We start from the raw sequence: 576,716 nt of genomic DNA on the forward strand, positions 1-576,716 counted from the left end.
TGGGAATTTTTCTTAAACAAACAAACCCATGTGGTTTCCATTCAAAAGATCAAATCAACAACAGTTGAAAAGCACAGAAAATAGCACCCCACATTTCATTTTGCTTCCCAGTGGCCTGCACATTAATATTTGGCTTGGAATTTTTTACCCTGGTTCTGAGCATTGGCTAGCTTAATGAGAGAGCTGAGCAGCTAAACTATGCAGGCTGCAAATCAACTTAAATATCTCCTGAGGACGATTCCATTTATCCCCTGCTGCTGCAATCCGCGTTGAACAAACAACCCAAAGAAGTTTGCCCTGGTTCTGCTGCTGTCTCCCGCCTTGGGTAACAGGCCTGGTCCCTCTCAGCCTATGGCCAACAAGCAGCTGCGTGGCAAGAGGAAAAGCCTTCTACCGTTTAGACTTTTGGAAAGAAATCACCATTATATTAAATATTTAAATCAAAAATCTAATTTAGCCCTGGCAGGCAACCACTTTTCCTCTGCTTTATATTCATTCTGTGCTTCGAATGATTCTAATGACTGTACTTTTTCTAGTCTGATGCTTGATAGAGCCAGACTCGTCAATAATTAATTCAAGCCCAATTAATTTTATTTGGGTTCCAGCTGGTTCAGAATAAATGCTTGAGCTTGAAAGTCTAGAAATGAAATTGTAGCATGACAGAGGGAATGCTGCAAATACAACCATGTATAGAGTAGTACTGCATCCAGACCTGCCAAGAACACTCCTACAATAAAGGAATGCACATAATTGAGTAGTAGAGAATGTGAATTTGATTATGTGTGACTCCATAAGCATCGGGAACGTAGCAAAAGGGTATGTGCAGTGCTTAATTTGAGCCGGCGGTTGTTGGTGGGGCTCACGGCACTCATTTGAGGGGGTGGCACATATTGATCTAGAGTAGGAGAACGAAAAACAACCACAAATGGGGAAAAGAAAGACAGAAAAACTGTTACAAAGGGCAAACTTGCAAACTCAAAGAGGGATTTTGTTTTGGAAAATTAAAAAAAAATGCTCGCCTCGCCATGGGAGGTTTCTACCATGACAATGGGAGCATTTTGCAGTTTTCACTTCCCTTTCCTGCTGGCTTTACCTGTCAGCAATGGACAGTGAAAATTGCCCATGTATTTGCTCACCCTAAAATGGGTGGGCAGACATATGGCGAAATCTTCAATGGCCCTTACTCTCTCAGGCTGGCAGAGGGTTATATCGGCGGCAGAGACAGAGTAGTCTGTACCACCGACATAATGAAATCCACCCGTTTCTAAATGAAGCATACAGACCTACAGTTTTGCTGAGAGGATATGTTGCCACCGTTGTGACAGAGTGCCCTCTCTGGCAAACTCCAACCCAGGCCCTAAATTGCATAATGACCAGTGAGGAAAAGAACAAATACTGGATTTATTGTCTAGTAAGGTGCTTGGGCACACAATATTCACATCGCTCACTATCTGCCAATATTTGTGTTGTGAAATCACTGTACATTGCCTAATTAGGTCACCTGGCATTCTACTACTTGAGATAGCACACACCCAATGCTATGTGTGCAGTCTCCGGTTTCTTTTCTTCAATTAGGTATACTATCTGTTTGACTGTGAAGCTCATAGTGATTCAAACACAGGCTTCTCCAATGAGTAGCTCATGAGCTACTGGTAGCTCTTCAGATATCTTTGAGCAGCTCTCCTGTGTGCAGCCCAACCTACTAATTTAGAAGCTTTTGTTTGGTTCAATTAACATAGTATACCAAAATTGAAAAGTGTTTACTCAGGACAAAAATGTGTGTATTACTGGAAGTCATAAGATGATAATTGGAGAAAAATGGTTACATTTCCAAAATACTTTTTAAAGCAGAATATTAAATATGTGAAACTGGAGAGACTTATTCTAATGTCATAACTGTGATTCCACGAGCATTGCAGCCATGTATTGCCTATGTAAAGGGTTTCCAAATTGACAAAGACTTTAAGTTACTACTGGTGACCCTGCCTGATGCACTTAGATGATCGCTGTTGGTACTCTGGAACAGTGTGGCCACCAATATAATATTGTCTGATGTGGTTGTTATTACAAGGCAAATAATATTGGTAGCTCAGAACAATCGTCATTGAACATAAGTAGCTTTCGTTACGAACAAGTTGGAGACCCCTGCTCAAAAGCATTTATTCTCGTTTATAAAGTGGATTATTCACCCTCATTTAGATTCTTTCCTTCCTCATAAGAATTAAATACCATACCCTAAGGCAGTTCATGCAGAGGCTGCAACCGGTCCAGATTGGGATGTATTCTGAAGGGATTTACTACTGTATTTGCTTCTATAATGAAGGGTGTTGGTGACAAATCCCAGGCAAACTTTATAACAGATTTGGTAGAAGATACAGTAATTTCTACCTGATGAAAAAACCTAGGCCAGTTCATTAAATTACACACCTACAGCTAAGCTTACCATTATGGCCCAGGGATGGAACATGGGAAACCCTTCCCTCAATATGGCAGGATCGGCGTAGATGAGTTGATTGGGGTGAGGGGGCACCTCTAGATTCGTTTGGAAATGGTTGACTATTCTTGCTTGCTAAAAGGTGAAGCACATGAAGGATGTAATAAAGCCTTTCACTTTGAAGTGGTTTAGGAAGTGTCTCAACCTCCATCATAAACACTCTAAGACTGAGACCTTCGAGGCAGAACTTTCAAAGCTGGCCAGCGAAGGGCCTCATTATCCAGGGTCATTTTTAATGACTATCTCCATCCTCTACTAATGCTTATTTACTCCCTTTTCTTAAATATGGCATCTTGCGTGGCTGTTGTTCATCGGAGGCCTGCTTAAACCTTGGGTAGAATTTCCTTTGGACTTTTAGCAACCATTTGCTTGCCTTTCAAGACTGGGCAGCACTTGACTGGTTGCAGTTCGATGATGAGAAAACGTCTTCTGCGAAGTCTCTCTGATTAGGATGTTAATGACCTAGTTGTTTGTGATGGGTAATGAGCAAAAACTCGATTTCTAAAACACAGTATTTAATATTGAAGAATGCTGAAGTGTTTTATCAAATCTAGAGTTGTTTTCCCGGCTCAGGAAGAGGAGCAAGAGTAGTCCAGGACATAGCAGGATTTCATTCACCCAAATTGCGGAGTGCCTTAGCTGGTTGAAAAATGAGAAAATGGTAAGAGTCCTACTGTAATGGTGCATATTTAAAGCACATAGTTATGTCATTGACTGTTTATACATGCTATCCCTGTCCAGTCAGTTAAATGAATATGAGACATGCACATTGAAATTAGATAGAACTACCTGCCATATGTAAGCACGATTATAGAAAGGTATTACTTTGACCTGAGAGAACAAGGTAGGGAGGTAGCAGTAGAGGAGTTCGCTGCAAATTGTAAATTTGAGGGGGCGATAGAAGAGAAGATATGTGTCCAGTCAGGCTACAAGGGTAAGTCTAGGGTGGAGGTTATGCAGAGATGGTGTGTGCACTGGGAGAATAACAACGCTTTAGACTGACAACAATGAATCCTCACCATCATGCAATACCTTACAATTATAAATATAGACAGCAAGCATACAAGTAGAAATAAATGCATTTTAAAATGTTTACGTAGTCATCGGAGGACAGGACAATAAACCTGTAGAAGTGCCTTCTGAAATCCCAATCAGCCAAAGACAGGAACCATCCACTATAGTAAAGTTAAGAAACATTTATTTAACGTGACACGGGAACAGCTGACTCCAAGGCCACATGTCCAGATTGTAAAACTAAAGCATAATCTTTTATTCTTGCAAACCACAATGGGTGGTCCGATTAATTAACTAGTAAGAATTGAGTACATGAGCATTTCTCGGTAATCACAAGCTTACATATCACATGTCCAGCTATCTCCAGGCAATATTTCATAACATTTATATATAATATCCAATCAAATCACAGAGTAATACTGCTTTATGAGCAAATCCAAAGTAATAATCATGTGTTCCCTATAATATCAGTTGGGGACTTTTCGAGATTGGGAAATATGTTAGCCAATAGCAGGTGTCTTGATTCAATAATAGAACATTAGTGCTGCGCTAGCATGCTGTGGTACATCATGAGTGCTGTCTCTTGAGTAAGCCTTGCATTATGTTGCGTTGCAGGCTTATACATATAAAATGTAGAAAACAATAATTAATCACGTGCTTCAGCATCAGGCAGTGTTACCATTGAGTATAAGAGCACTGAAGAAAACAAGATGGATTCCATATCATATAAGAAAAGTTGGGATTCTACATTCCACCCTCTTATACTCAATGGCTCCTTACACTAATTATTTCAATAAAAATGACCCTTGCATTCAAGCTTGTAAGAATTATTCTCTATACAGTGGTCCCTTTGTCACTTCTAGCCACAACCCAGGGGAGGCCCTGTTCTACTGCAACAATTGGTGATGAGTATGCTAATGCATATGGGACACAGTGTTGTTAACCCTACAATCCCTATTATAATTACCTCCAACAGTCATGATCCCCAGTTGCTAAGCCACACTCCCAGTGTTCCTCAGATGCCACCTGCATGTATCCCTTCTGCCTTCTTTTGGACCTTTTTTATTTTCCCTATGGCCTTATTGATATCATTGCGGTTATTTGGTGTGTATCCACAACAGGTCTGGTCTATCACCTGACACCCTTCCTTGGGCAGGATAATGTCTAGCGCAATACGGTTCTGGATTACTACAGCCCTCATAACTGCCAATTATTCTGTTATGTGTCCAAAGACTGCTGATGTGGAATCTGCCAATTTTCTATTAATCCTGCCAGTCGGTATATCCTAGATGTGGAGTACACTACTACTACCAGTGGTGACATGACAACCATAACTGTTAGGACAGTATCTATCCAGGTAGGTGTTCTTTTCCTATGGTCTTGGAACTAGCCAAGTGACCTATTAGTGACATATTAGCAAGGTGGGCCATTTAAGCACATCAGTGAGGGGTAACAGCTTTCATACCATCCAACAAGGAGTCAAAAATATGCTAAATTCCCACAGGTGAAGAAAAATCCCTGTGGTCCTGATAACCCATGCAACAGCTTTTTAGCACCATCCCTTATCCTATCTACATTTGTATAACTATGGCATGTACTAGTGCCTACATACCTGTTAGGTTTCTCATCGGCAGGACTTTTCTCGCAGATCAAATTAAGGAGCCTCAATATGGTGCACAGTCCATTATCCTCACCATTGTCAACTGGACTACCACCCTTGCTATATCTTATGCACCATGGCACGACCACCCTGTTGTAGATCCTTAAATGTGGTACCCCCAAAACCTTTGCCCTCTTGTCTCATGGAGAATGCCAAGCCACTGGATCTCCTTTTTCATCTATTTCCCATTGCCCCATTGCCCTAAGGTGTTCGAGTAGTAGCTGATCTCCTGGCTCCGGGTCCTGTTTGTCACATGATGCTCCATTTTGGGGTCCGTGACCCTTACAGGATATCTTGATATACCTTAGAGGTGCATTAAAATGTTCCTGTATTGATCAGTCAACTACCTTACATCCTACATATGTGTTGACTGGAATGGCAGTCTAATTCATCTTTTCTTGGGATTGTGTTGGCGGATAAAACAACCCAATATATTGGCTATGTCCACGTACATCTTCACCATTTGTACAAACATATTTTCAACATATGCTTCCTAATATTCACTCCATGCTACCTACCCTTCATCTCTCATCTCCCCTGGTTTTCCTGTCTTCCCTGCCCCTGGTGAACTCGCTACTTGTGTATGATTTAGCACTACAGTTCCATTCTTAGCCCTTGGCTCATCAAGGAGAGATACAGTTATTTGATCACCGAATAGGATTGCTATTACAGTCACTATTATTCCTGGAACAGGTGTCAAAATTGCTGTCAGCACCCAAAGCCATTTTCTTCCTCCCATTTTCATCCATGGCATGTTCCTCACTATTTGCAGTATTGCAGAGGCAGATGTCAATAGTCCTATAACTTGGCACAATGAAATGGCAATCATTGTCTCTTTAGTCAGTGGTACCCTCCCAGTGTGGCATCAGAGGTTAACCAGCACTTAATGCTCACTCGGGTACTTTGCAGTGTGCTAATCCAGAGAAGGGTATGCTTGCACCCTCTGCCTCCTCAAGGCAGCACAAGCGGCCCTAATAGGGCTCACTTGCACCCTGTGTTCCTGAAAGAGGTGCAGCACAAGCAGCCCTTGTTGAAACAAGATGTATCATGGTGCAGGCGATGAGACTGTGGCACCACAAGTTGATCCTGCTTTTGGTGTTCCGGGTCTGCTGACTTCTTGGTGTGGGAACTGTGGATGGTAGCCCCTTGCACTTGTTGGCTGTCACAGTTGTCAGAAGAACCTGGTAAGGTCCCCTCCACCGTAGCTGAAAGTAGTGTCATCTGGTGTGTGAATTAACGTATAGCAGGTTTTCAGTCTGCATTCCATCTTCTGGGGGTGTGTCTGCTTCAGGTGAGGCCTGTTGCACCTTGCGATGGAGATAACGCAATGTATCTGTTAGTTTCTTACAGTACTGTAACAGCAAATCATCTGTTATTGACAACGAAGCAACAGACAAGTGGCCTGGTATGTTCATGGGGAGACCAAACAAAATTTCATGTGGGCTCAGTTTTGTCAATCTATCAGGAGTGCATCTCATTGCCTATAGGGCTAGCGGTAGTGCATTAATGCATGGATGCACAAATCTTCCCTATCTTGTTTTTTGGAACTTCATTCTTTTTCTCAACCGCTCCTGCCACTGGCTGGTGATAAGCACAATGTAGTTTTTGTGTGACCCCCAGTCCTTTGCATTTTCCTCCAATAACATGCAAGATAAATCCCAGTCCATTGTCACAGCTCAAAAGCATTGGTACCCCAAAGCGTGGGATAAGTTCCTTCAAAAGACATTTAGCAACCGTTTGTGCGTCACAGTTTTTTGTTGGATATGCCTCAGTGCATTTGCTAAACATGCACACTATAAAAAAAGGGACTTGTACTTGTGTGTAGGAGGCATATCAGTGAAATCCATTTGTAAAACTCTCAAAGCATCCACGTGGTGGTGTAAAGTGCCCTGGCGCAGTTGGTGTACCCTTTAATGGGTTGTATTGTGCACAAACAGCATTTCATCTGCACAGGTGTTCAGCATACTTCTGAAACTTTGTGCTGTACCAACATTGGGAAAACAAACAAATAATTCCATCACGTCCCACATGTGAAGGACCATAGAAAAGACAGGCCATAGAAGGGAGTATTGTCATTGGTAGACATATCTTACCATTAGGGCAAATCCATACCCCTTCTACTTGCAGACATCCCCCCTTCTCTCACTCCTCCTGCTTCTCTCCCTCGGCCTGTTGTTGAATGTATTTGGGATCAAAATGCCAACAATCATCCCTTATTTGGGGAGCGGATGTCATTTGAACCATTTCATACTTGCATCCAGTTAGAGGAATTTTCTTTGCCTCACTATCAATGAAGGCATTGTCTTGTGAGACTTAGTGGGTCATTACAACATTGGTGGTAAAAGCCGCTTACCGCAGTGCAGAAGACCGGCAACACACCGCCACGGCCGCGGAATTCCGCCACGGTCATTATGACCCACAGCTCGGAATCCGCCAAAATTTAGACACCCACACAAGTCCGCCACACCAAAGGTCGGTGATAAACTGGCGAAAAAAAACTTCCACCGTCACGCCAACAGGAATACGCCCACACTATCACGACCCACGAATCCACGCGGCGATCTTTCAACTGCGGTATTCCATTGGCGGTACACTTCGCCGCGCTCAAAATACACACACATTTCCAAAACACAACCACATTGGACAATTCGAAATACACACACCTGATACACATACACACACCACTCCCACACACCCAATACAATATAAAACACACACTCACATCACCCACAAACTCCTACTACCAAAAATTCAGAAAGAAGGCCAGAGAGAGACACCACAATCTACAAACAAGCATCCACAGGCACTCAACACCATCACCCACATAACATCCACGCACCTCACACAACACACCACTAAATATCACCCCACACATCACAACACACACCAACCCACACATCACCCACACCCCCCATGGCACGGCAAAGACACCCCAGGTTTTCTGAGGAGGAGCTCAGGGTCATGGTGGAGGAAATCATCCGGGTAGAGACACAGCTATTCGGAGCACAGGTGCAGCACACCTCCATAGCTAGGAAGAATCATGGACAGGGTCAACGCAGTGGGACAGCACCCAAGAAATAGGGATGACAACAGGAAGAGGTGGAACGACCTGCGGGGGAAGGTGCGTTCCGTGGTCTCAAGACACCACCTTGCGGTTCAGAGTACATCACAGAGGACCCCCACCTCCTCCCCCACAACTAACAACATGGGAGGAGCAAGTCTTGGCTATTCTGCATCCTGAGGGCCTCGCAGGAGTAGCTGGAGGAATGGACTCTGGGAAGTCAAATCTTTACTATTACATCTGTTGTAATATTGTTGTATTGATGATATACCTATGTAATATAGCATGTTAACCTATTATATAAACACTGTTTTACTTAGTTACTTAGCTTAAATGCTACATGACTAAATCCTTACAATTATGTTTATATTCCACTTGTACTAGTAAAATGGTGCGCTCCTATGCCCTCCTTTAGAATGTAAGCTAATGGTACGACCAGGAGTGAACCTTAGAATGTTGGTGAGAAGAGTGCAGTAGGAGAAAAGAAGCTGTCAGTTGAGGAGGTGTTTTGCAAGGAGTCTGTTCAATAAACTTGTCAACTACTTCTATTGGTTGCGAGTTATTACAGAAGAACTTTTGGCGACGAGGATGGGATACTGCGCAGGGGCGGTGAAGACTCCTTGCCCCTGATCTGTTCAACACCTCAGCGAGAGGCATGTTCTGCTCGTGTATAACCAGGAAGGTACGGTCTAGGTTTGCCCTTCATTGACTGTTCGTGGTGTGATAATCTGAGAAGGTTAATCAGGACGAACCTAGGTGTGTGTGCAGGCGTACCTGTGGGAGCTGGAACATCGCAGTAGAGAGCGAAGTCTTCTACCATATGGAGATTCCGAGTGGTGAGCGCGGCAGGCACTACAAGGACTGTATTGATACGAGGAAGACCCTGTAATTCACACACTGTAAGGAAGGTGTGAGCGGAAGTGTTAAGGAAGGTGTTCCCCTGCGGTGTTCGTCTGAGGGGGGGTACTGCGTCTGGATACTTGAGTACGAGTTCTCCCGACTATCAAAGTGTTGGGAGAACCGAACGGAGGCAGCTGTTCAGTGCGGCGTGCGAGCCGTATCATTACTGTGTCTTGATCGTCCTAACAAGGCGCAGGAAGCGCTGAGGGGAGCTTAGCCCTCAGAGCGCCCTTGGCTACGCGATCCCCGGGAGGGATCTGCGCTGCCAATCTCCGCGGCGCCAGAGCCTACCTGAGGAGGAATTGGTCAGTGAGACCTTGCCGAACCAGCCGGGTCAGCGCGGCGTGCGCGCAGCGAGGTTCCGTAACGCGCAGGATTCCTTTGAGCGTGTTTGACAAAGTGTGTGACGCGCTGCAGGAAACTCGCCCTCATCGAGTCTAAGAAACCCTTGGAGGAATCTGTGGGCCAACTTTATCAGCGAAAGGAGCCTACCTGGTGTGGAGTCCTGGATCAAGCGGCATGAAGGAGCATTGAGAGCTCACAGCAACGGGACACAACAGTTGTAAAGATTGTCTTAGTAATTCCCACAGCCAAAGAATACAGAAGGGAGAAACCGGATTCGTTCAAAATAAGAGCCTTGACTGTTGGAACCTGGATTGCTTTCAAAATAAGAGTTATTGATTCTAATTGATTCTAATTTTTGTATCGACAGCACGTTTTGTATCGAATTGTGCACGTTGGTTGTAATTTAGTAAGAGTACAATTAGTAAGTTTCTTTCTGAGATTGAATTAGTAATGTTGATACAGTACATGCTTAGGTAGGAATATTTAAAAAAAAAAAAAAAGGGGGTTGCAGAACACGGTCGGGCAAGTCACTATATTATAGAGTGAGACTATCTACAAAGGGAATGGCAGCAGCAGGAATGTCCCAACCTCCCCCGTTCCTGAATGAAATAGGTGAACCGATCTTACCCTGGAAAGAGTGGTCTAAACTGTTCGAATCATATCTGATTGCTATCGGGGGGAAAAGTTCACGGCGTTAAGGAAACAACATATACTACTACATAATCTAGGAATACATGGAAGAAAGGTGTATGAGAGCCTGACCGATGCAGAAGATGATGGTGAGGATGGTGGAGAAAATTTTGATGTGTTCCAACAAACAATTGGAAAGTCATTTTGGTCACAAAGTCAATATTGTCCTGGAAAGGCATAGATTTTTTTGTAGAGTACAGGGCAAAGACGAAAAGGTAGCCACTTATATTGCCGCCTTGCGGGGTCTAGCTCATACATGTGATTTTGAGGACTTGGAGGATTCATTGATTCGTGACCAATTGGTGAGGTGTACAAATAGTCCAAGGGTACAGGAAAAACTCCTCACACATAACCCCTCTCTTAAAGAAGCCGTGGACATGGCTAAGAGTATTGAGCATACAGTGGAGTGTATGAAGGAAATCAAAAATACGCCAGAGGTAGACGTGGTGAAGGAAATTAAAAGTTGTAATAAACTAGATGAAGGTGTGGTCAACAAAGTTGAGGATTCAATATTATCAACCACAGCAATGAAAAAAAATCAAAGTGAAGAAATATCAAAGGGGAAGGGTTTCAGATGTGGGAACCCCAATCACCTTGCTAACAGTCCCCTTTGTCTGGCACGTAACTGTTTGTGCAGGAAATGTGGAGCCAAGGGGCACTATGCACGGGTGTGTAAAAATGATAGAAACACGAAAAAAAAGAGCTAATAAGGTGGAAGAGGTAATTGATTTAGGTAGTAAATTTATACTGCAAGTCAAGGCAAGTCATGGGAGGGAACCCCCTAGTAACACTTATCCATTGTGCAACATCAAACTTGATGGTATTTGTGTGGAAGCGTACGCCGATTCATGCTCACCATATACGTTCATGAACTACCAATCCTTTGTTGATAAATTCCAAGCTCAGGGGTACAAATTGAACACGACCAATATAAAACCTGGAGGATACCACTTAAAGGGATGTTAGAACTGGGCATTACATTTAAGGATAGGCACACCAAGGGAATAGTATATATCACAGAAAAAGGATCAAACTTATTAGGGTGGAAACACCAAAAGGATCTTGGAATCAAACTGGATCCTAATAGTAAGGAACAAGTGTTGTTAGTAGACTTGCAAGAAATTAGTGAAGGCATAAGTGAAGAATTTCCCAAGCTGTTTAAGGATAGACGGGGATTATTGAAAAATTTCCAACACAAAATTAAACTCAAGGAGGGTGCTACACCAGTAGTACACAAGTGCAGAACTGTGCCGTATTTGATGAGGGAACCCCTGAAAGAAGAATTGGAGAAACTAGTTAAATCTGGAGTTATTGAACCAATTGAGAGCTCCTTGTGGCTAGCACCCATAGTGGTCACTAGGAAACCTAACGGCAGAGGCATTCGTCTATGTGTAGATTTGAGGGACTTGAACGCTAATATATGGGTGGACAGGTTCCCCTTACCCAAGATAGATGAAATGGTGAGTATGTTAGGGGCAGCCAAATATTTTTGCGTAATTGATCTGTCGTCCGCTTACCACCAAGTGGAATTACATCCAACGTCACGCTCACTCACATCCTTTATCACTCCCTTCGGGGCATTTAGATATCGCCGGATGCCCTTTGGTCTTGCATCGGCGGCTGCGGTATTTCAAAGAATTATGCAAACCATATTGCAGGGAATGAAGCAGATTATGTGCTTCCAGGATGATATATTAGTGTATGGAAGTACGGAGAGTGAACGCAATTCCATTTTAAGAGAGGTGTTCAAAGCCCTTGATGATGCTGGCATGACAATTAGAAAGGAAAAGTGCTAACTAGGAGTGGAGTCAGTGGAATACCTGGGGCATCAGATAAATAAAAATGGGGTAGAACCTAAATGCGATCTTGTTGTGGCAGTGAAGGAAGCCCCAGCCCCAACTAATAAAAAGGAATTGAGATCGTTTTTAGGGTTAGCTGAGTTAATATCTAAATTTGTTCACAATTTTGCGGTGGTCACGGCCCCCTTGAGAGCATTATTAAAGAAGAATGTACCTTTTGAGTGGAGTGATGAGTGTCAGGTCGCATTCGTACAAGTCAAGGACGCCATAGTTCATTGTCCCACTTTAGGAAATTTTTATCCCACTAGAAAAACATGGCTTACCACGGATGCTAGTGGGAAAGGTCTTGGTGCCACCTTATCTCAGTGTGTTGACGGGCGGGAAAGGATCGTGGCGTTTGCATCCAAGTCATTAAGAGAGGCAGAACTCAATTACTCTACGATTGAGAGAGAAGCGCTAGCATGCTTTTGGGCCATTAATCACTTTAAGTTTTTTCAGTGGGGTTTGCCTTTCTTGGTTAGAACGGACCACAAACCCCTCATTTCTTTGTTCACCATTAAAGGTAAAGACCATGCCACGCCACGAATTGCAAAATGGATCATGGGGCTGGAAGCCTTCAATTTTGATATGCAATATGTTCCAGGAAAAAGGAATATAATAGCAGATTGTCTGTCTAGGCTACCCAGAGAGGAGAGGCAAAACGAAACGGAGGAGACCCTTGAACCGGTGCTCTATGTGGAGCTATCAGGCATTACTAAGGAAGAATGGATTACAGCCACTAATGAGGATCGGGTTATACAAACCTTGAAAAGTAAGATAAGGAGTGGGTGGCCTGAGAGACTACAACCGATCGAAGAAGAACTCAAGGGGTATTGGGAGGTGCGTGATGAGTTACATATAGCCAAAGATTTAGTTATGGGAGGTGAACGAATTGTTCCTCCCAAAGTGTTGTGGGAAAAACTTATAGCTCTGGCACACGAGGGACACCTAGGTAGGACTTTAACCAAAAATAAACTTCGAGCTTCATACTGGTTTCCCATCATGGACAGGTTGGTGGAAAGTACTGTTCGTGAATGTGTCCTTTGCGCAATGAGTGATAAAACCAAGGTTACGCACAAATCCCCTTTGTCTCCCGTCGAGGTTCCTACCAAACCTTGGGACAAGTTAGGGTTGGACATCCTGGGTCCCCTCGCATGCTTAGGATTGAGAGCAAGGTTCATGTTTGTTTTAGTCGATTACCACACACACTGGGTGATGACAAAAGCTGTGCATAGTGTAACAACACAAGAGGCAATAGCATTTCTGAAAGAAGCCTTTACCAGAGAAGGTATTCCTAGCACTATTTTAACAGACAATGGGGTGCAGTTCACTTCAGGAGCCATGGTGGAATTCTTAAGGAACAGTGGGATCCAACATTTCAGGTCAGCACTGTACAACCCGAGGGCTAACGGTCTTGTGGAGAGGGTTAACAGGATGGTCAATGAGTGTTTGCAGTTAGCTAGCATATCACGAGAGCCAGGAGAGAGTGCGATTGAGCGAATGTTGTGGTCATACCACACCACGCCTAACTTGGTCACAGGAGTATCTCCCTTTGTGTCTCTTAAGTGTAGGCAACCGGGAACCAAATTAAACCCCAATTGGTTAACGGGGGGGAACCCGTTTTGGTTCAGCATGAAGAAGTGCTGCCGAGAGTAGAAAAGAGTCAGAGAAAGTATCAGGAGTGGTATAACAACAAATATGGTACTAGGAGTAAACAATGGAAGGTGGGTCAATGGGTCAGAGTGAAACTTCCAGAATCTACTCGGAAGGGAATGAGCAAGTTCTCGGAACCTTTACGAATTACAAGAGTACATAAAAATATAGTAACCTTGGAGGACGGTCAGGTATGGAGCATGGACCGCATATCTGCCATCCAGGGCAGCCAACCGGATAAGGAACAGGAGAGAATTGGAGAAGGAAGCAATACCATTCCCAGGAGAAACCAGACTGATTTTCCCAGGAGAAAGACTCCTCCGACATGGCACAAGGACTACGTCCTATGGCAATAAACAATATGATGAACCATTCTCCCTTATGTATTGGAGGGAAAGGGTAAGTGTTGTAATATTGTTGTATTGATGATATACCTATGTAATATAGCATGTTAACCTATTATATAAACACTGTTTTACTTAGTTACGTAGCTTAAATGCTACATGACTAAATCCTTACAATTATGTTTATATTCCACTTGTGCTAGTAAAATGGTGCGCTCCTATGCCCTCCTTTAGAATGTTAGCTAATGGTACGACCAGGAGTGCACCTTAGAATGTTGGTGAGAAGAGTGCAGTAGGAGAAAAGAAGCTGTCAGTTGAGGAGGTGTTTTGCAAGGAGTCTGTTCAATAAACTTGTCAACTACTTCTATTGGTTGCGAGTTATTACAACATCCCCCACCCTACCTGCATGCCATCACATACCCCCACCCTCGCCCTCACCCCATCACTCCAACTCCTCACAAATGTCCCAATATTACAAACCACTCATCCCAACACCAAGCCCTGCATGCAACAACAAAGCATGGACACCCATCACCAAAGCATGGCCACTGCACATACCCATACACCCCCCAAACCATCATCACACAAGGTCCCACACAGGAATGCAATCACTGGGGTACACTGTCACCCACCCATTGCACACCATGGCACACACAGATGCAATAATCATGCTTTTACACCCCTGCAGGACCCCTACCCAACGTCACCGGCCAGGGGGGTCCAGACATGTTCACACCACTAACAGAAGAGGCCCACAGTGATGACAGCAGCTCTGTCCAACTGGATCTAGATGACCAGCCCGGCCCATCTGGGACCTCGGGACAATCGGTTCCCTTGACACAGTCACAGGCCACCACAGAGCTTCCCCCCTCTGGAAACACCAGCACAGCACCCACCTAGCGGGCCCATACCTCTGTCCCCAGGACAAGTCAATCAGCAGTGTGTCCACCACTACAGGGAACCCAGGCTAACCCACGACCCCAACAACAACAGGGACCTGGGGGCAGTGGGCACACGGTTCAGGGGACAGAGGCCCACGGAAACAGGGGAACTGGGAGGGCCCCTGTGCGACAGGGGGAGGACAGGCCCAGGGAACCCACTCTCCACGAGGCCCTCTCCAACATCATGGGAGCCTACCATCATTCCCAGGAGACGATGGCAACAGTACTGGCCAAGTTTCAGGAGACCCAGCGGCTGCAGGAGGAACAGTACTTGGGGTTTAGGGAGGAACTCAAATCCATCAATTCCACCCTGGGCACCATCGTAGGGGTGCTGAAGGAAGTCCTCAACACCAGGAGGGACACTGTGGCACAACAAGGGACCCCTGACCCTAGCCTGGATGATGAACTGCCCATCACCTCCGCCGGCGCTAGTGGACAGGAGGCACAGCCACAGGACCATCACATCAGCACCCCACCCCCTGCAGATGGAGAACCACCCTGCAAACGGTCCCTGAGATCCAGGACAAAGACAGAGAACAATGCCAAGACCCCCGCCAAGAAATGAGACCACCCTGATTGTCATCCTTTTGTCCCACTTTGTCACCCTGTCCATCCTCAAACTGCCACAGCTCCACTTCCGTTACCCCTTTGGACAATGCACCTGTGAGACTAATAGCTTGGACTCTGCCATGGACATTCCTCCACCATCAACCCTCACCATTTTACAACACCCTCCAATATTGAGCACTTAAATAAACACCCTTAAAGCACAAAACAATCAGGAGTCTGTCTGTGATTTCGAATTAGTGTATTAGCAATTACAGTGACAAAATTCTCTTTCAAATGTAATGTCAACATACCTATGTCAAACAGCTCTAGTCCATGAGGAAACAAAGCAGATATCACATAGTGGGACCCACGTCTGTGAAATCGTAAGGGAAAGTGAAAACTCAGTGACCATACACTGGGTGAAAAGGACAGACAGTAGAGAGGTAGTAGTGTTAAAGTACATGTAGCAGGCAGGTTTGTCTTCTTACCTGTGTCTCACTGGAAGTATTGCAGGATCACCGAGTTCCTGTTATCGATGTCCTCTTCTTCTGCTTCCTCGTCTTCACTGTCCACAGGCTCCACAGCTGCCACAACACCTCCATCTGGACCACCCTCCTGCAGAAAAGGCACCTGTTGTCGTAAAGCCAAGTTGTGAAGCATACAGCAGGCCACGCTGATATGGCACACCTTCTTTGGTGAGTAGAATAGGGAACCACCTGTCATATGTAGGCACCGGAACCTGGCCTTCAGGAGGCCGAAGGTCCGCTCTACAATCCTCCTAGTTTGCCCATGGGCCTCATTGTAGCGTTCCTCTGCCCTTGTCCTGGGATTCCTCACTGGGGTCAGTAGCCATGACAGGCAGGGGTAACCAGAGTCACCTGCAAATGGCGAGGGACAACTGTTAGACAAACACTAACTCTTAGGGATTTCCCCAGACTCTGAGAACTATTCCCACTGATTTGGTTCCAGGTGCTCACCTAATAGCCACACACGGTGCCTCTGGAGTTGCCCCATCACATAAGGGATGCTGCTATTCCGCAGGATTTAAGCGTCATGCACTGAGCCAGGGAATTTGGCATTAACATGGGAGATGTACTGGTCTGCCAAATACACCATCTGCACATTCATCGAATGGTAACTCTTCCAGTTTCTGTACACCTGTTCACTCCTGCGGTGGGGACCAAGGCCACATGTGTCCCATCAATGGCACCTATGATGTTGGGGATATGTCCCAGGGCATAGAAGTCACCTTTCACTGTAGGCAAATCCTCCACTTGAGGGAAAACGATGTAGCTCCGCATGTGTTTCAGCAGGGCAGACAGCACTCTGGACAACACGTTGGAAAACATAGGCTGGGACATCCCTGATGCTATGGCCACTGTTGTTTGAAATGACCCACTTGCAAGAAAATGGAGTACTGACAGCACCTGCACTTGAGGGGGGATTCCTGTGGGATGGCGGATAGCTGACATCAGGCCTGGCTCCAACTGGGCACACAGTTCCAGGATTGTGGCACGATCAAGCCTGTAGGTGATGATCACATGTCTTTCTTCCATTGTCAACAGGTCCACCAGCAGTCTGTACACCGGAGGATGCCGCCATCTCCTCACATGCTCCAGCGGACAGTGCTTATGGAGGAGAACAGCGAGCACAGAGTCAACCAACTCTGCGGTACGTAAACACAGCTTACTCTGAAAACTATTCATAAAACGAAATTTGCCTGTATGAGTGCTGAGCCAAGGCCTAGGTATGTGTGACGCAGTTAAAAATAAAGCCATGTGGGCTCCTGAAATGGCGGCTGCCTGACCTGTAAAGTGGACAATGGGATATGAGGTAACTTCGCTGGCGTTGTACACCGTCGCGGCAGGCGGTCAAGACCGCGGCGCAATTCTGCATTGGTTAACATTGGACCCTATGGGTCCCAGGAGCCAATGACGATATACGCCGGCGGTGACGGTACGCACCGCCACGGACGTGACCGCCATTTTCTATCTGTTCAATCACTCGATACCTGATCTTCGACAGGAGAGGACCTACACTGCAAGTGCTGCTGTGACCTCAGTCTGGAAGAGACAATGGCTCGTGCGTCTGGGGAAAGGGCCTCTGCCTTCAGCATGGAGGAGTTGGAGAAACTCGTGGATGGTGTCCTCCCCCAGTACACGCTACTCTACGGTCCTCCAGACAAACAGGTAAGTACACTGGGAGCATGCTGTATGGGCAATGCCTGTGTGGAGTGATGTGGATGAAAGATAGGTGGGGAGAATAAGGCGTGCATGAAACGAAAGTGAGTGCATGTGCCACATGGCAAGGGTAGGGATGTGGGCCAATGACTGTGACGGTGCAGTTGGTAATAACTTCTCTTTTTCGCCTGTACAATTCCTTTAGGTCAGCGCCCACCAGCAGAAGGATATTTGGCATTCCATGGCCAAGGACATCCGGACCGTGGTGGTCTATCACAGACGGAGCACCCACTGCCGGAAAAGATGGGAGGACATTCGCCGCTGGAGCAAGAAGATGGCGGAGGCCCAGCTGGGGATGGCCTCCCAACGTGGGAGGGGTGCCCGTCGCACCATGACCCCCCTGATGTTCCGGATCCTGGCGGTGGCGTACCCGGAGTTGGATGGGCGCTTGAGGGCATCACAGCAGCAACAAGGGGGTGAGTACACTCTCATTCAGCTGATTCAGTGCGCATTGTATGTGTCTGGGTGGGGGAGGTGGGCTGTGGGTTCACCTAGGCCAGGGCGAGTTTGCTAGTTAAGTCCCCTTTTTCAGGCAGACCCTGTGGCACCCCACCCCACCTGAGTACAGTGCCAACTACACCTAGTCAGGCTCCTGTGACATCCATGTGTGCAGAAATCGGCCATAGCCTTGGAAGCCATGTCCCAGGGATTGAATAGTGGACCCCAAGTGTGCGGCGTAGTGCAGGGGGCTTCTGTGTCTGTCATGTCCGCCAGCGGTAGCGGTATTGCATGCACTCAACATGTCTTTCTTCTGTCTTCCCCCCCCCTTTTTTGTGGTCTCCCTGTACTTGTGTGCATTAGCATCATCAGGCGGGGGAGCAGTGGCACCGGAGAAGGAGGGAGCTGCATCCCACATGGCCCTAGAGGGTGAGACTACGGACTCCGAATTCACCAGTGGGACAGAGGGCGAGGGGAGCTCATCGGCGGGGACAGGAGCTGACACCAGCGATACGGACTCCTCCTCTGATGGGAGCTCCCTTGCGGTGGCGGGCCCATCTGTGCCACCCGCATCTACAGGTACAGCCGCCACCCCCCCTTCAGCACCGCCCTCCCAGCAGCCCCTCAGCCTGTGCCCCGTGCCCGCTCACCCAGGAGGCTGGGCATCACCTTCGCCCCAGGCACCTCTGCCCCTACCCCCGTCACCCCTGCTGCCCTCAGTGAGGAGGCCATTGACCTCCTCAGGTCACTCACTGTTGGGCAGTCTACCATCTGGAATGCCATCCAGGGTGTAGAGAGGCAGTTGCAACAAACCAATGCATTCCTGGAGGGCATTCATTCTGGTCAGGCAGCCCTTCAGCAAGCTTTTCAGACTCTGCCCTCAGCACGGATGGCAGCCATTGTCCCTGTCTCTAGCCTCCCCCCTCCAACTTCCTCCACCCAGACCCACACCACTGTACCTCAGCCTATCCCAAGCACACCATCAGACCAGCATGCACACACCTCAACACACAAAGGAAGCTCAGGCAAACATAAGCACCACACATCCCACAGGCACTCACGCAAGCATCAGACACATGCAGGCATACCAACATCCACTGCCTCCACTGTGTCCCCCTCCTCCTTGTCTCCCTCATCCCTCACTGTCTCGTCTCCACTCACACCTGCATGCACTACATCTTCAGCCACTACGTCCATCACCTGCACACCTACCACCACACCCCGCTTACGTGCAGTCACCACCCCCACTACCATTCACACATCCCCTGTGTCCTCTCCCAGTGTGTCTGTGAGGCCACCTCCCAAGGTACACACACGCAGCCACACACCCACCCAACAGCCATCCACCTCACGACAGCCTCCAGCCCATGCACCTTCACCCAAAGTCAGAAAACGTACACCTCCTATGACCACTGCCTCTTCCTCCACTCCCAAACCCCCTCCATCTACCCATCCCAGTGTTCCTAAGAAACTTTTCCTGTCCACCCTTGACCTCTTTCCCTCACCTCCCCCACCCCGTCAGTCTTCTAGGGGCCGACTCTCCAGGTCCCAACCTAACACCTCAGCCACAACATCGGCGGGACCAGTGGTGCCAGAAGTCACCGGATTAAGGAGTGCACCAGGCAGCAGGGCAGGCAGTGTGGCAAGGAGCCACAGCACGGACAGTCCCCCACCTATCAAGCATCAAAAGTTGGCCAGTGCCCGGCGGGAGAGGGGGAAGACACCAGCCACCAAAGCCGCTCACCGGGGTACAGTTGGGATTGTGAAGTCAGCTGCGACACCTTCCAAGGTGGGAAGGGGCACAAGAAAGCCGGCAAATCTGGGAAGATCAGCACGGCGGAGAAGACCGCCATCAGCCCGCTGCCCAGGAGGTGACCGCCATCAGCCCCGGTGCCCAGAAGGCGACCGCCAGCAGCGCCACTGCCCCAGACAGGCCCACCAGCAGCAGCCCCGCTGCCCAGGAGGTGACCGCCAGCAGCCACACTGCCCCAGACAGGACCCCCAGCAGCAGCCCCGCTGCCCAGGAGGCGACCGCCAGCAGCCCCACTGCCCCAGACAGGACCGCCATCAGCAGCCCTGTTGCCCAGGAGGCAACCGCCAGCAGCCACACTGCCCCAGACAGGACCGCCAGCAGCAGCCACACTGCCCAGGAGGCGATCGCCAGCAGCCCCACTGCCACAGACAGGACCGCCAGCTGCTGAACGACTGCCAAGGACACCGCAGCCACATGCACCGCTGCCAAAGACACCGCCGCCACAAGAACCGCTGCCAAGGACACCGCCGCCACAAGCACCGCTGCCAAGGACACCACTGCCACAAGCACTGCAGGCCCATGAGCGCCAACAGCTCTGACGCTACTGAGGCTGCCACAAGCAGGATGAAGCACTCTGGGCACAAAGCCCCCTCCAGAACCAGTGGAGATTGACATCCACTACCTCAGTCCTTGGCAGGATGAAGCACTCTGGGCACAAGGCCCCCTCCAGAACCAGTGGAGAAAGGCATCCACTACCTCAGTCCTTGGCAGGATGAAGCACTCTGGGCACAAGGCCCCCTCCAGAACCAGTGGAGATTGACATCCACTTGAGAGACTGTGGCTTTGCACTCCCCAGGATAAAGCAGTGGGCAAACCACCCACTGTAGAGACTTGAGAGACTGTGGCTTTGCACTCCCCAGGATATAGCAGTGGGCAAACCACCCACTGTAGAGACTTGAGAGACTGTGGCTTTGCACTCCCCAAGATTAAACAGTGGGCAACCCACCCACTGTAGAGACTTGAGAGACTGTGGCTTTGCACTCCCCAGGATTGAACAGTGGGCAACCCACCCACTGCAGAGACTTGAGAGACTGTGGCTTTGCACTCCCCAGGATATAGCAGTGGGCAACCCACCCACTGTAGAGACTTGAGAGACTGTGGCTTTGCACTCCCCAGGATTGAACAGTGGCCATGGGACCCCCTCGTGGATTTGGCGTTGTGCACTCAACCGGCTGAGGTGCCCACCCTTTCCCTTCCCCCTGAGGTGCCTGTTTTATTTCTATCTGGTGCCCCTGCAGTGTTCTCTCCGTCTTGTTCGGGTATCTTGTGTGGGCCTCGCCCATGCCTTTTGGGCCCAGTGATCCATGGACTATGATGGTGGACTCCCTTGGACTTGTGTTCTTGGTGTATTTAATTGTATATAGTATAAATGTATATAATTGTAAATATTTTGGATGTATGTAATTGAATATATCACAATTTTTCGACTCATTTCCTTTTGGCCTTGCATTCTTCCGGGGGGCTGGGGTTGGGGGGTGTAACTGTGATGTATCATGATGTATTAGCGTGTGTGTTGTAGTGGGTGAGGGTGGGGGTGTTGCGTGTTTGTGTCACAGTTTTTCCCTCCCCCTCCCCTGTGTCGCAGGTGCAGTACTCACCGTGGTCTTCGCCACCGGCGTACGTGCTCCTGGTAGAGGAGCAGGAAGATAAAGGCTGTAAAAATATGGAGCTCTGGTTCCATGGCGTCATGGATCCTCGTGGGGTGTGCAGAGGTGAGTGTTTTCCCTTCGAAATCCTGTTTCCGCCGTGTTTTTGTTCACAGTGAATCCGTCCCAGAAAAGGTGGCGGATTTGGTGGGTTGTAATTCTGTGGGCGGTACATTGTCCTCCGCCTGTCTGTTGGCGGTGACCGCCGCTGTGTTTGTTTGTACCGCTGTGGCGGTCGGAGTGTTAAAGTGGCTGTCTATGTTGGTGGTTTCCGCCACAGTCGGAATTCAATTTGTTTTCCGCCGGCCTGTTGGCGGTCTTACCGCTGCTTTAACAACGACCGCCAGGGTTGTAATGACTACCATAATTCTTTGCAGAGGTATATGCTGCACATTTCACAATGACAACCTTTCTCTGTAAGAGTAACGCTTGCAAGAGATCAGTAATCAATGAAGCATATTGTATGTGTTGGATTGCTGAGATGACAAGTCCCCTCATTGCCCACAGCTGGCCAATGTCGTGTACCACTCCAAATGCATACTGGCTGTCAATGTATATGTTCACTGTTTTTCCCTGAGCCATCTTGCATGCCCTTGTTAATGCTTCCAGCTCTGCTGCTTGGGCACTCTTAACCATTGTCAACCTTGCCTCCTCTAGCAGCCTCCTATCTGTGCCCACCGCATAAGCAGGCTGCAGAGTCCTTGTGTCATCTCTGATGCATGAGCCATCGACAAACAGATCCCCTTCAGCACTTGGAAATGGTGTTGCTATGAGATCTTGGTGTAACTTTGTATATCTGTCAATTGTGTATACACAATCATGAAAGGCATCTTTGTCACCTCCAGCTGGCAAAAGACAGGCGGGGTTGAGGGTGGTGCATCTCCTATTAACAATATGTGGTGCCAACAGCGTCCATTCATATCTGTGAGATGTGCATTTGTCAGGTGCTGCGTTTTGGTTGTTGTAAACAGTGTATCCACTGCATGGGGAACATGAAGAACCAAGGTATGTGCCAATACCACACTTGCTGATTGTTCCAGTGCCAATGCCTGAAGCAACCACCCTTAGGCATGGCAGGAGGGTGGCAGCAACAGGGTCTAGTGTGGCAGAGTAGTAAGCCAGTGGTTCATAGAAGGATCCATGTTTTTTGTGCCAGCACCCCCAGTGAGCAACCCCCTTCTAGTGACACAATAGGTGAAATTCCTTGTTGTTACTGGGAGGCCCACTGCTGGTGCTTCACACAGTTCACGTGTCAGTATGTTAAATGCCCTTTCCCAATCTGAGTAACATGGTACTGGATCAGGCACCTGCTTGTGAGTGAGGTTTTGCAGTGGGTGTGCAATCAGGGAGTAATTCGGTATCCAGTGTCTGCAGTAGCCTCCCATACCCAGAAAAGTCCTCACATCCTTCTGTGTGCGTTGTCTGGTGAATTAAAGGATGGTGGTAACCCTGTCAGGTAACAACCTACGAGTCCTCTGAGATAATTCATGGACCAAGTATCGTTCTGTTGTTAAGTAGAACTGCGATTTCTTGGGGGACACCTTGTAACCCATCTCTGCCAAATGGCGTAGCAATGCCACAGTATCCTCTTTAAAAGCTGCCTGAGAGGGTGAAGCCAGCAACAAGCCACCAATATATTGTATCAGTGTAGAGTTTCCTGGCAATTGTGGGGAGGACAGATCTTTCTTTACGGCATTTGAATAAATGGATGGCAATTGTGCATAACAGTGTACTAATCATTCCCAAGTAAACCTTATTCATTGGAATGAGAATGCAAAAAGATATTGGGACTCGTGATGCGATGGGATAGTAAAGAATGCAGAGCTCAAACCTAGAACTGTGAAGTGGGTAGCAGTAACTGGAATGCTGGACAGAATGGTAGCTGGGTTAGGAGCAACTGGGAATGACAGGATCACTAATTTGTTTAGTTCACGGAAATATGTGCAAATCTATATGTGGGAACCTGGTTTGGTCCCTTGGGAGGCTTTTTCACAGACAGTATAGGGGTGTTATATGGGCTGTGTCACATTTCCCTTTGATTCCTTGTCATTAAAGATCCTTCATCACTGGTGCAATGCCTGCCTCTCCCTCCCTTGAGATTTTCTACTGTGGGACCCGAGGTAGTGGAGCCCCTGGTATAAAGTTATTCATACCGGGGGGGGGGGGTAATTTAGTACTCGCCCCACTCATTATCGCCTTGAGCCCAAACCTTGGTTGGAACAGAGTCCTGCAGCTCTGGTGGTAGTCCTAGTGTTCCTCTTGGTGCGCACCTCATGATTGCCTGCACCAGCAGTCCATTCACTCTGCTCTCTAGAAAACCCTCTATTGGTGAACAATGTATGTTGCATTGCAGTTTACACAATAGGTCTCTGCCCAGTAGATTTACAGGGCAGTACCTGCTAAGAACGAATTGGTGTTGGATGGGGATGGGATGGTGATGGGACCAACTACTAGTATCAAGGGTTGTGTCAAAAATTCACTTATAGGTTGTCCTGTCATGCCGTCTGCTGTTATTTAGGTACCCAAGACTGGTACCTCTGGCATCTGTGATGCCTTCAACATTGATCTTGTAGCACCAGTGTCAACCAGGAAGGGAACTGTTTTATTTAGTACCAACTCATCCACATATGGACCCTCCTGGTCCAATGGTATGACTGGTGTGATCAGGCAGTCTTCCAGTTTTGGGCACCCCTAGTATGTCCCTGGGGTGGTGGGGGCAACGATGGGTGGCCCCCAGTTATGTCACCCTATGGATACCACTGATCTCTGTTTCTCCTCGGAGTTGAGGGTAGTGGAGGGGCGTGTGTCGAGATATAGTGGAGCTGTGTACTCTGTGGTTCCCCCTGTTGGTTGTGTTGGTTGGGAGCTACATAAAATATGTTATGAGTGTATGGTGGTGGTGCAGCTTGTGGATGGGATTGTTGTCTCTAGTGGCTCCTACTTCTGAACACCCTGTTCAGCAAAGGACAGTCAGTCTTCCAATGTTCGGGCTTGTTGCAGTGAAAACATGCTGTCCCAGATGGGGGTTGGGAGAATGCCCTTACATTGGACCCTCAACCCCTTCCGCTCGCTGGACCTTTCCCCCTACCTCTGCACTGTTCTTCCGGGTAAAACATCTCCTGAGCCATCATCAGCTACACCTTTTCTCTCTTTGCCTTTTCTGCCTCTATCTCCTGCAGATGTGTCTGATAGACAGCGCAGTACCTGGCCGCTGCCAGCACCCTTCTCTATAGGCTCTTGTTGCCAGCAGACAAAATATGTTAGTAGGTGTGTCTGTTGTCGTAGCCCATAGACAAAGGCAGTAACAAAAGCTGGCATGGCCTCACCTTGTGGATTTTTCCTACCACTGCTCTGTTGGTAAACCTGTAAGAGACAATCAAAATATGAATTCAAACTTTCATCCTTTTCCTGCTTAGTATGTATTATTGGTCTATTTTGTCTTCTGGCACTTTCTCTTTGATGCACTTCATTACCTCTTTTCTCACTTCCTCCACCCCTTCTCCTGGGACTCTCCCTTTTTCTCTTTGTGACTCCTCAGTAGGTATCTGTACCACTTTCTTACAGTCCTCCAACAAATCCTTTGGTACGGTAATGTTAAACAATATACCCAGGTCCTTCCAGAGCAGCCCTCCCATTGCTAGAATTCTGTTTAGCTTTGCATACCATTTGTGTGGCTCTTCTCGCAGCTTAGTAAAATCTTTAGTAAATGACATGAGGTCTGCCCTGTCCATGGAACCTGTTTATATGTGGGGATGTTTGTGTCCTCTCCTGACGAGGATGTGGTTGGCACCTCCTGTAAGGGCTTCATAAGCACTTGCATCATCTGTTCTGGGCCTGCATGGGCACCTGTCAGTTTCACCATCTCTATTGTCTTCAGGGTGTTTCACAGTTGCTTCCACTTACAGAGCTTATCGATAGCATACTGCAAAGCAGCAGTTATTTTGGTGTCATCCCACATTTTTTTAAATCTAAATCCATAAAAGAAAACCTTTGTCTGTCCCATTCATATTCCTTCTGCATGGGCTGGGGATCTGATGTTGTTGCAGCAGCCAGCTCCCTAACCTGTTGCCCATAAGCCACATGTATGTCGGGACCTTCCTTCATTAACCTAGCACGTGCCAAAGACAGTACCTTATCCTGGTGTTGCCGATCCTGTGGTGAGGTGAAACTATCCACCTGCTGTTTGTCTTCCACTAGTTTGTGTACTACGATGTGGCATTTGGACGTGTCACCTTTGGTAAACATCTTTTTTGATTCTATAGGGGAACTGCAGAGGTAGTTGTCCTAGAGTCGGGTGTAGAAAGGCTGTGCCTGCTACCCTTCGGCTGAGTGTTCACATTGCTAAGAGCCTCTTGCCACATTTTAATGTTATGTGCTCTGTGGTGCGCATATCTACACATATTTCATACTCATTTGTGCATCCCTTGGCATCCCTCGACATTACCAAGAGAGTTATCGGTAAACCTCTGTTGCCCCTTTGTGTTAATCAGCATTGGCTGCTAGGTGCCAATGTCTTTGCATTCTTTAGATATCTGATTGTATTCCTTGTCATATTTTTTTATGGCAAGGCCTTCTTTCTCTTTTATTTTTGCCAAGGAACACATGTCTAACACTTTGTCAAGATCTATTTTTATAACTTCCCCGTTCACCAGGTGCAGAGCCAGGATGCGGTTTCCTTGCTCTCTTTCTGCCTACTGTGTTGAAGTTAGCTCAGTGTGTTCAGCCCCTGGCGGGGTGTCCTAAGATAAACGATTGTTGGTGGGAGTAGCAGTTTGTGGTGTATTCCCCATCCTACTCATCAAGATGTCCTCAAGCAATGGGTCTTCCCCATCGTTCTGCTCCTGTGGCAGTGCATTTGCCATAGGAAGTGACAGAAAAGTCTCAAAAACCTCCAATTGAGTTTTCCTCCAGTTTTATCTGACTTTCTGTTCTCCTACTCTTTGAAGGAAGACATTTTTGAACTCAAGAAGCGTTTTATGTACCTTGTCCTTTACATCACTAGTTGCTCTCAAATCCCTCAATTTCACATCCCACATCATAAACGCTGCCCACTCAAGCGGTCTGATCTTTTTCCTTCCCTTTAAAACCAAAATCTGTTGCAAATAAGATAGCTTAGCCATGTTATAGGTGCCAGTCAGGGGGAACTGTAAATCTGGTCTCTTGGCTGTCAGTGCATGCCACTGTTCATGGTAAAGAATTACACTGAGGCCCTCTTGCATAGCCACCTGGTGTGCAGTGGAGTCTTTAGGTGGGGCTGGTTGACTGCTGTGAAGGATGCTTTTACTAAATGGGTTACCCATGGTATGAACTAACTCACTGTGTTGCACAGACAGACGATTCAATTATACTAAGCACAAGGACATAAAAGGAGTCAGTAAACTTGTGTTACCACTCATTTCCAGGTCACAATAGGTAACTGAACGTCACCTTGAAGGGTGCCTCAATCATTCAGTCAATCAGCAGTCGGTTCTGTTAGTTTGGGTAGAGGATTTGGTGCCTCATTCAAAAGACATTGCATTTGCTACAAGTCCACCAGCTTTCACCAGTAAGAAGGACAGAAAGGTTAAAGGTGCTGAGTTTTTCCCTCTGCGTCTTTATGGAGCCAGAAAAGTAGGGTGATAAGAAAGCATGCATAAATACAGTATTTACACCCCGTTGCAATCCTCCCCTCTGGGGAGTTTGCGGCTAGATGCAAATGAAACCAGCCGAATCCACAGCCAGTGCCACACGGAGTATGCAGATAGTTGTAGACTCTACATACGCTCACACACCTGCATATATAATATGCGGGGAACTGTCCCTTCCTTATACTGGTGCACCCTACCCATGACCAAGGCTCCCAGGGATGTATTCCTAGAAGATGGGAATTTGAAATATAAACAATATGGGGAAGGAATCAACCCAGATAAGAACCGTGATATAGCCCAGTGGCAATGTACTGTTTAGGAAAATAACGAGACCGTCAGGAAACATCCTATAGTCCAAGTACGTTCCATTAAAGTCATAACATAGTAATACACACAGGGGGTCATTCTGACCCTGGCGGCCGGTGACCGCCAGGGTCACCGACCACGGGAGCACCGCCAACAGGCTGGCGGTGCTCCCGAGGGCATTCTGACCGCGGCGGTTCAGCCGCGGCCAGAAAGGGTAAACCGGCGGTCTCCCGCCGGTTTACCACTGCCCTTGTGAATCCTCCATGGCTGCGGAGCGCGCTCCGCAGCCATGGGGATTCTGACACCCCCTACCGCCATCCTGTTCCACAGGATGGCGGTAGGGGTGCCGCGGGGCCCCTGGGGGCCCCTGCAGTGCCCATGCCCATGGCATGGGCACTGCAGGGGCCCCCGTAAGAGGGCCCCGCAAAGTATTTCAGTGTCTGCTAAGCAGACACTGAAATACGCGACGGGTGCAACTGCACCCGTCGCACCCCTGCAACTACACCGGCTCAATTCTGAGCCGGCGTCCTCGTTGCAGGGGCATTTCCTCTGGGCCAGCGGGCGCTCTTTTGGAGAGCGCCCGCCGGCCCAGAGGAAATGTCTGAATGGCCGCCGCGGTCTTTTGACCGCGGTGCGGTCATTCAGCGGCGGTACCTTGGCGGACGGCCTCCGCCGTCCGCCAAGGTCAAAATGACCCCCACAATGTCCTGGTCAGGAGAGCAGCCTATTATTGTCAGTTCATCAAAATGTCAGAAGACCCCAACATAAGAAGCCTTTATCAGAGCAAGCAAGTTAGCAGAATAGCCAATGTTGATATCATAACAGCAAACTACCATCCCCCTCTTCTGCCCAGGGCCCACCGCTCCTGGGCACAACTGGAGGTCTACCTAGGCACCAAGCATCTGGCATTGAATCATACAGTGGAGGTGGAGACAGGCAAACCAGCAGATCACCCCCTGCTTGCTGCTAGCTGGACCGGGCGAACCCCCACCATCCTCAAACTGGCTAGAAATAGCAAACTATATGCACAACCTGCACCCACAGCTCCACTGGCTGTAAAAACCGAGGGAGAGCACCACCTGCTCACACCAGAGAAACCGGTGTACTATTAACACACAGTCAAGTTCTCCTCCGCATTGGAGGTGAGCCTGAGGAAGACCACCAACTCAGAGTCCTTAGAAATTGTTCCACTCCTTGTATCGCCTGTCCCATGACAAAGCACACAATATACAAACAAGGCCAGAAAAAACAAACACCCCGGAGGAAGAGAAATGCAGAAAACAACAGTGACAACCAAATCCATAGGGAGAAGAGGAAACAAAGAGCACAGGAACAAGAATCCACCAAGCAGGTGGTGTGTACTCATGGCAGCGCCAAACTCCCTCCTGGGGGGCAGGGTGGGATAGCACAGGGTGATGCAGGATCTGCTGAGCTGGCAGACCCTCCAGGGCCGGTAAACTGGGCAGTGGCTGTCAGTAGACATCATACCTCGAGCAGCAACACAACATAAAGATGAAGTGCAGTGGCATCAGGGGAAGTGAATGTAGAAGTACTTGAAATTAATAGGGAACATCCAGATCCACCAATGTTTATGAAAAATGGGAGTTATGTGTTAGCACGTCTGACCTCAATAAGTAAACTTACAAGGAGACGCGAATAGGTAGATGAACCTTTTGACTCGCAATTAAGATGTTCTTCCCATAACTCCAGTACCTAATCAATAATCAATACACAATAGTCAATAATCATCAATAATCAACAACAGTAATAATCAATAAAGTCAGTAATTGTCATGCACCATGACCTTTCAGTCATGAATAACAACACCTTTTAGTAAAAGTTAGAATATTTATTTCCCTATATTAACAAAGCTAAGGTCATGTAAATTAATCTCAATATCAAATGAAACACATACAGAAACAATACTGGCTGTCCAAAGCGGCTGTAGAAACGTAATCTAATCAAAGCTTGAACTACAACACATTCTAAAGTTATGGTGCAAATCAGTTGCAAGTCAACTCCGTCGAAGTAATTTCATACATTAAGTTTAGTAGAGAAATCCATCAAGCATTAATCCCTATTAACATGATTTCATTAGTGAGGATCCTTAACTAACATCAGATTAGCATCAGCATGTTGGGCTTCATGCAAAACAATTTAGTAAAACAAATTCGGAAAAACGTCTAACTATGGCTCTATCAAAACAGTGCAGTTTTGTACCTAGAAAGCTAGCAATATGCATAATAATCAACAGTCTGGGTCATAAAACCTATCCTCAGTATGGATCAGCAAGCAGAGTCGGTCTTCATCCTCAGGACATTAGTCGATCCGCAAGGCATCAGGATTCAGCATCAAAGTTCAGAAAACGCAAAGTCTCTAAGCATTAAAGTTAAGCACATCTCTTGTCAAGACACACAAGAAAGTAATAACCTTTCGGTCAGGATGAAAATGGGCAAAAAGGCTGCATTCTCTCAGTGCGGTCTCGTTAAGTCAAAACTACTAAAACTATTTCCCAAATCCCTATTGCTCAGTTAATCGCATGTTCACACTTTGTTCAATAAATCTAAAAACTCAAAATCTATAAATTCTACTATTACTCCACATGTTAGTGAATGGTTTATCTTGCAATGTCCTCATCATCCGGCTTGTCAGGTAACAATATTGTTGCAGCTTCCACTCTAGTCAGTATCTCCATTGTTCTTCTCCTGAGAAAGTCAGTCTCACACGCATTACACACAAAGACCCATATTTATACTTTTTTAGCGCCGCATTTGCATCGTTTTTTGACGCAAAATCGGCGCAAACTTACAAACCTACAAAATACAGTTGTATTTTGTAAGTTTGCACCGATTTTGCGTCAAAAAACGATGCAAATGTGGCGCTAAAAAAGTATAAATATGTGCCAAAATGTTACAGGAATATCGTCTTCTAGCAGTCGGTTCTCATGAGAAAGCTTCTGTTATGAGCACATTTAAACACTACAATAGAAATCACAGTTTAACTGTCTAGGACAGCCGTTTCATTAAACGTTAAGAAATACAGCTTTTACATGAAGCCTGGCAAGTTGGCCAAGACACTTGCTAAGTTAAGGCCTACAATTAATAAAGCTAAAGCTTATTGCATAACTCTTAATATGATGCACTACTGCATTAATCTAACAAATACTCAACATTTCATATTATTAAATCATTGATTAGTACATTTCGTTAACATTGGTGGCCATTCTTCATAATCACATTTTCAAATGCGTGCATTATTTTTCTATGTTATTTTATTTTCTACACAAATCATTTATTCAGAATACATAAACACTCGTTAATAATTTTTATTAAAACACCTGCGCTAGCAGATGCAATTGCCATTTTGAGAGGGATTGGGAAAGTGCATTACACAATTTGAAAGAAGCACTTTAGGCAATCAAAAGTATCAATTTGTTCTTGAAACAGCAGGTCGGTCTTTCTTATATTTTTTGTCGTTGGCTCCTTATGATGATGTGGGTTGTTAAAAGGTGAGATGCTAAAAGCCATTAGTTTTCCAGACCACACTCTTACTTTCTAACATTATGCAGATTTGTCTGCATGCGCTAATCTCATCCAATAGAAACCTTTTTGGTGGAAAACACACTCTTGGAAGCCACAGACCTGTTAGCAAACATGCTTGTGATTAGAGAGCTTTGGAAAGATAAGTAACAATATGTACTAATGGGAATCACAAGGTACGTGATTTATTAAAATTGCTGGTGTCAGACAGAAATCCCCTACATCATTATATATATTAATGGTGGAACCTAGCATCTGTAAATCTATCTAGATTCTGAAGCACACCACTTATTACTTCTGAGATTCTGAATTACTGAGAATTATTTATATTGGAAGCCGAAGACAAAGGAGCCCCTCAGGACCAGTAATGGCTGGCATGAACCTTATGCTTCAATATTCAAACTCCAGCCTTTCTGTTTTCCCCTTTTTAATTCACAACATCCTACTCTTAGTGTCTGGAATGTTGTTACAGCAGTAAAGACTTTCTTCTTTGGGCAATACCAGTTGTTAAATACACTCTCCCTCTCTATAGGCTCTCACCTGCAGCTTGAGCCTATAACTAGGGATCAGGGCCTTTGACATCTGTTTTAGCCCTTGGTAGCAGGCTATAGTGTTATATTAAATATAGTAAAAGACATTTAGATGGAACTTTTGGCCAAACATGTGGGTGCTGCCCAGAGACGCAAAAGCACTGACAGAGAACATAAAAGCTTTAAATAAACTTGAATTAACCTGGAGATCATCTAACAATTCACAGATACAATTAGAAATGGTAACGCAATGTGCAAAGGGAAGAAAATCAAATGAGATAAGAGATTATTCTCAAACAGAAGTGTATATTTTTGCTAATGGTTCCACTCAGTGAGACTATTTTTCACAGTCTCACTAAAAACCAACTGAAAACTGGTTCATCTTCAGTTGAATCTTCTGTTAGACTTACTGGAGCGCAACCAGGGCCCCAGAAACTACTTTTTACTATCCTGTTCTGGGTTTAATGATCACTATTCTCATCTATGGATGTCGACCGAATCTTTGGACTTACATTGTGCCATAACATTTTCTGGACACCATAAACAATCGAACTTCAAATTAACCTCCAAAACCGTTTAACGTTTCAAATCTTTATTACAATCTCACAATCAATGTCACTGAAATGGTGCACACAACTAAGTTGTAAACATATATGAAAACCATAGGCTTTCCAAAGCATCTGAAAATATTTAACCTATTAAACATCAACACTGTTAGACACTCAAAAGAATTATGTAGATTAGCAACAACATAATATGCACATTATTACCAGATTTCAAAGCAGATGATGGTAACATCAGTACATCATCAAAATACAATTTTAACTATCAATTTCTCTGAGCTGGGCCATTCCTAATACTAAGCAATACTGGGACTTGCATGTGTGGGAATGGGTTAACACATGCGGGCAAAAGCAAAAACAAAAAAAGACAAAAATAATTTGGAAAACATCTAACTAGAATAACTCTCTACAGATATGTGCTCGTGTAAGTGGCTAAGCTAAAGAGGGATCAAGAAATCACATTTAGTTATACCTCTCCTCATGGGACAGCAGATAGTAGTAATTCGTCAAGACAGAGCGGTCACCATCTTCCGGCATCAGTTGATAGCAGGATCAGGATGGTGCAGAACATGGGCTGCACATAGGACAGATCAGCTGTTCAGAATTATTTGGCTTTATTAGTCCTGAACCACATAACAGAATAGGGCAGGTAAGACTATGATGAGAAAACTCATCATGGAGCTTAGCGAAGAGAATGTGAAAGCAGACAGACGAACAGAATTCTAACAATTACAAGACAAGAATGGACTGACTTCAAGAAGGTTCAGAAGGGAACTGACTTCAATTCCAAAGTTCTTCACTAATTAAAATAACCAAATCCATTCGATTAGCCCCTCAGGTGGGCACATACTGGGCATCAGTTTCAGCATCCAATCACTGTAGCTGGCACCACCAAGTTTGAAACTTTTGTAATCGTCTCAGCCAAAATGCATTGCAGTCTGCATGACTTAATACAGTTCGGCCAAAACATTACATTTTCTAATGATTTGCAACTTACAGTTGCTTTCACACGATCCACAATAAACTAATCTAATATTCTCTCACATGAGATTCATGAGTTTCCTGACCAATTTGGCAGCTAGAACAACTAGTGTTACATGATTGCATCTGAAATGTGTCTCTTGCCTACAATACAATAGGACATTCAAGATTACATTAGCACCCTAGGGAAAGAATTCAGGTCAGAGGAGACAGAATAAACAGGTATTTTTCCATGACTGCTTGCAAAATGATTCTTAAGGTCTAGTCAAGTTAAGAAACCTAAATACCCAATAATACATTTCATACATTAATAAAACATTTTGTGCACCCAAAAATTCTAATCAAATATGCAAAACAAATTATTTATCTAAAACATCATTCATGTTATGTCACAACAATTTTAAACATGTATTTATTTTCTACATACATATCTTATTATCAAATCCATTTATTTCAATGTAAGCGTGTTTAATTCATATTCAGTTAATGCTCATAATACATTTTATGTCTACTGTTTTACTTGAAAACAATCTTCTGAGGTTAATATTTATTAAAAATTCACTCATTTACAAATTCAAAATGTTTTCATGTTAAACATGATTTCAAAAATATGAATGGTAGGCACAAATGTCCATCACAATTTAAATGTGCATATTTTCATTTCTACATTATATTTCTCTGTTAAGCTTTATAAAACTGCAAATGTATTAGCTGCCATATGCTACTTCTATGTCACTAGTTTATTAAAAAAAACTTGATCTCTATCAGATTCTTCAGAAGAAATAAGGATTTATCCCAAGGCAGAAGAGGAGAGCCAAGAGACAAAAGAGGACAAGGGAGAAGGCAGTTGCGGCTCGCGGAGCGTGGAAGGGGCAGGGCAGTGCGGAGTGGGGAATAAACATTTATTTAATCATTTTGAAAAAAACACACTTACCTCGATTGTCGCTGCCACACCCCTCCATCCACTCCTCTGCTGCAGGCACAGGCTCCCAACCTGCCCTGCGCCAATCCTGACACTGCTCAGAGCAGCGTTATGATTGGCTGGGAGCGCCCAACCAGGGTGCTCCCAGGCAGACTGGGAGCCTGTGCATGCTCTCTCCAGGCCAGCAGCTGTGTTGCTGGGCTGGAGAAAGCCCACTGAGCATGTGTGTTTGGCCGGCCCGAGACAGCCGGACAAAAATACATGCTCAGTGAGGGGGAGTGCTGGGCACTCCCCCTCATTGCTCGTCACCCCTGTGGCCCCACCCCCTTACCAGAAATCATTTTCTGGTAAAGTTTTTGCAGCTGCTGGCAGAGTGAACAAATCTCCTCCGCCCTGAAGGAGAAGCCACCCCTGGGAAGAGGAGCTGGGAAAGAGAACAGAACAATCGCCAAACAAGAATAAGGCAGAAGCCAGAAATCGTTCAAAAATAGAAGAGTGGATAGTTCAAATGAACATATCTGTCGAAAAAATTGTTAGAAATTCAGTTCTAGAACTAGCCCTCACATTTGCATGAAGTAGTGAGATTGCTCTGGTTGGATTTGAAAACAATTTTTTGAGATTGTTTGTATTAAAAACTCATCTTGGTAATAGAGCAACTGGCAATGAGGAATAAATGCCAGTACTTTGAAAAGAATATATATGAGCTGAATGGCATCTGACTGATCTAACAAAAAAACTATCAGTAACTTCACTGCGGAATATAAGGACACATTTTCAATTGTAAAAGTACTGCAATAGTAGTTCCTCTTATGAGTGGGTCGGATGTTATGGCACAGACTCGGATAGTACATAGAACACATTTAAGCCCTATATTTACAGGCTATTGCATATTTACAGTATAGTGGCAGCCAATGAGCGAAACATTTTTAAGAAGTGGTTTTGCACCTGAATCGTGCACATGTAGAATTATTGAAAAAATGTGAGACACAACATTTTGAAGAATACATTTTGCCATAGGCAAACCTAATTTTCTTAGGCATAGAAGAACTGCTTTACATGAATTGGCATTTGCTTCCATGAATTTAGCGTGATAAAGCACTATTATAATGACTCAAGAGTCACAGATCTTATAGGTAGATATGATGATGTTGTTCCTACAGGATTGCTGCTACCCTCACAAGCGTGAAACTCGGAAATAAACAAATGAACGATACAAAAGCTATACTAAGAAATTCGGCTAATGGAGATGTCTATATTGGTGTAGAGCAGAACACAGATGCCATACTGTGTTTGTTGGAAAACGAATGTTTGTCTGCCATCTACTGGCAAATCATAAAATTAGCTCGCAAAATCTTAGAAATGCTGTTCTGACATGAATTGCTAACAGAATAAATTGGAGACAATCGTCCTCATTAAAATGACGCTGCCAAAGCAAATTAAGCAAAAATGAGTCCTATTATGGCAATATATAAGCATATTAAACAAATTACATTTGGTCTTACAGCATTTTGTGTATGTGGTTCTTGTTTATATTGTGTTCTTAGGATGCTGTTGTGTCTGCAGGCCGTGGGCCCACATGCTGGATAAACAGCGACTCGGACACCACTTGTACTGTTACTCAACTGGCCATGGGCTGTGCTTTTACTAACAGGGTAACCTGGTCGATGACACCTGTGATGGATGGGTATGGGTGTAAGTACAGCCCACATGGAGCGACTGCTTCGTTATGTGTCCAGCAGGTGTTAAAGCCTAAATAATGTACTAAAATATATTTCAATGTTTAATAAATAAGAATTAACATGCAGTAGGTAAATAAAATGAAAGTCAAGAGCTTGGTAAATTGTGCCCACCATAGGCGGTAGACATAACTTGTATAATGTACTAATGAAAATAAACTTTTATAGAAAATGACGTGCACATGTAGAATTGAATGTATTTTTGATTTATATTAATAAAGATTAACAAAATGTTTTACTTATAATAATTAACAGAATTAAATGAACTCAAGAAGCCTCATGTCAAGTTTCAGGCCCTAGAAAATATTAGTAAATGTTTTTCTCTGTCTCAGCAGGATTTTACACTTGTTCATTTTTCACACAGGGCTGACCTAACGTACAAAATTTGCAATTATGTATTCTTCAAGCTTCCTGTGAGAATCATGTGCTGTAATATGGTGTTCAAGCTATTGTTACAATGTAACCTTCTGACCATGAGAAGCTGATGTTCCTAGGACATGACAATAGGCCTCCTGAATTGAGCTATGGCTTGCAACAAACTTGACACCGGACGGAACTGGTATGTAAAGCGAAGGAAGAAGACCCAATCATAAACGTGCGAAAGACTGATGAACTTTATCACAGATGGAGTGTTTTGAAACTATTGGCTCTGACATGATCACCCTTTAGGACTGACCAATGAAAATTGCACAAGTAGATTTTAGGATTTTAATATATCAAGACTGACATTTCAAAGAAGAGCTCAGAACTTGCATGAGTGGATGCTGTTGCTGTTGCCCTTAGCCTATGTCCCTGCTTGATTGGTTTAGCTAGTCTATGCCCCACTGTGGCTAAACTATTTCCCTTTCACTATTCCCCACTGAATGAAGACCTGGAAATTGCCCATCTGACAAAGACGACCCTGCTCGCTGAACCATTTTAGGAGAGGATACCAAATGCATGTTTTTGTTGTAGATTTTTGTCTTTTTCTTTTAGGTACCAACCGCAAAATCTTTTCCTTAGAGCCTTAATCAGACGTTTTCCAAATTAGATTTTTGTCTGTTTTCTCTTTTGCATAAAGCCCAAACATGCTTTTCGAATTAGTGGGTTAGTTATTGTGGTGTCACTGATCAAATTAATGCTACTAATCAAGGAGTGAGTTCATCCATTTGGGAGTCTCAATTTATAACATTTCAATTGTTCCATTTTTATTGCTTTTAGTTTGCACTGTAACTCTGGAATATTTAAAGATAAATTCTTTGGTTAATTTGAGATTTTTTCGCCGGGTTTGGTCAGCCTGTGTTGTTTGCTTACGTCTATCAATTCATTTTGGAGTAATATACGTGATTTTAGCATTGTTAATTTAAGGAAATAAAAATGTAAACTTTACTAAATTGTGTGTTTATTCATGGCCAAATGGGTAAAAGGGCCAGATGTAGCAAAGGGTTTTACCCATTCTGTCCCTATGGGAAAATGTGTTCGTACATATAGCCCATAGTGTGGTAACTTACTCACTCCAAAGCGATTAATTGAATTTATGATATTGTTGTGCATTTTCAGTGAGGCTATGTTGGGGTTTGGTGTCCATGGAAAATCACTCTTCAGAGAGCCCAAAGCTCCATCAGGCCTCTAGCGCATCCTCTTATAAATAGAATTGGAAAACTAAATAAGGCTAGATGCGTCCTCGCAGGACACATCATCCCAAAACAAAGGACAAGTCCAAACTTTGAAGACAAAACAAAGCAAACAGGATACCACAGTATCTTTCACTCTCTAGATTTAATTAGCAAGACAGCAGTGGATGAATGTACTGATGAAACTGGCTGCAATAGGACATATCCGAGAGCATTCATAATGTAACCTGGTGGGAGACAGGACACAAATGCTGGTGTAGAGATATTCATTACAAATAAAAAAGGATGAATAAAACACTGAAAAATTGGATAGACATTTGAAAATTGGACTGAGGAAACCTGGTGATAGATTATATTGACCGAATTTCGAAACAAAAATATCGGACGTGTGATTTTTATGAACGAAGAAATGATGAAAAGTTGACCTTCACTGCATTGTCTCCTTGGCCTGCCCTTCTGTGTACTAGAATAATGCAGAAATGGCTTCAGCGTAATAGGAAACGTGCAGGGGCCATGTTGGCTGTCCAAAACAGGTCCTCATTTAGGGTGGAACCAGAGGCCTGCTGTCCACCAAGGAGACTGTGGTAATTATCTCCTACCACCTGCCAAAAAAAAGAGCTCTCTGCCAGCCTGGCGGAGTTGTCTGAACCTTAATAGGAGTCGAATCCATGGGCAAGGTTGCTAAGTGCAGCCATGTTGCCTTTGGCCACGCAGCAATCATTTTTAACAAAAACAACCTCACAGAGCTGGAGTTTCTTTTATGTAAAATAAAACAATAAAGACCCTGACACCAAGCTTTTTTTCAGTGGATGATGGTCAGTTTCGTGTTTTTTTCAGGTCGGCACTGCCAAGCACTCCCTGGCAGTTCTGAACAGAAAAAAAGGTATATCAGACCATCATTGGGTTGATGCTCTGATGTACTTACATCAACGGCCCCAAGCCTGTCGGCCATTGGTGTAGGTATATCAGATCATTGGTGTAAGGGTTCCGATGAGGAAGCCAGCGGGGGTACCACCAGCAGAAACATGACGGTCCCCTTGACTCTAAGTAGAGCAGGCAGACAGGGTACTCGGATTTGAGGCAGAGTCCCCTGCCCGCAATCTGTAAATAACCCTCCTAGCCCCTCATTTACAGTTTGGTGGGTGGCGTGCCATCTCCCAGAGTGGTGGGGCACTAGATGGTGGTGACCTTCTTGGTTTTAGTTAGAAATCTCCACCGGCCTGGTGGAGATCTCTGGCCCTTCAAAGGAGCCGCCTTGCGACCGAATAGCAAACTGTTCTGTTTTACAAACACAAGCCCCAAAGACTACTTTATTTAGCTTTGGTATCGTGGACTCCCCGAAAGGAGTTAGTACATTGGATGAGGTCGCACACAGAATGTGCAGGACAGACCCTTGAGTTGGGAGCACTGTGGTTGCTGTTGCCCTTTGCTAACGTGTTTATTGTCTTTCGCCATGCAAAAGCAAACACAAAGAAAGTTAAAAAGTAGAGAACACGTTTACTTCCGACAAATGTCTTGTTATGTACACAAGAGTTGCTATATTATGACGCTCTACCACTTTCAGTAGTAGTTTTATTTGCCGGTTCTTCATTTCCAGTACCTCTGGCTGTAAAACTTCAAGAGAGTAGATAAAGCCTCAGTGGTTTCTTTTCATGTTTTCATTCATTTTTTGGGCTCGATGTGCGTTGTTAGGGTCAGGTTTCGCATGTTTCATGACTAAGTGAATTTTTGATTGCCCCTAGAGGTTCACTAATGAATTTGTATTAATAGGTGATTACACATAAATGAGATATCTAGGTAATTCTGTGGCCATTCACATCTTTCGATCTGACCAGGAGCGCACATGTACCATCACTCTAGAACAGAAGATTGTGCTTCAAAAGAAGACTTATATATGGAACGCAAACCATGTTCGAAGTGAACAGACAGTACAGTTTCATCGTATATGGTAGGCTTTACAAAACCTAAAAAGGAGGTTGATTTGATTCACTCATTAATAGAATTAATTCATGTTCTAGAATGAAACAATCAATAGGAAGTTCATTCAGAGGCTCCCGCGAGGCCAACATGTGGCATGCGGTGGTGCAATGGAAACATGCCATTGCTTCAAAGTGTGCATTCCACGACGCCATCATTATCAAAAAGTACATTGAACTGAGATGAAGTATCGTGTTTTTGTCTCTGTGTCCAACAGTCTCGTCTGTTGTACTTTACAAACATGACTCACCCTCAGGAATGGACAAACCACTGATGTACATAATGTGTGCCAAGAACAGGAGCCTTCACTGTATTTGTGCAGCATGGGTATGTTTGCACTGCTGATGTGTAATAAGAAATGAAACCATGAAGGGCTGCAACCAAACTATTGACGGCACCTACAACTGACCGATGCTCTTAATGAACAACAAGGCCTGCTATGTCAGTGGATTGTCCTCCACAGGAGACTGCTTAGAGGCACGTACAACTCTAAGACAATGATTCCTCCTCTTGAATGTTGCAGATCCCAAACTATCAGAGATAAATGTTTCCTTCACCTACAGTGACCAGATTTCCGGGTTTTTGGTTATGAAAATCTGGTCAGCTGTGGTGTTCGCTTTTATTTATAAGCAAATGATAGGGTGTGATGCTACAGACCTCCTGCTGTGCTGTATGAAAAGGCTGATACAGCGCAGTTATTGTATTTTAAAGAGAATAATTACTGAAGATATTTCACAGTAGACAGGGGCAGGATAAAGTGATGATATGCAACATTTTAACAATTAATGGACCCTGTCCCCCAAACCAGGGGCATGAATATGAAGTGGCCTAAAGTAGCGGAAGACCAAGACATACCATTAAAATCCAGGACTATCCTGGCAAAACAGAGACACCCGATGATCCTCCCCCATCTACTGTATTGACCTACTCTTCGCTTACCTCGGGCTTTGTCTGTGGGTAAGGTCAGGGCTGCCTTAGAGAGGGAACAAACCCAATTCTGGCTCTGGCAGCTATTCTTGAGCTGGAAATGGCTTCTTGGCTGGTCTCAAAGGCCCTGATTTACCATGATTTTGCATCAGGGTTGTATCACTTTTGAGGGACAGCACTGACACAAAATCCTTTTTGACATTTACTAAGCCAGGCAAAGGCTATTTCCACTGCATTGTGTTGTGTAGTAAATACAAAGTAATACAGAACATTGCACAACTTTGTGTTACTTTGAATCGTATGAATGTTAAATGGGTGGAGCATAGGCGGTCCCATTTATCCACCCATGTATTTTGATGCAAAGCCAGATTTACACAGACCTGTAAACCTGAGTTTGCTCCAAAATGGAGTACGTAACCGGCAGAGGCATAACAAGGAGAAATATTGTGATTTCTCCTTGTTACTTTCTCTTTCAATGTGTACTGTACTATGCAGCATTCATAGAAGGAGGAATATGCCTATAAGGCTTGTGTTTGTGCAGATAGGTATCCTGCAAAAAAAAACTAATCCAGCCCATAATGCAGGCACTCTTGCACTGCGGTGCAAAGGTGCCTGTGTTGGTGCTAAGTAGCACACAGTACTCCAGCATAAGGAAGGAGCAGAAATGCTCCATATCTGTGTAAATCTGGAGCATTTCTGTCCCCTCCTTACAAGTTCCCTTGCTGCACTGTGTTGCGTGAAATAATAGTAAATGTGTCCCAAAGAGTCATCTTGTGTCTAAGTGCCATGCATGTGGACTACAAAGTCCCATACAGTGATGCCATACAGTGATGCCAGCACACATTTAGTGTGCTTAGCTGAGAGCTACAAATGGCTCACCCGAGGACCTAGCTGCATCATACCTCACTTTAAGGACAGTCCAATTGATTTGATCAAAGTGGTGCCTCTTATGCCATTAATTGTGCTTGACCACTGACTTTGTGTTTCACCACTGCGCATATTAGTTGTTCAATGTTCACCGGTAGCACAATACATGTTGTATTCAGTTTAGCTGCCTATTGGCTTTAACATGGCATTAGACATTACATTCTGTATTCAGTTTAGCTGCCTATGGGTTTTATCGTGGAGTTAGACATTGCAGTTGAGACATTGCAGATGAGCTGTGTTTTTCCTCATGGTAGACCAAGCTGTGTTTTTCGTATTGTGTTCACACGAACCCTAGCGTGATAAGAGAGCACATATTTTGTGTTTTCCTCTCTACTCAGCCTTGGGAAGGAGTGAGGTAGGAGATCTGGCCAATCCCCAATGGCTTGTTTTCTTCCCAACTCTACATGTTTTGACTAGTAGAGGAAAGGGCCTGTTAGCAGGCATTTTCATTATAAGACGGTGCCCCTGGGCAGTAGCAAGGGGGAATTTTCCAGGACTTCAGTCAGGAGCGGACGTCAGCTGCCTGACCTCCCGTTTGGGTGGAAAATCTCTTTCTCGCAGTTGAACAGGAGTCATCAACTTGCAGGCATGAGAAAGATGACAAGCAGTGATAGGCCCTACGGTGATGAATTTGGACTTTTATTCTTTGCTTTGAAGTTATGCTATAATATAATCACATGTATTTGCTGTGTACATTGCAATTGAGAAGTACTTTGATATATTTTTCCTTTTATTGCTGTGACTACTTTTAAACGTGTGCTTCCAACCTACTAATCTCATCTTTCAGGAACCTTGTGGTGAAGTAATAATAAATGTCTTCTTTAAACTAAGAAGTGCATTCCAGAGAAGTTTTGTCAGCTCTGTCATAAGATAACGAAAGCAAAACATTTTGTCGTGAGTCGTCAGTCTGGAAGTCGAATTGGAGATTGGAGGTGCACGATTTAAAAGTGTAATTGTTTTTGTTGTTTAGGGAATTAAAGAAGCACGGCAGACCATGTTTGAAAATGCATGTGAAGTTAAACTGCCTTATGGTGCTGTGAGAAACATGTTTTCTTGTTTATCAGGACTTTGTGAGTCTTGGGATGAGTGCTTGGATAAAGCAAAAGTATTTTCATATTTAGAAAATGTGCTTTTTGAAAGAGATGATGTCCCTTTTGTTCTTGACAGAAGGGTTTGGATACTTTTGTCTGCTTACAGAAAAATGCATGAGAGATAAAGGCAGTTAGAACATGAAAATAAGAATTTACGTGAGCAAATTAGCCAGAAAAAATTGTTGCAAGATAAAACCGAAATCTATAAAGCTGTTGCAGGAGAATCTGGCTTTTCACATTCCAGTAATGAGGTGGTTAAAAAAGGTGGGGGCCAGTGTGAGCCTCTTGAGCAGAGTGTAGATCTCCGTGTGCAGAGCAGCCCACGTTTTTTGGCAGGAGTTCAAGTGCATTCCTTAAAAGATTACACTGAGCACGAAGTTGAGAATGTTATATTCAGACCGCTTTTGTAAAGTACGATGTGTAAAATTAATGCAGACAAGACAGAGGTAATGTCACAAAATGTGCAGTTTCTGGGAATTCAGTGGAATCCAGAAAATAGACAGATGTTGTCACAGGTAAAACAAAAGATTTTAGAGTTTCTTACTATTTGCACTAAGCAAGAGACACAGAGTTTCACAAGCTTGTTTGATTTTTGGAAACAGTATAGCCCTCACCTGAGTAAAATCTTAACACTTTGGTACAAAGTAACTGGAAAAAAACATGAGTTTGAAGGGAGTGAGAAGCAGCTCCGTGCTTTTGATTTGGCATATGAAATAATTCAACAGACTTTTGATATGTGCGCAGTGCAAGAGGGAAACACTGATGCCACCTTGAGTATGGGTCCGAATCAGGGGAGGACAAGAGTGCCCCTGGAGCTATGGATTAGAAAACTATCTGACTTTGTGGAGCGCTCTACTCCTTTTGAAAAACAGCTTTTGACTTGTTATTGGGCTCTAGTGAATACTGAGCAAATGAAATTAAATGATAATGTAATTCTGAAACCTGAACTATCAATCAGGCAGTGGGTGGTGAGTTCACCTAAATCTCACAGTATAGGACAGGCACAGGAGGCTAGTGTCATACACTGGATCTGGTACATACAAAACAGGGCTCAAGTCACTGCAGCCCTACATGAACAGGTGTCACAAGCCCCTTTACAGGATGAGAAGAGGGTGCAGAAGGTACCACAGGTAAAAGAGTCACCAGTGAAATTGAGTGCACCATTTGAATTCTTGTCCCCTGAGGATAGAAAGTATGTTTGTTTGACTAATGATTCATTGAAATGCATGAGTACTAAAAGACAATGGAAAGCAGTGTCATACAATCCAGTTACTGAAAAGTTGTTGTCTACCACAGGAGAAGGAAAAAGTAACCAATATGCAGAGTTGTACAATGTGTGTCAGACTTTAAAGCAAGAGCTGCTTGAGAAGTGTCATTTTTACACTGATTCTTGGTTCACTGCCAATGGATTAGCCGTTTGGTTTTCCACATGGCTTGCACATAACTTGTTAATTAATTCAAAGGAGGTGAGGAGCAAACAGTTGTTGCAGGAAATTTGGGAAATGTTAAAACAGACCACAGTCATAGATGCTTGTTGTCCCATTGACTCATTAGAGCGCTGGTTCAATTCCCTTGCAGATGTTAAAGAGAAAAGTGCAATGACAGAAGTGTCAACCCAGAATTCTGACTTGGTGGGGATGAATAAGTGGGGGCACCAGAAATGTGGACATCTGGGAGAAAAAGCTACTTACAGGTGGGCAGAGATTAGAGATATGCACATACCCCTAGATTTGATCAAAACTGTGATTTTGCAATGTCCTATTTGTCAGCACACACAACAGAGATCTGCCCCACAAACAGTCAAAGATCAGTTGGGGAGAGGACAGTTACCAGGACAGATATGGCAAATTGATCAGGTTTTAGGGGGAGTGATTGCTGCAGATTGCCAAGTCGAAATCAAAGTTATTCTGATAACTAGAAGAGAATCTGATTCATTCATACAGATTGGAGACAGAATTGCCCAACTTGTCATAAGTGCAGTGAATGGAGGTTTGGTAAGGAAGGCGTCTGCCCCGGCCCTTCCGACAGTGCAAGGAAAGGGAAGCTGTGGTGCAGCAGATAAAAACCTCAGTGCTAAGGTGAGGGTTGAATCCCCAAATGACCATCCAGAACCTGCAGAAATCATAACAAAGGGCCCCAATAACGTCCTGCTGATTATAAAACAAGGAAAAAAGGAAGAAGAAGGGCACATTTCAGATGACAAATGTTATTTGCAAGAAAAGTCATACTTTTTTCTTTTGCAGATCCTACTACGACTCGCCACTGACCATGAGTGTGATGTGTGGTCTCCCTTCAGGTGTTTTCATGTGGGGTTGGGGGAGGGATCGCACCTCCAACCTGAACCTGATTGATTAAAGTACAAACCCCATGGATCCATTTTGCGCAACTGGCGCCTTCAGTTCAAGTTCTACATGGGATCAATATAAAGTTTGTCAACTTGTTTGATTACATTCTTCCACTGGGACTAAGCAACATTGCCAGTTAACTGTCTGTTTTTTTCGTGTGGAAACCTGACTTTCACTTACATTCCAGAAAAACTTTCAGGTGGACCGTGTACCTTTACATGAGTAGAACTCATGCTACATCAACTTGCTGTTTTAGAGACACTATTCAATCAGTTATTATCCCAATCAGAGTATTTAAGCTTCAGTCTTTTCATTGTAGGTGTATCTGATTTGAAAGGTTACAAGATCAATATGTTAATCCACATCCATTGCTTTACAGTGATTGCTTTTATCATTCAAATCTGATTTGCTTATAATGTTTTTTTGTGTGTTTTGTTCTTTTTGTTTTTGTTTTAAATAAGAGCAATGTAAACAAAAGTCATTGGTCATTGGGTGGATATGTTATGCCATTAATTGTGTTTGACCACTGACTTTGTGTTTCACCACTGCACATATTAGTTGTTCAATGTTCACCAGTAGCACATTACATGTTGTATTCAGTTTAGCTGCCTATTGGCTTTAACATGGCATTCAACATTACATTCTGTATTCAGTTTAGCTGCCTATGGGCTTTATCGTGGAGTTCGACATTGCAGTTGAGACACTGCAGATGAGCTGTATTTTTCCACATGGTAGACCAAGCTGTGTTTTTCGTATTGTGTTCACACCGAACCCTAGCGTGATAAGAGAGCGCATATTTTGTGTATTCCTCTCTACTCAGCCCTGGGAAGGAGTGAGGTAGGAGATCTGGCCAATCTCCAATGGCTTGTTTTCTTCCCAACTCTGCATGTTTTGACTAGTAGAGGAAAGGGCCTGTTAGCAGGCTTTTTCATTATAAGACGGTGTCTCTGGGCAGCAGCAAGGGGTAATTTTCCAGGACTTCAGTCAGGAGCGGACGTCAGTTGCCTGACCTCCGGTTTGGGTGGAAAATCTCTTTCTCGCAGTTGAACAGGAGTCATCAACTTACAGGCATGAGAAAGATGACGAGCAGTGATAGGCCCTACGGTGATGAATTTGGACTTTTATTCTTTGCTTTGAAGTTATGCTATAATATATTCACATGTATTTGCTGTGTACATTGCAATTGAGAAGTACTTTGAGATATTTTTCCTTTCATTGCTGTGAATACTTTTAAACGTGTGCTTCCAACCTACTAATCTCGTCTTGGTGAAGTAATAATAAATGTCTTCTTTAAACTAAGAAGTGCATTCCAGGGAAGTTTTGTCAGCTCGGTCATAAGATAAGGAAAGCAAAACAGTGCCCTACCTGGGAGCCGTTGTTGTTCATCAAAAATCAAAAAGGAGAACGAGGCAGAGCTTTTTAGTGAATGACGAGTCTTAAAAGAAATAACAGGTATGCCTGGTTATGACTTTAAATGTTATGTTATAATGTTATGTTATAATGGTTTATATAGCGCCTAACTGCCCAGCGGCCTCGTAGCGCTTGTACTGCCATGGCGGTGACATGCTGTTTATGTTTATACAGGAGATCTAAAAAATTTTAAATAGCCAAGTCTTCAGATCCTTCCTAAACGACATCTCTTGGGGGTTTGCTCTCATTTTGAGAGGGAGATTATTCCAAAGCAAAGCACCTTGGTATGCTAGTGATCTTCCTCCCCATCTGGCTTTCCTCGCTATTGGGACTATGGCCAGATTAGCTGAGGAGGATCTAAGTGGCCTGGCTGGAATATAGACCTGTGCCAATGTTTTCAGCATTTCAGGCCCATTATCAAATATGGATCTATGAATGTGACAAAGGGTCTTGAACTGGATCCTTTCTGCTACAGGGAGCCAGTGTAGAGAAGGGATTCCTGTCCATATCGAGTGCTGTCTAAGAATGTTTAGCAGCAGACGAGCCGCTGCATTTTGTACCCTTTGTGATCTTTGAATCACATATCTCGGTAAATAAACAAACAATAGTAATTTATGTAGCACTCAATACAAAATGAATAGTCTGGCATTTAATAATAATTGTTTATTTATTTATAACTCATTAGAAGCCAAGTTATCAATCGCACAATGAGTTAAAACTTGTCAGGTTTCACATTTATCAATGTAGGTTCATGAAGCTGTTGGAAGAGGACACAAAACTCACAGAGCTATTTTACCAGGATTCCAAATTTGTAACATGTAGGTAATGTTAGAGATTTAACAATTTACAAAATGCATTTCCACACCTGATTCTATACTTATATACTGGTATATTGTTTTAGAAACACATTTTCTATGATGTGTAGAAGTGCACTTTCCTGATTTATGTTAACTAGGCCACATTTTATTAATAAAAACACCCTCTTGTTAAAAATGGAAGATACCCCTGTCACTCATGTTTCCCTGCACTCACTTTCTATTGTTGCAAGCTCTGCAAGCTAGGGAGTAAGAGTTTTTCAATATTATTCTGATGTACAATTCTTAATAGTGATATATCTTGATAGAATTTTTTTGTTTATTATTGTTTTGCTTAACATGTTTGTCAAGATCCAAGATCTCAAGATACTGTGGTTTTATTTGTCTGCATAAGGTAGAGTGTTTTGTAATGTGCAGCTTGCACACCAATAGGGTATTCTGAATTAAGAGTTTTCCTTTCTAGGAGTTGTGTGTCTAAAATATGTTAGTGTTCTTTGTTCCTGTTATGGGTCGTGTTGCGTCCTGGTATGAATCTTGCTTGATCGCGGTGGACCAGGAAGGGCATGTGGCGAAGTAGTAATGTGGCCAATATCTTACTGAGTATCTTATAATCTGCTGTCAGCATTGAAGATGGGTGATAAGCTATTATGTCTGTGGCCAGTTTGCCAGGTTTCAGGAGAGGGACTATGAGGGCCTCCCAGTCTGATGGTGGGAGGCTTCCCCTCTCCTTAGCCTCTGTGTACATGGCAACTAGTCGGGGCCAGATCTTCTATATAGGCTGAGTAAAATTTGGTGGCTAGGCCATCCAGGTCTGGGGTTTTACCCCTGGCCATGCTCTTAATAGCCACTCTGATATCCGGGAGCGTGATGGCATGCCCTAGGGCCTCCGATTCCTGAGGAGTAAGAGACGATAGCGATAGCGCCATTTGTGCCAGGAATCCCCAAATGTCTGCCAGTATTGGGTGAACTCTGCTCCCATATAACTCTGCATAATAATCACAGAATGCCTAGTTGATTTTGATTGTTGGTAGGCTGTGTGATTGGGAGACATGCGCAATTCAACAATAACTGAGCCTCTCTTTGCGAGGTTAGCCAAAGCAGGCTAGGAGAGAACCCATACAGTCCACCTCTGTGGGGGCGCAGGCCATGTAAATCGTCTAGTCATAGCAGTGCAGTCTTTTGACTTTCTCTGCTAACTTTCCCCTTGCCTCTTCCAATTCAGTCTGGAGGGCCAGTTTGCTAGGGCACCGCCGCTAAAGCGACATGAGCATTTTCTCTGCCTTTGCTAAGTCAGTCAATAGCGTCCTGCAGACACCTGTGGTCGCTGAGATGAAGCGCCCCTAATAACCGCCTTGAAGGCGTCCCACTTCAAGAGTTGCAAAGTCGATATCCTCAAAATAGAACGTTATGGTGGAGCCTATTGTATCATGGAAGACCTGGTCCTCCAGTAAGTCGGGCCTGAGCCTCCATGTGGGTATAGGAGGGCGGGGCCATGTCCATTCAAGATCCAGAAGAAGAGGATTGATGTCAGAAATTGTTCTAATGAGGTATTCGGTCAGTTGCATCAGCTCATGCATGTCCGGCAAGCATAAAAATGTGTTTAGTCGCACATGCAGGTCATGCAATGGTGAGAAAAAAGAGTAATCTCTTCCCGCCTAAGTGGTGTGACCTCCAGGAGTCAATAACACCCCACTCTTGTTGCCAATCGGAAAAAGCTTTGGTGCATCGGTTCACTGGTGATTCTTTCAAGGGGGGATGTGACCTATCTAATGGGGTGTCGGAGATGCAATTAATGTCCCCACCCAGAATCACTGATCGTGTAAAATGTGGAGCTAGCTGGTTAGAGAGGGTGGACAGGAATCTTGACTGATTGGTATTGAGGCCATAAACGCTTCCCAGCATGACTTCTCTCCCATCTAGTCTCCAGATGATTATCGCATAGCGCCCATAGGATAAATGATAGACATGCTGTGTGTTGAAACAGTACCCCTGGATTAATCAATTTGAGGGTCCCCTGGCATATGCCGAACAAGTTGTATAGTACATTTGAACCCTCCAACAACATTGGAGGGTGAGACCCTCTTTAGTGTATAGGAGGGTTTCCTGAAGTAGGGAAATATGGATCCCCTTTCTAGTGATTTGTGAGAAACCCTTTTGGCGTTTGGTCATCAAGTTCCTCCCTCTGATGTTCCATGTTAGTAGTTTGTATTCCACCAGGTTAGCCATCAGGAACAGAGTGTGTGATATGTGGGCATTGGTAGTTGCACTGGTCTCTCACCTTGTAAACATCTCCCCAACACAAAAGGAATAGGGTGCAGTAAGTAGGCGCAATACATCACAATCCCCTTTGTAACTGAAACGCAAACATCCCAACTCCCATTCCCCAGGACTAGTGGCAGAACCCCACACACCTAAACATTTGGTGAACCAATAGTTAGGTACTCAAATGCCTTCTAATGCTCAAGCCACTGGTAGCAGAGGGCTAGCAGTCCGGGCAGTGTGTCATGGTGTTCCCATGACCCCTCCTATCCATCATAGGGCTGCCATTGCAATGCTTGTGAGCCCCCCAGGAGCCCAGCATGTTACACTTATTCTTGAAGCTATGTGTGTGCACATCGGCTCATGTGTTCATGACAAAGTTGGGCACATAATGGTTCAGAATAGTTAGTCCTCCACTTGAGGTGTAATAACAGGCAAGCGGTCGCTTAAAGTCTTGGATTCTGAATCCAACAGCGGCCGGCGGAGGCTCCGGTCGGGCCAAGTTCAGCAAAGCTGTAGAGCTTATGACATCTCCTCTCATGGCAGCTGTAGATTCCAGAGCCTGTCTCTGTTCCCTGTGGGCTTTTGCATGGGATGGGGCACTCTGTCTCAGGCTATCTTTTTTCTCCCTCGGGGCCACAGTGGGGAGCTTCCAGCACGGCCACTCAGGCCAGCCTGAGGGTGAGCCTCCATCCAATCCCAGACCTCCCACAAGGTATGAAAGAAATGCAGTCCCTGTGGTGTCATCTGCAGCTTGGCCGGAACAACATTGCATATGATAGGCCATGAGTTCTGAGCTGCCTCTTGGCCTCCATAAATGACGCTTGCTGCCGTTGAGTTTCCTTTGCGAAATCAGGAAATATCATGACTTTACTTTTCGCTATTTGGAAACTTCCTCTGGATCTAGTCTGTGCCAGGATGTAGTCCCAATTGCCATAATACAGTAGATGGGCCACCACCGGTCTCAGGGATGGTACTCGATGAGCCCTCTCAAGAGCATGGAAACTGAACAGGCCCTCTGGCATCTCTGAGTCTCGCAGCCACTTCTCCAAAAATGTAACCATCCTTCTGCCTTCAATACCCTCCGGGAGTCTGAGGACTCGAATAATGTTTCTGCGGTACCTGTTTTCGCTGTCCTCCGCCTTTGTCTCAAGCATACAGACCTTGGCCTCTAGGTCATTGAGGCATACCCGCATTTATGATAGGTCCGGGGTGATATTGGCCATCAAACACTCAGTGGTTGTGACCACTTCAGCTAGACTCCTATGGACATCTTTCAACAGGCTGAGATCTGCCCCCAAGGTGTCTATTTCAGTTTCAAGGGCTGATCGTGAGGCTGTGATGTCTGGAGGAGGTCCTGCAGGGTGGGCCCAAATATCTGCGGTTTCAGTGGGTCCACCCCGTCCATCCATTCGCCCTCCAACCAGTTGCATGGTATCCTGGTCCCTCTTCTTAGAGACCTTCCCCATAAATGGTGGTCATGTAGATGGTAGCGGGGTGTAGAGGCCCAGATGAGAAGTGTGGATCCATAGACAACCCAGACCTCGTCACAATATGGTCAGGAATGGGCTGCAGGGCCATCCACATTCTCTTGTGGCTGAGATGGGGTTGTCAATATATAAGATGTTAAGACCGTTTCATCAGTCTATAAAGAGGGCCATAGCCCGAGGGGGACAACACAATCACTCAGAGATCCAGCAGCTCGCCCACAGGGAGTCCACATGAGCACAATGGTAAAAAAGGGAGGGGGGCTTTCCTTGTGAGAGTGGTGGGTTCAGGGCTGTTCCCCCCTCTACATCCACCCATCTTTGGTCCATCCACCAAGAGTCCGCCACGCAGTGTAGGGGCCAGTGATACAGGGTCCCATGCAGCGCCTGAGGAGAGGTGGGGGTTTGAGCTGCTTCCACTATTTCCTACCTGCACCAGTTCCAAGTCGCTGGCCACTTTGCCAGGGTCATTGCCCAAAGGAGGTTGTGGCCCCCTCCCGATTATTTATGTGTGATGGTCCCTCAAAACCCAGGTGTGCAGCCTCAACCAAGGTCCCACCAGAGCCACTCCACATATTTCTGGCAGCAGATTCTCATCTTACTCACAGCTTAGGCATGACTCACCCCACACCTCAGTGGCAATACCCTTACAGTGCCGTCCATGTGCAGTGCATGCCATGGCCCCCCCATAGAGTGATGCCTGTATTGCCAGAGGGGCCATGTCGCGAGGCTAGGACAGGCCCCCTCACCTTCTTGTGCCGAGTTAAAGTGAGACTCCAAGTCTCTTTCACTGAGCAGGCGAGGCTGGGCAGTGGAGGGGGTCTGTCCTGCCCTCCACTAGCGGGAAACCGATGGTCTCCTCCGATTCGAGGCAGGGACACAACAGTACCCCCAGGCCACCGGGGACCCATCTAATATGAGGTGGGCTGGGGAGCACGCAAATCCACTGCTCCTCACAATCATGTCTGTCGTGGCAGGCCTGTCGCAGCGCTCCAGCCATGCCTGGTTCTCTCTGGGTTCTCATCTGGGCCTCATGCCCCAGTCAATGGGTTTCCGGGACACTTACCATCACCGCTAGGGGGAATGTCGACAAAATCCGGACCGAATTCAGAATTACTTTATTTTCCAGATGCAAATAAATGTGAATCAGACTCAAAGACAATTGTTGGCCCCAGCCCAACCAGCTCCTGTACAGAGTATGCATGATCAGAGACAGTTTTGCATGAATATGCTCACATCCCCAGTATTGCAGCAAAATATGAAAAACAAAATACCATATAATCCAATCAACAGCATCCATTGATTCTGAGCAATGTTTTTTCTCCTTTTTCTCCAGAAAATAATTCCTAAAGATGGAGCCTGAGAGGGGAGGAGGATTGCTTACTTGCAGCAGTCCTAAAGGTAGACTAGAGGGGCCCATATGTTGATGGTGAGGCTAAAGGCCACCCGATTTCTTTCTTGATACAGGGGCTACCGGCCTTAAAGTGCATACTGTGGAGGTTACAAACATACTAATCTCTGTAAGAAAAGTCCAAGAACAGATTGTTCAGCAGGTCATATAAAATGTCCGAGTTACAATCGGGTCAATGGAGAATTATCATCAGTTCATTCTATGCTGCCTGAGTCCTGTAAACGTGTTGGGTAGAGAATTGCTTTGCAAGATGAACTGCATCATTCATTGTACACGTGACTCAAGAGACCAATTGTTCCCAGTCCTGATTAAAGATTATTTACCTTTGGATTTTAGACCTGCTATCAGAAATAGGTATGGAATTTCTCTGATAAAGAGATAGAGTTAACAAAAAGGCAAAGCCTGTCAAGATAAATATCAAGTCCAATCTTTTTTTCCCCAGAATTAAACACTATGAACTTTCAGGAGAAGCAGAAGAAGGAATAAAGTCTGTCATTGAAAAACTGATTGAACAGGAAATGTTTTCCAAAGTGCTGGATAGCTCTCCTTTCGTGGGAATTAAGAAAATGATTGGTTAATGGAAAATAGTGGAGAATTTGAGAATAAATAAATAAAATAGTGATTCCATGTCATTGGTGGTACCGGATACAGCAGTAATCCTTTTCTAAATCCATCAGATCCAGAATGGTGTACAGTCATTGACTTATGCCATGCGTTTGTCTCCATTCAACTCCATGTCGATAGTGAATACTTATTTGCATTTCGATTTCAAAATCAAGTTCTCATTTGGTGAGGCAAACTGAAAGTCCTTCAATTTTTATGTAAATCTTGAAGACCTAGAACATTTAAGGTTACCCTAATATATTGATGACTTACTCGTCACATCTAAGAAGAAAGAAGACTGTAAACTTGACACAATTGCTCTGTTGAATCATTTAGCTGACAATGGTCACAAGGCTTCCCCTACAAAAATGCAGTGTTGTAAAAAGGAAGTTGTTTATCTTGGTCATCATATTGAAAAATGAACAAGAGAAGTTTCTAAAGACGGTGTTTCTGCAATTCTGAAAATGTACCATCCTACCACCCAGAGGGAGATAAAGATGTTCTTGGGAATTGTTGGCTATTGTCATTAGTGAATTTCACATTTTCCCTTAATCGCAAAACCTTTGGTGAGGTTGACCCATTGTACTATCCAAGATCCATCACCATTTGATGAAGAAAGTTAAAATGCTTTTCGGGTATTAAGAGAAAGATTGTGTACTGTACCTGCCATTTGAATGTCTGATTACAATTTGAAATTCGATCTTTTCTGTCATAAGAAAGATGGGTGTAGCCTTGTAATTTTAGCACAAAAACAAGAAGCCTGTGGCTTGTTTATCAGCTGTATTCCTGGTTGTTTGAAATTGGTTGTAGTACTGCAATTGAACACAGTGAATGGATTGTGATGGGACATACGTTAATTGTGTTTGTTTCACATCCTGCTGAGATTTTTCTGACTCATATAAAAACTCAGAACATGGCAAACAGTTGATTGATGTGATATAACGCAAGCCATACTGGCAGCTGAAAACATCTCAATCAGAAGATGTATTTTTTCAACCCTGCAACATTGCTTCCTATTCCACACAAAGGTGTGAAGAGAAAATCAGAAGTGATGATGATGATGATGAGCCTAAGAGCGACTGCATCATTGTTAAAAGATTATGTAGCAAACCAAGACCAGATAGTAAAAAAACTTCTTCTTGAGATGGCTGGTCTGACTTTTTTGTTGATGGTTCCAGCTTAAGAGGTCATGACAGAGCGCTAAAGGCTGCCTACGTAGTATGTTACATTTCTGAAAATCCTTAAAGCATTACATCAGCTGAATGTAACTTCAGCATATGTGGTAGTTCGTTGCATTGACAAGAGCTTGTTGCCTGTCAGACAATTTAAATGTGACAATTAATAGACAGTGAATACGGTTTTGGAGAGGTCCATGATTTTAGGCAACTGTGGCAACAAAGGGGATTTATGACATTTTCAGGAGCTCTCATCAGGAACAGTCTCTATAAACTTGACGTATTGAAAGCAATACAACAACCCAGACAGGTTGCTGCTGTAAGGTGTGCTGCCAATAAAGCTGAAAATTATATGATCATCCATGGAAAGAGATATGCTGATCAAGTTGCCAGATACTGTGCACTGGAGAATGAAACAGAGATTCAAGAAACTGAGTCAAATGAAACAAGACAAAAGTCTGTGGTAAAAACAGATGTGAGTTGTTTCTGAGTAAATCTAGTTCAGAGTTTTTTGAGTGAACTGCAAGATCTCAAGGAGGAAGCTCAAAAAGAAGAGAAAAGAAAATGGGATTTGTTGGGTTATATGAGAAATTATCACTCCTGAATATAAATGTGTATTGCCTGACTCATTATTACATCCGATGGTCAGATATTTGTATAGCCAATCACACACAGGGAGTAATTACACTATGAGGACTTTTAATAAGTAAACATAAACTTTAGAAACTTTGCAGAATATTTGTGCAGTTTACATGTCAATCTGACAATCAGAGGGCCCATTTACAAGACTTCAAGCAGATTTTGTTCAAATATCAGTTAACAGTGGTCAGAAATACATTCCTGTGAATGTCTGCCTGTTTTCTTAATGGCTCATGGTTTGTCTACCCTGAGATCAGACATCCTGACAGTTGTCAAACTTTTGTGGAGGGAATTAATACCAGGATTTGGCGTACCACCTCTATTGAGAAATATCTTGGATCACACTTAAAAAATTAGATTTACAATTGATTTGTACAGCTCTCCAAATTGATCAGCGGTTCGATTGTAGTTATCATCTCAATCTTCTGGATTTTGTGGTGGATTCAGAGAAAATGTTATTGCAACTCCCAGAAGCAAAGTTGGTTGTGATCAAGAAAGAACTGAATTTTATTTTAAATGCTCAAGAGATGTTTCTTCATCTGTTAGCAAAACTTGTAGGTCATCCTATCATCCTCGATTCAGAGCATGCCGGAGAGGAAACCTATTGGTGACTAGACCACATGGGCATTTGTAACTGCTGTGCCATTTTTCTTACATCCTCAGATCTAGTATTTGAATCTGATACAGGACTGCAGGGTTTGGGGCTCGATGTGGGGAGCTCTCAACTGGCATAAGTTGGTCAAGGAAGGACATGTCAATAGACATAAGTTATTTAGTCCTCTTTGCAGGCCCCTAAGTGACATACAGCTTCGTGAAAGGCAGAAAAAAAACCCTCAATTTGCTCTGCCTTTCATAAGGCTGTGCTTCGGAAATTTAACAGCAGTATGTTATGTCAACCAGCTATAGGGAACAAGGTCAAAGGTCCTTGCCGACCCTGAACATTCTCTTTGGGAGTTCTGCCAAGATCAGAGAGTCTCCCTGAAGGCAGAATAATTTCCAGACCCAGACAACATAGAAGCGGATGGGTTTTTGAGAGTGAACTCAGACCACAGTGATTGGTATCGTAACTTTATAGTTACCTTGGCAGCCCAACAATAGTCATTCCCAACCATCAAGGATAGAAACAATGAGATACACTTGAAATGTAAGTACGTATAAAGAAAGTATAGATGTACTATTCTTAACTCCACATTTGTGCACCATGAACATAGATAGATTGTAAAGGTACATATATGTGGTGTTAGGTATAGAAAATCTACACTTAGGGCCATATGTACGAAAGCTTTTTCCCATAGACACAGAATGGGTAAAATCCTTTGGTACATCTGGCCCTTTCTTACCATTCGAAGTTTTGACCTTTAATATTGTGGTCATGCTATTTGGTGCCACTGATATTCCTACCTCGATTTTCCAGGAGCACACCCAGGTATGAGGTTAACCATTTCAGTGGAGCTCTAGAAGTTTGATAATATACCAGTGGGGTAGCATGCTTTGGTAAGTAGGCAGTTTGCTGGGTATTAGGCTTTTGAACCCACTTAAACTGCAGTATTCTACTGTCTATGATGTGACTATTGTGCTTCAGTTATTCCAGCCATGGTTGGACAATGAGGGTCTCTCCTTAAAAATGCTGTCTGCAAAGTTGGTTACGTTGTTATGTCTTGTTTCCTTCAGGGGAGTTTCTGATGTTAGGGCTTTGGATATTACAGCCAAGCATTCTCCACCCCTCTGGGGTTCATTTCACAATACTGAGCAGAACTACATGTGCCTCTACAGTGGTGGAGTATCCACCTTACATTCTTCTTCTTTTCCTTTATATCCTAAGATAGGTGTAGTTCATTGCATTAAGCAGTATATGCATGCTACAAGGGACCTGAGAAGGCCTTCCACTCAATTATTGATTTCTTTTCATAGACCCTTTTCCCCGGCCCCCTACACTGTGCTTAGCCTTTGACTTAAATGAACTATGTCATTAGCGAGAGTGGATAAAAACTCTTTTGGGGCCCATTCTGCAAGGGGTGCTATGCTGTCCAGGGTAATCTGGGTAGATACTAGACTATAGGACATTCTCAGGTCCACTCATTAGTCTGGGGGTTTATTTCATGTCCCAGTAGGGCAAACTGTGTTATCAGTTGTGGACAATAGTCCATAATCTGGGCAACAACTTCAATAAATGTACGTAAAAAATGCCATTACAGCAGGGCAGGTCCAGGCAAGGTACAAAAAGGTGGCTGATGGTGCTGCACATCTCAGGCATTGTGCATCTTCTGTGAGTTCCATTTTATGGAATTGGGTAGGCGTGCAATTCTTTCTGTGTAGGAATTTAAAATGGATTTATCTAAATTTGTAGTTTGGCAAGATTAGGCACAGCTATTTCACCATTGTTTCTCAAAAATGGAGAGGTTGTGTCCAGTTCCCAAGCCCAGCAACCCGAGCCCCAGGAACACATAGGGCCCTCCTTTTGCATTATGGTGGACAGCCAAGTGATTAGTCTCCGGGAGAATGGGTTTATAGGTATGTGATCCAGGGCATGTAGTGTGGGATGACTTTTTCGGGAAGGTGCTGTGCAGGACGCAGAGGGCAGCATGGAGTTGATGATATAGTAGAATATGTAGTGGCGAGTGGGAAGGGCCGTCCCTTATACTTTGTGGTTGGAGAAAATGTTCTGCAGCATAAAGCTCACTGAACTTGATAAGTCCTATGCGACGAGCACGCCGACAAGCACCCTCATCACCCATCAAGGGGAGCAAGGGATGTTTAGCTAACAGTATATTGGATGCATATAGACAGTTGATGCATGCTCATTGACTGAGGCAATTTCATGCCCAAATTGTGCAGGCCACCGTGTTCATCTCAATTCGGGGACACCTGGCTGTCTGGTACAGCGCAGTGTTCAGTAGACCCAGGGCCATACTTTCAACCTCTATAGCGGTGTGCAGATAAAATGCTAAAGGATGTAGCCAAATGTCTGCAAACTGGGGCCTCAGCACAGGAAAAATAAAGGGTCATGTCAAGGGGTGTGGTCTGCCTAGTTGAAATGGTATGGTCAGTGTCATTTTAGAAAGTGTTCTGTTAGCGAAATAGAAATATTGATAAACAGACAGAGGAACCTGGGGAGGATAATCATTTTGGCAGCGGAGATCCTTTCAGACATTGATAAGGCCAGCCTGGACCACACCGGTACACATTCTTCCAGCCAGGTCATGGCTTGGCCATAAATCACCCACCAGAGTTCACTAGTGTCCCTGCTGATCCTTGTACCTAGATAGTGGACAGGTGGAACAGAATGGATTTGTACCAATTGATGAATATCCCAGTATATCTACCGAAGCTGATCACCTTACATATTATTGGGGAAAGGTTGATCTGAGGGTCACGGACGTAAAGTGCAAAATCATTGGTGTACATGGACTTCAGAATCCCCCTAGCAGTGAAGGCGAGTCCTCTGCATGTTTGTTACTGCCTTAGCCGAGCCGCCATGGGTCGCATTGCTATTGCAAAGAGAATCAGTGACATGAGACACCCCTGCCTGGTGCTCCTAGACACAGGGAATGGAGGAGTAGTCTCACCATTAATATACAGTTGCACCGTAGGGGAGGAGTAAAGTAGTTTGATCAGATGCAGGAATTTGGCTTTGATCCCAAGGCATGTAAGAAGCTGGAATAGGTATGGCCCCTCTAAGGAATCAAATGCCTTGGTGGCGTTGAGCAGTACTGCGGTTGCACTGAGCTAGGGGTTGATAGCATGCATGAGTGTGAACATTATGCAGAGGTTGTGTGCTGTGGAGCAGCCTGGTACAATTATGGATTGATGAGGTTAGGATTCATGGTTCTGCAAAATCGGTCCTGGAGAGCCGGGTCCATGCCAGATTTTTAGCATATCCACATTTAGAAAAAAGATGTTTCAGAAATCTACATTATTCTAAATGTGGATATGCTAAAAATCTGGCATGGACCCGGCTCACCAGGACCGACTTTGCAGAACCCTGGGTTAGGTTATGTCCGGTAGGAGGGGCATTAGGCGGTTGCAATCAGTTTCACCAATAGTTTGCTATCGACGGTGATCATTGATAGCAATGTCTGTTCGCTGCTTCACGCAAGGATGGCGGTAATATACCAAGTGATAGGGATTCTTCATACATCGCCAATAAATGAGAAGCCAGGAGTGGGGCATATTCCTTATAAAAGGATGTGGTGAGTTTGTCCAAACCTAGCACCTTATCCCCAGACATGCTTTGGAATACCTGCACAATGTCCTCCATGGTGAAGGGCACATCGAGGTTTAGGTGGTGTGTATTTTCCAGCCAGAGGAGCTGTTGAAGAATGCATAAAGAGCTTCTCTGTCGGGGACTGACAATGTGTGATATAGGTATAGAAGTCCATCAGGGCTCACATAATCTTATTCGGTTTTGTGTGAATGGACTGCATGCCATCTATGAGGTCCACAATATATGTGCTGCCACAGCGCTTATGCAGGAGTCCTGCCAGTGTTTTCTCTGACCTGTTCCCTTCCCATAGTGTCTGGCATTGCTGCCTTGCCCAACTAATAAGTTTCTCTGATCACTGCCTTGTCATATTCCGACAGTCTCTCTTTAAGAGCAGCAAGTGTCTGTATGTCCCCAGTTTCAAAGTATGTAAGCTCGAGCTTGCAACTGTAAGTTTCCAGTTGGGCCAGTTACATGCAAAGTGACTTAAGTATGCCTGACTGCTTCACCATGCAGTCTCCACAGATAACAACGTTGAACTCTTCCCAAACTGACCACTTATTATGAGTGAAATACTGTAGTATTTCTGTGCAGGTTTCATTTTAGAATACAGGGTCTCAAAGCGCTTTTGTGTCAAGCCTCCAAAGAGAAGGTCCTGGTGTTGGCATGGGGTGGAGACTTTCAGCAGAGCCACAGCATGGTCAGATAGAGTTCTTGGGAGGTGGGTTATGTTTGTAGTCCAGTTGAGGGCATTTCATGTAACTAGCCAATAATCTATTATGGACCTGGTGTTACACATGGAGGTGATGCATGTGCCTTTGATGCTATTGGTGTGATACAAGCGCCATATGTCATTAAGATCATTATCCTTCATAAGTGTTTGAAGTTGGGTGTCAGTGCCTGGATAGGGGCACCTACTGTTGGCATTTTGGTCCACTAGCACATTAAAATTGCAACCCCAGATTATAGTACCGGGTCTCGTAGTGGTGATAAAGTGCCAGTGCGCAGTCAGGTGTAGTTCTTGGAGCAAGCAGATGTTTATGTCTTGTTTGTTGAGATAAGCATGGACCAGTAGTGCCTTGGGTCTGTCATTGAGCTCATGGATGTCCCAGGCTAGGCATCTAGTAGACATCATCAGGCGCAGAGGGAGTCTAAGGTTTATGAACAGTATATGTGGGAGTTATGACCTACTAGTGTATAATGTCAAATGTAAGTGTTCCAATATTGTGGAGTACAAAGCATGTGAAGCAAACAGGGAAAAAAACAACACAGAACCCATCCACCACCCACTTGAACCCTCTCAAGGGGCTGAATGATCCACGCCCACCCATTCCCACATCCCAACAATCATTCAACACATCGGGAATCATCCCTTGGGGGTTTCCAAAATTCCAAGCATACAACCTAGTTAGTACTAGACTGGGGTGCCAAGAGTAAATGACAAAGAATCGGTTGGTGAGAAGGCGCTATGCTAAGGCAGGGACTGTGAATTTCGAGAGATGTCCCTGACGCAGGCCGGGGCGTTCGCTTATAGCTTCAGTCAGTCGTAGTAATTTGTCAAGTGTAGGAATCACCCGGCCTCGGAGGTACCCGCAGAATTCTGCTTCATAATAGATGAAAAGCACATTTGGTGTAGTTGTAAACAGCAGTTTGTGGTTGTTTCTGAGGTGTCCCCCGACGCTGGATGCAGGGATGGTTGATTCGAGCACTTTGATAGCGAAATATTTCTGAGAGATTTTCATAGCCGCCTTGGGATCTGTAAAGTTTGGCCAGCTATAGTAAAGTAGAGCATCCCAGACTTTTGGAGGATGCGTTTCACAGTTTGGAATTGCCCAAGAGCGGCCTGAACATCAAGGGTAAATTACAGGGAGAGAGCATTTTGCTGATATTGGACTTATTGGCGTTCTCTGGCGAGCCTCAGGATAACATCCCTGTCCATGTTGTTTAGCAGTTCGACTATGATGGGTCTCGCTGGGACCCTCAGGTGGAGGGCGCACTACACTGTGAAGACGAAGACAGTGCCAAACCGGGAGAAGAGCATAGTTTCAACATAGGTTTCCATTTTGTCAATCGTAGTCGACTCAGGGACCCAGAATGCAAAGGTTGTTGCGCCTGGAGCGTGCCTTGAGATTTTCATTTCTATTGTTGATAATCTCCATCACTTTTTCCATTCTGAGGAGATGTTCACCAACAGAAGCATGTGTATTCTTGATATTTGAGGTGCATATTTCTAGGTGATTTATCCACTTGCTCCTTGATGCAATCCATTCTGTTAGTAAGGAGGTCTGTTTTCAAATCTAAGGTGCGAAGACTATCTTTTACATCTATCAGCATGTCTTTGATATCTTGGTCTGGTGCAGTGGTCCAGGGCGCAGTTGGGTTGGGATCTTGGCTGTCCTATTCTGGGTCAGTTGGGCGTGTGTTTCTTTTGCCATCAAATATCAGTTTGCGCAGTTTAGTGCCCTTTTTGCCTATGTTGAGTGTTGCATGGGTTCCGTCAGTCACAAATCATGCTGTACAGGTTGTGTTGAGTTGAGTCCCGCCTCACCCGCCTCTACAGGAGAGTTCTGAGGGGCGCATGAGCAGACGCAGCCATCTGTGAAAGGATAGTAGTCCGTAAGGCCAGTAGCTTTAGCATTCTCCTCCTTTTGTTGCTGCATGTGGGTCATGGGTTCTAGGCCCTCTGTTGGCCTCTAGGAGGTAGCATGCAGGCCACATCACGTGTAGGCTGTCTCTGGCTCATGGGGCTCGAAATTAAGAGTTCCTTTCTCCCCTGTGGCCCAGAGCACTCCTGGGTCCTACAAGGGGAGGCAAGGGCCAGTAAAGCTGTTTGCCAGAATGTCGCACTGTGAGACATGCAGGGAAACAGCTTAATGTCTGCTGTATATAATGTACAGCAGGGCCGGATTGCAGGGCCATCTCCCAGCCCAGCGCTATAGACCTACCTCCTCCAGTGGCGGACTGGTCTCAGCAGGGGCCACTCTCAGCACAGGTTTCAGGAACAGATATGTTCACTGGGGCCCAGCAGGGCCCGGTAGTCCCCATGTTGTCTCACCCCCCAGGCACCACATTTCTTGGGCCTGCAGCCACAACCTTCAGGCACCACAGTCTCGGCCCCTGTCCAGAGTACATCACCCAGGTCCATTATTGGACCAGAGTGGATGACAAATGCAAATTCAGGTGAGGGAGCAGCAGGCAGTCGGGCAGATCCCACATAGGACGGATTTACAGCTGTATTGCCGCCGTTTCCCCTCTACTTTAAAGCCACAGCGTATGCCAGTGAGCTCTGCGCTGTCCTGGCTGCCTTAGGAGTCCCTGAATAGAGAAAGAAGGAGCCTGGCAATGCACAGCAGATATGAGAAACTGGTGTGAGGTGATAGGAAGTAGAGAAGCGCCCTAGCAGTGTAGATAAATTCTGGATTAATTCAACGGCTGGCAGAGCATCGCTATGTGGAGACCATCTTGCAGCCAGGCTCTCTGGTGTCCTCATTATTCAGTGAAATCATTGATGACATCACTGATATCATTTCAAATGACATAATTGATGACAACACTGGCATGGCGGGGTCACAAGTTCTAGTTAGCACATTAAACTATAACTGGTGAATTTCAGTTCTTTGTTAAGTTTAAAATTTTATGTTTTAACTGATATTTTCACCTACCTATAAAATACATTTAACATTTGTTTGTTTCAATAGATACACACTCAAACACAAACACACCCACACACACATACACACACACACTATGGTAATATTTTCTATTTCAGTGATCATTTCCCAACAGACAATGATGTTTCCCTACTAAATACGTTTTTCTTTTAATATGCGTTTTTTTATAACTGTTGTGGATGTTAAATATTTTTTTTTATTTTTTAATATTTCAATAAAATGCTATATTTACATATATAGATGTATATATTATACTTCATTAATTTTTATATTATACTTTTGTGTATTTGAAAATATTTGTATGCAAATATATGGTTTATAGAATACTTGGATTATAAAATTATTTTAATTTTATAACATTATATTCTAATAATATGTTTGAAAGTTTTTGAAGCTTCAAAATAATTATAATTAAATATACTCAATATATTAAAAATATATATTTTTCACTCTATATTGTGGTTTCAGCATTTTGTTTACTTTTAATGTTCATTTAAAAAGTCTATATTATTATCGATATGAAGGGTTTCAATATTTTCATATAACAATATTTTGACTTCAATAATTTGGTAATTTCAATTATTAAGTATAGGGTTGACGATATTTTTGGTGTCAATATTTTGTCTTCAATATTTGGATATATCAATATCTTTAGCATCGATATTCAGTAATACAGTCAAAAGCTGCAGACCAAGTGAATGTGGTGGTGAGTTCTACAATATCATATTTTAAAGTTTCAGGACTGCAGCGGGACGTCAGCAATTAAACTCACTTCTGTTGGAAAACCTGCCGCCCACTTGTTTCTACACCCAGGGTGTGCTGCTGTCCATGCTGCTTAGAAGACCCATTATTATCTGGGTTGTATCAGTGAAAAACCCCAGCCCTTTTGATTTTGGAACTCTGTGTGGCATGGGAACTCCTAATGCGCCACTCGCCCAACACCCCCCTATAAAAATAAACCTGTGTCATCCCCCTGGGCAACCCCAGGAAAGGCAGGTTTAAAAAATAAGCACAGGGGCCTGCACTTTTTTTTATTTTGCTGAGGACTCCCAGATCTGCTCTAAATTGACTGCAAAATGTTTTTTTTAAAAGTTTTTGGCTCCCGACTGGGTCCCTCTTGAACCCCACCACCAGGCCTAAGAGTCAGGGCATCACTACCCTGCAACCTTATTTCTTTTTTTTTTTTTACAGTTTTTCTGGAACGGGAATCAGCCCCGCATTCCCAGTACACTGCTCTTGCTTCCCAGAATTGGGGCCTGGCATGCCCCGATCTTCTCGATTACTATAGAGCAGCCCATCTACGCTTTTTTCTAAATGGGTTGTCCAGGAGAGCGGAAAACATTGGTTCCATATGGACTGAGCCAGTGCCTGTAGACCACTTTGGGTCTTGTTCTGGATGACGAAGTGCCATCACCTTCCCAGTACCTCACTCATGGAGGGTCGGGTGCATTCCTGCGTCATGTTCTGCTTGTGAGATATAATGTCACCTTTTGCAGCTCATAGTGCCTGGGCAATTCCATGGTGGTCACGACCACGCCTGCCAATTGTGCTCCAGTTTGGGCGCAATCCATCCAACTCCCCCGGAGCAGCAAGCGAAAACTCCCGATCTGGGGGACCACTTAGGCAGGCCCAGCATGCACTTGACTTTGATCAAGGAGCGCACTAGCCACTGCTTGCCTTTCCACTGGAAGAGGAGACCAACAGGGTGGGTCCATTTATATTTGAGCTCCTATTCCTGCAGTGTCTCTGGATTACAGTCCTTTCACTTCTTAAGCGGCAATGTGTAGATGTCCTGGAAGATCTGGAGTGTGTGGCTGCAAAAAAACAGGTCCGCCTTACCCCGGGCCGCTCTCAGGATAGCCTCCATCTCCTGGAAAAAATGGACTCTGGTGAGGATGTTTGGGGTGGCATCTGGGTGACCTGCCATAGCAGCAATGTGGTAGGCTCTGTCCAGAAGTAGCGATTGGTTGTCTGTATCCCTACGGATGGTCACATCTCTTGTGAAGGCCATAATGTACTCAACTTCACACCCTGAGGAGCACCCTGGATGCAGATGTTTTTTTCTGCGGCTGTGGTTCTCCAGATCTTCCTGCTTGGCCTGATGTTCGATCTGCTGGTCCTCTAGGGCAGTTATCCGGTGCCAGAGCACCTCCTTATCCTTTCTGCTAGAGTCTAAGGTGCACTCGAGGTCATCCACCTGTGTGCCCACCTCCCTGATATCTCTGTGGAGGTCCTGCGTACAGCCTTTGAAATCCACTTTTCGGGAGCCAATTTCATGTCTAATGTCGCTCACAAATTTGTCCATATAGTCCTGGGTGAATGGCTGGGCTGCAGCAGCTCCTGGCATGGTCATGACATGATCACCAAGGAAGGTTTGGACTATAGGGATATGGCAGAACAGTCTTTCAAGGGTTTACCCCTCAGCATATCATCCTGAGGTTAGGTGAGTGTCATTTATGATGGAAGGGCCTGGGATTTCATCGAGGCACAGGAGTCACAAGGCCAGGCAGGCCCCCAGGCAGGAGCCCAAGTCGTCATCCTGTACAGCCGGCAGAGACTGGAGGTTAAACAATACTAAGGCCCTCATTCTGACCTTGGCGGGCGGCAGAGGCCGCCCGCCAAAGTCCCGCCGGCAGAATACCGCTGTGCGGTCAAAAGACCGCCGCGGTTATTCTGAGTTTCCCGCTGGGCTGGCGGGCGAACGCCAGAAGGCCGCCCGCCAGCCCAGCGGGAAACACCCTTCCATGAGGATGCCGGCTCCGAATGGAGCCGGCGGAGTGGAAGGGGTGCGACGGGTGCAGTTGCACCCGTCGCGATTTTCAGTGTCTGCATGGCAGACACTGAAAATCTTTGTGGGGCCCTGTTACGGGGGCCCCTGCAGTGCCCATGCAATGGCATGGCCACTGCAGGGGCCCCCAGGGGCCCCACGACACCCCATACCGCCATCCTCTTCTTGGCGGCCAAAACCGCCAGGAATAGGATGGCGGTATGGGGCTCGGAATCCCCATGGTGGAGGATTCCCCAGGGCAGCGGGAAACCGGCGGTACACCGCCGGTTTTCTGTTTCTGACCGCGGCTGTACCGCCGCAGTCAGAATGCCCATGGGAGCACCGCCAGCCTGTTGGCGGTGCTCCCGCGGTCGTTGGCCCTGGCGGTTTTTACCGCCAGGGTCAGAATGACCCCCTAAGTCCCCAGCTAGGGGAGGGGAGAAACACATGAGAAGGCCTCAAGGAAAAACACATGAGAAGGCCTCAACAGGCGAAGCCCGATGGGATCACCACCACTTACAGAGCAGGGTTGCAGGCCAGGACCCTAAGCTGAGTATTTAGGCCTATGGTGTGCCCAGTGTCCGTCAAAAGGGTCCCGCCACTGTTGATTGTTGCAGTCACTAGATGCAAGTCCTGTGGCCCCCCCCCAGGCAGTAATAAGAAGAATAGTCTTAGAGGCCCCACAGGGAACCAGTATCAGCACTCCTATTGGATCTGTGGAGGCTCATGGAGGATGTTCCCTGCCTCCCTGCGCTGCACCCATACCTGGATCTCTGTCAGTCAATTCTTGCTGGGTGCAGGCCTCCCCTAAATTGATGTGGCCTTGGTTGCACCCCAACCCACGTGGCCACCTCAGTGCAGCTCAGATTCCACCCGGGGCCTGGAACATCAGTAGCAGTTGAGGTCCCCACCAGTGGACCAGGTCCCCACCAGATGACCAGCAGTACAGTAAGTGGCAGAGCGGCACACCGCTTCTGCGTCCGGGAGTGTTGCGCGTAATAGGCCCCAGCAGAGCACGGTAATCAAAAGATGGCAGCTCAGGGAACTCGGAGGCCGCAGAAGGGGAGCCACAGCCAGAACTCCAGCAATCCTTGCCACCAAGAGCAGGGGTACACGAAGCAGTCTGGTCATAGCGTGGAACTGGGACCAGCGAGTCAAAGGCTCTTGCAGCAAAGATCTATCAGCTCTTCCTCGATCAGCGTCCAAAGATGGCAGCCGTTCTCAGACCCTGAGAGTAAGTCAGGCCACTTCGTCAGCCAATCACTGGGTCCCGGGTGCCAAAACAGAGATCTCCCAGACGCCAGGTATCACAGGGCAGTTGGGGCATAAAAGTATGGCTGAAGGCAGAACAGCGGGACATGTGGAAAATAACTATGTAGGCCGGCAGGGACACAGAGCAATGATGTGCTGCGTCCTACTCCATGCCCCGCCAAGTTATGCTCCCGTAAGGGTATTTTTAGGGCTAGTGGTGGGTACGGCAATAAGGTGGTAAAAATACATTTAGGGTTTAGGGATGGGTAAGGGTATTGGGCTTTTATGGTGTTTTTAGGGTTTAGGGGTGGGTGGGGCATAGGGTGGAAAAGGTATTTTTAAGGTATTTTTAAAGGTTGTGGTAGGTAGGAGTAAGGGTATGTTTAGTGTTTAGTGGTGGGTAGGGGCATGATGTGGTAAGCATCTTTTTAGGGCTTAGCGGTATGTGACTGTATTGGGTTTTAAGGGTGTTTTTAGGGTTAAGGGATGGGTAAGGTTATTGGGTTGTATAGGTATTTTTAGGGTTTAGGGGTGGGTAGGGTGCATAATGTGATAAAGGTACTTTTTATGGTTTAGGGGTGGGTGGGGACATAGGGTGGTAAGAGTAGTTTTAAAGGGTGGTTTGGGGGTTTCCCCCTAATAAAAATGAAAATTAGATAAATGTATTTTTTATTTGTAAAAACGTGTGGGGGCTTCGCGGGGTATCCCCCCAAAACAATTTAAAATTACATATATATATATATATATGAAAAACTAGTGGCAGTCGCCAGGTAGTTGTAGTTAGGAGTATGTTTCCATTGAAAAAGTGTTTTTTGACTTGCCTATATCTTTCACCATTTGACGAATCTTTGTGAAATTTTCCTCAAAAAGTGTGCTGGTGATCCCTGTTGAGCATGGGAAGTTTCTGTCAAGGGGGGGGCAAGAAAAAGGGAAGGACAAAAAGCGTGCTTTTCGTATGTTAATTCCCATAGGAGTTTTGAACATGACTACCGTTCAGTAGTTTTTGAGATATTAAAGGGAAAATACATTTGTATATCTGGGGCCACGGATCCTCCACAATGACTTGGGAATAATAAGAGCTTGTGTAGAGAGCTGCAGAGTTCTGATTGGCTGCCAACACTTCAATCCAGGAAGTGTTGCCAGTCATCTTGGGACTCAGCTTCAGTCGAGTCCCAGGAAAAAAGTGAAAAAAAAGAAAAAGGGCACTCTGACTGAGGGATGTAGTCCTGGGGACCCAGAGGGCAAAACAGTACTGTTAAAAAAATGTTTGCCACAAATTTGCATCAACGTCACAAGTGCACGGCAAAAGTAAAAACAAAAACAAGGACCTGCTCCCATGCTTATTTCTTACGAAGCCCCAGGGTGGGCCAAGTCCTGGTAAAAAATGAGGAGGGGTGTGCACGGGGCACCTCTACTGGGCTTGCTGAAGTCCAGGGGGCCACCACCTCACAGGGGAGATTATTAGATTGAATGAGGGGGGGGCAGTGCCGCCCCTGTGCAGCCCCGGGGACTGCCTCCTCCCCGGAGCTTCAAACAAAATGAATGAGAGAGCCATGTGCCCCCCCCCCCACAGCCCCAGGGAACACCACCTGCCCTGGTCTTTAATCAAAATTAAGGGAGGGCACGTGGCACCCCCACAGCCCTCGGGACCGCCACCTCCCTGTGGTTGAATTTAAAATAGGAAAGGGGTCCGTCACGTCTGCAGGACACCACCTCTCTGGGGCTAGTTCACATTGGAAGGGGGCCGTGCAGCCCCCTCGAGGACCCAATGATGGCCCTGGAGCCAACACCCACTGGGGCCAGCACCTGCTATGTCCCGGGGTGACCACCCCTGGAACACAGCTGTTTGCTTTTGCTTGGTGGGAGCTAGTAGCCGGGCCTTGATGCTCCCCGCGGTCCTGTCAATCTCTCGCTCTCTCTTACTTCCCATAATGGAATGGAAGAAAGAGAGAGATTGTTATTGAAATGGTCATTAAATCCAACGACTTCAAAGCATCAAATCAGCAAGATGTTTGGTGCAAATGGTATAATTACATTTTAATGGACAGCAGACCAGGGTCACTTCTGGCCTAATGGTAAAGCTCTTGGACTGTCAGTAGGTTGAATGTTCAAATTCTAGTATCTCATGACAGTGTGTCTGCTTATTTTCTAGTGTTTTAACTGTTAATATTTCCTAGTCCTGGAACACTGAAGTATTTTTCTCCTTAAAATTTGTGGGTTGAATGTCATAGCTAAATCTGGACACTCCATAGGGAAGTAGTCCTCTCTGGCCTAGTGGTTAAGGTCTCAGACATGCATACTGAAGGTTAAGGGTTCCAGTCTAGGGAGACTGTGGTCATTTCCTGCTTTAGTTTCTTTTCATCTATAAATATTTAAGTTACATATTGAAAGGTGATCTCACTCTTTTTAATTGAGAAAAACATTTTTTTTTCAATTTGTCCAGAAATATCTCATTCTATGTATGTCATTTATCAAAGTCTAAAAAATTATCTCTCTCTCTCTCTCTCTCTCTCTCTCTCTCTCTCTCTCTCTCTCTCAGGGTTGGGTTGTTAGGGGGGTTGGCCATGCACTGCTAATTACTCCTTATATTACAGTACTGGCGACAACTTTTATAACGTCAATAAAAATATTAATGAATCATTAGAAGTTAAACTATTGAGGATACAAACAGTGCGAGGCGGGGGTGCAAGTTGTAGTTACGTCTATCTATAACTGCTGAATTTCTGTGGTTTGTGTGAGTAAATTCAGAACCTAATATATATATATATATATATATATGTATATAGTTCACTTACTTAATTTACCTGCGTGGTAGAGGCATGCATGGTAAAGGCATGTGTTGTAAAAAATGCGTGGAAAAAGCACGCATCGTAAATGCATGCACTGACATGTCGTACAACCGCTTGAGGGGAAGTAATAAAAACATTAATACAAATTTTCAAATCTTAGATTTTGAGAAACAATTAAAAATAGCACTGAATAAAATGTCATATTTAAAACTATATGTTAAAGGTAATGCACATTTATGTTGTAGTTCTTAAAATTGTAGGAAGGCATTCTCGTCATAAATATCACTGAGATAAAAAATACCTGCATTAACACATCATTGCTAAAACTGGTGGTGTTATTACATTTTATCCTGGGATTATGTCATAAAGGCAATTTTGTAGCCATTCAACTTGGTGATTAAATTAAAGAGTCAAAATCTTGTAAAATGTATTTAGTGAATTTGAGAATTGTAGAGGATTTTACTAAAAGGTTAGAATTAGACATAGATATTAAAGCAGATAGAGGAAAGGGTGAAACTAATCCTTGTTCAATATGAAACCATTTGGGAGAATACATTGAATCAATCTGACTAAACCATAATGAACCTTGTTTCAAAATAAAAGCTATGATGCTTTCGGAAATCAGGTATGCCAAAGCCACCATCAATCTTTGCTGATTTAATTTTATTATAGACTAAATGTGGTAGTTTTGATTCCAAATAAATTGAGATAAAAGTTTGTGTACTTGTTTATAAAATCTGAGAGGTAATCATATTGGAGGCATAGGTAGAGTACAAAAGATTTGAGGAGCGATGGGCATGTTAACAGATTCAATTTTCCACCACCATTAAAGATGTAAGGGAGACCATTTATTAATTTTGTGTGTGATAGTAAAGAGTAATGGAATGTTTAGTAGATTGTGAAAACTGAATATCTATGTATTTTATTTTCTCTTGCAGCCATATGATGTCAGTATTGTTAAGCATGTTAGGGGTATAAAAGACATTTAAAGGAAAGAATTGTTATATTGGTGTTTAAAGTACACCGTGAAACATGGGAATATTTATCTATAAGAGTAAGAATATTAGGGATGGACGTTTCTGGGTTGCTAATAAATAATAGTACATCATGTGCACAGGCAGAGGTTTTAATGGTAACATCTTTATAGTGATACCTTGAATCTCATTAGAAATTCTGATAATGGAAAGTAAAGTTTGACGGCTTATAAAAAAAAGTAAAGGAGAGAGTGGGCTACCTTGTCTGGTGCCCCTAAAAGATTAAAAGAATTTCAAAAATGTCCATTAATACATAGTCTAGAAAAAAGAGTTGATATTATTCACATAAAAGCATCTCCAAAATTTAAGGTAGAAAGAGTAAAAAATAAATCTTGCCAATGAGAGTACAAAATAAATCTTGCCAATGGACTTTATCAAGATCCTCCTCGGCATCAAGTGCTAAAAGGTCAAAGGGGAAGAAGAAGGAGGGGGATAGCTTCAATTATATGTCATAAGAGATTTGTTAAAGGAATATCTATGTTTCATAAAACCTGTTTGATCTACATGAATAATAGTCAATATAATGTTAGATAATCTTGTGGCATAACATTTTGTGTTATGTTTACAGTCTTGGTTAATTAACAATATAGGGGGTGATTCCAACTCTGGGGGCGGCTACCGCCACCCGCCAGGCGGAAACCGCCATTTGGCCGCCACGCGGCCAAAATTCCGCGGCCCCCATTCTGACATTCCCGCTGGGCCGGCGGGCGCTAACCAAGTTAGCGCCCGCCGGCCCATCTGGAATGAGGCCGCAACACAGGAGCCGGCTCCGAATGGAGCCGGCGGTGTTTGGGCAGTGCGACGGGTGCAGTTGCACCCGTCGCGCTTTTCACTGTCTGCCATGCAGTGAAAAGCAGGCCGGGGCCCTGTTAGGGGGCCCCTGCACTGCCCATGCCAGTGGCATGGGCAGTGGCATGGCCAGTGGCATGGGCAGTGCAGGGGCCCCCAGGGGCCCCCGGACACCCGTTACCGCCAGCCTCTTCTTGGTGGTGAAAACCACCAGAAACAGGCTGCCCTGGCGGATTCTCCCAGCCGGGGCAAAAACGGCGGATGACCGCCGGCCCCGGCAATCCGACCGCGGCTTTACCGCCGCGGTCGGAATGGGGATTGAAGCACCGCCAGCCTGTTGCCGGTGCTTCCGTCATTCGTGGCCCTGGCGGTCCAAGACCGCCAGGGTCAGAATGACCCCCATAGTGTGGTAGTTAGAAATGTGTGTGATTTTTATATGGTTATCCGATTTTGGGAGTAGGATAAGTCTTCCTCTGACAGGAATTACAGCCATTGAAGAGAAGGAGACTTGGTGGATGATTCAACAGATAAACATGCACCGAACTGGAGGAACACGCTGCAGAACAACCATTTAGGGGCAGCAACAGGAGACATACACTCCAGAAGGAGCTAGCAGAGGGCGACCAGCTTGTTTAGCCTGCTTATTCGACTCCCTCAAATTTCACCTGCTTTGTGCGGCTGTAAGGAAACAATGTGATCTAAGCTAAAACCATTCCTGTGGTACCTGTGTTTCTCTGAGGGTGAACAATTTTCTTGCTGTGGTCCTCTATTATGTATGAGAGAGAGAGATAGGTAAAAGAATTAGAACTGCCGTTTGATCTGTTCACATACAGGAAAAGATGTACCTGTCAGCATATTACATGTCAGCCTCACTTCTGTCAGCAAATTACATATCAGTTTCACTGCAAGGGAAGACATCTGTCGATTGTCCCACTCACAGATGGGGAGGGAAAGATCTGGAGGCTTTAGTTAATGATGCCTTTCTCCATAGACAGGGGACTTGAGCTCCAACTATTCCTTGCACGTTTTCAATGCACTTTTGTCTCCACTCTAGTGGAGATGGAATCTATTGTGTATCTACTACTCCCTCCATGTGAGAGTGCTGTTCCGTATCTCCAGCCTGGTTGGTCTTCATTAGGCATCATAAGCTTTCCTGTCTCATGTGTAGTTGTGTCACCATTAGCCTTCAGGTGCTATACTGACAGCTGTGCACTCCTTTCAAGATATTTCACATTGATAGGTTGGCTCAGGATGTGTTGGTAGTTTAATCAACGTCTGTATCTTCTTTGTAACACACACTAGCACTAGCACACAGGCATCACACACCTCATGATCCAGATGCTGGGTCAGGATAGAGTTTAACAAAGTTACTGCTGGCGTCATGGGGAGAAGTGAGCCAAGCTGAGAATCCAACTCTGCTTATCTTTATTTCAGGCTGATGCTACACTGAAACTGAAGCAAAATGTTCCTTTGCTACGCCAGACCTGCACACCACAGGCCACTGCATGTGAGTGCCCTGCATGGAGCAGCACTCCCCGCATCAGTCCACCCCTTCAGAAGAAAAGAAAGACTCAGTGCCCAGTCTGTCGCCCCACCTGCCAGCTTCCAGGGTGCAGGACCTGCTTTTACTGCACGTCCACTTGCTCCTCCAGACCAATGCCTGCACCCTTCCACAGGCAGGAACCCTGCTGGTGCCAGCCCCAAACAGACTGAGTACCAACATCAGCCATGGAGCAATAAGGAAGCAAACAGGCAGATCCTGGCCACCTTCAAGCACCACCGACAGCTGAAGGAGCTGCCTACCCTCTACTTAGGTATATCTCACCACATCCCATTGGAGGGACGTTGAACTCTTTACTCCCTTTCAGTGAGTTGAGTGATGCAGCCACTGCAGCATCACGAGGGTGCATGAGGGGAGGGCAAGGGTCAACAACTACTTCAAAACCATCAAAGAAACAGATTGTGAAACAAAACAATCCCTCAGCCTTCATTATGTGGGGGAGAGCTTTTTAAACTCTTCCCCATCCTCCTCTACACTGGAGAAACTGCACCATTGCTCCCCTGAACACCTACTCAGATCCCCAAATGAACCCAGATTTTGAACAGTTTAAACTCCAGCAGACCCACCAATGCGAAGTAGAGTCAGTACATATATTCTATGCACAACCATAGGAGTCGACCAATGCCTGTACAGACAACCCCCAGAAGAAAGAGCAGGCAGATCATCCATGCCTGCAGGTCAGCCACCCTCCGGAACCACAACCTTTGCCGAGCTGGTAAGCCACTCAGTGAAACCCTCATGCTGGCCCTATCCCACAAGCTCTCCAAAGACAGGGCGGAACAGATGGAAATGGTGTTTAACAAGCTCTTTGTGAAGCAAGAGGCCAAACATAGGCAGATAAAAGTAGAAACTGCTGCCACTGTCTCATGACATCCACCCTAAAGCTCTCCAGGGAAGCCTCTGTCCCCAGATGACACCAGGAAAGAGACGTGCGGCTATTGCAGGTTCTTGCCACTCCTGCTCCAAGAGAGCCCAGCCAGGGGCAAGACATGTTAGGCCTGCCAGCAGCCCAATCACTTTGTAATGAGGACTCAGCACTTCAAAGCACCACGGAGTGCGAGTCGTCATGCATGAAAACAATCCCACTCACATAAGTGTTTCTCTACTGTTCCAAGAGGATTGTACCAACGAGGAGGAGGACAAAGAGATATTCATCATCTCATGCGTACTGGGCACCTCAGATGGCCCACGCAGAGCCCGCCCGACTTGACAAGTCAACATTGGAGGCATGTCCGTTGTTTCACTATTAAAATAGGGGTGTCAGTGAACATGACCAGCATGGCTCAGTTCAGGAAGCTGAATCCTCACCACAACCTCCAACTCACGACAGTCAAGATTTTCATATACAGAGGCATGTCTCCTCTTCCTCTAGAGGGCATGTTCTACTACACTATCACTCACTGTGGGTTGGCGTGTGCCCCCAAGTTCTTTGTCACATCTGAAGGCACGGACACCCTCCGCAGCTGTGAAACTGAAGAGAAATTATAGCTGATCAAGTTTGCAACAGCCCTTGATGACAACGTGTTGGAGGCCTTCCCACCTCTTCCTCAGACTTGGCAGACTCAGAGGTTCCCCGTGTTGCTCCACATTGATTCGTCCATGCTGTCAGTAGCCTTACTCCACAGACAAGGTCCAATTCTCCTTCTCCTGTGTTTGCGGCAGAACTACAGAAGCTGGATGCAGAGGAAGTGACTGAAAAAGTCCCTGACCCGACCCGAGGGTCTCACCAATAGTGGTACCGAACAAACCCAAACAGCTTGGTTGCATCTGCATATGCGCTGACATGTTGCTAACCAATAGGGCCAATAATTGAGAGTGCTACATCACCCCAACCATTACTGACCCCAATGTGGATGTAACCGGCTTTCACTGGTTCTCTAGGCTAGATTCTAACTCAGGCTACCACCAGCTCGAACTCCAGAAAGACTGCCTGTACATCACCACCTTTTTGGTTCACATCAGCCTTTGTGGCAGAGGTGTTCCAGAACCCCCTCACAACTTCCTCTTGGGCTAGAGGACGTCATGAATGTCAGCACTGACATTCTCATCCATACCCCCAGAATCAAGAGCCACCTTCAAGCTGCCCTCAAATGAATTGTCAAAATGTCCCAGTTTCTGTGTCATGAAATTGAGTTCTATGGCTACATCTCTCTGGAAGGGGTGTCAAGGTCAATCCCGTAAAAAGGTCTGGACATCAGAGACGCAGTGACCTTGACATCCTCTTCAGAGGTTAGAAGCTTTCTAGTGCTAACAATCTATTGTGGGACATTCATCCGGAATCTGGCTATGCGGATCGGCTCGCTACAACATCTAACAAAGTCCTCTGCCCCATGGAGCTGGGGAAGAGAAGTAGACCAAGCTTTCCAAGCCATCAAGCATGCACACCTACAAAACACTATGATGGTCTACTTCAACTCAGTCAAGGACTCAGAACTTGTAGTGGATGCCAGCTGTGACCCCTGGCTTACTCCTTGCGACAGCTGGCACTATCTTTGCGACCTCTGGCCTCAGAGGTGGCAACGTCAGTGCCAGGAACAGAGTGGCAGCTCATCCTTATGGATGTCAGTTGGGGCTCTACTCTCTCTTATTTTCTCTCAATTTCTTTTATTACACTAGCAGTGGATAATGAACCACTATTCACTTTTAGTGTAATGAAAGTCAAGTACAATCAGCTGGAATATGGCCTTCTCTAGCAGCTGAGGTAAGTAAAAGAAATCCCTTAAAATGTAGGTTGGGTGTGTTCTTGCGGGTGATTGTGTGATTACATGTAAGTGTGAGTGTGTGTATGTGTAAGCATGTGTTTGTGAGTAAAACTGAAGAGCAAAAGGCGTGTGATGTCACTTCCTCTACCCCTCATATTTTGTAGAATTGACGTTGAGGAGTCTAGGTTCAAATCATCATCACTGGGGAAGTTTATGTAACCTGGCCTCTTCTGCTGTTAATAATAATTAGTGCACTTACGTAGCACACTTAATGCACTTATTTCACTTCTAAGCACTGATAAAAGGTGGTAATTATTACACACCAGAATAATACTAATTTTAATGACCTAATAAGTGTGAAAGGTTGAGTGGGTTCACATGGTTTAGAATTTGATTTGAGACCTTAAGGATACACTCACATTATTTCAATGGATGAATTAGTCTTTTGAGCTAGTCCTATTGGTAGCTTTTCCCTCACTTCCACTAATAGGTTGGGGCCACTTCTGGTTGTTCTAATTGGGGAACTGGATGGGTCAGTATTTTTTAGAACCAGGACATGTTTCTTTTCACTACGTCCGTCCCTTTCTTTGCAGTGACCATTGTCCTTTTCCTCCACACGACTGCCCACTGCTCCTTTTCATATGGGGTGTGGATTTTCCAGCCTGGGTGTTGATCTTTCAGGTTGACACTATCTCCTTGCTCTAGTATTTTGTCCTTGTCTCCGCGCCCGCTCAGTGTTTAACATCCTCCACTGAAGACTTGCTGGAATGTCAAGTCTTTTTGGTTTCTAGGAGGTGCTTCTGGAAAGATGTTCCTTACTTTCCTCCTGAACAGTACTGAGACTGGGGTGTCACTCAGTGAGGTGTGTTAAGGTAGGCCCGAAAGAAGCTGTTGAGTGCCCATTCTGGGTCTCTCCCTGGTCCATCCAAGGACCTTCGTGTGCATCCTTATGCATCTCTCAACGTTGCCATTGGCTTACCGACATCTGGGATACTGCGATGTTTAACATCGAGGTCTTTGAGGTACTCTTGGAAACCAGGCCACTGAAAGGGTGGTCCATTGTTCGACCAAATCTCAAGAAATAACCCAAAAGGTGTGAATATCTTCTCTGTCATGGGATTGAAATGCTTGAAAGCTGTTGTTTCCACTATTTCAAGTACGGGGAACTTTGAGTAGGAGTCCATGAATATGAGAGTATCTAGTCTGTCAAAAAAGCTTCTAAAGTCAACACTTATTTGCCCCCATGGAGTCTTGCTGGGGGCTTCTGTGATGACAGATGTTGGTTGTTCGGCCTTGCTCTTTAGCTCCCATGTTTGGCACTAGTGGAGTGGCTCAGCTGGTGTCTCGACAGGAAGTCTGCTGGTATTTCAGCACCAGGCAGATACACCTCTTCGAGTTGGTATTGTTGCAGTTGTATCACTCACTTTTTGATCCTGTTTGGATTTACTAATGGTTTATGGTCATTGGTGACTTTAAACGCCCACCTGAACAGATAGAGATGGAAAAGGCACACCCCCATTCTCTAACCACGGCTTCTCGCTCTATTTAAGCTTAATGCTTTTCCATTTCAGTTAGTGAACGCCATGGGGGTCCATCGCCCCCCATTATGTTCCTGCTATGTTCCTGCTCTAAGACACCAAACAGACAGAACTGGAATCAACTATTAGTTCTGTGCCTCTCCTGGGATCAAAGTATGCCATGGTGACATCATGTAAGAGGGCGTTTTTAACTTGCATGGATGCTGTCTGTTGTGGCTCGCCCCACTCCCACTTGGCATGGGCTTTGGTGAGGGTTCTCAGGGGCTCCAGGATAGTTGCTAAGTTTGGAATGAATCCCCCACAACTATTTGCCATTCCGAGAAAGCTTCTTACTTTTGTTGTTGAAGTAGGGGATGTGGCACTGCAGATGTAATTTGACTTGCAAGGGTCTTAGCCTATCAGACTTATCAAAAAGATTTGACCTGGCGGTTGAAGATTAAGCATTTTTCCTTGTTTAAGGTAAGACCACACTCAGAAATTCTTTGCAGGAGTCCTTTGAGGTATAGGTGAGGTTCCTCTCATGATTTTAAGTATATCAGCACGTTTATTCTGATTTTAATTTCCCCTTAGATCCCAGATAGCATCTCCCGTATGACATTCTGAAACACTTCTGCTTCTGATTAAATGTCAAAATGTGGTTATGTCCAAGGTCTCAGGCCCAATGGTGATGAAACGTTTTTTTTGTAGTAGCTGAAGGGTTCTACCAGAACTTAGTAGTAGCCAAAGTTGAGGTCAGTCTTTGAAAACTACACGGCCCCTGTAATATCTGCAGTTATTGCTTGGTTGGAGTGCTGCATATTGATACATGGTCTCACTGCCCAGGTTTCTTCGGCTTGGGGGGGGGGGCGATCACCATCAGAGACACCCATGGAAGTGGGGTCAGAATATTTTTCAATGACACTTACATTTTGTAGCCTTTCTAGAACGTGTTCTACTTTCCCCTTTTGATGGAATGGGATGCGTCAGTAGTGTAGTCTGATCTGTGTGTAGCTTGACGATATAGAAGCATACTAGTCACTTGAAGATGTGTTTGAACTCTTCAAATAGTTGTTCCACATGGTGACTGTAGATGGGTTGAGCAAATGTGACTAGCCCTAGATCATCCGCGGTTTGGCAGCTGCAAGCATTATGTCAAAGCGAACGAATAAGAGAGTTCATGGTTAGGTGTGCAATGTGTTTTCAGTAAATGCAATACATCAGAATATAAGTGAAAATGCGAAGGAGAACTACAAATCATCATTTTAAGGTCAAACATTAGAACACACACATATGTATGAAAAGCTTATACCTACAATGAATGCACCTTCAATATTACGGTTTGATGCTTCACTTCACATTAATAATGTTAAGTCGCACAGATTGTATGATGTTGATTACATATCACATTACCTTTGTAATGTGTAGGGGTATAGCCACAATTATGCTTTTCCAAACTCCCCTCTGATGGTGAGTCAAGTCATCACAATCAAGATAAAACTCTTATCAGGTGGACCAATTAAAACCTCATTGTTTCATGAATTTTCCTATAAACGCTACCAGATGCTTCCTTTAATATCTACATTGACTCTTCTCCATTTCAATCTTTTCTCTCTTCCTCTTCACTCCTTTCCTTGCCTTTACCCTCTTATAAACCTTCATGATCACAACTAAAAATATTGCACTCAAGGCAATTATCACAAGAGGTCCCAAGACAGAACCCACTGTTCCACTTTCTAAGTTTCCAAACCAATTGCCAACAGTAGCAAAACCATTTCCAAATGCCTCCCAAGAGTCGCTTGTAACTCCTTCAAATCTCCCTTTACCTCAGTAATGTTCTTGATATATGTTTTTCAAATCCTTTCTTTTATCATGGATGTAGGTACACCATTGCTGAACCTTGCAATCCGACAGACTCCTCCCTCCTTGGCAAGCAGAACGTCTAATGTAAGACGATTCTGTAAAACCATGGAACTTATAGCAACCATTTCAGTACCTGCGAGTAACAGACCTCCTGCAGTACAGGTGGACAACTTATCAACTACAATAGACAACTTTCTAATTTTTATGTCATTCAAAATCATGCCCACAGGTGGAATCATTGCACCAAAAATATACTCCACTAATTATTATCACTAGCTCCTCGCTTAAGTCTGAAATTCTGATTCTACACAGGATCATCAAGATGTTTCACATAATAAATCTTTTGGAACACTACACCTAAATAACATATACCATACCAGTTTTTGGGCAGTTTGAAATAAGCATGTTTCCTACAAATAAAATAAACTGAAGGAATCACACGATTGTCTCTATCTAAAAAATTATTCCCATTTCCCTCTGATTTCAAAAGTGTGATCACATTTACTATTTCCCACAAACAGAACATCAAATTCATTTCTACCAACTTGTATACACAATTTCTCTTTATGTTGTCAATCTAAAGCTAATGTAACTAGACTATTAATAGTACAATTTATTAATAGTATACAGTGTCATGGTAGATGTAAAATACCTTCTAGCTGTATCCATGGTTTGGGCATATGGATGTTTGTTCAAATGGTTAAACAAAGGAGTTTCTGAAAGGACTAAATCATAGTTTGAAAAATAATATTGAAAATATCCTGACTATAGAAAGGGATCAGTAAAAGATTACAAGTGATGACAGGTAATACCATCTGCAACTGATGAGGTTAACTATATACAGACATAACAGTCCCTAGCGTCCATAGTGTCAACATAGTCATAAAGCAGTTTAGTATAAGCATTCAAAGAAACGTTTCCTCTAGATATATCTACATGTAACTCTATAGTCTAGTGCATGTAAGCTACTATCCATACATTTCAGAGTCAAAGGAGTGTCACTACATTTGGGTTTAACTACTGTAGAAGATGTAGATGGGGATAGTCCTATAAGGAGAATAATTAGTACTATAAGAGTGACAATCAATCTACCTATTAACACATATCTATGTCTACTGTGTTATTAGTTTCCATGACTTCTTTACAACCAGACCATTGAGTGGAATATAGCAGCAGGATACATCGGGCATACGCAAATATCCCCTATCCACCAGCTGGGATGGGATGCTAACATTCCTACGAAGTCCAGCCATTGACACAGACTCTAATGTTACAGGTCAACAAGTCGCATAAACAACACAATAATAGGCAATTACTATGTTAGAATTGACAACAGTACTCTTAACATCCTATCTACTTCCATACACTGTTTCTGGTCAATCTGTCATTGGCAATTTATTTTAATGTTTAATTCAGATCTCAAACGCAGTGCCACTTGTGCAGTTATACTGGGGAGCTCCCTACACCTGGGGGCTGGGGGGCAATTGACTCAGACTCCATGTTTTGTTGTATTACTTTTTTTTTTGGTGTTATATTGTTCTGTTTATTATCAACCTCGAATCTACATTTATTAATGATACTAAGGACACACCACTTATAAAACAACCAATGCACAAGGTTATACGTTGCGCAAAGAAACGTCCATGAGCCTGGGTGGATGGACTTTCAACAAATCTGTTCCCAACGGCAATCGTCCTTTCAGACACTCTGGGCTCTAACAAGAAGCTCACTACTATTAATATCCATTTTAACTAAGGGCAACACTTTGCGGACTCCTTGGAGCGAAATCCAGGAGCTATACAATGTATCTGCAATGTGAACAAGTGTAACAAATTTAATTCTCATACTTGTATTGTAATGCGTAGTTGGTAAATATTAATTAAGAGATTCAAGCAAAATTGAGTATAATATAGCAGCAGCAGAGTTTTCTCTGTAGAGTTTCACCAGTGCAAATAGCAAAGCAAAGTCCAATAAATGTAATGAATTTATTTACAAATCTTTGTGAGATCTTCTTAGCCTTACTCTGTGTTCTTCTAAATGACACCCTTACGCCCCTTCAGCTTGTCTGAGTCCTTGATACTCTTCTTAATTCCCTATCAAAGTTCATCTGAAGTCTTTAATATGTACACAGTTCTGAAATCACAGTAATGGCAAATCTAGTCAGTTAATTCAGTGGCAAAGTAATTTCAAAGCACAATCCAGACACAAAGTTCAGTTCACAGAGGCTCAATTGAATTTGCACTGTTATTGTCAAAGTCCAAAAATTCAATCTCTCCGGCATCAGTAGTAAAGTATGTGAGTTCAGATAAGGAGTACCTGCAACAAGATATTCTTGCTCTTGTCACTCAAGCCATAACCCTCAGTGTCCTCCAGGGTAGTCTAAGGTACATTTACCCTCAAGCAGGTTCAGTCTTTCTCTCTCTTGCCTTCTTTGCGAGCGGTCTCCAGCTCCCACTCACATTCTCACAGCACTAGGTCCTTCGTCAAAGTCTGAATCCGACTCATCCACCAACACAGGATGATGTTCTCTTGTCTTGGTTTCAGCTGTTGACTTACTTTTTCAGATACCCCTCAGACAGAACATGTGCTGTTTCAGGCTCTGCTTGGTCCTTGACAGCTTGACTAACCTGCTACCGCTGTCTCTCTGTCACAGCTGCTAGTTCTTGGAGAGGTTCTGTCCCATCATCAAGGGGGCACTAATCACAGCAAGTATGGAAAGCCTGTATCCATTTGGGGAGACCTCTGCATTTAACAACTGTTGTGGTCACCAGGGTAATTTAGAAAGGTTTGTGCCAATGAGGTTTAAAGCACGATTTCCACACATGCTTTTTCACTAAGACCCAGTCTTTGGGACTGAGGTTGTGACACTGGTCCTGATGTGGCAGGACTGTGGTTGCTCTGACCTGTTGAGATACATAATGCACCATGTCAGCCAGTACTTTGCAGTAACCAAGAATCATATAATCGGTATTGATCACTAGCGCATTTTCAGCTTCTTCTGGCAATCTCATTGCTTTTCTCTTGATAATTCATCGGGGGTCAGTCCTGTTCTCTGATCAGGAATAGTGCAAAGACTCCACAACACAAGGAGCAAAGCATCAGGCCATTTCAAAGATGCTGAAGCACACACTTTGGCCAGTGTTAGACCTGGCCTTTTTTTGCGTGTTTCCCCAGTCTTTTTGCTTTCTGACCTCCTGTTTTTATGATATGCTGGACTTCATTTTTGCTGGTTTCTTGTCTCTGTGCATTTTACCACTGCTGATCAGTGCTAAAGTGCAAGTGCCCCTGTATTAATTATGATTATGATTGGTTATCCATGATCGGCATATTGATTTACTAGTAAGTCCCTAGTATAGTGCACCATGTGTGCCCAAGGCCTGTATATCACATGCCGCTACTGGGCCTCTAGCACTGGTCATGACACCGACACAAGTAGCCTTCCAAAGGTGTCTCAGACCTCCCATTGTAGTATCTTTGCACACAGTTTTAAACTGCCAATTCGACCTGGCAAGTGCACCCCCTTGCCAGGCCTAACCCTTCCCTTACATTACATATAAGTCACCCCTAAGGTATACCTAGGCAGTTCCCTGAGCAGGGTGCTGTGTATTTAGAATGTAAGACATGCAGTGGTGTGTTTTCACATGTCCTGATAGTGAAATACTGTGCATTTCATTTTTCACTATTGAAAGGTTAACATGGGGACTGCCTTGAAACACCTTTTAAGTGCAGATTCCCAGAGGAAGATGATAGGAAGTTGGAGTTTGGGATCTCTGAACTCACAATTTAAAAACACTTCTTTTAATGAAGATGTTTTTTAAATTGCGGATTTGAAAATGCCACTTTTAGAAAGTGGGTGTTTTCTTGATTAAACGTTCTGTGCCTGCTTGTGGAATGTGTGTCAATGTAGCTGACAGCTGGGGCTTCAAACATACACTCTATACAGTCACATAAAATGGGATGAGCTTAGGTGCACCTTGTATATCCTGATGGGTCTTCCTGGGCTAGAGTGATGGGAGGAGCTGACACTTGCACCTGAATAGGGCTGGACCTGTCCTGCACAAAGAAGTCTCCCCCTCCTAAAAAGCGTCTGGGACAGAGCAGGAAAGAATGGGATCTTGTGAGGAGGAAGGACTGCCTTTGAAGTTTGCCTACCTTAAAGGCCAGAACTAGTATAAGTAGTGGGGCCCTGACCCCAAAACTTTAGAACTCTTTGTAACTAAGGAACCTGCCAAGAAGAAGAGCTGGAGAAGCTGTCAGGAGGGACTTCCACTTTGCTGCTTGCTTTGCTGAGTTGGCCTGCAGCTTGCTGCTTCTGTCTTAGGCACTGAAAGGACTGGACTGGACTGAACTTTCTGCACCTTATTTCCCGAGTTTCTCCAAGGGCTTGAAGTAGAGCTTGCTTTCTGTTGGAAGTCTCAGGAACATCAAAGACTTCAAGTCCATCTGCAAAAAGCACTGGGAACTATGTGTTTTGTGCTGCAACAGAAACAAAACAACTATGACACCACCAATGATACCGCTGCCTACCCATGACTTGCTGGCACCGCATGGAGCATCATCCTGCTTCACAATGCAACCCTGGTATCGCCGACATCGCCGCCTGAAGCCGTCATCGAGCCGCTGCTTGCATCATGACCTGTGGGCACCACACGTTGCATCGCCTCACTTCACACCGCAGCCCTGGTATCACCGATGACGACGCTCCACATCGACAACTTCGTCACTGCTTGTACCATAGCCTGTGGACACCGCTTGTGAGGTAAAGGAAGCATCGCCCTATCCCACACCCCAGCCCTGGTCCCCCAACATCAGCGAGATCGACTCCAGCCTTGTCAACGAACGCCACTGCTTGCACCATGACCTGTGGACACTGCACAAAGCAAGGACCCCCTTTGCATCGCAACCTTGGGTCAACTGATGACTGAGCTTCAGCAACGGTGACACCACTGCCTGCGCCGCAACCTGTAGACACTGCACGTCACAGCGCCCAGCTTCACACCGCAGCCCTGGTTTCACCAACGATGCCAGACATCGTTATCAAGCCGCCACCTGCACAGTGACCTTCACATCACAGCCCCGATGCCACCAACACGAGCGCTCCTGACTTCACCCTCACGGAGTTCGATCTGTAACGCATGTGACTTCAAGGTCCCCGATGATTCCTACACCGATCTTTGGAACCGATGCCTGCCCACGCCAGCAATGCCGCAACTTTGAATCTCAACGCAAGGTCCACGACTCCCTGCATTTTCAAAGTACTGTTTGCAGGTCTTCCCAACACCTTAGTTGGCTGCAACCTCACGGTCTGCTTGAACTGTTGGATTTGTTGTTCATGACGCAGTGGTAGCCTCAGACAGAGCTACTGACTTCAAGGAACTGTATTTTAAGCTGATTGTTACAAAATTCATATCTTTGCTACTGTATGTTGGATATTTATTGTTTTGGTCTTATTTTACACAGATAAATATTGGCTATTTTTCTAAAACAGTTGTGGTGTCAATTTGTAGTGTTTTCACTGTATTGCTGTGTGTTATGTGGACACATTGCCTCTGAGATAAGCCTGTCTGCTCGTGCTAAGCTACCAAGGGTGTGAGCAGGGGTGATTTTAGGTATGTAACTCCCTTATCCTGACTAGAAGGAAGGGTCCCTACTTGGAAAGGGTGCAAGCCACTGCCAACTAGAAACCACCATTTCTAACTGTTAGGGAAACTACTTTTCAACCCTCCTCAGAGTGATGCAAAGAAAACACAAACACCAAGCAAGGCTACGGAACAGATGAAATGTTTCCTGAGGTACCAAGGTTTATTGGCAGGCCAAGGCAGAAGGCAGACGCACATCCCAGTGTTACGTCTTACAAGCTGGCATCCTCTGCCTTGAAGCATATAAGTCAGGCAGTTATATATGTTAGTAAGTGCTGTCACAGCAAAACGCCAAAAGGGAACACAGTCCAAACATGGGCACGCATATACAAAAGAAATGCTCCATATACAAAACTTCAAGTCCACAGAGTAAAAATATACATAGTGCAGTGTGAGCATAAACAAGTGAACGGACAACAGGTGGACCCTAAGAAAAAGGGGGCTGGGTTGACTGGCTGAACTTAAAGTGTGAAACCGAGCTAAACTTAACAACGTGGCTTGGAGAGGTTTGTTTGCATTGTTGGCATAGGTGTCAGGGAGGTCAGCAGGGTAGACTTGAAGCAGTGCTAGAATAGTAATGTGAGTGAGTGAAGTCAACCTGTGAATGAGAGGAGCAAGCGTCATGGTAAGAGAAAAGAAATAGCTTACTGGGATTCAGATAGTGGAGGAGAGAATTGGAACTAAAGTATCATACCTATAGGTACATACATGGGAAAATATATTTTTCTCAACACTAACAGCCAGTCTAGATTCCAGTATGTCATCCACCTGTTCTACTATCCCTGAAGCCTCAGGCTGATAACTGCAATGTAATCTCTGCTCCACCTGTAATGCTGTGCACAACAATTTCAAGATCTGATTGTTAAAGTGGATCCCTCGGTCTGAATCTAAAGAAGTCGGGAAACCGAACATAGGGATGAGTCCCCTTAACAACAGATTAGCTATTGTGAGACTGTCATTTCTTCTGGTTGAGTAAACTTCAACCCAAAGAAAGAAGATACACACAAACATCAGGGCATTTCTCATCTCATTCCACACAGGCATTTCAATGAAGTCCAACTGCATCCTGTTGAAGGGACCATCTGATCTTCCTATATGGCTTAATGTCACTGCAGTTCTCTTCCCTACATTCATCTGCTGACACACAACACATCTGTAACACAAACCTTTAGCCATCAATGTAAACCTGGGGTTAACGTAAGTCTGCTGAAACAATCGAACTATAGCATGACTCCCTACATGGGCAGGACAAAGGAAATGTATAAGGGGCAACAGGCTATCTGGCACCACAGGTTTAAATCTGCTGAAACCCAAATGTCATCATTCATTTTGACAACCTGCTCTCATCCAACCTTGCTGTTCTTCATCTGGCACTTCCTCCTGCATCCTCTTAACTTCATCCTAAGTATCAGCTGTGGTTAACAGAAGGTTGTCGGTGGTCCCATCTGCTGTTTCATTGGAATACTCCCCATTAAAAGTACAAACTCTATGAGCGCAGTATTTAGCAATTTCATTTGCATACTTATTGCTTGCCCGCTTTCTCAAATAAACATCTTTTTTACACACTGTCTTGCATTTGGAAGGAAAAAATGTAGAGAAAGACAAGGGGCAATAACACTTGTTTTACTATTCTGTGTTCCCCCAAGTCTCCCGATAAAAATGTTACCTCACTTGCGTGGGTAGGCCTAATGCTCGCGACAGGAAGCACAAAATGGACACATCGCATTTTTACGTTGAAATCTGACATGTTGTTTGCAAAGTGCCTAGCTGTGGATTTTGGCCTCTGACCAGGTTCTGTTACCCAGAACCCTTTGCAAACCTCCGTATTTGGCCAGAAAAACACTTTTTCCTCTCATTTCGGTGACAGAAAATTCTGGAATCTGAGAGGAGCCACAAATTTCCTTCCACCCAGCGTTCCCCAAAGTTTCCTGATAAAAATGGTACCTCACTTGTGTGGGTAGGCCTAGTGCCAGTGAAAGGAAATGCCCCAAAGCACAACGTGGACATATCACATTTTCACAGGGAAAACAGCTGTTTTTTTACAAAGTGCCTAGCTGTGGATTTTGGCCTCTAGCTCAGCCAGCACCTCGGGAAACCTACCAAACCTACGCATTTGTGAAAACTAGACACCTAGGGGAATCCAAGATGGCTTGTGGGGCTCTGACCAGGTTCTGTTACCCAGCACCCTTAGCAAACCTCAAAATCTGGCCAGAAAAACACTTTTTCCTCTCAATTCGGTGACAGAAAATTCTGGAGCCACAAATTTCCTTCCACCCAGCGTTCCTCCAAGTCTCCTGATCATAATGGTACCTCACTTGTGTGGGTAGGCCTAGCGCCCGACAGGAAATGCCCCAAAACACAACGTGGACACATCACATTTTCCCAAAGAAAACAGAACTGTTTTTTTACAAAGTGCCTAGCTGTGGATTTTGGCCTCAAGCTCAGCCGGCACCTGGGGAAACCTAGCAAACCTGCACATTTTTTAAAACTAGACACCTAGGGGAATCCAAGATGGCTTGTGGGGCTCTGACCAGGTTCTGTTACCCAGAATCCTTTGCAAACCTCAACATTTGGCCAAAAAAAAACCATTTTCCTCTCCTTTCGGTGACAGAAAGTTCTGGAATCTGAGAGGAGCCACAAATTTCCTTCCACCCAGCATTACCCCAAGAGTCACAATAAAAATTATACTTCACTTGTGTGGGTGGCACAGGTTCCTGCAACAGAAAAATGCCAAAAACCTGTGGAGATTGAGGGGATAGCACAGCGACTTGATCAGCACAACTTGTGTAGGCAACTTCAGAGCTACAAGTAAATTTTCTACATACTATCCATTGTGAATTGGAGAGCCAGAAGAGGTCATGAAACCACGCTGTGACCATAACTGCCTCAAGTCCTGGACCACATCAAAGCCATACTATCAGTGAAATTCGTTACTCTCAACTGTTCAGAAACACAGCATTCTCTAGTAAGAGCAACTAATTCAGCCACTTGTGCAGGGAGTACTCCATGAAGCCAGGAAGCTTCAACTATGATTGAGACTGTACAGACTGCATTGGCAGCTCTCAGATTTCCTCCTTGGTCTCTCAAATAGGACCCATCAACAAACAATATGAAATCAGACTCAGGTAGTGGCTCATCTCGAATGTCTGATCTTGCCTTGATGCATAGTTCTGTGACATCTAAACATTCATGCTCTACATCTTCTTTGTTTCCCTCTACTCCAGCAATAGGTAACAGAATAGAAGGATTCAATGTAGCACAACACTTAACAATCATGTTTTCAGCAGCCATAATAACTTGCTCATAGTGTGTTAACCTGCTGTTTGTCAAATGTTGGGTGGGGTTACGTGTCAACAACAGCTTAAATGAGTGAGGTACAAACACAGTGAGAAGATGAACCATCACAATAGTCTCAGATTTCTCGATCTCTGACACCTGTAACGGCCACTGCTTTAAGGCAGCCTGGCAGCACTGCTGCTCCGGGGTGAAGAGTAGCAGAAAAACAGGCCTCAGGCCTCCCTGGATTGCCATGCATTTGTGTAAGCACTGAGAGAGCGCAGCCTTCCTTCTCACTGCAGAAGAGAGCAAAAGATTTATTGTAATTAGGCATTCCCAGTGCTCGGGCATGATAGAGACTTTCTTTCAGCTCTTGAAAGGCAACCAAGCAATCGTTATCCCAGGTACCATGTCAGACACATCTTTGTGTGTCTGCTACAGTTGAGGCTTGGCCACTAAGGGAAAGTTGGGTATACACTGGCAACAGTAGCCCATCATTCCCAAAAACATCCTGACTTTTCTCTGAGTAGTTGAAAGATTCATTTTTTAGAACTGTTGAAATCCTTTTGTGTGACACCTAACTCACTCCTTTCTCATTGTGATGTCCAAGGTACTGGTCCTCTTTTTGACAGTACTGCAATTTGCTTGGGACACTTTATGCCCATTCTCAGCTAAGTGGTTCAACAGGGCAATGGTGTCTTGCATGCAAATTTCCTGTGTATCCCACACCACCAACAGGTCATCGATCTATTGTACCAAGACTGAGTTACAGGGCATGACTAGGGACTCCAGATTCTTTTTGAGGTTCTGATTTAAAATTGAGGGACTTTCTGTGTACCCCGTAGTACTCAGCACCATGCTAAAACACAGTTCTGGAACAAGAAGACGAAGAGGAACTGGCTTTCTTCATGCAATGGCATGGAAAAGAATGCCTGCCACAGATCAATAACAGTGAACCACTCAGCCTCACATGGAATCTGCAATAAAATCACAACTGGATTCAGTACCATGGGACACCATGGAACAACAATGGTGTTTATCTTTCTTAATTTTTGAACAATGGGGTACTTAGTGCTAGGCTTCTGCAAGCCCATAATGGGTGAGTTACCTGGACTCCCCATTATTTCCTTCAAAATGCCCTATTGTATCATGGATTCAATCACTGGAGTAATCCACCCTAGGGTAGGTCGCTTCCCCCGCCGCTGCAGCTCCACCTGCCCAGGCTCCTGCCACCTCCCAGCGAAACTGTAAGTGCTCCCTGCGCTCCCCCCGCCCAGCCCCTCGTTACTCACCTCTGTCTCCTTATCTCTCTCTCCTCCAACTTTTCTTCATACCCCTGCTGTCCTCTCTCTGTCCATCTCCCTTCGCCTTCTGCTCTTCCTCCTGGTAGCCATTTTCCTCCGTCTTCTGCTCCTCTTCTGTAGCCCATTTTCTTTGTGTTCTGCTCTTCTCCTGTGCTCTTCTCCTCCTCTGCACCCCATCCTTCGTCTTCTTTTCTTCTTCTGTGTTCTTCTGGTGTTGTTCTCCTCTGCTGCACCCCATCCTTCGTCTTCTTTTCTTCTTCTGTGTTCTGCTCTTCCTCCTCACCGCATTTTCCTCTTGTTCTGCTCTTCCTCCTCACCGCATCTTCCTCTTGTTCTGCTCTTCTTCCTCACCGCATTTTCTTCGTGTTCTGCTCTTCTCCTGTGTTCTTCTCCTCCTCTGCACCCCATCCGTCATCTTCTTTTCTTCTTCTGTGTCCTTCTGGTGTTCTTCTCCTCTGCTGCACCCCATCCTTCGTCTTCTTTTCTTCTTCTGTGTTCTTCTGGTGTTCTTCTCCTCCTCTGCACCCCATCCTTCGTGTTCTTTCTTCTTCTGTGTTCTTCTGGTATTCTTCTCCTCATCTGCACCCCATCCTTCGTGTTCTTTTCTTCTTCTGTGTTCTGCTCTTCCTCCTCACCGCATTTTCCTCTTGTTCTGCTCTTCCTCCTCACCGCATCTTCCTCTTGTTCTGCTCTTCTTCCTCACCGCATTTTCTTCGTGTTCTGCTCTTCTCCTGTGTTCTTCTCCTTCTCTGCACCCCATCCGTCATCTTCTTTTCTTCTTCTGTGTCCTTCTGGTGTTCTTCTCCTCTGCTGCACCCCATCCTTCGTCTTCTTTTCTTCTTCTGTGTTCTTCTGGTGTTCTTCTCCTCCTCTGCACCCCATCCTTCGTGTTCTTTCTTCTTCTGTGTTCTTCTGGTATTCTTCTCCTCATCTGCACCCCATCCTTCGTGTACTTTTCTTCTTCTGTGTTCTGCTCTTCCTCCTCACCGCATTTTCCTCTTGTTCTGCCCTTCCTCCTCACCGCATCTTCCTCTTGTTCTGCTCTTCTTCCTCACCGCATTTTCTTCGTGTTCTGCTCTTCTCCTGTGTTCTTCTCCTCCTCTGCACCCCATCCGTCATCTTCTTTTCTTCTTCTGTGTCCTTCTGGTGTTCTTCTCCTCTGCTGCACCCCATCCTTCGTCTTCTTTTCTTCTTCTGTGTTCTTCTGGTGTTCTTCTCCTCCTCTGCACCCCATCCTTCGTGTTCTTTCTTCTTCTGTGTTCTTCTGGTATTCTTCTCCTCATCTGCACCCCATCCTTCGTGTTCTTTTCTTCTTCTGTGTTCTTCTCATTTTCTGCACCCGATCCGTCGTGTTCTTTTCTTCTTCTGTGTTCCTCTCTTCTTCTGCTGACCGTCTCCTTCGTGTTCTTCTCCTTCTGTAGTCTATTTCTTTCGTGTTCCTCTCCTCTTCTGTGTTCTTCTCTTCTTCTGTACTCTTCTCTTCTCTTCTTCGGTGTTCCTCTCTTCTCTTCTTCTGTACTCTTCTCTTCCTCGGTGTTCATCTCTTCTCTTCTTCTGTACTCTTCTCTTCTCTTCTTCGGTGTTCCTCTCTTCTCTTCTTCTGTACTCCTCTCTTCTTCGGTGTTCCTCTCTTCTCTTCTTCTGTACTCTTCTCTTCTCTTCCTCGGTGTTCCTCTCTTCTCTTCTTCTGTACTCTTCTCTTCTTCGGTGTTCCTCTCTTCTCTTCTTCTGTACTCCTCTCTTCTTCGGTGTTCCTCTCCTCTCTTCTTCTGTAATCCCTCTCTTCTTTCCCTTCTATCTGACCCACCCCCCGCCCTCTGCTTTCCTGCCGCCACCACCCTTTCGGCCCTGCCCCCCCTGCTCCCATTCGTCGCCCCCTCTCCCGCCTCCTGCCCCCACCTGACCCCTCCCCCCCTCCTCCCTCTTATGGCGGCCGCTGTGCGGGCGCGCCAGAGGCAAGCCCGTCTGCGCCTGGACCGCGCCCAGCGCCACGACCCCTGGCCCCCTGCAGTGTCACTACGACCCCACCTCCCTCCATGCACTCAACCCGGGACGCTCTAGAACCTGCTTCCAAGCCAACCCGAAACGCACTCATGGAACCTTCGCATGCCTTACCTGCAGCACACCTTCCACCGCGACTGCACCCCGCCCGCCAGCCCACGCGCCAATAACCACCTCAAATGCATCCTCATCAACGCACGCTCCGTCCACAAGCACGCCATTGAACTTTGGGACCTCCTGGACTCCACCGCTCCGGACGTCGCCTTCATCACTGAGACCTGGATGAACACCTCCTCGGCCCCCGACATCGCCATAGCCATCCCCGACGGCTACAAGATCGCCAGGAGAGACCGCACCAACCAAGTCGGAGGAGGAATCGCCATCATATTCAAGAACTCCATCAACGTCACAACTTCCACCGAAGACACCCCCCTTGCCGCCGAACACATGCACTTCAAGATCCACACCGACCCCAGGACCACCCTCAGAGGAACTCTCATCTACAGAACCCCTGGACCACGCGCCCTCTTCAGCGAATCCATCGCTGACTTCATCTCCCCGCACGCCCTAGCCTCGCCGAACTACATCCTCCTCGGAGACCTCAACTTCCACCTGGAACAGAACAACGACCCCAACACCACCATCCTGCTCGACAACCTCGGTCTCAAGCAACTGGTGAACACCCCCACCCACATCGCCGGACACACGCTCGACCCCATCTTCTCCGCCAGCAACCACGTATCCTTCAGCCACTCCTCCATAATACACTGGACAGACCACAGATATGTCCACTTCTCCTTCAGACGCAAGACTCTCCACCTCCGCACACAACCCATCCCACGCAGACTTTGGAACAAAATCTCCACGGAACAGCTACTCTCCACTCTCAGCCACAACCAACCTACCATCTCCACCGACCCCAACAACGCAGCCCTCAGCCTCACACATTGGATCACCAACTGCGCGGACAACCTCGCACCCCTCAGACGCCTCCCAAGACAGACCAACGCCAGGAAACCTCAATGGTTCACAGACACCCTCAAGGAATCCAAAAAAAACTGCCGTACCCTCGAGAAAGCCTGGCGCAAAGACCACACTGTAGAAAACATGTCTGCCCTCAAAAACGCCACCCGCGAACACCATCAGCTGATCCGCGCCACCAAGAGAACATCCTTCAAAGACAGACTGGACAAGAACACTCACAACAGCAAAGAACTCTTCAACATCGTCAAAGAGCTCTCCAATCCTAACGCCAACTCCATCACGCCCTCACAAGATCTCTGCAACTCCCTCGCTACCTTCTTCCATCGAAAGATCACCGACCTTCACAACAGCTTTGGTCCTCAGACCCAGCCAACCACCACAGAACCCACTGCCCCAGCCATCACCCTCAACGCCTGGACCCACATCAGCGCGGAAGAGACCAAAACTACCATGAACTCCATTCTCTCTGGTGCCCCCTCGGACCCCTGCCCCCACTTCATCTTCAACAAAGCCAACGACATCATCGCCACCCACCTCCAGACCATCATCAACAGCTCGTTTTCATCTGCCACCTTCCCCGAGAGCTGGAAACACGCAGAAGTCAACGCTCTCCTGAAGAAACCTACGGCGGACCCCAACGACCTGAAGAACTTCCGCCCCATCTCGCTCATCCCCTTCCCTGCCAAAGTCATCGAGAAGACCGTCAACAAACAACTGACCAAATTCCTTGAAGACAACAACCTACTCGACCCCTCCCAGTCCGGATTCCGAGCCAACCACAGCACAGAAACTGCCCTCATCGCAGTCACTGATGACATCAGTACTCTGATGGACAACGGAGAAACAGCCGCCCTCATCCTCCTCGACCTCTCGGCTGCCTTCGACACCGTCTGCCACCGAACCCTAATATCCCGCCTCCGCTCCACCGGTATCCAAGGACAGGCCCTGGACTGGATCACCTCTTTCCTCTCTAACCGCTCCCAAAGAGTCTACCTCCCGCCGTTCCGCTCGGACCCCACCGAGATCATCTGCGGCGTCCCACAGGGCTCCTCGCTCAGCCCGACTCTCTTCAATGTCTACATGAGCCCCCTCGCATACATTGCACGCAAACACAACATCAACATCATCTCCAACGCTGACGACACCCAGATGATACTTTCCCTCACCAAGGACCCTACCATCGCCAAGACCAACCTGCAGGATGGAATGAAAGACGTCGCAGAATGGATGAAACTCAGCCGTCTGAAACTGAACTCAGACAAAACGGAAGTCCTCATCCTCGGAAACACCCCGTCCGCCTGGGACAACTCTTGGTGGCCCACGGCCCTAGGCACCGCACCAACCCCCTCAGACCACGCCCGCAACCTCAGATTCATCCTGGACCCGCTTCTCACCATGACCAAACAAGTCAACGCCGTATCGTCTTCCTGCTTCCTCACTCTCTGCATGCTCCAAAAGATCTTCCGCTGGATCCCCGCCGACACCAGAAAAACTGTGACCCACGCCCTCGTCACAAGCCGCCTGGACTACGGAAACACCCTATACGCAGGAACCACCACAAAACTCCAGAAACGTCTTCAGCGAATACAAAAAGCCTCCGCTCGCCTCATCCTCGACATACCCCGCAACAGCCACATCTCCGCCCACCTGAGACACCTGCACTGGCTATCCGTCAACAAAAGGATCACCTTCAGGCTCCTCACCCACGCACACAAAGCCCTCCACAACAAGGGACCCGAATACCTCAACCGTCGCCTCAGTTTCTACACGCCCACCCGTCAACTTCGCTCCGCCAACCTCGCACTCGCCGCCGTCCCTCGCATCCGCCGCACAACGGCGGGTGGGAAATCCTTCTCCTACCTGGTGGCCAAGACATGGAACTCCCTCCCCGCCAACCTCAGGACCACCCAGGACCACCTCGCATTCCGGAGGCAGCTCAAGACCTGGCTCTTCGAGCTTCAGTAACCCACTCCCCTAGCGCCTTGAGACCCTCACGGGTGAGTAGCGCGCTTTATAAATATTATTGATTGATTGATTGATCCCTGCAATTGTTTCAGGAGCCAGATTGTACTGTGGGGTTCCTGGATTCTCAACATTAAGTTTCACTTTAATGTAGACAGGTTCAGCACCTTTGATGACACCTATGTCCTTTCCTGAAAAGTCCCAAACTGCAGGCTTCACCGTATCTCCAAGAACCAGTGGTAACTCATCAATTGTCATTATGGGGAACAGTGCAACATAAAGACCGTCTCTTGCCATTTTAAAGGCAATGTCCTCATCATGAGTTTGTAGCTCAACACCTCTTGGTGTACAATAGATGGCACAATTTAACTTGCATAAGAGATCTCTTCCCATGAGACTTGCTAAACTAGAACCACACACCACAAATTGGTGATTCTCTTCAAGGGGCCCTACTTTCATAGATACTTCTTCTGTTAAGAGGTTGGCCACTTGTTTGTTTGCAACTCCTACCACTCAGATCCCTTTTCCCTGAGATGAGTAGGTTTGGAACATCCACCGTTCTGACAGTAGAGCGGGTAGCACCAGTATTGATCAGAAATGATATGGGCTAGCCATTCACCTCACCATCTACAAATGGACCACTCTAGTCTACTTCTAAGACTGCGCCAAGCAGGCAATCTTCCTCCCCTCTCAAGGAACCATCAAAAGGACTGGTCAGAACAGCAGTCCTCAAGCACTTCAGAGGGAATTTCTGGAACACGTCCTGATTTGGGGAAAAATCTTGGTTAAAATTTTGGACCTGATTCAAATTGTGTCTGGGACCACACATATTTTGCAGTGGTATTGGGGCTTGTGGAACCTGCATGCATGAACTTGGGGCACATTAAAATTCTGTGCTCTCTGTTTCTGTACATTCTGTGACTGTACAAGGTTATTACTCTGGGGTTCTGTAAGTCCTCAATTTTGAGGATTAAGACATCATTCCCACTTCTAATGCCCCAACTTATTGCAATAATGATGAGGGTATGTCTTTTTCAAACTGTTAACATCAATTCCAGTACTCGGAACAATCAGAATACCATGTCCTCTGCCTTGCTGTGGAGACCCATTTCCACCTTGCATCATCAGAGTTCCCTGATGATATACTCCTTGCATCAAACCAACGTTCCCTACAAAAGCTTGACTCTGACTTCCTCTCTATGCTGCTTTCATCTGTGCCAAAATCAACTTTTCCATCACTCGCTTCTGCTTCATTTCCATTTCATCATTGCAATATTTTGCATACCTCAAAATCTCATTGACTGACGTATTCTGCAAACAAATCAAATGTTCTTAGTCATCAAGCTAATCTCAGGTCTCAATCCCATCAGAAATCTGGACAAAAAATGTCCCATGTCTTTAAGTTTGAGAGTCTTCATTCCACTATGCTGTTTAAATATCTGCAACAATCGTTCATAAAAAGCATGCACTGACTCTTTGGGCTCTTATGATGTCCTTTCAATCTTAAGTCAATTAATGTCCTTTGCTAGTATCCGTCCCTTCAAAAAGGTCACCACTGGTTCATACTTTTTCATCACCAAAGGTGAAGGGGCATTTATTATCAGATACCTGTCAGGTTCCCTCTCTGGCGCCACTCTATAGCCACTTTACATTTTGCGCACAAGTCACTCGGTACCACAATGTCAAAGAAAGTGTTCAAATCCATCTACAAAACTTGTGAAATCTTCACAAATCACTCAACCTGTTTATACCAATCTACAGGTTTATCTCTCAATCTGGGGAACTCATTAGTGAAAGACGCAAGATCACTCCTTCTCCAAGGCATGTGAGCATAACTTCTACCAGGCACTTCCCTCAAAGGAAAAGCTGAAGTGCCCTCTCCATCCCTTAAGGATGGAGGTAGTTATTTTTCCAGTTTCATTTGTTCTTTCTTTTTCTTCTATCTACTCTCCCATTTGTCCAGTTCACTCCATTTTTAATGCTCCTAATTAATTCTTTAAAAATTTGCAATTTAATTCCTGCTGTTCTTATACTGCAAATGTTATCCTCATTAAAAAATACACAATAGCTTTTCTGCAATGACTTTTCAGTTTAAATCTATCTTATAAGTTTAAGCCAATTCAGACACTCTATTATGAGCTTGTCCTGCATATTTAGTCAATCTTTACACTTGAACACAAGTTTGTTCTCTTGATAGGTGTCTAATTGGGAAAGATCAAAATTCCCAAATATCATCTCATCTAATTCTAACGTTAATTTGACCACACCCACTTCATTTTCTCTCACAGTGGTCTGAATTATTTCTCTGCCTGATCTCCCTTCACTTTCAGTCAGGACCCATTAAAGAATCTAATCAAATCATCTAGGGCTTGAGAATTAGCTCCATTTTGAACAATAGGGATACTGGGCATGACTCTTACTCCAGGATTACAACTGGTAGCACCCTGAAGTAGGCCCCGATTAGACATGCTAATATTTTGCTATCTTGGCAACAGGAACAAATCCTGTTTGATTTATGATTGAGCATGAAAAGGCAACATGAGAAGTATTTCTCTGTGATGAGACTATAGGAGTCCCTCCCATACGTACTGTCAAGGTGTCAGAGCTCCCGATGACACAGGTCTGTATAATGGGACTGCAGGACTAATAGCGACTGTTGATCCTGGTCCTTCAGGCAGGGTCATCACCAAACTTTTTGCCTTCCTCCTCCTGCTTTTCTGACCTCTTTTGTTGGCTCTAGGACTCTGGGCACCTTATCACTGCTGATCAGTGCCAAAGTGCATGTGCTTTCCCTTCTAAACTTGGTGTGATTGGCTTATTTAAATTTACCTATAAGTCCCTTGTACCGTGATATCCCTTACCCCCAGGGCCTGTAAATTAAATGCTACTAGTGGGCCTGCTGCGCAGCTTGCGCCACCCACAGAAGTAGCATTTCAAACTTGTTTCAGGCCTGCCATTGCAGGGCCTGAATGAGCAGTTTACTGCCACATGGACCTGACATCTAAGTTTACTTGCCAGGCCTAGAACTACAATTTTACTACATATAAGTCACCCCTAAGGTAGGCATAGGTAGCCCTGTGGGCAGGGTGCTGTGTAGGCTAGAAGTAAGACATGTGCCTCGTTGTGTGGCCTGTCCTAGTAGTGACAAACAGCCCATTTAGTTTCTCACTGCTGTGAGTTCTGCCACTCTTATAGGATGAATTGGAAATGCCCTTTCATATGGCTAAGTAGTATTTTCTGATCTATGAAGGGTGGCGTGGGCACGTTTGGTATGGTTGGAATGGTAGAGAGAAATGCTGGTTATTGGTGTAGGTGGATTTTGTATTACCATTGTAGAAATACATTGTAGGCATTTCTCAGTGTTTTTAACTCTGGGGCTTTTTCATCTTGACTCCAATCCACGTCTGGGGTAGAGTGACAGCTGGGTTTTTGCATACTTTCCAGACAGCCATCATACAGGGAGGGTGGAGGTGTGATAGGAGTACATCTGCATACTGAGTGGTCTTTCTGGGCTGTGAGAGGTAGCGGTAGGGCACACTTACATTTGTATAGTCTGTGTCCTGCCCTGACATAAAAGGTCTGTTTACCCCCTACTGATGTTTGAAGCCAGTGTGGAGAAGAAGAGTCATTCCTGGAACTGGATGGATCAGGCCAGAACCTTCCCTCCACTTCTAGAAGCTGGGCAAACTGAGTATAGGTATTGGGGATGTTCCCCATGTTGTTGAACAGAAGACAGAACAGAGACACTGCTGGACACAAGATGCTGCTGGAGCAACTCGCCAGGAACTGCCTTGGAACTGCTCGGCTGTTGGACTGACCTATGATCTGCTAGGTCACCAGAGGGAATGTCACTGCTTTTCTCTGGACCTTTGTGCTTGTCTGGGCCCTGCAGCTTTGTGCCCCCCACAGCTGTCTCCAGGGACTTCCCCTTGCTTCCCTGCATTTCTGTTTGTGTAGTGCTGCTTACTTCAGCTGGGCACAAGTGGAGTGACCCTTGCCCTTGTGAAGCACGTGGAGAGTGCCCTATGGGCATCATCGCGTGAAGAGTGCTTGCATGCTTGCCCATAGCACTGTATTCTTTGACTTTAGCACGTGAAGAGCACTTTTTCTCATACTGGCCCCAGCGAGTGGTGAGTGCTGTTGTGCTGTGTCCTGGAGTGCTGTCCGCTGTGTTGCCCTGAATAAACAGTGTGTGCAAGCACTGAAGGCCCGTTGGGGACAAGGTCAGGAGGAGTGAGGAGAGCCGCGGCGGCTGCTAGCCAGAATCCCTTTAGCTTGGATGAGGTGCGCCTCTGTTGGAGCCCCCGGGGCACAAGCAGGTGCCTACTTAGGTTTTGTCACCACAGCAACCCCGGAAATCGAACTGAGGAGAGGAAGGGAGACAGGACTGCGCTACCTGCATGGAGGGCTGGCATGGAGAAGAGAAGCGGAGCAGCTTTGAAAAGTCAAGCAGCTTTGAAAAGCGGGAAGCAGCTGCACCACTGACCTAGGAGGCGAGGATGGCTCAGGGCTCACTGGAGGAGCTCCTGACGGCAGGAAGACCGAGCGAGGTCTCCCCATGGGAGCCTGTCTGTTCGAGGCGCCTGCTGAGTGGCTTCTTTGGTGAGGGGAAATGGAGCCGGCAGGAGCTGCCCCTATCCTTGACCATGGCGCTGCATTCCTGAGGGCGGCAACCCCTGCAAGGATTCCTATGCGGGGAAGTCCACGGAGGGCTTCCCTCGCCATTCTGCATAGTAGCGGCCCCCATAAAAGGAGCGGGTCGCTACCTTAGGCACAGAAAGAAGTACTGCATATGTAGGAAACGGAGCACCGGAGCTCCTCTGTTGGACAAGGTACTCGTACTACGAATTACTTATGATAGGAGCGCGGGAGCTCCTGCATTGGACGGGGTGTGCTGCCATGTGTGGAAGCAGCACAGGAGCGTGAAGCCCTACATATAGAAAGTGATTTGTAATGATTTCTCAGTGTGCCCTTGTGGAAAGATATATGCTGTGCTTGTTGGGGAGACGTATATACTCTCAGGATCCATGATAAATGCAGATGGGAATGTTTTCATGCAATGTGCATTTATTTTGGTAATGATGCTAACCTGACTACTGCTGGGTTTAGCAGAATACTAGTAACCTATGTGATGATCTGACAACTGCTTATGTAGCAGGGTATTACTAGTACATGTTATTTTTGGTCTAAGGATGTCTTGTGCAATACAATTGATTTTGATATAACTTGTTGTTCAGTTTTCTTTGTGGGGTATTTATTTTGCCACTAGTGCTGTGTGTGTTGTGCAAACGCTTTACACATTGCCTCTGGGATAAACCTCACTGCTTGTGCCAAGCTACCAAGGGGGTGAGCAGGGGATATATTAGGTGTGTAGCTCTTTTGGGCTGACTAGAGTGGTGGTCCCTGCCTGGCTGACGTACATACGATAGCCAAACCAGGAACCCCATTTCTAACAGCGACTGGAAGAGTAATTGCATCTGGGGTATTTGGAACAAATAAATTCACAGGAGTGTTAACCCCTGATCTCTCTCCTGTCAAATCCTGACTCACATTCACTAGTGCAGTTGGTGTTCCTGAACTTATACTGGTAGCTACACCTTCTGTTCCTTCAGTTTGAGCAACATTATATGGAGGTGGATGTTCTCATGACAACACATTCAATATGTCATCACTAGAATCACTATTGCCATCTCTGTCTAAGTTCGCTGTGCCCTTTATCTTCTCCCTTTCAATTTATTTGACTTTTCTTTCTCTTTCTCCTTATTCGTCGCCTCACTCATAAGTGCTGGATACAATCGATCTCCCTCTATCATGTCAGTCCTCCACCTTTTTTATTTCTGCATCCCATTTAGCATCTTCATAGGGACACACTGCCTTTTGGACCCTTCCATGAAATTCATTCCTCAGCTTGGCCTGGGCTACATGCTCCCAAGTATTAAGTGCTTCATACTGTGCAGGTTTAGGTCTCGGTTTTGCCTTACACAATATTCTCCTCAAATTTTTAATACCTCTCAAATTGAATGTGCCATAGCGAGGAAACCTCAATGCACCTTCCTTTTCTGTGATCTTATGCCACTGGTTCAGCCAAATATATGTGTGGCGACCCACATGAATAGCCATATATTGATCTGGCATATCATCGGGTGGTGCCTCTCCTCCTACCTGAAAAGGTATTTCCACATCTTCCTTCAATTGATCCTGCAAAGACTTAAAATAATTCATCTTTCAACATTTTTTCAGCAATTACAATTTAAATTCTGTTTAGAATTAAAATGAGTCCTTCACCCACCACTCTCACTGACAGTAACAGCCAATAGTAGCGCGACACTCTATGATGTAGATAGCCAATACCAGTGTGGCTCATCAGCAACCGACCAATACCAGCGCAGCACACCATGATGTCAACCTCACTCCTCGCAGCGGTTCACCTTCCTTTACAATTTTCACAAACAAACTCTTCTTACATTAAACATGTATAACAAAATGTAAAGCAAATTCAACAAATAACTTTGTATGAGCCACTAAAGAAGTTAAAGTAATCAACCACACAAGAACAGTTCAGAACAACACTTTCTGACCCACTCTGACTCACACTCTAATGAAACCTCGCCCTACGGGGAATAACCTGGATTGGAGTAGTTTCTCCCTGTGCACTAGGAATTCACCACTCCAAGCACACTTTACTCTCACACAAAGATGAACGCCCCCATCTCAATTGTGCTGTTGATGAGGTCTCATGACAAACTCCACCAAGTTTAGCAGGCAATTACAATATAGTGTCTTCTACACTTTGTAATACTATCCTGAGATCTTAGGCCAACTTGGACCCAATAACAACTTCAACTTCTCTGCACCAGCACCACACATACGCAACAACTCAAACTATTACCGTATCACACCACACCATCTCAACACCACAAGCTAGACATAAGAAATAACATGCCACCCTATTAATACTCACTCCTCCGCTGTTACAACTCTCTCCCGAATGACTGGAACTCCATCAATCCTCTGACTCGACCCATGGGCTTTAGGAGCTTAGACTGGGTCTGGGCAAATCTAGAATATGGGACACTCTAAACTCCCTGCTCCAGTAACTAACCATCCGTCAAGTCACCATCTTGCAGGAGCGCGCATGGAAGCGGTGGTCAGTCTTATACTGGGAGGCACAGAAGTCAGCTCAAATTTACAATTTCATGAAGCCCATTAGGCCATACAAACAGGACCAGTAATCAATATGGGAATTTAGTGGGTTTATTACAAATTAGTCATCAATCTAATATAGATGTATAACTTCAAATTGTAAAGATACAAAATCAGAACCCGCAAGCTGAAACAGCATAATAAATTCTATCTCAATAGCATAAATTGTGTAAGGATTACAGGCAGGGCAATACAGAAACTAAGAAATAAGATTTGATATTCTTTAATAGACTTCAGATTGCTCCTACTCAACAGAATCAGAATTAAAGACATCTAGCTAGATTCTAATCTAAATAGGATAAGGTCTCAAGGGTCTTGGGACAGAGCAAGGTAGGTGTCAGCATTGCAAAGACTTAAGTAGAAGTCTTCAGAAATAAAGAAACCAGTGTTAGCATATAGCTATGCGTTATAAAGGCAAAAGGGTCCGAGAGGTCTGTATCTCTCCTCTAACAAGGTGAACACTAATTTAAGAAGGAAAGTTCCAGGCACAACTATATCTCTAGTCGCGTCATTCAGAAACTCCAATTATTTCTCATTCTCACAGAGCAACTTGCACATGGAGTAATTCTCCCATCCCACTAAACTATAACAACCAGGTTAACCTTGAGTCTTTTCTTCTCAGAAAAGCAATTATTAAGAGGCTTCTAGGCGTCTTCTGCTCAATAAATCATCCAGTCCTTGCCAAGCTTTTCCTTCTCAGTCCTATCTATGTTTAATACACAATACTTCTTTCTCAAGCTAATGAATAATATTCGTACACCTGCAAAACAAGAGACATACAGAGTAAAACAATAATACTTTTTATGTTAAAATGGAAGGCCTAGTCAGGCTAACTTAGTAAATCATAGTTAATGTGCACTTTTTAATACTCAAATATAACTGCAAAATTATATCAAAATTAAGGCAAAACATGAATGAGAGTTCACCATTACATGCGCGCGCACAGACTACGTTTATGAATAGTAAACACTTGGTAAACATGTATGTCTGTAGGTTGTGGATACTCTGGGTATACCTATATATTGAGTGCCTCATCTTTGTTCGTGCGCTATACTAAGCCAGCCCAATTGCCGTTGCTGACCTTTATTTGTAGATGACGTACTTCGCACAATCCCTGTTTCCCCTATATATGGTAATATTTGTAGGACTGTTTAAATCGGTATACATTCAGGACAAGTCCCAGAATACATTGAAAATCCCTGGATTAGACACATTACTCACGCGTAGACTCAGAGGACGTGACAGCTCCGGGGCTTTCTTGCACTGTCCTGTGAAATCCACCTATAAAGCTTTTCAATACTTATTGGACAATAAACGTTAAAAGTATTGTGTGGCTGCATATCGTCGTTATGTGGGTCGAGGTTGTTTGGGCTTGTTTCCCAAAACGTCATTGGCTACACTGCGGAGTTTCCCTCCTGTCATCACAGGAGTCAGCTGAACTCTGACACATAGAAACTGAAACTTGTTCCGTGAGGGGGGGAAATCGGTGAATCCGGTTGTGAGCGGTCCCCGGGAGACCGTAGTGGTCAGGGACTGAGCGCTGGGGGTTTCCTACGAGCCCAGCAAACAGGGTGGGGTTCGCGGTAGACCCGCAGCCCTCAACTGCGCAGGCTGCACACCTGCAGGCATCATCGGAAAACAGGAAGGGCAGAGCCGAGCGGATTTTGCTTCCAAAAGGTAATGCGTCGGTGTTTCCTCTGTATTACCTATGTTGCGCATCTCCATCCCTGCACCCACCCTGGAGAAATTACTAATTGCCCCCGCACCGCAGAGCTTCCAGTATTACTTAAACTGTACTTGCGTTTCCCACCCACCGTACATAGCAGCCATGAGGTGCTTCGTGAAGTGACTTCGTGCCGCTGTGATCTTTAAAACAGCGCTTTCGGTTCTGGAGCTTATAGTTTCGTTTCCCCTACTAGTCACGAGCACAACGCCTGTGCATGGAAAGTACTATTGACTAACACGGAAGGAGTTACATTTTTTTCACACGCTATGGGTACATTTGAGAGCTTGCATTATAAACGGTGTGCATTGCATTTCACCAAGCCCCGCAGTGCTTTGCATGAGCAGGCCCGAACAAGTAGCCAGTAACTGCACTCTTTCATTTGAAAGGGAGAGTACCTGGACTACTTCCTGGAAGGGCAATCGGGTACGCTAGGATAGTGAGTAGCTACACTTTAATATTCCCGTTACGAGCACAGACACAACCCAAACGCCTTTCATCGCTAGTGAGATCCGTCATCGTCAACCGAGGCCTTTGCCTTCTGACGTTTTTCGGTAATCTTGTGACAATCGCTGAGTTCCAAATGTCACAGCATACACAGTAGACTTCGTTGTTTGCATTAACGCGATATATCGCTCGTATAATGGTTGTGGAGTTGAACGCGTGGTCAGATATGTTTTCACCCACATTAAGTGTACGTTTCCTTTTGCCCGCGGATCTACACTAAATGGTTCCATTAATTTGCACGCCGAAGATGCAGAAGGGAAAATAATTACTGGTCTAGCACAGCTCTCAGTGAGCGAACAACCAGGAAGCAACAAAGGTCGAACATTAATGGGTTAAAAAACATATCACTTGAACACTTAGTAACTAGAGGTGCTGCAGCCTAAACTTTTATAAAAGTGGGCTACTAAAACTAAATGAAATAAGGTATTTAAAATGTGTAATGTAGTTTTAGAAAAGCCGTATGCTTTAGAAAACATGAGCACTCTGGCAGCCATAAACTAGTTCGACATCACAAAAATAAAATTAATGAATTATAATTTGTATGTGCATAATTAAAAGTATAGAAAAACAATTATTAATATGCACTAAAAGATTAATGGTTTGAAAAATTATGAAATGTATTGCTGCAATGTTTCAGACTTCGTTTTAAAAACAGGCCTCATGTTAGAAATGCAGCTGCAATGTTTAAATTGCTAACATTGCAAAGTGTTTTTCTAAACATCCTGTGACATGTTCTTTGCTTGCAGTGGGAAAGTTATGTTCTTATGTTGCAACATTAGTGTTCTGAAGATAACGTGTACTCATGAAACAAAGGCTTACTGAATTTCTGAATAGGCTTTATGTGTAATCTGCAACATTTGTATTTTGCTGCGGAAAATGGTGACTTTATGGAGAAAGGATGAACTAATGGTGAATGAAAAGGATACAGCAGAGAACGTGGAGTGAATTCAATTGGCTTTTGACTCAAATCATCCCATAGATTGACCTATACAGTTTTAGCTAGTTGCTTTCTAGGAGTTTAATGTAACAAATTAGGTGGTGTAGAGGAGAAGAGTTCTGCTGCTCTTGTCAGTGCAGACGTCTTCTGTTCCTTGTGCCTTGCAGCTCTTAGCTGTTTTGCAGATGTGCTTTTATTTCTGCTGGTGAATAATGTGCTGTGTTTTAGCCTTCTGCCACCGACCGCTCAGATGCATTAAGGCCAAACATTGCTGAACTGTTTTGTATATTGTCACTGACCAATGAAGATGACCAGAAGGTGCTCCACTGATGAAGATGTTGCTACCTGCTGATCCATTTAGGAGAGGTATAACCAAATTGCTCATTTGTCTTTCTTATTGTTTTTTTATGTGTTCTCTTTTAGAAACCCAACCACTATTTTCTGGTCAGTGCCATAGTCAGATGTGTTCCAAATTAATTTTTGTTTTCTTTTCTTTTTGCATGAAGCCCAACCATGCTTATTAAATTAGAGTAATAGTTAAGGGTGCCCCATTCTAAATTTGACTGTTCCATATATATTGATTGTCAACAATTCACCTGCAATAACTAAATCTAATGAAAAATATTTTGTATAGACTGAGATTCTTCCAAAGATTTGGTTAACCTGTGTTATTCCTGTACTTTTATCATTTGGTCTTGCGTTTTGTTTACGTGATCTTAGCATTGTTAATCTAAAGGGCAATAAATGTGTAAACTTTACTAAACTGGTGTGGTGATTCATGGCCACATAGGTCATAGTGCATATAAATCACTGACTCCAATATGAAAAGTGATGTTTATTGATTTGATTTCATTGTTGTTAACCATCTTACCCCTATCTGAGTCCAAAGGTCCATATCGACCTCTAAGGGTAATTGATTGTTACCCTATACTTGTCATCTTCTTATAAATAAACTATCAAAATAAATTATAAGGACAGACACTCCCACACATGTAAACACTAATCTTTGCGTTTAACATTACATTGTGAGCTTTCTGTTCATATTGTGTGCATAGCACATACTTTTGATGGTTGCACCGATAACCGAGTTACAATCTAGTGTTGCATTAACTCCTTCGGTGTATCAAGTAATAACTATTTTGGATCATTTAAATCATGTATGTTCAAAATTAAATAACTTATGAAAGAATGCACCCAGGAAAATTCATCATCCTCTTTTTAGTAGGATGGTGAGTGTAATATTCATGTTGTGGACATTTTGTGTGGAGTTAAATTCAGGCCACGTCATAGGCAGCAAATGAAGGCCTGAAACTGCAGCTTTCACTGCCTACGTTCCCCTCCTGAATGCATCCTGACCCTGCTTAGTGCTTCCGGGATCGGGCACATTCAGAACTCTGCTGGTCATGGAACTCTGCCTCCGCAGAGTTCCACGGAGTTTTTAATCAACTGCGTTGATTTCCGTGGAGTGGAACTCTGCCCAGGCCTAGTTTTAATATTCTTGTGAAGGTCGTTGTCTTGCCTATGAAATTACAATCAGCATTATTTTACTAAAACATGAAAATAGTAGGTTGTCCATGTGAAAAGAACATCAATAGCAAACATCACAAACAAAATAAAGTATGAACTCCACAATTGCTATGTTAGCTAGAGTTTTAGCTTTCATTAGTGAAAAGCATTTATTTTTGAAAAAAATGGTAAATAATCCACTCTCTGATAATTCATTAGAATCTCACATTTTGCCCTTCTAAACACGTTTCACGAAACAGAAGTCATCAGTTTGGATTTTTGCATCTGGATTCCGCTAATTCTTTTATATCATCATAAACCTGACTTTGGAGTTCTCTAATTCATTGTGGCTCACTTTTCTTTTTCATCCGTTAGTTGCTCACAGCTTCTTTTTCTCACAATTTGACCCACCTCTTGATGGAATACAACCAAAACATTATTAAAGAGAAGAGTTCACACTGCTCCCATTAAGAATATTAGTATGGGGTTAGGATTGGCTTGGGGATTCCTCCTATTATATTTCTAAACCACTCACCAATTCAATTTTGCATTCTCATGGCTCTCATAGCAACTAGTTCTTTGTTAATAACAGTTCGTGCTCCTGGTGTGCTAGTAGCAAGCCTAGCCACTAAAGCAAACCGTTTTCTAATCTTCTCATTGTTCAAGGCCATTCCAGTGTAAGGCATTAAAGAACAAAATATATCTTATATCATTTGTTCAAAGGTACAGCAACTTCTCTTTAAATTATTAGAATTCCCTCTGTCCAAGACATCTGTATGGTATATTGTTGGAAAGACCAAAGCCACATAGCAACACCCCACTCAATGATGTGGTAATTAAAAATGTGCAGATTTACCACAGACATAATATAATCCCTTCCTGTTAGCCTCTTTTCATGTTAGTGTGTGATCCTTCACCAAATAATTCTGGTCGCAGTCGCTCTAACCCATAACTTTTGCATTCTTTTTCCCTTCTCCTTCACAAATGATGCATCATTTTCCTCACCTTGCCAAATCCAAGTTTAACTGTGGATGTATTTCTGGCCTTCTTTCCCCTGGTTTGACTGACCCTTTGTTCATTTGAACTTTCCCTCTCCTTCCTTATTCTTTTGCCAAGTTCATCTATAAAAATCTTTTCAGCATGGTTAATTTTATACGAAAGTTCATTTGCATTTGTATTAATCCTGTTAGGCTGAAGATCAGGTTGGAAATACTTCACCACATATTCTCTTTTTTTCGCTCTACCATATGCTTTTGACAACCAAGAAATAGGGTTGTCATCCAGATGGACATGTTTGAAGACTTAGTAATAGGTACTTTCTCTAAAGATTATTTGTAATCTGAAGGAAACCTCTTGATGGTGTTCTGACGATAAAACAGACGATAAAACAGATATAAAAACACACTACATCAGAAGATGATAAAAAATAGATTCCATTGCTGCAGAGGCAGGCAAATAAGAACAATCATAGCAGTTTTATACTTTCATTTACCTTACTCACTCTGTTGACATTTGAATGTAAACATTGTAACTAAAGATAATATTAGAGATAGCCATGTATGGTAATCCCACTTCTAACTTTTCTTTACTATTTATTAATGTTTGATTTACTTTGTTGTTAGGTCAGACATGTCCATCTAGAGAATAGAGGTTCAACAAGAAGCCAGGGTATGAAGGTAATCACCAAGAGTACTAGGACAGTTTTGCAGCATACTTGTGCTTTAAATGCCATGTTAATCTTTTTATGGCTCATGGCAGAGAAAAATATAAAATATGTACTGTCATCTTCTTGACGTACACTATCGATTTAGTTCTTTGTTTTTATCAGACCAGTCCACACTCTGTGCTACAGTCCTTACTCTATCTAGATATCTAAAGTGACCATCGTCTTCTACAGCTGGATACCTATTTGCTCTAGAGTCCTTCAACTATCGGCCTAAGGTCCAAATGTAAGAATTGTCTATCCTTTCAGTGATGTTTTGCAATTTTAAAAATTGGTTGACATAAAGCTTTCAGCTTGACTATAGGGGGCTCTTCAAAGTCAATCTGATAGTCATTTAAGTCGGCGTCACCTCTCACAAAATAAGCCCATTCAGTGCCTGTGTGCTTCTTGTTCGGTTTTCTGAATCTTCTCTGTCTCTTGACCTCTGGCTGCTCCCTGTGGCTACCATTAAGTTTGACCTGTTCTGTGTTCTTTTTCTCCTCTAGCTCACCTTCCCCTCTAATGTTCTCTGGCCTTCTTCATCTTGTTAGCATTTACCTTTTCATAGCTTCATTCTTTGGCCAATTATCTTAGTGATGCAATCTCTCTTTTAAGGCACTTGTTACTTCCCATTCATGGAACACATTTTCACCTTCAGAGTCTAAATTCACCCCTGCTGCGTCTCCTGGTGCATCTTCAACTGGCTGTACACAGGTCTCTGCTTAATTGTTGTCTGTTCTTCAGAGCTCTCCAGGAACTCGGCAGATGCAGAGTTTCGGTCGTGATCTCTGCATTTCTCCCTGAGCTGGAGACTCTAGTACTTCTCTTGGCCTCTTCTATGACAGCTGTTAAGGAAGGTGGTGCTGTGGACTCTCAGGTAGAACCTCTTCTTTTCCTTCTTTCTCGGACGCCTCGGAAACTTCCAGTCAAGCTGGAGTCTGAGAATCAGTGTTTTTTTTTTTGTTTGTTTTCTTTTAAACCAGAGTTTATTGCTTTTTTTTTTTCTTCAAGTTATTCAATCCTTCTCAGACTATTATATTTGAAGCATTTCCTCCTTCCATGTTTATGAGAATCAATGGGTGTTGTCCCCAATTCTTCTGCTTGTCTCACTCTCATCGTATGGAAGTTTGGTGAGCCTGCACATTTCACAGCAGTGTTGATCAATCACAAAGATTACTTGATGAGGTCCTCTCCAGCAGGATTCCAGAGATGATTTGCTTGCATGCTTCTCATGAGAACTCAATCACCTGCGTTCAGATTGTGAAAAGGTTCAGGTGTTACTGCTGTAGCCCCCAAGTCAAACTGATGATAGATGGAATACACCACATCAGCCAGTCCTTTGCCATAGTAGAGAACTATGTAATCTGTAATATTGACAAGCACAGCTGCAGCATTGGAAAGAATTCTCATCCCCCCCCCCATCAGGATTTGTTGGAAAGAGTCTTGTTCTTTTGCAGCGGGTACTCCGATGCTGATAATTACCAGCAGGGGTGCATTTGCCATTTTAAAGATGTAGAGGTGCAAGCTTTTGCTAGCTTAGCTTTAGTTGTCATGTTGACCCTCTATACTACTCCAGATGCTTCCAGCTTATCACTGCAGTGAATCTTCTGGTCGCTATCCAAGGCTGTGTAATGCCCCACTTTAAAATTACTGCCTTGGTCTGATCCAAGATAAACAGGCATGCTGAACCTAGGGATCAATTCCCTCAAAAGTAGGTTGGCCATGGTTAAACTGTCACATCTAGTTGGGTATGCCTCAAGCCAGCATGAAAACAAGCACACCACTACCAACATATACCACAGCTGGTTACAGTGGCACATATCCTGACAATCGATTTTTGAAGGTGGATGAATGGGTCATTTACATTTCTATGTGACTTATGCTCATATTAGTCTTTCTCTCTGCTTTCACTTTCTTACACAGGATACATCTTTGACACAAATATTTAGCCATGGCACAGAAATGTGGGTTGTACAAATAAAGTTTGATGGTCTGCACCATTCCATCTTTGCTATTGAATGCTGACCCCTGTAAATGTCGAACCATAGCCACCATTGTGGAATCAGGCAGAACTGGTTTTCCATCTGTAGACACCCAGATCTCTCTGGCATCTTTCACATAACCTGACCGTTCCTGTTTTACTTTCTCTAACTTGGGCACCTCGTTTGTAAGCTCTTAGAGCTCACTTAAGGTCTTCACAGTGGTTCTTAGCAAATTCTGGACACTTTCATTTTCATCATTGAATGCCTCATCCAAGTCAAATGTGCTGTACATGGGTGCAATACCTGGCAATCTCATTTGCGTAGCGATTTTTAGTGGTGATAGAATCATCACCAGAGTCTTGTGGGCAGCACACTTCACAACTGCTATTTCCCTGGGTAACTGGAGTGCATTTAGCAAATTAATGACATACATTTTGATTCATATAGAAGGAACTAGAGAGGATCAAAAAACATCTCTTTGACCATAGCTACCCAGTGGTATGCTGAATCCATATTGGCTACCGGTATAAACGGTAACACTCAGTCCATCAGACACACAGCATGCCCTTGTTAATGCTGTCAGCTCAGCTACTTATGCGGCAGTTATATTCCACAAGTAAGATGCTTCCACAACACAATGTGTTGTGTAAATGATATATGCTGCTCTCAAAATTCCTCATCTGTGTCTCAAACAAGAGCCGTCTACAAGTAGTGTGTGGTCAGACTCTTTGAGTGGTACATTCAGAATGTCTGGTCTCAGCTTAGTGCATAACTCTGTTTTATCGCCACATCTATGGCTGAACTTCTCTTCTTCAGAATCAGTGTCCAGAATGGATAAAAGGGTATACCAGATCCTTAAATGACACAATCTCAGCTGCCAAATTGACTGGTTCATACTTAGGAAGGCAGCTACTTGTCATGTGCTGAGTTTGAGTGCAGGTCAAGAGCATTTCAGTTGAACGCAGGACTATCACAAGAGGGTAAACTATCATAATGCTTTCACTCTGCTTGATGCTCAGACTGACAGAAGCAATTGGTTTTAGGCAACCAGGAAGCTTGGTAGCCACTGGACTGACCTTAGCTGATAAGTATGTTACTGGCTGTTTTGCTTCCCCATTGGTCTGTGCCAACACGAACAGGGCACATCATTGCGCTCATGACAGATACAAAGAAAACTCCTTATTGTAGTCTGACATTCCTAGAGCAAGTGCACTGTAATGTAAGCTTGTGACCTCTTGGAAGACTTCCATGGATTGCTCGTCAAATGGTACGAGGTCACTGATATCATTGCTCATGAGCTTCTGTAAGGTCTTTGCCACTAGAGAACAGTTGGGAATCCACTGGCAACAGTAGGCCACTATTCCAAAAACATTCTCACCTCTCACTGTGTGTAAGGGCACTTAAGTTTTAGGACTGTGGAGATATTCTTATGGGATACTGTTTTGCTATTCTTCAGACTGAAAGAAGACAAAATGAAAGGAATGCCAACAATGCAGCACTCTTAGTCTGAGTAATTAATTTATTAAGGTACTTCTCGAGGTTCGTACAGGGAAAGTGTTTAGGTCAAATGCAGCAATACAAGTACACTTCTGAAAATAATCACAGCAGTAGAATAATAATGATCATAGAAACAAACTAAGAAAATACACTTCTTCAACCAGGGATAATATATCTATATATTTAGTGTGGATTATATACTCATGCACAACTCAAAGATAAAAATAAGAATTAAAAATGCCTCACCATGGGGCGTGACATAGACATCATCTTTTTGCCAGCTGCAAGCCATGAACCCAAACAACCGCGAAAAGAGAGAACTACCCACCTTGGGAATCTGGGCAAAGGCGTCCGTTTCCTTGAAATAAGCTCTGTCTAACCCCGGTCATCAAGTTTCCTCTTATATACTTTAAACAAGCTGGAGAGGAGAATTCTAGAAACTCCCCCTTCCCATCATACAGTAAGTTGTTCAAACGCTGGCTGTACCAGGTCCGTGTTGAAAGAGCATGATTAGAGATTGGCCACATCCCTTACTATAAACATTCTCTGGTACATCCTTATCACTCACTCACTCACTCCTCCATGTTATGTCTCTGCCTTACTGAAAAATAAAGTGAGAGGAGCGAAAAACATGTAGCATAAGTTGTGCATGGAAAAATACCTGCACCACCAATATGACAGTGTTTGAAGCTAATCTAAGCACAAAATGGAGTCAGTGGTCAAGATGGAGCTGGGTGTAAAATACAGATAGCATTACAGATACTCACCTCACTTCTTTCTCAATTTAGTGCCCTAGATAACAAACGTTCTTCTGACAGTGTTGCAGTCTATCAGGGAAAACCTTGTGCCCATTGTCTGTGAGATGGTTGAACAGGGCAATTGTGTCCTGCCTGTGGGCTTTTTTATTCCCAGATGCAACATGCAGATCATTCATGTAGTGTACCAGTGGTGAACCACAAGGCAAATGTAAGGTCTCTGGATTTTTCCTCAGTATGTTATTAAATAATAAAGGGCTTTCTCTCTTTTTGGGAGCCTGACAGTACACAATGGTCTTATCTTATAGTCTTTACATTAAAAGCTATAGACTTCCCTCATGTAGAGCAATGGAAAAAATGCTTTACATAAATCAGTGATTGTAAACCATTTTACGTCAGGGGGACATTGGAAAAGGATAGCAGCTGGATCCACTGGACAGAATCGAATGACAATTTGGCTTACTTTTCGAAGGTACTGCCCTTTCCTCCTTTTTTTATTTGGTTTTTGAAAGGCCATTATCAGAGAGTTACCTGAACTCCCAATGATTTCCTTTAGAATGCCCTTTTCTAACATGCCTTTGATAATTGGCATTATACAAGGTATTGCTTCTTGTGAGAGCGTGTATTGTGGCAAAATGTATGCACACGTTTGCAATGTTTAACAAATGAGGCTGCACATAATGTTACCATAATGCTGTCTGATTAGATGCAAATATTTGCAGATTCTTGAAAGCAAGATTGATGATTCTTTGCTCTCAAAATAAATTGTTCACAAAAAATGCAACTAGGTAAAACAAATTTTGCTAAACTACTGTGAAATTTTAAGTACCATTTCTTTGAAGCATCATTTAGTAAAATGTGTGAATGCATGCTAGTACTAGCATGAAAATAAACTAGCCTTGGCAAAGCCAAAAGGTCTGACACTGATCGTCAGCCTTTTGGCTTTGTCAATGGCTGTCTTGTTTTGACATGGTTTGTGTACAAATTTATAGTTGTGGGAGCTGCCGAGCCATCACCATTATATCAAACATTGGCAAAAATAAACATATTTTTGTTTCATAAAGCACACATTGCCACAAAGTTCTTGGCACTGAATAAAACAACTTTGTGTGCTGATATGCTCCTTGTGAAAGAGCAGAATGCAGTCATTCTTTTGGAAACCAGTCAATAGAGAAGGAAATAGAGTTTTAATAAAAACAAAAGGTCTTAGTTGATTCCAGACCTAATTAGGGATTCAGTTCTTAAAGAAAGTCACAAAAGTGCACCCGTGGTATGTGTCCTTGCATTAGTGCAGATTTATAGCTTTCATGAATTCGCAAGAATTTATAGAAGCAGGCTAGTAAATTGTACTCCTACAAAATATTTGTGAACTGCATTTTAGCACGAACAAATAAGCATCTGTAGATATACTCAAGCGAAAATCTGCTGAGCGTCTATAAGTTCACTTTCCCTCCAGCCACTTTTTTCCCAACCCTGCAAGAAATGTGGCTTCTGCCCTTGTCAGGAGTAAATTTCCAACCTTTCTCAGAATGGGAAAAGATCAGAGAAAAACTGGTGAAAACCCCTAAAACATGAAAGTTAGTAGGTTTGCACAGACTCAAAAGGGTATTCCAACTCTGGAACTATTAGTTACCTCAACATCAAGGCCCAGTATGTAGATCAGTGGAAATGTGGCAATATAAGAGATTTGCTAGTATTTAAACTGTACTATAGTATGAGCCCTTGCATAATCAGAGAGGCTATAATCGGAGCTCTCATGTAATGAAACTGATGTCATAATGTGTTGCCGCACTACGTGGCACCAAAGGGACAAGTGGATTCCTCTTTTTTTTACAGGACAAGTAGATTTATGAAGCAACTTGTCCCATGGACAAGTAGATATTTTATTAAATTCCACACACCTGATGCATCCTACTCGCTGCAAAGTTGTAGGTATTGTTACTTTTACTTCCTTACCACAAACTTCCTAATTTGTTTATTTATAATTATTATCCCCTTGATGAGTTTTGTCCTCATGAGACCCCTATCTCACATAGGGGATTTTGTAATGCAGTTGACGACATAGGATAGCAAATAAATAACATTGTACCATTGTCATATTATTTCACCATGATTTGTTGTTTGTATCACAGTCACTTCCCTCATCCTTACTTTCAGTTGTGGGTTTTCTTCTTTCACTGGGGACACAACACACTTATTTTGTGGGTTTAAGGTTGGAACACTGACTATTGGCTATTGGATAATAACTTTGCATTAAATTTGTCTCTTGAAATATGAAGTCTTTTGGTCATATAATTTGTTAATTTGGCACTCACTGCATACAACTGGTCATGCTAAGTAACGAATTGCACAGGTTCCCATGGATTTAATGGCTACTCTTGTTTTGTAATTACACATCATCTGCAATTTTAGCAGCTTCCTTGCTCAAATACACCAATTCACTATTGCTACAGAGTTTCACAAATCTATGCTAAGTGTTCCATTCAAAATCTCCTCCAGCTCACTGTTTTGCTACCCAGTGTTAATCTTTTGGAGGACATTTTCTTTAGGTTCGGGTGATGATTCAGGTGCTACAGCCAGTGACCTTATCTGTGCTAAATGCGTCAGTAGATTCTCTCTCTTTGGGGATATGGAGAGGATCTTTGCTTGGAGAGGCTTTATTGTGCCCATTCCACCTGGAGTGGCCTCTTGCAAGGGCCAAAAACCTCAGAACATGAGGATTAAAGGCTGGATCTTTAAGTCCGTATTTACTTTTTTTTTTTTTGACCCAACAAAGTCGAGACTCTTGTCACCCACCAGGCTCTCCCATCAGCACAACCTTTTCTCATGAATCTATATGTAAATAACATAAATACCAACTTTCCATAAGAATTGAATTTCCACATACATGATTAAATTTAAAATGCACCCCAAGATTGCAGAAGTTTGCCCTGGTTCTTCTTAAAACCCACAGCTTAATTATAATTGTCTATCCATCCATGTCAGGTACACAGCAACTAAAAAATAATTCATATCAATTATAGTGCATACACATTAAAATGATTTAAAAATGAGGCGATTTGTGTCTGCAATTCCTAAATATTCTCCTACTACAACTGAACAGATTCCTTTGCATAGGAAAGTCCTGCAGATAGTTTTGATGGTTTGTTTAATAATTTTGTTGCATTAGAAAATTGTAAAGAAAAGTTCTGCACATTGTAAGCTAGCAAAAGATAAGACATTTAGCAATTGATAGGTAATAACCATACAGCATGGGAATGCACTAAACAGTACAACCTATTTAGAGGATATTTACAACATATTCATGGGTCCAGATTGAGGGTGAGTGGTGATGAGTGACCTTTTTAACACGAGGGGGTGTAAATTGTTAATCTAAAAAATAAAAACAGATGGTGTACAATAATCAAATAATTTGGTCAACAAGCCTTATCTTTCACAAGCAGTGTTGAAAAGTACACTAGTGAAATATTTCTATTCTGAGGAAGTCTGACCCTTTGGTTCACCGCCCAAGAAAATAAAGAATTGGGACAACTGATGTATTTTCTTTTTTAGCTATCTTACCTTAAGAGATGGCTACAAATCTGTGCATTTTACTAGTACTATTGCCCCTTATGCTGGCTGGCATGTATTGCTTCAACAAAGGACTTACACTTCTGTTTTTGTAAAGAAAGGTTCCCAACAGTGCCCCAGCTGTGGTTCAGGGCCTTCATTTATATTCCCACTGTTCTCCTTTTGGTGTCCTTTGCCCTCATCTCAGAGTTACATGAGCCAGCTTTCCTGGCCCACACATAGTCCGTACATTTCAGAATCTGATTCTGATTTTGCTCTTGGCACCCAGAACTTCTTTCTGTCAGTAGTTTCCTTATGGCTGTGGCTACTGTCACTCATGCATGTCTGCTGCAGAGACTCTGTATCGCCCTTGTGTCTAGAAGAAGTAGTGGTTCTTGCAACTGTTTCCATAACAAATGCTTTTGTAACGGTGAACCCACAACATGGAGGAGAAGTGGATCGTGCTTCGTCTGGTCTCTACCCTTTGACCTGTTTGGCTTGGAGTATCCTGCCAGGAGACTAAGCTCCCACCAATATAGCTCTCCAGGTGTTTAAGATATGCTAGCCCCTCAACTACTTTTTTTTTTTTTAATAACCACATTTTATTGATTTTCAACATTGACAGTACACAGTCCATTTCTTCCACCTCAGAGTATAATGCAATAAGCAGTTAATCACTACTCATACGGTGTTAAGATCCTTCACCCAGTCTGTGATATTCCCACCACTTGCCCCAGATCTTGTCATGTTTCCATGGACAACCCCTTGCTTCATAGAACAGTTGTTCCAAACGAGCACACCAGTCCGCCCCTCTTCTCCATTCCGTCAAGAAAGATGGATCCAATAATTTCCACTTATGGGCAATGTTTCTCTTGGCCACATTTGTGGGTATGACTACATTGTCACACCCACAAATGTTCTTTCCAGTATTTGTCCCCCAACATCTTCCAATAAGCGTGACTGTGCCACCCGGGGAGTGAGCTTCACCACGTGCCCCAGAACAGTTGATTACTCTTTTCCTGTGCCCTTCCAAAAGGGGGTTAGTGCAGGGCAAGCCCAGCCCATGTGGAAAAAATCTGTCTCGGATAGTGAGCATCTAGCACAGTGAGCTTGTAGTGTCCTTCTGGCTTGATGTAGGTGCTGGATGGTCAATTAGGCTATAAGCAAGTAGTTAAGTTGAACCATTCTCAGGCGGGCAGAAATAGCCATCCAGGCCTCGAGCCAATCATCATGGTCTAGGTCTCCCACCCAGGCCTTCGACCACTGACGTAGGGTCGAAAAACGGTCAGGAGCATTAATGATTAGGGAACGATAGGTGTGAGAAATGGCACCCTTACCCAATCTCCGTACTAAAATCTTGGCCTTAAGTGGATTAAAGTCAGGTATTTGTGTATCTGTGTGAATATCTTCCAATAGTGTGTCACTAAGTTGGCAGGGTGTTCCCTTGCCAGATATCTTCCAGATGTGGTATTCCTATCCTGTCCCATATAGAAAAGCCCTGTAAGTCCGCCACATGATGCAGCCATATCCCATTCCATAACAGGGCCATCCCAGTAAGCTTACAATCCCATGTAATGAGGTGAGGTGCAGCTCCCCGGCAGAGCAAGGTCCCCCCTGTGCAGTCGGGGAGGGAGCAGCGTATTGGATTCCCATATAGAGACCCCACAAGGCCATCCAGATCCAGTAAGTGTAGTTCCATGTGATAGGTGGAGTCATACCAACCTCCATTGAGACACTCATTTCTAATCACAGTCTGAGCAACTAGGTAGTAGATATGTAGGTCTGCCATTCCCAGTCCCCCATCATAGGGAGAGTGCCTGCCGGTAACAAAGGCCACCCGATGGTTGTTGTCCTGGAACCACCTCCTAGGAATCAGGTAGGGAAAGTTGGTAAGAACATACAAAAGACCTGGAAGGCTCATCATTTTAAACAATGCTACCTGCCTCAGAGGCAAGCATTTCCCATGCTGGAAATCCTTCTTCAGTCTCATCACCAGGGGACCAACATTTAGGCTCCACGTCAACTCCAGAAGGCTGGTGATATAGATTCCTAAGTATTAATAGAAAATATGGCAGTTGGGATCGCAGGGCACAAAGAGCGCCCTTCTGCAACCCCCAGTATGCACCAGAACAGACTTGCCCTCATTGACCCACAACCCCGACGCCTCCCAGTATAAGTGGAGAATCTCCAGGCATCTTGGGGCAAAAGACCGCAGATCTGCAAGAAACAGCAGCAGATCATCCACATAGAGAGCTATGCGCTCCTCTGGTCCATTCCCCCCAGGGCCACACTCCAACTCGAGCATCACATCTAACAAGCCGTGCAAGGGATTCAATCACCAAGATGATTAGGAGTGGAGAGAGTAGACATCCTTGATGGATGCATCTGTGAATGGGAAAGGGGGGAGATAGCATTCCGTTCACCGGCACTTGAGCGGCATATAAAAGGTCTATTAATTTGCAGAGATAAGGTCCAAAACCTGCCCTTCGCAGAACTGCCGCCAGGAAAGGCCATGCAATTGTATTGTATGCCTTCTCTAAGTCAATCAGTAGTAATGCCATGGGGTTGGTAATTTGATATACTTGGGATAGGGCTAGCTTCACTTGACGGATGCAGTGGCAAGTGCTCTTGATCGGCATGATTCCGCATTGTTCTGGGTGTATCAGTTGGGGGAGAGCTTGAGTCAGTCAGATCGGCAGAGCCTTTGTAACTACCCTAATGTCTGCATTTATCAAAGAGATGGACCTAAAGGAGGAGCATTGGTCTGCAGGTTGTATAATTTTAGTGAGTGTCCAGTTCTGGTGGGAATGAACCAGGGTTCACCACCTCAGTGCAGAGAGCTAGGAGATGGCCTTGTTTAGTTCTTATAATGTGAGAGCTTGGTCCAGATCATGGGCCAGTGATTGAGGGATCGAAGGCAAGTTCTTGTGGGCACACCAGCGCCGCTGTATATAGTGTTTGATAGTAGTCTGCAAAAACCTGTAACCTCCACTGTATGCTCGTGGATGCCACCATTGGCATCTCATATGGTAGGCACAGTTCTAGACATTGTGTGTCTAGTGGCCATCTGATAGAGTAGTTTGCCTGACTTGTCCCATGCCCTCCAGCATTGTCTGGCCTCTTCCAATGATATCTGTTTTAGTCACACTCACCATGGTCAGCTAACGAGATAGAGCAGGCAAGGGCAAACAGCTCACCTGTCATTCCAGGTAAAGGATCTGTGTTGATAACTCTGTCACATGTAAGTCTTTTGGGCTCCTGGCCCTGTATATATCATTTGATCCAGCCTCTGAGGGTGGGCTTTCTGCCGCCCACAGGGTCCCAGCCTATTCCACTGAATTGCAGTTTTGTTTAAATATGCAGTCACCTCTTCCTCCACAAAGTCGGCACACTCCTGGTCTGTCAAGTGCCAAGTGTTGAGCTGCCACATAGGATGTAGGGTCCTGAGCTGAGTGGCTTGATATGAGACACCCCAGGGGAGTATTTGCATACGCCGCACGAAGGGGGCTTCTGCAGCCAGGAGACAGATTTGGTCAATACCTCATTGTGTTTTATGGGGCTGGGGGGGTAGAGTAGGGGAGGGGAGAGAGAGAGAGAGAGCGCGAGAGAGAGATCGAGAGAGAAAAAAAATGGAAAAAGAGAGAAATATACGCTTCGTATCTCACAGCCCATCAAGACAGCCCATATGATGAGATGGGAAGGTTGTTTACAGTGGTACGCCCGAGCTGGATTCAGAAGTGTCCAGCTCTGGGTCAGGGACTGCATTAAAGTCTTCCCCTATTCATGCATGTGGTTCCCTGACGAAGGGCCAGCTGGAGCCCACGCAACACTTGAAGCGTCCACTGGAGACACTGCTTAGGGGCATATGTTAAAATAAAATTGTAGTGTCTGCCTTCCTAGTGACCTTCAGTCCCCGCGTACTGCCCCTGTGGGTCTTCATGTGAAGCTGTGACCACTATTGGGAGTCCCGTGTGTAATAGAATTCCCACCCCTAGGGAGCTGCAGGAGAACCCTGCATGAAACACCCGGTCATATCCAAAGCAACCAAGAAAAGAACATTGTGTGCCTAATAGATGGAACTCCTGGAGCATAACTACCTCTGGTTGGAGACATCTCACATACCTCCTAACTTCTGACCATTTAATATGGTCTAGAAGGCTGTTAACGGTCCATCAAATGGCATTAACCATTTGGGTCTATTGGATGGTTCCATGTGATGGCCTCCTCTTGAGAGAGGGGCACAAGGGTCAAATATCAGTTGTTTGTCACTGAATCTTGAAGTGCATTTTCCCTCAGGTCTGTAATGTCGGTAGGTCTTATGGTGACTGTGCGTCAAAACAAAACAGGAAAACCAAATGACAACCTCCCACCCCACACTTCCAACCCCAAAGTATCTGTCATCCCACCCTTGAAAACATGTAACAGTATAAAGGGCCGAAGCCTGTCTAATTGCTCCCAATTATCCTATATAAGGATTCTAGTGCCTGACAGCAGACGTTAATCGTTGAGCACAGCAATACATCAGTAACAGTAGCAGTCCCCACCACCCCCCAACCCCAGGCAGTGCCCCAGCACCCATACTTATCTACTAAGTCTCATTAGTGCAGCAGCAAGCAGTCTTTTTCTTTCTGATCTGCATCACATAAAGCCATCTTACATCACAGGATTGGCTAAGATGCTTCAATCCTTATGCCAGAGAGATCTGGGATGTTGGAGGAGGGCTCTGACGCAGGGGCCCTGCTGCAGTCCCATCATGCAGCAAGCTCTGGGAGGACTGCCGTTTCTAGTATCTGGCTAGGTTCCTTCATGGGTGGTGTCTCATCCCCCTAGAGGGTCGCACTGAATTGCTGGGGAATGGGTTGTCCCAATTAGATCGTTGCCGTTTCCTGACACCAGGAGTTGGAGGTCACGTCGCTCCTCCACCCACTCCCATTCATGTTCCAGTGCTGAAGAAGTGGGTTGAGGATGGTATATGACCTTCAGTCGGGCCAGAAAGAAGGCTCAAAGTTTCTGCTTGACCCCCTCAAAGGACTGGCGGCATTGTTGAATTGTGTGGTTGTAATCTGGGAAGGTCATAACTCTAGTGTTCTGGAATTTTAGGTCTTGATGGATTCTGGCTTCCCGGAATAGTGGCGTTATGATCCCGGTGGTTGAGGATACAGGGAATGATGAGCCAGGGATGGGAACCCTGGAGCCGACTTCTAAGCCAGGACTCTGTGGGACCTCGTCACCACGAAAGAAGCCACTCCTGCGGTAAGGTGTCAATGCCAGAGGCCTCCACTCTTTCGGGTATGGTCATAAAATGAAAGTTATTCCTTCATGAATGGTTTTCGGCATCCTTAGCTTATTCCTCCAATTTTTCCACTTGTGGAAATGAGCGGGTGTAGTCTGGAAGGATCATAACTTTAGCGTTCTGGAATTTGAGGTCTTGATGATTTCTGGCTTCCCGGAAGATGGTGTTACGATCCCAATGGTTGAGGATACAGGCAATGAAAGGCCGGGGAGGAGGCACCTGGGGGCGTCTTCTTAGCCAGGAATCTGTGAGACCTCTCCACCATGAAACAGTTAGATAATTTGTTGGTTGGTATCCATTCTTAAAGCCATTCCTCCAGTAAGGTGTCCACCCCAGAGACCTTCACTTCTTCGAGTATGCAGATAAAACAAAAGTTATTCCTGCCTGAATGGTTTTTGACATTCTCTGCCCGTTCCTCCAGGGATGCTGCCGTCTTCAGTAGCTTAAATACTTGGTTCTTAAAGAGTGCCACTTCATTCTCCACTGTGGAGACCCTGGTTTTGGCCTCCATCACTCTGTCTGCCACATTTTAAAAGGCGCTGGCATAGCAGAGAGACATCAACATGGACCTCCCCTGCCCTATGTTCAGCGGCCTCCCTGGATTTCCTGATGGCCTGAACTATATTGCCAGTGTCAGCAGGTTGGGTGGAGGCACCCTGGGTTGGGGACATGGCAGTTGACCCATGGATCCCGTTACACGTTTAATGTATAGATCTATCTTGGTTTGGGCCTGCTGTGCAGGCTTGTCTTGCCCCATTCGAAGGCATGCATCGAGTTACACTGTGTGGTGCTTGCCGAACCACCACCAGTGGCCCGCTTGACCTCACCAGGCAGTTCGAGCAGCCACTGCCTCTAGGTAGGTATGGCATAGTCTGCTCTGATATGGCGCTGGGTCTACAGTCCCCACTGGACATGTCTACGTCTCCATACTTTCTCACGCATCAAGGAGGAGTAGGGAGGCCCGCTACATATATCTACAGAGTTTCCCACCAGTCGGGCCACAAATGAGGCAACAGAGTCCTCCGCGTATCACCCCAGGAGCCCACTTCCCTGTTTTGGCCAATGAGGTCTTTAAAGTCTGGGGCTGCACGTTACAAGTAGGGTGCCGTGGGAGAGGAAGGAGTCTGTGGGTCACAGCTGGACCCAGCACAGTACCCAGGGGCCACCTGGGCTAAACTTCATTAGATGTCCATGTGGGCCAACCGTCACAGCCACTACCCAGGCCCCGTACCACTGTATCCCCACTGGGCATACAAGTCTGCCCCGGCGTGGACCTATCATCAGGTCATAGCACTCACCAGGTGAGGGCCCTGCTGCCGCTCTGTCCAGCTGATGGCAGGCACGACAGTCCCTAATCAGTCCTCAGGTCGTGATTATCGCCGCAGGCCACAAGGAGCAAAGTTGGGAGCCAAATCACTGCAGCATGTGGTTATAGGAATGGCCCAGCACTCCCCGGGGCCCCTCAGCCCCGCTCGTCAAGCAGGCACCTTGAGCGATGCTGTTGGTCATGGATGGGGTGCTATGTTTGTGGGGTCTGTGTGAGTGACTTTAGATCACTGCTGCCATCTTTGGTGGCCAAGCCCCTCGACTACCTTAAGGTTTTGATCATCTGAGGGGCTGACAAATTTACAGACTAGTCAAATAAACTCTGTATGGAATGTGAAATTGCTGAACATTTTTACTTCTTCTTTCATGTCTACCTTTCTCTCCCCCACCTTGTTGTTTCAAATAGATGTTTAATCATACTATATGTCCAGGAATCATCATGGTTGGTAGAATGTTAGTGGAGCTAACATTCGAGGTAGATAGCATACAGGTTCAGACAGAACACACCTCCCTAGGTTGCTTAGGCGTAAAACAACATTAGTGGTGGCAGTGCCACAAAAGGTAGATAGTGTTAATGATTAAATGTCTCAAAGGCTCATGACATGAAAGAAGTAACACCCCCAGCAAGTGTCCCCACTTAGTATGAACTATTGCTAAAATATTTCCTTTAATTTTAGATTGTAACCAAATGTAATCTCTGAAAATATTTCCTCAAATATAAACTTGTCCGTTATTTGAGTTCTAAAATATCTCTTCTAGAATGTCTATTAAATGAGCCTCCTTCACAAAATAAAACCCTAAACTTGTAGTTTACTTAAAATAGTATTTTACTTTATCTTTTTAGTGAAACAGTACTTTGGTACTCGAACATGGACTTGCTATTTTCAAGAAGTACTTATATTTATTACTGTCCTCCCGAAGAGATACTACATCATGTGCTCATAGGTCATATCAAATGCCCATGAGAGACCCTATTTGCCATGGCTGTCTACGTATAACAACTATATCAATCAAAGGATAGGAATGATCATCAAAAGACAAGCAGGGCTTCATATTTCATAACCTTTTGACTTCTGTGGACCCCCACTTAATGGTTACTGGAACTTGGGGACCCCCACTGAATCATTATTGGAATCCAAGGACCTGCGTTAATGGAAGCCAGGGAACCTGTCCTGAGCATTTTCGATGATTTGAACTGCAAAACAGTACATAAAATGTTGAAATAAGCATTAATCAAATGTACAAATCATTATTTTATTTAATACACAAACCAATAGAAAAAAATAAAAATTTTAATTTTGAAGGGAAGGTTGGAGTTTTTCTAAATTCAGTTGAGGCCGCACATCGTCCATACTATATTCTGTTTGATGCGCATTCACTGCTCCCTCAAATCAACATGAGGGTACTGTATTCACTTTCAGATTTCAATTTCAAATTTCTTCAAATTTACAAAACACTTTAAATGTTTCAATTTACTTTCTTGCTGTGGTAGTGCTGCTTTTCCCATTATGAATGCAAAGAAAAATCAGGATTAAAGCGCTACTTCCTGCTGATGTGACGTTATTTAGACCACACCACCTTTAAATTCAGCCCCTCACATCATTGAACTGGAGTAGGCAAATCATATTCACACGTGCCCCTCTGGCTGCGTATCCCGACAATCTAATTGATTAGCTTGTTCCTCAGTGCACAGTGCATCACTCCTGTACTAGTTTAATTACAAAGAGGATACACCATTGAACTTCTGAACGTAAAATATCCTTCTGTTCAGTACTATGTGGGCTGGAGATCTGTTGTGGGTATTAACATATCCTTGTAACTATTTTTCTACTCTGGAAAAAATAGCTCTTATCAATGACTGGTGTAACTCTTTTTCAGGGTATAAAATAAGAAACAACTACATTTATATTAATATGGGTATACGGTCCGGGATTTCTCCACAGAAGCCACTTAAGTGCCAAAAAGCACATTTAGGTCTAATTTCCAACTTTCGTTTTCGTGAACATTTCACACAGCTAAATTCTTTATATATTTAAATATTTGTGGGACTCTACAGCTGTCATATTGTTCTAGGACAGGGGTCTCCAACCTTTTCTGAATTAAAAGGTACGTTTGCTGAATGAAAATCCTGCCGAGCTACTAGCATATTTGTCACTGTAGAATACTGACAACCCGTGTTAACATTACACTATCACCACTCTAAGCAGGATTATGATTGGTGGCTCCCCAAGCATTCTAAACAAACCACAAAGTGGCCTCAACACCCACAGGGGACAAACCAAGATTCTGAAGTCTAACACAGCTAGCACAACTGCATTCACTCTGGCAGGTGATACACTGGAGGCGGTTGAGACCTTCACCTATCTGATCAGTGAAATAGACAAGCAGAGCAGGAGAGATGCCAATGCCATAACAAGAATCGGCACAAGGACTGCCTTTATTGAGCTAAAGAAGATCAGGAGTTCCAAGGACCTAGCGCTGCAAACCAAGATCAGGTTTTTTAACACCAACGTAAAATCAGTCCTTCTGCATTGAGCAGAAACTAGGAGGACAACAGAGGCCACCATCAACAAGGTCCAAACCATCATAAACACCTGTCTGAGGGGAAAATCCTCTGACCAAATATCATCAGCAGCAACGACCTATGGCAGCACACTTCCCAACTCACTGCTCATTAAAAAATCTTGAAAATATGCTGGGGCTGGATAGGTCAAACCCTCTGCAAGCCATCATCAAACACCACCAGGAAAGCCCTCACCTGGACCTCTCAAGGGAAAAGAAAAGAGGAAGTCCAAGAAACACTTGGTGCCATGGCCTCAAGGCTGACTGCAAGGAGATGGGTTACACACTTTCAGTTAGATTGAAGAAATTCCAGGACAGAGATGCCTGGAGAGTCCTGTGTGATGGCGTTTACCACCGGAGGGCTAGTAGGCAAATGTAAGTAGTTAGAAAGCGTTCCAGACAAGGTTACCAGAAGAAATGGTAGGAAATCGTTTCTCACTGTTAAATGCCTCCACCTCACTAGTGAAGTGACTTTCAAATCATCATATGCTCTGTGGCGCAGAGGATATAACTAGACCAGTATGTTCCTCCCAACTCAGGTTGAATTGTCAATTGGCTATCAACTTTAAATGTGTTTTAGAAGTGCAATATTTTGTCTTTGTCAGCATATTAGTTCTTGAAAATACACACTTTTTCTATAAAATGCCATTTTCTGTTTTGAGCAAACTCCATTTTCCAGAAGAAAAACCTTTGTTGAAAAAATAATTTTTGCCTTTAAAATATCAGTTTTCATTTTTAGAAAACACAGAACCCTGAAATATCAGTACGGGGGGCGGGGCCAAACAACATGGCCGATCGGATGTGAGCTTCGACGGCTCTGTCAAAAAAAAAACTCAGGCTATGAGTGAAGGAGCGTCGTGGAGGAACACCATGACACCCCCGGCCCGGTAGAGCTGCTGTGTGTCCCGGGAGGGGGAGTGACCCACCGGAGACAGGCCCCCAGAGCGGCACGGGACATGGCACAGAAGCCCCCGGCTGGGCGGTCGGAACGCCTCGTGGTGTGGGCCCGGAGGCACTGGTATAGGAGCAGAGCGTGTGAGGCCGGGGACTGGAGCCCTGTGAAGGAACTGGGGGCTGCCGGCGCCGCAAGGCGGGGGAGGAGCCGGCCCCCGCCTGGTGAACAGGGAGCCGCGGCGGGCTCCGTTGAGACGGGAGCCCGTGCGGCGAAGAAGCAGTGCGGCTGTGCACAGACGGTTCGGGCCTGGAGATTCCTGGTGCTGCGGCCCCTCTGACGTTGGCGGTGGCGACTTATTGGCGGAGTGGGGACCGCAGGTAGTGCCCTTGAGGAGGGGGAGCAGGCCCCCTGGCGCTCTGGAGGTGTTCGCGCGGGCTCCCCTGTGGTGACGGGGGCCCGCGCAGCAGCAAAGTGACTTGGCCGCTCCCTGGATGGTGCCGAGGCCCTGAGAGACCATTTGCTCCTGGAGGGGTTGGAGCGGAGGTCGCCATTGCGGGAAAGGTGACCCGGTTGAGTCCGAGCACTGTACACCGGGGTGCGACAGTGAGTCCCCGGGTGCCTGTTGGTGGGGCCCCTAGAAGAAAGGCTTTGGGTGGCTGACTCCGAGGGAGCTGACGAGACCTTGAGTTGGGGGTGGAGTGGTGCCTGTTCCCCCGCCCCCTTGTTGCATGTGCAGAGGCATGGCGGGGGCCCCCTTGATGAGCTGAGACAACCCAGCGGGTGGAGCGAGCTGGTGGCCCAGCGCGAGTAGGTGGCAGTGTGCATCTCTGAGCGAGCAGTCCCCGGGGGGAGCATATGCCTAGGTGGAAGGGGCAGGCCAACAGGGTCTCCAACTATTTCACACCAGTTCGAGCGGGAAGCGTAGGTTTGTCGCAAGAGGGAGAGATGACGCTCACGAAGGAGGACCTCCTGTCCTCCCTTTGCATCTTCAAGGCCGAACTCCGAGAGGAACTTACGGCCGACATTAAGGCGGCTTTGGACACGTTCCAGGCAGATGTTAATGGGAAATTGTCCTCACTTCAGGTGGATGTGGACTCGGTTGGAGCCCACACTCAAGATCTGGAAACGCAGATGCAGGACCTGCAGCAGAAGGTTACCCCGGTGGAAAATGAGTTCACAAGTATTAAAACGCAACTCCACCTCGCCACGCTCTAGTGCGACGATCTAGAAAATTGTGCGCGCAGGGACAACATCAGAGTGCGGGGTCTGGAGGAGGGTTCCGAGGGGCCAGACCTGGAGGCCTTTGTGGTTGGCCTTTTCTCCCCCCTGTTGGGAGAGGATCAGCCGGAGGTTCAGGTGGAAAGGATGCAACGTGTGGGCAACCGGGGCGAAGGGGGAAGGCCTAGAGACATACTGGTAAAGTTGAGCTCGTTTAAGGTCAAGGAATGCATTCTATTACGGACGCGATGACATGACACTGTCTCCTTTCAGGAGGCACACTGCACCCTTTATCAAGATATTGCGCCGGCGGCACTGGCTCGACGGCAGCAGTTCCACCCTGTGATGGAAGCCTTAAGAGTGAAAAAGATAAGGTATTGTGGGACATTTCCCTTTGATCTGGCTTTCAAACTTCATAACAAGGCTTGCCACTTCACGGCCGTCGATAAGGCGGCGGCTGTGTTGGGCCTACAGTCGGAGAGCATGGGTAGAGACTTCGCTGCCGCTTGGGCCGTGCGTGGAGGGAACGCCCCTTCCGCTTCAGTGGAGCAATGGAGACAACAGAGGAGGGGGAGGAAGAAACCAGGAAGTGACATTTTGCAACTGTCTGGCTCCTGCAATGGCTCTGGAGAGGTCCTGGGAGGGCCTTTGATGCGGGCCAGGCAGGGGTCTTTTTGAAGGTAGGGCGGCGGGGGAGAGGCTTCTTCACGTGAGGGACAGTCTGACCCTGAGGAGCTCGACATTGACTTGCCCGCTGGTGGCATCATCTGGCTTGACCCCGCTCTTGTTGCTTCCGATAGGTCCGGGGGTGTTCCTCTGTTCTTGCTGACTTGGGAATGATGAATGGTCTGGAGGGGGGGAGGCGGTGTCATATCCCATCCACACCATGAAGAAAGTAAGGAAGTTTGCCATTCTGCGTTTTCTTGTTTATGCTGTTTTTTCTCATAGGAGAGTTTTTTTCTGTTTGGTCATTGTTCATTATCCCTTTTTGTCACGAAAGAGAGCCTTGTGGGGGGCCTGTGGAACACTTGGGGCACCGGGTGGGGAAGGATGTGGGGCAGGAAGCCGGGGATGCTGTTGGTATAATTTTGGAAATGTTATCATGGAATGCTAAGGGGTTGAACTCCCCCCCCCCCCCCGCAATAAGAGGTCGCAGCTAGGAAAGTATTTGGATGATCACCATTATGATATTGTGGCCTTACAGGAAACGCATCTGAAGAGGGGGGAGGGGCACCGTCTGCGCCACAAACAGTACCCCCAGATATTTCCGGCTTACGCGCCAACGAAACATTGTGGGGTGGCCCTCTTGTTCCACAGGTCGATTCACTTCCGGGGAGCGGGATCCAAGAAGGATAAGGAGGGCAGATTCTTAATGGACCAGGGCAGCCTTGGGCGGAGATAGTGTACGGTAGCCACTCTGTACACACCTAACCATGGTCAGACCCAATTTCTTCTGCACTTCCTGGGAGAGCTGGAGGGTTATGCTGAGGGCGAGATAATTTATTTGGTGATTTCAATTTGGTTTGGGATTCAGTGATAGACACGACACACCCACAGAGATCACAGACAAGCATTTTTGCCAGATCAGTGAAGTCCGCCTTCCGCCACATGGGGCTTTTTGACTCCTGGCGCGCCCTCAAACACACGGAGAGGGATTACACCTTCTTTTCTCACTCTCACCAATCCTACTCAAGGATAAATTATATGTTTCTGAGCAGGCTGCTGCGACAGACTCTGCGATCTGTGGCCATCCACCTGATTATTATATCAGACCATGCCCCTGTGGAGGTACCCTGGAGTGGTCCCTAGTGCGCTACACCGCCAGGCGCTGGTACTTCCCTAATGTCCTGATCCGTGACTCAGCTTCTTGTAACGATATGCGGAAAGCTATCGGAGAGTATTTCCAACATAACAAGGTGGGGGACACCGCCCCCCCCTGTTCTATGGGATGCCTTTAAGGCGGTCATCAGGGGCACGTGTATCTCCCTGGCGTCCGCGCTAATTCGGTTAAAGTCTGAAGACCAGCGCCTCTTGGAATACAAACTTAAAGTACCTGAATGGGCCCATATGCTCTCCCCGACCTGGCAGGCCCAGAGGAGGGTAGTCGCCATTAAAGGTAAACTACAATCCATCTATATGAATAGGGCGGAACTGGCACTGTTGAGGCTTCAGAAAACTAATTAAGAAAAGGGCAATAAGATAGGCACCCCACTGGTGAGACAACTACGAATCAAACAAGCTAAGGACTATATAGGGCAGGTTACCGACGAGCTCAGGGAGCATTTCACTGAGGAAGAGAAGTCATTGGCATTCAGAAGGTTCTACGCCCGTCTCTATCAATCAGATCAACCTCCTGCCCATTCTCAGGAAAGATATTTACAAAGTTCCCAGCTTCCACAGGTCTCCAGGGAGACAAATGAAATGCTGGAGTCACCGTTTATAGTGGAGGAGGTCCAGGCGGCTATTGACGCACTCCCCCTGCACAAAGCTCCCGGCCCGACGGGTTTACTGCCCACTTTTAGAAGTCCTTTAGTGCGGAGCTGTCAGAACATCTTACTGCAATGTTTAATTATGTAAGAGGAGAGGGGGCGGTGTCCCCCTCTATGGGAGAGGCTCTGGTCACACTTATTCCCTAGGCCGGGAAAGACCCTCAGCTCTGTGCCTCTTATAGGCCTATTGCCCTACTTAACCTTGATACCAAATTATACTCTAAAATTCTGGCGAGGAGACTGGAGGATGTTATGCCGGAGTCGATTCACCCGGATCAATCGGGCTTTATAAAACGCATGAGAATTTATGATGTGTCCTTCATCTGATGGAAAAGGTGTCTAAGAAACGGGTCCCTGCGCTTTTGTTGGTGCTCGATGCTGAAAAAGCATTCAATAGGGTGGAGTGGTCATTCCTGGTGGCTACAATGCGGCGATTTGGCTTCGGGGAACAATTTATAACAATGGTGATGAGTAATTATTCATGCCGCAGGTCCTGTATTCTGGTGACCGGTGTGTCCTCAGATTTTTTTGATTTGTCGCGGGGTACGGTACAGGGTAGTCCTCTTTCCCCGCTGCTCTTTGCGCTCAGTGTTGAACCCCTGGCAGCGTGCATAAGAGCATGGGCCGACTTCCCGGGCATTAAGTTCGGTTCCAACTACCATAAAATCTCCCTGTTCGTCGACAACATTTTACTTTTCGTCACTGATCCCTGTCCATCTCTTCTGGCAATTCAGGAAGAGTTGGCGCTCTTCGAGCAGGTGGCAGGCTTTAAAGTAAACACGGGGAAATCATATCTCCTTAATCTGACGGTGTCCACCGCTGCAGTGGCCCAGATAGCTTCCTTGTCTCCATTTATTTGGGCTAAAAAATAAATCACATATCTGGGCGTTAGGCTGGTCCCTAGGGTGTCCGAACTGTTCTGAGCCAACTACCCACCCCAGCTCAAATCATTGTGAGAGGACTTTAAGAGGTGGTCATCTCTCTGGCTTTCTTGGCTGGGGCGTATCAATAGCATCAAGATGACGGTGCTTCCTTGCTTCCTATATCTCTTTCAGAGCCTACCCGTCGACATCTCGTCAGAATTTTTTGCGGAGGCCGGGCGATGTTCATGAGGTTTATTTGGAAGGGGTTGAGGGCTAGATTATCTTACAAAATGCTTATGTGCCCCAGAGAAGAGGGCGGACTGGCACTCCCCGACCTCCTCCGGTATTATAGAGCTGCACAACTGTGTGTTCTGGCTGAGTGGTCCCTCTGAGAGTCAGATAAGTTGTGGCTTCGTATGGATAGGTGGGTGACAGGAAGGACTCTGTGGGATATCCCGTGGAGGCCCAGAGGGGCACGTCCACAGAACATATACCTTAGTACCCCCACTGCCACTACCCTTAAGGTGTGGGATAAGGTGACGAAAGCTTATGAGATTTCTTCCTTTCCTTCACCACATACCCCCATCCATTTCAACAAGGCTTTTCCTCTGGGGGAATCTGTGGGGCCTTTCGATAGATAGAGGGAAGGAGGTGCTTGCGGATTGCAGATTTATACCATGGCGACCAGCTTTGTACGTTTGATAACTGTTGCAGGGATTTTCATCTCCCATCATCTGAACACTTCCATTATATGCAATTAGTGCATTGGGTCACACAACCTCACATGCGGGAGGTGGCCACCAGGGAACTTCTTCCAATGGAGCATTTTGTGCAGCTGGGAGGAGTAGCGAGGGGCAGTATATCTACGCTGTACAACATATTGGTTTCAGCACACAGGGCGCCGACCCCTCAGCACATCCCCTTTTGGGAACAGGTGCTCGGCACTTCGGTGAGTGAGAACCGTTGGCGACACCTATATCATGACATATCCAAACATAATCGCTCGATGGGTGCCAGGGAAGCACACTATAAATTACTCTACAACTGGTACCTCTACCCAGAGAAGCTTAAGAAAATATACCCCCAGGCGTCCGACAGGTGTTGGCGAGGCTGTGGCATGCTGGAGGATTTTAGACACATTTGGTGGGATTTCCCTGCTATCCGCCCCTTTTAGAATGAAATTCTCTCCCACTTGAAAGAGATATTGGGTTACCCTGTGCCGATATCTCTGGAGCACATCCTGTTGGACCTTCGCTCACCGGAGCTGAAACGTCAAACTCAGGGGGATCACACCATTCTGTGGCTGGTGTTGGGGGCTGCGAAGACCTCTTTAGCATCCTTATGGAAGAAGGTGGACCCACCCCCAGTGGCCCTGTGGTTCATGAGGTGGTGGCAGGGCCTCGCCATGGAGCGTCTGGCTGACAAAATGGATGGCTCGTGCAGTGCTTTTGACTTTATCTGGGACCCCCTGGTCAGGTTTATCTCATGGGGCCTTCTCCTTACAGCATGCAGTCCACGTCTTCGGGCACTGCACCTTTTCCATGTGTAGGAGCCAAGTGCAGAGGGTAGTTGAGTGTGATTAGGGCTGTTCTTTCGGGCTCTGGGAGGGGGCTCTCAGCTCCATGGCCTCCTAATTCACTTCAGACACATCAAAGGGATAGGACACTTATTGTGTTGTAAGGTTTTGTTATTTGTTTGTTCAGATGCCGGAGGCGGATGGCTGTGTTCACCATTTGTAGGGTGAAAGCGATGTCTTAAGCATGTGTGTCTCACTGATATTTGTTAACCTTGCCTTGGAATCGGAGGGACAGGGAGAATGACACACATAATGGTGGGTAGCCTGAAGTCTTATGTGCATGGGCATGTTCATTTTATTGTATTGAAATATTAATAAAAACAATTTTACAAATATCAGTACTGTAATTTACAAATACCTCACATGGGCAGATTCTGCTTAAAGTGCCCAGTTATTACCATCATAGGTCATGGATGTTCACCGTAATACCAAGGATGCCTATGTTTATGCCAGTAATGCACACCATTATACCCGAGCCACCAGTGTACCAGGGCTGGACATCGTCCTATCCAGTTTGCCCACTGTATATCTGTCATGGCCATTATAGGAGGAACAGTCACCACTCTGTCAGAGGTGGCTAAATGTAGGTCAGTCGTGCTCTTTATATGTAAATGATGGCATCCTTTATGGCACAACCACACTATAAAAATGCCCATAATAGTCCAGCATGACCATTATTATGCCATGGGCACTATTATGCCATGAACGAACATAATTGCACCAGAGGTAGAACCTTTATGATGTGGACTAGCATACACATTTGACAGTCCTTGACATTAAGCATAGCTTCCAGGAAACAACACTGTTTATTAGGGAGGGAGACAATGTCAGACAGACACACACATAAAATGAATGCAGATGAGGCTTGTTTTTTCTTTGCTCTGGATCCATACCCTGCTTCTCTTAGCTCTTGGGATGTTCATGCTCCCAGCTAAACATGTGTTCTGTGACTGACAGAGCAGGGCTTATAACATGGCCAATCTTTACTGCACCTGATGGTTTTCAAAGCATTTTTGTCAAGGCTCAAATGTAAGCCAGACCCTTAAATGAGTTTCTAACATTTTTTGTTTATCACATTGGATGGCCATCTTTGGGACGCAGTGGCTCGTTGTGAAAAAGAAAAAGCAGTCATAAGATTTAAATGTTAGTAAGTGATCACTTGGTCTGACTGCAGTGAAGCAAGCAGGGGTGTCAAATTTGATGAAACTATCTACTTATCTAAGGGATGGAATGCTTTTGAAATCTACTTGCCCTGTATCAAAATCCGTTTGTCCCATTTAGTACAATGCAGTGAGGTAACACATAGCAACGATCTTATTACATCAGAGTTGTAATATTATCATCTCTGATTATTTATTTCAGGATTTAATTAAGCTGTGTTTCTGATTACACCTGACTCTAAACCACCACTGTCTTATGTATGCCAAATCTTTGAACTGTCACTGGCCCTATGTCTGCATTGGAACTGATTATGAATGGGGCGTGTTCAGGCTAGCTTTGTAACTGGAGCATGTCTCTGAATGTGCCAGTGCTTTCATTATGCAGTTCTGATTACAGTAGAGTTCAGGATATGTCATTGTTCTTACTGTATAGTTTATTTATTCTTTAATTTCTGAGGAAGTGTTGTGTGAATTGTTTGTAAAACTTACTTTCACAAAACCAAGCACTAGATTAGTAACGGTTTTACATTTCATAACTAAAAAAACTTGGCAAAGTATTTTCAAATTCCAAAGGTTATGGGTTCAATTGTCGAACATGATATGTGTATTTGTAAAGTGCACTATCACCTGCAAGGGTATCCTGGCACTGATCAAGTGTGTGTGCCTAGCCCTGACTAAGGTAGTTTGGTTAATTGAAAAGCCAGAATTTCAGCTTCTTGTGGAAGAGAGGAGGAGGTTCTGATGTAAAGTGAGAGGTTGCTTCACTCATTAGGAGTGATGTAAGAGAATGCCTGTCTTGATCTAGCTGTGTGTATGCATGCGATATGTGAGAATAGTAGTGCTGCAGAGCAGAGCTCATTGGTGGAAGAGATATGACTGTTCAGGTTGGTGTGGCCTAAAAAGTGTAGTACCTCGAATGTGTGTACGAGGAGTTTGAAATGATTGTGTTTATGTATCGGCAGCCAGTGGAGCTCCGTGAAGTGCGGTGTGATGTAAGTTCTGTGCGGGAGTTTGAGGATGAGTCTGGCTGCAGAGTTCTGCGTGGTTTGTTGTCTTCTGGTGAGGTGCTTGTTGATCTTGGCGCAGAGGATGCTCCTGTAGTACATTCCTACATGTAAGGTTGGCTTACAAGTGTCAAAGTTGGATTTGCTCTAATAAAATATTTACTTGCATGAAGGGGCTGAAAGAAGTTGAGTAGTGGTGGCTCCAGTGCTGAACTGACTGGTGAGGTTAGGAACACATGCTGTCTAACTTACAGGTTTACAGGCATTTGCCAACTCCTCTTCAGCGCATTCCTAGCCCGGAAACGGTTGGAAATTTACTACTTACAAGGGCAGGAGGAAAGCTGTTTTCAATGTAGGAAGGGGACCACCCCCTCTCAAAAAACAAGGTGGTGGTGTAGGCAAAGGAGTTTCTCTATGGGCAGAAATATACATTTCCCAGCCTACTTCTGTAAACTGTTCTGCATTCCAGACTGCTAGGTGTACACTTTTATGACTTTCTTTAGGAATGGGGCTCCTAATGTATTTTTCCATGTTGTGTCCCTAATGGATTTACCCCAGTTTTCAGTTATTATTTTTAATTTAAAATGCTGGCCTTCATCAAAAATGTTTTATTAAAAGATGCCCTAGAGAATTAGTATTTAAAAGTGTCCTTGAAATGCACATTTCCTCTGTCTTTTTCAGGTTGCAAATATTATTTGATTATTGATTGCTTTCAAAATAAATCTAATCTTGCTTCCAGTCTTCTCCATGTTGTTATTTATAATCAATGAGCTTTTTTGGGGTCTTATAGACAGCCACGCACATTTAAATTTTGCGAACATATGGACTCTTGATAGTGCAAGCTGAGTGTACAGCTAACTGTATTTCTTTAGAGCGTTCACCCTAATTGTAAAGGCTTTGCATTAGCAAAATTTATGATCATCCATCTATTTACATATACATTATATAAAGTGGTTATCTTTCCTCATCAACAGTATTTTTCCCATAACCAATATGCACACTATAAATTAGCTTTGTGCTGCGGTGTGTAGAGTTTACCTGTCCAGGGGACAAAATAAAAATGAAAAATTGTTGTCCTTCACCCCAAACATTATGTTCTTGGCATTAGGAATGTTACTCTCCAGCAGGACAAAAGCAGGGCTATAAAGAAGCCTTTGTTGTAAATCGGCATTTTTGTTTCCTTGTTTTTCACACACAAGCCTTGAAAAATCATAAACATGTCACCAGATTTGCAGGTCTAGTGATTTGAATATTCAGTTCTACCTAACTGTAATGCACTTGACCTATAAACTGGTCTCAAATTGTGTGATCCTAGACAAATAGTTTATTTTACAGAGCCACCTTTTTTCTTCAGTATCACCGTCAAATATGCCAGTTCAGCCTTTTTGCTGTACAAAAAACTCTTCTTTGATTTAATAGACTAAACCTTTGCTCCATATATAATAAGAATCTAGTCCGCATATAAGGCACAAATGACCCCTGAAGGTTGGGGGTGGGAACGTTTCTTAGTTCATATTTAAAAAATCACTTATCATAAATATATTATTAAAGCATGATGTGATAGTGCACTGTCATTTACAAACAGCACATTTTCCATTGAAAATGCCACAGTCGTTCCCACTAGTGTTCCGTTTTATCAATAAAACCATATAGAATAAAGATAATGATATGTGGAAACTGGGTTTCAGCAAAAATATTTCTCTTTTGCACATCACGAAGTAAAGTGTTCTACTTTGTTTTCATCCTAGTAAAAACATTTTCATTTCACAGCTACGAAAAATGTGTTTTAATAACTGCTGAAATATGTTTTAAAATATTGGTATAGTTCATTTACAAGCTACTTAAGTGTTGTGCATTTGAAAGAAAAACTGACATCCTACAGACTTTCATTTCGCACTCTTTGTACAGCACATTTGTCAGAAAGTTCACTTTACAAAATCCTTCAACTTTGCAGTCAGAGAAAGAAGAGCAAACACCAACCTCCAGTATAAAATGAGCAGATATCGTGAGAAGATGTAAGCTATATTACTAAACAAGGGGAGAGAGGTAATATATGCCAAGCCCTTCTCCTCCCATCACAAGTAAACCCATATCAAAAGGGTTCCGCTATCATCATTTGTATTGCTTTTTTCTACACAGAAAAGCAGGGCCTCACTCACATCGAGATGTGGCATGCTTTATCATCGGGCTTCCCACTCCAGGACCCAAGTGAGTCCAAGGTGGGCTCTACAACACACAGTGTGAGAGCGAGCGTTTTTTATGAGTTTTTCTTGTAAGTTCATTAAAGCGGGGTGTATATACTGCACGTAAACCAGAGATGTAAGAAAAAGATTTAAACTACTTAGAGCCATCCTAACGTATTGTTTTATTAGAGGATGCCCTGATAGGATTGACAAACAAGCAAGAGGATGAAACTAGGGAAATTAGTACCCCTGTCATCCTATCTTGGTCAACATGTTTTGGCTGTCACCATTACAACTCCATTGTCACCTTCAGTGTCACAAGCAATAACACAAATATGATCACTACCAATACCACCACTATAATTTCCACCAACCATTACACTAATATTACCATCACCATCTCCTAATTAATGTGACTAAAAGTATCGCACCCCTCCATTTTCAATATCACACCGGCAATACCACCAGCACACTATCAGTACCACCACCAATACCACACCACCAACATTAACACTACCTCTGCCAGTACAATATCTCCACCACCAATACCACACCAACAATACTGCCATCCATACCATAACCAGAAATATCACCACCTAAACCACCATTCTCAGTAATACTAGCATCATCTCCACTACCACCACCGCAAACAAGCATTTCAAAACCAAATAGGTCTGGTTTGTGTTTCATGTATTATCACATTAAACCCAGACTCACTGCCTTTTCGTCTTGGTTGCAATGTGCTCGTACACTTGCATGCCATTTTGAAAAGATCTTTATAAGCTCTTCTTTCACTCGTCAGTGACTCCTTATGCTCGTGGTCACTAGGGATATGCCCATTTGTTCTAGTCATTTCCCTCAGGTTATTTACTGCACTTGGACAAATATTTGCAAGTCATTGTCGTGTTAGAACCACATCATAATAGTTTAAAATCGCATCACTGCTTGTAATGTTACCTAGTCTGTTAAATCTTGGGATCATAAAGAGACGAGGGATTGGTTTGAGAAATGGATGGTCAGTTGAGGTCCAGAAGCTGGAATGTACGTTTGTTGTTGGCACAGGCTCTGACATTATTTTACTTTCAAAAGGTCAGTAACTGAAACGTAGGCAATGATAAACGTACTAGGTGCGACAAAAAGGTACATTTTAGTGTTATTGTGTTTGACACAGCATTTTGAGGAGTTATGAGGACTGTCCTTGTACCACTCACACTCATAATAAATAAGGTAACCAAGAGGAACTGTTTAAACCACTAGTGCTTCGGTCCCTTGGTCCTACACTGCCACATTAGCGCCAGATTTTTAAGATAATTATGTAAATGAATAGTACTAACACCCTTTGTTATCTTGTGTGGATATCCTGACACTGTGGCTTGAACCTGGCCTCCTAGAGCTACGTTGGATGATCCTGCTTTAAATTGCCAGGTTAAGTGCCATTAAAGAGGACATTTTAGCTGCTAAAGATACAACTAGTGCCAAATCTGGTGGTAAAGCAAGTGCCTAAATGTACAGGAGCTGAACCAGTTGTGTTGGAACTGAAGAGTCACTGAAGAGCTCAGCAGTAGTTCTGAGCATTCTTTAGTGTAAATGCACCTGAAGGTTGCATTGAACTAGATAACAGTTGTTAAATGTCTAGAGGGATACCTTGTCCAAAAATTAGGGCTTCCAATTCAATGTCCATTTCGTGTTATGAATGTTGTTTAATATGTCTGTGCCGTTAGCTGCCTCCGATGGTGCTTAGTCTCTACAGGAAATGTGACTAGGAAAAAGTAAGTCTCCTGCATGTAAGATATTTAAATAGCCTGAAAAGTTGCAGATTGATGTGGTGACAGATTTAACTGGTTCACAGAGGCAGTTGTGGATGAAATGGCACAAGTGCGCAAGGAGGTAATGGATCAGGCAGTTACCAGAGCAGCTCTGGGCCTAGGTAAGATTGATATCAAAAAGCAGTTCACAATCTTGAGCAGCAGGTCATATCTACCCCCTTGAAACCCTGGTGTCAAAGGCTACACAGCACTGGCTGTGCGTGATGAATCAAGTAACAATAACAAACACTGCATGCACCCCACTGCATTGCTGGGTGAGATCTGAAATGGGTGTGTGGAGTTTCCAGCTCCACCTTCTGATACCTACTTATGAATGGGTCAAAGGTTCACCACCATGAATTTCATATGAGGTTAATGGCGTTCGGTGAGTTGCTGGGTGGGTGGCTTCAACTTATCCGTTCTAGAGGCTCGCAGGAAGATGATCTAGCAAAGATTATCCAATAGTGCACCAGCATCCCAATAAAAGCCAGTGATCCGGCAAGCAGCGAGCCAGTTTACAGGGCAAGGAGTAACTGATTACTTGTGCCACTGCCAGTAGCACTGGTGTCATCATTGTCGCATCAAGAATCGTAACCAAGACAGCATGGTAGAAACGGCACGTTAGTGGAACTGTCTCCAACTAATCAAGCTTCTGCTAAATCTGGCCTTGTGTTGCCTTTGCAAAAATTGTGCAAGAAGGAGAAAAGTAGAAAACTGTCTTGTAAAATGATTTCTCTGTATTCCTTGTGTGCATCCACCCATTTGCTGAGGCCAGATGATGAACTTCTAGCATCTTAGAAAAGCAACCATGTCTGCGACTTTACACATAGAAAGATTCTTCATTGCTGCTACTCTGTCACAGACCACTGGAAAATATATCACTCTAGATGATTAAGTATCTCATGTGACCCAAGCCTCGTCACGATACCTTTGACAGGAGAGTAGCAGCAGAATGGATGATTTCAGTCAGTAAGTGATATTCAGTTTTCACTTTCTGGCAAATAAATTGCTGCTATTGATAGGAATGCCATAAAGATGAATGGCGTAAAGAGCTTACTTTGGTAGAAACCTCTTAAGTGCTATTGGATCTCGGTCTCTGAACTAAGCAGGAAATAATGGAAAAAATACTTGTATAGGTGCACTATGCATCACCTTCGATGTTTCAGGGCACCAGTGTACCGGTGCTGGAGTAATGTCATCCTTCGTAGGAATCAATGCCTGATGAGGTCAATCTATCTTTGGGCCCAGCATAAAGGTGTGGTAGAACCAAACAATAAATTTCAACGCAAACCAATTAAGTTACAAAGTATGTTCCATGTAGCCATACAAAGAAAACTACAGTCAGGAATGAAGTTAAGGGGTTTTAATACAAACTTAAGCTCGAAGTCATGTAGACAATTCTCAAGACAGTTATACAGATACAGTATCACCAAGGGTTGACTTAGGCGTCAAAATCAGTTCAGGCAAACTAATATTAAAAGAACTAGGCATTCAATAAAGACAACACAGAACAAGAGTAAGATGATCTGGTGGATAGAAAGCAAGCATTGCTCAGTTTTAACAAGCATTAAGGCAATTTAAATCGTAAAGATTCAGCTAGTTTGGGCAAAGGAAAACCGTATAGATTAGTCAATGAAGGAATAATATGTGTAGGGCAGAACACATGAGGGCCTAAGACAAAAAGGACCAAATAAAGGACAAAAAGAATTTGGAAAAACTGAAATCTCAGGCAACAGGTCAATAATTAGGATAGGCAGAACGTAAGTAAATCAAGGGAAGGCGTCACCATTTCATAAGTTTGGTCAAGAGCCTTCTTCTTTGGGTCAAAGGAAAAATCTCAGTCTCAGCGAAGCATTTCAAAGGGGCTAGGGCAGAAAGGGCAATACCTCTCAGAGTCCAAGGGGTTCAGCATCTGAAAATAGGTGAAAGAAATCTGCCTCTAATCCATCAGGGGAACTGTATATTAAGGTCCATAGGGCAAGCTGATTCATACGTTTTTCAGTCCACCTGACATTGAAGGAACAACATACAATAGAAATCGATCATCCAACTCCAACTTGAAACAACCACACGCATACCCAGGCTTGTCATGAAAAGGGTGCTCACCAGTGTTCTTCCATGAGGGACTGCAACAGTTGTATATAATGTCAATCCACAGTCTCAAATGTTCCTTATTCAAGGTTGAATTTTCCAAACTGTCTATGTATAAGACAATAGACATCTATTACTGAGCTGTGTTTCTCATGAGAATGAAGTCTGAAAGAAAAGTTCACGTTAACAAGATAACTTGACATTTTCTACACAGTCAAGAGTATAGGGCCTAGCAGGACGCACTTGGGCTAATGCGAATAAATTAAAACAGCACATTAGTCATTCAAATAATGCACATTATATTAAGCAAACAAAGAATTCAGCATTAATAATTCTGCATTAGCATTCATTTTACAGTAATTTTAAAAATAAATAACTATGCCAATACATTTCCATTAGTCTGGTGCAGAACTGCATTTCTCTATATTTACATGTGAATTTAAAACACTTGACCTCAAAAATCTAATATAGTTTCAATCCAGACTATTAGTTTAAACTCTAAAATACAACGTGATGACATTAATTCTTCAAACACGTAATTTAATCTCGATACCACCAAGGTTTCAATGATTAGTCTTAGGTGAATGCACACTACCACGACTTCTTAGTGTATCACTTTACAATCAAAGTGTTATTACTTTGATTAACATAACACACAAACTGTCACATCTAGAGGATCACTGTGACATGAGGGACAGTACTAAAATTTCTGCTACATGACAGGAAATGTTGACAGACTGAAGAAAATGAATTCCATAGTGTGCCTTAATGAGGAAGACTGGGTTTGGGTGTTGTGTAATCTAAGGCTCTGGCTTAGCTCTACAAAGTTTGTTTTCACACCCATGAGTGTCACAAATTAACTTAGTTCAATGCACCATCACTTAATGTGAATAATGGGTTGTTGTAGCCCCATACAACCCCACTCAATATATAGTTATTGTGGTGTCCATGCTTTCTAGGTTAGTAACAGTCCCTAAACACAGATTCAAGGATGCAGTGGTAATTTGAAACCCCAGTTTTGTTCTTTACAATATCAATCACAAGTACTGCACCAAGAAAAGACACTTTACACTTAAATGTTTTTATTTATTCTGGACTCTTTGTAACCGAGCAATACTATGTTTACCAGATAGAGATTAGTAGACTAGTTTTGGAAACGGATCATGGTGCATCACAGAGTGTCCTAAATCGTAGGTGGTTATTTGTTCTGTGATCTTTCTGAGACGTTGAAGCAGAAATTTGATTAATTTGATCATTTTGTGACCTTGAGAGCCCACGGATAAGGTGTTGTCAAAGAGCTTGCAAAGATCTTTCACTGAAAATCTTACTGAAAGCAGATGGGCCTAGGTGGCTAGAAGGGAGAAAAAAGTTAACATACTTTTAGCCTATCTTTGCATTCCGAACATAATGAATTCACTCATATCTCAATTAAGCTTCAGACAGCTATGGAACAGCTAGACTTTAAGATCTTACAAACCTGCAGCAAGATTCTGAAGTTGTGCCTCAACAACATATATTTCTACCAAACCCATGATATCTTCAGTGTAAGAGTGTTACATCAATTAGTGCCTGGCAGTCTGGCTTATCAAAGTTTTCGTGTATGCATTCAGTATGCAGAGGAATAGTGGAGATCCTTATGACAGTGAATGGGTGACATTCAGCAAGTTGTATGAAAAATGGTCCTTGCTTGAAACGTGTCTTATGATTGGGAAATCAGGAAATACAAATATGAGCAATCCCACTCACACCTGTGATCATGTTGACATGCCCGAGCAGTAGGTCCTGACTGACCACCTCAATGCTCTCACAAACAAGGCATCTTATCTTTCATCAGTCAGTGGTCTCCAAAATGTTATCAACCACCTGTACGAGAGCAGTTTCTGTTCCATGATCTGCATGATAGTGAGATTCTGTCTCGTGTAAGAGGTAAAACAAGTCAAGACACAACTGAAGCTTTATGGTGATGGCTTTCTGCTTTTTGTTTAGGATGGGTATGAATGAGATCAGCCCAAAATTGTTCAGGATAGTCAGACGCAAAGTGACCTTTTTAAGCAAAGATTAGATAACTCTGTGTTTAACACATTGAGAACCAATGTTTTCAATTGGTTATTGAAGGCAACAAAGGACAAAACTGATTTAAGAATTTCTGGAGGAGCCACATGGGGAAGGGGCCACACTCATATTTGAGACTTTTTAGTTGAGGAAACAACGTGATAAAGTCAGCTTTGCCCACAGATGTGAACAAGTATCTAGACACGGTGATGGAGGTCGAGAATATTGGAAAAGCTTAAGGTTTAGCGATCACCGTTGTTCTTCCTTACTGAAGATTTTTTACTTGGATATTGAAGATTTTTGAGTTAGAATATATACATGAAAACATTGAAACGCCATACTGCCAGACACTAATTGATGTTACAATATGTATACCCAGGTTGACTTAAGTAAGGACCTTGATGGACATCCATATTTTGTTGCTGGAGTTTGATGTGGAGCAGTTCAAATCTTGCTGTTAATGACACTATTAAACTTTTTTGCCTGATGGTAGGCTTTAAGTTGAATTTTCCTTTGCTGAAGGTTTTTCTGGCAATAAGGACTTCCTATGTTCTCCCAAGTGTGCATTTGTTTTACAAAGATTTAATCTTGGGTGAACACCAACCGGTGACCAGGTTTGAACGTGTTTTTTTTTTTTTTATTGTACCTAACACGTCCAAGAGTATTACCACAGGAGGAGGAACATTCCAGTAGCATGGTGGAACTATCATGCTTGATTAGCAATACGTTTGATTGTAGCTTGCAGATGAGTTAGCTGGTTGTGCTTGCTTCACAACTGAGGTAGAGTTCTTTCAAGCACCATGCACAAAAAGTGACCCTGTGCAGACTAGAAGTAGATTGAACGTGGCATAGTTGGATTCATTAAATTAATTGTTGAAATCACTCAGAAGGACTTAGTGCTGGACCTCTTACTGTTTGAAATATTCCTTTGGCCAATGCTTCCCAGATGCAGCTGTATTACCGTTTGTGAGCTTTGATGTAATATCAGCAAGCAGGGCAAATACAAATATGGGTATACCTATGTGCATGCATTAAATTAATTTAGAGGCATGCTGGGATGATGGGGCATAAACAGATGGGAAGCCTGAACTGATGGAACACTGATAGTCAAAAGACCAGATGTCAACTTAATGAGGAGAAAGTATGGTGGGAAATTGACTTGTTACTGGAAGGGGAGGGGGTGGATAACCCGTTTGAAGGTGATGAAGCCAAACTCCTTGGAGACAGATGAACAGACTGAGATAAATATAATTTTAAGTATGCTACCAAAATAAGTTTCACTTAGTTTTTAGTATCTTGCTATATATAGTTGTGCCTGTGCGCTGGCAACACTAATGAGTTCGAGACTCCCAGAGCCATGGTGACTTGCAGAAGTTTATATGATGTTGCAAGTGAAACAGCTGCACTTTCTTTCTGCTTTACAATTTCAAATGCGTAGAATAATTGAACCACCCAGCGCCGATTTTGTGAATTACAAGCAAGCCTTTGTGTTAAATTTGAAAATGCTCGTTTACTGTTAGTTGGTGACCGTAATGGATGGTACCATTTTCCAAAACTGCCGAAAGAGGGTAAACATTTTTTAGTTACAAAAATGGTTGTGTTTGTTCAAATCGCGCCAGTAAAAGGTTCATGTTCCCATGGTGGGTGTGAATTATGTTTTCCAAAATAAGTTGAAAATTCATTATTAGGATCCGTGCTTCATTACATAACTTATCAGTTTTTTTATATGAAATAATTAGAATATATATTTTGTATCTATAGTACAACTAAAAATGTGTAATAGGCAGGGTCCGTTTCACATCACTTGGCTGAAAGTCAGAAATCTAAACATGAATACCTAAAGGGAAGGGGTTCACATTGAGTGCAACACCAGAGAGTGCATGCAGCGGCCCATGTCTGTTTCCTGCCCCCAATATCTGAAGCAAGCGCAATATCTGATATTTTTCACTGCGTCTATAGTTCTTCCCAGGCCTTCTTTTAGGTATGGCTCAACAGTTCCGGCTGTTATGGCAGACCTTTTGACATCAATACATTATAGTGCACAGAGAAAGGCAGAAGTTCACCTCCTCCTCCAACCCCCCTCCCCCCCATCCGTTGCTTACTGGGAATATCATGCACACTTGAGAGCAGCCCAGTTGCAGCCATATGTAAACCGTCGGTTGTGATGCTTTACCTTTTTCCTTTACAAAGCCCTCATAGGAGGGGCAAAGGTCAAGTCCCTCTCCAGGGACACTGCTTGGTCCTTCACATCCTGACATCATCACTGCCCCTGCACTCTGGCCTGCAGTGGAGCTGAGAGGCTGATTTGTGTGGTCAGTGATGCGGGAGATACACTACCGTCTCTCATGTGGAGGGCATGATACATACGCAGTAGGACACATTTGTATTCACTTGAGAAGAAAAGTGCAAACACAACGTGAAAAGCTTCAGTAGCCAAGCCACTTCGTCTTTCACTCATCATGTGCGTCTGCCCGGGAGGCCGATATGTGGCGTGCAGATAAGTGTAGCTTGGCTCCACTTCATTAGATTGCTCCTGTACACATGGGGGGCTAACACAAGTGTGTATGCTTGTGGCATCTTGAGACAGATCCACTTTCCGTCCGTGTTGCCTCAGAATCCTCACTTTTTCCCCGCATTTATTTTTCAAAGAAACACATTTTCTTCATAATATTTGTGGATCTACAAACGGCCTAAGAATCACACTAAATGGCTATTTCGCTACTGCTCGACCTACGTTTATTTTACATCAGGCAAAACGTTTCATTGCCTATACGTTATTACAATTCTCTGTTTTTTCCTTCTGCATGAGCTACGAAATCAAACCCGTGAAAGAAAGCAGTTACAATCCCTAAAGGGTAGTTTGACAATTTTCCCATAGAACCTGGCAACAAATGATTCGTTTACAGATAGCTCTCTGGTATCTGTTAATCAGCGCAAAATTAAATGGAATGTGGTATTGACTGATAAATTAAAGGCACTTGGAACCCAGGATTTCATAACTAAGATTTTAATGAACAGAGATACCACCGATGAAAGGTATCCTCTTAATTGTCGAACTGAATAGGCTATTTTAAAATCAAGTCAAGTTATGCTTTTTCTCTCTTCAAGATTAAGGCCCGCAAAACCTAAGTACAGGATTTCTGCATAAGAAGGCCTCAACTCTGCACGATTCTGCATAAGAATAGTGCTCAAGAGGACGACCTGGGGGCAACTATGTCACACATTACTGGAGCAATCTACTGCACTTAAAAGTTCACTCATAAAAGAGTTTTAAAAAAAGGCCATCGGAGGAAAGTTCAGGGTCTTCCACATTCCCAACAAGACGCAGCATGGGCAAACCTGCACCTTGCAATTAAATCAAGTAACTGAGCACTTTTGTTCCCTGATTGGCCATATGCTTGCGTCTTACTGCCCTGCAATTGATCATTTTATCCCATTTGACAATTTTAAGTCATTCGTTAATGACACATACAATAAGAAAACTACGATGTCATACCCAATGTCTGCAGATTGCAAAGCGGAGTTTACAGTTACAACCAAGTAAATACTAGGGTTAATAAAGAAGTCGTGTACATCTAAAGCTGCTGGGCTTAATAGAATTCCCATCGCCATATTAAAAGCCTACCCGGATCTCTGGGCAGGAGTCTTAACCAAATTATGTTCATTCGTTTTACAGTCAGGCCAAACTCCTCTATCGTGTAAAGGTGCTTTAATATATCCAATTTATAAGAAAGGCCCAAAGAACGAACCAAACAATTATCGTCTTATTGCTGTATTGAATGCACCTGCATGACTGGGCTTTTAGCAGCTAGCTTAAATCAAACTGGGTTTAGACCAGGCTGCTGGATTGGTGATAACACCACATCTTTTAAGTTGCTAGTTAACAAAACACTGAAAAGGAACCTGTCATTATATGTGTGTTATATTGACTACTCACAAGCTTTTGGTAAAGTTAATAGGGCCAAACTGTGGTTTAAATTAATCAGCTGGGGTATTGGTGAAACTTTGTTATAATTTTGTATGGCATTGCATGATAACACCTGGATTCAAATAAAGCATGCAAGGGGAGTATTGTCGCCAAGAATAAGTACTGCAGATGGCCTAAAACTGGGATGTGTATTAGGACGGATGCTATTTTCTTTATATATGGCCCACCTATTCCTGTTTTTTGATCATTCGGATGACCTTCTCTCCAAATTAGATAATAGGTCCATCAGCTACCTAGTTTATGCAGATGATATTGTACTTCTTTCATTAACCCCCAGAGCATCACAGATCCAATTGTTGAGGTTATGCAAGCTTAATCAGTTTAATGATTTGCAGGTCAACTGTGACAGAACCCAAATAATGTCTTTTGGATTTAAAAGAGTATACCCCGGCGTTACACTTGAGGATTATTCTGTAGAAGAAGTGATACATTATAATTATCTTGGCTTAACAATGGACAAGAAGTTTACGTGTCCAAACCTTCTAGCTAATAAACGAATAAAAGCTCAACTAATTATGAGATTGCTGAAAAAAGGTTTTCAAATTTATGGCGGTCAAGCAATCTCCCAAGCAATTTCAGCTCTCAGTAGCAGCTAATTCCGAACCTTTTGCAGGTTTCTATGGTTTTTAACAATAAAATTATAAAAGTTGGATAAACTTGACTTTAATAAAATTAAGTTATTACTTGGTCTTCGCTCTTTATACCCTCATTGTAAGATTTGGCTGGAGTTTGCTTTAATTTCATTAGCCCTAAAACAGACTGATGCAGTTATAAATTATGTATGTGATTGTTTTAGTGCCACAGAAGACTCACTGAAATATTATTATATATATATATATATATATATATATATATATATATAAAATAATGAGCTGCAATCATGAATTCATTTTAATACAAAATTGAGTATTAGATGTATCAGCGGACCACTAGAATAAGTCTATAAGGCGCTTTTATACTCTGGGAATTTCAGTTTTTACATCGTTTTTATATTGCATTTTTTAATCGTTGTGTTTAACTGAGCTGTACGCCACTGTTGTTTTAAACTCCCCCACGCCCCCCACCCCCTCAGGTCCGTGTTTAGTGGGCTCAGGGGGTGTATAGTGGTACTCAGGCTCTGTGGGGCTTTTGTCAACTTGCATTGCCACAGATTTTACTGTTCTTTGCCCCCCCATACCTACTGGTTCCTCTCCTTTGCTGCACTTCAATTTCAAAGCTGCTGTTCTGTCTAAAGCAATCTGTGCCGTTAGGATGCCATTTTCATTTCTACCCTGGGTTCATTTTTAGCCACCATTTTGGTTAGCGGTCTAGAGGCTGTCTCATCTGCTTCTTTGTCCCCGTAAAAGCGGCGCAATGCAGCGGATGGGCCTAAGGCAAGCCCGTCTGCACCCGTCCATGCCTGGACAGGTCCAGGGGCCAGAATTCCTGGTTCAATCAGAGGAAAAGTGGCGACTTTCCTGACTTTCTATGTTCCCTTAGACCCGTTCCTCTGGAAGCCTGACAATATTTTCTCGATCTTAAAAACCCAGTACGGTCATGTATGAACTGTCACTGGTCTCCTCAGCCTGACCCCAGGACAGTGGCACCGATCTGGGACAGGCCGACTAGTGCATTTCTCCTGACTAACTGTCGGTCCCTTGCGGCTCAAAAACTCGACATCCGCCTTCTCCTGAGCGAACTCTCACCAATAGCCCTGTTCCTAACAGAGACATGGCTTTACGATGGTTTGTCTCCGGGTGTGGCCTTGGCGCTCCCCCAAGGCTACTTGATAAGTAGGCTCGATAGAGGCGTCTCAAGAGGTGGGGGAATTGCTATTATCTATAAGGATTCAGTAAAGCTCACTGCTCAGCCCCTATCACTGCCCAGATGTGAAAGTGTATACTTCTCTTTTACACTGAATCCCCAGTATACATTTTCAGGAGCTGTGGTTTACCGCCCTACAGGTCCTTCAGAAGTTTTTTACAATCTCTTCCAGACCATATTTCATATCTTATATGTCAAAAAACAAACTTTGCGGTACTTCACGATTTCAGTATTCATGCAGAGGACTTAGACAATCCAGTTGCTAAATCCCTCCTTCCCCACTTGGCTGCTCTAGATCTGGCCCAATTAGTTAGTGGTCCTACACATGTCAAGGGCCATACTTTTGATCAGGTCTTTAGTAATGCAGTAGGCCTAACTTCCATGCCTCCTCTCCCTCTGGCCTGGTCTGACCATTTCCTAATTGCGCTTAACCTCTCTACTTCTATTACCTGTATACTTCCTCATATTACAACGCAACTGTACAGTCGCTGGCACAAGCTTAGGGCAGGCGACTGGATCAATATTCTTGAAAGGCTGAAACCAGCCTCTCCAGATCATACAGCTTGCTTCCTAGAGACATTTAATGGTTGGATCACTAAAGCCTTAGATATACTGCTTCCTTATTCTATCAAAGCAGTTGAACGACGCATAAATGGTGCTCCTTGGTTTTCCCCTCACATCCACCTTCTAAAAAAGAATGCAAGCGCCTGGAAAGGAGATGGAGAAAATCATATGAGGCCTCATTAAAGTGGGACTACAGGAAAGCAATGAGAAATTTCCACTCGGAAATCAAATCAGCCCAATAAGTTTACTATGCCTCTAGAATTGAACAGGCCTCAAATTTGCCAAAGGAGATCTTTCAAATACTTAAATAAATTGCACAGCCTAACACACATAGCGAGCTCTTGGACGCTTCTTAAGAACATAGTAACAACTTAGCGCTCTTCTTCCAACAAAAGATATCCAACATTTATTCGGCGTTTTCGGGAAATTCCCATCAGCCTTCTGACCCTATAGGTCAACACACTCCACAATGGAATTCTTTTTCACTTATTTTCCCTCCTCAGTGAAGTCCTTGTTTTTAATTTACTCATTGTGCTGAAATCGGGCACCCTGCTCGACCCAGCCCGCCCCCCCATGTTCTGGCCTTCGGTGCCTCTACAATATATTACCAGTTCTCATCGATCTTCTTAACTCCTCGCTCATTGGGAGTTTCGTTCCGGATCAGTGGAATGCTTGCCATAATTAAGCCTCTGCTGAAATTGCCACATTTCGATGCAGCCCTTTTAAATAACTTTAGGCCTATCTCCCTGCTGTCAGCAGGGTCTAAAATAATTGAAAAGCATGTCAATATCCAACTTTCAGGCTTCCTTGAAGACTATGATATCCTCCATCCCACTCAAATGGCCTTCAGGCCTCTACACAGCACAGAATCTGCTCTGATTGTGGTCATGGAAGAGACTAGAAGATGTCTTGAACCAGGGGGTGTGACAGCCATTATTCTTCTTGACCTTAGTGCAGCATTTGACACAGTTGATCATGGCACGCTACTTCATAGAATGGTAGAGGTTGGAATTACGGGCAGTGCCGCGACATGGCTCTCCTCCTTTTTGTAAGGGAGATCCTTTCAGGTATTGGACCATTCTTTTCTTTCCAACCGTGTTTTGATTAACTGTAGGGTACCTCAAGGCTCCTCTCCTAGCCATACTTTGTTTAATATTTACATATCGCCATTTACTGAGATCGTAAAACCTTACGGTCTCTCTCTGGTATCATACGCATACGCACACGACACTCAGCTGGTAGTTTCATTCTCCACCAACTCCAGCACGGGTTGCTTGTCACTTATCCCTTGCCTACAGGCAGTGACTAGATGGATATCCAAATGCAAACTCAGGTTTAATGAAGACAAAACCAAAGTAATGATACTGGGTATATCACCCCATATGGAGCTCCAACCTTCTATCCTGAAATCCTTAAAGAATCTGCCTCCCCTAAAGAAAATATCAAGAGTCTAGGAGTCTGGCTGAACCCTCGGCTTACCATGTATTACCATGTAGAAAAGATTTCTTCAAACTGTTTTAGTCTGCTTAGGCTCCTGAGGAAAGTCTTCAAAATTCTTGCTCTTGCAGCTAAAAGACTCATTGTCCAGGCCCTTACCATCTCTTTTGGCTTGACTATGGTAATACACTGTACCTTAGCTCCCCGAAGTACGTGATTAGAAAACTGCAGGTGGATGAGAATGCCTCTGCCCGTTCAAAGCTCTATGCTGTGTCCACAGGTCCTTACACAACAGTGGTCCTTCTCTAGCCTCTTTTCATGTGCCCTCCAGGCAGCTTAGATCTTCATCGGATGCATTAGCCCAAATTCCCAGAGTGAAAAAATCCAGATGGGGTGGAAGTTCCATGGCCTATCTAGGAGCCAAATTATGGAAGTCACTGCCGCTCAGCCTTTGCCTGACCAGCCACAAGGTTTCTTTTTGGCGATTACTTAAAACCTGGTTATTCAGAGCATAACCCTCAGACTATTCTTCAGAGGTTCCCATCCAGCGCTGGGAGGCCTTCGGGTAGCCATGCGCTTTATAAATGTGCATAAAATAACATAACATCAATAAGCCTTTAAGCCAGAATAATTTACCTCCTCTATCCCCCTTAACAAAACTGCTGCAGTTGTTTAGGAATGGGCTTATAAAGCAAGTCATGAAAGCCACCTCGCAACAGATAGATTTAGCCTACTTACAGGCCCACAAACATTCAGATTACACCTCTGTTACCTACCTGAGTGTAGCTCAGGGATATTGTTATAATGTGTAGCTTAGGTACATTAGAATGCTCGTATGTTGTTATAGGAACGTGGTTCCCTAGGAACGGTGACATTCCACTGGAGGCTGTTATTTTCATCCTGGCTGTGGTGGAGGTCACACTTGTTTCGTGTTAACTAAATAAACACTTAATGAAGACATCCTTGGTGTGGAGTCCCCTTTACAACATAATTTTGGCGACGAGTTGGAGCGGCTAAGGATTAGTGTGACCTCTATGGACTATCGTGTAGAGATTCGGCGACTTCAAAGAGAGAAAGGACCTTGCCCGTCTTACTTTTCCCTGTGATGTTTTGTAAGTACTGGTATGAGCCAAGCCGTGGATGGTGTTCACTGTCATCGTTTGGTGGAAGAAGTCATCTGTGACAAAAGACCGGGTGCGCGCTGCATGGAGTGCACTGATATTTGAAATTCATGTGTGCAGCGCGTGAGACGGGTGAAATCTACAATAAATATACACAGTGGATGGTGTCTAATGTTATCGGTTGGTGGAGGAAATCAACGGTGACAAAATAACAGGTGCGCGCTGCGTGGAGTGCACTGTATTTGGTATTTATTTGGTGAGACGGGAGAAACAAACGGTTATCGAACACCGCGCGCGTGCTGTGTGGAGCGCGGCGGTATCCAACGTCTGTTTGTGCAGCGCATGAGACTGGCTGTGTGGAACCCACTTGTACAGCCCGTCGGACTCCCCTCGTTTCGAAGATTTTTCGTTTCGTCCAGCACAATGGCATGTCTGCTCCAGATTGACGGATAGGAGGAGGATCATCGGAGAGCTTTTCCGGCTCTACGACGGTGAAGGAGAGAGTGTTTCCGGCTACACGACGTTGAAGGAAAGGATCTTGGGTTCCGGTTTGAGGATTTTAGAAGAAGGGCCCTTAAGACATAAAAATCAGATAAACTGATTATAAGCTATCACTTGCAGCACAGTGGGAAGTTACCACTGTTAGGTGACATTGACTCAAGCCTGAGGTTTTTGAGTTTGATGTGTTGAATGCATACCAAATGCACACTGTTATTTACATATATTTAAGCATTTTTTTTTTTTCTTTTTCTGTTCTTTCCTTGTTTTTACATTGTTTAACATTTAATTGTCTGTGTAACTGCAGTACGTGGTTGACCACTTCTTGTATAGACATTAATTTTCTTGAGCAGCTGTATCAGTATGGATTTGCATACTATCACGCCACCATCGCCATTTTTATCCCAACCAGGTGAGCCATCGATGGAGTGGGAAGAATGGATTGATGCTTTTGATAATTATTTGGAAGCAATTGATGGGCGCAGTTTTTCTATTGGGAGGAAAAAGGTGATTTTATTGAATGCTTTGGACAAGGAAGGGCAACACATCTTTAAATATCTACCGGCGTTGCCTATTCAAGAAGATCAACCTGATGTTGATGTTTATGTTGATGCACGTAAACGTTTAGAGATTAGATTTGCTAAGGGTAGGAATATTGTGATTAGACGACACAAATTTTATACTCAGCCACAACGTCCTGGTGAGTCGATCGATGATTTTGTCACCAGGTTAAGAGAGTTATCGATAAAATGTCAATTTGGTCCAATGACAGACGAGATGATACGCGATCAACTTATAGTACAGTGCAACAGTCGTAAGATACAGGAAAGGTTGTGGGCTGCTAAGAATCCGACTTTAAAAGATGCTATAGAGATAGCTAAGGTGATAGAAGAGTCGGAATATTGCATGAGGGTAATGGATAAGAGGGAGGAGAAAATTGGTGTGTCAGTCATTGGACAACACGCGGACTGTGAGGCCTTTAGTAACAAAAGTGGTGCGAGTACATACAGAATCAGTAAAGGTGGTCAAAATGGGAAAGCTCCTGGGAAAACATGCAGTAACTGTGGTAGTTACAATCATAGTACTGGAGCTAGGAATTGTTTCGCAAAGGGAAAGGATTGTAGGAAGTGTAATCAAAAAGGACATTTCGCCAGGATGTGCAGAAGTACCGCAAAGATGAGGGTAGCAGTGTTATCCGAAGGATCAGATAATAGTTTGAATGGATGCTTGGACAGGGTATTAATAGTGGAGGATGTATGCAATAGGAAACAAAGACCCACAGCTGAATTTCCTATAAAAGGACAGGCTATTCAGTTAATGGTTGACTCAGGGTCTCTGTATACCATTATACCAAAGGGTTTATTTAAATCCAAGTGGCCAGATGCTAAGCTTTTGCCAAAGGATATCAACCCTGGTGGGTATCAAGGGGAAAAAATTGATATCATAGGCTATATGTTAGCTGATATCACCTTTGGTGACAGGTTTACTCAAGGGAAGGTGTATGTTGCGGAAGCTGGTCCGCCGATCCTCGGGTGGGCTCATCAATTTGATTTGCATATCACTATAAATCCACGTGCCGAGAATCCTGTTATGGTTGTTCAAGAGGTGGCATTGGAAGACATTATCAGGGGTGCAGACTATGTGTTTCGTGAGGAAATGGGTGAACTTAAGGGGTATGTGCATAAGATTAAATTGAAACATGGGGCGATTCCAGTCCAACATAGAGTAAGAAGAGTACCTGTTTTGGTAAGAGAGGAAGTAAACAAATTACTAAATGACATGTTAGAAAGGGGAATAATTGAGCCTGTGGAGACATCTGAGTGGATTTCTCCAGTAGTAATTACACGCAAAGCTGATGGAAAATTGAGATTTTGTGTTGATTTGAGGAGCCTGAATCAATGCGTTGTTGCAGACAATTTTCCACTCCCCAATATCAACGAACTCTTGACTCTATTGAAGGGCGGAAAATTCTTCACGAAACTAGATCTGAAGCATGCATATCATCAGATCAAGTTGCACAATGACTCCAAATCTCTAACTTCATTTATAACCATGGAAGGAACGTTCCGATTTACACGCATGCCGTTTGGACTATGTTCGGCAGCCAGTGTGTTTCAAAGAGTGATGACTGAAGTATTCCATGATATAGATAATGTACTATATTTCCAGGATGATATTTTAATTTTTGGAGATACAGTGGAGAGTCATAACTTCACTTTGAAACAGGTTCTGGATAGAATCTCCAATGCTGGACTGACTTTGAGGAAGGAGAAATGTGTGTTTTTGGTCAGAGAGATAGAATATCTTGGGCATACACTTTCGGGGGAAGGTATCAAGCCTAAAAATAACCTACTAGATTCCATTAAATTTGTCCCACCACCGCAGGACAAAGATCAATTGAGGTCTTTTTTAGGTATGATAGAGTATTACTCGAAATTCGTGAAGAACTTTGCCTCTAAGACGGAGATTCTGAGAATGCTGTGGAGGAAAGGGACAAGATTTGAGTGGTCTTGGGTGCAGCAAGAGTGTTTTGAGGCCATCAAGGAAGAGGTGTGCTGTGCTGGCATGTTGACTCCTTTTGACACTGGTAAAAGATCTGTAATCACGGTGGATGCGAGTGCATGTGGGATAGGGGCTGTGTTAGCGCAAATACACCCAACAGGTGAAAAGACCGTTGCGTTTGCTTCGCGTTCTCTTACGGATTCAGAGCGAAATTACTCGGTTATCGAGAGAGAGGCTTTGGCTGCAGCTTGGGGCATGGAATACTTTAGAGTTTACGTATGGGGAACGTGTGTGACGCTACGTTCTGACCACAAACCTTTGTTAAAGATTCTGTCTTCTGGTGGTGCTGGGAAGTGTTCAGCAAGATTGGCTCGACTAGCAGCAAGGTTACAGGAATATATGTATGTTCTTGAGTACATACCAGGGTGGAAGAATGTGCAGGCAGACTGTCTATCAAGGTTACCTTTAGATTGGGAGGTAGTTGATGGAGAGGGTGTGTTGAAGCATGAGAGAGAAGGTGCAGTTGCGAGTGTCTGTGATGTAGTTCATTGGACTCTTGGTGCGGTGAGTGAAGAAGAGTGGGAGCGAGCTTTGACACAGGATGAAGTGTTGAAGGGGGTGGTCAAAATGATAGTGGAAGGAGGAAGGAGAGAAAGCACATTACCCCCAGCTCTTAGGCCATACGGTAAGGTCTTGGACGAGTTGTCCATTTTGGGCAATGGAGTTTTGGTACGGGGAGAAAGGTTGATACCTCCGCTAGGGGTCAGGAAAAGGTTATTTGATATAGCCCATGAAGGTCACTTAGGACAGACAATGTCAAAGAAACGCCTCAGGGCTGAGTTTTGGTGGCCAGGCATAGATGATGACGTGGTAAACTGGGTGGAAAGGTGTTCTGAGTGCATAGAGAGTGAAAAAAGGCTGAAGGTGAGCAAACAAACTGTGTGTGGGACCATGCGGGATCCAGGCATAGCTTGGCATACGGTCTGTGGTGATTTTATTGGTCCTATGGCAGGTGTGGGTTACAGTCAGAGATTTGCGTTTGTTCTGGTTGATTTGAATACCAAATGGTTAGTTGTTAAGTTTATGACGGAGGTGACAACAGTTTCTACGATAAAGATTTTATCAGAAATTTTCAGTGAGGAGGGTTTTCCAGACTGTCTCGTCACTGATAATGGTACTCAACTTACCTCAGATCGCATGAAGCAGTTCTTAAACGAGTGTGGTGTAAAACATGCACGCACGTCTCTTTATAATCCCCAGGGAAATAGCACTGTAGAAAGGGCTAATAGGATGGTTAAGGGTGCCATTCAGCTTGCTTTGGCAAATAGACTGAGTGTAGGAAAAGTGGTGAGTGATTTGGTGTGGGCCTATCGCACTACAGCAAACAACACATCAGTATATTCGCCTTTCGAGTTGATGCGAGGCAGGAAGCCTAGTACCAAGCTGACTCCGTTCTGGATTAAAGCTCTTTTAGAAGGTAATGGAGTAGAGTGTGATAGTCAGGAGAGGGAAAGGAATATTGGGAAAAGAATAATTCCCGGTGATTGAGTGAAGATAAAATCGGGAAGGTGTGTTGGAGGATTAAACAAATTTCGAGGGCCATTTCAAGTTAAGCATATCGGCAGGTGGCATGTTGTGTTGGAGAATGGTGAAAAGTGGAATTTTAGGAGAGTGGCTAGATTTGGTGCGCAGGACTCAAAGTTTGGCACACAGAGGGGTGAATGTGAGGGATCAGTTTTGGGTGAGAGTGAAGGAGAAATCTCGGAATACTTGAGTTCCACTAAAGAAGGTGGTTCTAATAAAGAGGTTGAGTGCCCGAGTTCTTCTAATGAGGTTGGGTCTAATCCTATAGTGTTTAATGTGGAAGTAAGTGGATCCAGGGGTGAGACGTCACAGGACATGAAGAAGGGCACTACATGTTGGTCAAGGGTTCTTGTAGAGGACAGTGTATCTTCTTCTCAATCATCAGGGGGTAAATCTCCTGACATAAATCCAGGTGGTGATGAGCGTTTGTCTACAAGAGAGCAGAGGCTGAGACACCCTCCTTCATACTTGCAAGATTATGTGAGATAACCGCATTTAATGTGGTAGAAGTTGTAAGTGACATTTAATATCGCTATCTGATGTTTATCCAATCTATGTTTTTTTTTGTGTTGTATTTACTGTTGTTATAAATCAAAAAGGGGGAATATATTTTTATGTAAAGGAGGAGGATATGTTATAATGTGTAGCTTAGGTACATTAGAATGCTCGTATGTTGTTATAGGAACGTGGTTCCCTAGGAACGGTGACATTCCACTGGAGGCTGTTATTTTCATCCTGGCTGTGGTGGAGGTCACACTTGTTTCGTGTTAACTAAATAAACACTTAATGAAGACATCTTTGGTGTGGAGTCCCCTTTACAACAGATATCTCTCCTACACCTTAAATCCACCATGTAATGAAGGTTCCGCCTCCTTGGTGTACTGATCGCCCAATGTGAAGGATCGTGGAATAAGAAGTGTCATCCTTTAGGACAGTGTCGTCTTTGTGGCTATAAGGAAGAACCTTTAGAACATATTGTGTGTTTGTGTCCCTTTTAACTATTCGCGAGGAAAAAACTGCTTGAAGTCCATTTTCATTAAAGTAAACTGTAGAACAATTCATGAAGCAAGCAAACACTGTTTCTTTGCTAATGATATGCACGTTCATGAAATTTCTAGACTTTGCGTATCGTCATTTTGAATAATTTATTACTTTTAAATGTATGGTTGCAATTTGCTAACTTTCTAGTATTTATTCTGATTTTATTGGTTTATGATTGTAATTGGTATTTTATTATATCTATGCAATAAACATTCATTCACAACATTTGTGTGTTTTTATTTTCATGTGAAAAACAAAATGTTTTCAAACATTCGCTCATCCAGCTACTGTGTTATGCTCTTGTGTGTAATTGACTGTCCAAGTATGTCCTCACTTAGGAATTATTTCACAGCTGAAAGTAAACGTGTCAAAAATGTAGATAATAAAACAACGTATAAATAGTATGGCTAGTTAAATCTGAAATCATTTTGGACCAGCCTTAGCAAGTCACACACTTTCGATATTGGGGTAACTTGTGGAACATTCAAGAATTGCAGCCATATTTTGTCTGGTTATGCATGCTTATGATTTTCTTTCCACGGTAGAACGTTACATTTTTCTCTTTTTTTGTCAAAAGGAAGTCTTTGCTGTAATGTCGAACCAGCTAGTCCACAGTTCTGAAAATGGTGCGTCTGCTGAAAACGGGAACCCTTTCAGAAATACGATGGCAAATGGGGGGCCACCAAGCATTGGCACAGTGAGTCCAGAAGAAATGCTGCGACAGATAGAAGAACTGATCGTGGAAAACTATGATCTAAAAGGTGAACAGTTATTTTCAGATAATGCTCTTCTCTTGCATTGCAAACGACTATGTATTTTTACTAGTCACCAGTGACTATAAACAAAGCAGGAGAGGTTGAATTTTAAAGAAGGTCTGCACCCCACCCCCTTTTTTTTTTTTTACTGTAATTTGTGTTAGCTAATATAGAACATAATACTTAAATATTAATTCCATGGATTATCAAGCGACCTAAGAGAAATAAACATATAACACAGAAAACCATTAATGCAAGTACAGTGTCTTCATGGTTCAGCATTGGAACGGTTATGTAAAAGAAAAAGGAACAAGGACAGTAAAAAAAAGTATCATTAGATAGTTATTGTGGAGGCACGGAGGGGCAGCAGGCTGAAAGACAAGACCCAAGGGTGTAGGAAGTGCTGTCTAGTAATTTACCCAGTTACGCACTCAGCCCCAACATCACCTGTATGGTTCTCACTCAGCTGGAAACTCCAAAGAGAGGGTGTGCAGACGGGCTCCGTTGCCGCTGATAATTAGTTGTCCCAGACTGGTCAGCAGTCCCTCCCCCTGGTAAACTGTCTTCCAAGGTTGCATCCCCAACTGTGTCATGGCCATGCAATTTAGCAATCATACTACTCCAAATCTAGAGATCCTACTCATCATTGCTGTCAGTGCAGACTCTCCTGACTCCACACTCCTTGACTATTGCCCATTCAAGAAGATGCAATACCCATTTTGCCCAGATCGGAGAGGTCGGACTAGCCCAATTTATAGCTATACGCCTATGGGTTAAGAGAAATCCGATCTGGGCAAATTTGTACTGCATTTTTTTACCCTTCCTGGGTAGAGGCTGGAGCCCCAGGTGGCAGGGTCGGGTCCAAGATCCACCTTCAACTTGGTTACTTTACGTATCTCTCGCAGTTCCTCACTCCAATAGGGTTTCAGTCAGGCACAAGTCCACGTGACGTGCCCGAAATTCACCGGCATTGTGCCACAACAGTAGCCACCTGCAGTCCTCCCCAGGTAGATCCTGTGCAGGCACTGTGGCGTGAAGTGAGTTTTATACACCTAATAGAATTTCGTCAATTTAAATCTGGTGTTACTAGACACCTCCTGCACCAGGGCCCTTGGCCATTTGCCATCCGTGAGCAGTGTCTCTAGATCCCCATCCCACAAGTGCCACTGTGGGGCCATGTTGGTAGACCTGTCATTCTTTAGAGCTGCGTAACCTGGGAAATGACACCCTTGGAACACTCATGGTCCAGTATCACTTGTTACACCTGAGATTCCCTCGGCTCTTCCAGGAATTACATCCAGATGTCTTGGGGTGTGCGTGATATACTGGCATATTGTAAGAACTGCCCTTTGTCTACTCCAAAGTGTGTTTCCATCTCTTCACGAGTTATAAAGATTCAGTTTACAAAAAAAAAAAAGGACTCCCGTTCTCTGGCAACCACCATTCAACCACCCAGATGCATCCATTGATTCTCGGAGGTGTATAAATGAGTATAGCCACTATATTGGAAAGAGTTTGGAATAGGGTACTCGGAGTGATACCTGACGTACAGCTCGGTCCCAGCTTGTACCACCTGTGTGACCACAAAAGGGATGTCCGCCAGCAGTGCGTGCCCACTCATAAGTGCCCTAAGGAGCTTGTCGTAGCAACGGAGAATGAGAGGAGTTTTTTTCCCCAATTGATGCCATCGTCACATCACAGAGCAGCATACTACAGCAAGCCCGCTATATATTTGAGCCTAAGATTTGGCAAACTGAGGCCTCTCCGACTGGGATCCAACTTAAAGAGTTCAAGACGAACTCTACTTCTCTTGCCTGGACACCAATAGCCCGTCTATCCTCCAGAACAGCGAGGAGGGTAGTATACAAAATGAGTTCTGCATTTTATATAGACAGCAGGCAACAAGGCCATTTTGCTCAGTGCCAACCTCCCCATTTCCGACAGCTGCAAGTTGGTCCAAAACCACACTGAAGCATTTAGTCCGTCCATTTCCCTACCCATATTAGGTTGCGACTTGGTGCTGACCATTTCACATAGCAGTGACACAGAAAACACCCAACAAACTGTAGAATACCATCAGAGAAGAGGGGTTGGAATGTTTCCAGCAGAACAGTAATGTTAAAATACATGGCTCATAAAAGGGGAATGGGAGAGTGGAAAGCACACTGAGCCGAGAAGCCTCAGGGGTTCTACATTGTAATGTTGAGACCAAGTCTCAGGAGAATAGCTTACCACTCATTTGCAGAGAGCTGAGGAAATTCAAAAGTGTAGTTTAAGCTATAGTGGGAACAGCTGAATCACAAGTTATTCAGGTGAGGCAGTAGCCATCAAGGCACGGGGACCACAAGTTTGAAGGGCTTTACATTGGGGAAACAATCGTTGTCTGGGCTTGCCCATATATACTGTTTTTCCTGCTATGGGATACCTTGATAAAAGCAAGGAGAACAACTGACGTGAAAGAAGTCTAAATATATTAATGGGCTCCAAAATAAATTACCCAGTTTCATTCACCTGCAATCCACCTGTTTTTGGAAGAACAGTACATTGATGATGGTGTAAACGGCGAAGATGAGGCTGCCACGAGCCAGGTATCCATTAGTAATATACGTTTGCAAATATTTTAGTTGTTTATTGTTATTAAGTCAGGTATGACTTTTTCATTTGATTGATTTGGAGCCTATGTCTCAGACTAATGTTATGTTTTCTGGAGGTTACAACCCACATGGTTGAGAATCTACCAATCTGCCTATGGAGAGAACTTGCGCTGACGAAGGATGGCTTTTCGCTGGGCATTTTCTAATCCACTTGCTTATAGCCATATGTTTAGTCAGCGACTCCTTCCTGTAGTCCAGTAGTTCTGCCTTGTTTAAATAGCCTTTGATGGAGTGACCACAAAAAGAGACATTTGTTGAGCCCCAACCTTTGCCCCTCAACAATGACTTCGCACTTTATATTTTGGTACAACCCACTTTCCCCAATCCAAGTGACTCTTTGTAAGGCAGGTTAGTATTACCGTTTCACCCATTAAACTTTACAAAGGCTTTTTTATTTTTTATAAAAACACAGTATTCCTTGCATTGTTTGTCAATCAATTTTATAAACACACACTTCCTAAGAAGCGAGGTTTAGTCCCACAGTTAGATTCAAAGCATTGACAAACATGTAAGTGTTGTGATCCTTTCTTAAATTCATGCTGGCAGGAGGTCTCTCTGAGACATTAAAAAATCTCCGAAATAAGGTCTACAAAGAGGTCCTGTATTTGACCTTATATTGCTCCTACAAGAAGTGCAGAAGCTCCTAGCAATCTCTGACTGCTGCCTCTTCTCATTCTTCCCAACATGAATCCTTGTGCTTGACCTTTACTCTCTTCTGTACTACAGCGCAAGATAAGTCCAAGCCAGCTCCTCCCTGCTTGTTGGTTTATTGTCGATGCGTCTCTTTCTGTGTGCATGGAAATAATTAATACACCGTTTATTACTTAACTCTAGTACATATAAACAGACGTTTAAAATGGCATCAGTTAAATCTGCAGAAGTAAATGCTTCAAAACATTGTCTGAAGTTTAAAAAACATGCACCGTATGTACTGGGTTTACACGTTCGCTGTCCTAAACCCAGTTTTACCTCTTGGTCAGCATTGAGTAGGTCATACCATTTTAGCTCTACTTTAAAAACTGCAGCCATTACTAATTTCTACATAACAAATGAACATTAAATTAATTATATGTTTACTTACTGCCCGAACCATTGCACCTTTTGATGTGTTGCTCGTACTCGAAAAAATCCCAAAATGATGGCAGTGCTGGGGCAAAGTGTGTCCTTATAACATGATTTTTAAAACGTCCTTAATGAACATTATTCTTCGGGTCGCATACGACACAATTAGTTTCTCAGATTTCCAGTTGTATTTTTTAGTTTACTGGCTTAGTCACCATTCCAGAGGTGAGCTCTAATTTTTGCTTCCACAATCTATGAGTTGTTAAATTAGTTCTATTGTTGTAATTAATCTTCTAATTTTGGAAATTGATTCCAAACATCTCTCAAACCCTGGATGACTCGTTATTTCTTTTAAACAAGTTGAGACCAACTACATTCCAGGCCTCTATCTTCACCTCAACAGATTTCATCACCACTCAGATGCTCCCTGTTATGTCCTGAAGGTTTGTGTCAGAGTTGATTTCAGAGTTGATATCAGCAGCATCTGCTGACTTTTCCACTTCCCAATTTTCAGTGTCTCTTTTAGGACACACATGCTTGAAAAAAACCATCTGGACTCGCACCTTTCTTCTTGTGTTTTTTGTGATATTCTGCTCACCACTGATGCCCTGGCCCTGACCAAAAGCCGTGAATTTACTAGAATATGTCTCAACTGCTAATATATCAAGGGTTACTTTAGGCTCAGAGTTCTGGCAGGTGGGCTCTGTTCACTTCATCTTCATTCAGAGTGACGGCAGCCCTTATTGAGGGGCCGGAGTCAGGAAGCCGGTTGCTTTTGTCGTTCACCACCTCCTTTGTTTACATCCCTCTGGGGCCAGGTCTTGTTGCACACATCATTTGTTGTAAATGGTCACAGATGTTGCTTTAATCTAAAGAAGATCGCTTGGTGTAGAAGAGTGAAAAACCTACTCTTCATAGTGAATGTTGTACTTCTGTTGCTGCTGCTATAGTTCTTTTAGTGAATTGCCTACAGCCTTAGTTCTGTGGTTTGGGTTTGTGCTCGTTATGAATCTGCAAACCTTTCTATGTCTGTTGTAGTTCAGTGTTGCACAATGTTTTAATACCCCCTGTGATGTACTGGGTGAGAAAATGATCTAATAGTTAGCTGGTAACTTGAGGACAGAGTGAAGGGGTGAGGGAGAGGACATGAGCACGATTCGACTAGACATATTCTGCCTCCCAGGTTACTTTCTCATTATGCTGTACAACCACTTAGGTGCCTCAGGTGGATATCCTGTCTGATTGGAGAAAGGAATTCTATAAGGCTAGAGGGACCAGAATATTGTGGTGAATAACTTATACTTTTTAAAACGCTATAACGTGTTGATGTAATGTTCACATATTTTGCTTGTGTATCCCCACTGCATTTTGTATATTCATTTCACACGTTTGTCATTTTTAAATTTATGCTGCATTTAGTATTGTTTGCATATATATTGTATAACATTTCCTTATAATAGTTTGATAGGTCATCAATAATTCATTTGTGTATTCACATGATTTATAATGCATTACAGAATTAAGTGATGGTGCAACAAGATTAATATGTTCATTTCTTGAATGTGACATCATTTGATGTGCGGCCTGCCCTGTTCAAAATAATTATAAAAGTGTATTTTAGCTGGGTTCTGACAAATACAAAGCAGAGAGGAAGCTATTCAGCTTCCATGGGACTAGTTGGAGCAAGCAAGCATCTCAGAGCCACTTTGGCCTTATCGTCTTGCTGGGTACTCCAAACCATCCTAAGCAAAGAGACCCAGAACTCCCTTCTCAATGTAGCACAAACTCCTCTGTTCTCTGGCCACGTTATGTGGGTGTGAGTTGACCTTAAACACCCATACATGCATTTTTGGTGCTAAGACAGCATAGATTGTGGTAAGAAGATATGGGTTGGAGAACAGATGCTGGTTCAATTTTTCCATGCAAGAAAATTCAGATATACTGTTAGTGTGGCATTTATTCCTAATCATTTATTATTTTGTTCACCGCTACTATTTTGTTAATTTTTATAGTTACAACTACACACATTATATGGACGTTGATTTTGATAAAATCCTAAAATATATTCCTTTTGTGTATCCTTGAGCATGTCTTTTCATAATGAAAGAAAGTTTTGAAACCGTTAACAAACAATCCTGTGAGTCCTACAGGGCTGATCGTTGCTCAGAACACATCATCCTTACATAATTCCCAGGTGATTTGTGGGTTACAGTCCACCAGGTATGCTGTCTGAAGTTAGTAAGTTGACATCTAGTGTTCACTTTTGCCAGAGGGTCTAGAAAACCTAATCTTGGGCTGTATTTTGTACGAAAGTTACAAAAAAACAATCTGCATTATCTGTCTGTCATCTCTACCTATTATGTTTGAAACTGCCTTTATACTGAACGGCACTTGTTAATTTAGCACATTAGAGTAGTCTAAGAATTTGCATTCATTTAAAGGAATGCTTTCAAACTGATTTCAGAAGCCCTGAAACAGAACAACCAAACGATGAAGGACCGTTATGAAGAACTTTCCACTTGGAGAGAGAAGCAAAAGTCAGAACGGGAATTTTATGAGGTCAAATTCAAAGAGGCGAAACAGCGCTTGATAGAAGTCACTAGTGCATATGAAAAGTTAAAGAAGGACTATGAACAAAAGGAATGGGGAAGTCGGGTAAATATCACTATTTATTTTTATGTGTTTGGCATGTCTTTTTGTAAACCTGGTGATCTCACTTTTGAGCTGAACATACAATATGTATTTCTTTAAAGTAATTACATTCTTAAGCTAAAGCTTTTGTCATCCATTCTACTACTTTTCTACGGCATGCTGATTATCGACACAAGAATATTAATCGGACACAATATTGAGGAAAAAATATAAAAAACTAAATATCAACAAGTAAGTATGTCTAGATTTTCAATCCCTAACTCCGCAAGATGTTTGTGTTTGTGTGTATATCTCTCTTCAAGGGATGTATATGTGGAGTTAGAGTAGTAAATCTATACTTCTATACATGACCTACCTCCGCTAGTAGTTTCCTTTACATTTTAATTCTTTTACATGTGTTTGCTAGAGCTAGTACTGCATTTTAGTGGGGGCACTCCTACTCCGGGCCTCAACTCTCTTCAACATATATTCCATGGCTAATTTTTTTGTGCAAGACAGAGTAGCCCATTTAAAACAAGCACCTTATCGTGCCATATGTCCTAGAGCCTTATTAATGGCTTCCCCATCAATAGTTTAATTTAAACTTCATTCCTGCCATACATATATCTGGTGTTTGCAGACATAGTTGCAAGTTAATTCATTTGTTGGGACTAAATATATTTTTCATGTTTATCTTTTTTTGACATCCTTCTACTCACCAGTGAGCCATTCCCTCCTTCCATTAAATTTCTCAATCAGATGATTTGTTTTGTTACTTAATCAGTAAAATCTCTTGTTCAGTCCTCTGTCCTTTGTTAATGTCTTGCATATCACTGCCATAATTCTATTTTTGGTGTAGATGATTTGTAAATGTGTAGCTTTTTTCCATTTAACATTTCATAGATAGGCAGTTGATGCTCAGGCCATTTTAGATCTTGCTTACTAGATAGCGCATTCAATGTCTGTTGCAAGACGTATTGTTAGCTTACAGTGGGCTAAGGACTCGCCCATTGCTTGCCATTGGTTGACTTTATTATTAGCTAATTAAAGGAAAACGGATTTCTGTGACAAGGATTTGAAGAAATCGTTTTTCAAATAATAATTGTCAAGAACCCCTAGTGCACAGGAGACTTTCAGTTCACATGACAAAACAACAACTTCTGAAGTACATAAGATTGTTTTGTTTTTCTGTTTCTTGATTTTGTTTTGATGCATTAAAAAGGTTTCTCCTACAACAGCATTTGATAGAAAATGCAAGTACATTGACAAAATTGGAAGAGGGACAATGGCAGTTCCCCCCTTTTGTGAACCACGAAACTGTACTAAAATGCATTACTTCATGTTCAAAGTCATTCTTTTAAGACACACTTTCTGGCATAGAAGGCCTTTACAGCAAAGCCCCAAAATTAATCGAAGTAGGAATTAAAATATTTAGGTTGTGGAACAAAATTGTTACTGGTGCTATAAATCTGTTTATAGTTTAACTCAGTGAAATTGTGTAGTTTCTTTCCAGAGAATATTCATTTTAGGCCCTCGTGTTTAGAACATTTTCACATATATGCCTTCTTTGGATTAAAAACTGTGCAAATAATAGATAAGGACGATATATATGTATATATTGTTTTATTAATGAATTTAGTTGTTTCAGCCTAATGTACAAGGATATGGTAAAAAAAAAATCTGTTTTTTATTTCTAGTTCTATTCATATTTATATAGCGCATCTGTCACTCCCAAAGGAGGATCCTGGTGCTAAAGCAAATCAGAGGAAACTGCTAAGAGAGAAAGATGATATTGAAAAGGTCTGATATTCACAGTATAAGAGAATAGCATAGGGTGTTGGGGATCTCAAAATTTCATGTTTTGTGTTCTTTTCAGAAAATTGACTCCTCATTTATGAACCTTAAATGTCTGGGCAAGGTGTTTCAAGCTCTGGTGCCAAGAACAGAAAAGGATTTGCAGCCTCTGGTTTTTATGGATCAAATCTGTTTATTGTTTAAACAAATCAACATATAGACACAACACAGCACAGTATGATAGACACGCTGCAGGACCCCTTATTGAAAAACTCTCCCTTGTCCCCCATGAGATCGTCCCTCTTGTGGCCGTATCAGGAGGCCTCCCTATCAGTCTCATCCTTGCTACCCGAAGAAAAGTTGTGCCCTACAGAAAGGTCTGCAGCGTTGCAAGTCAAGTCTCATACTTTTAATACATGACATATTGTTAACAAATAAAACATAAAACATTAACAGTGCTTCCCTTGAGAGACCCCGACCCTTCATCTCTCAGGTCCCCCGCCCCATCCCCTCCTCATTGCTCTCATTCTCCACAGGATCCCGTTAGACAGGCACACACCCAACAGTTCAGGTCAGCCCTAGTACTCGCAAATAAGCAGGGCATGTTAGCTCAGTAAATTCAGTGGATAAGATCTGAAGGATCTCCATCGCCAAAATGAACCACAGTTTCTGCAGCCAAGATACATATGTCGGTACTCTGTCTGTGCCCCACAAGGCTAAGATCAGCTGCAGGGCCGCATTGAGGGCCAAGGCCATCTGCCGCCCCTTCAGCGATCGCAGATGGAAGGTGAGGGGATTAGGCAGACCCAGCAGGATATACGAAGGAAATCTAGGAATCGTAGTGTCAAATGCTGCATCAACCCCGTCCACAACGCTCTCCCAAAATCTATGGAGCTTGGGGCAATGCCACAATAAATGCACCAGTGTACCCCTCCCCCCACAGCCCCTCCAACAGAGGTTAGATCTAGTGGGGTCCCATGCATGCATCCTTGCTGGGGTGTAGTACCAGTAGGAGGTCACCTTATATGCTGTCTCTGTCCCAGCCGCATTAAAGGCCGTATGATGTATTCTATAAAAGTTACTATCCCACTCTTCATTAGAAAGCTCCCTTTCCAGCTCCTTTTCCCATCTCAACTGTCCCTTAGATTTAGGCGGGCGCCCCTCTCCCTGTAAAAGCCTGTAAAGCTCTGAAATTACTCGTTTATCATCCTTCTTCATCAAGAGCCATTTCTCAAACGGTGTTAACGGTCTGTCTATTAATGCCCTATTAGCCGGAAACAGGGCCCAATGCCGGATCTGATAGTACATCATCCTATCCGCCTCTGTCAAGCAGTAGGCCTCTATCATCTGGTCAAAGGGAATCACCCCTTGCTCATCAAAAATGCTCCCCACCCTTTTACAGCCTCCATCATACCAGTGTCGCAATCCCTCCCCTCGTAGCCCCCGGTTCAAAGTCAGGATTCGCACCAATGGGGGTCATCGGAGATGGAAACGTCATCAAACCCAACCGGCCCGCCACCGCATACCATATGCGTAACGTGGCTCCCGTAATCTGAGAAGAGTAAAGTCCCCCCGCCCTGTGCCGACGCCGGAGCCAGGGCTCCTTCCATATATGAGAGCCCGCCACCGCCTGGTCCATAAAGCACCAATGTTTCTCGGTAAGTGGGCGACTCCACTCTAAAAGGAAACGCAGCTGTGTCGCCTGATAATATTGCAAAAGGCAGGAAAGCCCCCACCTCCCCCTTGGAGCGACACAGGACTCGCCGCGAGAGCCACGCCAGACGACCCTCCCAGATAAATCTCATAACCACTGCTTGAAGAGTCGCTATCATCTGGGGAGGTGGGGTCAGGGGAAGGGCCTGGAACACATACAGTATACACGGCAAAACTGTCATCTCTACCGCCGCCACTCTGCCCAGCCAGGACAATTTTAGTCTCCCCCAAGCCTCCAGGTCCCGCTTCACTTCCCAAACTAACTTAGTGTAGTTCAAGCTCGCCGTCTTTACAGCAGAAGGTGCCAGATCAATCCCCAAGTAAGAAAGCCGCGAGGACTACCAAAGAAAGGGGTAACGGGCCCTCAACACCTCCTCATTCTCTGGGCTTAGAAATCGACCAAGGACCTGGGACTTCTGCATATTCACCCGGAATCCTGAGACCCGACCAAACTCATCAAGTATCTCCATAAGCGCCGGCAGTGATGTTGCGGGCTCCGCCAGGGTAAGGATCACATCATCTGCATATAAGGTGCTGAGATGATGATCGCCACCAAACTTTATGCCAGAGACTGAGGAGCTATCCCGCAGGCGCTGCGCCAGGGGCTCCATGTATAGCGCAAACAAGAGAGGAGAAAGCGGTCACCCCTGTCTCGTCCCTCGCTTGGTTGGGAACGGCAAGGAAAGTGTACCATTGACTCGGCCCGCAGCCCTGGGGGACTGGTAGATACAACGAATCCACGCCATGAAGCCGGGGCCCAGTCCGAACTGCTCCAACACTTTAAAGAGATACGGCCAATGAACCATATCGAACGCCTTCTTCGCGTCTATAGAAAGGAAGAGTGCTTCCCGGCAAGAACGATCCGTTTTGTCTAGCAAATGAAGCAGCCACTTCGTATTGTCACTGCACTGGTGATACAGAATGAAACCCGCCTGATCTAGGTCCACGAGACCCGACATGTAGAGATTAAGGCGATGGGTGAGTATACCTGTAAATAGTTTAGCATCTACATTCAGGAGCGAAATCGACCTATATGAAGCGCACTCCTCTGGGTCCTTTTCTGTCTTATGTATAACTGCAATAGTAGCGTCGAGCATACTGGGCGCTAGGGTTCCCGACTCCCGGAAGGAATTAAAGAGCCGCACTAAAAGCGGCACGAGTTCCGCACAGAAGGTCTTGTAAAAGAGTGCCGTAAAACCGTCGGGACACGGGGATTTCCCCACCTTTAGGCGCAAGATCACCAATATGACCTCTTCCGTCCTTATTGGTTCGTCCAATAAAGACGCCTCTCGCTCCCCAAGAGGGGTAATTACTATGCCATCCAGGCAGTGTGGTCTAGAGCCACACCGCCCCGGTCATCCTCCGCATAAAGCCCCCCGTAAAACTCTGCAAACGCCTCTGCAATCCGATCACTCGTTCTTGCTTCCATTCCAGACGGGGAACGGACTGACTTTATCGCCCGCGCCGCTCGCTGCACACGCAACCGATGCGCCAAAAGCTTCCCACACCTGTTGCTCCCAATATAGTATTTATGTTTAAGACGTGCTATCGCGTACTCCGCCCTGTCCCAGTCTAGGCGTTTCAGTTGTTGCCGCACCTTCTCCAGCTCCCTCCAGATTCTCGGCGCTCCAGTGGACTTGTGGGTGCAGCAACCCTCTGCTTCAGCTCTGCCCTCTTCTCTTTTCTTGCCTTATTGTCTTTAGCCGACAGCGCAATCACCTGCCCCCTCATCGCCGCCTTCAAGGCCTCCCAGAGCGTCTCTAAACGGATGTTCCTGTCATCATTAAGACGCAGGTAGTCCATTATTGCACACCGGAGCGACTCCACCGTTGCCCCACTCTGAAGCAGCGAGTCTCTAAAACGCCAGTCCGGAGTCCCCACCCGGGGCACCTCCACAGTGACCTCTACAGTAATAGGAGCATGGTCCGACAAGGCCCGAGGCTCAATCGTAGCCTCTCGAACTCGCAAAAAAAGCTCCTGCGACGCCAGAAAAAGGTCGAGTCGAGCATACGTCTTAGTCGCATCTGAGTAAAAGGAGTAATCCCTAAGCGTGGGGTGCATCTTTCTCCACACATCCTCCAAACCACACTCAGTCAGCCACTGGCGCCCTGCCACTGTCAACGTCCCAGTCTGCCCAAAACGGTGGCCGGAGCGATCTAGCTCGTTATCCATCACCATGTTAAAATCTCCCCCACCAAGATGGCGCCATCCGGCGAGTGTAGGATTGGGGAGACAGCCTGCCTCAGGAAGGCTTCCTGCTGAGTATTGGGAGCATACAAAGAAGCAACAGTAAAGAAAAAAGTCCCAAGCCTTATTCTGATAGCCAGAAGCCTCCCCTGTACCTCATGTATCTTGGCCACTACTTCCCCAGGAAAGGACCTAGAAAGCAATATCGCCACCCCAGCATGTTTCGTGGAAGCCTAGACCAAAATTGTCTAGGGAACCACTGTGAGCGCATAGGATATATGTCCTTATGCAATAAGTGTGTCTCCTGTAGCAAGCACATATGGCTCCCAGATCTCTCAAGGCCTGATAGGATCGCCAGCCTCTTAGTCGGACTGTTGAGCCCGCGGACATTTAAGCTTATGCACTTAATAGTCATGCAGCCGGAGGGGAAAAACGCTCAGCAAAGGAGGAGCCGCGCAGGGGAAACCATAGCCCACAACAGTACAATGACCCTTCTGAACTGCAGGGCCAAATCGCTACGCCACTCAATGACCAGGATCCCAAGGAAGCACACCATCAGAAAACATTTACGCACAATGGGTGCTTGCAGCAAACCAGTCCTCTCACACACATCTCCACAGAGGCAAAGTCTCAACAGGGCCATAGAACCTCCCAAGTTCGTCAAGCCAAGTCCATCGCCTCCACTGCCCGGGCCCCTCTTAGACGGCTATAAGGCCTAATGCAACACGACCGATAACTGTTCAGCTCTCCTGGGCCTCCTCTCTCTTACGCACTGGTCCCAGCGGCCACGGTGCTCAGCACCGACTGCCGTTCCGACATCTGTTCCACAGCCGTAGGTCGGTGCTGCTTCCGCCGTCTCTCCTTCCGTCGCCAAACCGGGCGGTCCTTATCAGCCAAGCCGAGATTCCCTCCTGGGCCTTGACTGTCACCCTCCAGGTGCAGGATCCGATATGCCTCTGATAGTGATTTCACCTGCTGGAGCTGATCCTCCTATCGGAAGACAAGTCGGAACGGATGGCCCCAAGAATAAGACACATCATGTGCTTGCAGATGCTCTGTGATGGGCTTAAATTCTCTCCTCCGCTGCAAAGTCCGAACCGAGAGGTCCTGGAACAGTTGGAGCGCATGCCCTCTGAAGTGTACCTGCAGGAGATTGCGAGCCTTCTGCAATATACTCTCTTTAAGTCCAGAACTGTGTACACAGGCTAGAATGTCTGGCAGGCGATCTCCGGCACCACCATCACGGCCCACTCGATGGACTCTATCCAGCGTGATCTCCTTGGTCTCCTCCAGTCCAAGTATCGAGCGGAACAGCGCCACCACAAAGTCACCAATATCCTCCTTCTCCGCCCCTGCCGGCACTCCTCTAATGCGGATATTGTGCCTTCTTGAGCGGTTCTCCAAGTCCTCCACTGCTATTTGTATAAGGTCCTGCTGCTCCCTAAGTCGGACAAACTCTTGTTGCAGGTCCGCCATTTCCTCGCCGCGGGATATCTCACCATCCTCCATCTGTGCAACCCGCTCTCCCAGGGACGTAACCTCCCCTCGCAACTCCTTCACCTCCTGAGAGATGTCCCTGCGGAGTTCCTGTATATCGCTCCGGAGTGAATCGAACAAGGAGGTAAGAAAGCCCTTCGTAACGGGGGCCCCCCTCTTCCTCCTCCATCTCACCACGTGCCTCCGGGGACTTCACCGTTGGCGGGCCTTCAGCAGCACCCCCGGCACCGGTCGTGCTCCAGCCAGCATTTCCCTGACTGACCGCTCCCGCTTTGACTTGGAGGCCGCCATCACTCCCGTTTCCCTGCTGCGACCACGCTATCACCCAGCCAGGGCCCCTCGAGGTGTTTTCTAGGAACCAGGCCTCACCGGGCCTCGCGCTTCACCAGCCAGCGCCGTCCTATCTTCTCCGAACTCTAAGTGGGCACACTCTACCCAGCTACACCAGCGCACCTGTTGGGGCTACTACGGGCCGATCGCACCGTCGATCGGCAGCCCAGCACCGTCACGCCTATCTGGTCTCTCTCCAGAGCTGGGGTCCCTCAGTGGCTTCCCGGCCCCTCCGCTGCCTCGTCTGGGGCCTTCGTCAACCCGGAGGCCCAAGCAAAGCGGGCCCGCCAGTCCAGGGTGGCTGCCGGTGCCCTACTCCACACCGGGCCCCCGCCGCAGCACACTGCACAATGTTGCCCCAGCCCCGTCTGGGGTATCAGCCGCTACTGCTCCCATGGCCACAGGACCACCAATCCTGGGCCCACCACGCGGCGCGGCCTCCAACGCACCTCACTCACTGGTTTCCGGCGCGGGCCCAGGCCGCGCAGTACTGCGTCTCCGCCTCGCGCCGCCTCAGGCGCCTCCGTGCTCCTCAGGTCGCCTCTTGCCCTGCGGAGCCTGCCGCTACCCTGAGGCCCTCTGGAACCGCGATCGCCGGGGTCGCAAGGCTGCTTTCTGGGGCCCGGGCGGCGGAGCTCGGACAAACACGACCACTCACGCCGCCATCTTGGCCACACCCCCCTCCCAGCCTCTGGTTTTTAATCTAAAAGATGCTGGTTTAAGCTAATTTGCCTGTGATGATCTCAAGGTTCTGCCGGACCTATGATGGTAAACCTAGCTGTGAGAAATTTGGGACCGGTTGCAGTGAAGGCTTTAACGATCATAAAAAGAAGTTTAAAAATATTTCTCTTATGGACCCGTAACCAGTGCAGGGTTTTTAACGCTGCAGATGCTTATGACCTTATAGGTAATTTAAGGACTGATCTAGCAGCTGCATGTTGGACTCCTTGTAGTTTGTGTATGGTCTGCTTGGAAGAACCTGCTTACAAACTGTTACAATAGTCCGACCAGGAAGTGATAAACGCACAGGCAGCAGTTTTCCTTGAAGATAAGGGCAAGAGTTCAAAACATTTCTTGAGAGATTTAATTAGATTGAAGCAAGTCTCTGCCACTGACAAAGCCTGCAGTCGAAAGGACAAAGAGATATCAAATTTTACCCCCAGGTTTCTAACAACCTCCACTGTAACTGGGGGGAACAAGGGGTGGCATCAGGCCACCATAGGGCACAAAATCATTTGTTTTACTGAAAAGCATGATTTCAGTTTTATCTGTGTTTCATTTCAAGTGGTTGGCATGCATCCACTGAATAGTGGCCATTAAACAGTCTTTAAAATTCTGTTCTGATCCCGGTGAAGATTTATCGAATTATAATACTATCCGAGTATCATCGACATATGACACGATATCTATTCCAAAAGAAGAGATTAGGGAAATTAGAGGAGCCATATAGATGTTAAATAGAACAGGGCTCATTGGACGAATAGGTTGCATTGGACGAAACCTAGATTGCTGAGGGTGCAGTACATTAGCACTCTTTATAAAGATGATTATTTGGGTATTAACCATCTTTTCTATTATTTTGTGCAAGGCTGGCAACAATGAAATAGGGCATAGGTTGCTTAAGATCGTAGGCTCCATATGAGGTTTCTTCTGTGGTTTGACCACATCCAATTTCCATTCCTTCGGGAGCTCTGCTGTTATCAAAATGTTGTTCAGTATTTGGTTTACCACTGGATTCATTATATCCACGACCTTATGTAGGACATGAGTTTTTGCACATTGACTGATTTGCAAACTGATCTTTTGCAGGAGGATTAATGGACTAATTAGTTGCTGTGCAAAACCACCACTTGCAGGGAATCGTAAATACTCCCGCCTTGATAATATTTATGAGGCAGGATTCCTTTGGGGATTCTTTGGAAATGGCTGTTTTTATAAGTTTATAAGGTTTACTTTAACTGTATGATTAATAAAAATCAGTACAAAGAAACAAGCTTTGGCAAAGCCAATAGATCTTGCCTATGCAAGATCTATTGGCTTTGGCAATGTGTTTTTGCCATGTTGTACACCAGTGTGGCTGCTGTTAAGCATGGTTAAAAGTTTGTGGTGTGGAGTGTCGTAAAGTGGAGGTGGGGAGTAGTGTCGTAGAGCGGAGTGGGGAGTAGAGTGTCAGAGAGTGGATTTCTTGAAGTAGAGTGCTGTAGAGCGAAGTACGGAGGGTAGAGTTCAGTGGTTCGGTGGCAACGAGTGTTGGAGTGGATTGAGGTAGTGGGTTTGATTGGATTGCAGTACAGTGGAGCAGATTTGGTTAAGGTAGAGTGGTGTGGATTGAGAGGAGTGGGTAAATTGGATGAGGCGTATTGGGTTGGAGGGGGTGGTTTGAAGTGGGGTGAATTGAAGTGTGGTAGATTAGATTGGCCTGGAGTGGGGTGCTTTAGATTGGATTGAAGTATGGTGGATTGCTGTGCAATGAGGTGGATTGGATTCATTGGAATGTGGTTGATTGCGGTGGGGTGGATTAATGAGCGTTGGTTAGGTTAGATTGGAGTAAGGTGGGCTGGGTAGATTGGATGGGGTGGACTAAACTGGGATGGATTAGATTGGGGGTAGAGATGGGTGTATCAGAGTAGAGTTAAAAAGAGTGGGGTAGATTGAAGTTGAGTGGAGTATATTGGAGTGGGTTATACTGGAGTTGCATGGATTGGAATGGAGTCGGGTGGATTGCAGTAGGATTGATTAGATTGAAGTGGACTTGGGGTGGATTGGATTGGAGGGGGTGGTTTGAAGTGGGGTGGATTAGATTGGCCTGGAGTGGGGTGGATTGGATTGCATTGGAGTGGGGTGGATTGGATTCATTGGAATGTGGTGGAGTGGATTGGAGTGGGGTGTATTGAATGGGAGAGTGTTGGATTAGATTGGAGTAGATTGGGGTGGGCTGGGTAGTTAAGATTTGGGGTGGGATGGACTGAACTAGGGTCGATTGAATTGGGGTAGCGTCGTGTGTATCGGACTATAATGAATTAGAGTGGAGTGATGTGGATTGGGGTTGAGTTATATTAGAGTTGGGTGGATTGGATTGGTTTGGACTGGGGTGGGGTGGATTGTACTGGAAGTGTGGATTGAAGTGGGGTGGTTTGGGTGGATTGGAATTTTGTGGGGGTGGATTGGTTTGAATTGGTGTGGGCTGGATTGGATTGGTGTAGGCTGGATTGGGGTGTGGTAAATTAAGGTGGTTTGAGTGGGTTATATAAAGTGGGATGGATTAATGTGGATTGGAGTGGAGTACGGTGGATTGGATTGGATTGGCATGGGATGGATTGGGGTGGGATGGGTGGATTACATTGGGATGGTTTGGGTTGCAGTGGAGTGGAGTGGAGTGGGGTGGGTTGGATTGGATTGGAATGGGTTGAACAGGATTGGGGTGGGTTGTAATGGAATGGAATGGACTGGACTGGAGTGGGGTTGGGTGAATTGTACTGGAGTGGGGTGGGTGGGATTGAAGTGTGGTGTATTGGACTGGAGTGAGTTAGATTTGGACTGGAGTGGGCTGGATTGGGGTGGATTGAACTGGAGTGGGCTGGATTGGGGTGAGGTGGATTAGACTGGACTGGAGTGGGGTGGATTGGAGTGGGGTGGATTGGATTGGATCGGATCAGATTGGAGTTGGATGGATTGTGGAGTGGATTGGGGTGAGGTGGATTGGATTGGAGTGGAGTGGATTGTCTGGGGTGGAGTGGAGTTTATTGGATTGGAGTGGGGGTGAATTGGGGTGGGGTGAACAGCTAGATGTCCCTGTTGTTGCTGGTAGGAGTGTTCCAATATTACTCATTGCAGACGACGCAGTACTTATGGCATGCACTGAGAATGCGGCCCATAGGCTACGCACCCGTTTTGTTAAATACTATGAGGAAAAATCATTGGCGATCAATTGCATGAAGACCATGGGGATGAATCTGCGACCCTCCCACTGTCTCCTGTGGAAACTAGCCATAAACCATATACCAATTGAGGCTACTAAGCACTTTGATTACCTAGGTGTGCTGTTTTCAGAGAATTTGAGCTGGGACCCCCAAGTTTGGAAGGCAGCCATAGTCCTTAAGCAAGCGGCTGAGGCCATATTGAAGTTTAAGCACAAAATTGGAGCCAGAAATATTAGCATAATCCTGGAAATATAGACCCGGAAAGCAGTTGCTGCAGCACTCTATGGAGCAGAACTCTGGCGATACGCTGATATTAGTGTACTACAGATAGCCGAAAATAACTTTTTGAGATCTTTATTGGGGCTAGGACCAGGTACTCCCCTGAAGGCCCTCTTTGCAGAGCTAAATTTGGTGCTAATATCAGAGTTAGCAGTTTTAAGGCCAATACTATATTGGGTGAGTTTAGTTTGCAATCCTAGGGCAGCAGTGTTCTTAGAAACCCTTGAAGAGATCACTCCGAGTGGTGGGCCAGGAGGGCGCTCATGGGGAACTCCTGTCAAAGGCACCTTAGGTAACCTCGGGTTAGAGGCTCTTTGGGAGGATCCATGTGGAGTTAAACAGGACACTGCGGGTAAGGTAAAAGACGATATTGGGAATTTAATAAGAGGAAGATGTGTCAGGAACTCAGGCCCGAATCGATCACAAGTCATTACTTTATCAGTGTCTACGCGCCCGCCCCTCCAGATTACTTGGATCTGTTGTATCCTGAACGGAAGCAGTCTTTTTACATTAAATTTAGATTGGGTGTGATGTCCTTAAGAGGTTACTTGAAACGCACACATAGGCTGGCAGCAGGACTCGAGTACTGTGACTGCCCTCCTGGGAAGGTAGACAATGTGGTCCATTTCACCCTGTTTTGTAAGAAATTCGATGTAGCAAGGCATAGGTGGCCCCACCCTCTCTTTAGGTCTAATAGAGCAAATTGCACTAAAACTGCACTAGCACTTTGTACAAGACTGGGTAATATTAATAAACACAACTTGATAGCCTCATACATATGAGATGCTTGGCCCCGGTTGAGGGAGCTACCAAATAAACTAGGGCTGATTGAACCAACAGATCCATAAGATCTACAAGGCCATAGTTGCCGTTGTGAGATACACAGTCCTCTGCTACATAAATGAGGTACATCTCTTTCTTTTAATATATAATACCTTTCAATACCACGACGTAATAAAATCAACGCTGCTAATACTAATCACTGCGAGCACTTACACTTCTTTCTCCTGAGGCCCTTTTGTATAGGTCAGTACTGCCGGGAAATGTACCATCCCCCAGATATATAAGGGGGGTTGTAACTGTAAATTATCCAATCGTACGTGTGTATGTGGTTTCTTTAATGGGGATTAGACCTGTCTAGGTGAAGCTGATTCCTGTTTTTAAGTTTTTTTTTTTTTTAAAGCTTTTAAGGAATGAATAATGATTTTATGTAATGGTATTGTTGGATGTATTTTTTTCCATATATATATATATATATTTATATATATATATATATATATATATATATATATATATATATATATATATATATAAATATATATATATATACATATGTTCGATGGCATGTGTAGCTGCAGATACATATGCTGTGCATTATCCTGCCATCTAGTGTTGGGCTCGGAGTGTTACAAGTTGTTTTTCTTCGAAGAAGTCTTTTCGACTCACGAGACCGAGGGACTCCATTGCGCATGGGCGTCGACTCCATCTTAGATTGTTTTCTTTCCGCCATCGGGTTCGGACGTGTTCCTCTTCGCTCCGTGTTTCGGTTCGGAAAAGTTAGATAACATTCGGAAAATTCGACAGTATTGTTTACGTTCGGTATCGGGTTAGTAAGAGCACATCGACACCGAAGAGAAGAAGAGCTCCGGCAGCCCCTCGGGGCTTCAACTCCCCGGCAGGGCCTAGTCGGCCCAACCGCATGCGTCTTCAAAGCTCATGGAACGGACCCCATTCCGCTTCTGCCCCAAATGCCACGCTAAGTATCCATATACAGACCAGCATTTGGTCTGTAATTTGTGTTTGTCCCCTGAACACAAAGAGGATACCTGCGAGGCTTGTAGGGCATTTCGGTTAAAGAAGACCCTACGGGACCGGAGAGCTCGACGGCTTCGAATGGCGTCGCCGCCGGCTGGACACCACGACGTCGAAGAAGAGACATTCTCCATTCCTGATTCGGACTCGGACGAGCCCGAGAGTGAGCAGCCAGCGAGGCACCAAACCGTGAGTAAACCTGCCCCGGCCAAAACTCACTCAAAAATTTTGAAAGCCCAGGGGACGCCACCGCCAACAGGCCATGGCTTTACCCGTAAGCACGGTGACCAAGCATCGGCACCGAAAAAGGGCACACAGCAGCCGAAGGCATCCAACTCCGGTTGAGATACCAGCACAGAATATACTCGGCACCGAGATACTGGCTCCGACCAAACTCGGCACCGAGAGGTCGGTACTCCGAAATCTAAAAAGGTTTCATCGGAGCCAAAAAAGACAGCTGAGAAGGTTTCGGTGACGAAACATCCAGCCTTGGAGCCGAAACAAAGCTCCTATACGGAAGAACAAGGCCTTTCCTCACAACTACAAGGCCACAAGTTTGGACAAGAATTAGAGATGGGAGAGCCAGACCATACACAGAGGAGGCTCCATATACAGAAGGACACGGGGAAAATAAGAACTCTTCCCCCAATTAAAATGAAGCGGAAACTCGCTTTCCATGAAACAGAAACGCAGACAAAGGCAAAGGTGGCTAAAGAAAAGACACCACCACATTTTTCACCACAGCCATCGCCACAGCACTCACCACAACTGTCCCCAATTGCAACATCCCCAATGATGCAGTCACCAACGCACACAGGGATGAGCCAAGATGACCCAGATGCATGGGATCTGTACGATGCACCAGTATCTGATAATAGTCCGGATTGGTACCCGACAAGACCATCCCCACCAGAAGACAGTACTGCTTACATGCAGGTGGTTTCCAGGGCAGCTACCTTCCATAACGTAGCGTTGCATTCAGAACCTATAGAGGATGACTTTTTATTCAATACCCTGTCATCAACACACACCCAGTACCAAAGTTTGCCAATGTTACCAGGCATGTTAAAACACGCTAAACAGGTGTTTCAAGACCCAGTCAAAGGCAGAGCCATCACACCTAGGGTGGAGAAGAAGTACAAAGCTCCCCCTACGGACCCTGTGTACATTACACAACAGCTAACTCCTGACTCAGTAGTAGTAGGAGCAGCCCGGAAAAGGCCAAATTCACAGACTTCTGGGGATGCACCACCACCCGACAAAGAAAGTCGAAAATTCGATGCTGCAGGGAAAAGGGTGGCAGCACAAGCAGCCAATCAATGGCGAATTGCCAATTCACAGGCATTATTGGCAAGATACGACAGGGCACATTGGGACGAAATGCAACATTTCATTGAACACCTTCCCAAAGAGTTTCAGAAGCGTGCCCAACAGGTTATAGAGGAGGGCCAAAGTATCTCCAACAACCAGATAAGATCGGCTATGGACTCAGCAGACACAGCCGTCAGAACAGTAAACACAACGGTCACCATTCGGAGACACGCATGGCTACGCACCTCCGGATTTAAGCCAGAGATACAGCAGGCTGTGCTGAATATGCCTTTTAATGGACAACAATTGTTTGGGCCGGAAGTGGATACAGCTATAGACAAGCTAAAGAAAGACACTGACACGGCCAAAGCCATGGGCGCGCTCTACTCCCCACACAGCAGAGGCACCTTTAGGAAACCACACTTTAGAGGGGGGTTTCGGGCCCAAAGCACAGAGACTTCTACCTCACAGGCCAGACCCACATACCAGGGCCAATACCAAAGAGGAAGTTTTCGGGGAAAATATAGGGGTGGACAGTTCCCTAAAATAAGAGGGAAATTCCAAAGCCCAAAAACCCCACAAACTAAACAGACTCCAACGTCACAAATCCCCAGCACATAACACCAGTGGGGGGGGAGACTCACATATTATTACCAACATTGGAAACGCATAACTACGGACTCATGGGTCCTAGCCATTATCCAACATGGTTATTGCATAGAATTCCTACAATTACCACCAGATGTGCCTCCAAAAGCACACATGTCCAAACAACACTTGGATCTGTTACAACTAGAAGTCCAAGCGTTGTTACAAAAAGAAGCAATAGAACTAGTACCCAACTATCAGAAAGGAACAGGTGTTTACTCCCTGTATTTCCTAATTCCAAAAAAGGACAAAACACTGAGACCCATCTTAGACCTCAGAACACTAAATCTTTACATCAAATCAGATCACTTTCACATGGTGACACTCCAAGACGTGATTCCCTTGCTAAAACAACAGGACTACATGTCAACATTAGATCTCAAGGATGCTTACTTCCACATACCCATACATCCTTCACACAGGAAATACCTAAGGTTTGTAATCCAAGGCGTACATTACCAATTCAAAGTGTTACCCTTTGGAATAACAACAGCACCAAGAGTATTCACAAAATGCCTTGCGGTAGTAGCTGCACATATCAGGAGACAGCACATACATGTATTCCCTTACCTAGACGATTGGTTAATAAAAACCAGCACTCAGCAACAGTGTCTTCAACACACAAAATACGTCATAGAAACCCTTCACAAACTAGGGTTCTCAATAAACTACCAGAAATCACATTTACAACTGTGTCAAATACAACAATACTTAGGAGCAACAATCAACACACAAAAGGGGATTGCCACTCCAAGTCCACAAAGGGTACAAGCATTCCAAAATGTAATACTAAACATGCACCCAAACCAACACTATCAAGTGAGGTTTGTGATGAAACTACTAGGCATGATGTCTTCATGCATAGCCATTGTCCCAAACGCAAGATTACACATGCAGCACTTACAACAGTGCCTAGCAACACAATGGACACAAGCACAGGGTCAACTTCAAGATCTAGTGTTGATAGACCGCCAAACACACTCCTCGCTTCAATGGTGGAATCCTATAAATTTAAACCAAAGGCGGCCATTCCAAGACCCTGTGCCTCAATACGTGATCACAACAGATGCTTCCATGGTAGGGTGGGGAGCACACCTCAACCAGCACAGCATACAGGGACAATGGGACGCTCAACAAAGCCAGCTTCATATAAATCATCTAGAACTACTAGCAGTGTTTCTAGCATTGAAAGCATTTCAACCGTTAATAGCCCACAAACACATTCTTGTCAAAAAAGACAACATAACAACAATGTATTACATAAACAAACAGGGAGGGACACACTCATCACAGCTGTGTCTCTTAGCACAAAAGATTTGGCATTGGGCGATTCACAATCACATTCGCCTAATAGCGCAGTACATCCCAGGAATTCAAAACCAGTTAGCCGACAATCTCAGTCGGGATCACCAACAAATCCACGAATGGGAAATTCATCCACCGATACTACAAACTTACTTTCAAATCTGGGGAACACCAGGAATAGACCTATTCGCAACAAAAGAAAACGCAAAATGCCAAAACTTCGCATCTAGGTACCCACACCCTCACTCCAAGGGCAATGCGTTGTGGATGAGTTGGTCAGGGATATTTGCTTACGCTTTTTCCCCTCTCCCACTCCTTCTGTATCTAGTAAACAAATTAAGTCAAAACAAACTCAAACTGATACTAATAGCACCAACTTGGGCTCGCCAACCATGGTACACAACACTACTAGATCTGTCAGTAGTACCACATGTCAAACTACCAAACAGACCAGATCTGTTAACTCAACACAAACAACAGATCAGACACCCAAATCCAGCATCGCTCAATCTAGCGATTTGGCTACTGAAGTCTTAGAATTTGGACATTTACACCTTACACAAGAGTGTATGGAGGCATTGTTACTCAAATAAATGGAAAAGATTTGTTTATTACTGCCATAATAATCAAATTCAACCACTACATGCGTCCACAAAAAACATTGTAAGCTACTTATTACACTTAAAAAAATTAAAACGAGCTTTTTCGTCAATTAAAATACATCTCACTGCAATATCTGCCTATCTGCAGATTACATATTCAACATCACTCTTTAGAATCCCAGTCATAAAAGCATTTATGGAGGGTCTAAAGAGAATCATACCTCCAAGAATACCACCAGTTCCCTCATGGAACCTCAATATTGTATTAACACGACTCATGGGTCCACCATTTGAACCCAGGCACTCGTGAGAGATACAATACTTAACCTGGAAAGTAGCCTTCCTAATAGCTATCACATCTCTTAGAAGAGTAAGAGAAATACAAGGATTTACTATATAAGAACCCTTTATACAAATACACAAACATAAAGTGGTTCTACGCACAAATCCTAAATCTTTACCAAAAGTTATATCACCGTTCCACCTAAATCAAACTGTGGAACTCCCAGTCTTTTTTCCACAACCAGACTCGGTAGCCGAAAGGGCATTACATACATTAGACATCAAAAGGGCACTAATGTATTACATTGATAGAACAAAACAATTTCGCAAAACAAAGCAATTGTTTGTAGCCTTCCAAATACCTCATGCAGGAAATCCTATATCCAAACAAAGCATTGCCAGATGGATAGTTAAATGTATTCAAACCTGCTATGTTAAAGCAAAGAGAGACCTGCCTATTAAACCAAAGGCACACTCCACTAGAAAGAAAGGCGCCACAATGGCCTTTCTAGGAAATATACCTATGACCGAAATTTGTAAGGCAGCCACAAGGTCTACGCCTCATACATTTACGAAACATTACTGTGTGGATGTGTTACCAACACAACAAGCCACAGTAGGACAAGCAGTATTACGAACATTATTTCAAACAACTTCAACTCCTACAGGCTAAACCACCGCTTTTGGGGAGATAACTGCTTACTAGTCGGTGCACAGCATGTGTATCTGCAGCTACACATGCCATCGAACGGAAAATGTCACTTACCCAGTGTACATCTGTTCGTGGCATGAGACGCTGCAGATTCACATGCGCCCTCCCGCCTCCCCGGGAACCTGTAGCCGTTTAAGTTGATCATAATTATATATATATATATATATATTATATGTTCATTAAACTTGTACATTTGTAAATTTGTAAATATACACACATTATGTACATACCTACTTACTCCATTGCATGGGCACCTTTACTATATACACAACTCCTACCTCACCCTCTGCGGGAAAAACAATCTAAGATGGAGTTGACGCCCATGCGCAATGGAGACGAAAGGGGAGGAGTCCCTCGGTCTCGTGACTCGAAAAGACTTCTTCGAAGAAAAACAACTTATAACACTCCGAGCCCAACACTAGATGGCAGGATAATCCACAGCATGTGAATCTGCAGCGTCTCATGCCACGAACAGATGTACACTGGGTAAGTGACATTTTCCATATATATATATATATATATATATATATATATATATTGTAAGGCATGAAGCTGAAACAAATTAATAAATGAAAATGACTGTTTTGAGATGGAGTCTATCTAAAACAAGATAATAGTCATCTTTTGAAAACAGCGCCCACCAGCCAATGCAAAAGAAAACATGAGTGTAAAGTGAGAAAAGAGTTAACAATAGAAAATACAACTTTACAATTTTGTTTGTCCTGCTGGGCACATTTTTGCCAGTTACACGCTTTCTGTTTGCAGGACACTAGAAGTTAAAAATAACAAAATAGTACCTCAATCACGTAAGGATTAACGGATGGACACTGAATAAGTTGAATCAATCAGTGTTTGATCCCTGATCCGCGGACGAGAAGGGGAATAATGCTAGGCCTTCAGTGAACAATTATGAGGCTGTAAAAAAACAGTGCCAGGCAAGCCAACAAATGGTGAGTAACAGGCGGGCTCCAAGCCTTTTTCTGTTTACAAGAGTGTCTTGCAAGGCAGACGAATGCGCTAGCACATGCTATCCCAGGCTCAACCCTAAAAAATAATTGATTCAATATTTAAAAAATGCATATTTCCCCTCATATCAAAATAATAACATTTGTCAAGATAAAAAATATTTATGATTATTGCAATGATTATTAATCTTTACTTGTTATAATTTTTAAAGAAAAATTTACAGAAAAATTATTACTAATCCATATTTTTTTACAGTAGTTCTTAACCTTTTGACTTCTATGGACCCCCACTGAATTATTATTGGAATCCAGGGACCCCCTGCAAAGTCATTGCTGGAAGCTTGGGAGTCCCAACCTAACCAACTTCTATGATTCGAACTTCAAAACAATTCACAAGTTTACACTAAATACATTTTCAAATATTGAAGTATTTTGTTTAATTCTCACATAAATATAAAAAATGTTTTCTGAGTTCTAATTTTGCTTTTTTTTAAAATTTGTATATACCTTATTATTTTAGTGTATCAATAATATTATTTACATTGGAAGCACATTTCCGGACCCCCTGAATGTGCCTTGTGGATCCCAAAGGGTCCTTGGACCACAGTGTTAGGACCACTATTTTAGAATACACAAAATATGGGCCAGTGCACATAGCTAAAACTTCAAGAATTAAAGGCCAGATTATAGGACTACAACTATGGCATTCTTTAATCTAGGAATTTCCTTCCGTACATTCCTGGTCATGCATTCTCGTGGTAACGTTTTCAAGTTCTCTGATGAGTAACTCGAACTACTTGCAAGCCTCAGTAGCAGCGTTTATTGTATGGAGCCACAGTCTTAAAAACCAAGGTTTTAAGAATCTTATACGAAGATCTAATAAATATGAGCAGACATTTATAGTAAGACAAAAGGATTCAGACACATATCCACAATCTCTGCAAAATTTGCAACACAGGAGACCCTGTGATTTCCGACTGACTCACAGACTGCTAGAGGTAGAAGTTGGAACCCGATTCTCATATTTTTCATTTTGATAGATTGTTTCAAATTAGCTTTCATATAATTCTGTGAGTTAATTGAAAGCAACAAGAGCTCACTTCTTCAGAGGTTTGATACTTCCTCAACATTTTCCAAATTGGAGGTGCTATTGTTGCCTCTTTAGCCATTTTCTAAAAGGAAATGCAATTTATATTGTTGTTCCTTCGTTCATGCAGCCCCAAACAATTAAGATTTCTAAAAAGGTGTGCAATGCTATTTGCTGTGTGAAGTCTTTAAATATCACAAAGCTCCTGTCATATCATACTCTTTTGGCTGACAGTAGTTCTTGCCAACTTGTAGGTCAGCCATACTAGTACAATTATTAAGCCTGAACTCTTGCCTTAATTGACTTAATGGACTGCAGTTGGAAATGCAAACAACATCTCTAACTACTGTTGACATAACAGTTTCCAGATCTTTGTGAAATTGTCCTCCATGTGAGGATGAGCAATACATATTGGCCGGGAATAATGTAGCTCTAAACAGCTCCAGAGTTGATTTTCCAAATGGACTATTAAGGTTGATATTCAGCTCTCGTAGTTGATATTTCAAATAGTGGGCCCTATTATTTACGTTTTAGGGTTAGACCTGCTGATCCATAGTGTTGTATTGCCACACACCAAACGTTGACCATTCTATATGTTCTTCTCCGATCAACTATTTTTAAGTTGGCTTAGGCTTGTCAAAGGACACAGTTTTGGTTTTGTTCACATTCAATATTAAATCCTTGGCAGCATTGGTATTATGCCATCTCTTCAAATCAAATATTTTTTTTATTTAAGCGCTTCTGTTTCTACTTTTAGCTCCTTTAGGTCTACATGTAGCAATGGCTGTAAATGCGAGGATGAAGGCCTGCGAGGAAAAGGAGACCTCTATCAGTGCATTAAGATTTACTGAATTCCAACATTAAAGGGGAAGGGGCTGTGAAATGAGAGATAAACAAAAATCGAAATTTAAATTTTAACGGGAAGATTTGACCATTTTAAAATGTAGTTTAATTTCTGGAAGCCTAAACAATCTTGTAATCTCTAGCATATTACTTCGGTTTCTTTGCTCCAAATGCATTATATTTTTGTTGGCACATACCAGTTCTTCAAGTGAGTCTACCAGACATCCACAGTAGGTTCCGGTTGCTGTACCTGTGCCGCTCCCACTAGTCAAACTAAGTATACAAACATAATTTTTAGCCACCACTTTCAAATTCCATCATATTTACAGAGCATTTTAGAATCCATATTTTTTGAGTTTTTAATTTTCTAAACTGCTGTGGACCCCAGTGTAGGCATCGTGGGCACCCGGTTAAGAACTGCTGTCCTAAACAACTGCCTGCATCTCCCAATGTCAAAAAGTCCCATTCACAATTTTTGTGAGTTTGTAAATGGGATATAATCCTATTTAGGGAGATACTGCCTGAATAACGGTTTGCAACACCATTGCAATTGCAAACCAGTGATACATTTCATTTAAACTCAGGAGAATGGGTGTTCCTTCAGGCTCCCTCAATCTTCCTATTTGCCTTCGTTCGCAATGGGTATTTTGTCAGTTGTAGAGTCATTTCTGACATGCACTTTATTCTTTGTACATTACAACTTACTTTTTTTCAGTCGCAGGACTTATTTTTTTTTTAAGCTAAAGCTTTGCACCCACAAAAATGAATATTACTTCAACCCCTAGCATAGACATGGGCTGTCCTCTAATGTTTGTTTATTGTTTTTGCACTTTTTGCCACATATCTTATTTTTAGTCGGTGTGTTTTCCTGGACGAGTTCTTTTCTTTGCTTCTTGTCTTAGAGAAACTCCCCACAACACAGTTGTGGCAGAAAACAATACTGGCTTCTTCTATTCTCCCTGGTATCTGACATTTTTTTTTTTGCTTAGTTCATTTCAAAGAACAAAAACTTTATCATATTTTATTAGAAGCAGCAAACTTACAACTATTGAAGTATTTTGTAGGGGGGCCTTATAGATTGCCTAGTAAAAAATATAGATATAGAACAGTTCAGCAGTTAGCAGACTGCAGCAAATCATCGAGATAAATATGAATGCTGACTTGATTGATCAATAAGCTTTATAGAAGTTCCTTTCACTAATCCACATCACACCCTGGAAGCCATATTGTGAAGTGTTGGTAAAATGGTGGAAGTAACTATGATCAAAAATCTGAGCTCAAGCTGGAACCTCAGATGTTCTCCTTTGCACTAAAAAAAAGAGTGTACTTTAGGGTGCAAACAGAATGAGCACAAGTTCTGTTACTCTCTCCCTCCATTCATACATTCTCTCCAATATTGAGAGGAGCCCTGAAAGATTAGAATGCAACTTACAGAATAAGCGCTTATGCTGGCCTTGGGTTGCTTGTGTACCACTTCAGGGGGGCATGGCAATTCAGGTTGAGCTGCTCCCATTGGAGCAAGACCAGAACTGATTTGTATATGGCTGCTTCTAATATGAGGTGGCATGTTGGGAAAAAGAACAATGGGTTGGAATGCTAACTAGAGCAACTGCCAGTGGTTAGACATATTGTAAGCATTCTCCCATCACCTGACATGCTTATGAAGCCACCAGATGATTTTACATTGAGCATCTTGTATACAAAAGTATAGATGTATTCAGGCCTGCATGACCCAGTCTGTGATCCCCTGCTGAAGTGTCTAACTTCACCTTTTCCTTCTTTGTTGCTCAGGCAATATTCTTATAGATACTGGGATGGACCTATATCGTGTATAATAAATGTGGGCTGGATTATTGTATATAAAGTATTTATAGGAACTGTTGACAGAAAGGACTGTACAACTCTCATGATATTAATGATGCAGTCATTTATAAGAACTGTGCCTTACAGTTAATAGCAACTTTGCAAGCTTTTTATACCAACCTTGAGAATGTCTTTGTGTCCAAAATTCAAATCATGCAGGGGGTGTGGCTTTGGAAGCCAACATGGCGGCTGCAATTTAGTGGGGCTCTGCGGGCAGCCCGGAATCCAGCAACATCCTACCTGACCTTGCCGGGCCGGACGGCACCGAGGCCAGTGAACAGGTCCTGCAGGTGGATGACGAACTGGATCTCGTTGGGGTTGGTGCCGGGAGAGCCGATCGCCGCACCTGGGCGGCGCGACATATCGGGTGCGGGCCTGTCTGACCTTAAGATGGCGGGTACCGCGTGTGGGCCCTAGTCTGCAGGCCTGGCAGGCGCTGGACTGGGGGACCCCCGCTCCCCTCTGCGGACAGGATTGTGGTGACTGGGAGACAGCCCGGTCAGGGCTGAGGAGGTGCGAGGGGTTCCCCACCCTCAGGCGGCGTTGCAGACATGTGGCGGTCCGCCTGACTTCAAAATGGTGGAAGCCGCGTGGCGACCCCGGGTGCTGTAGGTCCCACTGGATTGAGAGGCGGCTCAGGGGGACCCTTCCCCCCACCAGAGATAGAGTGAGCTGTGCCTGCCACGGGCTGCCTGCCCTGGGAGACCGAGTGCCATGGGAGGGGCCCTGGTGTTGTGGGCCTAGTAGCAGCTGGAGCGGCAGAGGAGGTGGACCGGGGCCGGCTGGTCCAAGGACTGACTGAGAAGGCCGGAGCCTGGAAGGGAGGTGCAGCACTTCCTGAGGTGACTGAAGGGAGTCCCCAGATCTGCTGGACGCGAGGGAGGAGCGTAGGCAGCCCCTGGCCGGGCCGGCGGCACCAGAGGCGGAGGTGAACGTGCAGGGGCCGGACTGATGTGGAGTAGGGGGGGTCCTCAAAGAGGGGGGTAGGTTGCCTCCTGATATCGCGCCCCTCCTCCGCAAGGGTGGGAGATGGTTGATGGCAGGCCCGTTGGATGGCATTCTGGAGGAGGTGGTTGAGATGACATGGGAACTGAGGCGGTGGCGATCATGTGGCTGGGCCCCCCCTTTTTTTTCTTATCTCCTTTTCTCCTCTTTACTCCTCAACACCACTGGGTGGAGACGGCATGGGGAGTGGTGGTCTCTCCCCTCTCCCGATTGGGCACAAGGAGCTCCCTCCTAGTGGGGATCGCGCAAAAGACATGGGCTCCACCAAGCAGCAGCAACCTACGCAGGCCCAGATGACCATGGACCAATATACCCTCCCAGCTCCGGCCAAGGGGGTAGGAGGGAGGTTGGGGTGACTAGCTCGCCCCCTGTGTTGCCGCCCCAATGCCCAGTCCTCAAGGCAATCCAAGACTCAAGTGTGGCTGTAGAGCATAAGGTGGATAAGCTGCATGTTGATCTTTCATTGATAAGTCAGGACCTGCGAGGTGTGACCGGGAGAGTGAATGAGGCGTAGAAATGTATCTCGACCGCGGAAGACAATCTGGCTCTCCTTAAGCGCCAGGTTTTGGGATTTGCAACATTGGTTTGGGACCTGCAGGAGTGGGTGGAAAATGCAGAGAATTGTGCTCGGCGCAACAACCTGCGGCTGGTGGGCATGCCAGAGGCCCTCGACTCACCTGACTTAGCTGTGGCACTGGAGGAGTGGTTCCACGCATTGATGCCGATGGAGAGGCTGTCTGCCAACTTTGTTAATGAACGGGCTCACCGTTGGCTGGCACCCCGGCCCCTGGTTGGTGCTCCTGCCCACCCCCATCCTGTGATACTATGGCTCTTGAATTTCAGGGACAGAGCAGCAATCCTGTGCAAGGCCAGAACCCAGACAGAACTCCAACACCAAAACTCTAAAGTCATGATTTTCCCAGACTACTCCAGCGCGGTGCAACAGAAGCGGTCCTTTGAGGCAGTTAAAAAGAAACTTTGTATTTTGAACCTCTGCTACATGTTGCTCTTTCCTGCCTGCGCAAGGTGATATTTGAATCCACCACCTACTTCTTCAACACCCCGGAGCAGGCAGAGGAGAGGAGAGAATTGCGACAGGTGACCGGGAGGGGAGAGGTGGGGCTGGAGACGAAGGACCCTGGTGGGGTCCCCCTCTTGGCTCAGAGGTGCAGGAAGCGGTCCAGGTCACGACGGGCCCAGTTGGTGGTGCTCATGATCCCGAGGCTCCTGATCCACAAGAGGGGCAGGACCTGGATATTAAACGGCATAGACCATGCAGGAGACCCACTTGGCCGGAACTACGTGTATGTTCCTTGGGAGATTTGGCTATGAGCTGGGTTCTCGATGGGCTCCTGGGGGGTGACGCTCTTGGTCCACAAGTCGCTGCCCCTGTCGGTGACCCAGGTGCACACTTAACCCCCAGGGGAGATATGTGGGGCTAGTGGAACGCCTGGCTGGGAAACAGATTAATATCATCTTGTGTTACTCACCCCCACGACTCCTGGGGTCCACACTTACTGATCTGCAGAGATTGCTGGTCGCCCTTCCGCAGGGCGCCATGTTTGTTGGTGGAGACTTCAATGCGGTGCCGGATCTGTTTTAGGACACAACTGCAGACCCCGTCTTGGCAGGCAGGCGGGGTCATCGGGTCTCGTGACATGGGTTGATTCACTGGGCCTGTGCGATGCCTGGAGGGTGTGGCACCCACAAACAAGGGTATTTACACATCAGTCAGTGGCACACCATACACAGGCACGGATTGACCAGATTTGGCTCCCCACGGCAGAGCTTCTAAGCCTGACTTCCCTGCAAATTCTGGCGTGCAGGATCTCAGATCACGCACCCATCTTGATGGCGTGGGGGGGACTCCTATCCAGTCCCAGTGTCCTATTTGGCGCTTCAACGCCTAGTATTTGAAAAACCTGAGTGCATAGATTATATTGAACAGCAAATAGATCACTACTTTAAGGACAGCGCAGGCTGGGTAACCTCGGTGGGGACCCTATGGTCCGCCAGTAAACCCTCTCTGAGGGGGGCCATCCAGAGATACGTCTGACAGCAGGAGGCCCGGCAACTGCAGAGGGTAACTGACCTGGAGTGGGAATTGATGAACCTGGAGCAGCAGGCTCGACGGGTCGGAGACCAGGGGCATGGAGTGAGTGGCGCTGTTGCGAGCAGAGATTCAGCAGGTTTCACTCGCAGAGGCCAGTCAATGCTGGCAAGCCTCAACCCAGAGAGTGTACGAATCAGGAAATAAAACAGGGAAACTGCTGTATTGGCTGGTGACCAGAGCTGCGTCGATGCGGGTGGTACCCCTTATTTAGGGACCAGACCAGCGTTCCACGGGAGAGCCTAGAGGAGATAGCGCACACCTTTGCCTCCTATGAAGAAGACCTTAACTCCCTAGTACCTCAGCGGAACGAGAAAACTTTTTGCAAGACATCTCGCTCCCCTGTCTTCTGGCGTCTCCAGCTGTGGAACTAGACCTGCCTCTGACGGAGGACGAGGAAGACTGTGCGACACCGGGCCCGGGCGGCTACCCAATGGAATACTACCAGAGGTTTCGTCAAAGCCTCGTTCCAAACCTCGTGAGTGAATATGGGGAGGCAGTGCAGAAGGGCATGTTCCCCCCACCCTGGTCTGGACTGCACCACCATTGTGGTCATACTAAAGAGTGACCTTCCCCGCGATCAGTGCTTCTCGTACCACCCCGTCTCACTCATTAACGCAGATATTAAAATATTCACAAAGGTGCTGGCCACCTGATTGGCTCGTACCCTGCCTTTCCTTGTTCATCCAGACCAATGTGGCTTCATGCCGGGGAGGAGCATGCGTCACTGCTTGAGGCAGGTCGAGGCGGCACTCTCCCAGATTGATGGACTGGATTGAGATTTGGCACTCCTACTGGTGGACTTCCACAAGGCCTTTGATATACTGGCGTGGGAATTCCTGGAGGAGGTGCTGACTCACATGGGATTTGGCCCAACATTGAGAAGGATGATACACCTCCTCTATCGCAACCCCTCGGCACAGGTACGGGACAATGGCATTTTGTTTGCCCCTTTCCCAATCAGAAGGGGAATGTGCCAGGGCTGCCCTTTTTCGCCCCTCCTGTTCGCCCTGGACATTGAGCCGCTGGCCCGCCTTCTTCGGAAGGACCCACTTATGAGAGGCTGGGGGTGGAGTGGATGCGAGGACCATGGGGGTTATTCCAACTTTGGAGGAGGTGGTAATCCGTCCCAAATGTGACGGATTTACCACCAGCCGTATTACGAGTTCCATAGGATATAATGGACTCGTAATACGGCTGGTGGTATATCCGTCACTTTACCGTCACTTTTGGGACGGATTACCACTTCCTCCAAAGTTGGAATAACCCCCCATGTGTCTTTGTACGCAGATGATGTCCTGGTGTTTCTGGGGAAACTTTGAGACTCTGGCCCCCGATGCCTTGAGCTCCTGATGCTAATTGGCGAGGCATCGGGCCTACGCCTAAGCCAAGAGAAATCAGTACTGATGGAAGTAAGGGGACAGGGAGGGGGAAACAAATGGTGTCCTTCCATCCCGGTGAGGCGTAATGCCTTCAAATACCTGGGAATCCACATCTCGACCATCCCAGACTTGGCCTGGGAATTGAACTTTCGACCCCTTGCACGAACCTTGACACTGGATCTAGTCAGGTGGCGACGACTCGCCCTGAATCCTTTGGGACGCACCACCCTTTTCAAAATGGTATGTCTCCCCCGCTGCTTATACATCCTGTCCAATTTCCCATACTTGGTCCCACGGGCCTGGTTCCGATCTCTCACTTCCTAAATTACGTCTTTTGTGTGGGTGGTGGCACAGAGTGGCCTTCAGCTCAGCACGAAGTCTCCGTATGAAGGGGGGATGGGAATCCCGGACTTGGACATCTATTACCTGGCAGTCAGATGGTCTCCATCAATGAATGGTTTAACAGGGATTGGGACGACATGGCCTATCGGCTGGAGATTGAACAGGTGGGCTTTGAGGATCTCCTAGGATTCCTATGCAGGGGCCGCCTTCTCAGTACTGCCCCCCATTGTACGCAGGTGGGGTGCTGGAGGGCGGAGCTGCGGTTGACTGGTTGGGAGCGACGCCTTACCAATTTGACACCCCTCTGGCAGGGCTCCTGGCTCCGGCATGTCACGGAGCTAGAAGGATTTAAACAATGGGACAACATCAAAATTACCTAGGTGATGTGACCAACACAGAAGGGTGTTTGTCCTTCCAACAGCTGAAGGACCAGTGCGCACTGTCCAATGCACAGTTCTTTTGTTTCTTCCAGCTGCGGCATGCCTTGAAGACTCACTTGCCTCAGGCTCAGTCTGCCCTGACTATAGCCCCCTTGAAGCTAAACTCCTGATGGGAAAACTGGGAAAGGGTGCCATTATCCAGATTCACCTCTCCCTACTCACCAATGCACTTGATGGACTTGGACGGCTGCAGGGCAGGTGGGCGGCCTGGGTTGGAGATTTGGATGAGGACGACTGGAGAGAGGCCTACCTGGCACCCCGGGAACTGGCTATTTCAGCGCGCTTGAGGATGGTGCAGCTTAATTATTTCCACATGGCGTATCTCACTCCACAGTGCTTGCAACACACGAATACTGGGACTTCTGGGGAATGTGTGAGGTGTGGACAGGAGGGGGCACTTCTCTTGCATGTTGTCTGGGAGTGCCCGAAGATACTCCCCTTCTGGGAGGGGTGGGGAGGGAAATCTCCACAGTACTGGGACGCTCGATTGATTTGAATGTCAGGGTGGCAATATTGGGCCTTCTGGAGGAGCTGAGGGGTGCCCAGGCGGGGAGAACTTTCATTGGGCCTGCAGCCCTAGTGGCCAAACGAGACATTGCACAGCAATGGAAAAATCCAGAGACGACGTTGGTCCCGAAGTGGCGAGCAGGGATGGACTGGTGTTCTCTGGTGGAGAGGCCGATCTACGAGGCAACAGGCTGTCCCTGGAAATATAAGGCGATTTGGGGAAACTGGAGGGCACATCGTTGCATGCACTACTAAACACTGTACTTGCATTGCACTGTACTGTTGTTGTCTTTTGTTCTTACATGTAAAAGAAAAAAAAAAAAGAATTAAAATTTGATATAATAAAAAAAAATCTGATCATGCAAATGATAATTAACAATAACCAATTTGCAGGCCCGTTGTCTATTTTTGTGAAACAAGTACCAAGTACCTTTCTACATCCTTTGAGAGGTTCATGTTGTAAGAACTTTTAATCCCTAACCAGAATTCTAATCTATTTTTGTATTGGACCACTTGCCACCTTCTGTTGTCATCCACTTAGTTACTTCACCGACCATTGGCATCATCCTTATCACTAACAGGTCTTTTCAGGGTACTCACCCCACAATCAGCTTGGCTCAAGTATGAAGTTATCAACAGGCTTCTGAAAAAGCTTCCCTCAAACCAAAAACCACTTTCATCTTCTGTACCGTTTCCAACACTGCAGCCTCTCATGCACCTGCTCCCTGGTGCAGAGCTAAACTGCAGTACAGTTGGATGAAACAGTCTCCCCAATAGGATGGACTCTGAAGAGATTAGGGCTCTGATCAGCTCTGCCTGATGTCAGGAACACAAGGGATTTATGCCTGTTCATTAGCAATTTGTAGATGGAGAGAAGGGCACCAGTGTATGTCTGTTTGTGTTCGGAAACAGAACAATCTCAAGGACTTAGCAATATTTTCTTAAGTCTTTCTCCTGGATGAGCAGTTAAAGGCATTCCAAAGGTTGGAGTTTATCCATTCAAGATCTTCCCCAAACAGCTATTATTTTTCAAGGTGAAACACATTAAATTTTGAGGGGCTTTTCCGAGGCATCTCTTTGGGCTCGCTAGAATCCTTATGTTTGTGGGTTATGCAGGAGCACAGCAGTGCCACAGAGCTGTGTGAATAAGGTTTGGGGTTTTGAATTCATCCCTCTGAATGACTGATAACCAGAAAAAAGGAATTTAGTTCTTGAGAGATTAGTATGTTCTCTTTAGAATAAGATTGAACAGGCTGCATAATTTACATCTCTCAAAGTATTCCTTTTTGACTGGGAGGCCACCATAAAAAACATTGCAGTAGCTAATCTCGAATAGGACCGTTGCAAAGACAAGTAGCACATGATGTTGTGTGAGTAATAGAGAAAGTACTTAGTGGAGGAGTGAATGAATGGAAGCTCAGAGTATAATTTGATCCTCACACAGAAGGTGAAGTTTGTTGGTATTGGTGGTTGGTCAGAGGAAAGAGACTTCAAATGGAAGGGATCTCTGTTGCTTATCAACATGATTTTTATTTTGGTACCATTTAGGCAGAGTGAGGTATATGAATTGTTTTGTGTGTCTGAGGCACTTTCTAACTGTTCGATTTTGCCCAGATTCACAAATAATATGAAGTGAGAATCCTCATTGTGTATGGGAACAGCCATCCTGAAGTATGAGTGGTGGGATTTGTAAGGTGCATTTTTGTGTGGGGGATAGGTCCCGTAGGTAACAAATATGTGGGATACCTCTTGATATGTCATGAGCAGAGTGATTGTCACTGGCCGCTGTCGGAAGGCTGACGGGCGCAGACGGGCTTGCCTTTGGTGCGCCTGTGGTGCGTGTCTGCTGAGTGTCTGTGCAGCGGCCCCAGCTTTAAGCAAGTGGGCCTTCACCACTAGAGTGTATACTGCCAAAAAATGGCACCTCTAGCTGTCATCATGAGGAAAAAATAGCCGACTTCCATTTACAAGAATTGTACCGCCTCCCACCGCTTCAACTTTGTTTCCAGAGAGCCCTCAACTTGTGCAAATTAGTGCAGTAAAACAACAGGCCTAAAAATGTGTTTATATTGCCCAAGCTAATAGTTCTTATCTGCCGGTGCAATGCACTAGTTATCCTTGTTTGTTCATAAAATCTTGGTTCAGTGAGAAGGAAAAAAAGAAAGTCTTCAAGACACTTTTTCCCCAGGCCTTTTGCCTCACAGCTACTTCATTAAATTCTGCACTGGATTCAGACTTTGATCCTTTGTCCACCATCTTGGAATCACTCTTTGGTGTCTGGGGCTCGTTGTCTCTAATGAAGTATGGAAGCAGTCTGGAAGCACAGAAAGAGCCTTTTAATGTTTGTATTTTGCATACTGTGTGCGCACAGCCGTCCACACCTACTACTGGCACTACAAAGCAACCAGCTCTGGCTTTTTCCCAGACTCCACCTCTTTTCCAAACCCATGTTGATGACCACAACAAGTTTGGGTTTCACTTCTATACTGCGGCCACACTGCATTCCTGTGCTTGTGACACTGTCCTACACCTTTGAGAGCAAGGATCATAGAATGTGTTCTGCATGTTCTGACAGCAGGTGTTGAAAGAATTTGGTGTGAGAGTTCTTCAATGTGTTATAAATAATATGGGCTTGGAACTTGACCTTCTCCCCTACCTCTTAGCAGACCACCCTCAGCCCACAACATATAGCAAACCATAAGAGGTGATCTACCAAAACACATCTTAGATTTTAGTATGGCCTCTGTTGGCCGGGATCACGAGGTAAGAAAATAGAACTATACCGTCCCCAGTGTTCTGATGTTTTTTGCCAGAATTTGTAATGTCCTGGCAGCAAACCTAACACTGCACGTGTACCAACTTAAAGAAACAAAACATAAACAATGTTCTCCTTCTTGTGCTTAGTTTATAGCAGTTATGGAAGAGTGATTAAATTCTTACAGTAATTTAATGAGCATGCTTTCCTGTTTTTAGGGCACACATGACCTCATGCGTTCCCAGAATGATGCTGGTACAGAAAATGAACAGTTAAAGACACAAGTGACAAAACTTCAAGCAGAGAAGAAAGATCTTCTTGGCATCATTTCAGAGTTGCAGCTCAAAGTGAATACTACTTCGTCAGATGACTCCTTCATAGAAATTAGAATGGCTGTAAGTTTTCTACACAGATGTAAACACTGTAGCGTCTTCATGAATGTGACAACAGCACTGTCTCTTTGAGAAGAGAGAATTGGCTTTTTAAAGTTCGAAGCAAACACACAATTGTCACATGCTCTGCATAGCTGAAGAATGGGGGAACAGTTATCACTGTATCTTTATGACTCTTCATAGAGTGCGTCTAAAAAAGGTGTAAGTGCTCTCTTATATTTTAAGGAAACAGTGACCCATGCCATTTTCACAATGAACAAGAAAATAATATTGAACAAAGTGTAACCAGAATGTGCTATAAAGTCCATGGAAATTTGACCAGCACCTCCAACTAGAGGAAGACTATATAGGGTGTTCAGAGGAATGATAGTGAAGAGTAGGGAACAGGTGAAGAAACTGAATATAGACTGTGAATAGAAATAGTCTTGTATAGAGATAAAAAAGACAAACTTGTCTTATCATAAACAAATAGTGTGAGGAAAAAGAGAAGGATAAGTAGGATGAAGATGGGAATGTGGAGTGATGGAAGAGACTGAAGAGAAAGTGCATAAAAAAACTGAGAAGTAAGACTGAATAATTTTTGAGTTTATCTGAAATTACTCCAAATATATGTTGTAAAGAAGCTTTTTCTGCTTTTTGTAGAGCTGGAGTAGAGATTTAGAGCATCTCAGGTTTATGGGCAGTGTATTTGCAAAGACAGTTGTGGCACTGGAGACAGCTTGCTTTGCATATTTTTTTGTTTTCCATATTTCTTAGTTTTCAAAGTTTTGTTTTGCATAATTCTGAGATTTCCTTTTGTAAAGTTCTGTCGCATTTATTTGTTCAGCTAGGAGCACGTTCCTGCGAAGAAGTACAAATAGACAAATAATCGGACTTTCAAGGCTGTACAACTAGGTTTGGGTCATTAATGAACTTTCCCAGACTTGCTGGAAAGCTCACACCTCCAGGTTCATCTAAATAAACATTTAGAAGTACCAGTAAGTGAGACAAAGAGATTGCCAATGTTTTCAATATCTATAAAGTTATGATTTGGTGGGCGTTCACTAAATTTCAAAAGACTACTACTCTGAGACCTGTGTGTGAACATCTGAGTCCCCTCCTGTGTTTGTAATTTGCACTGCGGAAAATCCTGCGCATTTGGTGGAACTTCCTTAGTCATACTGACATCTGTGTTCGTTAAAATGTGAAGTTCGTGATTATGATCTTAATTTACAGGGCCATAGCGTTAAAAAACATACATTTCCTTGCTTAAGAATACTCCTTTTGGTGCAAATATCCAATGGCCCTAAATTTTATTGAGTAATCACATCCATAAAAATTTCCAGTAGTGGGAAAAGCTGTGTGTGTAAAGGTCTACATATGGTAAATTATGCAAAAGAGCATTTACATTTTTTTTTGTTACACCGGGGCAAAACATTTTCCTTTGAGAAACCCTCCTACCTGCTTTGTTGCATCCTCTTTCCCACTAGGGAAGTGCACATATTCCTTCTTTTTATGGAAAGAAATCTGTGTGCATTTTTGCGATGTCAAGCTTCCAGCAGTATACACTTAAATACCCACCACAATACAGGTTTGTGAGTGTTAAGATAATTTTGGAAATAAGTACAACCAAAAACATACACAGGCCCACCACAATTCCTCAAATACATGTGTTAAATTCTGTCAATATTGTATCTAAAGGTACAAAGCGAACACTTTGCACACTTATATTGAATTTAGATAAGTAAAGTGTTTGTAATTTGGGGATCTTAATAAAGAAGGATGTGACAGGCTGTGATAAAGTGAAGCTAGTTTTGATATGAACATTGTAACTGAGATTCCACAGTGTCCAACAGAAGATTTCACAATGGTGTGCAGGTTTTAATAAGCATAAACCTTGTTCATCTTTAGTAGCTTGGCCTGCGGAGCACCATTTATGGCACATGTTTGTAAGAAACAAACCAACCAAATAAAGATATGGGATGACATGTCCATATCATGATTACATGGAATAAAATCACATAAAATACAAATCTGGACAATCAGAAAAAAAGTTTTCCAAAGCTGTAGAAATGGGGTCAAAATCATTGAAAGCAAATGTAGAAAATGTGTTAGCTTAAAAATCAGTGGAAATGTCTTGTGAATCCAAGGCAATCTGGACATGCAGCTGCAAGCAAAAAAACTAATTTAGCCTTTGCACATTGTCATGTTGAGGCTGGTGGTGGGACACATTCAAAATTACCACACTTAGAATTAGAAATGTTTTTGTAGCAAGAGATGTTTAAGTGGGGTGATACCGGAGGTTGTATTTGACATTGTGCTTTATCATTAAGATATTCCAGGAAGCTTTGATTTTGATTTTTCTCATATTTTGCTCATATTTGCTAGCAAATTTTAGACTCTCTGACCTGATGCGTAAAGCATGATGAGTAATTGGCTCATCCCTTTTGTCTTACTTTACCTTTTAAATAAGGCCACATAAAAAATTTGCAAAACTGCATAAATGGCGTAACAGTCAAATGTCGAATGTGGGTCTCTGTGTGGCTTTACACCACCCCGTGAGAGATTTCTAAACACAGTATCTTGGCTGCTGGACTGGTGTTGGTCAAGCTCTAACAAGCTTACCTCGTATTCAAAACTTTTTGATATGTTCACAAACCTATTTATAACATCAGCCTGTGAAATGTGCCTTGGAGCCATCTAGTCTAGGTCTTAGGATAGAATTGAGTCTTGCCAAAGTTAAAAAAAAAAATACTACTGGTTCTTCCTTGGTCTTGGAGGACTTAGAACTGTAACACAGTGGGGTAGTTGAGATCCTGCTTTTATGCACAACTGGCAAACAGAAGATGTAGATCTACTATCTCAAACTGTTGGACCTGATTGAGGTAGATCTACAAGTGTATTTTCTAGACCTTTCTCCAGACACAGCCTTTGTGTAAAGTGGTTCTTCCCACTGCAGGATTGTCTCCATCCTGATGAACCCACAACACAGGCAGAAATAAGTGTACAGTGTCTGTCCCTACCGGTCTCATCAACCCAACTGAAGGAGTAAGAAGGGACAGACAAAGGCACAGTCCTCAGCTTTCACAACGGAATCTGCAGACCCACCCCTCTTCCCTACCATTCACCATCAGCAGTGGTTAGGAAGACTAATCAGCAACTCCATGATGACCAAAGTCCCGGTCTCCTCTCCTTTCACTTCGGTATTTAGGTTTACTCCCTCCAGCTCCAACTATGTGAGCAATACACTTCCACTATCTGGAATCCTCACCGTCTAACTTGTGCAGGACCAGGCCTGAAGCATTCCACTTTCCTCCATTATTATCCTTGCTAACACACCATGCATGCAGCACACAGGTCACTCACACTAACACTATAAACACCCCCTCAGGATGTTTGCACACGGTCCGCTCTATAAGCTAAATCCAATGACTGGGACAGCCCGTCTCTCAAATGAGGGTATGTTTGGTGTACCCCTTCAGGATTAAAGGACATATCCAGTACTTTTCATTGTCTGAGACAGGCCTAGGCCCGTTTACACACTAAACTACTGTGTCACCAAAAATGAGGGCCAAAAATAAACACTCACAATGCCAGATACACTCAGTTGGACACTCCAGGAAGGGTAACACACATGATATTTAATGCAGATAGTATTCCTGTCCAGGCACAACACATTCGATCCTCCTAGAAGAAGCCATGTTGTCACAGTGTCCTTTCCTCGGGATCTGCACGCTGCTGCGCAAAAAGGCCCACCTCCCGGTGCCACGAACTCAGAAGGCTATTAGAGCACTGAGTCTTGATAAAACTAGGCGGGGGAAGGGAAGTTAGGATGGGGAACTGCAGGGAAGGAGATCTGAAAACAAAAGGGGAAGGCATGTATGTATATATTCACATTTATAACTGTTTTAAATCGTAATTATTATACTCTTGGACAAAGGCGTCTTGGTAACAGCAAGACAAAATCTCTATAAGTTGGACGTGACCTCTGAGTTTTGGAGTAGAGGCAAACCTGAGGGTGACGTGAACTTTGGACAATGATAGCGCTATTAACAGTTTACTCAGTATCATTACCGGGTAACAGAACTTATCTACATGTTTTTTCTCTTTTGTGACTGAAGCGTGTTTCCTCACGCGCAGCTGAATCGGGATATTACAAACACGATTTCCTGCTACTAGATCTTTCAAAGAATCAAATTTTCCTTTTCAAGGCCGCGAATTCCAAACCTTGCAACAATGTTGCCGCTCTTGTTATTTTCCCTGGTTAGGGATAGATCAAATGCAACTGTATCCGATTGTAATTGCCTTTCTTTCCAGATGGTGTTCTAAGTCTGGCATAACAAAGCCCTCGATTGACCTTACTGTCACGAGTACGACCTACTCGTTATCTTGTATCCGGAGCGAAAAATAGGACGCGCCTCACAGCAGCAACTAGCTCTTCTTCTGGAGAGAAGCTCCAACGAAACCCAGGCAGAACCGAAGTCTCCAAAATAGTGAGCAACGTGTTGGGGGGGGGGGCTGGGCTTTATAGGCCTGCCACACCCCGAGATGGCAGCTGCCCCTTGAATACTGGGAATTGTAGTCTGTTCAAGAAACGATGTAATCTCAAGACACATGCCACTGGTAATTACAGCGTGTCCACCAGTGCCCTGATCCCGCAGCCATATGAGCCTTTCCACAGGGGAGGTGATGCTGATGACTGTTCCTGGAGCATGAGGGGATAATTAGAGGCACGCAAGAAGCGTCGCAGATGCGTGAAACGGAGGTTGGGGCGGTCCCTAGACCGCGCAGAGCCTTACTCCTGACACATGTTTTGGCAGCCAATGCACCATGCAGCATTGTGAAACACACTGCCGCCACACATGGTCTACACTAGATCCTCTCGGAATCACAGCAAACTTGGAAGTGCTTGAGTACCTCTGGCAGCTAAGGAATTCTGCATCTAAGTGAACATGGCATTGTAAAAGGTGCATATGAGGTGCACAAGAAACATCTATCTTCTTCACAACGCTGAGTGAGTTCTTGGCACTGACTTGCTCACAAGTGTGTCACTTCCTCTTGAATGTAAAGCTTAAGAAGTTTTTCTCCCAGGAGTAGGGAAGCTGGCCTCCTGAAATACATAGGGACATCAAGGACAAGAAGGCTCTTGAAAGAGGAATCCAAACCGTAGTAGGACTGGACTTTGTCCTTAAGAAGAGAAATAGAGCCAGATTCCCGCTTAGATCTGTGACTTAGTAACCACAGAACAGCTTCTAAAAGTATAGGGAAATTTCAATCAACATTTAGATAATGAGTCTGAATAAACAGTTCAAGAGTGGGAAGAGGTGGCAAAGTTACCCCAACAGCGAGATCACTTCAGTGGCTGCAGTTTTCAAGTTAGTATCTTAGAACTTGTAGTCTGCTGCCTTGCAAGTGCTAAGAGAATTAAATTAGAAAGCGAAAGCATTGAATAATGTAAAACAGTAAGCTTAACGTGACCTGCACTCCATTCCCGGACACCCCATAAGGATGCCTAGGAACTGTTCTCCCTGCCCCATAGACTAACATTGACCTTTACATTCCTTCTTGGATAACTTGTTTCCTAAATTGGTTTGAAAAATATTCAATGTTCCCAACATTCCCATCCATGGCATTCTGGCGAGGTAGAACCAGGCTAAAGCGCAAGACCTGAGAACACAGATCATTCTGGAATTGACATCCACTGATCATCTGCAAAAAAACGTATGCTCTGAAAACCAAAACTAAAAACCCTTCTTTTAGACTCCTGCCTAGATTTGAGCTTAATGTGCAGACCCCCATCAAAATGTAATTTCATATTCCTGTAAAATGTTGTGATGTACCACAAAGTGATTGGCCATCTCTTTCTATCTGTTCAGCATGAAATGATTCGTCATTGTAACCAAGAATGCAAGAAATGTTAAGCTGTTTGGGGGCTCCATGTAAACCGTCTGCTATCCTCTCAATTGTAGTGCAAATAATCAATTAAGTTAAAACTTGTGCTTGGCAGCTAAAATAAACTTGCACATAAATATTGTACAGCAGTTTAATTATGTACACAAAATAGAATCTTGGTAATCTAAGAAATAGTCGATAGGTGCTAAAAGTGAAATGACTGATGAATAATGGCAACTGACGTTGGCACATATGCCAAGCGTGTTGCAGAATGCCCATTTTATATTGCTGCAATTTAATTATGCTCATAGGACGTTTTTTCATCCAGTGAACTGGGAACAGTGTTTTGGGAAACCTCAAACTTCTGCACTAGAGGGAGATGGCAAAACTCACGTAAAATAATCTCCTGTTCCATGTGATGTAAGCTTTTACCAAAAGATATGAGCATGCCCCTGTTTAATCAATTATTGGAAGACGGTGGTTGATATTCGTTCTGAATTAAGTGGTGAAATACTATTAATGCTCCTTATTAATGCTCCCTAAAGTACGACTCATTGAACTAATACCTAGAACAATGAAAAGCAAATCCTGTTGCAAATTTATAAACCTAGCATTACTGATGGCAAAATGAAAGATGGCTACTTATTGGAAGTTAACCAAACCCCACAAAACTAAACTTTGTTTGGCTGATGCTCAAAAATGTAAATATACAACAAAACTGGGACAAAGTCTGGTAGTCACTAGAACATTTGTTTACAGTTATATTTATAAAGTGAGGTTATGATATACCAGCACAGATGTTGCAAGGTAACTACCGGGCAATGTAATATTTCAGTACACCATAAATGAATGAGACCATAATCCAACCACATCACATGCTCGAAGAGCTGGAAGTAGCTTCCTTCTGATTGCAAATATGTATGTGATGGACACAAGATCTTTTCTGTGTATTACACACATATTTCAAAGCTATGACTTGCGGAAGCCAGAGGAGATCTCTAGTTGTTTAGATTAGCATGTTAATGAACATAAGGGTTGTAATAAATTAAGATGAACTATAAATGCCAGAAAAAACGTTTTTATGGTGATGTTATGTATTCCTACAACCTCTAAACGCTGCCTTGATGACTTGAGAAATCATTCTGCCACATGAAAGTTCCTATTTTAAAAACGTACATATTATGCATTCCCTCTGTGTTGCTAGGGTTAACGCATGGCCTTGCAGAAACAGCTGCTATATCTCCTGCAATTTTATCTTATCATTTTTGGCTTGGGGGCTGCTTGACTGCTGATGAGAACGATATTATAAAATATTAAAGTGCTTGCACTATAATTAATACTCTACAAATCCCGATTATCTTTATTTTGCAGCTAGTACTCCTTCATATCATCAAATATTTCTAAACATCTACTATTGTCGGAATGTTGATGTGAGTAACAAATTAGATTTGAAAATGCCTATACTACGTGCTGGTGATTGCATTATGCCTAGTACCACTCCCTCACTTTAATCCATTACTAATGAGGCGTCCTGCTTTATGAGACTCAACACCAAGCCGTAAATAAAAAAGCACTCCCCACCGCTGATCTTCCTATGAGTGCAAAGCTCGGTCATGAATACAATACAGGTGCTCCATCCCATTGTATGAATTAAAGTGAGGGAGTAGGGCTGGGCTTGATGCAATTACCAGGATGTGATATAGGCATAAACCCCACGTCCCTCACTTGATTTACTTTATTACTAGTGAGATGCAGCAAGCAAGAAATAAAACTCACAACTGTAGTTGAATGCATCAAACTAAACTTGAATGATATCAATCGCTCTTAACCCTATTGCTTCATAGAAGAAAGTACCTTATAGCCCTATAACTTATCTAAGTGAGTGTGCTCTGAAACTCTGTAATGCCTGACAAAAGTGGAAGGGGACGACCAAGTAGCAGCCCAACATAACTTGGAAATAGATGCCCCTTGCAATTCAGCCATCGTGGAGGACATACTTTTAGTAGATCTTCCCTGAATTCTCACTGGTGTAACATTCCCCACAGAAACATAAGTCATGGAAATAATGGACGCGACCCATTTGCTTAACTAGTCAGCCACTGGCTTCCCTTCTTTCCTAGCTAGTCCCTAGTTCATAAATAATGATTCTGTCTTTATAAAAGGCTGAGCCCTGTCCAAATAAGCTAGAAGAACCCTTCTAACAACCAATGAGTACAGTCTTCTCTATTCAGAAGAACAAGATGACAAAAGGCATGCAAAACTATCTCATGTTCCCTGTGAAACCAAGTGTTTACCTCCAGAACAAAGAATGGAACCTTAAATAACAATATTCTGCCTTGGAATACTCTGCAAAATAGAAATTTATAAGAAAGAGCAACCAACTCATCTAGAAGTTATTGGTACCAGAAAAACGATTAATGAGTAAGGAGTTTCAAATCCAACATTTCCAAAGTTTCAAAAGGTGGTCGAGATAAAGTATCCAAAACCAAGAGTAAATCCCACAAGATAAATAGATAAATGTTCTCAAGATCTTGAAAAGTCTAGAAATGAAACCAGCTGTATCCTTTAAATTCATCCACAAAACTCTGAATGCCTTAATGGCCACCGACTGGATGCTAAAAGTAGAAACCTTCAGTTCTAGTCTAGACCCATCCTGGAAGAATTCCAAAACATGGAATTCAACAAAGGTAGCATCAAAATCTCTGGCAGTACACCAATTAGAAAAGGTATGCCAATGTTTACCATCAGATTTGAGAGTAGAAGACCTCCTGGGGGCCTGAAGAGTTACCGCTAGATGATCTGGGACACCCTAGAGTCTTAACCCCGTACTCTTAACCTCCAAGCAGTTAACTGTAGATTTTCTAGAGATTCCTGTCTGAACACTGGGAATAGATGAGGAGGTTGAAAGACTGGAAGTTTCCATTCCTGAGAGCCACTCATCGTGGTTAGAAGCGGGAATTAGTTGGTATGTGGCCACGCTGTAGCAATCAATATGACTTTCTCTGCCCTTAACCTCACTAGAAAGAGTCTGATTACCGGTAAGGGAAGAAAAGTGTACAGCAGACCTGGAAGCCATGCACATGAAAGTGTGTCTGTAGCAAGTGCTTGACTGTCCCTTTTCCTAAAAAAGAAACTCAACATCTTTGCATCCATTGGGGATACAAATAGGTCTGGCACTGGTTGACCTCAACATCGAGTCACAAGTCTTAAAATGTGTGGATGGAGAGAGAAGTCCTGGGAAGTTGGACTCTGTTCGTTGAGGCTGTCTGCTTTCTCATTTATTTTCCCTGAATGTGAATTGCTGACAGTGATACCAAAGACCAGCTGAGCTTCCAATTCAATGGTTTCCAGGCCACGTTAACTCCCCAGCGGCCCTCAACCTGCTAATCTTCTAGCCATGCACACCAGCCAGACAAACTGGCTTCTGTTGTAATGATTGGGGGTGCTAACAGTACTCCTTTCAAAATCTGACAGTGCTTGAATCACCAAGCCAGATTCCTTGTCATCTGAGGACAACAGAATTGATGCTATCACTTCTAGTGAACCCAGAGACCAATTTTAAAGAATCCACCTTACCAGCCTGGTCATGTGGAATCTTACCCATGGGAACAGAAAGAAACCGGTAGAGCTTAAATCTCTCTGCATCCTCAACAAGGAAGGAACAGGTGAAGCCTCCTATAAGAGATTTTTTCAATGTGAGAATGACTGGTTTGGACCCTTCTTTCTGTCAGGGTAACATTTCCAAATTGTGTACGCAATCGTGCTCCTTTGAATTCCAGGTCCTGTGATGGAATCTGATTTAACTTGTCCCAGGAGAGTGTCTATACCTTCCAAAGTGCCCAACCTTTGACCTCCTGTCTTGGGATCTGAGTCAGGGGTGACACCTGTTTCTGGATGCAGACTTCAAATATCCATTGTATGTGGACTCTGGACTATGACCAAGACCCATCTGTCTGTGATATTACGTTCCCAAACACAAAGAAACAAGTGACTCTTGCCACAAACTACATAGGTAACATCCATTCTGTAATTGTCAGGAATTCTTCTTGGCTGGTCCAGAACATTTGAAAGAATCCTGGAGAATACCTCTTGGGTTTGTACTTCTGTCTCCTATATGCTGAAGACCTGTAATCTTTCTCACGATTAGATTTGGTAGAGAAACCATAACATATCTAAGTGCCAGACTTTCCTTTACAGGGCAGAGCATGCTTCCTGCCCTTAATCCCAACACAGCATCCGTCCTTCACATTGTATTCTTAGAAACTGAGATTTCTTCACCGCTATCTCTCTCCACTCTCTCATCCAGATGCTCTGCCTTGCCGCTATGAGACTCCAAGAAATAATTGCTTTACTTCGCACAATGTCACGTGAAATGTCAGCCATGATCCTAGACTGTCCATTGAAGACAGAAGTTCTGAACATTTGTGATCTTCCTGGAGAGCAACAGCCAACATATCAAAGTCTCTCACTAAAGTCTTACCCGTGTAAGCTGAATAAATTTCAGGCTTCAGAGCTAGGTTAATCGCGGAGAAAAATCTTGTCATAGCAGAGTGCACCCTTTTGTCGGAGGCGTTGATTGTCGTCAAATCCTCACGGTTGATACAGGTTCTGTCAAAAGTGTAGCTAAGATCACATCCACTTATATATCATGGGGAAGAGGATCCTCCCCTTTGAATACATAGATTTTCTGCAAAAACATTGGAATCAAGCCTTTATTAGGATCTTGCCAGTCCCCAATAATCATGTCCTTAATTCTGCCATGTGTCACAGAATCGCTCTCATCTCCTCTCTCTGTTGTCACATATTTTCCAGAGGATGTTGAATGTTTAGCTGTCGTATTGGCTCTCATTGTGCTAATGAGGCTGCTGGATTTGGGCTACATCATCAACTGAATTGTGGGGAACTGAGTCCAATCCCACATCAGGTGACAACTATTGGCCTGATCCATTTCAGCTAGCTAGCAGCAGCTTATCTCCAAGAGCAGGGATGATTTGTGCCAACCGAGTCCATGACATAATGATTTCTCTCAGTTACATTAGTCTCACACATTCAAAGACAAATAAGGCTGGAAATGGTTCAATAAGGTTTATTGAATCAGCTGCGTCTTAAAATGGCATGAAGTACAATAATTAGAATGATGCAACATACTAGAAGCAAAATGGTGAGAAGAAAAGTGAAACGCAGGAAAAGTCCAACCTTACTGTCACTATGCACACTATATGCAATTCCTACCTAAGCTATGTTAGAGCACAGCAGGATAAGCCCTAATCCACCCTTCAGAATTCTCACCTAGGAAGACATCATCACCCATACCCAAGTATGAGAGTAGCAGGGAAGCCTGTTGTCTGTAGAGACCCCAAACCCAGATAGGCCAGGGAACCGGTAGTCTCAGCAAGCAGTTGTAATGAAGTCAGACAGCATGCAGTCGTAGTCTTCTGGCTAAAATCTCCCTCTAATGTGTATGGGACACGGAAGTGTTTTTGTAATACTGATGTTACGAGAAAATGTATCCATGTAAAAAATATGTGTGGTTCTGTGAATGTTAGAGACTCAGTGTACCACTTGCGCCGACAAGTCTATCTCGCTGCAGCCTTGATGAAAGCACAGAATGAACATATGATCATCTGCATGTCACTGTTAACATGCCTTTATATGAATAGATGCTTGACTTGTGATATTATCCTACAACGCGAGGATAATATCTCAGTGGATTCATGTGGTATTTTTGCACTGAATAACTAATGCATTTATACATAATCCAATACTAAAAGCTTTGCTGTTGTGGAGCTAAAGCTCACATCCAGTAACCATTGCTCCTCCAAGTTTGACCCTCCATGTGGTTTACCTAGTTTTACACCCATCTGCCTTATGGGTAAAAAGGCTGTTTTCTGTGGGTAAACGTGGCATTCTGACTGTATGAAACCTCAGAGGAATGGGCGTGTCTCTGCATTATCTCAAAGCCAGGACGGAACTGGATATTTACCAAAGATGCTTTGAAAATACTGAAGCCCAAATGCATGCATCGACTGTGACCAGACCACAATCAAAGTACATGAAAGTCATCCACTCCTACGTTTTCCTATGATATGAGGATCAGATATCCCTTGTCATTGAAAACTCCATTTACTGCTTGTTTAAATAGCTCATTTTGGTTTTACTTTGTAACTTTGCACTTGCCTTTTGGTGTCTTCTTTTTGTTGTTTAATTTTCAAACATTGCCTCTTCTGCTTGGATCAGATCTCGGTATGTGTCCTCCTTAGGTAGAGTTCATGGTGCCTGGGAATACATCACCTTATTTTTTACCTTACTCCCCATTATTGCCACAGTACTGTACTAACTCTTCGGGACACAATAGGAGTAGTAGTAATTGGGAGTGCTAGAGTGCCTCCTTGGTACAAGATGAGTTGTCTGGTGCAAGTAGAGAGTACAAGCAGTGAGTGTTGGGGCAGGTCCTGCAACGATGATACCATTCTCGCTTGAGGGGCATTGTTCTTGCATACAGGATTTTAAACCTCCAGGGCTGTAAGCTTTGTTTGTACCTCTGTTTGATCATCTAAGTTGGCAAGGCCCAGCCACTTCATTAAATTGGCCTTTTTGGCTTCCTTCAACTGGATTGTGTACACAGGTGTGGTAAGGACAGAAGTCATTCTTTGTTTCACCTTTATCAGCTGAGTGAAAGAGATCAATTTGTAAAGGTAGGTAGGGTCTGTCAGGATTGTTTGTCTCCCACCCTTCCGATACCTCCTTTCTTTATCTTCAGACCTTTTGTTAGAAGCAGAGAAGCAGCTACTGACCTTAAAACCCATAGAACTTTATGTCCCCTGCAGACTTTAACTTGAGTGTATAGCAAAGTTTGATTGTAGTAGACAAATGGGTGAACCCTCATACAGTCTTGGGTTTACATCTTTTCAGCACATAGTAACTAAAAGAAATCTAATATGGTAACTAGTGAATAGTCTGTCTTCTTCAACTGAGATTATAATTATGAACAAAAGAACTGCAGGATGTCGATTTTTATAATCCCATAAATGTACAACTCAGTCCTTCAGTCAGATGGTTTATTTAAGATACTTTACCACCTGCTTTTGTCTGGGATGCTGGGGGATAATTCCTTTAGGTCTCACCTGGGGACAGCTTCTTTTTACCAGCCACATTTAATTAAAAAAAGTATTAAATTAAATAAATGCATTTATACAGAGATGGGATTTTCGATCAGCCCTCTTCAGTTACTAGTTTTTCAACTTTATTTATATTTTGCTTCAGCCAACCACAGCATACAGCATAGGCTGTTAATCCTCTTTAACTATTGACTCTCTTGAAACGTGAATAGAACTATTTTACTTGGACACATATGCACATCTGCCTAAAAAGAAGTACACTTTAGTGCTAGGGCTGGTGGGATAATACTTCACTTAGCTAGTGCTATTTTCTTTGGGTTGTATGTCGCAACAACGCATGGCTTTATCACCCATGCCATTACATCACGGGCATTACAACAAATGCGTCTTTACTATGCATTCCTTTACCAGCATATCGTTACAGCATGCCTTAGGGAAAGCGTTTGACTTTTGAGATGTATAATTTACTATTACAACATCAGTCTGCACATCAGTAGACTTAGAAGTCCAACGCCCCTTTTCCTAAAGTATGCCGTTGTAAAGATATGCGTGGTAAAGGAATGCATGTTTAAGACTCATTTGTTGTAATACTTGCTGTGTAATGTCATGCGTGGGTTGTAAATGCTGCTTCCCTTTTCTTTGTATTCTTTAACCTGAAGACTTAGATTAAACGTGCAAAGATGACTAAAAAAATAATAGGAGATCCAGTAATCAAAGCCAGTAGCATTGTCTTCTTTGAACCAATGAGAGTTGTTTGCAAAACTGATCTGAACACTCTGCTCCACCATATCCCTGTGCAAGTATCCTGAGTAATGATGAATGCAAATGCACAACAGGTTTCCCAATAGTCTCATCTAGAGAGTGACAAGCCTAGTGCAAGAAGATCTACCTTGCCTCAGTGAGGCGCTGTAGAACATCTTTAATTTTAAACCCATGATTGTTGTATCAATATTTAGTTATAAAACTATTAAACTCCCAGATACCAAATGTGTGGCATGGTGTCATAGAATTCCATGCATTAACTACAAAAGAACAACATATGGTGTTACTCGCACATATCTGTCTTCCGTGTGACTTTCTCTGTTTTGTGCCAGACCATCCTTGTAAATAAAAGAGCTCCTACAACCTGGAGGTTTGAGACCACTCTATTACATTTTATCTGTGTTGGGCAAAGATCGTGGGCTTATTAAGCACACAACCTAATCGTTTGAGGAGAAAAGGCTTCTAAAATATCCATTGTACTTTTAATCCCATTGCTTATACTTGATTGCTATTGAGGGATGTGTGAAGGGGGTCAGTGACTTACACTTTTCTAGCCTTCAGTATGAAGCGATTAGGGAACATTCATTTTTCGATTTAGTTAACAACCAGCGCCATACCACATGCTTTCTGTGAATTAATGCTCAGGGAGGCTTTCCATGTTGAAAATCATCAAAGTGTGAACTGTTCATAGAGTGATAGCAGCTACACCAGCCATGTTGCTGGCCTTGAAAATGTTCCTACGTATTACAAAAGGAGGGTTAGTAGAATGAAAGAATAAAGACACGTTCCTCATTTTACTGTCCTCTTTCTTATTTTTCAGTATACTTCTATGTTAGACTCTTATCTGTATAAGAAAAAAGGAAGTGAGTAGCTGGAACGTTGAGCTGCCACACGTGGGACAAGACCATACTCAGTGTTCCTCATTTAAAGCTGCCTGGCTATCTCTCGTCCCTTCCATGGCTGGGGAAGGGTATCTCAATCATTTAAGGGAGGAGAAAGGTGTTATAAGAGCATAACGGGTATATCGGTGACTAATACCCTCACAGTATTATATTAATGAAGTGCAGCAGTTATCATGATGGTAAGAAGCACACACTCAGATGGACTGTAGATATTAATGGTTGCCTTGGAAACAGAGTATACTGTTAGAGGAATTTTCTTTGACAAACTGAGCTGCTTATGAGTAGTCGAAACACCCATCTCAGCTAATGTTTCCACCGAAAAGGGTACTCCTGCATAAGGTTCCTAGTAAAATGTATCCAGTTCTATCCTGTTCATTCAGTGTTGAAGCAACTCTGCAGTGTTCAGTCAAATTGGGAATATTCCATTTTCTGCTGTACAGCATGCCAGATTGTGGATTGTTACTGGGAAGTGGCATTAACCAATTATACTTCACTGAACCGTACACACACAACTTTCCAGCACATTGTGCAAGTCCCCTGTGCTGCTGTTTGGGCTTCGCAGTTGATGATTGAGAAAGATGTTTTTGCAGGAGCTGAATACCACATTAATCTCTCTTGCTATATTGCTCAATTTATTCTGCACCTGTACATCGAAGAAGTTCCATTTAGTGTGGGATGTAAAGTGTTGCACGGTGTTAGTGGTGTACCTTCCCTTTTTACATGCATCGGTTACTTTACATTTTACAGGTCTTAAACATGTGAGCTGCGTATAAAACAATGAATGTAGCATTTTAGGTGTGCTCATCAGCGATGTCATCTCTAATGCTGGCTCAAACATGTCACTTACTGATCTGCTCTCAATCTCACAGGTGGAGGAGAATGCAGAATTAAAAACAAATAAGGATGTTAAAGGAAATGATGTGGCAACTTGCATGTAAGTATGTAATCTGTATTATCAAATATAACTATATATTTATAAGGACGACTGGAAAATTGCCTGGAGCCTAAATTTTAAGGCTTTAGTTTTCAGTGTCCAAATCATAAATCATTGTTGTCTGTGGTTCCTTTGTTTCATAGCTTGCTGCGCAGTGCAATTGTGTGGTAGGACGGGAAACTATTTCTATAGCTAATAGACTACATTTTATCACTGCGAAGAACATTATTTCAAGCTACAGCCATGTGGTTCACTTTGTACTCGGACCTAGACTTCAGCAATGGTGCTGCAGAATCACTGATTGCAGTATCTTCATCCTCTACAGTCTCTCCAGGATTCTACGCTTTCTGTAGGTTTGTCAAGGTCATGCAGAACTACACCCAGTGCTTAACTGCAGAGGTAAGTACTGGGACAGAACTGCACCCAGTGCTTAACTGCAGAGGTAAGTACTGGGACAAAACTGCACGCATTGAAATCCTTGTATTGAAATCCTTGTATTGAGTGTTGTTCAGTTTAGTATTCTGATCTGACCTGCACAAACATTCTTACAAAACTGTCACAAAGAAAAGTGAACTCGGTTTACACCAGATAGACCCAAGAGATAACCATGACCAGGCTTTCTCTTTTCACTTACCTATGAAGTATGAAGGGGGGCAGATTCACTAACCAGGATGTTGAATTAGCATATTACTGATTTGTGAACAGGTGAGCATTTTGCAATGCAATCTATATACTAACGTGTTGCATATTAAATTGACCATACGCTGGGGGTCTGAGAAAAACTTGCCTAAATTAGGCAGATTGCTATTTGGGAACCCTTATAATTGGGTTTGGATGTAGGGATGGGAGCCTGCATAGGACGCAGAATCTCTGTCCCTGCGTTTACTATTCACAAACGAGATTTTTTTTTTTTAAATAGCCAGTATTCATTCAATTGACAGGTGCTGGCTTAAAAAAAAGGGTTCCTCTTTGGGAACACATAAAGAAGGTGGGGTGGCATAACGTAGGTGTCAGGACCTATGCTTGTTCCCCCGAAACAATATCCAAAGGGGAAGTTATCCCTACGGGATAGCTGCTCTTTTCTAATCAGTTACCAACCCAACTTGGGGATAAGCAACTGATCAATGGTTAGTGAACACTGTTGCGGGAACAAAACATTGATGCATACCTCAGCTGCTTAGGGAGTAGGCCTCTCATGTTTGGCTTCAATGTACATTGTAAAATGAGCTTTTAAAGTCACAAACCCTGTGATTTGTCCATCAAGACCCTAGTTTTGTGAAAAGACGATTTTCTGAAAGGTATCCTGTTTGCTGTATGTTGATGGCTACCCTGGAAGTAATAGCAGTGTTGTGAGCGCGCTCAGAGCTGCCTTTGTGGAGATTAGCGAGGCATGCAATACAAAACCACAATTCATTAGCAAATTGGTTTCATGCATTGATGGAAAAGAAAGTACACTTATCAGAGCTGTATACTAAAACATCAGACTTTCTCCTATGGTGTATGCGCCTCAGTTTACAAAAGGTATCTTTTCTCATAGAAATGTTGTCCAGAAGTAAGCAGAGACTGTACACGACAATGCATCAGTTGGTATTTACATAGTCTGAAAGGTTGTGGAGGATTAGTTCTAAAGAACATTGGTGTTCAGTTAAACTGATGGCCATACTTTCAGGTGCTGAGGGAAGAATAGCTGCATTTTCAAATATATATATTTAAAGTTTATGTTTTCGTGCTGGTCATTACTGCTGTTTGGATTCATAACCTAGATTGGTGTTACCAGTCTGCTATCTGAAGCTGTAAAATCTCCATAATCCGAGTGATAGTTCAACTACAGATTTATTCATGGCCCTGGGTGGTTTGAAGGAGAGGTGTTGGTGAACTCTGCTTATTTTCACAAATTGGAAGTGGGAGGTTTGTTTGCTAGACACAGTGCAGAAGTTTCATTTGGATGTGAATGTGTAGATCTGGATTCATAAATGAGGGGCCAATGTGTTAGGGGATTTAAATGGTGCATGAGAAAGACGCGGCTGCAATGGATAAGTGGTTGCTAGGTGTCCTTTAGTTGTCTGCAGATTTTAACAAGAGTAAGCAATGGGCCATGCAGTGATTGATTACTCTGAGACAGTCTGTGAATGTAACTTTTGCATGGTGGGGAGAAAGTGTCAAAGCAGAATATCTTTGTGGTAACAACAATTAGGTTGCAGGAGAGACCAAATAAGATGATTTTGCAGGAATGTGTACTTTATTGAAAGTAGGGGTGGGAGGAGTTCGCAGAGCTTTGCAACTTCGTGCTCCAAGCAGAGTGTGGAGTTCGGCAAATGCTCCACCGACTACAAGCAGAGTGGAATTTCCCGGGCATGCTCATTTATTGCACCCCTTTCAGGGAGACAGAAGGATTGGCTGGTGTGTGGTTTCCATGGAGACACGCTGGCTCCACCCAATAGACCCTCATATGTAAATGTATTGGTGTGAGAGAGAAACAAGTATTGCCGTGCCTTTGTTCTTTCTGCGTGAGCTTCATTCATAATTTACCACCACACCCCATGCTACCATTGTGGTAAAATCTGGCACACTGCCAGTGCCGCACGCAGAATGTGGTAACAGGACGGTGAGATGCTGCCTGGGAGCATGTGTCTGTATATTTGTAGAGATGAACAAGAGGGGCAGTCACCAAGAGACAACTGCAGGGCACCTTTATTAAATACATGGGAACAATGAAAACTAGTACATTGCACATAGTTACTGGTTGCTCTAAAATCGTGCACTGCACATTTGAGAAATGGGAGCACACACACGCACAAGGATAAAGGGCCAGGCATTCTGCCGCATGCGTAACTCAGCGGAATTTCACAGAGTTTTTAGACAATTCCTTTCCACCTTTAATTGAAAGAAGAAGAGAATGCCAGGGACTGAACTTGTGGAACACCAGAAGCTAGTGAATGAGTGGTTTGAGAAATAGGAAGGTGGCCAGTTATGTGATATTGTGTGGCTATATATGCACTGGGAAGAGTGTTCATGAGTTGCAGGTTGACTGTGATGAAAGCAGAGCACAGGTCAAGGATAGGTGGATATGATGTCTTAGAGATAAAGTTAGAGGCATGCAGCAACAACTGAATGGGCGCAATTGAAGGGATTTAAGTAGATTTTAGGAAGAAATGTTTCAATATTTTTAGATGAATGGGAGTGAGTACAGGCAGTAGTTGAAGGGGGTCGGTTGGGTCCACAGTGGGTTTGTTCAGTAGAAGGCTTACCACAACGGTTTTGAACCAATGGGGTTACGAGCTTTGACCCTGTCACCAAGCAGGTCGCTCCCCCATCTGCCACGCAGCCCCCTGTGGGTTGAACCTCCGTTGCCGCTTTTGCCGTCTGACTACTCGCTCCCTTTTTTCTGTACCCCTGCGCTTGGCTTCTGTGCCACTTCGTTTTTTCATTCTGTGCCCCTGTGTTTTGCTTTCTGTACCCCTGTGCTCTGTTGTCCCTCTCCCGCCGTCTTTTCCCGCCGTTTTTTCCCTGGGTTTTTCCCTCGCCGCTGAGCCCCTGCTGCCCCGCCCCCTTCACTCCCATTGGCCGCCCCGCTCCCACCTTCCAGCTGCTCCTCCCTCCCTCTGCCCTCATATGGAGGCCGCGAAGCGGGCGAACAGCGGCCGAGCGCAGCGGGTGCACCGAAGGCAAGCCCGTCTGCACCCGTCCGCGCCTGGACCGCACCCAGCACCAGAACCCCCAGAACCCGCACCCCCCGCAACGCCAGACTGCACTACGACGCAAGCACCCTCCACGCACTCAACACCAGACGAGACCACCCCTGCTACCGGGCCACCCCGAAACGCACCCAGGGGCCTTTCACCTGCCGGAACTGCAGATTCACCAGCATCCAACCCTCCACACCACCAGCCAGAGAACACAACCACCTCCGCTGCATCCTCCTCAACACCGGCTCCGCTCGCAAGCATGCCATCGAACTTTGGGACCTCCTAGACTCCACCACACCCGACATCGCCTTCCTGGCGGAGACCTGGCTGAATGCCACCTCAGCACCAGACATCGCCATAGCCGTCCCACAGGGCTACAAGATCTCCCGCAGAGACCGCACCAACGGAGTGGGAGGAGGAATCGCCATCATCCACAAAGACTCCATCAAAATCTCAACGAACACCGATGACACCCTCACCACCGCCGAGCACATGCATTTCCAGATCCACACCGACCCCAACACCACCCTCAGAGGAACTCTCATCTACAGGCCTCCCGGACCCCACCCACAGTTCAGTGACACCATCGCCGACCTCATCAGCACCCACGCCCTCGCTTCCACGGACTACATCCTCCTCGGGGACCTGAACTTCTACCTCGAGAACAACAACGACGCCAACTCCACCGCCCTGATCGCCAACCTCGGACTCAAACAGCTCGTAATGACACCCACTCACGCTGCTGGACACACGCCCGACCCCATCTTCTCTGCAAGCCCCCACGTCTCCTTCAACCACACCACCGAACCACACTGGACTGACCACAGATGCGTCCACTTCACCTTCAGAAAACCCACCACACACCACCGAACCCAACAGCTACCACGCCGCTGCTGGGGCAAGGTCACCGAGGACCAACTGACTACCGCCCTCTCCCTGAGACCACCCACCGACCCAGACACCGCCGCGACCAACCTCACACAGTGGATCAATGACTGCGCCAACACCCTCGCCCCGCTCAAGACCTCTACAACCAACCACACCGACAAGAAAGCCGCCTGGTTCACCGAGGACTTCCGGATCTCCAAGCACACCTGTCGGAAGCTGGAGAAGAAATGGCTCCACGACCGAACACCAGACAACCACACAGCCCTCAAGAGCGCCACCCGCAGACACCACCAACTCATCAGGACCGCCCAAGGACCTCAAGAACTTCCGGACCATCTCCCTGCTCCCTTTCCCAGCAAAAGTGACTGAGAAGATTGTCAACAAACAGCTGACCCGCTACCTCGAAGTCAACAACATCCTGGACCCGTCCCAAACCAGTTTTCGCAGTAACCACAGCACGAGACCGCCCTCATCGCGCCACTGACGACATCCGGACCATGATGGACAAAGGAGAAACAGCCACCCTCATCCTCCTGGACCTATCAGCAGCCTTTGACACGGTCTGCCACCGCACCCTATCAGCACGCCTCCATGACGCCGGTATCCAAGAGAAGGCCCTGGCCTGGACCACATCCTTCCTCTCCGGCAGAACCCAGAGCATCCGCCTCCCACCCTTCCGCTCCAGAACCACCGAGATCATCTGCGGCGTCCCACAGGGATCCTCCCTCAGCCCCACACTGTTCAATATCTACATGGCCCCCCTCGCCCACGTCGCACGACAACACAACCTCAACATCATCTCCTACGCCGACGACACCCAGCTGATCATATCCCTCACCGAAGATCCCCACACCGCCAAAGCTAACCTCCACCGAGGAATGAAGGCCGTAGCTGACTGGATGAAGGACAGCAGACTGAAGCTGAACTCAGACAAGACGGAGGTCCTCATTCTCGGACCCACCCCATCAGCCTGTGATGCCCACATCACTAGGCACAGCCCCGGAACCCACGGACCACTCACGGAACATGGGGGTCAACCTCGACTCCACTCTCTCCATGACCAGGCAAGTCAATGCTGTCTCCGCGTCCTGCTTCAACACCCTCCGTATGCTCCGCAGGATCTTCAAATGGATCCCCCTCGACACGAGAAAAACCGTTACCCAGGCCCTCATCACCAACAGACTCAACTACGGGAACACCCTCTACTCGGGAACTACAAACAAGCTCCTGAGACGACTCCAACGCATCCAGAACGCCTCGGCCCGACTCATCCTCGATGTCCCCTGCCGCTGCCACATCACACTCCACCTGAGAGGCCTGTACTAGCTCCCCGTCAACAAAAGGATCACCTTCAAGCTCCTGATCCACGCACACAAAGCACTGCACAACACCGGACCCACCTACCTCAACAACCGACTCGGCTTCCACACCCCCACCCGAAGCCTCCGCTCAGCCAACCTAGCCCTCGCCACAGTCCCCCGCATCCAAAAAACCACCACCGCCGGCGGCAGATCCTTCTCCTACCTCGCCGCCAAAACCTGGAACACTCTCCCCACCATCCTACGACAGACCCAGGACCTTCTGGCCTTCAGAAGACTCCTCAAGACCTGGTTCTTCGACCAGTAGCACCCCCTCCCCTCCCCAGCACCTTGAGACCCTTGCAGGTATGTAGGGCGCTTTACAAATGCAGTGATTGATTGATTGATTGACATCCTGGAAATGAGTGACTGGGTTAACATTCAGGCATGGTTGAGGATTGAGGAAGATATTTGGTGATTTGTGAGACGAAGATTAGGTAGGGACACAGGAGGGAGCGATCAACACAAGGCTTTGAGGCATGTATTGAACATGTTTCAAAACATTCCCATCCCCTACACAAAGCATTGCTAGTTCAGGTCAACTCACTTATGATAAAGCCAGCATGGGCAGGAAATCAACCTAGGATAAGCTGGAACACACTACAACGTCCGCCGTATGATGGGGTGGGGAGGATTCGCTGCTCTGTATTAGAAGTTAATTATTGGGTAGCACAGGTGCAATTTATCCATCATTGGTTTCGTAATAGTAGGAATGTGAGAATAGAGAAAGAGGTGATACATCCTTTTCCTCTGCAGGCAGTTCCATTCTACACCCCTCTCTAGGCCTTAATTGGAGGTACATACAGTGAAATGCACGTGTCGGGCACTGTCCAGATTGGCATCCCTGTATAATATCCTAGTGTTATTCTCACCTCGTATTCCTATTAAATAGTATACTCTGATGCAATTTGACCACTTCTCTATGGTTAAATCTCATCTCCATAAGAAACAAATAATGTTACTTGGTGATCTATTTTGCAACCATACCTTTAACTCATTCTAGGAATACCTTGGCAAAGCCCCCAATACATTAATAGATACTTTTACCTATGGTAAAATTTCTTCTGCTTGCCACTTTTTCTCCTTGTTTCCTGTGGAATAGTCTGAATGGCATGTTCTCTGCCTCCTGTTATCCATTCCTCAGCTGTTCAGATTAATTACCCCCCTCTGTACTGCAGTCATGGAGAACATTGCCACTCCAGTTTATCACTGAGTGCAGTATCTTCATCCTCTAAAGTCTTGCCAGAATTCTATGCATTAAACATGCACAAGTTATAGGCAGAGGATTGCGGTGGAAGTCACAAATGTAATCTGGGTATAATGTTGTCAACAAACAAGGGAGGCATCTCCCAGTGGTTGCTACAGAAGTATTCATTATGAATTTTTAAATTGTGTATATCTTTCACCACTAATGATTGCCAAGTACGTGCCCTCACCTCAGAACTCTCCGGGACCTATGGAGAATCAGGAAGTGAATTACCCTGCTGTCTGAAGAACCTGAAGGAAGACGGATCTGCTTGTCTTGAATGCAGGCCCAGAAGTGACTTAAACGGGCAGTTGGCTGACCTCCTGTTTGAGCTAATGGAACACATCAAGCTCTGAGGAGTCTGAATGTACTTGTTCAATCATACTGCAAAAGCTGGGACTTTTGCCAACTTTCTGTCTGGAAACCAGTAGAGACTGAGATCGCCATCAAAGCCACAGCCGTTGACGTCAAATCACTGGTCGGCCTCAGCTTGCTGGTTTGCCCCTCTAAAGGATATCTGACTTCCTCAAAAGTTTCTAAGTCCAAATGTAGAGGACTTCATCGGGTTCAGCCCCATGCAGCAACTTGTGGACGTCAAGGCCTTTCTGGGCCGAGATTTTGCACTTCGTCTGCTCAAAACGTTCCTGCCTTCATCAACAACAGCACCGGGACCCTGATCTTAAGCATCCTGCCATTGTTGAGCCTTGGTTTGGATTCAGCTTGCTTTGCCAACAACAACATAAAGATTTCTAAGTCTCTATATCCAACCGGCAATCCATCGTGATCGGCCTTAACTTTTGATTTTGACCCGGTCTAACATGACCAGGTAAACACACTTTACCTTTTTTTTAATTGAGACTTTAAAAATTCATATCTCCAGTTCTACTTACAAACTTTTGTTGTTTGGTATAATTTTATTTATTAAAATATCAGTAGTAGTTACATTTTGTATTGAGCCTGTTTTAAAGGGTTGACTTCCATTGCAGGCACATATCCTATGAAATCACCTCCTTTGACGTCACTTTCTACAATGTGTAATGAGCCACCACTATCCAAACTGGGAAATTTTCATTGAGGCCCTTCTGGTTGCCTCGAGTGTGAACAGGTGAACTTTTCACCCATGATGTATGCAAGTACTTTATTGAGTACATTTTGTGATTCATCTCCCTAGTTATCTTGGACAGTATTGCAGGATATCTCTCTGTGAAATATATCACACAGACATATAAGAATGGATGAAATAAAATACTCCACAAGTAATAGAACTTCAGAGTGTATATCAAGATGTGCTGAATGTAAACCAGCACCCTGAATTATCAATCTTTGGGGTACCACTGCTTTAGATGGAGGGGAAATACTGAGTCAGTTGCATAGCCACTTGTTAAGATCCTGATACTGTCTTTGTGTACTTTAGAAGGTGTCTCGCAAGTTTTCCTAGCATCTTCTCTCCTTTGGTGTGCAACATTTGGTGCTGCATCGATTATGAGCCATAGTTTTTTTTAGTTGGCAATGTCCATCTCAAATGTGAGATATGATACAGCATTTGCAAGTTAGTTATATACTTCCTTGTTTCTTTTCTTTATTTTGATGAAGTTAGACTTCTCACACAGAGGCTCAATTGTTTTATTGGTTCAAATGGGTTATGTTAGTGTCATTAATCTTCTCCTTTGGTCATGTGATTGCCATCTCATGAGATGTCATAATAGTCTACTTGATGCTGAAACCCCAATATATTCTTGATTTAGAGTACTATCTGGGCCTTGCCAACTCTGCTGTTATGCCATATTTAATGAAATGCCTCCATTGTCAGCAGGGTGTAATTCGCTGCTTTCTGGTTAGGCAGTTTGGGGCTGGGTTGTTAAGGTTCAAAATGTTCTGATTTTCGTTATGGAGTACCCAGAGGCTGAAAGGCAAAAGCTGCTGCATGACATAGCTCCTAATCCTTGACTCTTGAGTGAGCTAATTTAAGCGGCTATAACCACAGAGATCCCTGTGCAGGGACTGTGGTGTGCATGTTAGAAACACATTTCAGTGTTCACTTTCTTTGCATACTTGTTTTACCTCCTCAGTGAGAGTATATTCAGTGAAGGTGGGGAAAATAGAATCAACACTGTTGCAGTTTTCGCCAATCTCCCAACTCAATATGAATTGTTTCTCCCCAGAATTTCACTTATAAACAACACTTAATACTCCAGGCAGAGGTGTCTTCTAAAACTAAATATATACATAACCATGAAGTTTGTGCTTCCTTGACTTTGCATAACTTGTCATTGTCTGGCTCTTTCACTGTTTAATTTCCTTGCTCTCTCTCTCTCTTGTTTTTATGCACAAACCAGTCTTTCTCAATGAGGTAGCCATGCCTTTGGGAGTGTCAACCTGGGATACTAGGAACCAGAATCTCTGTAAAACCTTAGCCACAGTGGGAAGGGAAATGTCCCCAGCATTGTGATGGACATGTTTCCCTTCCTTGAGTGCCCCAGCTGTGTTGGTATCTGGACCCTTGGTCATTATCTTTGGTTAAGGGTGAACATGGATCATATACATGAACCATGATTTGGGCCTGTCTCATAGTAATGCAGTCTTGTTAGACCAGAAAGGGTGCACCAAGTGATACCTTTACGATGGTAGAGGGCTACTGCCTCTAACAGTAGTTAAGAGACATGAACATGGTGGTGGCAGCGTACCTCACTCGTGAAGTTCAGTGGCTGTGTACTTAGGTCCCCCTTGACCTGCATGGATTGTGTATGGCGCCGAACACCATGTGATACTTGTGTGCTTGTGCTGGGATGTATCTGTGTGCCTGTGGATGGTACCTGACTTGGAGGCCTGTTGGTTCCATTATGGAAACACAGCACCTGGAGAGGCTGGTGAAAGAGAGGACTGCAGCTCCAGGCAGGTGATGTGGATTGCTGACGTTCCTGAGGGCTGGGGAAAGAACACAGGAAAGGGAACGGGAACAGAGCCCTCTATGTGCTCATTAAATGCCTCTTTGATTCCAGGAAGAGTTAATAGTCAATTGGGCCTGGGCTCATTGTTAATGAGACAGTGAGACTGATAAGGTTGGCACTTGGAAAAGAGAATTTGGATAGAGATGAAGGCTCAGGCTTTTGAACCTTTGAGGCATATTTCTGTGGAGGCAGACAGCCAGGTACGATCACCAGTTACTCCCATAACATATATTGTGGGTGAATCAGAATTGGAGCCACTCCTGCTGTGGCAAATTGTCTCTTTGACAAAGGGCAGTGCAGAGAGGAGATCATCCATGACCTAAATTTCAAAGAATTAGACACTAAATAAAATGTGTGTCTGGATGTGGACCATACTGGTGGGAACATGTGTCCCACACTTTGTTCAACAGCACTGTTCATTCAGAGATCACAAAGACGTCTTGCTGTTGAAACCAGGACTAGGAACCAAGGTCTGCTAGTCTCCCTGTAGGGTGACGCCATCACTGTGAGTCAGAATCACTTCCTGGGAGCTTGGAGCACCAGTTTCTGTCTGCCTGCCAAGACCTGTGAGAATGAGGAGAGCGGCTGGAGGGAGACAGGTCCAATGGGGATCCTGCAGAGTGGATCCTGGTAAGCAACATGTGAGACGCTCAATCCGGTCAAGACATTTGCTGCAGGTCCAGTCGGCGACATTTGTATGCCAGGTGGGGGCCACTGTGAAGTAAGGGTCATCTACCTGGTGCAGCACCAGTCGGCAAACTTCATATGTCAAGTTGCGGTCACTGTAAAGTAAAGGCCATCTGCCTTGTATAGAGCCAGTCTGACCCCATGTGCCAGATGGGGGCCACAGTAAAGTGAGAGCTGTTCCCTGTCTGCAGAGCCAGCCAGTGACCCTTATGTGCCAGGAGGAGGGCACCATGAAGCAGGACCATAGCCTCGGCTCATCATGCCCAGGTTGCTGTAAGGAATACTTCCCGATAGTGAGAAGCCTTGAAGGAGGAAGTCCATGGGAGGTCATGGACCCTCTGAATCGGGAAACTGTAGCACACCAAGGAGCATCACAATCCTTCTACACTGCCGGCGGCTATCAGATTGTGCAAGACCGTTAAGGCTAGCGCATCTGCTGGGAACTTACACAAAGATAGCACTGTTAAAGGTGACCCCAAACTTAGGTTTTGTCATGTGGAACTAGTGTGGATCACATTTAGGAGTCAACTCCAGTATCAAATGGGGGATAATCATCCTCACTAGACTGGGATGGAGGCTTTTTGCGCTCACATTAAAATACTCCTCTTTTCATAAAAGCACTATTTGGCTGGACATTCATCTTATTGCTGCTACGGTGCATTCTGGGAGTTTTGAGCCTGAGTATTCCTCACACCGACTTCCCCCTCAAAGAGCTTTGGACTGCTCAACCTGCACAACCTGCACTACCACTGGGTTAAGTGCTGAAAGGTGTAGTGCTTGGTCAACTTACTCTGGACCCATAGTAGGTCGGGCCCCTGGATATCAGGAGTAAAAAACCTTAACCCTCTCCCCCCACAGCTGGGCCCAGTAGCTCCTGCTTGCCTTGTAGTCCTCTGAAAGGAGTTTTGACTGCCACTATTTTTTATTTATTCCGTTGTTCCTTCTTTTGGGCAATAGCAATTCAAAGGTATATGGGCTCTGGGCTATCCCTTGTTTCAGTATACCACGTTTTTAGTCCACCATATGGAAAGCCACAATCACTGACCACGGTAGCTACAGAGCAGCATTTTCCATCTTGGCAGTTGGGTCATCCAGCCCCTAACTAGGAAGGTTAGGGAGAGGCTGAGGCATGCTAGTCTTTGAGAGTTAGGAGACCATCTTTAGATCCTTACTGCAAAGTGTGCGACTGTGAATCTCCACAAATTGCTTGTCTTTTTTTACAAGAAAAAAAATGATGCAATAGTTTGTGGACCTCAGCAAACAGCTTGACAATATGACGATACCATTTACATATATTGTTTTGGGGGAAATTCTAAGAGTTTAACACTGCCTCGAAAATGGCTGAACACCTTTAGCGATGGCCAAGAAGCTTTATTTAGCCGCTGGACTATTGTTGAACAACAAAACCAACAGGTATACTTGCTGAAGGACTGTCAGTACACTGTCATATGAAGATGTTTGTAGAATACTCTGATGTTACATTTATTGGTCTACCTCCATGTAACAGAAGAGTATAATATTTACAAATAGTTCTTATCCAAGATGCCAAAAGACCAACTGAGACAGCTTGTGCTTGTTTAAGGAATCCTCCCATCGTTCAACATATTGGCATTTTAAATCTACCAAGAGATCGAATCTGCTGTCTTCTAAGAGACAAGGGAGGGCTAAATGGGTGAATGATGCTGATTGAACTCGGAGAGCACTAGTAGCCCTGGACAGAGAATCTGCAACATCTTTTACACCAGGAACTACAAAACATCGCACCTTTGAAGATTCAAAATTGTCAGCCAAACTTTGTCAATGAAAGTCATGTCCACTGGACCTTCAGTGAGTTTCCAGTCTTTCACTAGCCTTCTGCTAGCCATGATCTTTCATCCACAATGTTGTAGTTGATTGATCCATCAACCACTCATTCATTAAGCAAAATCTCAGGTAGTGCAGTCAACTAGACAAACTGAAGAACAGTTATATTGTCGTAGCTGGTGTTAACATCACTAAAAAGATTGAACTTTGTAAGTGGAAAATACTTCCATTGGGGATACGTATTGCGGGCTTATCAGAACTGATCCTGTAGTAGTAGCTGGATAAAGATCCAAGTCAAGGATATTTCTTTGTTCAAGTCCATGACATCTACTATATTTGAGCACATGCAAATATTCCCATAAGCCGTGAGTAATGTTTTCTGTGTCTATTTCTCTCTAAAGAAAATTAATTTAATTCATGTAGATTCTGATGAGTACAGGCTCGTTATATCACAACCAAAGATGAGAACACATTTAATGGGAGAGTTCCAGAACCATATGTGCTTCCAGCAGAATCCAAAAAGGCCATTCACCAAATGCAAAGTTTCAGACTCTGGACCTGAAATTGCCAAAGCCGCAACTCCACTGCTGAACTCCGATGTCCATAGATCTGTTAAAATTAGCCTGTGAGCTATCCCCTTTTTTCAGAACACAAAAAAACACAAACTATTTGTTTCTGAATGTGTGACAAAGAAATTCTTTAGAGGCATACTTACCGAATTCCTTCCATTTGCTTTGTTAAAGCGTGTAGGAGAAATTAAAGCATTATCCATTAAGCAATTCTATTTAAACGTTTCTTCAAAGACTAGGTGTTGGTAAGATTAAACTCATTCTTTATGCCTACAGTTTCAACTGAGATTCTCTTAAACCAGCCATTGTCACTAAAAACGTTTTCCAGAATCAGAAGTTGGATAAGAAAGCTCCGAGCACCCCAGTACTAAGCGAGAATCAAAATAATATCTGGACAGGACCAAACTGTACCATAGGACTGGCAAATATTTTTGGTATTTAGTTAAGCTAATAAAAGACCGGCTTTATCTAAACAATACAGAGCCATGTATTTCACACCCTTTATTACTATACCAAAACCAGGCAAATCAGAGATGGAATAGAATGGTATTACTTAAAAAGTTGACCCAACTTCATCCTTACATGCAGTAGTACTTGGATGTAGAAACACTGCTGCATGGCAGTGCCAACCAGAAGAGAAGAATGAAGCAAGAGCTCTTCAGAGCAAGTTCAAAGAAGAGACTCTTCATTCCCACCGACCCATTATTAGTCACTGCTGATTCAGAGGATGCAAATCTATGTAAGATCTAATGCTGGAGAAGTCATTTACCTGTAACTGCTGTTCTCCCACATGAGTTCCTTGACAGATTCGAGTATGATCAATCTCCCTCCCTGGTGTTGGGGTAGAGATGTAGGGCCAGATGTAGGAAGATATGTTTTTGCGACTCAGAAATTGCGAGTCGGTGCGACTCGCAATTTCCGAGTCGCAAAATCATATGCAAAATGGTGTACATGACACCTTCTGCGAATCGCAAGGGGGTCGCAAAGACCCACCTCATTAACATTAATGAGGTGGGTCGCAATTTGCGACCCCCTTGCGATTCCCTGCACTCACAGGGATGGTGGCCTGCTGGAGACAGCAGACCTCCATGTCTGTGACTGCTTTTTAAAAAAAGCAGTTTTTCTTTTTTTGTATTGCAGCCCGTTTTCCTTAAAGGAAAACGAGTTGCAATACAAAAGAAAAAATTAAACCATTTGGTTTCGTTTTTCAGAGTAGGCAGTGGTCCATTGGACCACTGGCTGCGCTGATAAAATATTTATGGTGACATACACAAAGGGGAAGGGGTCCCGTGGGGACCCCTTCCCTTTTGCGAATGAGTTAGCACCCACTTGACATGGGTGCTAACTGCGAATTGCTTTGCGACCGCGTTTGCGGTCACAAAGCAATTCTGCATCGCGATGCGAATCGCACATAGGAAGGGAACACCCCTTCCTATTTGCTTGTCACATTCCCATTTTGTGAGTCGGTACCGACTCGCAAAATGGGAATGTGCATCGCGATGCCCATTTTGTATGGCGCAAACTGCGAATTTCGCAGTTTGCGGCATGCAAAACGGTTGCTACATCTGGCCCGTAGTGAGCACACTGGTACTTACAATATCACAATGGCTTCCGAGGGCAGAGCTCGTCTGTCCACACCATTTGTCCAAAAATTGAGTAAAATAATGAGATGGGTATGCTATTGCACCAAATGAGCTAATACTGCTATTTATTTATAGAGGAAATTCCTAGCTTTACCACTTAGAATACTTCAGACGTGTGAACTGCTGAAAGACAGAAAGAAGCAACTTTGTTCTTGCTGGCACATGGCAGGTTGACTGGCCATAAATGGAGGCATGGGCCTTAGTTGTGCCACACAGTCGTCATTTGGCATTTTAGCAGCTCCTTGTAGGTGGGCGGGCAGTCCTCTGTTTTTTCCTTCTGGGTATCACAAGCTTCGTTTGACTCCGCAGAGGTTTCCTCATGACCTTTTACACTTCCCCCCCCCAGAGAACCCACCCAAATCTGGCACTTTTGAAGCTATTGCCTAGTTCAACAGCCCCAGCAGTCGAGCTAAACTGGACACCTTCAGCACGGTGCCCAGCTAATTCCTGTCTTTCTTCTTGCAACTTCAGTAGCATCGACTCTGTTTCTGATCCAAGTGTTCAGTTATTTATCTGCCCCTTCCCAATGTTATGCAGAAAAGGCATTCAACAGGCCCAGTACATTAAATATATTATTGTGACACCGTCTGTTGTTAATGTCTGTTGGTATGTATTCATGTAAGTGAGCGCCCATTTGCCTTAAACTTTGAGCGTTTTCAACAGCGCGACCCATTTTCATGTGAGACCGCATTCAGACCAGGCACTGTTGGTGTCTGAAGAGCTGTGTAACATACATATAGAAGAAAGTCAATGACTTCAAAGTCCTCACAAGCCTAGAAGTGGTGTTGAAATCATGATTCACTGAAGCCCGCATTTGTGCACGCAGGGCTTTCATCCGAAACTCACATAGTAATGTCCCTTTTCATGTCTTTGCCCTTTGTTCTACACAGCACTCTCATAAGTCGCCAGACCTGTTGCCTTTCATTTGCACTTTTGTTGTTGTAAGTGTACGCAGGGGCCTCAGGATTCTTCAGTGTTACTCTTCACTTAATTACACTCCTAGAATAATATAATTATTTCAGCGTGTATGTGTTCTTTTAGCCTCTGTATTTAGATATTCTGTAGAAAGTGTTTCTAATGACCTGTGTTTCAATACAGGAGTGCATCTATGGAGGTTGCAAAGAGCAGTATGGGAACCGAGGAGCTAACAGTCAGCAAGTTGCTTCACAGCCTCGAAGAAGAGACTCAGAAAGTAGAAAAACTTGAAAAAGAACTCCAGACGACCAGGGAAAGGTATGACCTGGTTACAAAGTGTGTGTGCTGACGCACAGGTGTTCCGTTACTTAAGTCTCTTTTCCTTTTTGAAAGGCATAGTTCAAAGAGACAATCCATACATAAAATATTTTAGTTACTTTTCAAAATGGAGACGTTGGACAATGATCCGTAGTGCATCAGTCATCAAAAATCCAGCTAGTTCCTCAGTTCATATTTATAAGCAGTGGCACAGCAAAAGGAAAATAGTTATATGAAAAAGAAAATGCCACTCAAAGAAAGATCACTAAATGCAAAAACGTGACATTTTAAAAGGAGAGAACTGCGCTAATTTTGATGTTGCTTACTGCAAAAGAGCAAAAGTTGAAATTCTGAAGGGCACCAATATTGTTGCGTGTGCTTCAAAATTATTTTTCACTCCTGAAATCAAAGGCAACTTTGTTATGTTTGGTATCCACCCGCATCGCTGATTCAACTACAAATCATTAATGTACACACCTTATCTTTTCAAATCGCAGTCCTCAACTGCGAGATCAACAAAAAATAAGTTCACGCAGTGTCTAGGCACATAAGTGAGACATTGCACATGACACTCAAGTTTCATGTGTCAGCCCAGAGCAAATAAAATAGTGAAGAGCAGACCCATAAACTTCATGTGATAAGCACCATTAAAGCAAGTCAAAATGAGTGTGGTTGTTCTCGAAATCCTTCTACATGAAGTAGGAGTGATGACTATTACTACTCAGGAAAGAGTCTTAGGAGCACATGCCTACATAAATATATTACAGAAGAAATACTGTGTGTGTTTGCTATACTGTAATTTTGTCAACATTTCCACATTGATAGGAAATAGGTCAGGTGATCACCAAAATGATTTTTTCCTTCAGCTACTATAAATAATTTCTAAAATACCTATTATCTCAATAATTAAATTTTCTATCGCACAAAGAGAGAGGAACAAAAAGTCACATTCCTTTCATCATCTAAATTCCCTGAATCCTAAAAGTTGTGTCTTGGATCCAGTTAGTTCAGCTTGTGCTGCATAAGTACACCGATGTTCTGGTCACAAATGATTCTAGCAATAAAAAAGTGTTTTTTTCAAGGAGGGAAGAATGTTATACCAGTTTGTTATTTTGTAAATGATTGAATGGATTCTGAAGGTCCAACTCCAGACATTGTTGCAAAAAACAGGGTATCCTAAACTCTAGAGAACCTTGACTTGTTTAGTCCCTTCTTCATTTGGGGTCTTCTCAGGATGATGAACTGGCTGGACCTATGTCTTCTAAGTTAGTGGGGATGTGGGGTTTCCTTATTTGCTGTATGGAAACATATAAAGTTTTTGTTACATAGTTGTTAAAGCAAACGCCTAGTGCAGACATCCGTTTTTAGAAACAAAATTAAATTACCATCTTTTTGAGAATCCAATTTAATTACAAATGTATATATACCTTTTAGACCCGAAATGTTTATTTGGTTATGTTTTACATAGTTCTGTAGCGTTTCTAGATCCTGGCTTATGTGAGCAGCGAGAGAGGCTGTGTTTGCAACCATGGTTGTTGGGAGACACCAACTTGCGTCTCAGCCTCCACATAGAGGCAGCTTGAGAGACACTGAATGTTTTGCTCCGATTTTTCTTTTTTTCCTTTAATGCCTGGACCAGGTCAGAGCCTCGGTCTTACATCTGCTGGGTCTGACTGTCCTAAGTTGGATATTTGAATTGAGGGGCGACGATGCAAGCTGTTTTCAGTACTGACATGTAACTGAACTTGATGGCATCATAACAATGGTCTGTTAGGATTTGTGGTTACACATTCATCTCCAATGTTCTTGATGTAAACATTTAATGGATTGCTTCTTTTTAAGGTGTTGTTTATATACTGTTTAAGGAAGTTGGTGGCAATTACCTCTGTTCTGATTTCTTTGAGGTGCTTGTGAATGCTGGGAGCTCCAAGCATGGTTAAATGGCTAATGGAATTTGTAGTTCTCAGTAGAAGTGGCAGATTTTGTCTTATCAGGTTTAAATTGGTCCACATGTAATATGATTAAGCAAGAAATATATCTCTCTTTTCATTTCCCATGGTTGCGCTTAATAGTAGTGTAATTATTTGAAAAAAACTGTTGTTTCTTTGGGGGATAGTATGGTATATATTTCCCACTATTGTCAAAAGTGTCAGGCCACAGGCCTCAGCTATATATTTTGAATTTCAGTGGTCTCATTCCGGCTTCTACCAAATGTGTCAAATGTTAATATAAAATGGGGTCTCCTTTCTTTACAGAAGAGATTGTGTACTACCTTCCTTTGACTCTTTACCACATTGAATACAGTCCACCTGATTTTTTTCTCATTGTGATTGTTTTTTAAGAAGTGTTTAACCAGGGGTGCCATCATATTGCTGCAGCGAATTCTAGATTTAGTGTGGCTTATCCGTTTCCGAGCTTCCTGTTGCCAATGTATAGCTTTTCACATGGGCATGATATCTCGTATACTACGCTCTTTGTTGTGCAGTTCATGAAGTTTAGTTCCTATAAGATAGTACTGCCTACTAGTGTTTGTTGTCATGGCTTGCATTCTTCTCATTTATGTTGTCTTTTGATTGGCTGTAGCTTCCAGTATTGTCGTAGGGGCTTCTGTGTTATGGTTCATAGTGCTGTCTATGCTTGTACCGAGTAATTTCTTAAGATGCATTTTTGTTAAATTGCAAAGAGTGTTTTTTTTTTAGGAATTGCAATGTAGCGTTGAGAGGTTATGACAATTTTGGGCTATGATTTTCTTGAAAAGATTGGTACTTGGAAAATAAATAAAGACATGATTTCACCTGACCTTTTTTTGTTTCGGTGTAAACATTCTCTAGTGTTTTTTAGTTTTTTCAGGGACCCCTTTTCTATCATTCTTTCAGATTGTTGGGTTGCATGATGGAAGTAGTTTGTTTTTTGTAGTTACTGTGAATCCTACAAAATTGGCTGAATGGGAGGTTGTCTCTCAAATACCTGGGTTGGAAGCCTTCATACCTGAATGCAGTATTCTTATAAGTTTTTTAAATAGGGTTGTGACTAGGATGCTATCTATTTCTTTAACCCAGATATCTGGAAAGTTTATGGTTATTCTGTTTTGTGTTATATTGAACTTGATATCATAGCAACGATTGTTAAGCCATTCAAGGAAAATGTTGAGGTCTGTATCTGTGCCTCTCCATATACAGAATATGCCATTAATATATTTTAATACATACAAAAAGTGATCCTACCGGACAATCCAGGATAGATTAACTCAATTACCATATCCTACCAAAGTGCAGTCTCAAGAGAAATAAACAGTACTTATTACTCCAAAAGGGAAGAGTAAACACAAACATCACAAAAAGAAATAGACACTATTTGCAAGGCCTTTACATTGTATTAGCACTCACTAATACGTATACATTGTACACATAGTGCTTAAAAGAAGTGCACATGTAAAAGTTGAAAAGAAAGAAAACAAAAGGAAACATAGCATAATCACCTATTCTTTACAATGAAGCTTGTTCACATATCTGAATATACACTTCAAATCTATTCCACATTCAAGTGGTAATGGCTTGAGTCAATGTTGACCCCTTGTAATCATTAAATGAATGGCAAAATACTGATTTGATTGTGATTATCATAAACAATGTCTCTTACTGGTTGACCAGCCTATGAAAGGTTAACCAGTCTGTGTCTGTATTGCTTTATATCTGCAAGACAAAGAATCTGTGCATACTGTAGACCAAGAACACTTGTTTGATGCAAAGCTGCGGTTGGTGCACTTCTGCAGAAAACATTACATTTACCTTTCATGGATGAGCATGTTGTGGTTGTGGATGTGTGCGTTCTCTCATGCCTAGATTAAGAAAGCACTCTTTATCTTGGGCTTCTTGATTTGCTCGTGAAAAGCTGCAAAGGCTACATAACATGGCTGTGAGTCTTGGTTGCACACAGTCCGCAAATTCTTTCAGTAAATCAATTAATGGACTTTGTCACCCAATTTAAAATTATCTTTTGTTCTTCATTGCATCGATAAAATCAGTCAGGACTTACATTCTTTAATTCATTGCAACATCCTCAGGGCTAATTATGTCTTCAAAAAGGATGGTGTTCCCAGTAGTGTATTCTGCAGTTGATAGTAGTCAAGTACAAAGCCGATAATCACTTAAAGGTGCTCCGAGTCAGGTTGTCTTAAATATACGCCATCTAGATTAAGCGTTGCAGGTCTTTTGGAGGCCAGCCCAGCCACAGTTTTTAGTTTGATGATTCCCTGTCAGGTCAGATTGTTCAGACTAATTTAAAACCATTGCTGCCACTATATCCTCATTCAGAGATATCAGTGCAACAACATGCTAGCCGGAGGGGCTGCGTGAAAAATAACAGAGAGAACTATAGGAGTGATTTTGCCTTCTGGATAGATTTTCTCAGCTAGCAGAAGGTATCAGAGGCTTCAGGGTTCTCAAGACCAGCTTCAAGGTCAGTTTTACAAAAGAGGGCACCAAGGGAATGCACAAATGAGTTTGAGGAAAGGGCAGAATGACAGAACCAGGCTTTCCAGTTGTAATGGAAGATAGCACAGTAATAAGCTCCCCAAAGACCAGAATACTAGTTGGGAACCCAAGGATGCCAGAAGGTCACCAGCCAAAGAAGCAAACGGTAAGTAGGATACCACACGTACCAAGGAGAACAATAAGGAATCAATGAGAGAAATTAAAAGAGATAGCCCTGCACACTGACACTGGAAGGGTTGAAAATGAAAAAGGAGGTTGGGAGTGACGCAAATGCATCTGAAGTGGAGGCCAACAACAACTAAATGACACTTTGCAAGACATCTGCTCCATTCTGTAATGGTCTTCAGTACTAGCTCAGCTGTTTTCACCCTAGAGGTTCTCAGACTAACCTTTAGATGAAGTTGCCTGATGACATTCTGTTGTGCTGTGTAGTGTCTATGTGAGCTTATTGTCTGCTGCCCTGTTCTCCACAATCTGCATGCCTGCAAATAACCTTATGCCTCAGTCTTACATGAATATTGACTTTACCCATGTCCCCGTAAGGTAGCTGAGATGTTGTGGTGCGAAAGCATTTGAAAATTAAGTGCTTTACGCATGCCTGTTTTGCAAGCAGAATCTTCTGTTTCCTTTACTCCCAACTTTGAAAAGCTCTCCCACTGGAAATGCCATCCACCTTAGATAGGTTTTGAAGGCCCTATGCAACTTAAAACAATTTGTTCTTTTGATTTCTTTAGCTTTTCCACCTTGGTGTTCAAAGATTCCTAGTACCTGTATCTCTTCCGGTGTATGCTGCACAGTTCAGATAAATATATCTAAAAATGACTTGTGAAAGGCTGAACCTATTTCTTCAAGAGCAGCACACAAGTGGGTTCTATGAATTCTTTGTTACAGGATTTGTAAAGCGTACAAGACAAAAACCAAGAACCACAATAAAACACAAACATGCCAAACAAATCCTCTCTATCTAATGACTCCTACTTATTCCTACACTTACCCTTCCATGGTTCTCTCCATCACACCCATTCTTGATTCTACTTAGTTCTGTTTCCATCTCTACTTACTCATCATTCACCCTCAGACAATCACATACCCATCCTCCACACTCAAGTGTTCATCCATCAGCCCAAAACCAAGCATTCATTCATTTATTCGTCCAACTGCCTGCACCCTGTCTCTTTTGACATGCATGGATATGGTCCTACAAGTACATACAATCATATCGCATAACACACAGTCTCACAGTCTTTACAACAAAAATACAGACCCCTAAAACAAGACTGAGCGACTGTTTTTTCAGTGTTTGTTACATTTTGAGAGTGATACAGCAGAATACGTGTCTGGAGATGCTTACTTCTGCAACAGGGGCTAAGGTACTCTGCAGTACACCCACTTTGTACACCAAATGTTTGCTATCCAGTGTTGCCATTTTAATTGTTAATATTATAGGTTTGGGTCCTCCGAAGAAACAATTGTGCCTAACAGCGTAATAATGGCAAGCCAGTGTATAAGTGTTTGAAACATTCAAAAGACACAGACCTACAGTTCATCATTGACTTGACAACTGTGTATGTGAAAGGTGTATGCCATTTGTCATATTTAAAGATGGCAAAAGCAAACTCAGATATTATTTATTTTAGGTTAGCAGAACTGCAGAAGAAGATGTCTGATGTTACTGAGAAGAACACCCAGACAGACGAAGAAGAGGAGAAAGAGGATCCCAAAGAAAATAATGTAGGTGCAATTCGGAGAGAATAGTGTAGCACTGTGATTGCTGGCTGGAGTCAACTATTTGTGTCTAGTTCTGTGTCAGGAACACTATTCAAAAGGGTAAAAGCCATATTCAACCCGCAATTTAATTATTATTTATTATTTACTTTTGCTATTCATATAACGCAGCACTAGCCACTGGGGTGCTGTACACTAAAAGCATAGCTACATAAAATATCATAATGTTAAGTTACGTAGGAGTACAGGTACCAAAAAGAACTAGAAGGGCTCAGGGAAGCTATGTATGGTGGAGCTTTAGCAGGTGAATTCTGAGCACTTTACAGGTCCCCAAGAGCACTGATCTTCCTAGCCCTGCAGCGTCTGCTTCCAAGCCACTTTATTTTGTCCTTAGTGGTGCATACCCATCATCTGGGAAACACTTTCTCCCTAGTTTGCAATCCTTCACATCCAACAGATGGGTCCTCCAGATCATTTAGGAAGGGTAAGCCCCGCCATTCCTTTCTGGCCCATCCTTTCACATCAGAGCGTCTTTCAGAGGAGCACCTTTCTGCAAAAAGATTTCCAGCGTCAGAAATCTGAATGGGTTGTTGTTCCCACTATTTACTCATACCAAAGAAGGATGGAGGCCTCTGTCCTTTTTAGAGCTTTCCCCTCTGAATGCCTTTCTGTGGAAGGACAGATTCAACATGCTCATGCTGGCCCTGTTCTGCCTGTCCAGGATCCAGGCAACTGAATAGTGGTCTTGTACCAGCAATGCTATATCTATCCTGGAGTCCCACTGATATTACGTTTGGTTCAAAGTAGGTCAGGAGCATTTTCTGTTTTCCGTGCGCCCCTTTGGCCTCACCAGCACGAAAACAATGGCAGCACTTGCTGCCCAACTTCAGAGTATGGGGTTAACAGTCTTCCCCTACCTTGATGACTGACTCTTGATGGCGGGCTTGCCACATTCATTTGGGGACCACCTCCAGATGGCAGCAAACGTTGTAGTTCTCGATCAGTGTGCCAAAGTAGCACTTGACTCCTTCGGAGAGGATTCCTTTTGTAGGAGCTGCCTCGGATATGGTGCAATTCAGGGCACTCTCTCATTCGCAGTGAGTCCAGGACATTCGGGCTGTGATCCTGATGTTTCCACCCCAGTCCTGGGTCTCCGTGAGAGCAGTTTGAGGTTTCTTGGCCTGGTAGCCTGCTGCATTCTGATTGTTGACTATGCCAGGTGGCATATGTGGGCTCCACGCTGGAATCTAAAGTCTCAGTGGGCCTAGCACCTAGGAAACCTGTCTGATTGCATCCAGGCTTCTGAGGAGACTGCAAGAGATCTACAGTGGTGGCTGCTCAACTTCAGTAGGGCCGCCAGTAGTCCCCTCTTCCTGCCCCACCCAGAGCTGACGGTGGATGGAGATCAAAGGAATCTGGTCTCTGGTAGAAAACCAGCCTCAACTTAATCTGTCGGAGTTGCGGGAAATGTAACTGATGCTGCCATCCATCAAAGAGAGGCTGATACAAATTCTCATGAACAGAACCACTTCTATGATACTACAACGAGCAAGGTGGAGTGGGATTCTGAGACCTGTTTTAACCAGTTCTGTGCCGCGGACGTAATGGTTACGTCCTGCGGCACAGTGCTGCTGTGCCCAGGACGTAACCATTACGTCCTGGGCACCCAGCCCAGAGGGAGCGCTCGCTAGCGCTCACTCTGTGGGGTTCCCCCTCACACCCCCCCCCCCCAAGTCAGGGATGGAAGGGGAAGCCCTTGGGCAAGGGTCGCTCCCAGGGGGGGAATTTTTTTTGAAGGCCTATTATTAGGCCGATCTGCCCCCAGGAGGGGGCAGAAAGGGGGGACCCCTGGGGGGCACCAGGGATATATATATATTTTTTTTATTTATTTTTTCAGGTGTGGTGAGCGACCCCTTAGGCAAGGGTCGCTCCCATAGGGGGCAAATTAAATTTAGGCCATTTCTGCCCCCCTTGGGGGCAGATTGGCCTATTTTTGTGAGGCCAATCTGCCCCCAAGGGGGGCAGAAACCACTAGACACCAGGGAGTTTTTTTTTTGTTCGTGAATTTCACGTAAGGGGAGCGACCCCTTAGGTAAGGGTCATTCACCTGGGGGGCAAATTTATTTTAGGCCATTTCTGCCCCCCAGGGGGGCAGATCAGCCTATTTTTATTAGGCTGATCTGCCCCCAAGGGGGGCAGAAACCACTAGGCACCGGGGATTTTTGTTGTTGTTGTTGTTTTACAGATGGGGAGCGACCTCTTAGGCAAGGGTCACTCCCCTGGAGGGGCAAATTGTATTTAGGCAATTTCTGGCCGCTTTGGGGGCAGATCGGACGATTATAGGTCAATCTGCCCCCAAGGGGGGCAGAAACCACTAGGCACCAGGGATCTTTTTATTTTTTGCGCCGTCAGGCAAACGGAGCAACCCCGTAGGCAAGGGTCGCTCCCTGGGGGGGGGGGTTGAGGGGCACATATATTTTAGGCCATTTCTGCCCCCCCTGGGGGCAGATCGGCCTATTGTTATTAGGCGATCTGCCCCCGGGAGGTAGAAACCTCTAGGCGCCAGGGCTAAAAAAAATTGTGTTTTTTTTTTTTTGTTTGTTTGTTTTTTTAGAGATGGGGAGCGATCCCTTAGGCAAGGGTCACTCCCCTGGAGGGGCAAATTGTATTTAGACCATTTCTGCCCCCCTTGGGGGCAAATCGGCCGATTTTAGGTGAATCTGCCCCCAAGGGTGGTTTTTTTTTCTTTTTTCTTTTTTTAGAGATGGGGAGCAACCCCTTAGGCAAGGGTCGCTCCCCTGGAGGGGCAAGTTGTATTTAGGCCATTTCTGCCCGCTTTGGGGGCAGATCGGCCGATTTTAGGTCAATCTCCCCCCAAGGGGGGCAGAAACCACTAGGCACTGGGGATCTTTTTTTTTTTTGCGCCGTCACGCAAGGGGAGCGACCCCGTAGGCAAGGGTCGCTCCCCTGGAGGGGCAAATTGTATTTAGACCATTTCTGCCCCCCCACCCGGGGCCGGCTGAGCTAGAGGCCAAAATCCACAGGTAGGCACTTTGCAAAAAACACCTCTGTTTTCTCTGAAAAAATGTGATGTGTCCACGTTGTGTTTTGGGCCATTTCCTTTCATGGGCGCTAGGCCCACCCACACAAGTGAGGTACCATTTTTATCGGGAGACTTGGGGGAACGCTGGGTGGAAGGATATTTGTGGCTCCTCTCAGATTGCAGAACTTTCTGTCACCGAAATGAGAGGAAAAAGTGTTTTTTGGGCCAAATTTTGAGGTTTGCAAAGGATTCTGGGTAACAGAACCTGGTCAGAGCCCCACAAGTCACCCCATCTTGGATTCCCCTAGGTGTCTAGTTTTCAGAAATGTGCTGGTTTGCTAGGTTTCCCCAGGTGCTGGCTGAGCTAGAGGCCAAAATCCACAGGTAGGCACTGTTTTCTGTGAAAAAATGTGATGTGTCCATGTTGTGTTTTCGGCCATTTCTTTCGTGGGCGCTAGGCCTACCCACACAAGTGAGATACCATTTTTATTGGGAGACTTGGGGGAATGCTGGGTGGAAGGAAATGTGTGGCTCCTCTCAGATTCCAGAACTTTCTGTCACCGAAATGTGAGGAAAATTTGTTTTTTTTAGCCAAATTGTGAGGTTTGCAAAGGATTCTGGGTAACAGAACCTGGTCAGAGCCCCACAAGTCACCCCATCTTGGATTCCCCTAGGTCTCTAGTTTTCACAAATGCACAGGTTTGGTAGGTTTCCCTGGGTGCCGGCTGAGCTAGGGGCCAAAATCTACAGGTAGGCACTTTGCAAAAAACACCTCTGTTTTCTGTAAAAAAAAAAAATGGGATGTGTCCACGTTGTGTTTTAGGCCATTTCCTTTTGTGGGCGCTAGGCCTACCCACACAAGTGAGGTACCATTTTTATCGGGAGACTTGGGGGAACGCTGGGTGGAAGGAAATTTGTGGCTCCTCTCAGATTCTAGAACTTTCTGTCACCGAAATGAGAGGAAAATGTGTTTTGTTTTTTTTAGCCACATTTTGAGGTTTGCAAAGGATTCTGGGTAACAGAACCTGGTCAGAGCCCCACAAGTCACCCCATCTTGGATTCCCCTAGGTCTCTAGTTTTCAAAAATGTGCTGGTTTGATAGGTTTCCCTAGGTGCCGGCAGAGCTAGGGACCAAAATCTGCACCTCTGTTTTCTGTAAAAAAAAAAAATGGGATGTGTCCACGTTGTGTTTTGGGCCATTTCCTTTCGTGGGCGCTAGGCCTACCCACACAAGTGTGGTACCATTTTTATCGGGAGACTTGGGGGAACGCTGGGTGGAAGGAAATTTGTGGCTCCTCTCAGATTCCAGAACTTTCTGTCACCGAAATGTGAGGAAAATGTGTTTTTTTTAGCCAAATTTTGAGGTTTGCAAAGGATTCTGGGTAACAGAACCTGGTCAGAGCCCCACAAGTCACCCCATCTTGGATTCCCCTAGGTCTCTAGTTTTCACAAATGCACAGGTTTGGTAGGTTTCCCTGGGTGCCGGCTGAGCTAGGGGCCAAAATCTACAGGTAGGCACTTTGCAAAAAACACCTCTGTTTTCTGTAAAAAAAAAAAATGGGATGTGTCCACGTTGTGTTTTAGGCCATTTCCTTTTGTGGGCGCTAGGCCTACCCACACAAGTGAGGTACCATTTTTATCGGGAGACTTGGGGGAACGCTGGGTGGAAGGAAATTTGTGGCTCCTCTCAGATTCTAGAACTTTCTGTCACCGAAATGAGAGGAAAATGTGTTTTGTTTTTTTTAGCCACATTTTGAGGTTTGCAAAGGATTCTGGGTAACAGAACCTGGTCAGAGCCCCACAAGTCACCCCATCTTGGATTCCCCTAGGTCTCTAGTTTTCAAAAATGTGCTGGTTTGATAGGTTTCCCTAGGTGCCGGCAGAGCTAGGGACCAAAATCTGCACCTCTGTTTTCTGTAAAAAAAAAAAATGGGATGTGTCCACGTTGTGTTTTGGGCCATTTCCTTTCGTGGGCGCTAGGCCTACCCACACAAGTGTGGTACCATTTTTATCGGGAGACTTGGGGGAACGCTGGGTGGAAGGAAATTTGTGGCTCCTCTCAGATTCCAGAACTTTCTGTCACCGAAATGTGAGGAAAATGTGTTTTTTTTAGCCAAAGTTTGAGGTTTGCAAAGGATTCTGGGTAACAGAACCTGGTCAGAGCCCCACAAGTCACCCCATCTTGGATTCCCCTAGGTCTCTAGTTTTCAAAAATATGCTGGTTTGGTAGGTTCCCCTTGGTGCCGGCTGAGCTAGGGACCAAAATCTACAGGTAGGCACTTTGCAAAAAACACTTCTGTTTTCTGTAAAAAAATGGGATGTGTCCACGTTGTGTTTTGGGCCATTTCCTTTCGTGGGCGCTAGGCCTACCCACACAAGTGAGGTACCATTTTTATCGGGAGACTTGGGGGAACGCTGGGTGGAAGGACATTTGTGGCTCCTCTAAGATTCCAGGACTTTCTGTCACCGAAATGTGAGGAAAATGTGTTTTTTTTAGCCAAATTTTGAGGTTTGTAAAGGATTCTGGGTAACAGAACCTGGTCAGAGCCCCACAAGTCACCCCATCTTGGATTCCCCTAGGTCTCTAGTTTTAAAAAATGCACAGGTTTGGTAGGTTTCCCTAGGTGCTGGCTGAGCTAGGGACCAAAATCTACAGGTAGGCACTTTGCAAAAAACACCTCTGTTTTCTGTAAAAAAAAATGGGATGTGTCCACGTTGTGTTTTGGGCCATTTCCTTTCGTGGGCGCTAGGCCTACCCACACAAGTGAGGTATCATTTTGTCTCGGGAGACTTAGGGGAACATAGAATAGCAAAACAAGTGTTATTGCCCCTTGTCTTTCTTTACATTTTTTCCTTCCAAATATAAGAGAGTGTGTAAAAAAGACGTCTATTTGAGAAATGCCCTGTAATTCACATGCTAGTATGGGCACCCCGGAATTCAGAGATGTGCAAATAACCACTGCTCCGCAACACCTTATCTTGTGCCCATTTTGGAAATACAAAGGTTTTCTTGATAGCTATTTTTTATTCTTTATATTTCAGCAAATGAATTGATGTATACCCGGTATAGAATGAAAACCCAAGGCAGGGTGAAGGTCATTTATTGGCTCTGGGTACCTAGAGTTCTTGATGAACCTACAAGCCCTATATATCCCCGCAACCAGAAGAGTCCAGCAGATGTAACGGTATATTGCTTTAAAAAATCTGACATTGCAGGAAAAAGTTACAGAGTAAAACGTAGAGAAAAATTGCAGATTTTTTCACTTCATTTTCAATGTTTTTTTTTTCAGTTGTTATTTTCTGTAGGAAACCCTTGTAGGATCTATACAAATTTACCCCTTGCTGAATTCAGAATTTTGTCTACTTTTCAGAAATGTTTCGGTTTCTGGGATCCAGCATTGGTTTCGTGCCCATTTCTGTCACTGACTGGAAGGAGGCTGAAAGCACAAAAAACCGTAAAAATTGGGTATGTCCCAGTAAAATGGCAAAATTGTGTTGAAAAATTGGGTTTTCTGATTCAAGTCTGCCTGTTCCTGAAAGCTGGGAAGCTGGTGATTTTAGCACCGCAAATCCTTTGTTGATGCCATTTTCAGGGGAAAAAACACAAGCCTTCTTCTGCAGCCCCTTTTTCCCATTTTTAAAAAAAAAAAACGAAATGTTCACTGTATTTTGGATAATTTCTTGGCCTCCTTCTGGGGGACCCACAAAGTCTGGGTACCTCTAGAATCCCTAGGATGTTGGAAAAAAAGGACGCAAATTTGGTGTGGGTAGCTTATGTGAACAAAAGGTTATGAGGGCCTAAGCGAGATCTGCCCCAAATAGCCAAAAAAAGGCTCGGCACAGGAGGGGAAAAGGCCTGGCAGCGAAGGGGTAATGAGGCTCTGCGCTTACTAAATTTGCTAGGATATCAGGGCATCATCCTGGAACCATCTGGTGGGGCCTTTAAACGTCAGAGTCAGGGTGAAGGAGCTCAGCCAGTGGCACCTGGTGAATTATGAATAGCAGTTGTCCCCTGAGGTGGCGCAGGGCATCATTCACCACCATCGAGAATGCGCAGTGTCAAAACGTTGGCACATTTGATTTCCCAGGAAAGCTCTTTCTGGAGGACATATTCCTGCTAAAGTGGAGCATGGGACTCCTGCATGCATTTCCACCTCTGCCTCTCCTGACCTAAGTCTTGAAGAATATCAGGAATGACCAGGCCCAAGTTAGATTAATGGCTCAATGTTAGGCCAGCAGTGTGTGGTACCTGCAACTTCTGGGCACCAACATCTGTCCTCCAATCAGGCTGACACTTCTGGAGAGTCTTCTGTCGCAGCAGCAAGGTTGGGTGTTTCACCCAGACCTGCACAATTTACACCTCCATGTGTGGAGAATGAGTAGTGGCAGTTTACTGCATTTCATCTTCCTCCCTAATAGTCGGGGATGTTATCCTTGCATCCAGGCATCAGTCTACAAAGTTAATTTACAACAGACACTGGGTTCAAATGTGTGGTCTGGTGTGGGTTCCATAGCACAGACCACTTAGCAAGCCAAAGTACTATAGTATGTTTTATTGTTTGGCCTGCCTTTGGCCTAGAAATGAATTGCAGTGGGCAATTTTATGTTTATTTGTCTGTCCTTTTGGCCTTTTTATGTTTGCCAGACCAACAATCTGTGAAGGTGATCCCGCCCCAACACCCTCCTTACCTGGCGGGTCTCTAGGTCTGGAGACGGATCGTTTCCCCTCCACTCAATCCACGCAGCTCCTGGAACAAGAAGTGAAGGAAAACTGATGTCAGCAGGAGAAGGAATACAAAAAAAAACAACGACAAAGGACTTTTGCTTGCAGAAACAGTGATGTGAAAGTGACTCCCCGACCAATGAAATCCATTGTATAAACCCAAAAGATCAACCGGAAGGATGGTGAAACACGGAAGTAAAAGGGCGACAGAAAATAGAGTGCGGGGAGGCAAAGGAGCAGAGAGAACATAAAGGAGACACGGAACAAAGAGAACCAGATGCTGCTGAACCCGACGGAGGAAGCTGACCGGGAAGGCGCTGATTGAACCAGGGCCAGCAGTGAATATTGAGGGGAGGGTATACTTTGTGGTGTACTTTCAGATTTTCTCATTTCTCATTTCTGTTCTGGCATGAGTTTTTTTTCTTTTCCCTTTTACCCAAGACCTGCTGTTGGAATCAGAGGAATTTAGTACCTCAGCGAACGATTGCTCAGCCTCTGCGCCAGCAGCAATGAGATGACAGCCCTTTATCAGCACCTGCTACAGCCTACTGCAACGCCAGACTTCTGAACACTCCTGGGGTCCTCCGTATTGCCACGTCAGTGGGAGCGGGTAAGACTGATTGACGGCCCGCAGAGCCCTGGGGGAGCTTTTTCTGACTAATAGCGCTACAGTGCTGCTACACTTTGACTTTAAAAAAATCCATTGTGGGACTTCTCGGACTTGTACTCTGAACTGGGGCCTAACCTGAATGTTGCCTCATGTAATTTGGGAATGACCACCACCAGTAGACAGGGAGCTGGGACTCAGGACCTGGCCCAAACAGAGCTACAGTCCCGGCCTTACAAAGTCTGTCTATTGTTTGGGTGTCTTATTTCAGTTTGTGTTTTATAGAATTATTACATTTGTCATGAAAGCGAGTATCTGACTTTATTTATTGGGCCGTGTACAGCCTTCACGCTACCAGTGAGAGTCACATGCTGAAGATACAGCATTTGCTGAGTTGCTTAGGAACGATAGTAGGTCGGGCCCAGGGTCATCAGGTGTAAAAGGCCTCAGCCCCCACGTTTGGGCCCTGTAACCAATGCTTGCCCTCTAGCCTTCTGAAAGGGGTTCTGACAGGTTTATTAGAGGTTTGGCACACATTTTCCCTTTCAAACAGTTTGTGATGCCATAGTAGGATCTTAATTTGATTATGTTGTTCCTTATGTGCACCCCCTAGTTGCTTCCTCTGACTCTCAAAACTATCTTCCTCATTGCGATCACTTCAGCTTGTCATAGAGTGAACTCCAGGCTCTTTTGAGACAGCTGCTCTTCTCCACCCTTGTTCTAAACAAACAAGTGCGGAGGACCTGGTCAGCCTACATACTGAGATTTGTGACTCCTTTTAATGTTGCACAATCAATAATTTCCCTAGCGTCCTTTGCCCCACCTAACCCCTTGAGAGAGGATGGGAGACTCCTTCAGCTAGACTCCAAAGGGGCTTTATGCTTCCTTATCAATGCCATCAAAGACTTAACAGGTGGCTGATTTTTTTTTTTTGTACGACTCTCTGAGGCAAAGAAGGGCACGGCGGTGCAGAAAACAAATCTGTGGAAGTGAATAGTCTTCTGCATTAAGCTCTGCTGCAAATTTGCCAAACAGCAGCATTTGAAGGGTCTGAGAGTCCATTCCACTCGGGCTAAGGCACCACAACTGCATTGGTGCTTGGAGTGCCTGTCCTGGACATCTGTTAGACATCGATGTGTGCTTCAGTGCACATGTTAACAAAGTACTACTGCTTGACAGCCAGGTCTGAGAGGAAGGGCATTTTGCATCTTCGGTCCCGCAAGACATGTTGGTCTGATCTCACTCCACAGATCCTCCACCTTTGGGCGGTACTGCTTTAGTATCTTTTGTAAAGGTGATATATCTGCAGTAAGAAGTATTCTTCAGAAGAAAAAGTTACTTACCTTTGGTAACACTGTTTCTGGTGGCTACTCTAACAGTAGAATCCTCAGTGTGCTCCAACCTGCCTGTTCTATGAAGTACAATGTCTTTACCATCTAAAAAGGTCCCAAATTAGAGATGTGCACACTGGTACTAACAACTGTTTCGTGCTCCACTGACATTGGTGCACAGGGGTGGCCCTATATACTGCTCTATTCCGTCACTTCTGGGATAAAAAAGCCAACGTGGAGCCACAAGGCGCCACCTACAGTGAGTGGGAGCACTGCTGAGAAAATATCTGGATCCAGCCTGACACCTGGGGATATTCGAGAGGTGAAGAATTTACAGTTGAAGTATCCACCAGAAAAATATTTACTAAAAGTAAGTAACCTGTTCATTTTGTTACAGAGTTTAGGTGTTGGGCATGAAAAAACCTGTCTGGCAATTGTTTTAGATGCCGAAATCTCTAGGATACATAAATTGTTTCTCTTACACCTCCAAATGTGTGCAGTTTATCTTTTCTGTATGAAGGAAGTCCTGTAAGAAAAGCTTTGCACTTTATATAAGTGATGTTGGCAGTGCTATGCAGTTCTAATGAGAGCTAGTGAAGTTGTTTAAGAATTGGGATTAGTTCCCAACAAAGCTGCAGTATTCAGTGTCTTTTATTATAATTCTTTACTGTCATGTACTAGTGTTTCAAATTAGAAAGGGTGCATGTCTGCAGTGTGCAGCGTCTGCCAATCCAGACGTAAGTGAACCTCGGGCTGAGCATAGTTGTGTGTCTGTTTATGAGACATTTAACTTTATAAACCACATATCCTTTCCTCAGGTTCTCCAAGTTAGTGCTTGAGCTATAGGCAGCATAACCTGGAAAATTAGGACAGTGGTTTTCTTTCCTGAGCTGTGTTGTCTTCCGCACATGCACTAACTAAGGTAATATATTTTTGACATGGTTCTCGAAGACGAAACTGGAATCAGATATGTCCTAGCAAACTGTTTTGATACATGCCTTGATTGTGGTGTCTGATGTGTATAAATTAACATTTCAAAGTCTAATACTAAGTAAAAGGATGTGTCTTTAAAAACTTAAGCCACTTTTGAAATGCTTTATGTTCCGCTTTAAGGAATTGAGCAAAGGCATTTAAGGGGCCTTATGGCAAATGGCAACCCCAGAGACATTTTAGCCTGCTGAGAGTAAATGAGTATCTCCTGTGGGAGAGGCACATGGGGAACTGTCTTGTTTGAGAAACATCCTCATTCAAGTCATTTCATATTGAAATCCGTCAAGGGAAATTCATCTTTGTGTACTTTTCAGTCCATAGTATTTCTTTTAGAAGTTGTAAATAAACGATTATAAATTCACAAAAACTACATTTAGTAGAAATGTAAAGATTTCTAATTACACCGGTCTGCATATTGAAAAAGGATGAGTGGGAGCATTTAGGTGCTGCATCTCACATGGGTGATGCAACACACCCATGGGTTGCTATCAGAAACATTTTGGAATAAGGGGTGAGTAAAGTTGGTATGTTATGGACTTTGGCAGGGACATACATAGGTACTTTTAAGATTGTGTGCGTGTGTGTGTGTGTGTGTGTGTGTAAACAGTTACAGTACAGCCATCGGTAGTGCATGCTTACTTCCCAAATTCACACAGAACACCACAGAACAGGTACCATGTGGACACAGGAAGGGCTCGCTCTTCAAAGAGGCAGGGGGTTTAATGGATTATTGAGTGGTGGCATCAAAGCACTACAAAGGTCTCAATAAAAAATACTTTTTAACATGCACTAGGTGTACTCAGGCTGAATTTTTTTTTTTTTCTTCCTTAAGTGCTGAAAATCCATGCATTGTTCTGAGGTATCTGTTATGCAAACATCACAAACCTACTGAACAAGTATCAGAAGAGTATCAGCAGTGGAACCTTCCCTCACACAACAAAACACTAATACCAGATGGACATCAGTTTGGAAGAGACATACATGCATACGTGCGCGCACCCACGCTCCACATGGGGCTCAGCAGTGCAAGCCTCCCTTGAACACGTAGAGTAGGTACCCCATGGTCATCAGCAGTGCTAGCATCCCTTGAGGTGTTCTTTCTGCCTCCAGTGCTAAACTTACCGTCCTCCTTCACCAAAACCAGTATATTATTCAAACATGTCATATATCACCAATTCCCCAATAGCCCCAAATATGCTCTATCCCACCTTAACAGTTTAGGTAATTCAATACTTTGCCAATACAACCATCCAGTCTGATAACTTTACTTCACAAAAAACCTGTAACTTTCCTAATCCCTTAATTTCAGGCCATCATCTACTAGTCCCCCTTCCACATTATTCACAGCATCAAATATCCTCCTACCTCTACATCCCCGGCATCACTTTCATCACCCATTACGCCAGGGGCCGTAGCATAGAATATGGGGCACTCTCCTTGTTTGTGCCAAGCACACCTTTCTAAAGGTGTGTCCGCTGCAAACAAGGAGAGTGTGCCATATTATATTTGAATGCGTTCCTCCGCCCCCCAAAACCTCCCCTCATCCCCCCTGGGCAGCCACAAACTTGTGCTGCCCTCAGGGCTGCATATGTAAGAGAAGTATGGAGCACCCCACCAACACTTTTAAGTGGGATTTGAGATCCCCTTGCAGCCAGGTGCAGTGAGTGACTGCACCCGCCTGCAAGGAGATGGCTGAGGGGTCCATGGGACCTATTTTCGTCCCCACAGAGGGCTACTTTTAGAAGGCGTACTGTAAGTGTGACACCTTTTTGTGAAGCACTTACAGTGCTCCTTCTAAAGGCATGTTTGCCTCTACGTCCACATCCGTAATATGGTGCGAGCGCAGAGGCAAAGTGATTCCCTCATTTGCATGGAGCCATGCAAATGAGGTGTCGCGCTCCAATGATAGCGCTGAGTGGGAGCATTTAGGTGCTGCATCTCACATGGGTGATGCAACACACCCATGGGTTGCTATCAGAAACATTTTGGAATAAGGGGTGAGTAAAGTTGGTATGTTATGGACTTTGGCAGGGACATACATAGGTACTTTTAAGATTGTGTGCGTGTGTGTGTGTGTGTGTGTGTGTGTAAACAGTTACAGTACAGCCATCGGTAGTGCATGCTTACTTCCCAAATTCACACAGAACACCACAGAACAGGTACCATGTGGACACAGGAAGGGCTCGCTCTTCAAAGAGGCAGGGGGTTTAATGGATTATTGAGTGGTGGCATCAAAGCACTACAAAGGTCTCAATAAAAAATACTTTTTAACATGCACTAGGTGTACTCAGGCTGAATTTTTTTTTTTTTCCTTAAGTGCTGAAAATCCATGCATTGTTCTGAGGTATCTGTTATGCAAGCATCACAAACCTACTGAACAAGTATCAGAAGAGTATCAGCAGTGGAACCTTCCCTCACACAACAAAAAACTAATACCAGATGGACATCAGTTTGGAAGAGACACACATGCATACGTGCGCGCACCCACGCTCCACATGGGGCTCAGCAGTGCAAGCCTCCCTTGAACACGTAGAGTAGGTACCCCATGGTCATCAGCAGTGCTAGCATCCCATACACAGAATATATTCTGGAATGGTGGTAGGAGTTAAGTTCAAGCATCCTGCACAGACGAACAGGTTCCTCATGGCCATCAGGAGTGCTAATTTGTCTCAGACACACAGAAGAGATACCACATTAGCCCCAGGAAAGCAAACATCCTCCCCAAACACACAAAATGTGTACTAAATGGGCATATGGTGCTCACCCTTTAATACTGAACAGGGCCTTTCCCAGCATAACCTCCCTGAAGGGACATAAAGAAAATGTCTCACATGAGAACCAGCAGTTAATATTAATATGCAGCATTTAAATCATAAGTTGCAGCTGGTACCTGAAAAGCTAAAGAGAAACATTTAACATTTCAACAACATACATTACCAAGAACAATAGTAGTAGCAACAAGCAGTCTACTTCAGCCAGGGGACACCATCAGTTATGTCTTCAGAAGATTTAGGCCTAACAACAGCTAAACACACTGCTACAGGAACACTTGTCAGCCTCCTGCTCCAAACTCATCTGACTCGTGTCATTAATCTCCGTAACCCTCAGGAAATCCTACCTAGATTGTTATACTAAACTCTAAAAAGCTTATGATTGGTAAGTCTATGGAGTAGTTACGCTTTAGCCAATCAACAACTAAATTGATAACCCAAAATATGACAATTCTACATTTACTAGAACATTTTCTTCAGCACTATCTCATCTGTGGCTCCATTTTTTCATCGCCTCCCAAACCCTTCTTCTCAGAGACAAACTTTTACAATTTCAACTTCACTTCCATCCTCGGGGAAAAAACAAATATTAGTAACATTCTCAAACAATAGAACATTCAACTTATGCAATGCTCAGTTAAAACATGACTTTGTAAGACATAATGCAGCAACCAACTAGGGGTAGCTGTAGACACATCTACTCAAACTCCAAATGCATTTTTATGGAAGCATTGAATTATGGAAAAATAACACAGCATTTAGTTAGAATTTTACTCAGGAACAGAAAAATAAACTGTGGCAACCATTTTCAAAAGCCACTCGTTTTACATGTTAATTCATCATATGTTTAGTTCATTAAAATCATTAATAATCATATTAGAAAATTCACAGTCTCACAATGGCAACCTGTCCGCCCCTGGCCCAGATCTGTCTTGCAATGTTCCTCTTAACTCTGTTCTCACTTCCCTTCTTGTAGCCTTCAACTTCCCCCATCCTAACCCTGCTTTTTCTGAGCACTCTTACTGCCACCAGAAACACCCTCCCTTGAGGTGTTCTTTCTGCCTCCAGTGCTAAACTTACCGTCCTCCTTCACCAAAACCAGTATATTATTCAAACATGTCATATATCACCAATTCCCCAATAGCCCCAAATATGCTCTATCCCACCTTAACAGTTTAGGTAATTCAATACTTTGCCAATACAACCATCCAGTCTGATAACTTTACTTCACAAAAAACCTGTAACTTTCCTAATCCCTTAATTTCAGGCCATCATCTACTAGTCCCCCTTCCACATTATTCACAGCATCAAATATCCTCCTACCTCTACATCCCCGGCATCACTTTCATCACCCATTACGCCAGGGGCCGTAGCATAGAATATGGGGCACTCTCCTTGTTTGTGCCAAGCACACCTTTCTAAAGGTGTGTCCGCTGCAAACAAGGAGAGTGTGCCATATTATATTTGAATGCGTTCCTCCGCCCCCCAAAACCTCCCCTCATCCCCCCCGGGCAGCCACAAACTTGTGCTGCCCTCAGGGCTGCATATGTAAGAGAAGTATGGAGCACCCCACCAACACTTTTAAGTGGGATTTGAGATCCCCTTGCAGCCAGGTGCAGTGAGTGACTGCACCCGCCTGCAAGGAGATGGCTGAGGGGTCCATGGGACCTATTTTCGTCCCCACAGAGGGCTACTTTTAGAAGGCGTACTGTAAGTGTGACACCTTTTTGTGAAGCACTTACAGTGCTCCTTCTAAAGGCATGTTTGCCTCTACGTCCACATCCGTAATATGGTGCGAGCGCAGAGGCAAAGCGATTCCCTCATTTGCATGGAGCCATGCAAATGAGGTGTCGCGCTCCAATGATAGCGCTGACGCTATATGTGCGCTAGCGCTATCTGTATTACAGAAGGGGCCGCAAAAGCGTTTGTGGTCCCTTCTGTAATACCAAAGTGCCCCGGGCGCTCAAAGAGGAGTAAAAGCCCGATGTGCCCCCGGAGCACTTCTATAATTCGGCCCCAGAGAGCTGAAGATATATACAGGGAGTGCAGAATTATTAGGCAAGTTGTATTTTTGAGGATTAATTTTATTATTGAACAACAACCATGTTCTCAATGAACCCAAAAAACTCATTAATATCAAAACTGAATATTTTTGGAAGTAGTTTTTAGTTTGTTTTTAGTTTTAGCTATGTTAGGGGGATATCTGTGTGTGCAGGTGACTATCACTGTGCATAATTATTAGGCAACTTAACAAAAAAAAATACATACCCATTTCAATTATTTATCATTACCAGTGAAACCAATATAACATCTCAACATTCACAAATATACGTTTCTGACATTCAAAAACAAAACAAAAACAAATCAGTGACCAATATAGCCACCTTTCTTTGCAAGGACACTCAAAAGCCTGCCATCCATGGATTCTGTCAGTGTTTTGATCTGTTCACCATCAACATTGCGTGCAGCAGCAACCACAGCCTCCCAGACACTGTTCAGAGAGGTGTACTGTTTTCCCTCCTTGTAAATCTCACATTTGATGATGGACCACAAGTTCTCAATGGGGTTCAGATCAGGTGAACAAGGAGGCCATGTCATTAGATTTCCTTCTTTTATACCCTTTCTTGCCAGCCACGCTGTGGAGTACTTGGACGCGTGTGATGGAGCATTGTCCTGCATGAAAATCATGTTTTTCTTGAAGGATGCAGACTTCTTCCTGTACCACTGCTTGAAGAAGGTGTCTTCCAGGAACTGGCAGTAGGACTGGGAGTTGAGCTTGACTCCATCCTCAACCCGAAAAGGCCCCACAAGCTCATCTTTGATGATACCAGCCCAAACCATACTCCACCTCCACCTTGCTGGCGTCTGAGTCGGACTGGAGCTCTCTGCCCTTTACCAATCCAGCCACGGGCCCATCAAGACTCACTCTCATTTCATCAGTCCATAAAACCTTAGAAAAATCAGTCTTGAGATATTTCTTGGCCCAGTCTTGACGTTTCAGCTTGTGTGTCTTGTTCAGTGGTGGTCGTCTTTCAGCCTTTCTTACCTTGGCCATGTCTCTGAGTATTGCACACCTTGTGCTTTTGGGCACTCCAGTGATGTTGCAGCTCTGAAATATGGCCAAACTGGTGGCAAGTGGCATCGTGGCAGCTGCACGCTTGACTTTTCTCAGTTCATGGGCAGTTATTTTGCGCCTTGGTTTTTCCACACGCTTCTTGCGACCCTGTTGACTATTTTGAATGAAACGCTTGATTGTTCGATGATCACGCTTCAGAAGCTTTGCAATTTTAAGAGTGCTGCATCCCTCTGCAAGATATCTCACTATTTTTGACTTTTCTGAGCCTGTCAAGTCCTTCTTTTGACCCATTTTGCCAAAGGAAAGGAAGTTGCCTAATAATTATGCACACCTGATATAGGGTGTTGATGTCATTAGACCACACCCCTTCTCATTACAGAGATGCACATCACCTAATATGCTTAATTGGTAGTAGGCTTTCGAGCCTATACAGCTTGGAGTAAGACAACATGCATAAAGAGGATGATGTGGTCAAAATACTCATTTGCCTAATAATTCTGCACTCCCTGTATATACAACTTAAGCCTCCCTCAAGCCACCATATCGCTGGCTCCAACTGACTTCCCTCCCCATCCTCTGCCCTTTAGCAGTTCCCCACTCCTCTTATCCATGCTGTTTCTTGCTCCTAAATTTGCAAGAAATTGTCAACTGCCATCATGTCCTTTCACTAGAGCCCTCACAAGTCATGACCCCATAATGTCATACCCCTTAAATTGCTTTGAAAACATTAGCGCAAACACTGCCTTGAATAACATGCAGTCTTGGGCTGAAGCACACTTAAACTTAGCTAGTCCCACATAGACTTTTTGTGCAGCCCTCCCAGTATTTGCATCAACCCGTCACTCCTGCTCTGCCTTCTCTTAACTGTTTTCTAATTGACCCCCTACTTAGTCCTTCTCCTTCAGTATAACAGGTGTAAAATAGTTTGCCAGCTATGTTTGTATTGTTATTGCAGGCACCAAATTTCATCCAACAAAACCTAAAAACAAAATCCATCTCAACTTCACCCCCATACCACACTTGTTCCTGTGCCTCTTGTCCACTTCTCCCCAAAGAAAGTTTACCCATGCTGGTGTTGGGACAGAAATAACCCCCTCCTGGTATTTAGACATGTGCTCCTGCCCTGATTACCTGCATGCATATGTATCTGGTATCCTGACTTTTATTTTTGGTTCTGGTGTTACAGTACTATACTGTGTCCACAGACACAATGCGTGATCCAGTGGACATGGAGGCACACACAAAAAGGATACCTTTAGAGTGGAAAGAAGGCTACTGCCCCTTTCTTAGGTTTAGCACATAAGTTGTTGGTGGCAGCATATCATGCTTTGTGATCTCATATAGTTGACCAGACCCTTTGATCTGTGTCAGTGAGAGTTTGGCCGGCTGACTCTTCATGTGTACTTTTCAACTGTAGAAAACCCAGAATCCGGTCCAGGGAGAACCTGGCCTGGCAGCTCGGGCTGGACTGTTCCCATGTGGAACAGGGTCAAGACTGATTTGCATATGGCTGGGTTCAAACTGGGGTGGCATGGTGAGCAAAATAATGGATGGATTAAACCCAGATCTGTGACTGGGGGTGAATGTTAGATTGGTTCCGCATTCCGTCCATCCAGTTACGCTATCCCACAGCGTTTGTATTTTGCTTTGCTTTTGCCGCCCTAAGTGCACCGGGTATGCCCAGACGTGGGTCCCGGGCTCACTGTGCCACTGGATTCAAGCTAGCCTGGCTGAGGAGGGGTGAAACCCCGAAACCGGTCCCAGGATGCTTGTTTCCGGTCCAGGGAGAACCTGGCCTGGCAGTTCGGGCTGGACTGTTCCCATGTGGAACAGGGTCAAGACTGATTTGCATATGGCTGGGTTCAAACTGGGGTGGCATGGTGAGCAAAATAATGGATGGATTAAACCCAGATCTGTGACTGGGGGTGAATGTTTGATTGGTTCCGCATTCCGTCCATCCAGTTACGCTATCCGACAGCGTTTGTATTTTGCTTTGCTTTTGCCGCCCTAAGTGCACCGGGTATGCCCAGACGTGGGTCCCGGGCTCACTGTGCCACTGGATTCAAGCTAGCCTGGCTGAGGAGGGGTGAAACCCCGAAACCGGTCCCAGGATGCTTGTTTCCGGTCCAGGGAGAACCTGGCCTGGCAGTTCGGGCTGGACTGTTCCCATGTGGAACAGGGTCAAGACTGATTTGCATATGGCTGGGTTCAAACTGGGGTGGCATGGTGAGCAAAATAATGGATGGATTAAACCCAGATCTGTGACTGGGGGTGAATGTTTGATTGGTTCCGCATTCTGTCCATCCAGTTACGCTATCCCACAGCGTTTGTATTTTGCTTTGCTTTTGCCGCCCTAAGTGCACCGGGTATTCCCAGACGTGGGTCCCGGTCTCACTGTGCCACTGGATTCAAGCTAGCCTGGCTGAGGAGGGGTGAAACCCCGAAACCGGTCCCAGGATGCTTGTTTCCGGTCCAGGGAGAACCTGGCCTGGCAGTTCGGGCTGGACTGTTCCCATGTGGAACAGGGTCAAGACTGATTTGCATATGGCTGGGTTCAAACTGGGGTGGCATGGTGAGCAAAATAATGGATGGATTAAACCCAGATCTGTGACTGGGGGTGAATGTTTGATTGGTTCCGCATTCCGTCCATCCAGTTACGCTATCCCACAGCGTTTGTATTTTGCTTTGCTTTTGCTGCCCTAAGTGCACCGGGTATGCCCAGACGTGGGTCCCGGGCTCACTGTGCCACTGGATTCAAGCTAGCCTGGCTGAGGAGGGGTGAAACCCCGAAACCGGTCCCAGGATGCTTGTTTCCGGTCCAGGGAGAACCTGGCCTGGCAGTTCGGGCTGGACTGTTCCCATGTGGAACAGGGTCAAGACTGATTTGCATATGGCTGGGTTCAAACTGGGGTGGCATGGTGAGCAAAATAATGGATGGATTAAACCCAGATCTGTGACTGGGGGTGAATGTTTGATTGGTTCCGCATTCCGTCCATCCAGTTACGCTATCCCACAGCGTTTGTATTTTGCTTTGCGAAAACCCAGAATCTTGCACTGACATCCTGTATATATGTGGGCGTGCTTGCATAATATGCGTGTAACACAGTATATCAGTAGGGCTTTGTGTATGTATGAGTCAGAATAGTGAAAAAAGTGGGATCCGATTAGATGACCCTGGTTAACCATTGCACGAGATGGAGGGGAAAGACAGCTTCGCCAGACAGAAGTGTATTGTCTGCAATCCTTTGGCTGGAAGATGGATATCTAGACACTGAAGTGAGGAGGATGGAGACAGAACTACCTCCATTAAGACTTTGTTGGCATGGGGCAGATAAAAAGTTCTTGCTGAGCACTACCAGTAGGAGAAGGTTTGGTGAAAGGGTGCAACTACAGTTTCTGTTCAATGTGAAGATGTTTTTAGATCACACCTGTCCTTTTTTCTGTTCCCAGTTGCTACTTTAGAGAGGTTGATGATAGCCAGGTGTAGAAACGTCACACTTCATTGTGCTCATATTATGGGTGCTCCAGTTTGGAGCCAGCACTAGTGATACATGCAGTGAGAAGCATCCCTTTATTCAAAGACTGTATCAGGAGTGCACCCTAGGAAGGACACTTAAACACAACCCACTTTAAACAAATTCTGAAGTTTGAGTCAGTGGATCTGCATCATATGTCTAGGAAATGGGACCAAAACTAACCCACTTTGTTCTAGTTCCAACTACTTCATGACTGTGAAGAAAGCAGTTTATTATATGATGTCGGTGTGCAACCTCACAGTGTAATAAAATCACAAATCCATCTTTGGCCTAGGCAGGCTCGTTTGCAGGCACTTAGCTCAACCCTGGGTAGCTGTGGCTTTAAAAAAAGAACAAGTGCAAAAATTTAGAAATACCAAAACAAACTAAGAAAGAAACGCAATACAAGGGAAATCGGACACCAGTTTATAAGAGTAGCTCCTATTTTATGAATATTTGAACAACAAAACAAACAAAATCAATTGAAGGGTTCAGAAGATATAAATTATTAAGCAAATAGTAAATCATAGGTTTTGACTAAAATTGCAAACAAATATTGGTCACTTTTGAAAACCTTTATGAAGTTGTGTTTGCCTACTCTGGCCCACTTTGGCAGGGAGCGAGTCACAGGGGCCAATGGGGATTGGAGGTCGGGGGGGGGGCAGTTACTTTGTAGTCAACAGGGGCTTTTTAAAGCGCACTACTCACCCGCGAGGGTCTCAAGGCGTTGAGAGGGGGGGAGGGGGAGAAGGGGGCAGGGGGTGCTGCTACTGCTCGAATAGCCAGGTCTTGAGAAGTTTCCTGAAGGTAAGGAGGTCTTTGGTCTGGCGCAGGTGGGTGGGAAGAGTGTTCCACGTTTTGGCGGCGAGGTGCGAGAATGATCTACCGCCAGTTGTAGTTCTGCCGACGTGTGGGACGGTTGCGATGACGGTGGAGCGGAGATCCCGGATCGGGGTGTACAAGGAGAGTCGTCTGTTGAAGTATTCTGGTCCGGTGTTGTGCAGTGCTTTATGAGCATGGGTGAGGAGTTTGAAGGTGATTCTCATGTTGACTGGGAGCCAGTGCTGGTTTTTCAGGTGGTCTGTGATGTGGCAGTGGCGGGGATGTCCAGGATGAGGCATGCGGAGGCGTTCTGGATGCGTTGGCTGTGGTTCCTGCATAGAGAGCATTGCCATAGTCCAGTTTGCTGCTTACTAGGGCTTGGGTGACTGTTCTTCTGGTTTCATTGGGGATCCATTTGTAGGTCTTCTGAATCATGCAGAGGGTGTTGAAGCAGGAGGAGATGGCATTGACTTGCTGGGTCACTGATTGTGATGAGTCCAGGATGAATTCCAAGTTGCGTGCGTGGTCGGTGGGTGTTGGTACGGTTCCCAGTGTGGCAGGCCACCAGGAGTTGTTCCATTCTGATGGGGTGGAGCCGAAGATGAGGACCTCAATCTTGTCGGAATTCAGTTTCAGGCAGCTGTTCTTCATCCATTCGGCGATGGCCTTCATTCCTTCGTGGAGGTTGGTCTTGGCAATGGTGGGGTCCTTGGTAAGGGAGAGGATCAGCTGGGTGTCATCAGCGTATGAGACGATGTTGAGGTTGTGCGATCGGGCGATGTTTGTGAGCGGAGCCATGTTGACTTTAAACAGGGTTGGGCTGAGGGACGATCCCTGGGGAACGCCGCAGATGATTTTGGTGGCTTCAGAGCTGAATGGAGGGAGACGGACTCTCTGAGTTCTGCCGCTGAGGAAGGAGGTGATCCAGTCCAGGGCTCTGTCGCAGATTCCTGCGTCGTTGAGGCGTGTGCGTAGGGTGTGGTGGCAGACCGTGTCGATCGCTGCTGAGAGGTCCAGTAGGATGAGAGCTGCGGCTTTGTCCTTGTCAAGTATGGTCCTGATGTCATTGGTGGTTGCGATGAGGGCGGTTTCGGTACTGTGGTTGCTGCAGAATCCGGATTGGGATAGGTCCAGAGTGTTGTTCTCCTCGAGGAAACAGGTCAGTTGTTTGTTGACAATTTTCTCTATGACTTTTGCCGGCAAGGGGAGCAGGGAGATGGACCAGACGTTCTTGAGGTCCTTTGGGTCCGCCTTGGGTTTCTTGAGGAGGGCATTGATCTCTGCGTGTTTTCAGCTCTCCGTGAAGGTGGCGGTCTCGAAGGAACTGTTGATGATCTTCCGGATTTGGGGTGCGATGACGGAGCTTTCTTTATTGAAGATGTGGTGAGGGCAGGGGTCAGATGGTGAGCCGGAGTGGATGGTATTCATGATTTCGATGTTATCGTTGCTGTGGGTCCAGGAGAGCAGGAGACTGGTGGGTGGTGAGTCTGTGGTGTCGGTGGTGGACGGTGGGGGAATGAGTACTGAAGCTGTCATGGATGTCTGCGATCTTGCGTAGAAGAAAGTGGCTAGGGAGTCACAGAGGTCTTGTGATGGCAGGATGTCGTTGGCGTTGGAGCCGGGGTTGGAGAGCTCCTTCACGATGTTGAAGAGCTCCTTGTAGCTTTGTGCGTTGTTGTTGATGCGTTCTTTGAAGGCGGTTCTCTTGGTAGTTCGGATGAGTTGGTATTGTCTGTGGTTGGCGTTCTTGAAGACCGTGTGGTTGTCTGGTGTCTGATCTTGCCGCCACTTCTTTTCGAGTCTTCGGCATGTTTGTTTGAATTCTTGGAGGTCGGCGGTGAACCGGAAGGCCTTTCTGTCGGTGCGTCTGTTAGAAGATTTCTTGATTGGGGCGAGAGTGTTGGCACAGTCGTCAATCCATTGCCTGAGGTTGCGGGCTGCTGTGTCAATGTCAGTATCTGTGGTGTCGATAGGTGGGTTCTGGGAGAGGGTAGTAATCAGTTTGTCTTCGGTGACCTTGTTCCATCTTCGGCGGGTGATGGTTTGTTGTGGGTTTCTCGAAGGAGAAGTGGATGCAGCGGTGGTTGGTCCAGTGGAGTTCGTGGTGTGGCTGAAGGAGAAGTGTTTGCTGGTGGAGAAAATGGGGTCGAGCGTGACCTGCGGAGTGGGTGGGTGTCGTGATGAGCTGCTTGAGGCCGAGGTTGTCGATCAGGGTGGTAGAGTTGTTGTTGGTGTTCTTGAGGTGGAAGTTCAAGTCCCCGAGGAGTATGTAGTCTGTGGATGCGAGAGAGTGCGTGATGATGACATCGGTGATGGAGTCGCTGAACTGCTGGGGGGGGCTGTAAATAAGGGTGCCTCTGAGTGTGGATCTAGAAGTGCAGGTGTTCGGCGGTGCTCAGGGTGTCTTCGTTGCTGGTCATGATTCTGAGGGTATTCTTGTGGACGATGGCGATGCCTCCTCCTGGTCTGTTGGTGCGGTCCCTGCAGGTGATCTTGTAGCCATCCGGGATGGCTATGGCGATGTCAGGCGCTGAGGAGGGGTTCATCCAGGTCTCGGTCAGACTCTTGCTGGTGCATCCACAGGATTACAAACTCTTGGGCATTCATTTTGAGGGAGAGTGGAACGTGGACAAGGCCTTGCCAATGGGTTGCTCCATATCTGTTGCTCTTTGTTAGAGTGTTTCAGCTAATTTTTACAATGGGTATTTACACAAGTCACTGGTCACATGACAGTGGATGACTTCTTTCGTTAGGCACCCGTTGGTATGGGGCACTGTGCAGAGATTCTGGCACATTTTAGAACTCTCATGGGGGACCTGGGTGTGCCCCTGGCACCTAAGAAGACAATGGGGCCCTGCACGCGGTTATCATTCATGGGGATTGAGTTGGACTCGGAGACTATGATGACCCGCTTGCCTGAGGACAAAAAGGTGACCATGGTGGCAACAGTAGAGGGTATGCTGAGCAGAAAAAAGGTGACGGTGCGTGATATTCAGATGCTCTTGGGGCATCTCAGCTTTGCATGTAGGGTGGTGAGAGCTGGGAGGACTTTTTGTAGGTGACTGGGGATGGCGCTCTCAGGCCATAGATTGCCACATCATCATGTGAGACTGTCAGTGGGTACGAAGGAGGATTTGAGAATGTGATGGAGATTTTTACAGGATTTCAATGGCATCCCCCTGCAGTCGGGGAAGGAATGTGAGTGGGGTGCGCAAATTTTTTCAGACGCAGCAGGTCCGGCAGGATTTGGCATTTACTGGCAGGAAAAATTGTGTGCAGAAAAGTGGCCAAAGGAGTGGAATCACGTGGGAAGAGCATTGCTTTTTTTGGAACTGTTTCCTTTGATGGTAGTGGTGGTGTGTGTGTGTGAGGACAGTACCTGGAGCATAAGAAGATAGTGTTTCGGGTGGGCAATTTGACAGTAGTGCACGTCGTAAATAGACAGTCTGCAAGGGATCCACAAGTGTTGCAATTGTTGAGGGTATTCGTGTTGGGCTGCTTGCGTCATGATATTTCATTCAGGGCAAGGCACGTGCCAGGTGTGAATAATGACACTGCGGATGCCTTGTTTTGTTTGTAGTGGTCGAGGTTGCTTTGGCTGGTCACGGAAGATGAACTGGTCAGGACGGAGATGCCGCAGGCGTTATGGAGCATAGGCACAGGTGGATGCTTCTCTTGGTGGTGAACTCTTTAGCGCCTTCCACACAGTGGGTGCATGTGCGGGCATGTCAAGAATTCTTGAGGTCTGGGGCAAGGTGGTGGGAGTCAACAAAGGAGTGGGTGGAGGTTGTGGTGCAGTTCATTCTGGACATGATTGGAAGGGGACAGTCGAGGGTTACCATTGCGGGGAAGCTGGCTTGTATTGCGGGTAAGCTACTTTGGGGATACCAACCGTCCACTGGTGAGCTGGGGAAAAGAATACTGAAAGGATGGGCCTGGGAGTTTGGCCATAGGGGCCTGGTCAGGGGACCTATTACAATACATTTACTAAAGGAACTGGTAGCCGGGCTTCTGGGTATTTGTGTGGGGGAGGGGGAGGTTTTGCTTTTCGGGACATTGATGTCTTGGATGTTTTTTGGAGCATTCCAGGTCTCAGCGTTGTTGGGAAAAGGGAATTCAAAGGTGTTAATATAGCAGGATGTCCACGCAGGTACAAGGGGGATAAATGTCTTCCTATGCCAATCCAAAACAGACCAGGCGGGACTGTGAGCAACAGTAATGCTGAGAAAGTATCCAGTGAGGGAGATATACCCGTTGCGCTTGGGCAAACAGCTATGGGAGCTGAATGAGGACAGGACCGGCCCGGTTTTCAGGTGCTCGGACGGGAGTGGGGTAACGCCCTTTCAGTTACTCACGGTCATGCGGAAGGACTTGGGGACATTGGGCTATAATGCGGTATTATTTGGAACACTCTCTTAGAGTGGGAATGGCTACGGAGGCCAGCAGGCAAGGGGTGGGGTAGGTCAGAGTTAATGGGGTTGGGCATTGGAGGTCCGATTGCTATAAACGGTATGTGCAGGGGAAAAAGGAGGTGAGTTTGGGGGTATGTGTCTAACTGTGTGTTTTTCTGTTTCCGCAGATGGGGTTCCAGATCCCTATGCGAGTGGCATCTCGATTTGTATAGTGGGGCATTCTTTCATAAAGTGGGCATGGCGTCAGGCGCGACGAACCACCATTGGCGGGAACTTGGGCTTGGACCGGGAGCGTTACATGTGCGCTGGGAAGGAAAGGGGGGTATGAGGTGGTAGGAATTGCTGTTGGTTTACAGAGGTTGATAATTGGGGGATCTTGTCCAGACCTGCTGTTACACTTAGGGGAGAATGATTTAGTTGTGCAAACAGGGCTGGATGTGGTGAAGGGCATGAAGAGGGATCTGTTGGAAATACAAAGGCAGTGGCAGGGATGTCATGTGTTTTGGACGGCATGTGTCCCACGGAGGTTCTGGAGAGGGGCTAAGAATCTGGGGGCGATAGAGCACACACGGAGGAAGGTCAATAAAGAGATGAAAGGTTTTTGTAGGGCAGAAGGGATTACTTGTTTGGAGCATGAGGGCTTGCGATACGGAGATGTGGAGTTTTTCCAGGTTGATGGGGTCCACTTGTCCTTTATGGGCATGGAACTGTACTTGCTGCACATGCGTGAAGTAGTGGAAGACTTATTAAAGAAAAAATAGTCTGGGGGGCAGAAGAAGTCGGGCGAGCCGCCTTTTTCACACACAAGTACGTGTTTCCTCTTCCCCAAGGTGTGCTTTAGGGCAGTGCTTAAAATAACTCACCCTCAGTCTAACACTCTTCTAGCAGGCCTCCGCTGCACCTGCGCAGCTGTCTCAGTGAGGCTTGCATAAAATACCATTTGCCGGGCTGATAAGTTCATAGCCTGTAGGCTGTGAGGTCATCAGCTCTGCAAAATCATTGCCCCCGCACTAAGCTCCAACTCCAGATGACATGAGTGGAAGGTTTGTCCCTGGGCGTTTTTGACTGAAGCCCTGCAGCTCTAGGGGCGTCAGGCACTGAAGCACAGCCACCCCGCCTTTTCCTGTTCGTCACAGGGTGCGCGGGATCATCAAGCCTTACTAACCCCACCCCACCTTGTGACGAGTTGTGAGGGGTGGGTTTATAGGCCAAAGGCAGCAAGCTGAGCCCTGAAATCTGCTTAGTTTGCAAGTTTTGAAGACAAACTGTTGAAGTTCCTGTGTCACTGCATATAACAACAGGACGTTGCCTAGAAGAGGTGCACTGAACAGGTCAGAGAGGTTTGTCTAGTGATCCTTTTCATAGCTGAGCGAGCCCAGAGATGGAAACATAAAAGGGTAATGCAGATTTATTTTGAACATCGAGCAAGCCTCAAAGCAGAAGAACTTAGACTTTCTCTTTATTCCCTGGCACTAGTAATTTTCCCCCATAAAAGTGTGAATATGTGGCTGGTTATCCACACGATCTCTCTGAATACAAAGCAGCTAGTCCAGCACGGCTCAGAATTTCCAGACGGGTTCATGCGACGCCTCGTCAGAGGTAGTAAGCGCCATCCAAATACAATTGATTATCTTGCTGTGTTGATTGTCAGTAGACAGGATGCTGTGGCACAATTATATCAGCAGCGTCTGACATGTACTTTCAGTTTGGAGCGCCTATATATGCTCATTTCATTATGTGCTGAGTGTTTTCTCCTCTCATGTGGTCGTGTATTCTGGCATTTATTTCCTGTTTCCACCATTCTGCCAGGGAAATAAATCTCAATAATTAAAAAAAAAAAACATAATCATCTGAGGAGGTGCATTAGAAGGTCCAGCGATGCAGTTTTCTTTTGCAGTTTAAAAGAGTAGAGACATTGGCCTGTATGAAATATTCAATGGATGTGTGTTTTTTTTCTAATTACATGATTTGTAATTCTTTCACCACATCGCTTTAAAGAGACAATTAGAGGAACTGGGCTAAACAAGTCACGTATGAGTGCAAAATGTTGTTTCCTTTGGGAATAATTTTAAAAGGGCTAGCTATGTTACACATTTTTTTGTCCTGTTGTTCTGTCTGACCCATGGAAGACATCATAAGACTACAAAGCACGTGCAGGGAGGCATGGCATTTTGTTGCCTGGACAGGACTATTCTGGTACCACTGGTGCTGACTAAAATCAACAATTTAAATAACAAAACAAAGAGAAGAGGTCAACGATGCTTGGTGCTAGGTACTTTTATGATTTGCGCAAGTGTTACAGCCTGCAAGCATCTTTAGCCTACTATGCTTACTCGTGCTTGATAACTAGTGGGAAATTAATGGCTTCATTTTACGCCCCACCATTTTCAAACCTCAGCAGCCGCCACTGCTGTTGAGCATCTGAAAGGGAAATTATATTGTCCTCAGCATGCGCACAGCGTATTACACCGTCCCCCAAATCCCAGCGCTTGTCCCTAAGCCTGGAGCCCTCCTTAAATCCGTCAGTTCAAAGGAATCCTCTGGCCATCCGCCTGCATTTCTGGTAGACGGGCTTATTTACGAGCCCCTGCTCGAAGGTAACGACACAGCCTGCGCTTCTGACTGCTCGCCACTGACATCGTTGCCAGGTCAAAATATGGCGGATGCCTGGGATCGGACCGTACAGTTTAAAAACCTTCAAAAATATTACCTCCATTGAACACTCGCTCATTGGACAGTGAAGTGCTTTTAAATTATTTTCAGGCAGAAGGCTGCTTCAATAAACTTACATATAGCAATAGTTGGAGGAGGGTTCAGGTTTCCCAAGAGACTGATTTGATACTGTGAAAATCATTTTTACGCTCTTGGCATGTTTTATGTTAACTTCCCGAGTGCGCTGGAGTATCCGTGATCGCATAAGCCGTGGCTCCCAACCTGAGGTCCGCGAAGCCTCCTCAGGGGGTCCGTGACCGCTTAGAAAATTAAATAATATTAACTAATTAATAACGTTTAGATAAATAAAGTGGCTAAATGTACAACTGATTTTTTTTTTTAATTTTAAAACGAACTGTATATGTCAACGAATTTTAAATTAAAGGGTAACATTTAAATTAGTAACCTGTGATATTGATTGTGGGAGCAGTGCAGGGGCATCAAACAGAATGTAGTATGGACGATGTGTGGCTTAAAAAAGCTCCGACCTTCCTGTTACACTTATTATTGTTTTATTTATTTATATATGTTTGCAAATTAAATAAAACGTGTTATCATTGGTGTATGTGTTTGAATGCTTGCTTCTGTATTTTATGTGTATTGTTTTGCTCGTCACTCTTTAGGCAGGGGTCCCTAATGACTCAGTAGGGGGTGCCCGGATTCCAATAATGATTCATTGGGAATCCCTGAGTTCGAGGAATGGTAAAAAGGGGTCCCCAGAAGTCAAGAGGTTGAGAACCACTGGAAGGAGCGTATAAATGTATCAACAACCAGAACAAGGAAGATGTTCACGAGGCAGCAGTTGGTGTCTGCACTCTTAGTGACGAGTCCAGAAAATTATCACACTGCCTTGCGCTTGTTTGATTTCTACTTTTTTAAGACAGATACTTATTTTAATCACAGGCATACCTCTTGTGCCTTCTGGCTGCACTTCCTTTAAACCTGGCTAGCTGCCGACTTTTTACAAAAGACAATGTCAGTTTTGGAACAATGAGGGTATACCGCCCTCAGTAGTGAAACATTCAGCAGGAATTTGATCACTGAAGTGCAAAGCACCCTCTGTCTTGACTGAGAGTTCAGTTTGCAAATATGACTTTGAATGAAATGCCTTTTTATTCCTAATGTTATTGTGACTGAAGAGCGATTGTTTTTTAAATGCCTCCTTTGTCAGACACCCAGTAACCCATTTCCTAAGTAATAGGGTTGGAGAAACAACATGCAAATAGAAATTACTTTTTCATGCTAATCTGCCACAGTTATTGATTGACTCTTCATCTGTAAGGCGAATTAAGGAAAAACTCTTACAGGCCACCAGAAAAGGACAGTAAGGAGCTGCAGATATGCCTATTTGTTCGTGAGGCAGATCAAGGCAATGATCCGAGAGAAAAAATGTTTGGCTGTGGCACCAGTAATCATTGTACCATTCATACCACCAGTAAATGTTGTTTTTGTTGTTAATCCCGGGCCTGTTCCTGGATCTCCAAACAATGGATTTTAGGGCATATGGCCAGATCATGGAAGTCATAGGGACTCCAGCTCACAAAAGGAGAGCAGTTATTCCTTACCACAAACCATACTGAGGCTCTTACCTCTAGGAGGTGATTCACAAACACTCAAGCGCAAACGGACAAAGCTGGTTTCCCAGGTTCCACAGGTCAACCTTATCCCACGCGGCTCTTCTGCCTTTAATGCTATGTTCTCTCTGCAGAAGTTCTAGAGTACTCCAGGGGTAGTACTGTGTCCTTAACTAATTCATACCCTGGCAGTAACTCACAATTATTTTTAGTGATCAGAAATAGCTCTTATTGCAGTAAAGTGTGAACCAACTGCCTTACATCAAAGAACATACTCACTTAATGTAGCTCCGATCCTTTAGTTGATGAAATATAGATACTGAATAAGGTAGTTGTCTTTATTTCCTAGAGCGGTTTGTTAAAGTATGTGCAGCAGCATACACCTTCATGACAGCTCAGGTGAAGTTCACTCAGTGAAAGATCTCCACACTTTCCCATCACCGATGCAATATGTTTCAGCATCCTTAAGTGTGAGCAACCGGAAGCAATAAGAGCTGACCCTGTCCGCTGGAATTGTCTGACAGTGTGCCTGCAGTGGTGTTTTACTTTTTTTGTAAGCCAATGGCTGTGGATAAAGTTCTTTAAAAAATACACTTTTTCATGATTGCTATTTCGTAAACCAACCAACCATAGTCAGGGTACATCACTCCGTTCAACAGTTTCATTCTCCCCTGACCTTCACCTGTTGCATCTACAGGCAAAGGGGTATGGAGCTCCTTTTGCACAGGAGGAGAAAAAATATGATGGATCCAGTACTAGGACTACAGCAGAGTAGTGTTAGGTTATTGGTACTTTTAACATGCAAATACACACCTTTAGGTTATCCTGGTGCAGCGAGGAAAGAGGGGTGCCTGAAATGCCAGAAGATGGTATAAATTAGAACAGCCATGCTTTCAGTTTCTTCCTGACGTCAGTAATGGATCTAGCCAAGCAGATGTAGAGCGGGAGCTTATTCTACTTATTGGGAGCTTGAAGGGAGAAAGATCGTCTCCATGCTTCTGCATGCCGAATGAGAGGTTGAACAGCTAGTAGTAGAGAAGTGGACAGCAGATGTCTGGCAAGGGGTCCGTATTGAACACTATCATGGGACGTACCAAAGTTGTGAAGGGCTAAGGAGGTGTGAGACAGCAGTTTTAAAAGGGAGCTTTTACAAACTAAGTGCCAATGAAGATCCCAAAGGCGAGTGGATATAGAGGAATGATGGGACATCCTGAGAGCCACCCTAGGGACAGCTTTATGAACCAGTTTAAGTCGCTTGATGAGCTAGACCTAAATACCGACATACACTGCATTCCCGTAGTCTAATCTCCTAGTAATGAGTGTTCGGATCACTATTTTTCGTGAGTCAGCCATTTCAACATCCTTGACTGGATGACAGAGGTTGTTGGAGCGGCGTTGGTGAAGTGAATTCTTTACTATAGAAAAGATATCCGTCTTGGAATTGGCGCTGTTCTGAGTGCATGAGGACAGAGCAAGGAACCTAGATGGTCTAAATAGGACAGTTAGTACGCACAACAGTTTTGAAAATGGATTTATCCTGAGAGTTATGGTAATTAACCCAACTAACCTTTATCCTTCTGAAGTTGATCATGAGTACTCCTTTTGCTTGTGTATTATGCTTTTTTGTAACTCCCTGTAAATACCTAAATAGGTTTCCAAAAAACTATAAAATGTATTTGCAACAAACTGAAACAATATTTGCTACTGGTATTATTACTAAAAATAATTACCCTTTTTACCAGGTTCACAGCGAGGTGGAACCCCTGAAAGCGCAAGTGAAATCACTCTGTGAAGAGCTTCAAGTAGCTCATTCTAGATTAAATGATGCTGAGCTAATGAAGAACGGACTTCAAGAAAAGTAAGACTTACCATCTGTTTATTGATCTAATTATATATGGGATCAATTACCTTCTGCCATACATCAGAATATTGCAAGCCACTGAGAAGGTCTATAACCATATAGAAACAGAAAGCTGAGTTCCTTTATAAGGTATCCATAAGGAAACTCCGAGGTGACTTGCAGTATCCTTATAATTTACTGCTGGGGTGCTTAGTTCTTTATAGTACATGGACACACCATCACCCTTTCAACAAACCATTTAAATCTTTGGTGTGTTGCTCTGTTATATGAAAGAGAGAGGATATATGCATACATGAAGAATAGAAGTAGAATCTGTAGTGCAGAATTAAGCACACCAAAAGCAGGTAAATATTAGTTGCAAAAAGATGCTTAGTTTACTAGAAGTTAGATTAAAAAATGTTGTAGCTTAGAATGTGTAGAAACAAAGATTCTATCCTTCCTAAAATTATCTAAAAGATGCAAAGATGCACATGTTACCAGAACTGTGTCCTTTCTTCTGATCACGTTTCATTTAGATAAACAGTAGAAGAAGTTATTAAGTGATTTGAGTTGAGAGACTACACCATTGTTTATTACAGGCAATTAGAGGCATCCTAAGTCACTAATAGTAAGGATAATAGAGACCGTATTTTATACAGGGGTTGTAGGCTCCCGTGTGTTATACATGTATAAAGGTGTGAAATACAACTGCAACTCTCGCGTGAATAGAAGACTGTTGACTAAAACGACTTGACAAATGATTCTCAGGTTATTGTTAAACAATGTTTCAAACTTAGCTTGAATTGCCACGTTTACCCATTTTAGTGCCATGATTTTAACACCCTGTTGTGCCAGAGGTTTTTTCAGAATTGCACTTTCATATTGTGCAGATATGGTTACATCCTTTGCTTTGTTCTTGACTCATACATATTTTTGGCACACTTACTGATGAACTCCACTCAGCAATTTTGATCAAAATATTAAGGGAAATTTATTTTTTCATTTTTACCAGGACTTGCTAAGTTCATTATTGGACTTCTCAGCCAGAGTACCCTCTTGACTTAAATATAAAAAGTACCTGGGAAATGCTATTATGAATGTCGCTAGTCTAGCAGTACAAATTGTGTCTAGGGTTTGATGGTATTATGGTCTTCAGCCAATTTTCTTATGTTTGTGGGTAGCAGAAAATTGCAGCAGAAGCCACGACCGAAGCTCACAGTTGTTTCTGTCATAGAAAAACAGTCACTGCAAACATAACAGCGTCATATTGTCTGAATATGCGCGCTCTGTGAACTATATTGGTGTCTGGCAGACTTTCATTCCCCTTACTAACTCACCTAGGAAGCTTGCAGAAAATGTGCTAAAGTATACGAAAAAAGTGATGAATGGAATGCATGAATAAATCTCAGCCACTGGTGATCGCGCGGGCAGCAAGATTAATAAAATTATAATGATGATTAAATCAATTTGTATTATGCACAGCTGCTCCAAGGAGTGTCCCTGTGCAACCGTGTCCCGGTGCATCCCAGGCCATCAATATTTTGCATACCATGCCATCTCAGTTTGGACCCAGCCATATGCAAATTAGTCTTGACCCTGCTCCAGTAAGAACAGTCCAGACCTAACTGTCAGACCAGGTCCTCCCAGAACCGGAACACAAGCAACCCAGGACCAGTTTCACCCTAGTTAGGGCTCATCAGCTAGGTATAGCGTGGTTCCAGTGACACAGTATACACTGATTTTCTTATGGCTGGGTCCAAACTGATGTGGCTTGGTGGGTGAAAACTGATGTGTTGGTATGCAGCTTGAGCGCTCAGGAGTGGCTGAGTTTAATTCAAGCATTCCATCCATCACTTTGTTTTTTGATGCAGAAAATGTGCACCTTTTTATTTACTTTACTTACAATTGTTAAAAAGATTTTTCTATTCTAGGTCCTTCACACAAGCATGTAAATGGGGAAGAAGGTCCTATTCGTTGATTCCTCAGGTTCCACTGAGAGTGCAGTGCCTAGAATGTGTATGTTTTCAATAGGTTTGAAGTGCCCACATGTCAAAACTGCTTGTTTGGAACAGCCCTTACATTGTTGTACATATTTATTTTATTGAACACATAAATCAGAAAGTTCATATATAAGATGCATTGATACTACTTGGGAGAAAAGTTTCTGTAGTTCACCTTTGTAAGGGTAGCAATGCTTATACATTACGAGACTATGGTGGTCATTCCAACCCTGGCGGTCCATGACCGCCGGGTTGGAGGACCGCGGGAACACCGCCGACAGGCCGGCGGTGCTCCGATGGGCATTCCGACCGCGGCGGTAAAGCCGCGGTCGGACCGGCAACACTGGCGGTCTCCCGCCAGTGTACCGCCGCCCATTGGAATCCTCCAAGGCGGCGCAGCTAGCTGCGCCGCCGAGGGGATACCGACCCCCCCTACCGCCATCCAGTTCCCGGCGGTCCGCCCGCCGGGAACCGGATGGCGGTAGGGGGGGTCGCGGGGCCCCTGGGGGCCCCTGCAGTGCCCATGCCACTGGCATGGGCACTGCAGGGGCCCCCGTAAGAGGGCCCCTAAATGTATTTCACTGTCTGCTGTGCAGACAGTGAAATACGCGACGGGTGCAACTGCACCCGTCGCACAGCTTCCACTCCGCCGGCTCGATTCCGAGCCGGCTTCATCGTGGAAGCCTCTTTCCCGCTGGGCTGGCGGGCGGCCTGAAGGCGGCCGCCCGCCAGCCCAGCGGGAATGTCAGAATTACCGCCGCGGTCTTTCGACCACGGAACGGTAACCTGACGGCGGGACTTTGGCGGGCGGCCTCCGCCGCCCGCCAAGGTCAGAATGAGGGCCTATATCTAACAGGGTGACAGGAGCCTCAAAGGGTAACACTCCATGTTTTTGGTAAATGAAAAAGGTTAACTAGCTTTTATGCAATTTTTCTCTTATGTAAGGGAGTCAGTTTTTCCAATGATCACCTTGAAGCCAGCCAGACTATAATTGCCCATATAATTATGTTCAAACATATGCTTGTGTAAGCCTTCACACTGTGGCCCTCATTAAGACTTCGGCAGTCTTCTGAATAGACAGCCAAAGCCACAGGCGCCAGAAGACCACCAGTGCTGGCAGTCTTCCGACCACCATATTACGAGTACTGAAGGATTTCTGTAACATATTGGGTGGAAATCCTCCAGTAATCGTGCTGGTGGTTGGAGACGCATGGGCGGTTGCACCACCAGCCCCGCCCTCCCAAAGGACTCCACCAGCCATATTATGAGCAGTAATATGGCCTGGTGGTGTCCTGATGGCAGGCCGCTGCCGGCGGTGGAATCGCCCATTCCCATCCGCTGCCGGACGAACTCCTCGCCTGACAAGGTAAGTCAATCATCTGACAGGGGAGGGGGGGGGAAGGTGGGGGCGTGTTGTGTGTGCGTATGTGAGTGGGTGTTGTCTGTGTGTATGAGTGGGTGTTGTCTGTATGCATGTGTATGGGTTTGTGTATGCATGTGTGAATGCATGTATTGTTGAATGCGTGTATGAATGTTGAATTGAGTGCATGTATGAATGTTGAAGCGAGTGTGTGTATGGTTGCTGCAGTGAGTGTGTGTATGGATGTTGAAGTGAGTGTGTGCATGAATGTTGAGGTGAATGCGTGTATGGATGCTTGTGAGTGAAAACGTGTATGTCAGTGGTGGTGTATGAGTGTATGCGGGGTGGGTGTCTGTGCATGTATGCAGGGCTGTACTAAATGGGGGTGCTGTACTAGATGGGGGCTTGGAGTAGGAGGTGCAGTTCTGGTTGGGAGGTGGGCGATCTGGTATGGATTTGGAGATGGGGGTATTGGGCTTGCAGGTGGGATGGGGGAGTCGTCTGCCAGCAACAGGAAATACATTTCCTGCCACTGGTAGCCCAGGGTTTTCATGGCGGTGCTACCGCCGCAGAAACTCTGGTGAAAAGCCGGCCCCTAATTCCGCCGGCAGTCTTCATTGGACTGCAAGTTGGAGATGCTTATCTCCGGCCCGACGGGTCCAACCGCCCTGGCGGTATGAGCGGGATGTGGCAGGTTGGCAGAGGTCATCCCGCCACAGTTATAATGTGGCGGTCTTCACCGCCAGCCCATTGGCGGTGAAACCGCCACCATGGCCTTGGCGATCAGAAGACCGCCAGGGTCATAATGAGGGCTTGTGTTTTACTAACAAGTCTGAGTTTATCACACATTTGACATCATTCATGCAAAGCACATGCTTTCTCACTTCTGTACCACTTTCCTACATCATTTATACATATCCATCAGGTTGCAATAGGGACTGAGGATGGTTGAACTCTGGGTGTACCTTGGCCCTACTCACTGTATTACACTCTAAATTGTTGTTTTAATGGCCAGATGGAGGCTTTTTTTCATTTTCTCAATAAATGCATACTGTTCCAATGTTCATTTCTTTTCTCTCGGTTTAAATGTAAAAGTTACTATTTGATATTTGGCAAATTTCATACATTCAAGAAATGCCTCTTTAAATTCTGAATGTATCACATTTTCTGGATTAAATTGTAGATCTCCTGTGACCTGATAGTGCTTGGTCACTATAGCAATCAAAGATAGGAACTGGTATTATTTCTCCAGCTACTCTTAAAGTTAACTAGTCTATTTATTTTGGTGTTTCAACAGCACCACAACCGTACCATACAGTAACAACAGAGGGCAGTTTCTTCGGAGTTCACTCTTGATTCTGTGACAGATAAATGTCCCCTTTGAAAACAGGAAAATGAAAAATCTAACATTTTAAAATATTCACATCATAAGGAATGTATTGGTGGGTAACAGACTTGGCTAAACAACTTAATGTGCAAGATCCAAGGGAGGAATCGGGGTAGTTGGAGTTCAGATGGATGCAGTAGTGTATGACCCTATCTTCAGCAGCGCACCAGTTTGAAGAGTTTTGCCTGCAGGAGTTTTCTGAAACATAGATGGTTGAATTTTGCCCTCAGACTCAACATGATGACGCTGCAGGTAGGGACCATGGGAACCCAGGTACTTTGTTCCAGAATGCCTTTTGGATAATGCCTTGTGCATGCTGCATGGTGAAAGAGGTCTTGAACGTGATACACTGTAAGCTAGTTTAGCATTTTTGTTTTTTAAAGATGTCTGACAAGCTCATGCATTCCAAGGATTAGTCACAGTTTGGCAGCCTGACTGTGTTTCATTCGTAGTCTGTATGCATGTATGTGTTAAGATGCGTCTTTTGTCACCAAGGAGGCTGGGTCCAATTATTTAAAAAAGGTTTATTTGAGCACTCCCCAGAGTGACCTCCTAATCCAGGCCTTCTCATCCAGCTGAAACTATTTACAAAGCATCACATTACAACACCCTTACACATTCTAGTACAGAATTCCACCTTGTGAGCACTACTTACAGTTATATGTATGTAGGTTGTCAGTAATATTTTATTACGAACCCATGTGAAGACTATTGCAGTAGCCCAGCTACCCCATCACAACTCCTCGCACTGGGTGTTTTATGCAGGGGTGCAAGGAGTTTCCTGAATGTAAATGGTTGTAGAGTGACAATATTTATTGCACCAATGACACTTCTGTTCTAAATATAATTTAAAGGTTTCTTCATTTTTGTGATGCCAGTGGAAATGTCATAAAGGCTTCTGGGCTGTTTATTTTCATTTTATTATGGCAGGATTTGCTTTCCTTGATGTAGTGGCTCAGGTGATCTAGACATTCATTGATGTTTGTGTTATTCCCTGAACCGTTGTTCAGGGTGATGTGAATTTGGGTGTTCATTTGGAAGTGGACCTGGTGACAATCTACCACGTGAGCTAGTGGTAGCATGCCAGTATTTGAACTGTGGGTGTGACCTGGAGTACTCCTGTGGAGCGAAGCAAATTGCCATTCATATCAATCACTCACCCCATCCTGATTTGTAATGATGGCTTTGGTTTGGTGGAATGATCATCTCTCTCTGAGTGTCTGCTTAACAGTGCCATCCATTACAATAATTTCAGTAGGACAGTCTGAGGCCTCATTGTATGACGTGGTGTCGCTCCCCCTAGTATTGTATTTGACTCTTCTAGGACTAGGCAGAATAAAAATTGATCTGTAGTCACCCTGGCGTGAGGGATTGCCATCAATAGAGGTGTGCTAGTAACAGTTCCCTTGGTAGCACGTGCGTTTCACATGGATATATCCAATGGTCAGTGTCTGGCCTTCCTCAAATCCTGAAATTGCTGAAGGTATCTAGTAGCATCATATCTGATAACACATGTGTTGCCAACTTACTATAATTCTGTGGTCATGGCCTGCCGCGGAATGTTGGGCCTCTAGAACCTCCTTGGCCCTCGTGGGTAGTTTAGTGTAGCAGTCAAACCTAGCTTGGGAAAGCTGGTGAGAAGACGGCATCAGTGTAACACAGTATTTATGCACACAATAGTGTAATATCCAGCCCCAAATATTTATTTAAAATGAAATGCTCTTTTATAAACACCTTAATATTATATGATATTGAAAATGAACCATCCCTCTGCTATTTTATTGTTTTGGAAGAGCTCTCAAAACACATGAATAAGATATTCGATGACCCAAAGTCATTGGAGGTTCAAGTCTGATTTTTATATAATGTAGCTTTTTAGCGTTTTATACACTTTGGTGTACTTATAGGTCTGTGTTACCTTACATAATAGTTCGATACATATGTTGTCTAATGATCCTTTTCCATGGACCAAATCTGTAATGAACTGGGATTGGATAGTGTGCATCGAATATCCTCTTAGCACTGATTCTCAGATTTCTAAGCTCTTCAGCTGACCCTATGTTATTACTATGTAACATGTTTTCTATATGAAACATTGCAAAGTCTTTTCTTTTGCAAGTACTATATTTGAGCAACGATAATCAGTCTAGCCCTGCATTTTCAAACCTTATTCGTTACTTAGAAATTGGTAACATTTTGAAGCACAGTTTAGTTGAACTATTGTTTTTCCGTAGATTATGTATTCATTTTTTGTGTATTAAGTTTCCCCATTTCACTACTTTGCCCAGAAAACAAAGCCAGGCGGTTGATTACTCAGTTGCAGTGTATTGTGATATTTATTAAAATACAGTGCTATAGTTGGTCATCCATCAGCTCAAGATTTCATATACATTTTTCAAAAGGATGGCAGAGTGAGGAGTTGTATGTGACATCACATTCCAAGAAGCAGTGAGTGACACTAATTTGTCAATTCCAACATTTTGAGTATTTGAAATAAGGAATGATGTCAGGCTGCTTAACGCAGTGCATCATAATTCAAAATAATTGTATATGGAGTTTAGTTTAGTTCACAAAGGTGCAAGTTTCACAATGCCACAGATTATGAACAGCAGTAGCCTGTTTATTGATTATGATGAATTAATTTATTTGTGCTACTTAGCTACACTAGCCCCTCCCCATTATTTGTAAGCATTCTCCTTTTTTCAAGTACAATTTACATTAATTGTGTGTGTGAAATTTTAATTCGAGATTACAAGTGTTCTAATTCAATCCAGGAGTGGTAGTGTTCTGCATATTTTATTGTTACCCAGATTACCTCCTGTATACTGTGTTGACCTGTTTTATTCCTTCACTTCATTCCTCTGGTACCTCAATGCAAGATACAAAACAAAATACATGCTGTGTGTAGTCCCTTTTTGGTATTTTCATGGTGGCTTCTCTCTCCGGAAGTGTAGAAAGGGGTCTCATGTTCATTATGGAATTCTTGACAACGATAACAGTTTCCACCCAAACAGTGGCTTTCTTCCTTTCCTGTAAATTCACCAGGCTTGCTCAGTTCCTAGTAAGGGCTTTACCTGCAGCAGTAGACGGTGCTTTTCCAGTTGACAAGGTTGAAAGTCTGTCTCAGTTAAGAAGACAAAGACCTTTTGCAGACACAATCGCACTGATGATTCTCCCTGCAATTTCAAATAGAGTGATTTGAAACTGTTTCTCCTACCGCTGACCTTCACAGGCCAGAGCTAGTGTGTCGGTAGCCACCCACATGGTACATTAGCACGAACACTCCTGCAGACTAGGTGATCAGCTGCACTTCTCCCCATCCCCTGTAAATCTATATATTTTTTCCTCCATTATTTTTAGCTGCATCAGTTGTACTACGTTCTGTCTGCCCATTTTGCCTGTATGAGGAAATGTGTTGTTGAAATGTGTGGTTGTGGATACACATGCTCTGTATACTCCTGCCATGTAGTGTTGGGTGCTGCTGTTTGCAACCAGTTTTTGATCAAAAAACGCTTTGATCACAGGATTTATTTTCACCCCCCCCCTTAGCCCAAAATGCACCATGACAAAGAGGCCACATCAGATTCATTTTTTCACAATCAAGTTTGGATATTGCGATTTCAGCTCCAGGACAACAAAGATTTTCTCTGACCCTTCAGCAGTGCCAGTCGTCAAAAAATCAGATCTAGCAATGGAGGAAAACTTAATTGCATAGATGACAATGCGAGACTCATCTTTGATTTGACTCAGCACTACGTCAAAAAGAACAGGGCATATTGAGAACAGCTGTTGAGGGAGAATGTAATGGATAGGTGATGACTTTTCTACTTTTGTCCTAAATGCAATATGAAATCTCCATGGTTCGAAAACGTCCAGTTTTTAACCTATACTTTTCTTTAGAACATGATGTACGTCCATCTAGAAAGGTGCCCCCTGCAGATATACCATTGCATACAATGAAGTTACTAAGAGGGTGGTGCAGCACCTGAAAATGAAGCTCCATGTGGTAGCTGATGACTTCTTTGTCAAAACCCTTTCCGAGACTGAAACAACTGTACAGTGCCTCCCTGTTCTGAAATGCATGATCAGGTGCACCTCAGACAACTTTAAAGACCTGCTCAATGTGAGGGTCGTCACCCCACGAGTGAGACTTGAAATAAATAAATAAATAAATAAAAATTACATGCCTGCACCATATTACCTACTTTACATCAGGGACCATGCCCCACAGTGCAAGAAAAAGGGCCTCAGTTTAAGCAACCAGGAATGCCCTTCGTTTAGACATGGAGAATAAGAAGATTTGACATTGGGGCATCTACAAAATGGGTGATTGCCAGTTTGGTTGCACTGCTCTGTAAATATGATTGCTACCAATGGGAGGGAATGGGGAGGTTGGTAAAGCACTTCCCAAGGAGGCCCACTGCAAGAGGGGACAGGAACTGGTTGCGGAGGGCAAATTGATCTCGAAATCGAACATTCGTTTACCTTAGATTTCACCGACACAGCCTCCAAGGAATTCAATACCAGCATCCTGCTGAGATATCCCACATGGATCAAGGTTTCTGGCTTTAGGCCAGAGGTTCAGAAGCAGCTGATCAGCATCCCTTTTGATGTCGAGCATCTGCTCAGACCGCAGGTCGACAGTATACTTGGGAAGATTAAAAAGGACACAAAAGCTACACATCCAATAGGCGCCCTACAAACCCAAATGCCCAAGAGTGCCTTTTGTAAACAACAAACACAAGGAGGTTCCAAGTCAGCTACTCCTAGTCAGAGGCAGGGGGACTAACAGCTGCAATCCTTTCAAGACACTGGAAGCAAAATCCTTCAGTAGAGGTGGATGCTGTGGTAATGGGAGTGGCAAAGGTATATGTGACTTTAGCAAGGAAGCCTATGTCTCCAAATACTGACTCACCCATCTTCTCCCCCCCCCAATCACACTAAACCTTTTGCAGAAGATTAGGGTTATTTCTTTCTCAGTCGAAGTAAAAACCTCAGACAAATGGATTATTTTGGTGTTAGAGCAAGTGTACTACAGGCACTGCCAGAAGTTCTACACCACATCACCAAATGTAGCACTTTGCGTTGCAGTGAGTTAACACCACCTACGACTATTGCAGAAGGAAGTTCAAGTGCTCCTCACCAAAAGTGCCATTGACCCGTTGGCCCCCTGCCCCCCAACATCGGGGTAAAAAGGTGTATTCTCTGTACTTCCTGACCTCCAAGCAGAATGTAAATTTGCAGCCAATCCTAGATCTTAAGATCCCTTAACTTGTACATCCTGGCGGAGCACTTCAGAATTACCACCCTGCAGGACATCATTCAGATGCTCTGGGAAGGAGATTAAATGGCAGCCGTTGACCTAAAGGAATGCATACTTCCAAATCCCAGTACATTTAGCTTATCACTGCTACCTATGCTTTCTGGTAATTGAACACTACACTTGCTAAGCTCTAAGCTTCAGGGTCACTACAGTCCCAAGGGTATTTAGCAAGTATTGGTGGTATTTGCACACCTGCACCGAAATACCATTCACATCTTGCCTTATCTGGACAATTGACTGATAAAGAGCGGCAGCTGGGAACAGTGCTTAGCACATGCTCAGACAACAGAGTCACTCTTACTCAAGTTGGGGTTCACGGGTAATGTCAAGAAATGTTATCTTGTGCCAAGATAAATCCAACCTGTTCTAGTATCTGTATTACAGTGAAAGCCTACCCAAACCCAGAGATGGTGATGGCCTTTTTTTAAAGCCACCACGCCTCGAAGGCTTCAAGCATAGCAATAGTGCTGCGCCCAAGATTGCACTTGCTACTACTGCTAGATTGCTTAGTGAGGCAACTGCCACATGCAAAGTGTTGAAGGTAAGAACTGTTGTTAGTATGACCCTAAAATCAGTGCACTCCCCTTTGGTGAAACAAAAAAAAATGTGGCTGGTTAGTGCCTTTCTGGCCCGTCAGCTGCAAGTGATCATGACCATGGACGCCTCACTGTAGGAGGCTGACCTGGCTTATAGTGGGTACCCTGTGGTACTTACACCTTGTGCCAGGTCCAGTTATCCCTTATTAGTAGATTAGAAGTGTTCTAGCAGCTTAGGCTGATAGAGGTAGCTATAGCAGAGCAGCTTAGGCTGAACTAGCAGACATGCAAAGCTCCTACTATACCACTTATATCATATAGCACTATATCACAAGAAAACACGATACTCCGAGTTATTAAAAATAAAGGTACTTTATTTTAGTGACAATATGCCAAAAGTATCTCAGAGGATACCCTCCCTTAGGAGGTAAGTAATATGCACAAATTATATGTACATAAACCAAAATCAGATAAGTAACAGTTAGAAAAGTAGTGCAAACCATGTAGAATCACAATAGGATGCAAAAAAGGTAGAAATAGGCCTAGGGGCAACACAAACCATATACTCCAAAAGTGGAATGCGAACCACAAATGGACCCCAGGCCTAGTGTAGGTTATAGAGGGTCGCTGGGACTGTTAGAAAACACTAAGGGTGTCCAAGATACCCAACCCTAAGACCCTGAAAAGTAGGAGTAAAGTTACCCTACTGCCCCAGAAAGACAGTTAAGTCGAGATAGGGGATTCTGCAAAGACAACAACTGCCAGCAAAACACTGAAGATGGATTCCTGGATCTGAGGACATGTAAAGGAAGGGGACCAAGTCCAAGAGTCACGCAAGTGTCCGGTGCGGGCAGGAGCCCACTAAACCCCGGATGAAGGTGCAAAAGGGCTGCCTCCGGGTGCAAGAAGCCGAAGATTCTGCAACAACGGAAGGTGCCAGGAACTTCTCCTTTGGTCAGAAGATGTCCCACGGCGTGCTGGAGGATGCAGAGTTGTTTCTACACAGAAAGACCGCAAACAAGCCTTGCTAGCTGCAAGAGTCGCAGTTGAGGATTTTGGGTGTTGCTAAGGCCCAGGAAGGACCAGGAGGTCGCCCCTTGGAGGAGGAGACAGAGGGGGCGTTCAGCAACTCAGAGAGCCCCCGCAGAAGCAGGCATCACCCGCAGAAGTACCTGAACAGGCACTTAGAAGATCTGAGGACAGCGGTCGACTCAGACTCACAAAGGAGGGTCCCACGACGTCGGAGTCCAACTAAGTGAGTTGGGCAATGCAGGACGGAGTGCTGGGGACCTGGGCTAGGCTGTGCACGAAAGAAGTCTTGGAAAAGTGCACAGAAGCCCGAGTAGCTGCAGTTCACGCAGTACACAGGATTACTGTCTTGCGTGGGGAGGCAAGGACTTACCTCCACCAAATTTGGACAGAAGGGCCACTGGACTGTGGGAGACACTTGGACCCAGCTCCTGTGTTCCAGGGACCACGCTCGTCAGGATGAGAGGGGACCCAGAGGACCGGTGATGCCGAAGTTTGGTGCCTGCATTGGCAGGCGGAATGTTCAGTCGACCCACAGGAGATTTCTTCCTGGCTTCCAGTGCAAGGTGAAGGCAGATAGCCCTCAGAGCATGCACCACCAGGAAACAGTCGAGAAAGCCGGCAGGATGAGGCGCTACAATGTTGCTGGTAGTTTTCTTGCTACTTTGTTGCGGTTATGCAGGCGTCCTGGAGCAGTCAGCGGTCAATCCTTGGCAGAAGTCAAAGAGGGAAGTGCAGAGGAACTCTGGTGAGCTCTTGCATTCGTTATCTGAGGAATAGCCCACAAGAGAGACCCTAAATAGCCCACAGAGGAGGATTGGCTACTGAGAAAGGTAAGCACCTATCAGGAGGGGTCTCTGACGTCAACTGCTGGCAATGGCCACTTGGAGCTGTCCATTGTGCCCTCACACCTCTGCATCCAAGATGGCAGAGGTCTGGGACACACTGGAGGAGCTCTGGGCACCTCCCCTGGGAGGTGCTGGTCAGTGGAGTGGTCATTCCCCTTTACTTTGTCCAGTTTCACACCAGAGCAGGGCTGGGGGATCCCTGAACCTGTGTAGACTGGCTTATGCAGAGAGGGCACCATCTGTGCCCATCAATGCATTTCCAGAGGCTGGGGAGGCTACTCCTCCCCAGCCCTTCACACCTATTTCCAAAGGGAGAGGGTGTAACACCGTTTCTCAGAGGAAATTCTTTGTTCTGCCTTCCTGGGACCAGGCTGCCCAGGCCCCAGGGAGGCAGAAGCCTGTCTGAGGGGTTGGCAGCAGCTGCAGTAGAGACCCCTGAAAGTTAGTTTGGCAGTACCCAGGCTCTGTGCTGGAGACGCGGGGATGCATGGAATTGTACCCCCAGTACCAGAATGGTATTGGGGGGACAATTCCATGATCCTAGACATGTTACATGGCCATGTTCGGAGTTACCATGGTGACACTAAATATAGGTCTTGACCTATATTTAGTGCACGCGTGTAATGGTGTTCCCGCACTCACAAAGAACAGGGAATTTGCCGTGAACAATGTGGGGGCACCTTGGCTAGTGCCAGGGTGCCCACAAACTAAGTAACTTTGCACCTAACCTTCACCAAGTGAGGGTTAGACATATAGGTGACTTATAAGTTACTTATGTGCAGTGTAAAATGGCTGTGAAATAACGTGGACGTTATTTCACTCAGGCTGCAGTGGCAGTCCTGTGTAAGAATTGTCTGAGCTCCATATGGGTGGCAAAAAAAATGCTGCAGCCCATAGGGATCTCCTGAAACCCCAATACCCTGGGTACCTAGGTACCATATACTAGGGAGTTATAAGGGTGTTCCAGTGTGCTAATCAGAATTGGTAAAATTAGTCACTAGCCTGCAGTGACAATTTTAAAAGCAGAGAGAGAGCATAAACACTGAGGTTCTGGTTAGCAGAGCCTCAGTGATACAGTTAGGCACCACACAGGGAACAAATATATGCCACAAACCTATGAGTACTGGGGTCCTGGCTAGCATGATCCCAGTGACACATATCAAACATACTGACAACATAGGGTTTTCACTATGAGCACTGGGCCCTGGCTAGCAGGATCCCAGTGAGACAGTAAAAATACCCTGACATATACTCACAAACAGGCCAAAAGTGGGGGCAACAAGGCTAGAAAAAGGCTCCTTTCCTATACTCACTCACTCATCAGGGCAGCAGCACATCTCATCCACATGACTGTTCAGGGTGCCTGAATGGAGGAGCAACAGGGTTATAACATTAATTTCCTGGAGATGACAGTAGTCAGATTGGCACTCAGAGGATTCTGTAATCATTTGAGGCAGAACAGTCATGCTAAAGACGTACATGGAAGCAAGGTATTGCATCCAAAAGGCACATGGGGACTTGTGCAAGCTGTCAGAACTAATTTAGTAGTTGGCCATTTTAAATCAGGTTCTTCTCCTAGTGGAACATCTCCTGCGCATGGGCAACAATTTTACAGACCTTTTAAGTATGATGCATCAACAAATGGGTACTTCTGCAGTACTTTCACAGGTGGGGCACTCCAGCAATCGATGTTGTTACTACTGTGCAAAACCCAAAATGCCAAAGACTTGTCTCCAGATATTCCCACTCCCACAGTCCATAGACAGTGCACTGTGAATTGATTGGTCAGTGATATTTGTCTATACTTTTCCTTCACTGCCTATGATCCTATATTGTATGAGGAAAATGTGACAAATATGGACCATCCTCATTCTAGTGTCACCAGTGAGTGTGGCAACCTTGGCCCCAATCCTGCTCGAAATATCAGTGCATCCTCAAGATAGGCTACAGCTGGGCCCAGACTTCCAGACTCAGCAGCACAAGGGTCTGTTCAGACATCCAGAGTTCGGACAGTTGTATTTGGTAATTTGGCACCGGGGGGGAGGGGTCTTAGAATTTTGTTGCCTTAAACTCCCAAAGGGGAATATGCAAACCCTGGGGGGCACATAGACCAATAGTTCATGCACGCCATGCTGCAGATTGAAAAGATTTAGTCACTACTGTTTGGGGCAACACATAAATGCCTAGTGGTTTTGAGATCAAACTCCAAGTTGCTTCCTAAGGTGGCTTCCTCTTCCCATGTAAACAAAACTATAGATTTGTCCATATTCTTACCACACCCAAACTGTGACAAAGAGGGCCTTACATACACTTGTTGTCAAGAGAGCATTAATGTTATATATTGATGGAACAAAGGCCATCCACAAAACAACTGTATGTTGTTTGTGTAAAACCTCACTCTATTTCGCTCTATTTCTTAGGGAGGCATTGAATTGTTAGATGTATCGAGACCTGTCATGCTAAGCATATATTTTACATGTAGTACATACAGTGCATTCCACACTCAAGAAAGCAGCTACTGTGACTTTCTTAGTGAATATGCCCACTCCAGACATCAGTTGAGCGGCCTCTTGATAAAAAATACACATGTTCACTAAGCACTACTGCGTGGATATACAGGCCTGTTAGGGTTCTTTGTTTGACCAAACAGTTTTAAGAACTTTGGGCCAGATGTAGGTAGCAGTTTGCGCCATGCAAAACACGCATCGCGATGCTCATTCACATTTTGCGAGTCGGTACCGACTCGCAAAATGTGAATGTGACTCGCAAATAGGAAGGGGTGCACCCTTCCTATTTGCGACTCCCATCGCAATGCTAAATTGCTTTGTGAACGCGGTCGCAAAGCAATTTGCAGTTACCACCAGTGCCACACTGGTGGTAACCAATTTGCAAAAGGGAAGGGGTCCCCATGGGACACCCTTCCATTTGAGAATGTTGCCATAAATGTTTTTTCAGAGCAAGCAGTGGTCCAATGGACCACTGCCTGCTCTGAAAAAACGAAACCAAATGGTTTCGTTATTTTTTTTGTATTGCAACTCGTTTTCCTTTAAAGAAAACTTGCTGCAATACAAACAAAAAAAACTGCTTTATTTAAAAAGCAGTCACAGACGTGGAGGTCTGCTGTCTCCAGCAGGCCACCATCCCTGTGAGTGCAGGGAATCGCTATGGGGTCGCAAAATGCGACCCACCTCATTAAAAATAATGAGGTGGGTCTTTGCGACCCCATAGCGATTCGCAGACGGTGTCTGAGACACCGTTCTGCATCCGATTTTGTGACTCGGAAATTGCGAGTCGCACCGACTATCAATTTCCGATTCGCCAAATTGGACATTGCTACATCTGGCCCTTTGTTCCTAACTTCTGTATCATCTGCTCACTATTCCCTACTTATGGGAGGTACCAATTTACAGTCTATGAAGAGCATGCATGTCTACAGCTATACATGAAAATTTTTACTTATCCTGTAAATATCTCCTCATAGCTTGTAGAGCTGTAGATTCACATGCACCTTCCTTCCTTCCTGAAAGTGAACAGTGAACCAAAATACTTCCTATAGGTATCCCTTCAGAGTGTACAGCGCACGTATTCTATGTTCCTTCACTACAACACTCTAACATTATTCCCCCACTGGGGAAGAAAAATCTGAGGTATAGTCTTTGTCCTGGTGAATTGTGGGCAAAGGGCCATATCACAATTGATCTCCTGTCCAAAACTTTCTTCGAACAAACATTAGTTGAAAAGGTCTGCGCCTAAGACTAGATGACATCAAAATACAGGGCATGTGAATCTACAGCACTAAAAGCTAAAAACGGGTAGTTAGATGGTAAGTAATGCTTCCCATATAGCTCACCAGTCCATATCATTATCTGAATTGTGGATATGGCACTTCATAATCCTTTGGGAGATCACTGGGTGACTATACTTCTCATCCACTTTAAGCTCATGTACTCCTTTACTAGTGCACATGAGTGTGTTACGAAGGCAGAGGATCACCAAGATGTCTAGGCACAAACTTGTCTTAAAACAGATTAGGGGGCCATTCCATTGCTCCCTGTCCCAGGAAGCTATTACATTTCTTTTGTTTTGTAGTTCTGCAGGGTTATAATCCTTTTTTTATGGGCAGTGCCTGGTGTAGAGAATGTTGGTAAGATAAAAAAAAAAAGAGCTTTTGGATCTAACCCAGCAGACATGCTCTGGTTTAAATAGAGAAACATTTTTTTTAAATGACGCGTTAAAAAACGTGGCCACAAATACAAGAGAAACAAGCATGTCTTTTCCGACCTTGATCAAAGGTTCATATATTTATTATTTGTTTCAGGTGTCAGCAGCTTGACAGAAGAGTTTCTGAAACGGAAGCGGATTGTGAGGAGAAGCAGCAACTTCAATATGCCAATAAAAAGTTGGAACTTCAGGTCGAAAGCATGAAGTCAGAAATCAAAATGGAGCAAGTAAAAATGGAACATCAAATGTGAGTTACCCCTTATTTAGCTATGTGACCCACGTCCCGCACCTTTCAGTCAGCACATTGTATATTGGCAATCAGCTTTCAAGGAACCCCTGCAGAAAAGTGTATAAGTAATAAGAATATGAGATGTTCACAAATGTTCTTTCTGTGATCAGTTTATACGCCATTGTATTTTTGAAATTATGTCCAACTATCTCACAAATGCATTGTCAATATATTGATTTTCTCCAAAAGTGGCTTTTATTTAAGAGTAGAAAAAGTGTTTGGATGACCACAGAACACATTTCAAAGACGGCCAGAGCATAGAGATCTTTATAATGTTCATGCTCCTTGGAAGTGGAGTTCCAGAATGCAGCCTACCTGTTGATCTCTTCAGTTATTTTTTTCTTTCAGTCAGATCACAGGTACACTTGCTCCTGACATGCCCCACTTTTTTTTGTTTACTGCCATGGTAAGGCTGGTGGATGGGGACTCGTAATCCCCAGGGCAGCGCTGCTTGTAGCGTTTCCATGGCGGATTACAACCATCGGGACCGACATGCCGCAGGCTGGCTGCAGCCTGCCAGTGTTGGCTGTTGACCGTGACTGCTCCACCAGGATCATAATGGGGCGGTCGGACCACCCTGTCTGCGGCAGTGCGACCGCCATCGCAAGTGTGGCGGTCTTGAGACCTCCACACTCATAATGAAGGCCTTAGTGTTTCATAGAAGTATTTTTCTACTGTGTATAAAAAAAAAAAGGAGTTTTCTGTTATAAATATTCAATGTCTACTGGCCACTGGGAGCAGGGGGCCTGCTGTTTGTAAATGTGACACTTTAAAATGGGAGAAAATTAAAATGAAGAGTTAACTTAATTATTAAGGTAACTTTTCATTTTAATTTTCTCCCATTTAAAAGCATGCAGAAACATGCTTTTGTTCTCACTGTCCAATATTGACTTGACACAGACTTTTATTTAAGAGTTAAATAACTCAGTGCTTCAGTTCTTCACCTCTGTGCCCCAGCCTGGGTCATAAATCTGACTAAGCACTGCTTATGATCAGGCCCTATGGTATGCAGCCTGATGATAATATTGTAAAATAAGCACAGCCTTATATACCTTTAGAAGATAAATGTGTCCCTATGGTCATTTAAAAATGAACTGAAGGCTGGGATCTACTTTGAATGGGTCTGTGGACTGTCTCGTGTTGTGGTATCTTTTGGGCTGTGGTAACATTAGAAGTGTTGTTTGTTATTAGCAAAGGGCTTACTCTTTTGTGGGGTTTTTTTTCTATTTGCATGTCCCTTTCTAAACTCCTCCCATTAAGAAGTAAGTATTCTGCATTTTTCAGCCCTTCCCCATGTCCATCCCACATACCTGTGTGCCTGGAGGTTTTCACATAGAAATGATAGGAGTGGAGGTGAATGAGGTCTGCATGTAGGTTAGTGAATTACATTTTGTAGTACATGATTAGTATTGCTTTAGTACTACCAAATGCAGTTTGCAAACTGGTTCCTAGGAGTTGGATGTACAAAGAGACATTTTGCAAACAATGGTTGCAAATTGCACATCAACTATTTGCATCCTGTTTCTGATTTTGTAGTGCAACCTCTATAGACATGGGTTATATCAGAACATCTCCAGTTTCACAGGGTCACAGAAGTTGAACAACCTGACTAAGGAATATTAATTAGGCAGGTCACTATTTGAAACCCCTTGTGAATGACTGCAAAGGAAAGAACGAACAGCAGGCCCCACATCCCTGTGTTGGATTCTGTAAAGGGAACTTGTTTTTTAAAATAGCTCATGTTTCTTAAAAGAACCAAAGCTTCTTTAACAAAATATACGTACCATATTAAGGAAGACATTAGGGAAAGGAAGAAGTAGTCTCTTGGATTACTGCCTGCTCCCACTTAGGTCACCTAACATTATTCCCAAAGAGGTAGGCGTCCAATGGAGAGAGTGTCCCTATTGCAGATCTGTTACTGCCTGCTTTGAGGAGTTGAAAATTGTTCAATGATTTGCAACCCCAATTGTGGTTGCAAACCATTGATACATCCCCTTGCCAATGATATTTAGAAATGAATGCTCCTTTTACAACCACTCCTGATTGCGATTGGGACTAATAAGGAAAACTCCTTTTACGATTTGAAAATGCTTTTCTGAATGGCAAAAGGGGCTCGGTAAATAGCTGAAAAGCCATTTTGTAGTTACAAACCCTGTGATTTTCTGAATCTCGGGGCTTGCAACCACATTATGGCTTTGTACATCAGGTCGTAGGTTGCGTAACTTTATCGGAGCTTATCCATTGCTCTTCACCTTTGTTAATTTTCCAGTTTCTCACTGTGGTGTGCATTTGGAAAACAGCAACACCGTCCTGAGTCACATTACAATGTATTATTTCTGTGAGTGGTCTGAAGAATTGTATTTCTAGCTCTATTTTTCAAAGATTGAGCCACTTTGCCTATGGAATGAGGGACTGGTGTGACTTGATTGTGGACAATAAATGGGATTTTCTACAGTGGAGAATTTTGAGTGTCATTGCTCACTAATCTACTTTTCGGAGAACAATTAACTATCTTTTCTGCCATTGTCTCAATTCTGCTATTGCATGTCTTCGATCTTCATATTTGAGTAACAGTGACTTTGGGATCATTAGGCTTCATGAGGACAAGAATAAAAATGCAGTACATTAAAGGGTGATGTGAGGTGTGCAGGAATTTGTGACGGACGAAATCACAGCCCTGTTTGCCAGGAGGTGCCGCCGTAGTGAGGGCGATCGCATAAGGAGAGTCTGGGCTTGAATGACATTTTTTTAAAATGGTGGATGTATTGCAGTAATGACGTAATATTTCAGGAACCATGAGACCTATAAACATCATTTTGGTGTCAAAACATAGGTTTTCGGGGTCAAGTAGTCTTATCGAAACAGAATATAAGTCCTCAAAGCAACCCTTCTGCCATTTTCCAAAATGGGCGCTCTGTAATAATGTGTTTTAGCCGTCATATTGGTAATTTATTTTAATATTGTTTTTGTTTCCGGTTTTCCGTTGATTCAAATTCGAAAACTCAAAACTCCAAAGGAATTGCTTTCTTTATTTCATGTAACTTCAAGGAATCCCCTTGAAATGACTGAGCCTGTGTGACAGCTCTTTTTTTCTCTGGACTATCCAACACACATGATACTGCCATTGTGCCTTTTCAAGACTGTACCAATGAAGTAGCTGCTGGAAAACAAGCTGTGTCAGCTGTAGGCATAAACAAACAAAGCTGCAAACTTATAACCCAACTGCCTTGCCAACGTGTGCAAAATCACTACAAGCCATCATCACGTCCCAATCTACCAGAAAGTTTCAAAGTGGTCGAGGATATTGATCTTTTTCTACCTGATGCTGCAATCCGCAAAGCTGATTTAACTGACTTTATCATATTGTTTATTTGGTGCTTACTGAAAGATGAAGAAAAGCCAGTTCCTCTGTGGGCTGGAATTCATGTTCTGATCTCCCAGAATACTATCCCTTTGAAGAAGGTTGGGCCCTATTGTAACTGAAACTTTAATGAGCAGTCCAGTTGAAAATGATGCTCTTTACCCAATGATGGGCGTTTTCCACATGACAAAAGTTGTGTTGCGGTGTGCAGGAAGTTGTCTCAGCAAATGTGGTATAGTCAATGCACTTATTGAAGCTGAAATATCTGGAAGCAAAACTGTCCAGTCAGTATTGAGCTGAACTCATTATGATAATTCATTACAAGGTATGCTCATCATATCTGAGGCTATAGAAACATTGTGTTGGAATGAAATGATCAAGGCACAGTGTGCACTTCATTGAAAAGACAACATTAAAAGGCAGGCAATGTTCATTACACTTAGTTCAAAATCAGAAAACCTGAAAACCAAGCAGAGAGTTTATCAAAGAATGTGAAGAAAAATCATAAATTTGCAAGTACTTGGGAAATGTTTTACACATGATAGCCCTGATGAAAAATTGGTACGTGCTGATCGGGAAGGTGATTGGGAGCTGCATGTGAAGACTGTGGAGTAACTGATTACTGTGTTTTGTGAATTTGATTGCATAAACTTCCTGAGATATTGGACCTGGTGTTTGGAGAAAGTGAAGAAGCTAGAGGTGACAAAACCATACCTCTATAGAAAATCCATCTAAAAACATTTTGTGGTGGAAGACAGAGAGGAAAGGTTCAGTGCCGTAACTCCAGATATGAAACTGAATCAGATGATCAAGAGATCACAGAAAAGTTCCAAAGGCATAGTTGGTCAGTCACGTAAAAGTGAATATGTTGCTCAATGGCAGCTAGTTTGCCATTCTAATGGCAGCTAGTATACCTTTCTATTTGCAGTGTTTCAGAGAGATGACAAATTCAAAATTAATGGATGATCTTGAAACTGTTCCTCACACGAACATGTGGGAAAGAGAGGGGAATGTTTTAATAAACATAGTGACAGCCTTCATCGTTTCATGCAACAGCAAGGAAACCCCTTTGAAATGAATTAGCCTGTGTGACTACACAACTTCCTGACAAAACAATATGTGTATAACGATATAAAGACACGTCTGCTAGATGTCCTGAAAGAAGGATCAAAAGTATATTCAGAACTGAAGGAGGAGAGATTTGTATTGAAAGAGAAAAAGCTGTTTGACATAATCACTAAAGCTAAGCTTACACACTTTAACTGCCATAGTAAGAGTTTCATTCAACCAGCCACTAGAAAACAGGTTACAATAAAACAACCTTCGCAAGCACCTAGAGAGATGGATGTAGCAAAAGGAAGAGGTGAATTTATCAAGGACATTCTGTTGCATGATCTTTTTCCAACAAACGCATCATTTGAGGCAGATGCTGCAACCAAAGCAGTGAGGCACAAACTCGTACAAGAGCTATAAAAAAAAACTTTCACCTGAAGAATTTCAATTCGAAAAGATGTCCTCATTGAAAACTGGTGTTGTTGTTGACTATATGTCACAATTGCGAATGGTCAAGATTTCATCCATGCAAAACTTTGGAGAGGTCGTTCAAACTGTTCTACAGATATCAAAGTCAATGTGCACCTTGCAAGAACTGCACATTTTCTTTGACAGTTATCTTGAACCATCTGTCCAAGAATGTGTGAGTATCAGACAAATGTCTACAAGTGGAACAATTTACCTTGCTTGCATCAAACATTTGACACCTATACCTGTGCAACGTGATACATTCTGGTCATCAGCATCGAACAAAATGAAGTTGGAGATGTTGATTCGCCAAAACATTACTGATGCTTCCATGAACACTGAATTGCCAGTTAAAGCAAGTGGAATAATTGTCAATGAGAAGCTGGTGCCTGCAAACATATATTCAAAAGGTACGGGCGATATTCTTCAAGAACCTAACAGCTTATTGGAGGAAGCTAACGTTCGTGTTGTGCCACATGTTGAGTGGGCTTTTTGAAATGGTTCCAATCAAGTCATTGTACTGTCAAATGACACAGATGTTGTTATTGTGCTACTTAAATTTATTGCAATGTTCATAAGTCAAGGATTGTCAGAGTTATGGATACATTATGAAACAGGCAAAACATATTCTGTACAAGACATTTGACCCAGAGATGCCCAGTGTTCTTATCAAGGCACATATTCTTACGGGTGATGACACTATGAGCAAAGCTTTGAGCTTTAGCTGCTGAACCTGTGAAGCTTCTAAAAGGGATTTGCTGAGACAGAAGAAGAATGTGACTTTAAAGACGTAGAACAATACCTTGTGCGTGCGTGGAAAACGAGTTCTGACTGTTAGACATTGGACAATCTTCAGTACATTGAGTTCAAGAGATCAGTCCCCCAAAGTGATCTTCAACCGACAGCATATTCTGTGTGGACACCTTAAAATAGCTGTCTACTTGATCAGAAGATGTGTAAATGTTTTGGATCATGCATAGGTAAGAAAGATCTCTGTGAATTTGGTTGGGAAGATATTGATGGGGTGCTAAAAGCTACATTTCTAAAGCCTCTTCTCACAGAACTTACACATACATGTACTTGCAAAACTTGTGGTACAAAAACATGTCCCTGTTGATATGCTGTTCTCATATGTTCATCATTCTGCAAATGTACCATGAGCAACTGCTGAAACAAATAAATAAAGTGAACTATGAAAATGTGTCTACAACAGAAGTGATAAACATTTTTTTTTATATTCAGATCATAAAGATTCATTTGTGTACATACAAGGATTAAAAACGATAATTATTTGTTTAATTTCTATATATGTCTCTTCTTCCTCAATTATAGCTGGAAAATGACAGAAGCGTTGCTCTGAGGAATTTTTTCTGTCGCTGTCAGACTACTTGACGCCCAAAACCTATATTTTGACACCAAAATTAAGTATATAGGTCTCATGGTTCCTGAAATATTAGATCATCACTGCACCACATCTGCCATTTTTAAAAATATAGTCCAGAAACAATCGATGTCTACCCAAGCTAAATTACTTCTTTAATGACCCAAAAACACAAATAAAAAATTAAAATCTCTGGACAACAGTTTTTCTATGGAGGTATATCAGGGGGCCAGGATTACTCTCCAGTGGCACAGGAAAAATGTCCTGTTCACTACTACTGATTACTACACAGTATACTGCCACAATTGCATTTGTGCTGCTTGGCTCCTGTTGAAGGTGTAGCCTTCCATCACTGTGAGGGTAGCGGTCTGGGCACCCCTCCAAGTCCAACAAGACCACAATCCATAAGACAGGCCTATGTCATGGCGCACACACATGATCTGCATTCGCCTATGACAGCTTTAGGGATCCAAACATTACAGTAGGGCAGGAGTACCCATCTTTACCATGCAGAGGACTTTTTTGTCCCATCAAGAGACAAAGAAGGTAGCAAATGGATGTTTCCCAAAATTGTTTCAAAATTAAAATACACCTACAGCTTTGTCTTACTGATACTTTCATCCCCTTCCTGGTGTGAATGATTTTGAATTGAAATGACAATTTCAGCTGATTTAACTTGCCACCTTCATGGTGGTTGCCTTCATCCTGGGGTTTTGATAATGTGCTCCATACTATGCACCTGCTATGATGTCCTGGATGCATGTGGGAGTCACCAGAAGTTGAAAAAAAGAGGTGATGAATTGGTATTACTCCCTGCCATCAAGTAAAATGCTGCCGGGATTGGAACTAATGAACTTATCCTCTTTCACCTTATGGCAGCATATAAGTGAGAACATGAAAGACTTAGTAGTAGCAGTCTCAACAATAACCTCTTCCCAGTTAGGATAAATTGTGGCCCACTGAGATGTCCACAATCGGGCATAGTTAAATAGACTCAGTGTCCTGCAATGGTACTGGCATGACAGGATAATTCAAGCTGGACAGAGGAAAGAGCCTAGCGAGAGAGTACCTTTATCCATTCCCTGTAATGCTGAGTCTGTGGATGAGTGTGCTAGACTGTCTGTTTCTCAGGATTTCTACTGATGGGGTACATGTAGCAGGAGGACCTATGTAGGTACCAAGCTTATTTGCTGGACACAGCCTTGGAAATATACAGCCATTGTACTGTCCAAATTTGAATGACTAGATATAATTTGGAAATGGATGAAAAATGTGTAAAGACTTTCAAGAGAGTGCTTTAAAACCACAAGCCTCTGTACCTCCCATGAGACACTGGGTAATCACAAAGAAAGGTCACTAACAGGATCTTCAGACAATTGAACACTAGGACTGTCACTTCTGCAGCTATGCTGTGGGTGCCACAAGGATTGTCAGAGAGATCATCTGGAGAAGAACTGGTGTTCGGCAATTGGGAGGCTTGACATGGAACTTTCAAGCGACATAAGTGAGATCTGTTAGCTTTGGAGTAAGTGTAATGCTGTGTAATTGAAACTACTTTGAAGTTGGATGACATAGTAAAGGTCCTTAATAGTTTAAGGGTAGGCACCCAGCTTTAAGGAACTAGGGAGTGCTGTTCATTAACCCCTGCCCTATCTACTGAAAGAAATGGAATAAGTACAGAATGAAGGGCCAGATGTATCAAAAATGTTTGCGATTGCAAACAGCCCAACAGGCCGTTTGCGATCGCAAAAATGCGTTTTGGTATGTAACAAGTCCAATTTGCAATTCAGTAACTGGTTACTGAATCGCAAATTGGATTTGTGACTACATACCGATTCGGAATTAGGAAGGGGAGTGTCAAAAGCGCCCCTTCCTAATACCGAATCGCAGATGTATGTATGATTGTTTTGTGACCGTGAATGCGGTCGCAAAATAATCGCAGTTACCACCTACTTCAAGTAGGTGGTAACCCATTCCCCTTTGTGAATGCATGTGAAAACCTTTTTTAAGAGTAGGCAGTGGTCCCACGGACCACTGCCTGCTCTTAAAAAATGAAAAGAAAACCTTTCATTTTCATTTTTAAACGCATCCCATTTTCCTTTAAGGGAAACTGGCTGCATTTAATTTTTTTTTAAAAAGATTGCTTTATTGAAAAACAATCACAGACATGGTGGTCTGCTGAGCCCAGCAGGCCACCATATCTGTGATTGTAGCCATTCGCAATGGCTCACAAATTGCGACCTACCTCATGAATATTAATGAAGTAGGTCCATTTGTGAGCCCTTGAGAATCACAGTATGAAATGTCTGGAGTTTCATACATTCCAATAGTGATTACTTAATTGCGATTCGCTAAAGATTGCAATTAGGTAATCGCTATTGTGAAGAATGATACATCTGGCCCGAAAGGTATAACAGATTATAATGCTCTCTAATACTCCAAACCTAATTAATTCCCACAAGATATTGCACAAAGCATTCTGGTAGAATTACTTTTTAGTGAGACTAACCATGTATTACTATTCCCAAATAAAAGGCTGGACATGATGTAGACCCTGGCAGGGTTATTTAGGGTATGGGGGCAAACTGTGGTTCTGAGAAGTCAAGGATCACACCAATTTAGTACCAACAGGTATTTATAATATACTTCTCTAGTGTGGAGAAAATGGCACACAATTGTTTTAATGATAATTAGAGCATTAAACAAAGTGAATGATGAAAAAATCAGAACTATCTTTTTACTACCTTTGTGTAAAGCATACCTTCAGAAAGTTTCCTCCAAGTCTATGAGCAGGGGAATAATACAGATCATACAATTTAAGAGAGAAATAGGTCAATTTATGATTGACACCATTGAAGATTGTCCCGTCCCAGCTCTAGTATGCCCTCCACCAAGAGCACTATGCCACTGTAATTATGGCGAGTCACCCCCAAAACACATAGCAATATCCTTTGTAGGAAATCCACATATAAAATATTGTACAATTAAAACATGACCTCTGAAATATTGCTTCTGATTGATCCTTCTAACCACATACTCCTCAATACTCCTGACCCTTAAAATATCCCCCAGAGTAAGACTGAATCCAAAAGAGTTATTAGCATAGCCCTTAGGCACCGGTAGAAGATTCTTTTTTATGTGGCTTTGTTTGTGGATTCAGCTTCAGTTACTAACATTTTCTTGTCAGTTGGCGAGTTTTATCAATGTTCAGAGGAACCTGTTTCCTCCTAAAACTACAGGGTATAAACATTGTAGGGATGATTGCAAGCAAGCTGGAGTTTGTGTTTGGGCCATGACTCCAAGTTATGCAAGGAGTGTGCCCTTATGTAACCCTGGCAATACGCTATCCCGAAGCCTCGCTTGTACATCACCGAACACCACAGGAAATTGTGTAAACTCTACTCCCGCATGAACATGAAGTAAAAGGTATGGACTCGTTCTCCGTGTTGGAGCCACTTCTGAGACAGGTCTTCATTGAAGCTCAAGAAGAAGCATAAGAAGGCCAAGCAAGGGTTGTCCCCGTCCCGCCATCCTGTTCAGAAGTTGTGAGTATTTCAAGGAGTCCCTTAGTCCCCTGCTACAAAGCAAAATTGCATAGTTGATCTCAATGACCCTTATTTTCTGGGGCCTTGGCAACTTAACAGCATATTGGGGCTTTCTATCTGTGGCACTCTTCCGCCTCCATCTGCCTTGCCTTTGGACCACACGGACCTGCAGAGGAGTCTGTCAGGTTACAGCCAGGGGATCCATCCTCTGTGGTATCTGTACCTCCTCATCTTGCTTCAGGGTCTGCTCCACCTCCAGAGCCACGTCTAGGTCTGCAACTATAATTCACACCTATTTCTGCTATGTCAACATCAGCCCTGATGTTGGTGGAATCTGATCCTATTGTCCTGTCTGAGTTCAGACCGAATCCATCTCAACCTTAACCTTAACCTTAACCAAGGTCATGTCCTGGAACAATTCCAACATGCCCATTCACATTTCATTCTAATTCAGACAAAGCAGCATTTTTACCTAGGAGCTGCCCTTCAGTGTTCCAGAAACTTTTTGAATTGGATTTTGACCAAAACCAATCAACTTTTGGTGACAATGGAGATCATGGGATGAATTTTCCCTGCAATATAATCATGATAACTTCTATTTGGATCTACAAGAGGCAAGTGGATTGGACACTGCTCCGGACATGGCGCTGGGTTAACCTCCTGGCCCTTAAGTGGAAAAGGGTTGCCTCATTTTCTGTAGTTATCAGACGAGCAGCTGAAGTCCTGGTCATACAGTTGGCATCTGGGGTGAAAACCAATGTCCTCAATAAAGTTTTGCAGCCTGGGCACACCTTGTCCATGCTGCCATTTAACAAAGCCCTTACTAAGGGGTACCTGGGCTAAAACTCACCTGTGAATAGACATGTAGCACGACAACACAGATGTGTTCCTAGTGGCGGTGCTTTCCTAACACAGTGCTCTACTCCTGAGAGCCTGGTAGTTTAGACTTCTGCTAACAGGATTAATCCCAATTCATTTACAACAACCCTCCCAGAAAGAGAGTTGAAGAGAATTGAGCTGCTTGCTGGGTAATAAGGGGTAATATTCCCTCCCATTATGGGACATGATTAAAGAGATCTTGTCAGCAGTCCCTGGGGAATTTCCTGCCAACCTGGTGCAAAATATTCAGGTGTGGCAAGGATGCAGTCAGATGTCATAACAACAGGACTGGACACTATGAATTGCTTAGGCAGAGCAGTTGGGACTAGGGTGGTGCCTCAACAACACACATGTATGAGATCCATGGGCTTCTTGGGTGACATCTGGCAATCACTTATTGATATGCGTTTTGACAGGTCTCACCTATTTGGAGATCCCGCACTAGAGCACATCAGAGAAAGCAGAGCCCTCCCTCTGACTCTCCCCTCTTGCAAGACAGTATCCCCAGCAGTTTCACCCCTTTCAGGGCATCATCAAGGGTTTGGCAGACAGGCAATGCCAAGGCCTACCAACGTAGGATTTAGACATTCTAGTCCTTTCAGGGTTAGGAATCCAGGGCTGCAGGGACAATGAACGTTCCAGTCCTCTGCCCCCTCAGTCAGCAGTCTCCAAGCTGCTTTAATTTGCCCTCAGCGGCACACAGACCCCATGCAGAATTAGTCATATTTTCGAGGGTAGCAGGCCATAACTCTTATGGGCTTCCGTTCAAGGAACCAAGTGTTCTGTCCATTCCACCTGAGACTCTGGGGGTGTCAATAGCAACAAGAGGAGGAGAACGGCGGTTGATGGTGGCAGAGAGATGTAGCTGTGAGGGAGCCGTATCTGCTGTGCTATGTTGGTAAAATAAATAAGATATAGAGCCATCAATAGTTCGGCATTTCTGTATCTTAACAATAACATTTAAAAGGTGGGTTGTGCAAATATTCAAGTGGGGAAATACTTGCTGTTCCTTTCCAGCCCATCAAATCTTCCACCCTCATCAGAGAGTCTTTCGGAGGTGCACTTGTCTATTTTGCTGCAGGAAATTCAGGCTGTTTTGTCAAAAAGAGCCAGAGAGAGGTCCCGGCCTTGGAAATTGAGACTACTTCCAGCATAACCTAGTGCCGAAAAAGAGGGGAGGCCTTCATTCCCTTTTAGATTTCTGACCTGCAGGAGGACAAATTCAAGATGCTCACGCAGGCCCAGGTTCTCTCTGCCCTTGATCCAAGAGATTGGATGGTAGCATGGAACCTGCAGGACACCTTTTTCCAAGCCCATTGGTGCTACTTGAGGTTCAAGGTGGGACAGGTGCATTTTCAGCTTGCAGTACTTCTCTTGGGTGTTCACAAAGGTGATAGCAGTGGTTGCAATATAACTTCAGAGGGCAGGTATACCCATCTCCCCCTACCTCGACATCTGTCTGTTGAATGCAGGCTTGCCACAGTCAGTTGTGGAACACCCCCAGATGCCAGCAATCCCCGTCACATTGTTGGGGCTCACTATCAGCGTGCTTAAGTACATCTGACTCCTTCGCAGAAGCTCCCTTTCATCTGAGCCATCCTGGATACGGTGTGTTATCGATATTCCCCACAGATAGGGTTTACGATGTTCAGGCTGTAATCCCACTGACCCTCAGTCCTTGGTTTTGGTGAGGGTGACTTACCGACTTCTAGGCCTATTGGCCTCCTCTTCCTGCTCATCGACCTTGCCAGATGGTGCATGAGAGTTCTGCAGCGGGATCTGAAGTCTCAGTGGGAAATCTGTTGGACTCCATCTAGGTTTCGGAAGCGACTGCAAAACATCTGCAGTGACGGCTGAACAACTGCAGTTAGACCACTGGAAGACCTCTCTTCCTAGCCACCCAGAACTGTATGTACTGACAAATGTATCACTGCTGGTTTGAGGAGGTCAACTGGGAGAGGTGGAGATCAGAGGACTCAGGTCTCCAGCAGAGATCCTTTTCCACATCGCACCTGTTGGAATTGTGAGCCGTTCACTTGGTGTTGAAAGCCTTCCTGCTCTCCATCAAGCAGGGACTAATTTAGGTGCCCATTGACAACACCAACACCATGTGTTGTTGAAACTAACAAGGCGGAGAGGGTCTTGGGAGTTCCCAAGAAGGCTTTCTCTCAGAGATGTATTCTTCCTAGAGTGGAACGCAGGACTCCAATATGCCTCCCTAGCGCCTTCTTTCATGTCCCAAGTTTTAAATAAGATCAAGAACAACCAAGTCATCCTAGTGGCCTTGGATGGGGCCAGACAAGTGTGGTACCCGGAACTTCAGGGAATGAGCATCAGCCCATGAATCAGGCTGTGGCCTTGAGAAGGTCCTGCCCTGCACGGCAGGGTTTTGCACCCATGCAAGTGCAATCTACACCTCCATTAGTGGAGACTAAGTAGCAGCAGTTAACTAAATTTGGTTTCCTTCCTGAAGTCATGAATGTTATCTTCATGGCCAGGTATCCTTCAACTAAGGGTATTTACACTGGATACTGGGACAGATTTGTGGCTTGATGTGGCACCTTCAATACAGAACTGTTTGTTTAGTCTTTGGCCTGACAAAGACTTGCAGTGAGCACTGTTAAAGGTTATTTGTCACCCTTTCTGCCTTTTGTGTTACCAGACCAGCTGTCCTTGTTCAAGTTACCTCTTGTGATTCCTTAAAGGTTTACTTCATATGTTTCCTCCTACTCCCTTGGTGATGCCACAGTGTGATCTTAATTTGGTCCTTACTTTTTGGATATATGCACCCCTATTAAGCCGATGCACAGCTGCCCTCTACACTTCCTGATTTCTTTCTTGTTGTGAAAAGTTCAGCTTATTGCGTAAGTGAGCATCGGGATCTTTCAGGCTAGCCACCGTCCACCACCTTCCCTCAGGACAACCTAGTGTTGAGGACTAGAGCAGCCTCTCTACCAGAGATTGTGATCCCCACCCCTTTTCCATGTCTGACAGTCTATCATGCTTCTGATATTGTTTGCTCAATGTCACCTCCCGAAAGATGATGAGACTTATATCATTTGGACCCCAAAAGAGCACTGTGTTTTTACATTGATTGCACCAAAGACCATCAGGTAGACGATTAGTTCTTTGTGGGGTTGTTTTGGGCAGAGAAAGGCATGGTAGTGCAGAAAAGTACTTTTTCCTGGTGCATAGTCATCTGCATTAAGATATGCTACACGCTGGCCAAGAAGCAGCCTTCAAAAGGACTGTGGGGTCTATTCCATCAGAGCCAAGGGTGCTACCGCTGCTTTAGCATAAAGAGTCCCTGTCTTGGATATTTGTTAGGCAAGCTGCAATGTTTGCATGAGAGTGCATGTTTTCGAAACACTACTGCTTTGATAGCCTGGTCTGACAGGAAGGGCAGTTTGGCCATTCAGTCCTGCAGGACTTTTTGGTCTGAATCATCCCACAAACCCAACACCTGGGAAGATACTGCTTTGATATTTAATCCATAAATCTGGATACTCTACCTAACAGTACATTACGCACCATCCTCTCATCTCTACAGTCTGTGGAATGGCTTCTTTTCTAGGTAAAAGTTCTCAAACTAGAGAGTTATACACTGGTGCATATAATTGTTTTTTGGACTCCACATCTGAGGGAGCTCGTGGTATAAAGAGGAATCTAATCTCTGTGCGCTTCGGTGGTGCTTATGTGCTGTTCCAACCACCACCTCTGGGGTAGAACAAGGTACACGCAGAGCTGCATGATGTGCTTACCAGGGCTCAGGAGCTATGCTGAAAAATTGGCCAAATCCTGTTGGGCACTTGAGTACATACTAATAGAGAGGCATCCGCAGTTATAGTATCCACCAGAAAAAGCGTTACTGAAGGTTTACCAGATAATGGCAATCATCGCCAATATATGGTGGAGTTGCATAGAAGACATTGGTTTGTTCCTACATGTGTGGTAAGACTGTCCAGGCTTCAAGATATTCTGAAAGAACATTTTGAGCTGCATTAAGGGAGTCATAGATTTCTCTAAACTGGCTGATTCAGCGGTGGCTCGGCTGGGACTTCCCCCATCAGGAACTGGAATGCATGTATGAGTCAGATAGGCTTCTAGTGAGACAGATGTTATAAGCAGCAAAGATGTTAACTGCTGAGCACTTGCAAAAGAGGAGCCCTGAAACACCACATAGGAGTTTCACAAGCTATGGAAGATTTTGGTTAATGAGAGACTGACTCATGACCTCACTCACACTGAAAGAAAATTTTCAAAAAATGTAAACCTGTTAATAGCACATCTCTCTAGAGTTTAGCTGTTTTACACCACGTAAATTGAGAGCGTTAAAACTGTTAAAATATGTTTGAATCGTGGATGAAAGGACAAGGGGAGTTAGATCTGTGATATTAATGTTTTGTAAAAGAAAGACTATAAATGAGGAGTTTGGAAAACATCTGCATCGTGTACATGGTGGGGGCTAAAGCTTTTGACTGTGTTTTAAAAGCTGATTTGTAAATGCGAGTCAAGAAAATATAATGTAACAAAAATATGCAAAGGGAAATAGGATTGATCTAGCACAAGATGTTAGGAAGGATATCCTGCAAGAGATATGGAATCATCCTAAATGGCCGTCTAAATATAGTTGGTTTAGGGAATAGGATAGGAAAGAGTTTTTTTAAAAGAGCTATTCAGAAATTGTTTGAAAAGGTGGGTACTAGGATGCTTCCTGAAGATGGCGAGAGAGGTATTCGTATAGAGTTTGGGAGTTTGAGAGTTCCATCATGAGGTGCTAGCTCTAGAGAGGATTGCTTGTGGGCAAGTGTGGTCTTGAACGTGGGGATTTCCAGTAGGAATGTGTCTCAACTTCTCAGTCCTTTTAATTAGTAGGTTAGCCAGCTAAAGGGGGCTGTGAATGTGTAAGTCTTATTGAATTAAGCAGTACAGCTTTAATTGATTTCTGGCTATGAATTGGAGTCAGTGTATGTCTGTTTGCTCTCTCCTGCTTCCAAATGTTCCCCAGCATTACAATTTTTCTCTCTTGTTGCTATCTGAAATATGGGCTGACATTGTCCATCATTTTATGTTTACTCACAATAACATTGTTTTTTTAATGGCAGTCAAAAGTTACTGATAAGTAAGCAACTTGTTCTAGCAAACTGAATAGTATTTAAATTGTAGTTTGTGTGAGATGATGCAAATTTACAAAGATGTTTTGCTTTTAATTACATTTTATATTTCAGATCCCAATTTACAACATTACAAACAGCATACAAAGAGAAACATGCAGACCTTGAAAATGCATTGAAAACTATTGAAGATCTCAAAATACGTGAGGTAAATAGGCTAACCAATGACATCTGAACAGTGTCCATGTGTGTATATTTGTTGTTTGCCCTCTATGACCACTGCTCCGAGGGCTCCGGATTGCTGTGAACTGTAATACAAGTCTGTAATTTAGATATTATTTTGAATAGAAAACATACAGCAGTTTTAAAATAAAAATGTAAATGGCCTCCTTATTATCCGTCACTGGTAAAATGTTAGTCTAGCTCAGTGGTTGCCAATCTTTTCACTTCTGTGGACCCCCAAATTATCATTGCTGGGACCCGAGACCCCCACTGAATCATTATTGGAATCCGGGGACCCTCTATTGCGTCATTACTGAAAGCTGGGGGCCTAATCTGTTAATATTATTTAATTTTCTAAACTGTAGCGGACCCCCTGAAGGGGCATCATGGACCCCCAGGGGTCCCTGGACCACAGGTTGGGAACCACTGGTCTAGCTTGTTCCAGATTGCTTTGCAGAGCATTGATGTTATTATTTTATGTTATTAATTCCACTATCCTATCTTTCTATAGGATCTCATAAAGTATGAGACTTATCCACAATAAGGCGTTATAGTTTGTAAAGTTTGCTATTCCTTACTTGGATATTCCAGGTGGTTAAGACCAATAACTGACTTGTTTTATTCAACGTTTCCTGTCTTGTATTACACATTTCTTGTGATTGTGATGTTCACTTCTTACATTGCTTCTCTTGCCGTCAGTTTTCTGTATGTTATCCATCTTTGACCAAGTGCATCTCCTATCCCGGATTCCATGTGTCAAAGCTGATGATGGGCTACTGGTACTTTTTCATGTTTCAGGGCTGCACTTGCCTTTGTAACACTTAGGGCCAGATGTAGGTAGAATAGATTTTGCGACTCGGAAATTGGCACCATATGCAGAATGGTGACTCAGACACCTTCTGCGAATGGCAAGGGGGTCGCAAAGACCCACCTCATTAACATTAATGAGGTGGGTCGCAATTTGCGACCCCCTTGTGATTCCCTGCACTCACAGGGATGGTGGCTTGCTGGAGACAGCAGACCACCATGTATGTGACTGCTTTTTAATAAAGCAGTTTATTTTTTTTTTGTTAAAGGAAAACGAATTGCAATACAAAAGAAAAAATGAAACCATTTGGTTTCGTTTTTTCAGAGTAGGCAGTGGTCCACTGAATCTGAAAAAATATTTTTAGCGACATTCACAAAGGGGAAGGGGTCCCATGGGGACTCCTTCCCTTTTGCGAATGAGTTAGCACCCACTTCAAGTGGGTGTTAACTGCGAATTGCTTTGCGACCGCTTTCGCGGTCACAAAGCAATTCTGCATCGCGATGCGAGTCACAAATAGGAATTTTGCAGTTTGTGCCATGCAAAATGCTTTCTACATCTGGCCCTAAACCACAGACCGGGTCCAGCAAAGACAAGAATGGAGACTGTGGAGCATGGGATACTACCACCTCTCGACTCTCTTGGATGTCCTCCACCATAGCCCCTTTGGTAGGTCTCCCTGGGGTTTGAGTGTATATAAAGGCTTTGGGGCATATTGCCTAAGAGTTCAACTCTAACACTCAGTTCCTGACACATTGTCAGAACAGGGTACACCGTAAATAATGATTATAATAGTGAGAGGGATGGCTTCTTCTCGCCCATATTACTGATGCCTTGTACCTTGATACCTTGACTATTTACCAAATGCCGGTGGAGTTGACCCCGCCCTGCTCCCTTGCCTTACAACACAGGCCACCAATGGTAGAAAGTACCTCATCTGTAGTAGTGGCAGCTGAGGTTACTAGAGTTACAACTGCCCTCCGTTGAGGCCAAGACAGAAGTTTTTACAAAGATTCTACAGTCTGGGCCACCCCAAGAATAAGGCATCATTTTGTCTATCAATATATTGGTCACAATATTGTGAGCCTTCGATATTCCTTACTAGAATCCAAATAATCAGCCGTGTGAAATGGAGTTTTACCCAACAATGGGTTGGGAGCTGGGCCTGGCCACTCCTGAACCTAGATATTGCTGCTCCCTGCCAAAGCCACAAGAAGTAATGGTTGGCTACCTGGTGGGTTACAGCTAACCAGGGCTGCACACATCTTGTTCCAGCTACTAAATGCCAAGTATGACATATGATTTTTTTCTCTCTCTGTCAACAGTGATAAAGGATAGCATAGAGTTCTCTGCAGATCTGCATAAGTGGTTTCTGCCATGCTTTTCCATGTATAGTAGTTAACAAAGCCATTTATCGAGAGGTAGGACACAAGGGTTCAAATGTCTGCAGAAAGAAAATCAAATTCAATAGGCCTTACAAGTATTTCCTCAATCAAGTCATTATAACATGCAATGTGAGTCAGCCGCAATTGTTTTTATATCATATTTATAGTAGGGCTAATGTATTAATTGGTACATGTACATCTTTCAGTGGCACGGTATGTACATATCAGGACATTCTAGAGGGGATTAATGCATGGACACCTTTACATAATAATGGAAAGTACAGTCCTTGTGAATAGTATCTGTTGTCACTGTCACCTCTACTATTACATTACATTAGCTAATAGGTTCATGGCCACTAATTGCATATTTATATACTCCCACTGAATACACATAACAAAAAAGCATGAGCAAAGCCAACCTGTCCGGCTTTAATGCCAATTGCATTCAAAGAGCATTTGTGCATGCCTCTGTTTGTATGCATTAGCACATTAAAGCTATGATCTGTTGGTTTGCTAGTTCTTGTTACTGTATGTGAACACCACTGTTGTATTGGGTTGAACGGATTGTATCAAGAATAAGCTATTGGTGATATATATATATAATTTATATAGTCACTGAAAAACATGATCCAAATAATACTGACTGCAAGACTGATTGTGGAAACTCTGTACACACAAAGTAAATTGTTTTTTCTAAATAATTCCAAATTGCAAGTGAATTATGTTTTTGAATTTGTATGACTTCGATTTACCAATTAAGGTACATGAGCAAGTCAAGTAGCCAATTAATAAATTTGGAGTGGGACCACTGACTGACCTGTTTTAACCATTCCAAGTATACACAAATTGGGGATATGCAGTGGAGCAGAAATACGGGGATTCTCAAATTTAAATCAATTGACTTCTCCTCAAAATGAGTTTCTAAGATCGGTCCGCAGCTTTGCAAAACCAGGTCTGTTTATTTTCTTGAAATTGTAAGTAGGTCTTAAATGTGCCACGTGAAATACCACTTTGGTCAAATGCACTAATCTCTATGTATGAAGAGAAAGCGTTGATTTGATAAACAGCGATCAAGCTTTATAGCTACCGTGCACACCCTATACACACGTATGGGCTGAACCAACTAAAATGATAAATGCCCTAATTCCTGTGATTATGGAATAATACTGGAAAACAGTCATTGTTTAGGATCGGAATCGCCACTGCAACAATATGCTAGGTCTACATTACCTTCACTTCAATTGAAGTAAAGAATCTCCCAATGTAAATTGTACAAATGGTGGTTTGATTGCCTACACCAAGGATAAGGTTCAATTGTGTTGTGCGTATAGGATTCTAAGCAATATTTTTCAAGTTTTGAATTTACTTATAATTGTTTTTATGAATTTTGAGATTGTTTGTGAAATTAATGTTCTTCAGAATTGGATCTTTCATAGATTTCCATGCTTGCATCATTCCCTGTTGTTGAAGTGGCCATCCCGCGTTATAATTAGATTGTGCAGTACAAAATAATACATATTGCTTGTAATGGCTAGAAAATATATGGGGTGGGCGGAATTTTTTATTCCGCGGGCAGAGTCAGAGGAATTTTGTAATTCTGCATTACTCTTCCAATGCGGAATTACTAATAAATAGTCACTCCCCCGGCAAAATTAATCATTCAACAGTGCTATGGAAGCCTTCTTGTCAGTGTGCCAAGGTCAGTGTTAGCCTGCTGTGGGCCTCAAATAGGTCCTGTTTGGCTTGCAAGTCCTTCACAAAAGGAACAAGCATTTACAATGCGACGGGTCTCGCGTTTGCTCATGTTAGAGCTGATCACATTGTAAACTTTTAACCCGACTTTTCACCTGTCGGGCAAAAGTGTATTTATGTACACAACCCGAAAAAGTGAATTCAAGTATGTAAAGCGCTGGACTTCTGCCAAGCGAGATCGCGCTCTAAATTAGAGAAAAAAAAAGTCCACGAGCCCGATGGAAAACAGCGAGCCTCGCATGTTTTCTGTACTTGGTCGCTGCGCTCGAGGAGGGCTTGCCACTGGAAAAGGCATGACAAATGGGTACCTTCGACTAATGAAAGCAAGAAGATTTTATTAGGGAAGCCCACGAACCAATAAAAAGCACTGACGTGAAGTTGACAGGGCTCGGAGCCCTTTTCTAAATACTAAAGTGTCTCCCTGCTAAACGCATGCGCGAGCGCATGCAACGCATGCTCGACCCTAAAAAGGAGAGGAGAAGAGGTGGGGGCTGCCGAAAGAATTCTAATTGAAATAATTAAAATGATTGTTTTTTCTCTCTCTTCTTCAGGCTTAGAGTTATGCTCTATCACTGTGTTACCGTGCTTGCATCCAGGGAGACACGTAATGCGTCTCTCAGCCCTGTTTATTAGTGTGATCCATCTGCGAGTAATTAGCCCGTCATCTTGTTCTTTTAATTCATTATTGAGAAACTACGAATTATATCCATACGTGAGGTCTGGCCGGTCTTGTGCTACTGTCACTTCCCTGTCTTTCCCTCTTGCCCTCGGCCTCTTTCGCCCTCTCCATTGTACCTCTCAGCACTTTTGATAGATCGAATGCAGCTGCACTAGTGACTAGAGCAAGACAGTGCCCTGCCATCAGGATGATGAACAATTTGAGTGAAGAGCCTTCGAGATGAAAACAAAGGCTGAAGGAGTGCATTTGATGCAGCTCTGGACAGCTGAAGAATGCCGCAACATGCCGTAGAATTCTCCTCATTTATGAATAATATACAGATTGATCGCTGTGAATAAAAATTTAGTGTAGGTCACAATAAATATGCTTTCCCCCTGTTAAATAATAATTCAGGTACCCGGCACCAAACAGCTGTAAATGGAGGGCTGTACTTAGTTTCCCCATCTCTCAGAAGGGATGATTTAATTAAGCCATTCTCATATATGTTTGATATATTACTGTAATTATGTGCTCCAATATTCAGTTTCAGATTATTTTGGTTTATTTTATTATCTAATGCTTACTTTACATGTCGAGACTCTTAAGTGGAGTGGCAAAGTCGCTGGGACTCCATGTCCCCGTACTCGCATTCCTTGTTAAAATATATAATGCATACAGTGTTTCATTAAAGCAGCAAAGTCTGTCGCCTTCGGAGTACATGGTCAAGCACTGCTCTGTCGTGGCATGTATAATGTGATGACTTATTTTTGCCTTCCCCTCGAGCCCTCATCCTTGACCGATGACAAAGCAAGATGCGGACAGGGCAATATTAATTATCAATCCAGGTCATTATTAATGTCCTTGAGTATGCAAGGCAGTATTTCAAGGTGTCTGAAAAAGTCGGGAATCCCTGCATTATGGTTTGGCAACTGTCCCGATCATGGGATTCCAGAGCACACTCTGCCCACTCGGGGTGAGAGGGAGGTGGTTTGGGGGGGGGGGGGGTGAGGTCTTGGGGGATGTCTGGGGCAGGTATTAGTCTGCAGATAAAGCAGCATCAGCCCCACTTTGCATGCAGGACGTGTCCTGTGTACCAAGGTCAGATGTGTATTCCAAAATGGATGCAAAGTTTGCTACTTAAACACTGGCACGAGTAGATGGGACTGTTGAAACTAGTCCTGCTTTACTATCAAGAGTGCCACAAGCTCGCCTCCCCGTTGGTTGGTGTTTTTTTGCCAGGCAACAACTGTGTCCTCATAAGTAAACATAGATGAAGGACAAGACTTCTGTTGCTACCGAACACCAGGACAGATAACAGCACAGAGATGAAGAGTAGCCTCTTCCAGTCATAGAAGAGAGAGAGTGACTGCTTCCCCGGAGGACAGTGGCTACTCCCCTGGAGCATAGTGGTCCCTTGGACCACAGGGACAGCGCTGTTGACAGCCTCTGCAGATATCGTGAGCGTGGGCAGCATGCCCTGGCCACAGGCAAGATGTGGCTGAAGCTCTGCTTCCTGCTGCTTTATTTATTGGTGCTTTTCGTCCTGTCACTCTTCCTGGTGGCTGTAGCCTGATACAAGACTGGTATGCTGGACAGCTGGTGGACCCGGTCCACCTCAACTATCAGAAGCACAGCAGCATTCTGGATCAGCATTCTTGACTGCATGGGCCTGGCCTATTCTGCTCTGCCCGAGAAGGAGGATGTGTGATGTCTGCTGCAGAGATCAGAAGCTGAAATCATACAAACACTCCCTTGCAACAGTTATAGTTACTTCTGCTCTGCATATGTGTTTGAACTAGGGGTGGGCCGCACTCTGTGGAATTTCACAGAGTTTTTATGTAACTCAGCAAAATTCTGCAGAGTGAAACTCTATGAGTTCTGTTCACCCCTAGAAAACATTCACTTCAGTAACTTGTTCACATCATTTATTAAGAACCAAACTTCAGCCAATCAGGCAACAGCACCCCTTAGAACACTCCCCACAGAGGCTTCACTTCCTCAGATTTTCTACTGCACATCATGTGATGGGAGTTTTCCCAGAGCTCTACTCAGTTCGTTAGAAATGTAATCCTTTTATAAAGACTTCTCCTCAGGAAGAATATTCATCCCACACCCTCCAAGATCTGACTATTCAAGATGTCAGAAGCAACAAAAAAGGACTTTTCAGACCTTGTGGAACATGTGGGAAGAAGAGGCTACACTTAGAAGACCCACACAAGGAGTGTATTTACTGTCTCCATTTTTCACATAAGGTAAAGGACTGCAAAATATGTTGTATTTTTTCTTCTAAGACACTAAAAGATTTTTTTAAAAAAGGGGGACGATTCTCATTTGGCTCCAAAAGCTCAAATCTAAAGAGGCTCCTCTTTCTGAGTAGGACAGTGAAAGCCCTGAAAAAGAGACAGATCACATAATCGAATACCTTCAGGATCATCAAAAAAGGCACTGAAAAAGATCCATCATGGGTCGTCAAGACAGTTTAGAACATCAATAGACTTCTCTCATAAACAGAAAAAGGAAAAAGTCTCCTCTGAAAATAGAAGATCCAAGCCTGCCACTCCTTCACCTATTCTGGCATTACATTTAAAGAAGGCATCCTCAATGCCGTCGACTGAAAAATCTGTCACAGTGACAAGCAAGTTACAGTCTAATTGTTGAATTGATAAAGAAACCATCACCGACAATAAAGGTTACAGTTGGGACATGGATGGCATTGTCAAAGACACTGACTATGACGGGGAAAACGCATTCTCACATCTTAAAGCCAGGACACAGGCCTCTCCCACCCACACACTTACGGGATGAAGAAGAGTCAGATGACAAAGGACCTTTCGGAAGAGCACTTTGCCCTTCGGAATTACATGTTAAATATCAGGAGGAAGATGATGAGGAATACTATGAAGAAGTATATTATTCCTCAGGCAACAACAATATGTGAAAAAGTCTGCTCCATATATATACCATACCAATACCAACACTATGTTCACCCTCAGCTTCAAGAGGACATGGCTCAAATGTCAATCAGTTTAGTAAATAATGTTCATAGTATGTTGCAGGATTATTACAGGAGGTTTCCAGAATCTACAAAGGTGGCATTTACATCACAGCCAGCATGAACACCACAGTCCCATCAAATACAAACCCCCAATAGGCGCACAACATGTTATTTACCTTCGACTATCACACTTAAAAGGATACCAACTTTAAGCATCGAAGTGCCACCTACAGATGATGTAATGTCCTCGGACAAAGATAGAAAAGAAGGAGAAGTTCCTGACAATCGATCAGCATCCAATGAATATGATAACCATCTAATCCCAGGATCAACTCTGCCAGCACCACAACAGGTAGACACTCCTACGGGCAACACTGGTAGATTTCATAATTTGATGGAAAGGGCAGCGAAGAGGTTTCAACTATCTGATTATAAAACAGTCAGATTGCTAAAACATCTGTCAAAGAAATGCCTATTGTAGATTTTATTTAGGAAGAAGGTATAAAAGTAATGAAAAACCCTGCTATGTTTTCTGCTGTGTTACTTAGGCTAGATAAAAAAAAATATAAAGCACCAGCAGATTAGCTGGCATGCTTAATTGGTCATCCAAAGCCAGATTCAGTAGTAACACAATCAGCTCAATGCTGATTCAAAATCAATACACATCTATTTCCACACCACCTGATAGAGAAAGCTGACGCTTGGATAAGAAAGGAAAATGTTTTTGCACCATATCAGCGACTATTGTTTGAGACGCCATTTCATTGGATGGTCTCTGTCGCTATGATAGGCAAATGTGGTGAGACATCACCACACACATAGATCTCTTGCCTGAAGACGTAAGAGGAAAAGTAAAAGAGATATTTATTACAAGAAAGAAAATAAAACTTCACTGGTCGAAAACCGTGATGACTTGATGGTGTTGGTTACCCTTTCTTTATCCTGCAATCTTATTAGGGGACAAATCACAAATTATTTATATAAATGGAAACTGATAGCAAGCAACAGATGGGTTGTGGATCTAATCACTTACGTTTACACCTTGGGATTCATATTCCCCCAAAAGGCACATCCCCCATTAACCATGATCGGCAATGGTGCAATAGAATGAGTACTGCTCACCCAGAAAGGACCGGGTTTTTATTCTCAGTTCTTGTTGATAGTAAAAAAAAAACGGAAGAGTGGCAAAAGCTGAACAAATATCTAAGGAAACAACCCTTTTGCATGGTTACTCTGCCAAAGATCCTGCATCTTCTCAATTATGGCGATTATATATCAACATTGGATCTCAAGGATGGTAGGCATCCCAATCCACCCAAATCATTGCAAATTCCTAAAATTCAGGGAGGGCAGCACCGATCAATTCAAAATTCTCCCTTTTGGACTGAAATCTTCTCCCCATATTTTCACAAAATGCTTAGCTCCAGTTGCAGCTCATTCGAGACAGAGGGGTTTTCAGATATTCCCATACCTCGATGATGGGTTGATAAAACCGCCAACTTCTCGTCATGCAACAAAGGCAACAAGACCCTGACTTCCACTAGTCAGCAACCTGGGCCTTGCAGTCAAACCACAGAAATCGTCTCCCAATCCCTCGACAAAGATAATTTTCTTGGGAGCAGTTCTCAACACAATTCAAGACAAAGAATTTGTGTTGTAATAAATGTGAATAAGACTCAAGCTCTTAGCACAGAGATTATTGAAAAGAAAGTTTGTTTCAGTTCGCTATCCAAGTCACTCCTCTGGATGATGTCCTCTTGCATTTCACTAGTATCATATTACCACCTCCAAATGTGGCCTTTATAAGAGGAGTTGGACAAACAACAACTTCAACTTCAAGGGTCATTCGACGACGTAATACAAATCACTCCAAGTACAAAAACACTGATGGATGAAGGACGCAAATCTGGCAATAGGGTTAGCCTTCCTGCCTCAGATTCCTGAATTTATCACCATGGTTGCGTCCTTAAAGGGGTGGGGCACTTACCTACATGATTCGAGAATCATTGGAAAATGAACTCCATACCAGATGAAAATGCTTATAAATCTGCTGGAGCTCAAAGCACTGAGTCTTTAGACATTCCTACTCAGAATAAAAGGTTTGTTAGTATGGATTTGTACAAACAACACTTCCAGTCTGCATTATATAAACAAACAAGGGGGTACACAATCACCAGCTGTATCACCACAAGCACAAAAGTTTTAGAAGTGGGTTGTAGAACAACAGATAACAATTCAGCAATGTTCCAGCATTAACCAATGTTCTAGCATATACGTTAAGCAAAACCAACAACAGCTGTCACGAATGGGAGCTCAACCAGGAAGTCCTGATTAGCATTTCTGATCGTTGGGGCAAACCAAACCAAAATATGTTTGCGACACAGGAAAATCAAAAATACCGGTTCTTCGCAAGTTGGCACCCACATCGGTGGTTGTTGGGGAGTGCGTTTTCGATCAGATCGTCAGGGATCTTTGCCTGTTGTTCCCCCAACTGCGCTACTCCCAAGACTTCACAGCAAAATGAAAAGGAAACTGATAAATGATTGTGATTGCCCTGAGGTGACCCAGACAGTATTGTTTCACAAGACTGCTGCTTCTATCGGAGGAGACTCTCATTCGCCAGCAACCTCTGCCTACTCTACTGACAATAAACCACAACCAGATCCTTCATCCGAACTCAACATCTTTGTGCTTGTCACCCTGGCTCTTGAATACAATGAATTTCCAAACCTGAATATCCATCAAAATTGTAGAGAAATTCTTGCAAAAGCCGGAACTGGTACTACGAACCAGACTTACAAGCTGAAATGGGAAGCGTTTTTGTTGTTGGTGCCAAAAATCAGACGTTCACCCTAGCGGAGCATCTTCAGCCTTATCTGCTGCTTTTAGCAAAATCAGGTTTGACACATACTTCCATTAAAGTGCACTTAGCAGCAATCTTGAGATCCAGAAGATCGACTGGATCCCCTTCCCTACTGTCTAATAGAGTGATCAAACAGTTCCTTAAAGGCATTTTCAGAGCCTGTCCTCCAATAAAGGAACCTCCTCCATCTCGAAAACGCAATACATTGCTTGCACAACTGATGAAGGGTCCATTTGAGCCCATTCTCAAAACAGATACGTAAATTTTAACATCGAAAATGGCACTTTTATTAGCTCTCCCATCAGGAAGAAGAGGTAGTGACATTCAAGCATTTACAATTAAAGAACCATTTACACAGTTAAAACATAATAGTGTGGTTCTTAGAACCAGTCCCAAGATTTTACCTAAAGTTCTAATAAGTTTTTCTTTTAAATGAACCAGTTGTTTAAATCCATACTTCCTGAATCCTCAGAGTGCGGCCAAACAATTGTTGCATACTTTGGGTGTTAAAAGATGCCTCAAATTCTATCTAGACTGTAAAAAACTGTGTAGAAAATCAGACCACCTACTTGTTGTGTATGGAAACCATTGTAAGGGTTGTCCAGTTTCTAAGGCAAGTATAGCTCAGTGGACTGCAGCGGCTATCCAGCTTTGTCACAGTAACATTGGAAGACATTGACAGATAAAGTAAAAGCACTTTCTACCAGAGCTGCCTCTACTAACACTTTTTGCTGGTGTACCTATTGAGGAAATATGTCAAGCAGCAACATGGAGGAACAGGCCCATGCTCACACAACACTACTGCCTGAAGTCTTCCGAACAGAGTAATGCAGCTGTGGGACAAGTAGTGTTGCGTCAACTGTGCCAGTAAGGTGAGCCTTGGCTTATTCTATTGCCCACTATCGCCATTATTGTAATTACGATTATGTATGTGTTCTAACTGATAGCTATTCTGATTCAAACATGTAAATCTATGAAAGTTCCGATACTGGAGAAGAAAATAGGTTACTCACCTGTAACTATAGTTCTCCAGTATTGGTATCTTTCATGGATTCACTTGCAACCCATTCTGCTCTCCATAGAGGCTCCCCTTTTTGCTAAGATGGTTTTTTCCCACTAGTGCTTGAAAATCTGAGGGAGTTAAGCCTCAGTGGGGAGTGTGCTAAAGGGTGCAGTCCCCTGATTTGCTTCTTAATAAATGATGTAGGAAAGTTATTGAAGTGAATGTTTTCTAGCCATTTTAGGCTATATGCGTCACTTTGTACTGCTTTCTCATTACACCTAGGGACTCCCACTTCACCGACAATGAATGATTCAAGCATGTGAATCTGTGAAAGATACCAGTACTGAAGAACTCAGTTACAAGTAAATAACTAATTTTCTTTCTTAGCATATTTACTCAAGTCACTTATTTACAGTCTTGGTTTCGAAAATATTTGTAATATTTCATCACAGTATTAAACTACGGTGAGGTTTTGAATTTTTGTGCACTTAAATTGGTTAGGGTGGGTTAAACAACTATGAAGCAATGGATTGGAGGATAATGAATGTGAATAAGAGATTGGCAGCCCATCATCAACTGGGTAGTCAGGTTGTAATCTACCTGGTAGTCAAGCTGTCATATTCACAATTACTCTATTTTATCTTCATTGTCAAATTACTTTATTTTCTTCTTTGCAGTCCGAAAAAGTCCCAAAGGAAGTTATAAATGACCTAAATGAGCAGTTGAATTCAGCAGAGAAAGCGCTGTCTGCAAAACAACTCCAGATTGATGAAATGAAGCAGACTCTTTATAAGCAAGAAGAAACCTTAGATACCATGTCTCTACTTCGTGCTCAGGTACGGATATATTTCTTTAGCTTATGAAATTGTATTGTTTCTAACATTTCCTTAGGTAGGATAAATGTGCATAATGGTTTGCAACAGAATGTCTATGTTTTAGGATTTAAGGGGTTATTTAAAGTTTGGCAGACTGCAGAACCGTATTTAGAGATCTCCTTCTGTCTTGTAGATCTCTGTGTCTTTAGAGAAGCTGCCACTATAGCAGCTCCTGGGAGCACATTTTAAGTTTGTTGAGCATCTGCCGTCTTTCATGCAGCTGCTCATTAAAAAAATGTTTGTATTGTTTTTCAGGGGTGTGGCCAGGATGGCCAAGATGGCAGCCTTTGTTCTGTGAGCTCATCCTCATTGCTGGCTGTTGTTTAGGGGCCCCCTAAAGGACAGTTGCAGGCTTGAGGCTCATAGAACAGCAACTGATGAGGAACACTCACGGAGTAAGCTGCTGAAGCAACTTACAGGCCCACGGTCAAGTACCCCCAGGACAAGCATGATGCCAGCTGCTGTAGCCTATAGGGAGTGAGCCTGAGAGCGATAACCATCTGGATGTCCCTTGGTGAAGAGCAGATTGGTGGGGGACTATTCCTTCAGAGAAGGTACTCTCCAGTGTCCTTGGCTGGCCTCCCCAGGTGAGAGGATTGGGCTCGTGTAGCCTGGAAACTTTGCAGATGCTTCCCTGTTGGTACAGACAAGGAGGGACCGTGCAGTGGGCTGCAAAACAGCATTGGAGAGTCGTGGCAGCCATGTCCAGTCCAGCTAGCTGGAGCAAGAGACTTTGGGGCAGATAGTGGAGGCCCTTCCTTGCCTGACCTACCAGACAGCTTGGGGTGGATTTGACCTGTGTTGGGGTGGAAAGGTAGATTTAGCCTTTAGACTCAGACCGGGCCTCACCCCCATTGACCATGTGACCCCCATACCCTGCGGGCAGTGCATGGTGAGAGCCTGGCTTTTCATCAGTGGCCTGCTGAGTGACTGCTCCCTGGAAGGACACTTTGAGCCAAGAGGAGGGTTGGCCAGCCACAGTGACGCTCACACTGACCAAGTCCAGTCCGGATTGTGCTGCTGATTACTACCTGCCAGGGTCCATTTTGAGTGAGCTGGATAATATGGAAGTGCACACACCACAGAGAGGTTTACTGGCTTGGGCACCGGCCATGGGCTAGTGTGGTAACCTTCAGAGGCATGGACGAACAATTGGTTCCACCATCCAACTTGAATGCCCCCTCCATTCTGCATAGCCTATATACTGTGGTGAAATAAGGTGGACTGCCACACTGTGGCCTCCTGTGTAGGGACAGTGCTGTGGGGGAGTTACAGAATGGAGTTTGCTTGTTCCTTGTTAAACTAGGAGTCCTTATCTAGCAGACAGACTGCTTCTCTTCTATTCTGTCCTAGTAGAGATTATGAAACAGGCACTTGAATCCACTATTGTGATCATGAGGCACAACAAGCCTACCTCCTCACAGGCACAAACCAGGATCGACAAAAACATTGCCCCATCGTCTGGGACCACCTGGCCTCCTGGTGACAGATGTCCAGTCTAACACTTCTCTGACTGTTAAAACTATGTTTTACAACCCATACAGGGCTCATGATCAGCGCTGGAGACCAAGACATATCCTTTTTCTACCAAGAACTCCAAATTGTGGAGGATGAATCACTGAATAGGAGAACACAATGCGAGCAGTGAAGACCACTATATTGCATCTGACTGTGTCAAAATCCTAGAAGAACGTACGGAGAGCCTCAAAAACACTGTACTGAGAAGTAAACTCCTTCTTGTAGGCTTTTCTAAGGGTGCAGAGGGTTCAACACCAGAGCAGTTCTTAGAATCTTGGTGTTAGAGGACGGTTCTGACCATCAGGACTGCCCTGATTTTTCGATTTTTGACCACCTAGTTTTTGACTGTTTACTGTGTGGAAGCCTCCTATGAGGTGACTCCCGCACAATAAACGCATGGTAAAATGGACTGCACGTGTTTACTGCTGGTGTCGCCGTGCTAAGGAAAGGCTGCTGTGGCGCAGCAAGGCAGGAGGCCCCGGGCAGGTTACATGTGATCATGTGTGCACATGGATGTGCACCCATGTGAGGGCTGTGAGAGGAGGATTCCTAGTGTGCGCAGCCCTAGAACTGCGCTTAGGTAGTCCTGGTGCAGGAGGAACTATGCAGAGTGGGTGGTGACCTGGAGTAGGTCTCATGAGAGGGGTGTATACATGGGAGGGAGAGTCAGTGTGCTTACTGTCTTTTCACTGTAGGGACACCCAGTTCAATGCCAATGTCAGGGTGCTTAAGATATTTGCATTGGAGGGATACTCCATTGAATGTCAATGGGAAAGGAGGGCCTAGGGTGCAACTCCAGTTCTCTGGGGTCCACCGAGACCAGAGTCACACCAAAGTACACTGTAACCTGTAAGAAAAGAATGATGCAGTAGGTTCCAGGAGCATAGTTGTACAACTTATGGGTCATCCAGGGATGTCATCTTTCTCTGCCTCAGCTCAGGATTAGGGCCAATTACTGCTCTGTCCAGTTGCTGGAGCAGGGCCTAGCATCAATCAGCCAGCTGTCATTCCGTGCCAGGAGCAGGCTGGAGAAGCCCTGCGAGGAATGTCAGGTAGGAGGGGCTGAGACTTTCAGAGCACATGTGGCAACTAACTCCTGGAGGATGCCATCTTGAGCTATCCCAGAAGACTGTGCAAGAAGGAGGGGATGGGAGCAAGGAAGTAATGTGGCACATCTGGATAGGCCAGAGGTGCAGACCTGCTGGACACTTCCGCCCCCACTTAAAAGGTCCTGCACAGGGGAGAGCTCTCTCTCTTGGCTGTGCTTCACTGCTGGACACTGGGACTGCAGACGGGCGTCATGGACAACTGGAAGGAAGAACCTCCTGACTGCCCTTGGGGCAGGGACTCTGCCCCTGAAGGATCCCAGGCCAGAGAGGTGAATGCCAGGGCCAGGCAAGCTGGCCCCCTTACCCCCCCAGAGGACTAGTTGGGGGGAAGGACTGGGCTAGCGCAAGAAGAGCGCGCAGCCCAGAAGGAAAAGAGGGAACCCAGAGGAAAGATTGGCGCAGGAGTCAGTGGAACTGGCTCCCTGATGATCTGGGACCCTTCGAGGCCAGGAGGCCTAAGGAGAGTGCTCCTGGTGGCAAGGGCTTGTCACCAGGAGCGGAACGACGCACGAATGAAGAAAATCGGCCCTTGGGGGCCCGAGATATCACAGGACAAAGAATGGCGACCTTTGACCTTTGTGAAAGCAGCTACGAAGCGAGTGGAGCTCCGCAGCTGCTTAAGACTGTGCCCCCAGGGTGGGCCAGGGCCTGGGGTGCTGCCCAGGAAGAAGAGGAGAACAGGGGAGTGTCGTCGCACTCCCCCTCTCTGAAGAAGAAGGGACCCCGGACCCCATCCCGGGGCCCCGTGAAGCCTGGTCCCGTGTAGGAGGTTGAATGAGGGTGGGTGCCGTCGCGCACCCCCTGCTGCTGTGGAGAGCGGACCCCGGACCCCATCCCGGGGCCCCCGGCGGCGAAGACAAGCCGGGGAGCGCTGTCGCGCTCCCCGTGAAGAAGGGATGAATGGGGGGGGCGCCGTCGCGCACCCCTCTGCAGAAGGGAAGTCGGGGAGCGCCGTCGCGCTCCCCGTGAAGATGGTCCCATGGGGCACCGGACCCCATCCCGGGGCCCTGAGAAGAGGCGGGAGTGGGGGTGCGCCATCGCGCACCCCCAGCCGAAGAAAAGTCGGGGAGCGCCGTCGCGCTCCCTGTGAATATGGCCAGAGGGGCCCTGGACCCCATCCCGGGGCCCCGCGCAGAAGAGTCAAATCAAATCAAATCAAATCAAATCATTAACATTTATAAAGCGCGCTACTCACCCGTGCGGGTCTCAAGGCGCTAGGGGGGAAAAAAAGGGGGGGTTATCGCTGCTCGAACAGCCAAGTCTTTAGGAGTCTCCGGAAAGCGGAGTGGTCCTGGGTGGTCCTGAGGCTGGTGGGGAGGGAGTTCCAGGTCTTGGCCGCCAGGAAGGAGAAAGATCTCCCACCCGCCGTGGAGCGGCGGGTGCGAGGGACGGCAGCAAGTGCGAGGCCAGCGGAGCGGAGGGGGCGGGTGGGGACGTAGAAGCTGAGGCGTCTGTTGAGGTATTCCGGTCCCTTGTTGTGGAGGGCTTTGTGTGCGTGGGTGAGAAGACGGAAGGTGATCCTTTTGCTGACTGGGAGCCAATGCAGGTGTCTCAGGTGTGCGGAGATGTGGCTGTTGCGGGGTACGTCGAGGATGAGGCGGGCCGAGGCGTTTTGGATGCGTTGCAGGCGGTTTTGGAGTTTGGCGGTGGTCCCGGCGTAGAGGGTGTTGCCGTAGTCCAGGCGACTCGTGACAAGGGCGTGGGTCACGGTTTTTCTGGTGTCGGCGGGGATCCAGCGGAAGATCTTGCGGAGCATGCGGAGAGTGAGGAAGCAGGCGGAGGACACGGCGTTGACTTGCTTGGTCATGGTGAGAAGAGGGTCCAAGATGAAGCCGAGGTTGCGGGCGTGGTCTGCGGGGGTCGGTGCGGTGCCGAGGGCCGTGGGCCACCAGGAGTCGTCCCAGGCGGACGGGGTGTTGCCGAGGATGAGGACTTCCGTTTTTTCAGAGTTCAGCTTTAGGCGGCTGAGCCTCATCCAATCTGCGACGTCCTTCATACCCTCTTGTAGGTTGGTCTTGGCGCTGGCGGGGTCCTTGGTGAGGGAGAGTACAAGTTGGGTGTCGTCGGCGTAGGAGGTGATGATGATGTCGTGCTTGCGTACGATGTCGGCGAGGGGGCTCATGTAGACATTGAAGAGTGTCGGGCTGAGCGATGAGCCTTGAGGTACGCCGCAGATGATCTTGGTGGGTTCTGAGCGAAATGGAGGGAGGTAAACTCTTTGGGAGCGGTTAGCGAGGAAGGAGGCGATCCAGTCCAGGGCCTGGCCTTGGATCCCGGTGGAGCGTAGGCGGGTGATTAGGGTGCGGTGACAGACGGTGTCAAAGGCAGCCGAGAGGTCGAGGAGAATGAGGGCGACTGTTTCACCGTTGTCCATCAGGGTTCTGATGTCGTCTGTGACTGAGATGAGGGCGGTTTCCGTGCTGTGGTTGGTTCGGAATCCGGTTTGTGAAGGGTCGAGCAGGTTGTTGTCTTCCAGGAAGGTGGTCAGCTGTTTGTTGACGGTCTTTTCTATTACCTTGGCTGGGAAAGGTAGAAGAGAGATGGGGCGGAAGTTTTTCAGGTCGCTTGGGTCAGCCGTAGGTTTCTTTAGTAGGGCGTTGACTTCAGCGTGCTTCCAGCATTCGGGGAAGGTAGCAGAAGAAAAAGAAGAGTTGATGACGGTCTGGAGGTGCGGGGCGATGATGTCGTCGGCTTTGTTAAAGATGAAGTGCGGGCAGGGGTCCGAAGGGGCGCCGGAGTGGATAGAGTTCATGATGGATTTGGTTTCTTCCGTGTTGATGTGGGTCCAGTTGTTGAGGGTGATGTCCGGGGAAGCGGGTTCAGTGGTGTATGGTTGGGTCTGGTGTCCGAAGCTGTCGTGGAGGTCGCTGATCTTGCGATGGAAGAAAGTGGCGAGGGATTCGCACAAATCCTGTGAGGGCGTGACGGCGTTGGCGCTGGCGCTGGGGTTGGAGAACTCTTTGACGATGCTGAAGAGTTCTCTGCTGTTGTGGCTGTTTTTGTCTAGTCTGTCGGTGAAAAAGTTCCTTTTGGCAGTGCGGATCAGGTGGTGGTGTTCGCGTGTAGCGTTCTTGAGGGCGGTCATGTTGTCCGCGGTGTGGTCCTTGCGCCAGGCCTTCTCAAGGGCACGACAAGTTTTCTTTGATTCTTTGAGGGTGTCAGAGAACCAGAGAGGTTTTTTGGTGTTGGTCTGTCGATGCGTGCGTTTGAGGGGAGCAAGGTTGTCAGCGCAGTTGGAGATCCAGTTTGTGAGGTTGAGAGCTGCGTCGTTGGGGTCGGTGGTGAGGGTGGGTTGGTTGGCGGCGAGAGCGGAGAAGAGTTGCTCTTCAGGGATCTTGTTCCACTGTCGACGAGGGGTGGGTTGAGTGCGGAGGTGGGAGGTCTCGCGTCGGAATGTGAAGTGGACGCAGCTGTGGTCGGTCCAGTGTAGGGCAGAGGTGTGGCTGAAGAAGACGTGTTTGCTGGCGGAGAAGATAGGGTCGAGCGTGTGTCCGGCGATGTGGGTGGCGGTGTTCACCAGTTGTTTGAGGCCGAGGTTGTCGAGCAGGGTGGTGGTGTTGGGGTCGTTGTTTTGTTCCAGATGGAAGTTGAGGTCGCCTAGGAGGATGTAGTCCGGTGAGGCGAGGGCGTGCGGGGAGATGAAGTCGGCGATGGCGTCGCTGAAAGAGGTGCGAGGTCCGGGAGGACGGTAGACGAGGGATCCTCTGAGGGTGGTCCTTGGGTCGGTGCGAATCTGAAAATGCAGGTGTTCAGCGGCGAGGGGGGGGTCTTCGGTGGAGGTGGTGGGGGAGCGCCGTCGCGCTCCCCCCTATAGAGGAGAGGGGCCCCAGACCCCATCCCGGGGCCCCGAGAAGAGGAGGACTCCGGGGAGCGCCGTCGCGCTCCCCGTGGTAAGGAGGAGGGGCCCCGGACCCCATCCCGGGGCCCCGAAGATGCCAGCAGGAAGGGGGAGTGCCGCCGCACTCCCCCGCGCGGCCCGAGCGGCCGCCAGCATCCCGAGTCTGCCCGCTGGAGCGGGCAGACTCTAAGGCAGCAAGCCGGCTCCCGCGGCAGCACCCGGAGGTGCTGGCCGTGCGGGGAGCTGGCGGGGGCGGCCAGGGGTGGGCTCCCTGAGGCGCCCTCCAACGAGGGATCCTCGTTTTGGTGCGGGGGTGACCGGGTGGGACCGGCACCCCCAAAATCAAAAGCCAAGGGCAAAAAGGAAAAAAACTGAACAGAAAAAGAATCGCGGCTCTCCCCTCGCAGCGGGAGAGCCGCTAATCATTTATGCAGCCGCCCCAGCATGCTTTGCGGGGCAGGGGCTGCTTTTTGAGCCCTTAAAACACCTGTGGTGGTCCCATTGAGATGGGGGCCACCACCAACGGAGAACTGGGAGACAGGGGGAGCTGCAGGAGCAGCGCAGCCTCCCCCCAACATCTGTTGGTGTCCCCACCCTAGGTAGGGTGGGACACCTGAGAGATAACCCCTCCAGGGGTGGATGGATGTTTGAAGCACAAGCTTCAGTGAACTTTTGTTCCTGGTTGTGCAAGGGTGCCTACCATAGGTGTAGGTTGGTATGGCCCCATGTATTTTACTGTTATTTTATGTTTAAGTAAGAGTAACCCAAAAGTAATCTCAAAGTAATCCTGATGGTTAGAATGCTAGAATTTAGTCTCTTATGTTCCCTGATAATGCTAATTTGAATAATGATACTGACAGTCACATCTTGGCAGGATGAAAGTATTTATTCACAAATGTAGGTGTCATCATTGCACTGTACTGTTGAATACTGTCAGAATGTTCAAATGTCGCCAAGGGGGGCCCTGGGATTGTTTTGCCATGTGGGTTGTTGGATTATATTCTCCCTTAAGGAGACCTGAACGATTACATACTGTTGGTCCAGAGTAATTTTATCACTTTGTATATATTTGTAGATTGTTGCATAGTATTGAGTAGTGTGTGTGAATAATAAATGTACTTTTACTTTATCAAAAGAAAAAGCACAGACTAGACATTCATTTATTAAGAGTCATGCTTGCGTGCTTGTGAATGGGGATTACTAGCCCACACCACCTCCCTTGAGTAAGCCTTGGACTGCTCTGCAATGCTACCCTATGAGAGTCAAGCGCTACAATGGGGTGTTTGGTTCCCAGTGGCGGTCGTGTGTGGACTCGTTACTTGTACAGGCCACACAACTAATGACCCACCTTCCAACACTTGGATATTGTCATGGAGGCCTACTGGTAAACTGATGCTTTTCTTCATGATTGAGAGGGAACACCCATCCCTGGAGCAGAGGCAGCCCCCTAGCACTTCTCCGTGCCCCTTGATCGCTAAGCAACTGAGCTACAAGGACAGAGATTCTATCATTAGATGAGCCCAAGATGCTGCAGTTTCAGTTGATGCCCATCATAGTGTTTGTGGTCTGCAACCAGGTGCAACAACAAAGGAAGTCCTTTGATGCTGTCACTCAAAAATTGTGAGGCATGAAACTCCAGTGCATGCTAATATACAAAGCAATACTCAAAGTGCTCCTTAATTCCAATTCCATGTTCAATTACTCTCCTACAGCTTGGGAACAGAGCAGAGCTGTGCAATGCGTGACATACATGGCACCCGCTGGCGAGAGAGTATAGTCATACGTCCGCCTCCCATAAGACACTGTCTCATATTGACCTTGTATTACTCCCTGCAATTGATATCTTATGCACAGTGACAGCACAAATCCTCCCCCAAGGGATCTCTGATTCACTCCCCAGTCGTACTTGAGTTCAAACTCCAAACTGGAATTTCCCACCTGATGTGGCAGCTTAATGCATGGTGGCTGGTGGACAAGCACTTCACACAATTTTTAATGCGGAGGCTGAAGGCCTACCTTAATCGTGTTACGGCGGATTCGCTAAGCATGCTTTGGGGGAGCCAGGAAAGCCACCATATGAGGGATTGCAAAAGCCTGCATGAAAGCAGGACAGAGGGAAAAACAACAACAGATACTCACCCTAGAAAAGAGTATACTGGCACTGGAACAAGAGGAGAGTGACAGACCTAGGAAATAGGTGAGGCATCACCTGGTAGTTGAAAGAGCCTTGTTGGGTATTTTGATGAGGAACTTTGGTATCTACTAGGAGAGTCTATGAAAGGGGCAACAAGTTGGGCAAACTACTCTACTAGTTGGTGATCAGAGACACTGTTTTCAGCGTGATTTCCACCCTTGTTGATGAGACTGGCAGGCATGTTTCGATGGCAGTCAAGGTTGCATCTGCCATTGCAGCTTATTACCAGTGTCTGTGTGTGGAGGCTTAGCTCCTCTTATTAACTATCTCTTCCCTCCTACTCTGAGTGCGCTTGACAGAGCTGACTTGGACCAGCCCAACGCAGATCAAGATAGAGGAGGCTTTAAAGGAGATGAATCACAGAAAAACCCCGGGGCCCAACTATTAGATAATGTCATAAATCTCACTCAATTTTCCTGCCATTTTGTTCACGAGGCCCTTGGTCCGACTAATTTACACTAAGGTCACAGCAGGATGGGGGCACAGATGTCCTTCCACCATGCACCGGAGATGTAGGGGGGCATTTTCCACTTTTTAGAGGCCTCCTTGACCACGTATTCACTCAGGATACTGCTGGATAAAGTGACAGGCCTCACTTCATCTGCATTCAGCCGTGCCCCAGCAGTTCTACTTACATAAGCATTTTGAAAAATGAATTATCCAACTATCTGTCTCGTGGCTCTCATACAGCCAGACTGTGAAGCAGTGTAAATTAAAATGCAAATAGACCATGTGTTTGCCTTTTTCACTTGCTCTGGAGGAGGTGAAATAAAGAGAACATATGCATAAAAGTAAGCCCTCCAAATAGCACTTGCCATTGTCTCAAGCTGCATAGGCTTCTCATCAATGTGAGAAATCTGTCTTTGGAGTAACAGCAAACAGAAGTTATTGGCCACCCTCTGATGTACTGGATCCCCTGAATCAGTGACCTTCAAACTGCAGACCAGTATACCCTTTCTAGCACTTGACTCTGTCCAGGGGTGTCAGAGGGCAGGTGCTGTAGGCTAGAAACTTAGAACCCTACAACACACACTAAACCAGTGTCTAACCAGTGCTTCCACCTTAGTATGTTGTGTTCTTAACTTTAACATTGTTAAAACTTATTTAAGGTAGCACACATCCCTCTTGCCTCCTACTTGTGCCATAGCTACCGGGATTGAGCATAGATTTGCATTGCACTGTGTTTGGCCTAACTACATTTTGTTTAGTAGATTGGTGGGGGTAGCACCCTCACAAATTAATAATCAAATTATCGGTGACACTTTTTGTTTTGAGTGGAGCTCAGGTCTCCTGTATGCCTACCGCCCATACCACTTCTGCCCAGAGTTCTCAAGAACATCAGGAACGACCGGGCCCAAGTAATCCTTGTGGCTCTGTACTGGGCACGAAGAGTCTGGTATCCTGAGCTATTGAGCATGGCCATCAACCCTCCGATCAGACTGTCCCTTACGGAGTATCTTCCGTCATAGCATGAGGGAAGGGCTCTCCACCCAGACCTGTCCAGTCTTCGCCTTTTTGCGTGCAGATTGAGTGCCGGCAGTTGACAGCTTTTGACCTTCGCCCGAAGTCTGTAGCGTTATCTAGGCAGCCAGGCGTCCCTCCACCAAAATGGTACACCCCTGTCATTGGAAGAAAATTGTGGCATGGTGCACAGACATGTCTGTTGACCCCCTCTCTCTGCGTTTCTATTGTTAACACGTTCGCTGGCCCAACAGGGCTCTGCTTTAGGCACTCTCAAAGGTTGTTTGCCTGTAGTCTCTGCGTTCTTGCGGCTGCCCTATCAGCCTTCTCTGTTCAAATCCCCTATTGTAAATAGGTTCTTTAAAGGCCTTAATTATAAGCTTCCTCCTGCCGCATTCATTATGCCCCAGTGAAATTTGAATTTGGTTCTGACATTCCTGATGTGTGCTCCTTTTGAGCCTCCCCACAATTGTCCTTTAAGACTTTGAAAACAGCCTTGTTTGTGACCATTACATCTGCCCACAGGGTGAGTGAGCTGCAGGCATTGTCATCAAAACAACCTTACCTTTCCATCTGTTCTGACAAAGTGGTGTTTTGCACACGGGCCTCCTTTCTTTCGAAAGTGGTTGCGCCCTTCCATGTAGGCCAATCGATCATCTTGCCTACACTTTACGCACCCCCACATCCTTCTAAGGAAGAGGAGAGACTCCACTGCTTGAACCCAAAAAGACCATTGGCGTTCTACCTTGATCGTTCCAAAGAGTTCCAGGTGGATGATCAACTCTTTGTTGGTTATGTGGGTGTGAAGAAAGCTCGGGCAGTGCAGAAGAGAACTATCGCCAGATTGGTTGTACTCTGCATTAAAATGTGCTACACATTGGCTAAATAGCAACCCCATGAGGGCTTGCCTGCTCATTCTTCCAGAGCTAAAGCAGCAACCAATGCATTGGCACATGGAGTTTCAGTCCTGAACATCTGTCAGGAGACAACGTGGGCATCCCTGCACACATTTACCAAACCTTACTGCTTGGACAGGCACTTTGCCTGTTTGGTCCTGCAGGACTTACTGGTGTGATCTTGGTTCGCAGACCCACCTCTGGGGATGGCATTGCTTGGGTATCTATTACGAGGCGAGGAATCTGGAACAAGATGTCTGTCAGATGGACAAGTTACTTTCTTTTGGTAACCCCTTATCTGGTAGAGACAATATCTAGTTGCAGATCCTTACCGACTCACCCATCCTCCCCACTCTGCGAACAGATTTCTAGGGCTGGAGGCACGCCAGAGGCAAGCCTGTCTGCGCCCGTCCGCGCCTGGCCTGCGCCCAGCGCCACGACCCCTGGTCCTCAGCACTCCCAAACCTCTCTGCTCCGCTACGACCCCACCACCCTCCACGCCCTCAACCCAGGACGCTCCAACACCTGCTTCCAAGCTAACCCAAAACGTAACCATGGACCTTTCGCCTGCCACTCCTGCAAATGTATCTTCCACCACGCAACTACCATGACCACCAGCCCACGCGCCATCAACCACCTCAAATGCATCCTGGTCAACGCTCGATCCGTCCACAAGCACGCTGTTGAACTCTGGGACCTCCTGGACTCTACAGCACCGGACGTCGCCTTCATCACGGAGACCTGGATGAACGCCTCTTCGGCCCCAGACATCGCCATAGCCATCCCCGAAGGCTACAAGATTTCCAGGAAAGACCGCACCAACCAAGTAGAAGAAGGAATCGCCATAGTCTTCAAAGACTCCATCAGCGTCACCACCTCCACCGAAGACACCCCCCCTCGCCGCAGAACACCTGCATTTCCAGATTCGCACCGACCCCAGGACCACCCTCAGAGGATCCCTCATCTACCGTCCCCCTGGACCGCGCGCCCCTTTCAGCAACTCCATCACCGACTTCGTCTCCCCGCACGCCCTCGCCTCGCCGGACTACATCCTCCTAGGCGACCTCAACTTCCATCTGGAACACAACAACGACCCCAACACCACCGCCCTGCTCGACAACCTCGCCAACCTCGGCCTCAAGCAACTGGTGAACACCCCCACCCACATCGCCGGACACATGCTTGACCCCGTCTTCTCCGCCAGCAAACACGTCTCCTTCAGCCACGCCTCCGCTCTACACTGGACCGACCACAGCTGTGTCCACTTCACATTCCGACGCAAGACCCGCCACCTCCGCACTCAACCCATCCCTCGTCGACAGTGGAACAAAATCCCCGAAGAACAGCTCTTCTCCGTGCTCACCGTCAGCCAACCTACCCTCACCACCGACGACCCCAACGACGCAGCCCTCAGCCTCACGAACTGGATCACCAACTGCGCAGACAACCTTGCTCCCCTCAGACGCACGCATCGACAGGCCAACACCAAAAAACCTCTCTGGTTCTCTGACACCCTTAAGGAATCGAAGAAAACCTGTCGCACCCTCGAGAAAGCCTGGCGCAAGGACCACACCGCTGACAACATGACCGCCCTGAAGAACGCGACCCGTGAACACCACCACCTGATCCACGCAGCCAAAAGGAATTTCTTCACCGACAGACTGGACAAAAACAGCCACAACAGCAGAGAACTCTTCAGCATCGTTAAAGAGTTCTCCAACCCCAACGCCAACGCCATCACGCCCTCACAAGACCTGTGCAACTCCCTCGCCACCTTCTTCCATCGCAAAATCACCGACCTCCACGACAGCTTCGGACACCAGACCCAGCCAAGCAACACCGAACCCACACCCCCTGCCATTACCCTCAACGCCTGGACCCACATCAACACTGAAGAGACCAAAACCACCATGAACTCTATCCACTCCGGCGCCCCCTCGGACCCCTGCCCTCACTTCATCTTCAATAAAGCCGACGACATCATCGCCCCGCACCTCCAGACCATCATCAACTCCTCTTTTTCATCTGCTACCTTCCCCGAAAGGGGGAAACACGCCGAAGTCAACGCCCTACTAAAGAAACCTACGGCTGACCCAAGCGATCTGAAGAACTTCCGCCCCATCTCGCTCCTCCCCTTCCCTGCCAAGGTAATAGAGAAGACCGTCAACAAACAGCTTACCAACTTCCTAGAAGACAACAACCTTCTCGACCCTTCACAATCCGGATTCCGAACCAACCACAGCACTGAAACCGCCCTCATCTCAGTCACAGACGACATCAGAACCCTGATGGACAACGGTGAAACAGTCGCCCTCATCCTCCTCGACCTCTCGGCTGCCTTCGACACCGTCTGTCACCGCACCCTAATAACCCGCCTCCGCTCCACCGGGATCCAAGGCCAGGCCCTGGACTGGATCGCCTCCTTCCTCTCCAACCGCTCTCAAAGAGTCTACCTCCCACCTTTTCGCTCAGACCCCACCGAGATCATCTGCGGCGTCCCTCAAGGCTCCTCGCTCAGCCCGACACTCTTCAGTGTCTACATGAGCCCCCTCGCCGACATCGTACGCAAGCACAACATCATCATCACCTCCTACGCCGACGACACTCAACTTATACTTTCCCTCACCAAGGACCCCGCCAGAGCTAAGACCAACCTACAAGATGGCATGAAGGACGTCGCAGATTGGATGAGGCTCAGCCGTCTAAAACTGAACTCAGACAAAACGGAAGTCCTCATCCTCGGCAACACCCCGACCGCATGGGACGACTCCTGGTGGCCCACGGCCCTTGGCACCGCACCGACCCCCTCAGACCACGCCCGCAACCTCGGCTTCATCTTGGACCCTCTTCTCACCATGACCAAACAAGTCAACGCCGTGTCCTCCTCCTGCTTCCTCACCCTCCGCATGCTCCGCAAGATCTTCCGCTGGATCCCCACCGACACCAGAAAAAACGTGACCCACGCCCTAGTCACTAGCCGCCTGGACTACGGCATCACCCTTTATGCTGGGACCACCGCAAAACTCCAAAAACGTCTGCAACGTATTCAAAACGCCTCCGCCCGCCTCATCCTCGACGTACCCCGCAACAGCCACATCTCCGCACACCTGAGACACCTGCATTGGCTCCCAGTCAGCAAAAGGATCACCTTCCGACTTCTCACCCACGCACACAAAGCCCTCCACGACAAGGGACCTGAATACCTCAACCGACGCCTCAGCTTCTACGCCCCCACCCGTCTCCTCCGTTCCACCGGCCTCGCGCTCGCTGCCGTCCCTCGCGTCCACCGCTCCACGGCGGGTGGGAGGTCTTTCTCCTACCTGGCAGCCAAGACCTGGAACACCCTCCGCACTAGCCTCAGGACCACCCAGGACCACTCCGCATTCCGGAGACTCCTCAAGACCTGGCTCTTCGAGCAGCAGTAACCCCCTTCCCCCTAGCGCCTTGAGACCCGCACGGGTGAGTAGCGCGCTTTATAAATGTTAATGATTTGATTTGATTTAGGGATAGGGACTTCCCCTTTCAGGGACCTAATTTTGACGTACTAGTGGTCAGTGCTCTTCATGGCTCTGTGCTTCCTTCGTGGAAAGTTGTGAAAAGAAACTGACGTCAGTGCGCCGGGATGGCGCTCATATAGGATGCGAAACATCATATCAGGCACAGACGATGCTGACGATGGACGCAGAGCCTATCGAGTCCACCCACTGGCGCGCAGGGGTACTGCTCAAGAAAAATCTCCAGATCCAGACTGATCCTGAGGACTGACGCCTGGGGGGAAATTCTAAGGTAAGGAATCTGCAACTAGATATTGTATCTACCTGAGAAGGCGTTACTGAAGTAACTTGGCCTTCAAAATAAACAGGAAATGAAATAAACACTGTTTTCCAATTCTGAAGTGTTTAAACAAAGATTGTAATAGAATCAAAACAGTTTACTTGGTGATGCACAAATGACAAATATTTGCTGAAACCCAACTTCCACACGTTGTTGTTTGTGTGCTACGTAGGTATATAAATAAAACTATTTATTGCTGATTTCAGTGGAAAATGTGCTGTAAATTGCAACGTGCTACCATACCATGCTTTAGTCAGGATACCGTCGGCTGCAGCAGTCAGACTCTAAGCAGCAAAACTGACTGAAGCACATGTGGGGGCACTGTGAAGGCCTAGTGCACACACTGAATGGCTGAGCAGTGCGCTTGCTAACTTTTGTAAATGCAGTGTGTGCCGTTCAGCCATGGTTACCTGCTGCCATCAGAGGTCAAATAAGTTATGCCCATGCTGCTGCGTGTCTCCTGAAGAGCTGAAATTCACAGTATTCTCTGTGTTGAACCTAATGGGTGGAGGGCAGACAATGGCAGTTAGCAAAACATAGATTTACAACTGAGAGTGCTGGGACTGGGAAAATTAATTATTTGAGCATTGTTTGTTTAATTTTATGCTGATAAAATGCATAGGGAGTTTTAAGACAACAACTTGGGGTCGCTAAGGCACACTTCTTCCTTATCAAAACCAGAAGTATGAATAGTTATCCTTCTGAGACCTGTGAAAAATGGCCAAAATCTTGGGTTTGAGATGTTGCTCCCCAGAACTAGATACTGATAGTAGGGGAACTCGAGTGACTGTGATTAGCTTGAATATCGCTAAGAAGTTTCCAGATAAGATGATGCCTGGGGAGTATTCAAAAGATGAGGAATCTGGATTTATGTAGAAGGCCCGATTTAGATTTTGGCGGTAACGGTCCGGCTGTCTGTTTTCTTACCTAGGTGTCCCATAGGCTAACACAGAGGGTAGTGGTTGGAGTTTGTGGAATTCAGGACAGTCCCCAGCAGATCCCAACGAAACCAGCAGACAAGAGGATGGATGGGGAGTGCCCCTACCCCAGGATACCCAGAAGGCAGGAGTACCTAACAACAGGGGCCCAGATGTAGTGGGGAGAAGGGACTCTCTCTGAAGTCAGTGGATGCTTCATATTGTCCAGCTGCTGTCACGACCGGTGGACCAGGCCGGTGGAACCCAGGGATGGATTCCAGATGTGGAGGACCTACAAAGGAAGGAGACAGAGTCCAGCACCCTTAGAGGTTCCCAGATGGGGCAGGTGGCAATGCCCACCCTCCTGAAGGTGAACTTCCTGCAAGTCAGTGGAAGAAGAAGTCCAGCTGCTGGGTCCAGGAGCTGCAGAAGATCCCAGGAGTCACCTACAAGCTGTCCCTCGGCGGTCGCTGGATTGCAGGAAGGTCAGTAACGAGCCAGGTCACCAACAAGCACTGGCAAATACAAACAGGAGCTGGAGAAGAGTTTGCAAAGTTTTTGGGCCAGCAAGGTCCAGGAGACTCTACCCAGAAGTCTCACGCCACAGGACAGGGGCTGATCTTTGGATTCCAGATTGCAGGAGGCCGGGGCTTGTTAGAGCCTGAAGATCTCCCGGAAGAAGAGTCAACAAGCCTTGGCAAGTGCACAGGGGTTCCAGTCCAGTGGCAGGAGCAGGGACCCAAGGTCTCCCAAGTTGGTTAGAAGACAGAGGAGGCCCCAGACTCTCCATCTGTGTTGCAGGATCCTCAGATGTCCGTGGACAGCAGACCCCCACCAGCCAGTCGACGTTGACATGATGCCTGAGGTTGCAGGGGAGTGACTCCTGAAGCTTGCACAGCCTTGGATGTTGCAGAATTCTTGCAGAATCTGGAGAAACAATGTTGCAATGGGAGCCTTCCCACCAGAAGCAGACATGTTTCGGTTCTAAAGCAGTCTAGCAGTGGTTCCAGAGGCCAGGAGCAGAAGATGTCTAACAGAGAATTTCTTGGAGAGTCTTTCTTGACGAATCCGAGGACCCACCCACGAGGAAGCCCTTAAGTAACCCCAAATGGGGTTGGTCACTGACCCACTTATCAGAGAGGGTTGGGGACGTCATCTACCTAGCCTAACCAGTAAGATGCTCCCAGGGCCTCTACACGTATTGTTTCCAAGATGGCAGAACCAAGTGGCCATGTGGGGTGATCACTTCCCTGACCTTTGTGTAATTTCGCACCAGATTGTGAACCCAGGGGGTGCTGAACTAGTGAAAACTCGATTATGCAAGGCAGGCACCAAATATGCCCTCCAATGCAGTTTGGTGGCGCTCAGAGGCCACCCCACCCCAGCTTTTATACACCTAATACACAGGGGGAGGTTGTCACACCTCTCCCTTGCAGGAAATTATTTGTTCTGCTCCTCCGGCCTGAGCCTGGCTCACCAGCAGGAGGGCAGAACAGTGTCTGGGCTCAGCATCAGAATGGGCTGGCAGCTAGAAATCGTAAGGCTGCACAGGCAGAACTAGGGGATCCTTTAATAAACCCCCAGAGTACTTGGTATCATGGAACTCACACTGGAATCGGTGCAGTTGGATGAGTCCAACATGGTTGATACCAAACACGCCTAGTTTCAGAGAAGCCATAATGTAGTTGGACCACTTGTGTTGACCAATGTCTTCTACATACCATAAGATGGCTTACCCTCACTTACGGAGTCCAAGAATTGGCCTGGGGTCTATAGGGACATCCTGCTTTTGGGCTGAAGGTCCTACCAGAGGGGCAACTTATAGTGTCTAAGTGCTGGGACCAGGTTTGGTGGTGAAAGGGTGCATACACCATTTCACGCAGGCTGCAATGGCAGGCCTGCAGACACAGTCTGCATGGGTTCCCCTGGGTGGCATTATACCTGCTGCAGCCCATGGGGGAACCCCTGGTGCACCAATGTCTGGGTACCTAAGTACCATATACTTGGGACTTACATGGGTGCACAGGTATGCCATTTGTGGGTGTAAATAGTTTACCAGGAACTGCATTTAAGCACACTGGCATCAGGCAAACAGTGGGGATAGCAATGCCAGAAAGATGGCACTTTCCTACAGTAGGGAACCTGGAGTGGCTGTGTACGTTGTGTGGGCACCGAATAAGAGCTTGGGATCACTGCAGTCATATACATGTTGCAGTAATGCTTTTTAGGTTACTGTGACATGCATAATTTGGGAACACAATTGGGTCAGACATGGATAGGGACACACTGGTATGTCACACACATACACAACTGGCATTTTGAGGTCAGTATTCATTGTCAAACGAATGCTGGTGCCAAAATGATGGTACAATCCCACTTGTCAGCTGTGTCCATTTGTGCACGTTGCAAGGGGAACTGTACCTGTCTTGTTGTGCTTCCAGTTGTGTATGTGAGTCAGTGTGTGTGTGTATGTATGTGTGCAATGCTATTGGCTGGTTCAGGTGGAGAGAGCTGGAGTGGGTGATGTTTGTGTCTGTATGTGTGCTGCTCGCATATGAGTTTGATGTTATTGTGAATGTTGTGTTGTGTTGCTGCATGCAACTTTCATTCGAGTGTTGTGTGGCAGTTGTGATGTGTGTAGGTGTGTCTTTGTGCAAGTGTGTTTGTAAAGATGATAGTGTGTAGTTGTGTTGAGTGTTGTGGTTGTGTTGTGTGTGGGTGCAATGTCATTAGTGTGTGTATGTTGTCATGGATGTCCGTCAATGTGTGTTGGCACATGTATGTGTTGTATTGTTGTGTCGTGTGTGATGCATATGTACACATATGGGCTAGGTACAGTGTGTGTGTGAGAGACTTTCCTGTATTCCATGTCTACTGCCATTGTCCAATTTCCATTGGGTCCAGCGATGGTCTCCCTCCATGAGCAACCCGCTGGCAGTACACCGCCTGTAGGACTGTAACATCTAAATATGGGCGGCGGGAACCCGCCTGCCTGATGGCTAGGAAGGGTACTTCATTGTGGCGGTCGGCAACTCAGCCACAATACATCTAAATATGGCGGTTGGAACACCGTCGAATTTATGGTGTACTTGGGGCCGCCGCTGTGGTGGATTTGTGGTACCACCACCAACATCTAAATCAGGCCCAGAGTCTCTACCAGAAAGAGTGTTTTTAAAGGTAAGTAACTTATTCTTTTCCAACTTTAAATACAGTACTTGTGTTGTGCGAGTTTCCTTGAGGTTAATGCTCAGTGTGTAGGTTGTTTGAGTAGTTTATAAATGCATGTACTTACTTCTGAATACAATTTTAATTCTTTAGCTGGATATTTATTCTTCTGATTTCCATGCGGAGAGAGCAGCACGGGAGACAATTCACCAGGAGAAGGAGAGGCTTGCAGTACAGCTGGAGTACGTAGTAAAAGAAAACTCCAAGCTCAAGGAAGATCTGGATAAGATGGGAAGGTAAGAAAGTAAGCTTATATTTATCATGTGCTGGATTAGGTTTAGGTTGTGCACTTCTACGCTTTCAAAAAGTGATTTTTTTCAAGTTGCTCTTGTATCTCTATGTGCTGAAAATAGGACAACCATAGTTGAATGCACTGCCCTGCTCAGCCATCTTTGAAATGTGAGAGGGCTTGTTCTATTATTTTTAGAGTCGAGTCTGCAAGTGCATGCGCTAGCAAATGTGTATCATTTGCAAGACTCTGCGTACAGTAAAGGGCTTGGAGCCCCCCACCACACTGTCACTCACAATTTGTTGGCTTGCTTGGCACTCTTCTTTACAGCCTCGCAATTCGTCCACTTTCAGGCATGGCATAATTTCCGTTCCTGTCTATGGTGCAGGGACCAACTACTGACTGATTCAACTTAATCAGTGCCTGTCCACTGCTCCTGAGGTGATCGAGATACTATTTTATTCTTTTAACTTCTAGTATCTTGCAAACCGAAGGCTTGTGACTGTCAAAAATGTGCCCAGCAGGACAAACAAAGTTGCAAAGTTTTATTTCTTTATTGCTAACTTTGTTTTATTTTGCCAAGTCATCTTTTCTCATTTTCCACTTATGTTTTATTATGTGTATGCTTGTGACCACTCTTCTCAAAAGATTATCTTGTTCCAATTATTGCAATGCAATGTTGTTTCTTTACTATGGGTAATATATGAAAAGATACTTTAAGACATAATCGTGCAGTACACCCCCGTCCACCCCATTACAATCCGCCCCACTACAATCCACTGAAGTCTGCCCCACTTTACCCTACACCAATCCACCCCACTCCAGTTCAAACCACCCAACCCACTACAATCCTCCTAACCCACTACAATCTGCCCCACTCTAATCATAAACAATCTGCACCACTGCAAAACAATCTGTCCCACTCCAATCTGTCCCACGCCAATCCAAAACAATACGCCCCACTCCAATCCATAACAATCTACCCCACTCCAGTCTACCCCACTCCAGTCTGCCACATTCTGCTGCAGTCAAATCCAAAACAATCCGCTCCACTCCAATCTGCCCCACTCCAATTCAAAACAATACTTCACACTCCAATCCAATCCATCTCACCCCATCCCAGTCCACCAAACTCCATCCCAATTCACCCCTCTCCAATCCACCACACTCCCATGCAATTCACCCCACACCAACACAATCCACCCACTCCAGTCAGCCCCACTCCAATCCAAAGCAATTTGTCCCACTCCAATTCCCCCCACTTCAATCTGCCCCATTCCTATCCCAAAACATCTGTCGCACTTAAATCTGCCCCACTCCAATCCAAAACATTCTGCCCCATTCCAATCTAAAATCATCTGCCCCAGTTCAATCCAGACAACCTCCCGACTCCCACTACAATCTGCCCCACTACAATCCAAAGCAATGCGCCCCACTCCAATCCAATCCACCTCATCCCAATCCAATCCACCCCACACCAACCCAAGCCACCCATTCCAATCCAAAACAATCTACCCCACTCCAAACAGCCCCACTCTGATCCAAAACAATCTGCCCCATTCCAATCCAAAATAATCTGCCCCACTTCAGTCCAAAACAACCTACCCTACTCCAATCCATTTCAGTCTTCCCCACTCCAATCTGCCCCACTTTCATTCATAACAACCTGCCTCACACCAACCTGCACCACTTTACCCTGCACCACTCCAATCCCAAAAAACCCACTCCAATCCAAAATAATCTGCCCCACTCCAATCCATCTCACCCCAATCTAGTCCACCCCACTGAAGCCCAGTTCACCCCACTCCAATCCAACACAATTCCCCAGTACAGTCTAGTCCACCCCACACCAATCCAGTCCACCTCACACCAATCCAGTCCACCCAATCCAGCCCAGTCCAATCCACCCCAATCCAACCCACCCCATTCCAACTCACCCTACTTCAGTCCAACTCATTCCAGTCTAACCCACCCCACTCCAATCAAACCCACCTTACTCCACTCCAATCCACCTCACTACAATACAAATCATCCCACACTACTCCAGTCCATCCAAATCCAATAGAATCCACGTTAAAATACCCCCATTCCAAACCACCTACCCCCTTTCAAGCCAGAGCACCCCATTCCAGTCAATCCTCCTCACACCAGTCCACCCCACTCCAGTCCAGTCCACCACAATTCACCCCAGCCCAGTCCAATTCACCTCAGCCCAATCCAGTCCATCCCACTCCAATTCAGTCCACCTCACGCCTATCCATTCTACCACACTCAATGCAGTCCACCCCCACCCTAATACACGCCACCCTAATCCACTTCATTCCAATCCACTCCACCTCATTCCAGTCCACTCCAACTCACTCCAATCCACCCCAATCTGATCCACCCCGCTCCTGTCCACCCTCTGCCAATCCAGTCCACCTCACCTCAAAGCAATTCACCTCAGACCAGTCCAACCCACCACAATCCAGTCCACCCCTCCATTCGACCCCACCCACCCCATTTCAGCCCATTTCACTCCACTCCACCCCACCCCAGTCCACCCCACTGTACCCTAATCTAGCGCGCCTCATCCCAGATCAGTTCACTGCACTCCAATCCAATCCATCCAGTTTACACCACTCCTCTGCAATCCACCCCACTCCAGTCCACCCCACCCCAGTTCACTCCACCCCGCCCCAGTTCACTCCACCCCACTCCAATCCAATACATCCACCCCACCTCACTCCAATCCACTCCACCTCAAAGCAGTCCACCCCACTCCAGTCCAATCCACCTACCCCATTTCAATCCACCCCACTCCAGTCCACCCACCCAATACCAGCTTACCCCACGCACTTCAGTCCACCACACTGTACTCCAATCCATCCTCTCTATCCCAATCCAGTCGACTCCAATCCATCCTGCCCACCCCACTCCAGTCCACTCCAGCCCATCCACCCCACTCCAGCCCATTCACCCCACTCCAGTCCTATCCACCCCACCCCAGTCCTATCCACCCCACCCCATTCCAGTCCAATCCAGTGAATCCAATCCCCCCCACTCCAGTCCATTCCACCCCACTCCAGCCCAATCTAATCAACCCCATCACAGATTCCTCCATCCCAGCCATGTCACTCCAGTCCAAACCACCCACCCACCCCAATCCAATCAAATCTACCCCACTCAAGTCCACTCCAATCCCTTCCACTTCATCCTGTTTCATTCCACCTCACTCCACCCACTCCACCCTATTCCACCCTACTCCACTCTGCCACTGAACCACTAAACTCTACTCAACTGTACAACACTCTACTCTTCGTACTCCACCTTACGTCATTCCTACAAATCCACTCTTCAACACTCTACTCCCCCACTCCAACCTGACACTCAACGCCACTAACTTTTAGCCATGCTAAGCAGCAGCCACACAGGTGTACAACATGGCAAAACACATTGCCAAAGCCAATAGCTCTTGTATAGGGTAGACCTACCGGCTTTGCCAATGCTTGTTAAATGTGTATTTGTGTGGTTAGCTTACCGCAGAAGGTGTTGCCGAATTTCAAGGCTACCTAGTTTTCGATCCATTTCATGCCTCTGGCCTCTGTTCCACCACCCTTTACTTTCTATCTTAAGCCAACTATTGCAGGCTCGTTTTTATTCCTGCGTTATCCCTTTGTCACGCTTTTTCTATATTTTTCTACCATCTTTGTTCTCCTTTTTCTGCCATTCTCTCATTCTTTCTTTTTCTGTTACACTGAATCCCCAAAAATGAGTGTAGGTGCCCTTCACCTTTAACCATCGGCACAAATTAAGCACTGTGAAGATGTATTAATGTAGGTATGTACAAGTGCATTTGTATTGTGATGTCTGCCGGAATAATTTATTATTTCTAATTGTGTTCACTTGTATAACCTTGGGTAGCCAAGAACTGATCAAGTTTTTGCTCATTTGTAGTCCTGTGGTTATGTGTGAGTCACTATATCCCTGAGCCTTTACCCTTGCATTAGGGAGGTAATGGCGCTGCGATGGAACGTTACTGGTGACTGATTCAGTTAGAGTTCTGCATTACAAGATTTTAAGCCTGCCATCTTGTGACCCTGTTTTCTAACAGAAAAGGATGAACCTGTTTCCATAAATTTTTTGGTTGGTAGGTGGATGTTAGATGTATCCAAGTTTCTTCATGGGTTTGCTTAGATTATGAAGCATAGCCCTATCTTTTCAGCATGTGCAAATGTCCGATTCTTGGTTTAAAAATTGTGTGAGTGCTAAAAAAACATTGGTGTGAGAGCTGAGCTCTGGTATCCTGCTTGTTGGTCATTAAGAGAGACTGTTTCTGTGTTTCAGCCTTCTGTGCTACCCCATCTGTATATTCTGGAGTTTTTTCCACATCCACTAAATCCCTTATGGCCACTGCTGAGCACAGTGTCAATAAACTTAATGTGTAAGTGCCAAGGATAGGCTTAAGGATCGTTGTAATCCATCCAGATGTGAGGTGCGAACCTTATCCACCGTTACTATGTCATTTCTTCTCTTATCACAGCTGTTCAGCAGAAAGCTAGCCTTCATGAGTTCTTTGATTTGCAATCACTAAGTCAATTGTTAGCTTTAATTTATTTTATTTATTGGTTGCTCGTTATATTTTTCTTCTTTTGCAATAAAGAAGACTTGTGCGACTGGTCTGTGGTTATTTGCATTTTTTGGGTGTTTTAGGATGGTTCCATTGGACATTGATGTGCTATGTAGCTCTATTGTTGCTGCAGCTAGGTATGTTTGAACGGAGAAGCGAGTTATCAATAGAAAGATTGATGGATTGAGGTTTTTCATGGTGATCATTGAGTGGGATGGCCAACCACCAGGAAGAATCAGGGTTTGATCCAGGGTGGAATAGGTTTATTACTTTATGAGGCATTACAGAATGTTGTATAGTGCTAGAGCATCACCATGAAGGCACCTTGAAGCATTATTTACATGATAATTATAGGAAGGTGCTCGATTATTATAGGCCAACCATATTTAAAGGTGGATCATCATATAGGACATATACGGGTGCTGTTGTTTTTTTTTTGTTGTTTTTGTTGTTTTTTTTTGCAAACACCCATATAAGGCCAACCTGAGCTTCATCATTTTTAGGACCATTCTACAGGGAATGTGGTATGGTTTTGACCTCAAGTTTTGACCCTGGAATCTCTGGGAGTGGCCACTAACTTTTTGTTGTTTGATCCTTCATTGGTTGATCAGATTAAAATTACCTGATTAGTGGCTCTATAGGGTTGTGGTATGATGCTAGATTTTTTAAACCAATCTTCGTTTTATGCCCTATTAAGCCTTGTCAATGGTACGCAGGATCACAAGTTATTGGTCTTGCTAGATTCCAGGTGTAATGCCTAGCTTTGGAATTGGATTTTAAGTGTGCTCTCACTTTAAGACTTTCCCGAACAGCTTCATTTTTGGAAGCTCGAGGCAGTGGGGTTTTGTCCTAGTGTCAGTGTTCCAGCTCCTTTTTCCCTAGACTCCCCTTCACTCCCCTTCACATTTTGCCATCTGATGCCCATTGGCTGACAGATTAGCATTAGCTGATCAAGGGCACAGGTTCAGGGATAGTGGAGTGGCAGTTTTTGAAACCACTCTGCCTTTTGCCAAGCAAACCTTGTGAATGGTGCATAGGATGTTGCATGTATTCTGTGCATCTACTGGTAGCCAGTGATTTTTAAGGCTTATTTCCCTTGGGCTTGTTTTCAGAAGTTTGGGTGTATGGGAGCTACATTGTGTAAGGAAATGGCTCCCTGTTGCAGTTACCCTGCACTTTTTGCCTGATACTGATGCTGACTTGACTGAGAAGTGTGCTAGGACCCTGCTAACCAGGCCCCAGCACCAGTGTTCTTTCACCTAAAATGTACCATTGTTTCCACAATTGGCACACCCCTGGCACACAGATAAGTCCCTTGTAAAAGGTACCAGTGGTACCATGGGCCCTGTGACCAGGGAAGGTCCCTGAGGGCTGCAGCATATGTTGTGCTACCCTAAGGGACCCCTCACCTAACACATGCACACTGCCATTGCAGATTGTGTGTGTTGGTGGGGAGAAAAAGGCAAAGTCGACATGGCATCCCCCTCAGGATGCCATGCACACAAAATACTGCCTGTGGCATAGGTAAGTCACCCCTATAGCAGACCTTACAGCCCTAAGGCAGGGTGCACTATACCACAGGTGAGGGCATAGCTGCATGAGGAATATGCCCCTACAGTGTCCAAGTCTATTCTTAGACATTGTAAGTACAGTTGTGGCCACATTAAGTATATGGTCTGGGAGTTTGTCAAAAACGAACTCCACAGCTCCATAATGGCTACACTGAATACTGGGAAGTTTGGTATCAAACTTCACAGAATAATAAACCCACACTGATGCCAGTGTTGGATTTATTTAAAAATGCACACAGAGGGCATTTTAGAGATGCCCCCTGTATTTTACCCAATTGTTCAGTGCAGGACTGACTGGTCTGTGCCAGCCTGCTGCTGAGAGACGAGTTTCTGACCCCATGTGGTGAGGGCCTTTGTGCTCTCTGAGGACAGAAACAAAAGCCTGCTCTGGGTGGAGGTGCTTCACACCTCCCCCCTGCAGGAACTGTAACACTTAGCAGTGAGCCTCAAAGACTCAGGCTTCGTGTTACAATGCCCCAGGGCACTCCAGCTAGTGGAGATGCCCGCCCCCCTGGACACAGCCCCCACTTTTGGTGGCAAGTCCAGAGGAGATAATGAGAAAAACAAGGAGGAGTCACCCACCAGTCAGGACAGCCCCTAAGGTGTCCTGAGCTGAGGTGACCCCTGCTTTTAGAAATCCTCCATCTTGATTTTGGAGGATTCCCCCAATAGGAATAGGGATGTGGCCCCCTCCCCTCAGGGAGGAGGCACAAGGAGGGTGTAGCCACCCTCAAGGACAGTAGCCATTGGCTACTGCCCTCCCAGACCTAAACACACCCCTAAATTCAGTATTTAGGGGCTCCCCAGAACCTAGGAAACTAGATTCCTGCAACCCAAGACGAAGAAGGACTGCTGACCTAAAGACCTGCAGAGAAGACGGTGACACCAACTGCTTTGGCCCCAGCCCTACCGGCCTGTCTCCCCACTTCAAGAGAAATCAATCAATCAATCAATCACAGAAATGTATAGAGCGCGCTACTTACCCGTTAGGGTTCCAAGGCGCTGGGGGGAGGAAGGGGTGGGGGGGGACTGCTACTGCTCGAAGAGCCAGGTCTTGAGGAGTCTTCTGAAGGCGAGTAGGTCTTGAGTCTGTCGGAGGTAGGTAGGGAGCGTGTTCCAGGTCTTGGCGGCGAGGTAGGTGAAGGATCTGCCGCCGGAGGAGGCTCGTTGGATGCGGGGCAACAGTGACGCGCTCCCCAGGGTCCAGCGACCTCTGGAGCCTCAGAGGACTACCCTGCATCTAAAAGGACCAAGAACTCCCGAGGACAGCGGCCCTGTTCCAAAGAAACCAAAACTTGCAACAAAGAAACAACTTTAAAAGGACTCCACGTTTCCCGCCGGAAGCGTGAGACTTTCCACTCTGCACCCGACGCCCCCGGCTCGACCTACGGAGAAACAACACTACAGGGAGGACTCCCCGACGACTGCGACCCTGTGAGTAGCCAGAGTTGACCCCCCTGAGCTCCCCCAGCGACGCCTGGTAAACACACTGCACCCGGAGCCCCCAGGACCTGAAGGATACAACCTCCAGTGCAGGAGCAACCCCCAGGTGGCCCTCTCCCTTGCCCAGGTGGTGGCTACCCTGAGGAGCCCCCCCCTTGCCAGCCTGCATCGCTGAAGAGACCCCTGGGTCTCCCATTGAAACCTATTGCAAACCCGACGCCTGTTTGCACTCTGCACCCGGCCGCCCCTGTGCCGCTGAGGGTGTACTTTTTGTGCTGACTTGTGTCACCCCCGGTGCCCTACAAAACCCCCCTGGTCTGCCCTCCGAAGTCGCGGGTACTTACCTGCTGGCAGACTGGAACCGGGGCACCCCCTTCTCTATTGAAGCCTATGCGTTTTGGGCACCACTTTGACCTCTGCACCTGACTGGCCCTGAGCTGCTGGTGTGGTAACTTTGGGGTTGCTCTGAACCCCCAACGGTGGGCTACCTTGGACCCAACTTTGAACCCTGTAAGTGCTTTACTTACCTGCAAAACTAACAAATGCTTACTTCCCCCAGGAACTGTTGAATTTTGCATTGTGTCCAATTTTAAAATAGCTTATTGCCATTTTTGCCAAAACTGTACATGCTATTGTGCTGATTCAAAGTTCCTAAGATACCTGAGTGAAATACCTTTCATTTAAAGTATTGTTTGTAATTCTTGAACCCGTGGTTCTTAAAATAAACTAAGAAAATATATTTTTCTATATAAAAACCTATTGGCCTGGAATTGTCTTTGAGTGTGTGTTCCTCATTTATTGCCTGTGTGTGTACAACAAATGCGTAACACTACCCTCTGATAAGCCTACTGCTCGACCACACTACCACAAAATAGAGCATTAGAATTATCTCTTTTTGCCACTATCTTACCTCTAAGGGGAACCCTTGGACTCTGTGCATGCTATTTCTTACTTTGAAATAGTGCATACAGAGCCAACTTCCTACACATGGTTATACACCATTTTCATTCTTGCCTTTGGTTTCTCGAGTAGCCTGGAGTGGAATGATTGTCTGTGTTGTGGCAAACCTGGGGAGAAACTTTCCAAGTGACCTGGCTGCGTGGTATGATTCCTTGATGACAACTGTGGAAGCTTTCTAGCCCTAAATAAAGGAGATAAAGGGAGTTGATGGTCATACATAATTACCCAAGGGTGGCTCCTTTAGTCTAACAGTAACTTTCTGACAATGTTTCCGTTGCATAAATACGATCTGATGTGTTTTATTTTTTTAAACTTCTTAATCTTCTATTGAAGAAAGTGTGGGTGCTTGGACACCACATGGAACCACACTTCACCCTCTTATTTTTGGTTCCCTGCACATAAGCCAGCAGAATTTGTGTGTAAAACTCTCTCCTTAAGTAAGGCATACTTCAAGGAACTGCACTCCTGGATAGGCTTTTAGGAATATGGTTGTTGACCAACCCAAGAGAAGGCATTATACCTTGATTACATGTGGTCTCAAGTTTCCAAAAGGTTTAGACCTATGTGAGTCCTCTGCATAAAGATGCATACCAGATTATGAACTAGTCAGCCCCAAACAAAAAAACAGCCACCCATTGCTAGAGCGTATGCTTGCTGTTGTTATTGGAGTGCCCTCAAGGCAATTCTGCCCTCCACCTCCTGATCTTGCCAATCCTCCTTCGCCGCTATGACTTAAACTTTTAGTGATCTAGATAATGTCCTTGCTGCCTGTTCAGGGTTGACTCCTTCTGTAGTAGCACTTTGTCACTCAGAGTGCCGAGGTCCACTTCAGAGGATGGTTCCCATCCCAATCGTCAGGGCAGTGAAACTCCATTCTGTCTGAAATATATAGGTACAACTGCACCAATAACAGTAGAGATATAGGAGCTGCTCTTCTTTTCTCCCTCCTTCTCTTCTATCAGGTAGCTTCTGCAAGAAAGCCACAGGGAGAAGACATGGATGGGTGCAATGATGTTTTAGAACTGGGATAAACATTTGGAGACTGGTTTCTTGAAACGTGAGCAGTGTTGTGCAGAGAATAGCCTATTCCTCACCTTTTGACTATTCCCTAATCATCAAACTAGATCCAGAAACTTTTCAGCAGTACCTCAGTATGCCGATAAGTGACACCGCATGTCTCCGGACTAATTGCTGTTCCACTCCAGAATTGATGTGCAGCCCATATAGAGCCACTCCTGGGCACTGAAGTCAGTTGCTTTCTTTCTGCACCACCAGACACTGATCAGAGCTAGCTTTTGTCTCTTTAGGACAGTTTTTTCCAAACATATTTTACAATGTGTAAGGGAAATGTCACCTTCCAAGGCGACAGGTTTCAAACCCTGTAAAGATGTTGCAAACAAATGTCTGTGACGGATCCTCATCAGATATACTTGTGCCTGGGGCTGAGTCACGACTCTAAGACCTGCCCATCAATGAACCCAAAGGCCATGTGGGATCTCAAGACGAAGCTATATATCACCAAGCACTGGAAGATTCCACGATGAGACTGATCAAAGTTGAAGGGTCGATCACAGTCCCGTACAAGATCCAGAAGTTGCTAGAGTCATTGCACAAGCCTGTCATCGTCGCACTCCAAGTCTTCAGGTAAGTTGAAGAAGAAACATAAACAATTCAGGCGGGACTCTGCACCTTCCTGCGACCCCCCCCCCATTCTTCTGAGAAGGTGTAAGGGTGTCGCTATGCCACTCAATCTTGCTCCCAATGTCGGTGGACCTTGGAGCCCATCCCGCAACTTGTCCTGTCATAACCCAAGCTTACGGGGTGTTCTGTGACACTGATCAAACTGTGCCATGAGGCCATTCTCTAACTCTTTCAATCCGTTCCAACTCCCTTGAGTGTGCTTATGTGCCCTAAGGAGCTGAGAGGCCCCCCTTCTGGGATTCTGTCAGCAGGTTCGCCCTCTGCATTAGTTGGACCCTCCAATCCCCTCACTTGGTCTCCTCTGTCTCCTGCTCTGACTCTGCCTCCTTCACCAAGTTGGCTCCCAGAGCCTCAACACCGATTACGACTTCACTGACGCCAGAGGACAAGGTGCCCATTGTGTGCCCCCACTCAGTTGGAGCTTTTACAACTTCGACCAATACCGCACTCAACTTCTGTCGAAACGTAAACCCTCCCCCCAAAGCCCTTCCCCCCACCACTTGACTTAGCACCTCCACTCGGCTTGCCGCCTCCACAAGGAAGGACACATACATTGCATTCCTTATTTGATACGGATTCAGACAATGATTACGATGTGAGTGATTCAAAATGGCAATCCTATCACCAAGAAAATAGGTAGGATGACCCTCAAGAGGCCAGTGGCCTTGACAATTTCTTGGACTCAGGTCATCTGTCACCCACTAGTTCTGCCACTGAGTAGAGTACTTCCTGTGCTATGGTCATACATAGGACTGCTGTAGTTCTTAACCTCTATCTCCCCGACTTAGAAGTTAAAATTAGTGCCTTGACAGAAGCACTCTACCCATCTACTGAGCCCCTCTAGTCCTTCAATGAGGCACTTCCAAATAACTTTTAAAGGGCCTGGGCCAAACTTTGCAACGTCCCCTGGGTCAGTTGCCATATTGCGAGATGCCCACCTCCCTGTCCTGAGCCACCCTGTGTTTTTGTCTCAGTACCCCTCTCCTGAAAGCTTGGTGGTGTAGGCATTAACGAGTCAGACAAACTCAAATACTTTCCAGCTACTCCCCCTGATAGGAAGTCTCAATGTGTGAAAACCTTTGGGAGAAGGGTATCTTCTTCCACCAGTATGGCCCTCAAAACTGTGAATGCCAGCTGCCTCCTGGCTGCTACTCCCACCCTATTAGGATTCTGTAGCTCAGGTCCTCTCAGGTATTTCAGAAGACCTTACTCATTCCATACAGGATGATGTTGATACAGCCATGTTCACAATTCGTTGTGACTTCTAAAACCCAAACTCCATCGAGTGGGCCATTGGCACCAGTGTTGCCATTCACTGTCATGCTTGACTGTGGTCCACTGGCTTTTCAGTCATTGTCTACTCATCCCTTATAGACATGCTCTTTGATGGGACTCGGCTCCTTGGGGACAAGGCCTGTTCCACTCTAGAGTGTTTTAAGGAGAGCTGATCCACGGCACACTCCCTAGGTTTGTGCCCCACCTTGCCAACTTCTTAAGCCCTATTGTTCCTTTCTTGGCTTCGGCAGAGGTACCTCATACCATCAGGCAGTTCATCCCCAGCAAGGTGCCCAGCAGTTTCACAGTTGCAGCTTACATCACACCCCCTACCCTCCCACCCCACTCCCAGTCAGATCAGCGAGTCACTCGGCCCACTGCAAACCCCTTTAGCGTGCCCTTAGTGGAGCACAGCCATCCAGTTGGAGACAGGATCCGATAATTCCTGCAGGGTTGGAAGACTATCACATCGGACAGGTGGAACCTGCAGATAGTTCGAAAGCGGTACACCATGCTCTTGACTGCCACTCCACCGCATCTTCCACCACCCCAGAGCGACTGACAGAGGATCATCTGCCCTTCTTACTGCAGGAAGTTCAAGCCTTTTGGTTAGGCCTAGGCACGCCTAATTCTGAATCCCTTTTCCAGAACATTGTAGGCACATCGAGGATCTTTATTGCCACTACCTGCACAATAGTGATGGTGTTACAGTGCTCACTCCTATGACCTGCTATTGTATGCAGAATGTCCAACAGTTCTATGTGAGATTCTTTCTGTTAGGTTTTTGTGATGGACCACTTTCAAAGGAGGCAGTCTTCATGCAAAAATCCACGAGCTCTTTGTAGTAACTTTTATTTTGTGGGTCAATCACAGTTCCTAAAGATAGACAATCATACTTTAGTGCTTTGCTATACCCTTTAGTCACAACGTAAATCAATAGAGGGATACAACCGTCACAGCTAATCCACTGCCAGCCATGCCTTCTATCACCACTACTGAGGAACCTACCCCCACCATCCCCCCCCCGTCCTCCTGGGTCGGCTCTTTCAACCTATGTGCTCGGAAATGCTCAATCATTTGTTTTACTGGGGTAATAATACAAACCGCGTTCTGAGGATGCTTTTCACAGCATGGGCCCCAGACAGTAGCTGTGCTCCTAAGAAGTGAGTTGTCTATATAAATGACTACATCACTTTATTAAATAACCAACTAAAGATCATTTACAGTGACAAGAGCAAAATATAAAGTATACAAGTTAACTTTTTTTTACCTTACGGCACTGCTTTAATCACCTTAAGTTGGGTCATCTAGTGCTAAAACAGAATAAACAGATTTTGCGCCTTGGTGGTGGTTTTGGGCTCCCTCTAAATACCCTCTCTGGAATCCTCATTGTTCCATTGTTGTGCTTCAACCCCATCAGCCTCTGAATCCCCTCTGGCGCCTGCCATTTCCAGAGGACATCTAAAGTAATCTGGCTGACTTCTGGAATTAAAGCTGGACAACTACATATGCAGAAATGTGGCTTCTCCCTTGCATCCCCCCGCTGCCTATCATTTTCGCGAGCTACACATCATTCTGAACATTGCAAGGAACAGCTGCTGACATCAGTCCTACCTTGTACTCTGCACCAATAGTGGCTTAGCAAATAGCGAAGAGTAAGAGTTGGCACAGAACACCAGAAATGTACAACCACATACCAATACCTTGCAATCTTGTCTTCACAGACAGGCTGGTGCGGGGGGAGCTTCTGCTGCAGGTGTTGTTTGCTCAAACAGAAAAGGACATATAGGCAAACCTTTAAACAGTGCACAGAAGAGTCTTGGTACCACTTACGGACGCAACTCGTACTCCAGTCCTATATTTGCAAACAGCCATTTGCAAAAGTAAGAATAAGGAAGTTTACTCCACAGGAATCGCAAATAATGGACTACTGTAGCAGGTAAGCCAAATGTCTTCCTTTTCCCTTCGCCGTGCCAGACACAGACAAACTGCCCGTTAAAGTTCAAGAAGTTCTATGTAAAGATCTGAACCAGTTTACACATTTTAAGACATTATTTTTTTCAAAACTTGTATAGGACTTCTCATAAGCCAGTTCCCATGCCCGCCCTGCTCATCTCTAGCATTTGTTAGTGGTCCGCTACTGGTTGTTTGGTTTGGCTCAAAGACTGTTTCACTACACGAGACTCAAAGGAAACAAACAGTATTAGATGTAACTGCTGTGCATCGTTTTACCTACTATAAAGTCATCAAACAATGCATGACTGGATATCGACAGCAAAGTTATTTCAGGTTCTGTAAAGCCATATCGAAAGCCCGTGTCCGTATGCAGTTCGTTGGATACGTCAGAGAAAGGAAGATCAGTGCAGGTTCTTAACCCGACGTCCACAGACCCACGGGGTCAATAACTATTTATAAACCTAAATAATATTAGCAGATTAGTACAGTACATAAAAAACAAATATTTTAAAAGACTCTATAAATGTGAAGTAATTTGAATTTTGAGCCTAAAAATTAAGTTGAGATCCTAAAATTGATTTATGGGAGCAGCGCAGGTACAACAAACGGAGTCTAGTATGGATAAAGGGTGGCCTCAGTTGAAGCACATGAGCAAACAAAAATAATAATTTTAGAAGTGAAAATGTTATATGCTAGAGTCCAGCATACAACTTTATCTTTAAAAAATACGTTTGAAAAGCTTCAACTTTTCAATTACAGTTTCGAGTTTTGTATTTTTTTGTGTAAATTAAATACAATTTCATAATTTGTGTATTTGTTCGATGTATACCAATTTCTGTATTTTTGTTTTGAGGATCAAATCGGTAAAAATAGATTAGGTCGGGTTCCCTGCCAGTAGTGACTCATTGGGGGTCCAGAGAAGTCAAAAGGCTTTTGACCACTGAATACATGAATATCTTAGGCTTTCCAGTACGAGTTCTGTACCTTGATACTCCCTGAGTGGACCACAAAAGCTCTTTGCATTTTCGCACTGTTAACAACTTCCCATCACAAGGAACAAAATTGATTTCCTGCAGATTCTGTGGGCTTTATACACCACCATCATAGAGCATTCTGTATTAGTGAAATTAAGTGTGAATGTTTTTTTCAAAAAGAAGCCGTTTACTTAATACTCATGAGTTCATATAGTGTCGAGACTGTGTTTTTAAATGCTTGTTGCTTCTCCACAATCTTGCTCTCCATGCATGTGGTCTCTCTATGTAGAAATGTGTGGTCACACTATGTAGAAATGTAAGAGATTAGCTTTTACAGGTGGGATAATTTGATCTTATATATCCACGGGCCTAAACTAAGTAGTTGATCTAACTGTTTCTATACAGATTCAACATAAGGCTGTTGTCATGCTGAAATAAGTCTACCAATTGCAGGTTTCTTACATTTATCGTCTCATAATTTTACATTTTTTCAGCATTCATTGTATTTGTTTGCTAAACCTATGCAATTGTCTTCCTTTAGAAAGCTTGCTTGAGCAAGAATCAGCAACCCAAAGCATCAAGAAGTACTTGCATCTCAGGAAGCCCTAAAACATTGCCTTTTTCTCAAGGTGCACTATAAACCTACTGACTGATTACTCTGGTTCTGACTCAAGAGACCACCATTTTGTTAATCGACCTACTATAAAATTACATAGCACAAAAACATAACTTGAAACATTTGCCGTAAATAAAGAGGGCAGCCTCTGAGAAGAAAAAATGCCCATTTTCTATCCTGTCAACCAACTAAATCGCACATACTAGTCTTGCATTTTTACAATGCTTACCAACATGATTTGTTTTTCTCATGTAATAATGTCTCTGGATCTAGGGAACTAGTCTAAGCTAACTTGAGGTACAGCCACTATACTGATAGTTATCACACGGTCCCTTTATGGTGACCAACAGAAACCTCCCGTGCTATGATCTGTCCTTGGAAGTAAATCCAAAGGAATCTTCCACACTGAATCAAACCAGTGCCTTTTGTTGGCTGGAGATGCTGCTGCCAGCATTCGCCCGTTACCCACACTGCTGTTACTATAAAGTACTGAAAATTGTACGGGGTGCATAGCAAGAATCAACAGAATACCTATACAAAGTCTGTGCTGAGCAGGCAACAGTAGAGGCTTCATGTATTTATTTGCTGTCACAGGTACAAAGAGCAGCCAGTTGGATTGCTGGTACACATCAATAGCGGGCGTCAGTATCCAGCTTCGAAATTTGCTTTTGTTAATTTCTGGTAGGTGAGATGTGGTGGTCCTACCAGCTAGCACCCAGAATCAAGATCTTTTCCTAGTAACACTATGGTGAACAAGTCCTTCATAGGTCTTAGTCACCATAATTTGAGGTGCATACAGGTCTGCATCACTGTCATGTTTGGCTTTCTCTGAATAGCTGTTTCTTGCTAGGTGGGTTCTCTAGAATTTCTGAGATCTTATTTGCTTTTGACCCTAATGTGTCACAAATTGTGCTGAGAAACCTAATGAAACAGAGGTTTTGTTGAGCAACCAGCTACTTATAGAACTGTAGTAATACAGCAGAATGGATGACCCTGTATTCTAGTGTGTGTGTGTGTGTGTGTGTGTGTGTGTGTGTGTGTGTGTGTGTATATATATATATATATATATATATATATATATATATATATATATATATATATTCACTCAAAAAAACAAAGATTACAGATTCCAAATTTACTTGCACAAAACCATAGTAATTCAGCAGTTAAAGTTTGAGTTATTTCAGGTAACTATAACACGTGTCTTAAAATAACTATAACTCGTGCCCCCCGGTTATGGGGGTTGGCCGCATGCCAAAGTCCTTGCGCAGCAGTGGTTGTCTGCAAGGCCTGGCTCTGCGGCCAGCCCCCTATAACCACCCAACCCCACGCGGCGCACGTCCGGACGGGAGTTGGCTGCAGGGCCTGTCTCTCAGGGTGTGAGAGTGTCTCTCTAGTTGTGATTGTGTGTCTTTTTGTGAGAGGGTCTGTGTGGGTGTGAGCGTGTCTGTCAGGGTGTGACAGTAGGTGTGAGCGGGTGTCTCTAGGTGTGAGAGTGTCTGTGTAGGTCTGTGAGACTCTGAGTGGGTGCGTGAATGTCTGAGTGGATCTGAGTGGGTGCATGAGTGTCTAAGTGAGTCTGTGAGTGATTGAGTGAGTCTCTGAGTGGGTCTGTGAATGGATGCGTGAGTCTCTGAGTGGGCCACGTGGCTCCCCTCCCAGGGCCAACTTCGGCCTGGGTGACCCCATCATGTCTCCTGGGTGCCTCCCCAGGGCACCCAGTGTGCAGTGGGACAGTGGGGGAGCCTCAAGGCCCTCGCCCTCCCATCCAGCTCATTGCCTCCTGCGGGAGCTGACATTGCTCTTGCACACAGGGAGCTGCTAGACATGCCACATTGACAGCTCTCACCCGCTGGAACCAGGAGTGTTTGCTCTGACTTGGTGGGAGCTGTCAAAGGTACCGCCAAGTCAGATAATCAGCTCTGTAACATGGGTGGGCACCCTTGGGCATAGCAGGAGCTGGCTTTGGAGGGTGGCGGCCCCCAGGACCCTGTGATTGGCTCCACGGGGGCATGTGACCCCCCCTCCAATGTTTAATTTAGCCTGGGTAGGTGGTGGACCCCAGCGCTGGGGGTCCGCGATGGGCCCCCTATCTTATTTTATTTGAGCCCCAGAGAAGTGGTGGTTCCCGCAGCTGCAGAGGGGGAGGCTGCACGTCCCCTCCTTATTTGGAAGAAATTGCCCCGGGCGGTGGCTGTCCCCCACATATAATAGAAACTTAGCTCCAGGAAGGTGGTGGTCCCCGGGAGTGGGTTGGGTGGGGGTGTTGGTATTTTTCCCTGGGGAGGTGGTGGTCCCTTGGGTACAGTGCCCCACCGTATATTTTTGAATCATCTCCCCGAGGAGGTGGTGGTCTCTGGGGCTAACATAGGAAGGGGGCCCGAGCATCCCAGGCCTTGGTTATGCCCCTAATACCCCCAGGACCAGGCCCACCCTTGGGCAAACTGAAAGAAATGGGCAGAAGACCACCCTTTTAAAATTATTTTTTTATCTGGAAAGATCTGCAGATCTAACCGTGGATTTTGTTTTTTGCCCTGGCGGGGTCCATGGGTTTCCCGTAGACCAAGGCTAGAGGCTCTGTGTGACCCTGGCCCCTTTTCTTTTTTTGTGGGACTCGGCTGGAGTTTAAAAATGACTGGCAACGCTTCCTTGTTGAACTGTTGGTAGCCAATCAGATATCAGCATTGGGACAACCTAGATAGCTATATTTTTTTAATTCCCATATCTTAAAAGCTACTGAACGGATTTACACCAAATCACAAAAACATGCTTTCTGTTCAAGAGCTAGCTTTCTGCAGAAATTGGTGTAATTCCATCAAGCGGTTCAGACTATAGTCCTGCTCAAAATCCCTATGAGAAAATGCATGGGGGAAATGTTTTGGGCCTCCCCCCTTTTTCTCGACCCCCCCCTTGACGAATTACCCCAAAACTTTCAAGACAGCGGTTGAACTGACTGTCGCATAACTTTTGAAAATGTTGTGAAGATGCATCAAGCGGCACCAAAGTTATTGGCAAAACAAAAAACACTCTTCCTATCAAAACTAGGTCATAACTATAACTATCTACCAGTGACTGTAGGAAAGTCACTCTTTCTCGCATGTTTACCCCCACTTGTTGCCTGTTATCAGTATGCTCAGACTGGTTTCACTGGGATCCTGCTAACCAAGACCCCAGTGACTGTGCTCTCTCCCTCTAAATTTGGTTGCCTAGGACTTTGCACACCCCACAGTTGGCATACTGGTGCCCCCTTGTGACTCCCCAGTATATGGTACTTGGGTACCCAGGGCTTTGGGGCACCATGGATTCCCATGGGCTGCAGCATGTATTATGCCACCCAAGGGAGCCGAAGCAAAATGTGTCTGCAGGCCTGCCATTGCAGCCTGCGTGAAAAGGTTCATGCACCCTTACACCACAGGTCACTGTAAGTCACCCCTATGGGAGGCCATCCTAGCCCAGAGGGAAGGGTGCTGGTACCTGTGTATGAGGGCACCCCTGCATGAATGAGCAGAAGTGCCCCTACGAATTCCAGCTCCATTACACTTGCCTTCGTAAGTGCGGGGAAGCCATTTTACCTGTGTACTGGACAAATGTCATTTTCTATGTCCCGCTACATAATGTTAACTCCGAACTTGGGCATGTTTGGCATCAAACATGTCGGAATCATACCCCAATTCTGTTGCCAGTATTTGGTTGGATGATTCCATGCACTCTGGGAGCTCCTTAGAGGATCCCCAGCTTTGCCCCTACTAGTAATCTGGGGTTTTCCTGGCAGCCCACGCTGCTGCCACCCCTTCCGACAGGTTTCTGTCCTCCTGCTGCTTAACCAGCTCAGGCAGAGAAAGGCAGAAAAAACGATTTCCTGTGGGTAGAAGAAGGTAACACCCTCTCCCTTGGAAATAGGTGTTATAAGGCTTGGGAGTAGTAGCCTCCCCAAGCCACTGGTTTGCTTTGAAGGGCACATTTGGTGCCCTCCTTTCATAAACCGGTTTGCACCAGCCGAGGGACCCCCGGTCCCTGCACTGGCATGAAACTGGACAAAGGAAAGGGGAGTGACCACTCCCCTGTCCATCACCATCCCAGGGGTGGTGCCCAGAGCTCCTCCAGGTGGCCGCTGGATTCTGCCATCTTGAAACCAAGATGTGCAGAGGCACCTTGGAGCATCTGAATGGCCAGGTCAGATAGGTGACATCACAGGCCCTCCTGATAGGTGGTCACCCTGCAAGGTGACCAAACCCCCTTCCTGGACTTTTTAGGTTCTTCCTCTTTGGTGGGTCCTGGGATTCGACATGCAAGATTCCAGCAGGACACCTCTGCATTGTTTACTTCATCTTCTGGCCACTGAAACAGCAACTGGACTCTACAGGAACCAACAATCTGCAACTCCAGTGACAACTCCACTTTGTAACATTGTTTCTCTGGCTCCTTCCAGCAACTGCAACATTTCCCAGGCTGTGCATCCTCTGAGGTCGACGAGACTCCAGCCTGCACCAAGAAGTAAGGAGGAATCTCCCTTGGAGTGAAGGAGTCACTCCTCTGCATCGGCAGGCACTAACTACAGCAACAACCACCTGCTCTCTTCTGGAACTTCGTGGATCCTGCATCACAGGTGGTGGTCTGGAGTGGTCCCCATGGTCATCTCTTCCAGCTGTCCAACGTGGGAGATGGTAAGCCCTTTCTTCTCCTTGCAGGACAGTACCCCTGTGCACTGCAACTCTTGCAGCTACCAAGGCTTGGTACCTCCTCCTCCAAGGAATCTTTAGGTTTAGTGTTGCCCCAGCCCCCAGCACTTCTTCCAGCCAAGCACAGCCTCCTCTCTGCTGCTGTAGCGACATGGACTCCTCTTCAGGTGTGCTGAGTGGGCCTCGCTGTGACTGCTGTGCCTGCTTGCAGTGGGTTGCCTATGGGGGCTACCGCCTCTTCTTGTGACTCTCCCAACTGCTGAGGGTCGTGCTGCACAGCTGGTCTTCTTCATCCCCCGTCGACTTGGTCCTGCATCCACAGAAGGATGGGTAGTGGCTGTTGCCACAACCGGACACTCCATCACAAACTGGGCTTGGTCCCCTTCCTTTGCAGATCCTCTTCTGCCAGAATCCACCTTTGGGTTCTTCCAGTCTTGTTTGGGTCTTGCACAATCCTTTTCCAGAGTCATCCTGTTGGGTATTGGGAACACCAGGTACTTACCTCTGCCCTCCTGGTCGATGGGGGTCGCTCTCGTACTCATCTCTTGGGGTTCCTAGTTCCTCCAGCTCCCCTCTACTGATTCCACATCCTTAGATGGGGGACTGTAGATCGCATTCCACTTACTTAGCATATGGTTTGGCCCTCCCCTAGGGCCTGCACTGGTTTCTAATACTTTTCCAATGCTTATTGCTTTTTATGCTCCTTACTGATTGCTACTGTGTATAAAATAGTGTGTTTACTTACCTCCAGTTGGAGGGACTGCCTAATAGTATTCTGGTATTTGTGTTACCATAATAAAGTACCTTTATTTTTGTAACAGTGTGTGGTACTTTCATGTGTGTTAGTGCTGTGTGACTATAGCGGTATTGCATAAGCTTTGCATGTCTCCTAGATAACTCTTGGCTGCTCATCCACAGCTACCTCTAGAGAGCCCTGGCTTCCTAGACACTGCTTACGCTTCACTAATAGGGGATACCTGGACCTGGTAGAAGATGGTAACACCATAGGTGCTCACCGCACACCAGGCCAGCTTCCTACAGTGACTGACAGTAGGCAATTTATATCAATTGGGAGACTCCAACCTTCGCAGGGCAGCCTCAGCACCTGGAAACAGACACCCGCTATCAAATTCTTTCACCCCTCTCTCAAGAGGAAGAAAGCACTGTACGCCCAAATTCAGGACGTTCTGTCAGATGTTTATTTTATCATCAATACAACAGAAACGGCATTCTGCGACGGACCCAACGCGTTTTGGTTCACACTGACCGAGCCTTGCTCACGGATGGGTGTGGCCAGTCTCCCCCTCCATTTTAAAGAGACAGTGCAAGAGAAAAGAACATAAAAAAAAAGACTAATTTCATGTCCCAAACATTTTTCTTTCATTTCCCATAAAAAAGGAATTAATCTTGTTTAGAAATGAATTTCAAACATTAGAATTAATATCATGGTATCATGAATATATAGCTCACAGTTTTTCTCATAACGAAAAAATGGGGGTCTGTTAGGCAACTACATTTCCAACAGTCAAACCCTAGTGGGTAAAACCTTCTATCGCGGAGTCTACTAAACATTTCTACTTCAGACAATCAGGCCCACAAATGTGCAAGGACTCCCTCACAAAAATGGAAGCAATCAAAAGCTAAATACAGCAGAAGGCTTCTTCTCCTCCAACCCATATTGAAGACAATTGTTCCAATCAACATCCTCTCATGACATTGCTAATCATACCCCACATGTTTCAAGCACCGGAGTAAACACAATTAAGGACATAAACAAAATAGCTTTTTGCATTAATGAGTCCAATGGTAAATCCATAGTGCATCTCATACTTGAAAAATCCAGTAATAAAACAGACCAACAAATAAACATTAAAAACAATATAAAGGAAAACAATGATAAAAAATATTCTACAGTCGGCTGGAAGCCCCTCCAAACATTTGTACCACATATTCTGCATGGTTCTACCTGGAGGGGAGGAGGATGAATAATTCAGGACCTAATCCCACTTAAAACAGGGAGCTATATACCCCCCCCAACTGATCGTTCATTCAAGTGTACAATTAGTTCCTCATTGATTTTTAATCCATTGGGTTCTACTGTCTCCAAATTAATATTTTATTTTAACTCCAATTTCCTCAACATGAAACATCTGTCGCCCCCTCTCTTCAAGACCGAAAAATGTCATTTGGGACCAGCCACTCTTATGAGTGGTCTGGAAATGGCATGCTACTGGATCCTTCTGATCCTGGTTAAGAATAGCTCTGATGTGCTTAGGATACGCTTCTTTAAGCTGGTATCTACGGGCACAGGGACATTTTATGCAGTAGACCACATATTCGGTCTTATAGGTTATGTAGTTCCTTATCTTGTATGGTTCATTTAGAAAAGGAATCTCATACGTTTTTCTCTGTGGGCTGTATCTGCATGGTTTGCAGGTTTTGCAGGGAAAGCACCCCATGGGTTACATTTGAGCCACAACTTCCCTCTGGATGGTTCGTAATGACTGTGTACCAGCATGCCTCTCAAATTCTTGTTTCTCCTGTAGGTATTTGTTTGTATTTTGAATTTGTAAAACACATTAAACCACCAAGGCATCAAAGTGCTAAAAAAGAAAAAAGAACAATCAATGGAAGAGCAAGAGAAGTCAGGGGAAAAAAACAAACCACTTCCATTATGTAGCCACTAAAAGGCAGGTTTAAACATGCCTAGGAAAAATCGGGTAGGAGTTTAATCTTCTGATAGATTCTGGCAGATTATTCTACAGCCTGGCAGCTGCCACTGTGAAAGATCATTCCCCCCCCCCCCCAACTAGCTATCCAGGACCTAGGAGCATTCACCTTTCTGTGGCCTGGTGATCTCAACAATCTACTGGGAGCATACCATATGAATGTGGACCTAAAGTAATATGAACCCTGCTGATGGAGGGCCTTAAACACTAGACACAGGGCCTTGAAGGTGATCTGTTTCTTCACTGGCAACCAGTGGAGTTAGTGGAGTGTCCTCAGACCCTCCCTTACCAAACTGAATTTCTGCAGAACCAGGACCAACCGGGCTGCAGCATTTTGTATAATATGGAGCTTGTTTAAAGAAAACTGGTTGGCATTTAGATAAAGGGTGTTACAGTAGCCTAGGCGAGATGTAATAAGCTCAGTTACCTCTGACACCATTAACTCCTCAAGTATAAAACTGAGTATTTTCTTAAGAGACTTAATCATCCAAAAGCATGAGCTCACCATTCTATTCACCTGGCTCGGAAAGGTGTGTTGTCAAAAATTATCCCCAGATTTTTGCCGCATTGACCGGGGTAGGGGTTGGACCACAAATATCTGGCCACTAGGAGCCATTCCAAATCTATTTCTCTGCTCCAAAGACCACAATTTCAGTCTTCTCTGCATCCATTTTCAGCCAGTTCTTCCTCATCCAAGTACTGACCTCTACCATGCAAGATCTACATTTTTCTGCTACCTCTTCCCAATCATCAGAGATGTAAACGATGATTTCAGTGTCGTCAGCTTAAGAGGATACTTTGAAGCCTTGGGAGCTGTAGGAAAGTGGCGGCAAGTCCCGGCTGGAAAATTAAGGTACGCAGGGAGGAGTGACAATCTCAGCTGGGACCACCTGTAAGGTGTCCAGAGATGAGGTTACCCTCTCCTTGCAAAATCCTCCATCTTAGTTTGGAGAACAAGGACCAATATAGTTAGGTCTGTGTCCCCCTCCCCAAAGGGAAGTGGACACAGGAAGGATGTAGCCACCCTCAGGGACAGTAGCCATTGCCTTCTGCCCCTGACCCCTGTAACACCCCTATATCCAGGATTTAAGGGCTCCCCTGCACCCAAGTCATCATATTCCTGGTGACCTTACAAGAAGAAAGAAAAAGGACTGCTAAGCTGAAACCCCAGCAAAGAAGGAAGACGAAAAGTAACTTGATCCCAGCCCTACCGGCCGGTCACCTGCTTCAAAAGCCCTGCAAAAGAAGGTGATAAATCCTGCGAGTCCAGTGACATCTGCCAAGCTTCCAGAGGACTGCCTGCATCACAGAGGATCAAGAACTCCCAAGGACAACGGCCCTGTCCAAGAAGAAACAACACCCAAGGACTCCAGAGCCTCTGCGAGTCCTGACCACTCTGCACCAGATGCATACGGCCCGTGTCTAGGTGGCCCAACCAACTAGAGAGGAACCCCAGGCGATTCTGAGGAAGTGCGCTCCCTGGGTTGACCTCTCATGTCCTCCACGATGACGCCTGCAGTGTGAATCCCCCTGACCGCGACAGCTCCGGATTAAGATATCTGATGCCAAAAGGTACACTGCACATGCAGCCCCCTGGCCTTGGGTAACCTGACCTCCGGTGCAACAACGCTCAGCAGGCGGCCCTCCAACATGTCAAGCCTGTGCTTTTCCTGGACTGACCCCCTGGACCTAGCCTAGCCTGCAGCATCTAAGTGACCCCCGGGGTCCCCTCATAGAAAAGCATTGGGAGCCCGATGCTGTGCCGCTGAGGGGGTGTGTGTTTGGTGCTGATCTGTGCTCCCACCCCCAGCACTCCTCCAAACCCCCCAGGTCTGCCCTCCAAAAACAAGGCCTGATTCCCAGTGTCCCCAGTCTCCATACGAGCCCATGTTAAATTTGCCTCATATTTAACCTCTGCACCTGGCCGGCCACATGTTGCTGGTGGTGGGTGTTTGGGGTTAACGTGAACCCCCACCTGTGGACTCCCTAAGCCCTGCAAACTGGAACTGTAAGTCTTGTACGTACCTGTAAAACGTACTAACTTTTCTTCCCCCCAGGAACTGTTCTGAAAATTGCACTGTCAACTTTTAAAACATTTATTCAAAAACTGTACAACTTACCAATTCCAATCAAACTTGTATTGATACGTATTTGAAATATTTATTTATGTACTTACCTGCAACTTGAATCTTGTGGTTCTAGAAATAAACAAAATATATTTTTGTTATATAAAAATAATTGGTCTGGAGTTAAGTCAGTCATTGAGTGTGTGCTACTTCTGTTGTCGTGTGTGTACAACAAATGCTTTGCACTACCCATTGATAAGCCTAACTGCTCGACCACAATACCACAGAAGATAACATTATTATTATCTTATTTAGCCTCTGTTAAGCCTCTGGGGAACCCCTGGACTCTGTGCACACTATCTCATTTTGATATAGTTTATACAGAGCCAGCTTCCTACAGGAGTGTACCAATTGTGCCAGGGGGAGGGGTGGACATGTAGGTTAAATAAAGTAAGACTCAGGAAGGAACCCTGCGGAAGTCCACAAAAAAGTCTAAATGGGCTGGCTGTGAAGTTCCTACAACTAACTGTGCGCATCCTATTCACTAGGAAGGACTCTAGAAGGTTTAAAGCCACATCCCTCAGACGGGCCTGTTTCAGCTTGTGAAGCAGAAGAGATGGAGGAATGATATCAAAGGCTCCTGACAGGTCAAGCATAACCAGGTTAGCCGCTCCACCTCAGTCTACTTGCTGGAGAATGTAATCAGCTGCCACAAGCAAAGCAGACTCTGTGCTATGGTTACTCTTAAATCCATTTTGAGAAGGGTCCATGAGTTCATGCTCACTGAGAAACTGAGCTAGTTCCTGATTAATGTGCTTCTCCAGGATTTTAAAAAATATATATTGTTAGTGGCTTTTCAATACATACAATTCCATATCAAAAACATGGTTGCTACCATAACCATTGTGTAGTTTGGCAAATAAAGGCTCCAACATCATTCCTGGCCAGGAGGCATTGCAAAACATATTTAGAAACCAGGATGATATAGATTTTCCCATCTCTACCCACTCCCCAAGATGTGTTCAATGCCTAGGAAATATAGTAACAAATTGAGTAAAACAATATACCATGCAACAAAAACCTTGTGTGCAACTAATCCAATATTAACAGTCCTCCCTCCCACACCACCTCTTCCTCACTATACTCATGTATGCTATCAGTAAAGACCTGAGACCATCTAGATCCTGACAGTGAAGATACAGCCCTAGAATAGTGCATACTGCAACAAAATCATTCCACACTTCCAGACTACTGCAGCTGCAGGAAGAACAAGTGGGGGCGCGCACCATACCTCTGCTGTAGGCACTCCATTGCAGAACCACCCAATAATAACCTACATACCAAACTTCTCAACCCTCCCCCCAGATTACTCTGTACGGGGGTCTGGTGTCCGGAGGGTCCAGTAAATCTGCAATCATGGCAGCCCACGCACGCATGTTATCCAACAACTTATCATCCAGTCAGCATTGACGCATGCTGCACTCCTCTGCCACCGCCCATTAAGCCATATCTTTCAACCAACCATTGATTACAGGGGGGAACGGAGCCAAACAACTTATTCCAATTCATCGTTTTCCCAGGACAAGGCCCAACATCAAAAACTTATTTCTTCATTTTAGTGGGTGGGGAGGGGGGGGGGCAAAGATGCATAATTTAGGATCTCTAGATAACATCCAACCAGTGGCTAAACTTAAGAGATCTACTACCATCTGCCAATATGAATCTAAGGATATGCAGCTCCAGATCATATGCATGAACCCCGCTTCTGCCTGGAAACATTTAGGGCAAGCAGAGGAGCGACCTGAATTTGTAACCCTCAGTGTGGCTGGAGTCAAATACACCTGGTGCACTACGTTGAATTGGATTAATTTAAACCTAGCATTTGCAGCTGACATCCGGACCGCTGAATGGACACTGTCCCATTCCGTATCCATAAACTGTTTGCCCAATACGTCATGCCACCACTCCTGAATCCATTGTGGGCTAAGCGGTCTATCGTCCCAAAGTGCTAAATATAAGAAGTATACCAGACGTCTACCACCAGCCATAAACAACATGGTAGACAAAAAAGATGGACTCCGTTGGAGCCTCAAGGAATGATGGCCATGTACCCAGAGCCGTAGCCGCCAGCTTCGCAAACTGTAAAAACTGCCCTGTACCAAGTTGCAATGTGTCTACTGCATCTGGTAAGGTGATAAACCTGTTGTTCGGGTACACGTCCCAAAGTGTACAGTAGCCTGCCATTTATCCATGGACATAATTTTCTTTATCTGTAAGGAGGGTTTCAGACACCACACCGGTAAGCCTAGGGAATGTGGTGCTCTGCGAAGAACCCTTCTGACCATCCATTCCCAAGCCCAGCACACCTGGGCAATCATGAAAGGTGTATCAGCTGGCACCCTTTCTCCAAGCATAACTAATTCTGGAAAAGTTGTAACCTCATGTGCTCCATCAAGCAAACACTTTTCCCTGTTATCCTCGTCATCAGGCCAATGCACCGTGTGCTGCAACTAGGCCGCAAGATAGTATAGGTCTAATTCCAACAATTCTAACCCACCTCAGTTCCAGGGTCTCCACAAGTTGGCTTCTACAGGAATCTAGCTGGGACAGGCAACAAGGAGATTGGTCGAAGGTTTTTTTAGGCCTCCAGAGTCTCTATTGGGCTTTTTCTTCAAGGAAATTAATATCACCTCATTCCATCACTGAGGGTACACTCCAGAACATGGGAATAGACTATTTCCAGAGATTCTGCTATAATGTTTGGGACTAATTGCATCACCCTCGATGGGCAGGGGTCATCTGGCGATCCTGAAGTGGTTTATGCTAGAAGGGATTTGATCTTAGCCCTTGGCAGTGAACTCGTCCTCAACTTATTGAAACTCAGAGAAAATTTTCAAGAACTTAGCTCTGAAAAACAGGACCACCTTATCACAGAATTCTTGAGATTTCTCCAGCGCCTGTTGAGTCGGGGGGACGCGAGATGGTTAACTGTCTTTAATTCTTTGGGTGTATTGATGGCAGATCTAATTTTCTGAGGAAAAAAAGATGGCTGCCTCATTAATGGCACTTCTATCATTTCATGTTAATTCTTTATGCTTGTTTTTCTCTTCTAAATTTAAAGCCGTTCTCCATCTCCGTTCCTTTCTCCAGCATGTTCTTTAAAGCTCTTTACGATCCTCTGAAAACCACGGGGCAGAGATTTTTTCACTTCCCCCTTTCTTAAATCTAACAGAGGCTAGTTCATCCATAGCTGACAACACCTATTTATTAAAGTTCCCTGCTGGGGAACTCTGTCTACAGATGTCTTTAACTTGAGATTTAATCAGGGTCTCCGTTAACTCGATTCCTGAGATTTTACTCCAGTGTCTGACCCTGATGATGTTATCCTGTATGAGCTTTCCTACTGTTTTCCTATGTACTCTAAACATCACTGCATGGTGGTCAGACCAACTAAAGAGCACACACTCATCCACTGTCAGGACATCTCGATAAGAAACCCCATCCACCATATGTCCAGCTAGTTGGGTTGCTAGGTTAACCCTTTGCGAAAAGTCAAAATTGTTCATCAGATCCAAAAAGACCTTGGCATCTTTATCACGTCTAGCTTCAAAGTGCAGATTAAAATCCCCTAAAATCGTGAAATTGCTGCAAGAAGTAAAGGGTTCTAGCATCTGATTCCAATTCATCACAAACTGAGTTTTCAAGCCAGGCAATACACCAAAAGTCATGCCAGGGTCTGAATGCCTGTTAGAAATGGGGTCTCTGATTGACAGTCAGTTTGCATTCTGTCGCAGCAGGGACCCGCACTCTAGTCAGGGTAATGAAGATACACAGCTAGGATAACTCCTGCTCACCCCCTTGGTAGCTTGGCACAAGCAGTCAGGCTTATCTCAAAGGCAATGTGTAAAGTATTTGTACCAACACACACTAATATACAGTGAACACACTACAAAATGGATACAGCATAGGTTTAGAAAAATAGCTAATATTTATCTAAATCAAACAAGACCAAAACAACAAAAATCCAACATACACAAGTACAGTTATGATTTTTAAATTAAAAAGAGTCTTATTGCATAGAAAACAATGGATGTGTTGATGTTACACAATTGACCTGGTTTGTGCCAAATATAAAGCCACACAGGCGAGCGTGCGTCGGAAAAGTCATTGATGTGTTGATTCCTTACTTGCAAGTGAGGTAGTGCATCATTACTTCTCCGGTCAGGTAGGCGATGTGTCTTTTTTTCTCTCCCGCAAGAGGATGATACGTTGAGTTCCGGACCAGCACCTTAGGTCCAGGCAGGTTCACATCGATTTTGACGCTCAGCAACAATGAGTGCGAAATCCGGCCACACGGTGATGAGGAACTGCACTGCGTGGGGTTTGCATTGATTTCAGCAGCCGCAAGTGGGTGTCACGTCATTTCTTCAGCCGCAGTGCAGGTGATGCATCAATTTCCCAGCTGTGATGCAGGTGGTGCATTGTCTTTACAGCTGCGTTGCAGGTGGTGCCTCAAATTGTTCCTGCCATGGCTCCTGTGCATGTATTTCCACTTCGGTTCTACGAGCTTCACCTTTCAAGGGCACAGGGACTGGAGTTGGCACCACTTGGCAGAGTAGGAGTCTCAGCAGAGAGTCCAGGTGCTGGTAGAGGAAGTCTTGGATGGCCCTGAGACTTCAAAACAGGAGGCAAGCTCAGTCCAAGTCCTTGGAGACACTTCAGAACCAGGAATATACCACAAAGTCCAGTCTTTGTATCCTTTCAGGCAGAAGCACCAACTGCAGGCCAACCCAGCAAAGCACAGGCAAAGGGGCAGTACTCCTCCTCCAGCTCTTCTCCTTGGCGGAGGTTCCTCTTAAATCCAGAAGTAATCTAAAAATCTGGGGTTTTGGGTCCACTACTTATAGCCCTTTCTGCCTTTGAAGTTGGCAAACTTCAAAGGAAAGTCTCTGTTGTTCACAAGATCCTGCCTTGCCCAGGCCTGGCTCCAGACACACACCAGGAGGTTTGAGACTGCATTGTTTGAGGGCAGGCACAGGTGTGTCAGCTCCTCCCTCCACTGTAGTCCAGATGACCTATCAGAATATGCAGGCTACACCCTAGCTCCCTTAGTGTCCCTGTCTAGTGGAGATTCAAAAACAGCCCAACTGTCAGTCTGACCCAGACAGGTAATACACAAGCAGGCAGAGTCATAGAATGGTTTAAGCAAGAAAAATGCCCACTTTCTAAAAGCGGCATTTTCAAACTGACAACCTAATAAACAACTTTACCGAAATATGTATTTTTAAATTATGAGTTCAGAGACCCAAAACTCCATTCCTCTATCTGCTCCCAAAGGGAAACTGCACCTAAAAGATATTTAAAGGCAGCCCCTTTGTTAACCTATGAGAGAGATAGGCCTTGCAACAGGGAAACAGGATTTGGCAGTATTTCACCGTCATATCAGTACATGTCCTACCTTTAACATACACTGCACCCTGTCCATGGGGCTACCCATGGCCTACCTTAGGAGTGTCTTACATATATAAAAAGGGAAGATTTGGGACTGGCAAGTGGGTATACTTGCCAGGTCGAATTGGCAGTGCAACACTGCACACACAGACACTGCATTGGCAGGTCTGAGACATGTTTAGAGGGCTACTCATGTGGGTGGCACAATCAGTGCTGCAGGCCCACTAGTAACATTTGATTTACAGGCCCTGGGCACCTCTAGTGCACTTTACAAGGGACTTACTAGTAAAACAAATATGCCAATCATGGAAAAGCCAGTTACACATACAATTTGCACAGGGAGCATTTGCACTTTAGCACTGCTCAGCAGTGGTAAAGTGCCCAGAATACCAAAACCAGCAAAAATAAAGTCCAACACACAGTCAAAATGTTGGAAGCAAATGCAAAAAATACAGGGGGGATGGCAGGTCTAACAATGCCATTCACTTTATTTCTAAAAAAAAAAACCCTACCTCACAGCCCTCAATGGCTGTTTTTTTTTTTCTTTTTAGTTTCGTATGTACAATTCAGCCTTAACCTGAAGATAATGGCAAGGCCCCCTCCTCTCCGTTCACCCCTATCGGACCTTGCAATTGCATACCCAGGGAGAGTAGCCGTCATAAGGTCTGGCCCTGAATCTTCCCCTGCCCAAGTCTCAGTAATAAACAGACATAACTGAGTTGTGCGAATCAGCTCACTAATTTCCATGTTGGGTTTAGACATAGAGCGAGCATTAATCAAAGCACATCTTAGCCTAACCTTCCTCTGTAAGATCCTCTCTCTCTACTTTATCTCTGCCTTCCGGGCTAGACTCATGAGTAGGTTCCCCAAACCTGACAGACCGGTCACTATGAGAAGAACACAGTCTCACAGTCATCCAGGGGTCCATCATATCTCATCCTTCCCTATTAGCTTTCAAATCCAATCATATGGATTGGGGGAGTGGAAGCTTGCTGTTGGTTTTTGCTTTTGATTTCTTCCATTTTTGCGAGGGAGTTCTTGCCAAATTGTGCCTGATTGTCTGAAGTAGAAATGTTTTTGGATTGTTGGAAATGGAGCTGCCCTGTAGGTCCCTCCTTTTTTCCGTTATGAGAAGAATTATGAGATATATATGCATGTAGCCATGCTATTAATTTTTATGTTTGAAATGCATTTCTTAACAAGATTAATTACTTTTTTGATGGGAATCGAAAGAAAGCGTTTGGGACATGAAATTCGTTTTTTTTAAATTTTTTTATTTTATCTTTCACCGTGTCACTTTAAAATGGAGGGTAAGACTGGCCACGCCCATCCGTGAACAAAGATCGGTCAGTGTGAGCCGAAACACGTTAGGCTTGTGGCAGTATGCCATATCCGTTGTACTGATGATAAAACAAACCTCTGACACAGCGCAGTGAAGTTGGACGTATGGCCATTTCTTTCTCTGGAGGGAGAGGTGAAAAAATAAATATATATATATATATATATATGTATATATATATATATATACATATATATATATATATATTTTTTTTTCCGATGGCATGTGTAGCTGCAGATACACATGCTGTGTATATATCGCCATCTAGTGTTGGGCTCCGAGTGTTACAAGTTGTTTTTCTTCAAAGAAGCTTTTTTCAAGTCACGGGATCGAGTGACTCCTCCTCTCGGTGATAGTGCGCATGGGCATCAACTCCTTTGTTATATTGTTTTCTTTCCGTCGTCGGGTTCTGACGGGTTCCCTCTTACTCCGGTACTTTCGGTTCAGTACATCTGTCTTTTATCTGACCGTCAGTATAGTTTAGATCGCAGTTTCCCACTACACTCGATCCAATTGTAGCATCGGGATCAATTAAACACACTTTTGGGGCGCCCGCGCCCTTTTCGGGCCTCTTTGGGCCTACTGCGTCACAAGCCCATGGATCGGTCTCCATTCGGATTCTGTCCTCGGTTCCACGTCAAGTTTCCCTACACCAACCAGCATTCGGTGTGTAACCTCTGCCTTTCTCCAGACCATGGAGAAGAAAGCTGCGAGGCGTGTCGGTCTTTTCAATCAAAGAAGACTCTACAGCATCAGAGAGCAAGGCGGTTGGAGATGGCGACAAAATGCACAGAGCTCATGCCCCACATCCTCAGTGAAGAGCAGGCTCCATTTGAGATTCGGACTCTGACTAAGATTCAGAGGAGGACAGCCAGGCATTCCCTGCGGCGCAGTATGTGAGTACACCAGCCCCAACCCATCAAACAAAAAGACCATACAAGGCGTTGGGGACACCACTGCTTGTAAGCTATGGGTCCACCTGAAAACATGAACTCGTCGACCGACCCTCCGGTTCGGCGGCGAAGAAGGCCAAACTCTACCTCATCAACAGATTGCCACGCCTGTTTCAGCATCGATTCGAAAGATGGAGCCTTCCACTTCCGAACCGAGTCAGCTCCAGGTACATCGGAACTGAAACATCCACGTTCCTCTTCAGAGCCGAGACATCCAAGTCCATCTTCGGAGCCGAAAAAGCTTTTCCCATCTACTCAAACTGCTTTTTCAGCTAGTACGAAGCATACTGCCACTAAACTATATGAACATTCTCTAAAAGGCAAAAAACATGCTTCATCTACAGAAAAAGAGGGGGATGAGTCGGGCATTAGACCCATTCTTGAGGTCATGGACCAGAAACAAAGGAGGATTCAAATCCAGAAAGAGACTGGAAAGATTATTGCCTCACCTACTCCATTGGCAAAGAGGAAGTTAGCATTCCAGGAGAGTTTGGATGCTGGACCTTCACCGGCAAAAATATTTAAGCATAAGGAAAAGCCAAATACTTTCTCCTCCACATTCACCTTATCTTTCCTCTTCTCCTCAACCTCCTACTCCACCACCACCAACTTCACCCACACAATCTTAGGGCTGACCACCCTAAGGCTGTCAGGTCTAACATGTGTTCCGCCCAGCTGAAAGTGGAGAGAGCTACCCAACCCCCTGGGAGCTCTCATTGCTAAGGCGGAAGTATCTGGAGAGACCATCAGCGCTGGCCTGGGCGATGCTTTCCTGTAGGGAAATGGACCACCTCAAGAGTTTAGGATTTTCACCCCTCATTTGCATGAGCCATCTGAGGGGCCTATGGTCTGTCTGAACCCGGAAGTGAGTACCAAACAGGTAGGGTCTCTGCTTCTTCTGTCTCAGTGTCATGAACACACAAGTGTGTGAGTCCCTGGGTGAGGGAAAACAGGGACGAGAACTGCTCCAATAACTCATAGCAGTCTCCTCTCTGATCTAGGGCCAGGGAGTCAGAGAGATTGACACCCTCCACTGACCCATCACCTTCCTTGACAGAGAGGAGGTCAGGAAGAGGCTCACTTTCCTCTTCCATACCCTTATCTGTCACCAGAAGCATGCTGACTTCAGCCCTCTCAAAATGAGGCTTCAGTCTGTTCTGGTGGAGTACCCTTAAGGGGTTTCTAGGGGACTTGAGGTCCACTAAGTCAGTGGCATCCCCCTTCCACTCCTTGATCTCGAATGGGCCAGTCCAGCGGTCCTGGAGAGCTCTGGGCTTTACTGGCTCCATTATCCAACCTTTGTCTCCAGGTGAGAATTCTACCAGGGTGGGCTTCTGGTCATACCATTGTTTCATCACCTCTTGACTGGCCTCAAGGTTGCTCTTGGCCTGTTTCCAGAAGCGTTGCATTTGGTTGCGGGGGCCAGCATGTAACTGACAACACCCTGGGGGGTTTCCTGAGAGCTTTCTCCCACCCCTCTTTTACTATGCTAAGGGGTCCCCAGACAGGATACCCATAGAGAAGTTCAAATGAGCTGAGCCCCACCCCTTTATAGGGCACTTCTCTATAAGCAAAGCGAAGGCATGGCAAGAAGACATCCCACCTATGCCTGATGGCTTCAGGCAGGCCTGTGATCATGCCTTTTAGGGTCTTGTTGAACCTTTCCACAAGCCCATTGGATTGAGGATTGTAAGGGGTGGTGAACCGCTAGGTTACCCCATACGAATCCCACATGGACTTCATATGTATACAGACATAAGTTTGTGCCTCTGTCAGACACAATCTCCTTTGGGAATCCCACATGGGTAAGTATCCCCATCAGAGCTCTGGTCACCGCCGGTGCAGTCACTGTCCTTAGAGGGATCGCCTCTGGATAGCGGGTGGCATGGTCCACCAAAACCAGGATGAACCTGTTGCCTAGGACAGTTTTTGGGTCCAAGGGACCAATGACGTTGATGCCCACCAGTTCAAAGGGGGTGCCAATGACGGGGATTAGGATCAGGAGGGCTTTTAGACACATTACTCTGTTGAAACAAGAGGTAGAATCTCTTCTGCTCAAAGGTGCAATAGAGATGGTTCGACATCTTATATATATGTTTGTACATACACAATTCTTCACTCCTTACTTCACCCTCCTGCGGGAAAACAATCTAACAAAGGAGTCGATGCCCACGCGCACTATCACCGAGAGGAGGAGTCACTCGATCTCATGAATCAAACAAAACATTCTTCGAAGAAAAACAACTTGTAACACTCTGAGACCAACACTAGATGGTGATATATGCACAGTATGTGAATCTGCAGCACTACATGCCACGAACAGATGTGCACTGGGTAAGTGGCATTTTCCATACACACACACACACATAATTCAGGTGCTATGAAAACATCTACAGTATTAAGCAGTGGTGTGGTGAGAACTATCAAAAGTATTTACAAAGGAGAAAAGTGCTACAACACAGTGCTGTCGGCATACTTGATGCAAACCAGTGAATAATGATGTCATGCACAACACACAAATACTGTACTGTACAGCTTTTGGGGTATTCATATATCGATCAAAATGATAATGCATCCCAGTTTCAGTGGATCATATGTTGAATAGCCTGCCAAGAGTTCTAAATTAGTGCAGACCTAACAGGACATGGAAATGGACTGGGGTAATCTCTGTAGCAACCATGGTCTCTGCTTGATTAAGACTGCAGACTGAAACACCTCATAGTCCAGTGTGGGTAGTTGTGAATCGTCATGTCTCAAGAAATGTAATTTGCATAACATTGACACAGAGCATTTTGGCATCCGCAATGTATTTTAGCACATTTGTCTTTTGCAAGTACATTTTCGACTAGACATAAAAACAAATTACTATAGATTATGGTTTCTCTACCGCCCCAAAACTATGAATACTTTTTTTCAAACAAATCTTTAGAAACCATTGCACCTCTTAGAATTATCGACAATCTCCATCGCCCTCTGCAGAAATCCTAGTAATGGCATAACAGCAGTTTAGTAACGGTTTTTCCACAGTCCTTCCCCAGTAGAGTGGCAGACTCCTCGCTGGTTCAGGGGATGAGGACGTTATGTGCTGAGGGTTCTAGCCAGTTCCAGGATGGTTTTCCTGGCGATTCACAGATTGCAACCAATTTCTGTTGGCTGTGTGTCAAACTGCAGCCACTCTCCAGGATAAGGAAACCACCAAAGCAGCCCGCTGCCGTATTTAGTAGGCAAGCTGGAAATCCCCACCCGCGTCCTACTTCTTTCTCACCTAGATGCTTCTTTCTGGCGACCTTCTGGAGCAGAAAGGTATGACAGATTGCGCTGTGCATATGGCTAGAGGGCTGGGAACAAGGGAACAAGGTCCAAGAAGCTCTACTATGGATGGTGGCTCCTCAAAATCTGACCGTGATTATCACCTGCCCCATGGTAATTAGATAGGGGCAAGGGGAGGTACCTGAGGGGACCATGTGCTGGAGACTTTGGAGAAGGTGGGCTTTGCTTGTTTACAAAAATGGCAGGATGGGGCTGAGATCAGCATTACCACTGGAAAGGAGACTTTGAGGGGCTATTTGTGGTGAAAGACTTGTCACTAGTTTGATTTAAAGGAAAGGTGTAATAAGACCACCTAACCTAGTGAGATCATGCAGTACTCTACAAGTGCGGTGATGCAGATGCTTTGTCCTTGCACCTGCACAAAATGGACTGGGAGAAAATGCTGTTAAAACTTCAGCAAACTTCTGCATGCCAATAAAGACTTTAGGACCGTTCTTTTTTTATTATAAATGTTTTTATTTAGTTTTGATGTTTAAAATAGATGGATTAGTAATACACAAGAATACCAGAGTGTATATGGACGCAACAGTGGCAAAAGAAACAACATATGAGCACTGATCAAATCACAGAACGTTAAATCCTCTCTCCCCACCCACCCGATCCCACCCGATCCCATACCACAGTCAGTTGATAATCAGCCACAAAACATACAATATACATATACAATTCAGTACCACGCCTCTTCTCTATAGTGATGCTTGATATTGATCTCCATCATCATATGCTATCTCCAGAGAGTGGTGGGACAACCAACTGCCACAGACCTTGAGGAACTTACGGGGGCAATACCGATTGGCATACGTAACTTTCTCAGCCATCATATACATGTCCATTCCCCTTTTCCACTCCAGTAAAGTTGGGCACTGTTCTATGCCCCAGTATTGAGTCAGATCTCTTTTGGACACCACTAGCTCCAGATTACAGAATAGAGGCTTAGACCTGGGGAGGCGAACTTCGTAGGGGGTCCCTAGTAGAATAAACATAGGTTCAAGAGGGATGGGTTCACTCGGGACTTGCCTAGTTCTTCAATGTGATCACCTTCCAATATCCCTGGATGTGCTGGCATTACCAGATTATACCACAGCACAGACAGCACGGGTGCTGGGACGTCCCCATCGCATGCAGCCCTGTGAAGGATTCTGAACTGGATCAGTCGTAGCTTTTCCTTGATTGCTACTTCCCTTGGGTGCGTCAGAGCTGCCTCCTAGTCAGTGTCTCCCAGTTCATCCAGGTTTTCCACCCATTGCCCCCTTAATCTACATAGATTGTCTGGCATGTTATTATTTAAAGTTTTGCATTTTAGGGAGACCATACCTCTTCTAATTTCTTCAGTGAGGAGCTGGCCCTCCAATGGCGTGAACTCCGGTATTTCATCTTCAGGGATTCTCTCAACCCGCCAGGCATGCCGGAGCTGTGCGTATTTCAGGGATTGGTTGTCGTTCATTTCATATTCTTGTTGCAGTACGTAGAAGGACTTCATGGCACCATTACCCACAAGTCTCCCACCCTAGAGAGCCCAATTAGCTCCCAGGCCACAAAATCCTGCAATTTCCGCAGCTCCGGGAGCTAGGTTCACACCCACAGGGGGCGTCACCTTCATGAATCTGCAGTGCCAACCCATGCGTCTCGTGGCCCTCCCCTAGGACAGACCACATGACTGCTGGCAGGAGTTTATTTCTTATCTTACCTTCTTAGAGGTAATGTAGGCCTGAGTTCTGACCCCATATTGCGCATTCCGACCTAAATGTGGAGTGATCCCATGGGGGATATAACCAGTCATTAATACTGATGAGATGTGCATCCCAGTAATAGGCCTTCAAGTCAGGAAGTGCTATCCCTCCAATGTAGGGATTTCATTGCAGCGTTGAAAATACTATTTTGGGGTGTATTCCATCCCATAGAAAACTGCGTAAGCCACTCTCTAGTCTGACAAAAACCTCTGGGGGGACCCTATAGAACGTATTCTGTAGTACATAGAGTAGCTGCTGGAGCAAGATCATTTTGAACATGGCTGCGTGGCCCATCAAGGTTAGGGACAGACCTCTCCATCTCTCCCATTACTTCTGACAGGCCCTCGTCACCCTCCCAATGTTTCTTTTAAAGCAAAGTTCCTTAACCAGGGTCATTAAGATTCCCAGATACTTAAAACCATCTGTGGCACACACTAGGTGGCAGAGAATTAGGGGTTCTGTCCATCACGCCCCTTGGAAGGTAGATTACTGATTTGCCCCAATTAATCTTCTATACGGAGCAGTCACCATTTCCTCGAACAATCAGAAGAGCGGGGGAAGGGTTTGAGCCAGTTGCGTTATATACAGGAGGATGCCGTCCGCATAAAGGGAAATGTTTTCCTCAGTCTCCTCCATGTCTGTAAGGGAAAAGCCGCAAATATCTGGGTGGGCCCACAACATGCATTCCAGTGAATCTATAGTGAGGACAAACAGGAGTGGGGGCAAGGGGCACCCCTGTGTCATGCTCCGTTCAATGAGGAAATCCGAGGATATCACCCCATTTACCCTCACAGGTGCAATGGGGCGTGGTAGTTAAAAGCTACCCATTTTTGAAACCTAGGAGCAAATGCAAGCCGTGTTAGCATTTGTTTTAGGAAGGGACAATTCACAGCATCAAATGCTTTTTCAGCATCTAACACCAGAAGCACATGTGGCTCAGACAGTATACATATTTTGTTCATCCAACTGTGTGCTCTTTGTAAATTGTGTCTGGTGGATTGACCTGGCATTACTCCGGATTGGTCCCTTTTGATCAAGGACGTGATTACCTGCAGGAGTCTGGTCGCTAATATAGTGGCCAGTATCTTTACTTCAGTATTTAAGAGGCAGATGGAGTGGTAAGAATCACAGCTATCAATGTGTTTGCCTTCCTTGTGAATCACTACTATTGTTGTCCTTCGGAGTTCTAGGTGAAGAACACCATGTTTATTCGCCTTTCGGAACATATTCCGTAAGTGGGGCCCTAGCAAGCTCCTGTAACGCTTAAAGAACTCCACAGGTAACCCGTTTGGACCTGGGCTCTTGTTAGATTTGAGCCTTGCCGTGGCGGCCTGCACTTCCTCTTAGAAGATGTCCACTTGCAACGCCTCCAGCCCTCTCCATCTAACACTGATGCTAAGAACTGCTCTATGTAAGTAATATCTTGCAGTGGCCACGCTCTATATAATTCCTTATAGTAGTGAGCAAAGGTCCTTGCAATGGTACTTTCTGTATTGCAACGCTCCTCTCTTGGTCCCTCTACCTGGTGCACTGATCTGGCCTATGCTTCCTTCCTTCCCAGCCATTCTAGGAGTTTCCCGACTTTATCTTTGGTCTCATATAATCTATGGAGCGTGGCGAGCATCTGTTTCTTGGCTCCCTCTTGTGCTTGAGCTCAGTACTCTGCTCTTAGGATTTCTACCAGCCTTAGTTCAGGGGGGTGTAAATCCGGACTTAGGGACTCTTCTAATTCCAGAAGCCTATTCTCCAGCTGTTCCTGGGACCCATTTTCTCTCAGTTTCTTTTGAACAATTAGATTCTGGTCAGCTCCTCGGTTAACCGCCGTATATGCCTCCCATAATATCACTTTGGAAGAGACAAACCCCTCATTTTCCTTAAAATACAATTCTGTATCTGCCCGGAGTCCAGCTGCCACCTCCCAATCTTGCAGGTCCCATGCATTTAGTCTCCAACTAGTTCTTACCCGCTCTAGGACCATTCTTCAGCATAAAACAGAGAAAGTCTCTGTGGAAATTACCCTGAGTAGAGCAGATCATCAGAAGGTGGCTGCAATAATTTCAGTCATCTGGGACTCCCAGAGAAAGCAGAGAATCCCTCTGGTGACCTCTTTCTAGAGAAATGGATCTTTGAAATCGTACAGCCTATGGGGTTTGCACAGATTTCACACTTTGAGCTTCTCCGTAGGCTAAAATAGACCTATTCCTAAACTACAGAAATAGACATAATATGATTCAAAGAGCAAGCAGCTGCACAATACAAAGGATGATCGGTACATATTTCAGAATTGTACCCAGCAAGTGCAGTGTCAGCCTAAATCGTTTAAGGCAGTTGAACGCAGATCCTAGGAAAATGGATAACAGTACATGCTCTGTTTCGAGAAGCTCAGAGAGAGATAAGTGTCAAAGGTTGGACTTCTTCCTTTCACCAGATATGATGTGGTTCTGGCTCGGCTGATGGCAGGAGCCATGGTGAATTAAGAACTACACCCCACTAAACAGGAAGCAATGATCTTCCTGATACCTTAAGAAGTGGAAGAAGATCCTGATCTGGATGTGGACCAGTGGTGGTGCGAAAAGACAATACACTGATTTTTGGCAGTGGCCCACGGGGTGTGACTGATACTGATAGCTATTAGCCTTATCAATGGTGCATTATGTGTGTTTATTTAGGCAGAATGGAGGGTTGCTGTGAATCCGTGATGTTTTGCAACCATTTTGGTCCTTGGAGGACCAAAGGGGTCATTATGAACACGGCGAGAATCCCCGCCGTGTTCATGCTGGCGGTCTTATCACAAACCGCCAACCCCCTTAAGACCCCGCCGGCCGAATAATAGACATTCTGCTGGGCCAGCGGGTGGAAACAGTGTTTCCGCCAGCCGACCCAGCAGAATGCTGGGCCGGGACATTGCCGACGGCTCCACATGGAGCCATCATCAATGCCTATGTGTGGCGGGTGCACCAGCACCCGTCACGCAGATCACTGCCCGTAAATCGGGCAGTGACCTGCGTGACGAGGCCCTGCATGGGGGGCCCTGCACTGCCCATGCCAAGTGCCTTTCCAATGGCTGGTGGAACAAGGGTTCTTTATCTGCAGCGACGCCCTGTCGGATGAAGAATTCCGCCATCGTCAGGCTGCCTGTCTGCGGTATCCTGGCGGTGGTGGAAGGCTGCCTTTGGCGGTCCCCACTGCCTTCATTATGTGGCGGTTGAGACTGCCATGCCGGAGGCGGTAATTTCCGCCACCACCGGCATGGCGGTCTCGACCGCCAGCTTCATAATGAGGGCCCAAGTCCATTGCTGAATATTGCCCTGTTATAGAGACACAGGATGTTTCCGAGCGGTTTTCTTAAGGCAGCAGACTACTGTGCTCTGATTCCGTTCAGTGCACTGTTTTTTTTTTGTTTTTTTTTGTGTTGCGAGGAGGGTAATTGGTCTAGAAAACGAAAGCTGGGAATACAATAGTTCATTATTTGGTATGTTGACCAATGTTTATCGTGAGAATTATAGAATGATCTAGTATTGGGGTGTTAATAATGGTCTGTGTTTGGGGTGGATGTTGTGTTTAGCTATGGTTGTTTGAGTTTCCGGTATGCAGGGTGAATCTGTGTTTCTTAAGCATTAGAATAGACAGACGGGCTAAATGCAGCTGGGAGGTCACATGAGACTACACACTATAGGCCATAGTTATGACCTGGTTTGTGTCGCCCTTGTGCCACACAACGTGGTCCAACAGCCACACAAACCTTAAGTGAGATTTATGAAGCCATGTAAGGCCACCCACTGAAAAATGTTTTTCAAATGCTTTTTTGCTCTGAGAGTGTCCATCTGGGACCCCAGCACCAGAGCGAAGGGGTCATGTAGTGCCTACCCTGGCCCCTTTCCTTTTTTTCTGGGACTCGGCTGAAACAAAGTCTCAACATGGCTGCCAACACTTCCTTGTTGAAGTATTGTCCGCCAATCAGATCTCAGCACGGAATTGAGAGGGTTCGCAGAGCCTTTGCGTCCCTATTTATACAAATTTGTTTTTGCTTTAATTTCTCAAAAACTACTGAATGGATTTATACAGAATAACAAAACACTATTCTTGTTCAAAATCCCTATGGAAAAAAGCATGGGACAAAAAGAGGTTTGGGACCCCCCCTCATTTTCTCAGTCCCTGTTTGACGGATCTCCCTAAAACTTTCCAGACGGCAACTGAAGCGAACATCGTATTTTTTAGGAAAATTATGTTAAGATTCATCAAAACCAAAAAATGCTTTTTCTACAGAAACTCGGTCCTACCTATAACTGCCTCTTGGTGACTCCTACTAGGTAAGACATATGTATGTATATATATCATGAAAGGAAAGCCCTGGCCCTTATTGGCATTACGATTTAGGGCTGAAGCATGCTGACTCATATTCCTATGTAGAAGGGATAGACACCCCCTTTTTAATATTAATTTTTAATCATACCAGGAACATCACAATTAAAGGGATACATAAGTGTTCAAAGCCATTTTTGTCTTGAGACCCGGTAGAATAATATCCAAAATGCTCCCTGGAATATGATTAAGCTCACCCGGATTTCTAGGGACAAGGATGAGACCCAATGGGTTTGTGAGGGTTTAACAAACAACATAAAGATCTTGTTAAATGTTAGTGTCAAGCTTTACATTTCTTGTACATGATTTTGGTATTAATGGCAGATTAATAAATATATAGGAGACTTTTTGGTGTAGTGAGTGGAGACAGGAGGATGTATCCTATGTTTTTCCTCTCATCCCCCTCTTAGCCCTGGACTGACCGGCTGGTCTCCCTGTATTATCATTTCTCGATACTTAGTTACAAGCAATGCCATTTTTCTGCTCTCACCATATAAATTGCTAGGCAGATCATATTGTACCCCTATAATACTAAGCAGTATTTATTTAACTAACTGATAGATGCCTTTGATGTAACATAAGATAAACCGATCTAGTTCTCATGATTCAGGAATGCTCATTGCTGACAGTTTTCTGGGATATGGTTATGAACAGGTTCCACAACACATATCACTGAAGCATTGCATACTGGGTCTCCACCCAAAGCCCCAAAAGGGTGAAATGGTGCATAAAGTGGCAGAGTTACCCATTCTGCTGGTGAAGAGACATATTGCCGTTGTTTGGCTTAAAGACCGTCCATCAAGGGCTGATTGAGTGTTGAATGCATGTTATCAGTATGGTAAAAGTTCATATGGATGATGGAGTAGCTAAATGTTAGAGAATTGTATTGTAGGTAGTTTCTGGCAGATGTGGGGGAACTCCCTGATGCGACCTCTCTACCAGGTCTCATTGACGTCTCTGTTAAAATGATTTAATACACAATCCCAATTGCTTTGAAGCCTATAAGATACCTATTATCAGCTAGGTATATTACATCTTCTCTTTATTGTAGGTTGTAAGGCATATTATTACATATCTCTCAAAATAATTTATTATCAAGAAAAAAATACCTGTGACTGAATGGCACTTTACAAATGCACACTGTTAAGGGATTGAGTTTTATAAATACCCCAACTCAAGTTTAATTTAATGGAATAAGTGTTGTGTAGCTATTCTAAAGCAGCTTTATGGGATGGTGAAGATGCAGTTTGAACACACCTTATGCTATTATGTATGTGAGTTTGTTGTCCTTAGTGATAGTGATTATCAAGCAGTAAAAACAAAATTGATGCAGCAACAGAGAAGAATCAGTTGAACAATGTTTGATTGTAAAGGCTGCTCATAGAGTATTGTTGTAAATGGAGTTCGTATTTCACATGCTTGTTTTAATGCTTTATCTCTTATTCCTTCACAAGTAGAACTTACTTTCTTTCGTTTTTGCAGGCAGTCGATAGGGGAGCTGCAGATGCGACACGCAAGTGTTTGGGAAAATACACCTCAATTGGTTCAACGAGGTAAGCCATACTAACCAAATATAAAATCTGATGTCCATTGAAAGAATTAAAAAAACAAAATGATGGACGGAATACTTGTATTAATCTCAGCCACAGGCAATTGCTTGGGGCGGAATCCCAACTCATTCTTTTTCGCCCACCATGCTACCTCAGTTTGGACCAAGCCATATGGAGGTCAGTCTTGACCTTGCTCCAGTGGGAACAGCCCAGGCCGAACTGCCAATCCTGTTCCTCCCTGAATTGGAACACAAGCAATTTAGGACTGGTTTCACCCTTATTATGGACTCATCAGCCAGGTGTAGCTTGATTCCAGTGGCACAATAAGCTTGGGACCCACGTCTGGGGATACTCGTCACACTTGGGGCATCAAAAAACAAAGTGATGGATGGAATACTAAGGGCGGCTGCTTGTAGGAATGGATGGTGGGTCAGTACTGCGGGGGTATCTAATAAAATAAACTTTTTAAAAAAAAACACACTTACCTGTCGTGCCACCTAGCCTCCGCTGCTCCTACTGCCTCAGTGCTCTGCCTTCCTCCCCTCCCCACCCAATCCAGAAGCTTATTTCATGCTGTTACACAGCTTGAAAGAAGTGCCAGGATTGGCCTGAGCGGGCTGAAATGCTGCTCAGTGAGGGAGTGGGAGCCTGCACTTGGTCTCCACCCGGCTGTGAAACACAGCCAGGTGGAGTGTTCTAAGTGCGCATGTCAGTTTGGCCAGCCTCGGACAGCCGGCCAAACCAACATGTTCACTTGGAGTGCACCTAGCGCTCCTATCTTTCACTCTGACTTTTGTATTTGTTTTTATTGCTTTTAGGGGCATATTTATAAGCCCCTCGCACCACAGGAGCATAATTTTTTTGTGACACTTGAGTGGCGCTGTGCCCTGCGCCATATTTACAAGGAGGCGTTAACCCACTTTTCGTGGTTTAACGCCACCTTGTAAATATGGGCCTCCGACGCAGTTTTCTGCAGCAAAGGGGTGTGCAATGAGTGTTGCTGTAGAAGTACCCACGCAACACCCATTGTTTTTTTATACTACCCTAGATTTACAAGGAAATGTAAATCTGAGGCAGCACCAAAAAGTATCACCACCCCAGGGGTGGTGCAAGCATGGTGCAACAAAGAGAAATACTTTTATTTCTCCTCATTTTTGCTTTTCCTACAGAACACACAGAAAAAACAAAAGGCCATTAATGATTATCTGTGTGCAGCACATATAGGAGTAACAAATCACCACTATTGATTATTTATGTTTAGGAAGGGACACCTTCCTGCACATAAACAATCATTCCCTGCACTCCAGCCCCTCTTGCACAATCTGCAAGGGTGCCTGACTTGGCGCTTGGCAGCTAAGTTTAGTGTCAGCGCTTGGGGTAACACAGGAGAGCGCTGTGTGTTTATAAATAGGGCTCATCTCTGCGTTTCTGAAGTGACATGGCACTGCCAATTTTGGCATGGCGCTTGCACTACTTTCTTGTAAATATGCCCCTTAGTGTTTCAGTCTTGCTTGTTGTCACTGTTTCCACCTCTCTTCCCCTTCCACTACCCACAGCACTGTATTGCATTTTATCTTTGTGCTGTTCTGTCCCCTTTGCTGAGAGAGCTTATCTGTGGCAGCCATTTTTCCTCTCCACTCTCTGGCCACCCTAGAGGCCCTGTTTTGGTTAGCGCACACTCTAGTGGCTATTTGGCCGAGATGTGCAGACAGCCCATGCCTTATGTAAGGAGAGCTGCACCTCAGATGTGTGCGCTAATGTGCTGAGTGCAATCCCATCCTCACCCGTATGAACCCAGGGCCTGGGATGCAGCCCAGTATCTTACCAACCCATGTGAGAAGGTGAGCATAGATTTGATTATCTCCCTAGGTGACTCTGAGTAATATCACACCAGCCAGCCTAAAGTCATTGCTTGGCTCAAGTAGTGAGACAATTAAGCTTTCGGGTGTCTTACTCAGTGCTCGCTCAATGGTGAAACACGCCGTCGTGGTCAAGAGCCTTGTAACGATGTGTACATAACATTAGTCCTTTCTTTAATACACGTCACCCTATTGTAACAAACAGTATAAAATTATTATGCTTTAATTAATTTGTTATGGTTTAATGTAGTGGCCCGTGATTGGGTCACATGACTGCTCGGCAGTTGCAGATGGACATCACAAGTTGTGGCTGTGCCCCCTGCCTCTAGGTATTCATCTTCAAACAAAAAGGAACTTTCTGGTATGTTTTGCCTTTATTTATCTACCACCACAAGCCTCCTTGAGGAGTTTTACTTAGATTTAGCGTTTAGTATTGAAAGATGGCTTAAAGGGCATTTTTAACCCTGATCTTACACTGGCCACGCCCTCTGGCTATCACTTCAAATTAGCTACCCCGCACAAAATGCCCAGGAGGCAACATAACAGTTATTTATATTTTTAAAAATCAGTTTGAACATGGACAATCAATCTGCTCTCAAACATCGAATTTCTGTTACTCAGTATTATTACAATCAATCCAAATCAATCTATTAAAACATTAGTAGTCCATAAGGCCCCCTAGCCCTACAAAGAACTTTATTTTATCTTTACAAGATTCTATCTCTCAGGCCCGCCTTGAGACTAATAACTTTATTCTGCTTGGCGATTTGAATCTCTGTTGATGAGGAACAGGACAAGGCATCCGCTCAATGTCTGTTACATTTTTTACCTTGGTCATCTAGTACCTGGTCCCACTCACTCAACAGATCATGTACTGGACTATATTTATACCCAACATAATCTAACAAACTCTATTTTGCTACTAGAGCTCACATGGACTGATAATAATGCCGTTTTCTTTTTCATTTATCAGGAGAGACCCAAAAAACGAAGGATATTTCACTATCTAAGCTTGCTTATCGTTCATGGTCAAAACTCGTCCTCCCTAAATTGACAACTCTCCTAAAGAGTATTCGTCCCAGCCCATACAAGGACACTAATATCCCTCTATCACTTAAACCCCGTGTTACTGATACCACCTTTGCTTTGAATTTTCATACCTCACATAGAAGCACACCTTCAGCTCCTTCATACACTGCTAAAGCAACAATAGCCAAAAGGAAAGGTAAAAATATGAAATATCGTGGCAGTGCATTGATAACACTGCTGACAAGCTCAGCTACACACAAGAACTCAATATCTAGAAAAATCTTATATTCACGGCTCGGACAAAACATTATTACTGCATTATTCGAACTGCAAAAAATTGTACCAAAGAAATGATTTCTATCTACGATTCTTTAGCTCACCTGGAAGCTAGGACCCCATCACTCCCTCACAAAAGCTGTGCCTTGATCAGACTTTCCCATGGCAAGATTGTCTAACGTTTGACCGCCTTCTAATTAGATAATTGTTTAGATCTGTCTACTGATCCTTCACTCTGGCTTTCCTCTTTTTACGCCACTCTCTCGTGTTGGACATAATTCACTCCTGTAAACCATTATACTATTCTTATCATGTTGAACTCTTAAAGGCTATTGCCCCTTCTGTGGCACTGGTTAAAATGTCCATCTGTAATAATTCCTTGTTCACTGACCAGTTCTGCCCTCTTATAAAATCGCTCCTGTCCTCCTACTAGAGAAACTCTTCTTGAATCCTCTGATTTTAACCAGTTATCACCATATTTTCCTCCTACCTGCGATGTACAAAATTTTCGGAGACATGTTAATACACAGCTTTCAACGCCTACCGATCCGGCTTCCATCCAACTTCAACACTGAAACTGCATTAACAGTTGTCAATATTACATACACATGATCTTAGATTGGGGGTGGACTCAGCTGCCCTTATTTTTCTCAATCTTTCAGCTTTTGATGCAGTTTTGCACTTTGCAGGCCTTTCTATTGGACTTGTTGCTGGGCTCCAGCGGACTGTTCTGGGCTGGTTTAATTCCTTCCTAAAGACCAACATGGAGGCAGTTTCTTTGACACACTACTGCGCCACCTTTGAAAAGGTGAGCTGTGGGGTCCTGCAGTGTGCATCTCTGAGCCCTACACACTTTAATCTGTATGGGGTGCCACTAGCCGATCTTATTGCTTTTTTTGGCTTTCAAGTTTACTCCTATGCAGATGATACTCAAATTATCTTGAGCCTGGTAGGATCAAGATAATTGCAGTTTCTGGCCGGTGGAAGAATGCCAGTGAGATTCAACACAAACAAAATCGAGTTCCTGGTTTTTGGAAGTTCCACTATGGTCCATCAACTGTTGCATGAGTGTTTTGGTGTATATCCTACTCCTACATCCATTGGTCACCTTCTTGTCGACAAGCATTCTTTTAAAGCACATATTAGTAAACTAACCAACACGCACAGTCGTGGCAAAGCTGCTACTCTTTCAAGATTGTGTTCTTATACTGCGACGAGCTTGCCAAAACGACAACTTGTTGATTGAAAACCATCAAGTGTTAATATTCACTGACTTTTCGAAGGCAGTGCAGAGACACTGGGCAGCCTTCAGCACAGTGAAAAAAAGGTGGCGTGACTTGGCGGTGGATTATTCAATGCAGTATCGTGCCAGGCTCCAGGTGATCACCCCAGTGGGGGTTCAGTTCTTCCACACTCCCCAGGAGGCTTGGGCATGGGTGGAATGCCAGCCTGGACCAGGCTCTGGTGGGGACCGGCAGGCTGGAAAAAGGAGGCACTGTGCGTTGCCCCGGGGGAATGAGCAATATGCCCCTACAGTGTCTGTCTATTCTTAGACATTGTAAGTACAGTGTGGCCATATTAAGTATATGGTCTGGGAGTTTGTCAAAAATGAACTCCACATCTCCATCATGGCTACACTGAATACTGGGAAGTTTGGTATCAAACTTCTCAGAATAATAAACCCACACTGATGCCAGTGTTGGGTTTATTAAAAAAATGCACACAGAGGACATCTTAGAGATGCTCCCTGTATTTTACCCAATCCTTCAGTGCAGGACTGACTGGTCTGTGCCAGCCTGCTGCTGAGAGATGAGTTTCTGGCCCCCCTGGGGTGAGAGCAGGCTTTGTTTCTGGCCTCTCTGGCCTGCACTGGGTGGAGATGCTTAACCTCTTCTGTGCCTTGGACGAGATCATCTCGTCCAAGGCTACAGTTCCCCTGTGCCTTGGACGAGATCATCTCGTCATTGGCACAGGGGAACTTGGGGGCGCGCTAGCTTGTCACAGGGGCCTCCCTAGTTGCGCTGGAAGCTCTGCTTCCAGCGCGATTGAAAGAGAAATGCAAAAGCATTTCTCTTTCAATCACTGGGGAGGCCCGGAGGGGCTTCAAAGGGAAGGAAAAGTATTTCCTTCCCTTTGAAGTCTCTCCGAGGGTTTCAAAAGCCGGATTGCTTGCAATCCGGCTTTTGAAACCCCACTAGACACCAAGGATTTTTTTTTTATTGTTATTGACAAAAGGGAGCGACCCCTTGGGCAAGGGTCGCTCCCAGGGGGGGCATATTTTCGGGAAGGCCTTTTCTGCCCCCCTTGTTGTTTCTTTTTTTAGAGATGGGGAGCGACCCATCAGGCAAGGGTCGCTCCCCTGGGGGGCAAATTGTATTTAGGCCATTTCTGCCCCCCTTGGGGGCAGATTGGCCGATTTTAGGTCAATCTGCCCCCAAGGGGGCAGAAACCACTAGGCACCTGGGATTTGTTTTTTGGCGCCAATGTCACGCAGGGGGAGCGACCCCGTAGGCAAGGGTCGCTCCCGGGGGGGGTGGGGGCTGAGGGGGGGAAATTTATTTTAGGCCATTTCTGCCCCCCCTGGGGGCAGATCGGCCTATTATTAGGCCGAACTGCCCCCAGGGGGGGGCAGAACCCTCAGGGCACCAGGGCATTTTTTTTTGTTGTGTGTTTTTTTTTTTGTTTGTTTGTTTTTTTCGAGATGGGGAGCGACCCATCAGGCAAGGGTCGCTCCCCTGGGGGGCAAATTGTATTTAGGCCATTTCTGCCCCCCTTGGGGGCAGATTGGCCGATTTTAGGTCAATCTGCCCCCAAGGGGGCAGAAACCACTAGGCACCTGGGATTTGTTTTTTGGCGCCAATGTCATGCAGGGGGAGCGACCCCGTAGGCAGGGGTTGTTCCCGGGCAGGGGCAGGGGGGGCTTGGGGAGTTGGGGGGGGGCAAATTTATTTTAGGGCATTTCTGCCCCCCCCCTCACCCCCCTCCCGGGGCCGGCTGAGCTAGAGGCCAAACTCCACAGGTAGGCACTTTGCAAAAAACACCTCTGTTTTCTGTGAAAAAATATGTTCTGTCCACGTTGTGTTTTGGGCCATTTCCTTTCGTGGGCGCTAGGCCTACCCACAGAAGTGAGGTACCATTTTTATTGAGAGACTTAGGGGAACGCTGGGTGGAAGGAAATTTGTGGCTCCTCTCAGATTCCAGAACTTTCTGCCACTGAAATGTGAGGAACATGTGTTTTTTTTAGCCAAATTTTAAGGTTTCTAAAGGATTCTGGGTAACAGAACCTGGTCCGAGCCCCACAAGTCACCCCATCTTGGATTCCCCTAGGTCTCTAGTTTTCAGAAATGCACAGGTTTGGTAGGTTTCCCTAGGTGCCGGCTGAGCTACAGGCCAAAATCCACAGGTAGGCACTGTTTTCTTTCAAAAATTTGGATGTGTCCACGTTGCGCTTTGGGGCGTTTCCTGTCGCGGGCTCTAGGCCTACCCACACAAGTGAGGTATCATTTTTATCGGGAGACTTGGGGGAACGCTGGGTGGAAGGAAATTTGTGGCTCCTCCCAGATTCCCGAACTTTCTGCCACAGAAATGTGAGGAACATGTGTTTTTTTAGCCAAATTTTGAGGTTTGCAAAGGATTCTGGGTAACCGAACCTGGTCCGAGCCCCGCAAGTCACCCCTCCTTGGATTCCCCTAGGTCTCTAGTTTTCAGAAATGCACAGGTTTGGTAGGTTTCCCTAGGTGCCGGCTGAGCTAGAGGCCAAAATCTACAAGTAGGCACTTCGCAAAAAACACCTCTGTTTTCTTCCAAAAATTTGGATGTGTCCACGTTGCGCTTTGGGGCGGTTCCTGTCGCGGGCGCTAGGCCTACCCACACAAGTGAGGTATCATTTTTATCGGGAGACTTGGGGGAACGCTGGGTGGAAGGAAATTTGTGGCTCCTCTCAGATTCCCGAACTTTCTGCCACAGAAATGTGAGGAACATGTGTTTTTTTAGCCAAATTTTGAGGTTTGCAAAGGATTCTGGGTAACAGAACCTGGTCTGAGCCCCGCAAGTCACCCCTCCTTGGATTCCCCTAGGTCTCTAGTTTTCAGAAATGCACAGGTTTGGTAGGTTTCCCTAGGTGCCGGCTGAGCTAGAGGCCAAAATCTATAGGTAGGTACTTCGCAAAAAACACCTCTGTTTTCTTCCAAAAATTTGGATGTGTCCACGTTGCGCTTTGGGGCGTTTCCTGTCGCGGGCGCTAGGCCTACCCACACAAGTGAGGTATCATTATTATCGGGAGACTTGGGGGAACATAGATTAGCAAAACAAGTGTTATTGCCCCTTGTCTTTCTCTACATTTTTTCCTTCCAAATATAGGAGAGTGTGTAAAAAATACATCTATTTGAGAAATGCCCTGTAATTCTCATGCTAGTATGGTCACCCCGGAATTCAGAGATGTGCAAATAACCACTGCTCCTCAACACCTTATCTTGTGCCCTTTTTGGAAATACAAAGGTTTTCTTGATAGCAATTTTTTACTCTTTATATTTCAGCAAATGAATTGCTGTATACCCGGTATAGAATGAAAACGCACTGCAGGGTGCAGCTCATTTATTGGCTCTGGGTTCCTCGGGTTCTTGATGAACCTACAAGCCCTATATATCCCCGCAACCAGAGGAGTCCAGCAGACGTAACGGTATATTGCTTTCGATAATCTGACATTGCAGGGAAAAGTTACAGAGTAAAACGTAGAGAAAAATTGATGTTTTTTTCACCTCAATTTCAATATTTTTCTTTTTCAGTTGTTATTTTCTGTAGGAAACCCTTGTAGGATCTACACAAATGACCCCTTGCTGAATTCAGAATTTTGTCTACTTTTTAGAAATGTTTAGGTTTCTGGGATCCAGCATTGGTTTCATGCCCATTTCTGTCACTGACTGGAAGGAGGCTAAAAGCACAAAAAATTGCAAAAATAGGGTATGTCCCAGTAAAATGCCAAAATTGTGTTGAAAAATTGGGTTTTCTGATTCAAGTCTGCCTGTTCCTGAAAGCTGGGAAGCTGCTGAGTTTAGCAGCACCGCAAACCCTTTGTTGATGCCATTTTCAGGGGAAAAACCACAAGCCTTCTTCTGCAGCCACTTTTTCCAATTTTTTTTTAAAAAACGAAATTTTCCCTGTATTTTGGCCAATTTCTTGGCCTCCTTCAGGGGAACCCACAAAGTCTGGGTACCTCTAGAATCCCTAGGATGTTGGAAAAAAGGACGCAAATTTGGCTTGGTTAGCTTATGTGGACAAAAAGTTATGAGGGCCTAAGCGCGAACTGCCCCAAATAGGCAAAAAAAGGCCTGGCACAGGAAGGGGAAAAGGCCTGGCAGCGAAGGGGTTAACACCTCCCCCCCTGCAGGAATTGTAAAACCTAGCAGTGAGCCTCAAAGGCTCAAGCTTCGTGTTACAATGCCCCAGGGCACTCCAGCTAGTGGAGATGCCCGCTCCCTGGACGAAGCCCCCACTTTTGGCGGCAAGTCCAGGTGAGATAATGAGAAAAACAAGGAGGTGTCACCCACCAGTCAGGACAGCCCCTAAGGTGTCCTGAGCTGAGGTGACCCCTGCCTTTAGAAATCCTTCATCTTGGTTTTAGAGGATTCCCCCAATAGGATTAGGGATGTGCCCCCCTCCCCACAGGGAGGAGGCACAAATAGGGTGTAGCCACCGTAGCCATTGGCTACTGCCCTCCCAGACCTAAACACACCCCTAAATTTAGTATTTAGGGGCACCCAAGAACCCAGGAAGTCAGATTCCTGCAACCTGAAGAAAGAAGAAGGACTGCTGACCTACAAGCCTGCAGAGATGGAGGAAGACGACAACTGATTTGGCCCCAGCCCTACCGGCCTGTCTCCAACTTCTAAAACGTGCTCCAGCGACGCATCTAACAGGGACCAGTGACCTCTGAAGCCTCAGAGGACTGCCCTGGACTACAGGACCAAGAAACTCCCATGAACAGCGGCCCTGTTCAAAACCTGCAACTTCTTTGCAACAAACAAGAAACTTCCAAAGACTTCACGTTTCCCGCCGGAAGCGTGGGATTTCACACTCTGCACCCGACGCCCCCGGCTCGACCTGCAGAAAACCAACACCTCAGGGAGGACTCCCCGGTGCCAGAGTCTGCCCCCTTGAGCTCCCACAGCGACGGCTGCAGAGACAATCCAGAGGCTCCCCCTGACCGCGACTGCCTGTAACAAGGGACCCGACGCCTGGAACCAACACTGCATCCGCAGCCCCCAGGACCTGAAGGAACTGAACTTCAGTGCAAAAGCGACCCCCAGACCCAGGACCCTCTGCTTAGCCCAGGTGGTGGCTGTCCCGAGAAGCCCCCCGTGCCTGCCTGCAACGCTAGAGTGACCCTTGGGTCCCTCCATTGTTTTCAATCTAAAACCCGACGCCTGCTTTGCTCACTGCACCCGGCCGCCCCTGTGCCGCTGAGGGTGTACTTTGTGTGCCTTCTCGTGCCCCCCCTGGTGCTCTACAAAACCCCCCTGGTCTGCCCCCGAGAACGCAAGTACTTACCTGCTGGCAGACTGGAAACGGAGCACCCCTGTCGCCCATAGGCGCCTATATGTTTTGGGCACCTGTTTGACCTCTGCACCTGACCGGCCCTGAGCTGCTGGTGTGGTAACTTTGGGGTTGCCTTGAACCCCCAACGGTAGGCTGCCTATGCCCCAAACTTGAGTCTTGTAAGTGTTTTACTTACCTTCAAAACTAACCTTTACTTACCTCCCCAGGAACTGTTGATTTTTGCACTGTGTCCACTTTGAAAATAGCTTATTGCCATTTTTACAAAGACTGTACATGATATTGTTTTCATCCAAAGTTCCTAAAGTATCTAAGTGAAGTACCTTACATGTAAAGTATTAACTGTAAATCTTGAGCCTGTGGTTCTTATAGTAAATTTTTCAACATAAAAACCTATTGGCCTGGAGTAAGTCTTTGAGTGTGTGTTCCTCAGTTATTGCCTGTGTGTGTACAACAAATGCTTAACACTGCCCTCTGATAAGCCTACTGCTCGACCACACTACCAAAAAACAGAGCATTAGAATTTTCTACTTTTGCCACTATCTTACCTCTAAGGGGAACCCTTGGACTCTGTGCACACTATTTCTTACTTTGAAATAGTATATACAGAGCCAACTTCCTACACCCCCCTTTTTTTTCCCCCTATTGCCTCATATGTGTCCCTGTGATAGGGGGGCTACACCATGATTTGAGTAATCAATTTTTGAAGCCAGATGGGTGCTGGATTTTCTGGAGGTCGACTGCTGCCTGTATACCCCATGTAAAGGCATATACTGTGATTTAACTGTTGTTTCCTCTGCTGTTTGGATGGGGGGGCTGTTTCTTTCTGACCTGGGAAGCAGGCCTTGGATTGTTACCCATTTAGAGAGATTTACCGCTGGTGTGGCATCGTTCGACTACTTATGTGGGGCCAAGGGGTGAGGCTATGTGTGAGCTCCTGTGGCCTGCGGAGGTCGGAGTCCTCTTCCCAATCCGAATGACTCATCCCCATTGCGAATAAACATTACGATAATCTCCTGGAATGTCAGGGGCATACATACCCTAGCTAAACGATACAAGGTCTTCACATACCTACAGAGATGGGGAACGGACATTGCCTTATTACAGGAAACGCACATGACTGCCAAAGACGGTAAGCCATTACAGAAAATAAGGTGTGGACAGCTATATTACACTACGTACTCGGCTTATGCGCGGGGCGTCCTAATTTGGATCAGGGAGAGCCTACCCTTTTCCCTAGTGCGTGCGGTAGTGGACCCAGAGGGAAGGTATGTCGCGGTGATGGGCAGACTAGATGGGCAGGGCGTCTCCCTTATTAACATTTATAGCCCCAATATTCACCAAACACTCTTTTTTGAACAATTGACAGCACGCTTGCCACAAGTATTAATGAGAAGGATGATTTTGGGGGACGATTTTAATTGCGTCCTTGACCCAGAGATAGATCGCTCTCACCCTCCTTTGCTGCACTCACCTCTGCGTAGGGTCACAGAGACGTTACTAGAGTGGCAGGGGCACTGGGGAATTCAGGACAGCTGGCATTTACTACACCCCCTGGAAAGGGACTACTCCTTTTTCTCGAGCATCCACGAGCTACATGTCCGCCATAGATTTCTTTCGTTGCTCCCCAGAAATCCACATCAAAGTAAGAGGGGCGGAGTACCTCGCTCGCACACTGTCTGACCATAATCCTGTGTTGCATAGACTATCCTGGGGAAAACTTCTTGCGATCGATTCCAAGCTGGCGGCTGAACCCAGAGGTGGTGGAAGATTCCCCCCCTTTCGGGAAAAGACACAACACCAGATAGTGGGTTATTTTGCTGAGAATGAGGGCACAGCCTCAAATTTTGAAACAGAATGGGAAATGTTCAAGGTGGTGACTAGAGGACATTGTATTTCGGAGAGAGTTGGGGTTCGCTTCACTTTGCTCAAGGATATCAAAGATGCAGAAGTCCAACTGCGCTCTTTAGAATTAGATAGACGGGGCCACCCAGATCTTGAACCCCCGACTGCAGGAGGTCAGGGCATGAGTAGCGGAAAACATAGACTAGCTATGCTTGTTTGACTATAAGGCTTTCATGGCACAACAACATTGTGAAGGGGACCGAGCAGGGAGACTGTTGGTTGGGCTTGTGAACCCAAGGAGGAGGGGAGCTCCAATAGTGCAATCTCGGACACTGGGTCCCTGCTGGAAACACAAGACAAAATAAATGCCTACTTCTCTGCCTTTTACTGCATCTTATACAGTAGTAGACCCTTGGCTGACCCCAACCAGAGATTTCGCTTTCTACAAGACGTCACAACCCCGCACTTGAGCCGGGGTCAGGCAGTAACTCTTGGGGTGGGGGGGACTTCACAGTACCCGAAGTGCTAGAGGCCATTAAAAGAATGGCCCGAGGTAACGTTCCAGGATCGGATGGCCTACCAATTGACTTTTACAGCACCTACTCAACAGAGCTGGCCCCAAGACTTGCAACAATGTTCAACGAGGCGTATGCACTAGGTCACCTCCCACTGACTAGTAGAGAAGCAATAATTATCCCGTTGCTCAAGCCTGGGAAAGAGGTGTCAGACGTCGGAGCATACAGACCCCTATCCATGTTGAATGTAGACTATAAGATCCTGAGTGGAATTCTAGCCTCCCAGCTTCTCCCCTTTATGCCCAAGCTAATTCACCCGATCAATCTGGGTTCATTCCCAAACCCAGCACGGCAACTAATATCAGACATCTTATGTCCATAGAGCCAGTGCTGCTATATTATCTGTAGATATTGAAAAGGCTTTGATATCCTTGAATGGGCATACCTCTACGAAGTCATGACTAGAGGTTTGTGGCTTGGACAAAGCTCCTATATACCAACCCCACAGCCAGAGTGCAGACGGGGCAGACCATATCAGAGGGATTTAGGGTGAAGTGGGGTATGCGGAAGGGATGTCCTTTATCCCTCTTACTGTTTGCCATCTCCATGGAGCCCCTGGCAGCCTTAGCCCGGATCGGAGCTCACTTCTAGGGACTTCTGGCGGGGGAAGCTGTACAGCGCATTGCATTGTACGCTGACGACCTGTTATTATTTTTGCGAGATACAGGACACGACCTGCAGGGAGCGCAAGCCCTGTTGAACTGCTTTGCAGCGGTCTCAGTACTTAAAGTGAATTGGTCCAAAATAAAATTGTGCTCTAGTGAGGAACATGAGACCCTAGTAGACTTGCCCAGAGATTTGGAGGTGGAAACCTGCTGCTTACCTTACTTGAGGATTAGGGTGTATCGATCTTTCCAGGACACATTTGAGAGTAACTACGGGCTGGGCATTCGCAACTTGAAGGCATCTTTTCCTCCTGGCAGGCACTGCCCATATCGGTGACTGGCAAAATTGCCCTCCTGAAAATGGTTCACTGCAGCAGCTATTGTACTTCTTCGTAACGCTCCCGCTGTGGGTGCCCCAATCCTATTTCAAAGAATTAACCTCACTTAGTACGGCATTTATATGGGGAGGAGGGCTACATCGAGTGGCATGGGCTGCACTACGAGGTCCGGTGCGGCGGGGAGTTCTAGCAGCTCCAGACTTCGAGTTGTACTACTTGGCGGCGCAGCTACAATGGCTTGCTAGATGGTTGACGCATAGGAGACAGCAGGAGGGGCACATTGATGGGTTTTTCCCCACATACAGGGCGCTGCTTGGTTTGGTCCTGAGAGTTGAGACCCCTTTTGGGTCGAGCCTACAGTCCTTTACGACTATGTGAAAATGCTGGAGAGCAGTCATGAAAAAATTGGGAATTCCATGGCCCTGTTACCCAAAGCCGCCACTCTCGGTCTTGCCACTATTGAAGGAGGGGTGGAATTGGCATGGTCTGGGGACGTGGACTGCAGCAGGAGTGACGAAGTTGGGTGACCGAGATGGGATACTAACTCCCTTCGAGACGTTCAGTGCGGAATTTAATCTCCTGGGTGGGCAATTCCTGAACCACGGGCTGCACTGGCAATCATATGCAGGCATTAGAGAATGGGACATACCAAACCACAAACTCATGCGTGCTGCTCTTTCTCCTGCAGGCAGCTGGAACGGTGAAGGCAGTTGCCTGTCTATACCGAGACCTACAAGCTGAGACTCTCAGACCCAACGAAACACTACGCAGCAAATGGGAGGCAGATTTCGGGACCACCATATTGGAAGAAGCATGGGAGGGAATATTGGACAGGATGTCCAGAAACTCCAGAAATGCCAGGTTTCGGCTCATCAATTTTTATATCCTTCACAGAGCATATTTGCACCCAGAAAGGCTTAATAGATACTTCCACATGCAAGGAGTGGCTTGCTACCGCTGTGGAGAGGTGGGGCGGCCTTCATGCACATGATGTGGTCATGTCCCGCTCTTAATGAACATTGGACAAAGGTCACACAGCGCCTTGCCGATATTATCGAAAAACCTATCTCACTTGAACTTGCTCACTGCTTGTTGCACTGGTATCCACACACTCCCAAGAACAAATTATTAGGTAAGAGGGAAATCACAAGAAAATGGAAACACCCTAAAGGCCCTTCCTTTCAATACTGGACAAAGGAGCTGGAGAAGTGGGCAGAATGAGAAGGGACCCTTCTGCGAAGAGATACACATAAGGAAATAGGCACAGTAGATGGCGTGCGGGCTTGGGAATCACTAGTCCTGGCACTGAAAAGCTCCCCAGAGGATTAAGTTAGAGCTGAAAGGCCTAGGGGACCCGACTGAGAACCCACTAGAGGAACACACAAAGGACATGCGTCAGCTGCACTGCTCGCCCACACAGGTTTATAAGATATACCGATACCACTAACACGCCACACCAGCCGAGGGGTTGGGGGGGGGGGAGGGAAAAAGAGCTAGTTGATCAGCCCCCAGCAGTGATTAATTCCGGATGTAAAGTACTAGCATGACAAGCTGACATAATGAATACTGAACTGTGGCTTCACTGCTGTTAGCATGGGCTACGTTAGCTGAATGGGATACTCAGTTTTTGTATCAGGGATAGTGGGAACCTCATCGTAAGGTTGCATGATCTTTTGCAAAATCTAATAAAATTTGTTGGAAAAAAAAAGATAAGGTGTTGAGAAGAAGTGGTTATTAGCACGTCTCTGAATTCAGGGGTCCCCATACTAGCATTTGAATTATAGGGCATTTTCTCAAATACACTTCTTTATTACACACTGTCTTACATTTGGAAGGAGAAAATGTAGAGAAAGACAATGGGCAGTAACACTTCTATTCTGTGTTCCCCATGTCTCCTGATAAAAATGGTACCTCACTTGTGTGGGTAGGCCTAGTGCCCGCGACAGGAAACGCAACATGGACACATCACATTTATACATTGAAATCTGATGTGCCTAGCTGTGGATTTTCACCTCTAGCTCAGCTGACACTTAGGAAAACCTACCAAACCTGTGCAGTTTTTAAAACTAGACACCAAATGTGTCTAAAAAAAAAACACCTGTTCCTCACATTTTGGTGATACAAAGTTCCGGAATCTGAGGGAAGCCACAAACTTCCTTCCACCTAGCATTCCCACAAGCCTCCTGATAAAAATGGTAGCTCACTTGTGTGGGTAGGCCTAGTGCCTGCAACAGGAAACGCCTCTAAACGCTGCATGGGCACATCACATTTTCCCAAAGAAAACTGACCTGTTTTTGGCAAAGTTCCTAGCTGTGAATTTTGGCCTCTAGCTCAGCCGGCACATAGGGACCCTAGAAAACCTATACACTTTTTGAAACTAGACACCTAGGGGAATCCAGAATCAGGTGACTTGTGGGGCGGCTCTCACCAGGTTCTGGCACCCAGAATCCTTTGCAAACCTCAAAATTTGGCTAAAAAAACATTTTTCCTCGCATTTCAGTGCTGAGGGGAGTCACAAACGTCCTTCCACCCATCATTCCCCCCAGTCTCCTGATACAAATGGTACCTCACTTCTGTAGGTAGGCCTAGTGCCCACGACAGTGAAGGCCAAAAATGTGTAGACATTGAGGGGATATCACAGCGAGTTGATAAGCACAATTTTTTTAATACATTTTTAGGCTTGCTCTGCTTTGGGGAACACACACAAGTGAAGTATCATTTTATTTGGGAGACAGAGCGGAACGCTGGGTGGTAGGAAATTTGTGCCGGCATGGTGATCCTACAATTAAAAGTGAGGAAAATCTGTTTGCTTTTTTAGCACATTTTGAGGTTTGCAGATGAGTCTGGGCAAGAAAATGTTGGGGTATCCACGCAAGCCACAGCTCCCCGGACTCCAACAGGTGTCCAGTTTTCACATTAATCTAGAGTTGGTACTTCTTCCCTAGAGCAAAAAGCAAGCACACTACCAAGATTCTTACTTCTGTGATGATCCAGAAACTAAAATTGTGAAAAGAAATGTGCTTAGGTTATGTTAAAAAGACCCCTCACCCACCAACATAGTTGGTGGCATGCTTCATCATCGGGGTCCCACCCGAGACACCTAGCAGGCCACTGGTGTGCTTCCACGTCTGATTACAGCGGAGCAGGTTTTTTCATTTTTACCACACTTACTGGTTGGATTTGGCACGAGGGCGAGTGATGGTTCAGTAGATCAAATTTTGTTAACAAGAGATTTCACAAAAATTAAATTCACTGTTAATAACTGAAAGGCCAAAACACGAAATCAATGACTCACAACTCGTGAGCTGTAAAGCCACGTCACTGCACCAACTGCTTTACAGTCTATTCACACACCTTTCATACGTGACATGCACAAGACCATTCACGCCGCCAGCCGCGGGCCCAGCACATTACAACACTCACGTCAACAGACAGCGCCATTCAAGGGCCCATCACTTTCATACACCCACATGCCTGATACAGCAATCATACCCGGTGAAGGGAGTCTGTGGACTGGCGTTTGACTGGCAGTGGGTTGTAGTGGCCAACAACAAGTCATTTACACCGCAGCCAAGCACCATTTCAGGCACACCACCAGTTAAGCACCACTCCACGCACGCCGCCAGCCAAGTGCCACTCCACGCCACCAGCCAAGTGTCACTTCACGCACATCACCAGCCAAGCGGCACTTCATGCAATCCGCCATCACTGTTTTTTTTTTTTTAAACAACAAAGAAACCACTAATTAGAAATAAGTACAAAACTACAAACACAAACCTCTAACTAAATACATGACAGTAATGCCAACTGTGAAACTGAACAAAAAACATAAAACAATACAGAACAGGCAGTTTACGTTCACAGTAGTTCCCAATAATTATTTTGGGTGTGGTAACTTCTAAAACAGCCACCCACACACAGCCCAGGCTTAGAAGGACAATCGGGCAGGACATCAAGTCTCCTTCCGTATACCTCTTTGAGCACAGACTCTACATTTCTTAGTGGAAAAGTCTTTTTGGGAGTCAGAGCAATGTGATCAGGAAATTGGCAATCTTTCAATCTAGCCACTTCCTCCACCACTGCTTCTCGGAATTCTTGCCTGTTCCACCACAACAAGGCTCTCTATGACAGACTCCTGAAATTTCACAAATGTCATCCTTGACTCTGGAGAACTATTTTTGAACACAACAAAAGCGTTAAAACTTGCCAAATGGAAAGATGAATAGCTAACTTCTTATACCAAATGCAAGACTTACGAACAGCAGTGCAAGGTTCCAACCTCTGATCAACTCTATCTACACCACCCATGTGCTTATTATAATCTAAAATGCACACAGGTTTGTGCACTTCGGCAACCTGACCCCAAACAGCCTCAGGGGAAGTACGCTCATCATGGATGGTAGTCAGCATGTACACATCCCTCCTGTCTACAAATTTCGGCGCTAGCAGCTCATCATTACACAAGGCACTGCACTGTCCCCTCAAGTTTTTTACAGACAAGCTCCCTTGGATAGCCTTTCAGGTTAGAGCAGATTGTGCCACAAGCAACAGTGCCCACTCTGAACAATTCCCTGAACAACTGCACTCCAGTGTAGAGGTTATGTACGTACAAATGGTGACCTTTGTTAAACAGTCGTCTACCAAGTTCCCACACAGTTTTCTCACTAACTTCAAAAGTGGGCAGACAACCAGGGGGGTCAGTACTACCAGTGTAGACCCTTAAATTATAAACATATACTATACTACTTTCAGACAGCTTATATATTTTAATTCAATACCGTGCCCTCTTGCTAGGAATGTACTACCTAAAAACCAAACGACCCTTGAACAGGACCAAAGACTCGTCCACAGCTATTTCGTTGCCAGGAAAATAGAACTCTGAAAAACGATCTACAAATTGATCAGGGACAGGCCTAATCTTAAAAAGAAGGTCAGAATCAGGGTGATCTCGTGGCAAGGCTAAAGCATTAGCCACTAAATGCATCATTCGAAGAAGAAGCAAATACCGATTATGAATCATGGTTGCCGGAATTATAGCTGTTGCCATCAAGGGACTAGTAGACCAATACGAAGACAGGGATGACTTCCTTATCAAACACATTAAAACATTAAACCCAAGAACTTCTTCAACGCTTTCAGATTTGTGGGAATCCACTGAGCAGCTCTAGAGTGTGGCCTAGGTCCAGCACTGTTGTCACTGAAGTACTGCTCAGCATACAAATTAGCCTGCTCAACAATCTCTTCCAAAAATATATCATCCATAATTAACTAAAAGAAATTGATATGCAAAAAGTTTTCCGGATTCACTCTACACCCTGGGAGACAAGTAAAGACAGGCAACTCTAGCTGCTCCATGTTTGGGGCAACCCAGGGTCAGGTCTTCCAATTGGAAGCCTTTCAGCTACTGCCTGCTGCACTATTGGCACATCAGTGTCCTCCTCTAAAACAGGCACTTCATCAGAACTGAGACTGGCTTCATCATCAGATGATTCCTCTCTGACAGAAAATTCACTTCCAGAATCTTGCACGTCCTGCTCTGCCTCAGATGCAGTCAGACTCATAATCATGGTAAGAAGACAAATCAAAAAGCATACCAACAACCTGCTGAGCAGTCATCCTGCGGTTAGACATGATCCTTCCTACGAAAAGTAACTGGACAAATGCACCATCAGCACCCAGCATTGTGTAAGATATGTAGTAAACAAAGTGTTGCTTTATCACAAAAAGCTATTAACTCAAAAACTATACCACTCACTTGCCTGAAAAAGCTAGACTCACCATCAACTACTCTGCACAGACATAGCAATCACCAGTGATATCCCACTAAAAAAGAAAAAGAAAAGAAAATTACACATGAGAGAACACAAATAAAATTGTACAAAAAACAAAGGACAATTTCACACACAATCCTGCATTTAGTACACGAGTTACAAAAAAGTCATTCTTCAACACAATTCATGTGGAGTAAATAGTTTTTTCTTACCCCCCCCCCCCCCCCACCAAGAAAACAGAAAACAAACAAATCCCTGGCACCTTAGTGGCTTCTGCCCCCCCATAGGGGCAGATGGTCCTAAAAATATTAGACCAATCTGCCCCCAAGGAGGGCAGATATGGCCAACAGCCATGTGTCCCCTTTGGGGGAGGGGGGTGATTATTGCCCCCAAGGTAGCGTCCCTTGCCTACAAGGTCAATCCCATAAACAAACAAAAAACACAGACACACACATTCCCCCCCCCATAGGGGCAGATAATAGACCGATCGGAAATGGCCAACAGCCATGTTTCCCCTTTGGGGGGGTGATTATTGCCCCCAAGGGAGCGGCCCTTGCCTACAGGGTCAATCCCATAAACAAACACAGATCTATTATTTACCTAAGGGGTTGCTCCCTTAAACAAATTAAAAAACATCCCTGCTGAGGCCCGCAATCGTGGAGCAGGAATCCATTCAAAACAGGCACAGGGGGAAAAACTCTTTCTTTTCCCCCTTTGTCTGTTCTCCCCCCCCCCCCCCCCCCCCAAAAAAAAATACAGGAGAAGGACTCACCTTTAGACCGTCCTCTCTCCAAACACGCTGGAAAGAAATGGCTTCCAGCGCGTCCCTGGCAGCATCTAATGACGTCCGCAAGCTGTGAGCGCACCAATGTCATCAGTTCGCCCTGGGGCTGGGCTCGGGGTGGCAGGGGAAGTGTTTCCCCTACCATTCCTGCCAACCGTGGCCGAGGGCGAGACCATCTTGTCCATGGCACCCATGGGGTTAAGGCTCTCTACTTTTGCCACAAAGCACTACATGACTTCTTTACTCTCTTGTTACTTCCCTGCCAGGTTGCTGCTTTACAGCTCCTTACATCGTGTAAATATTCCACTATTCCGCAGAACACAAACTGATGGGCAATCTTTTCCTGATATTACTGCACTGACTTGTAATAGTCTCCACACAGTCATTCATTATTGAAAACTCAGCTTTTCCAGTCATAATACCATGCTTTCACTTCAACTATTTGCAGCAGAACACCCTCTCGGTATTTGTGCACTGTATAAAACTAAACTTAATCTCATGTTAAAAGGCTCGTTTCAGGGAGAGCATCTCAATTTTTGAACTGGTGCTGATCTCATTTTTGTTGTTATTTTCACGTAACAAATTGATCATGAGATGCTGTACAATAGTTGAGGAGTTCAGTTGAGCAGGGGCTACAAAAAGCAGGGTGTCATTAAGTCTGCAAAGAGGAATTGAAATAGGATAGCATATGTAGGAAAATAGCCCACTGTTGCAGTTAGCCCCCCCTCCGCCACTTGTTGCCTGATATTGATGCTGACTTGACTGAGTGTGTGCTTGGACCCTGCTAACCAGCCCCAGCACCAGTGTTCTTTCACTAAAAATTTACCATTGTTTCCACAATTGGCACAACCCTGGCACACAGATAAGTCTCTTTTAAAAGGTACCAGTGGTACCAAGGGCCCTGTGACCAGGGTAGGTCCCTAAGGGCTGCAGCATGTGTTGTGCCACCCTCAGGGACCCCTCACCTAACACATGCACACTGCCATTGCAGATTGTGTGTGTTGGTGGGGAGAAAAAGTCGACATGGCATCCCCCTCAGGATGCCATGCCCAGAAAATACTGCCTGTGGCATAGGTAAATCACCCCTCTAGCAGGCCTTACAGCCCTAAGGAAGGGTGCACTATACCACAGATGAGGGCATAGCTGCATGAGCACTATGCCCCTACAGTGTCTAAGTCTATTCTTAGACATAGTAAGTACAGTATGGAAAACTGTGTACAGTATTGAATCTATTCAAAGTCTCAACTATTACTATGCAAAGTACCTTTCATTTAATGTACTTACCTGCTAAATGAATCTTGTGGTTCTAAAAATAAATTAACAAAAGAATATTTTTCAATATAAACACCTATTGGCCTGTAGTTAAGTCATTGAGTGTGTGTTTTCACTGATTGCTTGTGTGTGTACAACAAATGCTTAACACTACCCTCTAATAAGCCTAACTGCTCAACCACACTACCACAGATAGAGCATTAGTATTATCTATTATTGTCTCGGTCAAGCCTCTTGGGGAACCCTTGGACTCTGTGCACACTATGTCTCATTTTGATATAGTATATACAGAGCCAGCTTCCTACAGCACAGATGTACTTTTTGTTATATTTTTCTATTAATCATATTTTAAAAAATGGAGGCGCAAGATAATTTAGTCAAATGTTAAAAGCTGAGATCAGAACTCAGGTCTCCAGGTGGAAGGGCCAGCAACATTGGGCAGTAACTTTAGTTACATACTTTATAAATCCTTGCTCATTTAAGTTTCAAAAACTTGGTTGGAAACCCTGCTTCTAGTTGGTTAGGCATTAGGAAATCTCTGAAAGATGCTTTGCAGTCAATGTAATTTGAGGTATGGCTCCTCTACATATCAGACATCTGATCGTCATAACTTACGTGTGCCACAGACATTTAATTTAACTAGGTATTTCCACTATTGCAGAGGGCTTACAAAGCATATGAGAGTGGCTGTAACTAGGTGAATGTTCTAAAGGATGGAGAAAACAGTTTAGGCAAATATGAAATACAGTTTTGTGCAATAGAAATCCCCTGGAGACAATAATTCAGCACACAGCCAATTCACCCAACAGTAATACATGAGACACTTTACCTGGAAAATGAAATGTAAAGCAGTTATCTAGAATTCATTAACAAGAGCAGTAGAGAAATAGGACAAGAAAGAAACTATCTCGCCTGTTGAAGAAGGTGTCACAGGCAGTGGTACTATCCCTGGAACGACTTCCAACTTTGTATCAGAAGGCTCCTGTTTGGCTAGTCTGACCTAATATCATCCAATGCTAGTGTTAGTGCTGGTGCTAGTGCTCCCTCGTACCCGCAGCCCCGATCCTAGTAACCATAGCCCAACGTGCAAGATAACTGGCACCTTTCAAATGGAGGAATGGAGGGGGCAGATTTTAGAGGAACTGCAAGCAATAAAACTATCTCACGAAGTGTCATATAAGGAGACCAAGGAACAGCTCAGTCAATTGAACACACATCTAACCAATCTCTCTATAAGATTAACTCAAGTGGAGCAGAGAGTCTCCGATTTACAAGACGCAGGTAATCAAGCGGAGTTGACAGTTGGATTCAATCAGAACTTGAGGAGCTCCAGTTAAAGCTAGGTGAGATGGAAAACAGGTCTTGGCGTTTGAATCTTAGATTCATAGGGGTTCTGGAAGAGATGGAGGTAGCTTCATCTGTAACCAAGGTAGTTTTGGATCTTATCTACAACTGCATTCTTCTGGATAAGGCAAAAACTGAAGTGGATCTTCATGAGAGCGCATAGGGTACCATTTACGCGCCCCATGAACTCAAAATATCCTCGTACTATATTGGTCAATTTTGGTGACTATAGGTTTAAAGAGCAAATTCTTTCTAAAGCAATCAAAAAGAGGAACTTTAAGTCTGGGGACACTTTCAGTTTTCAAGTGTTTTCTGATATGTCTATTACTGCGGCCCATCAGCGCCGTGAATTTTCTGGACTAATAGATGACTTTAAGACGCTGCGAGCTCTGGCCGGCATTGTACAATTAGCCAAACTTAAAGTGCTCCACAAAGGACAAGTGCATGTTTTTCAGCGCGTACAGGATGCAAAGAATTTTCTAGCGCTTTTAAAGAAAACTTGATGTTGTTCTTGCAGGAGAATAGGGGAGGATGAAGTGAGGAGATAATGCAGGAGGGAGAGGGGGAAGGGGGAAAGAGATGGTAAGATAAGTAGTGAAGAAATGGGAAGAAGGGAGGGGGGAGAGAAGAAGAAGAGCAGGAAGGAAATTATTTCTTTTAGGAACATCTTGCTTATTTGAATTGATGCTTCACGTGTTTCCCTCTTCCCTCTTCCCTCTTCTCTCTTCTTGGATTCCTCCGCCCGGCTGTCTTGTTGATCTTTTGGGATCAGGCTCTAGGAGTTCCATGCCAGTGCACACTCCTTTTGGGTGTTTGGGGGGGGAACTATGGTAACGGGGAGCACAGGCGGGTCAAGGGTGAGAGAGGCCAGGATGGGTAAGGCCCTCTGCTGGTGGGGAGAGGGGGCACGGGGTGAAGATAGAACAAAAAAGGCAGGTGGAGGTTAATCAGCTTTATTTTTTACTCAAGGATAAGGCACAAGATTTAAGGTACAAGATGAGAGAGCATTCAAGAACTGCAGTTGAAATAGAATTGGTTACAGAGATGATGGGGTGGAATACTAAGAAATTAGTGGACACAAACTTAAAGTTGCTTTATGCAACCTAAACGGGGCTAATAACAATGTTAAATTTCAAGTAATACTTAATTGGCTTGAATCATCTCAAGTTCAAGCCGTCCTTTTGCAGGAAACCCATTTGAAAGCTAATGCTAAATTACCTAAACTTCCTGGATATATCGCACATTCCTTCTTTGCGTCAGCTAACTCCGCAGTACGAGGTGTGGTAGTCTTATTTTTCCAAAGGTTTGTAGGAAGGATAAAGGGAGTTTTTAGAGATCCACAGGCTAGACGGATAGTAGTCACTGCTATGTTGGAGGATAAGCTGATTAATTTAGTAAGTTTTTATGGCCCAATAGAGGACGAAGTAGCATCAATACAGGCTTTATATGTGCATTTATCTTCACTTTCAGGCTATTTTATAATAGGAGGGGATTTTAACATCATACCCAATCTCCAGTGGGACACTCCACGTAAGAACAAAGAGCAAAATAAACCAAGAGCTTACCAAATGCATTTCTAAATGATACTGGATCTAGCACTTTGTAGATGTGTGGCGGGCTGTTCATCCCCAAGAGAGAGAATTTACATGCTATTTGGAAAGATACAATACCGCATCAAGGATCGACTATATTTTAATTTCATTTGCATTGACGCAGCAGGGGTCAGGAATTCAACCAAATCCTTTTTCTGACCATTCCGTTCCTTGGGTTAATATTAAAGAATCAGGAAACTATCAGAGCCGCCCGCAGTGGCGATTAGATAGATCCCTCTTGTCAGAGGAAGGCTGGGTAGGAAATCGTAAAGCATTTACTGAATTTTTGGGGATGAACAAGAATTCAGCCTCTCGTTTTAAAATATGGGAAGCCACTAAAGCTCATATACGAGGGGAGGCAATTTATTTTAAAGCCTACTTAGGGAAAACTGCACGTGAGAAAAGTAATCTACTCCAAAGCGAGCTAGAGCAGGCATTAAAGAGAAATCAATTACTACCCGGTCTGGAGTCAGATGCCATATTGGAAAGAGCTCAGGCCAAATTAAGGGACTTCTATCTGTCCTAGAAGACACTTAATCAACACACCAGCTTTCAGAGGCAGTATGAAGAGACCGAACATGCAGGTAGATTCCTGGCTTGGTCTGCTAAAAAGAAATCCAATTCCAATTTAATAAAAGCTATTTTTGATGAAGAACAGGGCATAGTGGTTAATCAGTCCAAAGAGATAGAAAGAATATTTCTTTTGTATTATAGCAAATTATATACTGAGACGAAGCAAGCAAATCTAACGGTATTTAAATTTAGTGGTTCTGCCAGGCCTAGATCAAGGAGCACAGAATATATTAACGTCCCCTATTCCGTTTACTGAAGTAGTAGAGGCAATATGGGGAGCTCCCAATGGTAAGACCCCCGGGGAAGATGGTCTCCCGGTGGAGGTTTATAAAGTATTAGAGGGCCAGATTGCCAAAATATTAGTAGATCTTTTCAACGAAATATTAGAAGGAGCAGAGATCCCTTCCTCATTTTCTAGGGCTGCAGTGGTTAGTTTTGTAAAAAAGGACAAACCACCGGAAAATCCGAACTCATATTGTCCGATTAGTCTTCTAAATCAGGACTATGAATTATTCATTAAATCGCAGTTCGTACGGCTCAGGTGGCGCAAGGACTAATACATGAGGATCAGTGCGGGTTCCTATCTGGTAGGCTGCTGTCTACCAATACAAATTTTTTGGTCCAGGCGATGGACTATTTATCTCGTAATCATTATCCGGCGGCGATCATAATGCTTGATGCCGAGAAGGCATTCGATCTAGTTCACTGGGAAGAATTGCTTATGGTTTTAGACAAATTCGGCTTCCCAGGCAAGTTTATCCAGACACTATGAAGACTATATGCTGGGGCCCAAGCCAAGGTCACAATAAATGCACAAGTAGCAGGATTGATGCATATATCTCGAGGTAGGTGGCAGGGTTGTCCTTTGTTCCCTGTCCCCTGTGCTGTTTCCGCTTTTTATTGAGCCGTTGGCAGCAGGGATTCGACAGGATCAGCATATACACGCTCTGCTTCCTTCAGCACCTAAGGTGAAACTATTCGTCGATGATATGATTCTGTATCTTCGTGCGGATCTACATAATATAGACCAAGCTTTCTAAAAAATCAAGGCCTTCACGGATCTGGGTGGGTATAAAGTTAATTGGTCCATATGAGAGGCTCTCTTATAAAATGCAGAAGCCACAGGATATTCGGGTGCTATCTTCATCTTCTAGCCCTATTAGATATTTAGGCATTTATGTGTCTAATAATTTGGCAGATTTGTTTCTGTTGAATTATACAAGGGTTTTAAAAAAAATCAAGGATTACTTTTGAAATGGCAGGAATCTAAAATGACAATTATAGGAAGGACTGTATTGCTCAAAATGATGATTCTCCCCTTGCTATTATTCGTATTTTCTAGTATAGTATTGAGAGTCCATAAAAAGAATTGTGAGAGCTAGATTCACTGATTTAACAATTCATATGGAATCACAAGAAACCTCGTTTACAGATAGAAAATATCACAAAAACTGCTGAATGGAATTACATCATATTTGAAGGAAGCTAGATCTTGGTCCCGAAAGTGTGCTTTTGGTTGATTTGGTGTAAATGTGTTAAATAGTTTAGGAGAAATTAAGGTCCAAACATATTTGTATAACTGGACTGTTTTGTTCACAACAGTCCCGCAAGCTCAACTTAAAAAAAAGAAAATAGAGCATTCTGCTTGACCTAGGGAGCTTTATTTTGACTTGGGTCACCTGGATCCCATAGGAACAAGATCTATGATTGGCTGGTCACAATATGAACAAATATATGTTGTGGCAGCCATTACAGGACTCCAGGGACTTCGGGCCAGATGTAGGAAGCCTTTTGCGCCTTGCAAACGGCGAAAAACGCAGTTTGCGAGGTGCAAAAGGCCTTACGCGATGCATAGTCACATTTTGCGAGTCGGTACAGACTTGCAAAATGTGATTCCGACTCGCAAATAGGAAGGGGTGTTCCCTTCCTATTTGCGACCGCATCGCGATGTTGAGTTGCTTTGTGACCGCGAAAGCGGTCGCAAACCAACTCGCAGTTACCATCCACTTGAAGTGGATGGGACCCCTTCCCCTTTGTGAATGCCACAAAAAGTATTTTTCAGAGCAGGCAGTGGTCCTAAGGACCACTGCCTACTCTGAAAAAAACGAAACTAAATGGTTTCGGTATTTTTTCCTTTTGCAGCTCGTTTTCCTTTAAGAAAAACGGGCTGCAAAAAGAAAAGAAAAAAACTGCTTTATTTAAAAGCAGTCACAGACATGGTGGTCTGCTGTCTCCAGCAGGCCACCATCCCTGTGAGTGCCTAGACTCGCTATGGAGTTGCAAACTGCGATCCACCTCATTAATATTCATGATGTAGGTCTTTGCGACCCCATAGCGAGTCGCAGAAGGTGTCTGAGATACCTTTCTGCATTTCCTTTTGCGAGTTGCAAATTGCGAGTCGCTAGTACTCTCATTTTGCAACTCGCAAAATGAAACCTACCTACATCTGGCCCTATGTCCCATGCTCTGAAAATAGGTAATAAAAAAAGATATGAGGGCAGGGACACTCCATGGGCATAAATTTAGAAGAAAAAGTGTTTTTGCCACAATTCTTCAGCAGTCACACTGGATTGGGGTAGGTCAGGTCCCGAGGATCAAAGTATATATATATTTGTGGAGGGGTGGCGAGCAAGAGGCCCTCTCCCAAACCAATTATGGCCCAGGGAACCCCACAACATGTTTATGAAAGGGGATGGGGCACGTGGCCCCCCTAAATCCACCTGCAACTGTAGGGCCCAGGGAACCCAATTCCCCAGTGCTGTATGTTTTTGTAAATGGAAGCGGGCATAGCCTTCCTATAGCCTCAAGAAGCCCAGGGAACCCCATCTCTTGGGGCTGAATTTCTTTAAAAACAGGGCTGAATTTCTTTCAAACAGGAGAAGGGGATGCCCTCATTCTTGTGCCAGTATAAACCTCAGGGACCCTATTCCTCGAGGTGTGATACTTCAGTGTGAGCCTACCCTAGGGGCACTGTAGTTTCCTTCCCGGGAGAGTGCAGTCATACCCAGGCAGGGAACTCAACTTTGCTCCCACTTGGCCTGTGCTCTGTGGAGTAGGGAACACAGGATTGCTGCTATCGCCAACCAACTGTAGCGGCTCATGCATAAGGCGTGGCAGGGCCCGTTGGCCTCACCCACTGCCTCCAACAGCTCTACATATTACATGTTGTGGGTGCCCGGGGTGAGACTGGAGCACCCACCAAAAAAAAAAAAAAAGCCCCACCTCCCACTGTACCTGGGATGTGTGAAGGAAGGAGAGCCGGCTGGGACCATAGGCCTTCCCCCTCATGCCCCCCCACTCCCCTCCAGCCTGCAGTTGCTTGTGTCCTGTAATGGTGGCCACAAAATTTATTTTCACAATGTGGACAGCTTTTTCAAAGTGTAAGCTCCTGCAGGACTCAAAGGAACCTCTAGCTCTGGTGGGATTAAGGTGGCCTATGGGGGGTAAAAAAAAAAAAGCCCCTTCGCCCAATTCATGTCACTTTATTTTTTTTTAAGTTGAGTACCACAGTACTCCTGTGTACCTAACCTTCCAGATAGCTATAAATTGTGAACCATAATTTCTCAAAAACTACTGAATGGATTTACACTAAATCACAAAATGCATGCTTTCTCAGTAAAGCTCTAGCTTTCTGCAAACTTTTGTGAAATTCTATTAAACTGTTTTGGCTGTAGCACAAATCAAAAATCCCTTTATAAATTGCATGGGGAAATGGCGGTTTGGAACCTCACCCAGGCATCCCCGCCTCCTTCCCCCCCTCTTTAGTCCTTCCTTAGTCTCCTCTTGACAGACCATTTAGAGCATCCCGAAGCTTTCTTGGAAGGAGCACAGGTGGATGAATGTTTTTTGGAAACTTTTGTGAAGATTTGTCAGACAACGCCAAAGTTATTAGCAAACCAAAAAATCTGTTTCCTATAATAACTGGGTCATAACTATGACTACCGACATGTAATATGTGAGGTCATAAGGAGGGAAAAGCACAAGTTATAGTTGTTTCAGTAAGCCATACCTGATGATTTTCAGTGTTTTTTTTTTTCTTTTTTAAACCATAGTTTTTATATTGTTACTCTACCTATGTTACTTTAACCTTTGCTTTGTTCAATTAATTTGTTTTTTTTCCAATCATATTCACCCACCTTCACCACTGAGCAGGGAATTTGACTGTGTATAACCAACGCCCTGCTGCTGACCAGACTTCTATGGTCACACAACCCCCATCAAGTCCACCCATTCTAAATGTTGTATTTTTTTTTTTTTTAAATGTGTGATACTACAGTGTACCATGGGACAGTGCTAGCTTGTAAGGTCCTATGGTACATCCACGCGACCACAACAAAAAGGGCTAGAGCGTCAGGGTACCCCCTACCTCACCCCTTATGCCTTTGTTTAACAAAACTCAGGACAAGGGGACTGAGTCCTAAAATGGCACCTGCAACATTTCTAATGATGTTGCAGCTAGCAAAATCGGATTGTCCAAGGGGAACAACAGGAAAAAAAGCCCTCTCGGCCAATAAGCAAACTCTGTTTTTTTAATTCACGGTTTCGATGGAGTACCGCAGTACTCTCAGGGAACAGTCTAGACATTAGTATATTTTAAAGCTTAAGTTTTCAAAAAATGCTGAACAGATTTACACCAAATCACAAAAAACACGCTTTCCGAGTAAAGATCTAGCTTTTTGCCAAATGTGGTTTAATTCCGTTCAATCACGTCTTCCGTATCATTTCTTTAAATTCCTTTTGGAATTTGCATAGGGAAAACACGTTTTGCAACCTCACCTTCTTTCTCTGCCCCCCGTTGAAGGTTCACCCCTAAACTTTCTAGAAAAGAGCTGAGGTGGGTTAACTTTATTTGTGGAAATTCTGTGAAGATTCATCAAACTGTGCCAAATTTATTAGCAAAACAAAAACCACCTCTCTGCTAGAGGCCCGTGGGGCTGTCATTTTAATTAAAAAACAGGACTTCTAAGTGGCCCAATAAGCTTTTTTCTTTCTTGGGCTTTTTTTTGTACAACAGGACCAGGGTTGGTACTGAGTAATGTGATTGTACCACAGGACCAGCGCTGGTCCTGTGGTACTAAGTAATGTGATTTGCCACCCGCACCTACAATCAAAATGCTGCAGCCGCCATTACAGGCTGACCATGGCGAGCAGGAAGTAAGGCAGGGCAACAAGTTGAGCATGGAGGGTAGGCAGGAGGGGCAGTTGTAACACAATGGACTGTGCTGTGTGGAAGGGAGGTGTCAGGGGCACGCACACAGAGAACAAGGGGACAATTGTGTATTCCTGGAGACAAGTCTGGGTCAGTATGGTGATATTTATGGGTTGCACAGTTTAACTACCAGTAAAGTTTTAAGTGCAAACTACTTTAGTTAAACAAGGTAGAGGCTGAGCACAACTAGTATGAGTTTCAGGTGTACGTTACAAATAGGTTGTGACTTACTTAAATCAAAGTCTTGTTTCAAAATATCTGAGAAAAACTAAATATTATCCTACAATACATTTTTCACCTGTAGACTTCTGTGCTCATGCTGACATTAAAGAGTTGTCATGTAGTGCTGTTGACATCTTCTATGTAAACTGGAGATTTATAAGTTGCAGGTATTTATTTCTAGAGGTTCATTGAAAAAACAGAGACATTATACATTGTTGAAGAATGTATAATGTATGGGCGACTCACTTAAAAACTGTTCAAGTCGTAGTATGAGTGTAAGCATTGTTCTAATGGTATTCGCCATGATACTTATTTTAGGAACAGATGTAAGGTATTTTTGCAAACTATGGATGGGTGTGAATAGGACGTGGTTGTGCATGCCTTGTCAGTTGCTAGTGCATAGATGTGAAGCTGTTGACTTAAAATTCTCTGTCAAGCTTAGGTATTTAACAGGTACATATCCTTAGGGTAAATGACCAAACACTAGTTTGAATGGTATTCAAGGGTTTAATAAATTGATGAATGTGTTAATGTCCACCCGGATATTACATTTCCTAAGCACCTGAATACCAGTAAAAGAAAGCATAGTAGCTACTAAATGTGTGTGTTTTCAGATGTGCTTTATGATCTGCAGATTGCAAAAGCTTATGCTCGTTAGCACTACAGAGGAGATAGAAAATTGGGTAGCTTGCTGAATAACTCCCAGTATGAAAAGCATATAGCAAATGCAGCAACTCTGCAAGTCTTTGATGTTCGCAAGCTCAGCCTTCGCTCTCTGTGCCACTTGCATCTGAACATTAATAAAAACACCATGTCTGCTTCCTCTGCCCCAGCAATGTAAGAGCAAAATACAGCTTCCATATAAAATAACTCATCTGATAGAGACTTCTAGTTGCAGATTCCTTACCATAGAATTCCCCCAAGGCGTCAGACTGTATCCGGAGATTTTTCTTCGAGCAATACCCTTGGCGTCGGTAGGTGGCGTTGGTTGACTCTGCGGGCGTCATAGTCGCTGTGATGACGTTGGGAGTAGTACTTAGACGCCGCCTCAGCGCAATGATGTCAGTTCTTTTCTTTCCGCGCTACGCGCTGATCCGAGAGAGAGCTACCCTGGTCTCTTTTTGACCATTTTGTCTAGTTTTCAAGTGAGTTTTTGGTGCGTCGAGGATGTTCCCGAAGACCGTGTTCAAGCCAAGCGAGGACTGTCACCGCATGATGTCGGTGACTGATCCACATCGGGTTTGTCTGTGGGGTCTGCAGCGCAACCACGACCCGAAGTCATGCTCCAAGTGCCGGGCCATGCACCAGAAGGCCTTAAGGGAGCGGTCCCTGAAGCTTGTGGGGGCCCGGCGATTGACTCCACGTAGGTCCCGGTCTCCCTCAAGAGGAAGGTCTCAAGACCGTTCGAGGAGCCATCACCACTTGTCTTCCTCAAAATCTTTGGGTGCAGGTAAGAAGTCGTCAAAGCGTTCTCATTGCACTTCGACTTCGCCCCGTCGCTTGGCTGATGCGGGCGGAGCGCTGAGGCTCAAGGCCTCTGTCCTGGGAGTCTACTTCTGGGTCCGCTCCGTGCTTCCCCAAGTTTCCGGGAGCCGGAGCGACCCCCGCCCAGCTTGAGGAATTCTATGAGGCCATGCACCTCATTTTTGGGCGGACCGACCCCGATACGGCGCCTTCGGGCCCAAGTGGTTCGGTTGAGGGGCCTACAGGTTCTGTGCGGCGGCTTCGGTTCCAGCCACTGAGGTCCCCTCCGGATCCACACCGGCTGCACCACTGAGACCTTCCCCGGCACTAAGTCGACCGACGTCGACCCGATCCTTATCCCCAACGACTCGGAGTCAGAGCGGCGTTGGCCGACGCTGCCTCTGTCTTCAATGGGGCCTACTCACCCCAGGCCGGATTTGGACCCTTTCTTTCTATGAGTACGAATTCAGGGAAGTATTGGAGGGGTCCCTGGACCCTTATGTATACCAGGATGATCCATCTTTGGACTGGGCACAAGAATGGGGCGACGCCAGTGGACTGGACACTTCTCCAGACGCTGGCATGCTGTCTCCTCCTACCGTGGCTACGGCGGAGGGAGTGACTTATAGTATGGTGGTCGGTAGGGCGGCCAAGGTTCTTGGCCTTGAGTTACCTACTGTAGAGGTCAGGTCCAACCTCCTGACGGAGGTGCTTCAGCCAGGGGCATCCACATCTGAGCCCCTTTTACCTTTCAATGAAGCCCTCCCCGATGTCCTTTTGGATACTTGGTCCAAGCCCAACACAGGTGCTCCTGTGAATAGGACTATTGCACGCCATCGGCTCTCTCCGAATGACCGTAAATTCCTGTCCCAACACCCCATGCCTGAGAGTCTGGTCACTGATCATCCAGGCTTCCTCTTCCTCAGGTGAATTCCCTTCCACCCCCATGGATAGGGAATCAAAAAGGCTGGAACAATTTGAGAAGAAGTTGTTTTCTTCCTCCAGTCTTCCGCTGCGGTCCGTGAACACTGCATGTCTGTTGGGCCACTATACCCACTCTCTGTGGGATACAGTTGCACAAGTCCTGTTGCAGATACCGGAGGAGGCCCGTACTATTGTCTCCCAAGCTGTCAACGATGGGAGAGATGCGGCAAAGTTCACGATCCGATGTGGGCTGGACACGACCGACTCTCTGGGCAGATCGGTTGCTACGACAGTGTCCTTGAGATGCCACGCCTGGTTGCATACATCTGGTTTTTCTGGGGATGTCCAACAGTCTCTCATGGACATGCCCTTTGATGGCTCCTGTCTCTTTGGGGACAAAGTAGATTCGACCTTGGAGAGATCCAAGGATTCCCTAGCTACGGCTCGGTCCCTTGGTCTTTCCGCTGCCCCTCACCCCCAGCAGTCCACTTTTCGCCCCTTTCGTGGCCACGGAAGGGCTCCCTGTCGCGTCCCACGCCCAGCCACCGTGCCACCCATGCTGTACAGCCGCTGCATGGCCGGGGATGCGGAATCCCACGTGGACGTGGGACAGGGAACCAGAGGTCTGCCCAGTCCACCTCTGCCCCCGCTGCAGCCTTCAGACCCTCCTAGTGCGTCCCCTCACTCCCACCCAGTTGGCGGCAGGATTCGCCATCACCTACCCCACTGGGAATCCATCACTACGGAGAGGTGGGTTTTGCAGATCGTTCGAAAGGGCTACTGCCTCCCTTTCGAATTTACCCCACCGGCCATGCCTCCATCACTCAGCCAACTCCCAGAGGATGATTTGGCACTTCTCCGCCAGGAGGTCGCGGCTCTCTTGGCCAAGGGAGCAATAGAGAAGGTCCCAGTGCCAGAAATAGGTCGTGGTTGTTATTCCCGCTACTTTCTGGTGCCAAAATCAGACAAGAGCTTACATTCTATCCTAGACCTCCGGGCCCTCAACTACTTCCTCAAGAAGGAGAAATTCTAACTGCTCACCTTGGCTCAGGTTCTATTAGCCTTGGAGCCAGGAGACTGGATGGTAGCGTTGGACTTGCAGTACTCTTATTTCCACATACCCATTCTGCCATACCCACAGACGTTATCTACGTTTCGTGGTAGGTCACTAGCATTAGTTTACTGTGCTCCCCTTCGGCCTTACCAGCGCCCCTTGGGTGTTCACGAAAGTGATGGTGGTGGTTGCAGCTCACCTGCGCAGGTTAGGGGTCTCAGTCTTCCCTTCCTCGACATTCTTTCTTTGGCCCAGCAGGGCTCTGCTTTGGGCACTCCTGAAGAGTATTTATCTGCCATTTCAGCCTTTCTTAGGTTACCTGAACAGTCCTCACTCTTTAAATCTCCTATTGTGAGTAGATTCTTCAAAGGTCTCATTTATTTCCTCCCACTCCATTCATCATGTCTTAGTGGGACCTCAATCTTGTCCTTACCTATTTAATGTGTACTCCCTTTGAGCCGATGCACAATCGTCCCTTACGGCTCCTCACCTTCAAGACTGTCTTTCTTGTTGCCATCACTTCTGCTCGCAGTGTGAGTGAGCTTCAGGCCCTTTTGTCCAAACCTCCATACTTGTCTGTGCACCCTCACCCTAACAAAGTGGTGTTGCGCACTAAGGCTTCGTTCCTTCCCAAGGTTCTTACGCCTTTTCTTGTAGACCAGTCCATCACCCTGCCTACATTCTACACACCCCCACATCCTTCCCATGAGGAGGAGAGACTCCACCGACTGGACCCAAAAAGAGCATTGGCGTTCTATCTTAATCAAATTAAAGATTTCCGGGTGGAGGATCATCTCTTTGTCGGGTATGTGAGTGCGAAGAAAGGGAAGGCGGTGCAAAAACGTACCATCTCTCGATGGGTACTTCTTTGCATCAAGATATGCTACGCTTTGGCCAAGAAGCAACCCCCTGAGGGCTTGCGTGCTCGTTCCACCAGATCAACTGCTGCTTCTACTGCGTTAGCACACAGAGTTCCTGTCCTGGATATCTGCCAGGCAGCTACGTGGGCATCCCTGGACACGTTTGCCAAACACTACTGCCTGGACAGTCCGGTTTTGTCGGGACAGCTACTTTGGTCGTTAGGTCCTCTAGGACTTTCTAATATGATCTTGGTTTGCAGCCCACCACTGATGATGGCATTGCTTGGGTATCCATTCTAAGGTAAGGAATCTGCTACTAGAAGTTTCTTTCAAATGTAGAAGTTACTTACCTTTGGTAACGAAATATCTGGTAGAGACATATTCTAGTTGCAGATTCCTTACCGACCCACCTATCCTCCCCTTCTTGCAAACTGATTTCTAGGGACAGGGAGTCCCCCCTTCAGGTCCTTAGCTCTGGCGCACCAATCTCAGTGTTCTTAGTGGCTCTGCGCTTTGGCATGGAAAGTCGTTAAAAGAAACTGACATCACTGCGCTGAGGCGGCGTCTATATACTATTCCCGATGTCATCATGGTGACTACGATGCCAATGACTGACGTGGAGTCGACGGATGCCACCTACCGACGCGCAAGGGTATTACTCGAAGAAAAATCTCCAGATCCAATCTGACGGCTGGGGAAAATGCTAAGGTAAGGAATCTGCAGCTAGACTATGTCTCTACCAGATATTTTGTTACCGAAGTTAAGTAACTTTTACATTAAGGTGAGACTTGGAATACAAACGTCACACAATCTCCAGCCAGAAAAAAACAGCTATATTTAATATTATTCACGACGTCAAAGCATCTGAGCATGTATCCGATTTTGATCGGCTTTGACCTGCTTTACACACACAATCAAAATATGAACCATTGGCAACCTACACTTTTAATGCAACAACCTTCTAATCAGGAGGCGCATATAATTAATTATTTCATATTTAATAGACTCGTCATAAACCGAGTAATATTTCTAATGTTCCCATCCATTAAGATTGTGAAAATATTTGGTTTGATATATCAATGTTAAAATCCAAATCTGTTGCCTGTAGCATTGAAGAAAAAGTAAACGCTTTTTCAGTGCGACGCCTTCCTTTTTTCCTGGAAATAATGGTTGCCTGTGAGGAGAGGGGCAAAGGAGTACACTCTTCTCTCCCCCCTCCCCCCCCAAATCTGTAAACCTGCAGCATGTTATCTGTAAAATGCCATAATCTCAGGAGCTTCAGCCCATATTTTAAGGAGGCCTCGTAATTTTACATTGTATAGGTGGAAGTAGGAGTTTTCAATAGAATGAGACACTAAGGGCCTGATTCCCATCTTGGCGGATGGGATACTCCATCCCAAACGTGACGGATATGCTGCCCGCAATTTTACAAGTTCCACAGGACATAATGGATTTGTAATGGCAGACGGGATATCCGTCACGTTTGTGACGGAGTATCCCATCCACCAAGGTCGCAATCAGGCCCTAAGACTTAAATGTGATCACTACATTCCAAACATTAAGTAATGCAATTCCTGGAATGGGAACATGGAAATCTTGGAAAACAATGGCAGTATTACTGCAGTGCGGCGGCACAGTTCGCTAGAGTGTTCTAGTAATATTTGGCGACTATAACATTGATATTTGAGTAGTGTAATCATGCAGATATGTAAATGCTGCTGTGCAAGACACGATTGAAACGCTTTGATTAGTAGAGTGTAGGGCTGAACATCTTACCTTATATATATGTCTGTGCGCAGGGACAGCTATGTGTGCGTGCACACACAGCTTCATCGTGTGTGTGCATGCGCTGCTGTGCAACGTGTAAAAAATAATTTGACAAAGCCAGTAGATCTCGCAGTGGTCGAAAGCTATAGGCTTTGCCAATGATTTTTTTAAAGATTGCTATAGCGCAGAGGCTTAAAGGCATGTAAATTTCGTATTTTCGGAATTTGATTATGCTAGAATGTTCTCATTAATTAATACGTCAGCTTGTTCTTTCAGCTTTGAAAAGGCTAAAGATTTGAAAATTTAGATAAGGTGTTTCCTCTACTTGAATAGTAATCCATTGTGTTTCTGCACTTTGTTACACAGGAACGGACGAGCAGCCACACAGCATTCCAATGCACGCCTGCCCTAAGTGTGGAGACATTTTGCCGGATCTAGATTCGCTGCAAATTCATGTCATGGACTGTATCACATGAATACCCTGCTAAAACTATTTTCAAATTTTTGGGGTAGTTTGTTTATTTTACTATAATCAAAATATTAGAATCGGCTGTGTTGGGCTTATCAACCAGGTAGGTTTGGCATATACAGAATGCAGTAAAAAGCTTCATTAAACGATGTTGCTAACTCAGCGTTTCTCGGCTATCCTGGGCCGTGACAAGAAAATGTGATTTAAAAACAGTTTTCGTACATTTTCCTAATAGTAGGATAGTTCAACTTAATATAACAGTAGATGGCACAAGCCGGCAAGTTTTAAAAATCAAAAGGATTAGTAACCAGAACCAAACTATTTGTGCCAGTGTTCTCTTCATCACCGCCCTCACCTATCCAAGTAGCCTACTTCTTTTCTACATATTATTGATTTTGTAACCTAATCGTTATCTTTTAATTGCATTTCTTTTCGTTAAGAACTGAACATCTAGCTTCCACGGCAGCTTATAAATTAATGCAGATAATTTTTGAACATCCCTTTCAAAGTTCATCAATTGAGTCATTAGCAGGAAACTGAAAAAATAAGTCATTTCCGTAGATGTCCTTTTTCAATGTTGTTTGTTGCTTCTAGATGAAACGGTCCTTGAGCCTACAATCACAATGCTTATGAGCTCATAAATAAAAATAGTTCTTCGTGTGGTGTTATGAGGCAATACTCACAGCGTTATCCCAGAATGTGTTGATGATCATGGAAATAATCACATACCAACTGATGTACGAGCACATCTTTGATCTTAATTTTACGTGGCCCTGTTTGATTTGCTTTTGTTGCACGGTGCTCCGTTAGAATGGGTGGGAATGTTTTTTAATCGCTTAATGGGGAGATATTGAAGTGTGAGATATGAAAAAAACACCTGACCAACATTGTTGATTGGTAGGTTGGTTTTAAAATTGATATGCACCTTGAAAACAAAATAGTTCATTGTAGATGGCTGGCCACAATGGAGTATGGTACCACAACTGGAAGCATCTGAGTGTGGAGATTGTTCTATTTTATACTCCACTCCACACGTTATTGAGTTTGGTTCTTCTTTTTGTACTTGCATTTTACCTTTGCACTGCCCCCCCCCCCCTTTTTTTTTTTGCTATTGTTTTTTCCTTGTACTCGTAATATATTTCTTTCTTTTTGACCATGTTATCGTTTCCCTTCCAGGTCACCCTGTCTCTGGTCTGGATGTTTAGACTCCTTCTTTCACAATATTGTTCCTCTTGCTATGCCTCACACAAGTCCTCCCCTTGGCAGTCAATGTTGTTTCTTTTCTATCTAGTTTGATTGCCTCAGAATCTTTTTTTTTATACCTACCTTAAACTTCCTAGGATCTCCATCATTCACACTCAATTTTAGTTTCTGCCGTCCAAGCTATAACAGCTGTTTCCATGGAGAGTTTCTGGACTCGGCTTACTCTTTACTAATGGCCCCAATTGTTGACAACGCAATGACTAGAAGAATTTGATGGCGTCATCGTTTCAAAAGGCACACTGCCTTAGCATGTCTCAATCACCTTATTAAAAATCAAACGTACTAAGCATGTTACTTCTGACCTTCCATTATTGACTTCCTCTATCATCCACATTTTCTGGGCTGATCACTTACTAATCTTTATACGGCTCCCTTTCCATTCTCTTAGTGCCAGCCTACAATCTCTTCACACCTATGAACAAATCCGTCTAAAAGACGTTCGCTGTCTTTAGCTCTTTTGCATCAATTTAATGTGAAAATGCTCCACCTTTATTGAAGCCTTCACTAACATACTAGAGGAAATTTCCCCATTGACAATCAGCACATATAGGTTTGAATAAAGAAGATGGTCTTCCAACTCGCTACACCTAAAATGAACCCTCGAATGCCAGAAAAGCACACTGAGAAACTCAGTGGCTTAACGACTGAGCAAGACGCTTCAGCCATAACTAGATGCTCCCTGAACAGACTAGCCAACGTAATCCTAGTTATCAGCAATGTCAAAGCATGACTTTTATTTGCACCCCAGTCCAAGATTTCTTGCAACCAAAAAAATTCAGTTACCTCTCTTTCCCCCAATTTTGATTTATCCTCCTTCCAAATGACTTCTGTTTCGTTTTCAGCCTCTCACCTTTCACACTTTATCATGTGTGATCAGACGGAACCCTATCAGAACCCACTTCCAAGTCATCTTCAGTCAGGACATTTGAAATTGTAAGATAGAGAAACGCGCCTCTTTCAACATAGCCTCAAACGTGACATTTCTTATGCCAGTGGACTTCAGAAAGGCAGCAGAACTGCACATCCCAACACAATTAGCTATTGCCACGGTAAAGCATTAATCTGTGGCACATGTAATGTCTACTTCAAAAATGCCCCACTTCAATACTGCATTTTGTCCTCTGAAGTAGGGATCTGGCAGAACGATATGGCATCTCAAAACTAACTTACACCAGGTTATACCTTTCCACTTGAGGACCTCTGTTCATCTGGTGTTAGGGCATATCCAGTTGTTATGCATCCAACTTTTCACCACACAGAGATATCGGAGATGCCAACCCTCTCGAATTCACAGCAGTCACGCAGAGCCTTCGTCTCCTTCTACAAATATGTAACAAAGAAGACTGCAGTGTACAAACACTTTTGCCTAAAAGGAGCAGATACCTGAATGATAAGGGTAACAGTTGCAGTACATTTTGGCTCTATGTACTAGTTTGACCCCCATGTCAGTCAGGCATTGAATGAGGCCATACGACTGAGACCGAGCTGGAGACTTGGAATGAACTGTTACACATGTTTGGTGGGAAAAATGCAGCTTGTCTTGTCTTCCTGGAACTGCCCCCATGGTTTGCTAATATGTATCTTACTGTCTGGCTGTGCAACGTTGGGGTGCTTTGGAAAATAAGTGGTTTGTGGCAATAATTTACCTCAAATCCGAATTATAACTTGGTGATGAGGGTCAATTCCTCTAATTGAAGAACCTAAATTATGTTCTCAACTGTTAAATCTGATGAGTCAATGAAGCCACCCAATTCATGATCCAAAACGACGATCTGTTTACTCAACACATGTAGTTTTATTTCTCAAAATATGTCTGCGTACACCAAAAGGAAATGTAAAGCCAACAGGTCTGTCCTTTTTAAGTCTCTTGTTAACCAATAACTTTTGGCTTTAGTAGTAAATAAATGCACGTACTTGTATGGGTTTTCTGCCAGCCCTCTTTAACCATTGGTCTGTTATTTTGTCATTCACATGTTCTTCCACCCAGTACAGGATACAGCATGAGACAGTGGGTCAGATCACTTCAACCTTTGGATCTCGTCACTGTGAGTGATTGAATTCTGCTTTTTCACAAGGAGCACATTCACACACAAAGTGGTTCCATTAAGTGCCAGGGGCTACTGTGGCAATGTGTGCTTTTTGAGATCAAAAATATTTTTTTTCTGTTATCAATGTTTTTTGACAAGGGCCTGGCAGTTTACCCAACAATCAAAAAGAAAGCACTGACATACTCAAAAGGCTTGCAGCCAGGCTTAATGGCTTTACCAATGTTTGTTTGAGGGGATGACTTTGCATTTAGTGGGCATCTTTGTTTGTGAATCCCACAGCTGTCCTATAAAGGCAATCCCATAATGAAGCAATGTCTTGGGCTACAACAGTGTGGAAGATGGGACCTTTTCTGATGAGACTACATGAGCAGAGTTAAGCTGTGCCGGCAAAAAAGAATATTATGAAATATATGTCAAACTTAAAAGTATACACAGCAAAATATTGCCGAGAAAATACTTTTGACAAAGGGCCAATATTGCATTTTAAAATAATCCTATGTAAACACACCTCTTTATTTTGTAAACAAAAAATATGTATATGTAATATATTATCATGACAGCAAAGTAAATGAAATAAATGCAAAAGGGAAATTAGTGAACAGAACTGTGTCTTTATAACCAGCTAAAGAATCCTAAAAGTTGTACACTTCCTAAACAAAAAAGTCATAAATCAGCAATTATAACGGAATCAGATTAGCAAAGTAAATAAATTAAAGAACAAGCACTGGTTCTCAAATACAAACTACATGTCAATTTGCAACCGCTCCCTAAGAAAAAAAATCTTCTTGATGCTCCATCAGACACAAAACGAACAATGTAAGGAACCGAGAACTGCCATTGTGTTAATAGATAGCTCATCCAAGTAACGACAAGCAAAGAAAAACATACAATAGCCACTGGCTTAAGGGGGCCAAAGCAAATCCCATTTACTCTCTGCTCTTCGTATTGCACGTTTCAGAAGAATTAGACAAATAGTTCTGTAGCTTGACCTAAAAATTAGAAAATCCACTCCTTTCTCCAACTACGATGTACCTAAGCAGCTTCCTAACACCTATGCACAAAACAAATTGAACACACTTGTGATCGCCTTCAGCAGAATAAGCGTTTTAAATTAAATTGTGTGCACAAATTATAACATTGAGTAAGAAATGCCTATAGCACAACCACTTTAGACACAGTAAAAATATTACTATACATTTTGATTAAGAAGAACAGTATATACTTCTAAATTCTTTGTTCAAATAGTTTAAACATCTGCCGCGTAAGTTGCCTTTTCTTTAAACAGTCATTAATTACGTAACACAATGGTGATTCTTCTGCCTCATCAGCATTTTGCTGTAGGTCAGCTTTTCATGTACTGTTTTTCATAGCCACATAAACTTTAAAAGCACAATTACTTTTATGGCTTTTTAAAAAAAAAATTATACAACTATAGGGCCAGATGTACCAAAATGCAATTTTGCATTTCCTAAAGAGTCACTTCATAGAAATCGCTATTCAAAAAATGCAAAATGCTATGTACCGAGATACCAACTTCCTAATAGAGATTTCTACAAAGTAGGAATCGCTATTAGAAAATCGAAAATAAGGAATTCTATTGCATTTGTGTCAATGGGCCGGTTTTGCATTTTCCAAATAGGAAATCGCTATTTGGGAAACGCAAAACCAAGGATTGCACTAGGTAAAAGGCCACCCCTTGGTGCACCCCAAAAATAGTGGTGCACATGTAGAGCCCACATATGTCCAAGGGGCATGTGTGTGCTCTGTTGCAATAAAAAAAAAAGAAGCATTTTGGGGTGTTTTGTTTTTTCATTGCACATCTTTACCATTAACTTCAAGTCGATCTTAATTGCATTTCTTAAATGCCCAAATCGCATTTAGGAAATGCTTTGTCTGTCAGAAAAGGAATCGCAAATAGGTAATCCCTATTTGCGATTTCCTATTCTGGGGATCGCAAATTGCGAATTCTACAGTGTAGAAACTGAACTTTGCAATTTCATAAAGGCCTTTGCACATCAGAAAATGCTGTATTACATTTCTTAATGGCCCGAAATACAGATTTGGACGGTTAAAAAATGCAAAAGAGCTTTGTATATTTGGCCCATAGTGCTTCAAATTGTCTTACCCTAAACTATTTACAGCTTTTTCTGCACCCCTTACTGGTATCACACTGGCTGAGTGATGGGGATTCCGTTAAGAAAAAGCTGATTAGGTTCAGAAAAAGTAGCTTTGATGGCATTTCCCATGGGGTCCTAAAGTGGTTCTCTTACATATCCAAATATAGCCGGACAGTAACCAGTATAAACTAGTGTTGCGGGGGCTTGCCCTGGTGGTGGCAGAGAGACATTGCTCAGAACTGGAAAACACAAACGCTCAGTCAGTGGAGGTTTGGAAGAAGGGACTAGACTACTACATGGCAATGGGAAAGCGGATAAATGTGGCTAGGGGATGCTCACACAGGCACCCGGAGATGTGGTGAGTCTGGGCCCATTATAAGGGGATATGAATCGAATTAACTGATAGGCATTAATGGACAATAGATACCGAGATACGTTCCTTTCTGCCTGGAACTTGATGTTCGATGGCATCTGTCGCTGTAGATACACATGGTATGCATGAGCTCGCCATCTGGTGTTGGGTCGGAGTGTTACAAGTTGTTTTTCTTCGAAGAAGTGTTTTCGAGTCACGGGACCGAGTGACTCCACCTTCTGTGCTCATTGCGCATGGGCGTCGACTCCATCTTCGATTGTTTTCTTTCCGCCATCGGGTTCGGACGTGTTCCTGTCGCTCCGAGTTTCGGAACGGAAAGATAGCTGAAGACGGAAGATTTTCGACGGTATCGTTGCGATCCGGTTAGAGATAGACACATACGACGACGCGTTCAACATCGAAGCGCCTCGGTGCCCTTCGGGGTAGATTTCGGCACCCCGTCGGGGCCTAGTCGGCCCGACCGCGTGGAGGACAACGCCGATGGATCGGACCCCGTTTCGATTCTGCCCCGAATGCCACAACAAATATCCTTATACGGACCTGCACTCGGTCTGTAATCTGTGCCTGTCACCCGAGCACAGTGAAGAATCCTGCGAGGCCTGTCGGGCGTTCCGGTCCCGAAAAACTCTGCGCGACCGTCGAGCGAGAAGACTGCAGATGGCGTCCACGCCAAAAGAGCGTCGACAGTTCGAGACAGAAGAAGAACAGGAGGAATCCTTTTCCATCCAGGATTCAGACTCCGACGAGCTACACTCTACAAGAACTGTGAGTAAGACGTCGAGAACAAACCTTAAAAAAGGAAAGAAGGCCCAGGGGACGCCACTGCCAACCGGCCATGGCTCCACCCATATTCTCGGTGACCAACAATCGGCACCGAAAAAGGCCCATTCAGTGTCGAGATCGTCCGACTTCGGTCGAGACACCGGCACGCAGCCTCCTCGGGACCGAGAGAGTGCTAAACAGAAGCATCGACACCGAGAGTTCGGTGTCGACACCGATCGACGCCGAGACAGTGGCGCCGAAGACCATAGAGGCCAAGAATTTTCGGCACAGAAAAAGAGGAAGGTTACCTCGGAGCCGAAAAAACAATCGACAGGGCTTTCGGAGCCGAAAAAAGCGACATCAGACCCTGTTTCTGGCTCCTATACCGAAGAGCATTCTATGTCTTCTCAAATGAAGAAACATAGATTTGAACAAGAACTGCAATCCACTGACGTGGATCACACGCAAAAGCGTATCTTTATTCAGCAGGGGACTGGGAAGATCAGTACCCTTCCACCTGTCAAACGAAAGAGAACGCTTCAGTTTACTCCTAAGCAACAAACAACACAAAAGGTAACACCTCCTCCCTCGCCTCCACCTGTAACTCCGGCTTCGCCAACTTACACCCCGTCACATTCGCCAGCTCACACCGCCATGAGCCACGACGACCAAGATCAGGATGCGTGGGACTTGTACGACGCACCAGTGTCTGATAACAGCCCAGACACATACCCAACTAGGCCATCACCACCGGAAGACAGCACAGCCTACTCACAAGTGGTGGCTAGAGCAGCTCTATTCCATAATGTGGAACTACACTCGGAACAAGTAGAGGATGATTTTTTATTTAACACCCTCTCCTCAACCCACAGCTCCTACCAAAGCCTGCCGATGCTCCCAGGCATGCTACGCCATGCAAAGGACATTTTCAAGGAGCCAGTTAAAAGTAGGGCAGTGACGCCTAGGGTGGACAAAAAGTATAAGGCGCCTCCCACGGACCCTGTCTTCATCACCTCTCAGCTGCCACCAGACTCTGTGGTGGTAGGGGCTGCCAGAAAACGGGCAAACTCACACACTTCTGGGGATGCACCTCCCCCAGATAAAGAAAGTAGGAAGTTCGATGCAGCCGGGAAGAGGGTTGCTGTCCAAGCAGCAAACCAGTGGCGCATCGCAAATTCACAAGCGCTGCTAGCGCGATACGACAGAGCCCACTGGGATGAGATGCAGCATCTCATTGAACATCTCCCAAAAGATCTGCAAAAAAGAGCAAAACAGGTTGTTGAGGAGGGTCAAAACATTTCCAACAATCAAATACGCTCCTCCATGGATGCAGCAGACACGGCCGCAAGAACCATTAATACGTCGGTTACCATCCGTAGGCACGCATGGCTCAGAACGTCTGGATTCAAGCCAGAAATTCAGCAGGCAGTGCTTAACATGCCAGTAAACGAGAAACTTCTGTTCGGTCCGGAGGTCGACACAGCTATAGAAAAGCTCAAGAAGGACACTGACACTGCCAAGGCCATGGGCGCACTCTACTCCCCGCAGAGCAGAGGATCTTATAACACCTTCCGCAAAACACCTTTTAGAGGAGGGTTTCGGGGTCAAGCCACACAAGCTAGCACCTCACAGTCCGCACCGCCCACCTACCAGGGACAGTACAGGGGAGGTTTTCGGGGCCAGTATAGAGGGGGGCAATTTCCTAGGAATAGAGGAAGATTTCAAAGCCCCAAAACCACTACCAACAAGCAGTGACTCACACGTCACTCACCCCTCCCACACAACACCAGTGGGGGGGAGGATACATCAATATTACGAAGCATGGGACAAAATAACTACAGATACATGGGTCCTAGCAATTATCCAACATGGTTATTGCATAGAATTCATGCAATTCCCTCCAGACATACCACCAAAATCACAAAATTTATCAAAATACCATTCACAACTTCTAGAGATAGAAGTTCAAGCACTACTGCAAAAAAATGCAATAGAATTAGTACCAAGCACACAAATAAACACAGGAGTTTATTCACTGTACTTCTTGATACCAAAGAAGGACGAAACACTGAGACCAATTCTAGACCTCAGGGTAGTAAACACATTCATCAAATCAGACCACTTTCACATGGTCACACTACAAGAAGTGTTACCATTGCTCAGAAAACACGACTACATGACAACCCTAGACCTCAAGGACGCATATTTCCATATACCAATCCATCAATCACACAGGAAATATCTAAGGTTTGTATTCAAAGGAATACATTACCAATTCAAAGTATTGCCTTTTGGTTTAACAACCGCTCCAAGAGTATTCACAAAGTGCCTAGCAGTAGTCGCTGCACACATCAGAAGGCAGCAAATACATGTGTTCCCGTATCTAGACGACTGGCTAATCAAAACCAGTTCGCTCACACAATGCTCAAACCACACAAATCAAGTCATACAAACCCTCTACAATCTAGGGTTCACCGTCAACTTTGCAAAATCAAACATTCTGCCAAGCAAAGTACAGCAATATCTAGGAGCCATAATAGACACGACAAAAGGAGTAGCAACGCCAACTCCACAAAGGATCCACAATTTCAACAGGGTCATTCAACACATGTCTCCAAACCAAACAATACAAGCAAGAACAATACTACAGCTCCTAGGCATGATGTCCTCATGCATAGCCATTGTCCCAAACGCAAGACTGCACATGAGGCCCTTACAACAGTGCCTAGCCTCACAGTGGTCTCAAGCACAGGGTCACCTTCTAGATCTGGTGTTGCTAGACCGCCAAACTTACCTATCGCTTCTATGGTGGAACAGTATAAATTTAAACATAGGGCGGCCTTTCCAAGACCCAGTGCCACAGTACGTAATAACAACAGATGCTTCCATGACAGGGTGGGGAGCACATCTCAATCAACACAACATAAGAGGACAATGGAACATACATCAAACAAAACTGCATATAAATCATCTAGAATTATTAGCAGTTTTTCAAGCACTAAAAGCTTTCCAACCAATCATAACCCACAAATACATCCTTGTCAAAACAGACAACATGACAACGATGTATTATCTAAACAAACAAGGAGGAACACATTCAACGCAGTTAAGCTTGTTAGCTCAAAAAATATGGAAGTGGGCAATCCACCATCAAATTGGTCTAATAGCACAGTTTATTCCGGGGATCCAGAATCAGCTGGCAGACAATCTCTCTCGAGATCACCAGCAAGTCCACGAATGGGAAATCCACCCACAAATTCTGAACACCTACTTCACACTCTGGGGAACACCACAAATAGACTTATTTGCAACAAAAGAGAACGCAAAATGCCAAAACTTCGCGTCCAGATACCCACACAAGCAATCCCAAGGCAATGCCCTATGGATGAACTGGTCAGGAATATTTGCTTACGCTTTTCCTCCTCTCCCTCTCCTTCCTTACCTGGTAAACAAATTGAGTCAAAACAAACTCAAACTCATTTTAATAGCACCAACGTGGGCAAGACAACCCTGGTACACAACACTGCTAGATCTGTCTGTAGTACCACACATCAAACTGCCCAACAAACCAGATCTGTTAACGCAACACAACCAACAGATCAGACACCCGGACCCAGCATCGCTGAATCTAGCAATCTGGCTCCTGAAATCCTAGAATTCGGACACTTACAACTTAGCCAAGAGTGTATGGAAGTCATAAAGCAGGCCAGAAGGCCATCCACTAGACACTGCTACGCAAGTAAGTGGAAAAGATTTGTTTGGTACTGCCATCATAATCAGATACAACCACTAGAGGCAACTCCAAAACATATAGTAAATTACTTGCTCCATTTACAAAAAGCAAAGCTAGCCTTCTCTTCTATTAAAATACACCTTGCAGCAATATCTGCATACCTGCAAACTACATATTCAACTTCCTTGTATAGGATACCAGTTATCAAAGCATTCATAGAAGGGCTTAAAAGAATTATACCACCAAGAACACCACCTGTTCCTTCATGGAACCTAAACGTGGTTCTAACAAGACTCATGGGCCCACCTTTCGAACCCATGCACTCTTGCGGAATACAGTTCCTCACCTGGAAAGTTGCCTTTCTCATCGCCATTACATCTCTAAGAAGAGTAAGTGAAATTCAAGCGTTCACTACACAAGAACCTTTTATACAAATACATAAAAATAAGGTCGTCCTACGACCTAATCCAAAATTTTTACCAAAAGTTATTTCTCCATTCCATCTAAATCAAACGGTAGAACTACCAGTATTCTTCCCACAGCCAGATTCTGTGGCTGAAAGAGCACTACATACATTAGATGTCAAAAGAGCATTAATGTACTACATTGACAGAACGAAGAACATCAGAAAAACTAAACAGCTATTTATTGCATTCCAAAAACCTCATGCAGGTAACCCAATATCAAAACAAGGTATAGCCAGATGGATAGTTAAATGCATCCAAATCTGCTACCTTAAAGCAAAAAGACAACTGCCCATTACTCCCAGGGCACATTCAACAAGGAAAAAAGGTGCTTCAATGGCCTTTTTAGGAAACATCCCAATGCAAGAAATTTGTAAGGCAGCCACTTGGTCTACGCCTCACACATTCACCAAACACTACTGTATAGATGTGCTATCCGCACAACAAGCTACAGTAGGTCAAGCTGTATTAAGAACTCTATTTCAGACAACTTCTACTCCTACAGGCTAAACCACCGCTTATGGGGAACTAACTGCTTACTAGTCTATGCATACCATGTGTATCTACAGCGACAGATGCCATCGAACTGAAAATGTCACTTACCCAGTGTACATCTGTTCGTGGCATCAGTCGCTGAGATTCACATGGACCCACCCACCTCCCCGGAAGCCTGTAGCAGTTCAGAAGTTACCTTCAATTTTGTACATTTGTATATATATTACTTAATCCTTTAATAGGTACATACTTACATTTTTCATTGCGCGGGCACTATTACTATAGTACAACTCCTACCTCACCCTCTGCGGGGAAAACAATCGAAGATGGAGTCGACGCCCATGCGCAATGAGCACAGAAGGTGGAGTCACTCGGTCCCGTGACTCGAAAACACTTCTTCGAAGAAAAACAACTTGTAACACTCCGACCCAACACCAGATGGCGAGCTCATGCATACCATGTGAATCTCAGCGACTGATGCCACGAACAGATGTACACTGGGTAAGTGACATTTTCATTCTGTTTCTTGTGATTATTTACGGTACGGGGGTCATTTATATAAGATATGGACATAATTTATGTTACAAATAGCCATATAGCAATCTGTGCACTAACTGCACTGTGCGTTTGTTTTTGTTTTTTGTTAAAGCCAGAGAAATGACAATAAAATATGTTCTAAAAAAAGAAAATGTGTTATTACTAGTTCCGTCAGTGACACCCGCGCTGTTAGAAGATGCTTTACTAAAATATCTTTTGGCAATCTCAGTGGAAAATGTTTGCTTCCCTTGGACAGCATTGCCACTTAAGCGTTTCCATGAGCCAGATAGGATTCTGTTTTGAGTGTTTTCAATTTATATTTAATGTCTTTCCGTTCATTTATGCACTCATCATATAGCACGTTTCCAATTAATCACTTAACCCTTCATTTGTCACTCCGTTTGATAGATGTCTACCCACTCATTAGAATATCAACCCCCCATGATAGCTTAAAATTACAAGTACACCTGGCGCTGCTTAGATTTTCCGTACCATATAATGTAAGTAGATACTTTCCAAAGGCGTCACTTTTGGGGCATATGACTAGGTGGTGACATCATCCATGAATCATGTCTTGAAAGTCCAACCCTTGAAAGTGGCGTCACTTCCATACCCCCCCTCTCTCCACCACCACCCCCAAAAGACTGGCTGTACGTGTCCTTGGTCTACATTAAATGAGCGGTTGATGCATGTTTCAAAGGCAATGATTACTTTTTTCCTCAGGTCAGCGGGTATTGAAAATATTTCTTCTTTGGATGAATAAGGGCAAGCCTTTTTTTCACGCAAACTGGTAGGGTGGGAGGATGCTGCATTCAACAAGAGTTATAAAAACAAAATTGTGAACATTAAGTCCTGAACTCTCAATTAGCTGTAAGAAAGCGAGATCACAACCAAATCGTATTGATGCAAGTGAGGGGAGTAGGGCGAAGGTCACTTCAGCTCTGCCTACACACAAAGGGCGTCAGCAGACCATGTATGAGAAGAGAAGGTTGCCCTGCAGGTTAAACATAAGCTGGCTAGAGGGAGAGGGTAAAGTGGGATGGGGGTTGACCCCTAGCTAAGTTCTGGAAGCCATATAAAGCTACAATACGGGAAGGAATACTTCAGGCTGATTTAAGAAAACTACAAGGTTCAATTTCTACAAGAGGCTGGATAAAAGTTAAATCGAGTGATCCATAACAATAATTATCAAGAGCAACTAAGAAACTGCCTAATTCGAATGAAAATCTTAAGTTTCGCCCACAACATTATGAGGAGGGTGAATTCTTCTGCAAAGTACTCGCAAAGATTGGCAGAGCATGTAAATTAAATAACACCACTGCTGATATCCGTGAGCCAACGACTGGAGAAACTCTCACAGTTAAGACTCAAATAGAACAAACGTCTTAAAACATTTTCACAGAATATACAAGCAAGTTGCAAAACCTTACGGAAGAAGAGGCCGTTTTCAGACTAAAAGTAAGAGTTTGTCTCACGCCAAATGCAGCACTGCTTTTAATATGCCAGATAGAAGAGGTAGTCAATGTAGTGAACAATATTCGTAGGTGTAAGGCAGCTTGTGAAGATGGATTCCCTATTGAATGGTACAAACATTTAAAGAAATTATTAAAAGTCCTTTTTAAAACATTGGTTAATGAGATACTCCAAAGTGGTACTATTCCGCCAAACTTCAAAACAGGAATTCTGATTGTTTTCCCCAAGAGAGGTAAAGACCCGAAAGATTAAACTTTCATAGACCAATTACACTACTTAACTCTGACTATAAAATCTTTAAGGCAATTATTTCAGAACGGTTGACACTGGTAATTCGAAAATTAATCAACAAAGATCAAAATGAGTTCGTCAAAAACCACCAGTTATATACCAGTACACATTTGATTGAAGCAACAGACAATTTTACAGTTAGCAAAACCCCTGCAACAGTTCTATTTCTTGACACAGATAAGGCACCTTATCTAGTGTGTTGGAAACATCTTTTCAAAGTTAAAGGAAAAATGGGCTTCATTGCCCAACTCATCAGGTCAGCAGCCTTAATCTAAAAGGGATCCTTTGCAACCCTAGCCCTGTGCGACATGGCCTCAGAATCCATAGCAATATCGAGAGGTACCAGGTACCGACCGACCTTATTTGAAATATTTGTTGAACCTTTTCCATGTGCTTTACGAGAGCGCAAGACTACAAAAGTGCAAATTCCAAGTGCTAAAAACTAACTAAAACTATGCACATGATTTAGTGCTTTATTTAAATGCTGACAACATAGTACTTGAAAAGGTGTTCAAATTCATTGCATTAGTTTCAGCCCGGACTGGCTACAAGGTCAATACTAATAAAACCAGTCTGCAGAAGTGATGTCAACAAGAAAAACAGTTTTGAAAGTAAGGAGCCATAAAGGACAATTGTGCATCGGCTCAAAGGAAACAAATTAGTGAGGCCCTTAATGAATCTACTAACAATAGGAGAATTAAAAAGTGAAGGCTGATTAGGCAACGTAAGAAAGGCTGAGATAGCCGATAAATAGCCCTTAAGGGTACCCAAAACAGAGCCCTGCTGGGCCAAAGAAAGAATGAACAAAAGAACCTCAGAAAGAGGAGCAGAGAGGGGGATCAACAGATTTGTTGGTACACCATGCCACAAATGTATGCCAACAACAGGCATATGCGGTTTTAGTGGACGGATGCCTGGCTGCCAAGATTACATCACAGACTTCGGGTGGAAGGTCAAAAGCCATCAACTGCCGTTTCTCAATCTCCATGCATGAAGGCGGAGATTGGACAGGTTCGGGTGGAGAACCGTTCCCTGCTGCTGCAACAGAAGGTCCGTCCGAAGGAGCAGTCTGAGTGAAGGATCGGTGGCCATGCTCAATAGCTCTGGATACCATTCTCTCCATCCACAGTCCGGAGCCACCAAGATTACTTGGGCCCGGTTGGTCTTGATCTTCTTGAGAGCTCTGGACAGAAGAGGTATACGCAGAAAGGCTTAAAAGTGGCGAGACTTCCACTCAAGGCGAAAAGCGTCTCCGAGTGAGTGCCGCCTTGGAAACTCCAATGCACAAAACAGCTGACATTGCACGTTCTCTGCGGAGGCAAACAGATCTAACCAAGGCTCTCCCCACTGCTGAAAGAGATGTTGCGCCACGTCCGGAAGGAGATGCCATTTGTGATCTGCAGTGCATCGACTGCTGAGTTCACCTGCTCTGGCGTTCAGAGAGCCCGCAAGATGTTGAACCACCAGGGTGATGTCCTGATGTGCCAGCCATGTCCAGAGGCGTAGCACCTCCTGACAAAGTGTCCAGGACCCTACTCTGCCCTGTTTGTTGCAGTACCGCATGGCGGTAGTGTTGTCTCTGAACACTTGCACTACTTTCCCTTAGAGAGAAGAGGACAAAATGCTTTCAACGCAAGCAGGATCGGCCAGAGCTCCAGAAGATTGATATGGAGCCCACACTCCGCAGGAGACCAGAGGCCTCTGATTTCCACCTGTCCCATGTGGCCGCCCCATCCCAGAAGTGACACATCCGTCACTATGGATAGATCTGGTTAGGGAAGGGAGAGGGATCTGCCGTTGACCCAATGCTGATTTGAAAGCCACCACTGCATGTCTTTTGCAGTCCCCTCCGAGATCTGTAGCATGTTGAAGAGATTTCCCTGATGCTGCACCCACTGCAGAGCCCGCGTATGCCATCTGGCATGTGTCACTAGCAGGATGCAAGAGGCCAAAGAGGCCGAGGAGACTGAGTCAGTCTCAACGAAACCCAAGATAGAGGCTCAAAGATCGGAATCATAGCCTGAATATCCTGGGCTCGCTTTTTGGGAGGATAGGCCTGAAATTGCACTGTGTCCAGAACAGCTCAGACGAAAGGGAGGGTCTGAGAGGGAGTCAGATGTGACTTCAGCACGTTTATAGTGAATTCCAGCATGTGCAGGAGGTTCGCAGTAGACTGAAGGTGGGAGATGACTTCCTGGGGTGAGTCCGCCTTCAACAGCCAGTCGTCGAGGTAGGGGAAGACTGAAACCCTCAACCTGCGCAGATGATCTGAAACCACCGCCATCATTTTCGTGAACACACGAGGGGCGCTGGTAAGGCTGAAGTGGAGCACAGTAAATTGAAAGTGTTTGTGACCTACCACGAATCATAGGTAACATCTGTGGGCAGGCAGGATCGGAAAATGGAAGCGTCCTGCAAGGCTAACGCTACCATCCAGTCTTCTGGGTCCAGGGCAGATAGGACCTGAGCCAGGGTGAGCATTTTGAATTTCTCCTTCTTGAGGAAAAGATTGAGGACCCGAACATCTAGGATAGGACATAAGCCCTTGTCTTTTTTGGGCACCAGAGAGTAGCAGGAATAACAACCACTTGGCCAAGAGAGCCACAACTTCCTGGCAGAGAAGTACCAAATGATCCTCCAGTATATGGCTGAATGATGGAGGCATGTCTGGTGGGGCAGATTTGAAGGAGAGGGAGTAGCCCCTTCGAACGATCTGCAAAACCCACCTGTCCATAGGGATGGACTCCCAGTGGGGCAGGTTATGGCGAATCCTGCAGCCAACTGGACCAGAGTGAGGGGACGGACTAGGAGGGTTTGGAAGCTGCAGCAGGTGCAGGGGTAAACTGGTCAGACCTCTGTTTCCCTGTCCAGCGGCTGAACAGCCGCTGAACAGCATGGGTGGCACAGTGGCTGGGAAAGGGATGCGTCAGGGAGCTCCTTCCGTGGCCACGAAAGGGGCGAAAGGCGGACTGTTGGGGACAATGGGCAGTGGAAAGGCCGAGGGATTGAGCCGTAGCCTTGGAGTCCTCGAACATCTCCAGCACCGAATCAGCCTTGTCTCCAAAGAGACAGGAGCCATCAAAGGGCATGTCCATAAGAGTCTATTGGACATCCCCTGAGAAACCAGATGTACATAACCAGGCGTGGTGCCTCAATACCACCGTCGGTCGTGTCCAGCCCACATCGGATAGTGAACTTTGCCATGTCTCTCCAATTGGTGACAGCTTGGGAGACAATAGCACGGGCCTCCTACGGCATCTGTGGCAGAACTTGCATGACCGTATCCCACAGAGAGTGGGTATAACAGCCCAAAAGGCATGCAGTGTTCACTGACTGCAGCGCGAGACTCGAGGAAGAAAACCTCTTCTTCCAAAATTGTTCCAGCCTTTTTGATTCCAGATCCAGAGGTGCAGAAGGGAATGAACCCGAGGATGAGGATGCCTGGATAACAAGACTCAGGTGTGGGGTGTTGGGACAGGAATTTAGGGTCATTCGGGGCAGGCCGGTGGTGGCTTGGGATTGTCCTGTTCACAGGAGCCCCTGTGTTGGGTCTGGACCAAGTACCCAAAGGGACATCAGTGAGGGCCTCATTGAATGGAAGAAAAGAGGCTCAAATGTGGAAGCCGATGGTTGAAGCACCTCCATCAGGAGATTAGACCTGACCTGAACAGTAGGCAGCTCAAGGCCGAGGACCTCAGCCGCCCTACTGACCACCATGAAATAAGTTGCTCCCTCCGCTGTAGCCACGGTAGGAGGAGACAGCATGCCAGCCTCTGGAGAGGTATCCAGACCACTGACCTGGCCCAACTCCTGTGCCCAGTCCAAGTTAGGGTCATCCTGGTATTTATAAGGGTCAAGGGACACCTCCAATCCTTCCCCAAAATCAAAACCATAAGAATAAGGGTCAGAGTCCAACCTGGGGTGAATAGGCCCATTGAAGGAGGCAGCGTCGGCCAATGCCGGTTTGACTCAGAGTCGTCGGAGATCAGGATCAGGTTGTCTTTGGTGGGCACCACCAACATCCGGAGCATCGACAATCGAACCAGCGCAGGGAAGGGTCTTGATGATACGACTGGCGTCAGTGCGGATCCAAGAGCAGATCTGCAGGGGATATCGGTAGCTAGAGCCAGAGCCGCTGGTGCGGAACCCGAAGGCCCCCCAACCGAACACCTTGGGCCCGAAGGCGCCGTAGCGGGGTCAGACTTTCCAAAATTGAGGCTCATGACCTCATAAAATTCCTTCAATTGGGCAGGAGTCGCCCCGGCTCCCAGAAACTCAGGGAGGTGCGGTGCGGACCCAAAAGCCGTCTCCGAAGACTGAGCCATTGAGCGTCGATGCTCATCCCGCATTGCATCAGCCGAGCGATGGGGTTTCTTCGATTTCCTCTTCTTCTTACCTTGACCCGAAGACTTTGAGAAAATGAGTGTTGGTGGCTCTGCGAACGGTCTTGAGTCCTTCCCCACGAGCGACACTGGGACCTATGCAGAGTCGAGTGTCGGACCGCAATAAGCTTGAGGGACTGCTCCCTCAAGGCCTTCGGGTGCATGGCCCAGCACTGGGAGCATGACTTCAGGTTGTGGTCACGCTCCAGGCATCACAAACATTCCCGATGTGGATCCGTCACCAACATCATGCGGTGCAAGTCCTCGCACGTTTGAAGCCGGTCTTCGAGGACATCCCTCGACACACCAAAAACTTGACAAACAATCAGTGCAGAAAGGAAAGAACTGATGTCACTGCGCTGTGGCGGCATCTATGTACTACTCCTGATATCATCACAGTGACCACAACGCCAACGACACTCGCGGAGACGACCGACGTGCAAGGGTATTGCTCGAAGAAAAAATCTCCGGATCCAGTCTGATCCGTGGGGGAAAATTTTAAGGTATGAAATCTACAATTAGAAGTCTCTATCAGATAAATGAGTACTTCCTAAATTCCTTCAGTCAGACTACAACAATACGTTTAAACGGTACCTTCGGATAAAAATCATTGAGAATTATGAAGACCTCCATAATTAAAACTACACCCCTCAAATCCATACTAAATAGATGGGAGAAGCTGCTGATATGCCCCCAATGCTGAGAGTTGCAATGGTGAAAATGCACATTTTACATGTACTTGATTTTATTTTCAGCTTCCTCTACAAAGAGTAAATGAATGCTTTGTTCTATAGAGCGCAAGCAGCTGCTCAAAACGGTGTCACAACACTAAAAGCAGAGAGCAAGGTAAGTTAATTAGTTAGAAACCACTTTTGGAGTAAAGTTCTCACGCTAAATCTGGCATAATTCTACTCAGCTGTTTTTTCTGCATCCCTTCGGAATATTTCATGTGTGAACTAACATGGGAAATTAATGTTCTGGGGACACAAACCCCAACTTTTTCTTGGCCCCCCACTTGATGGATTGGTACTAAAAGTTCCTGGAAGGAGCTGAGATGACTAAACACTCTTCCTATGTAAACTCTGCCCCAACTACAAATACACTGTGGAACCACCACTGCACAAATAAAACAAATATATATATTTAGTTCTCTGAAAAACACAAAGGTTACAGGGAAGGTATAGTCAGGAAATAAAAATTCAAAAAACCTTAGAAATTCACTGAAAAACCGAAGGTTAGAGGGAAATTAGAGTTAAGTTAAGATTTTAAACGCACAAAACCATAGAAATTCAACAGTTATAGCTATACTTATCTTAAGCCACTAAGGGCCAGATGTAGCAAAGAACCAATTTGCGACTTGCAAATTGCGAGTCCCTGCGACTCGCAATTTGCAAGTTGCAAATTGGTATGCAGTACGGTGTCTCAGACACCGACTGCGACTCGCTATGGGGTCGCAATGACCCACCTCATAAATATTCATGAGGTGGGTCGCAAATTGCGGCCCCATAGCGAGTATAGGCACTCGCAAACATGGAGGCCTGCTGTCGTCAGCAGACCTCCATGTTCGTGACTGCTTTCAATAAAGCAGTTTTTTTTTTTTTTTAAGTGTAGCCCGTTTTGCTTAAAGGAAAACGAGCTGCACTTAAAAAAAAAAAAAACTAAACCTTTAGTTTCGGTTTTTTTTCAGGGCAGGTAGTGGTCCCTGAAAAAATATTTTTGGGTCCATTCACAAACTGGAAGGGGTCCCCTTCCAATTTTCGAGTGGGTTACCATCCACTTGAAGTGGATGGTAACTGCGACACCATTTGCGACCGCATATGCGGTCGCAAATTGTATTGCATACCACTCAGAATCGCAAATAGGAAGGGAACACCCCTTCCTATTTGCGATTCAGAAATGCATATTGCAAGTCAGTACCGACTCGCAATATGCATTTCTGCATTGGGAAACGCGTTTAGCGACTCGCAAACGGTAATTTTTGCCGTTTGCGAGTCGCTAAACGTTTCCTACATCTGGCCCTAAAAATCGTAATCTAAGGTAAATATAACTTGGCCCGCCATGCACAGGTTTTTCATCAATAATAATACTGCAAATTGTTAGAAATTGGGTCTTTGGTTAGCAGTTAGGCTACCCCCTGTCCAAGCAAGGACCCTCGCTCCAGTCAGGGTAAAGGAGAATCACACTCAGTTAACCCCTGCTAACCCCCTTGGTAGCTTGGCACGAGCAGGCAGGCTTAACTTCAGAAGCAAGGTGTAATGAACCAACACACACAGTAACTCAGTGAAAGCACTACAAAATAACAACAGGTTTAGAAAAATAGGTAATATTTATCTACACAAAACAAGACCAAAATGAAAAAAATCCACCATAAAAAGTCAAGTTATGAATTTAAAGAGCAAAAGATCTTACATCCTTTAGAAACAGTGAGAACATTGTTAACATACAAAAGTAACTGGGCAGCGTCAAAATAAAGCAGCACGGGCGAGTATGTGTCGCAAAAAGCCCAGTGATGCATCAATTTTTCACCCGCAAGCGAGAACGTGCGTTGTTCCTCCTTCAGTCGGGTCGGCTTGCGTTGTTTCTTCTCTCCCACAACAGAGCGATGCGTCGATCCGGACGGGCACCTCGAGTCCGGGCATGCTTTGCATTGATTTTCTGCATCTAGCGTTGTTGCGTTGAAATCCAGTCGCACTGCGTCGTTAACAGCAGCCGCTGTGGGCGTTGCATGTTGTTTCTCCAGCCGCGTTGCGTCGAACTCCCAGTCGATTTTAGCCTCAAGGCTGGCAGCGCATCATTTATCAGCCGCGAGACGGGTGGTGCGTTGAATGTTGTGCCGTACGGCAGTCTTTGCGTGCATTTCTGTCCTTTTCCACCAGCTTCACCTTTCCAAGGCCCGGAGACAGGTTAAGGCACCACTTGGCAGGCAGGACTCTCAGCAGAAAGCTGCGGTGCTGGCAGAGAGAAGTCTTTGATGTCCCTGAGACTTCAACAACAGGAGGCAAGCTCAGTTCAAGCCCTTGGAGATTCTTCACCAGTGAGAAGTCACACAAAAGTCAGTCTTTGTCCTCTCTCAGGCAGAGGCAGCTACTGCAGGCCAACCCAGCAAAACACAGAGACAAGCAAAGGAGCAGTACTCCTCCTCCAGCTTCCAGCTCTTCTCCTTGGCAGAGGTTCCTCTTGGTTCCTGAAGTAGTCTGATTTTCTGGGGCTTTGGGTGCTCTTCTTATACCCCTTTCTGCCTTTGAAGTAGACCTACTTCAAGGAGAATTCTCTGTTGTTTTCAAGATCCTGCCTTGCACAGGCCAGTCCCCAGACACACACCAGGGGATGCATTGTGTGAGGGCAGGCACAGTCCTTTCAGGTGTAAGTGACCACTCCTCCCTTCAGCCCAGATGGCCCATCAGGACATGCAGGCTACACCCCAGCTCCCTTTGTGTCACTGTCTAGAGGAGAGGTATAAACAGCTTAACTGCCAAACTGACCCAGACAGGGAATCCACAAACAAGCAGAGTCACAGAATGGTTTCAGCAAGAAAATGCCTACTTGTGGCATTTTCAAACACACAATCTAAAAACAAACTTCACTAAAAGATGTATTTTAAAATTGTGAGTTCAGAGACCCCAAACTCCATATGTCCATCTGCTCCCAAGGGGAAACTTTGCTTTAATATTATTTAAAAGCATCCCCCATGTTAACCTATGAGGGACATAGGCCTTGCAACAGTGAAAAACGAATTTGGCTGTATTTCACTGGCAGGACATGTAAGACACATAAGAGGCCCATGGGGCTACCTAGAGCCTACCTTAGGGGTGCCTTACATGTATTAAAAGGGAAGGTTTAGGCCTGGCAAGTGGGTACACTTGCCAAGTCGAATTGGCAGTTTAAAACTGCACATACAGTCACTGCAGTGGCAGGTCTGAGCCATATTTACAGGGCTACTCATGTGAGTGGCACAACCAGTGCTGCAGGCTCACTAGTAGAATTTGATGTACATGCCCTGGGTACCTCTAGTGCACTTTACTAGGGACTTACTAGTAAATCAATATGCCAATCATGGATAAGCAAATGTACAAATATAATTTATACAGGGAACACTTACAGTTTAGCACTGGTCAGCAGTGGTAAAGTGTCTAGAGCAAACAAAAACAGAGACCAGCACACGGAAGCAACCTGGGAAGTAGAGGCAGAAAGTTTGGGGAGACCATGCCAATGATACCAACTCTAACACAAATGATACCACAGAAGTAAATAAGGTAATTACCTGTAACTATAGTTCTCCAGTGTTGGAAGATGCTTGAATCATTCCCCGTCGTCGAGATGGGAGTCCCAGGTACCTTAGAAAAGATAATGTCTCAGACATAACAGCAATAACTTAAAACTCTACTTTTCAGTAATCTATCCAAGTCCTTATATAAAAAACGACCAAACTTGAACCCTAACCAGTTAGATCACTCCACCCTCTAGAACCCTCCTGAGAGAAGCTCCTGTACCTGTTTCTAAGAACTAGTGCCAGTGCTTAATTTGTAAATAAAAACGTGGCGGTACCCAAAGCCCTCCTCTTAAACATGAGGCTGCTGCATTTAAATGTGCGAGCACAGAATACTGAGGGAGCCTAATCCTGAAGCCATCTCAGGCCTCTTCAATCCATTCAAAGGCACTCCCTGCCCCTTCTGCTCACTCTAACAGCTTTCTACCTCTGTGATGCTTTTTCGTTTTTCTCTTCTTCTGTCTTTCCCATATGTGTCTTTTGCTCACTGCAAATGTTTGAGGCAGAATTATAAGTGCCGGTGCTCAGCACCGGAAACAACAAGCACAAATTAAGCACTGACTAATGCGTATCCTGAAAGTTGATTGAGAAAGTAACAAAAGGCAAGCTTCCCCCGGGAGGTGGGAAGGTCACATGTGAATCTATGAAAGATTCCAATACTGGATAACTATAGTTACAGGTAAGTAACTTATTTCCTTACTCCAGTATTGGAACTTTCATAGATTCACATGCTTGAATCACACTATAAAGTAGTATTTACAGCACATTGCATTGACAATATATTGTTTAAATTAGTGACAGATAGCTATCTTAACTGTAAGGACATGATAGCATTCTAACCCATAAAGATGCCGTTACTTATGAGCAGACATATTTATGTGCGACAATAACCATACATACATACAAAGCACAATCATTAAACCATGCAATATGCATACAAGAAAAAAAAGGAAGGAGGGAAGTAAAATTAGCTCACCGTTACTGGAACAGATGTTGCAGGACTGCCTACCAAACCGCTAATACTCCTTGAGGTATGGCATCTAGACAGTAGTGCCTCGTAAACGTGTGGGTACTTCTCCAGGTGGCCGCTCTGCAAATGTCTTGTAGGGGTACACCCGCAAACAGTGCCATCGAGAATGAGACAGATCTCATGGAGTGTGCCCTTACCGAAGAATGTAAAGGCTTATCAGCTGCTTGGTGACAAAACTTTATAGCTGCTACTATCCACCTTGTTATACTCTGCTTGGAAAGGGCGTGGCCCCTCCATGGAGCACTGTAAGCGACAAATAACTGTGTAGTCTTGTGAAAATGTTTGGTTCTCTCCAAATAAAACTTAAGATTCCTTTTGATGTCCAACGAATGAAGAGCTATTTCAGCCGGAGATGATGGATTTGGAAAGAAAGACTTCAAGATCAAAGGCTCGTTAATATGAAAGTCTGATGGAACTTTTGGGACAAATTTTTGGGTTTGTACGAAGTATCACTCTATCATTCCTAAATTGAAGGAAGGGCTCCTGAGTGGTTAAAGCATGGATTTCGCTGATACGTCTAGAAGAAGTAAGGGCCAGGTGAAGAGCAACCTTCCACAATAAGTGCTTCAAATCCGCTTTGTGAATGGGTTCAAATGGATGTCTCATAAGCTGAGATAGAACCGTGTTGAGCTGCCAAGAGGGTGGAGGAGGTCTTACTAGTGGAAAAACTCGAAACAGCCCTTTTAGAAACTGTTTTACCAACCTAGAGGACCACAAAGATGGCGATATCGGTGAACGTCTGAAACGAGAAATGGCCGCCAAATGCACTCTGATGGATGCATGAGCCAATCCCGTTGATGCCAGATGAAGGCAATAGGGCAATATCTGTTCTGGTGGTGACAATAGTGGGTAAATTTGTTCTTTTTGACACTATAAACAAAACCTTTTCCATTTGAGCGAATATGATTTTTTTGTACTATCCGCTCTGGCCTTTAAAAGTATCTTCTGACATTCGGGGTGAATGTTTAAATGGGCAAACTCATTGTGTTCAGGAGCCAAGCCGATAACTTCACTGACTTGGGGACCAGATGCAAAATTTGACCTTTGTTCCTTGTCAGGAGCTGCGGTGAGACCGTCAGTGGAATGCGCTCTGTCTCTGACAGCAGGAGGAGCTCCGAAAACCATTGATGGTGAGGCCAATACGGTGCTATCAGTATCAGTCTGCAATGCTCTCTTGATTTTTGTGAGCACTCTTGAAATCAGGGAAAGGGGAGGAAAAGCTTAGGCAAATACTCCATACCATGCCATCGAAAAGGCATTCCCCCACAAGCCCGGATGGTGAACCCAACTTAAATAAAAGCGGCATTTGGTGTTCTGCAGAGTTGCAAAGAGATTTAGGTTGGGCTTCCACCACCTCCTGAAAACTTGGTCGAGCGCCTCCTGGTTCAGCTCCCATTTATGACAGGAGGATGTTAGTCTGCTGAGGGTGTCTGCTGTCTTGTTCTGCTTTCCCGGCAAGTGTTCCGCTCCTAAACTGATTTTGTTTCGAAAAGCCCAATTCCAAATAGTTTGAGATTCACAAGATAGGAGAAGAGATTTAATTCCCCCTTGCTTGTTCAAGTAATGCATTGTTGTCATATTGTCTGTTCTTATGAGAACCGCAGAGGCCCATATTTATACTTTTTGACGCTAAACTGCGCTAACGCAGTTTTGCGTCAAAACATTTAGCGCCGTCTAACGCCATTCTGAAGCGCCATGCGGGCGCCGTATTTATGGAATGGCGTTAGCCGGCGCTAGCAGACCGGCGCTGCCTGGTGTGCGTGGAAAAAAAACACGTAGACCAGGCAGCGCCGGCGTAGGGGGAAAATGGCGTTAGGGCGTCTTAAAATGGGGCAAGTCAGGTTGAGGCAAAAAAATCGCCTCAACCCGATTTGCGCCATTTTTTTCAACGCCCAGACGCCATTTAAATGACTCCTATCTTAGTAAAGACAGGAGTCATGCCCCCTTGCCCAATGGCCATGCCCAGGGGACTTATGTCCCCTGGGCATGGTCATTGGGCATAGTGGCATGTAGGGGGGCACAAATAAGGCCCCCCTATGCCACCAAAAAAATTTAAAAAATATAAACAATTATACTTACCTGAACTTACCTGAATGTCCCTGGGGTGGGTCCCTCCATCCTTGGGTGTCCTCCTGGGGTGGGGAGGGGTGGCAGGGGGGGTCCCTGGGGGCAGGGGAGGGCACCTGTGGGCTCATTTTGAGCCCACAGGCCCCTTAACGCCTACCCTGACCCAGGCGTTAAAAAGTGGCGCAAATGCGGGGTTTTTTGACCCGCCAACTCCCGGGCGTGATTTTTGCCCGGGAGTATAAATACGACGCATTTGCGTCGCCGTCATTTTTTTAGACGGGAACGCCTTCCTTGCATCTCATTAACGCAAGGAAGGCGTTCACGCAAAAAAATGACGCTATTTGCCCATACTTTGGCGCTAGACGCGTCTAACGCCAAAGTATAAATATGGCGTTAGTTTTGCGCCGAATTTGCGTAAAAAAAAACGACGCTAATTCGGCGCAAACGGAGTATAAATACGGGCCCGAGTGTTTAATCCTGGGAAGGAAAACCTGCACGGCCAGAAGAACTGCTCTCAACCCCAGGAAATTGGTATGATATTTCCACAAAGAGTTGCTCTCCTTTCTGACCCTCTATATGATGGGACTCCTCTACACCTAGAGCCTTGAATGGGCATCTTTTTGAATTGAAGAGTCCCTAATAACCTGGCGGTGTCTGTATCAGTTTTGATCGCTTGCAGGGATTCATCTACAGGCTTGCCGAAAAGAGCCTCCCCATCAAACGGGAGTTCCAATACCATATTTTGTACTTCCGGATGAAAAAAAGGTGCTCTAAGCCAGCCCTGCCGCCGCAGCACCACCCCATCAGCTAATTGTTAAAAAGCAGTGGTTGCAATATCCATTGCGCAATCTATAACCTCAGCCGAGGTGCGCACCCCTTCCAAAAGGATTACTTCTCCCTTAGAATCTTCCAAAAGGTGTTACAGATACGGAGTAATATCAGCCCATAGCTGCCTGTCTTATCTGCCCAAAATTGCCAACGAGTTCGCTGCTCTGACTATAAGCCCCGACATAGAGGATAAACTCTTCCCAATGTTGTCCAGCCTTCTACCCTCCTTGTCTGGGGGGCGCTGAAATTGGAATTGATTGATTCTTTGAACGCCTCTGCGCTGCCTGGGTTATGACAGAGTCTGGCTTCAGGTGATCAAAGAGACAAGTTGGAGCGTCTTCTGGAGCCTTATATTTCTTGTCTAACCTTGGTAAGACCGCTGTCACAGTAGCTGGATTCTTCATTACCTTTAGACCTTCCTCCCAGATGTAGTCTACTATGGGTATGGAGCGTATATTCTTCTGAAAAGGCTCCTTGAAGTCGTATGAAAAGCAGTCCATCTGCTTAGATGGCATGGGCAGCGCAAATCTCTTTGCTGCTCTCTCAAGCAGATTATAGAAACCCCCATTATCTCCTGGGAGTGAATCCACCGGAGTAGGCAATGGCGATGAAGGGGTTGGCAATATGTAGTTGTCCCAGTCCAAATGCGCATCCTGAAGCTCTCCTTCTTCCCTCTCCTCATCCGAGGAGTCCATAACCTGCATGAAGGTCCTCTGTGGGGTACTTCTCGCTATCTAGGCGACAACCTAGACTGTGGAACTGGAGTGGCAGGTACCGCGGGTGGAGGTTCCATTTGTATGTTCTCCAACTGTGGTGCCGACAGAGACCTTTTCTTGTAGTCTGATAATCTGCAGATCAGAGATGTGGGAACCTGGGATACAGACCATATCCTCTGGCACACTTGGTTGGTCTCTTTGAGGAGAAGACTACTGTTGGTACTATTCCTCTTGATCTTCCTAGCACTTAACATGGAGCTGGGAAGGACTATGGGCTGCCCCAAAAGGCCCATCATCATCAGAATCCTCCTTCAAAAGATGAGTCAGAATTAAAGGTGTGACCTTATTTGGGGATATGGCTCGCGGAGTTATATCTCCTTTCCCATTCGAGGCCTGTGTTCTCCTCCTCATCGACGGTGCCGTCAACAAAGTAATTTCCAACTGCAAAGACTCACCTCTGGTCCCTATCGATGGTGTTGCGATGATGGCGTTGTCATCGGAATCCTCGTCGTCGATGGTGTCGTTGTCGGAATCATCGCCGTCGATGACATCTTTATTTTCAACGTCGATGGCCTAGATTTAGTTACAGTCGACGAACAGGAAACCACAGACAAAAGGCTGGTAACGATCGACTTTGTCATCGTCGATGCAGGTGCCGTATATGTTCTTGTCGACAACGATGACTTCATCAACGGTAGAGTCGTCGTCGACGGTCTGGCTCAGGAGCTGAAGAAGGCTTCCAGAAAGTAGTAAGAACCTTTGGTGGAGGTGTAGAAGGCTCTGAAGAAGGTTTAGATACCTCCTTTGAAGTTGAAGGCCGATCGTAGGAAGTTGGCTCTGTATATACTATCTCAAAGTAAGAGATAGTGTGCAAAGAGTCCAAGGGTTCCCCTTAGAGATAAGATAGTGGTAAAATTAGATAATTCTAATTCTCTATTTTGTGGCAGTGTGGTAAAGCAGAAGGCTTATCAGAGGGTAGTGTTAAGCATTTGTTGTACGCACACAGGCAATAAATGAGGAACACACACTCAAAGACTTAACTCCAGGCCAATAGTTTTTATATAGAAAAATATATTTTCTTAATTTATTTTAGAACCACAAGATTCAAGATTTGAAGTAAATACATAAAATGCAAGGTACTCCATATAGGTAAGTAAGGAACTTTGAATTAAAGCAGTAACATACACAGTTTTAATTAAAATGGCAATAAGCAATTTTTAAAAGTGGACACTGCAAAAATCAACAGTTCCTGGGGGAGGTAAGAATTGGTTAGTTTTTCAGGTAAGTAAGGCACTTACAGGGCTCAAGTTCCTGGGCATAGGCAGCCCACCGTTGGGGGTTCAAGGCAACCCCAAAGTCACCGCACCAGCAACACCAGGCCGGTCAAGTGCAGAGGGTAAAGGAGGGCCCAAAACACACAGGCGCCTAAGAACAGGGGTGCTCCGGTTGCAGTCTGCCAACAGTTAAGTACCTGCGTCTTCGAAGGGCAGATCAGGGGGGTTTTGTAGAGCACTGGGAGGGACACAAGTAGGCACACAAAACACATTCTCAGTGGCACAGGGGTTCAGTGTGCTTAGCAGGCTTCGGGTTTTCAATAGGAATCAATGGAGGGACTTGGGGCTCACTATAGCGGTGCAGGCAGGGCAAAGGGGGGCTTCTGAGGCCAGCCACCGACTGGTCTAGGCAGAGGATTGCCTGATGGTCACTCCTGCACTGGAGTTCGGTTCCTTCTGGTCCTGGGGGCTGCGGATGCAGTGCTTGGTCCAGGCGTCAGGTTCTTTGTCCCAGGTAGTCGCGGTCAGGGGGAGCCTCTGGATCCTCTCTGCATGCGCCGCTGTGTGGGTACAGGGGGGTCATCTCAGGTTACTCACAAGGTCGCAGATGCCTGGGAGTCCTCCCTGTAGTGTTTGTTTTCTGGAGCTCAAGCTGGGGGCGTCAGGTGCAGAGGGTGAAGTCTCACGCTTCCAGTGGGAAGGGTGAAGTCTTTAAAAGTTGCAAGAAAGTTGCAAAGTTGTTGGTGTTTTTGAACAGTGCCGCTGTTCTCTGGAGTTTCTTGGTCCTTTGGGCTCAGGGCAGTCCTCTGAGGCTTCAGAGGTCGCTGGACCCCTTCGGATGTGTCGCTGTGCAGGTTCTTTGAGTCTGGAGACAGGCCGGTAGGGCTGGGGCCAAGTCAGTTGTCGTCTCCGTCATCTCTGCAGGGCTTTCAGGTCAGCAGTCCTTCTTGTTGTAGGTTGCAGGAATCTGATTTCCTGGGTTATGGGTCGCCCCTAAATACTAGATTTAGGAGTGTGTTTAGGTCAGGAGGGCAGAAGCCAATGGCTACTGTCCTGGAAGGTGGCTACACCCTCTTTGTGCACATCCCTAATCCTATTGGGAGAATCCTCCAATCTCAAGATGGAGGATTTCTAAAGGCAGGGGTCACCTCAGCTCAGGACACCTTAGGGCCTGTCCTGACTGGAGGGTGACTCCTCCTTGTTTTTCCTATTATCTCCTCCAGCCTTGCCGCCAAAAGTGGGGGCAGTGGCCGGAGGGGCAGGCATCTCCACTAGCTGGGATGCCCTGGGGCATTGTAACACGAAGCCTGAGCCTTTGAGGTTCACTGCTAGGTGTTACAGTTCTTGCAGGGGGGGAGGAGTTAAGCACCTCCACCCAGTGCAGGCTTTGTTACTGGCCTCAGAGAGCACAAAGGCTCTCACCCCAGGAAGGCAGAAACTCGTTTCAATGGCAGGCTGCCACTGACCAGTCAGTCCTCCACTGAAGGATTGGGTAAATTACAGGGAGCATCTTCTAAGATGTCCTCGGTGTGCATTTTGTAATAAATCCAACACTGGCATCAGTGTGGGTTTATTATTCTGAGAAGTTTGATACCAAACTTCCCAGTATTCAGTGTAGCCATTATGGAGCTGTGGAGTTTGTTTTGACAAACTCCCAGACCATATACTTAATATGGCCATACTGTACTTACTATGTCTAAGAATAGACTTAGACACTGTAGGGGCATATTGCTCATGCAGCTATGCCCTCATCTGTGGTATAGTGTCCCTGCCGTAGGGTTGTAAGGCGTGCTAGAGGGGTGATTTACCTATGCCACAGGCAGTATTTTGTGGGCATGGTATCCTGAGGGGGATGCCATGTCGACTTTGCCTTTTTCTCCCCACCAATACACACAATCTACAATGGCAGTGTGCATGTGTTAGGTGAGGGGTCCCTTAGTGACCTTCCCTGGTCACAGGGCCCTTGGTACCACTGGTACCTTTTACAAGGTGTGCCAATTGTGGAAACAATGGTACATTTTAAGTGAAAGAACACTGGTGCTGGGGCCTGGTTAGCAGGGTCTCAGCACACTTCTCAGTCAAGTCAGCATCAATATCAGGCATAAAATGGAATGGGGGGTAACTGCAACAGGGAGCCATTTCCCTACACTGATGTTTAGATTTTAAGGAAGATTTCCTCGCATGAGGTGATGAGAGACTGTGGCCTTCCCCAGACCCCTGTGAGGTCTTTTTAAAAGTTTTTGAGGGTTGTCCTGAACCCTTTTCAGAGTGAGGCAATCATTGCCTCTTTTGGGATTTCCTAGAAGACCAGGAAGGTTCCTCACTGTCCGAGTCTGAGACAGGGTTCTTCCTTGTTTTAAGCTTCTGGAGCCATATAAGCAGTATTTCCTCTCTATCCTTTAAAGTGTTTGAGGAAAAGATACAGCATAACTTTCAATCAGCAGCAGACTGTTCCGGATAGAGGCAATATATACAGGCCCATATTTATACTTTTTGACGCAAAACTGCGCTAACGCAGTTTTGCGCCCAAAAAATTTGCGCCGGCTAACGCCATTCTGAAGCGCCATGCGAGCACCGTATTTATTGAATGGCGTTAGCCGGCGTTAGCCGACCGGCGCTGCCTGGTGTGCGTGAAAAAAAAACACGTACACCAGGCAGCGCCGGCGTAGGGAAAAATGGCGTTTGGGCGTCCAAAAATGGGGCAAGTCAGGCTGAGGCAAAAAAATCGTCTTAACCCGATTTGCGCCATTTTTTTGGGGCGCCCAGACGCCATCAACATGACTCCTGTCTTAGCAAAGACAGGAGTCATGCTCCCTTGCCCAATGGCCATGCCCAGGGGACTTCTGTCCCCTGGGCATGGTCATTGGGCATAGTGGCATGTAGGGGGGCACAAATCAGGCCCCCCTATGCCAAAAATAAAATTAAAAAAAATACTTACCACAACTTACCTTTTCTTCCCTGGGATGGGCCCCTCCATCCTTGGGTGTCCTCCTGGGGTGGGCAAGGGTGGCAGGGGGTGTCCCTGGGGGCTTGGGAGGGCACCTCTGGGATCATTCTGAGCCCACAGGTCCCTTAACGCCTGCCCTGACCCAGGCGCTAAAATCCGGCGCAAATGCGGGTTTTTTAGACCCGCCCACTCCCGGGCGTCATTTTTGCCCGGGAGTATAAATACGACGCATATGCATCGCAGTCATTTTTTAAGACGGGAACGCCTACCTTGCATATCATTAACGCAAGGAAGGTGTTCACGCCAAAAAATGACGCTAACTCCATGAACGTTGGCGCTAGACGCGTCTAACGCCAAAGTATAAATATGGAGTTAGTTTTGCGTCGAATTTGCGTCGAAAAAAATGACGCAAATTCGGCGCAAACGGAGTATAAATATGCCCCACAATGTCTATGTGGATCCTCAGAATGGAGCCTTTTCTTTCCACAAGTACTGCAGGCTCTGAAGAGACTTTTCCTCACTCTGTCAGACATTGTGCTGACAAAGACAAAATCCAGAAATTGAGTGAAAATAAGAAACACTCAAAATATAAGAATAAATTCAGATGTAGTGGCAACATTTTCTCCAACCGGGTCAAAATGAGAAGAGCTCAGAGGAGACTCCCTAGCATGATGTGCAGTAGAAAATCTGAGGTACTGGAGCTTCTCTCCAGGAGGGTTTTAGAGGGTAGAGTGATCTGATTGGTTAGGGCTCAAGTTTGGTCCTTTTTTGATATAGGATTTGGATAGACTACTGAAAAGTAGAGTTTTAAGTTATTGCTGTTATGTCTTTGAGATATTATCTTTTCTAAGGTACCGGGGACTCCCATCTCGACGACTGGGAATGATTCAAGCATGTGAATCTATGAAAGTTCCAATACTGGAGTAAGATATCATTACTGATGTAATATGTGGGGTAAGCAGCAGAGCATGGCAAGGGCGTGAGTTAAAAGGACCTGCAGCCAACCCCCCGCAGGCACCCACCCTATGCCTGCGGCCAGGCCATGGCCCACCCTTCCATATGTACGCAACCCAGGAGGTGGGCATGAGGCCCACCCTACACAGACCTATTTTGGCCCCCAGGGACCTGCCAATTAATAGAAGGGGGCACCTGGCCATCCTCCCCAGGCCAATTTTGGCCCCCGGACCCAGCCAATTAGCGGAAGGCTAGAGGGGGCCATGCAGCCCTCTCCCCGGGCAGATTGTAGCCCCAGGAATCCCATCCTCTGGCCATTTGTTGCTGGGTGCCCTGGCCCCATCCAGGGCACCCTGTGTGCACTGTCGGAGACTGCGTGGGGAACCTCAATGCCCCCACGGTCCCTGCCGGATCCCGGCCTCCAGCAGGAGCTAGCATTACTTCTGCACACACAGAGCAGCAAAAAATTCTGCTCCCTGTGTGCAGGAGAAATTCTTTCATCTCTTTTTGTGAACACTTGTCAGCGGGTAATATTACAGATGAACAGTCCGCTACGAACGGCAGGGAGCAGTTTCATACTCCTGCACACTGGAGGAGGACTTATGGTTGGGCAGGAGCTGTCAAGGCTCTCGCCAAGCAAAAAGCAAAAATCTATGTCCTGTTGGTGGACACTGTAAGACATAGAAAGATGACCCTGCAGGGCAGCGGTCCCCAGGTCCATTTATGGCTCCAGGATGGGGGGGGCTGCATGTGCCCATTCCTTTGTTTTTGCTGGGTCTGCCGTAGGGAGGTGGTGGTCCCGAGGGCCGAAAACAACCTTAGCTGTATCCCCCTTCCCCTAAATACGGCCTGGCTCCAGGAAGTGGATTTGTACAACCCCCCTACCCCCCAATTCAAAATTCAGCCTAGCCCCGGGGAGGTGGTGGTCAATGGGGCCATAAATGGCCTGAGAAAGGGGCCTGCACAGCCCCACTCCTCCTTTTCCTAAATCTACCTGGCTCTGGGAAGGCGGTGCTCTCTGAGGTCCTCATGGGCCCAGGAGGGAGTCTAGGTGCCCCCCAACATATACATTGGCCTAGCCCCAGGAAGGGGATCTGTTTGGCCCCCCTCTACTTGAATTTAAATTGGCCTGCCCCTAGGAGGTGGCGGTCCCCGGGGCCAAAATCAGCCATGAGGGGGGAGGTGCTGCATGCACCACCCTCCCCAACAGAATTATTAGTATTTGCCCACCTGGGGGCTGAGGTTAAAACGAGTGATGGATCCTCCACAATTATCACAGCAATTTTTTTTTACTTTTTTTTTATTGGTTTTTGGCCTAGAGGGTCAGGGTATTCCTACACTGCCCCCTTCTCTTTTTTACTTTTTTGTGGGACCGGAGTCCCAAAATAGCTGCCCACACTTCCTGGTTGAAGTGTTAGCAGCCAATCAGATCTCAGCAGATCTGTTGGCTCCGCAGAGGATCCGCTTCCCTAGATATATAAATTTGTTTTTTTCTTTAATAACTCGAAAATTAATGAATGGATTTACGCCAAATCACAGAAAGTACCAAGAGCTAGCTTTCTGCAAAATGTAGTGTAATCCGTCCAGTGGTTCGGGCTATAGTAGAGTGTAAAATCCCAATGGGAAATTGCATGAGTAAGCGTGTTTTGGGACCCCCTTTTTCTTGTCCCCCACCTGACAAATCACCCCTAAACTTTCTACACAGCAGCTGAACTCAGGTGTGTGCTAGTTTTTCAATTTTTGTGAAGATTTTCAATCGGCACCAAAGTTATCGGCAAAGCAAAAATGCTTTACCTACAGAAACCAGGTCCTTACTGTAACTACCTACTAGCGACCACTAGTAAGTTGTGTGTACACACACACATATATATATATATATATATATATATATATATATATATATATATATATTTGAATATATTGATTTATTCACTGAAAAACTAAAGGTTAAAGTGACATAGTTAGGTCTGGTATTAATATCTTAGTGAACAATAAAAAACCCTCAGAAATTCACAGTAAAAAACAAAGGTAGAGGTGACTCTTAAGTTGGGTGATGCACTAGGATTCCAGCTTAAGTTAAAAAAGAAAATCCTACAAATACACTGAAAAACCCAAGGTGAAAGTGACATTTTAATTAACCCTTGTGTTAATTTAGAAACATAGGGGGTTATTCCAACTTTGGAGGAGGTGGTAATCCGTCCCAAATGTGACAGATTTACCACCAGCCGTATTACGAGTTCCATAGGATATAATAGACTCGTAATACGGCTGGTGGTATATCCGTCACTTTACCGTCACTTTTGGGACGGATTACCACTTCCTCCACAGTTGGAATAACCCCCATAGTTTTCTAATATAAAACACTGCAACATCACCATTCATAGTTTACTGAGCTAGCTATAACTTGTGTTTCCGCCATGCACTGTTATGACATCATAGTTATGTCACCCGTGATACTTTCAAAGACATTGTGCTTTCTGAGTAAAGATCTAGCTTTCTGACAAACGTCGTGTAATTCTGTTTAGCCATTTTTTTCTGTATCGGTCTAAAATTCATACAGGAAACTTCATGGGGAAAATGACATTTTGAGCCCGCACCCTTTTTCTACTCCCCCACTTGAATCAGAAAGGTGGACGAATTATTTTTGGAAAATTTTGTGAAGATTTGTACGCTGGCACCAAACTTATTACATAAAGCACTAAACGCTCTTCCTGTGAAAACTCTAACCTACCTATATGTAGACAATGGTCACCACCAAATTCCCCACACCAACTAGTCAATACACCAGCTTCAATACCAAGAACTGTGGTACAGAGTGATCATAAAATGGTACGTCTGGGACAACTGACTGTGCCATCTGTTTAAATATTCTATAATGCAGTTGGCCCACAAAGCCTCCTCAGGGGGCTGCGACTGCTTTGAAAATTAAATACTATTTATAGATTAGGTCCCCAGCTTTTAGTAATGGCTCAGTGGGGGGGTCCCCAGATTCCAATAATGATTCGGCAGGAGTCCCCGGCTTCCAGTAATGATAAAGTGGGGGTCCACAGAAGTCAAAAGATTGGGAACCGCTGCTATAATGTAATCTGTACTTCTCATGTACATATCTTTTCAAAGACAAATATACAACCTGAAAGAAGGAGCAAAGATATCTGCACCCAGAACTCAAATTTCACTCATTTGACAAGTGCCCATTATATGAAATGCATATTTACATGGTACATCAACTTTTCACTGTTGTGAATTTTTTTGTCCGTGTATAAGTCAGCATATTATTTATATGAACAGCAGTTCATAGCAGCCTAGTCAATGGACTAACCTATACATAATACTGCATAGAGTATACTAGAGATACCAACATTTACATGTTGATTTATGTGCCATCTCTCATCTTTCTTTAATACAATGTAGTATCTCAAATTGTATATTAGTTTCTCGATACATGGGTGTAAAGTAACACTGAGAAAATAGGCTGGTTAAAACTTTCAATTATTTTTAAAACGTTGCCTAACGTGTAAAAACCCGAATTAAATGACATCCTTCAATTATATGGTGTCAAATAGTCTTTTAAAGGCACATTGCTATGAACATCTTTTATTGTTTATGCTTTACAATCCAGCCATCTTGGTATATCATTTTTCATTACAGTACTATTGTCTCATACAAAATCCTTCTGGATAGAATTAGACTAGTCAGTTCATCAGCATTGTTGAATCCGTGGCTGGCAGTACCCAACAGGTGTATATACTCCACTCCATCTACGCCAATTTGAATTCACTATCGCCTCCTCATTCCCCTTTCTGCTGGGGCCCCAGTAGTCCATTTGAGCTTATCCAAACTGAGAGACTCTTCCGATGCTGCCGCCACTATTGTCTCGGACACTACTAAACTGCCCTCTGCCGCAAGGTCCTATGTGAATGAATGAATTCTTCAAGCCCGGAAGGCTGAGGACCTGCAGAACTGGCATCTGAGCCTAATTCAGAAACATCAGAATCAACTGCAATTCCTCGAGCAGGTAACAAAATAGGACGTATGGACACTAATGGAAAAGCCCATATCGTGGAGAAGGGTTACTGTATAATGAAGGGGACCCTAACTTCACTAGCCAGTTATCCAAGTACAGAATAACATGAATTCCTGAACTCCTGAGGGTCACTCCTTTGGTTAAAAAAATAAAATAAACACAGAGCATTTACTAGACCAGATGGGAGTACTGCAAATCCAGGAGCGCTGGTACTGCATTGTGAACTTGAAGGTGGCACATGTGAGATGGAAATAGCCATTCTGGAGATCCAGATACCAGCTGTAGCTACTGCTGGTGTGCTTTAGGCTCCCCACAGGCCACTAAAGGGTCTGGACCAACTGGCTTGGCGCTAATCCTAAATTGTCCAGTAGGGCATAGGCATTTGGCTCAGAGTTGCTTGCCATCAAAAGGGACATCTACTAGCTATGCCTTGACATTCCCCGTCTTGTAGCCAGGTGTGACAGTGCATTGTATTCTACATGCATTGTGCCATCATGTTGGCAGAATCCTGGCTGCCCTACGGAATCTGATTCGTAGCATCCAATTAGATGCTCCCCAATTCAAAGTGTGGCTTTTTCATATGATGAGGATTATGGCCATTTTCAGCAGTTCCCACATGGTGTGTACTAACTAAGGAGATGTGGGGCACAGAGCTTTTCTGTTCATGGAGTCAAGCATTTTAAACTGCCGTTCCAGAGGAGTGGAGGGAATACATTAAAGTTCGGTTAGGTCCAGTGGGACTTTCCCCAACGTGTGACAAATGCCTCCATTCACCCCCCCCCTCACAGTGCAGCAATGCAGCACCCCTCCTCCCCCTCCCACCTCCCATGCATGCACTCATATGCCCTGATGACCCTAGACCTGTGCACGTTCAAGTTGCATAAACCTCTTCAGCCCCCAGATCCTCTTCTAGTTCTAGATACGGAACATGCCACGAACAGATGTACACTGGGTAAGTGACATTTTCCGTTTGATGGCATGTGTAGCTGCAGATACACGTGCTGTGCATAGACTACAAAGCAGTTTGTCCTCCCATAAATTAGCGGTGCTCAGCCTGTAGGAGTTGAAGTATTTCGAATAATGTTCTTAGAACAGCTTGACCTACTGTGGCTTGTTGTAGTGATAATATGTCTACACAGTAGTGTTTAGTGAATGTATGTGGTGTTGACCATGTGGCACCTTTACATATTTCAGCCATTGGTATATTCCCTAAAAAAAAAAGCCATTGTTGCACCTTTTTTCCTTGTAGAATGTGCTTTAGGAGTAACTAAAAGCTGTCTTTTTGCTTTAATATAGCATGTTTGGATGCATCTTACAATCCATCGTGCTAAACATTGTTTTGATATCGGATTGCCTGTATGAGGTTTTTGGAAAGCGGCAAATAGTTGTTTAGTCTTTCTAAACGGTTTAGTTCGGTCTATATAGTACATTAAAGCTCTTTTGCTGTCTAATGTATGTAGAGCTCTTTCTGCCACAGAATCTGGCTGTGGGAAGAAGACTGGCAGTTCCACTGTTTGATTTATATGAAATGGTGATACAACTTTTAGTAGAAAATGTGGGTTTGTTCTTAGTACAACCTTATGCTTGTGTACTTGGAAGAAAGGCTCTTTAAGAGTAAAGGCTTGGATTTCACTTACTCTCCTTATGGAAATAATTGCCACTAGGAAGGCAACTTTCCATGTTAGAAATTGAATTTGGCACGAGTGCATAGGCTCAAATGGTGGTCCCATAAGTAGTGTAAGCACTATATTTAGATTCCAATAAGGAACTGGTGGTGTTCTGGGTGGAATGATGCGTTTTAAACCTTCCATGAAAGCTTTAATGACAGGAACTCTAAATAAAGAGCTATGTTGTATATTTTGTAAATATGATGAAATTGCAGTAAGATTATTTTTTATTCAAGAGAATGCCAAGTTTGATTTTTGTAATTGAAGTAAATAACATACAATATCTTGTATTGATGCCTTAAGAGGGTCTATATTTTTGGACTGACAGTAATATACAAACCTTTTCCATTTGTTTGCATAGCACTGTCTAGTAAGGGGTTTTCTTGTTTGCTTAATAACTTCCATACATTCTGATGGGAGTTGTAAATATCCAAACTCTATGACCTCAGGAGCCAAATTGCTGGATTGAGTGTCTTGGGTTTGGATGCGTGATTTGGCCTTTGTTTTGTGTCAACAGATCTGGTCTGGATGGGAGTTTGGAGTGTGGTACTACTGACAGATCTAATAATGTTGTGTACCACGGTTGATGTGCCCATGTTGGTGCTATGAGTATCATTGTGAGTGAAGTTTGACGCAACTTGTTGACTAGAAACGGAAGGAGTGGGAGAGGAAAAGCGTATGCAAATATCCCTGACCAATTGATCCACAGAGTATTCCCCTTGGATAGAGGATGTGGGTGTCTGGATGCAAAGTTTTGGCATTTTGTGTTTTCGCTTGTTGCAAACAGGTCTATGTTCGGAGTTCCCCACTTTTGAAAGTATTTTTGAAATACTTGAGGATGAAGTTCCCATTCGTGAGTTTGTTGGTGATTTCTGCTGAGGATATCTGCCAACCGATAGTCTATCCCTGGAATGTATTGAGCCAATAGATGAATTTGATTGTGGATTGCCCATTTCCAAATTTTCTGGGCTAGAAGGGACAGTTGGGATGAATGTGTCCCTCCCTGTTTGTTGAGATAATACATGGTTGTTATGTTGTCTGTTTTGATAAGAACATTCTTCTATGTGAGAAGAGGTTGAAAAGCTTTGAATGCTAGAAAGACAGCTAATAACTCCAAGTGGTTTATGTGTAGCTGTTTGTGTTTGACATCCCATTGCCCTTGAATGTTGTGATTGTTTAGGTGAGCTCCCCAACCAATCATTGATGCATCTGTTGTAATTATGGTCTGAGGCAAAGGGTCTTGAAATGGCCGCCGTTTGCTTAGATTTGTGGAATTCCACCACTGAAGGAACAAGCATGTTTGGCGGTCTATCAACACTAGATCTTGAAGTTGACTGTGTGCCTGTGACCTTTGTTGTGCAAGGCACTTTTGTAAGGGTCGCATGTTTAGTCTTGCGGGTGGTACAATTGCAATACTCGATACCATCATTCCTAAAATTTTCATGACAAATCTGACAGTGTATTGTTGATTTGTTTGTATTTGTGTGATTATATTTTAGAAAGCTTGTATCCTTTGTGTATTTGGATATGCTAGAGCTTGCTGAGTGTTTAGTATTGCATCCAAATACTGTTGTATTTGTGCTGGTTGAAGGTGTGATTTTTGGTAGTTTATTGAGAAGCTTAGTGGGTGTGAGTTTGTATTACATAATGCGTATGATTTTGGCATTGTGTATGACTGCTTGATTTTATTAGCCAATCGTCGAGATATGGAAAGACATGTATATGTTGCCTTCTTAGGTAGGTTGCCACTACTGCCAAGCACTTTGTGAATACCCTTGGCGCTGTTGTTATTCCAAAGGGCAACACTTTGAATTGGTAGTGTTTTCCCTGAATGACACACCTGAGATATTTTCTGTGTGCAGGATGGATGGGTATGTGAAAATATGCATCTTTGAGGTATGAGGCTGTCATGAAATCTTGTTTTTGTAGTAGTGGGATGACATCCTGTAAAGTTACCATGAGGGCTGTGTTCTGAAACCACCTCGAAACTGAGGTTTACAAAGGACCCCCTATATGGTGCAGAGTAGAGTGCACCCATTGCCTTTGCTGTGTCAGAGTCATTTCGCAATTTTTCTATGGCTGTGTCTACTTCTGGCCCAAAAAGATGTTTTTTGTCAAACGCATGTTCAACCCAGCCTGCTGTATTTCTGGCTTTAATCCAGAAGATCGGAGCCATGCATTTCTGCGTATAGTGACTGCAGTGTTGACACTCCTAGCAGCGGTATCTGTTGCATCTAGGGCAGATCTTATCTGGTTGTTTGCAATGGCTTGCCCTTCCTCCACTACCTGTTGTGCCCTTTTCTGGTGTTCTTTGGGAAGATGCTGTATAATGTCCTGCTTCTCGTCCCAATGGACTCTGTCATAGCGAGCTAATAGTGCTAATAGGGCTATCCTCCACTGATTTGCTGCCTGGGACGCAACTCTTTTCCCTGCAGCATCTAATTTCCTGCTTTCTTTATCAGGAGGGGGTGCATCCCCTGATGACTGACTATTTGCCCTCTTCCTGGCAGCGCTAACTACCCCAGAATCCGGAGGTACCTGATGGGTGATATAATCAGGGTCACAGGGTGCAGGTTTATATTTCTTCTCTATCCTAGGTGTTATGATGCGTGCCTTTACTGGTTCATTAAAGATCTGATCTGCATGTTTTACCAAGCCTGGGAGCAACAGGAAGCATTGGTACCTAGAAGTGTTGAGGATAGAGTGTTAAATAAAAAATCCTCTTCTAGGAGCTCTGTATGCATGGTAACACCATGCCCTAGCTATGACTTGATTATAGACAGTACTATCCTCAGGTGGTGATGGTTTAGAGGGACAGCTGTCTGGATCATTACTTGGAATGGGATCAGGGTCATAGAGAGCCCATGGATCAACATTGTCCTGTTGTGAATCGTATGAATGAGTGGGCGACTGCACTGGTGTAGGGCTGGTACGAGGAGAGGTGGGGAGAGTGAGGAGGAGAAGATTGAGGAGGTGGTGGTTTCTTCTTCTGCTTTGGCACTTTAGCTGGAGGCTGCATAGTGCCAATTCCTCCTGAAAAGCTAGTTTCCTCTTGGTTTTTAAAGGAGGTGCTGTAAGAATTCTCCCTGTTTCCTTATGGATGTGGATCCTGGACTGCCTTTCATCCATAACTTCTAGAATTGGTTCTACCTCTAACTCCTCTTCAGAGGTTTTGTGGCTTTCTTTAAGTCTCTTAGAAAGTCCATGCTCCTCTGTGTATGTTGGCCTTTTCGGCTCTGAAGCGTGCTTTTTTGGGATCGAAAAAGAGGAAGAGGACGAAGGTTTCGGCTCCGAAACTGGCTTTCTGATTTTCGACTCAGAAAATTGGTATTTAGTGGAGTCGGAAACAGAGCTCGATGTTTTTGGAGGAGTGGCCTTTTTCGGTGCCGAACTGGGAGGTCAATCACCAACAGTCTTTTTTTGGGCCGAGCCATGGGCTTCCGGCAATGGCAAACCCAAGGCCTTGTGTTTTTTTTCTTTTGTGAGGGTGCAGGGGCAGACATACTCACATGTTGTCCTGCTGTGACTGGTCTGTCTTTGTCCGATTCCTGCTCGGACTTGGAATCTCGAACTGAGACTGTGGTCTGCATCAATTCTTCCTCTTCTACGTTGAGATGTTCACCGGTCCTTGACGCCATTTTGAGCCTTCTTGCTTTTCGGTCTCTAAGAGTCTTTTTTGATCAGAAGGATCGACAGGCCTCGCAGTTTTCTTCCCGATGGCCTGGGGAAAGGCAGAGGTTGCAAACCAGATGCTGGTCTGTGTACAGGTACTTCGCGTGGAACCGAGGACAGAATTGGAATGGAGTCCGATCCGTGAGGCTTCCACACGATCGGCCCGAGTTAGGCACGCACACCCCGAAGGGCGAACAAAGTTGTTTTCCCGATGGTAGTGCTGTGTTGATGGAAGATTATGAACCCGATCAATACAATACCGACGAAAAGAGAGTTTTACAAAGTTTTCCGAATCGAAATCCTGGAGCGAGAGGAAACACGTCCGAACCCAAAGGCGGAAAGATAACAATCTAACAATGGAGTTGATGCCCATGCGCAATGGAACCAAAGAGGAGGAGTCACTCAATCCTGTGACTCGAAAACACTTCTTCGAAGAAAAACAACTTCTAACACTCCTAGCCTGGGACGCACTAGATGGTGGACTACTAATGCACAGCATGTGTATCTGCAGCTACACATGCCGTCGAACACACACACACACACACACACACACACACACACACACACACATTCAAATTTTGTCTAAATATATTTACCCACTGCATTTAGTAATATTTGGTGTGTAATACATCATCACATTTTTGTGGAACGCTACTGCATTAACTGTGTTTCTACTAATTTTTTTATTTCTTATTTATTAACTATTGTATCATGTACTACTGTTCTCTACACAACTCCGTACAAACCAAATATTATTGTACAATGTAAAAATTATGTTAGATTATTCTTTCAGCCCTCAAGATGCCATTGTAATGGGGACAAAACATGCATTGGCTGTTGTGTGGCTGCCCTACAAACCAGTGGGGTAACAGAGGCAAAACCAATAAAGTGTACCAATTATAAATACCGTGGTATGACTGATGTATATTCTAATCTTTGTTACATAAGCTTGTCTTTTTATGCAAACCAGCATAACTGTACATTTCATTAAACTTGCTCCGACATGTGTGCACCCTACAGTTATAATAATTGTGTTTTCAGTGAACCTCCTAATCTTTTAGCACAAGGACCCTTTGAAGAGGAGGGCAATCTGGGGTTTGCACCATCCTCTAATTTTGATCATGTAAACAATTTTAGTGGGCACATATTTTACCAAAGCTACACAATTTGTTACAAGCATTAAGTGCGAATTCTATTTAAGGAAACATCCAATTTCTCCCAATAATCTAGTTATTGTTAGATAAAGACATCAATCACATCTTCATGCTCAATCTCATTTAACTATGTCATTAGTTAACATCATGGTTGATAGTGTTATGGCGTTTTGGAGATGCTATCTCATCATTTGCTGTATAATACATCATCTATTTACTAAGAGCCTCATTTACACCAAAGACAATGAGGCATTTTCTCACTTCAAAGAAGAAAATTTGCATGCAATGACACTGGTCAATGGTTCTTCTCAATTTGGGTGTGTTTATTTCTTTATTCTGAGTTTGACGATTTAGGATGCTATCCAAAGGTGGTGATAAAGTTCATACTGTAGTTTACCTGGGTTAAGTGAAGAGCTTTCATAGTTTACCTTCCACAGTATGAAAAACATGATGTACCTTTTCACGTACAAATTTGGAAATGTTCTCCATTAGGATTACACCTATTCATAAAGAGAATTTCTGGCTATCTTGGAATTTAAGGAGAATTCCAATAGCACTCTTGGAAATCTCTGATTGTTGAAGCATTCGAGCTGAACTCAGATTCTTAAACAAATCAGTGATTCAGAAATGTGGCAAGTGTATATTTCCATATGCGTAAAAAGTAAAGACATAATTGCATTTAAAATGAATCGTTTTTTGTGTTTCCCTTTGGATATGTCTTCCCCTACACCTGGAAACTAGATTCACTCTTGCCCCGAAGACGACTAAATCTAAAACTGGTTTCAATAAGAGAAATTACTTGCAAACTGTTTGTGAATAAGCACAAATTTGCAGGTTTGTATTTGTTAACCACCTTTTACAAGTGTCCCTGCCTTAAAATGTTGCAGACATTTTATCAAAAGATACACACATAATAACAAACGTCAGTAAATCCATCCATGACTACAAATTCAAATTGTGTGAATCACTCACATGAATTTTAGGTATAAACGAAGGTATTTGCACAGCAAGGTGACCCTTATGCGCCAAAACTCTGTATATGGGGTTCCATGCGCTTTAATACTTTCAACAGGTGGGGACTGCATTGTTTATTGAAAAAATACCGTAATCGGATTTTATAGCATGTTAGGGTGACCACCCGTCCGTAAATTTAATTTCACGGACTGTCCGTAATTTTGCCCTGCTGTCCTTGTCCGTGATGAAAGCTTTAACGGACGGCATTTGTCCGTAATTTTAGCCTTTCACCTAAAGGACAACGGAGGCAGGGCGAAATTACGGGCAGATCAGTTTCCCCAGCTGGACTGGAAGGCAGGAGTCTCCAGTGCTTTGAGGGAGGGGCAGACAGATAAGAATCAGACCTTCTTGCTAGGGTGTCTCCTTCCCTAAAGACATGCAAATGTGCCCAACTGGTAAATCTGCAAATACAAAAGGGCTTGAAAACCTGCATTGACTTTACTAAAATGAGTCACTTGAAGTTTTCTGGTGGCAATGATATTTCTTTTAGAGAGGTATTGTAATGGTGTTTCAAGGTGAGCTGTGGAGTGTGTGGTTTTAATGGAGTGTTATAACATTTTTTAGTACTAGGTATAAACTGTATATTATTCAAATCTGTATTTGAGAAGCACTTTTTTTTTTATTTAACTGAAATGTATTTGCGCATTTTGTAGCAGCCTTTATTATGATGTAATTGTATTTTTCACAGTTCTTTCAGGGACTTCGGTACCTCATAGTACTAACAAACATTGGCAAAGCAATAGGTCTCATCTACGAAAGAGTTATTGGCTTTGCTAAATTGTTTTAGCTATTAGCCATGTTATACACCAGAGTAGCTGGTGTTCAGCATGGCTTAAAGTTAGTGGCATAGTGGTGTGGAGTGGAGTAGAGTAGCATAGGAGCAGTGGCGTAGAGCCCAGTGGTGCAAAGTACAATGCAGTGGGGTACAGTGCAGTTGTTTAGAGTGCAGTGGCATGGAGTGGCGTGGGACAGAGTAGAGTGGCATAGAGTGGAGTAGAGTGGCATACATTAGAGTGGCAGAGAGAGCAGTAGTGTAGAGTGGTGCAGTGGCATAGATTGCAGAGTAGATTCACGTTGCAGGGAGTGCAGTGGCGTAGTGTAGAGTGGTGCAGAGTAGAGCAAAGTGCTGTAGAGTGGAGTGATGCAGAGTAGAGTGGCATAGAGTGCAGTGGCATAGAATGCAGTAGTACATAGGACATTGGTGTATAGTACAGTGGTGGAGAGTGCAACGCTGCAGAGCAGAGTGTCAGTGCAGTGATGTAGAGTGGCACAGAGAGCAGTGACGTAGAGTACAGTGCAGTTGTTTAGAGTGCATTTGCATAGAGTGGCATGGGGTAGAGCTACATAGAGTGCAGTGGAGTAGACTGGCATACAATAGAGTAGCAGAGAGTGCAGTAATGCAGAGTGGTGCAGTGTCAGAATAGACTCATGTGGCATAGAGTGCAGTGGTGTAGAGTGGTGCAGAGTGGAGTATTGTATAGTGGTGTAGAGTAGAGTATAGTGCCTAGAGTGCAGTGGCATAGAGTAGAGTGGTGTAGAGTGCAGAGTTGCAGAGTAGAGTGTCAGTGCAGTGGTGTAAAGTGGTACAGAGAACAGTGGCATAGAGTACAGTGGTGCAGAGTAAAGAGCAGTGGGATACAGTGCAGTTGTTTAGAGTGCACTGGTGTAGAGTGCATTTGCATAGAGTGGCACTGGGCAGAGTAGAGTGGCATAGAATGCAGTGGAATAGAGTATATTGGTGCAGAATGCAGTAGTACAGAGCAGAGTGGTGTAGAGTATAGTGGCAGCCAGTGCAGTGTTGCAGTGTCAGCTTGCAGTGGTGTAGAGTGCATTGAACTAGAGTGCAGTGGTCAGAGTGGTATAGAGTACAGTGGCGTAGAAAAGATTGTTTCAGAGTAGAGTGCAGTTGCATAGAGTGGAGAGGTGCAGGGTAGAGTGCAGTGGAATAGAATGCAGTGGCACAGAGTGCAGTGGCATAAAGTAGATTATTTCACAGTAGAGTGAGGTGGCTTAGAGTGGAGAGGTGCAGGTTATAGTGGAGTTGCATAAAGTGGCATAGAGTGTGATGGCATAGAGTAAAGTAGTGTAGAGTGCCGTGGCAAAGAGTGCAGAGGTGCAGAGTAGATTAGAGTGATGTACAGTGTATTGATGTAGAGTGCAGGGGCATAGAGTTAAGTGTTACATAGTAAAGTGCATTAGCATAGAGTGTATTAGCTTAGAGTGCAGTGGGGTACAGTGCAGTGTTGCAGAGTGTCAGAGAGTGGAGTTGTGCGGATTAGATTGGTGTTGCCTAGACTGGAGTGGTATGGCGTGCAGATGAGAAGAGCGCAGTGGTGTAGAGAGGCGTAAAGTGCAGTGGCGTAGAGTGGTACAGAGGAGAGGAGAGGAGAGAGGCATAGTGTGAAGTAGCATAGAGTGCAGTGGCATAATGTGGAGTGGTTCCGAATGGAGAAGAGTGCAGTGGCATGGAGTGGAGTAAAGTAGAGTGATACAGAGTAGGGTGCAGTGGCGTGTAGTGGTGCAGAGTGGAGTGCAGTATGGATGATATGCTAACACACTGCCATTACAGACAACACATTTTTGATTGAAATGACCATTACATTTGCACAGATATACAGTTTTTAAAATAAAACTATACTGTGCACAGACGATGATGTGTGGAAATTGCATCACCTAATGCAATAATTTGTTTTAATCATGTAAAGGTATTTGTTTCCAGCAAAGTGCAGAATTAACAAAAATGTGCTTGATTTGTACTTCTAATTCTGATATATTCTGAAGTTGATTTAAATGTTGTCATGTGAGAGAAAAAAACTCTTTCCTAACCCCAGTATCCAGCAAGATTGTCGCATAAATCCTCTCACTTTGATGTCAGAGAAAGGAAAGTAAACACTAAGTTCCCACTGAAGACAGAGCCTGACATTTGACTTTGTTCTTTGAATGCACAGCAAATATGATAAGATAAGAACAAGATTTACAGGCCTGTTTACAGAAAGGGAGCACTTGGCAGGATACTGTAAATAAGGTTTTGGCAAGGGAAGGGACGAATTCAAGCTGCATAGCCTAAAACCAATAAAGCCAGCAAATTGAAAGCAACAAATTCTGAGTTACAAACCACAAGGTCAATGGCAAGCAACGGGCAGAATGCATTCACAAGGAAGCACTATGAATTTACTTAAAGTGACAGCTGTGGGATACTTTGTGGGGAAAGTCCAGTATTTTATTCCATATGTTGCAGAGGTTTGGCTACATCAATCACCCAGGTAGTATGACGAGAAGACCTGGAGTGGTTTCCATGTTGCAGGATAGGTCTGTACACCCATTTCATCAGTTTGCCACCATTTCCTATGGTACAGAGCTTCTGGCACACCTCTTGTAGGGTTAGTGCTAGGTGGCAGACATGAAATAGGGCATTTAATGATTATTTAAGGTGGTTGTAAGTAAGGAGTTGACCGGGGTGAAGATGGTAGTCTGCCACAAGGGTTTAAATATTTAGTAGCTCACTGTTCAGAAACAAAGTCCCCAATTTTAAGACACCTGTAACATGCCACTGATGGAGTTGCTCTGATCACAGCCATCCTGTGCGAGTGGGAAGGCTTAGCAAAGGTAGTGCAGGAGCATAGGGTTTCTTCGGGTCATGATTTTACAGGTTCTGGCAAGGCAAGAGAAAGCCGTGCATGATAACCCCGGATGGTGATCCGTAGAATGGTCAGTAGGAAACAATAAGCAGTGCATTAAGCCTTCCTTAAAAGTCTTTACTGGTAAACCCCATCTCATGCAGGGAGGTGGGCAGAAAGCCAGTGAGCCACCCATTCAACCTGTGCAGCTGAATAATAGCATTCTAAGTCCAGAAGACCTAATCCACCCGCAGTCACAGTTAGCTTTAGAGTGGAAAGAGCTCCCGATGGCGCCGCAGTGACCAAATCAGATGTGTGGCCTATCTAAAGAAGGAATGAAGGACGAGCAGGGGGAAGGTTTGCAAAATAATACTATCATTGGGGTAGCACACCATCTTCACTAGTGCCACGTGGCCTTTACAGAAAACAGAAGAGAAGATCAAAAAGCAAACTGGGCTTGGAGGGACCGTTCACTCTGCCGAGATTTTCATCCTGGAAATCAGTCTAAGAATGGTAGATATTAATCACTAGGTATCAAAAGGTAACTGGTTCCCAGTTCAATCTGAGATCTAATTGTATATGAAGGCGAAAACAGTGTCATATGTTAAAGAAACACTAATTAAATTTTAAAATTTGTCAATTTTGTTTGTGCAATTTACATCCCAAATATTTTGAAGATTCTATGTGTACTTGACACTTAGGGATAACCCAGATCTCTAGTTTGGCTTTTGCTCAATTTCAAAACCATATGAAGACATGGACAAAGCGGGCAATTGCCTTGCACAACCTTGCAAGGGGTCTGGCACCTGCTCACCCTTCAAACGCACTAACAGCGGACCATTGCACCAGAAGAGTTTGCCAAGGTGGATGGGTGTTGCTTGTTCAACCACTCGACAGTGCCCCTTCTGTTTCACTCGTGTGCAGAGACAACTCCCCAGGTACCCAATACCTTCAAATAGTCTTGGTGGACCCATCTTGTTTGATTTTAGGAATTGTCCCACCTTGTTCTGCTCTTCTTTATTTACCCAGTTTTTAGCAACAACCCTTTGAATTACTTGCCGTGGATCTCCCATTTGATCTCGATTTCATCCTCCTCTTTTATTATCTTTGATTGGTAGTCCGGGCTCCCATTTCTGAGATAAATGTAGAGTCCCATTCATACACTCTAGTGCAGTGAGACTACAGACAAGTTATGGGTACATCACATCCTGACATTAGGTGTGAGACTGTCGCCCACACCATCTGCCCTGCCTCTTTAAAAAAAAATTAGGTTGAAAGTCCATGGGCGGTTGGGGTAAGCCAGATGTTTTTGTTCAATTTGTTTAAACTAGCATAAGGTTAATTACCTTAATGTGTCCCAAACTGTTTGCCAGGGGTTTTAAAATGTTCAGAAACATAATAAAAATGTTGCTGTTACTTTCTCTTCCGAAAGATCGGGTAGATTTGGGTAGGGGAGATGGCCTTGCCGCAGTACTGAAGGGCATTAATTTACTACTGAACAAGGACGTAATGTGACACCTGAATGTAGCATACCAGGAGGCAATCACAAAAGATCCACAGTGAATAAATAGTGCTATGTTAAAAAAGAATAAATAAATGCACTGACAACATAGTGAGCATGGCCTCTCTTGCGTGTGTCTGTAAAACTGACGTTTGTTATTGTATGTTTGTCCTGAATTTTGACCCTTTGTCCTGAATTTTTGTCCTGAATGTTGACCCTTTGTCCTGAATTTTTTACAGTCCTGTCCAGAATTTGCCACAATGCCAGGTGGTCACCCTAAGCATGGTTCCCATGCTAAAATCAAACTATTAGTAAAAGGGATACAAACAATGTCAGATTGTTTAATTCCACAGAAACTTATTTGCTTTTGTCTCAGAATTACCTTTTCTTTAAAGACGGTCCACTGATCCTTCAAGGGGTTTCTCGGTTGAAGGCAATTCATGTTTCTGTCAATTCTTTAAAAGGTAGCAGTTTTTCAAAAGGGTCAGAATTTACATAGTACATTTAGTTTTTATGGTCTGATGACTTCCATTTTAAAGGGCCTGTCAGCCAAGTTCATAAATATTGGCATACTGTTTACTATGACGTGCTTTGAAAACAAAATAAATTGGTTGCTAATCTCCTCTAGAAGACAGATTTCGGCATGGGCAAAAGAAAAGAAACGCTCCTTTCATTACATGCACATATGCATGGGCCGTTAAAATTGTTTATGCTGTTTGCTAAATATATTTTCTATTTTTTCTATTTAAAAAAAAAAAAGCATTTGGGTCTGTTAGAATAGTTATTTAGCGATTAGGAATAGGGGGCACTGGTGGAATCCGCATGGATTCAGTATGCCCATTCACTGTGCTTTTTCATCCTGCATTTCATATTTCAATGGTGGTGGAGCATAATTTGGTCCTGCCCTGCACCATTTTTACCAGGGCTTCTCTTTCTGTGTTTCTCTTTCTGTGTTTCCGTGCTTCTTGCACCAGAGGGGAAAAGGTTAACCACATCACAAATAATGAGCCCGTAGCTGGATCTCTCGACTGGTATGCTCTAGTTGCGACTGATGGAGGACTTACTTCTGCATTTTCTTGTGGAAACAGAGGACCAGGAACCCTCATTTTATTCTTCTCCTTCTATGTTTATTTTTGAATTCATGTTTTGAAGGAGAATACTAAGCAAAGGCGTATTGATCAAGTCGGGTACTGAATAGAAAACAGTAAGTTTCTGCAGAAAACTGTCCTTTCTTTCCTGTTTGGGATGAGCATAATGAGAATGCCGTTTTAGGGGGTGTGGCTTGAGAAGCAAATATGGCGGATGCAAAGTAGAGGAGCTCTGCCCCACCACCAACTTATCCTGATTGAAGAGACCACATTATGAGGCACTACCCACCATGACTTAAAACAGCTGCAGGCCCGAAAAGCAAAATGGCGCACTGAATCACGGCCCGACTGAGGTGAGCCTGGTCCCACCTCGTGTCCGGACTGCTGAAGAGAGCCAGATAGTCACTGCAGGAGACGGTGACTGTCAAGAGGGTCCCGCTTGTGAGGGTGCGGGGTGGTCAGCGAGGCCTACACAAAACAGGCCATAAGAGTGGCTACACGGCCACGCAGAGGCTGGGAGTGGGCCACCGCCTGAACAGGGGCTCTGTTGCATCGGCGGGAAGTGGGGGACTCCCAGGCAAGTGTAGTGCCCGGGGGCCAGACTCTCTCCTCTGCAGAACGGACCCGATTGAGGCCTTCTGCGAAGTGGATGTTATTGCTGGAGGTGGGGCCATATGCGGAGGACTACGTGGCCGTACCCTGGGAGCTGTACTGTGAGTGTGGGGTGCGCATTTCATATATCGGACCTGTGCGCTGCATCCAGCAGTGCTACCACTAGACATAGCACGCTGAGTAACATTATTTCAGAAGCGCTGCATGCTCTGCGGAGTGCCCTACCTGGCGCCATCGGTGAATTAGAACCTGACCTGACAGTGCGGCGACTGGTCTGGTACGTGGTGGAGGTGGGGTGCTGTGCTGTAATGTACAGAGTGAGCACCGGGGATCGTGCCACTGAGACTGGATGCGGGCCCCGCTCTTTGAAATTGTATGCGGCCATGCCCGGGATGTGAGGTGCATATGAGACACTGGTGTGCCCTGCTGACTCCCCGGCAGGGGATGGCACCTGTGTGGCAAAGTAACAGATCAAATATTTTCCATACCCTGACACGACCTACATAATCCGCTGCGCACCATAATGCATATTTGCTCACAGTGTTGAAGTATATTCTACAGACACGGTGTTGTATGGGCCCGCCCAGGTGCTGACTGACAGACTATTGAGTCATTGTCGCTCTGTCTTGCTCCATCACCCTAAGAAACGATACAACGCAGGCCATGGGCCGCCAGCGAGCTACGGGCAACTAACCACCTCCCAATCCCAAGCATCCACACCGCAATAAATGACTGCTATGACCAATATAGCATGCCCCAGTACAATGGAAGACAAAATAGATGCTGTATTGTTGGCCATAGATAACACACGGACCTCACCAAAGTCCAAAATAGACACGGTTGCCTCGGACCTAAACCTACTTCATTCGGATCACAGGAAGCTAGCAGACAAGGTGACACTAATGGAGCAAACTATTGCAACTTTGCCCCATAGAACGACCACCCTGGAATCTTCTTTGCAAGAACTGGCGGAAAGAGTATACATGCTGGAGCAGCGTGCAGAGGATGCAGAGAGCAGGGCCCAGAGAAATAATGCTCAGTTGGTGGGATTGCCCAGAGGGTGCTGAAGGAAAGGACCCAGTGAAGTATATCGAGGACTGGTTGCGCGCCATTCTCCCCCCAGGCACGCTCTCCGAATTTTACTCCATTGAACAGGCAACATTGGGTCCCTGTCCGGCGGCTCCCCGACGGGTGCCAACCCACTGCTGCTGGCGATACGTTTTCTCCACTACCGTGACAGAGACATAGGGGGTGATTCTAAGTCTGGCGGGCGGCGGAGGCCGCCCGCCAGACTTCCCCCTCCAAAATACCGCTCCGCGGTCGGAAGACCGCTGAGGGTATTCTGGGTTTTGCACTGGGCTGGCGGGCGACCGCCAAAAGGCCGCCCGCCAGCCCAGTGCAAAACTACCTTCCCACGAGGACGCCAGCTCCGAATGGAGCCGGCGGAGTGGGAAGGTGCGACGGGTGCAGTGGCACCCGTCGCGAATTTCACTGTCTGCAATGCAGACAGTGAAATTCTTTGTGGGGCCCTCTTACGGGGGCCCCACGACAACCCATACCGCCATCCTGTTCCTGGCGGGCGAACCGCCAGGTACAGGATGGCGGTATGGGCTGTCAGAATCCCCATGGCGGCGCAGCGAGCTGCGCCGCCATGGAGGATTCAAATGGGCAGCGGAAAACCAGCGGGAGACCGCCGGTTTTCCACTTCTGACCGCGGTCAAACCGCCGCGGTCAGAATGCCCAGCGGGGCACCGCCAGCCTGTTGGCGGTGCCCCCGTCATTTTAGCCCTGGCGGTCTTGGACCGCCAGGGTTAGAATGACCCCCATAGTGTTAAAGGAGGCGTTCTCACCTGCTATCATGCTGTTCTTTCTGGACTACACGATTGCCATGAAGAAACAGTGCAAAACCTTTCTGGCAGTGAAGCGGCGACTACAAGAATTGGGGCTTGGCTACTCTACTCTACCCAGCTAGACTTCGTGTGGTAGCTGACAACACCACACATTGCTTCACCACCCCCGAGGAAGCATGGATCTGGATCGAAGGCTCCGATGGCCGTACTGCCCGCCCAGCGCAAGTGAAGGAAAAGGGAAAAAAAAAAGGGGGGTGGGGGGGAGGTCTCGGCAAATCGCCAGGGGCAAAGTGGGCTGAAGTCACGAGTAGACAGAGACCTTTCTGCAGACCCAGATTTGGGGCACAGAATCCAGGAGCGACGCTATGCCTTACAGCAGACAGCCACGCTCTCAGCCTCGAGACACTGCTCCAGTCCGGATGCCCTGGGATCCCCTTCCTCAGATGAGTTAATCTACCTCCATACAATTGCAGCCACTGTTCGCATATAGAAATGCACAAGTGTTCATGAATGTCATGTTTTCGGTAAGGTGGTGTGTAATGTGGCCCTAATATCACTATATGCTGCATACCCTTGTCTGGCTACCCCTGCTGTAAGGCCAGCTACCTCTGTTTTACTTAACACTGACTGTTTTGGGTGGTCACATGTTTTAGTGTGCAACTCTTTTGGTATTTTGCTATGTTGTTGTTACAGTATATTGTTTGCTACTACCTTCCCTATCATCCACTCCCCGCTAGGCGCCCATGACATTAATTACTGTGCATCGATCTGCTCCACCGCATACACTATAGGCGCTAACAACTAGGCGGATGTTATAAGCAGCACTTACATTTACTATTTACCACATGGCTCACATTAATGTATTGACATGGAATGTTCACGGCATGCACACGCCAGGGTATAGGTACGCCGTATACTCCTATCTGAAATGCCGAAATGCTCATATCACCCTGTTACAGGAATCGCACCTAACGAGGTCAGAGGCAGACGCACTTAGAAGAAAATGGCGAGGTCAGGTATTCCCTACAAATTACTCATCATACGCACGAAGTGTTATTATGGGTTCGACCTGGGGTCCCATTTGAGCTGATGGAGCAAGCCGTAGATGCTGCTGGCCGGTATATGTTTAATAGAGGAACATTAAGTGGTCGTCACATTCTTATTGGTAACATATATGCCCCTAACATGGACCATTATAACGCTACCACCAGAGTATATTCATTTTATTCGGCCCCTCATCATTTACATGTCTGCCTCGACAGACTACTCTGCACAGCCAGTTTGATTGCACTAATAGTGCAGACGGATTACCTGCAATGTACTCATTCTGACAACAACTCTCAATACCTTCAACTTGACTGGGGAGCGACCGCCCAATCTCCTGTTCCCACGTCGCAGCTGCAGCCTGTGACGCTGGAGGACTCAGCGTTCCGTGGGCTGACCGAACAACAGATTGCTAATTAGTTTGAACTTGACTAGGTACAGCCACACCCTGTTCAGTGGAATGGGATGCATTTAAAGTTGCGTTGCGAGGTCACTGTCTGGGGCTCAGCTGGGGCATGCGCAAACAGCTGGACAAAGAGGTGTCCACTGTGCAGCAGCAGCAGCTATCGCACCATGAAACAGAAGTAGTGCGGAATCCCAATAATATGCCACAATTACAGGCCACGCGTAAAACTCACTCAGAACTCCTTGAGCAGTTGAGATGCCTAGATTATGCGGCGCACTCCCCTAACACACATGCAAAGGCAGACAAAGCGGGGTCCCTGCTTGCCTTGTTAATACGCCAAGAGACTTCCCCAAACTTGATAATGTCCATTTGCGCACAGTTGGGCGATCTGATGTATACACAGGATGCAACTCATAAGACATTTTATGCACATTATGTGTCATATACAGCTGTGTTTCACCCTCCTCCATCAAGTGATATTAACCTGTTTCTGGCTGAGCTGCCTGTACCCCAAATTACAGCCGATCAGTGTTCGGAGTTCGAGGGCCCTATATTGCTCCCTGAGATACAAGAAGACATCCGCTCAGTTGCTAATGGCAAAGCACCTGGCCCTGATGGACTGCCGGCTGAAATCTATAAGCCATACTCAACTCGCACCCAAATTGCTAACTTTATATGAGGAGCCCTAAGCCTAGTGTGTTTACCTCCTATGCTTTGGGAGGCCACATGGCCAAAGTTGTTGCAATGCGCCTGGCCCCACTGGTGCCTGCATTAGTGCACGAAGACCAGAATGGATTTGTACCTGGCCGTACAACATCCCTTAACATATGCCGATTTTTCTGTAAATTGCGATATGCCTCCCATCGCTGGCTACCAGCGGGCTGCCTTGTGAAAGATCTAGAGAAGGCGTTTGACTCATTGGAATGCCCTTTTTTTTTTTTAAGTTCTGCCAAAATATGGTTTCGGCCCTCGCTTTATCCAGCTAGTGAAGTTATTATATACACTCCCAATGGCCCGGACCAAGATCGGATGCCTTATATCGCTGCCGATTCAGATTGGGAGGGGAACATGGCAGGAGTCTCCTTTGTCCCATTGCTCTTCATCCTGGGGGTGGAGCCGTTGGCGGTCGCACTCCCAAAGGCAGGACAGGGGGGATGGGTGTCATTCGGTCTCATTATATGCAGATCCTTCTGGTGTACATTAGAGACCTAGCGGACTTTCCCAGCAACATAATACCACTGTTTAATATGAATACGAAGGTCTCCTGCGTACGAGTCAACTTGGTTAAGACCTGTGTTTTCCCGCTTTCACCGCTATATCTGATCCAGTTCTCGTCTTTGTCTGCTCGATGGGAACCTGATGAGTGCTGTGTCGGTGTTCCGCAAGACATTGCCACTGACAGTAATGGGCAGGGTGGCCCTTCTTAAAATGATAATCCTGCCCCGATTGTTATATTATTTTGTGAATTTGCCACTATATATCCCAGCCTCCTTTTGTTCGCTCCATGGAGTGGGACATGTGTAATTTCATTTGTAATACCTCCTGCTGCAAAGTGGCCCTTTCTTAACTCTATCGCCCAATGAACCTCAGAGGGTTGTCGCTACCAAATGTGGACCACTACTATCTGGCTGCACAGCTGCAATGGGTGGGTCGCTGGTTTACATGCCAGTACCTATTGGATACTGCCACTGATCTACCAGCATGGTTGCGATATAAACTACTCCATTTATTCCACCCTTGTACCAAATTATTCATACCAGAACCTATGTTACTGAATCTAGTAAACCACTGCTACTGTAGATGCGGTTACCTCACCAGGGACACCATTCCTTATGCACTGGTCATACTAGTACTAGGGATGCCGCGTGGCACATGTATCACATCAACCGCAGAACTGCTTTCCTAGCACAATGCAGGGAAACACACCCTAGGAGACCTTTACACTGATGGTATACTCCACACTCATGACACACTGATGGAAACCACTGATCTGCCCCAAGGAACCTTTCTATTATGTAACTCCCTCAAACATACCTTGCAATGCATGGGGGACATAACAAGGGAACCCCAAATACATTTCACATTACGATACCTACATGTGTATAGGGAGGGGAGACACCTAGTGCGCTGGATGGCATACTCTCTATGGCTCATCACATCCGGTCCGCTCACGACTCCTCGCGGGAGATGGGAGGGAGCCCTTCATTGACAAGGAATGGGTGGCTGCATTCTAAACTCCCATGCATGTCCCCCGCAATATGCGAATCTGCCCCATACAATATTAGGTTACCCCAAGAGCCTATCTCACTCCTGAAAAGATTAACAGATACTTCAGCCACGCTGATGCGGTCTGCCCACGTTGTTGAAGGGTGGGAGTGGACCTACAGCACATGATGTGGCCGTGCCCAACTCTGAATCTCTACTGGTCCGCAATGTTGAGACGCTTAATGCACTGTGTGGGCCGGCCTCTACCGCAGACATGGGAAAGCATGCATTTGGAACTGTTACCTAGGGGTAAAAAAACTGAAAGCCACAACATGTTTCTGGATCTGGGCTTATTGCTAGCTAAACAAATCATAACTCGTAAATGGCGATCCCCTGATCCACCAACATATGAGGCGTGGGTACAATCGCTAGCTGTCTGGGCAAGAGCAGAAGGCACAGCTCTTCGTCATGAAGATATACTGGGATTGCGCAAATACCTGCTTGCATCTCAATGGAAGTTAATGCTACTTGATCTTTGCACCCTATTAGTGACCACACCACTCAGTCCTGACCCCCCCGATGCAAGTGGTGGATGCCTGTGACGTAATGTTTTCCGCATAATGAGCCACAACTTTGCCTGCATGAGGAAACTGGATGGAGAGTGTCCCCCACCCCGCCGACTGCGTGTTAACACACCAGAAACAGACCAAGCCGAGCGTATGTGTTGGGGCAGCGTGAGGTGCGAATATAGTAACATAATAATTGTCACACTACTTTTAAAATGTGATGTCATGGATATGCTTTGCCTGCAACATCTCCCCTTAAGTTTGTAGTTGTAAATTGAAGTAAATTACACACGTGACTTACACGTATTCTTGTTCTGTATTATGACATCTGTATGTATTGATACGTAAATGCAATAGATAAATTAAGGGGAAAAAAGGAGAATGTTGTATTAAGGAATTTGACTGAAAGTCTGTCTGACGTCAAAAGCAATAGGCACAAAAGTAAAGGAATCGCGCTAGATTTCCAGATAGACTACAGTCCTGAGATCTTCATGCTGCTATATCTGATTAACGTTCAACGTGAATTCAATCAGTACTTGAATAGTCTCCTTGAATCCAGACTGTTTTCTTTTTTAGTATGGAAATACAATTACTACATAATGGCAGCCAACAAACACGGTTTCCAAGTAAAAGTTTTTGTACCAGGGGATGTAATGCTTCTGAGACCAAAGTGTTTAACTCCCACCCCCCCACCCCCTCCCCCAGGAAGTTATTTGCACTGAAGTACCCCTTTTAAATGGCCCGATGAAGGGCTAGAAGCATGGGGGGAGGACCAATCATCCTACTTGTAACAATGATGTATGAGCCCCACCGTCTCCTCTGCATTCCCCAGATGTACATCAGTCTCCAACAGTTCACACTACTCATAACTTTAAGCCAAGGTGCACTAGTATTGAAGAATTATGAAGCTGTGTAAAAAGCGTAATCTTTGCTCTTATTGACAAGTGGAACAAAGAGGGCCTCGACAATACATTAAATAGGTTTTCATACCTAAAGTGTCCCTGCAACTTGGGAACTACTCCATATTAGTTATAGGATTACAGGGATTAGAGTGTGCAAATCATTACGCAAGGTGCACGAGCAGCTACACAAAGGGGCGCAGGTGCTTTACCAGTTACCTGTTGTATTTGGCTTTTGTAAAAGTGTCTGGTCCCTATACGCTGCTGCAAGGGCTTTCCAACTATTCGTACAGGAGAAAGCTGAACATACGATTAACAGGTAATACATTATCAAGTCTTCTAATAATTTAAAAACAAACTTTAGCCACAGATTTTAATGGAAAGTCATGTAGGATTATCCTGGTTACCAAGAACACTTGAATGCTTCCCATAAAATAATTATCAAGTAATCATTGGTTCGATGCCACATTGTGAAACATATATTAAGAGCTATCCTATCTTTAAAAAGGAAATTAATCAGTCCTGCGAATCCCATTCCTGTAAAAAAACATTGGGCATACATTGCGGATTCTGTGTCTGGCAGAACGAACGTGGGGGAAGTAAATATGTTTTATCATGCTGCTTTAATTCTTGCCAAAGAGCAACATTAGTCAATTGAATTAAGAGCACGTTTTCAACAGCGTTTGCTTAGTATGTCTTTTATGCATCTTCAACTGTTCCATCCTGGACAGATATGGCTTGTGAAGAACGTAGTAAATCGAGGTAAGTAAACGTATTAGCTGGTAGTGGTGGTTGTTGATGCCAGATTCGGTTTCCAAAATATGCTGTTTTAAGTTGAATACATCTTTGTTGCCAATGTTTGAAAGAACTTCATGTTCAATCAGTAGCAGAATGGAAATATTTTTAGGGCTGACAAAATGCAGCATATGTCGAACAACACGCTGAGCAGCTAGTACTGTCTTAGTAGTTCCTTCTGATGGGACAAAATAGACACCGCTGCCCTTAAGTTGCATCAAATGGTATGCGTTTGTAAAATCACTAGGCCGTCCTTCAGTAACCAGACAGTTCCTGCATGTATCACAAGATATCCGACAGAGTGCTTTCTGCACCACACAGCCTGCAATGTACTCTTCGGAATTCGGAAGCAGCGACTGCAATACTCTCGAAGAGTAGTGATGGTCTGGCAACACGATACTCCTGTTGTGGAATGGCATAGGACGTTTCTGCTGAAAGCAAACAGGAATGTCCTCTTCTCCATACATAAAGGCAGGGTTTCTTTCGTCCTTGGATAGTATACTTTCCCTGCACCCACCTTTTGTTCCAGATCTCAAAAGAAGGCTAATAACTTGCTTCACATCAGCTGCAACTGGTGCATGAGCCCATCCACCTGTTTAAAAAATGTAACAACCTTTTAGCAAGCATCATGAAAGCGCATATTACATTTTTCCTTAGTAAAACATACCTGTAATTTAAAATGACAAAGCATTATGTAATAAAAGGATACATACACAAAGTACAGTTTTAAATTATTTAAAATTATTTTGTGTTGGAAGTTAATAAAGTGATGCTTTGTACCTGCTCTCTGAACACGACTGAAAAACATTCGGAGGGGGTCCTGGCTGCACTTTTGAAGCAGAACGTATTTCTGAACCATTAGCAAACGTGGAAGTAGCGAACTGAGCGATGAAATATTCACAAGAAAACCAAGGATAACGCGTTTTCTGAAAATGCGAAAGAGTATTAGTTGAGTTGTCACACCATGTACGGATATCCTTTAATACGGAGGGTGTTCACTACCAAACAACTACAGAGTAAGAGAATGAAAGAATACGGTGGCCCATTTCAAGCTGATTTCAAGTCACTGCCTCCTTGAAACTGCCCTTATAGACACTTGAACAGAACTATGGAAGACTGATAGAGGGGATGTTGAGCCATGCGCAAAAGATACCTACATAATTTCTAATTTCCTGCCACACAATACACGGACTCCTGCTCAATAAAGGTAACTGCTAGTGTTTCTCTTCACTAAAGATTCAGGTTTAGACTTTGGAGCCTGTTTTGTTCTCCCATAATTCAGTATGCAAGCACTGTGCTGGTTACCATGTTGAATACATAGTAGTGGGCAGCTTTGTATACATTCACGCACTTTGCATGAGCACAGATACGCGTTTGCACATTTCTGTGCTCCCACATCTCCTGCACCTACCCTGACCCTGGGTGCTGTCAGGAGCCATTACTCTTGATGAGCTTTTTGTTTATATGCATTTGAGGCGTGGCTAACGGGGACGTATCAAGCAAACTGTCAAATAAACGTGGACGAGATCCAAATGAAAATCCCACTTGGAGGACACAACCAAAAATGATTGTGTAGCCACAGTCTACCAACACATGTAAGAGAGATTCTTCTGCCTAAAATGAGATCCTGAATATGCCTGCTACAATCCCACTTTTGTTCACACACAAGCTAGTAAAACGTTTTTGGAGTGACTTCAGATAGACCACAGAGTCATTATCTGCAAGAAGTGACTCAGCTTTTGTTTCCAGCATTAGAAATAGTTTGACGAGCAGCCACTCTTGATAGCTAAAATTACTTACAAGTACCTCACATGGTCAAATGAGTACATTTTCTGCTCTCCACATGCAGAAAACGTTTACGCTCAAACCCCCCTTTGCAGGATCACCACCGTAGTGATGAAACACCTGGACTGTTACAACAATATTTATACCCAACACGGAAAATGGTTAACAGGCAGCAGAGAATTCTGAACATACAAAACGTCTGATTCTCCGAAAAGGAGATCATGTGAAACATGCTTTGCGATCTCTCAAATGGCTTCCAGTACACGACCTTAACCCTCATGACAATACAATAATTGACATTGTTAAGGTTCCATAATAAATGCATTACTAATATAACAACACAACACAGACAAATATCTATTTTAGATTCCACCTACATGAAGGTGTTGGAAAGATATACCAGCGGAACATTAATTGTTTTTCATGTAATACAAATGCTAACAATCTGTGTCTAAAAAGGATGCAGTGCCTCAAAACAGCACTTGGAACCTGAATTATTTAGACAAAACAATGTTATTATTTAGTAGCTTCCTCTAGTGTATAACACAAGAAATACATAAATAAATCACAGAGAGGGGAAAAATATATTTTTTTAAATCACAAGTAGTTATGCCCACATGTATTAATTGATATTGACCATGTATTGATTATAAACTATGTTATTGGCTTACATTATTCATTTATTTAATACATTTGGATTTATGTTACTTTTGTAAGGTAGTAACACTTGTGTGAAGCACAGAGGTGACGTTTTTATTCAAGCACATTATTTTTCATGTATTCACAATAAGGAAATATGGCAACAACGTGTTTAAAATATTTTTGTATTTTACATTTTTTTTTAAATTTAATCTGAAGTGTAGGTATTACACTGCTGAATTTATTGAACTAAAAAAACCTAAAGAATCATTTTTGTGCCATAGTCGAATCTGCAGAAACTTACCAGCACTCATCAAGACACTGTTTACCTTCTGGTCTTGCAGTGATGGTGGGTGATCTTTGAGAGGGTTGAGGCTTACGACTTGCCCTGAATTGTAGCGAGAGAGCCTGACCTCTTCTGGGGTGGGTTTGGGGGAAGGGGAGTTCTCCTCTAGGAAACTTTTCCAAAAAACTGTGGATTTTAAACCACATTTTTTGTTAATAAAAATGAGCTCAAAATCCAAAGGAGTTGACCGCATTTCTTTTTTTATTAAATGTTCAATGGGTGCCCCATAAGTCAAAGGTAACGTCCAATGTGCCTAGCCTAGCATTTTGTCATGGGTGCCCCTTATGACAAATATGCATGCAAATATCCCAGTGCTAAAGTGCTGCCATCATTGCCGTAAATACTGGCGAGTGACTTGTGTCAAGAATTCCTCTAGTATGTGGGCCAGCACATGGCTGCCCCCTCTCACATACCACAGTTGCCCTCCTTTATGCTAAGAATTCCTTCCTACGTGACAGTACCAGCATTTTGCTACTGGTGCCCCGCATGCAAAGAATTTGCTCTAGTATGCCAGTGCCAATACTTTTTACAGGTGGCCCATGGCAAGATTAGCATTCAGTATGCTAGTTCCAGCATTTTGACAGGACAGTCCCGTATGCCAAGTCTTATCTCTAGCAAGTCAGGTATGCCAGTATTTTTGTTTTAGTGCTTATCATGCTAAGAATTGCTTCCAATACATCACCACCCACATTTTGCATAATGGGTGCCTCAATAAGCCAATAATTATATGCCAGGGCTTACTGCAGACTCACAAGCACACCACCACGTCATCTACATTTACTCACTTTCCTATTCTCATGGACTTACTTGTATTTCCACTCACTCAGACTCCCTTATATTGCCACTCACCGATTCTCTCTGTCGTACTTATTCTCACACTGAATTTTTACTCACTTGGCGCACTGTTACACTCACTGCCACTCTCATATTCTTCAACACTCCATCACACTCATTCATTCTCACTCGTTCATTAGCAGAAACTCTTACTCAACCCATTTTCGCTCACTTGGACTCACGTATGTTCATTTACTGACATTCAATCTCACTCACACTCATTCTCTCACTCACAGTAACACACATACAGACATGCTCACACATACACACTTACCTGCACACAGGCACACAACAACAATTTATAAGCATTTTCTTTTTACTTACCTGCTCCAGCGCCTGGTACTCTATTTTTGATTATAGTACTAGTGATTAATTGAATCATTATTCACAAGAAATGTAATAAAAATGGTCCAACAACAGGGAATGTGGACCCCCAGCGCCAATCAAGGTGAGCCGCACCTGTATTCTTGGCGATGATTTTGCCACTTCTGAGCCAGGGATCACAAAGTCAATGCCAGTAGTGGTAAGGGGCAACACAGGATTCACAGTTGCGACCCCTAACTTGTGTCCATATTTGGAATGCCTTGAAAGCTAACCTGAGTGCCGTACTTAACCACATCAGTTTGAGGAAATTCTTTCCCAGTGAGCCACCCACTAAGCATGTCATTAGCAAATGAGCAAAAGCAGATATTGGCGCACTTTGCATCCAGTTGGTCTATTTTCCCTTGACAGGTTGCAGAACATTCTTTAGTGAATCCTATCATTCTATGTTGACCCTAAGTGCATTCTGCAATTCGTTTTAGCCCCATCCCATGTTTAATAAATGAGGAAATAGTGGTAGTTTTTAAAATCACTTCACCATGCTGGTTTACTAATAACTTATGTGAGTGGTTCGTCTTGTCTCATTATAGGCAAAGCAACATGATCATACCTGTTAGTGAGAAGTAGTTCCTGTAAGTTCAGGTCCTATAAGACATCAACTATGAATCACAACCTGGGGAAGGGAAAAACGAAGGTCCAGTACAGAGGACAAAGGTAGATGTACAGTATACTGCAGATGTATTCCAGTTAAAATCTAGTCTGAAGCAAGATGGGCACACTGTCTCACTATTTTCGATTTTCGCTTTGTTTGAGTTACAGATATTAGGATTGAGTCTAAAATCATTACTGTCTTTGTTCTAGGGATGATTGAGCACTGAAACAGGATAGATAATTGAATTGTACTGCATTGGTATTTATATAGAGCTTTCCTATCCCTTGTGAGGCCTAAGGCATTTTCTGGATTGCCGAGTAAGTAGCTACTCCGTATAGGTCACTTATGTAGTGCTTCATAGCCCCAAAAAGGGCAAGGAGTGCTCCAAGACATCCTTCGGATGCATTGCTGAAATGGTGTTGACTGTGGTTCGGTCTAATTAAAACACTTGGATGCTGTTTAAGAGGTCTGGAGATGTGGCTGGGCATGGTGCATCGCCTTGCACATACACATAATGCATTGTACAGAATGCAACAATAGACAGTGCCAGCTCCCCTTTCAGAGGGCCACAGGCATGTAGGGCCTACTGGTGGTGGTTGAGGACTTTCACTCCTGATGTCCTAGGGCCCGAACTACTATGGATCCCAAGCAACTGGGCCAAGTACCCCTTCTGCCCTTGACTCTAAGTGGTAGCTATGGTTGAGGAGTCAAGGCTTTATCGGTGGGTGAGAGGGAGTGTAGATACAGGTCAGTGAACAAGACCTATTAACTTAAAGTGCCAACAGTAAGAACGATAAATCAAGTCCAGTCAAATGCTTGCTTTTATTAGAAAAAAGTAATATTTTATTTGTAACTGGACAAATGCAAAGATACAACATTCAGGCGCAGTAACACAATCCCCTTAAGGTCGGGGCTCTCGTAGTTGTTCAGCAAATCCCTGTCCCTACCTCCTTCATGTAAAGTGTTTGGGAGTATTCCCCATTCACTGGTGGTGCATACAGAAAAAGCTCACTATCAGGCCATACTCAAGAGTTCCCCTTTGACTCCTAAGGTTTTAGTCTAGTGTCTGTGGTGCCCCAGTTCACATCTTACCAGCTCTCGCATCACAGAAGAGTTAAGTGGGCACCCTCAGCTCGATCACCCATAAATCCTCCTCTGCTTGGAGAAGGTGGGCTACCCACAGGCCAGCACCAAGTGCAGGCTCCTGCTCTTGAGCAGAACTGCCAGAGTTCTCTCAGTTTTTGGAGCAGCTCCCATCTTGCGTAAATGCAGCAAGTGGATTTACCCAGTGGGATACAGAGCAATAGTTTCTTCAGCTCTCGACTGAAGCCACCGTGGGTGTGACATCATCTATGGTGTCCTTGGTAGTCCTCAGTGGTTAGTGAGGGGCAGTTCCCTCACAGTCAGGTCCAACACGCCAAACGTAGCCTCAGTCTCTCCTTTGACAGCCACCCGAATTCTTCGACAATATTGGTCTTTGCAGCCCCTCCTGGAATACAGGGTTCCAGCACTACACAATAATACAGGTGCAGGCTCCTCCAGCACAGGAGCCCCTGCCAAGACTATTTCAAGTCTAGGCACTTCTCAAAGTAGCAACTTGTTATCAGTGGATTCTTCTGGCAGCATAGAGGTATAGGCTTAGCAAGACCCACATGGCAACCCTTTCCTGGCACATAGGGGTCGCCAAGCTGACATTGCACACAAGCAGCTGCCCAATCTGTGCACAGGCAAATCCTTGCACCTCATGCAGGGAGGCCTCATGGTAGGGCTCCCCACTTTATCTTGATCTTTCTAATGTTCTCCTCTTCCTCACAGAGCACACTGATCTTGGCAAAGCAGGAAGGGTCTGGTGCTCCAGGGCAGGTGGTCTTGGTTTTTCTTGGGCGACGTCCCCTCACCCAGCAGGGAGACTAGCAGGTTGTTGCCTCCAGTCCTGGTAACAAGTAGAGTGCTTGCAGAGCTTTCCCTTCTCACAAAGATCATCTGGCTGCTTGCGAGATGACAATGTTCGGGGTCCCAACCTCCCCTTCTTATAGTCCATTTCCAGACACAAAAATATCATTTAGAGTCTGAGGCCCTCATTATGACCCTGACAGTCTTAGGACCGCCAGGGTCACAGTGGTAGTCGGACCGCCACCAATCTGGCGGTCTGACCACCACATTACGTCCGTGGCAGTAGAGCTGCGGTTGGACTGGCAGCCTCCACAGGACGGGCTGGCAGTCCTAACCCGCCAGGGCAGCACTTTAAGCAGAGCTGACCTGAAGATTATGACTCCCTTCTCCGCCAACAGTTTCATGGCAGTAGCACAGCTATGAAATGGCTGGCAGAGATAGGGTGCAGGGGGCCCGAGGGGTTGCCCCTGCACTGCCCATGCTCTTAGACCCCCGTGACTAGCCCAGTCACAAAGTTCACAGTCTGCCTTGCAGACAGTGAACTTTGCGACGGGTGCTGGTGCAGCCTACGCACTAGAGCATCGCCGCCCACTCTATTACGAGCCTGTGACAATGCTGTAGGCCGGTTTCTGCTGGGCCAGTGGGCGGAAACTCCGTTTCCACCCACTGTTGCAGTGGGAAGCTTCTAATGGGGCCAATGGGGAGGCAGCCGCGCTGGTGCCAACCTACCCGTCGGGACTTCAGCGGACTTGCTTTTCCCTCCGCTGAAGTCATAATCGGTCTTTGAGTCTTTGAAGTTTTATGTTTGGGTTCTGCTTCTTTTGACGTGAACGCTTCTCATTTTTTAATTCCGCATGAAAGACTGCTGTCACACCAGACGGACTCCAAAGCTGATTGCCCCACAACACAATTCATGGGAGTAACCAGAGGTCACATCTGGATGTCAGTCACAGAGATACGTGCATCAAAAGATTAATCCCAGACTGACTCTTAATGATTTGCTTATAAGCCTCATCTCCTTTCCTGAGTTGTGTCCAGGCCCATTCTTTGTGATCTATCACTGAATGAAAGAGCAGTCTTTTGAAGTGTTAGGAGAGTCTCTTATTTTTCTCCTCCAATGTGTGCCACACCTACCTCACAGGAATGCAGCAATACACAAATCGGTCTAAGGGAACTCCTCTCCTCATGCCTTCACCAGGCAGGCCTGGGCTTCCTAAAATAGAGCCCAAGGCCCTCCGTGTAATGTTCCATTCCAGGCACACTTACTCAGTCTACATGCACAGCACACTTGTTGTCAGGCCCTGGTACCTCCATGCATTGTACCAGTACAAGTACACATGCATTCAGCGCATACACTGTTAAGCACTGAACCTTTTCTATATTTAACCAGGATGTGTTATTTACAAATGCACAAGCTTCCAGCACACAAGCGCCCCTCCCGTACACGTCTCTTAAAAAAGCAGAGGACTTTTCTGTCTCAATGCACAGCAACACATTCATGTATTCACCATCTTTTGTCTACAGTTTTATAAACAGAATAGGCTACAGAGGGCATTAGTCTGGTCCACAGTGTAGACACGAGCTACATCCAGTGATGACAAAAGTACATAACTATTCCTTAATATCTGGTCAACCCAACAGTGGTAAGTGGTTGAAACACATTGGGACACAAACAACTGGCAGAACTTTAATAAAGTTCCTTGACAAATTGGAGGTGGTTTCTGATTATCCTTATTTTTATGGGTACAGTGTTCAATAGTTTACAAATATATACTGAGAAGGAGCATCCATCTATATGTGGCTAATTGCAAGGGGTGCCATTCTTGAAATAGGGTTCATCCTTTAGTTGCACAATCTAAATGTGGACTATAGAAAAATGATCAAGTACTATGAATTTCAAGGCAGACAAAGCAGAGAGTTTTGAAAGCGATTCTCCCTGCAAAAACTAGTGCAGGCTCCTTAGGGCAGGAGAGATATGGTTACACCAGTTCATGATATGAAATAGCCTGACGGCATTTTGAAATAATTTATATTTGTTAGATGTAGAGACCAATGGCTTGGCCTAGGCATGAGAGCAGTAGTTCTGTTGAGGCTTGGACCATTTGGGGGTAACCCAAGCAAAGAAAGATTTGTCATAATGGTCTCATTGTGCTGAAAGTGCTGTGTTACATGATTAACTTGACTGTGAAGTATTATTTGGTAGCTCATGATCACACCCATGTTGTTAACTTTTGTCAATGTGCAGAAAGAATATCCAACTTTGTTAGGGGAGGCATTGGTGGTGTTAGAACTGGGCACTAGTGCTCGTCCTACCATCGCTCATCCTCCTATTTCAGGCACCATTCACCCATCAGAAGTTACAGCTCCACCCTTTCACACACTGCTTGCCAGCTCACCTGACACTAATTACCAATCAAGGAAAGGCCTACAAAAAGGCACAGACACAGAAGAGCAATGCCTCACTGTTAAACCTGGCATCCTTGACGTGGTTCCCCTGATTTCTTTGCCTTCTGATCTCCCGTTTTGCTGACTTCATTTTTGCTGGCTTTAGGACTCTGGGCACAATCACTACTAGCCAGAAGGCATTTTCTTACTTTAACCATCAGATGCCTTCTGTCTGTCTCTTAATATACGTCTGGGTGGGTGAGAGCTGTGCTCTTGTTCATTGCCTTCAGACAGCCACACACAATGGGAGCTTAGGTGTGACTGATGGCCCATGCACAGCCTAATGGGTCATCTTGGAGAGGATGAGAGGGTGGAGCTGATACTTACAGCTGAATGGGCTGCGTCCTGATGCCCAAAGAGCTGCATCACCCATGTAGCAATTCTGGAGCCATGGCAGAAAGGGCAGGGACTCTTTGAAGTCTCCCCCACTTCAAAGGGTAGAAAAACAGGACCTTGGACACCACCAACTCAATATACTTAAGGACCTGGGGATACTCTGCCACCATTACAATTGTGCTGCTTAACTCCTGGTGAAACATGAGGGTAGCGGTTTGAGTGCACTCCCTGCCCCTGCCAACAAGACCGCAATCCGTGAGACAGGCCTATATCACAGCCCAGATGCATGATTCATGTTAGTCTATGACAAATAATATCTGCATTAGACATCCAGACAAAAGTGTAGTTGGGCTCTGGAACACATCTCTTAACAAGCAGATCCTCTGCCAGGAAGGACTGCAGTGCTCCTGAAAGGACTGTCACGCTGCTGGAATCTGTTGGCCGCCTGCTCTGCTATGCTGTCCTGATGCCCACCTTGCCTAATACTGAAAAGGACTGGACTTGAATCTCTCCAGCACAGAACCAGAGTGACTCGAAGGGCTTGCTTCCTGTTCTTCTGAAATCTCTGATACAGAAAAGACTTCCAACACTCCTGCTACAGCTCCCTGACCAGTCTTCAACTAGCTCCTGATGCCTAACAAGCGCCTCTCCAGTCCTGGGGCCTCTGAAGTTGTTTTTGACTCCTCAAATCAAGTTTATGGGCTCTTTGTGACCAAGAACGGGCCTACTCACACTGGAACTGCGCCGTATGCATGAAGAATCTTCATGAGCCACCGCAAGTTCAGCTCTTCGCATAGCAAGCATTGCCATTTGGGACTGTGAGGCACCAGTGTGCCCATCCGCGATGCCCAGCCAACTCTTTGCACCTGCGGACCACTGCCCGTGACTCTTCTTGCTCCCAGCGAACTCTTTCCCCACGAATGGCTCAACTTTTTAGAAGGTGAAACTTCAGCAGGCTGTGTCCGAACCGCGCTCCATCGCATTCGGCCTGAACTTTTGTATTTATTCCAGATATCCCCAGTTGGTTATTCTTCTATGTTGCATTTCAATCTTTAAAAATTCATACTTCAACTTCTACTTATTGAATTTTTCTATTTTTGGTCTTGTTTTACTCATAAAATTAAGCGCTAACCAGGTGTGGTGTATTTTTGTATGGTGTTTTCACTGTTTTACTGTTTGAAGTGTTGCACAGTTGTTGGTACCCTTCGGCCTTGTGAAATGAGCATTCTTCTGAATGAGAAATGAGAGTCCTTCTGGAGACTGCTAGCACGTCCTAATGCATGCAGCATCCAACTTGAAAAAGTCTGTTTCTACACCATCTTGCCTTTTTTTGCCCAAGAGATCCTCACAAAAAGCTGGTGATCCACCTGTTGGTCTTTGGTGTGATTGATGTAAAGCTTTAGGTTTTTCTTTTTTTTCCAGTCGATTGAGTCCCCTTTCCTCTTCTGAGTTGAGGGGAGGGAGTTAAGAATGTTGGGAGGGTGAGGGATAGCCCCACATGAAAGGAGGGACAACATTTTGGCAAAAAGACCACACTGGTCCTCAACACCAGTCTGTCCAAAAAAAAAAGGTAGTGTAGGAGAATTGCATCAAGAGAACCTTGTGCCTCCTCATACCATGAGCAAAAGTGATCGCAAAGAGGAAGACAGTCTTTAGAGTCCAAAGAAGCAACAACCAGTTGAGCATCAGCTCAAAAGGAGTACGCATGAGAAAAGTCAAGACCAAATTAAGGTCCTACTGGGGCAACAAAAATGGTTTTGGAAGAAATGTGTGTCACATCTAAGAAATTAATCATAACAGGTGCTTTTAACAAGGACTGTTGAGCTGATAAAAACATGAATGCCAAAGTGGCTGACAAATATTCACTAATGATGCCCACCGCAGATCCTTGTGGGGCCAAGGACAAAACGAGCAATAAAATAAGTCCAAAGTTTGGCTTGTAACAGGTATCCACACTTGGCTACAAAATTGTCCCAAAGTCTACAGACTTTGTAGAGGGACCTATAGCAGTGAGGATCACATATACAACCTCAGGAGGTATATTGAGTGCACTTAACTGGCACCACTTAATCTCCACATGAGGAGGTATAGACTGTGAAGCCCTAGGTGCAGAACTTGCTCTGCCGCTGCAACAAAAGATACTCCCAAATCGGTAACATGATCAGAGAACAGATACTCATGCCCAGAAGTTCAGGGTACAACACTTTCCTGGCCCAGTCTGGTGCCACTAGGATGACTTGAGTCATTCTTAATCTTAAGAACGCAGAAGAGGCAGAGGTGGAAAGGTGTACAGGAGTCCTGGGCTCCAATATTGCTGCAATGCGTCTCCTGGAGACAAAGTTCTTGAGAACTTCAACGTGCAAAAGTTTTGACACTGTGCATACTTAATAGTGGCAAAAAGATCTACCCAGGGTTCTCTCTGTTGTTGGAAGATGGCCTGTGCCACCTCAAGAAGTAAACTCTATTTGTGATCTACCAGGAAGTACTGGCTGAGCTCGTCCGCCCTGGCATTTACAGATACCGCCAGGCTGTTCACGATCAGGGAAAGCACTGATGCCCCAGTCATCTGAAGAAGTGTAGAGCCTCTTGGTACAGGACCTGGAACCATACTCCGCCATGCTTTTTGTATTATCACTGGAAAATGGTGCTGTCCACGAAGACATATATCAGTCTCACCTTGATAAATGGTAGGAAGTCTTTTAATGTGAAGCTAGTCTGCTGCTGGTCCAATGGCAGTCGAGCTGCCACCAATGGAAAACTTTTGCAGTATCCACCATATCTGGATCACTGGCCTATCTATTGTCCTGAGTAAGTTGTGATGGAGTGAAGGCCTGGACCAGCGCCATGTCCATGAAGACTCTTATGAAGGAAAGTCTCTGTGAAGGAGTCCGGAGACTTCAGCACAATAATTGTGAACCACAAAAAAGTCAGGAGGTTCTCTGTCATCTGAGGTGATGTATGACTGACTGAGGCGAGCTGGCCTTCAACAACCAGTCATCAAGGTAGGAGAATACAGTTATCCTCAATCTCCAAAGGTGTGCCGCACCAATGTGATAACTTTCATTCTAGGGGGCCACTGTTGAGGCCTAAATGGGGCGCACAGTAAACTGAAAATGCTCCTGGTCTAACTTTAACAACAGCTAATGTCGGTGTGACTGTAGGACAGACACATGACAGTATGCATCCTGACAGTCCAAGGCTACCAGCCAGTCACCTGATCCACGGCACGCAGTACTATGCCAGTGTGAGCAACCTTGGACTTTGTCCTTCTGCAGGAAGATGTTCAGAAGGCAGAGAAATAAAAAATGCCTTCAAAACACAGAAATAATGTGAGTAACAACCAGTACCTATTGCCGAGTGCAGTAGTCTCTCTATGGTCCCTCTGGACAGTAGAGCCTGCAACTCTTGCAACAAGATGGTCCTCTGAGAGCCATTCTGATGTGGGTGGACTATGCAGCAGGTCAGACGGAATGGAAGGGCATAGCCCCATTCAATAGTCTGGAGCACCAACCTGTTAGATGTGATAGCTTGTTTGCCACTCTTGGAGGAAATTATTGATTATACCTCCCCAAATTTTAGATCTGATATCCGATTCCTTTAATCTTACAGCGCCTCAGTGAACAGACTATCACTCATTCTCTTTGTGTTGCTCCTGAAATGAAAGATCACCATTGACTCTCGATTTTATTGTATTGTTTAATGATTAAATTCTTCTTCTTAATTGTTCTCTGTAATTAAGGTTATATGTCACAAATAGGGCCTTTAAGAGTGATAAGACTTAACAATATTTCAACAGTGCAATTATTGAACTCCTCAGCTTAGAAGAGAATTAGGGTCACTTTTACTTCCAAAGTCACTGTAAGCATGATTTTGGAAATTTACAATTTGTTTTACATCTGGGGCATCGCCATTATTCCCTTTTTGCCCGTAAGGAGATTGATAAGGTGTGACGCTCATAGTGATGATGGTGATAATGATAATCTTTCCTTGGAGAGTTTTAGGGTCACTCTAGAAGTCATTGTCTGGAATTTAGCTGGATTTTCTACCTCCAGGAGTATTGGTGTGCAGGGCCCTTTAAATGTGAAAAATATTTTGCAACTAGCTGTCCCGCTAAAAAGGCCAGGAAAAGCCATGCACGTGGAGGGATTTCAATTCTACTTAGTACGGTTTGTACTTGGTTATAAAACTCTTTTAGTCACCCATCAAACATTTTACAACATATTCTTTTTTTACTGGAAGGGTACTAAGAGCTCGAAGTTATGCTGCTGAGTATCGCCTAGCAAATATTTACACTCCTGAAGGTCAGACATTTAATCCTCTTATTAGATCATTGTTTCATTTTATTTATCAAATTGCTGAAAGAAAGAATAGTATTAATCTGATAATTGTAGAGGATTATGACGCAAAAGTGTCTAATCATGCCATTAGTTTGTTTTCTGATAGCTTTATATATTCCAAGGCACACCCTTTCGGCATCACGTAGAGCAGATAAAAGAGGCAAGCTTCTTTTAGAAGTATGGAGGGGTAATGATTACCTTATTGTAAATGGAAGACTATCCAAAGATATCCCGGCCCACTATACCTATAAGTGTGGAAAGAGTAACTGATTGTATTCTTACCTCTTTTCCCATGTTCAGATTAATTGACCATAAAATATTACACTCTCTCAGAAGTGATCATAATACGATCTCTTTAATATTGATTTAGAACTGGAGGAGCTTTTGGCTTAGAATTTTAAAGGAGATATATTACACCTTAGCACTACCAATGATTAAGTGCACTGTAATGCCTCATATAAAGAAAATGTAAAAGACGCACTAAAAATAACTTTCATAATAGTTTAGAGATTGGATTACTCTCCGTGGTTAACTTTGAGCAGGATATGCTGAACCGGGCAGTAAAGAATCCTGTACTGCATGGACCCCTCTGGGTAGATTAAAATAAATCTTCAGCAGATTTTCATAAAAAATGTAGTCTGAGTTAACTGTACAATACATTACAACGGCAGCAATATTGATATTTTTCAATGGAGAGAAGGAAAACTACTAACCTACTAAAAAGAAGGCGTAAAAGATGAAAAGCTACATTAAAAAACAGCAGGCCATTAAGAACTGGACAAAACTTCGGGAAACTGCATCCCATAGAGACTGCAAAAGGTTCTGGCATATGATTACCACATCTCGTAGGAGCAGCTTCAATCCTAAAATCAGCACCATTTCAAGTGCAGAAAGGTCCTAATTTTTACTCTGCGAACCCTCTACCTCAAGAGAATTCATCTCTCCTGGCTGCCCCTCTTTTTGAGGGAGGAGACTCAGAGGTTCCCATCGAGGGATTGGATTAATGATTTTATTTATCAAGTGAGAGCTTTGGCTGGCAGGGGACTGGACCAAATTCTGATCTCAATTATAAAGTTGACGAAGACCTCAGGTCAGGCTATTTAGCAGCATTATTGTTATCAATCCAGAACAATTTCGGCCTCGTTGAGGGGCAGTATAATTTTACGATTACATAAGTAATTACAGGAAAATAACGCCGTTTGATTCCAATGGGAAGATTTTCACTAAGAGCCTTTCGGAATATCTGCAAGATGCCAATAACATTATACCGTGGGAGCAGGCCAAAGGGCAGGGAGCAGTGTATTTAAAACTGGGTGTAGCTGACAGCTGGGCTTTGTGCATTACTCCTATAGCAAGCTTAGGTGCGCCCAGATGGCCATCACTGGCAAAATGGGAAGGAGGAGCAGGGCACAGCCCTTCTAACACTTGAATAGGCTTTGTCCTGTTTTCACACAACGGGCTGCATACCCCTTGTAGTTAGTCTGGAGCCATGTCAGAGAAGACAGGAATCCTGTACAATTCAAAGAGAATTCCGAGAAGCTTCTCCCACCTTACAGAGGAAGGGCACCAGATTCAAATACTGGACCACAGACACCACCTCTTCAGTACACTTCTGGACCTGCAGATACTCTGCCAGGAAGGAGGACTGTTATGCTCCTGAAAGGACTACAACTCAACTGGACTGCTGCTCTGGAGGACTGCTGCCCTGCTGCTTTGCTTGTGACCTGCTGCCGTCTTGCCTGGCTTAGAAGGATAAGACCTGCATCTGTTGAGCCCAGGACCCCAAAGTGACTTCAAGGGCTAGTTGGCTGGCCTCCTGACTAAAGCCTCATGGACAGAAGGTTCCAACAACCTTGAACCCAGCACCTGGACTCTGGCATCTGTGAGCCTTACCCTGCCAAATGATAACATCCCAGTCCTGGACCCTTGGAAGAAGGCCTGACTTATCTCTGCCAGCCCATCTGTGGATCTAGCATAATTGACATCTCCTCTGCTGTGCAGTGCAATCCAGAGCAGAACTGAAGCATCGCCTCAGCTGCGAGAGCTCTCACAATGGAAGGATTCTGCATTGACCCGGAGGCCTGCTTTGGAACCACTGCCCGTGCATAAAGCTTTCTCGATTCAGGCCCATGCATCACAAACCCCTCGTTGACAACAGCCTCGTTGACAACAGCCTCAATGACAACGCAGGTACTCTCATCACAGCCTCACAGCTCCTCAGAACCCATACATCTCCTCAACTGCGTGACACAGCGTCAAAGCCAGATTTCGTATTACAAGCCCTTGCCGACATGATCCTCGCTGACGATTTTTGTTGTTTTGGTTTTGTTGTATTTATTAAAAATTACTATTTTTCTAAACTGGTATGGGATCGTTTAGTGGTGTATTTTTACTGTGTTACTTTTTGAGTTGTTGCACAAACACTTTACATATTGCCTTTTAGCTATGTGTGACTCCTCGGTGCAAAGCTACCGGAGGTTGAGCATAGGTTAATTTAGTGTTTGCTTGTGACTTCTCCTGACATGGATTGTGTAGGGATTTGCCCCACTCAACCAGCAACACAATTTCTTACACTGGGACACCAGTCTCTTCAGAATAGGGAGTTGTGTCAGAAAATTAGCCTAGTGTTGGTCTGTCCAGTTTGGCAAACTGCCAATTCACCAGAAAGCAAGAGCAAGGCTTAGACTACGTGTCCATCAATGTATCAGCTAGGGCTTTGTTGAATGGGAGTAAGGGTCTAATCTCTATAGCAAATGAAGAACTTCATTCTGTTGGTTGCTGTGGGAGGAGAAGGGAGTGGGACAACAACCCAGTATCAAGGGAAGTATCAAGGCCACTGGCCTCCTCTAACTCCAAGTCCATATACAAACCGTTGTCATCATAATGGGGCAGAATCATCCCCATCATCTCTGTTGTCATCTCCTGATGGCAGCAAACTCAGTCAGAACAGAAAAGCTGTAGGAGCAACTGGGGGTAGAGGAAGTAGTTTGTCTGAACCACACTGTACCAGAACCAGGTTCGTCAAAATGTAGCCGGGATGAGATCTTGGTCCAGACTGAGATGAGTTCCGCTCACAGATGGCAACAGGCCCCCCTCACGTGCCAGGACAGTGACAATGTACAAGGAATCTGTGCAGTTTTTGCAAGCAGGTACTGAAGTCAGAGTGGGAAATGAGGTGGGTTTGCAAGGAACAGACAGCTCCAAGGTCAAATCCGCTGAAAGTAGCCTCACTAAATGACCCTGCAATTCCTTAGGCACAAAAGGTGTTCCATACGTAACCAGAACAGTGGCAAAAATGTGCACTGTGGCCTCCTTAAGGAGCTCAATGTGCTGCAGTGTCAATGATGACCCAAGGAATTCAGGGTACATAGGGCCAATGTGGAATTAGCTCCTCAAACGGAGATAGACAGCACATTTACACCCTTGTGACTTACTGATGATTGAAAGTGGCAGAATGAGATTTATACTTTTATTTACCAGATGATCTAAACCACAAAGAGGACCTGAAGCAGGAATGGCCTTCAGATTGGGAACGGGTCCGAACCTCAACGTCCGCAGGAACATTACTTTTTCTGATGCATGACGACATATAGCTTCATTTCAAGGTCCTAAATTGACTTTGGCATCATGACATCATGAGGACGCATTTCGGACAAAGTTATACCCAAGCCCATACACCAACAGGCTTGGAGGGTCTGTCACATTTATTTGTTTCTGAAAGTTGTGGGATAGTTTTAGGTGGGAACACTGTCCCTTTGCACACTGGATATAGGATTTTGAAGAAAGAGAAGACTCAACAAAAAGTAGGTTTTTTTAAGTTTTCTCTTGCTCACTAGATTTCTTTTTTTTTTTTTTTTTAGGGAAAAATATCAAATGCAATGAAAGGAGGAAGCAGATCTCTGGATCCACAGAAAGAAAGGAACGGACATCGGCACACAAGCTGACACTTGTATGCATGCGGCTCTGCTATGTAACTTTTAGACGAGTGCGAAGTCAATGAAGATGTGCACGCTGCCACCTAGTGGCGTGCAGGAGCACTGAACGCTTTCTGATACAGTCTAGGGTAGTGGTTCACAACCTGTGGTCCAGGTACCCCTGGGGGTCCGCGAAGGCTTCCCAGGGGGTCCGCGAGAGCCTAGAAAATTAAACAATATTAACAAATATTGACAAATTAGGTCCCCAGCTTCCAGTAATGACTCAGGTGGGGGGTCCCCGGATTCCCATGATTATTCAGTGGGGGTCCCTGGGTTCCATTAATGTTAAAGTGAGGATCCACAGAAATCAAAAGGTTGGGAACCACTGGTCTAGGGATATACTAATGATGAGGAATCTGAAGTTAAAAGTGTCTGCTAACTGTTTCCCTACGCTTGGGGCAGGGTACTTCTTGCTGTCCAGTCTGGTATACTGGCAAGCAGATGTATTTTTTTTTAGGAGGTAAGGAGGTGCCCCTTGATCCACTCCTGAGGGCACATCTGTCCCCAGCGGCCAGGACAGGTGAATCACAGTCAAAGGCTGCTGAAATAGCCGAGTAGGAGGAGTGTGTTTATTTCCTTTGGGCATACTGTTCTCGTGGCCATTCTAAATTGCAATTAATGCTTATTTAATGCCTCTTCTAGGTTGGATATTTTTTTACCCAATAAAATATGAGGGAATACTTAATTTCAGTTTACCAAGAAATACCCAGTTCAATATTGTCCTGTGATTTGTAGAGCCCTCGGGTTGAGTCCTTTCTTCTTCAGTATAGGCTTTACGTATGATCTTTTTAAATCCAGTTGAAAGTCATTCGTTAATGATCATTCTTCTACCAAGACTAGAGAGGAAGTTAAGAAAAATATTTGGGGAGCACAGGTCCACGGGTGATCCATCACTGCTGATATTTACCAAAAATGTTTTGGCTTCTAATATGGAATGTTGCTTGAACAACCATGGCAAGTTTAGATTGGGTAGCATGGTGGAGTGAATTCAAGCTAATTGGCAGTGCAATGTGAGAGGCAATCTCTGTGAGGAAGTGAGTCAAGATCTTTTGCTTTTTTGACAGATGTTCTACAGTGGAGTTCCAGAATTCAAGAGAGGGATTGTCTGAGGTGCAGTCCAGATTTTGAAACTCGGAAGACTTTTGTTAGATACGTGGCATCCTAAATTGGCTCTAGTGAGATTTCAGGGTCTATTTTTTTTATGCTTGCTTTGTAGAATTTTGTACTTTTGTTTTTGGTTATCTGTTTTCATCCTATGTCTCTCCAACCTCATGATTTTTCTTTTTTTGTATATTTATGTTTGAACTGAGGCAGCCAGCCTTCTTTTGTGGTTACCAGTGTTGTGAGGCATTAAGGAGGTCTTGATAGACATCAATGGGTTTAGTTGCCACATTAATGTTGAAATATTCCATGGTCTCTTTAGTGAATGGTGTTACCATTGATGCTAAGGGAGCCCTAATTGAGATGTTAACATTTAAGCTAACAAGAAGTTGATTACTCCTGGTGGTAGGATGTGTACCTCTTTTAAGAAAGTGTCCCCATTTGACATGGCCACCTGGTATTTGATGCAATACTGACTGAAAGTGCAATGGTTCCTGCTAACCAAGTCCACCGCGCCAGATCTCTTTCCCTAAAACTATGCAATTGCTCCCCAATTGGCAATATCTTTGGCCCCCTGTAAGTCCCTAGTAAATAGTACCCCTGGTACCTTTGGCATGGGTACCAAAGAGGGTCCCCAAGGGCTGCAGCATGTATTGTGCCACTCTCAGGGACCCCTCACCTAGCACATGCAGACTGCCATTGCAGACTAAGGGGGTTATTACAACTTTGGAGGAGGTGTTAATCCGTCCCAAAAGTGACGGTAAAGTGACGGAAATACCACTAGCCGTATTACAAGTCCATTATATCCTATGGAACTCATAAAATGGCTGGTGGTATATCCGTCACTTTACCGTCACTTTTGGGACGGATTAACACCTCCTCCAAAGTTGTAATAACCCCCTTTGTGTCTTGGTGCAGCTAAAGAAAACACAATAAGGGACACAGCTTGTGTGCCATGTCCCCTAAACACTACATGCAGTATATGTAAGTCACCCCTACAGCAGGCCTTACAGCCCTAAAGCAGGCTGCTGTATATTACACATGAGGACATATCTGCAAGAGCAGATATCCCCCTGCTATATGTTTGTCGATTCTTAGACATAGTGAGTGAACAGGGAAGCCATTTCAAGTACATGTGTTGGACACTGGGCACTACGAGTTCCCCGGCTACATGATGGCTTCACTGAAAATAGGAATGTTTGGTATCAAATATCTCATATAAATAAACCCTCACTGATGCCAGTGATGGATTAATTAATACATGCACCCAGAGGGCACCTTACAGGAGCCCCCTGGAAACCTGCCAACCACCAGTGTGCGAACTGAATAGTTCTTAGCCACCAGACACAATGCTGACCTCCCCAAGGTTGAGAGCATTTGCTCTCGGGCAGTCAGAAACAAAGCCTGCTCTGGGAGAGATGTTATACACCCCACCCAACTGGACGGCCTGTAAATCTGCATTCCAAGATAGGGGACTTCAAAGAAGCTCACCGCCTTTGGTATGCAGATCTGGCTTCACTCAAAGGAGCCATGCCGACCCCACTACCCCAGGGCCCGTTTGGCACCTGGACAGCCAGGAAATGTAGTATTCAGAGGTGTGTCCACCCCTCAAGGTCAGTTCTACCCCTGAGATGAGCTGCCTGATGTGGCCACATTTAGAAATCTGCCATCTTGGTGTTGGCAGATGTAGGAACTCTGGAACAGGGTTATGCTCACTTCGCACAGGAAGTGGATGGGGGTATGGTGATCCCAGGGGTAAGTAGCCCATTGACTACTACCCTGCACTCACAAAACACAGCTAAATTGAGTATGAAGGGGAGCCCCTGGGACCAGAAAAGCAGATTCCTGCTGAGCTACAAAGGAGGATACTCAAGAGCAGCAAAAACAAAGCCCGAGGAAGAAGCACCTAACGTGGCCCCAGCCCTGCCAACCTGTCTGCTGTTCAGGACAATTTGCGCCAAGATCAACTCGTCCTGCAAGCTGATGTGCCTCCAGTCTTACTTACCTTAAGAAAAGGAGATTGGTCCCCTATGTTCCTGTACTATTTATAATGCAGTACTTGTTTTTCTCTCCATAGGATAACATTGCCGTATCTGAAAAATGCACTAAGTGTCGACTTTTGAAACCTGAAAATGTTTTTCTTGCAAAACATACTTACCTGATCTGGTAATTCTGGTTCCTAAACACACATAAAGATACTTATGAAGTGTCTGAACTAGTGTGGATCTCCTTCTTGAGTCGTGCGTCTCATTTATTGACAGTGTGTGTATTGGCAGATGTCTGACACTCCTCTCTGATCAGCCCAAGGCTCCTCGATCACACTATCCCCCTAAAAGAGCACCTTTGGCTTGTTAGCGCAAGCCCATGTCCACTAGTAAGGGAAACCCCTGGACTCTCTGCACAATATATCTTATTTGATATAGCGTATAGAAAGCTAGCTTACTACACCTCTGTGGAAACTTTGCAGTTATTCAATACTAACCATAATATTTACATTATTTTACAATAAAAGAATATAAGCAGTGCCTCACATGCTGTGTAGTACATGGGGTCTTTTTCTTAAGCATTTACTATGTTGAAGATGATAAAGATGTTTATGTTAGCTTCAGTAATGCAATGTGAATATAAACCATTTCTACCTTCTTATTATCTTGTGTATGTTACATGAGACCTTATTAGTCTCAAACTAGGACTGGCAATAGATTTATTTCCAAATGCTGTCTTTTCTTTAGAATTTGGTCAGCTTACGATTATACCATTTGATGACAGTTTTGCACATTGGTGTAGCTTTTTCATTTTCGTAGGATGCGATTTGAATGAATGCTTTGCTGCTATTTGGTTATCTATCCATATAGTGAAGTCTCATATCATCACAATTTCAGAGACTGGTGCATTGTGCATTCAAGTACTTCCTCTAAGAAGAGGAGGACATATGCTGGTATGAGAGATTACAAATGTGACAGATGCTATGGTGTGGTTAATCATACATCAGGCACCAATGATTTCTTAAACTGTCTCTCCAATATTTGTGCATGGTAAATCCCCACTTCTCTACCATCATGTTTATTTTGACTACTCTGTTTTCGAAGCAAATATTGAAGCTAAGTGGGATCATGCAATATGTAGGAAGGCAGGCTTTTTGTGGGTATTCCCCCCATTTTTTGCACCCATTTTAACTGCTAGATGCTGGTTTTTGAATTTGACAGGAAATACTCAATTGTGTACAACTGGCATACACTTTAGCACCCCTGTGAGTACCTAGTAAATGGTACCCCTGGTACCTAGGGCATGGGCACTAAAGATGGTCCCTAAGGGATCCCAATATAAAATTAAATGCAGACTGCCCCCAAAGGCTGCATGACATGGTGCAAACCATGAGTGAAAACACGACATGGCACACTTGTTGTGTACCATGCCAAAATAACTACATTTATTATGTATTAGTCACCCCTACAGCAGGCCTTAAAGCCCCAAGGTAGGGTGCATTATATTTTAGGTGAGGACATACCTCCATGAGCAGATATGCCCCAATGATGTCTAGTTAGATTACTAGATATTGCAAGTGAACAGGGAAGCTTGAACCGGTTATAATGGCTTCACTGAAACCTATGGTGTTTGGTATTAAACACCTCATCTTAATAAATCCCATACTGGCATCAGTGTGGATTTATTATGACATGCACCCAGAGGACTCTTAGAGGTGCCCCCTAAAATGTACTACTAGTCTTTTAGTGTGCTGGCTGGCTAGTACTGACCAGCCTGCCAACACAGATGAGTTTCTGACCCTCTGGAGGTGAGAGCCCATGCTCTTAGAGGTCAGAAACCATGCCTGCTCCAGGGGAAGGTGTCATCACCTCCTCTACCAGGATGGCTAGTAAATCTGTATACCATGGCCAGGGATGTCAAAATCCCTGCCACCATTGATATGCGACCACAGCTTCCCCCAGACCTGGGAGATGCCACCCCCTGCCCTGAGGCACATTTAAAACCAGGACAGGCGGGTCATTAGCTGTTTAAATAGGCATGTTACACTACCAGGCTAGTCACACCCTTAAGGTGGGCTGCCCGATGTGCTCCACGAAAGAAGGGTTCCACCATCTTACTTTTAGTGGAACTTGTAAATCTGGGCACCGTGTTTTGCCCACTCACCATAGGAAGTAGTCATATAGGAGTGTAGTCACCCCAGAGATAAGGAACCCACTGGCTACTACCCTAAACTTCCCTAAACGCCCTTAAATTGAGTTTTTAGATGGCCCCTTGACACCAGGAACTCCGATCCCCTCGAATACAAAGAGAAGAAGGACAAAGAAGAGCCGAAGAGGCAAGAACAGTGAACTGGCTGAGGACTTGAGGCAAAACCCTGCCTGGATGTTCCTATCCCGACAACTGCAAAGACCTGACTCGTCCTGCAGCAATGCATCCACCTGAGCTTTGGTAGAACTGCCAGCACTTCGCCCCTCAGTCAGCAACTTCCTTGGAATGGAGAAGCCACTTCCCTGGACCTGAAAGCACTAACCTCGACTGGCCAGTTCTCCGTTTTGCTGTCCATCAGGTCCACTGAGTGAGCATCTTGCCAGGAAGAGGATCCAGAATGTCCAGGAGTGCAGCCCTGTTGACCTAGCCACTCTTTGAAACACTGAGCCTGCCCAAAGCCTCCCTGCACTAATGCATGAAGTATCCCAGCAAGTTGCAAGCACCAAGGCTTGTTTAGTGTCAAGGCTGGACACCAACACTGCCAAGACAATCTACCAACGAGGGACATCAGCCTCACCGAGAGCGCCCATGCTGTCGTGTTCCCCCCCTCCACCCCAAATCACCAGACCGACCCCAAGAAGTGAGAGCCTTTAACACCAGTGACTCGCCAGACAAAACACCTCTGCACTCAAGCCCCAAAGCCAAAGTCAACTGATGGTGCCACTGGTCCCAGAGCCCCTAGAGAACGAAGCCTTTGTTTAGGTTCCGCCAGACTGGTCACCCAGTCCTCAGTCCCCACATGCAGTCCCTTTCTTACAGATGCTGCTCCCCTTGACTTCAATGCTTAGCGACTGAGGCTAACATCGCTAGAAAGGTGGTTCTAAGGACCTTGGCCCCTACTTACCTTAAGTGTAGCAGAACAGTCCTGTAAGTCTTTCAGAAATGGGGCCTGTAGTTGGCAGTGGTTTGCACCCTGTCCAACTAACGTCGCTAATTCTAGCCTGGGTAAGGGAGCCACACAGCTAAGGTAACCACTGCTCACCCCCTTGGTAGTCTGGCCCGAGCAGTCGGTTTATCTCAGAGTCAATTTGTAAAGTATTTGTACACACACACTAACACAGTGAAAACTCCACAAATGCACTTCACACCAGTTTAGAAAGGAAGCCAATATTTATCTGAGTAATACAAGACCAAAATCCAACATACACAAGTAAAGATAAAAAATTTCAAAGATGAAATCTTAGTATAACTGGGGCTATCATGGCGTCTTAACAATGTCCAACAGTCCAGCACCACTCATGACCGAGTGCGGGCTGGTCACGAAGTCGCACGAACCCCAGGTAAAGTACCTTGGAAAATGATGAGGAAACAGAGACTTTCCACGGAGTCGGTGAGGTGATGCTGGAGCTGTTGCAGCATCAGTTCCTTACTATCACCAGGGAGGTGAGTCATCAGTAACTTACTGCTTAGACTGGGGAGGTGAGGCAGCGTTGGTGTCGAGGTGTAGGCTCCTTAAGACCCAGTGGGGTTGATGTATCCAGCAGTTCAAGATGTGAGGCATCAACTGTGCAGTGTCGCAAACACACCACGGAACCATAGGTGCTGCGGTGGAGTCAGGTGTCCCACATGTGGGGGGGACACAGCACTGGGTACCCACACTGTGGCAGGACTTCAAAGGCACTACGGCGTCATCAGGCCTGTGTTGTAGGTCACGGTTGTTGCACTCAGCTGGGACCACATCTCCAGTGAAGGCAGAGGTGCGGAATCGGAGAGTGGCTCCGGTTCCAAAGTCACTCTGAAGTCGATGTGTTTAGTTTCTTCTTGGTTGCACCAGAGAGTCATCAGGCCTGTGTTGCAGGTCACGGTTGTTGCACTCAGCTGGGACCACATCGCCAGTGAAGGCAGAGGTGCGGAGTCGGAGAGTGGCTCCGGTTCCGAAGTCACTCTGAAGTCGATGTGTTTAGTTTCTTCTTGGTTGCACCAGAGCTCACTTTAAAGGCCCAAGAACTGGATTTGGCACCAGTTGGCAAGTTAAGACTTTTAGCAAGAGAGCCTAGGCACTGGCAGGTGAAGTCTTTGATGGCCCTGAGACTTCTCAACAGGAGCCAAGCTCAGTAAAAGCCGTTGGAGAACCTTGAAAAGCAGGATGTAGAAGGTAAGTCCAGTCCTTTTATTCCCAGGACAGAAACAGTAAGAGGCAGGCCAGCACAACAAAGCAACAGGCAGAGCGGCGGTCCCTCCTGCAGCATCCAGCTCTTCTTCCTGGCAGAATGCCCTCAGTCCAGAAGTGTTCTAACTATGTGGTGTCAGAGGTCCAGTACTTATATCTATTTACCTTATACCTATTTCTGTCTTTGAAGTAGGCAAACTTCAAAGAGAAGTCTTTGAAGTGCATAAGACCATGCATTGCCCTGCCCTTGTCCCAGACAAATTCCAGGGCGTTGGCAACTGCTTTGTGTAAGGACAGAGACAGCCCTATTCAGGTGCACGTCAGCTCCTCCCACTACTCTAACTCAGGAAGACCCATCAACCTGGTGATGGGCCACCAGATTATGCATGGCACACCTCAACTCCCTTTGTGTGTCTGTCTAGAGTGAATACATAAACTGCCATCCTAACCCAGACATGTATTTAGCAGATAGGCAGAGGCACAGAATGGTTAAGCAAGAAACTGCCCACTTTCTAAAAGTGGCATTTTCAAACTTCACAATTCAAAAACTAACTTCACCAAAAGATGTATTTTTCAATTGTTAGTGCAGAGATCCCAAACTCCATATTTATATATGCTCCTAATGGGAAATTATACTTAAAAGGTATTTCATGGCAATCTCCCATGTTACCACATGGGAGAGATAGGCCTGGCAATAGTGAAAAACGAAGTTAGCAGTATTAGGACATGTAAAACACACCAGTACATGTCCTACCTTTTAAACACACTGCACCGTGCCGATGGGGCTGCCTTGGGCCTACTTTAGGGGTGACTTACATGTACTAAAGGGGAGTGTTTGGGCCAGGCAAGGGTGTGACTTGCCAGGTCGCCATGGCAGTGTAAAACTGCACACACAGGCACTGCAATGGCAGGCCTCTGACACATTTGCAGCGCTACTCATGTGGACGGTACAATCTGTGCTGCAGGTCCACTAGTAGCATTTGCATTTGATTTACAGAACCTGGGCACACCTGTGGCACTATACTAGGGACTTACTAGTGAATCAAATATGGCAATCATGGAGTAACCAATCACCAATACATTTTAGACAGAGAGCATATGCACGTTAGCACTGGTTAACAGTGGTAAAACGTCCAGAGTCCTAAAGCCAACATAACAGGCCAGAACAAAATAGGAAGAAGAAGACAAAAAATATGGGAATAACCCTAAAAAAAGGGCCAGGCCCAACAAAGTTGCAGACAAGACACCTTGTGCAGTGTATATTCTCCCCACAGGATAACATTACCATGTTAAAGGCTCATGCTGGCTCAAATCTGACACCTGTAATTTCTAAGTCTTGAAATATTGTTAAATCAGAAAGTACTTTCCTGATCTTGAAGATCTTGCTGTGTAAATTAAGATAAAATCAATGTTATTTTTCTAAATTGGTCTCAAATTTCTTTTTGAGTGTATGTCTCATTTATTGACTCTATGTTCAACAAATGCTTAGCAGTATCCTCTGATAAGCCTGAACTGCTCTCCCGCACTACCACAAAAGAAAGCATGTAGGGTTATTACTTTAACTCCTGTCAACTAATAACACCTGCCTGTATTATCTGCATAGTGTATCCCTACATTCGATACACTGTGTAGAAAACCAACTTCCTACACAATCGAACCTGCTAATTGCACTGTCTATGAACCATGTTTCTGTGATTTCAAATGTTTGACATTTGTCCGTATGAATTATATTATAGATGGCAATGTGATGTTTGGTAGTTAGGTTGCCATTGATAAGCACCACTTTGTGAAGTGAGTTTTCACCATTTGTTGGATTGTTGTCAGGTGTTTGCAGGCTTCAGCCATTGTGAACCAGGGTAGTCAGAGAGACAGCAATTCATAAATGAATCACTGAGCGAAGAGGAACTCAACTTCTAGTCATATACTGGCTTGGGTATTGTGAAGCACATTAGGTAATCATACCTTCTCACACTGAGGATGGCTTCCCTCTCTTCCCCACCTCCCAGGTCCTCAAGAAGGCGCAGTGTTGGTGAACTGACAGGCCTCCTTATACTAATGGAGGCACCACACATGGCCTGATGGCAAAGACAGGCCTTTCCACCCTACTGCAGTTCCACACAGCCGCTGTACATCTCCTGCATCCACTCCTTCATGCCTCTGGCTCACAGCTAAACCTTGTGCCACCTGCGGACTCATCTCCACCCCAGTTTCCTTGGGTGACGTCTAAGACAGCTACCACTACATCAGTGCCTAGTCTGCTCAAGAAGGGGCAGTGAATTGCCACGGCATCCCTGCTCAAAGCAGCACTCCCACCATATCAATGGCCACACTCAACACAATTAAGAGAAATAGAGACTGTCACTGGGCCTCAAAGTAGTCAGGCACAGCCCATACCAGGCACGACATATTACCAGCCTGCAGAACTCCAAAGAGACACAACCTTGAATACTTTTTAAAACCACATCTACAATTGCTTTATAAAAGCTATACAGACTTCTTAATAGACTTCCACTTGGAAAGTGAATGCCTACAAAGAAAGGTGTACATGTGATGCAGATGGACTTGGCAACACTAAATGCATGGTAGGTAAAAGTATTAGACTACTTTCACTATATCACAAATTACCAGGCACACAGCCAACCAGTAAAACATTTATTTAACTCTATAGTCCATATATTTGATTCACAACAGTACTTCCACCTATGTTATATTGCTTTATTGGTCCATATGCATGCCCAATTGGCAGCTGCTGCATCCACAAATATTTCATACAAGGTCCAATGAAATGTGTTTCATAGTTCAACAGATCAGTTTCAAGTAGATTTCACACTGGATCTCCAGTATAACCTTTGAATATTTTTCAAATCCAGCCAGCCAACACGTGTTTCGTCAGGGATATTACCCCTATGACTTCATCAGGGCTGTAATGATGTATGACACACAAATTAATCAAGTTCAATTTAAATAAAACTGTTGAAACTAAAATGAACTTTTTTACATTAGTGTAACGAATTTACTCACAATATTGTGCGTAAAGTGACCATGTGCCCAAAGAAAAATGGACTAGAAATAGCCATGCAAGTCCTTTTAGTCCCAAATTGACGCTATCCGAATTGACACAGACTGTGTCTCATAAATGTGAACATACCACTGTGTTTATCACGAATAATATCAGTGTCACTAACCTTAATAGTAAAATTGTCCTTCCAAACGTAATCGCTCTAGTTGACGTTGGTATATTGGTTTCAATACAAAGTACCCACGGTCAGCTATAATGAACTGCAGTTCATCTGTCCAAGTATCAGAAACAACACGTTATGCAACCTGTAAATAATTGCCATTGTCTCCTCAGAGTCACTCACCTCAATACCTGGCTTCATAACAGCTAGAATATATAAACTTCAAAACAAAATTATGTAGACATAGTCACTATTTACCCAAAAAACGGACTGCCGATATGGTCAAGTATATAAATTACATCGTAGTTCTCCTACTAAAGATTAAATTGCCTTTAACACGTAACTAGTGCGTAAAGGAACCCGATAGAATCCATTAGCATACTCCGAGTCGTTCCTCAACCAGCGAACATCCAAACCTGCAAAGAAATAGTCTAACAAAGTTTCACTATTAGCTACTGCTAAATAAATATGAAAGAACACCCACATTGGTTTGACAACCCGGGTTCCGATTAAATTAAGCCCAGGTTTCTCCCCTACCTTCAAAGTCTCTGGCACACTTCCTAGAATATCAAACTTGATGGATGCGAGTACGCTCATCACTCGAACGTGACCTGCACCTGAGATTAAAGAACTGCATCAACGCGTCGGACACGGGTGCTCAGAACCCGTGTGTGTACGTCCTTTCTTCATTTCTGTTGCTTATGCATAGAAACAGAGAGAGGGCTCAGAACCCCTGACTTCTCTCTCTGCACTGTCGATAGCTAAACTAACAGAGTTGTGAATGTTAGTTTATAGCGTTTTGGTCAACATCCTTTTTTTCCATAGCTGTCCCCATAAAGTAAATACGGTAATGAACAATATCCAGCATATTCAATATACAGTTGTACCCTATTCTTCCGAATCAAACATTCTGATTTAAGCATGATAACTAAAACATGTGCACTAAGAGACAATGGCAGATCACAAATAAACTGTGCAATTATATATTGCCATAAGGGTCAAAGTATAATGTCCCTAAATCTATTGATTGTGCACTAGACCAAATTATAGTATATAAGCACAAGGTTAAAATATTCATATAAATATGGTCCCAAATTACCATGAATATTCCTAAAACTTAGAAATCCAAACTCAAGTTCCTAAAAAGTATTCCAACTCATGATCTGTATTTAGACCCAACTCCACCGCCTGTAATCTCATAATCCAGAGTGATTCTCTTCATCTAAGCTGTAGTTCCCTGTTCCCACCCCTGGGGTCCACAGATATATGCTCTAGACCAAAAAATTGAAATGTAACCTGAGTGCTCTGATTTTTTGCAGACCAGGACATGTTGTACTAAAGGGTATCTCTCATCCCTTTGTTTTACCGCCCTAAAATGTTCTCCAATCCTTATTTTCAATGGGCGTATAGTACTCCCTACATACATACATTCACATTTGCTTTAATAATGTAAACAACATATTTTGTGTCACAGGTCATGTATGATCTTAATCGATGAACCTTACCGTCATTATCAGCAAATTCTGTCAAGCCATGACATGCCCATTTGCAAACCTCTGACCCGGTGTCTCGGGTCGAGTCGGATGACTTCGACACATGCATGCCCTTTTTCTGTGCCGATGCTCGGTCACCTATTTTTCGGGTTAAGCCATGGCCTGCCGGCGGTGGCGTCCCCTGGGCTTTAGTGGTCTTTGCGTGAGTTTTGTGTATCGACGTCTTACTCACGGTTTTCGGCGTCTGTTCAGGATCGACCTCTTCCGAGTCCGAATCCTCGATGGAGAAGGTTTCCTCTTCTTCTTCCATGTGTTTTTGTCCTGTCGGCACCAACGCCATCTGTAGTCTTCTTGCTCTTCGGTCCCTTAAGGTCTTCCTAGACCGAAATGCTCGACAGGCCTCACAGGTATCCTCCTTGTGTTCTGGAGACAAACACAAATTACAGACCAGATGCTGATCTGTATAAGGATACTTGTTGTGACATTCGGGGCAGAAGCGGAATGGAGTACGTTCCATTTGCCTTGAAGACGCACGTGGTCGGGCCGACCAGGCCCTGCCGGGAAATCGGAAACCTCCCAAGGGCCGCCGGAGCTCTTCAAAATTCGGTGTCGATCTGTTGTAACTAACCAGATACCGAACGCAAACAATACCGTCAAATTTTCCGAGATTTTCACTAACTTTCTGAACCGAAACGCGGAGCGAAAAGGAACACGTCCGAACCCGATGGCGGAAAGAAAACAATCTAAGATGGAGTTGACGCCCATACACAATGGAGCCGAAAGGGGAGGAGTCCCTCGATCTCGTGACTTGAAAAAGACTTCTTCGAAGAAAAAAAACTTGTAACACTCCGAGCCCAACACTAGCTGGCGGGATATGCACAGCATGTGTATCTGCAGCTACACATGCCATCGAACATATATATATATATACAAAAACACACACACACACACACCTTTATAGACAAAGGAAGTCGCATAACCTCTCCCTATATTCAGTCATACATGGAGTGTTTTAACATCCTTTTAACACACATCTGAAACAGATATATGCTATTTCATGTTATAAACATTTTAATTTGCTGATAAAAAGATATCAGAAAAAAGTTGTGCGACAAAAAGTTATTGAAAATGGAAATAAATTTCAGCCGTTTTAAAATGGGTTTCACATTCTTTTATCTATATTTGTGAACAAATATGTGCAAGTTATACCTTGAGCTTTCAAGTAATGGCGTATCATCAGCAACGGTTAGAGACAACATGTAATCTCTTGCTTCCTGTAAAATGTTGAGCTTATCCTGTAAATTGTTTCCATTAATCGGACCTTTATTGTTTTCTATTCGCGGACTGTTACTGGTCATAATTTCATATAAACTGCTCACAACCTACAAAATTGAAATTGTGAAAAAAATTGAAATATGAAGAGAAAGAACGGCATTCCAGGAAGAACTTTTCACATTCTAAAGATGTTTTAAACATTATACAAAAGGTGTAAAGCAAACAAAATCTTAAGAAATGAATGCTACTTCCAAAACAGTCATATTTCCACATGTAACATTTTAATATTCCTTAATAAATCAATACCATCTGTGAATTACTGCTCAGTTGTACTCCAATGCTTAAATTTGGAATGGACAAGGGGCCACCGTTATATAAATTAATGGAAAGAATGTTGGGAAGAAGACATTTATATATAGGCACAAATACTATGGAAATGTGTATATTTTCAATTAGGGATCTGTAGTTTGCATAAAAATCAACAGTGCCAGCACATAGTAAAATTGTCAATGTTTCAATGCAACTGTTAATGATCGTTGTCAACTAAGATAACATTGAGTAAGTAGAAACATTTGTATTTAGCATTTGCAAAGTTGACCATGTGATCAATTACGGCATTTGGAAAAAATAAACAAAAACAAGATCAAAATGAAACCTTAGAAAAGATCAACCAACCAAACACAATTGGTGGTGCTTCAGCATTCTACTGCTGACTTGGTAGAGTGGCTCCTTTAGATGTCTTGTCCATTTAGGAAGGGCACATGTTTACTGCAAACACACATTTTTCAAAAGAGGAGCATCGGTGTGTAAAACTCTAACTAGCATCGGTTTTCAGACCATAGCAATCTTATCTAGAAAAACAATGTTTCGTAATGCTTTTCTGAAGCCTACCTGAATAAAAAAATGTTTAGAACTAATCTGAAGAATATCTGCTTCTTCAGAGGCAATCATTGTAAAACTCTTCTGGATCTTATCTCCAGTTTTCACAGATATGTAGAGGGTTAGTCAGCCTCTTAGGCAGTCATGTGCACAGGTTATTTGTTACAGTACTACAACTTAGAATGAATATCTGTTTTTTACAGAGAACAAGAAGAGGACATTTTGTAAACTGGTACACTTGGAAGAATGCACTTTTAACAGCCACCATTTAAGTGTTAAGGGAGAAATTCTTATTTATTCATAATCCCAAACTAAAGAATAGGATTAACAGTCCTATGTGGGCAATGCCAAGGAATGTTCTATCTTTACAGTTGGAAAAATGCATTGTTGAAGACTACACATACATCCTGATAAGATTAATTAGTGGTGACTGACAACACATTAATTAAACTATTGAGGGCCAATAATAATTACTTGGACTAATTGTTCAGTGTTTTAAATTTTATCTTCCTACCTTACAGAGCTTGAGTGATAAACTTAACTACAGCACAGGTTGTTGGTATGTTTTCTGAGATTCAACAGTTCAAACGCAGAGGAAGCATCTGCAAAGTAACATGAAATGTTCAGGGTTCTCCAGATAACTGGAATTACAAATATATATTTACAGTTCTGCCATCCCACCATTTTATTCTATCAAGAAGGAGTGAAATGTCCATATGAAAAGGCATGCAATGATAAGTGTTTGGTTCTATTCACAAACAATATTCCTAGAAGTCATTATAAATAAGTTACTCGTAATTAGTTGGTCAGTCAAATGTGGTTATTTTGAACAAAGTTCAAAACTCAACACATTTCACATCTGTACAAATTGAGTATGTACAAAAAGCATGGTATGCAGCATTTAATATACACATATAAAAACAAGTGTAAAATGCACAAAATAGCACAGCCGGAAGAAGAATGTTATGTTGATATATGATATGCAGGTTTATTAATTTTGTATTAGTGTTTATTAATATATTGTATTAGCGCGTGGTTAGAAAGCGCGTGTTTAAGTATTTAGAATATTGTGTTAGCGCGTGTGTAGTTACGTGTGGGGATTCGGATTCGGGGTGGTTGGAGAAGAGAGATGAAGGAACGGAAGACACACGCAATTACCACGCTCGTCTTGTCAAGCCTTTAATGTTTAATATCTTAAATAAATAAGAAGATTTCAACAATGGAGTCTCCGACTTTACAAAGGATTACAGCTAAATAATATGGTTTAGGCCTTAATCTGTTCAGTTCAAAAATTTTATCCGGAACTATACAGCTGGGGTAGAAGAAGGACAGGAGTGCTCCCTGCAGCTAGCAACTAATTAGTCTCTTCTTAAGATATCAATCTCTACTCTGCAGAGAATCAATGGTTGTTAGTTCCATTCAAGACAGCCAAACGTTACTGTTATTGCTTGCACTAGTAAGAAATCTAGAACATGGTAGTGGCTCTCACCACTTAGGACACAGAAGTGAATAGGATAGGGCTGCATTGCTCTAAATCGGTACTTGTTTATTAAATCATTGAGAAAGTTACATGGAGTCAAACTTAAATAAAAATTAAGAATGCTACAATTCATCCCTTGAAGAGATTCAGGTCCGCAGCTGCAAACCAACAAATTTATGATTATCATGCACCACTGAAATTTTAATTACATTTGTACAGACCACTATCTTAGGTCTATTTCAGCATTGCAATCAAGGACACATATGTAATCTTCCCTTCCAAAGGGCTCTGCGTGTAGGAAGGTAGGATGATCAGTTCACCTAGAAGCTGTATCACACTTCCAAATAATATGGTGTCTAGTGGCCATGAAGATGACAAATAAAAAGGCAATGTCTGGGAGTGGAGTAAGACGGCACCTCTCCCCCGGAATATTTGCACCCATGGGACAAAAACCAACAGTGGTTCCCTGAACAAGAAACCAAAACCAAAGAGTGGGCTCCCACTTATATAGTATCAGTAGTGATTGATGCTTTGTAGATTTCCTCAACAGCAAAAAGTAGTGAGAAGGTTTCTGGCACTGTGGTTCAATAGGCTGCTGGGTCAGTCTGGAAGTGGATGGCTGCATGATGAAGGCCAAATGACTTTGGGGGGGAGGGGAGGGGTTAAGAGTGTAGGGCAAAATCCTGTCCTGAGGCAACTCCAGAATGCCGGTACCTAAACATGCTACAATTATCACCTTCAAGTCAGGGAGGGAGTGCTGCACAAAAGAATGACAAGGAGGCATTGGAAGAGGCATTAGGAGAATTACTACATCAATCAACATTCAAATATTTATGCCAGTTCTTAATTTCTAGTCCCGGGGACTGCTCGGTATCTGCAGAGCCTACAGGGGGTCCGCGACTATTAGTATTTTAAGATTATTTAATATTCTAAGCAAAGTGTATATAAATGAAGAAGCAAATGTAAAACTGAAAATTATAAAACGTTCTGTAAAGGTGAATTAATTTAAAATTGAAGGGTAAAAATTGGTTAGTATTCTCAGATTTCCTTGTAGATGACCAGTGCATGTGCATCAAACAGAACACAGTATGGATGATGAGTGACCTCAATTGAATTTAAAAAAGCTCCAACCTTGAAAATAAAAATAAAAAATGTCTTACATTTGTGAATTAAATATAATATCAAATAATCTGTATGTTTGTTTGATAAATGTTTGTTTCTGTTTTTTTTAGCATTATTATGGTTTAAATAATTGAAATTTATGAGGTCTGGGGCACCCGGCTTTCATTAATCGCTCAGTGGGGAACCCCTGAATCCAATAATGATTTAGTGTGGATCCTCGGGTTCCAGTAATTATTACTTGGGGGTCCACAGAAGTCAAGAGGGTAAAAGGCACAGATCTATGTCACTATTTGCAGTTTCAGTTGCATTTTGGTGCCCATAATACATCTTTTCTATTTTTGGGGTAGTCAGGATACAAAAAATGTGTGAGGCATTGGAGGAACAGCCTTTTCTGTGCTCAAAAAGTGCAAAAACAGAGAATACATTTTTAGAGCTACGTCCCCCAGGGTTTCCCCACCATCCAAAATCTACAATACAGGACACGCTGTTAAGGATTTATAGAACACTAATGGGGATAGATACAAAATCAGATAAATCTGATGCAGACATTATAAACAGAAGAAAAAAATAGGAGAATCAGTATTTTATAATTATTACCATTTTTCAAGGGTTATGGGGATAACCTCACATTTTTTTACATATTCAATATAGTGTAAGGGGTGTGAGAAATTGTATCATGACTAATCCATAAACTGTTGAGAATTATAGCTTCTTCTAAGATATCTGCCTGCCCTCAAAATAAAGATATGTCAGATAGTTACATACATGGTTAGCTGCATAAGCAGAGTTGCCAGTTAATCCATCCTTACCAAGTGCAAGTAATAGTACCCAAGCACTACAGGTAAAATAATTTTTTTTTAAAACCTACACTGGCAATGTTTGGGGGATAAACTGTATTTACTAGATTTCAGTCGAGTAGGAACCAAAAGTTCAAGAGATTGGATAGACCTGTTGTCGTAAAAACCAGACTCCATTGTGTTTTTTGTGTGCAACTTTTTTTCTTGATATTTAAACAGCACAGTGCCATGAAGAGGAGGCACAAGACCTTGCGTGTTGGGTCCTGGAAGGGAATACAAATAGGTAGCACCACAAACAGTAAGACATACATTTCAATAGCTAAGCAAAAGCCATAAGCACTAGAACTCAAACACAAGTAACACAAAAGAAAATCTACCAGCAGGCGGTCCATGTTTGCCAAGTCCCCCAGAGGCGAAGAGTCTAGGTTTTCCCCCCAAGGCAACCACTCGAAAATCCAGAAGGCACATTCAGGTAGGAAAGGCATGGAGGGTGGAAATCAAGAGGAGGGAGGAATCGGGCTTGGGTGTAGCAGCCACCGATTCATTTGAGCCTCTGCAGATATGCATACCTTGTTAATGGATGGAAACATGTGGTAATGGGTCATTGTCTCTGAGGCAGCTGCTCTGCTGCTCCTGGTTGTCTGGGGGATGCAGTTGTGTCTCTGCTGTAGACATGAGGTGGATTACTCAAGTGACATTTCAACACCTGTCATGAAGGAGGCCCAGGAATACTCAAAGATGAGACTGGTCATCTAAGTGGTAGATCATTTTTTCAAGTCATGCAACACAATACAGTTCAAGGAGCCATTCGGAAGCCGTGGGAAGGGTGGGCTGTTGTCAATGGCAAAGTATGCAATGTGTGGAAGTGGCCAAAGAGGTGGCTAGCCTTCTGCAGTCATGAGATGTCATGTCAGGGAGATAAGAGCAGTCATGCATGAGGGCTGGGGTGGGGGTGAGGGGGAGATGGCAAGGCAACAGCAGGAAGCATGCCGCAGACTAGTAGCCAGTATGGTACAATGGTCAGACAGGCCCACAGGATGTGGAACAGGTCACATCCAGCAACACCACATCTCCAACAAGGGTCATGGGGCAGTGGCCTTACCCTATGAAGCTTCCGGAGAATTTTGAAATATAGGAGTTTCATCCTCGAGTCTCTGAGGGATCTGACATGGTTGAAGAGAAGTGTTGTCTAGTCTTCTGGGGTGTATGCAGGTATCAATAAGTGCTGCCATCGAAATCTGGTAGATGAAAGGAGGAGAGTTGCCATTTGATGAGAACTGCACATAGACCAGAGACACTTTACAACATCCAATCGCCTGCAGGTATTGAACAAGAAGAGAAGTGGGCAGTACAAGTGGTTGTGGGCTGCACTGAGACAATGGAATATTTGAGGATACTGCCAGGTATCTTAGCCCAAATTTTGTATGCAGAAGCCCATAGAAGTTTAACCAAAGCCTTCTCGGCGGACGCCGTGAAGAATTAGTTAAGGCATATCTTTTCTTGCTCCAGTTGGTTGAGTGTATACTGGGTTGTTAGAGTCTGTACTTCAGTTTCTAGGATAGTGAGGTTAGCTTGGGCTTTGCATTTTACGAGGGCAGAGTCTCTCATCAGTTGCCCCTGCAGTGTAGCTTTACATGCCACCCAGAGGTCCCTATGTGAAGCTACAGAGCCTTCATTATCAGCAAAAGAAGTGCTGAGATCACCTCTTTATCATCAGGGGATCTGTAAGCATACATGTTCATCTGCCACTGCATCAGGAAAGGGTGGAGAACTCCTAGGTCCCTACAAAGGTAGATCTGACAGTGGTCCATGAGCCCCCATCCAAGATGGCGCAGTGTGTCATCTGGGGGAGTAGGCTCCCACGGAGCAGCAAACAGTCAATGAAAGTTTGAGTCCCATGAGGGCAGGGAAGGAAGGTATGTTTCTCGCCCGACAGGCGACTGAGTCATCAAATATCAATGAAGGCATGGTCACCTCCTTCTCAGTGAGTTGAATTTCCACCTCGAGCACCGCAACGACCGAAACACCACTTCCCTACTCAACAATCTTGCGACCCTCGGCCTCAGACAACTGATCACCACGCCCATGCACATCGCAGGACACACACTAGACCCCATTTTCACCTTAAGCAACCAGATTACCATCAAGAATATCTCCACCGAGGGCTGGACCGACTATCACTTTGCCATCACCACACCAAACAGCCGCCTCTGCGTCCCCAGGCCCCCTCCCCCACAAGAAATGGGACAAAATCGCCAACTAGAAACTCACCATGACCCTTGCCAAATCACCCCCGCTCTCCACCAACGATGACAACACCGCAGCACGCAACCTCAACTCCTGGATCCCCGAATGCGCCAACTCCTTAGCCCGCCTCCGATCAACTTCGGTCATGCGCATCCCAAAAAAAGCCAGCTGGTTCACTACCGAACTCTAAGAATCCGAGCGCACCTGCAGGCGCCTAGAGAAGAAATGGAGAAACAGCAAAAACAGCAAAGACCTCACTTCCTTTGGAGCCGCCACGGCCACCCAACACCTACGTATCAAGAACAAAAAAAAGTCGCACTCCATGAATGCATCAACACCTACCCACACAACATGAGAGAACTGTTTGCGGTAATCAACAAATTCACTAATCCTCCCTCCGAAGCCACTAACATCCCCCCATTGCAAGACTTCTGCAACAAATTGGCCACTTTTTTCCACCGCAAGATTAAGGACATCTAAGACAGATTTCTCCTGCAGAACTCGCCCAACATCAGAACCTACGACCGACTCAGCTCGCCAGAACCCACCCAAACCGCCCACAACTGGTCCACTCTCACCACAGAAGAGACTGAAATCATCATGAACAGCATTTACTCCAGAGCTCCCACAGACCCATACCCTCACCACGTCTACAACAGAGCCAATGCATCCATCGTCCATGAACTCCGCAAGACATTGAACTGCTCTATCAAAACAGCCACCTTCCCTGAAGATTGGAAACATACCGAAGTCTGCCCCCTCCTGAAGAAACCCACAGTAGACCCATCAGAGCAGGGATGTGGAATTCCTATCGCCCGACGCCCGGGACATCTTGTTTGGGGTCAAGGGCAACAAGTTTTTATGTTTACTTTGTCCTTGGGACAAGTAGGCCCAACCCCCTGCAGCACAAACCCTTTGGCTGCCTGTTTACAGAGAGTTGAACTCTCTGCAGTTGAGGTAATGTGTTTCCAAAGGATAATGCTGTTCGAACTTGTATTTATGGTTCATTATTTGAAAGCCTTCATTATTAGGGTACGTGCTGTAAATAAATGTTTTAAGGTCACACTTCACTACTGACGTTGGTTCCAGTACAAAAAAAAAACGTGTACACACATGTTTGAAAAGTTTAGGCTAAGAGGCTAAGTATAATGCTCCCAGAATGCTCTCTGATTATATGCAAATGAAGTGTCATTTAGTAAAATGTGTTGATGCATGCTAGTATTTCCCAAAAATATTTCTAATGGAAAATCAGTGTAACCATTTTCAACACGATTATGGGAAGCATGAAAATAAACAAACACTGACAAAGCCAACTGATCTGACATATTTTTATAAGTCTTTTAGTTTCATCAATGCGTGTCTTGTTTTGACATAGCTTTTGTAACACTTTATTGTTGTGGGAGCTACCAGGCCCTCAACATTGTAACAAACATTGGCAAAACCCCCCCAAAAAGTTTTCGAACTCTTAAAGGCCCCGCAGCCGCCCTCCAGGGGGCCCCGTCAGCACAGCACCTGCCCTGAGTGAGTCTGGAGAGGGGGCTCCTCCATGTTCTTTGCAAAGGGGCACCCTCCAGTTTCGTTACGTCACTGATTGCCACTGTAGTTCCTGACACTGAACAAAACTACTTTGTGTGGCAATATGCTCCTTGTGGAAGAGCAGAATGCGATCTCTCACAGTAAAGCCAGCCGAAAGAGAGAGAAATAGAAGTTTAATAAAAACAAAATGTCTTTGTTAACACCAGACCTAATTAGGGACCAAGACCCACATGTAGGTAGCTTTTTGCATGTCGCAAACAGCGACTTTCGCTGTTTGCGACGTGCAAAAAGCACATTGCGATGCACAAACCCAGTTTTGCGATTCAGTAACCTGGTTACCGAATCACAAAACGGGTTTGCGACCCGCAATTAGTAAGGGGTGTTCACTTCCTAATTGCAACTCGCAGTGCAATGTAGGATTGTTTTGTGACCGCGGGCGCAAACCAATCGCAGTTTGCACCCATTTCAAATGGGTGCTAACACTTTCGCAAAAGGGAAGGGATCCCCATGGGACCCCTTTCCCATTGTGAATGTCACTGTAAACATTTTTTCAGAGCAAGCAGTGGTCCTGTGGACCACTGCCTGCTCTGAAAAAATGAAACGAAAACGTTTCATTTTTCGTTTTTGTTATGCATCTCGTTTTCCTTTAAGGAAAACGGGCTGCATTACAAAAAAAACTGCTTTATTGAAAAGCAGTCACAGACATGTTGGTCTGCTGTCTCCAGCAGGCCACCATTCGTGAGGGGGTCGCAAATTGCGACCCACCTCATGATTATTCATGATGTGGGCATTTGCGAAGCCCTTGCGAATCACAGATGGTGTCAAGGACACCATCCTACATTCGGATTTGCGACTCGCAATTTGCAGGTCACAAATCTGAACCTACCTACTTGTGGCCCGAAATTCTTAAAGAAAGTCACAAAAGTGCACCCTTGGTATATGTCGTACCCCTATAAAATATTTGTGAACTGTATTTTAGCGTGGGTAAATACGATGTGTAGATTTGCTCATGTGAAAATCTATTGAGAATTTGCAAGTTCATTTTCCCTCCAGCCACTTTCTTCCCAACCCTGGAAGAAGTTCTAATTCTGCCATTGTCAGGAGTAAATGTCCAACCTTTCTTATTATGGGAAAATATTAGAGAGAAGCTGGTAAAAATCTTTAAAACATGCAGGTTAGTAGGTTTGCAGACTCAAAGGCATTCCAGCCCTGGAACTATTGCTTACTGCTTCCTCCAGCCCCAGTATGCAGATCTGCAGAAAGGTGGCAAAATAAGGAAATTGCTACAGTAGGGATTGAAACTCCAAGTATTCAAGCCCTACTATGGTAGTAGCACTGGCATAATCAGAGAGGCTATTAATTGCTGCCATAATTTGTCGCCACACTACATGGCACCAAAGGGACAAGTAGATCTTTTTACAGGACAAGTAGATTTGAGAAGCAACCTGTCCCCTGGACAAGTAGATATTTTAATAAATTCCACACCCCTGCAGAGCTAAAGACCTTCTGGCCCATCTCGCTACTACCCTACCCGTCCAAAGTCCTGGAAAAAGACAAACTCACAGCTGCGACAATTGATCAAAGACAACAACTCTCTGGATACCTCTCAGTCTGGCTTCCGCAGCAGCCACAGCACAAGCTCTTCTTGCAGCCACTGATGACATCCGCACACTCCTCGACTGCAGCCACACTGCGGCACTCATACTCCTCGACCTCTCAGCAGCCTTCGGCATAGTCTCCCACAGCACCTTATGCACCAGACTCCACGACGCAGGAATCCGCGGAAAAGGCTTGCAATGGATTCACTCCTTCCTCACCGGAAGAACACAGAGAGTTGGACTTCCACCCTTCATATCCAAACCAACAGAAGTCAGCTGCGGAGTCCCTCAGAGATCCTCCCTGAGCCCAATGCTCTTTAACATCTACATGGCCCCACTTGCATCCATAATCAGAGGCCACGGGATGAACTCATCATATCCCTCACTGAAGACCCAGACAAAGCTAAGAGGAACTTTCACACCGGAACAAAAGCCGTTGCCGCCTGGATGAGGGAGAACTACCTCAAGCTCAACTCGGAAAAGACCGAGCTCATCATATTCGGAAACTCCACTTCAGCCTGGGACGACTCCTGGTGGCCCTCATCGCTCAGCGCTCCGCATACTCTGACTGACCATGTGCGCAACCTAGGAATCATCCTCGACTCTTCCCTGTCAATGACCTGACAGGTAAACGAAACCACCTCTTCCTGCTGGCACACACTCCGCCAACTCTGCAAAGTCTTCAAATGGATCCCAGCCGACTGCCGCAAGATAGTTACCCACGCCGTAGTCACATGCAAGCTCGACTACAGCGACCCACTCTACGCCAGCACCACAACAAAGAGCGCCAGGAAACTATAACTCATCCAAAACACCGCCACCAGACTTGTCCTGAACCTCCCCGACCAGAAACACATCTCCCAACACCTGAAGATCCTCCATTGACTCCCAGTGGAGACGCTATCAACTTCAAACTACTCACCCACTCCTACAAGTCCCTTCATAACATCGGACCGGTCTACCTGAATCATTGCATTTCTTTCCATAACCCCGCCAGACCACTCTGCTCTGCCCAGCAGACGCTAGCCACCATCCCACACATTACGAAAACCATAGCATGAGCAAGACCATTTGCCTACCTTACGGCTAGGAGCTGGAACAACCTGCCAACGCACTTCAGACAAAGCCCATCACTCACCATCTTCATGAAGAACCTCAAGGCTTGGCTCTTTGAATGAGGCCCAGAACCACCACCAGCACCTTGAGACCCTCACGGGTGAGTAGTTGCACTTTATAAAAACTGATCGATTGAATGATTAATCACTGAGACGATCTCCAAGCGACACCTGGTTGTGGCTATAGTTGCCATCTACCTGCCCTATTCTATCTAGTATCAAGTCCACGGCCAGGTTCCAGTCACCTACTGGCAGGACTGTTGTTCTCCCAAATGACAGAAGAAGCCTAGAGGGTGTGCTAGGAAATACGTTTTGTCTGTTATAGAAGCATAAATAAACCCTACTACCATAGAGCGATCCAGGATACGAAGTTTGGTGAACACATACCTATCCTCTACAAACAAACAATTCTGAAGGACACAACAAGGCAGGCTCCATCGGATCAGAATCACCACACTACATTTTTTTTGGAGTAGCTGCTTATGACCCTGCCCACCCCCTTATGGCGTACATTAGAGGCCTCCCCAGAAGACAGGTATGTCTCCTGCAATAAGGCTATAAGCGTTCGTTTAGTCCGTAAATAGTGCAGGATTTTCCTACATTTGATAAAATGGGACAAACAATTGATGTTCAGACACTATTGCTAGAGATGTCAACATCTCTAAGAACAGTATCCACTGTTGGCATGTGTCACACTGGTAGGTGGGGCCAAGTACAACAGCGAGTCTGGAGGGAATGGAAAAAGGTGGGGGGGGGGGCAGGCAGATGGGGTGTGTAGGAGAACGAGGGGAGAGTAGGAAAGCCTAACTAACAAATTTAGATCACAAGGTAGTACGAGTGCCAAGCAAGGCCAAGTCAGAGGCTAGCCCGTCTGCCAGGCATAGAGACACCAATAAGAACATATGTAAGGATGACAATGCTTACACGAGTATGGGCAATGACAAAAGGGTGAAGGGCGCACGCTATTGATAATGAAGGTGACAGACACAGAGGCAAGTTGGAGGGGCCCATCAGTATGTCGTTGGCAGGGGATGAATGAGCCTGTGCCCTACTGAAGAGAGAGGGGAAGGGTGACCAGGCTAGAAGGGCATGCACCATCTCCACACCCCAGATGTCCCGCTCTGATAGAGAAGAGTGAAGGGGATTAAAAAATGGCCTACAAAGGCAGCAGGCACAAAGCATGAGGGTCGGGGGAAACACCAATGCAGCAGCACTGCCTCTCTTGGCAGGCCAAAGGCCCAATGACTACAGGTTTATTGTTAAAAATGGGGTTCCTGGTTGGCTAGGGTAGCCACCTCAGCCAGGCAGTAACCCCCACTTTAGTCAGGGCAATGGCGCTCACTCTCTTAGTAGCTTTGGCCAGAGCAGTCAGGCTTATCTTAGAGGCAATGTGTAAAGCGTTTGTACAACACACACAACTCTGTGACACAATGAATACACCACAAAAAGAGACTTCACAATATGTTATATAAAAATAAATGTATTGCATTAACACAAAACATCATAGAACAAAACAACATGAATTAGTAGTATCCTGCTAAGCAGCAGTGGTCAGATCATAAGCATCACAAAGGCACATATAGCAAACATTCTCACATGCACACGTCACAGACATACCACCGCTTATGCAGGCGATGCCGATCCTGAAAAACGCAATTCAACACGTGCAGAGACAGCACAAAGTCTAGTGCTCTCCAAGCACAGGGGAGGAAGGGGGTACATCACCCAACCCCTGGGCACAATTGTTGGGTCACAAGATGGAGGAAAGCAGCAGGCCAACATATGAGTGGTAATAAAAAGTCCACTTACACCAAAAAGCAGCACTTTTCACGACCATTCCAAATGTAACAAACATGGCCACGCTGTGTCTCATAGGTCAGAAAAGACCACTTGGACATATGTAAAGGAATTTCCTAATGCAACCTTATGAGAGAGGCAGCACTCACAGCAGTGAGAAACCAAATAGGCTATTTGTCACTACCAGGACATGCCACGCAATAAGGCACACGACTTACCTTTTACCCACACAGCACCCTGTTCATAGGGCTACCTAGGACCTACCTTAGGGGTGACATATATCTGGTAAAAAAGGGAGTTCCTGACCTGGCAAGTAAATTTAGTCACTGTGGAAGAAAACCCTGCACACTTGCCCTGTAGTGGCAGGCCTGAGACAGGTTTGAAAGGCTACTTCTGTGGATGGCACAAGCTGTGCTGCAGGCCCACTAGTAGCATTTAATTTACAGGTCCTGAGTATGAGGGATGCCACTGTACAAGGGACTTACAGGTAAATTAAATGTGCCAATCAGATGTAAGCCAATCAGACCAAGTTTATAGGGGGGAGCACATGCATTTTAACACTGATCAGCAGTGATAAAGTGCCCAGAGTCCTAGATCTAACAAAAAGAGGTCAGAAAAACACAAGAGGGAAGGCAAAAAGTTTGTGGATGAACCTGCAAAAAGGGCAAGGTCCAACATTTATTAAAATACAAACAATAGCAGGCAAAGGAGACAGTTCTCTTGAGTCTCTGCTGTCTACACGGCTGGGTGCTTCAACAGGGAGCAGGATTTGTCTCTGTCCCTTTCCTTGTGGAGCCCCTCCACCAAATGATGGAGTTCTGCCCTGTCTGATTCCCTTCTGGTGGTTGGGCCAGTGCACAGTTATCAGGCTGATGACATTGGGGCTTTTAAGGAGGGTGCGTGCCGCCCCAACGGGTGTTATCCTTGTGGTCCAGTGATGCCTCGTTCATGGGAGAGTCCTCCAGCAAGTCCAGGAATAGTTGTAAATTTCTTGGATCATAGAACTCCCAGGTTCAACCATTTCACTGTGGCTAGGCCAAGCTATATTTCAAATTTTGGGTCTGCCCATCCTTGGGCAGTCGGTCTGACATTAGTGGCCACGGAATAGTCTGCAAACAATGAGGTCCTGTTGCCTCTTGAAAAGTGTAGATACACATCTAGAAAGAGTAGGAGAATAAACCACTGGATGTGCATTGGAAATAAACAATAGGAGCGGTCAGCAGGTGAACGAGCTGGACAAACTAAACCCATGAATGAATTGCCAGTCCCATCCTCACTTCAACATGCTCAACTAACCCACTGCCAAAATCAGAGGATGAGGACAGCACTTCAAATTATGTAGAGCACACTCAGGAGCACAGATTGATTCATGCACAGGTTCACAACACATGCTCAACACTTGACACAAACACTGAACTTCCCAGGTCGGGTCCTAGATGGAGCTGAAGCCTTGACAACATGAAGAACGTTGGGCACTAACGCACTGTGGGAACTGGAGAGCGGTTGTAAAAATCAGAGAGGCGGATCAGATAGCTTGGGAGAGGGAACCAAGGCATGTAAGACCAACAATAAAACACTTCAAGGATCAACCGCCAGTTCACCATCTCGGGTAGCATCCAGCAGAGCAAACAGCATGGAGTAGGAAGGGGTGGATGCCAAGGGAGAGAGGCAAGAGCAATGATTCCCCAGTGACCGCAGAGAGTCTAGCATCGATTTAAAATGCTGCAGTAGGGGAATCTAGTTCCAATGAGAACAGTTGCAGTCGAGTATAGCAGAACTAGTCTCAAATGCCTCGAAACAAGGTAGGCACCAGGAAGATGGAAATGGAGGAAAGGAGATCCTGCACATACAAACAGAGTGGCATAGAGAACACCAAGTCTTGGCATAAGTTCTGTGCCGAGCTAATGTCTGAAACAGCCATCCAGATATTCACGGTTACTAGCGATAGGAACTAAATACCACTTAGAATAAATGACCTGAGTCAGACTCGAAAATAAAGTCCTGTGAACAATTCTTTAGGAATAAAACTGGGGGCCAGCCCCACTGCCGCACCAACCTGCAGCAGAGAGGGGCCTTACATGAAGAGTAGAGAATTATGATCCATTTACCAGTACAGGAACCGCCCAAAGATACAAAGGGCTAATACACCAGGCAACAACATAATTGCATACTTCTCACTGAGAAGTGTACAGTGACAAAGATAACTTGTATTGTGAAACTGAGTGCCAACACTCCTAGATATAGGGCAGGGTAAGAGCTCACTGCCATAAATGTAAACTGTAATATTCAGTTTGCTTAATGTTAGCAGCAAATGTGGTTCATGGCTGCATGGAATGAAGATTCTGAGGAGGAATGGAAGTCATGGGAACCAACCAACGTTTTGCATGTGACAACCTGCTTCATAAACAAGACCATGGAGATCAATCAGCTAACAGAAAGATACTACAATACTCTAGTGAAAGGAAAGAGATGATGCATAAGTCTACTGCCAATGTATTTATATTTTTGACATTTTACAACTGCAATACAAAAACAGAGCCTCCTGGTGTGTACAGAACGACAGTTCAAGCTCTTTCATAGTAGTGTGTGTGTATAATAATACTAAGGGAAGAGTCATGTTTTATTAATTTCACCTGAATAAGCAGATGGGGTTGCACTCACGAATCGGCACCACCCTGATCCACATCATCAAAAACTCCATCACGCCCGCCACCTTTCCCGATGAATGGAAACTTGCAGGAATCAACACCATTCTCAAGAAGCCTACAGCCAACCCAAATAAATGGAGCAGCTTCTGACCCATCTCCCTACTCTCCTATCCAGCCAAAGTGACTGAGAGGCCATCAACAAGCAACTGTTAATATTGGGAAAGTAGATGTTGATGTGCACCATGACACGATCACATATACCAATGAAATCACATCACTATTAGCTAATCCACCCGACATGAACTCACCATCAACCCCAACTCCAAGATAAGTGGTCAGGCAGGCTCTGAAACCTAGGCCTGAGGTTACTGACAGACAGGTCACAGGTGGGGCAGAATTTAGAAAGCAAATGAACACGCGAACAGGACACGTAAGTTTAGTCCCGGAGATAGGCGCAGTGGCACCACAATGGTCCCAGGAGATTGGCCTCAATAAAACGCACATGGCCAGAGGAATGCACACATTCACAAACACCATAGTTAGGAACACGTAGCCAATCAGAATACACACAGTAATCATGCGCCCCTCAGGCCGGACATCTTGATACGTTACCCACAGGCCCTCATTGTGTCCACGCCAGGTCGAGGACTACCTGCATATGTTATCAGGACTTATTAATGATTCCAAGAAAACTGTTCATATTCTCCACCTCACAAGGAATGTTGTCATTGCTTTATGACACTATACAAATCACTGAGATCGATTGTACAACAAGAGACCCAGTTTCTGTAACTGCTCTCACAGCTGTAATATTTTATGAAACAAACCACTCTTGTTTTGCCAAACACCACTTGTCTTTCATTTCGTCGAGGTAAATTCACATTTGAGTAACACAACTCACAACCCACCTCCAACTTCATCATATTATAAACAATATTCAATTAGGATTCAGAAAGAACCACAGTACCGAAACAGCACTTGGTGCTGTGGTTCAGCAGCTCAACTCCTGCAAAACAGAGGTACTGGTCTTTGGCAACAATACCTCTCCACGGGACTACACCTGGTGACCGTCTGAGTTTGAGCCAACACCCACACCCACAGACCACGGAAGAAATCTAGGGATCATCCTAGACTACAAGCTCAACATGTGCACCTCCTGCTTCCACATCTTTTTTAAAACAAGCTAATAACGTTTTACTAGAGCAGCTTTTAGGCACCTACAGACATTGCCAAATCCACAGATTTGCCACCTAACCAAAGACTACATCCAACGTGCAATTAGGTCAACCTACGTCTGACCTAGGACCTCCTGACCTTCAGGAAGCACCTCAAGACCTGGCTCTTCGAGCAGTAGCACCCCTCCCCGTGCCTTGAGACCCTGCTGGGTGAATAGAGCGCTTAACAAATCACTGATTGATTGTTTGATTGATCCTACATATGCTACGAAAGATCTTGAAATGGTTGTCTCAGAACACCTGAAGGACAGTCACACAAGCACTCATCACCAGCAGGCTGGACTACGGCAACACTATGCCAGAATCTCCAAACAACTCCTACATAGACTCTAGACCATCCAGAACTGCAAACACATACACAACCTCCCACACTGCACACACATCACACCGCACCTCAAGAAGCTTCACTAGCTCCCCAGTCTCAAGCACAGCCAATTCAAACTTTTCATGCACAAATATATAGCCAACACACAACACGGGTCCAGAATAACTGAACAGCTGCATGCATTTTCATCAATCCACCAGACACCTACAATCTTCCTCACTCCAGCTCGCACACATTCCCCGCAACGGGAAACCAAAACTGGAGGTTTGTCATTGTCGTGCATCACACCCAAGATATGTTGAAACTACATGCTTCATCATATCGGAGCCTCCTCATCACTTCTTGAGTTTTGCAAGAAGCAGAAGACCCGGAACTCTTCCAGCAAGCGCCTTTGGCATATCACACCTAAACACCTGCCCAAACACCTATTTGCCCTCTTGGGAGATTAGTGCGCTACATAAATCAACATAACCTAACACAACACATAACACTCTAATTGTGAGCAGAAGAGAGCTCCATAAGAAGGCTAACTGCAACTAAAAAGATGAAGGGAGCTTCCCATGGGCCGGGATAGTCACAACCTTAGGTGTTCCAGACTTGGTACAGCAACCTGCTGCAGCATACAGTGGAAGCCAAGCTGAAATAATCATTCCCTGAACAGAACTCATGTTGCACCATGTAAAAGAGACGATGCAAGTCTGCAGGTGCATATAAGATGGCATGGCCTCATTTTAAATCTATGCTGAGAAAAATAAAACAGGGTGATTTCTGGGTGGGACTGAAGACAACCCAGTGCCCCTGGTGTAACTGGACACCAATGGGAGCCTGCGGTGGCGAATCTGAAGTGGCATCAAGGAACAGAGGAGCAAACAGCAGTGAGTGGAAACGGTGAAGAATTCATGAGGCCCTCAAATTAGGATCACACACTTCCCCCTGATGATTGACAACCAGTCTGCAGAGCACAAAAGGAAAGATGTTATCCTCCCCACTCGTGATTCAGAGCACCCATGCCACAGACGTTTATCAAGAAGAAGCCGAACAAGGGCAACAGAGGCCTGACTGTCATCTGTGAAGAACACCAGTGGTGTGCAGCAGGTACTAGCAAAGGAAGGATGAATTCCCCACACCCTGGGGCAATCCTTTGGTAATGGAAGCACTGTGAGATTTAAAAGGATTTTCAAACAGAATAGAGAGCAGACTATAGTCCTAGAAACTGCATGTGAGGATGTTAAAAAATGTTTGACCTCTATGCAGACACATTTCAGTGCTGTTCAATTGAGGGTAGTGAGGGTGGAAGATACGTCAAACAAACTGAAGTAGCTTCACAGAATTCCAAGAGATTTCAAAACTGTGCTTTGTCATCTATAGTTACGCTTGAGAATAACAAAGATGCTGGAGAACAAGGCTAAGGCCACTAAACATTGAAAACTGGGCATGTCCATCACCAATGAGGGACGTCACCTGCACTCAGAGGTCCAACATCTCCTGCAGATGAATGTCCTGGGAGAAGAAGGTTACAGGAGCATCTCAGAAGCGAGAGTACAATAGCTTGCCACCAGCAACTCTGTAGGCAGATGAACCATTACAAGAACAGTGTTGGATAAGCTCAAGAGAATGATGGTTACTAGGGCAATGGTCAAGAAAAAAGGCATAGTGAATAGAGAGTTGAGGATCCACAGCTTCCCTAATTAGAGCTTGGCTACCTTGACATGATGCCAAGGCTGCAAGATATCAAATATCAAAAGGGATCTCATGTCCCTCGGAATAGACTACAAATTGTGGTATCCAATAAGACTGAAGGTCAATAAAGGTGGTCAGCGTTTTCATGTTCTTGGGCCCGGATGCTGCTAGACCCCACCCTGCTTTTATTAAAGAGTGCTGTGCTGTCTTGGTAGAGAACGATGGACAACAGTGGAGGCATGGGGCATGGTAAAAGGGAAGAGCCCTAGGCAACTTAACTAGTTTGAAGATTATCTAATACACTTAGGCCTAAAATACATAATAGCCTAAATTCTTATTAATGTAGGATAGGACACTGATGCTATCTAATAAAAGGAATGGCCATCCCAGTTTGTTAACTAGATTTGTTCACTGTTCACTTCAGATGGCCTGTAGATCTGAGGTCATGAGCCGAGAAATATTTCAAGAATTTTACAAAAAAGATTTGGGGCTAGTTCCAGAAACTGCTTTATGCTTTATGTATGTAAGTTTAAACTGATTTCTTTTGCTGACTGGAATACATCTGTTTAAGATACACTCAGACATGGTCATGGAAGTTTGAACAGCAATCTGACTATGTCAATCTGTAATCTTTGCAGCCGGGAAATACTTTTCTTAGGCAGGTCCAAATATAATAAATTGCCATAGTTCAGTCATGACTTAATATCATCAAGGGTTAAAATGAATTTGGGTGAAAAATTACTGAAGAGAAAAATCCTGCACAGCGTTTTTAGACGGAAAAAAGACAGATTTAGTGAAACCAGATGCAACACTACATGAGTAACGTGTTTTCAGGACAAAGAACTGACAGTGACAGGGGGGAGTCAGAGCGGTACCATAGTGGGTTAATAGGCACGACAACGAGAAAGTAACAGCAGTAAAAATAGCAACCATCCTTCCAACCAGGTGAGAGAGAAACGCCTCCCGAAAGAGGTAGACGGGATATCCTCTCTAATAAAACAAACTGTCAAATAAAGTACAGTCCTGCAGATAACTGACTTAGAGCCACTGTACAAATAGTAAAGAACAGTCATTCCCAAAAGGATCTTTTACCCCTGACCCACCTATTATGGCACGCTTCATCATTGGGTTACCCACCTAGCAATGGGAATCATCCTGCTATAACCCTATTGTCAAAAGGACCCTCTAATTAAAATGCTCTGAAGTGGTGGTAAAGGCTCAACAGTATATCACTGTGCGTAGTGGAACAATCGTAAATTAAGCTTGTGTGGGTGTGGGCCACCAATATGGTATCAAATGTGTTCATGCTTCCACACCTACAATGTTAAAAACAAGTGGGCCTGTATCTCAAGCTCTGAAGGTCATCAAATTCGCCATGTACTAAAGACACTATGTGTCAGGGTCATATACAATATGTCACTTTCCTCACGACCGATTTTGTGGTTGCAACATAATGAGTACAGTTACCTTACATGTGTGGTTGCTCATTTAGTTGTCTGACGTGCGTAACTATAGAATTGAAGTCACATATGGTCTTGTGAAGGAGAAAAAAGAAAATAGTGGAGGGCTTTGCGCAGGCCTATATATTTATGTTGTACGTATTCAGTCTGATATAAAAAGCACTTTTTTGCCTAATGACAATGTTTCGATATGGACTGGACAAAGTACTTTACTATTTTTTCTCGCTTCTCTGACTATGTGACCTTCGCTCCTGAGTTACTCACATAAGACAGCTGAAGTGACAACCCTCCAAGAACCAGTGAATAAATGCTGAGCCTTTTGCCATGAAAAAGCCATTGACATATTTGCCATTATGGGGCAAAACATGTATTGAGGGAGTCATTCATCAACAGTTGAGAAACCCATCCTCAGGAAACTACACACAATTAAAATGGGATTAAAATTCACGACATCTGTCGATAACAATGTAAATGAAACTAATATATTTATTTGTAAATCCAAATTTCCTTTGCAATCGTTGTAAAATCACCAGTAATGCTCACCTATGTTCTTGACATAACTGTATGAATATTAGTAAGAATTTGGTATTTCACCCATTTTTCTCGTAAAAATTATTAATCTATAAACGGGCAGTTTACATTTTTTTACTTAATGCACTTTTGGTCCCAATGTCGATGAGAATTGATCTCATGTGCCCTAACATTCTATTCACATCTGGTTGGCCCTGACTGTTAAACTGTAGCAAGCATGTTCTAAATATGTTTTAGGGTTTGGCTAGAGGCAACCTTAGCTGTCTCATGACCAATAGAGGGACATGATATTTAAAGGATGATTGCACTGTGCCACTGACTTCAACCTATGACTTTGGTGATGTGGAAAATAAGTTCCTTGTTGGACACAAAGAGTGCAGATCTGTCAGCAGCAGAAGCAGATCCTCAGTCCTGGAAGAAGCTTTACACCAGAGGCTTGCAGCCTCTTAGCTGCAACCAACCACTCCCTACCCACTGAAGGCAGCTCACTGCTGGTAACTCTAGGCAGTACTCTGCCTACATGTGCTGAATTTGAAAATGTGTGCTGAAATTAAGCACAATTCGAATAAAAGCAGACTACCGTTGTGAGCACAGGCACCATGTTATTTGTAGTGCTACCCCAGTGACTTCTGAAGTTTCCAGTCATCAGCATGTTAAGTCCTATGCAAATTCCAAATCAAATGATAAGTAGCTATTCTGTCTCACTTGTACCATTTTGATATACCACTATGGAGAGCATTTGATAACACAATCTATGCTAGTTTTAAAACATAATAATATAGTAAGCACAAATTTACAGAGATTTAAAAAAGTAGAAATGCATGATTAAATAAATGTTCATAATAACCTGAATAAAATGGACTGTTGCCATACAATCCGCAAACTTCTCAAACTTCAACTCATTCAGTGTCTTGAGCACTGCGGCGGTAGACTTACTTAGCAACTGCACACTTAAGGCAATGCTCACTACTTGAGAGAATAACTGTGAATGTCTTCCAGCACTTTTTCTGTGAGCCGAAAATACAGAGCCTTTCAGCATGTTTTGTAACTCCTCAATGTAGTGCCATGTGATTGTCCCAGAAGAGGTTTTTAAGACTTCACCAGTTTTCAACATACTGCACATCAACTCCAATTCTTCGGATGCATCAAAAAGGACGTGACATTTTTGATTTCTACCAGGTATGGAGAAGCACGACTTCAACTCCTTGGGATCTGTAAAGTTACAGCCGAGTAGTGAGCACACTTGCTCGCTTACGTGCTTCTGATCTACTGTCAGAGTGAGAACCTCGAAGCCAAAGTCATAAATGGTATTCAAAGCATGAATGACAAGTTGTTTCATTGCCTCAGCAGGTAAAGGTTTAGTTAGAAAATATGCAACAGGCACATTCCAGTCACCTGCAATGCCAGCGACCATGAGGACCAATACTTCAGTAGCGATGTCACGGATTCCATTGGCTTCAGCTCCTTTGCCAAAGTTGGTAAAGCCCAGCACTGTTTTGTCCAGGTCATGATAAGAGACATGTTGGCGAATAGCCATTGTGCCCATTTTCAGACACACATATGAATACAATTCTGGTTTTTCTTTTTTCTTCTTCGATAAAGCTTCCAGGAAAGAAATGTTGATCCCCGGACTGGCGTCTACAGTCTTCAACCAACTTCAACAAAACAAATTTTTAAAAAATGAATCATGTTTTATAATTTTGGAAGTGACAGTTCAAAATTTTAAGACATTATAATACAGTGTATAAGTTGAGTTGTGTTTTTATTCTGAACAAATATAACCACCAACATGGGTTGTCTGTAATTTATACTGTTATATTTTCCACGATTATTAGTGCCTTACTGGTGCGTGATTAATAACTGCCCAATAAGGTATCATTAGCCATAAAGGTACTATAAGAATATACAGAGTCACTGAATCCTGCTTCCCTTCAAAAACGTCCATGCAGAGAAAGGTATACTAAGTACAAAGGAAATGAGCCACTTAGCATTTTGTTAAACAGCAGCTCACACATTTATGCTACTGGGGCTGCTTTATTCATTTATTTAATTCATCATTCAGTGCAATGCAAAGTTCTACCCCTTATGTTAGTGAAGGTGACCCAACTGAACAATACACAGGCACTGGACTGGGAGATGTCAGGGCTTTGACTGCCATGCTGTCCCAGGAAGTACTGCAACAAACACTAGAATGGTATGAGGCTGACATCCACTGGCTAGTGACCTTTATACTGGTCAGTGATGGGGGAAACATCCCACATTTTATTATTCTGAATACTTGGATTACTATGCTCAATGTAACTCTTCTCAAAGCACTGCGGACAGAGTTGCACTTCCCTAGGAATTAAGCGAAGATGGAACAAACAAGGCAGCAAAAAAAAAAAAAAAAAAAAGAAGATTTCAGATCTGGGTGACTGGCTGTGGTATAATGAAAAAAACGTTTTATGAATCACAGTTTGCAAATTCAACTAAAGAATGGTATACATCATTGTTATGATTGTTAAGAACAGTCCAAATCTTGTACACACAAAGTAATCCTTTACATATAATATGTACATCAAAAAACATAATTCTTAACAATAAAGACAAAATTCAAAATTCATTGATGATCTTGCTCAATTGGAGAATTCAGCCGACACGTGTTTCATCCTCCCTAGAGACTACTTCAAGGCGGATAAAAACAAAGCAATAAAACCTATATAACAAACTTGCTAGGTTATAATCAGAAAAAAACTTCTTTATAACCAAAAACAATTTAAAATCAATATTCTCTAGGAAACATAATGCCTGTAAAAATACTGCATACACACCTAATTACACCACCATTGGGAAAGTGAAAAACTAAACATAACCATCACCGACACATGAAAAACACTGTATATCGAGATGTGAGAATTGTTTTTTTTTTTTAAACAACTTTTATTAGGTTTTATACATAAACAATCTACCACAAACAAGGAGATGCAATAATCCAATAACAATGCCATTACAGCTAAATTCACAGTACTTTTAAACCAGTACGTTTGACTCTTGTGACACTGCGTAGGATGTTCATTAGTATCTAGAAGAATTAATATGTGCCTTTTACCGATGTGTAGGTCTCTCCTGGGTTGAGATACTGATTTAACCTAAAGTGAAATACCCTCTGCCCTTCACCCTCCAACTGGCATTAAACCTGCTTCTTGCCCCGAGTGTTTCGTTGACAATGGATGCGTTTGACTGGGGGTGGGGGACCAGCTGATCTGGCTTTACCTCTTGGGTTAAGAGCTGGTATAATGAAGAGGCTGGAAGAAGCATACATTTTGCGTGAGCAGGGTGTTCCGGCCCAACCCGCCAGTGCCTAAACCATGTCCCCTGTGGTGCCCTAGTTTCCGTTTGCCCCCTGCTCTCTAAGTTGCTCTAACAGCGCCTCCCATGCTGCCCAGATGGGATGTTTCCGCAGCCCTCTGTATTCCTCTCTTTGTAAGGCAGAGCCCTCCGCCCCTCCCTAAAGGAGTACTTCCGCTCTCCAAGTCAAATCCAATGGGGGGAGTAGGTGATTTCCAGTGAATTGTAATAAGTCTCTTGGTTAGTATTAGGGCCAAATCAACAAACCTAGCCACCACTGTGGACCCTTTGGGTCTTGGGTAGAGACCCAATATGCAGTGGTCTGCCGAGTCCCAGTGTAAAGATTCTGCAATTACCTGAAGTGAGTCCTGAAGACTTCCCCAGTAGAGTCTCAGGGACTGGCATGCCCACAACATGTGGAGAAGATCTGCATCAACAGAATGGCATTGGGGACATGATGGATGACTTTGAAGGAAAAGAGTGTGCACCTTTTTAGGGGTCAGGTATGCCCGGTGGAAAATTGCAAATTGCATATATTTGAAATGTGAGTTGCGTGGGATATGTATTGCGTGTTCTGTTAGGAATTTCCACTCCTTGTCAGGTGATGGGCATGTCAGGTCTGTTTCCCATTTTTCGCAGAGCTGGGCTAGAGATATGCAGGAATGAGAGCGTTGCGCCTTATACAGCCACTTCACTAGATGGCTCCCTGATCCCCTGTCATAAAGTACCTGCACCAAAGCGTGTGTCTGGGGTTCGTCCCCTGTTGGTGTCCACTGTTGCTGTATATATTGCAATACATTGGCATGTGTGAGGAACAGGGTGCCCGGTAGTGGGTTCTGGGCAATAAACTCATGGTGGGGGATGAGGTTGCCCTCCTCAAATAGTTCACCCGGGTTGGATACGCCAAGCTCCTCTCAATGAGTCAGCCAAGATGTACTTACCATACCAGAAGGGGTGGGGACGAGGCAGAGAGGAATGTTAAGGGCATATGGAGTTGTGGGTCTAGTCAGTCGAAGGGCCATGCACCAGTACCACAAATAACCGAGGTAGTTGCTGAGGGTAAACTGGTGCCCCAGGTAGTAGCAGTGCTTATAACTCCTCACTGTTCAATTGTGCCTGTGAGTAGTTTATTTCCTGTAAATGGATACCTACCAGCCAATAAGACAGCCACTGCAGTTGTGCTGCGAGGTAGTATGTACGGAAGTCGGGAGCTCCCATTCCCTCTCATCTGTAGGCAATTGTGATTTTTGGAGGCTAACGCGTCGACGTCCTGTGGCCCAGATCAGCTCTGTCAGTAGAGTATTCAGTGTTCTAAAGCTCAAGATCAACTGTGGTATAATATTGGGGAGGTTTACAAAGTAGTACAGTAATCTAAGTAGCATCACCATCTTAGCCCGCACTAAGCGGCCAGACACTGATAAGGGTAAGGGTAAGGTGGTCCAGAATTTGAGCTGGGCTTTTAAAGATGTTACTGCCTTTTGTATACTGTCATCTAGCAGATCGGTGTGGGAGCGGTATACATGTATACCCAAATATCTGAAAGTTTATTGAGCTACAGGGATGTCGAGTGTGGTCAAAGAGGCCGTGTATGTGGACTAATGCATCTCGGAATGAAAATGCCTGTGATTTTGAACAGTTAACTGTCAAGCCAGAGATTGTGCCAAATTGACTGACTACGAGATCCATGTCCATGCCACATATATATAAGCATGTCGTCCGCGTAGAGGAACACTGTTCAGCGCCCACTGTTTGTGCCCCATCCCCTCCCCTCCTGTGGTAGTATTTACACTAGTGGCTCCATTGCCAGGGCAAATAGTAAAAGGGACAGTGGGCAGCCATGGCGCGTACCCCGGGATATAGGGTAAGGCAGTGAGATGTGTTTCCCAGTTTTCGCTCTGGCCGTAGGGCGAGCATTTAGCACTTTAACCCATTTGATAAAGAGGGCAGGCAGGTTGAATCTCGTAAGCACCGAAAAAGATATTCCCATTCTAGTGAATCAAATGCTTGCTGTAGGTCTAGTGAATAGCAGCCCACTCTCGGAAGAGCGGATTGTGCTGATTCCATTACTTAGTACAGGTGACAAATGTTCAAAGATGTATTCCTAGTGTATAAATCCCCATTGACCTTCATTGATCAATTGGGGGAGGAGTGGCATTAACCTCTCTGCAAGGTCTTTGCTAAGTATTTTGTAATCTGTGGTTAATATCGATTGAGGCCTGAATCAGTTAGGTGTGTCTGGTGTACGACACGGTTTTGATAAGGAGGTGACAAGGGCCTGGCTTGATGGCGCCGGTAGTTCCTTGAATTCTAGGGAGGTTTCATACATTTTCACTAACTTTGGCGTTAAAAGTACGGTGATTCAATGGGCAGCCCATCCACTCTCGAGGTCTTATTAAATAGCATTTCTTTCATGGCCAACCAGACCTCTTCCTCCTTTATAGGCACTGCCAGTTGTGTATAGGCATCAGCGTCAAAGCGAGGAAGTTTGAGGTGCTTGAGGAAATCTTTGCATTGATCAGGAAGGACAGGGGATGGCCCTGTATAATGGCATGTAATATTCCTGAAATGCCTGGTTTACATCCAGTTGTGTGCAGCATTGTCTGGTGTTCAAGAGCACATGGAGGCTCAGGGTATGGGATCTAGGAGGCAGTATCATGCGTGCAAGGAGAGTGCCTAAGCATGCATACGATGCGTGTATGTTTTGTGGTCATAGACACGCAATTGTTCAAGTATTTCTGCATGCCGCACCCTTAGTCGGGTAAGAGGTTGGTGTCGTCAATTGACGCTTGTTCCAGGCTGTCCATGTGGTTTTCGACACTTGTCAGATCCTGCAGGATCCAGCACCTGGCCCCCATCGATGTATTGATGGACACTTCCTGACGACCACCTTAAAAGCCTCCCATTCTATGAGTCGTGATGAGGCGGTACCCTCGTTTGTTGCAAGGTAGCCATCAACGGCAGTGCCATTGTGTCCCTAAATACAGCATCCTCTAACAGAGACGGCTGTATGCGCAATGTGGGTATTGGTATTTGAACAATACCCCACTGGAGTTTCACCTCCAGAGGATTGTGATCCGAGAAAGTCTTTGCTAAATAGGTTGTGTCCATAAAGAGCCCTGACATGTGGGACGGGCTGGGAATGTGATCCAACTGTGTATGTAGGCTGTATGGTGGGGTAAAGAAGGAATACTCTTGCATCCATTCATGATGGCCTCTCCATAGGTCTACTAGATCCCAGTGGGAAATCCAAGTTGTGAGGGCCTGCGCTTGTTTAACTGAGTTAGTATTGGACAGCGGGGGATGAGAGCAATCCAGTGTGACATCCAAGTCCCCAACAATGAGCCAGGGTATGTGTGCCCACTCTGCTAGTGTTGTTGAGAGCCACTGTAAAATAGCATCTTGGTCTGTGTTGGGACAGTATACACTCCCCCAAACCACTTGTAGCCCATAGAAGTGTCCCAGGGCAAAGACGTAGGCCCAAGGGTGTCAATTTTAGTATTCAGGATCTGAAAGGAGAAACCGGCATGGATCCAGACAGCAGCACCTCTGGCAAATCCTGAGTAGGAAGTGGTGACTAATTGACCTCTCCACTTCATCTTAATTAGGCCCACTCCGGGGGATGATAGATGTGTTTCATGTAGGTAAATGATAGATGCCTTATGGCGGGGAAGTTGAGCCAGCACCCTATGATGCTTTTGGGTGAACTCAGTCCTCTGACATTCCAGGTCAGTATCTTGTAACGGTTTGGTATAGTTGCCATGACCCTGTATTATGGAAAATGTGGTCAGCTGTGTTTTCCCTTCCCTTCTTTAGCAGGGCATTAAGAGGCAAGTGAAGCAACAATTTATGAATCCCAAATCTAAGGTCCAACATAAAACACCTGTCGACCAAACAAACTTTCAACACAACAAAAATTGTCCTGCAGTCATAGGTGCATTTGCTGCTGGGGGGGGCCCAAGCAAAGCTCAAGCCTGGTCAATCTGTGCCAGCCCATCGGGAGTGCAGTAGTGTTCCCAGCTCCAGCTCGTCTGCCCCTGCAAGCCCATAGAAGTTTAGAGGCCAACAATGAGTGAAATATGTAGTTGACATTAAGTTGGGGGAGGTAGCAAGGGGTCGCAATGAATCCACACCCAGACAGGGGTAAACAATTATATCACCCTAATTGCATTTGAAAAAAGAAAGAGAATACAAGACTGAAAGATCTTATGCTTACGCCCAGGTGTTCAGAAGAGGCAGTTTCAAATGATTTATATGATGGAGTCTGCTGTCTGCGGCGTAACTGTTGGGAGAAATGCCATGCTAGAGTTTGAAACTGAGTGCGAATGGGATATAGTTGAGTGGCACGAGGGTGGTCGATCTGCCTGGGCCTCCATGGACATTATCTGCAGAGCTGCATCGCACCCCTCATGGGCCAGCTGGGGTGAAGGCATCGCAGATGGTGCTCCCTTCTGTTGCTGCCTGTGTTGTCTCAACGTTTTCCGGTTGACTTTCTGGGCACCCCCCGGTGGCGAGCCATGGGGTATTTGCACTTCATTTAATGCCAGGCTGCTTCAGGTGAGTCAAAGAACAGGAAACAGTCCTCATGCAGAATTTTCAAGAGTGCTGGAAATAACAGGGCGTATGTTACACCTTCATTACAAACCTGCTTCTTCACTGACTGATATAATCCACAGCATCTTTGTACTTCCAGGGTATTGTCCGGGAAGAGTGAGACCAGAGCATTGTTTATAGTGATGGGTGCCGGGCTCTGGGCTATTTGTAAATGGTGGTCTCGGTCACAAAAATTCAGGACCTCAGCCACCATGGGCAGGGCGGCACTTCCGGCGTTGGGCGGCACTTCCGGCGTTGGGCGGCGCAATGGGACACTGTGGGCCCTTTCAACAACAAACACGGCTGAGAGGCCCTGGGGACTCACCTCCGTCCGAAACCATTCCTCAATGAACAGGGTGGGGTTGGTTACCTCTGCGCTCTTGGGCATGCGGACTATTCTCACATTATTACATGGCGCTCGGCCCTCCGCGTCCCTCAGCGCGATGGGGGTAACTTCTGGATACACCACTGAAGGACTGAGATAGTGTTGGTGTTCTGAATGTGCTGGGGAGCCAGGTCAGTGAGGGTACCCTCAGCAGTGTGCACTTTGTAAGCTAATTTCCTATGGTCATCTCTCAGGATACCGAGGTCTGTGGCAATGGTATCTATGCAGTGTTCGATTGCACCATGAGGATCGCATATTTCCTGTAAGATCAAGTGAAGCTTTTCTGCTAAGACAGTCAGATTGGTAGAGGGGATACAGTCGACAGATGCCGTTACAATGTGTCTCTCGGTGGGATCCTGAGAGGTGTTGCAGTCCTCATGGCGGGATAGGGTATGCGCCACCTTGGTGCACCTCATTGTAGCAGTGTTTGGGGCTCTCTATTGCTTCCAAGTAAGAAGCATGCTGTTAGGGCTGATGCCTGGGATTCCCCCCATACGTCTACACTCTTATGTCCTAGTTTTATTGCAGCAGGAACGGGAAGGAGGTCAATGAGAGCCCTGGGGGAGTCTAGGCGGAGAACGCAGCCTATATCAGTCCATGGACGACCCCAGCTAATGGCTGTCCCCCTGTATCCTCAACAACAGGGGTGGGGGGGGGGGGGAAGAAGGGTCGAGAGAAGGAGGAGTGCATGTTAACCTGTAGTCCTGTGAGGAATATAATCAGTGCTCTGTTTATTATGGAAGAAGCGCTGCTGTCAAAATAGATAGCACCCTTTTGCAATCAATTGATGGTAGGCAGGCACTAAATGCTAGGAAAATCACCTGTGACCCAACATTGTTGATATATCCAACATAGATCTAGGAGGGCTATACTTATACAAGTTTTCAGGATAACCAAAGATTATGCAGCTAAGTTCAAAACACTCACATACACATTTAGCTTTGTGGATGTCCTAAAATGTGGCATGGATTCAGCACCGTGGACCTATGTTGGAAAACTCTGATATAAATCCATCTGTTTGCCAGCAACCAGAGTTCAAGTACTTCAGAGTATTATACAAAAGTGAGAATTAGCTTCTTTCGAATCTATGCCACATAAGCACTATTACAAATTGAAAAACAGACAGTACTAGAGCCGGAGTGGATATCCCATAGGACCCTTTGGGAAGAGAGACTGAATTTGTAGAAGGTTGAGGGCAGTATGCAAAACTGCAGTCTTCATCTTAACTATTCACAATTCTGTAGCCCTCAGGTCAAAAAAACCTCTGGGACTCAAGAGGGCTCTTGAGGTAGATTGGGTAGGGGATAGTGAGTGGAAAGAAAGAACTGATGAAAAGGGAAGTACTAACTACTGACAGAACCCTGGGATCTTCAATTATGTTTCTTTAAGCTTGAAGGGACCAAAAACATCAAGTGCTCACTGCAAGTGAGCAGTCAATTCTATCTTGTATGTGTGCTGGAGCCAGCAAATGCAAAGAATATATGTGAGGACCTTGGATACATCTTGGATTTGTCTGCAAGAAGATCTGCCTCATTCCGCAAAATGGCAGAAAAAGTCCATAAATGCATTGGTGGCCAAGGAGTTATCTGAATTAGCCAAGACTCCTGAAATTTGGGAAAGTTTAAGAGGAATTTTAATTTAGGCTTATGAAAGTTACTTATCTTTCAAGGCTCTCTCTTCAACCTACACAACTATTTATTTGGTGGGAAGAGGAAGAATAACTGGCCATAACAGCAGAAGTTACTTTTCCATGAATGCACACAGATCAATAAGAGTAAGACTCCATCTGTTCAGATTACAGACCTTTATCACTGTATCTGAGCTTGGCTGGGTAGATGAATGTAAATATTTTTTGTACAAAAAGGAAATGTGTTTCTTTTACTTGCTTACAGAAACTGAAGACATAAAAGCACAGCCATTGCTCATATGAAGGGTGGGCATCATCAAGAAAGACTGTATGTGAAACAACCTAGCTATTACCAAATCATTAGAAGTTCTAAATGTTCACAAACCTTTTTGACAACACCGACAGAAGCAGTTGGTTTTGAAACATTAGATTCTGCATGAAAAATTTCAAAAGCACAAGGATGGGGTAAGTGGGAGGAGCAAGAATAGCTAAATCTCCCCAGCAGGATAAAGGTTAACACTTCTTACAAGCCACGACAATGCCAATTCAATTCCTATCAACATCACCCACGACTGCATGAAATATGCTCTTTAGAAAAGGCACTTTGTAAAATTCACTCTCCGATTCAATCAACAAATCTGTATGAGCAGCCATGTTTGGTTCAGTGAAGAATGACAATGCACAGAATTAGTAACTTAGGAAGGCCTAGGTCATAGGGCTGGTAGAATATCAACCAGGGCATCCTCCATAGCCAATTGACTTGGGAATTAAGGAACAATGGATTAAAGACTAACGCAAATCAGGAAATCTTGTAAAAAGACCATAGAAAGCATATACTTTGATGGACTAGTGGAAAAACAGAGACCTAATTTATCACTTTACATTCTAGTTTCAGGCAACAATTTCACAGAGAAGTAACTTAAGTGGAAGACATGTATTAAAGGTAAAACAGATGTTGGTGCTAGAGATAGTAGAGATGGTCTTGTCCTCTGACACTCTCTCCTCCCCCTTCCTCAAGTCCTTATAGAGATGGTGTAGGATGGTGGATATCTATGTAGTGTACTAAATGCAAGGGGAACTATGCAGATAAGTCCAGGCGACCCTTTTTGGTTTACAGGGGTTACAATAATAATCCCAAATGCTCTCTTTTGTGGTAGTGTGAGTGAGATGTTTAGGCTTATCAGAGGGTGATGCTAAGCATTTGTTAAACACACAGAATCAATAAACATGACACAGAAACTCGAGACCAAGCTTTAGAAAAATATAGTTATTTTATAGAATGCTATAACACCAGTAAAACTAGTTAAGCATTGTTGCAGTGTATCACTTTTTGCAAGTAAGTAACAAGTTCACTCAAACGCGTTTTCACGTTGTAAAGGACTGCCTTTGGATAAAATACTTTTACTGCATAGCTGTCTTTGCAGTTGATTCTCAGGGGTCCCCCTTTTGGTCGTAGGGTGCTAGGGAGACAAGGTCACAAGGAACACCAGCAGTACACTTTTATTTGCCCTGGGTCATCCTGGCGCAGAGGTGCTGGATGGGTCAGGTGCCTTGGGCACTGCATGGTTGGCATAGAGGAGTGCCACTTGAAACAGGCTACAGATGAGGACCTGGTGACAAGTCCGGGAACTCCCAACTGGGGGCTGGTTGGTGGGGTCCTGTAAGCAAGGGAACACCATCAGTTGTTGTGGACCCGGGCCATGGAGCTTGGGTGCAGCAGAGTTTGGTTGTTGGGTGCTCCTGCATGAAGGCACCCACGGTTCTCAGTTAGACCTACAAGAAGTGGACAAAACAGGGCAGCTGTCCCACTCTTGGTGCTGACATCTGTGTTGTTGACACCCTTGATAGCTGGGCTCTGGCTGTGGCGTTTGAGTCTAGATTGGACTCAAACAAGCGTTGGTTGGTGCGAAGGGTTCCGGTACCCCGGGTACCGGTGCAGGACTGCTCCATTAGATCCTGTGGACATCTCACTTAGTGGGAAGACAGGTTGGTTCTTCTGGAGCATGGTGACCTGCTCCTGGGCAGCTGCTGCTTTGGTGGACCCGGTGGTCAGCAGAATGGTGAACCGGACATTGTAGATGGTGCCTGCAGGGAAGTGGCTCCTCCACTTCAAGAAAGGTCCTGATGGCTTGGTTAAATGCTGTAGGCCCTCAGAGGCTTTAGGAGGATGCACAGCTTTAGGATGAGTCAGGCTGCCGAGATTGTTGGGACAAGAGCATGCAAGAAGGCAGGGTTTCTCACCAAGGTCCACCAGCAGTCCGCAGTTCTTGTCTTCAGCTCTTCTTCGTCCTAATTTTGTCAGATGAATCTGTTCTTCTGGTGTCAGGGGGCCACCTAAATACCAAATTTAGGGGCGTTTAGGGGAGTGCAGGGTAGTAGCCAATGGGCTACTTACCCTGAGGTGACTACACCCCCTATACGACCACTTCCTGTGGGAACTGGGCATAGCCCTGTCCCAGAAACCTTAATTCCACCACAAACAGGATGATGGAACCCTTCTTTTGAAGTCCCTGGCCTTGGTATGCAGGTTCACTAGCCATCCTGCTGGAGGAGGGGATAGCACCTTCCTCCGGAGCAGGCATTGTTTCTGATCTCTGAGTGTGGGCTCTCTCTTCTCCAAGGTGTCAGCAACATGTCTGTGGTGGCAGGCTGGTCGATACCAGTCAGCCAGCACACGAAGGGTCTGGTAGGTTTCAGGGGGCACCTCTAAGGTGCCCTCTGGGTGCATGTCATATTAAATGCAAGACTGACATCAATCGGGATATATTAACATGAGGTATCTGATCTCAAACACCATAGGTTTCAGTGAAGCCATTATATAGATGGGTAACTTGTACTGACCAGTGCCCAGTACATACCTTAAGATTGCTTTCCTGGTCACTTGCAATGTCTAAGTAAATGAACTAGACATTGTAGGGGCATATCTGTTCATGCAGATATGTCCTCACATCAAATATAATGCTCCCTGCCTTAGGGCTTTAAGATCTGCTGCAGAGGTGACTTACATATATCAGCTGCAGTTACTTGGGCATGCCACACAATGAGTGTACCATGTCGTGTTTTCACTCATGGCTTGCGCCATGACACGCAATCTGCAATGGCAGGCTGTATGCGATTTTTATGGGTGTGGCCACAATACATGCTGCAGCCTGTAGTGGCCCTCTCTAGTACCCAGGCCTATGTATCAGGAGTACCATTTACAAGAGACTTGCAGAGGTACTGGAGTGTGTGCCAATTGTACACAATTAGACCTTTTGCCTTTTTTTAGGGAAGTAGCACTGGGGACCTGCTTAGCAGGAACCCAGTGCACCATCAGTCAAAAAACCAAAGTATCAGTGGCAAAAAGTGGGGGTGACCATGTTCAAAAGGGGCACTTTCCTACAGACGATTGACCAGCTCCTGCATCTCCGCCCACTGGGACCTGCCACATCAGGCAAAAAGCCCTACACAGATGGCTATGCATCACTGTATTACTATCCCAATAGCTATCTATTTCCTGATGTGTCAAGCTTCTTGCCATCTTTGAGACCATCAGGTATGGTTTGAGCAGAGGCCTGTTTGTGTGTGGCGGATGATTAGGGAGCCAGGGGGTGGAGGCATGACCTCTCATATAGACAGAGTCACTTGGGGATGGCTTATACTTTTTCACCACCCTGGGTGCTACTACACTTTCCTTGATGGGCTCTTTGAATGTCTGAAGGGTGGCAGTGAGCATGTCCTTGAGCATGAGTAGGAACCACAACAAGCGCTCTGATTTTGAGAGAGGGCTTCCTCGTGGATGTTGAGCATGTCCATCTTGTGGCTGCTCACAGGATGACATCATGGTACACCGTAGCATCGCCAGGTGGATGCCCTGACGAGGTAATGGTCAAGGTCTGGGTCCCCCAGAGGATCGACATCATTCATCCCAAGGGTCATCTGTAGGCCCTTGCTCGAAGAGAGTGTTATATGGGGTCAGTAGGGCCAAAAGGGCGGTATGGGTCATAGAACGATTGTGGGGACCCCTCAGGTGATTGGCAAAGAGAGAGTGGGGGTGGCATTCATGAGTGCAGCAATGGTGGGGGTGGAGGCAGTGGTGGAGCATAAAGCAGGGGGTTGGCATCCTCATTTTTATGTCTTTTGGGCATCAGATCAGGGGGAGGGGTGTTCCGATGTGGGTTTCACCTCAAAACCAACCCTCCTCTTTCGAGTCAGACATCGATGGTGGCCTCCCATTTAACCGTGGCCTTTACTCAGTGCCGAACGGATCCTGAGAGCAGCAAAGGACCTGCAGGCAGTAGTGCCTTGTGCAGGGTCCCTAAAGCCTGCAATGCTCTGCATCAGAGTGACAATTTCAAAAAGAACAAGTGGTGGGTGGAATGCTGAACAATGTCAAACATCCACCCCAGTACAGAGATCTGGACCTAAATCCTTGCTACACATGCCATTCCAGTTTGGATCCAGCCATATGCAAATCAGTCTTGACCCTGTTCCCCTTGGGAACAGTCCAGCCCGAGCTGCCAGGCCAGGTCTTCCCTGGACCAGAAACAAGCATCCTGGGACTGGTTTTGGGGTTTCACCCCTCCTCAGCCAGGCTAGCTTGTCTCTAGTAGCATGGGGAGCACGCAACCCATATCTGGGTATACCCAAACCACTTAGGGCAACAATTACAAAAAGAACAAGTGATGGACTGAATGCAGAACAATGTCAAAAATTCACTCTCGTACAGAGATCTGGCCTAAATCCATTGTTTTTTTGCTACCCATGCTATTCCAGTTTCAACCCAGCCATATGCAAATCAGTCTTGACCCTGTTCCCCATGTGAACAGTCCAACCGGAGCTGCCAAGCCAGGTCTTCCCTGGTGTGGAAACAAGCATCCTGGGACCGGTTTTGGGGTATCAGGCCATATCAACCAGGCTAGCTTGAATCCAGTGAGCACGGGACCCAAGTCTTCCCCCAAACTAATTTGCAAATTTTGTTCTTTGAGGTACTAAGAAGAAAACATGTACTGCCACTTAAAAAAAAAAAATCAAATTTAGACAGGGCAGACCTACCTTGCTGTTTCTGCAATAGTTACACTGCACTCTGATATGTTGCGCAATGGGCTCTTTTATATTGCAGATTTTAAAGATTAAAAAATGCGCAATATTATAAGGATGGTCTGTTTTAGCTATTTTAATATGGGTATTTGATTTTATGAAATTATGTTTGTGTTTTAAGAGCTGTTTTATAATCGTTATCTATATGTTTTGTCAAACTTATGTGTATATTATTGGGCTGTATTCACACAATCTTTTCTGTGATGAGTCAAGTTAATTATTTTATTCTTCTTGTATTTTAATGCAACTTAAATGTAGCAAATAAAGACTTGTTGACTGGCTGACTGACTTGCAGTGGTGTGTTCCGATGCTGTTCTGTCATTAGCAAATGTGCTAACTTGTGGAATTTGTGATGGCACTGCAGATGGCTTTACTGGCTTGTTTAATGAATATCCACCACTTGCAAACTCATCTTGACACAGCTCTGGAGCTTTACAAACCAAGGAAGATTTCAAATCTACATATTCTTTAATTAAAGTACGACACAATGAACTGCAATGCTCACCTCTGAAGCTTTTTAGGGCCGGGTAAAGGTAGCTTAAGTTCATGTCCGAGATATTCATATGCCTTTGGTCCATATAAATGGAGAGTTAATGCAAAAAGTCTCTGATCAACAGAGTAATCTGACACAGGTCTTTTAAACAGCTCCATGGGAATCCCTGCAACACAAATACAAACAAAACAGGATCATAAGTGAAATTCTGAACAGCATTGATACTTTAACTTAAATTAAGAAGTACACATCTATGAGATCCTATCAGGGCTCCTAATTCTTCTTGAGCTGCAGCAAGGTTGTAAAACGTTTTTCAGCCTGGGTAAGCACATGATCAGGATACTTCTTATGCTACTTCGTGGTCTTCTAACTCCTGCAAGAAAATTGGACATTGCTCCTACAAAGTAACATGTTCCTATATTAAATTGCTTTCCAAACCACGCTGTGTTTGGATAAGGTAAAATGAAGAGCCGCATTCTAGTTATGCAACTATGCAATATTTCTTAAATCAGTCGGATAAAGAGGGAAATCCATCTTTTTATCTATCCTACAATGCAGCGGCCAGAAGGTGGCATTATGACAGTGCTGAGTCCAAGAACGGGAATAAATCTAAACAAAGCCCTTCCGGGCTTTTGGAGGCACAAACAGCTGCAGGAGGAGGTGTCTTTAGCACGAGTGTTGAAAGCAGTAGGCAGGCTGGCAGGCCTGGCGTTGAGTCAGTCACTTGTCTTCAGTTGTCCCTTTTGCGTCTCTGGAGTGTCCTTCTTCAGGTCAGCAGGATCTGATTTCCTGGTGCCAGGGGCTCCCCTAAATACTGAATGTAGGGGCATTTAGGCATGTGAAGGCAAGTAGCTAATGGGCTACCTACCCCTGTAGGAAGTGGGCATAACCATCCAAGATGTCAGATTTCATGTCCACATCGGGTAACCTCACCTTAGGGATGGAATTAGCCTGAGAGTGGGCACGCCTCTTTGACTACTAATTTCCTACCTGTCCAGGTGCCAAATGAGGCCTGGGGCAGGGGGTTGGCATCTCCCTTTTGAGGGAAGCCAGATCTGAATACCAAGGGCAGCAGGCTTCTTTCAAGCCCCCTGCCTTGGAATGCAGATTTGCAGTTCATCCTGTTTGGTGGGGTGTAAAAAGACCTGTCCTGGAGCAGGCTTTGTTCCTGACCAACAAAGAGGACAGGCTCTCAACCTTGGGGGGTCGGAAACATGTCTGTTGGTGGCATATATTGCATAGAGTGTTCAGTGGTTGTGTGCCATGTTGTGTCTTGTCTTTACGCTGCACCAAGACAGACAGCCTGCAATGGCAGACTGCCTGAGCTAGGTGAGGGGTCCCTGAGGGGGGGCACAATGCATGCTGCAGCCCTTGGGGGCCTTCTTTGGTACACATGCCTTAGGCATTTAGGGTACCATTTACTTGGCACTTACAGGAATTCCAAAGGTATTGCCAATTAGGGAATAATTGTACAGTTTTAGGGAACGAGATCTGGCACTGAGGACCTGGTTAGCAGGAACTCTGTGCACTTTCAGTCAAAATTGCCTTATGTACCAGGAAAAAGTTGGGGTGACCATGTTAAAAAGAGGCACTTTACTATAGTTTCCATTAGCACTTTATGGGAAGAAGGGTAACAATTCCTAGGACTACGGAAGTAGCAAAACATTCTTGGACAGCATTAATACATGAGGCGGAATGGCATTTGTCTAGGCATTGGTTCAATGTGGGATACACATTTCAGACCCACCTAAAGAATTTCAGTTGTTTCGTTGGCAGGATTAACAAATGAGAGCCACAAAAGGCTGGAATTGACGTTTTAAATTCATATTCACCTTTGTATCTTGAGAAAGCTTTAGCAGCAGTTGTGGAGATAATATAGCTGCATGCATCTTTAATATTATTCAATAGAAAACAGCAGTTAAATTATTACTGAGGTCTTGTGTGAATGGATGTGTGCTGCATTCATTTAGGGGTGATTAAAGAGTTCATAAACATCAAAAAGCTTTTTTGGTACATTACCTGCACTAACAATCTAATCTGCTAAAAACACTGCTTCAGGCTAAACGTAGATTTGTTTAAAATAAATCTTTAGATGTGCTTTGTAAAGATGCAGAGCTGCTTCTCAGTAGCATCTATTTCCCCGACTGGTCTGCTTGGTTCAAAAGAGTTTAATATTTTGAGTTGAATATGTTTAATACATGCTTAATGAGGTGGTGGTGATGGAGTACATTGCTACACCCTTCCCACAGCTCTGATCATGGGATTACCAAAAGAAGGGCGGTCACCAGACTGTACATCTCACTCATCAATATTGAAGCCAAGATCGTTGAAAAACATCCTAGCAAATGGGCTTGATGAAGGTAATCCCCTGCCTGGTTCACCTAGACCAAACCAATTTCATACTGGCCCACACTACTGGATATCATCTTAGACCCCTGTATCTGGCAAGTGTGCTCTGATCGTGGCGGATTTTGAGAAAGCCTTCAATTCTCTGAATGGGAATGATCTTTTCCAGGTCATCCGTGAAATTAATTTAAGTATGCACCTCCTTGGGCACATGAAAGTCCTGTATGACTGCCCTTCAACCCAGGCCAATGGTGCTTTCCCCACTCAGTTGCATATGGAGTGGGGCATCGTGTCAGGGTTACCACATTTTAACACTGTTGTTTGCTTAAGTCATTAAGCTGCTTGGCACTTGGAGCAGATGCAATACTCTGTTCCAAGAGTTTGAGTAGAGAGGTATAATGGGGAATGCATATCCCTCTATGCTGGTTCTATCAGATACTGATGGTAAACTGAATAGTTTTGGTGGCATCTCTGGCCTAGTGGTCAATTGGGGCAAATCAACCATCTTCCCACTATACAATGGAGACTACGCCATAAACTGGCAAATGAGACTATGCACAGCATAGGAGAGTTTAAAATAATGTAGCATGCATGTCCTCAGTTATGCTAATAATTAAATGTAGAAACATAGATGGCAGCACTACCACTATTTCTTCTGAGAAGACTCACCCTCTTTAAGACGATTGCTCTTTTTAATCTGCTATATGCTCTACAGGATAACTCTCCCAATATTTCAGCACAATTATTTAAGAACATGTGCAAATATTAATTTTCCTTCCTCTGGGTGGGACAACTGTATTATTGGACAACTTAACTAGGTGGGGTGAGAAGTTTGTTCCCTGGCAGATGAGACTGTCCTATTTTGCACCTTCAATATGGCTTATGCCAGTGGGCTGACCTTCAAGTGATTTGTGGCAATCTCATACCTCCTTCAATCCCATCAGTCATTATGGCTGTGTTTGACTGCTAGCATAGAGCCTTAAAGTGAAATGGGTGGGACCTCCAGCTTATGGATGAGGCCCCTTTTGGTGCGGGAAGTAGCTACCTCATAAGGGAGGTCTCACTGGTTTCTGCCAGTTTGTCCTAATAGACATATCACAACTAAGGGATAGCGCGATGAGAAGTCACAGCATCTCATCTGAGCAACACCATGTAAATCTTGGTTTATACACACTTGAGGTATACAGACACCTACAGCTAGGCCATGTCCTTTGACTCACACTAGACAGACCTAGTATCTTCTCAAATTCCATGCACTAGAAGCCAAGTAAGTAGTTGAAAGGCTAGGGACAAAGTGTATACCCTGCCCCTTTCGAGCCTTTTTAAGCATGCCTGACTTGCTTAAGGAACTGAGACAATGACGGAAAAAGATATGGGACTCCTTGAGGAAAATGAGGTGGGAGAGGCCAGGATGGCCTAGAGCAGTGGTCTCCAAACTTTTTAATGCCGCGCCCCCCCAGTTGAAAAATCAAAATCATTAGGGGCCCCCCTCAGAATTTTTCACAAATATTTTATAAAGATGGCAATGTTTAAATAAGTCTAGACGTATTTGAACATTGCAGTTAAGTACTGTTACCTTTTTTTAAATGCAATAGCATGTTTCTGCTTAAAACAAAACACTGTTATCTGTGTAATGCTTCTTTTGGCCAAAGTCTGGCGCCCCCCCCTGGGATCACTTGAGGCCCCCCTAGGGGGGCCCGCCCCACAGTTTGAAGACCCCTGGCCTAGAGGGAATTGACTACATCAACCAAATTGTGTTTAATACAGTTCAAATATTTGCAGAGAGCATATCTCACATAAGAGGTTCTGAAAATTTTCAGAGGCACTTCCCCATGTTTTTTTTCACTGCCACTCCTCGGGTGGGGATTTCCTGCATATGGAAGAAAGCTGCACCTGACTCAAGAGTCCCAATTACGATGAACCTGGTCTTGAGTTGCTTGTGTCCCGGTTCAGAGACGACCCGGCTTGACAGTTTGGATTGAACTGCTCCTACTGGAGCAGAATCAAGGAAGATATACATATGGCTAGGTCTAATGTGAGTTGGCACTGTGGGCAAAAACACAATGAACTGGGATGTGGCCCAAGTGGTTACCAGTGGCTGAGATAAACTCAAGCATCTCACCCATCACTGATTTTTTGTTTACTTGAGTGCGAAGCCCGAACTGTGACAGGTATGCCCAGATGTGGGTCATGTGCTCAGTTTGTCACTAGAACCAAGCTGCACCTGACTGAAGAGCCCCAATTAGGGCAAAACTGGTCTTGGGTTGCTTGTGTTTCAGTTCAGAGAGAACATTGCTTGTCAGTTCGGGCTGGACTGTTCCAACTGGAGCAGGATAAGGGCCGATTTGCATAAGGGTGGTGCTAATCTGAGGTGGCATTGTGGGCAAAAACACAGACTAGGATACTGCCAGAGTAGTTACCAGAGGCTGAGATTAATTCAAGCATCCAACCCATCATGTTTTTGTTTACTTCCACGACGGGGTGGCTGCAAGGGATGGACAGATGCTCTCTGCCAGAGCAAACCATTTACTTTACAAGAGGTTGACTCTGGAAGTATTCCTGTATGTGGGGTCCTTGGTACAGTCACTCTCACTTATCTATATGACAATGTGTCTTGAATGTACAAACAAACAATGACAAGCCAACACTTTTGAGTACTTATTGCTGTCCTATGATAGCTTCTCAAGTCTATTTTCTTTGATCTCCAATTGTTTTTTAATTGCTGCTTGCCCTTTAATACCATTAAACAAGTTATTAATAAAATCAGTTCAAAGGAATTTTAAACTGGGCTGGAAAACTGCCAATGCATTACTGAACTTCAGTATCATATAGGCCTACCCTGGATGCTGACAGTTATGTATCAGAGAATAAAGCATGGCCATTAACATGAAAAATAAGGGACAAGGTTGTGCAACTTAAATAATGTTGCATTTTTTCATCGTTTTCATGTACTAGACAAAGGCTGATTCAGATAAGGAGAACACTGCTGAGTACCTCTGATATTAGTCAGACAACCTTGGGGATCATGCTGACCACCATGTGTGAAAAAAGGCACACTTGGGCAGAGGGGCTACCTCATTAAGTGAAAGGAATGACAACACACATCTAGCATAGTATTATGAGCACTTTTAAAGGGACAAGGAAATGAACAGGTATTTTAGCTTTAATAGACTTCGCAATGGGATGTAAACTGGAAGAGGCAAGAGAAAAGGCCAGTGCAGGAAGGAAATGAACTGTCAGTACAACTTGGGATTGTGGTCTGTGGGTTCATCCCAAAGATCCCAACAGCAGTTAGGTGTTGGAAAAGAGCATCCAACACCATCTTGTACGAGGCAGCAAAAAATTAAGCACTTTTGGAAGACAAGTGTTGTGAAACAAAACAAAAGAAGCACCCTCAAGACAGAGCAAGGGTATACAACAAGATTGATTCATGAGACACCAGAAGGGGCAGGTGAATAATGCAAGGAGCTGCTAAAACCTACTGTGAAGTTACTGAGGACAACAACGTCAAATCAGCATAGGGAAGACTTTTTATTGGCAAAGTGGATTATTAATGCCACTTCTGCAGAGTGCAGAGTGCAACACACATGACATGTTTGAATCCAGTCAGGTCTACCAAGCGGTTTAATACTTTCATAGATGACATATCTCCCTTCAGTCACTTTGCTCTGGCAGCTAGAAGAGGCTCAGCTCAGTCATTACTAGATGGAAACTTAAAAACATATTAAAAGCTTGGGTTAAACTGCTGGGACATTTATACCTCTATAGGACAGAAGAACCTCATTCAATTGTGCAGTTGTTAATCCTTTTTCAGTTAATATGTTGTACATGGTAGACCAAGTCTGTCCCCCATATTGTTCTTGTTTTACTGTAATTTCGAGCTCTCTCTCTTTATGTGGTCTTGCCTCTTCATTATCTTGCATCTTTCTTTTCAAAGTCTCAGTATCAGGCATTGAATAAATGTGGTCCTAGAGAAAAGACAAATGGTATGCTCAGTGTTTCACAAAGTTTTAATTAAAAAAAGAATCCTAAAAATCACACTGTTTGGTTAACATAAAATTGTTAGTCCGAAAGGGGATAAAAACGTTATCTCTTTTAAAAGCTTCATAAATCACTATCTCATTGTACTCACTAGGCAAGACCTTTAAATGTGATTGGTTCAGTTATCAAATGTTCCCAACAATTCCCAAAGGCATTCTCACCCAGTACAAGCACCACAACATTAATCAACAGCACAAGGCTCCCCCGCCTAATGCTAACATGGTGGTATGTCCCCTGCGACATCAGCTTGTATAACCACCAATGAAAAGCATAGTAGGTAATGTCCCTAGCAGCATCAAATCACACGCTTTACAAGTAACAGTATCACTGTATGCAAAGCAGCAGATATGGACCTCTTGCTTTGTGAAGTTTAGAGAATTCCTGGTGAATACTTATAATCACATATTCCCCACCTTTAGAATATCCCTGGTGCCAGACTGGATCTGGAAAGCTTTCACAGCAGCGTTTCTGCACCCCAGTAGGTGGCGTTGTGAGGCTCCACAGTGACTGCTCTGTCATTTCAAGGGCAGAACGAAGTCGCATATAAACACCACTACAGCACGCTGATGTTAGTTTCTTTCTTTAAGCACCTTCGATCGTGAACCCAGAGGCCCGCTTCCCATATTCTCATAGGACTGACAAGTTTTTATCCAAAAAATGTAAAACCAGTATGCACAGGAACAATGTCCCCTCTCAAACCTAGAGGATTTAAACCTTGCCTTGACAGTTAGAAGCAAAAGGCAGTGTCAGACTCCTACAGACTGCATCTTTGGGATAAGGGCAAGATTTTAAGTTGTGTTAGGAATGTGCCCTTGTGAAGCAGAAGTCGATTTGGGACTGTGGCATGAAGCAGAAGCCGTGCAAGTCCTGCTCCACTTGAAGTCGAGAGCGCAGACTCGTTCCTGCTCTCAATGCAATTCCCGAGACGTGTCATCTTAGTGCTTGATGTCTTCTGCTAAACCAAAGTTTGAATCAAAACAGAAAGACAAGCAGGACTCATCCCCATCCTGCTGCACTAGATCCTTGGAGAAGTCGCAAGCGCCAAGAGGCTACACGGGGTCACTCTCAATCACCACTCAGAGGAGCCAATTCTGCAACTGATCCTAATGCAATTTTAAGTCCCTGGGCCTTTGGCGATGCAGCGGCATATTAAGGCCATTAGGGAGGCCATGTTGTGCATGTTTGTCTGGTTCCCTCTGGTGTGCCGGCGGACCTCAAGGATCTGCGGGGGCCTCTATTGGGTTACCGCGATGTAGTATCTGAATCCAAGTGTAGGTCCCCACCCATGGACCTCTTCTGTGCCTCCTGTAGGACATCTCCTGAGATTTCCACTCCCCTGCATAAATCCCTAACATAACATCCATAAATTCAATCCTTTCCATTAATTAGTAGTTCAAAGATATAAGCAGTTCATATATTTATAACATTCTATATTAATCTCACAATATGATGCATGCTCTCTTGATGGAATCTTGAGTAAATGCCCTCTGATTCTTCAAAAACTGGTTTACCATTTAATGGTTTTTTAACATGCAAATACCACTCTGACTTCATTCCTCTGTGTATGGAGGCTGCTGGGAGTAGAAGAGTTACAGAGGTTAGAGAGGTAAAACAGGGTGGGTAAGAGTTACACCTCTAAGCCCTGTACATTCAAGGTGATCCGTACTGTCTTAATCTCTTGGATGATTGTTATGTACTGCACTTTGCACAGAGATCTACCCTTGACCATCTCAAACAAGTACTGGCAAAGCAGAAAGGTTCTGCCTATGAAAGGCGTTAGCCTATCTTTTTGTTTTACCAATGCCTATTACATATTTTGAAATACATCAACACACCCTTCCCCCCCAAACAGAATGCACATCATGACAGGGTAGTTGTTTCTTTTTTAATTCAATGTTCGAAGATGGCAGATACACATCTTGGAAAGGGTAAATTAAAAAACAAATAAATAAAAGATGCACTACAAAAAGTATCTTGGGGAAAGGAATTGTAGAGGGCCAAATAGCAGCTGCCTTCATTCAGAGCCCTCCTAAAATGCAGAGCCCTCTTAAAAAGTCAAAACATGGATGGGATGTGGAGAAGAAAAAAAAAGGAGCTTGAGTAAGTAAACGTCGCAGAGCAGCACAGAGCAATTCAATGGAGATCAGGAAGTGTCAGAAGGAGAGAGGAACTGGGAGGAGATAAAAAACCTTTTCTTTTTTTTTAAGGTTGAGTTGGATGGGGAGGGTTATGGGAATCATCAAACAGGGTGAGCTGGGGAGATAAAAGAGAAAGCACTGGGTGTAGGGAATTGAAGAGGGAAGCAGCACACAAGTGAGGCTGCAAGAAAACACATGCACTCTTTTGCAGTGCTGAAAGGAAAAGAAAAGAAAAATATAGTTCCCTGAATATCAGCAGTCGAAGATACAAGTCATCCAATCAAAACAACAGTATTGAATCTATGCTCGAGGGGAGAAACAAACACAAGAATAGGAAGGAATCAAATAGGAAGCAAACAAGTGAGACTGACAAACCAACAAATGATAACCAAAGGACTGACCGAAGCTGACTAGGTTTTGGTACGTACACCATGGATCGCTCAATCTAAAAAGGTGCGTCTTTACACCTTTTTTTGAACTTCTTGAATTGAAACTAAGCTGGAAAGATGGTTGAGCAAGCTAACATTTAACCCTGACTTATTCCAAACCCAGTGAGGCAGACTCATTTTCCCATTATTTATAGGCTTATAAATTAAGACTATTGTTTACAAACATTAGAAATTATAGAAGTGTGATATAAAGTGCTACATTTAAAACAAGTTATAAATACGAATAATACAATATTACCATTATCTCGATCTAATCTACTACAAACCCAACCTTGTAGGAAAGGACCTATTTTTGTATGATCACCTCCCCAAGTTTCTGGATGGATACTTCTGGTTTTTCAACTGCTTTTCAGGTCCCACTGCATGTGCTCTGACCCCCAAAGCGTGTGCACATTTGGCTAAGACCCGATTGGTTCATTTACCTTACCTATAGGTCCCTGGAATATGGTACCCAGAGTTAGTAAGTTATATGTCACTAGTGGACTGCAGCACTTAATGGTGCCACCAGTGCAATGACCATGTACAAGTGCCAGCTCAACCTGGCAAAATACATTTTTGTCAGGGCAAATTCTTCCTTTTTTATATTAATAATTTTGTATTAATAGTGATGCCTTGGTAGCCCACCAGGCAGGGTGCTTATTATTAAAAAGAAGGTCATGTTCCTTTTGTGTGTAACATGCCTTGGCAGTGAACAGGAAAATTGTACTTACCCAGTAAGCATCTGATTGCCGCATGTAGTGCTGTAGAGTCACATGGTCTGCATGCTTCTGCCATCTAGTGTTGGCTTGAGAGTATTACAAGTTGTTTTTCTTAGAAGAAGCATTTTCGAGTTACAGGATCAAATGACTTCTTCTTGGTAATATAGTGCATGGGCATAAACTCCTTTGTTAGCTTGTTTTACCACAGGCAGGTGAGAAAAGGAGTGTAGAAGAAGTATGAAGAAAGATGTCAACGCCGATGTAACTACTTATGTACAACTATAAACAAGTATAAAGTAACTGAAACGGCCACAGGAGTCCGGGGAGGAGGGAGGGTGCATGTCAATCAACAGCACTACAAGCCGTGAACAGATGCTTACTGGGTAAGTAACATTTTCCATTCGATTGGCATGTGTAGCTGTAGATACACATGCTCTGCATAGTCTGTAAAGCAGTCCCTTCATGAAAGTGGTGACTAGCCTGTAGGAGTTATAGTTGACTGGAAAAGTGTTCTTAGTACTGGTTGGCCTACGTTGGCTCACTGGCATGCAAATACATCTCGACAATAATGTTTTGTAAATGTACGTGGTGTAGACCATCTAGCTGCCTTGAAAATGTCAGCTACGGGAATATTTCCAAGGAAAGCCATAGTGGCTCCCTTCTTCCTGGAAGCGTGTGCTCCATGACTGATAGGAAGTTATCTTTTTGCTTTAGCATAACAAGTTTAAATACATTTTACTATCCAACTAGCTATGCTATTCTTTGATACTGGATTGCCTTTATGAGGTAGTGAGAAAGAACAAAAAGCTGTTTGGTCTTTCTAAACTCTTTAGTTCTGCCAATGTAGAACATTAATGCATGTTTAACGTCTAAACTGTGAAGGGCTCTTTCTGCAAATGAGTCAGGTTGCGGAAATAAGACTAGTAACTCAATGGACTGATTAATATGAAACTGAGAGACCACTTTAGGAAGAAACTACGGATTGGTACGAACAACTACCTTGTCCAGATGTATTTGGACAAAAGATTCTTCCAGGGTTAAAGCCTGGAGCTCACTAACACGTCTAAGATATGTGATAGCGACAAAAATAAAAAAAATCCTTTCCATTAGAGGTACTGAAGAGGACATGAGTGAAGTGGTTCAAAAGGAGGACCCATAAGCCTGGTAAGGACAATGTTTATGTTCCAAGATGGTGCAGGGGGCAGTCTTGGTGGAATGACCCATTTAAGACCTTCCATGAATGCTTTGATTACTGGAATCCTAAAGAGGGATGTATGTTGTCTGTTCTGTAAGCATGCAGCTATAGCTGTGAGATGTAATCGAATAGAGGTTATGCTAAGTACCACCCAGAGGTGTGCCCAGGACTTGTCAAAAGGGAAAAAAGGATATGGCATCTTGGATTTGGAAAGAGCAGAGTATCCTGTGATTGCTCGGTGGCCAAATCCACAGGGAGTGATGTAAAGAGGGAAAGGTTGCCTTGTGGTAACCACTGGAGGTTGAAGTGCCTATTGAGTGACTAAGTCCTGACCTTCCCAAAGTGCCCCCAGGTTTGTGGGACCTGCAGCCAAGGTCGAAGTAGAGCCTGGTCCCCCAAAGAAAATGATTTACTTACATACAAGGAACCACTGAATCTGCTGTATGTAACCGGGAGACCAGATGAGCAGTGGCGACTGTACCTGCAAAGGATTCCCATGCTGCAACGTGGGAGCTGGAGTCCAGAGGCTAGAGATGATTCCAGACACTCTGGGACACAATTGTGGACCTAGGAACACTCACTGTATCTCTTCAGTATTTCATCCATATCCTGCATCACCAGCATCAGGGCCACTTCTTGGTTGATCTGTAGTATAGGAGAAAGGCGCACTGTGGACTAACACTATATAACCTAACAGTTAACGGTCTCCCTGGACCTGAGTGGTCCCTGTGACGGGCCCCCAACCCATTAAGGCACAACCAAGTACTGGGAAGTAGCTGTACTAGCAGGTTGACTACTAACTGCTAAACTGCTTACAACAATCTATTGCATAATTATTGAAAGAAAATTACCTTCGAAAATTCATGCCTCTGGTTTTCCCCAATAGATTTTTGTTGTTTTGGTGTCTATTTTTAGTTAAAAATACACCCTATTTCTATAAATTAGTATTGGATTTTTATTTTGTGGCGTTTCAATTTATTATCTGCTTTGGTACTTTTAAATGCTTTGCACTTGTTACTTTGATTAAATCTAACTTCTCTTGTGCCACAGTTACCCAGGAATGAGTTAAGGATTTAATTGAAGAAACTTAACTGGACCTGGAGATCGTGACATTATTATATGGTGAGGTCTCAACCACACCACATATGAATCCACTTTCCTACAAACCATTTTTGCATTCCACCAGAAAACCACCATGCAAGAGGTGTCACGGAAGAGGAGGAGAGAGCTTACGGCTTCCGCTGCAGATCACAGCAACGAGTCTGCCGATGGGGAGCTCAGTCAGGGCTCCGCATGTGTATCTCCTGCCCACTGAGTTTGACACCATAAGACCGCTGGACTTACTTGCATTGGAAGCTGCTGTCATGTGAGCACTCTTTGGCCCTGAGCTTTGTTAGCAGCATCTGGGACATGCCAGGCCGGCGTGGGGGGGGGGGGGGGTGTCAAGAACACATCACCCTTCCAGAAATGGGTACACTTACTTTTCCACAATCCATGGATCATTATCTCGACTTGATTACTTCTTAATCCCCAATGCATATGTCCATAGGATATTGGATGTTGACATCTTGGCTAGGGAATTGTCTGATCATTCCCAGATGGCTCTCAGACTGCACCTGCCTTCCGATGGCACTTCTCACTGTGGGATCTACGGAAACCCTCATATTGATTGCATATCACACAGCCCATCGAAGAGTACTTTACCCTCAATACGGACACAGTTGCCTCTGCAGCAGTGCTGTGGGAGCCCTTTAAACCAATGTTGCGTGGAGCACTGACGTAGAGTGCAGGCCCTCGTAGACCGTGAATCACAGATGCAGTCTCCAGAGGAACCCAGACGACTGGCCAATGGACACGAAGCACGGTGACAGTTAGGATGTTCACGACAGTAGTACAAGCGGCTGTTTCTGGAGGAGGACAAGCAGGTCTGGCGGGCAGCGCAGAGTCAAATATATCAATGGGGGGGTGTACAAATCAAGCAAAAAGCTACATCGGTTGTGCAAAACCGCACCACTTTGATTCCTATAATTCGTGATGGGCAGAGGCAGCTGTTGGTGGGCCCTCGAGAGGTAGCCAAGGGCTTTGCCTCACATTTCAGGGAGATGTATGCTCAAAGGAGGACATTGACTCAGGAACAAATAGTTGAATTTGTAGATGCCTTGCCTCTCCAGACACTCAGACACTGCTAGGGCTCAGCTAGATGAGGCGCTTAAGGAGGAGGGGCTCTCTTCATCCCTATCAGGACTGCAAACTGGGAGGGCTCCAGGCCCCAATGGATTCCCATTTGAATTCTTTAAAGCATTCATGCCCTGATTTGGAAAACACCTCTAAGGGGTGATCCAATCTGCACTCGAGGTCAAGTCATTTCCACCTGACTGGGGACACGTGGAACTCGTGGTCTTCCCTAGGATGGGAAGAACACTCTTCCCATCACCCGATTTCCCTCCTGAATATGGAGGTGAAACAGATGACCAGAACACTGGCCAAAAGGCTAGTGAAGTAATATACTGCATCTGGTCCACCCGGATCAGGCAGGCTTCATGCCAAGCCGGGCAACGTGCTATAACTTTTGACATGTTTATAATGCTTTAGCCTTTGCAAATTGCCTGGGGAGGCCAGCGGTGGTGCTCCTGGTAGACATAAATAAGGCAATTGACTCTCGGATTACTTATTTGTTATTCTCCGGAGGTTACATTTTGGGCCCTGAATCCTCGCCTATGTTCAGCTATTGTATGCCAACTTATTGGCGACAGTTAGGGTTGCGGCTGCCTTATCTGATCCACTCCTCATCCACTGAGGGACGAGGCAGGGGTTCCCTCTATCTACACTTTTATTTGCACTGGCATGGAGCCTTTGGCTGTATGGTTCAGAATAGATGCCCAGGTGAGGGGTTTCGAGTTGGGTGAGGGGCTGTCCAACATGATCTGGCTATATGTGGACGATGTCTTATTCTTCCTTACTGACCCAGCGACATTAGGGCCACAGATCATACATATCTTTTGCGAAACCCCAGGCCTCTATATAAATTCCTCGAAAACCACGGGATTCCCCGTAAATGGCTATGCAGGGACTGTAAGAAGGGCACCAGAACTGACACTGGCAAAGGTGGTTTTAAATACTTACGGCTATACAGTACATGTACCCAGACGCAACATTGTTTTGGGCTCGGAACTTGGCATCAGCACTAACCCATGTAAAAGAAGAAGTGGGGATCCGGTCGCTCCTGCAGTTGTCACTGACAGGCACATCGGCAATCTTCAAGATGGTCTCCCGGCCATGTGTGTTGCATCAGTTACAGAACTATCCTTATGCAATTCCCCAGTCGTGGTTCCAGCAGATCAAAGCAATTCTTGGCAGTTTCCTATGGAGAGCGAGAGGAGCTACTCGCATTGCCCTTAGAACCTGTTCTTAATCCACGTGTTGTGGTGACATCGTCGTAGCTGACGTATCATTATAATACTCTGCGTCCCACCTCTTGATTATCAATGTCTGGTGGTATGGCTTTCAGGCTTAAGGGCGACTATTTGTATGACGGGCGAGGGAAGGAATTTCTTCCACCAGCAACACAAGTAGTCCAACATGTATGGAAACGCTCCCCGAGGCAGATGGGATGGTGGGGGAAACTGACTAAGCAGACAATATTATGGCAGGGTAGTGTGCTGAAACAGGTGGTCCAACTGCAGGGCTTTCGGATGTGGGACACTATTGCGATCTCCACTGTAGGAGATGTGATGTGGGACACAGTCCTGAAACCATTCCAAGATAAGCAAACAGAATATCAATTGCGTTGCAGCCAATTCCATCTGTACTTACAACTATGTCATGCTCTCACCCCATACTTTAGGAACCTCAAGGATCCTCCAGAATTAAGCCCACTGGAAGGCAAGTTCCTCCTGGGGACCTAGGAAGCCATAAAATAACGAAAATACACCACTCATTACGAGTAGCTTAAAACATTACCTGCCCCTGGAGCGGCCTGGGAGGAGGATATTGACAAGCTAGGCAACGATGATTGGACCGAAGCGTTGGAGGCTGCTAATTTACGCCTGCCTCTGACTGATACAACTTAAATAAATTCTTAAATCTCATTACACGAGACACGGTCTGTGGTGCAGGGGTGTGATCGCCTCCCTGACATGTCTCCACCGCAGGACAGAGGAGGGTCCCTTCATTCATACAGTGTGGAGTTGCACATGTTGATCGGTTCTGACGGGGCGAAGTCCTCTCATGGGCAATCCAAATGGACCCAAAATTGATCATCCTTCATAGTGCAGATGGCATAATGGGGAACAGATATAAACTGCTCCTTCTATTTTTGGATGTAACATTTGCTAAAAGGAACATAACTAAGGTATCGAAGGCAGAAGCCCCCCACACCTTGCAGTGTGGATATGAGGTCTGGATCATTGCATGGGGTTGGAGGTTATGGTATATCAGGCGAGGGGGATGTCCTCAAAAGCACTCTAAAATCAGGCAGAAGTGGGCAGACTATAGGTGCTTGCCCTACCAGTTCATGCTCTGAGGAAGTAATTGGGGGCATGGAGCCGAAAGACAGGGGAATGACACACATGACTGAAACTCAGTGTTGTAGGAAATGTGGATTGTCATTTTGTGACTGAGTGGGATCGGTGGGGTCGAATGTGCAAGTTACTTGTTTATGTTAATGAGTATGATTAGTCCATCACACGGTGTGTAGTTCTCGCCTGCAGCGCTATGCCTTTTTGCTGAAATACAATAAATTTGTTATTAAAAAACACCATGAAAGGAATGAAATAACCTGACGTTAATAGGGCCACAAAGTGGCCGAAAAGCAAAAGCTTAGAACTCAACAAAACATTTAACAAATTAGATGAACATTTATTTCTCTAGCATAGAATTAAGGAATGCAGTCACATGCAAAGCATGACTATCTGCAAGTTGATTTAATTATCATCTCCAGCTCCAATTAAACTGACTTCCAAAGAAAGGAAGATTTGTCTTGACAATGAAAAATTAAGTTTCTGACTCCATGTTGCAGCTAGTTTAGTAATGCTATGAAGTGATTACAATATGTAACTGTACCTGACTGATGCTGGCACAAGTGTTGATAGGATTGTGGTCAACTTCCAAATCTTTAGAAGGAACATTTCTACTCTCAGATGCCGGTCTTTTAGAGACTACTGTTCGAGTTCTCTGTTTAGGCTATATGTCAAAAAAAAGAAGAAAAATGTTAGGTTTCACAAGCTAGTATCACCTAAAAAAATAATGGTGCATGACACTTAAATTTAGAATTGTTCAGATTCCTTTCTGATCTTAGAACGTCCAGATATGACACAAGCACTGAATTCACATATTGTCTAGGGCGGTCACTGGGAATTAAAGTAAGTACTTTTTTGACTCGGACTCCAAGAGCTGGAGCCACCCTGAATTTTGGATTGTGTATGGGCCACACACACCCTTTTTAGTCTCCTATATTCCTTCTGGAACCAGTTTTAGAAAGAACATAGATGATTTCAGAGGGGCAGAGTGAGATAAAAGAGGAGATGTATCACTAAAGATTAAACCGAATGTAAAACACTAACTCTGCTTATTTTCCAACTCTTCAACCTACTAATGCGCACAACACTCCATGTTTGAGCATGAGATGAAATAGAGGAGTGCAGCACATCTGGTCAACAATACACATTTCTGGGTATTATCTACATCTTACGACTTCCAACCATCACTTCAGCATTATATTGCGCACACACCGACATTCTTCACTAAATCTCCCTTCAGCAAACCCCAGACAAGTGAATTTGTATAGTGTAAACTGGACCTGACCAAGTTCTCCTATTATGTTAAGTTTGCACCAGTTCAACAAAAAAAATGTTCGGCTGGCCCTAGCCAGTATCTACTATTATGTACCGTTTACACTAGAACAAACAAATACATTCTACAACATTTTTACTGTTTGTATAATAGTAGGTAGATAGCAGAATGTGTTTTATTAAAAATTACAAAGAATAATAGCAGCAAAGGGATTTTGACACATTATTAGTACTTTGTAGGACGCCATAAAAAATAAAAAAAACGATGGAGACTACACATACTCAACAGTATCTGGGACAAATGCCTATATTGTTTCATAAATGCCAATATTTAACTAAATATGTCACATTTTCCCATTTTATGTATCTCCTCATAGTGTCCCTTGTGTTGCCACAATTGAAGCAGTAAACTTAATATGAGGATGTTCATGTTTAGAAGGAAAAAAAGCATTCTGGGAGGCAGATTCTCTTGACGGTGGCACCATTTTCAATACAAACTCTGCATGGAGCCTTAAGAACAACCTCTGTGGCAAACTGATCCATCGTGTGCGGTCATAATTGCCCAAAGCATCTTCTTATCTCAGAATGCAGCCCAAATTCACGCCAGACAAAACTTGTTAACGCAAATTGGCATAGTGCACTGGCTGGTGTTGAGTATAATCTTACTGAGGCATCTTTAATCTTATACTATTTTACATTAATAATATTTCCACATGGATCACCTTTTTTAGTACCACCTTTCGTGTAGGGACAAAGGTTTTTGAAATATTATCCATAATCCAATGGATCATATTTGAAATTATTTGTAGGACCCTTTCTCCTCTTTCTAGACCCAAGGTCAGAGCTAAGAGCATCTGGGCACAGCCTTGAGTTAAGCTTCTTCTGTGTTTTCTTGTTTCATTTAAATTTGAGAAAAGCTTCAAGGCCAAGGGTTTAATAAAGCTGGGACTGTGTCAACAGCCGGTTCCCTGAAGTCATACTAGTGTTTTCTGGCAAAGGTATGGCCTGCTGGGCGTTTCAGGGTGAATAGATGATTTAAGGACTGCATAAAATAGGGTCCTCCATAGGTAAAACCTAGAAATGATGAGAAACAAAACCTCATGACAGGTGGGATGATTTTGCAGTAATTGTGGCAAATAGTTTAAGGGGGTATGTAAACTACTGTTGGTAGATATAGAGAGATAAAATGGATGCAGGCAGGTAACATGCTGAGCACCTTTAAAGATGAGGACAGAAGACAGATGCATCCCTCATCGAAAACTGAGCCGAAGCTGTCTCATCCGACATAAATTACCTGCAAATGATCTACAGCTGTGACTCTCATGTGAGTGATTATCTGCATCAAATTTTATTTTATGTATTCAAGTCAAAAGACCAACTGCATGGTCAAAGACACCAAGATTGAACTAACTCTTTTCTAGTAGTGAAAGACACAAAACGATTTTGCAGGTTAGCACCCATTATCCTGGTCATCCATTATCCTTTTAAGTTCTAGACCTTGCAATAAGGGAGGGTGCTGCCATGTGGCAGGAAGAATAGCAAGCACATCAGGGAAGCTGATCTTAGGTATCTGGTATGTAAAACAATTTTCGGGGTATGCCCAAATAACCCTAATGAAACTCGGCATAGAGCAACCTCTACAATTATAATGATGTGTACCGGGGATACATTGTGTACAAGTTAACCACTGTTGTTAACTTTGTGCACAGTTTATGCACAGTACACATCATTATAATTGTAGATTTGGGTATCTGGTAGGCTGGTACTTCTGGAAGATCTTGGTTCGGTAGACTGGGGCCTCCGATGCTGGGCATTATGGACGATGCACATCCTTTGGAACAGAGTCCACTAACGGTAGTGAGAGCAGGTCATGAGATGCTGAGCTTGGACTCTGACTTTGACCTACACAGACCAAATCGTTAATAACAACATACATTTACATTTTCTTCTAATACCGACCTTAAGGTGATGTTCAAAATTAAAGATACTTGGAATCACATCATCTCTCAAGCGTTTTGTTTGTCCTGTGGTGTCAAAACACTTCTCTTCAAAGTGGAGGCTGCATAGGCGCTGATAACGGGAGGGCATCCAAAGTTCACCAGTGCTTGTAGCCCTTTTCATAGCTATTCTCCATTTGTCGAGTAAACTTGGATTTGACTTTGGAAACCTGTAATATATGTGGAGCACCATAAAACAAAAATAAGCACTCTGAATTTGATGAGGACGAACTTATTTGTTTCTGCACTAAACGAATCCAGATTAGGTCTAGTATCAATAAAGGAAATTAGGCAAACAAAATGTTATTTACCATTCAGTGCCACCCCAAAACTGTGAACTAAAAAAAATTATCATTTGATTATTTTATTTTTTTCTGGCAGCGTTTTCTCATAAATTCTGTAATCATTGAAATTGTTTATTTCTCTTGCCTATATGATACCCTGGTCCACCTGAAGGATTAGTGTGAAGTCTTGTGTAGTTTGGTCTAATCTCTTCACCAGAACACCTATCACTCTGATAATATTTGATTGTTACCAACCAACAGAGTTCTAGCCTCTCATTGATGAACCTGATTTTTAGCTAGATTCTTTTACTTGGGCCTCCAGCATCATTACAGAACCTTTAATCAATGAAATTTCCTTTCTGCTGCTGTAACGTGTTTTGCCATCTTTCTTATATCCTGTCGCATTAGAACCATCTTGTGTTGTACGGAACCCTGTTTGGCCTCCAGCATCTCTGTTGAGTTTAAGGTGACATTCATGATGATGTTTGCTGTCACAAACGCTTATCCTTGCTGTAGGTCCTGTATATACTATATCAAAATGAGATGTAGTGTGCACAGAGTCCAGGGGTGACCCAGAGGCTTAACAGAGGCTAAAGTAGATAATACTAATGCTCTCTTTTCTGGTAGGCTTCTCAGAGGGTAGTGCAAAGCATTTGCTGTACACACACACACACACAGTCAATAGAAGAAGCACACACTCAATGACTTAACTCCAGGCCAATGGTTTTTATATAGCAAAAATATATTTTCTTAATTTATTGTTAGAACCACAAGATTCTAGTTGCAGGTAAGTACTTCAAATAGATTTGTACTTCACACATGTATCAACAGTACTTTGTTTGAAATCTATAAGTCATACAGCTTTTGAAATATTGGCAATAATCTGTTTTAAAAATGGACACTGCAATTTTCAGAAACAGTTGCTGGGGAGAAGAAAAGTTTGATCGTTTTACAAGTAAAACACTTACAGTTCCAGTCTCCGGGGGTTAGGAAGTCCACAGGTTGGGGTTCAAGTTAACCCCAAACTCCCACCATCAGCAACACAGGACCGGCCGGGTGCATTAGTCGAAGTGTAGGCAAAATTAACATTGGCTCCTATAGAGACAGGGGGCACTCGGTTTCAGATCTGCAGGTAGGTAAGTACCCGCGACTTAGTGGGCAGACCTAATGGGTTTAGAGGAGCACTGGGCGGGGGGGCCACATGTAAGCACCAAACATACAGCCTTAGTGGCAATGGGGAGCCCGGTGCAAACAAGATGTCGGGTCTCCAATGATTCTCTATGAGGGAACCCCGGGGTCACTTAGAGGTTGTAGGTGAGGACAAACCACAGGCTGGACAGGGAGGAGGGCCGCCTGCTGAACGTTGCTGCACCGGGTGTCGATTTCTCCAAAGCCTGGGGGCTGCGGGTGCAGTGGGTCCCTAGGCGTCGGATATCTTCGTCCGGAGCTTTCGCGGTCAGGGCGGTCCTCGGGATTCCCTCTGCAGGCATCGTTGTGGAGAAGTGGAGAGGTCAACCCAGGGTAGGCACTTGCTCAGAAGCACCTGGGGATCCTCTCTAGCTGGTTTGGCCGTATCTGGACAAAGGCCGTGGGCATCAGGTACAGAGTAGTTAGGACTCACACATTCAGAGTGAGGATGGAGTCTTCAGATATTGGTTTCTTCTTGGACAGAGTCGTTGTCCACTGGAGTTTTTGGTCCTTTTGGGTGCAGGGCAGTCCTCTGGAGCTTGGCAGAGGTCGATGGTCCCGCTGGATGAGTCACTGTTCTTTTGCAGGTTTTTTGAAGGAGACAGGCTGGTAGTGCTGTGGCCAAATCAGTTGTTGTCTTCCCTCTTCTCTGATGGGAGTTTCAGCTAAGCAGTCCTTCTTTTTGTCAGGTCGCCAGGAATCTGGTGAGCTGGGTTCAGGGTAGCCCTTAACTACAAAATATAGGGGCATTACATGGGTAAGAGGGCAGTAGCCAAAGGCTACTGTCCCGGAGGGTGGCTACACCCTTCCTGTGACCACTCCCTTTGGGGAGGGGGGCACATTCCTGACCTTATTGGCCCCTGTCCTCCAAACCAAGATGGAGGATTCTGCAGGGAGGGGGTCACTTCAGCTCTGGATACCTTAGAGGTGGTCCCAGCTGAGGTGGTCACTCCTCCTTGTTTTTCTTAAGTTTCCCGTCAAACTGGCTGACCAAAGTGTGGCTTTGTCCGGTGGGACGGGGTTCTCCACTAGCTGGAGTGCCTTGGGGCACTGTAACACGAGGCCTGAGCCTTTGAGGCTCACCGCCAGGTGACACAGTTCCTGTAGGGGGGAGGTGTGAAGCACCACCATCCAGAGCAGACTATGTTTCTGGCCTCACAGGGCACAAAGGCCCTTTCCCCATTGGGTCAGAAATGTGCCTGCTTGTGGCAGGCTGGCACAGACCATCCAGTCCCACACTAGAGGATTGGGTAAAATACAGGGGGCACCGCTAAGATGCCCTCTGTGTGCTTTATAGAATACATTGAACACTGGCATCAGTGTTGGTTTATTGTGCTGAGATGTTTGATACCAAACTTCCTAGTATTCAGTGAAGCCATTATGGGGCTGTGGAGTTCGTAATGACAGAATCCCAGACCATATACTTCATATGGCCACACTGCACTTACAATGTCTAAGAATGAACTTAGACAATGTAGGGGCATATTGCTCATGCAGCTATGCCCGCACCTGTGGTATAGTGCACCCTGCCTTAGGGATGTAAGGCATGCTAGATGGGTGACTTACCTAAGCCACAGACAGTGTTTTGTGAGCATGGAACCCTGAGACGGATGCCATGTCGACTTTGCCTTTTTCTCCCCACCAACACACACAATCTGCAATGGCAGTGTGTATGTGTTTGGTGAGGGGTCCCGGAGGGTGGCATACCACATGCTGCAGCCCTTAGGGACCTTCCCTGGTCACAGGGCCCTTGGTACCACTGGTACCTTTTACAAGGAACTTGTCTGTGTTCCAGAGGTGTGCCAATTGTGGTATAGCTTTAGGGAGAAAACACTGGTGCCTGGTTTGCAGGATCCCAGCACACTCTCAGTCAAGTCAGCATCAATATCAGGCAAAAGGTGGGGAGGGGGTGGGTGTAGCTGCAACAAGGTCCAGTTTCCTACACTTGCTCAACTCCACATTCTCCTTTATTAGTTAGCGTGAATATTTTCCTTTGACATGACGCCAACTTCATGTCACCCTGTGCCTTGTGCACGTCTGTGTAAAATTCCTATCACTCTCGCAGCAGCACAATGACCAAATGGATTAGATCTTCCCAAATGCTTCCCCTCGCACTATATCTCACCCTCATGTGTTAGCTCCTCGTGCCCTCAGTATAACAAGATACGTGCCCTCCCCGTGTTTGCATTGTTTTTTCCATCTGGCGGCGAACCTTCAAGTTCACATTTTCCACGCTGCACCTAAAATTGCTCAACATGAAAAGCCTCATCAGGGCGCACCCACCACCTTGGCACTCCATCTTTTCTTACTTGTCACCCTGGTGCTTTATAAACAAAACAAAAGCAGGAGGGATCAGAGAGCCCACTTGGCCAGCAACAAATAGGTCATATTTAACAGTGATCCTGGCAGCAGTGTCATCGGAAGGGCACTCCCTTAATGAGAGGGCAAGATTAAATCCATCTGCACATCTCTGCTTCTTCAGCATCATAGTGGTTGGCGACAGAACGCGGATAGGGGAAGCATGAAGGAGCTAGGTAACATTAGGTGGGGCACACACAAGGAGGCAGATGAACAGATAGGAGGAAAAAGGATTTAAAGAAACTGAAGCTGAAAATAAACTGGTGAGACAGACATTAGGCCTTGAAAAAGGTGCTTTTCATCTGGCAATGCTGAAAATAAGTAATTAAGGTTGATCTAGTTTGACATCTGTCCTCGACCCAAGTGTGGCGTAATTTAATTCATTGTCCCCACTGAACTTCTTGAAATTCTGTAGGACTGGACCCTTTCAGAGACATCTTTACTGACCCAATTCTCACCTCCTCTGGAACTGTTTATTTCCCATATGCTGATACGGAATTAAATGAGCACTTGTGTGAAAAGCATTAAAATAACATGCTTAGAGTGATATTTGGAAGTGCTCTAAAGTGTTTCAACAGAGGTCAACCTTTAAAAATAAAAGCCATACTACCTGTGAAATGTTATTCCCTTGTCTCTGGTTTCCAGGTTGTATCTCGACTTACAGCCAAAAGCAGCACAGGACACTGGCATTTTATTCTGTTTAATACAAATGCAACAGTAGTATAGTAAACTGTACATCAGAATTATCCTCAATGCAACAAAAGATAACAGTTTTAAGGCAACTTTTGAATGTGTACAAGAACACCAAAGCATGTCACTACATTTATGCATTCAATATACTGCATGATACCACATGATAAAATACATGGCAATTATACTTTTGTCACATGCAGCAAAGCAGTTTTATTGGATGTGCTTCACTTTTTAGATATACTATGTGGGATTCGCAAATCAATACCAAGTTATAATATAATTAATTCAATTGCAAAGCTCTATCTTATATACCTAAATCCTGATTTTACTGCCTTCGTCATATAAAATGTGTTGTACTTTCCTCATTGTTCAGTCATTAAATGGGCTAATTACACAGATAGTTAAAACACTTCTTGGGATGTATCTATAAGTGTTGTCATTACAGATAACACAAATTTGCGGATCGTATACCCAACCACTCTATGTTTATTAAGCAGAATTCCAATAGAAGTACATACCGCCATGCCAGTAACGGTAATTTCATAAAGAAGACATTGAAGTTCATTTGGAGGTTGGCAGAAGTTGGTCAACAGCTATAAACTGGTGTATGCCCCAGCACAACAACTTTGCTGTACCTCCTCCTCCTCATTTAGACACGCAGAAACTGTTCCTATGTATATATGTATGAATGTGTATGGTAACTGGAGAAAACCTAGATTAAAGGCAGTGAAGCACTGTACAGGATAAAAGGGAAAAATACATTCAACAATTGATTGAACAGGTAGTTGGATTCTGAATGCAGATGTGGACTACTGCTTCTTCATCATGAGGCATTCAGTAAAGAGGTGCACTGCCAGCTTTTTGTTAAACTGAAGCAGGGTGGGGGAAGTCATGAGGGACATAAGGCTGTCGTTCCAAATTCTAGGTGCATAGACATGACATGGTGCTTTGTTTTTTAGACTTCTCCACCTTCTATCTAATGGTATCCTACGTGTGTATGTGCCAAGAGCCACAGAGAGGGTAAGCCTGTCAGTCAAGTAGACGGGCATGCTTAGTTTTGTACATTATAATGCTGGCTTCACAGATGGTGCAGTCCTGCAAGGGAAAGCAGTGGAGTTCTAACAGGATGGTGGCAACATGATTATACTTTTCCAGGCCATTAATGACTGGTCATGCAGCATTTAGTGTGGAGTCATGAAGGCCACAGAGTGGGGTGTTGCCACCATCCAGATGGAAGAACACATAGGCTTAAACAGCAGTTCTTAAGTGATTAGAGGAAGGAACTACAGAGTTTCTGACTGCAGAACCTCATCCGGCTCAGCAGTCATAAACCCTCAGTAGGTGCTCTATTCACCACAGATGTTGGTGTGACAATGTCCCTATTAGGGTTGCAATCCGATTCAGTTTTTTCTGTTGGCGAAACCTGTGACAGGAACTATGACAGAAGTGTTAAAAAAAAAACAACAATGTCCTGGGGGAAAAGGTATGTGAAAAGTAGCTTTGTGCTTGTTACATTGCTTTACCTTTATGGAAAAAAACAGTGCACAGCAGGCCTTCGTGACAGGATGGCTTAACATTTTAGCCAGAGCCCTATCACTAAAAATACAACGGCAAGGATTTGACGCTGAGTTTTCAACGCAGGTCACGGGGTTTCACCATCAACCTCACATATTGCAGAAAGGCTGATTGGAACAAACAATACATTGTAAATCTCTTTGACTTTTTTTTTTTTTTTTTTACACCTGCTGTAGGAAGTTGGCTCTGTATGTGCTATTTCAAAGTGAGGAATAGCATGCACAGAGTCCAAGGGTTCCCCTTAGAGGTAAGATAGTGGCAAAAAGAGATAATACTAATGCTCTATTTTGTGGTAGTGTGGTCGAGCAGTAGGCTTATCAAAGGAGTAGTGTTAAGCATTTGTTGTACATACACACAGGCAATAAATGAGGAACACACACTCAGAGACAAATCCAGCCAATAGGTTTTGTTATAGAAAAATATCTTTTCTTAGTTTATTTTAAGAACCACAGGTTCAAATTCTACATGTAATATCTCATTTGAAAGGTATTGCAGGTAAGTACTTTAGGAACTTTGAATAATTACAGTAGCATATATACTTTTCACATAAAACACAAACAGCTGTTTTAAAAGTGGACACAGTGCAATTTTCACAGTTCCTGGGGGAGGTAAAGTATTGTTAGTTTTTGCAGGTAAGTAACCCACCTACAAGGTTCAGTTTTGGGTCCAAGGTAGCCCACCGTTGGGGGTTCAGAGCAACCCCAAAGTTACCACACCAGCAGCTCAGGGCTGGTCAGGTGCAGAGGTCAAAGAGGTGCCCAAAATACATAGGCTTCAATGGAGAGAAGGGGGTGCCCCGGTTCCGGTCTGCCAGCAGGTAAGTACCCGCGTCTTCGGAGGGCAGACCAGGGGGGTTTTGTAGGGCACCGGGGGGGACACAAGTCAGCACAAAAAGTACACCCTCAGCAGCGCGGGGGCGGCCGGGTGCAGTGTGCAAACTCGCGTCGGGTTTTCAATGGTTTTCAATGAGAGACCAAGGGTCTCTTCAGCGGTGCAGGCAGGCAGGGGGGGGGCTCCTCGGGGTAGCCACCACCTGGGCAAGGGAGAGGGCCTCCTGGGGGTCACTCCTGCACTGGAGTTCCGATCCGTCAGGTCCTGGGGGGCTGCGGGTGCAGGGTCTTTTCCAGGCGTCGGTATTTCAGAGTCAGACAGTCGCGGTCAGGGGGAGCCTCGGGATTCCCTCTGCAGGCGTCGCTGTGGGGGCTCAGGGGGGACAACTTTGGTTACTCACAGTCTTGGAGTCGCCGGAGGGTCCTCCCTGAGGTGTTGGTTCTCCACCAGTCGAGTCGGGGTCGCCAGGTGCAGTGTTGCAAGTCTCACGCTTCTTGCGGGGATTTGCAGGGGTCTTTAAATCTGCTCCTCTGTAACAAAGTTGCAGTCTTTTTGGAGCAGGGCCGCTGTCCTCGGGAGTTTCTTGTCTTTCTTGAAGCAGGGCAGTCCTCTGAGGATTCAGAGGTCACTGGTCCTGGGGAAAGCGTCGCTGGAGCAGGTTTCATTAGAAGGCAGGAGACAGGCCGGTAGGTCTGGGGCCAAAGCAGTTGGTGTCTTCTTTTCTTCTTCTGCAGGGGTCTTTCAGCTCAGCAGTCCTCTTCTTCTTGTAGTTGCAGGAATCTAAATTCTTAGGTTCAGGGAAGCCCTTAAATACTAAATTTAAGGGCGTGTTTAGGTCTGGGGGGTTAGTAGCCAATGGCTACTAGCCCTGTGGGTGGGTACACCCTCTTTGTGCCTCCTCCCAAGGGGAGGGGGTCACAATCCTATCCCTATTGGGGGAATCCTCCATCTGCAAGATGGAGGATTTCTAAAAGTTAGAGTCACTTCAGCTCAGGACACCTTAGGGGCTGTCCTGACTGGCCAGTGACTCCTCCTTGTTATTCTCATTATTTCCTCCGGCCTTGCCGCCAAAAGTGGGGCCGTGGCCGGAGGGGGCGGGCAACTCCACTAGCTGGAGTGCCCATCGGTGCTGGAACAAAGGGGGTGAGCCTTTGAGGCTCACCGCCAGGTGTTACAGCTCCTGCCTGGGGGAGGTGTTAGCATCTCCACCCAGTGCAGGCTTTGTTACTGGCCTCAGAGTGACAAAGGCACTCTCCCCATGGGGCCAGCAACATGTCTCGAGTGTGGCAGGCTGCTGGAACCAGTCAGCCTACACAGGTAGTTGGTTAAAGTTTCAGGGGGCACCTCTAAGGTGCCCTCTAGGGTGTAGTTTACAATAAAATGTGCACTGGCATCAGTGTGCATTTATTGTGCTGAGAAGTTTGATACCAAACTTCCCAGTTTTCAGTGTAGCCATTATGGTGCTGTGGAGTTTGTGTTTGACAGACTCCCAGACCATATACTCTTATGGCTACCCTGCACTTACAATGTCTAAGGTTTTGCTTAGACACTGTAGGGGCACAGTGCTCATGCACTGGTGCCCTCACCTATGGTATAGTGCACCCTGCCTTAGGGCTGTAAGGCCTGCTAGAGGGGTGAATTATCTATACTGCATAGGCAGTGTGAGGTTGGTATGGCACCCTGAGGGGAGTGCCATGTCGACTTACTCGTTTTGTTCTCACCAGCACACACATGCTGGCAAGCAGTGTGTCTGTGCTGAGTGAGGGGCCCCCAGGGTGGCATAAGCTATGCTGCAGCCCTTAGAGACCTTCCCTGGCATCAGGGCCCTTCGTACCAGGGGTACCAGTTACAAGGGACTTACCTGGATGCCAGGGTGTGCCAATTGTGGATACAAAAGTACAGGTTAGGGAAAGAACACTGGTGCTGGGGCCTGGTTAGCAGGCCTCAGCACACTTTCAATTCAAAACGTAGCATCAGCAAAGGCAAAAAGTCAGGGGGTAACCATACCAAGGAGGCATTTCCTTACACCTGCCATTAGACAAGATGGGATCCATTACTAGCAACAGAGACTCAAGCAAAAAACTCTTTGGGCATGAAAGCACGCAGGACACATGGGTTCAAGTGAGAAAAATATCACAACACACCGATAGAGCACGGAATGTAGCATTACTCTAGAGATGCTTATCCAAGGGTAGGTCGCTCCCCCTGCCGCTGCAGCTCCTCCAAGTTCCCGAGTTCCTGTGTTCCTGAGACCCACCTAACTGTAAGTACCCCCCTCCTCCCAGCCCCTCGCCCTGCCCCTCGCCCTGCCCCTCGCCCTGCCCCGCGCCACTCACCTTCTCTCCTGCTCCTGCTTCTTTTCCTCCTCTCTGTCTCTTCCTCCTCGCTCCCCCTCTGCAATCTTCTTCTGTGTTCTTCTGTTCTTCTCTTCTGTTCTTCTGTTCTTCCCTTCTGTTCTTCTGTGTTCTTCCGGTCTTCTGTGTTCTTCTTCTCTGTTCTTCTCGGTGCTTCTGTGTTCTTCTTCTCGGTTCTTCTCTGTTCTTCTCTGTTCTTCTCTGTTCTTCTGCTCTTCCGATCTTCTGTTCTTCTGTCTTCTGTTCTTCTGTTCTTCTGTCTTCTGTCTTCTGTTCTTCTGTTCTTCCGGTCTTCTGCTCTTCCGGTCTTCTGCTCTTCTGTCTTCTGTTCTTCTGTTCTCCTGTCTTCGGCTCTTCTACCTCCTCCGTCTTCTTCCCCCGAGCCTGCCCTCCTGCTCCTTCCTCATCCCCCTCCCTCACTCGCCTCCCCCTCTCGCACCCCTAGCTAACCCGTTCGCTATCTACCTCCCTCACTCCTCCTATCTTCCTATCTCTCTAGCTCCCTATCTCACTATCTAACTCCCCCACTCTCCACCTCCTCCTACCTACCTATCTGTCTATCTATCTATTTCCCTATCTATCGACTTCTCTATCTATTTTCTCTATCTATTTCTCTATCTCTCCCCCCCTCCCGCCACCCCCTCTACTACCTATCTCCCTATCCTCTCACTCTACCTCTCTCCCTCACCCACCTCTACAACCCCCCCTCCCCTATCTTCACAACCCTACTCCTATCTCTCTCCCTAATCTCCAAACCTCCTAACACTCACCCTCCTCCACCCTAAACCCCCTCCCCCAGCTCCTCTCACTCTACCTGTCCCCCCCCCTCCCTCGCGCTTTCCCGCCGCGACCTCCTGCACGCCCCCGCCCCCCAGCTCCCATTCGCCCCCAGCTGACCCCTCCCCCCCCTCCTACCTCTTATGGCGGCCGCTGCGCGACAGTGGTAGCGACCCTTGACCCAAGGGTAGGTCGCTCCCCCTGCCGCTGCAGCTCCTCCAAGTTCCCGAGTTCCTGTGTTCCTGAGACCCACCTAACTGTAAGTACCCCCCTCCTCCCAGCCCCCCGCCCTGCCCCGCGCCACTCACCTTCTCTCCTGCTCCTGCTTCTTTTCCTCCTCTCTGTCTCTTCCTCCTCGCTCCCCCTCTGCAATCTTCTTCTGTGTTCTTCTGTTCTTCTGTTCTTCCCTTCTGTTCTTCTGTGTTCTTCCGGTCTTCTGTGTTCTTCTTCTCTGTTCTTCTCGGTGCTTCTGTGTTCTTCTTCTCGGTTCTTCTCGGTTCTTCTCGGTTCTTCTCTGTTCTTCTCTGTTCTTCTGCTCTTCCGATCTTCTGTTCTTCTGTCTTCTGTTCTTCTGTTCTTCTGTTCTTCTGTTCTTCTGTCTTCTGTTCTTCTGTCTTCTGTTCTTCTGTCTTCTGTCTTCTGCTCTTCCGGTCTTCTGTTCTTCTGTCTTCTGTTCTTCTGTTCTTCTGTCTTCTGTTCTTCTGTCTTCTGTCTTCTGTCTTCTGTTCTTCTGTCTTCTGTTCTCCTGTCTTCGGCTCTTCTACCTCCTCCGTCTTCTTCCCCCGAGCCTGCCCTCCGGCTCCTTCCTCATCCCCCTCCCTCACTCGCCTCCCCCTCTCTCACCCCTAGCTAACCCGTTCGCTATCTACCTCCCTCACTCCTCCTATCTTCCTATCTCTCTAGCTCCCTATCTCACTATCTAACTCCCCCACTCTCCACCTCCTCCTACCTACCTATCTGTCTATCTATCTATTTCCCTATCTATCGACTTCTCTATCTATTTTCTCTATCTATTTCTCTATCTCTCCCCCCCTCCCGCCACCCCCTCTACTACCTATCTCCCTATCCTCTCACTCTACCTCTCTCCCTCACCCACCTCTACAACCCCCCCTCCCCTATCTTCACAACCCTACTCCTATCTCTCTCCCTAATCTCCAAACCTCCTAACACTCACCCTCCTCCACCCTAAACCCCCTCCCCCAGCTCCTCTCACTCTACCTGTCCCCCCCCCCCTCCCTCGCGCTTTCCCGCCGCGACCTCCTGCACGCCCCCGCCCCCCAGCTCCCATTCGCCCCCAGCTGACCCCTCCCCCCCCTCCTACCTCTTATGGCGCCCGTCCGCGCCTGGCCCGCGCCCAGCGCCACGACCCCTGGTCCCCAGCTCCCCCAAGCCCCGCTGATCCGCTACGACCCCACCACCCTCCACGCCCTCAACCCAGGGCGCTCCAAAACCTGCTTCCTAGCTCACCCCAAACGCACCCATGGACCCTTCGCCTGCAACTCCTGCAAACGCATCTTCCACCACGCAACTACCACGACCACAAGCCCACGCGCCATCAACCACCTCAAGTGCATCCTGATCAACGCTCGTTCCGTCCACAAGCACGCCGTTGAACTTTGGGACCTCCTGGACTCCACAGCCCCGGACGTCGCCTTCATCACGGAGACATGGATGAACGCCTCCTCTGCTCCAGACATCGCTACCCGCCATCCCCGAAGGCTACAAGATCTCCAGAAAAGACCGCACCAACCAAGTAGGAGGAGGTGTCGCCATCATCTTCAAAGACTCCATCAGCGTCACCACCTCCACCGAAGACCCCCCCCTCGCCGCTGAACACCTGCATTTTCAGATTCGCACCGACCCAAGGACCACCCTCAGAGGATCCCTCGTCTACCGTCCTCCCGGACCTCGCGCCTCTTTCAGCGACGCCATCGCCGACTTCATCTCCCCGCACGCCCTCGCCTCACCGGACTACATCCTCCTAGGCGACCTCAACTTCCATCTGGAACAAAACAACGACCCCAACACCACCACCCTGCTCGACAACCTCGCCAACCTCGGCCTCAAACAACTGGTGAACACCGCCACCCACATCGCCGGACACACGCTCGACCCTATCTTCTCCGCCAGCAAACACGTCTTCTTCAGCCACACCTCTGCCCTACACTGGACCGACCACAGCTGCGTCCACTTCACATTCCGACGCGAGACCTCCCACCTCCGCACTCAACCCATCCCTCATCGACAGTGGAACAAGATCCCTGAAGAGCAACTCTTCTCCGCTCTCGCCGCCAACCAACCCACCCTCACCACCGACCCCAACGACGCAGCTCTCAACCTCACAAACTGGATCTCCAACTGCGCTGACAACCTTGCTCCCCTCAAACGCACGCATCGACAGACCAACACCAAAAAACCTCTCTGGTTCTCTGACACCCTCAAAGAATCAAAGAAAACTTGTCGTGCCCTTGAGAAGGCCTGGCGCAAGGACCACACCGCTGACAACATGACCGCCCTCAAGAACGCTACACGCGAACACCACCACCTGATCCGCACTGCCAAAAGGAACTTTTTCACCGACAGACTAGACAAAAACAGCCACAACAGCAGAGAACTCTTCAGCATCGTCAAAGAGTTCTCCAACCCCAGCGCCAGCGCCAACGCCGTCACGCCCTCACAGGATTTGTGCGAATCCCTCGCCACTTTCTTCCATCGCAAGATCAGCGACCTCCACGACAGCTTCGGACACCAGACCCAACCATACACCACTGAACCCGCTTCCCCGGACATCACCCTCAACAACTGGACCCACATCAACACGGAAGAAACCAAATCCATCATGAACTCTATCCACTCCGGCGCCCCTTCGGACCCCTGCCCGCACTTCATCTTTAACAAAGCCGACGACATCATCGCCCCGCACCTCCAGACCGTCATCAACTCTTCTTTTTCTTCTGCTACCTTCCCCGAATGCTGGAAGCACGCTGAAGTCAACGCCCTACTAAAGAAACCTACGGCTGACCCAAGCGACCTGAAAAACTTCCGCTCCGCCCCATCTCTCTTCTACCTTTCCCAGCCAAGGTAATAGAAAAGACCGTCAACAAACAGCTGACCACCTTCCTGGAAGACAACAACCTGCTCGACCCTTCACAAACCGGATTCCGAACCAACCACAGCACGGAAACCGCCCTCATCTCAGTCACAGACGACATCAGAACCCTGATGGACAACGGTGAAACAGTCGCCCTCATTCTCCTTGACCTCTCGGCTGCCTTTGACACCGTCTGTCACCGCACCCTAATCACCCGCCTACGCTCCACCGGGATCCAAGGCCAGGCCCTGGACTGGATCGCCTCCTTCCTCGCTAACCGCTCCCAAAGAGTTTACCTCCCTCCGTTTCGCTCAGAACCCACCAAGATCATCTGCGGCGTACCTCAAGGCTCATCGCTCAGCCCGACACTCTTCAATGTCTACATGAGCCCCCTCGCCGACATCGTACGCAAGCACGACATCATCATCACCTCCTACGCCGACGACACCCAACTTGTACTCTCCCTCACCAAGGACCCCGCCAGCGCCAAGACCAACCTACAAGAGGGTATGAAGGACGTCGCAGATTGGATGAGGCTCAGCCGCCTAAAGCTGAACTCTGAAAAAACGGAAGTCCTCATCCTCGGCAACACCCCGTCTGCCTGGGACGACTCCTGGTGGCCCACGGCCCTCGGCACCGCACCGACCCCCGCAGACCACGCCCGCAACCTCGGCTTCATCTTGGACCCTCTTCTCACCATGACCAAGCAAGTCAACGCCGTGTCCTCCGCCTGCTTCCTCACTCTCCGCATGCTCCGCAAGATCTTCCGCTGGATCCCCGCCGACACCAGAAAAACCGTGACCCACGCCCTTGTCACGAGTCGCCTGGACTACGGCAACACCCTCTACGCCGGGACCACCGCCAAACTCCAAAACCGCCTGCAACGCATCCAAAACGCCTCGGCCCGCCTCATCCTCGACGTACCTCGCAACAGCCACATCTCCGCACACCTGAGACACCTGCATTGGCTCCCAGTCAGCAAAAGGATCACCTTCCGTCTTCTCACCCACGCACACAAAGCCCTCCACAACAAGGGACCGGAATACCTCAACAGACACCTCAGCTTCTACGTCCCCACCCGCCCCCTCCGCTCCGCTGGCCTCGCACTTGCTGCCGTCCCTCGCACCCGCCGCTCCACGGCGGGTGGGAGATCTTTCTCCTTCCTGGCGGCCAAGACCTGGAACTCCCTCCCCACCAGCCTCAGGACCGCCCAGGACCACTCCGCTTTCCGGAGACTCCTAAAGACTTGGCTGTTCGAGCAGCGATAACCCCCCCTTTCCCCCCTAGCGCCTTGAGACCCGCACGGGTGAGTAGCGCGCTTTATAAATGTTAATGATTTGATTTGATTTGATGGTATGGCTGCAGCCGACAAGTAAATAATGTATCAGGTCGTTGTAGAGTTTACCGAATTAGCTTGATCAACTACTATTGTGCTTTTAAATGGGAGTAACCCCTATCAGTTGAAAATACTCACGGACTTCATGTTGACATGACGCAGTGTGGTACTGGGTAAACATGCAGTCTTTTTATTTAAAATGCCCACGTTATTACAGGAAATAACCTACCAAAGCAGCACTTCAATTACATACACACAAACATTTATATTAAATTATTTCCAGAAAAAGATGCACTGTTTTATTATATTATGTCCAATTCGTCTGTGGAGAGGCCATGGTGAGAAAAGGCTACTTATATGTAAGTAGTTAGTTAATTTCTATAGCTTTTTAATCTAAAGTGAGACACAAGTTTAATAAGCTAGTACAAAACAATCTGACATAACAAGTAAAGCTATCAGATTGATGAAGCAAGGAAGTCTTGAGAACAATGAATGTGTACCGTAGAAATTAGCATAAGCATGCATCAAGGGTACAATAAATAAATCAGAAGTCACAGCCTACTTTCCCCCCTAAAACAGCCAAAATAAGGAAGTATAAAGGAGGACTCGAGAATATGTCAGTTGCCACATGCCAGCTCCAGGTCTGGTCGGAATTTGAATTATGGAGTAGTTCGAGTAATTTAGGTAATTTTTTGTTACTCTTTGATGCAGAATTACCAATGATTATGCAATTACTCCCCCTCACGTAATTATGAGTAATGGGGGGGGGGTGAATCCTAACCCGAGATCATATTTAGCGAGCGTGAGAGACATCTTCACCTATTTGTGTTCTGCTGCATTTAGTGATCCATATCTTATCCATTATTTGTCTTCATGTCCATTTTGAACGCAAAGATGCATTTTGCACTACGTAAATAACACTAAATATCGGTAGTAAATTGGAGGAAATCCTACCCCAAGAGCACATTTAGCTAGCGAGAGTGCTGCCTTGTGCTCGCTATTCAATTTGTTTGCACTGAGCGCTATTTCTAACGCACAATGCATCCTCGCGTCCATTTTGGACACGGGGGTATTTTTGAGCTAGAAAATAGCACTAAATGCACTCTCTTCTTATGTAACTCAAGCGTAATCTGACAATGTTCATGTAATTCTGCGTCATTACACGACACTGAATCATGTGAGTTACGCCCATTCCATGTCATCTCCCTCCATGCAGGAATTCAAGTAGCACTAGAGAGAAATGCTGCGGCTTCAGGCCCTCCATGTACAAGCTGTATCCCATCTGCTGGAGAAGGAGTTAATACTTTTGCAGTAGGCTGAGGTGGTTCAAAGTTTAACTTTGTTGTGGCCATGCTGGACACACTAGGGAAACAGAACATCTGTCTCTAATCTTCTGCAGCTCATTCACGGCTGGAGGGCTTTGATGGCAGGCACACAGGAACTCTGTTCAGTCCAACATCAGGGCATTCTGCAAAGACCTGAGCACCTGTTACATCAAGGAGACAAACTGGTTCACAGGTGGGGAGCAAATGCATCTATGGCTCGACGACTCAGGGCTTGTAAGACACAGCTGAGGAGTTTAAGGTAGATTTCCTATTTGTGAACAGATGGGCGATGCTAGCTTAAGTCATTTGATCTGGTGCTGTGACTACTCGGCAAAGATGCGGAAAATGTTTCTCCTCTTGTTTTGTCACACAGTGGAGGAATGTGGTTTCAGCAGTGTATATCATTACTACTATCATCACTAATCCCAGCACTATAAGACTGGATGAGATACTTTATGGAACGGCGTAGCCTAGAAGTCTGCAATACATCGCCTGCTACTGATGTGTTCAGTCTTCATTGAGGCATTAACAGGGCAAGAGGTTCAGCTGTAGCCGTCTGTGTAAGATTCAATGAGAAACCAACGGGGTGTGAGCAGTTGTATGCTCAGGGTTCTCAATACAAATTTCAGGATAGATAGGATGGCAAGAAACTCCCTCATGTTAGATGTGCAATGCCCACAATCCCTGAAGTACTTGTTAAGAGTGTTAAGTCACACTGCTTACTGGTACATGGACAAGTTAGAGTTATTTGGAGGCTGTGGTGTCAAAATATAGAGCAAGTGCACAGTAAGAAACTAGATAAGAGCGATAAAACGAAAAGTTATGTTATCAAGCAGTTTCACACACTCCAAAGTAGCAGCCCATTTGTGTCCATCAGTTCCTCTACGGAATCGAATTCTTATATAACAGGATTCTATTCCACAGTAAGTAAGCCCACAACCCCTCCCCCCAAATTATAACAGTTTAATTAAACATTAACGCAGGGACACACATTTAAAACAGTATACGATGAACAAACAAATTACTGTTATCTTTGAAGGTCTACACCATACATGCCAAAGATGTAAAAGAAAAAAAAGACAAAAAAAAACGGTTTAACCTCAAGGAATCATTTGTATTACTTGTCACGAACAATAAAACTTTCAACTAAAGGGACAACAAAAAATTGGTGGTCTCTTAATTCTCTTTGATTCAATGGATTCACTCATCAACCCAACCCACCTGCCAAACACGGAAGCGTCGCTCAGAGAATTGTTAACACTATGAGTGTTCTCATGAGTATTGCAATAATTCTTACATCTAGCTTCTGAAAAATGAGAGGTCTAGTTTCCATACCAGTAGTTTCTAGTCCGTCTTCTGTACCAACATCCAATAAATTATCCTGTCCAATCAAATTCCATACCATAAAGCTCTACATCCTTCAAGCTACTCTGTTAAGATTCCACACCTTACCATTTCTGAGGCTCACTGCATTCTGCAGCACTTCCACAACTTCTTCTGGCTCATAAAACTCACTCTGACCTTTCACCACTTTGATTGGTTTCTTAACACACACCCCATGACCTTCTTCGATTTTAAGAGTTTTGACACCATTTTATAAAAAAAAAAATTATTTACTTTAAACACAAATCCCCAAGGGTGGTACATAATGACCAGATAGTGAATAAGCACGAGAGTATACATTATAGATAGAATCACTTTTTCATGTCATGACATGCATCAGCAGATCACCCAAAGCAGCTCCAGGGCACATCCCTTCCCGTTGCACTTTTATTCTACCCTTTGAGAATGCGCATCTCAACCCAAGTAATAGGGTCTACTCGGGCAAGGTTCTAGCGTTATTCCCCAGTACCTGGCCCACTCCTTCCATATCTTGTAGTGTTTTTTGGGACAACCCCCGACAAATATATCAGGTGCTCCAAACCCATATAACAGTCCATACCCTTGGCCCATTTATTGATAGATGGGAACTTCTGGGCTCTTCCAAGCCTGTGCTATGCCTCGCTTGGTGATCATCAGACCCAACCAGAGCAACACCCTCCAATACCTATTCCACTCTGTGACCTCTGTAATATGCAAGAGAGTCAATTTTGGGTTTCCAGGTATCTCTTACCCCAACAGTGTCTCCAGGGTACCCAGCACCCTGCTCCAAAAGGGTAAAGAGAATAGGCATTGCCAAAATGCATGTATTAAATCACTGTAAGCAGCTTCCTGCTGTAACCAGTCCATTTTGCACCGTTATGCCCTAATATAGTATGGGCGATGTAGCAATTTTAGGTGAATCAAGCAGAAGATGGGGCTATCACCCCCTCGCTGGTGGCAGACACTACCTCAATCCAGTCCTCCTCCTCCAGTGGCCCATGTCCCTTCCCTCTCCACAAGCTCCTCAATCCTGCCTGCGGGTGATGACGCAGAAATAGAAGGTCCGACATATATTCATGTATACCGTGTAATCGAAAACACATAATGAAGTGTGATTTTAGTAAAAGAAATAATGTACGAGGGAAATTGTGCCCTCGGGGTAGTTCGCCATCATTATAAACGAGCTTTGTTAATCATGAAGTATTAAAAATGTACTAATCCATCATAATCGCAAATGTATGCCATGATTTCTTGTCTGAATACTGTTTTGCTTAGCTTAAATTTAGTACAGGCTTTGGCCTAGTTGCTTGGTTTCAAATTCTAACTGCGTGATTCTTTTTCCTTGAATTAATGAAATATATTCTTGCTTGAAGTTGTATTTTTTCCAGTAGAAACTGGCTGGTACACTTATCTCCAAGGTTTCGTGCTAGGCCGGTTACATCCCCTTTGATACAAGGTCAGCCTCTGCAGGTGCGGACAATGGAGGTACAGATAGTAAAATAATTGGCAAACCATGATACAATTTGTGTTCCAAGGCTCCAAGGACAGTGTATGCATAAATGGGCGCTAGTAAAAGACAATTTTTGATTGGACAATTTGAAGCCAACCTATGAACCCCCCAATGGAAGACCCTACAGAATTTGGAATGTTTCTTACTTAAACCCACCGGACAAAGAGAAGTCAGCCATTTTCCTCGATGCCAGTTTGAAGCCTGATGCCAGACTCCATTTTGGACGACACCCTGATGCCCTTTTCTCTATCTGAGAGAAAGAGACTTTAAGAATTGAAATCTTGTTATGCTGACCGAATGTATGCAATTAGTCAAATACAGTTAGTCACATTAGTGATTTACATTGCTATAACAGAGTGTATCATCATTCAGATTTTACGTAGATTGCGTTTCTTCCGCCGTTATGGACAGCTAGTAATGTTCATATACATATATCAATTGGTCTTGAGACATATATATATCGTGCTAGCTTTGTTAATATAGGGAAATAAATTCACTAACTTTTAATAAACTGGTGTGGTTATTCATGACTGAAAGGTCATGGTGCGCCGAAATACCAACTGTTATTGATTTCTGATGTGTTATATTGATCTATTAGTTGAGTATTGATTACCGATTACAACAGTTATTGATTATTGATCTGAGTGACTCGACTATTGAGGATGAGGAGAGCCCGACTCGGTTAAAAGATTCACCGACCTCCAACGTGTCCAGGTACAGGTAATTTATAAGGGCTGGACGCGTTATCAGTAGATGGTAGCAGAGATTGATGGTTTAGCCATTTGGGACCCCATCCGAACAATTGATAGAGTCAGGTTAGAATTTTCTTTGATAAAACAAGTTGGAGAGATGATGATGCCCTAAGTCCCCAATGACTTTCCCGGGATCTCGGAGCTTGCGAATGAGGAACATGCAGGTATGAGAACGGTCTCAGCGTTTCTAGTGACGGTATGAGTGAAGTTAGGGTTTCGCGCTTGCACAGCTTATCGCCGCAGATTAATTGAGAAGTTTGTGAGGATTTTAAGGGGTGGTTAAAAGATATTAGAGGAGTGTTACTCCAAAGGTGTGAGAGTAGGGAAGTCGTCGAACTTCACGTGTGTGTGGCGCTTTGAGCAGAAAAAAATTGTCCACGTGGTTGTTGATGTTGAGACGGGCCCTGCGAGGTCAAGAGACTCCGGAGTATGTTGAAAAGTGTATGTGACACTTGTTTGATGTTGTGATCTGGTCGGTTTAATAGGTTGATCAGGCGTGGTCAACAAGTCGGTATGAATGTTGCAGAGTAAAAGAAAACTTCGACTTTGAGATTTGACGAATTCTAAAGTGCACTAGAATAGTTCATTGATCAGTTGAGAGTAAAGTTTGCGGGTCAAATTTTGCTTGCGAAAGTGGGAAACCGAGAAAGATGGAATAACTGCCGAGGCTAGTGAAAAATCCCTAAGGTTTCTGAAGCGACTGTAGTACCTTTCCTGTAGTAAACCGACAGATCTGTTTTATTCTTTTGGTTAAGTGCTCGCGTTATATTGCAGAAATTAGTTTATGAGTGAAGCCGAATGAAAAGAGGACAAGCCGCAGGACTTTGTCAGCCGCAGTGTGTGAGTGTGACGTCACTAGGAGCCGCGCTGGGATAGGTCGGTTGGTGAGTAGGGTCGCGCACGGATTGGACGCAGTCCCTGAAGCGCAATTGGAAGGGGAAAGGCAAGCGAAGAGTATTCCGGGAATTAAAGTCACTTATTGATTACATATTTTAGAAAAACAAAAGACGGAGAGATGAAATTTTTCAAAGCATTCAAGAGTGCCATGAGGTGAGATGTTTATATTAAAGCAAATGTAGGAGAAGAAACACCGCCTGAGGGTACACCAGCTTAAATCGTCATTGAAGAAAAGGGTGTAGCGCCATGTCTATGGCTAAAGCAATGGTGCAAATTAACAGAAAAACATGGCAGTGTAGCGTTCCCTATCCATGGGTCGTTTAACCTAAGGGTTTTAGAAAATCTGAGATTTGCGCTATACGACATGAAAGTACCTCCTAGGCCAGCACAGTTTGAGGCATTAGCAATTTGGGAGCTAATGGCTAGAAACCAACAACAAAAGAAATTTGAGACAAGAATAAGGAAAGTAGAAAAGACACTAGCGGATGCTAGATGGGACAGCACACAAAAGGTTTGGAGATCAGACGTATTGCAGGGAATTAAATTGTTTCCAGCGATTGCCGAGGAAGCGAAGACGGAAGGAAGGAAAGCCACCTGTAAGACAAACAGGAGTCAGTCCAGAGAGGGAGGGGGAAATAGAAATTCGAAAAGGGGAGACGAGTCAGATGATGAGGAGTTCATTATACAATTGCTGAATGATCGCCCACCACCATACGTGGAAAGCGAAAAAGGCTCAAGTATTGGTACTGCCCCTCCAGAACCAATACAGGGCAATGTAACACCAAATTTGAGAATATCTCAAAGGCCGAGCAGCTCTGACATGCCTTTCTCACCACGAATACCACGGATTCAGAGAATGTACCCAGACGTGCCAACATTGAAACCTGCTGATAACTATCAGCCACAGGTTCAAAGGCACTGTTGCGATGAGCATAATGTGGGAATGACTTCCGATTCAATGGCGCAGGGAGGACAAAACTATCAGAGACCGACATTGATTCAAGCTGAATCAACACAGTTCTCGATGCCCCAAAAGCAAACGCAAGAAGCGCGAGTAGTAGAAAGCCAGTTAGGTATGCCAGCAATGATGAACCACAATGTGGGGATTAACATGCCACAGAATTCGGGGAACAGACAGAATCCAGATGCAATATCTCTACCTATCACTGTAGGTCCACCAGTACCACTGTACATACAGGCAAATTCAAGCACCAGCGACCAAGGGTTAATGATGCAGAATGGGACAGGGAGGAGATGCATAGAAACCACTCCAGAGACAACTCCGATAGTGGCACTGCCAAATGGATCTGGGTCCTTGTCGGAATTTAGTCCAATTCCAATTTGTGCTCCGTCAACCGTGGTAAGGTCACACCCACCAGTATTAGTACCGTTAACCTCACAGACTGAAACATTACAGAAACCGTCGATGGCAGTTGATGTAACTGCTACATTGATGGGACTGAACGCGCAACAGTTGACACAATGGTTCAACAGCCTGAACTCCCCACAGAGTACATCAAGCGGGAAGGGAGAAGAATACCTGAATAAAATAAGGTTGGGTATGGAGGCAGATGAACTGGTAGAGGGAACAATGGGTTTGAACAGATTAGAATCATACACAGAAGAAGAACTAAGATACATGTGCCCTAGGATTACAAGAGAAGTGAGCAACATACATAAGAAATTACAAGAAATTGCAGACAGAAACGAGATCGATATAGGTAAGACCAAACATCTAAGCAGAAGTTACAGGTTAGACTTTGAGACAAAAGATTTTGAACACATGAGATCCGCAGGGTTGAAAACATACCTTAAAGAGATACTGCAGAGTGCACAGGTTTGGAGATGTTTAGACAAGTGGGAAAGCAGGTGGGTCAAGAAAAAGGATAAAAAGAAGGAAAATACTTCAGAACGAAGTGAGAAAAAACAACAGAATGACGATCTGATAACCATGTTACCAATGAGAGAGACAGCAGGGGGAAAACTTGTGCATGTACCATGGCACAGGTGCGATATTCAATCCTTTACGGATGACTTTCCCAAATTAAGAGAGAAGCCGATTGAGTGGTATCAACAAACGGATAGATTTGTGAAACTCGCGAAGTGTCTCTGGGAAGACCTGAATACCTTATTTGAAATTGTGGTTCCGGCAGATTTGTGGGAAGATTGTAAAAGGGCTGTAGGTTGGCCGACGAGTGAACCAGAGAGAGATAGGGACACAGGTGCGCCATCACCTATGGTAATGAGTTTGTACCACAAGGTGATCGAGCATTTGAAAACAAAGGTTGCGTCGAAAAATGTGGATTGGCAAAGGATTGACAGGACCGCTCAAGAGATTAAAGAGTCTATACATGCGTACTACGAGAGATTGTTGAAAGCGTTCAAAAATTACAGTGGCACGGAAACGATTGAGCCAAAGGACATGCTCCATTTTGTGTTCAGGTTTGTGGAAGGGCTGAGACCCGAAATTAGCCAGATGATTAAATCGCATTTGATTTGTTGGCAGTCAAAGTCGATCAATGAAGTGTTGAATTATGCAAAATACTGCAGTGATGAGATTGAGACAAAGCAGAAAAGATTGAAGGAAAAGGTGATGGTGATGCAGCTCAGACAGGTTTACAAGGTTTGCAAGGTTTTCAACAACAGATGCCGCAGCAGCAGCAACAGGGAAATGTTATGTTTCAGCCGCAGATGAGAGGCAGAGGTCGAGGAGGTTTTGTAAATAATGGTCCTGATTTGAATACCGTTATGATTCCAAATGGTATACAGGCAATGAAGAAGGTGATGCCATGTCACACATGCGGAATCGTCGGGCATTGGAAACGGGAGTGCCCAATGATGGTGCAGGAAGGTGTAGGTCAGCAAAACAATGATGTCAATGCATTCCAGACTATGAGAGGACCGAAACTGAGAGGTCCGAACCCAAATTTTCAAAACAATATGAACCAGATGCAGGGTCTACAACCCATGCAACCGCAACAGGTGCAAATGCCTCGTGTGCAAATGACACAATTGCAGCCAATGCAACAGCAGTTTCCTATGGTACCTAATCAGCAAATGCAAATACCCTTAGCACCAATGAATCAGCAGCAAGCAATGCTTCCTCAACAGGTCACGGGTCAGGGAATGAGTCAAAATGACACAGTACACAAATTCCCACTACACAGCGAGAATGGAATAAAGGATGTATGGGAGAGTGGAAGTTCAGATGAGGAGGGAAATTGTGTGCTTGCAGCATCTTTGGAAGTTGATCAAAAGGGTCCGTATGTGGAGGGAAGAGTTATGGGTCATCGAGTTTCATTCTTGGTTGACACAGGAGCTACAAGTTTAACTGTTAGGAGCATTGAAGTGCCAATTCTGCCACTTTCAGGGAGAACAGTTCAAGTAGTGGGAGTAGCAAACAGTTACCTGACGAACCCAATCACAGATCCAGTACAAGTCAGAATTGGTAACTATCAAGGGTCACATAATTTTGTGGTATGTGACTCAAGCCCGATATCACTGTTAGGGAGAGACCTATTGTGCAAATTGGGATGTTCGATTATGTGTTCGAACGATGGAATTAGAATTCAGACGAGCAGTGATGCGGAAGAAGAGGACAGTGTAGAACGGGATGAGATGGAGACTGTCGATGAAGAGTATCCTCTGATTACCCTTTTTCCGATGATCACTGAAGCAGATATTCCAGCTGAGTTACAGGAAACAGTCGGAAAAGAAGT

General features: G+C 45.0%; 1 protein-coding gene across 3 annotated transcripts; it reads left to right on the forward strand.

Moving 5' to 3' along the window:
• Positions 1-102,420: 102,420 nt before the first annotated feature.
• On the forward strand, positions 102,421-412,158 carry OPTN (optineurin). Of its 3 annotated transcripts, XM_069228672.1 has the most exons (15): positions 102,421-102,697; positions 120,279-120,467; positions 156,811-156,994; positions 163,169-163,359; positions 195,245-195,421; positions 210,941-211,005; positions 226,932-227,066; positions 233,197-233,290; positions 264,603-264,718; positions 281,502-281,651; positions 297,609-297,702; positions 309,855-310,013; positions 329,138-329,280; positions 372,500-372,570; positions 408,849-409,513. In XM_069228672.1, exons 3-15 carry the CDS (start codon positions 156,826-156,828, stop codon positions 408,956-408,958), a joined length of 1,674 nt encoding a protein of 557 aa, XP_069084773.1. In that variant the 5' UTR covers positions 102,421-102,697; positions 120,279-120,467; positions 156,811-156,825; the 3' UTR covers positions 408,959-409,513. The 3 variants fall into 3 exon arrangements, with proteins under 3 accessions (XP_069084773.1, XP_069084772.1, XP_069084774.1); XM_069228671.1 differs by lacking the exon at positions 120,279-120,467 and having other exon boundaries at positions 102,438-102,697; positions 408,849-412,158; XM_069228673.1 differs by lacking the exon at positions 102,421-102,697 and having other exon boundaries at positions 120,303-120,431; positions 408,849-409,113.
• The last annotated feature ends 164,558 nt before the right edge of the window (positions 412,159-576,716 follow it).

The sequence above is a fragment of the Pleurodeles waltl genome, chromosome 4_1 (assembly GCF_031143425.1).
Source record: "Pleurodeles waltl isolate 20211129_DDA chromosome 4_1, aPleWal1.hap1.20221129, whole genome shotgun sequence".
In the NCBI taxonomy this organism is placed as follows: domain Eukaryota; kingdom Metazoa; phylum Chordata; class Amphibia; order Caudata; family Salamandridae; genus Pleurodeles; species Pleurodeles waltl.

Bases quoted from the DNA above. Each gene is read 5' to 3' on its own strand.
- OPTN (XM_069228672.1), top strand. From the start codon at position 156,826: ATGTCGAACCAGCTAGTCCACAGTTCTGAAAATGGTGCGTCTGCTGAA. The intron at 195,422-210,940 runs GTAAGTTTTCTA...TCAATCTCACAG, and splicing joins TCATAGAAATTAGAATGGCT to GTGGAGGAGAATGCAGAATT. The intron at 310,014-329,137 runs GTACGGATATAT...TTAATTCTTTAG, and splicing joins TGTCTCTACTTCGTGCTCAG to CTGGATATTTATTCTTCTGA.